This window comes from Lissotriton helveticus, chromosome 4_1 (genome assembly GCF_964261635.1).
Source record: "Lissotriton helveticus chromosome 4_1, aLisHel1.1, whole genome shotgun sequence".
NCBI lineage: Eukaryota > Metazoa > Chordata > Amphibia > Caudata > Salamandridae > Lissotriton > Lissotriton helveticus.
Window position 1 is genome coordinate 1,625,392,483 of NC_136063.1, and position 576,716 is coordinate 1,625,969,198.

At 43.3% G+C, this 576,716-nt stretch overlaps 1 protein-coding gene and 1 pseudogene across 7 annotated transcripts; one reads left to right on the forward strand and one right to left on the reverse strand.

Moving 5' to 3' along the window:
• Positions 1–16,305: 16,305 nt before the first annotated feature.
• ITPRID1 (ITPR interacting domain containing 1) lies at positions 16,306–478,690 on the reverse strand. 7 transcript variants are annotated; one of them, XM_078688261.1, is made up of 14 exons: positions 473,651–473,979; positions 305,463–305,610; positions 285,363–285,406; positions 249,025–249,076; positions 213,020–213,100; positions 210,440–210,642; positions 180,182–180,729; positions 152,687–152,741; positions 55,960–56,042; positions 52,729–53,997; positions 36,380–36,507; positions 31,518–31,629; positions 23,446–23,706; positions 16,306–21,376 (listed from the first exon to the last, which is right to left on the reverse strand). In XM_078688261.1, exons 2-14 carry the CDS (start codon positions 305,519–305,521, stop codon positions 21,329–21,331), a joined length of 2,943 nt encoding a protein of 980 aa, XP_078544387.1. In that variant the 5' UTR covers positions 305,522–305,610; positions 473,651–473,979; the 3' UTR covers positions 16,306–21,328. The 7 variants fall into 7 exon arrangements, with proteins under 7 accessions (XP_078544387.1, XP_078544388.1, XP_078544386.1 ...); XM_078688262.1 differs by lacking the exon at positions 473,651–473,979 and adding an exon at positions 478,362–478,635 and having other exon boundaries at positions 17,808–21,376; positions 305,463–305,613; XM_078688260.1 differs by having other exon boundaries at positions 17,808–21,376; positions 305,463–305,613; positions 473,651–473,788.
• On the forward strand, positions 143,452–143,599 carry LOC144829828 (5.8S ribosomal RNA; annotated as a pseudogene).
• Positions 478,691–576,716: the final 98,026 nt, after the last annotated feature.

Here is a 576,716-nt window from a genome sequence, read left to right on the forward strand (position 1 = left end):
CTGTGGTGGAAATGACCCAGGCACTTTGACTGGGGTAGGTCTGGAAATGCTTTTAAAGGACACCTTTGGGCAATTGATGACACTTTTTCCACAAACTGCCTTGGTATATTCCAATATATGCCAAAGACAGAAATGGAAGTGGTCCAATCAATTTTGTCCACAATTTGAGAAAGCACAGAAACATGTGAATAAATCTCTTTCTGCTTACATGAGAGACTATGGAATGGGTTCAATATACAACAACAACTTGTGTTACAACATGCAAGATATCTACAGAGGAGATGGTGTGCATTTCTCAGATGAGGGGAATAGAATATTCCTCCTAAATTTAAGACTGTGCATTGGAACCTACTTGTAGGTACCTAAATCAGCCACAGAACCCAAAAGCTCTTTTCAGGGCTACCCTACCTCTGATCACTCAAAATGATTACTTTACTCTAACTTTTTTCACTGTTTTTCACCAAAGTACGCTCCCCGGTACGCGTACCGGGCGCTCCCCCCGCGAAAAAGTAAAAAAAATATACTTTTTTTTTTGGGCCTATATGGGCCTCCTAAGCCCCCCTCAGAAAACCTAAGGGGTCAGGGGGTGTCTACCTTGGCCCCTTTTACCCATTCCCAACGTTGTTTGTCCTCCATCTTGTATCTCAATTGTACCGAAATACCGTTGCGCTGACGGGGCGCGTACCGGGGAGCGCACCGGTAAGCGCTCCCAAAATTTTTTTCAAGTTAATTTACATAAAAACCACTGGAGAGACTTTCACCAAATATAGAATAGGCCCTACTACATACCAGTCCCTACCATTTTCCCAAATTTGGTGGAATACCATTGAGCCATTTGGGCTGTAGCCCTGTCTAAATATCCTGAGGTAAATTACTTGACAAAAACACATATGAAGTGTTAGAATTTACAACCAATTAAAATGTTGCTTTAATTTTCTATTTTTATTTCCTGACATTTGATTGGTTATGTACATGAATATAAATGAAAAATGAGAGGGAAACACGGCCATTTTGACTACAACTACCTGAGGTACATCTTTAAAGGATTTTCTCTGAAAACTTCAACTGCTTTCTGAAAGGTAAGTTGTTAATTAGTAAGGGGCACTTTAAGTTAATTTGTAAAAGCGTTTTCTGATAGTTATTTACTGTCCCTCTGTTATAGTTATAGATTGAGATAGGCTTCTCTGTTATAGTTATAGATTGAGTTAGGCTTCTCTGGTATAATTATGAATTTACTTAGGCTTCTTCACATACACTTTTTATATTTCTACTTCCTGCCTGATACCATACACTGCCCAAAGATAACTTCACTGTTAAAAACTCAGAAGTACCTGTCTGAACTTAAACCCAACAGTGCCCTAACTCTACTGATATAGTTATTTTCGATGCAATTTACAGCAAGAAAATGGAAGATACACCACAGACCATCAATATTTCTTTCGCAATTACTAATGAGGAGATTCTTTTCGAAATTACCGATGAGGAGATTCTTCAAGAAGATTTTCTTGACTTCCTGGATGAGTCTCTTGACCAACAATTCATTGACTGTTTAGATAATATGGAATCATGCAAGACAAATTTGGAGGAGATTCCGGATAATGAAATGTTGCAAGTGTTATTAAATTATGAAAATTCAGAAAAATAAATTTATATTTAATAATTAAAAATTGTTTGAGACATTATTCATTTTTATATGTAATTCATGAAGTAGTACCTAAATGATTATAATATAAAGTGAGACTTACAGTATACTGTGCAACTTTTTTGTGTTACATAGTAAGTTTGCTCATAGTTACTTCCTTTCTCCCACTATATTATCTCAAATGTGTATTTGACATCTCTTTTTGATCTCCAGCCTCCTTTCTCTCACTGTCTGTCTCTAATGCACAATATCACCACCAATTGTGTGTAGATTCAGAAGAGAGTAAAATGTAATACTTCAAAACATCATAAGGGACCAGGGTAGACTACCCATGATCCCATAGGCTTTCTCAAGGAGTGCTTAAAGGATCTGTTTCTGCTTTCCTGACATACTATGGTATGGATTCCATATACCACAATAACTTCTGTAACAACATGCAAGATATCTACAGAGGAGACGGTGTACATTGAATTTATGACTCTGCATTGGTACCTACATGTTGGTACTTAAATCACCCACACAACACAACAACTCTATTCACAGCTACCCTACCTCTAAGCACTTTAAATTATTATTTTACTGTTTCACTGAGTTTTCCCTATGGTACGCTCCCCGGTACGCTCCCCGGTGCAGGTACCGGGCGCTCCGCCCGCGAAAATCGATTTTTTTTTTGTTTTGCCCCGCGGGGCCCTTTTATGGCCCCCACATCAAACCTATGGGGTCAGAGGGGGTCTACCCTGCCCCCTTTTGGTCATTTCCCCCTTTGTTTTTGCCACCACTTGTGTCTCGATCCTACCGAGACACAAGATGGTGGCCGCTCTGGACTGTTTGGAATGTTGACAGACACCTGAGAGCCAATCAGCTCTCCGCTCGCAAACTCGCGTTACGCGCTGGCACGCGCCCCGGTGCGCGTACCGGGGCGCGCTTATAGATATATATATTTCTTTGAACCTAAATTACTTAAAATCCACTGGAGCACATATCTTGAGACATAGAAAAGGCACATCGGGCTACCAGTCCCTACAATTTTGCCAAGTTTGGTGGGAATCCATTCAGCCGTTCGGGCTAAAAGTGAGTCCAACCGCCCTATGGAAATTAACATGGGGAAAACACGTTTTGGGACCCCCCTTTTATCTCAGCCCCCGCTTGACAAATCCCCCCCAAACTTTCAGGGAAGGAGCGGAGCGGGCCATCTTCTTTGAGAAATTCGCGAAGATTCGTCCACCGGCGCCAAAGTTATTCCCAATAGAATGTTGCGGATTTCCTATGGAAAACAATCCTAACTATAACTACCTACTGGCGACCGCCAGTAGGTAATATATATATATATGCAAACAAATCCGGCTCTCAACCGGCAGGCAGGAAAGGCACTCACTCAGGCAATGGTTTCGCTCATACCAACAGCTTTATTTTGCTTGTCTCGTCATTAACCCAACGCGTTTCGCCTTCAACTGAATGCTTGATCACGGGTGTTGAGCTCTAACATGAGCCTTCTTTTATGTTTAGTGCAGAATTTGAAAAAAACAATCATAAATTAATGCAGCTGCATTCTGGGTGATGTAGTTTTTCACGTCTTTCAACATTACAACTAAGCAAGGTGATGTTAAAAAATGCTCTTTGCTCACATAGTGTATGGAAAGGGAATTCTTTACAAAAATACGGATAAGTCATGTAATAGTTCATGTCTCATGTTTTTAAATTAGTAAATGTCTCTCTGGTGAGTTTGAGTTACTTCACAGTCTTTTTTCTCTCCAGTTTGTGTGCATGAAAGCAGATGAGTCATATATCAATTAGTCTGTTCTCTCTTATGTTGATCTTTTAATGTTTCTTTCTGACTGGTACAAGGTGTTTTTAAAGCTCTCCAGTGAGCTTAATGTATTCATTTATTGGCTATTGACACCCTGTGTCTTTCTTGAGTATTCTGAATATTAATCTTTTTCTCTGGTGAATGAGTGTATGTGTTGGTCAGACGATTTTAGAGATGAACATGTAATTCTTATGTTTGATTCAGACCTCTTGGCTCGAGAGTGCTGAAAGCAATGATGTGCTTGGACTCTTTCTGTCTTAAGAGTTTTCTGCGGTTGCCTCCTCCTTCGGATTCCGCTTGTTGATCAATTGCACAGTATCTCAGGGTTTCCCAGTTATTATCATGATATTGATCCATATGTTTAGCAATGGCATTGGTCTGATCTCGATGGGTGGTGGCTCTTGTGTGTTCTAAGATTCTTTTCTTGGCCTCAAATATCGTGCTGCCGATGTATCTTTTGTTGCATGGGCATGTTATTATATTGACCACAAATGTGCTCTTGCAGGTCAGGTGTTGTTTTATCTACCATGTTCTGTTTTCATTCATTTCAATTGTTTTTGTAGCAGTTGCAAATTTGCACACTTTGCATTGTCTGCAAGGCCAAAAACCTTCTCGTTGTAGCCATGTGATTTTGGTTTTCTCTCTGTAATGACTGTGGACTAATTGGTCGCCCAGATTTCTGGCTCGCCGATAAGTGATTGAAGGGTGGTCTCCAATAATTTTGACTAGCTTCCTGATCAATTTCGATAATTGTCCCTTTTCTGCACTGTGTTGTTATAAGTCGGATTGTTTCATCACTTTTGTTTTCCTTTTGTTTGTGTAGGATTTCACTTCTGTCTGTTTCTTTTACTTTCTTGAAACAGCTTTCCACTATCTTTGGTGGATATTTTCTATTTTCAAATCTCTCTAGTGCCTTCATGCTGTGTTCTTGGTATTCAGGTTCAGTTGAACAATTTCTTTTTAATCGGAGAAATTCCCCATACGGGATACTCCACCATAATTTTTCGTTATGGAAACTCAGACCGTGTAATATTGAGTTGGTAGCTGTGTGCTTGCGATGTAATGTGGTTTCCAGATGGTTTTTCTTGATATAGATTTCAGTGTCCAAGAACACAATTCGTTCCGTGCTTATTTCATAGGTGAATTTGAGATTGGTAAAAGTGTTGTTCAATTTGGTGAAGTACTTTCCAAATTCATTTTGTGTGCCATCCCAGATTATAAACAGGTCATTAATGAACCTTAGCCATAACACTGTTTTTTTCTTCCACTCATAATGTTCAGTTTTCCAAGCTTCATTTTGTTCATACCATCCCATTGTCAAGTTTGCGTATTTTGGGGAAAAAGAAAAGCCCATGACGCAACCGCGTATTTGCTTATAGATTTTTTTATTGAATAAAAAAACATTGTTATATAGGCACAGATGGATCATTTGGTTCAACATTTTGTTTTGTTCTCTGTACTTTATATTCCTTTTCCCAAGATAGTATTTACACGCATTTATGCCAACCTGATGCTCAATGTTGGTATACAGGGATATGGCATCCATTGAGATGAGTTTATAGGATGGTTTTCAGATGATATTTTCTAGTTTTTTTAGGAGATCAGTCGTATCTTTTATGTAGGATGCAAGATCCTTTACTAGAGGTGCCAAGAATTGGTCTATGTAGTTCGAAATCCCCTCTAGTAGTGAGTTATTGGCAGAAACAATTGGCCTTCCCGGGGGTTTATCTTTGTTCTTATGTACCTTTGGGAGGGAGTAGAAGGTTGGGAACGTCGGAAATTTGTTACTCATGTATTTATGTTCCTCCTTACTTATTAAACAAGCTTCCAGCCATTCTTGAAGGGCTATGGTGATTTCAGTTTGCAGTTCTTGTGTTGGATCTTTGTTTAAAAGTTCATAACAACTGATGTCACTTAATTGCCGTTCGGCCTCTTCTACATAGTCACTTTTATTGATAATGACTATGTTCCCGCCCTTATCTGCTGGCTTTATTTCTATATTCTTGTCTTCTGCCAGGTTTTTTATGATCTGTCTTTCTTTTTGAGTTAAGTTGTTATTTGTTTTGGTCAGTTTCAGTTTAAATAGATCTTTAACTGCTAGATCTTGGAATATGTCAATTTTATTCCCTGGTGGTAATATGAGGTTGAATTTTGATTTTAATTTCAGGCCACTTTCATTGGCTCCCTCCGTTACACATGTTTCTTCCATTGCCAGTAGTTCTAGTTCTTCTTGTGATAATGTCATGGTGCCCATAGTCATGAGGGTGGTGAGTGCTCCTAGGTCCTCTGCATTGAGATCTATGTGGGCGGTTTTAGGCGATACTTGTTTCTGAGTGGTTTTCTCCGCATGGATTTTGGAAAGTTTTAATTTTCGTGTGTATTTATACACATCTACGCGTGTTTCGGCGATGTTTATGTGTGCAGTAGGGCAGAAGTTTAATCCCTTTTTGAGTGTGTCATTCTCTATTTCAGTTAGGGATCTGTTAGAAAGGTTGATAATGTTTAGCTCTTGAGAGTCTTGACATGAAGCCATTAACGGCGGGTTTGTCTCAACCTTGCTTTGGACCATGAGTCCTCTTTTTCTTCCGTTCTTGCTTCTCCTGCCTTTCCTTGTTTTCCTGCGCCGCCTCTGGCACGTCCCCTGCCTCTGCCCCTGCTCCTGGGGGATTGTGCTCCTCTTTGTTGTTGTTCCAATGCTTTTCGCATTTCTGTAAAAAAATTAGACTTTTTTGTTGTTGTTTGGTCTGCTGTTTCTTCTGTCAGTGCGTTAAGATCACTTGATTCTGCACTAGTTAGCGAGTCGAAGCTGGAAGTTTCATCCCCTCCTTTTTTAGCTGAAATTTTTGTTTTGCGTTGTGCGTATTGCTTGCCAAAGGTAAAAATGCGACCCTCTTCGAAATCAGCCTCATCTCTTTGGAATTTTAACTGTTTTCTGGCTTTAACTCGGGCTTCATGTTTGTTCAGGTACTTTAAAATGTCCGATTTCAGTTTCTGTTGATCCTCACTGAGATTTAGTTGGTTGATTTCTTCCTCTACTGTTTTTAATTCGCATTTTATATCTTTCAAGCTTTTGTCTAAGTGTTTGATTAGGATGATCATCAGACCCATGGATGAGTCCAATAAGTGTTCTCCCCATTCCTGGAGTAATTCACTGGATGTATCTTGGTGACTGGGCATTAATGTTAGTCGTAATCCACGTGGGATTCTCTTTACCTCCACGTACTTTTGGAGGATTAGGAGTTCCTACCACTTGTTGATTTCTCTCTTAGAGAGACTTTCCCAATATTTCAATTTATCTTTATTGGTGTCAGGCAATGTTGGTATTTGTCCCCTTTCTTTGCGTGATGTCTTTTTAACTGTGAATAACTCCTTTATTTCTGTTATCCGTTTTGCTTCCCTTGCTTCCATGACGAGTATTAATTTAGAGTGAGTGGTCTGACTCGTCTCTTTTCCTAATTAGTATCGCTTTGCCTGAGTCCCTATGTAACAGCATAAGCAGCCTGCTGTTTGGAATTTTGTTAGTTTATTGCCTATGAGTAAAGTTTTTTTCCTTTCAACTGTTTTTTTTAATATGTCTCAGGCATTCGTTTTGGCTGTCTTATCTGTTGTTGAATATAATTTATGCAACGTTTAAAAGTGGGCGCTTTAACTCGCAGCTGTTAATGCTTGGAAGCCGAGTCTGGTTCGAGTCTGCGGGGGTATCGCGCTGCTCCTATTGCTCTTACCGGCGGGTTTCTGGACTGCAGCAAGGTTTCAGACCTTCCGGTTCGTTTCCCTGCTACTCCGTCTGTTTCCCACTTCAGTATGCGGCAATGCACCGGCAACGCTCCTCTCCTTTCCTCTTTCACCATGTAAATCGGCTGTTCCAAGGTATGTTCAATGCTGCGAGGGCAGCCTCGCGTTTTATTTCGAAAGTTCAATCCAGTTGTGGTTCAATTTTATAAGGCAGGCGCTCCCAGTGACGCGAGGTGCTCCTTTCCTTAAAACGATAGAACCAGTCATTGTAGAATGTAAACAAATCCGGCTCTCAACCGGCAGGCAGGAAAGGCACTCACTCATGCAATGGTTTCGCTCATATCAACAACTTTATTTTGCTTGTCTCGTCATTAACCCAACGCGTTTCGCCTTCAGCCGAAGGCTTGATCACGGGTGTTGAGCTCTAACATGAGCCTTCTTTTATGTTTAGTGCAGAATTTGAAAAAAACAATCATAAATGAATGCAGCTGCATTCTGGGTGATGTAGTTTTTCACGTCTTTCGACATTACAACTAAGCAAGGTGATGTTAAAAAATGCTCTTTCCTTACATAGTGTATGGAAAGGGAATTCTTTACAAAAATACGGATAAGTCATGTAATAGTTCATGTCTCATGTTTTTAAATTAGTAAATGTCTCTCTGGTGAGTTTGAGTTACTTCACAGTCTTTTTCTCTCCCGTTTGTGTGCATGAAAGCAGATGAGTCATATATCAATTAGTCTGTTCTCTCTTACGTTGATCTTTTAATGTTTCTTTCTGACTGGTACAAGGTGTTTTTAAAGCTCTCCAGTGAGCTTAATGTATTCATTTATTGGCTATTGACACCCTGTGTCGTTCTTGAGTCTTCTGAATATTAATCTCTTTCTCTGGTGAATGAGTGTATGTGTTGGTCAGACGATTTTAGAGATGAACATGTAATTCTTCTGTTTGATTCAGACCTCTTGGCTCGAGAGTTCTGAAAGCAATGATGTGCTTGGACTCTTTCTGTCTTAAGAGTTTTCTGCGGTTGCCTCCTCTTTCGGATTCCGCTTGTTGATCAATTGCACAGTATCTCAGGGTTTCCCAGTTATTATCATGATATTCATCCATATGTTTAGCAATGGCATTGGTCTGATCTCGATGGGTGGTGGCTCTTGTGTGTTCTAAGATTCTTTTCTTGGCCTCAAATATCGTGCTGCCGATGTATCTTTTGTTGCATGGGCATGTTATTATATTGACCACAAATGTGCTCTTGCAGGTCAGGTGTTGTTTTATCTACCATGTTCTGTTTTCATTCATTTCAATTGTTTTTGTAGCAGTTGCAAATTTGCACACTTTGCATTGTCTGCAAGGCCAAAAACCTTCTCGTTGTAGCCATGTGATTTTGGTTTTCTCTCTGTAATGACTGTGGACTAATTGGTCGCCCAGATTTCTGGCTCGCCGATAAGTGATTGAAGGGTGGTCTCCAATAATTTTGACTAGCTTCCTGATCAATTTCGATAATTGTCCCTTTTCTGCACTGTGTTGTTATAAGTCGGATTGTTTCATCACTTTTGTTTTCCTTTTGTTTGTGTAGGATTTCACTTCTGTCTGTTTCTTTTACTTTCTTGAAACAGCTTTCCACTATCTTTGGTGGATATTTTCTATTTTCAAATCTCTCTAGTGCCTTCATGCTGTGTTCTTGGTATTCAGGTTCAGTTGAACAATTTCTTTTTAATCGGAGAAATTCCCCATACGGGATACTCCACCATAATTTTTCGTTATGGAAACTCAGACCGTGTAATATTGAGTTGGTAGCTGTGTGCTTGCGATGTAATGTGGTTTCCAGATGGTTTTTCTTGATATAGATTTCAGTGTCCAAGAACACAATTCGTTCCGTGCTTATTTCATAGGTGAATTTGAGATTGGTAAAAGTGTTGTTCAATTTGGTGAAGTACTTTCCAAATTCATTTTGTGTGCCATCCCAGATTATAAACAGGTCATTAATGAACCTTAGCCATAACACTGTTTTTTTCTTCCACTCATAATGTTCAGTTTTCCAAGCTTCATTTTGTTCATACCATCCCATTGTCAAGTTTGCGTAATTTGGGGAAAAAGAAAAGCCCATGACGCAACCGCGTATTTGCTTATAGATTTTTTTATTGAATAAAAAAACATTGTTATATAGGCACAGATGGATCATTTGGTTCAACATTTTGTTTTGTTCTCTGTACTTTATATTCCTTTTCCCAAGATAGTATTTACACGCATTTATGCCAACCTGATGCTCAATGTTGGTATACAGGGATATGGCATCCATTGAGATGAGTTTATAGGATGGTTTTCAGATGATATTTTCTAGTTTTTTTAGGAGATCAGTCGTATCTTTTATGTAGGATGCAAGATCCTTTACTAGAGGTGCCAAGAATTGGTCTATGTAGTTCGAAATCCCCTCTAGTAGTGAGTTATTGGCAGAAACAATTGGCCTTCCCGGGGGTTTATCTTTGTTCTTATGTACCTTTGGGAGGGAGTAGAAGGTTGGGAACGTCGGAAATTTGTTACTCATGTATTTATGTTCCTCCTTACTTATTAAACCAGCTTCCAGCCATTCTTGAAGGGCTATGGTGATTTCAGTTTGCAGTTCTTGTGTTGGATCTTTGTTTAAAAGTTCATAACAACTGATGTCACTTAATTGCCGTTCGGCCTCTTCTACATAGTCACTTTTATTGATAATGACTATGTTCCCGCCCTTATCTGCTGGCTTTATTTCTATATTCTTGTCTTCTGCCAGGTTTTTTATGATCTGTCTTTCTTTTTGAGTTAAGTTGTTATTTGTTTTGGTCAGTTTCAGTTTAAATAGATCTTTAACTGCTAGATCTTGGAATATGTCAATTTTATTCCCTGGTGGTAATATGAGGTTGAATTTTGATTTTAATTTCAGGCCACTTTCATTGGCTCCCTCCGTTACACATGTTTCTTCCATTGCCAGTAGTTCTAGTTCTTCTTGTGATAATGTCATGGTGCCCATAGTCATGAGGGTGGTGAGTGCTCCTAGGTCCTCTGCATTGAGATCTATGTGGGCCGTTTTAGGCGATACTTGTTTCTGAGTGGTTTTCTCCGCATGGATTTTGGAAAGTTTTAATTTTCGTGTGTATTTATACACATCTACGCGTGTTTCGGCGATGTTTATGTGTGCAGTAGGGCAGAAGTTTAATCCCTTTTTGAGTGTGTCAATCCTCTATTTCAGTTAGGGATCTGTTAGAAAGGTTGATAATGTTTAGCTCTTGAGAGTCTTGACATGAAGCCATTAACGGCGGGTTTGTCTCAACCTTGCTTTGGACCATGAGTCCTCTTTTTCTTCCGTTCTTGCTTCTCCTGCCTTTCCTTGTTTTCCTGCGCCGCCTCTGGCACGTCCCCTGCCTCTGCCCCTGCTCCTGGGGGATTGTGCTCCTCTTTGTTGTTGTTCCAATGCTTTTCGCATTTCTGTAAAAAAATTAGACCTTTTTGTTGTTGTTTGGTCTGCTGTTTCTTCTGTCAGTGCGTTAAGATCACTTGATTCTGCACTAGTTAGCGAGTCGAAGCTGGAAGTTTCATCCCCTCCTTTTTTAGCTGAAATTTTTGTTTTGCGTTGTGCGTATTGCTTGCCAAAGGTAAAAATGCGACCCTCTTCGAAATCAGCCTCATCTCTTTGGAATTTTAACTGTTTTCTGGCTTTAACTCGGGCTTCATGTTTGTTCAGGTACTTTAAAATGTCCGATTTCAGTTTCTGTTGATCCTCACTGAGATTTAGTTGGTTGATTTCTTCCTCTACTGTTTTTAATTCGCATTTTATATCTTTCAAGCTTTTGTCTAAGTGTTTGATTAGGATGATCATCAGACCCATGGATGAGTCCAATAAGTGTTCTCCCCATTCCTGGAGTAATTCACTGGATGTATCTTGGTGACTGGGCATTAATGTTAGTCGTAATCCACGTGGGATTCTCTTTACCTCCACGTACTTTTGGAGGATTAGGAGTTCCTACCACTTGTTGATTTCTCTCTTAGAGAGACTTTCCCAATATTTCAATTTATCTTTATTGGTGTCAGGCAATGTTGGTATTTGTCCCCTTTCTTTGCGTGATGTCTTTTTAACTGTGAATAACTCCTTTATTTCTGTTATCCGTTTTGCTTCCCTTGCTTCCATGACGAGTATTAATTTAGAGTGAGTGGTCTGACTCGTCTCTTTTCCTAATTAGTATCGCTTTGCCTGAGTCCTTATGTAACAGAATAAGCAGCCTGCTGTTTGGAATTTTGTTAGTTTATTGCCTATGAGTAAAGTTTTTTTCCTTTCAACTGTTTTTTTTAATATGTCTCAGGCATGCGTTTTGGCTGTCTTATCTGTTGTTGAATATAATTTATGCAACGTTTAAAAGTGGGCGCTTTAACTCGCAGCTGTTAATGCTTGGAAGCCGAGTCTGGTTCGAGTCTGCGGGGGTATCGCGCTGGTCCTATTGCTCTTACCGGCGGGTTTCTGGACTGCAGCAAGGTTTCAGACCTTCCGGTTCGTTTCCCTGCTACTCCGTCTGTTTCCCACTTCAGTATGTGGCAATGCACCGGCAACGCTCCTCTCCTTTCCTCTTTCACCATGTAAATCGGCTGTTCCAAGGTATGTTCAATGCTGCGAGGGCAGCCTCGCGTTTTATTTCGAAAGTTCAATCCAGTTGTGGTTCAATTTTATAACGCAGGCGCTCCCAGTGACGCGAGGTGCTCCTTTCCTTAAAACGATAGAACCAGTCATTGTAGAATGTAAACAAATCCGGCTCTCAACCGGCAGGCAGGAAAGGCACTCACTCAGGCAATGGTTTCGCTCATACCAACAGCTTTATTTTGCTTGTCTCGTCATTAACCCAACGCGTTTCGCCTTCAGCCGAAGGCTTGATCACGGGTGTTGAGCTCTAACATGAGCCTTCTTTTATGTTTAGTGCAGAATTTGAAAAAAACAATCATAAATGAATGCAGCTGCATTCTGGGTGATGTAGTTTTTCACGTCTTTCGACATTACAACTAAGCAAGGTGATGTTAAAAAATGCTCTTTGCTTACATAGTGTATGGAAAGGGAATTCTTTACAAAAATACGGATAAGTCATGTAATAGTTCATGTCTCATGTTTTTAAATTAGTAAATGTCTCTCTGGTGAGTTTGAGTTACTTCACAGTCTTTTTCTCTCCCGTTTGTGTGCATGAAAGCAGATGAGTCATATATCAATTAGTCTGTTCTCTCTTACGTTGATCTTTTAATGTTTCTTTCTGACTGGTACAAGGTGTTTTTAAAGCTCTCCAGTGAGCTTAATGTATTCATTTATTGGCTATTGACACCCTGTGTCGTTCTTGAGTCTTCTGAATATTAATCTCTTTCTCTGGTGAATGAGTGTATGTGTTGGTCAGACGATTTTAGAGATGAACATGTAATTCTTCTGTTTGATTCAGACCTCTTGGCTCGAGAGTTCTGAAAGCAATGATGTGCTTGGACTCTTTCTGTCTTAAGAGTTTTCTGCGGTTGCCTCCTCTTTCGGATTCCGCTTGTTGATCAATTGCACAGTATCTCAGGGTTTCCCAGTTATTATCATGATATTCATCCATATGTTTAGCAATGGCATTGGTCTGATCTCGATGGGTGGTGGCTCTTGTGTGTTCTAAGATTCTTTTCTTGGCCTCAAATATCGTGCTGCCGATGTATCTTTTGTTGCATGGGCATGTTATTATATTGACCACAAATGTGCTCTTGCAGGTCAGGTGTTGTTTTATCTACCATGTTCTGTTTTCATTCATTTCAATTGTTTTTGTAGCAGTTGCAAATTTGCACACTTTGCATTGTCTGCAAGGCCAAAAACCTTCTCGTTGTAGCCATGTGATTTTGGTTTTCTCTCTGTAATGACTGTGGACTAATTGGTCGCCCAGATTTCTGGCTCGCCGATAAGTGATTGAAGGGTGGTCTCCAATAATTTTGACTAGCGTTAGATCCGACTGAAGTATTCCCCAGTGCTATATATATATAACACCATATTAATAGTCATGCTTGAAGTGATCCTCCATCGAATATAGACAGATTTAACATTTGGTGGTATTACCTGACTGTGAGGATGGCACAGGACATTCCGTCTATGTTAGACGTGTCAGCCTTAGGTTGGTCTTAGGACTCTGTGCACCTTACCACTGCTAACCAGCATTAAAGTGCTTGTGCTCTCTCTTTTCAACATACTTCAATAGGCATACACCCAATTTACATATTTAATTTAATTGTAAGTCCCTAGTAAAGTGATACTACATGTATCCAGGTCCTGTAAATTAAATACTACTGGTGGGGCTGTAGCACTTATTGTGCCACCCTCTTAAGTAGCCCGTTAAACATGTCTCAGGCCGTCCATTGCATCCTGTGCATGCAGTTTTAAACTGCCATTTACACCTGTCAAAATAAACCGTTTACCAGCTCTAAATCTTATTTTTTAATGCATATAAGTCACCCCCTGGGTAGGCCCTGAACAGCCCGGAGGGCAGTGTGCAGTGTATTTTAAAAAATTAGATACGCACTTTTTAGTTTTGCATATCTTGGTAATGAAAATTTCTTAATATAGTTTTTCGCTATCTTCACTACTGCAAGTCCTACCTTTCCCATAGGATAACATTGGGTTACCTATTACATTTAATAATTTTCAATTGGGAGATGGTAGGTTGAGTTTGGTATCTAAAGAAATATAATTAAAAGCCCTCACTAATGATAAGGTTGGATTTTAAGTTACAATTCTGAAAATGCCACTTTTAGGAAGTTGCAATTTTCTTTCCCCAACCCTTTGGAACCTGCAGCCTGTCTCTGAGCCACATGGTTAGATGTAGCTGACAGTTGATCTTTGTTTATTCCTCCAACACAGTGACACAAAGGAAAGCTAGATGTTGGCAGGGTGGGGAACTCTGGCTTAATGAGGGGATAAGCTGACACCTAGCATACTTGCACAATACAAAGGCTCTCAACGGCACACTCACAAAGGGTTTGCCACTAGCCTTTTGTGTCCCCAGACAAGCTAGGGCTGTGGCATGGAGTAAGGGGATTCCTGACACCTTGGGGGGAGTGGGGAGGGAGGAGAGGAAACTGCTAGAAGCTTCTCCTACTTCAAAGTGGGCACCAGGTATAAAAACTGGACCCCAGGATTCAACTCTTCAGTACACATATGCCCTGTGGAAGAAACAGAAGAAGGCCTGCTGTGCTGCATTGGTGCAAGAAGCACTGCCACTCTGCTGTCCTGCTGTGTTGTCCTGCTACCCTCGTGTCTGAGGGAGAAGGCCTGCATCTTGAACCCAGGACCACCACAGAGACTCCAAGGACTAGCTGGCTGGCCTCCTCAGCAGACTCATCAGGGACAGACCAGGATTATCCATCTTGAACCCAGCACTTGAACTCTGCCAGCTGTGAGCCTTATCCTCCCAAGCGGGTTACCACCTCAGTCCTGGACCCTTGAAAGTGGGCTCCGACAGCCCAACTGCAATGCCAGCATGACCAGCCCATCGCCTTCCAAAGCTCTGCATCTCAGTCTCTGCACGACTCATTGCCTCATCAAACTCTGTGCTTATCACATCCCTGGAGCAGGACTTCGCATTGCCGCCTGTAGCCTCTCAACAACTGCTGTTGCCTGACGCATCTCCAGCACAGATCTTTGCATTGCAAACCCCTCATCAATGCCATCCTCGACGACAATGCAGGAATCTGCATCACAAGCCCCGCAGGTTCTTTGGAACCAGCTGGTGTGTGACACATCTTCTGCGCAGGACTTTGCATTGAAAGCCCCTCATCAATGGCATCCCTGGCGATGACACAAAACCTCGCATCACAGCCTCACAACTCCTACCATCCAGCACTGGATGGTGCTTCTTCAATGTTAGACACTGCATTGCTTCGCAACCAAGATTTAAGGTACTCTTGCTCAGCGGGCCGAGCTAGATCCCTGTAGCTGGCCTGCTCCCCATCGTGAGGAAAAAACATGAAGGGGGTGTTCCCTTAAATAACAAGGATCAAAGTTTAACTAATATCAGCAGTATACCACACACCACAAAAAGAATAAATTTATTCAAAAAAAGTTTTTAATTTTCATTTTTATCCCCATCGTGGTCAGCCTTAACTTGCAATTTTGACCCGGTTTTGCATGACCAGATAACCACAGCTGGCGCTTTGTGCTTCCTGGTGCCATTTTCACTTAAAAATTGCATATCTCTCCAAAATACTAATACACTCTTCAAAATTGCATATTTCTGGTTCAACTCATAGGATTTTTATTGTTTTGGTCTTCAATTATTTATTAACGTTTGCACTATTCTTCTCAATTGGTGTAGGAATTTTCTTGTGTTGTGTTTCACTTTATTACTGTTTGAAGTGCTGCCTAAATGCTTTATACATTGCCTCTAAGTTAAGCCTGACTGCTTTCGTGCCAAGCTACCAGAGGATTACACACAGTTAATTTGGGGTTTGCTTGTGACTACACCCTGACAATGATTGTGGTTGCTATTTCAGTAGGGTTTCACCCCCTCAACCAGTACCCCCATTTGTTAGAGTCTGCCACCCTGGTGGAGAGAGGGCTGCCCTATTTAGACATCATTGCTGGTCCACCAGTAATTTATGAACCTGCAGATGAACTGCTGTCACTAGAGTCCCTCTGATGGTACCAAACTTTTTGTGAAGGACTTTCATCAGTATTTACGACAATCCACCAAAAGTTTTATTTTTCAAAAACAAATATCCAATGACCCTCAAACCCAGGACGTTTTTCCTTGGGTGTGGGAGACATTATTTTAATTTTTCTACTTGTCACCGCCAGGTTTTCATGTACGGTGACAGACAAAGGACATCAACACATCCATCCTAAATACGGCTAGTGGTGTTATGCCCCTACTCTGACGACCAGCACTCTGTCAGGCTGTCAAAGTAAGCTTTCTGTAGACAGATCCAATAGGATCACCGCTGATGGAAAGTTTATGGTTTGTTTGACTTACAATAGAGTGTGTGGACCAAGGGTTTGCTAGATATAGTACATCACAAACGTGATGGAGTAGCCTATCCACCAAACTGTAAATCAGGGCCTTCGTGACACAGTGTCTACTTAGTGGACAAAAAGAATGTCAATTAAATAACACTTCATTTTTATTACATTGAACTCTTGTGGCATTTTACTGTGCTGGTTCAGACATTTTTTTTTTTTATTTCAAGTGCACACATTCATGACTACTTTCCTCCACACATGTATTATAATAAAGGCAGAAAAACAATGTGTATTTTATTTCGATGAAGTGGGAACATATATTCAAACAGTAGACTACACATTTCATTCTTGTTTATTACTTCACATAATGCAACTTCTCTTCTGCCTTCAGATTCCCTAGTTCTTCAATCCGTCTATACAACATTAATATAATTAATTCTGCACTAACGTTTGAAGTGATCAGATTCCAGTTGCAGCTAATTATGGCAACTATATTGTATGTAAGTTTGCTATATTTTTGTTATTCACAAACTACGAGTTTAATTTTACTAATAGTAATTTTACAACTGTGGAGACTCTGCAATAATCGTGGTGGACTCTCTGCACATAAAAAGATGGACCTGTCCTATCTTTTTATGTATGAAGGTCTGTGCTCCGACTGCAAAGTCTCTACGGTTGTAGAACTACTAATAATAATAAAATCAAACTCGTAGTTTGAGAATACCAAAGAAATAATAAATTTAAACAAAAGTTTGAGTTTACCTATGTGAAACAGGCCAAAAATTGGTATGTTACCACATCTCTAACTAAAAGTTGTTAGAGAAAGTACACTTTAGAGCCACTCATGACTGGTCTTAATCTGGTGCAAATTGCTCACCTGCTAATTTGCATTTATATGGGTTAAAAATGTTGTGGATGCACAATTTTCAACCATTATGACTTTATGACCTTGGAATGTGGAATAATGCACTAATAGTACATTAGTGCAAATTATTCCCCATTCCATTGTGCACAGACAGCGCCTGTGCGCTAATTACTCCAGTATTTGCAGCATGTTTCACCTTGAGCTGGGAGTGGGAGCAAACACTCATGATTTGCATACGGATTGTCATGCTGTTTCAGGCACAAAAACGGGTTCACACCTAAAACAAATGTTGCTGTCTCTCATGACCGGAGCCACAATTGTTTTAATATCACCACCGGTCTACAAATTCTCAATTGAACATGTACCTCTAATTTCAAAGATCACAATGCTAGATATCTATTTATTTGTATCTGTGCACTGAAAACGATAAATGACAACCTCCCATAGCTTCTGAATTACCTCTAAATGCTTGCTGGTACTGTAATGAAATATGATTGTGTTCTCATTTGACTTGCGGCACATTATACTTTCATTTACGCCTATACTTCCTCTCCAGTTCCTCCATCATGATAATCTCACACTTCATATAATCTTCCAGCATCTCCACATAAACGACCAGATGACTAAATTGCTCAACTGAAGAGGGCTCTTCACCACTCAAGGTGGCTATGAAGATAGAAAGCCTCTATTCAGAATCAGCTCTACTTGCCTCTTGCCCTCGATATCCCATTCAACATGGGGATTCTCCTTAAATAAACCATCTTCGCAAAAACACAACACTTTCTTGGTTCATTCTTTATTTTTCCTTATCTATTATGATATCATCAATAATGTTAACATGTATCCGGCATCATTACTCTACAACCACTCTACCTTTTTTAAGGTCTGAAAATAAACTTTTTTTTCCCTAGTCATGTTTTCTAACAACTTTCTCAGGGGTTTCTTTGAAGGGAAATTGCTAGTACTTATTTGTTTAAACTACGCTGACCATTTTGTCTTGGGGAAAGTAAAACGTCACACTTGTTTGGAAATAGTATTTGCATCATGAAAGCAAAACAAATATGTCCCCAAAACAGTCTCGATGTAATATGCAACACACACTTCAGAATTAAGTGGTCTGATTCACAAAAGCATTTAAAAATTCAGGATGATGTACTACAAGAGTACTCTACTATGTACTCATACATGCCTTTGGAGATTGCCCCAAAATGTCCAGTTCCCTATTTCTGAAAGTTCGAAGATGACGCTGTCTTTTCTATTTGTACTAATTGTATAGGAATATTATCTGAATATCCCCATTTTAGGCATCCATGAGCCAATTCACAAATGCATGTAGAAGAACATAAAAGAATACGACAGGAGTACTACTTACGATATATACTCCAAATTGCCTCTATCAATTGGCCCCACAGTGTCCAAGGAAGTCTCTGATTACAACCTAACTATAAATATCAGAGTCTTGGAGACAAGCAAGAGATTTACTATTTCCTTTATTGTAACCACCATTTTGCTTCCTTAGGTGACACCATGTTGAACTATCTCTTGCGTTCTATAAATCTATGTTACGTTGATCCATAGCTTGGGAAACCTAAATTCCCCACACTAGTCTAAAACGCATTGACTGAAAATGCTTATAAGTATCTTTCCAGTCATGTGCTTATCTCATTTCGGACACATTATGGTCACTGAGTTCAAGCTTTAATAAAAAGTCTGCTTTCCAACTTGTGTGCTTGATACCTTTCGTCATACATAACATATTTGCCAATAATGCTTTCACTTGTCAGGAGAACAGAGAGGCCAGATTGCCTTTACAAATATACTTTTCAACTGTGCTCAGAGCTTTACAAGCTGCCCTTTACAAGCTTTTCCATACGAGTGCAACAAACTCTCCACTCTGCCAAGAGCACGCTCAAATATCACTCTTTCGAATTCTCTCCTAAGGTTTTCCTACCACTTAGCCACCGTGGAAAATGAACGAACTAACTGCAAGCTGAACTATTCATATGTTCATTCATTAATTCAAGAGGTTTTCTCTTCCATTTACTTTGTGTTTTAATCTTGCTCACCAATATACCAATCAACTGAGACAAATTAGGTCCTATATATTTTTCCCATACTTACCACTATATCACACCTTGTTTTTGTTGCTAGACTTCTCTAGAAAGATAACCAATAATAGTTTCTACCTTTCTTGTGTTAAGCATGCTCTATATAACTCTCAAAATCTGTCACAGATAAATAACAAACCATTTCAGTTACAAACTTAATTCGACATAGATCAGCATAAACATTATTGTTGTTTTAGTTTAGTTTAAGTTGTAAACAAACTCAGACACCAAGTCAAAAGTAAAGATCTTCACATGATGCTACCACTGCTAAGAACGCAGGGCCTACTGCTTACAGCCGTAGCCACCTACACAACTTGACTTAATCATGTTAGATTGTCACTCAGAACTATGCTGAAACAATGTGGAATTGTTTATATTGTGTGTAAATAACATTGCACCTAAAAGGGGACCTACAGTCAACAAACAAAACATTGAATATTATTAAAAAAATACATTACTCTGAAGTTATGGCAGTAAACATTCATCTGCAAGTAGAAAGAGGGACAATCCAGGAATCAGGACTTAGGTCCTTATTTAGAGTTTAGGATGCATAACAGAGTGCATTTATCGTAGGTGCACTGTAAAAATGACGGACGGTACACCTGGCACTTTTGAGCAGATTCCCTTCAATGCCAAATGCTTAAAAAGGATCTTAGGATTACATGTGCAACCATTTAATTTTGCGAGACGCTAATTGCGATTTTTTGCAAAACACAATTAGACTCTCAAATGAAATGTATAAATGTGTCTCAGACACATTTAGTGATTCCCAATGGGGTCGCAAATGACCTGCCTTATCACTATTCATGAGGCTGGCCGCAATTCGTGACCCATTGGGAATAGCCTGCACTCACAGGGATGGTGGTCTGCTGGGTTCAGCAGACCATCATGTCTAGGATTGATTTTTAAATAAAGCATCTTTAAAAAAAAATGTAACCTGATTTCCTTCGAGGAAAACGGGATGCATTTAAAAAAGAAAAATGAAAAGTTTCCTTTTCATGGCACCCACATTCACATAGGGGAAGAAGTCCCTTGGGGACCCCTTCCAGTTTGGGAATGGGTTACTACCTCCTTCACGGAGTCAGTAAAGTATGAATGTTTTGCGACCACATTCTGATCGCAAAACGTTCATACATGTCCCTCCGAGTCACTATTAGGAAGGGACACCCTTGACACGCCCCTTCCTAATAGTGATTCGCAAACTTTATTTTGCAAGTCTGTAGTAGGTTACTGACTTACAAAGTAGGGTTAGTACATGCCAGAAGCCGTTTTAGAAGTCACAAATGGCCCGATTCTCCATTTGCAACTGCTAAAACAGTCGTACATCTGGCCCTTTGTGACTGTTTCTTTTAACGAGTTCTTTCAGTGAGACAATACAAAGCTTTTTCCATCTGCTGAGTGTGCCTTACATCTGCAGTTTCACGTTTCTAACAGTTATGCACGCCATGATGTCCTAGAAAGTAAAAAGTAGTATAATAATAACTGGTGAGAAAAAGATGTTTACATATCTCCATTTGCAAAACATCAAAATTGAATACATGAACATGTGACTCCACATCCTAGTGCAACCACCCAAGCCCAACATGTTATTCATAAGTTAAATATTTTAAATACTCTGTCAGTTATGTCACTTTATGACTAAAAATATAAATCTTATTATTAAACGATTTGACACTTTACACTTCTTATTTAAATAGAATAGACAATTAGTAGTACTTTTACAGTGTTTATAGACAAAAAGGTCAGTGTTTACTAGCAAAATAGCATTCAAACTTGCTATTACATGATGTGCAAAAACAGTGCTGATAAAATATGGCGTGAATCCCAGAATGGTCCCCAGCGTGGGGCAGTTAAGCGGCACGATGCAATGGTGCTAAGAAGTCCACATTGCAATGGATTTTATCACTACAACACAATTTATCTCTAGCAGCGGGATCATTCCATTATTACTGACAGATGTCAGAAAAAACCGAAAACACATGATCTTCAATCCTGTGTCTCCGGCGCTGCGCCAGAACCGTGACACTCTTCTGCAAGCTTCCTGCTTCCAGGAACCCATAAGTGGCGCCACAATAAGCCAACTCTACTTGGCAAAGTTCTCCTCAAAATGTCTGCGTGCAACACAACGCTGCAGCAACTAAACAGTAAGCCGGACGCTCTCTGAGTATATTCCTTTACACTGCTGACAGATTTTCACTCTGCATTTTCACTTCCGAAAGAATTCTTGAAGGATTTTCTCAGCTAAGAGAAAGGAAATGGAAAAAAACACTCAGTGAGATAAAAGAACAAATGATGCAGAGAACAAAGAGCGATATAGGTATAACAAGGACATCAATGTAGTACGGCATATGCTTTACAATATAGTGCAATACATTTTCATAATCATTTAAAGCACCAACTGTGCTCATGTTGTAAAGGCTTTCCACCTCAGTCAGGACAAGCTGTGGAAACAGGTAAACATATTTACAATGAGTGGCACAGATCTCTCATCACGAACAGATTGGAACTACATGCCCATTTTTTAAGAAATCAGTCTGTCAAAAGGAAATGCACTAACATAGAAATTGTGACTTATCACATGCATGTTTACACTCAAGGACCTACCAAATTAGCGTATGCACTGATGACAGGACAGTTTCTTGAAAAATAAGTGCCTGACTGTGTTCTGCGCCTGTGCACAAGCGCAGGTGTGGTTCATGACATGGCTGCTAAGCTGCAGAATATAACAGAGTGATATGGCTGCCAATCTGAAATATATAATGGTGTGGAACCTGTGGAAAGAGCTCTCAGTATGGGTTTTGGAGCAGGCCACGATCAAATACACAAACCCAAGCAGGGGCTGCTAAGTCCAACCTGCACATGTAAACCTGAACGAAGGACATCAGTGAAGCCTGAAGGGTCTGAACTGGAAAACCTTCAGATTGGGGGACATCCTTTGACAGAGGTGATGAATGTATATTGTACAGGCAACTGTCTACATTTTATACCCCGTGTAAGAACCTAAAATTTGACTAGTAAAAGCAAAGAATAAGAACCTTGTAAGCAGCTGACCTCTCTGAGGGCCACCAGACACCATTTCCTAGGTGAGAGGTGAGGAACAGGTAGAGACCTAGACAAAGGGAACATTTGGTGATAATACAGAAGAGGGGCTGTAGAAGTATAGCAATGTGTCAAAAAGGACATTGATGCAATAAATAATAATAGTTTAGAACGACCCCTACGTTTTTGGTCTCCATTTCAGGAGGAGAGTACAACAGGACCAGACAAGGGAGGTCTTACAGAACGTCTGGTGTCTCCACTTCTACAGACCAGCTAGGGAACACTGCTCAACAAGCCAGCTAGGACAGTGCTGCTAGGCTCAGTGTCCTGGAACACCTTTCATTCACCTATTGAAAGGAATTACCCACGAGCCGCATAAGGTTAGGTGCAGTGGTAAATCCCAATCTATAGTACAGGTAAAACTGCTGTTTTGTGATGATACTCGGTCAATAGATTAACTCAGACTCTGAACCCTAGTAAAACATTTATGTCTGTATACCATTACATTTTTCGAATCTTCTGAATAATTTTCTTACTGTTTTACAGTTTCTTGAAATTCATCAAGATTCTGTCCTTCTGGGTGTGGATACTCGGTCAGACGATCAAAAACATTTTGGTCTTCCACACCCAGATAATAATAAACTAGGATTCTTCTTCTATCAGATTCAAGGTTTTGAGCATCAAAGGCTCATAGATATGTATTGTGCATACAGTGTGAATGGTACCTTAGAAAGTAAGGACAAGATGCTTCTGACAATAGAATAAGACCATTTAGTTATGGTGCAGTGCATATTATGTCCTGATAAAAGCCAGAAAATATAGAGGACATTAGAAAGTGCTGAACATGTAGGGACAGTAATCCCCCCTCCCACCATAAAAAATATTATTGAGTTTTTAACCATACCAAAGGCACTCAAAAATAAAGGAAACTGGGGTGGCCTTTAGGTATTTTTATCTATAGTTGTAGACCCCGTTTGGAAAAATATCCAAAATGCTCCCAGGAATGTGGTTGACCCCACCCTGGTTTGTAGGGACCATGGTGAGACCCAGTGATGAAGCAAGGACACCTTTTCCAGTGGTCTCGGTGTCAACTAAGCTATGGCTTGGTATCAAGGATTGTAGGATACCTTTTGCAATTTCAAACCACCTCTTTAACCACTTTACTAATTGCTTTAAAAATGTCACAAATCACAATGGCACACATGCATCAGTCTACTGATTGTATTGTAAGGACTGGAAGACGTGAAGGTAAACACCATATAAAGTCTTACATTCTGCAAGAAAGTGCTAAAATCTCCTTTCTTCTGCTGACTTGGGATCTTTGTTTCCTTTTGAGGCACCATAGGTTTCTCCATTTCCTCTTGTTGAGCAACAGACAAAGAACACTCAGTTGCTATGGACTGTGGATATTGCGTGGCTCCCAAGACATTGACAGGCGCAACTGGATTTTGACCCTTTACTTGTTCCTTCCAATCAGTGTGTTCAAGTTCTGAATGGAGTTTTGCTTGCTCTTCCAATAATTGGTTAAGTTGCTGGAGAGGAGAAAGTGAAGACAGTCAGTAGAATGATGTACAAACAATATTTTGAAGACAATAACATTCTGGAGCATATAAAGGTGATATCTCTACACCACCTAACAAATCAATGTACATTCAGGTAAACAAAAAAAAAGGTATTGGCATTAAATATATATCATGCAGATACTCAAGTCCACATCCTTTTTGGGGGGTTAATGAAAAATGAATAATATGCCCTAATCATGTCCTTTTATCTAGTTTTAGAAAAACTGGAATGAGATAATAAATGGTTTAACACAAAAGTTAAAATACCAGCAAGTTATTTATAAACCAGGGCCATTATTTATCAAGGTTCTGCGTTGTCCTTGCACCATGCAAGGGGATGCAAAACCTAAATGAGATTAGTCAACCACTGAAGGCTGCCTTGTGTTGCTCCATAAGTCTAGGGTAACACAATGCAACGCAGATTACTACCTAGCGTTACTCTGTGGCAGAAAGCCATTCCATGGGTGGAGCGTGGGTGTTTGCACGCATTCACCCATGTATTCTGACACATTCACACATTGAACAAGACTGGTAGACCTGGGAATGCATCCGAATTGTATGCCTCCCCACCAGAGGTGCAATGAGGAAAAATTTATTTATTTCTCCTCGTTGTTTTCTCTTTCTAAGTGCGCTCCATTTTCTAGCACTCTTACAAAAAGGGAAATGCTTTAAGGATTGTTTTGGTGTAGGAAGGTGCCCCTTCCTGCACAAAAACAATCCTGCCTAAAATGCAGGAACTCTCGCACCATGGTGCAAGGGCGCCTGCATTGGCACTAGGCAGCAGTTTGTGCATCAGAGCAGGCAGAGAGAAGGAATGTGCTTTATAGTGTTATATGGGGGGCATACCTGCCCTCTCCCTTTCACGCAATGCTGCGTTATGTGAAATGTTGATTAATTTGGACTCAGGTGTATTAGAGATTTGCGCTTAAACAACAGAAACAATAAATGATTACATCCGCCTTCACCTAAAAATCAAAACTTGCTGTAGATATAAATATAAATACACACTTTGGGCCTGATTATGAGTGTGGCGTCCTTCTGACCATCACAGTGGAGCAGCAGTGGTGGTCTACTGTCTGCGAGATTACGACTCTCAAAGTCGTACCGGTGGTGGAACATCACCTGCACCAGGGTACAGTCGTTCCCTGGTGGTGGTGGAGCTGCGCCACAACGTAACATGCTCAGCTGGACTGGCGCAGTCCAGTTTGGCATATTATGAGTTTCTGCACCGCAAGCATTTCATGGCATAACCCCCACCATGAAAAAGCTGGTGGTGCAGGAACAAAGGGGGCCCCCATGCCCCTTCGCCACGGGGATGCATTCAGGCGACACAACATGTGCGTTACTGTATGCTTGCACCCCAAGTTCCAGCACGGCATGGAGGTTACCATCCATGCCGTGCTGGAACATTTTTGCTGTTCCCATTAGGATGTCTGTTTTTCAGGCACCGCCGTGGGAAAGGTAAAGGATCATCTGCCTTACACCAGTTCAACTCGTAATGAGGAAGGCAGTCCTTGCGTGCCTTTGGAGCAGCCGTGCCTGCTCAGGGCCCCTCAGTCTAAATCAGGCACCTCGCCTTTTCCATTATCTGGAAATTTCTGTTCATAGAATTTGTTAGCTTAAAGTCGCCATTGATAAGCTAGGCAGCTTTTCCTTTCTAGTTTCCTGGTTTGAGCCACAACTCTTGAATTCTAGAGGTGCATAGCATCCAGCCAAGCAATGTCTTTTCAAGTAATAATTTTCAGGACTAAGAAAAGCTTCCAGGATAACAGGCTTATATCTACAATACCCAGAATGCTTTAGGTTACTACACACATGTACAGGACTGGAAACAGTGTCCATAATGACCTTGAAATAGGTGGGCAACCTAAGCAGATCACTGAAACACTAGAGCACCTCAACAGTTACACCTTTCTCTACAGTTCTTCACCAGCATATATTTTAATAGAACCAGAAATGAAGCCCTTTTAAAAAATAAAACCCTATACCTAAATGCCTATGGCGTAGATAAGATTATCTGATTATGTTCGTGATATAACTGCTTCTTTTAACTCCCTTAGTAATCTGGATCGGTCTGTCACAAAATGTCTCTGTTTGGAATACCTATATTTGAGACCTTATGTCCTTTGGCTCTTATTTGTCTGTATTGTGATTCGTTTTTCATGTACAACCCTCCTCCAACACCAATATCATGTCAATCGCTGAAGCTTTGCCATGCTCACAGAATTAGTACCAAGGTTATCTTCGAGAGCCATATAAAGGTCTGTGCTTGTTTATAGCGGAGTATGGATGCTGTGGTAAAATGGTACACAATATACAAGCTTTAGCTTATTTTCACCTCTACCTAGTTGTCACTGTGTTTATTTGAAGCAAGACAAATGTTCAGGGTTGAACAATAAATACTTCTGTTTTAACATCTCGGCTGCGGCGCGAATTCCGCCGCAGTGCTGAACATTCCGATCGCGGGCATGGCTCGGACGCACCCCGGCCGTCGTGCGCACACGTCCACCATGACTCATGGCGGCCGGGGGCTTTCATAAGCACGGAAGGGATTAAATGCGTACATATATGTATATTTGCTTGTTGAATAGCAAGAGGACATAATGAGATTTCCAGGTCCCTAACTTTGTTTCCTGAAGCCTCAACCCACAATTTGGACATGAAACTGACAAATACAATGTGTGGCGTTTTCTAGTGTTTTGGCATTATCCTTAGCACTTTGATGCATGTAAATAATTACAATTGCTCAAAATCTCTGTTTTACCACACACTAAAACCAATAAGAAAACACAACAAATGAAAATATTATTGTAGACTAATCTATCACTAATACAATAAAAACAGATTGATCGGGTGATATAAAATTGATGTCAAAGAAAAAAGTTCTGTCCTAGATAATCCACAAGAATGTTTTAGAAATATTGTTGTCACCCCGAAGCTCAGTGACACTGACTGTTAATGGCAGTGGCCAAACCTGCAGATGACTGATCTGAGAGTGTCCAGCATTAGGATTTCAGGTCTCTAGGAGCTCCCAACATTCACTCATTCAGCGAGGTGTGTCAGAAACTCAAGCATACCGCTTTGGGCGTAAGCCTTGTGATCTACTACCTCAGGCCGGTCTCAGCAAGAATGAAATGCACACTTTTAGGCATTAGTGTGATTTGATCAAATGACTTAGCACAAGAAAGGCACGTGGCTTCAAACTGTGCCAATGATTGAGGAGGGGAAGATGCATTTCCTTACAAAGTACACTTTCCAAGGGTCTTTCTATGTAAATATAACCTTAAGAAAGGGTCCAGTGTGAAGTCCAGTGAATTAGCCTACAGGGCACAGACAGGACACCTAACTGTTTTAACTGATTTGTTTCATACATAGCTATACAAAAAATGTTTTATGAATTCACTTTCATTTTCCTGGTTGCTTGACGACGACGATCGAATTGTATCCAAGGTGTTTTATTTTCTTTTTGTATAAGATGGTAAATTGCTGATATGTCACTTGTTTACTCAATAATAAAAAAACTCTTTAAAAAAATGAATTCACTTTTATTTACTGCAGGGCCAACCCCTCAGTGGAAACAACTATGACCATCATGTTGATAAACAGAGAAGTTGCCCTACCCGTCCAAGAGTACTCCCTCCATGTTGCATGTTTTAAACTACATGGCATTTTCAATGATCCTTGAGCATGTAACTTTTGGCTTGGAAACCCTGATTGTTTTACATTATTTCTAGGGAGGAGCAGATTTCTGTTATGCATTTTTTTCAATTGAACCAGTCATAATAAGATGCATAATTAGTCCCACTGTCCCTTCTGACTGCAGATCAAGACCAGGCTGTCCTCATAAAGTCAAGTATCACATACATGCATTTAACAGGAAAGTGGGAAGAGTATATCATGGCTATTTTTGTTGTATGATATGCACCGCAAAGAAATGAATTAGTCCATATGTGAGCTGTGCATGACATTTCCAGGTGCAACAACGTTGTTGATCTAGGCTTATTTGTGGGGATGATCGTTGTTATCAAAGGACTTAAGATGGAATTTGATGAACGTTATTCTTATTATGTTCCTCTCAGTTGTCTGGGCCTGATTGCTTTGGCTTTGCATATCTAGTTGATACCCACACCATCAATAGAGACGATATCATCTTAAAATATTTTGCATATTTTGTGCATGAAACATTATTTCATTGAAAGATGGACTTTGTCCAATGTTTATTTCAGACTTATTTCCTTGCCACCAGATAATTCGTTTCTATGCATGTCAGACAAAGAAAGACTAACCCAAGCACCACTGCTAAGCTTCACAGGTATTCATTGAGTAAACAGAATCCTCTTCACAAAAGGTCATTAAAACCTGAACATTCTAATTGCACTCAGAGCTTATTGTTATTCAATCAACCAATCAATCAAAACATTTGTAAAGCGCACTACGTACCCATGAGGGTCTCAAGGCTCTGGGAGGGGAGGTTGCTACTGCTCTAATAGCCAGGTCTTGAGGAGTCTTCTGAAGGTTAGCAGGTCCTGGGTCTGCTGTAGGGGGATGGGAAGGAGTTCCAGGTCTTGTTGGCGATGTGGGAGAACGATCTGCTGCTGGAGGTTGCTCTTTGGATGCGGGGGACTGTGGCGAGGGGGAGGTCGGCAGAACAGAGCTGGCGGTTGGGGGTGTAGAAGCTGAGTCTTCTGTTGAGGTATGCTGGTCCAGTGTCGTGGAGTGCCCTATGTGCGTAGGTGAGGAGCTTGAAGGTGATCCTCTTGTTGACGGGGAGCAAGTGCAGCTCTCTTAGGTGGGGTGTGTTGTGGCTGCGGCGAGGAATGTTGAGGATCAGGTGTGCAGAGGCGTTCTGAATGTGTTGAAGTCGTTTCAGGAGTTTGGCCGAGGATCCTGCATAGAGGGTGTTTCCGTAGTCAAACCTGCTGCTGACGAGGGCCTGGGTGACCGTTCTTCTTGTTTCTGTGGGGATCCACCTGTAGATCTTGCGGAGCATGCGGAGGGTGTTGGAGCAGGAGGACGAGACAGCGTTGACCTACTTTGTCATGGAGAAGATAGAGTCGAGGATGAACCCTAGGTTGCATGCGTGGTCGGTGGGTGTTGGAGCTGTTGCCAGTGCGGTCGGCCACCAGGAGTCATCCCAGGCCAAGGGGGTGGATCCAAGGCTCCGTCTTGTCCGAGTTTAGCTTCAGTCGGCTGTTCTTCATCCACTCGGCGACGGATTTCATTCCTTCGTGGAGGTTGGTTTTGGTGGTGTGGGGGTCCTTGGTGGGGGAGAGGATCAGCTGGGTGTCGTCGTCATAGGGGATGATGTTGAGGTCATGTAGCCGGGCGACGTGGGCGAGCAGTGCCATGTAGATGTTGAACAGTGTTGGGCTGAGGGATGAGCCCTGGGGTACGCCGCAGATTATCTTGGTGGCTTCGGAGTGGAAAGGGGGAGGCGGACGCTCTGGGTACTGCCAGAGAGGAAGGAGGTGGTCCAGACCAGGGTCTTCTCTTGGGATCCCAGCGCCGTGGAGGCGTGTTCGTAGGGTGCAGTGGCAGACCGTGTTGAAGGTGGTTTGCAGGTCAGGAGGATGAGGGCCTCAATTTCTCCGTTGTCTAGCAGGGCCCTGATGTCATCCGTGGCGGCCATGAGGGCAGTTTCGGTACTGTAGTTGCTTCAGAACCCAAACTGGGAGGGGTCCAGAATGCTGTTCTCCTCGAGGTAGCTGGTCTGTTGACGGTCTTCTCGATGACCAGTGCCGGGAATGGGAGCAGGGAGGTTGACCTGAGGTTTTTGAGGTCCTTGGGGTCAGTCTTAGGTTTTTTGAGTAAGGCATTGATTTCGGCGTGCTTCCAGTTCTCCAGGAAGGTTGCTGTCTCAAAGGAGATGTTGATGGCTTTCCGGAGATGGGGTGCGATGGTGGTGCTGGCTTTGTTGAAAATGTGGTGTTGGCATGGGTCTGACGAAGACCTGAAGTGGATGGTGTTCATGATTTTGATGGTGTTGTAATCGTTTATGTTGGTCCAGGAGAGCGGGGCGTCAGTGCGGATGGTGGCCGTGGGGGCGGAGGTCTCAGAGGTTTTTGGGGCGATCGTGGCGTTGAAGCTGTTGTGGATGTCTGCGATATTTGCCCCTTGCATGTATCAGCTTCAAATGTATCTTGCGTATGAGAGATGGAATGTATTTTTTAACATATCAAAGTGTGTTTTTCAGAAAGCCAACATTTTTTATTACATTTTTTTTCTGACTATGTACAAACGAAACAGTATAGACAATTACTCCCCTAACTATTCAAAATAAACATTTGCCTAACTGAAAAATGCACCTTTTTATGCCAAATGCACCAATATAAACATGCAATGTAAAAAGTGCCTATCAAATTATAATGGACTTTGAAACAGAGCTATAGAGCAGTGGTTCTTAATATGTGGTCTGAGGACTCTGGGGTTCTGTTAGGTCTACTAAGGGGGCTCTCAACTGCTTTACAAAAATTCAATATTATTCAAATGAATAACTTACAATTAAGGCTCCCAGTTTTCCGTTTTTACAGATTTTTACAGATAAATACAGACAGAAAACAATGTATTTCTGTCTGCATTTATTTTTAAAAGTTTATAAATACAGACAATTGGGCTTCTTTTAAGTCACTCTGTTCTGCCTTTCATGAACTATATGCCAACAGCTGAGCAGATGGACAGCACAGAAAATTAAAACGAAGATCCAATTTAATTGAATAATGCCATGTTTCAACATACATTTGAGGCATAATCCTAATATTTACCAGTGGATGTTTTGTTATATAATATGCGACAGCTGAAATAGCTAAAACAGACAGACATCAAAGTATGTGTGTGCGTCTATCAGTTAAATAAATAAGGAAAACAGTTTTACCACTTCATTTATCCACAAAACACAAATAAATATGGATAAATACAGATAAAGTGGGGAAAAAATAAAAATTGATAAATACAGACGGAAATGCTAAAAAAATAAATACCATAAAACCGGGAGCTCTACTTACAATTAATAAAGTATAGATAATTAAAGATGCAAAATTTAGAATTTGAAAACGGTTTTTTATTTATTGGGGAATTAAAGAAGATATTTCACTTTTTGAGCATTTACTGTAGTGTATACAGGGCCGGACTGACTACCGGGCAGTTGTGTGTGCTGCCGAGCAGGGGGATGATTTCTCCATGGTATGGGCGTATTTCGTTGATGGGGACCTGCGTGCGCTTTGGAAAAAAAAAAGCAAAACGAATTTCGTTTTGCACACACAGGCCCCTATCAAAGAAAGCATCCCCCTGCTCGGCAGCACACACAACTGCCCGGTAGCCAGTCCGGCCCTGAGTGTATATATTTGTTTTTGTATTTTTGTGTCTCGTTTTAAAGCTCAAATCATAGCAATTGCTTAGTGCAGAGGTCCTCTGCTTCCAATAATGACTCAGTAGTTTCCCCAGATTCCAGTAAGGATCCAGTTGGGGTTCAGAGAAGCCAAAAGGTTAAGATCCACTGCCATAGAGTCTTAAAGTGCAGCTACAGAATCAATACAATGTGATGCTTCAAACGTGAATCCAATTCAATATAAAAAAAATAAAAATCATTCTGATTTACATTCATTAATACAAACTATAAAAACAGAAACTTTGCATCCGTGAGTTGTGAGCTGTTAGTATGTGAGAAGCAAGAATTTAAATGTATATAAAAATCACCAGATCAAACAACTCAGTCTAAATAACACTAACCAAAAGGAAATCAGAAAAAATTACCCCGGCCATATAAATTAAGATCCTTTCCTTACCAATAAAATTCCTTCCTTTGTCTGACGGGATCGGTCATCCAGCTGGAATTCTAACTCAGTAACCTCACGATGAACTGCACGGCGCAGCACTTGAAGTCGCCTCATTTCTTCTCTAAAGCAAACAAGGTTAAAAAATGGGTCAATGTAACAATTAGTGAATAATGAGCTCTCGGACACCTCTATTACACTGGTCGAATCAGGGAGAGCATAATTTCATGTGGCATTCCATTATGCAAGATCACCAGGGGCCTGGTGTGTTCACACCTCGTTTTCCCGAATGCAAGAACACCAGACTAAATTTTACGATCAGAGAACCATCTGGTAAAACCACTGTGGAGTATACGGCTCAACAACAGCCAAGCCTCATCCCCTGGTCCCTGCCAATCTTTGCCACATTAAATATTACTCTCCACTGAATCAGTATTTATCGTGTGCAGTATTACTGCACAACACGCTTAACTCATAACGTGACCCAAAGAGACTTTTCTGGCAACTTGTCTTTTTAAAGCTGACATGGGCGACAAGACAATTTACTTTTTCCCCTTTATTGGCAAATATAGTAGTTTTGAAGGCAAGTGATTGGATTGAAATATCAAATCATCATCCTAGAAACTGCCACTCTCCAATCTATTCCCTTAAATTATACTTAGTAGATTTTAATTTTGCTTGCTAAGGTTACAAAGTCTGTTAGAAGTTGTCCTTCGCTATCCTCCCATACAGGAAGGCATTAAAAAGGGGGGGGGATGAGGCAACCAATACAACGGTTTCTTCTGATGAGGATATTGCACAAGTATTTCATAACTACTATAAACTCCTGTATACTGATGATACGCAACCTGATGATGATGACCTTTCCCGCTTCTTCCAAGACCTCCCCCCTCCTCCATCTCTCCCTACCGAATTCCATCAATTAGAGTCTGAAATTACCCCTCAGGAAATTCTCAAGGCAATTACCTCCCTCAAGAAAGCGAAAGCCCCTGGTCCAGATGGTCTCCCAATTGAATTTTACTCCAACATGCACGCTATTTTTGTACCCCATCTTTTACAACTTTTTAACTCCTTTATCGCAAATGCCAAAGCATCTGGCTCATTTTTGGATGCCCTCATAATCATAATCCCCAAACCTGATAAAGACCATTCCCTGTGTAAAAACTATCGTCCCATATCCCTTATTAATTACGATTGTAAAATTTTTGCCAAAATTTTAGCGGCCCGCCTTGAATCCCTTATTCCTCTGCTAATCACAACCGATCAAGTTGGTTTTGTGAAAGGAAGACTTGCAGCTGATAATGCCCGTGTTTTTGCCAGTATTATCTCCCACAGTAAACGATTCAAAGCCCCTCTAGCTGCCCTATCCTTAGACGCTGAGAAAGCGTTTGACCGAATTAATTGGAAATTCATGTTTAAAGCATTACATTGGTTTGGGTTTGGCCCCCACTTCATTTCCTTAGTTAAACTACTATATTCTGCTCCCCGTGCTAGTGTATTTGTTAATAATCAATTCTCAAAATTCTTCCCCTTATCCAGAGGGACAAGACAAGGCTGTCCTCTTTCCCCTTTACTTTTCATTCTTTGCCTTGAACCCTTCCTCACTAAAATCCGCTCTAACCCCCTAATTCAAGGGTTCACACAGTCCTCGATTGAGACAAAAATTTCAGCCTATGCTGATGATGTCCTGGTTTACATGGCTAATCCTGTTTCTTCCCTTCCTCCATTTTTAGAAGAAGTCCGCTTATACTCGTCTGTTTCTGGCTATAAGCTTAATCTTTCTAAAACGGAGGTCCTACCCCTCAACTCATCTTGTTACCAATATATGTTTGCATCGACGGATTTTGCATGGTGTCCCGCTAAGATCAAATACCTGGGTATTTGGTTCTCCTCTACCTTGCGTGACACACTCAAACTGACCTTTACCTCCCTTACTCAAAAGATCCAATCACTCCTCCAATTATGGTCTCCCCTTTTCCTTTCCTGGTGGGGTCGTTTAGACACCATCAAAATGATGATTTCTCCACATATTTTATATACTGTATCCATGCTACCTGTGAAAATCCCTAAATTCTATTTCAATCGGCTGAACTCCATCTGCTCCAAATTTCTGTGGAATAATAAAAGATCTCGTATTTCATTACATAAACTTATACGCCCAAAATCTGAAGGTGGAGTCCGCTTTCCTGATTTTCAATCGTACCATTCTGCCTTTTTACTAAAACAAGCCTTCTCATTGGCGTTCGATTTCAATGATACCCCTCTACCTAGATGGATTGCTGTCGAAAGGTCCTTGTTAAAGGATTTTTCTTTCCAACACACCCTTTTCATGTCAAATTGTTCATTCTTGAATATACACCCTGTACTGAAATACTCACATACTCTGCTGCATAATATATTCTCGAAAGACTCGTCCCCACTACAAACTTTTCTTTCCTCTAGCGTATGGTATAACAAATATCTTAAGTACAAGGGTAAATCTTTTTACTTCAAGTATTGGAAAGAAAAGGATATTATGTTTGTGTACCAATTTTTTTCTGATTCATCTATTATTTCATTTGATATAATGCAAACTATGTTTGATATACCTGCACATTTTCGCAAAGAATTTGACATCATTACTTCTGCCATTTTATCTCACTTATCTACCCTTCCTACTTTTGATTCCCTTCCTTCCCTTACTCCTTACACTCCATTGTATACTATGTTTACTCAACAAATACCCAAAGCTGCGTTAATTTATAAACTGTTATTAGAGAATGTAGGCCTTAGGCCTAAAAATGTTATTGAAACTGTTTGGGAAAATGATTTATCCTTCTCGTTATCTGTTGATGTTTGGGATCGCTTTTGGTCTAAACTGTTTAAGACTTCGATTTCAGCTCGTATTACTCAGTCACTTTTTTTTCTTTACCATAGAGCTCTAATTACCCCCGTAAGCATAACAAAATTCTCCCCTTCCTCCTCACCCCTTTGTTGGTCATGCTCCTCTCACCCAGGCACACTTACTCACCTCTTATTTGATTGCCCATCAGTTCTCACTTTTTGGAACGCAGTTTGGAAATATTGCATGCGTATTTTTCATTTCTCTGAACCATTTTCATCGTTGCATATTTTTTTAGGTTCCCTATCTGATGTTTTGGATTTACATTCTTATAACGCAAAATTGTTTGATCTTCTCATTGCAACTGCTTTCAAAGTAATTCTGTCTTGTTGGAAGGATAACTCTAAACTGTCTGTGCATACATGGTGGAATTTTGTATGTGATGAGCACAGAATTGCAATTTCTTCCTCCTCTTCTGTCACCTTAAAAATTAAATCTGACCTTACCTGGCTACCTTTCTCTACCTTCTTATCCTCTTATCCCCCTCCCTAACCTTTCCCTCCTTTCTCTCTCTCTTCTTCTTTCTCTCTCTTCTTTGCTTCTCTTTCTTTCTCTTTACTATTTTCTTCCATTTCATATTTTCTCTGAACCTTTTTCATCTCCACTTATCTTTTATGATTATTGCATATTGGTTCTGTTATATGTCATGCTGTTATATTATACTGTACTATCTTTCTTAAACAAAATAAAAACCTTATTAAACTGGAAAAAAAAAGGGGGGGGAGAATGTACGCAACACTGACAGCCATGAGGGCGCCGGCTGAAACATCATGGAGTCGCATGGTCGACTACATCAAACTCCTGGTTCCCTTTGAGAAGAGGTATCTGTGCATATTTCTACTACTTAAATTTGTTCTACCTTTTTTGGAGTTGAGCTCACTATGTAAAAAAAACAATATAAACACTACCACTGTAGTTATATTTCGCAAAGAGGTCTTTATTTTGTTTCCTAATACTATGCACACATTATTATTTTACAACTGTGTCTGTTGTGTTTCATCTTGCTGCAACCTATTAGCATCTCCAGTTCATGCCTCATTTTGAAGTACTGTTTGAACCTTTTTTACAAGACTCTAATTGAGGCTCTTTGGATGACAGAATGTATTAAAATAAACCAATTCAATGGAGTTTAGTCGTGAAAATGTGCTATCTGGATCAAATTAAAAAACTTGGATTTCTGGGGAGCGTTCAAACGATATGAAACCAAGTTTACCAAAAACCTCAGTACATATCCATATTTGGGGTGAAACTAAAGATCAATGTGCTTTCATTTGTACTACCAAAAATCTTGTTAAAATTAAAAATCATCTATATGTATGTGCAGTGGTGCTGGAAATTTTTTACACAATGGGGTTGTTGGCGTTTGGCTTAACAGCACTATAGTCATATGGGTTGTAAAATATTAATAGTCTACAAAAATTGCAAGTGTATCAAAGCAGTCAAGCTCATTCAGAAAGAGGGTGGGCGACAGTAGTGAAGGGTTAAATTTTGGAGAACATTATACAAATGTATGGATAAAATGGGGTAGGTGTAATTTCTAAAGAGCACCTTTCTCAGTCGAAATAGCCTTTGTGAAATTAAGGGGCTTATTTAGCGTTTGACAACTGGCCACCCGTCAAGCCACTATAGTGGAGGTGTTATGATAACCACTTAGCGGATCTCGGGTGACTATATGTTAGTTTGTCTGGCAGAGATGATGCCTTTAGATGAGCTGATGCCAGGGCAAATTTATTTTTTTACTTATTCTGATATATGTATTTTATATTATGAACACTGCTGAACTTTAAAAATGTATTTAACTGCTTTTGGCCCAGACTCTGTAATTGTCTGCTTCAGATGTTTGGAAAAAGGCTACAAACACAATATATGCTGAATTAAAACAAGTTGTTACAAAAATTACGAAATGAATGAAAATGCTTACTAACATGAGGTACACCAGCCTGCATTGCTGTGATTGCCACCATTAATCTAAAATCTAACATACTGTAATTACCTTCCTTCATCTGTAAAATCACTTGGCAGTAGAGTCTGCTGTTCAAACAGAAGTTGTTCAGTTTCCACAAGCTGCTCGCGAAACTTCTGGCACGACTTTTTCATAGTTTCCATTTCATGCACTGTACACTATGGAACACAAACAAATTGCTGATCAGCAATTTACAGATTTATCTTGACACAAAAGGGAGTAGTTTAATGCCCTCCGAATTTGACAATATCTGCTGACAAATCTATGCTCTTGATAGGGCGAAAACTAAATAGCAGTATAGCCTGTTATCTGTCTGTGGTGATGAGAATACCCCGGTTTAAGGATGGATGTGTGAAATTTACTATACAGATTACAAAGCTCACACTCTTTAAAAAGGTTAAACTGTGCACGTTTTTTTTTGCATAAAAATTGCTGTAACAGCATTAGCCGAAACAAATTAGTTATTGCTGAGATTTATTGTTTGTGAATTAAACCGAATATGTTTTTTAAGGCTGTGACTTAACGAACTTTGCAGAGGAGACACTTTGTACCTTAACACTTCCGGACAGTGGAAAATGAAATGCCCACTTTTTGGTGCATACATTATTCGATTTCTTCACTATGTACAGACCTTTACCTTTCGAGATTTTTAGTCTCGATGAATAACTAATATGCAATAGTAAGGTGAAGCATTTACGTAGGAGTGCACAAAAGACAAGACAAAAGCTTTTCATTTATATTTTTACATGGCCTGAAGTGGTTTATGGAGTTTCTCATAACTTGTATCTTGGAAGAATAACACGAGTAAACTAGATACTTTGGTTCGCAATATTCCAGGGTCTGAACCGTGTGGTTGATCTAAAGGTATCCTAAAACCGAATAAAGGAAAAGCAGCACATTATCCAGATAGCGAGTAAGAAGCAGCAAGTGTCTATAAAAGAAGTATTATAGTTAAAACTTCTATTAAGTGGAAGAGGCAATGACCGTACACAAATATGGAGTATTACCCAATACCTGTAACATTTAACCAATCAAAGCAGGACATTTGAGTTATAAAAAGTTGAGTACCAATGAGCGTAAACGTGTCAATGACTAAGATGCAGTGGAAAAGAAACTAGAGGCTGAAGAGGTCAATCTGAAAGTACACCACTCATTAAAGTCACCTATCTACATGTAGTCGTTTTTGAAAAACCTCCTAATGCCCGTGTATCAGGTTTTTTATCGCTGAGCCAGAACCTAGCCAGAGATGCTGAGAGACGCAGGCATCAAGGACACAATGGAATTGAGTAACAAGCATTTTCAATGCAATCAGTCTCGTCTTTGGGACCTTATATGTAGGTTTTTCTTGGACCACAAGCTGGAACCATTATATGAAGAATTTTGGGATTTTATAACGAGGCCAATTGATAGAAAACGTTATTTTCAGTTCCGGATAGGATCACGGCCAACCAAAGTTTTCACTAAGACCTGGCACCCTTCCCAAGTTAGTAAATGCCAATTTTGTCAGAGTAAGTACGAAACAATTCCCCACATACTTTTTGCTTGTCCAGCCTACTGTTCGCCATGGAGAAAATGGCTTAAACCATTGTGTCAGAATCTTGGTACTAGGTCGACCGACACTGCGCTAAGATTACTGCAGACTAGCACCCAAGAGGCTATTGTGATAGCTATAGCAAAGTTCCTGGGGTGGGTGTGGAGAATACGTCAAAAGGCCGAAAGCTAGCAGACTGCGACAGTGTTTACTAATGCACTGTCTTCTGCTTAGTTTTATAGTATTGTTATATACTGTTTTATATATATTTATACATTTTTTGTAACATTTATATCTGTATTGGGTCCAGTTGGTGTTGATTAATATATAAATTTTCTTTTTAGTCTATACTCCATTTTAAATCTTTTTAAATTGTTGTCCTTTTATTATATATAATTATATTACCTGTATAGTCTTCGACGAGAATGGATTTTATATATGTACTGTGTGATGATGTAAATATTCATGTCTTTTATGATCAAATCGGACGAAATTAAGAATAATAAATGAAATGTATTTAGCTATGAAGCACATTAGCCTGGGTGCTGAAACATCCGCTGTTCATTAATGTGGAGGGAAAATAAGCACCAAACTGCGTGGCACACCAGGTATGGGAACACATGGAGAGAAATATTGCCTTTCAGCAGGAAATGATATAGTACAAAGCTCTGTTTTTAATATAAAATCAGGGCCTTCATGGTCATATCACTGATAATACAAGATTTGAAAAAAATATTATTGTCTACGGGTGCTCGTGGAAGACAATTTCTATGGACTGGAAGCTAGAGAATGCTAAAGTAGTACCTCTGCTGGTCGTTTTCTATCAAGAAAGTTAAATAGAGGCAGTTGCCAGAAAAAGAAAAAAAAGAAAGTCCTACAGCAGAAAGCAGTTCTGGTATTTTACTGACCTCTTCTGGTCTTTTGCTATCAAGACAGCTAAATAGAGGCAGTTGAACAAGCAGAAAGCAATTCTGTTTTTTTTACTGACCTCTACTGGTCGGTTTCTATCAAGACATTTAAATAGAGGCAGTTCAACAGAAAAAAGTCCCTAAGCGGAAGCAGACTAGTCCTAGGGCTGATCTCCAGAGCCCACAAAGTACATACACATATAGGTATATACTAAAGAATATACAAGAGGTCTCGAATGCTCAACCTGAAAAGCTAATTAACCTAAGGTCCAGACAACAGTAGGTAAAAAAACTAAACAAAAAACAGCAACAGTCCCCCATATTATATACCACAACAAGCAAAGATTCATATAGTTGGCTAGTAACAAGATGCAGTTGATTAAACCGGGTCAAATAGATCCTGAGAAAGAAGGAGGAGATAAAAACAAGAACCCAAGGTCTAGTTTAGAACATACTAAAACAAGAATGTTATTTGCTTGTAGTGACATGCCGAGTAATGTGGAGATAAGTATTTTTACGGCTAATAAGATAGTGGCTATCCGGGGGACCAGGTGCTCCTGTTTCAAGTCTTCTCGTTAGTGCGCAGATAGTGCTTGTGGTAGTACCACGATTTTCAACCTTGATACATTAACTCAGTAGTACTCACAGTGGTCTATTTCTGCTATGACCACACCAGTGACGAGGGTAAACATAGTTACCTCCATACAGTGTTCCATGTTATCATTAAGTACCTGTGACATGACATAAATCTGCATTGCGCACACAACCAGTCACTGTGACAGGCACACGAACACAAGCAATCATGCAACACATACACAGTGGTGTTGTATATATCCAGGAATGCAGCGAGTGGTACTCCAAGAGCATACGAGCACAAGTGTTGAGGAAGTCACATGTGCTCATTTTTTATGTACATAAATAAAGCGATCCCACTATGGGTGTGATAATACTCCATATATAGTGGATCCCGTGAACAAAAGTGACCTAAAAATGCCAAGTAGCACTTTATATGTTAATGCGAACTCACCCCTAGGTAAGTGGGGCTTGTGCTGATGGGGTTACAGAGCAATTTGTTGCTCTGATCTGTAAAAAGATTAATATTAAAATGCCATTACCATTCGTATAGCGTAATACTTACCAGAACGTGAATATTGTTCATACGGCTTCTCCTGCAGGGAATAAAGATACTCACGGCAAGGAGGCGTAGCAACTAGCTTCTGCCCTACCCTGGCTCCGGTCCCCGTAATGCGTGCTTCCGGGTCTGCGATACTTGAGCATTTACACATGTAGCGCTACTACGTTGTGGTCTAGACTGTGAACCACTGCGGCCATATTAGTTGAGGATTTTATTAAAAAAGACAGCAGGCTCAGAGACTGCTGAATGGCAAATATCTGCATGGAAAATATCGATGTCAAACAGGGCCCATAGTAGAGACCCAATTGTAAAAACCATATTGTTATTGACACAATATAGTTATGGAGAGAGGTATAAGATGACATTGCATGTCCATAAGCAAGGTTAAGGACTGAGGATGATAGTAGGGTATATACCATTAACCTGTTAAAATCTTGTAGATCTTTATAGGAAACCCGGTCATATGGACCGCTCATAACTAAGTTGAATCGTATGTTATCGGCTGTTGGAATTTTTTGGCCATCTTTATGTAGGGGTACTAGTGAGTATGAAAAGAAAGAACTCCAGACCAGAGAAGTGGCTCAGGAGTGGAAGAAGGCGTGTGGACCTGGTATGAGTTAATTGTTCACAAGCAATTATTGTCATATGTCCCCAATAGGTGGTGTATAAAAGAAGGGGTCTGTCCCACATAAAATGTGGTGGTTTAACAAATGTCAGTTTACATTGGCCAGCAATCAGGTAATGCAAGTGGTTTATTCTCAAAAACATAGTTCTAACGATGGTCAAATTTGCTGGCAAGAGACTGTATTAAGAGATGGCAGAGGCAGAGGTGTAGTGGTATTGCCTTTCCCATCATGACAAAAAGGGTTGATAATCACAAGTAAATCGGATCAAATTGACAGAGACATGACCAATTGAGGGGATATTGAGGGTAGTCATCAGAGACGGTTCAACTCTGCCCATGCTATGTCATCATTCAGCCCAAAAAGTGTAAGGAAAGTTTGAAGACCTAGTTCTGTTCTTTTCTAAACAATGCCTCTTTTCATATTTGTGGGTGTGCTTCCAGAATGGCGCCGTTTAAATCATTGGTAGTATGATTATGTTCTGCAAAATGAGCACACATTTTTGTGTTAGTTTTTCTGCATCTTATGTAGCTTCTGTGCTTGGTGATCATAGTTTTTACTGGGCTAGTAGTCATGCCTATGTATTGAAATTGGCAAGGGCAGGTGATAAGATAAATGCAATTACGTGTGTTTTTGCTAGTGTGTTTATTTTATAGCCACGTAAATGTGTTAGTTAGCGTGGTTGTCTTGGTTGCCTTCATCAGGGGACAACTACACACTGTCCACAAGGGAAATGGCCTGTTACAGGGGGTAGATTCCAAAAGGTATTCTGTAGTGGGGCGTCTTTTTTCTGGGTCTGGTACTAATCAACAGGTTTTTTAGGTTTGCTGTGTGTTTCAATGCAAACCATGATGTACTGAGGGCATGATCACCTACATGGAGAATGTCCCAGCGTTTTTTTATAACCCGCCTGATCATGTTAGATTCGGGTGTAAAGGTAGTTACACATGTCATATGATCACTGTAGACCCTTGGTTGTGTCTCAAGTAGTACCTCTCTATTGGTATTACAAGCTCACTTCTGAGCAATTCTTATTTTGGTCATAGAATAGAAATTACCCACACTCAGCTCTCTCAGTCAGCCACATGTCTGAGAGTAGTCCATGTCAGGCAGTGGTTGCCACTTCAAAGGCTGTCACTCCTATTTCTCACCTGTCACACGTGCTTCATTAGTAGTTTATCTAGTTACCTTTCTGTGTATGTTGTCGGTTGCACCAGCCACTGTATCTCAGCCGGATATAAAAGTACCACACCAATGAACATGTTTGCTGTGAAAACCCTTTCTATTATAGGGGTAAATGGTCAGGTGGGTTTTTCAGAACTGCAGCATAAAAAGTAAAACTACTAATTGCTGCCTGGATTTAAGGATGCCCTTGAGGAAGAAGTTTTGGTGAGTTTTCTTAAATTCATTCAATATGTGGCTTTTATGAAACTGGACTATTAGGTAAAAGGGGTGAGAACCCATTTAAATAAAAATCACAATCATTGTCATGGTGAACCACTAAACCACTGAGTAAACCTGTGCTTCATCCTCTAGTAGTTTGGCAAAAAACAGTCAAGCATAACTTAAAGGCAATGTGTAATGTATTTATGATTTACGTTAACAGTAATAAAGTGAAAACACAACACAATAAACATCGCAAGCCAATAAAAAAAGATCATATTTGAATAAATAAAATGTCACCAAAACAACAAAAATACTATAAGTAGAATACGAGATATGATTTTTAAAGTTTTTTTAAATTAACGCCAAAAAGCACAAAGTGGCAACCATGGGTATTTAGTCGTGCTAGACCGAGTCAAAGTCAAAATCTAATACTGCTCATGATAGATTACTGGTTGGATACAGGGACCAGGTTTGTCTGGGTCGAAAGTTTTCTTCTGACTTACAAACGTTTATTGAGAAAAAGTGTTTATCAACGAGTTGTCGGTTGGGCAAGTTGCATGCTTCAAGCTAGACCTGAAGCAGGACTTGATAACAGCGGGCTGTTGAAGAGCAGGAACCTGACGAAGGTGAGGAAGTTACAAATAGGTGAAGTCTGTGCACAGGTAGTTCTTAACGTCGATCAGACTCTGCATGGAATTGGCCCCACAAAACCTTTTATGTTCAGATTTGAAGATTTTTCTGTAAGTTAGATCTCCTTTAGTGGGGCAAATCAGCATGCTGAGGCCATCCAGCGATTTCATGTGTGTGGCTTTGACAGTAGCCCTGTTTCATATAGATTCTCCAGTTAACAGTTGGCAACATGTTTCTAAGTCCCACCTCTTGCAGTTATGGTACAGGAGGTGCAAACTATAACACCATTCTAAGGTTTAGGACCTGTGGCCACCACTTGGAGGCTAGGACTTCCTCCAACAGAGGCCAGCAGCAGTGTCCAGGGCACATCCAGTTGGAAATGGTCAGATGGACAGTTAGAGGGAAAGAGGCCTGTGTAGGCTTGTTGTGTCCCTGTACCTCTAACAGGAGGTCAGCAAATTGACCCTTGGAATTACTTCTCGGGTTATTATGGGTCCAAAGCAGGCAGGTCTAGCTTTTCTCCAGGTTCCTCAGAAAACAGGGCAGTTCTTCTTCTCATTCTTCAAAGGTCCATGAGTGTTCTGAAGAGAGGTCTGTAGGGTCCAATCAATCAATCACTACATTTATAAAGCGTGCTACACACCTGTGAGGGTCTCAAGGCGCTGGGGGGGGGGAGGGGTTTCCGCTACTGGTCGAAGAGCCAGGTCTTGAGGAATCTTCTGAAGGCCAGCAAGTCCTGAGTCAGTCGTAGGCTGGTGGGGAAAGCGTTCCAGGTCTTGGCGGCGAGGTAGGAGAAGGATCTGCCGCCGGCGGTGGTTTTCCGGATATGGGGGAATGTGGCGAGGGTGAGGGTGGCTGAGCGGAGGTTTCGGGTGGGGGTGTGGAAGCTGAGACGGTTGTTAAGGTATGTGGGTCCAGTGTTGTGTAGGGCGTTGTGTGCGTGGATGAGGAGTTTGAAGGTGATCCTCTAGTTGATGGGGAGCCAGTGCAGGCCTCTCAGGTGGGGTGTGATGTGGCTGCGTTGGGGGAGTCGAGGATCAGTCATGCGGGGGCGTTCTGGATTCGTTGAAGTCATCTCAGGAGCTTGGTTGTTGTTCCTGAGTAGAGGGCGTTTCCGTAGTCGAGTCTGCTGGTGACGAGGGCCTGGGTGACGGTTTTTCTCGTGTCGGGGGGGATCCATTTGAAGATCCTGCGGAGCATTCGGATGGTGTTGAAGCAGGACGCGGAGACGGCGTTGACTTGCCTGGTCATGGAGAGGGTGGAGTCGAGGATGACCCCCAGGTTGCGTGCGTGGTCTGTGGGTTCCGGGGCTGTGGTTAGCAATGGGGGCCACCAAGAGTCGTCCCAGGCTGATGGGTTGGGTCCGAGAATGAGGACCTCCGTCTTGTATGAGTTCAGCTTCAATCTGCTGTCCTTCATCCAGTCGGCTACGGCCTTCATTCCTCTGTGGAGGTTGGCTTTGGCAGTGTGGGGGTCTTTGGTGAGGGATATGATCAGCTGGGTGTCGTTGGCGTAGGAGATGATGTTGAGGTTGTGTTGTCGAGCGACATGGGCGAGTGGTGCCATGTAGATATTGAACAGCGTCGGGCTGAGGGAGGAAGCCTGTGGGACGCCGCAGGTGATCTCTGTGGATTTCCAGCGGAAGGGTCCACATGTATGCCCAATGCTATGTCGTGGGTGGAGGCAATTCTTTGTCAACCCCCTAAACAAATACTGGGCAGTTCCTTCCCTTGTACAGGGTTTGTAGTCTGCCTGACTATAGAGACAAAATGGAAGCAGGCCTAGGTTTGAGCTTCATCCACCAGTGACAGAGTGGGTAGCCTTTTAAGCTAGGGAAGGGTGTGTGCACGCCCCCATGCCTCCTGTCAAAGGAGGAGACCCTATCCGTCCATTCTGAGCTCTTTGTCCACTATTTGGAAACAATACACATCTCACCACAGGGGAGCCATGAGGGATCAGGTGACAGCTGTAACTAGTGTGGGGGGACCCCCTCTAAGGACCTGAGGTCAAGGAGAAGAGGGGAACATCATTGAAAAGTATGCAACAAGCTCCCTCACGACCTATATTCCTTTAATCTGTGTAAATAACATCAATATGTGGGCTACACATGATTTGACATTTTAATCATTCATTTGTCATCAATTTTAAGTCAAAAATACATGTAAAAAAGAATTTCTGTTTTCCTTTGTTTTATACAAACAATACCTTAAAAATATCCATTAACATTTATATACAGTGTTTTTTATGCATGATCATATGTACTACAACATCACAGAATCAATTATAATCTGTAATTTTAAACCCCTGTACAGTAATGAGTACTCCACTTTCATCACTTGTCATACTTACCTACTCATACCTAAACCACATTCTCACAGGTGACAGCTGTACACTGGCAGGAAATCCTTCAGGTTTTAGGAAGGTACATTACAATTTTCGAAAAGGGTAATTTCCAAAGTAGACATATAGATTTGGACTTGACTACTACATTGGATTTTACATTACTGTTAAAATGAGTCCTTGGGATATTTTTCTAGCTATTCCAAAACTGAATTTAGCACTTATTTCTTGATGTAGTGTAAACCAGTGTAAAACTATGGGAAAGCCTGCCTTGCCACAGTAAAAAAAAGAATTTGGAGATTTTTCAATCCTTGGACTTGTAAACTATTAAATGTGCATGCCCTACATTTAAATACTGTGCACTCTACCTTATGCATATTAGGCCTACCTTAAGGATGACTTATAGGTATTAGAAAGAAAGGTTTAGCCTGGTCGAAATGCTAGTTTAAAACTGCACTACAGACTGCAGTGGTCATCCTGGAGGCATTTGTTACAGTGCTACTTTAGTGGGTGGAAGCCCACTAGTAGCATTTACTATACCAGCCCTGGGTACAGTCAGTACTATATACTCGGGATTTACAAGTAAATTAAATGTGTCAATTAGGTGTATGCCAGTTTTACCATGTTTAAAAGAAGAGTACAAGCGCTTTATAGATGGGTGACAGGGGAAAAGTGCACAGAAGTGTATGGGCAACAAAAACGGATTCAGCAACATAAGGCAAACATCTGGGGAGATACCATACAGAGGATGGGCATTTCTAACATGGCTTCATAATAAAACCCACGATCAAGATTCGAGGTAAACAGTCTTTACTATGTAAGATGACAGACACACATGTAACATTACACACTTTATTGTCGTAAGCTTATATCCGCACCAGGACATTACACATATTTGTTTCTGGAAAGGCAGCAGAGTCATAACCTCCTAAATGTGTTTAGCTTTGTTAATTGCACTCAGACAAACAATTGTGTGAAGCATTTCACATTAACAAATCATGAGTGATGTGTACACAAATCCACTAAAGCACGTAGGTTTTATGTCTTGCATATACACAAGACATGGAAAATCTATGAAATAAATATTTGCTTTCAGGCCTATGGTTTACATTTTTTACACTAGAAAAGTGGAGCCACTAAAAGCAAATCAGACAATTGAGCTGAAAACATAAATGCAGCGAACATTTATACTTTTTTCCAATCAACTGGGGAGAGGATGAGTGCACACAATTGAGCAAAGGGAAACAATATAATAGCCAAAGTGAGATTGATGTAGAAATGTTCAAGCAGAAACATGTCCCCCCTCCCCGCCCTGCCTTCAATCTTGGGCAGTTGTTTGAAGTGTTTAAAGAAAATGCAACACATAAATTCCCAAGCTTCCCACAAATAAAAGCCCAAGCTAAGAAGATTGGGGAGAGGTAGGGGAAGTAACTTTTCTCTATACTTGCACATAAAGAAAGAGACTCCACAGTTGGGGTGGAGATACCCTGGTGGTTAAGTACAGGGTGAAACAAATGTTAATTACACTTTGAAAAAAACTGTACAAATAGTTTTTTGCTAAATACAAATGTAAATGAATGTTATATATTTATTTTAAATATAAAACAAAACAAAAATAAATGCTACAGCACTATCTTTAAATAATTGAAATACATTAAATTAAATTAACATTATTTTTCTAAAGTTTACATTTAAAACAAATCGTAACATAAAGTAAAACATTGTTTATTATTTATTAAACATTATTAAAAGTGATCCATTTAATTAATTAAAAGCACAAAGTATATTTTAATAAAAATAATGCTGATAAAAGTTACTAAAATAATTTAAAATATAAAAATAAATATGTTTTAATTTTTAGATACATTTGTTATTATCACATTAAATGTATTTACTTTTTAATTAGTTTAAATAAATGAATATCATTTAACAATATTTGCCACAGGTATTTATTTCAAGTATGTACCTTTATTATTTTCCGTGGGAGGGTGCAGTACCAGTCATTGGCCATGTGTGGTGCTGGACTTACACCATCTCTGAGCTTTAGTACCTTTAAGACGCCAATTTTATCATATGTAAAATTTGCATTAGACTCCAGTTATCAAACGATTGAAAGCAGTTTAAACTAGATATACAATTTCAGAATTCTGCAGACAGGATAGCAAAAGAGAAAGTTCCTTGAATTAGATGATTTCCGTGCTAGCAGCCTGTGTGCAATATCTATATATTCAGTAAATCAGGTAAGAGCACGGGGATACTCACCACGCAAACAAAAATAATGGCAAGAAGGCTTGTGTGAATGCCAGACTGTATACAAATGTTACGTAGAAGGAGTCTGCTCTCCACAATTAACTATGGACATGTGCATAGCGAGTACACCACTGATTCTGGATGATTAGAATATAGGCGACAAGTTTGCAGCAACGGCCACCGACCCATTTCGGCAGAAAATCGAGGGATGGGAAGCTGAGCCAAACGGAGTTGTAGTAGCCTCATTTTTAAATAAGCTTTAATAGGTTCAGCCAGATAGCCATGCAATTGGTGACTTCTATAAGAATTTATTACCAGCCAGGCATGACTTCTTTTAATGAAATTGGTTTTATCTGTGGCAAAGGAAATACAGTTTAGAACTTTGATAATATCTTCTTGAACAGAGCATGTGTTACGTGGTGCTTCCATAGACCCTCGACACCTTCCAGTTGTAGACTGCCATTCAAAGCATTAGACCCGTCATTGTTCTTTTTGGGTGAGTGAGACTCATTTCTTTCTAAATAAACTACTTTGGTGTTGTACAATGTGCCATTATTATTGTATGTGTTACAGCAAACAAATGATGGACGGAATGCTGACAATGCAAACATTCTCCCCCAGTCAACAGTTGTGGGTTAAATCCATCGTTCTTTTGGCCACTACACCACTCCAGTTTGGACCCAGCCATATGCAAATCAGTCTTGAATCTGTGCCTCATGGGAACAGTCCAGACCGAACTGCTAGGCCAGGTCCTCCCTGGACCGAAAACAAGCATCCTTGGACCGGTTTCAGGGTATATCACCCTTCTTCAGCCAGGCTAGCTTGAATCCAGTGGCACAGTGAGCAAGGGACCCACTTCTGGGCATGCCCATCCAACTTAGGGCGAAAAGTGTTACAGCAAACAAATGACTGCTGTAACTATGGTCCTTCTAGCCCATAGGAATGAATGGGAAGGTATTCCTTATTTGCGAATCTCAATTTGCAATTCGCAAATAAGGAATATGTACGATTCGCAGAATTTTTAGCAAATCCTACATACATTGCATTTTGCGATTATTTATGGCCCAAAGGTCTATCATTTTGGATGCTGCGTTCTAGAGTAGGCGGCGGTTTCCACAAAGATTTACTTTCATTGTTTGCAACAATTGACTGGTAGCAAGCCTTAATTGGCTGAGTCACCAGGATCCCCAATTCATCAAAAATCATTTGCTTCTGTACAATTAAGCTAGCTACTTTTTCTGATGTCCATGTAACAACTGGGTCCTCTTTTTTATTCTAGAACTGAAGAAGAGTGGAATTATATTGTTGTAGTATTGATGGATGCCAAGTGGTTTAGATCATGGTGTGCAGTTAATGATGTTACTTCTGTTTAAGATGCCTTTAGTACTTCTTGATACATAGTCAGGATGTATGATTGTTATTATTTAATATTCTCGTTGGTGTCCTTTAGTGTAAAATTAATGGCACTGAGGCTGGATTTTAATAGTATTGAGACCTTTGCTATTTTGTAAAGATCTCTATTGGTCCCTGGACTTTTAATTTTCTTATTTGCTGTTGCTAAGAGTGGGTCATGTCCACGCAACCAAATGTTATTGGCTATATACATTTGTGGCTGAATAATGGGAGTTGCCCTATCGAGTCCCATATTATGAGCTTTTTGTTGAGTGGGTAGAAGAAATGGATCTTGGACAGTGGCAAGTTCCTTTGACTGAGGCAAAGTGGTTGCTTGCAGGATTGTAAATATTTCATTTGATTCTTGTGCTACATTTGTTTCACTGAGGATGTTTGATTCTTCAGAATTCTTTACTGTAATGATGATTTGAAAATCGGATTTTTGCTGATGAGAATGTTTTTGTCTTACCACTTTTAGCACCTTTTCCCTCTTTTTGTTTACTTTTGTTTTGCCTTTTTCTTTTTCTCTTGGACAGAGTTAAAACTGAAACACTTTTAATAGATGGCTATACACTATTTGAATGTGTTGTTCTGGCTTGTTCCTGATCAACGGCGCTTTCAAGCATATTGTCTGAAAAATTCAATAATCCTAAAATTTAAGGGTTTAGGGAAGGTTGCGCTACATGGTTCTCAGTGTGATGAACCATTGTGTTATTGATGGTATGATTGCCTAGTGTGTCAGCTGAACACTTAATCAATAAATGGATGTTAATCAGTAAAGGTTCCGGCCTTAAGATGACTTATTTTGAAGAGGTAACACGTTATTTATTTTTGAGGGCTTTGACTTCTTGGGTAAATACTTACAACTAATCACAAGGTAGTACGTTTTGTCTATAGTAAATGCACAACTTAGGAACATGGGTTATTGGTAGTGGTAATTATACACATACCACTAGTATTATTCTGTCTTCTGTTTTCGCAGTGTGTGGCAGGAGTAAGTTGCCTTAGACTTTCAGTCTCAGTTAAACTTAAGACCAAAACTTAAGTTTAACTGAGACAAAAGTCTAACTTTATTACAGGTAAATGCCCTTTGTGAATACCGAAACTCGTAAAGCTAAACTTTTGTCTCAGTTTACCTTTATGAACCGGGCCAACAGAAGGTAAAAGGTTTTAACTCGGACAAACCTACTAGGTATATATTACCTACACTCCATGTCATTCAGTCTGAAATCACACCTAGGTCCCAGTTACAAGTGAATAGTACTTTCTATTGGTGCTTTAGTTTTGCGTCATGCTTTTTCTCTTAAATCTTTAAAAAATCATCTCTAGTTCCCCTTATTGGAGTTTTGTCATTTTGGTATCAATTTGGTTACTACATTTTTCTCCAGTTTTAAACTGGAGTGAGAATTATATTGTGTTGTGGTTTTTTTTGGCTTTCTTTCTGTTTTGGTACTTCGAAATGCTTTACATATGTTCTCTAATGTAAGCCAGTCTGTTCTGTGCCATAGCTACCAGGGGTTGAGTTCAGGTTTAAATTATTGAAATTTTGGGGTGGACCTAGCAAGTTGGTGATATTATTAATTATGGTGCATTACCTTCCACCCCAATTAATAATTCACTGTCTTACAGAGACATGCTAAGTAGGCCTAGGTGGAGCTTGTGGAGTTTCTCTCTGAGGAATTCTGCAGAGCTGCAGAAAAACTCAGCCAAATTCCGCAGAGTTCCTTGAGCAGGCAGGGTTACCAGCTCTAAATGCTATTTGCTTTATTCGGAGGTGAGGAGCCTACAGCACACACCTAGGAGGGTGAGCCGCTCATCCTCTGTGGAAGCAGTGTCCCAGAGCTTTGCAAAGAATGTAAGGTTGGGTGCAGGGGATGAAGATGGTTACAGCTCCCAAATGGTGAGGCCACTCAAGCAGTTTATGAAATTGTGATCAGAGAATACAAATTCATAATCATATGAACCGGGGTGAAGAGACCTTTGTGATAAACATGCTGATGTCATTCTTATTTTATATTTTGTTCAGTATGTGACATTCCCCAGGGAGCACGTCAGAACACAAGCAAACACACCCTTTAATGTAACCTAACCATCACACAGTCCAGGTGCATATAAAATGCACTTAGCTCTGGGCCCAAAATCAGCATGAAAGCTAGAAATCCTAATTGACAAGTTGAACTCACAAGACATTGCAGTTTAGGCTAATACACTCCTTTCACTCGTGGATGGCTGATTGGGAAGCATAATTGAATCTTTTGGCGGGTGCAGTGAGTGCAACAGGATCACATGCACTAGCAGAGCGTTTCAGTGTTGCCAGGATATGCCAAAAGGTGAGCTTAATCCTCACATATGAGCAACTATCATTCACTAAAATCCATTGTAGTGCCATCAACAAACAAAATCCCATGCAGCAAACAACTTTTTTCTAACTGATATATCCAGCTTTCATAGTTAACACACACAAAGACGAATACCTTACTGACAACTTTGAATTGAAGCAATAACAATCCTCCAAGTTCAGTGAAAAGTGACACCTTAACAACTGCTGTCAAATTGCAGGCTGCAATCAAAGAAATCCGAAGTTTGAATAGATTTATTTAGGGGCACTTACTCCCAATCTCGATTCCCTCTCCTTCCACTCTGGCTTGCTGCTGCTCAACACAAGCACATGTCCAGAAGCATCACCAGTGTTGCCAGGTGGGTTTTACAGAACAAGCACAATCGCTCACAAAAGTCCCAAAACAAGCCCACCCTGAATAACAAACATTGCAGCAGTGTTTGTGGGTGTGCCGAGGCACTTGGAAGTGTCGACAGCCCATCGTCTCCTTTATGAAGAATGTCAACAACAATAAGGGACAAATGCAAAACTGTGTGGTAAGAGCGCTGTGTGATCTGCACAGCTGCCCTTTAAGTAACATCCCCATATCACAGCGGTGGATCAAATCCTCCAGCAGCTTGGTACATTAGGAATTTTCCTGGGTGTGCTTGTGCCCCTCCTGAGCAAATGTTTGGTGGGACCCTGCCTCTGATCCATTATTTAGCTGTAGGGTGGATGAACTATGCCCCCTCTGCAGGCATAATGCAAGATGGATCTGTATTTGATTCACTTTGCCACATATTAATAGGGAGTGGTTGACGGTAAACTCCGCTATGCAGCAGTAGCGGAATTTTTGCTTAACTCCACGCTCCAAGCGGAGCGCCCAAAACTCCTTGAACTCTACCGCGGAGCGGAGCTCACCAACCCCTAATTTTGAGGCCAGGTGATTCAGAAATCTTTCTTCAACATTCCATCTCAGCTTTAACTTATCATCACTGGCAAAGATTTTGAGTACACCAAATGCCACTACTCTACGCTTCCAGCTTACCACCTTCAAAAAGATTATAATAATGCAGCTGGGACAGAATTGTGTCTGGCATTTGAAAAATGGGGTTCAATATAATTGTGCTAAGATTACTCACATGGCTCCCTTTGAAAAAAGTGTACAGTTTATAAATCTTGTGCCATACGTTCAAAAACATCATTGGTTCCGCTAACTTTGATCTTTGTTATAGGACTTCCTCTGCTATAATTGACCAATATCCTTCATGCCTAAAATATTACTAGCAACCACATACATGAGAGAGACCAGTTGAAATCCTTAAGCTTTGGTACCGGCTCCTATTCCATCAGAAATCCTATCATTAACCTCTTTTTATCAGGGCCGGACTGGCTGTACCGGGCTTCGGCTGTTTCCCTGGGAGGCTGGAAAGGTGGCGGCTGGAGTTTCAAGGTGGGGTCTGTTTTTTTGTTACAGTGTTGCAATAAGTTACCGTAGTAACAAAAGCAGCAGGCAAGCGTTTCCAGCCGTTCGGGGCCAGACAGTTCTTACCCAGAGGCTGTTCTGAGAAAATTGCCAGGCCTGCTTTTGGATTCCATGTCCAGTCTTGCTTTTCATACAAAAATATTCCTAACTACGCCGCAGAAATTAGGGATAGCAGACTGCACAAATTTTTGCTATCAGACTTCAGAAAAGCCCTATTAAAATCATGGTAAATGTAAACAGAATATTTGTGTGAAAAAAAGATCACTTGACAGAATAAACAAATAAAAAAAATATTATGCATAACAAGTTGACTGGCAAACACAAGGGTTAACATATACAATGTCTATTTATGATGAATACATTCTTTGGTTTCATACTCACTGGAGAGATATTCCTTATTGAATCTTGTAGAGCTGTGAGTGTTCTTAGGAGTTCCAGCTCCATGCTGGTATAATTCGAGCAACAGGGCACAGGGCAATTTGATGTTGGAGACAATGGACAACCACATAGAGAACAGTGGCAATGGCAGCAGCAATGGCAGTTATGACACTTCCTTGCAGTGCAGAATCTTGGGTCATCTGCTTGAGGGGACAGGGTTCTTCCACGAATTCCAGTGTCAAAGGAGGTAGACTCCGTGAGAAAACCACATCTCAGATGTAGCCATGAGTGTCTGGGGCCGATTTTACCAATATCAGTTTGACTCGACGCCTCCTTCCGCTCTATAGTTTGAGGCGCTTCCGCAGCTTGTGGCTTCATAGGAGGCACTCGCTCATCCTCACTGTTTTGTGATGTCGCCGTTGGAAAGTCATAAGAATAATCTCTGGAAATAAAATGACCTGAAGGAACATTCTGTAAGCTTGACATCAGGTCGGACGACATCTGAATTGTCACAGATTTATAGAAATTAGTAGTCTTCTCAGAAGTTTGACTAGGATCTTTAATTTGAGCTTGAGTTGTTGTCCTGAGGTTGCTATAATCATTTATGTCAGTGATCTCTTGACAATCAATGTTTGTTTTTGCAGTTGGTGTGAGCTCTCCACTCAGGTTCGGTGAATACAGAGGCTCTTTTGAACTGTTGTATTTTGTGTGCTGTGCATCAGAGAACCTTGATGCTGTTTCAGTCAAGTCTTCTGCCTGAGGCATTTGGAATTCGTGGACATTCTGCTTTATATTTCCCATGCTTTCACTTTCATACCTCTCATCCACTGGCGGGTCTTTTTCCTGAAATGTGTGCACCCTATAAAAGAGCTGGTCTGTATCCTTACTATAAAATGGCCAACTAGGTGAAAACTCTTTCCTGGTATCACCAATCTGCTCCCCTATTTCAGTTCTATCCTTCACCTGGGTCTCAGCAAGAGCCATATCATCACTAAAAACATCTGTATGGATTTCGAGGCTGTATTGCAGAGAATTACCCCCATCTTGTTCTCTCAAATCCATCATGTGCTCCACTTCTCCATGGGATCCATCTTGGTTTTTGAGGCTCGGTGCCTTTGGAAAGTGTTCCGCATCTGATCTGGCTGTGCTATTTTTGACTCCAATGAAGTCGTGTTTGTAGTCCTGATACGCACTGTCCAGTCCACTTAGGAGAGTCGATTGGCTGTCAGCACTGTCAGAGCTGATGTTCAGGCTTTCAGGGAGATGTGAGTTCTGTAAGGAAAACAGATATGAATTTCAATTCACAGAAACATCTTGAATGTTTTGATGTTTGTACGGGTATGTTTTATTTGTGTGTTTATGCTGCGTTATGTATCTGTTACGTTATGTTGCTTCCTTAATAGCTGTCAACAAATGCTGCTGAATTGGTATTCAAATGCAGCACTTGCCTTTAAAATGCCTGACAAGCAACCATTCACCACTGTCTGATGTGCTAACATATTGAGGCTTCTTCAACAATTTGATATATCAGGCAGTCTAAATATGTGGTGGATATCTGTCATAAAGGAGCATTTCTAGTGTTCTTTTAGTGTGATATAGCCCCAGATGTCAAAATAACCATGGGGCACACAGATAACAAATATAGTAATTATTTATCCTCAGCACGAGTAAGCCAAATTAATGTTCGAACATTCAGCGCGCGGGTTACTCACTCACCTATTCAACATGCATGAAACACGTTGAGCTATGTTACTCGAGGGAACAGGCTAAAATAAAACTATTAGACAAACAAATGATAACAAGTATAATATGCAGATGAACGTTATGACTCAGAGAACAGAAAATAGATTTCTTACGTCTGCACAAAGGAGAAATGGCACCTCTAATCAGCCACACTTGTCAGTCTTGAAAACATATATGTATGGTCTTAGCAGGAGGGGAACTATTACTTGCCAGGAGGCTCTGTGGGCAGGCTTCCTATGCCCCCCTCACTCAACATTCTTGGATTAAATAGAGGATTTTAGTGCCTGAAATTCAGAAAAGGAAAGAACTGTCTCCCCATCTAATTATCTAATCTGTCCCTTGCTTCTGGGTCCTGAATGATTGTAGCATTGTAGCTCCAACCACTGCCCCTGCAAGCCTCCTCAGTGAAAAGGCTTTAATAATAATGCTAACTACCATACACTCACCAGTACAAGTGAATGACCCTGAAAGCCAACATCACTGTTCGAGAGACCAGAACAGAGGTTCTCAGATCAACAAAAACCAAATCTGACATGACAGAAACCGGAAAGGACACACCGTGGAAGTCCTAGCTACCACAGCCAATGAGAGAGTGGAACCCAAAGTCTCTAGACAAGTTTCAGCCTCAAGACCATTGTTACCAGCACATTCTCTGGGAAAATCAAGGTCTGGGCTGATCTTGCTAAATCTAAGCCCAGGTGGAGGTGCTAAGGACACCTCAGCTTCTAGGATAGGGCCGACACCTTGAAGTGCTTGTTTGGAGGGTCTCATTCAGACCGTTCATGCAGTCCTTGGTTGCAGTATTCACCGGAATAGAGAAGGGGATGGACAATGGACTGGTGGCAGAGGAGCCTGCAAGGGCTAGTCTGTGCTTCTTGACTTTGGAGAGACAGGGACCTAAGGGTGGAGCGGCAGGTATGACCACCAATTGCTGGGCCTCCCTCTTTGTTCAGCCAGTATATACACATATCGAAAAAGACAAATTGAAGTGATAGAAAATGCTATCAAAATGTATACTCTTTTAGAAGAGTTTTTTATTTAAAAAGTTGCATATTCATGTACAGCTACAAAACATACAGAAAGCTAACATGTATGTTGTGACTTTCTTCTCTTTTCTGCTGATGGACAATAACATAACCATTGTCATGGCTGTCTTAAGTGACACTATCATGCCCACCATGCCCATAGCCTTCATCCCCAATCCCTGCAGTAGGATCTGTACTCCTTGACCTCCTTCCTTCTGAAGCATCCATTAACCCAGGAGGTCCACCTTCAAGAGAATGTCCTGAAGCAGCGGTGGGCTTCATATTAAAGTTAGATACCTGAGAATGGATATGGCTGGTATTCGTATTACTTCTACAAATTGTGCATATTGTCCACATCAGCTCAATCTCAAGAGCTGATTTGATAACAGAGAGAATTAAAGCAGAGGATTATTTCATAATTCCATGGATAACGATTTGTGACTGAGACCGATGCAGAATTACAGACCTGTAGAGCTACAGGCTCAACCGGCTCCTCTAGAAATCCACTACTGTCGGACTGGCAGCTATTGGTTCGCATCATCTCAGCCTCTGAAACAAGAAAGAAGAGCAACAAACCTACAGCATGAATCGGATAAAACATATTAGAATAGTCTGCTATCACTAGTCATTTACTGCCATGAGTCTAAAGGAATGTATGTGTGCAAGCATTGTGTTAGGGAGTACACAAGACAATCCTAAGCGAGCTGGGATAGGAGAAGGGGGTTCATGGTGTAGTTTAGTCAGTGAGATTCGAGGGTGTGAGTCTGAGATTTCCCAACCATAGCTGCAGTGTAGTCTACTAAGAAAGATCCTTCATTAAACAGAGGTGCGGTGGCTGAATAGCCAGAATTAGGAGGGTAAAGGTTTTAGCTGTTAAAGTAGTCAAAGGGAACAATTGCGTGTTTTAAAAATTCATCTTCATGTTTGAAGCCCTTCAAATCTATCCACTCATTTTGGGTTGTATAGGAAGAACTTGCCAATTGCCAGTAAAAGACTCTTAAGTTGGGCACATGCTATTGGAAACTGTCATCTGTAGAAAATGGTCACATCATTAGACAGTTCACAAGGTTACGTGCCTGCTCCAAGGAACTGAGAGTAAAAACGTTCAAGTCGTAGGGTCCACTGCCACCAAGACAACTCGGTGGACAAATGCACCTGATGTACAAAACAAGAGATTTGATTTATAGCATGAACTAAATTCTAAGAGACAGTATACTGCTTTTTAGAGAACATTTGTGTTCCAGCCAAAGCATCTCCAGCTTGAGCTAGTCACAAAAGAGTACATTATGCATGTGTACATCAAAAACAAAATGTGATGAGGTGGTGGGGATCGCACCATGACAGAAACCAGTGGGTAATTTTATTTTTAAGCGTTCCACCACTCAACTGTCCTACAATTAAAAAAGGTGTATTTTCAATATTCGACAAATGGATATTTATGAAAAACGTAAATGTAGATTTGCACATTGATTACCAGAAGCATGAGAAAGTCGGGATTGCCATGGTAGAAGGAGAGATGGGAAGTATTAACAGATAGAGGGGTAGATTTACAAGCCCCTAGTGCCGCCGGTGCATCACGCTGCGTGACGCACCAGTGGTGCAGCCTGCTGAGTGATATTTACAAGCACAGGTAAAGTCACCCTGCGTGACTTAACCTGTGCGTGTAAATATCGCCCCTGTTCACGCAACACTTTGCGTGTTAGGGGCGAGATATGGGTGTTGCTGTGGGTGCATTTCCAGATTTATGAGCAATTGCAAATCTGGAAATGCATCAGAATGTGACACCACCCTAGGGGTGGCGTAGCCAGGTGCAACAAGGAGAAATGTTTTCATTTCTCCTAGTTTTTTTCCTCTTTTAATGCATGCTGCCTACTACAGCACACATTGGAAGAGGAAATCACCTCAATTGAAGGTGGCCCTTCCTGCACAAAAATAATCTCCCCACAACGCAGGCATCCTTGCACCATATTCCAAGGGGGCCTGCGCTGGCGCATGGCAGCAGTTTGTGTGCCAGCACAGGGGGAAGCACAGAGATGTGACATATTTTTGTAAATAAGTCACATCCATGTGCTTCGAAACTAACGCAGTGCGGTGTAGCAAAATGACTTGCGGTACCACACTGCGTTAGTTTCTTGTAGATCTGCCCCATAGAATATAAGGGATCTACGTCTTGCTATATTTAATGCTTTGTGCTATAAAAGCACAAGGGGGAGTTCTGTACTTTTGTCCTAATCATTCAGTCCAAAACACAAAACAGCTACTTGCACAAAAAGACCATGGGAATCGTCCTTGCTCTCTGCTGTTCCATCATGTTAAATATAGTGCAAACTTCTGTTGGGCTGATGCACCGTTTTCTAAATTTAAAAATATGCTCTGGATCAGGTTTAGGTCAGAGCAATCAGGCCTCAGCATCGCAGAATAATTGCCTTTGCTTACCTTTACCATGTAGTGCATGCAGAGCCGGCCTTTGCTTAGATAGCACCCTGTTCAAAACCATATTTTGCGCTCACTCTCACTTGTCTTTAATTATGTCTGCGCTTCAAATTTTGGAGGAGCAACTGGAGGTGGGGAAGTTTAGGGGCTCCACAAGAAGAAAACAAACCAAATGAGGACGCGGGCACCAGCAGCCTTCCATAAAAGTGTTTAAGCACACCGTTCCTTTGGAGCTAGGTCAAGGGAGAATATGTCAGGCAGCTCCTGCGCCCCTCTGAAGGGTGTACTAAGTAAAGAAGTCCAAATCGTAGAAGAAATCACACAATAACAAAGGGCAGTGCCCTCTGCGTGGGCCCGCTCGTCAGCCACGTCCGGTAGTGGGAGTACCTGCTGGGCAGTGACGTGGGGAGTGGGAGGGGCAGGGTGGGGGGAAATAATGTATGGATTACGGACCTTAACAGGTAAGTAAACATATAAATAAATAAAACAAATTGTGGTGCATGCACTGCATCACCAAATGCGACGCAGTGCCGCTCACCCTTCCTAAAGGCAGGACAACGGGGCACAGAGAGGGACTGCTCAAACCGAGTGCTTCCTAGATTCAAAGGGGCATGGGCCTCACTTGGGATGAATCACAAGCGGAAACCCACCACCACTGCTGCCCAGCCCAGCTCGGCGACCCTAGGGCCCAACTTCCAACTGGACAATGAATTTGTTGGGGGGGGGACACCTCAAATGCCATCCATTAAACTACGCTAATGACGTGTTCACCCTGTGAAGGAAAAATTATTGCAATTGCACATGGCGCTCACACTTTAGCTGGCATCACTTAACAGCAGGTTTAATTTCACCAGCACAAACGCACAGCCAGATTGATTCTCTAAACTTTTCCTGAAGTACACCAGGACAATTGCGACTGACGCAATTTTCCAGGTATAACCTTGAAAAACGTTTTGTGAATGACAGAAATTCATAACTCTACGCCCATTTAAGGTAGTCAATCTGCAGGTGCTGCAGGTGTATGGCTTTCTATTAGAGGTGGATGCTAAGAGTACCACAAAATTGCATCAAAGACAAAAAGTCTCACATAAAGCTTTTACTTTCATTCCAGCCCTTATTTACTTGCGGTGTCCTAGGCGACTGTAAGGTCATCTATTGAGGAGCCAAAAGAGACGCTTTCTCCCAGCTCACCGCGGCCGAACTGCAAATTTTAATATTACTAGATGCATGTTCTTAAATCTTACTCCTTGCCGCTGGCTTTTTAATGTGACATGGAGGTTGTTTTTATTACTGAAAGCTATGCTTTTTTCGCATGTGCTATCGAGTGGATAGGATAGCCTAATTTCATTGTAAAAAACTGGACGGGCAACACAAAAGTTTTAAAAAAAATATTTGTCAGTCATCTTGCCTGATTCAGATTGCTCATCTAAGGCCCACATCTCAATTAAAAAGGCTACTTAGAAAGTCAGATAATGCTCCCGAACGGTTAGTTCTACGTGCAGAGCAAATTTTGGACGTTCCTGAAATTCTAAAAGAATGGTATTTGAAATCTGTAACAGTCGCAGTTTGTGAGTGTGATAAAAACTGGGGGGCAGATTTACAAGCCCCTTGCGCCACTTTTGCGTCATTTTTAACATGGGAAAAGTGACGCAAAAGTGGTGCAAGGGGCTTGTAAATCTGTCCCCGTATCTTTAAGCACAAATATGTGTAATAAGCATTAAACAAACATCATACATTAATGTATCAAAAGTATGCAACACATTTAAAGGAGTTATTATTTAATAATGAGTGATTTACATAGATTTCGGAAATTTAAAATTCACCTTGTTTTCTTCTCCCTGGACTGCTACCTCACTTGACATTTTCAAATGAGAGCTACTAAAGCGGTATGACACACGACGTTGATGCTTTTCAGCTGATTTGTGGTGAATTCATTTCATTCAAGAAGTACATGAAGCATTTGGACCTTGTTTCGCAGAAGAGAGAGCTGTTTTGGATTTTTGGAATATTATACTTGTGGTTCTTTCATACTCGTAAGTGGAGCGTTTTACCAGTAGCGCCGGAATTATAATTGTTATCGAAAATTAGTCACCACCCTAGAAATGGATACCTACATTGTTGGCGTTTGCCTTCAGATCGATCTAAAATTGTGATACAACTGGAATATATGGGTAGTCTATTCTCCATGAGAGTAGGGCAGACTCTGCTGTAGACACAAATAATTCACACCTAACGTTTTAGTTTAATAAGTAAACAGACATGGAAGGAAGCAAACGCAGGTTAACAAAAAAACGTGAGTTTTTCCTTCCACTTCGCCCTTAAAATGGGTTTGGGCCACATTACCTACATATGTCCAGCAGATGGCAGCAATCAACAGAGTGAGTGTCCGCCTACGCACTAGCTAATCAAATCAGCAAGGTGACATTGGCTGCAAAAGGGTCTTGCTTATATTACTGTCTACTGCCATCTAGTGATAATAAAGTATTTAGAATACCAGAACTAAACTATAATAATTTCAGGCTGCTGCTAACACAACATTGAATACACTAAACATGCGCAGCAAATACATCTTTGGCACTGACGTTTATGAAAGGTGCTATGCAGTTTTATGTATGGGTGTTATTTACAGCAGTCACACCGGCAGTCTTCTCAATTCCATTCCAAATATAGGCACGGGCTGCCAGGGCCAGGACATGCCCGCGTGGCCTTATTCAGCAATATGTGCATTATTAGAATGAGCAAGTAGGAAGGCTTTCATTTCTGCCTTTAATAAAACCAGATAAATAACGAAAATAGATGTTATTTTATCATCAAAGTTTACTGACGTGCAGCTTTTTCAGTTTAGCGAGTGTAAACGCTGTATTAATGCTACAAGACAACTCATGCTTTTTGTGAGAAGGTGGCAGGCTGCAATTAGTCAGAGTTGGAAATGTCCCTTTCCCTCGACTTTCTGTTTTTGTCCTGTCAGGTTTTCTGCTGATCTATGTGCTAGCCTTAGGACTTTGAGCGCTTCTGACACTGCCATTTAGTGCCACAGCGCTGGGCTTGTCATATACATACTGGTGATTGGTGTATACATGATTGACTGATTTGAGTTATCTGTAAGTCCCTTGTCTAGAGGTAAGACATATACCCAGGGCATGTAACGCAAATGCTCCCCCGTGGGCCTGCAGCACTGGTTGTACTACCCACAGAGGTAGCTCTTCAAACGTGCCACAGGTTTGCCCTGGCTGGACGTGTGTGTGTGCAGGTTACTTTTACTCGGCTTGGTATTTAAAAAGCTACTTGCCAAGATTCTGCATGTTTCTCACTACATTAGTGTACTCCCTTGAGGCAGAGTGTGGTGTCAGGAAGAGGAAAGGCATGTGTCTACATGCACTGGTAGTGAATGGCACTCAATGGTGTGTTCAGTACGGTGGGCCCTGCTTCTCGCATTGATTAACATGGGGCATCAGGGGAAAGGCCTTTTGAGCAGCATTTCCAATGTGCAGAAGAGTAGCAGTATAGTGTTTGATATCAATGAGTTAGTAATGGCAAGTCCTCTCTGATAGTGCAAGTGGATTCGACATTACTAATGTGGAAATGCCACTTTGGCAAAGTGGTCATTTCTGTGCTGGTGGCTCTATATGCCTGTCAGCCTGTCTCCAATCCACATCTGGGTGCTGGGGGGACATATAGTGCTTTCCTGATTGACTGCCATAAACTAGGGCCTCAAGGAAAACTGCAGACCTCTGACTCTGAGGGCCTTTCTGGGACGGATATGAGGGGGTGGAATTGGCACTTGCATTCAAAGGCACAGGGTCCTTGCCCCACTACAGACACTGGTCAAGCCTATCAGGGTAAGATGGCAGACAGGAGAACGTTTAGAGAGGGCCTTTGCATTTCAAATGAGGCCCTTTGAACTGATCTCATATTCAAAGGCCATTGTGGGTGTTGGAAAGAGAGTATTAGTAGTGGCAACTATGCATATGCGACTGGCAATAGGGTCACTAACACAGCCCACGGCCCAGAATAGGTATCTGAAAATTATTCTCATGCTCAACCCTTGCTTGGCTACAAGCAGGTAGGCTTAACTCCAGAGACAGGTATGTAAAGCATTTAAAAACACCAATTCAGTAAATAATTAAGACAAAACTCAAAATAAAAATCCAACACCAATTTATAAAAATAGGAAATATTTTTATATTTTAAATGAGCAAAGACAAAGCCACTGTAGGGAACCAGGGATATGATTTTTTTTATTCAAAACAGTTTCTATTGCTCAGAAAGCAATAGTGCACTTCTGGACACTTGGCTGCCTCTGACCGGGACAAAGTTAAAGTTTATGGTTGACAGCGATGAAGCCCTGACAGGATACACTAAGCGGAAGGCCCTGGTCAAGATTTTAATTTCACATCTAGTAACTTTTCTGGAGGATTTCTCAGCAGACATTGTGCAGCCTCCTCCAGCAGGCCAGATTCGCTGAGGGTTCACCAGATTGCCTTTCTGTGAGAGTCGGTCAGCCTCTGGAGCTTTTTCACAAAAGTTCACCAAACATACCCAAACATCTGTAACTTCTTCCTGAAGTTTCTCTTGAGGATCCAAACACAATACAAGGGTCTGGAATCTCCAAGGTGGTCCTTGAAAGGTTGGGACTCCAATTCCCACTAAGCACTTTGATAATACCCTTAAAATTCCACTGAATACACTCCAGGCAAGGGACTCTTGGTAGGGTTGATGCAGGTCAGCTCTGTTAACCTGTAGCTTGCAAGAAGCCCACTCTTTATTCCTCTTGAAACAAGGTACATACCAAGGGCTGTAGTTCCAGATATTGCAGCAGGTGCAATCAGTAAGAATGCAGGGCCTGGCAGTGCAAATCAAGTTTCCAGCTTGGCAATCCTCTTTCTTCTCTCAGTTTCAAGCAGCAGAGCTGAGAGGCACTGCCCTCTCAGACACGCACGGGCAATTAATATCTAAGTAGTGCCCCCCCGGGATGCCCCCCGCCCAGCTCCTGCCCACCCACCGGATCACCGAGCTAGGAAGTGCAGCCTGACTTGCGTTATCGGAAAGCAGGGACTGTCCACCGGATCACACCCACAGGTGATCGGCGCGCCCCTGCCTTCTCGCCACCCAAGGACACCTCTTGAGCGAAGCCTTACCGGGGTCGGAGCCCCCTACAACGACCTCTCTGCGATCTCGGCTGCTGCTGGGTCGTCTGCCATTTGGAGGGGGGAAATCGGCCACCGCATGGACGGAGTTTCCCTCTTGGGCTGCTTGATTCTCGCCGATTGCCGCCTCCGCGCCTGACTTCAAAATGGCGGTTCGCGAGGACTCCTCCTGACCGGAGCCTCACCGGAGCCGCCTACCACCTTCCCGAGGTCTTGGCTGTTGCTGAGTCATATGTTATGTGGTGATGGGATGTTTGCCACCACATAGGCGGAGTCACTTGGGCTGCTTGACTCTCGCCGATCGCCGCCTCCGCCCCTGACTTCAAAATGGCAGCTCGCGAGGACTCCTCCTGACCGGAGCCTCACCGGAGCCGCCTACCACCTTCCCGAGGTCCTGGCTGTTGCTGGGTCGTATGTTATGTGGTGATGGGATGTTTGCCACCACATAGGCAGAGTCACTTGGGCTGCTTGACTCTCGCCGATCGCTGCCTTCGCGCCTGACTTCAAAATGGTGGATCGCGAGGACTCCTCCTGACCGGAGCCTCACACCACCTTCCCACGGTCTTGGCTATTGCTGGGCCGTCTGTTAGGTAGAGATGGGATGTTCGCCACCACATAGGCGGAGTCACTTGTGCTGCTTGAGTCTCGGTGTTCATCTCCTCCGCGCCTGGCTTCAAAATGGCGGTTCACGAGGACTCCCCCTGATCAGAGCCTCACCAGAGCCGCCTGGGCCGACCTCCCGTGGTCTCGGATGTTGCTGAGCCGTCTGTCACATGGAGAGGGGATGTCCACCACCACATAGGCGAAGTCACTTGGGCTGCTTGACTCTCGTTGATCGCCACCTCCGCGCCTGACCTCAAAATAGAGGACCCCGAGGACTCCTCCTGACCGGAGCCTCACCGGGGCCGCCTGGACCGACCTCTCCTCGATCTCAGTCGTTACGAGGACGTCCAACACACAGAGATCCACCAACGCAAAGACTGATTCGCGTTGCAGAGCTACTGGAATATCACAGTTCGTCACCCCCGCGCCTGTCCTTGAAATGGCGGACATCAAGGACTCTCCGGCCCGAGAACACCAGCTATAATGACCCACAGGACCTACTGGAGTCCGCAGCACAGGAACAGCCCCCCTCCCCCCCCCTGTGAAGTAAAGCTCCAATCCCCCCACGCCTGTCCAAAAAATGGCGTTTCACAATGACTCTCCGGCCTGAGGACACCAGATACAATGACCTACAGGACTCCGTGACACAGGCTTAGGTGAGTCGCGCCGGCATGAAGCCCAGACGGCCTGTCTCCTGCCCTCCCGCGCCACCTAAGCTTAACACCGTAGCTAAACCAGGCACCCTCTCGCTCACACTACCGTCACGATGGCTCAGGACTTGCCTTCCCCTCCCCCACAAGTCCTACCTACCCACCTGAAACCCCATAGCTGGAACTCTTTCACCATCATCTTCCCTCCCCTCCTCTCTACAAAATTGAGACGCATTTTCAAACAGAAACTTATCCGCCAACACAGAGAAACCTTAATCACAGACATCTACCACTCGGCCTCCAATGGTCCGATTAAGATGGACCTTATATTCCACACTGAGAGACCGGAATACTGGATCTCCGTGATCGGAACACAACGTTTTATCGCCAAAACCACATCTACTTCCCATAGTTGCAAACTAACCACTATACTCCCTTTCAGATCGGTCGGTAGAGGCTACAGAACCGTGACCATCTACACCAACGGCACGGTCCTCATTCAGGCTAATAATGAGAACCTTGAAGCTTTCGACTCCCTATTTCCCGCATTAAGATCAGCCCTCCCAACCGTACCTCACCCCACCTCAACCCCTTCACCACCCACATCCACAGCTAACAGAGAAGACCATGATCCTCTCTTCCGCGATACCACTACTGCCCGCTTCGCTCCTCTTCTCCCCGCCTCATCACAACGCACGCTTTCTGCCAACCAGCCACAACAGGAAACTCTAACCACACCTTCAATTCCATCTTCCAACCACCACACTTCCCCCATTTACCGCTTCCCCCAGCCCCTTACAGAAAACACTACCTCACCAACAGGAACCCCCTTCCCCACGAGCCTCATCCCAGCTCTCAGACACTCAAAGCCTTCCCCTGTCCCTTCCCCTCCCCTTCCTCCATCTTCTCCCCCGATTCCGATTCCTCAATCCCTCAATCTGAACCACAACACGCTTGGCGTTACCCTAGATGCCTCCAACCCCTTCCTCGATTCCATGTCACAGCGTCTCGCGGCTCTTGAAAACCAGATTGACGCAATCTCCCAGGGCTTAATGGAAATCCTCTCTAACCTAGGTATAGCCCGCAGACCCTCGAAATCCCCTCCGTGGACTTCCCACACCGTCAATGCTAACAGCACCCCTGGACCCACAGAAACCCCTAGTACCCAGCTTCCCGGTCCCCCCTACAGGGTCCTGTGATCTTATCCACAGAAGACCGCAAAAAACGGAATCCCCTTCCCTAGGACCAAGACCCATACTCTAGCAGACACTCTATCAGATACAAAACAACTGACCTCAAGGCCTTTCAGAACAGAAGCACCTATGTCAGACAGTGAAGCAGCCTTACTAGCCGCTGCATACGACACTCCCTCCTTAGATTCTCCCAAATCCAAAATCCAAGTAATCACAGGTCACCCGAAAGACCTCCCCAGCACCAAACCACAGAGACACCCGGTCTTCACCGCCATACCTAGGGAGACTAAAGATAGAACTGCCAGCAATCAGGAGCAATTCACCAATTGCTTACTAATCAACTGCATGCAACGGAACTAGCTGAAGCTATCCTCACTCATGATATAGACATTGCGTTCCTCACGGAGACCTGGCTGAAAAAGATTTCTCCTCCCTGCCTAGACATGCTAGTACCACCTGGCTTCTCCCTCATTACCAAAGACAGGATAGATCAACGAGGAGGAGGGGTTGCTATCATCCACAAGGATAGCTTGGGTATCTCGGAAACCACCTCTTTTGATTACGATTCATTTGAATGTCTATCCACCGTCATCAAGACCAAAGATAATGATTCTTTACTGTGTCACCTGCTCTATCACCCCCCTGGCAGAAACAACGATTTTGGAGAACAACTGTCCGACCTGATAGCACAAGGCGCACTCGGCAATTCCAATAACTTAATTCTTGGTGATCTGAATCTTCGATGGAACAAGACACACAATCCTCTAATCCAATAGTTATCCAGCCTCCTTTATGATAACAACCTTAAACAACACTGTACTGAGGAGACTCATTACAAAGGAGCCACATTGGATGCCATCATTTCCCAAAAGAAATCAATCACGGTCAACCACATACTTCCCGTCGACTGGTCAGACCACCACATGATCTTATTTCATATCAATCACCCCATTATCTCTCATCAACCTCCCCAAGACCCCCCCAAATGTATCAGAAACTTCTCCCAAGTACCCCTGGATATCCTGGAAGGTCAGTTATGCTCACTTCTACCGGACAACAAAGCGCACCTCTCCACCAATGATCTCACTGACCGCTATAATTCCAAGCTTGTGACAAACTAGCGCCACTAAAGCTCAAAAGAAGCAGAGCCATCCCATCCAGAACATGGATCAACACTAACCTCAACGCAGAAAGGAGAAACCTAAGAGCCAACGAACGAAAGTGGAGAAACAACCCAACCGCCATCCTTCGCGACCAACTGAAATCAGCCCGCAGGAAGTACAACAACCACATCAAAAACAAGAAATCAAGCTTCTTCCGCGAGACACTGGACAAAGCCAAAAACAGACAGAAGGCGCTCTATAGCATCATCAGACAACAAACCTCCAAGCCACTGTCCTCATCTGTACAGGCGTCCAAAGAACTATGTGACAACTTCGCCCACTTCTTCAACGATAAGATCGCAAGAATCGAACTATCACTAGACATCAACAAATCACACCCCAAGAAGAGCAGCACAGCTGTACCTCAGGCCCTCTCTCCCAACTCTTCTCTCACCCCCTTGGCTTAGCTTTCACCCCGTTCTAGAAACTGAGATAATCTCGTTGATCTCGACCTCCAAACCATCAGCACATATCTCAGACCCCATTCCTCCCTTACTAATCAAGAAAATGAAGCACGCTTTTGCACCTATATGGGGTAAAATCACAAACAGCTCCTTAAAAAATGGAGTGGTCCCTGATTGCCTGAAAATGGGGCAAGTCACCCCCCTGCTGAAAAAACGCGGTCTTGACTCAACAGACTTGAACAATTTCAGACCGATATCTAACCTCCCTTTGCTCTATAAAACACTTGAACGCTGCGTACTTCTGCAACTGACACAGCATCTGGACAACATCAATCTCCTAGACCCCCTCCAGTCTGGCTTTAGACAAGGCTGCAGCACAGAAACCGTGATGCTGAACATCATAGATGATATCCATGGATCTCTTGACTCAGACAAATGTTGCCTCTTCATTCTCCTTGACCTTTCTGCAGCATTTGATACGGTTGACCACAAACTCCTCATCAAGGCTCTTTAAGAAAGAGCTGGCCTCGGCGAGGTAGTTCTCAAGTGGTTCTCCTCAGTTATACACAATCGCACGCAAATAATAAAAATTAAGAACTTCACCTCCGAAACCCAGCAAGTCAACAAGGGCGTCCCCCAAGGATCGGTGCTCTCTCCTCAGCTTTTTAACATCTATATGGAACCGCTCTCCAAGCTACTCAGGAAAGCCAACATCTGCTTCCACCTCTACGCGGATGATACACAGATCTATCTGGAAACTTTCTCTCTCAATGACATCCAAAGACTAAATGATGTCCTGAAAGATGTTCAAGAATGACTGACAAACAATCACTTGAAACTAAATCCAGACAAGACCGAGACACTCCTCATCTCGAACAAGGAAGCAACCCTCAAATCAACGAATGGCTAAAGGCAATCGATGCGCTCAAAGGGAATCTTACTCTAGCAGACTCTGTTAAATCTCTTGGCGTCACCTTAGACTCTAAACTAAACATGATAAAACACATTAAGAACTCTGCCAAAAGTGCATTCTTTAACCTCAGACTTCTGAACAAAATCAAACCCTACATTCCTAAAAAGGATCGCAAACTGGCCACTCAATCTCTGGTACTGTCAAGACTGGACTATGGGAACGCAATCCTAACAGGTATTCCTAAATCGCACTTGGCACCGATCAAAACAACATTACATGCGGCAGCCAGAATGATCACCGGCATCAAAAAATCTGATCACATCTCCCCGGCACTCAAAGAACTCAAATGGCTTCCGGTAGAAATGCGAAGTAACTTCAGAACGGCCTGCCTAACCCACAAAGCCCTCCATACCGGCAAACCCGAATACTTGGCAAAAAAACTCTAAAAAGCAGGCCAAGCCAGGAATCTGAGAAGCTCTAACTCCTTCCTGCTCATCCTACCTCAAACCAGAAAGAAAAGAACAGCAGACTGCTCTTTCACGGGAAACGCCCCTAAAATCTGGAACTCCATCCCCCCGCACATCAGAACCATACCGTCCTTTGTGGAATTCAAAAGTCAACTCAAATCCTTGTTCCTTATCCGTTCCCTTGGTTGTGGATAACTCGGATCGGAAAGCAACCCCTGAACTATGCGACTACACCGAATCCTGTAACCAAAGAAGTTCTGCAGTACAAATATGCTCCACTCACTCTGACACTCGATTGCTAATACCTTTCATATGTCATGCTTCTGTTGATTATATGCCATTCTCTTACTGTAAAGCGCTCTGTTACCTTCGGGTCTTGATAGCGCTATAGAAAACGACCTAAATAAAAAAATAAAAAATAATAACAAACTGATTCGGTGATCTCTGGGGTCACACAGGAGGATACTTCTGTCCAATGAGGTGCAGGGCAATACCCCAGAGATTGACCACTTCCTCCAAAGTGTGGCACAATGGTCTTCCAGAAAGCTCTATTTCTGCTAAACTCAATATGGCTGAAGTCTCTGTACAGATGCAAGAGCTGTCTAGACCAACCTCCAGGATGGCTCATCTCCATATTCTCCCTCACCTGGCATCTGCACACTCCTTCCTTAAGCCTGCCATCAGGCTGGGTTCAAAGAGTAGGTGTGTAAATTAAACTGGCTTCTTCTGCCTGTCCCTTTCTTCTTTTGCAGATTATGGTTTAGGACCCATCCCCCATGCTCTGTCATTCCTATGCAGCAGAACTCTCTCCTCCCAGAATGGCACTTCACCACAGGAGCTACTTATCACCTTGTCAAAGCAGCTTGGCTAATCCACTTAGCTCTGACAAATCAGGACAGATCACTGGAAGGCAGAATTTTGGCTTACAGACAAGAAATCCTTATAACCTATTGTCTGTACATTTTAGGATATATCCAACAATAGCATATTGTTCAATTTATCAATACCATTCTAGTAAGTCCTGGAATTATATGCCTGTGTTTCCTGGCAGGAGGTATTAATTAATAACTTCTTGCCATGTTAACCCCTGTGGTTGTTGATCTGAAATGGGGAAATGAACTGGGCAAATTCATCAACACCAGGGCTTATAAAACATCTTTTATAAGGACTCTGCCTATATCTACAGGACCTACCCCTGGAACACCTTGGGGAGACTTTAGGGGTTCTGAATATGTAAAAATATTCAGATCCACATTCCACAGTGTGCCGAGCAAAAATGTCAGTTTTGGGAAGCACTTTACCTCAGCGGGGAAGTGAAATGTGCAATTTCACTAGCCCCAGGGCATATAAAACCTATTTTTATATGAGTCCTCCTTATAGGTACCTGAATTCCCACCCCTGGGAGACTGAAGGGAAACCCTAGGGGTACCTAATGTTTAAAAATATTATAGTTTATTAATTATTAAGTGCCCCAAACACCAAAGTTGAGTATGGGCACAATGTACATGATAAAAACAGTCCTGCAACACATGGCTGCTTTTAAACTGACCTCAGGCTTCAGCATTGCACACATGCAAGTGCAGAAAGGGCTTCTGGCCTCCAAACCACCATTCCCTATTATATAATAGAGGCTTAAAGGTAGTTGTAATCCCTCTGCCTTATTATGTACTATGGCCCTATATGGGAGGTCATGCCAGTCATAGGGGTAACCTAACCCATACTGTACCCAACTGTATGTAAGTGTTTTCACTGTATTCTAATTGTGTTTTTAGTATAGCACATGCCCTGGGCTTGTTTAGGCAGAGCCCAGGGACAGTCAGTTACAACCAGTACCAGTAAGCAAAAAATATGGGGGTGCCCAGGGCACAAGGATGACTTTGCAACAGTATGTATAACGTCTACCGCTCTGCCCACAGGAGTTACAGATGCTTTTGAGATTGGAACTATACTATGTTGGTTTGTTCCTGGGACATCAACAAGAGGAACCATTAGGGCAGGAGGGACTGCAACTGGATTATCCGTAGACTTGTGGTGGCCTGGGGCTTGTCGTGTTCCAGAAAAGAGACTATCACTTGGAGGATTTTGCCTGGATGTTGCTGGCCTGCAGCTATTGCCAACTGTCGTGGCCTGGGTCCTTAAGCACTCTCCAAGGTCCGGTAGGCTGGCCTACTGTCCATGAGATCCTAGGGACTGAATTTATCTCCCGGTTTCAACGAGATTGTAAGGACCATGCAGGGTGTGGCAGAAATGGCTGGAAGTGATCAGCGGCTGGGACAAGGACTGTCCTGACATGTGCTGTAATCACACTGTGCAGAGGAGTGCGCTCATAAAGATCAGTGGCCCCCCTGGGATGTCAGAATGTGAGGAGTATAAGGAGTGCTGGGGAAGTTTGCAGAGTCCAAGGGACCCACGTTTGCAACCAGAAACCTATCATAGCTTGCACTCCATAGTGTGTGGATTCCAAGGAATGTTGGGGGATGCTTGCTGAGTCTGCAGGACCCGAGCTGGAAGGCTAGGCTGTCTGTGACCATCAAATTGTGAGGATGACAGTACCTGACAATGCAGCCTACATCCAAGGTCACCGGCTCACTCCACCTGGACCCACGCCAGAAGGTACTCTGTTGTTGAGAAAATTGTGGCTGGCCAGAGGGGTCTTGTTGTGTCTTGTGAGCTACCATGGCTGGCTGCCTGGAGCAACTGCAGATCACACCTCCACCAGAGGGGAAACATTTCTCCAAATTGGAAGCGCACTAGCTTCCTGTGTCACAGTCTTTTGCCTGTGGAGGGGTGATAATTATTCCGCACTTAAAAAGGTGCCGCTGGGGGCTTGAAGGCCTAATCTGAAGGAACAAAACCAAGTAACTATTTCCTTCCACTTTAGGTGGCCCCGACAATCAACAGCGGGTGCAATGTGCATCGTTGACTGGTGTAGTTTGAGTATCTGAGGGGCTGGGTCACGAGGCATAGTCAAAACCTGTGATTTTTTTACCATTACAATAGAATGGGGTATGCAATAGTGGGAATGTTGTGTCTTATGCTAATGTGTTAGTGGGAAAGTGGAATACCTCTGAACAGCCTGCATATATTTGTCTGTCACTTTTGATGTGGGAGGGTTTGCTTGGATTGTGAACACCTGGGGGAAGTACGCACATTAGTTTATGTAATTTACGAGGCTGAGAACATAATGGGGCAAGTGAATACCTATGACTAGTACATATATGTCTATGCCATTCTGCTGCTAATGGGAGAGTTCAACAATTGCATATAACTGCAAAGCAAATATCCAATGTCTATGTCGTATTGATTTCAATGTGTGTGTTTTACTTAAGACCAGTGTTTTATACATACGGTGTGGAGTCTTTTGTAGTGTACTCAGTGTGTTGTGAGGGTGGTGTTGTGCCAATACTGTACACTTTAATGCTGAAGATAAACCTGACAGCTCTGTGCCAAGCTACCCAAGGGTGAGCACAGGTTATCAGACAAGTGTATCCTACTAATCCTATCTACGACAGTGGATTCTGTCGGGCATCGATGTGTCCCAACAAGCCAGAAAACGCTGGGTCTATCAGTCAGAGTGTATGGAGGTATTAAAAGTTTAAATGATAAGGTTCGCCATATGGAGGTTTCTGAAAAAAATTGGGCAAATGCACAGCATTGGAAATATAATTTCCTAATTAAGTTGCCAACAATGCAAGTGTATGGACTGGGATTTCAAATAATATGGGCATGAAAAGTCACATGACCTCCAATTATTTTTCAAAATGCATAAGACACCTTAGCTCACCTCTCCATTGTAGTACCTTTAATGTTTTCATCCAAATCATTCTTAGCAGATTATTTTTCAAATAATATGACAAGAAAGCTACTTGGAAGGCAAACTGCCCAAAGGAGAGATTATTCAGTCACAGACAGTAGACCTCTGGAGCTCCCTCCCTCTACCCCTTCTGAGTAATCAAACCTTGGCAGCCGAGCCAGGGTCTACTGTTCATATATGATTATGCCTTAAATAACAGTTTTGGATCTACCTAAATAAGAGCATACATGTATTAAAAGAGACATGAAATATCTTCATGTGATTCAGGAAGGGACTAACACAGCAGCAAAAGATGACCCTCTATGGCCCAGGAAATGCTGCTATAGCATTGACAATTTTGCTTCAAAATATTAGCTTAGCATTTTCAATGAATAAACGCAAATATTCCTGTCCCTAATATCAGCTAGCCTTTGTCTGAAAATGCATTCATTGTACCCTAAATACCAGCTTTTATTTTAGTAAATAAACCAATTGGGTACCCAAACATCAGCTTGTATTTTCTTAAAGATAGCCATTAATTCCAATTTACTGCTTTTTGTTGTAAGCAAATAAAATATGTTCATAATTAGCAGCTTGTTATTTCCTATAACTGTGCTAATTTCCCCACACAAATATTAAATATCATTCTGAGTAAATACACGTTTTATCTATAAACAAAATTATTTTATTTTTAGTAACAACATATATATCACTTATCGGTATTATGTTCCTAGTCATGCCTGTCATCATAATCAGCAACTGCTTCCTCTGCTTAAGTGCAAAGCCCTGTAATATTAATTGAATCCTGATTACAGGGTGCGGTATACTGTGACTGAGGTCACAGATACTAAGTGCGACCTAAAGTGTTCAGTAACCATGTGCTGATGTGTTATCTGGATTTCAACACATCATCCCTGGAATGTGGAGATAGAATTGTATTGGCGGCACTTGGTAGGCGGAGGCAGACCAGAGCTGTCAATGTGGATGGGGTTTCCGTGTTCTCTATACTTAACCTTTTCACTGCGGCGCGAATTCCGCCGTGGCGCGGGCGAGGCTAGTGGCTGGGCGTGGCGCTCCCTTGGTGTCATACCTGACAAAAAACTCAATCTAATCTCCCACATCAATTCCATTGCAAAGTCTGCTCAATACCAACTGCGCCTTGCTTGGGGAATTCGTCACAGGAAAAGGCCTTAAAACCGTGGTCCAATCGCTGGTCGTCTCCAGACTGGACTACTGCAATTCACTTCTTACTGGCCTCCACAAATCCCATGTGTCTCCCTTAAATCTGTTCTCCATTCAGCATCTCGTTTCATTTATGGGGCCAAAAGAAGCGACCACATCACATCCATGTTATCCACCATCCACTGGCTTCCCATCGAGGCAAGATCTGGTCTACAAGACTGCCTGTATCACCCACAAAGCTTTGCACTCCTCCTCTCCTCGCTCCCTGGCGAATAAACTGAAACTCTCTGGAGGCTCTAGACCAGCACCTCATGCGGAAAATTTACTGCTTGAACCTCCCACTTTCAAGAAGGAAAGATTGATGGCCCAATCCTTTTCAGGCAACGCGGTGAGAATCTGGAACTCACTTCCGCCTCAGCTCCGGACCACCACGTCCTCCCAGGCCTTCAAAACTGACCTCAAAATTCTCCTCCTTCAAAGACACTTCCAAATTTAATTCACACCCTCTCTATTATCTGAAGGAAGACCTTCAATTATAGAAAATTCTATTCTCCATGACTATGGAAGTTCCTTCTCAGTGCATTCTTGTGGTTTGAGTGTCTGCCATTTATTGCAGTATTATCCTTCTACTTGTGTTTGGTACTCTTTTGTAACATGCACACGTCACTTTTCTCTTGTAACACACTTTGCTACCTCTTACATTTTCTTTGCTTCAGATACTTGAACAAGTGCCACCATTGCCTACGTAATGTTTGTTCTTGTGTTTAAGTGTCTGCCATTTATTGCAGTACTATACCTCTACTTGTACTTTGTACGCTTGTGTAACCTGCCCATATGTCACGTTTTCCTCCTGTAATGTACCGTTTGCTACCTCTTGTATTTGTTTGCTCACGATTGTCACTTTTGCCTCATGTAATTTAACGTTTGCTTTTGTAATTTGTTCACTTGTAATTTTCTCCTCATTTATCAGTACTGTTCCTACTGTGAAGCGCTCTGACACCTTCGGGTAAAGTCTGCGCGATATAAAAACACATAAAATAAATAAAAAATAAATTAAAAAAATTAAAACTTATGACGTCTCCACGCCGTCATGAGTCACGGGCGGTGTGTGCTCATGACAGCGTGGACCGTCATGACCCCGCCCACTCACTAATTCGCCCGCACTGGCGGGGAATTAGTGCCGCGTGGGCGGAGCGGCAGTTGCATGACGGCTCCAAGCCATCATGAGCACACGCCGCCCGTGTCTCATGACGGCGTGTAGCCGTCATGAGCACAGAAGTGGCTAATAAAGAAGATAAGAACATGTTAATGAAGAATTTCTCCATCGTATGCTGCCTGTGGTCACTTTAACATTTGTGATGAGCGGTTCTAATGTAACCCACTACGTACAGAGGAGAACCAGGGAGTGAGACCCTAAACAATGGCCGATGGCAGCAGAGGGAACAAACTGCCCAAAGGAACAAAAGTCACTGTGAGCAGCGGTATATTGACAATGAATCTGGAGCGTGGTAATGTTTACTGAGCATTTCAGGTAAACCATGTTACCTTTTACTCTTGCTGAGACTGTGGGGATGTGCCAGCTTTAATGGTAGCTTGCTGGTGGCCTCGAGCACATTGCCTGCTGACGCCATTTCAAGAGTCTGCTTTCGCTTGAGCATTTGCTTGCGGACCCTTGAGCCTACTTTCTCTCGAGCATATGCTTTCAGCTCCTGCTGCACATCGGAAGGCGGCTACCAAATTCATCCTGCCAGAGTATGTGGATGCTCTGCAGAAGTCAAGAAGCCTTCTTCCTTTGGGCAACCTTAAAGGGACGTCACATTTAAAGTACTTGAAGAAGGGTCACATGTCCCACTGTGATATGCACACATGTTTAAATCTACTAGTGCGTAGCACAGCGACAATATTGAAAAGCGAGTGGCTATTTTTTTGCTGTGATAGCGCACATGTTGTAGAATCAACAAGTGCACGTCATTGACAATCTTTTGTTTATTACATGGCTTATATTTTTAGCATCAATTTGTGTGTTCAGTTGTCATACGCACACACACATTTCTGAATCAACAAGTGCATGTCACTGGCATTTTTCCTGTATGGTGTGATATGCACACATTTACACATCTATGTGTTCATCCTTGGTCAAGTTCATAAGTGTGTGTTATGACACCCCTCCTTGCTGTGATACGCACACCTTGAAAAATTGACATGCACGTCCTTGCACGACTTCATGGTGAAATGCGCTTGATTTGATGTTACCTGTGACTCCTGGATGGGTGGATGGCATAAACGTGTGCATTCCTGTGATTTAGTCCTACTGTGTTACGCACACATTTCCCAAGGAGCAACAGAGTAACAATAATTGTTTCTTGTTTAATGTGATTGTGTCATCTTGCTAATAATTTTGCTTCGTGTTGGTGAGCATTTGATACATTTCACTAGTTGGTGCATGTGTTAAAAGGAAGGGACTAATGAGTAATGCAGAATGTTACTGCTCCACCGTTTTTTTCTGGCATCATCAGGTGGCCCACTCATAGCATTGATTAAATGGAAGAGGGTATTCATGCATTATGCGAGTGTGTGGCACACCATCTTAGTGCCAAAAGAAACATATTGCTGTTGTTACATTGACTTGGTCCTAAAGGCAAGACATATTTGAACATCTACCCGACTTGTTAGATGGTGATGCAGCTAATTAAACAAATACGAAATATGTCTTCAGAAATGTAACTTGTATTATCTTCACTTTAAGAAGAGAATGCAAATTTTTTTTTTTTGCAGAGTTTTTATATAGCGCGAACTAGACCCGAACCGAATCAGGTATCAGAGCGCTTTACATATTTTTCCAGTTACGTTACATTTTACGTTTCCAGTTACTTTCATTTTAGGCAATGTCAGGGAGAAACAGTTGAGCAATACATAACTGAGTTACACAAGATATCTTCCACCTGTGCTTTTAGTGGATCCAATGAAGAATGCATAAGAGATCAGTTTATGTTAGAGTGTACCCTGGAAAAGGCCACTGAGTCTATGTAGTTAAAGGATAATCCTTCTTTGCAAGAAATTTTGAGAATGGCAAAGTAACATGCACATTCAAAAACATGTTTAGAGATTATTTGCAATTACTTATCAATAGCAACCAAAAGTGAAGAGGTAGTGGTCAAGCTGGTACAAGATAAGTGGAATGCAAGATAAGACATTGGGTGTCAAGATACCTCAAGATAGAGTGGGTACACGCAGCGAGGCTATTAAATTGTTTTAGTGTAGGTGTTCCTGATGTGGTAATGTGGGACATATGGCAAATTCAAAGGAGTACTCAGGCTGGAAAGTAACATGTAAGACTTGCGCTAAGAAGGCTCAATTATTCAAAGAGTTGCAAATCATCTTGCAGCATGAAGAAAGTCAGAGAGATAGACTGTGAAGACGATGATGATGACTTTGGCGATCAAGCTGGAAACTAAAGGAGAGAGATAAACACAAGTTGCTCCTTAGGGAGTACAAGCTGGAGATCATCAGAGTTAAGCAAGAGTACTTTGCTAACCTGACGACGACTCTTTCCTCTCCCAGAGATCTTTTTAAAATAGTGGATTCGCTCTGTGCATTACAGATACCGGACCCTGTTGCAGGTACCCAGGAATTCTGTGATAAAATCGCAGGATTCTTCCACTCGAAGATTGCGGACATATACCTGAATCTTGAAGTACAAAGATCTGTTACACCTCCTCCGCCTGTTCCCCTCTCTCAGCTCTCGAAGGAGATCTCTCTAACTGCCCCAAAGAGCTTGGTAGAGTTTCCGCCTTTATCCTATCAGGAGCTTGATCTGCTTTTAAGCAAGACAAGGTCGGGATCCCCTTTGGGCCCATGTCCCCTTAAGGTCTTGAAGGATTGCAGAGACTCCTTGCTCCCCTCTCTTCTTGACATCATGAATAGGGCTATGAAAGAGGGCATTTTTCCATCCGAATGGAAGAACGCAGTGGTCAAGCCCCTTCTAAAAAAGTCCACACTTGACCCTGAGGTGCTCAAGAATTACCGCCCCATTTCTCTGCTCCCAGCACCCGCAAAGATGCTGGAGACGTATCTTAACCAACATCTGGTGGCTTTTCTTGACGCCTCAGATCTCCTGGACCAATCCCAGCACGGCTTCAGGAAACACCATAGTACCGAGTCAGCCCTCTTTGTCGTATTAAATAACATCCGTTTGGAGGTAGACCGGGGTCATTCCACCATCCTGGTCCTTCTAGACCTCTCGGCCGCCTTCGATACCCTGTCCCCCTTGGTGCTAACATCTCGCCTGAGGGAGATAAGGCTAGAATGGGCGGCCTTGAGTCTGTTGGCCTCCTTTCTCGACCAGAGGGTTCAGAGGGTTAAGCTGGGAGACTTTTTATCTCCATCCCTACCGGTGCAATGTGGGTCCCTCAGGGGTCGGCATTAAGTCCGACCCTGTTTAACATCCACGTGACCCCACTTGCCAAGTTGGTTAGATCTTTTGGGATGGAGGTAGTCTCCTATGCAGATGACACACAGATTCTGGTGTCCCTTTCTCACCCCGATGGCTCGTCCCCGCTCAACTTTAGGAACTGCATGGAAGCAGTGTCACAATGGATGATTTACAATTCATTAAAGTTGAACGGGGATGAAACTGAGATTCTGGTGTTCGGTCCTAATAATACCATCTGGTCACCTGAATGGTGGCCGCCCTCGCTGGGGGCTTGTCCTACCCCCACCGAGTCAGCGCGGAATCTGGGAGTTCTGATTGAACCTGCCCTCCCCATGACTCTGCAGGTCAACAGAACTTTTGCTACCTGCTGGGGGATTATCAAAATACTCAGGAAAATAAAACATTACCTGTCCCCCCAGGCGCGGAAGCAAGTGGTGGTAGCACTTGTCGCTTCGCGACTCGATTATTGTAACGCCCTATACATCGGCATGAATAAGAGCCTAACACAGTGTCTTCAGACCGCGCAAAATGCGGCCGCCAAATTTGTTCTTGACGCTCCCAGATTGGCATCATCGACAGCAGCTAGGAAGGCCTTACATTGGCTTCCTATTGAAGCGAGGATCACCTTTAAGGTGCTCTGCCTGACTCATAGTGCACTTTCTGGTAATGGTGCAGGTGGGGTCAAGAAATTGCTGGCCCCCTATGTTTCGGGCAGACTCTTACGTTCTTCCTCAAAAAATCTGCTGGTGGTACCTCATTTTTGTAAGAGCAGATGGGGCGGTAGGGCCTTTTCCTCAATCGCCCCTAAGCTATGGAACACTCTCCCATGCGAAATTAAAGCTCAGCCTTCTGTCCCGCGGTTCCGTAAAGCCTTAAAAACCTGGCTGTTTGCAAAGGCGTACTTGTAGTTACTGTTCTATTGCTTTGTTGATCTTTTGTTAGGTGCCTTGATGCCTTCGGGCTAAGTCGCGCGTTTACAAGACTCCTTTCATTTCATTTCATTTAATTTCATTTCATGGTACATGAAGTAGTAGTTATGCAAACTAAAGAATACATATCTGAAGGGCCCCTGGAGACTGAATGGATAAATAGTGAACAAGTAAAAAGTTTACTCTACTCTGGTGCAAAAATAACATTGGTACCTAAGTTTTCTATGAGCAAAAACCTAAAAGAAAGGTAACGGTGTTGAAGCCAGATATAAGAGCTAGAGGTTATGGGGTGAACCTTTGAATTTATTAGGGTAGTTTTGGGGGACAATATAATTTAAGAACCGTATCTTACCAAGGAAAATGTATGTCTTAATTAAGGGTGATTCCCTTATAAGCTGGTTTCACCAACATGATCTTCATGTCTAGCTAGATCTTAATGAACATTCTGTAGGCAAGGTGAGAGCCATATCAATGATTAGAACTATCTCAGACAGCTGTGAGGAATTGTTGAATGAGTTTCATGACGTATATAAAGAGCAATTGGGCTGTCTCAAAAATGATGTACATGTATTCAAACTTAAGCCAGATGCCTTTTCTGTCAGGAAGAGGATGAGGAAAGAATTAAACAAATTTTTGACAATGGCATCATACAAGAGGTGGAAACCTCTGAGGAGCTTGCACCAATCGTAATGGTATGCAAAGCCAATGGCGAGGATGGATTGTGTGGGCGTGAAAGAACTCAGCAAGTCTGTGGAGGTGGACTACTACCCACTGCCAAACGTAAATGAGATGTTGACTTCTCTTGATGGTGCCAAACATTTTTCGTCTTTAGATTTGAGTTCAGCATACCATCAGATTGAACTTGAGTCAACCTCTTAAAATGTAACAATTTTGTCACCCCCGTTGGCACGTATAAGTATTTAGGGATGCAGTTTGGACTGACATCTGTGGCCTCTGTTTTTCAGAGAGCTATGGAGCGATTGTTGAAGGGAATAGAAGGGGTGATAGTTTATCAGGATGATGTGCTGGTTATTGTATCTAACATATCTAGCACAGTAGGAGGTTTCATTGTGTTTTGGGAAGAATGCAGAAAGTTGGTTTGACGTTGAAGCAAGAAGTTTAATATTTCAGAAATAGAGTACTTGGGACATTGGATAAAGGGCAATGGTATTAGACCTAAACCTAGCCTGGGGGAGACAATTAAGGAACTTATGTCTTCAGGGAGAAAAGAGGAGTTGGTAAAATTTCAGGGGATGACAGATAATTCTTAAGTTGGAGGAGAGGACTGAATGTATGAGAATGTTTCTAAAGAGAGGCTAGGAGTTATTTTGGTATGAGACATGCCAGAAAGAATTGGACGATGTGACATCCAGTTTGGAAAATGCTGCATATCTGGGAATTGTTTACATGAGAGATGAGACTATAGCCATGACTGATGCTAGCCCAAATGTTTAGGAGCTGTTTTAATGCAAAAGTCAGTGGGTGTATCTAGTACTGTTCTGTTTGTGTCACATGGATTGAGAGGTGCTGAAAACAATTATTCAGTTACTGAGAAGGAGGCCTAGCTGTTTTCCTGGCATGAAGTAAATTAAGGACGTTTCTGTGGTGGCGTAAATTTCAAATCAAGACAGATCACAAGCCGCTCAAGGAGGTTTTTTTACAAAAATAGATATAGATCAAACTTTCAGTCACATACGTAAGTTGGTGGTTGCACTTCAGAAGTTTAACTTAGAATTGTCATATGTCCCTGGCGCAAGTAACTGGCAAGTTGATTGTCTTTCAAGAACTTATTTGAGGCAGGAAGATAATGACCTTTCAGATTAATATTTTGGTGGTGAGGAGTTTGATGAGAAAGTGAATGTCTGTTTGATTACAAAAGAAGTCATACAAAAAGATAAATGGAAGAAGGAACTTCAAGAAGATGTGTGTATACAGGTCATTAAAATTATGACTTGTGCTTATGTCAACAGAAGTAAAGGTGAGGATGATGTTTTCGGATTTTGGCAGGTGACAGATGAATTGAGGTGATGGATGGGTTGTTGCTAAGAGGTAGCAAATTAGTACCACCTCAAAAGTTAAGAAAGAGATTGATTGATTGATAGCACCCATGGAAGTCATATGGGCCTATCAAAGACAAAGGTGAGAATCAGGGAAGAATACTGGTGGCCATCAATGGAATTGATGGTGGAAAGAGAAGTAAGAAATTGCGTTGAGTTTGTGCAAAGTGACAAAGTGTTAAAGTGGAGGACGCAGCCCATGCAGGCCTGTGGGTAGACATTGCATTGAACATTCTTGAGCCAGTGAGGGTGAAAACTTGTGATAGGTATGTGCTTGTGTGCATAGATATGTACTTACGCTGGCCAGAAATCAAGGTGGCGAGCTCTGTGGAATCCAAATATATAATTTGTTTTTAATAACAATCCTTTGAAAGGAATGGTTTTCCTTCCACCATTCTCACGGATAATGGGGTTCAGTTTAACTCAGAAATGGTGGAGGGATTCCTGAGCGGAAGAGGGATCAAGCACAAATAACTGTACTCTATCACCCGTATACAATGTGAAATGCTTTATTAAGATTTTGAAGGAATGTTTACAGTAATCCTTGGTATGTGGTGTGAGTTTGGAAGGCAGTATGAGAAGATGGTAAAGGAGTATCATCTTACACCACATTCCACTACTGGTGTATCACCATTTCAATTGTTTAGAGGAAGGATCCCTAATAGTGAGATGGTCCAAGGATGGGTGAATGATAAATGCAAGGAGATGGATGACAAAGTTGGCAGAGTGGAAGGATGAAGAGAACAGGAAGAGAAAAAGAATTGCAGGCAAAGGAACTGGATGTTAAGCTTAAAATGGTCAAGAAGACTGTGGTGCATGTTGAGGATTGGATTAAAATTAAATCTCCAAGACAAAATGGGGGAAAACATTGAAATTCTGTCAACCATTCAGAGTAACAAAGTTATTTAGGAATGCAGAGAAAACAAATGACCAGAGAATCTGGAATCGTAACAGACTAGCAAAGTATTTCCCAGTGGAAGGAGGAAGTGCTTCTCCTTGGGTAGCCCTGTGGATGGAAATCTGTCAGGGGATAGGTATATCAGATCATCACATGAAAAGAGAAAGCAAGTGTGTTTGCAAAGACTACATATGAAATCCATGTGTGTGGTATGTTTTCATGTGTATATATGTTTCATATGCTTCTGTGTTAGTGTGATGGCTACAGCTTATTTGTTCATTAGATTAAGGGAGGGAGGTGATGTGGTATTCTGTGACTAAGGTCACGGTTACTAAGTGTGACCTAAAGTGTTCTATAACCATGTGATGACATGTTATCTGTAAGTGTTAGATCTGGGGGTCTCTAGTTGGCTGAGGTAGGTACTTTAGTCCAAATAGGGACCCTTGCTTCTAGACAGAGAAAGGAGGGACAAACTCTTAGATAACCCCTGAGCACCCTTCAGTAGCTTGGCACGAGCAGCCAGGCTTATCTCCAAGGCACTGTGAAAAGTATTTGCAACCACACTCCCAGTAACACAGTGATAACACCACAAATGGACACCACACTGATTTTTATAAAAATAGCGGTATCTTTATCAAAAGAAATATGAGGAGACCAAACGATAAATATCCAACATATGCGTATTCGTAATATTTCACTTTGCCGGTTATTAGGCCAACAATCACTTGTAGCTTCTTGCGGTACTAAAGAGCAGTTCACAATGATCTAATGCAGTTCTAATGCTATACTATGCAGTTTGCAATGCAGTTTGTAATGTAGAAATAATACAGTCCTTAATGCAAATACTAATGCAGTTCGTAACGCAGGAATAATGCAGTTCATTATGCAAGCATAATGGGGTTCCTAATGCAAGAATAATGTAGTTCTTAAGGCAAGAAATAATGCTATAAGCCAATCTGCACGGTCGGCTCAGGTTACACTTCCTTTGGCTGTTCATTCTCTAGCTCAAACCATGAGGATCTGAGTTTAAGGACCATGGTATGATGTATATTGATGCCACTATCACTCCTCTCGCAGTAAGGGACATTCATTAAAATATTTCAATTGAGACTTTCCAAAAGTTTCCTCAAGTAAATAAAAGGTTTCCAACAAACGTAATGGGGTGCTGAATTACACAGATAGGTGCAAGGTATCAATGATCATGGGTGAAATCATTTTATCACTCAGTACTATTACTCTCATTCACTCTGGACTATTAATTTACTACAAAGGACGAAGCATACTTCCAATGTGCACTATCTGCTCGGTATAAGAGAGCAAGGAACTGATTTACTAGGCAGGTAGTATTAATTATTTGCCTCCATTAGAAGTGGGTGAAAAACTCACAATACTAATATAAACGCAAATGTTCATCTTTTTGCTACATGTGGGAAAAATCGAATTGTTTGTAAAAATTCTTCTTCCTGCAGTTCGAAATATTTAAGTGGTGGGCTCCATTGAGCATACATTCATTCTATGTCATAAGCGTTTCTAGGGAGGTGACAGGAGAAAGAGTGAAGACCTGTATGTATGTATATCTGTATGTATGTATGTGGCACACACCTGGCCAAAAGGCAGCGGGGAACAGTACAAGGTCTACAACAAGCCTAATGTTAATGAGGGATTGATAGTATTTGGGGATGATGAATGCATTGTGATAAAGTGCTACCTCCACAGGTAGCCATGGGGCAGTCCTGGTGGATACAGGGATGATATTAAAGATCCTTTGTGTATAGATCGAAAAGGTCTGCTGCCTTTTTTTTTATCTTTTCCTTTTTCCTAGTGCTAAGGACCACATCTTGATGCTAGTGCCACTCTTTATGCATCAAGTCACTTTCAAAAGACATTATTTCAAGCATTTCACCTCATCATACCAAAAAGTGTTAGAAGCTTATTAGAGCCCCATTATTTGTATTTTAACTGATATTGTCTGCATAAAAAGGAAAGTAGATAAAACATGAGAACGTCTCTTCTAAATACAACAATGTTTTAACATGGATTTCTATAGGGTGAAAGTTTTTTTTTATCTTCATTTTTTCACAACTGTTTTTACAGTTCCTCTAACTTATGAGTCTTTCTTCATCATATTCATCTGTTCTTGGAGTTGCCAACATCTGTTCCTGGAGTTGCCAATGTGGCTCTCTATTGTTCATGTGCGGTGCACATAGACTACTTCAAATTTATTTTCTAAGATGTTAGTTCCATGGGGGATGTTTGTAGACTTAATTAGGCTAGTATTTGTATGTTGTTTTAGTGTTTTATTGCATTGTAGTACATGTTAGTTTATGATAATTCTATAGGCCTTACTGTGTAATGTTTATTTGTATTATATATGTGTTTTTATTGGACCTGGCATCTTCTTCTTGGTCACCCCAGAAGAAACCTTTTGCCAGGCCTAAACGTGCCTTTTAATTACATATAAATCAATCCCTAGTGGGATGTATAATCCACCCTTAAAATAGGCCCTAACCACTCCTAGGGCAGGGTTCATGGTATTTAAAACAAAGTAAAATATGTTTAATTAAGTTTTCAATGTCCTCCTAAAGTTGTTTTTCACTGTTATAAGGCTATCTCTCCTACAGACTAACACTGGATTACCTTACAAATAAGTGATAACTTGAGCTTGGGACCAGGTAGACAAATGTTGGTTCCACTCAAACAAACTATAATGTAAAAATCTCTTCAATGGCAAATTCAGATTTTAAGTTACTATTCTGAAAGTGTCACTTTTAGAAAATTGGCATGGTTCTGCCTACACCAAATGTGTCTTTCAGCCAGTTTCCAGGGTCACATGAATGGCACTCCTGCTGTGTTTTGTGTATTCTTTCCAGACTTGAGGACAAAAGGGCTTTGATATGGAGCAGGATGTTCACCTTTAGAGCAGGATACCCTGGGGGTACATTAAGCCTTCCTGAGCTTCCATGGGTAACCTCAGGCCTTGCCTACCCCTTTAATGGCTTCTAAGGGCTGCCGACCCTGACAATGAGAAATGGAGCTCACAACTAGGCCTGCCTGCCCTTTGTTACCCTAGAAAGTTTGGAGCCAAACTCAGGGAAGGGGACCCTCATCTCGCCATAGCCCCTCACTCAGATCCATTTAATTTGTTTTACATTGCTGGTTTTACTAATCCACTCAGATATCCACATAAAAGACAGATCTGCTCTCTGCAGCAGGCATATTAACCCTCTGCACTACATTATGGTAAGTCAAATTGCCTCTAGGCAAAACTCTGATCTTTCTCTCTAGCAGAAACATTAATCACAAGAGTTATCTTGACATTTGAATTGCAGCCTGAAAGCTGTTTGTGCAAGGAATTCAGCAGGTGCTTTTGAATCGTAAGTTATTGCAAAACAAAGTCCCCCCCCCCCCAGGTCAGTGCCCATGCGGCCGCACCGGTCGCACTGCCCTAAAGCCGGCCCTGGGGGCATCCCTCACCCACAGACTAGCACTAGTGGTAAAAGTGTCACCTTCAGAACATCTCACCTGAACACTCCTGGACCTTTGGAAGATTCATAAGAAGGGCTTTCCTGCAGTCTGAGGAAGGAAGATTGGACTTGCTTTCCTTAAACCCATGCTACCCAGAAGTGACTCCAAGTGTCATTTTTGCTGACCTCCTGTAGGTTTCCAGAAGCCTTCCTGCAACTGACATGTTGAGCGGTTCCAAGTGGACCCGCCTAGACCTTCCTGCCCCCTGCTGCTGGCCTCTGCTGGAGTGAGGGCTGATCCCCAAGAGGTGTCCCAAGGTCCTGGACCCTTGGCTAGCATCAGAGTGTACTACTCCTGAACTCAAGGTGAAGATACAGAAGTTCAGAGCTCCTCGAGACTTGAAGTGGCCTCTTGGGCCAACAGCAAACATCTGTGAATACAACCATTGCAAAGATCCAACAAGACCTACACTTCACACCAACAGCAACACCAATGCGTGGCTCCAGATGCGACTGGCTCATTGGGCCAAAACCGCAACCATTCTCGACACCCGACCTTCCCCTTGCACAATCAAAGACCTCCTCCTACCCCAACACAAAGCGTAGAGAAGCTAACTCTTTGTGGGACAAACTTAGTCTCTGTATCTGGCTCGCACTCTGTGAGCCTAAACTTGTGTTTTTTACCCTGGTCTACCATGACCAGATAACCACAAGCGACACTTTGTACTTTTAGCGCTATTGTCACCTAAAACGTTGGAAACTTATAACTCCGGTTCTACTGATACGCGTTTTGTCGTTTTGGCATCGTATTATTTATTGAATTTTACTCTATTCTAAATTGGTTGGGTATTTTTCTTGTGTTCCACTTTAACTTTATTACTGTTTGAGTGGTGCATAAATACTTTACACCTTGCCTCTAAGTTAAGCCTGACTGCTATTATGCCAAGCTACCAAAGGATTAAGCACAGGCTTATTTAGTGTCTTTTGGGCTTCAACCTGACAAGAACTGTGCTTATTATTTGAATGGGGCGTCCACTCTTCTGAACTAATACCCAATTTCGTAGAGTACTCTATGTGTTTAAGGTTGATTTAATGTTTGTATACTGAACTTTTTTTATACGAGGGTTGTAAGAGTTTCTTGTATGGGTTTATATTTTTTCTATTACAGTTTTCTATTTTTGGACATCAGAATTCACCTGGATGTATATTTACTTTATACATGGAAAAAATATTTATAATTTTTCTTGGATTTGTTTCGTTTTTTTCTGTACATTTATTTATTTTTTACATTTTTTTCAGGTTTTGGATAGATTCAGTGAATTACTGGACTCGTATTGGACATTCTATTTTTGTGTGGATGATTTTTGAATTTTGTGGGGTTCTTTCTTATTGATATATTTTTAGGATTGTAGTTTTTTGATCCTCGTTTCACTGGCCAAGACTTCAGCTACAGAATCATAAGTGTTATCTTATTTTATTCATGTTATTAAGTGGGCAATTATCATTTTTTGATCCAATTTTTGTTAATTGGTTGTCTGTTTATATGAGTTTTTATAGTGTAAGCATAATATTATAAGTGATTGGACAGTGATTGTTTATTTAAAATAATGTTGGTCATTTTGCATATTTTCTTTGCTTATTATTAAATATTTATAAAAGTACTTTTTAATTACAAATCTCCTACATTTATTCTTTTGAATAATTTTAGTATTTAGGTTGGTGTTTTAAATTTGCTTTAAATATATTTAGAAATGAATGTTAATAAAGTAGGAGTGAAAAGTTTCATTTATAGAAGGGGGGATGCTTTGAGTCTAGTTCTGATAGCCCTAGAAGGTTAGAAAAGTGTCTTATTTTAAACGCTAGGTATAGGTTAGTTTGGAGATTTTGGGGATGTGGCTGATGTGGCAGATGCTCTGCCAGTAGAATTTATTTTTGTTTCACTTGCAGTCTATCGCATATGTATAGCAAGAAACTGGTTGGACAAGGCTCCCCCCCGTTCCAAGGTTGGATTGCAAACCTTCTTTCTATGCATAATCTAGAAAAAGCAATCTATGAGAGGAAAGGTAGGAGAGCTAAGTTACTAGGTAACAGAATATGGCAACCTATCACAAGGTGGAAAAATAGCAGGCTTAATCTAGGATTGTGATTGGAAGGCTATCATAATATTCTATAAGACACTTTTTCGTTTTTTTATTTTGCTGTATTGAAATGAGTAGTACATATCACATACATGTTTGGTGGATCATGCATGTCATAATGCAGCAGAACAATATTGTAATGAATACAACCACTTGTGAAACTGTTGTGTGCTGTAACATATACAGGAATATGCGGAAAAATTACCTTGGAAATGATTAATACAAATATTTTTAAAAAATATATATATATTTAGAAATGAATGTTAATAAAGTAGGAGTGAAAAGTTTCATTTATAGAAGGGGGGATGCTTTGAGTCTAGTTCTGATAGCCCTAGAAGGTTAGAAAAGTGTCTTATTTTAAACGCTAGGTTTAGGTTAGTTTGGAGATTTTTGCTTTGTCTTGGGAGGAGTTTGTTCCATTCTTGGCTCCTGGTATCTTTGTTCATTTTTTTAAAAAAAAATAGGAATTGGTAGACTATAGGATGGCTTCTTCCAAGTTTTCATTTGAAGAAATTGTGATACCCTTACATTGAGTTATTTGTTTTTGCTTTTTGAGACATGGTGCTGTTATAGGCATTCCACCTTGAATTGTGATACTTTGGTTGGCATCTGTGGCCTAAGTAGTGTAGGCAACCATTGCAAGTATTCTCAAAGACACCCAAATGTGGAGTTAGTTTTCTTTCATGTTGTTGGTAGTAAGGGTTCAATTAGCATATCATAGTAGTTAGTGAAATCTGTTGCAAAGACCTACGCTAAAGCTATTAGCCTTTCTATTTTGCATGCATATTCTGGGTTAGTTGTATATTCTGTTCTCAGGGTGGATTGTCTGTAGGTGGTGCTAACAAATGCTTTGGTTAAAATGACAGTAGCAGCCTGATATGGGTGGGTGGGTAGGTTTCAAGCATGGTCAAAATTATTGCCACCGCATGGTTTAAAAGTGCCATCCATCATCCAAGTGTTATATTGCGTTACGATCAGTAAATTGTTATTGGTAGCATAAATGATTATTCTTTTATCGCTATTGAGGTTTTCATACAGTAAAAAGGTGCCTTTTTATGTTTTGGGGTATGTCTACATCTTCACATATCTGTGTGTTATTGTTATTTCGCTTGCTGTTCTATATGTTCCAGCAATCAATCTTTATAATGCAAGGGAGTTGGCCTGTTTGTTCAGGAACTTCTGGTATAATACCTTTAAGTAGCTTTCCTGTTCGCATGTGTGAGCACATAATGGCTTCTTTTAGGTCCTGTAAAATATTTCTGGCTTCTAATTCGGTATTATTCATGGGATGCTTAGGGTCCCTACCTCGTTCAACCATTCCATTATTAGTATTCCATAATTCCATAATTAGTTTGTTTTATTTTTTACATATGTTTAGGGATATCATTAGTTTTATTTTACTTTTGTTATTTGGTTACAATATTTCCTTTCATGGCGTTCTTTTTTTTGTAAATCATTGTTCATATCTTTATTTATTTTTCTTTTAGTGTTTTTCCTTTTTGTATAGGATGCCTCTGTTATATGAAGAAATTAATATGTGGTACAACTTTATTTTCTTGTTACTTTCAATACTTTTATTTATAAATTGTGTTAGTTTCATATATAATCAAACTTTGTTTGTAGTATTTACTGTTTCTTAACTAGTTAACTAGACTAGTTTGCATTTTTTTGCACCATTTCATGGTAAACATTAATCAGTGTTTTATTTTAATTTTATGTCGAATCATTTTATATTGATTTATTTCATACGTACACAAATGTTTAATGTAATATTTTTCTGTTTTAATAGCATTATGTAAATTTTCTGAAATTAGATATTCAATGTTTTGGTTTTTGATTGTTGTCATGTCTCCTGAGTTTTGATGGGTAGGCAATATTTGTTATTTCTCCAATTTTTGTATGATATTGTTGTATTTGATTTTTTTTCCACAATATCTTTGTCATCGACATTTGTGTCATTACTGTATATCTATAGGGTCATGTCACTTATGATTTTGATGATATATGTGTATGCCAATATTGGTTTAGTTGATATAGTGTCATAAAATTATTTTGCTCTAATCCTAGTGGAACCATACGAGGTTGGCTTTGGGAAGAGCTAAGCAACAGAAGGAACATCGGATAAACCATGGGAGCAAGGGCTTGTGGTGTTGCTTTTGCCACGTAGCAGTACTGGGTACCAAGAACTGGGGAATAAGTGTCAGAAAGGAAGGAAGATAATATGTCAGAATTCTCCTATTACTTGCCTAGGGAATTCTCCTAGTCACTGCTGAGTAAAACATATAAAATAATGCTCATACTACTCTCCAGTCAGAGTGCTGTATGGAACTGAGAAAGCTTCAAAAGACATTCATATTGTAAGAATTTATGTTGGTCTGATGGACTAAGGAGTGTGACTCCTTCTTTAACTTAAATCGTTGCCTTTGAAAAGAGCGGCTTCATCATAATTTCTCACAGATATCTGCTTTACCTTTAAGAATTGGTTTGATATTGTGGAAGCTTAGCCTAGTCCTTCAGTCTAGCAATCTCTTTTTCTACAACCATGTCATCCTACCAGCTCATGAGGCAGTGGTGCCAGTGGGACATCCTTTCTGTAGTATGTTTTAATTATGTGTTTTTTTTTAAAAATAATTAGGGGCAATAGCTGATCTACTTTCGTTGGAAGCCCACCTGCAAGATGCTTACTTTACTGATTGCTTTCACGATCCCTTGCTACACAGTAAGTAACCAGTGTGGCTTCTGTTAGTGTGTGCTTGTGTAGATAGTCTGAGCTATCCATGATGAAGGAGGATTTTCTGTGGTGCTAAATCTATTGTCAATGACAAACAAGCCTATATCTAACTGGTAATTGGGAACAAGACTCATAAGGTTGAACGAGTGCCCGATTCCAAATAATGACAGATATTTTTTCCTCAACTTGCAACCATAACTATGAACAGTATCTCTATGTAGCAGAATAACACTGATAACAATTCTACAATGGAGCAAGGAGATGAAATGTATCTTCCAGTGGCCAGGTGCTGAGCATCAGGGATTTGTTTTGAGGTAGGAAAAGCAAATGAGCCCTAATTGGGTTTTGGTTCCTAACTCCTTTAATGCTGGAATGGGAGCCTGGTTTTTCTTTGTATTAGTGCCAATAAGGTAGCCAAGATTTCCACATCATTTGATGTTTATATAAATGTTGGAATGCCTTGGATGTGGAGGAAAATCCTTCCAATGGTACTGAATGTTCGCCACCTATTGCTTCAAAGGGGTACTCACTCACCTTAAAAGGGGAATTTAGGGTTGGATTAATATTGTTAATCTCATGCTGATTTTTTTTATATTCTATGGTTTTCCAGATTCCAGTTCTTATGGTTTGTTTCTACTGATCATATATATAAAGCTCAGAGTTGTAAATGATTAATAATTCAAGCAGGAGTGCAAAAGACTATCTTGGGCAAAGGGTGAGGCATGTTCCATTGTTTCATCAGTGGACTGCTATTTTTAATTAGCCTCATGTCACTATTTTTGGTGTTGGAATATTTTTACATTATTCTAATAGCTCTAAGTTGGACAGAAAACAAAGGCCAGGTAGGGGAGTAGCCATCGTCTTTTGAGACTCACTTAAAGTAACATTACTCAACTCAGTGCTCACCGACTGGGCTGAGATTGCAATATTTAAAATCAATTTACCCCACGGCGTTATATGGAAAGGAGCTATAGTCTGTTGGCCCTGAGCTCTAAGAATGACTTCAGTCTCAAATTAGTGGAACTAATAGCCCCATATATGCTATCCACGCAAAATGTCTTCCTTATTGGAGACTTTAATTACCATGCGGAAATAACATCAGATTCTGAGGTCTCCAACCTACTGTCCAATTTAAAAATGCTAGGTCTCCATTTGATAGAATCAGATAGCGCACGTAGCGGGTCACACTTTGGATCTTCTATTTATCAACTCTCAGTCCATGCAAATGGATGTGCCTGAACCTTTGACATGGACAGACCATTTTGTATTAAAATTTAAAATTCCTGTCAAATCTATCCGTATCAAAGTCACTTTGCGGAGAGGAGGGAGAGCAAGATGTTGGAAGCAGGTGACTACAGAAAATTTTCAGTCTTCTTTCGTGGCCCCTGATATGGAGAATACTACAGTCGTCAATTCCGCTTAGACCCCGTTCTCAGTTTCCCTCGCCGATGCATTTGATATAGTTGCCCCTTATTGGTCAAACACCAGTAAACCAACCTGACCTAGCACCCCTTGGTGTACAGCAGACCTGAAAACCACTAGAACTAACTGTAAGAGACTGGAACATAAATGTAGGCTAGATGCTCTTCACAAACATCCCTACAAACTAATGCTAGGTGCATACCATACTTTGATTAAAAATGATTAGAGCATACACTATCAATAAAATTGCACAAGCAGAAAATTCTGCCACAGAACTATTTAAGGTTTTAAAAAGAGCACACCAACCCTCGTGCATGCACTTTAGCCAAGATGGCCTCCCTGACTCTCTGTGACACCCTAGCCTACCATTTTGTGAATAAAATAGATACCATCACTGCAACTTTCAAAACAACATTTCAGCTTCATCCTCCACCTGCCAGGCTTATTTCTGTTGCAATACAACTCAGGCTTCACTGCAGAAATGTAAACCCATCACACATATCTGTCAGACCTCATAGCTAAAACCCAATCTGGCTCCCTGGCTGATTTGTGTCCCCCTCACATCATAACTATGTTAGCTTCCTCACTTGTTCCATAAGTTGCATCTTTATGTAATATTTCGCTGTTGTCAGCTGCCGTCCCCTGGGAATGGTAATATGCTTATGTTACTCCTATTCTAAAAATAAATACCTTGATTCCACGGACCCCATAAATTATCATCCCAGATCTCTTTTCCCAATAATTGGCAACTTGCTGGAATCTCATGTAAATAACCAGTTGTCATCTTACCTGGAGGATTACTCATTGCTGGATGCCTCTTAGTCAGGCTTTCGCCCTCTACACAGCACTAAAACTACTCGTGTAGCAGTAACAGACTCTCTCAGCCTTTCTTTGAAAGCCGGCAAGCCAGCAAAGAAGGTTCTTCTCGACCTGTTGGCGGCATTTTCACTGTGTCACACCATATTCTGATTCAAAGCCTTCAGGAGTTAGGTAAACACGGCACTGCCTTACATTGGCTTACCGACTTTCTGAAAGACAGAACTCAAACCATCACTCTTAGTCCTTCCCAGTCTAAGAATGTGTGTCTGAACAAGGGAGTTCCTCAGGGCTCTGCCTTAAGTTTGACTCTCTTCAACATTTATGTTGCTCCTCTTGCTCAATTAGTGAAGTCCTATGGCTCCGAGAAACTTACTTATGCTGATGATACTCAGCAAGATAGGGAGGATGTTAAACAGTGATTTATCTCCTGTATGAGAGACATTGCCAGCTGGATGTCCTCAAATTGTCTACAACTGAATGGGGAACAGCCTGTGTTGGACTTGGCCCTTTTGGCAGGTTCACCCCGAAACTTTTCGCATTCTCTAACCTTTTTCTGGGATGTATGACGATACAACGCCTACTTTTACAACACATACCTTTACAACACATTTTTTACAACACAACATCCATTACAACGCATTCCATTACAATGCATGCAATTACAACGAATTTTTAAAAACTACCTTTACAACGCATTCCATTACAACGCATACTACCTTTACAACGCATACCATTACAACGCATACCATTACATTGCATGTATGGTAAGTATTGGATAGTGTAGGGGTAAAAATTACTATTCTAACTCCAGGGGGTGTAACAGTAGGGTAAGTGTTGGATAGTGTAGGGGTAAAAATTACTATTCTAACTCCAGGGGGTGCAACAGTAGGGTAAGTGTTGGATAGTGTAGGGGTAAAAATTACTATTCTAACTCCAGGGGGTGCAACAGTAGGGTAAGTGTTGGATAGTGTAAGGGTACTATGCGTTGTGATCGAATGCGTTGTAATGGTAAGCGTTGTAATGACTATGTTGTAATGACAGGTAAACATCGTTTACAACGTGGTGTTTACACCGCAGTGCCTTTACAACGATGCCATTACAATGCAAGTCGTTACTACGACTTGCGCTGGATGGCGCTGTTGGACAAGGAATGTTGTCATTTTATATTCCAACACCTTCCCTACTGTTACGTGGACTGGTGTTGGAATATAAAATTATAATATTCCACAATCCGTGCCCTCCCACGCAAGTGGTTGTAACGACTTGCGTTGTAATGCCCGTGTTGTCAAGTACCGCGATCTAAAAGATCGCGTTGTACTGACATACATCCTAATGACATGTGTTGTAGTGGTATGCGTTGTAGTGTCATGTGTTGTAATGGTTGCGTTGTAATGACAAGCGATGTAATAGATGTTGCATTGTAAAAGTTTTGTTGTAATGGTAGTGCGTTGTAAAAGTTGCTTTGTAAAGGTTGTTTCCCTTTTTCTGTAACCTGGTGTTGGTAATTTTAGGCCTCTGAGCACTTTAGCACTGTGGTCCAGGGTAAAGTGTGTGCGCTCTCTGGGAACGTGTGGTGAGATTGCCCTGCCCTCCCATAGGAATGCATGGGAGATATGTGAGTCCATGGTAATTCCTAGTATGAGAGTAGTGCAGGGGCGAGTTTAGTATGTATGAACTTGTGAGGATAAATGCTGCGCAATAGTGTGCACAGATTTATGGTGACTGGTGGAGAAATGCCACTTTTAGAAGTTGGCATTTCTGTGTACTGTGTGTCTGCCTGCCTGGTGTGAATTGCATGCCTGGCTTGTGATTGACAGGAGCTGAGAGGTGTGGCTGGCTGCAGGAGACAGGGGGAGTATGCAAGTAATGAACAGAAAGATCTGCATGCAGATGGGAGGGAGGAGTTGCACCTGGGACCTGAATAGGGCTGTACCTTCGCTCCACAATGCTGGCTCGGCCCCCTGGTGCATCTAATCCCTGAGCTCCCACCTGACAAAGGAGAGAGGAGCTGAGCAAAACAAAGTGCTCCAAAACTCCCCTATACCAGTTCTGACTGGTACCCTCAAGCCCTGTGCTGTGACACAAAGGAATTTTGTAGTATAAATATAGGGGTTGTGACCCCATGAAAATATGCAGTCTTGGTGTGCTGTTCCTGCTGGGGCGTGCTGTTGCTGGGGCCCAGGGGGCTGCCATGAGGGCTTGCCTCCCTGGGCTTGCATTGCCCCTGGATGCCTCAAGGATTTTTTGGGACCTTTTGCTTTATTTTCTTTATCCCTAAGGACTTTTTGTTTTACCTCAAGCACCTGGGAGTGCTTTATCTTAATTTGCCCTACCAAAGAAAAGAATCTTGGGGGCTGCGCAGCGCTGAGCTGCAGCCCTCGGTGAGGCAATCCCCATCGTAGGGATTCCCCCGTCATGCATTGATTGCGGGTGCCCACCCCACTTATTTTTATATTTTTCTCGTGGGTGTCCACCCCAAATGCCCGCTTATTAATTATTTTGAATCACGGGTGCCCACCCCGCGTGTACTTTAATTTTTATGGCGGGTGCCCACCCGCATGTTGCCTTGTTTTTCTTTTGAGGGAGCCCACCCCTCAATGCTGCTGCAGAGGAAAAAGCCCGGACACCAGGCAAGAGATGCCCAGACATGGACAGGGCCTCGTCGGTAGCAGGAAGTCGCCTGAGGCCCAAGCGGGGCTCCCTTAAGCTGCTGGGAGCCCCGGGTGAAGAGCGAGATGTGCAGAATGGCAAGAAGACCTCCTGTGACCGGCTGGGAGCCCTGATGCCAAAAGGCGAGAATGAAGGCAGCCGAGAGCCAACCCCGCCTGCGTGGCTGCTGCATAGTGCAGCCGGATCCCAAGCGAGGCTCTCAAGAGAGAGAGAGACCCGCGTGCCGCCCACGGTGTCGGGAGGAGCGAGAGTGAGCAGAAGAGATCCCCGTCATCCCCAGTGTGTGAGGGCTATGTGGGAGACTTGGCCGGTACCTTTTGTTATTTTCCATGAGCGGACCCGCCGTTGCGGGCCGCTGCAATGTTGTAGGCATATTTGTTTATAGGGACCCAGTGGGGATCCCGAGGGCCAGGGGTGCCCGTACTTTACCCATGTTTTGGTGCCAGTAAAGGCCCAGTGTCTGTATGCCATGAGCAGACCTGCCAGAGGGCAGGCCGCTCCACCGTGGGTGGCATTTGTTCTTTGGGGGCACAGTGAGTGCCCGCATCATTTCCTGAGTGGACCCGCCGTTGTGGGCCGCTCCAACGATGGGGGACAAGTTCATTACAAGCCCAGTAGGGTCCCACGGGCACAGAGGTGCCATGGCCCCTTCAGTTTTGGCCATCGCAGCTGCCCCGCATGACAGTGGGCAGCTGCATAATCTTTGGGGCAAAGTGGGGGCTCCCAGATCAGAGCACATTGTCGGTGCTCGTGCTCCTGCCCCAGCTGCCCCGCTTGACAGAGAGCAGCTGCAACGTTTCGCATATTTGTTTAGAGGGCACATTGAGTGCCCAGGCCCTCATTTGATAATTCCAGCTGCCCAGCAATTAGCGCCAGCTGCATCGTTTAGGCCTCAGTGCTTTCGGGGAAAGTCTTATTGAAGTTAACAGTGAGATGCACTCCTTTGACCCATCCCTTCACAGCTGCGCAGCACTTCATGCCAGCTGCAACGTTTAGACCTGTGCAGAGTGCGCACCCTTGACTTCCGCTGCATTGGCAGTGCGCCCCGACATTCTGGACACAGGGCAATTGAGCCCCTTTGAGATGGCCAGTTGGCCAGGGGGACTGTGAGGTAAATAGGGCACTAGTCCCTAATGTGAGTAACGCCTCTACTATGGTCTTTTTAGGAGACTATGTGCAAATGTGAGTTATATGGTGCTAGGAAATGTAATGTATGTGCTATGTTTTATGCACCCTGCTTTATACCTCTAAATGTGGTTCTTGTGATTATGAGGTTGGTGCGCATATTTTGATTTATGCTAGTGAGATTTATTTCCTAATGTAGTTATACTTAGGAGGTTAGGGTCTAATGCGTTTAGACTTAGGAGAGGATTGCATAATGTGGTTATGCTGATGAGGTTGCTGCAGAATGTGAGTCACGCCTAAATGTGATTCGGTGCGTAATGTAGTTACTGTTACAGGCTGATGCTCAGTACAGTGATTACCGGTGGTTACTGGTTGTACGTTTATGATATGTTTTACTTTTACTAAGTTCACTCTGTGATGGTTCTGACAGTGGTCCAGTGGGCCCTGTCAGATGTATATAATCCCTTGTAGATATGACTTAGTGCCAAGTGGCACCATGTATAATATGTGTTTACTATTCTATTGTGTTATGAGAATACAAAGGCTATTTTTGATATAACCTTGTGTGGAGTTCCTTTTGTAGTGTGCCTGGGATGTTGCTGCTGTGTGCATGCACAAACCTTTTACACATGGCCTCCGGGATAAGCCTGACTGCTCGTGCAAAGCTAACAAGGGGGTGAGCAGGGGTTATCTTTGGCGTGTAACTCCCTTGCCCTGACTAGAGTGGTGGTTTCTGTCTGGCTTTGGCACAAGCCTTAGCCAACCAGAAATACCATTTCTAACAGCCTGAGATACTACTTCTTGGTAAAACTCATCTGCACTGGGATGAGGACTGGTGGCCAATGGAGCTTAGCCCCGATTGACTCCTAGAAGCATGGTGAGGAACCTTTACATACAGCATGTGTTTCAGGACAATTCGCCACCTTTAGAGGATTTTTCAGTGGTTGTCACTAGACTCTCACAAGACCCTCGTCCTGGCCTTGAATATCAGCCGCCTACACTATGGAAATGCACTCGTAGTAGCATCAAACGCATACCTCCATGCCAAGATGCAGGCGGTTCAAATAACGGCAGCCTGACTGGTTAATAAACAGCCAATGGGTACCCATTCTGTTCCTTTGCCTAGAGCCTTGCACTGGCTTCCTATAAAGAGGAGAGCAATTTTTGAACACCTCTGCCTGATGCACAAAGCTCTGGCAGGTTAGGGGCCCAAATATTGTCCATGACAAATTGACACCCTATTGCCTGGATAGAAACATTAATTAAAAAAACTAGCTCCTTCCATGCCCTCAACACATCCGTACACCTAAATACGGTGGACGGGCCTTCTCACATCTGGCTCCGTACCACTGGAACAAACTCCCCTTGGTCATTAGGGCTTGTACTTACTTCGCACGCTTCAAGAAACAGCTTAACATTTGGCTGTTTTAAATTGCAGCTCCATACTCTTCTGTTATCTCACGCCGAGATGCCCCTTCAGGGATGAGACATGAGCTATAGAAAATACCTATTAACATAACATAACTTATTCTGTGTGTTAGTGAAGAGTCTACATGGCAATGCTGCCTAATGTCAAAAGTATACAATGCAGTGATAAGTGAACTCATGAGAATCAGATGGACTGAAGTTACAGTTTAGTATAGTTATTACAGTGTCAGGGTCTTTTAGATATTAACATATTATGTCAAGTATCCTGAAACTTCAAAAGTGAATTGGATGCAGTAATTCTAATAATCTTCAGGACCTCTATTAACACATTTCTATAGCACAAACTCCACAGGCTTCGGTTCTGCAAGTCTTTAAAAACGCTAATAAGCAGGTGCCAGTGCTGATTATTTGAAGAGATACGTATACACTTTTAGTATTTTGTACTGATTTGCTACACGTGAATCTGCAGGAAAGGCAAACAAAGTACTTTTTTTCAAATATGAATAATCAGGATAAACCCATAAAGCTCTGCATCAGTCATACTTTGGCATGTACATTTGAGTATTTTGATAATCGAAAACATTCCTTTTGATACACAAATAAATGTATGAACATCTTAAATGTCAAGGTAAAAACATGTTTCTCATCATCCTTAAGCCAGCAAAGATTTAGCATTAGGAAAAACGCACATCTTCGCATTCCTTATGTTGTGATTCTATCTAGGACCCTAATTCGATATTCCCGATGTATGCCCTTATATGGTTCTAACAAATAATATCCTTATAAAGGCATAAGAATCATATCCATATTTAGTAATAGCCCATGCGGTCCAAATACGGCAAGGCTACTCCCATAGACCCCTAGAAAGTACAAAGCGTTCTTTAAACAAACCAAGCCTCCAGCAGCCCGGGAAATCCCCCTGCTTTTGTTTCGATTTGCACAAGAACTCCTGGAGTCCAGAAAGAACTGTTAGTTCTTAGTGACGTCTTATGTCCAACCTTACGTCAAACCCGGCACCTTTCAGGTATAAATATACCAACGTTGCCTTAAACAAACACACAGTGGTTTGGAGCAGAGCGGCTATCTACTTGCCCGAAGCCCAGCTGATGCAAGAGCCGAAGGAAGCCGACACTCCCCTTTGACGCACTGAGAGAGACACTGTCTTTTTCTCCAGCCGAGAAAATCCAGCTCCGGTGTTTCCAGTCACCCTTGCGGGTTGCTGGGAGATCGAGTCCTGAGAGAGAGATACAAGACCTCCTACATTCTATTACCAAGGTACGGAGCTGACTAAACCCTTAAGAGAATTCTTGATTCAGATTCTTGGCAAAAACCAAACTTAACTTAAACTGCAACTTACTTACTCCTTCCCAAGTATTAGGCTTAGGTCAGGTACACCGGGGTAGGCGTATCTTAGAAGCACCAGTTGAGTATGTTAGTCAATGTTTTTATGTATGTATATATTTTATCCATTTTAAAGTATCATATGGCTAAGAAACCATATCAATGCTTTTACAGTATTATTTTATAATACTACTTTTACTGTACACACTTTACTTTATGATAAGTATTGCAATTGTGGCAACTCACTTCTCTTGCATGAGAAAGAAGACTGCTCAATAAACACCTTTTATTGAAAACGCCCGTCTCTCTATTTCTCTGCACTCCAGGTGAAACTAAGTATGCACGATTGACTGAGTGAAATAACTGTCTATTGTTTTCACACGACTCTAGAGATATACTCTTTATTCTGAGGGAGCAAAGTTGTCATGTTTATGCGGTTGTCAGAAACTAATCCCTTCTTGTCTAAATCAGGAGAGTTAACTCTTTCCTGAACATTCGAGAAAGTTTCTAGTGACCTCTGAGCTAGCTGACAAAACTAATTAAGTCTAATATAGTCAGTAGAGACCTAGATGACCTCAGTCCTACGTCTACACTGCTGTTTATATTATTCCAATGCGCAGAGCCTATTGGGAATACAGGAACTACACTACATGGCGCCCAACGTTTGGTAAGGCGATAATCTAACGCAAGACATTAGAGTAACTCAGTCGTGCTTTTTCACACAGACCCCTTTTCCCATAAAAACTCCAAAAGACGTCTGGAGTGGGTAAAAGGTTAAAATCCGCCGGAACTTAGTAGGAAGAGATTCCTATGTATTAGTTTTTGGTTTAGTCAACGTTGAAGGATACAGTGTTCCAAAATATTGTGCACCTAATCTTTGTTTCCTTGAAACTTGATCTGCAACAAAACTTTCTGTCAGTAAAATGTGGGATAGTGAAGAGGAAATGGAGAGAGCTAAATTAGCAGCTCAACTCCTAGCGGATGACACAAGTCTCCAAGACAATGACCTGAATGCTATAATCATTCCGGTAAATGTAAGAAAAACTATAACTAAAAAACTTATAGAAAATGGAGTATCATCAAGAGGTGGTACAGTCATATTCGTGGTAGAGGCCCATGAATATCGGCAGACAGAGGTATTCTATTCATGGATACATTTTCCAGCAGCACACGCTGTGACACACGAATTCCACTATTACAAAATAGAGGAACCTCCGGATGCATACGCTCCTTTAGAGGACGTTGAAATCCCACTAAGTTACCAAGAGCACATGCTCTGGTTTAAAGGCGCCCTACAACATCAAAATCACATCACCAGGCTCGGCCCACTAGATAGACCAGGAGCCACGGTGCCGGTTCTAGCCAGCTACACACCACATCCCGACTTTGAAAAAATGTCATACATACATAGACAATTGGTCCAATATGTCATGCGGACTTCAACAGTCCAACCAGCAATAATTAATTCCACAGACCACCCCTTCAAAATGAAATTTGGTTCTACTGAAAAGATTCTAATAGCTGTTCAAACTGCTGTAGCAAAAGAAAGAGCCCTAGCCCAAAGCAAGAGGATATCTGTTTTAACAGCAGAATCAGCCCTTGAGGCATTAACAAGCCCACGCAATCTGAATGCTGTGGCACTAGATCCAAAATGGATACAATGGGAAAATTCTCTTTCTGCAGAAGACGTGAAACACTATTTTGACCCGAAAATGAAAAAACTAGAAGATCTAGAATACGAAGAAGAATATCCTCTGCCAATCGAAATTCTGCCTCTCGAACAGTACACATGTGTAATTTACATTGACAGATTTGCACAACACTACGATGTGGATAAACAATCCTACAATGCAGCGTGCGCGATTGTTAAAGGTCGCTGGCGCTTTGGTAAATTCAGACCAATAATCACCAAAACTGAATCACTCAGAAACTGCTCAGCTCAGCGAGCTGAAATAGGATCTTTAAAGATGGCGCTTGAAAATGCCGATCGCGAATTCCCCACACTAATAGTGTGCGATTCGCATTACTGTGTCAAGTCTTACAATAATGACATGCAGACATGGATCAAAAATGGTTACAAAGATGACACAGGTGATACAATAAAGCATAAAAAGCTATGGGAACAAGTAGTTCTTTTGCAGAAAGAACTACGAAAGACTCACGTGATACATACACTGAGTCATCAACGTGAGGGCGTTCAGGTTGCAGGGAATTCATTGGCTAACAGAGCCACAACGGAAGCAGTTCCACCGGCTTCCGTAGCCACAAAAAAGCGTTCTAAAAATCACATAGACGGAGAAACCATGCCGGACGGTAAAAGCGGCATTAAAAGGCGACTATGCAGCATTACCTCTCGACTATCCACTCAATAATACATACATAATTGATGCAAACTCCGTTCCTATTGCTCAAATCCCTGGAGTGGGGGACAGAGTAATTCCAAACACGAACAGGCGGGCTTACTTGATTCAAGAAGCACACATGGGAGAGGGTCTAAGGCACCAAGAGATTGTGAAATCTCTAAAAGAATTACAATCAGAATACTGGTGGCCGGGGATGAGCCTGCAAAATTACAAGTTTGCAAAGGATTGTCCAGACTGCAACAGAGATTGCAGTTGTGAACCGGACCAGACTATTGCCAGGACACCGTTATTAGAAAGCATCAGGCTTTCTATACGCAAAAATCCAGCAGGAGAAATGCGTTCCCATAATTATTAAGACTAGATTCACTTAAAGATGTAGACACCAGCGCTCGGCTGACGCCAGAACTGTTATGCAAAGATTTGCGAGTCTTTATCGGCACATACGCAATTGGCATGCTACATTCTGACCAGGGTCCTGCGTTTAGCTCTCGAGCTTATGAGGAGGCCATGGCCAGCATGGGCATTGCAATGCGGTACTCTTCCCCCTTCCATCCTGAGGGTAATGCGGTAGTGGAAAGAAAAAAACGTGACATAAAGCAATCTATAACGGCGAGGGTATTAGGTTTGGGTGATGGGTGGGTCAAACATTTAACAAGTGTCCAACGTAGTCTTAACAATCTGCCAAGAAATTCTCTAAAAGGTATCACTCCATACAAACTATTGTTCGGCACTAGAATGCAAATCCAGGACGTAGATTGTCAGACTTCAGTGGTAGAAGAAAAAGCCTTTGATATCAAAGATCGTTTGGCTGTTTTACAGGACTTAAATGAAACAAGAAGAAGTCTGAGTAATATAAAGTTAAAGCAAACAGCCACTGAAGAGAAACCACCTGTCCCAGCAAGACCTGTCTGGATTCCAAAGATTGGGGATCTGGTCAGAGAAAAGATCGCGGTAAAGAAGGAATTTGGGCCTTCTTACAGAAAAGCAGTACCTGTATTAGCTGTCAGCGGAACAAGATCAGTAGTACTACCGCCCCTTGCTGGTAAAAAGGAGAACAGAGTTGTATCCATCGACCTGGTAAAACCACAATCATGTGGCCGATAATAAGTAGTAGGCCCAGTGGACTCCCAAGAAATAGCAGAAGACCAAATCTTGCTACAATCCAAGAGGTTCAAACTGTGAGACTAATCACATTTGATAAACCTGCAGTGAATAAAAAAGGACTATGCAACAAAGCCATGGAACTTGTGCCTCTTGAAACCCAAAATTGCAGAAGTTCGTCAAGAAACACCTGTCTACAACGATGTAGCATCAGACTATGCTAATGAAACAAAGCAAGATCCAAAGACTAATGAAAATCCGGAAGCAATTCCAACAATTGACAGAACTGCATCTGGCTACTTCATCAATTTCGATGACTTTTCTGAAGATCCAAGCGAGCATGAAGAAACGCCAGCAACAAAAACTTTCAAAGACTAAGTAACTGAACTTTTTCATCAACTAAAAGAAATATATCTAATTTCACCATTGATTGAATTTTGGATGTTGTTAGGTGTACTTTTCCTCCTGCTTTGGTTCATCATGGTTGTATGTTTGGGAAAATTCATTGAAGGAAAATATAGTACAATGGACACAGCAAGTCAGAACATCAACTTGGTCCTAAAGCATCACACATCATCTCACATCGAGAAAAGAGAACTGTCATCAGTGAATATCACAGCCAATCGAATACCCGGTGGGGTAGCATGGGACAAAACGGATTATGAAATCTATGGCCCGGTTGAGCTCTTGAAATATCCACACCAGTTTAAGGTTTCCTTAAGTGACTTTGTGACACCAAGTACTTTCTCTGATGATCGGACTTTGAAAATATTAATAATATGATGTCAGACTTAGTAATGTCAGCTAAATTCACAGAACATGATTATTTACAGGGTTCATCAAATTATGAAGAGGTATATTGTTATAATCATTTTGGTCATCACTATTTGCATAAATCTGCTCAACCTAGAAATGTTTTTAATTATAACCAATGGGAACATTGTCCAACTCCGCCTAAAGGCAGTTCGAAAACATTTTATGAGAAATTCCCATACTTCTCAGGGTACAATACAAGTGATCCAGAAAAGTTGTATTTTAAAATGTTAAATAAGACAGGAATGAAAACAATGTTGACAAATACTAAATTGATTTATTCTGAAACATTTTATGAAAAAATTGTCTACATTTGGTTTTGAATTTTGGAAAAACAACATTGAAACAAAAACCATCTGGGGTTCAAAAGAGTGGCAGGTACAAGGTCTAGAAGAATTATTTAGAGCCTGCATGATCCCAGAACAGATAATATTCCTGAATGACACAATTCAGCAAACGACCTGTCTTGGTTTAGCCAAGTTAAAGGACTTAAACAAACCGTCTATTCCAAAGCCCATACCTGATAGTAATAGCACTACAGATGTGGAGATTAAACGTATCCCATATTTTAAACCAAAACAGAACAAATCCTGATTGGAAAAAATGGTTGATCTGGCCCACAGACACCAATAACTGTCAAGATAGATTCCTGAACAAAACACAGGGGTTAAAACTAAACAGGCCAGACCCAAGAAACCCCCAGAGACAACATCCAGGGATAGTTACAACATACAGTGTAGGGAACCTATGCTTTGAGTGGCTACAGAAATCCACACTGGCTGAAATTAAGCAACACTTGACTTTACTTAAAGACGGTGCTGACTTGCGTGATTTCATACTGGGACCACGCAAACAGCGTCAAAAACGTTTCAAATACGCCGGTATATACGCTGCTTACAATGAGGCTTGGAAAGTAACACAAATTGAAACAGCTGAAAAAATACGAGAAATTGATCGTAATAATTTGGAAAAATCACTTTCTGTAGTGGACAATGGGTTAACGACTCTGTCCTCCAGAATATATTCACTGGACAGCATTGTATCATCTGCTATTGATATAATAGAGCAGGACTTACTAATGTTACAACATGGTCAGTCCCAATTACGTTCTATTGTACAACTTGGCTGGACGTTGCAAAATCTGCGTTCAGGCTACGTGCCATGGGGTCTAATCAACGTTATTATTCTCTATCTTTAACCCTACTGATAAACAAATCAGTTTGGCACAAAAAGGAGCAGACTATACGATTCTGAGCATTGAAAAACTTGAGAGATTACCATTGACAATGTCAGAGAGACCTGTCATTGAATGGATAATACACGGAACAATTACAATTCTGATACCAACTTTCCAGTTTAAGTATTGCCAAAAATATATACCAGCAGGCCTGTATGAAAGGTTGGGTAAAGGATACATCAAGTCAACATGGAATTTACCGTATACACACAAATGTTATAGTGAAGGGAAAAAGGAGGTATTCCTTAGTGGTAACAATTGTAAAAAATCACTAAGCGGTACACTTCTGTGTCAAGGTATTAACTTGCATGGAGCCTGCGAAGGTTCATCAAAAAACCTTTGATGTCACCTGCATGGCACTCCTGCAACACAGATAGAGCCATTTTTCAGACAGCTTTCCAACAGCAGTTATGTTCTAATAAGTGACCACAGCTGTTGTGGCATGGTGCCAGGAAAAGCCTATCTCGTGAGCGTTACTTCCATGGTCACTTGCTGTATGCAAGTATTGTATCCAAGCAGCAATCCAGACATGGAGGCGGCAATATGGCCTTCTTTGAATATCTCTTCTATTCAAATTGATACTTTAAGCAGAATTAAGTCAATTATTTTACAGACAACTGTGCCTTTAACCTCGTCCAAAGAGACGTATGATCTGCAAGTTGCAAGGGCAGCTGTAGAGATACATTCCCTATTATCAACAAATTGCCCCGTGCATTTCGTAGAAAGGTTAAGTCAAATCTTAAACATGTCTGATACCAGTGGCATCGCACATGTATTTAAGACAATTTTTTCTGGACTGTTAGCACCCTTTGAAAGAGTTCTGGGCATTTTTCCGAATTTTGTGCATTCGTTATTCGGTGGCCTGCCTCTTCCTTTGGGACTCGTAGCAGGAATTTTATTTTTGATCCTTCTGCTCCGATATGGCAAGCCAAGCCACAGACAAAACACCAACTACGATGGAAGAAACGATCCTAGCTATACGCTGCCGAGACCAAATCACTAAAGTCCTCGGATTAGCCCAGCTAAGAGATCTAAGTGCAACTTGGTTCCTTTCATTCAGACCAATCTGGCAAGATTGCATCTTACCTGTGCTTCGATGTCTGCTATGCAAAGAAGTATGCGTGTTGGATGTCTGTCTTACACTACCATCAGCAGTACCAATGGATATCGATACTTTGCTAGGTCCGGTAACGACTATTGCAACGTGTTGTCCCCAGCGGCTACCTATTCTGATGACGGCATTCGTTGAGACTTCACCATTACGAGTAGGTGGCGGTGAAGTACGAGAGGAAAGCAGCACCAAGCAAACAGGGACAACCTTCTGTGAGCATTGCTGATCCAAACATCGATGATAGCAATCACTCTCACATATGCACTGTTTCAGCATTTTCGAACTTGGTCGAACTTTCACCTGATGTTATAGACAAATTTTTCGGAAGCCTGTCTGATATGATGTTCTCTCCAGTCAAAGAGAATAACTTTCAAAACAACGAGCACACAGCATTCCCTGAACTCTGAATTCGGCCTTCAGTTTTTGATAAACAAAACTACTGAAAACAATTGGAACTATTTTTTCCCCTGAAAGCGAAATTATTTATTCTATTTCCAAAATATTAAAATTTTTCTGGCACATGGTACTCTGCTTAAAGTAGAACTATTCTTAGAGAACAGAGCTTCTATTTTTAGAGATACTAGAGACGATACTTTACTTCAGCCTCTAGCACATGTACAGTATTGTATAAATATGTGATGAAATGGTCTCGACCTTCTTTTCATTATACAGAGCCATTTCATGTGTAATTTTCGCAATTCATTCAGCTGATATATATAGGCATTTAACTGAATGTTACCACTGCTTAAAAAACGTACAGTACCAATACTCATTTTCGTGTATTTACCATACACCATTTCGAATGCGATTTATGTATTTTGGGGTGGGTTGGAAAACACACATGCATTGTTATATGTTTAATATTGCTTAGTATTTAGTAACGATGGACATTAATACGTGGAGTAGGTGTTGTGATTCTATCTAGGACCCTAATTCGATATTCTCGATTTATGCCCTTATATGGTTATAACAAATAATATCCTTATAAAGGCATAAGAATCATATCCATATTTAGTAATAGCCCATGCGGTCCAAATACGGCAAGGCTACTCCCATAGACTCCTAGAAAGTACAACGCGTTCTTTAAACAAACCAAGCCTCCAGCAGCCCGGGAAATCCCCCTGCTTTTGTTTTGATTTGCACAAGAACTCCTGGAGTCCAGAAAGAACTGTTAGTTCTTAGTGACGTCTTATGTTCAACCTTACGTCAAACCCGGCACCTTTCAGGTATAAATATACCAACGTTGCCTTAAGCAAACACACGGTGGTTTGGAGCAGAGCGGCTATCTACTTGCCTGAAGCCCAGCTGATGCGAGAGCCGAAGGAATCCGACCCTCCCCTTCGACGCACTGAGAGAGACGCTGTCTTTTTCTCCAGCCGAGAAAATCCAGCTCCGGTGTTTCCAGTCACCCTTGCGGGTTACTGGGAGATCAAGTCCTGAGAGAGAGATACAAGACCTCCGACATTCTATTACCAAGGTACGGAGATGACTAAACCCTTAAGAGAATTCTTGATTCAGATTCTTGGCAAAAAACCAAACTTAACTTAAACTGCAACTTACTTACTCCTTCCCAAGTATTAGGCTTAGGTCAGGTACACCGGGGTAGGCGTATCTTAGAAGCACCAGTTGAGTACGTTAGTCAATGTTTTTATGTATGTATATATTTTATCCATTTTAAAGTATCATACGGCTAAGAATCCATATCAATGCTTTTACAGTATTATTTTATAATACTACTTTTACTGTACACACTTTACTTTATGATAAGTATTGCAATTGTGGCAACTCACTTCTCTTGCATGAGAAAGAAGACTGCTCAATAAATAACACCTTTTATTGAAAACGCCCGTCTCTCTATTTCTCTGCACTCCTGGTGAAACTAAGTATGCACAATTGACTGAGTGAAATAACTATCTATTGTTTTCACACGACTCTAGAGATATACTCTTTATTCTGGGGGAGCAAAGTTGACATGTTTATGCGGTTGTCAGAAACTAATCCTTTCTTGTCTAAATCAGGAGAGTTAACTCTTTCCTGAACATTCGAGAAAGTTTCTAGTGACCTCTGAGCTAGCTGGCAAAACTAATTAAGTATAATATAGTCAGTAGAGACCTAGATGACCTCAGTCCTCAGTCTACACTGATGTTTATATTATTCCAATGCGCAGAGCCTATTGGGAATATAGGAACTACACTACACTCCTACTTTCTATCCACATGGAAAGGATTGTTTTCATGCAGATCAGTCACTCCTTATGTACCCCTTAAAAATATGCATGAGGGTTTTAAGGTCACATTCATAACTTTCTCGCACACTTACCTCAGAATGTATTACCAATAATGCCTGAAACACAAATTGAGTGGGAAATGCCATTGGAAATATTTGTGAATACTAACAAATTTACAACTTTGAGACTTTGTGCAGTAAAAAACTCAAACTTTTTTTGAATCAGGACTAGTTTGGCACATTGTTAGTATCTGCCAGAACTTTAATCTTTTTGTCTGGATGAATATATGTTGACATTTTGTATGGACAATAAATTTGCCTTTCTTGAATTTGTCTAATGTACTGGCCCAGAAATGGAATATGGCAACTTTGATGAAGCCCGACATTATCACCACTAAATATTTTTTTAGAGACTCAGGACCTTATTATGAGTTTGGCGGTGCGTGGGTGGGACAGCCCTGCTCCTGCACCACCATAGCCATGTAGGAACCATTCGCCAGATCAGGAGTTTTCTCCTGTCTGGCGGGTGTTTCTTTGGCATTCCTTGGGGCAGTGCCTAGGTAATAGGCACCACAATGGGAATATCAAAGGCAGTACCTGCATGGCATTGGCTGTTGCAGTCCATGCCGTGCAGGTACTGGTGTGCGTGCGTGTGCATCAATATGGTGTGAGGCACCAGGGGGCCCTTTATTTCCTAACCGCCATACTTTTCATGGTGGTCACACAGCCATGAAAAGTGTGGCGGTGAGGAGACTCGTGATATGCTTGGGGGGGCCGCAGCTATCCTGTTAAGCATACTGCGGCCTCGGGACTACTGATCAACTGCCAGGGAACGGCAGATCCCTGATGGTTGCAGTGGTCCCAGGACAGCCCCTCTGCCTACTAGTAATAGGGCAGTCAGGAGACCACCACCGTGAGTTAGGCGGTTTGTGGGCCGCCAGCCTCATAATAAGACCCTCAGTTACGTTACCAGCCACAACATCTTACCAAGGTTAAAAGGCTCTGTTATGGTAAGCTCCCATCTCTGATTTCTATATTTTGATCTCACTTCAAACGATTTCTATTACAACATATTGTCTTCTTACCTACAAGGGTGAAGGGTGAAGTAAACTAAATGTGTATGCCACTGTAAGTGTACACTGACACGTGAACAAGTCAAGATTCCTGGGAACAACTTAAGACACAAGAAAACCGCAAGCAAATTGAACTTGATGGCCTTGAATTACAAAGGAAACAGAAACTAAAGGATTTAACATTTATCCTAGAGCAAGCAGTCAAACGCTTAAGAAAACAGCATTGGCAAAAGAAATGCATTCCTCTCACCTCCTAAGCCACTTCCTGTTCACAGGTAAGGAAGGGCAAGTCTGCCAAAAGCGAGCTATCACAGATGGTGATCACTCTGAGATAAGCTGTTGTAAATGAATACAAATGCTAGCACGGTCAAATAACGAAGTAAAATGTGCCTTTTGTCCTAAATATTGGCAAACTATATCATACACAAGACTTTACTAAACTGTAAAACAATGAGGGGGAAATTATTGTCCTTATATTTTGGAGTAGTTTGAGTTATTGCCAAACATACTTCTGTAATTTTTAAAATAATCAGCAAATATGTTTCTGGAGTTCGTTGTCCATAATCACCGTGTTGTTGGGCTGTTCTTATCTTTAGCCTGCACCGTGAACACATTGATTGGAGCCTGTTTAATATCCAGAGCCCCTTTGTTTAAAAAGTGTTTTCGTAATACGCAATTAAATACAACCGCCTTGGAAAAAGTTGCATATTGGGATAGGCTTTAAGTTGTTTAAACCATGTTAACGTAAACTGAAAGGTCTTAACCCCTTCCCTGCGGTGGTAATTCCGCTGCAGTGTGGGGATTTGATTAGGAGGCATAACCCCTTGCATGTTCAGGACCTCCCCCAGCTGTCCTACGGCACGGTAGGTGTGTGCGGAAGACGGCCGGGGCCATCCGAACTCCGCCCACTAAGAATTTTTGCAGGGAATTTGTGCCACGTTGGGGAATCTGTAGCATTCGGGCAGCCCCCAGCTGTCCTGCGCACACACCCACTTTGTCCTGAGCACACAAGGGGTTAAATATAATGGCAAACCTGATCTTGATTCAGTTGAAAATAAAGTGGTTTCAGTAGTCTCTGAGTATTACTTCCTGCCCTGAAATCCTTTTGTAAAATATATGTAAACACACACGCAGATATAGATAGATAGATAGATAGATAGATAGATAGATAGATAGATAGATAGATAGATAGATAGATAGATAGATAGATAGATAGATAGATAGATAGATAGATAGATAGATAGATAGATAGATAGATAAAGCAAAGGAGAGAATACATAATGGGTAACATTGTGTATTATAGTCTAATATTACCATCAGGTGTCTGGTGACATCATAAACCACGAGGCCAAAAGCTGAGTTGTTTGTAAATGCCAAAAGGTCCCGGAAATGGCAATATAGTACAATATTACATATTGCAGTTATGTATTTTTGGAATTACATGTCTATTTTGGGATGGATCATTTAAGAAACCTGTTTCCTTCAAAGTGAAGGTAACAATGACCAAAGATTAGAATTAGAATATCTAGGTTTACCTTTCCTGAATAAATTGTAGAGGAAAACATGGACATCGGTGATGGCCAGTGGATTTATATGATTCTGCTGCTACAGCCACAAACTTAAGGATTTACCACATTTGACCTAAAATTTGCCATACATTTTCTGGTTTCAGAATAACATTGATTGAGCTCAAATGCTTAACGTAGCACTTCCAGAAAACATGCAGCATAAATTTGATATTTTGCTGCATTACTTAGATAACCTTGTTGCATGATTTAGATAGCTATAACACATAATACTGGTGTCCTGACAACAGTAAACCTTTACAAAGTGTTTTGGAGGGTGTCATTATGATGATGAGGCTCATATTTTGCAGAAAAATATGAACTATTTCCCATATGTCATGGAGGCCAGTGAAATATGTATACTTACACCACTGCATTTTGTGCAATAAAGGCACCCAAATGTTGAGGTACATATGTGGAGCAAAATATAGTAAATCTAAATGCACATATATACTTAGCTACAAGATATTTTAGTAGTTGATATTTTGGTCATGATATATTTGTAGGTTGATAATTTAAACGTGATATTCTAGTGGAAAGCCATCATTACTGATATTACCAAACTAGTGGTAGGGGAACCCCAGTGTGCTTTATGGAATAAAATACTTCACTGAGTAATAGAGAAGGGAGACTAGTCCTATGTTTGAGGTTAGGACCTAATGGTTGTATTGAGGATAACCATTACAACCAATGTATTCTGGCCACTGACTGTAGCTTGTTCCTACAGGTGGTGTCATTTTGGTATTCGCTGTGACACCACCTGTAGGACCTTAAACAGGGGGTGTCTCACAACTTTCTCTTGTGAAGTAATTGTGGAAAGCGCCGCCTGAACATCAGTCACTACTTAAGAAGGTGGTTTTATTTTTGTTAACCATTATCAGATTGTGTTCATTTATTGATCTCGGGTCTTCACTACACATATGAACATTTCGTCCTGAAGATGCTCTTATAGATGATAGCACGAAACAAAACAGAAATGTCGACAATTTCACCCACTTTCAAATATAAAGAAACTCTCTGAAAATGTTCATTGACTATCCAGTAATGTTCTCCTTATTGAAAATGTTTGAAATGGGTTACAACAAGAGTGTTTATGAGAAATTAGTTGCTGTATAAACAATCTATCTCAGTCACTTTTGCACTTATGTGATTCGCATTTTGTACCCTTATTTATAAATGGATTTTTCTATAAAAATGTGCATTTTTTTTTTAAAGTATACACCCAGTTTGCTTTTCTTTGTTGATACAGTTGTTCTAAAGGAATTTCATTGATCTTGTTAAATTGTTGCTTTGAAGTCACCAATTAGGGCTTTTTTCTGGAAAAAAAATACCTTGTAGGCAAGTTTTCTTTATTCCGATAAAGTTTTACCAAAGCCTCCAAGGGTTTATTGGGTTTCCCAGTTTTGTTGTCTGTTGCTATAATACACCAGAATTGGGTCACGTGTGTTAGGAAGGAGAGGCAGAACAGGATAACCTTCATAGTAATTGATATAAAAATCTCTGGATGGTATGTGATTCAGCTCTCCTTGGGACTGAATGTGGCTATTTAAAGAAAGAGGAAGGGACAAACCGTAGGTTGGGGGAGTACACCCAATGAATGTGTTTACATTTTGAAACTACGTTAACAATCTTTAAAGGCCATTTGGTAAAGGTAACTCCGCTTCTCAAATGATCTAGGGTAACCTATCTGATCTTGATACAGAAGGGACATGGATAGGAAGGAGACAGAATAGGTCAGGAGCAAAGAGCAAGGCTCACACTCAAATGTTAAAATCATATTTATGCAACATGAAACAAGTGCCCCATGTGGTTAGGGTGATTGAATGCCCTATTCTGTGGAACATGCTTGCCCCTTAATATGCTTCCTATTGGGGCTGAATGGGCAGATAGGGACAGAGATGGTCAAAGCCTAGACCAGGGATGTTGGCTACGCTGTCATGATTTTTGCATCCTATTCTGAATATTTTTGGTGTCAGGGATAATTAAATTCTCCTAGGAATCATGCTGCAGTGGGTAGCGGAATGGAGGTAGCGGGTGGTAGGGTATGGCTCCTTAAACTAGAGTTGATGGATGACTCCTTGTATTTGCCATGTGTTTCTGTTGTATCCCTAGCGCTTAAATTAAATCACCTACCCCATGAAGAATGATTGAGGTGTAAAATATCAGATTTTGCTCCATAAAGAAGAAATTGAATGAGGGTTACATAGGCGAATGGGCAGGGAGAGCAGGCAAAAGCCTAGTAGGAAGATCCTGTACCACTGCACCTTAATAAAAATAAATCTGGTGTTTCAGAGGGTACCTCGGGAAGCAAGAACGAAGTGCTAGGTCCCTATCACAAGAATGTTGCCAGGATCACCAAAAAAGCAACATTTAGGTGAATAAAACTTGTCAAGTAATACAAATTGGATAAGACAAAACTGAAAATAACCTGCAGGGATTCCCGGAAACAAGAAATACATTGTGACAAGTATCCATCCAAAATAAACCCTTACACATTTTGACCTTATAAAAACAAGTAGTCAGGGCACAATGATGACACCTTCTGCTCTCTTATGAGGCAGAATATAGATATTCAAATTACTGTTTTTAATTAAATGGTAAATGTTAGAACTGGGGGTCTCTAGTTGGCTGAGGTAGGTACCTTAGTACAAACAGGGACCCTTGCTTCTAGTCAGGGAAAGGAGGGACAGACTTTAGATAACCCCTGCTCACTCTCTGGTAGCTTGGCACAAGCAGCCAGGCTTATCTCCAAGACAATGTGTAAAGTATTTGCAACCAGACTCACAGTAACACAGTGATAACACCGCAAATTAACACCACACTGGTTTAGGAAAATAGCTGTATCTTTATCGAGAAGAAATACGATGAGACCAAATGATAAATAAATATCCAGTATATGCATATTCGTAATATTTCACTCGGCCGGTTATTAGGCTAACAATCACTTGTAGGTTATTTCGGTATTAATAAGCAGTTCACGATGATCTAATGCAATGCTATGCAGTTTGTAATGTAGAAATAAGACAGTCCTTAATGCAGGTACTAATGCGTATCATAAAAGCAAGTAATAATGCATTTCGTAGTGCACGTATTAATGCGGATCGTAAAAGCAAGTAATAATGCATTTCGGCACCGATTTAGGTGCTCATTAAGGCCTCTATGCCATTCTTGGCTGACTCGCAGTCAGTGTTTGCCAAAATTTGCCCCCAATACTGTTATGATGGAAACAAAGTGCGGCTCCACAATCCGACCCCGGTACTGCCACTCCTCGGCGATTATGGGCCACTATACTGACTTGAGCGGAGGCATACGCTGCAAAGATGGGAAAGGCCGAGAGTGGTCTCTCGTAGCACGCACTCCACCCTAGGCGGCGACACATGTACGCTTGCTGAGCGTTACCTTTCAAGCAGGGGGACACAGCACACAGCAAGTTCCCTTGTACTCTCCTTAGTCAAATCAGCAAACTGCAGGCCAGCCCAGAACACACAGCAAGGGCAGTCCTTCTCTTCACTCTCTTCAGCTGTTCTTCTTTGGCAGAGGTTCCTCTTGGTCACGAAGTAGTCTCAATCCTTTTTCAGGCTTGAGTTCAGTCTTGAGTTCAGGGGTTTCAGCTCTCACATTTATACCCCTAAATGCCTTTTAAGTCTTTGTGTTCAGGGGGCTCTGAGCCTGGTCCAAACCAGACCTGGGTGTCTTCCTGCCAGTGCACACCCTCTTCCTTTGATAGTGCCGGCCTGGGCCCAAGACGCTCCGCATGAGGTAGAGCCATCCTTTTGTGGCAGCAACACAGCCCTTTTCACATCCAGGGGGCTACTCCTCCTCCTACACCAAATGCAGGCCATCCTGTTGCTGTCTCACCTACTCCTCTCTGGTGTCAGGACACTCCCCAGACCCTGTTACATTCAAACCCAGACAGTCAATACACAACCAGGCGGAGGCACACAGGATGGTTAGGACAAGAAACCAGCCACTTCTAAAAGCGTGGTTTCTAAACACAAAATTCAAAAAACATCTTCACAAAAAGATGTGTTATTAGATTCTGAGTTCAGGCACACTAAACTCCATCTCTCCATCTTATGCCAATGGGAAGATATGCTGGAAACATGTGACACAGCATTCCCCATTCAGTGCTATGGGCAAGATGGCCGTGCAACAGTGAAAAACTAATTTGGCAATATTTCACTGTCAGGCCATGGTACACACCTCAGTACATGTCCTACCTTTCACATACACTGCACCCTTCCCAGGGGGTACCATGGACCTACTATAGGGCTGTCTAATGTGCATAAAAAGGCACTTGTCAGTACAACAAGGCATTTAACAAACTGTGCGCAGGCACTGCAGTGGCAGGCCTGAGATCTCTTTTTAGGGCTACTTGTGTGGGTGGCACAATTAGTGCTTCCGGCCCACTAATAGCATTTGCATTACCAGCCCTGGCACACCTAGTGCACTTTACTAGGGACTTTACTAGTAAGACACACATACCAATTATGGATAACCAATTACTATAACACTTTATACAGGGAGCACTTGCACTTTGACACTGATCAGCAGTGGCAAAGTGCCCAAAGCATCTAAGTCAGCAACATCATGTAAGAAAAAGGTCTAGGAGGAAGGCAGAAAGCTTAAGGAACTTTAGACAAAAGGGCCAAGTCCATCTGTAAAGCTGAACCATTTTCGGTCCATTCGCTGCCTAAAAAAGCTTATTTACATTTGTTTATGCTGGCAAGCTTAGGGTAACTATCAATATTGCTAACTGTTACAGAGAGAAGTGGTTTCAAATCTATGGTAGTGTAGAAGCATTAAATGCATCACTACAGTTCTAATGAAATATCATGTATGCAAAGTGTCAATTACATCACAGCTATGCCATACTCAGATATTAAGGATGATTCATTCCTGAAAGCTTTAATCTTGAATGAAAGAATGTTTTGATTAACATGAAATAGAATAACTGATATGAGACATATGTCTGATAATATTGTGAACCCCTTACTGTGCATTCGTAGAAAAAAAATCACTGAACTGTCCCGTTCTAAGACTTTGTGCACCCATCAAAAGACAACATGTTCTCTATATCCTTTCTACAGTCTCCACTTCCAGTAGGTTCCAGAGGGTCCATATAAAGACATACTGGGATATCCCTTATCTTACCTCTGGGTAGGTGAGACCAAGATTAGAAGTCTTATTCTTGGGGAGTGGCTGTGGAAATCAACAAATACACTCACAATTCAGGAAGATGATAAAGTGTTGAAAACCCAGGCAACAGTAGTTACAAAAGATAACTGCATTAATAAAAGTCCCATAAAAAGTAATACAATATCGTTTAGGCACTGCATTGAGAGTCAACAGAGTAAAACAGTTTTTATTATTTACAAGGGAGTCACGTTGAAGTCCAACAGCACGCAACAACCGACCTTTTTGGGTCTTTTCAACTGGCCAGGAGATGAACAACAAGGCAAGCTCAGGCTAGAATGGTCCTGAAGCGAGAAGAATGAATCCGACCAGCAAAGGTAACTTTCACTGGAACTCACCACATGTTTTAAACTATTATTCAAACACATTCACCCAAGACAGAGTTCAACAAGATTCTGGACACAGGAAGAGGAGCTCAGGGTCAGAGTTCTCAAAGTCACAGGTGTCTCTTAGATAGACTTTCATAACCACATTATGTGGCAATAGATAAAAGTTCACCTGTGGTTACCAACAACCCTCTTCCACACTGTCATAGCCAACCAGTAGTGCCTCATTCAGCCCTCTGTGTCAGCAGACACAGTGACCCGACATGTGACTTCTACTGCTCAATGTTGTCCTGCAAGGCCTTAACTCAGTCCAAACTCCTTACAGACCCTTCAAGTATCAAGGCAATTTGTAGGCAGGGAACAGCATCAGGACTGCAAGCAGGCAGATAGTCCAATGCCCAGATGTTGGCTGGAGGACGCTAGCCACAGCCCTGCTTCAGTCTTCAATGGGGTAGCTTTTTATATGCAAGCAAGGCTGCCCTGAGTAACAAAAGATTTCGGGCCAGTCCAGCCCTATTACTACATTTTGACATCACCCTACACAAGAAAGGGAATGGCTTCAAAGTCTGCCTTTGTGTAAAAATAATGAACTAATGTTTTATAAATACATTTTGGAAAAGTTCTTAAACATAATTGTTCATTTATAAAATTAATATAACACAGCATGTTAATTTGCGTGCACTATTTGTTTGTGTGAGTTTTATTTTAAAAATAAATGTTGGCAGGAACTGAATTATCCCCAGTAGTGGCACACGGATGAAGCTGACAAACTTCACACTATACCCAGGCTGGAAAAATGTAATGCCTTACATTGTGGGTGTGATTTTTCTGTGAACATTCTCTAGCAAAATTATTTTTCCAAAATAATGCTTCCTCATAATTAATGTTTGCAAGGTTTATATACCAGCAGGCATATTTAGTGGGCGTTTTCTCCTACTATTTTTTTACTTCATGGACTTTTGGAAAGTTATATTTATTTTTGGTTGAGAAAATACTTTCACAACTTTGCCCAAACTACATTGCTAGACAACGTTGCTGCCAGTTTTCGTGGTTATTTGTATGAAAAATGTTCTTATGTTGAGGTTGAGCTATGAAGAATTTATGAAAAAAGTTAATAGCTTCTCAACATGGTAGGATGAGCGGTTTATTTTCGCGCAGAGATACTCTCCCCTTTTGGGCCTGCAATGGCAAGCAGATGCAGAGTGACGATGGTGGGAGAGGTTTGGCGCAGCGGTCAGAGCGGCTGACTCTGGGGGACGGGGCTCACGATTCCCGGCGCCGGCGGCAGCTCAGCCCAGCAAGCACCCTGTGACTTTGGGCAATAGCTCGCTTAATCTCCCCGACGTCCCCCAGCGCCTTGAGCCACTTATAGGTGATTAGTTCGCGCTTTACAAAGAAAGGGTTATTAGTTCACTTACTGTAGGTTTCCTTGGTAGTGGCAGGTTAGTGGGAGATACTAGTAGCTGAGCCAGACCCTCACATGACGTAGCAAAGGTGGGGAATGAGGCAACAAGTTCGATGGTGTTCCCAGGAAAGAAGCATTCGTTACGCATTGCGCGTACAAAGAATGGCTGCTCCACTGGCCCTACATAAATATTCAGCAAATTCCTCATGAATATTCACACGCCCCTCGACTGCCGCTCCTTATCAAGAGAGACCCCAGGATCAAGGCACCAGACACAGGTGTGCGTACATGCAAACAATCTCTGTGGAATTTGCACTGTTCTTGCTTCAACAGCTTCAAGCATTTTCTTTCTAGTTCAAACCACTGTGAACGCATTTCCCCCATGTCTTTCTTTGCCACAGAATCAAACGTGCTTCATAAATATACAGCAAAACTCGTGGCTTGGCGCGTGTGAAAACAAATATGATAAAACCACGCAAGGCATGGGAACGAGGTGCATGCATTCTGAGATTACCTCAAACCGTTTCTGCGAACCAAATTAAAATAGAAATTGCTATCCCAGTTACAGACTATCTCATTTACAATATTTGCAACAGATGAGTTTGCTTCTCACGAGGGCAGGCGCGCGACCAACCGAGTGGCATTTGCGCTCCCCGTTGCCCTTCCAGCTCTTTAAAATATGAGTTCTATAACACAAACCGCCAACTTACGAGGCAATAACCGCTGCTCCTGCTGGGTGCCAGCTCAGACTGGTGGGGAGAAGCTGGGTCCTAGCGCGGGGCAGCGCGCGCAGCTTCATTACGGAACAATGGGGTTGGGTGCCAGGGCCTACAAATTTGAATAATCAACAAATAAGCAACATCTGCTCTAGCATATGTGTTCGGCAAAAAAAGTCGCGGAATAAAAGAATTTTCAAATGCCAAAAGCTACATTAAACTGCCAGTGCAACTGTAGAGTGAATTTTTAATTGCGCGTGCATGCAGGCAGGCTGTGGGTATTAGTCTCACATATGTCTCCTTGCTGCCAACCTGGGAGTATAGATGAATTTAATTAAATAAGGATTATCCCTTTTCCCATGTACAATTACTTATTTATAACAATGTTAAAATCACCTAATAAAACACGTGTAATATTCTATACAAAGCTAGAGAATAACTTGTGTTAACTGTAAGTCTTTCAAGGATTTGGCAGTTTCAGGACGCTTTAAATCGAAACCTTTTTTTCTTTCAATTATCTATGTCAACACAAAAATGTTAATGCAAAACATATTCAAGTTGTACTTGAGCAGGCCAGGCTATACTTGACAAGTCAGACTACCTTTTTATTTTTTATGTACTTACACAGTTTTATGTGGTCTGAACGAGAACCACATGGGTGTAACAGAGCCTGTCAAAATATATAATTTGTGCAAAACAACTATTAGTGATAATAAAGTTTTAAGATGAAAAAAAGTTTGGTCGCCAGGAGATAAAAAAGAAGAGAATATAACAGAGTTAACAATAAGAGTTAAAACACAATAAAGAGAGGTGGATCTTCAGTCAACTGGCTCAGACTATGATAAATTAAACAGAGAGAGTCAAATGGTAAGAAAAGGGAACATGTGCATTTGTCTGTGAGCACATACAGAAAACACATATAAATCAGACAGTACACAGCCTGACTCCGAAGTCTGTCAAAAAAGGCTCATTGCATTACAAATGATATTCTTTTTGTTTGTTTTATAGCTTTATTCGATTTTACATTAAAATCATAAAAGCAGATGAAAAGGTTACATACAATAAGATGATGACAATTGATTTAAAAGAAGCTATATACAAAGCATGATTCATGAATATCAAATATCGAAACTCCCCTTACACCAAAGTGCAGAAATAGATCAGCAGTTAAGAAAGTTTCAATCAAACCATAGTCAATCTGCATCTAATAACATATTTCAGGTACCTGGACACAGCAATAATAGTCGTTTCATCGGCTAGGGTCATTAATTTAAATAACGCAGGTCTGCTTTGTCTTAAGTTCCAGGTTTTAAGGAGAGGTAGTAAATATCTTTTCCACCCCCACTCATAAAATTTACAAAATGAAACAAAATGAATGGTTGATTGAGTGGAATGATCGTCACACGAACAGGTTGGTAGTTGTGATGACCAGTCATTTTGGACAGGAAAAGTTATCATCCTAAAGAAACTTCCAATTCTCAAACGTGCTAGGAGCATTCTGCTATAGCTAGTCTGATCAGGTGATAAATAAAGTGGTAGCCCAGTGTTTTGCAACAGGAAATGATGATGAATGACAGAGGCCTTCTTGCTCTCGAGGTACCAACGTTGATCTTCCTGACAGGGGCGGCTCTAGGCTCATGGTGGCCCTGTGCAGGGAGCGTAGGTAGGGGGCCCTGGAAGAGGGGGTCCGGGCGGGGCGGAGCACCGAGGCCAGTGAAGAGGGGGGGTCAGGGTGTTTGAAAGTGGAACAGAGCCAGAGCCCGCCAAATCCCTGCCAGGGGCCGCCATGCAAATATGTATTATATTAAGGATATATATTGGCATTGTTGCCCCTGGGGTTTGGTGGCCCTGTGCAGGTGCACAGCTTGCACATGCCTAAGGCCGCCCCTGCCACCCCACTCAATCCAACCCACTCCACCCCAATCCAATCCCCCTCAATCCACTCCAACCCACTCCACCCTATTCCATCACACTCCACTCCACTCTATGCCACTTCACACTTAGACACTGCACTGTATGACAGACTCTGCCTATGAACCACTGAACTCCACTTCTGCTACTCCACTCTACGACAAAAAACCTAGTCAACGACATTCTACTCCCACCACTCCATTCTACGACTCTCCACACCACTAACTTTTAGCCATGCTGAACAGCAGCCACAGTGGTGTACAACATGGCTAAAACACAGTGGCAAACCCAATAGCTCTAGTATAGGAGAGACCTATTGGCTTTGACAGTGCTTGTCTCATGTTGCAGCGCGCCTGCCCTTAATTCCGCCATTAGGTACGGTGCCTTCATATTGTTACATTTAGAAGCCATGAGCATTCATGACAAGGAGAAGGGAGCCTAGCGAGGAGCGCCTGGGGCACGCTTTATTTGTGGCTCCGGTGGGGTGACAGTGTCGGAAGAGCACAATGCCCCGCTTGTGGGGAAAGGGAAAAGTTCGGTGATGGTGGGGGGCTTTAAACTGACCCTGTGTGTACACTTTTCTACAACGTTCTTGTGACCTAAATAGCCACACTGTGGAAAGGATTCTGGAGAATTATTACTGGGCTGAGAAATGTTTTACTTGGAAATGGTGTTTCAGAAGTAAATACCTCCGGTTAATGAGAAACAACTTGAACATTAACTCTTAAGGAGATCCAGGCATTTGGCTCCTTATCGCATGTGCACCACGAGTGCACTACTGACAGTGCGTGCTCTCACCACTCCACTTGGGGGCGTGGTGCGTGCGTGTCAATTCTTGGTGCACGAGTGTAGCTGGAGTTTTGCTTTTCATATGGCGGGCCCCGTGGCTAGCAGATTAATCAGTGCACGACTGTCTCTGTGCAGAATTACCACTTTGTGCCATTTAGAACTGCCTGCAGTCCGACTGTGGAGTGAGACGGTGTGGGCAGCCGGTGACACTATTGTCTGGAGTCGGAGTGGTGGAACAGAGCATTTCCTCTGATCATGAGCATCTATTGGAAATGAAAATAAAAACCCTTGTGCTAACTCGGGCAGCATGTAGTTCATAGCTGCCAAGGTTTCAGATTGCTACGTGTGACATTTTCTTAAATTCGTTGTAATTATGAGTGACATTTCAACAAATATGAGTGACACTTGTACACGAGAAAAATCTAGCAATGAAAACAAGAAAAATATATACATTACAGAAATTACACCCATTTGAGCAACAAGGACCTCTAAGACAAGTCACATCATAATCCACGAGCTGTATTACTGAGCAGTGTGCCCTGGTCTTGCATGCTGCCCACTACCTGGTGGCACCATCACCCCACTCGCAGTTTGTCACACAGAGCTACACTACAAGCTCTGCTGACTCAGTGATGCTTGGCGCACTGAGAAGGTACGTTGGCAAGCACCACAGTGGCTCTCACAATCACCTGACCCAGGTGCCAGCCACTACTAACACAGCTTACAGTCAGTGAGAAGACAGACTGCTATGTGATGTACAGTCAGTTCTCAGCTCTAACAGGGCAGACAGGTGGAAAACCAGGGCTGTGGCACAAGAAAAAAAAAATTAACTATCAAGGGTATTGCCAAGCAGGCCTGCGCACATGAACAAAAACAAGAAAAATAAAGATGCAGTTAAATTCGGCCCAAAGATGAAACATGCACTCCATGAAAACTCAGAAAACGAGCTGCTCTATACCTTCTCTGCTGCTGTCTGACCTCAGTAACCCCTGCTCAATGCAGACTGCTGCATTCTGGAGGCAGAGGGCGAACGGTCCCTCTTACGGTGCTGCCCCTACTCGGCAATTCATCAAGTTTAAACCGGCCTAGTTGTTCCTAGACCTGCTCTATTGGTGCCTGTAGTTAATATCTAAGCTCAATCATATTAGCACAAGTAGCACCGCGGCGCGTCATTAATAAAGCAATTTGCAGCATAGAGATGCATCTCGAGGCACTTCTTACAAACTTTGCTGACACGATTCTTCATACGGCACGGGCCGCACCTTGCCTAATGACTCCCGCAGCAGCAAACCCCGGCCTGGGCATGATGGGTGGCTCAGCAACTCCAGTGGCTGCCCCGGTCTGTGCGGGGGTCTTAGCTGAGCTGCTGGTCGAGCAGCGCTGCCACGAGTTTCATTGAATTGTAGCCTCCCCGCACTTCTTAGATTGCACAGGCGTTATCAGAAAAACACATATTGTAGGTAACATCAGATGCGGCTTAAACTACATTTTAAAAAACAGCTGTAGGTAACACAGTATTTATCCGACTTACTTCAGATTCCGAGTCCTGCCTGCTTCCTCAGACTCCAGTCCTGGCCTGCACAGTAACTCCCTCTCACTTCACGGGGGTGGCGGAGTGGAGGGAACGGTCATGATCAGGATTAGGATCTTTAATTCACTGGAGCCAGGCGGTGGTGTGAGCAGCACTGCCATGATTTTCCGCAACCAGGAGGGAATTCCAGCTCCAGCAGCACTACCAGAATGTGACGTCGCTGCGGGCTCGCCTTGGCATGATTCAAACATAGCTAAGCAGCAAAGCTGGACAACAGACTGCGCAAGACTTCCTGTCAGTTCCTGGCGGCCGGACGTGACGGCGGAGTACCCATACTTCGATACATTGTAGCGCCGGCTGTCAGAGAGCTGCGCACTGCTGTTAACTGTTTGCTGGGACAAGGGCGGCCGGCGGGGGTGAAGGGAGGACTGGAGGGAGTGAAGGGGGGTCAGGGTGTTTGCAAGTTAGTGGAAGCCGGAGGCCGCCAAATCCCTGCCAGGGGCCGCCACGCCCACGAATATGTATTGTATCCGATTCCTCGTGGCGGCCCCTGGGGTTTGGCGGCCCTGTGCAGGTGCACAGATTGCACATGCCTAAGGCCGGCCCTGTTCCAGATGGGCCAGGCAAAGTTCTTTCAATGCCCGTCTGGAGATCGAAGACAGTGTCTCAGGGGAATCATAACATTGAGGATGCCCGATAATTGTGGAAAATTCCCGAACATAAGACAACCATTGGATCCTATTGGAACCTTCGAGTTTAGTACAGTCAGCAACAATCGCCCTGTTAAAGACAGTTTCTACTGTAGTCCAGATCTTATGCCACAACAACATAGGACTAATTTTGATTAGATCAGAAATGAAGGACAACACTAATTCTTTATGGCAGACGTAAGTGGAGGTGGAGTGGGGAACAGCGAGCAGATAGCAGAGAAAACCGTTTTCTTTTATTTGGATTTCGTGGCAATCTGCAACTCCCCAGATGCCAGCTCCATATATGGCCGTCAAAACACATTTCGCTTTATATAGATCGATCAAAATGCGCACTGGCCTGTCCCCCAACTTATTTGCGAATTGCTTTAGAGCACCTAATGCCCGTGAAAAGGCTAAGTTTCTTGTCATAATTGCTGATCTCCAGGTACCCTTCTTATTAAAAACAATTCCTAAATAGGAAAAAGTGTCAATTAAGCCTATCTTAGATTTACCTAAGTTAATATTACAAGTAGTATTTGCCCTTTTAGCGGAACACATAGTAAAAGTCTTTCCTATATTAATCCTAAGGCCCCTATCACCCATGTATGTCGCGAAGCTAGTTAAGGCCTTTTGAAGGCCAATTTGTGTTCGGGCCATAATGATCGCGTCGTCGGCATACAGGAAGATAGGGACACTTTCACCTTCAATTTGTGGGTAGTCCGCCTTTAATTTTGATAAATGGTCTGCCACCCCATTTATGTATAAATTAAAGAGAAAAGGGGCTAGGATGCATCCCTGACGCACCCCTTTTTCAATTGGGAATTTAGATGTACATTCTCCCAGTTTTCCAAAACGGACCTTTGCCCCTACTCCTCTATAAAGCTCTTTTAAGAAATTAAGAATATTAAGGTCAATACCAAGATCTGCCAGGGTAGCCCACAGGATATCGTGGTTCAAGCAATCGAAGGCCGAGCTGAGATCTACAAAGGTCATAAATAAATTGCCCCTCTTTGCTGCCGAATATTTGCCTATTACTAAGGCCAGATTTAGGCCTTGTTCGACAGTACCAAGGCCTGACCTAAAGCCGTACTGAAATTTAGAAAGGACGGCATTCTCCTCGGCCCATAATTGAAGACGATTTAAAAGAACTCTACCTGCTACCTTCATTAGTGAATCAAGAAGGGAGATAGGCCTATAGCATTTGGGATCGTTTCTAACCCCCTTCTTGAATATGGGGACAACAATTGCTTCCTGCCAAGTAGTTGGGAAACCTTTGGTATTGCAGCTGTTTAAAACATTGGTCAGAAGTGGTGCCCACAGGGCGACATTATCCTTGTAGATGTCAATTGGGATACCGTCTGGTCCCGGGGCTTTACTGTTGGAACTCTCTGCCAATGCTATTTCTACTTCGTCTAAAGAGAAAACTACATTAAGGGGGAATAAATCTGATACATCAGATTCTATGGGGATCATACCTTCCCTCACTGAGGTTGTTAATCCAATACAAGTCTCTTGTTTATATAAATCGGTAAAATAATTTACCCAGAGGGTGTCTTCAATAACAATCTCTATCTGGTCAGCATTTCTCTCCACAAAAAAAGGAGCGTTAACTGCATTCCAAAATGCAGTAGTGTCTTTTAATACACTCGCTTTGGTTAGAGCTTCCCATGCAGACTGCTTCAATTCCTTCCTCCGTTTTTTTAGAGCATCCTTATAGGAAGCTCTAGCTACTCTAATATCCAGTTGGTTTCTCGGGGCTTTTTTAAGGTCTGAATCAAATAACAGTGGGCTTTGGAACACTCTTGATTGAACTATCCCTCTGATCTGCTCTGGCCCCCCTTTCGTGCTGAACCAGTTAGTTTGTTACTAATGTGGACTTGAATCTTTTGAAATGCTGCAATGACCTTAATGGGGTTAGAATTCTCTTCTAAGCAGGTCATAAAATCATTTATCTGTTCCATTACCAAATTCTCTAAGAAGCTATTTGGATTTACTTTGCACCATTTAATTGCATATCCATTGGTTCTGGCCAGGGAAATCCCATGTAAATATATGTTTTCTGCTACATTGGTGGCTTTACTACCTCTCTGCCCTATTTCATAGCTAGAACCAATTGGATAATGGTCGCTAAGTGGGATGTGTTCTAGAGTAAACGAGAGCACACTGCGGTGATAATTATTAGAGACCACTGTGAAATCTATGAATGTACGGGAACCCCGCCCACAAAAAGTAGGTTCAAATTTAATAGAAGGAACGCATAGTTCATTTGCAAAGCCCAAGTCCCTGTCAAATAATAGATGGTTTAAAAGATTTCCGAGTGCAGAGTGCTCGAAATGGGTGCAAGGGTCACTCCTGAGGTTCACCATGCCACATATCTCTGTATCGCTATACATACATAGATGGCAATTAAAGTCCCCCGTCAGGATAATAAGGTGTTCTTTCTGGTCAGATCCCAGTCCCCTGCGGATAGCATCATTTAATTCCTCTAGGGCCCTTTGTAGGGCCTCCTTTGGGATGTTATTATAAAAATTAATCAGGAGGATAGGGTGGTTTTCACCTGACCTTAACGTGAGAAGTTGATAATATTGAGCTCCCCCAGTGGGTAAGCACTAAGCAATTACTGGTTATACTGCTTTTATTGGATACATAGGTACAAAGCCCCCCGGAACACCTCCCTCTAATGTTAGGTTGAGCTGCAAGGAAGTATGTACGAAACCCCATTATATGTAGCTCAGTCTTCTCCCAGCATTCCTGCAGGCAGACCACTTCATACTGGTCAATGAGTCCCACAAAAATTGGATCCCTTAATTTATTTGAAAGGCCCGCTATGTTCCAAGAAAATAACTCCAACTTGACCTTTTGAGCACATCGTGATGGTCCTGTGTCTCGTATGGTATGATTTGGAACATATGTTGGATTTGATGAGGGGGCCAAACTCGCCACCCCGTCCCTTGGGATCTCAACAGGAGGTATACTTTGTGATGAACTATCTTTCCTAGGCAGCTCAAGGGAGGCGTTATGTTCTGAGTGTGGCCAGGGTTTTTCGCTTGCTATGGGGCGAAGAGGGTTTGGAGGTACTGATTGTTCTACAACCTTGCCCTCGGAGACCGGAGCCAGTCAGTCAACCATGTCCAAACACTCAAATCTGTTGGTTGTCTGAATGCCTCTCCAGGGTTCTCTAAAGGCTCGCGTCCTATTGTAACCATAGTTACCACTCCAGTCCCCCCAATCTCCCCCCCCAATTTCGTCTGCCTACTCTGCGCCAGTTTCCCTCATAGGCATCATAGTCAGAACCAGGACGCCAAGTGGGGGGATAGAAGAAAGAGAGACATTTAGTCTCAATCCCTTCATTTCCTCCATGCAAGTCCCAGGAACATATATATTCTACCATATAAGGATCCTCAAAATTTATCACAATACAGTCGCCCTGGGTTGTTTTCATTTCCTTCCCTATCCAATGTACCCTACGGACCGTTAAAATCCAACTAGAATGATTTGGTGGTGGCGGTCTGTTGATGTTCAACCAGTGGGTGACCTTATTTTTCAAAGACCAGTTCGATTCTTCCTTATAGTCTACTAGCTCAGGGACCCCTGTCATCACTACCACGTAAGGGGCTGACTCAGGTGGTAAATCTACAATAGGTTTGCCAAACCCTCCTCCCCCAAACCATGCTTTGGATGGAGGTGGGGGCAAAGCCCCATTTGACTTCACTTCCTGAAGAGGGTAATTAGTGGTATTCTTAGAGTTAGTTCCCTTATTGTTGTCTATAATTACAGAAGTCTTTGGTCTTGTCTGTGATTCAGTGGAAGATGTGGTTTTAGTGTTAACAGGGGTCCCCCCCACATTTTTACTTAATTGCTTAGGGGGTCTGTTTACTTTAGCGACCGTTCTTTTAGGTATCGTTTTAGGTGTTCCATTTTTAATGAGAGAATGTAAGTCAGATAACAAATTCTCCACACGGGACAGTCTAACCTCAAAGGGGGAAAAATGTATTTTAAATAGCTTATCTAATTTGGTTAGTAGTCGCCCCTCGGCTTCATCAGTATCGCTATCGGCCACAAAAATAGCAGAAGCCTCGGGACTCATAGGTCTTACATCCTCGATTGTCAAATTCAATTCAGAGTGTGGTTGGCCTGAAGGTGCTAGTTGGTCGGGTTCCTCTCTAGTGTTATCTATCACTTTTTGTGTAACACTATATTTCTCAATGTTCTTTGTTTTTTTTGTTTTTTTCTTTGGAATAGCACCCTCCCGCATTCCCTAGGATTGTCTACTATCACTGATTTCAGTAAATAAATTCAAGCAGAGGTCCGGGTTTTTTTCCAAGGCAAGACTTTGCTGGGAATCAGTTAAAACATGTGATACTGATAAGTCTACCTCAGTCGGTTCACTATGGATTTCAGCCTGCACGGGGGCTCTGTTTTTCACTTTATCAGGAGTCTTTGCAGCTGAGATAAGACCCAGAGACGATCTTCTTGCCAATGCAAGATCTTGTGAAACTCTTCGTTGTAACTGAGTTATCTCCTGGTCAATAAAGGAGTTTGCCTTTGTTAAGAAGTTATCAATTGGCCCAATCAATTTTTCCCCACCCGCTGCAGTTTTACTCCTTGTGCCTCGAGTAGACATTGTGCTGAAAGAACCCCAAACGAATATAGAAGACTGCCTCTCTAGTAGTAATAGGTGAGAGGCACGTTAATATACTCGTAAAATTACTTACAGGCACGATGTGTTTTTAGGGACCTGGCCCAGTCCAGTCTCTATTAGTCACTAACGGGCACAAACGGACCCGCCCTTGGCCCGGGCTTCGCGCCGGTCTTCGTCCCGCGCACGTCCCGCGTGCGCGTGATTGGCCGTATCTTAAATAGTTAATGGGAGGGCTTGGGAAGAGGCCCCAGCTGCGGCCAATAGTGTTGGTGCAAGGCCCACTGGACCTCGCAGTCCCGAGTCCCTGGTCTCCTCCTCCTCACGGGCGAAGTTCCTGTTCCCCAGATATCAGCAGTGGCAGGCAATGTCAAAAGGCGCTCCGATGGCAAACAGCACAGCACACACAGTCCCAGCCTACGAGCGGCTCCCGCGAAGCGGGGGCCGCAAGACGTAATGTGTGGTCAGTGGGAGGGCTCGGGAAGAGGCCCCAGCTGCGGCCAATAGTGATGGTGCAAGGCCCACTGGACCTCGCAGTCCCGAGTCCCTGGTCTCCTCCTCCTCACGGGCGAAGTTCCTGTTCCCCAGATATCAGCAGTGGCAGGCAATGTCAAAAGGCGCTCCGATGGCAAACAGCACAGCACACACAGTCCCAGCCTACGAGCGGCTCCCACAAAGCGGGGGCCGCGAGGCGTAATGTGCGGTCAGTGGGCGGGCTCGGGAAGAGGCCCCAGCTGCGGCCAATAGTGTTGGTGCAAGGCCCGCTGGACCTTGCAGTCCGAGTCTCTGGTCTCCTCCTCCTCACGGGCGAAGTTCCTGTTCCCCAGATATCAGCAGTGGCAGGCAATGTCAAAAGGCGCTCCGATGGCAAACAGCACAGCACACACAGACCCAGCCTACGAGCGGCTCCTGCGAAGCGGGGGCCGCGAGGCGTAATGTGCGGTCAGTGGGCGGGCTCGGGAAGAGGCCCCAGCTGCGGCCAATAGTGTTGGTGCAAGGCCCGCTGGACTTCGCAGTCCCGAGTCCCTGGTCTCCTCCTCCTCACGGGCGAAGTTCCTGTTCCCCAGACATCAGCAGTGGCAGGCAATGTCAAAAGGCGCTCCGATGGCAAACAGCACAGCACACACAGTCCCAGCCTACGAGCGGCACCCATACCATTACAAATGATATTCTATTTTCTTTCAGAATCTGGTAAAGCCTGAGAAACTTTACCTAATTTTTGGGCAAAGAACAAGAGGACATTTGCTGCTCTTGCACCACCTATAAAACAGCACAACCTGCATTTAAGGTAAGGAACTGATGCTACTTTATTTTTACATGGTAGTTAAGGGGCATGTATGTAGTCTACATGGTGGGTGGGGTGGGTGCCCATCCGTATCATTTTGAGGCATGGGACTGTGCAGTCAACATTTAAAAATAGATTTGAATGTTGGGAGCTCCATTGAAAAAAAGGAATTGAATCAGGGATTATAATGGCTGATGTAAGCCTTCTGTTCCAACATTCTAATGTTTGTCTTTGAGTTAACCCCTTTTTAAGTTGGAACATTCTACCCTCAGTGGATGGAATGTAATTGCCTTATAGCCCAGCAGCCTTGCACTATACTGTTTGTTAAAGGCCCTCTCCCTTTCCCCGTTATAGACCCTCACCTCTGGCTTTAGATATATGTCTGCCTCAGGTCATTCAGCAACCAGAATGGCATACCGAGGCGACAGGCTATATTTTTAACAGCCATATTGTTTAAAGGGGATCTGTTGGAGATATATTGCGATAATGCACCTGACATGCATTTATACAGAAATATTAAGTTTTTGTACCAAACCTTATACGTTGTCCTTTGATTATTGACAGATAATTTTAATGTTGGTAAGGCACCATGAATGTAGTAGAGCAGCTATTTGCAAAGTCAAACATTGGACTTAAACATGAAGAGAAACGAATTGTAAAACAATTAGAACTTTACCGGCCAGACCTAAAACGACAACAAAGTGACCAAGACAGAAGGAAGACTTACAGATTTACATTCTCAAGCACCTGGTACACATAAGGTGATTGGTTTACAGGATGTACTTCAACAAGTTCTCTGTTCTTCTTCCCCTGCTTGCTATTTGGTAGTGACCTTCCTTGGACAAAAAATGGAGTAACAGACTTGAAGCATTTGTCGGATAAAATAAAGAAGCATGCACAGACAAGAATCCATATGGAAAACCTGACGAGACTGAGAAAGTTGGGAGATACACCAATTGAAGCCCATATAAGCAACACACACTACAAATCAGTATAGAAACACAGTGAAGCAGTTAATAGGAATAGACACATACTGTCAAAAATAATCGATTGCATTTGTTTTTGTGGTGTTTTTGAACTGGCAATACAAGGGCATGATGAATTTGCCATTTCTTGAGTGGGCTGTCCATCAAGCCCATTGCATTTTGTGTATGATTACATTGTTCCATTTGTGTTCCCACTGTTTTTCGGTAAATGGATTAAGTATTCTTTTTGTTAGACTGCCGAAGCATCATGACATGTAGCTTGCAAGCCACTGTGCATTTTCAAATGTATTTACTTCACAGACATGATAACATTTTAATGGCTGGTTTATGGTGTTTATGAAGTATGTTCTGTCTTTGTGATAAGACTATGGCTATTCATGGTTGAAGGTCCTCTGTTTTAGTTTGCTGCCATGATAACATGTTGCAGGATTTACATCTTGACATAGTAAAGACATGCAAACACACATAACCTTTCATAAAGATGCAAGGGACATGACGGGATAATGCCAAAAACAACTACAACAAAATATTTTACTGCATTTATACTTTAAGTTCACCTCTTCTCTTTGAGTATACAACTTTACTCTTCCGATGGGCTACATTGAACTCAACTGCAAGACTCATCACAGGATCAAGAAAACGTGACCACATCACACCAGATCTTGTACAACTCAATTGGCTCTCTCTCGAAGCAGGGATTCAGTTCAAGATAGCCTGCTTCACATACAAAGTTCTTCATTATAAAACTCCTGTTTCCTTGTCAAAAAAACTCAAACTCTCCAGTATGAGTCAGTCCTTAAGATGTTCTAACGCTCCACTGGTAAAACCACAAAAATACAAAAAGAAGAAAACGTGTAACCGCTCTTTCTATGGTCTTACCCCGAGAATATGTAACGCACTTCCTCCTGAAACCAAATATAACCCTTCAACCTCCTCGTTCAAAAAAGAAGTCAAATGGATGCCCCTAAATAGAATAATTGCCTTCAACAATAGACCTACAGCCATTCAAATTGACTATTATGTTGTCTATACAGCCCTGGACTCCCACTCTACTATACAATGTTGTTACTTAATTTCTACAATATTTCTTGTTGTGTTTTGTTGCTCATGTTGTATGCCTAACCTCTTATATGTACAGTAGTCACTATTTATATCTATACTTGTTTATCACGTCTGTTTCTCTGTATATCGCCCTGATACCCTGATGGGTCATGTTTGTGCTTTTTAAAAGTTCTCAAATTAATAGATAATGGCAGTTTGTCCAATAAAGGGCACCTACTCCCAGTTCCATATTGCTGTAGTCTAAAATGTTGCTCCATTATCCCCTTCGCTGCGGTGGCTATTCCGCCGCAGCGCTAAGGGGGTGGGGCAGCCGCGTGGCGGTTCCGTGCTTGTGACGGAACCGCTCCGCCACGGCTCGCGCGTGAGCTGTGCTTGTGACGGAACGGTTTCGTCATGGCCCCGCCCGTTCTTCAGAACGTTAGCGCAGGTGCGGAATTCGCGCCGCGCAGGCGCGGCGGCAGGGCCGTGACGGAACCGTTCTGTCACCAGCACAGCCCACCCGTGGCTCGTGACGGAACGGTTCCGTCACGAGCGTGGAAGACGTTAAAGTATTTTCTTCCTGGGACAGATGGGAGCAACACACACAAACGGCCTGATTTAGAGTTTGGCAAACAGGTTGCTCCTTCACATCGTGACAGATAGCCTGTCCGCCTTATAACAAATGCCTTATGATGTAATGAATTTACAATAAGACAGACATATCCATCCCATTTGTGACAGAGTAACCCATTCACCAAACTCTAAATCAGGCTGAAAGCCTCTAACAAGCATGCAAGCATGTCTCCTAGGAAAAACTAAATATATTGGTTCACGACTGCGTTGCAAAAACGCTTAACAAGTTGGCTTTGCCAATGCCTGCTTCCTTCTAAGATGTCAAATCAGCTACCAATTGCAGTGATAGTGTTTTCCTTCAAAACATACAATTTAATCTGTTCTAGACAGAGGTCTATGTAAGACGCAGGGAATTATTATTCCAATCTAATATCTGGAGAAAAGCATCTGCAAACATAAAACATTTAGTTCACACCTGTAATCTCATTTTGTCTCCAAAGATCCACAGTCACTGGTATAAAAGGCTACTGAGACTTTAAGCATCGCCTATTTAGTTAGCTGTGATTTTTTAGGCCTAGAAAATATAATTAATTCTCACTAGAATGGCACTCTAGCCAATATATGGAACATTTTAAGCTATAATGAATCTTTCAAAAAGACACTCTGCTTGCCCAAATAATAACTTTTGTTTCAAAAGCACATGCACTTCCTTGTGCATTCAGCAGTTTTCAGGAAACAATAAAAATGTCAGGATAACTCTGGTGATTAATGTTCCTATTGATGAGAAATCAGAATTTTGTCTAGTGGCAGTTTAGACTCGCCGTAAAGTATCGCTGAGGGTTAATGTGCCTGCTGCAAAGAACGTGTACCATGCAGATTACAGAACTGAGTGTCAGTTAACTATGAGTAGCGCTATAAAAAAATTAAATGCTTGTCAGAGTGAGGCTTTAGAGATGAGGTGCAGTGTTGGAGAGTGGTAGCGAGGGAATTTCTGGAGAAGGAGGTCATGGGGAGGGATGCCAAAACACAATGTCACACGGGGCCCCATCATCACTAGAGCTGGCCCTGCAGGCACTGGCAAAACGAATTGGTTGAGATTTTTTAATCAATAATTGTCTGTCAGGGCTTTCAGTTGAGACTGGAGACAGATGGTGTTGGAAAGTGGATTATTGGTAGGGGCAAATGTAAGACTGCCATTGGCAATAAGGCCACTAACACAGTATAGGGATCAGAATAGGTCTTAGAAAATTATTCCTACGCTCAACCCTTGGTAATGTGGCTGCAAGCAGTCAGGCTTCACTTCAAAGACAGGTATGTAAAGCATTTAAAAACACCACTTCAGTAAATATTTAAGACCCAACACAAAATAAAAATCTAACACCAATTTATAAAAATAGGTAATATATTTTATCTTTTAAATTACAATAAAGCAAAAAAATACACTGCAGGGATGAATTAGTCAAGTTTGAGTGCTTAGAAACCAACAGTTCCCCTTTTAGTCATTTCGTTTTCTCTGACAGAGACCCATCTTTAGAAATTGTTCTGGAGAATTTCTCACCACTCTTAGGTATCCTTCTCCAGCAGGCTGGGTCCAGTTAGAATTCCTTCCTGAAGTTCTGCTTGCGGGTCCCAAAGTATCCAACACACAATCCAGGGTTCTGGAATCTTCAAGAGGGTCCTTGAAAGTGTGAAACTTCAATTTCGCAATCCACTTGAACAAAACCCTTACAAATCCACTGGTACTCCAGGCTAGAAATTGTTTGGGATGAACAGGTGATCTTTGTTAACCTGTAGCTTACAGGGAGTTCACTCTTTAGTTCTTTTACAGCAAGGTAGTCCACAGGGCTATAGTTTCAGATGGTGCAGTCTTTAGAGGGCAGGCCTTAGAAATTGCACTTCAAAATTCTCAGCATGGCAACACTTTGCTTTCTTAAGTTTCAAGCAGCAGATCTGAGAGGCTCCGCCCCTCAGTTCTCTGGGTCAAGCAGGAGCTCACTGCTGACCAATGGGAGCAGGCCAACTCCCCAAAATATGACCACATCCTGCAGAGTGTGGCATTATTTTGTCACAGAGTACACCAGATCTTCCAAATTCATAATGGCGGATTATCCAGCAGAGAATCAAGAGCTGGCTAAACACCCCCCTAGGATGGCTTATTTCTATAGACTCTCCCCTTACCATCGGCACACACCTTCCCTAATCCCAGGTCTGGTTGGGGTCAAAAGTGTGGAGTGGAAACTGACACTGTGGCCATCCCTCCACCCCACCTTTGAAGACCATGGTTTATGACTCCTCCCTCTGTTCTGGCATTCCTGTGTAGCAGCACACTGCCCCCCCCCCCCCCAGCAGAGCTGGTTAACACCACAGGCTCTTTATCACCTCTTCAAGGCAGCCTGGCTAATCCACTTAACTCTGACAAATCAGGGCAGACCTCCGGAAGGCTGAAGTTGGACTTACAAACAAGAACTTCTTATAACTTCCTACATGTACACTTTAGGAGAAATTCAACAATACAATATTGTTGGATTTATTAATAATATCCTAGGAAGTGTTGGAATGGTATTTCTAGCCTGTTCCTATCAAGAGTAGGGCTCCCGGTTTTCCGTTTTTACGGATTTATACATATAAATACAGACGGAAAACAAGTTTTCCTTTGTCTGTATTTATATATATAAACGGGAAAATACGAGTAAATTTTGCTGTGCTGGCGTCTGGTGTCTCCCCCTCCTTAGAGGGTTAAGAGGCATCAGCCCGGGCTGAGACGCACCCGAGTACTTCACAGGTCTTTGAAAGACCAGAATCGCCGGCCACAAGGGATTCGTGACGTCGCCCCTTGCCCCTAAACCCTGAGACGTGCCACCTGTGAACCCAGCCTGCAGTACCTTCTTCTGTCCCCAGAGGGCCGAGCCGGAGCCGGGAATCAAAAGCAAGGAATCTATCTTTTAAATCACAGGGCAGGGATCCCTCTTTCTTTCCCCCCGCAAATCCACCTTTTAACATCAGTGGGGGCCAGCACCGTTACTCGAGTGCACCCCCGCATTAGGCACAGAGACAGTGGCGGTTTTTGTGTGAGGGCGTCGGGGCTCCGCCCCGTCAATTTCACCCCCTGGGTTGGCATTGGGATAGTCAGTGTAAATTAAAAATAATTGAGTTTGTCTGTTTTCATTTTTATTTTAATACAAAAACACAAGACACACGCACCTTCTCTTTATTGCTGTGGGTCGACTTGATTTCTAATGAGTCTCGTGTGTGTGTCACTGCAAGCGGCGGCGCTGATCCACATTTACATTCTCTAAAGCTGCTTGTGGGGGACCCTGCTGAGTTTTTGCCGGGCGGACGAGCTCAAAGTCAGCTCGGCAAAAGACCAGTCTCAGTTTTCAGCTCTGAATTCCTAAATCATCTCATAGGAAAAGGGGAGGCCCGGGGTGTCAGAGGGAAGATATTACTATTTATCACTGCCCATAAAAGCGTCTCCATTAATAATTATTCTGACTCCTGCTCGGCCCATAACAATGGCCTATTCTGAGGGGTCATCAGGCCTCCATCTGTTCGAGTCTCCTGACTGGGTGTGAGCAGCCAGGAGCCTCACACCTAGAAGCAAATGCCACAGATGGGAAACAAAGGCTCACACCTGTAATCACTTCACACATACTTAAGAGAGGCATCTTTTCACTTCTTTCAGGCAGCTGAGGGCAGTGTGAGTTTCTCTCAGTGGGGCTGTGTGGTGCTCAGTGGGGGAGAGGATGTGGCACTCTGCCAATGACAGAAACTGCAAGGCTCTGAGACAAACGGCTTGTGATAGCACTTTTAAGCATATTTGGGACATTTTGCAAATGGCAAAGGTTGTTTTCAGATGAATGTATAGTGTTGACCAATAACAACTGAGCGCATGTGTGCATTGTCAAATTAAATAAATGTGGAAAAATACTAGCTGTAGTGTCGTCTTTTGCTTGCGGCAAAAATAAATGTGGATAAATACAGAAAAAATGCCCGAAAAATAAATATGGATAAATACAGACGGAAATGGCAAAAAAATAAATACCATAAAACCGGGAGCCCTAATCAAGAGTTATTAGTTACTAACCTCTTGTCATGTTAACTTATGTGGCCTGGGATTTGCAATGGGGAAAGTGACTTGGCCCATTTTTCCAGCACTAGGGCTTATAAAAACATATTTTATAAGTACTTCACTGATTTCTACAGGACCCCCATCCCATGTGCAACTAGGGGAGACTTTAGGGGTTCTGAATCTGTAGAAATATTGCAGATCCTCCCTCCACAGTGCTCCTTGCATCAAAGTCGAATTTTGGCAGCACTTTACCACAATGTGGGGAGTGAAATGTGAAATTTCACTTAACCCAGGGCATATAACACTCATTTTATAAGGGTGTACCTTATAGATAACTGCCCCCACCCCTGGGACACCTGGGGGGGACCCTAGGGGTTCCTAAAATGCCAAACCTTTGTAGGTTATCCTTTTTAAAGTGTGCCAAAGTCGAGTTTGGGCAACATTTACTTGTTAAAAGCAGTCCTAGCACCCAGGGCTGCTTTTAAACTGACCTCAGGCTTCAGCAGTGCACATATGCAAGTGCAAAAAGAGCTGCTGGCCTCTAAACCGTCATGCCCTAGGGTACTGGGGACTTTTAGATAGTATCAATCCCCTTGCCCTATTATATACTAGTGGCTTATAGGGTAGGTCAAGCCAATCACAGGAGTACCCCACCATACCATTGTGCATCCTAGTATATGTAGGTGTTTTAACTGTATTCTAATGTGTCTCTTTCAGCATAGCACTGGCCCTGGGCCTGGTTAGGCACAGCCCAGGGTCAGTCAGAGTCAGTTACCACCAATATCAGTCAGCAAAAAGTTGGAGGGTGCCCAGGGCACAGGATTACTTTGCAACAGGTGTATTGAATACGAATGCACCCAGGGCCAATAAAATGGTTGCTAGAGCCATATGCGCATTGGGGGAAGACTATATGGTATAAGGTAACAAGGTATCTTGAATAAAAGATTGAGAGAAGGCCTAAAGACTTTAGCTGGAAACCACTTATGAAACTCAGACAGTATTCTGTAGGTCAAAAGAAGGGAATTAGGCCCACAGGTTGAGCAACCAATAAAGTAGGCACTAATGGAAAACCATGATGATTGAGAGGCCATTTGAGAACTTAAGAACCTGTAAAGAGAAACAGAGGCCCCATAAACTCACTTGGCAACAAGTATTACTACCCAAGGAGAACAAGTAGTTCAGCAACAAGGTACATGCAACTAAATGAAACAGATTTCTAGGAAAGAATTAAATGCGCTAGTGCTGAGCAAATATACACCCTGACACAACTGCGCTGAAGGAGGGGCTGGTACATGACAGCCATCATGCCTGGTAACGGCAGCCAGGCTGGAGATAGGAGAACTGCTTCATACTTACCAACTTTCTGTAACTAAAAAGAGGTTGTGATTTTCAGGTTTGACAACAGTTAATTACGGTACTGGCAGCACTGGAAATGGCTTTACATTACCTTTCACCTGAAAATAATATCGCAGAACAATATGATATACAGGGGTTCAGCTTTAAAAGTGGTGGGTGCACCAAGCTCAAGCGAGCGAGACTGAATTACCCAAAATGGTTTTGGTGGAGATCAACATCCAAGAAATGTTTGACAAAATTGGGTCAAACAGGACATTTTAGAGCAGTATGTTGATAAAAACACACAGATGCTGGAGTGGTGCTCATGAAATACTCAATACTTTAATTATCAGCCAAGTAAGGCTGACCATTCCTATGAGTATTGGAAGTTCATATGAAGCAAGAACATTTTGAAAATATGGTGCCGAATTCTGCTTTTCAGTAACACCCCTATAAAATGTCTAAAAATCCATGGATGATAAAAGTTGTCCAGAAAAGCAATATCACTTGCACCACCATTTTCATAAAATGTTCCTTCACTCCTATAATTTATTTTCTTTCAATTTTCCATGTTGCCCTTTCCAAGGATATTCCAATGTGTTTCAAACCACTGATAATCCTGTTAGAGTTATAAATGTATAGTTTAGTCCAATGTGGTTGCCACGGTAAACAACCTTTACAACGCAACTTTTACATCGCAGAGCCTTTACAACGCAACCATTACAACGCAAACTATTACAACGCATTGCTCTGGGGGGCGCTCTAGGATAGGGAATAGGTTAATTTACTATCCAATAACCTTCCCTAGTGTCCACGGGGACTGGAGTTGGAATAGTAAATTAAACTATTCACTATCCAGCACCCGAAAGCACTATGCGTTGTAATGGACTGCGTTGTAATACTTTCGTTGTAAAGGCATGCGATGTAAAAGCTGGCGTTGTAATGTCATACATCCGGTTGTCACACATAGCTTCCTGAGAATCATGGTATCAGTGGCGCAAAACAATGCCTGTATTGACGTGACACTATTTTAAAATTAGGTTTTCAGTATTCACGTCACTGATGACTCCACAGTGTTGAGGACACCTCAAATCTTGTTCATAGATACAGTAGCAACCCAGAGACAGCTTGCATAGGATCATATTCTGTCCCTGTGAAAGAGAGAGAGAGAGACACGATGCTGGACTAATATGCAGTCATTTAGAAGCCGGAGGGGCTCATATTTATTTGTATTTATTTTTTCAGTGTTTACTATGCACGAACAATACCCACAATTTGGGTGTCAGAGCATTTTACAGTTCAACCACATTCAATTTCAGCAGGTATCCAATTCTTTAACGCCAAGTTCAATGGATAAGTATTCCAATAAAAAGTGGCATATGCTTACCCTTACACAAATCACACAAAAAACAGAAGCATTACACTGTGAAATATACAGGCAGGAGGTATTACTTAAAATGGCTTGGGTTGGCAAGTATGAACAGGGGAATCAGGGTGGAGAAGTGTGGCTCACCGGTTAGAGGAGGCAGACCCTGATGCAGAGGTCAGACCCGGGACCAGGGTTCAATCTCCGACGCGGCTGGTTCTTGAGCTCAAAATGTCCACGGACTCGGTAATTCTCGCCTCGGTGCCTACTCGAATCATGGGTTCACACTCTGCAACTCTGGGCAATAGCTTGCTTAATCTCCACTACGGCCCCACCGCGATGGGATGCCTGGTCTTCACCTTGGGGATGCCCAGTACGGGTTATCTCGCAGGGAAAGCCAGGACGGGTTCCCAAAGCAAGCGCCTTGAGACCTTACGGTGAAAAGGCGCTATATAAGAACGTATGATTTACGATTTTTGATTTACTTGCAGCAGAGGCAGCAAAATGAGAGCTGTTGTACATGCATATAGCTAGGAGAGTAAGAGGGCAAGCAATATGAGCAACAAGACAGAACCTGCCAGGCGTCAACATGGAGAGAAGTGCCCCATCAGGAGGGGGCACAACAGTGGGGATAGCATGATGGAAGCTGTCATGTCAGCAAATTATTAGGAGTGGCACAATAAAGAAGGGACATTGGTGGTGCAGAAATGGTAAGGAGAGATCCCACAGGCACAGTACCAGCCCAATGTAATCTTCAAAGAAATGCCATGGCAGCCAAGCCAACCAATGGGAAAATCTTGAAAGCTACTTGATAGCAAATGGTTGACAAAAAAATACCTCTTGCTGTACTACTTCTTATCTGCATGTAGTCTTTGCAGTAGCAGAAACATAAGGTCTTCCAAACAGCTAAACCTGTCTGTCACAAGATCTACAAAAATCCTGGATTACTTCCTGGTAATCTTGATGACTCAGATTCTTACTTGCCCGTCCCATTCCTTACTACTTGAGAGTGTGTGCCAGTCACTACTACGAAGCTGCTTTGCATTTCCATTAAAGTAAAACAACTTTCATAAATCCCTCCCCTTCTGTATCCCTTCCTGTTTTACATTAAGCCCTGGTGGAAAAGGGTCAGATGAAGGAACAGGGTGGGATGGGGCTTTTGTATGTAAAGGGACGAGTACGGAACAATCGTAGTAATGAAGATAAATGGTAAGTAATCCAGGCATTACCTCCGCTTCCTTCGTCCTCGTACCATTCCTCATTTCTTGAGGTATGCAAAAAGCAAATACCCATTCAGCAGCCCCACAGAGAGTACAGTAGACCAAAGTCATATGGGAGGAATGTATTGACAATCAGTTCCATGCATCTCCTAGCAAGTTAAGATGAGCCCTCTCTGAGGCTCCCACACCAAAGGAAAAAAACAGGCAAGAACAGAAGTCAGAAATGAACACCCTACTAGTGTAAGATGGGAAAAGAAACCTAAGAAAGAGTGTCTCCAACAGACACCAAACCCATTAATATCTTCGAACCGAAAGACACCCCAGATCCCTGAGCAATGTTCAGTCTGTAAACAACTTTGCAGTAGTGCTTGTGGAGAGTGAAGAGCAACACAATCTTAAGTAGTAAGGAACAGAGGAGGATGAGAGAAGAGAGAAGTAACGTTAACAAGGAAAATAGAATATACACAAGAAGTGCAAGATTGCAGCTGTTCCTGGTAGGTGAAATTCAGATGCAAAAACATAACTGGTACCTTTTTTTTTATACAAGTGGATCTTTGACATTTATCATATGCATATATTTCACATAGAACCAGGTAATAATACATGAAGGCATATTTATGCAAGAGGTATGAGTAAGATATGATAAGGGGAACTATCACCGCAACAGAAAATTACACAACTGAACAAAAAGTCACCCCCTTCGGTATTATTCACCCCCCTGTGCATCTCGTTTTGCCCTCCTGTTGGGAGTAGAAATCGGTGCATGCCTGTCAGCAAAGGCCCCTCGTTGCCAAGCTATGAATTGCCCAATTGGGGCTTGAACTATGTAACTCTGATTCCATGGAGTTGATCTAGTATCTCTGCTGGTGGGATGAGCAAGCCTCTACTATTGTGGGTGTCTGTCGAAGGAAGGGTGTGCTCCTTCATGACAGTTGGATGAAGTAAAGTATGGTGAGGATTATGGGTCATGTCACAGTGATCGTGGGGTACACGGGAAGGTCTGTCTCTCATGGGGCCTATTGTCCATCTTAGCTGTGAGGTTTTCTAAATATGTGTCACAGGTGTCCGACGGCTGTGCGTCTCTCCAATATGTGTAGAGAGTGCTGTCGCCAACTTGATCAGCACACGCAGCCAGTGTTGTACGAGGGGGGCACCCAGTGACTTCCATGACAGAGCTATGCTTTGCTTTGCCAACACATATACCAGGTCAATATATTTCATAGAATACTTGGTTTTACAAATGCACACCATTATGTCCAATAGACACTGTAAGGAATCCACAAGTAGTGTTTGTTCAGTTATGTCTGTCAGGTGCGATACTACCGCCGTCCAGAATTGTGTAATACTGGGGTAAGCCTATACTATATGGTAGAATTCTTCCTCCAAACATCCCCCGGGTGCATCTGGGGCACCCGGAGGTTACTTTCGGGAACATTTGGTAAATTTTCATATAGTACTGGAAGGTATCAAGGCACCAATCCAGTGCCAAACGAGGCAGCCTCTCTTACTCTGGTTGTGTAAGTCTGCATATGAGGAACAGGCAAAACTTTGCCCAGTTCAGCCTTAGCCCCGATGCTTTTCCAAAGTCTTCTAAAGCTACCATCACACTTGCGAGGTCTCTGTCTATGTCTCTAAGATACTCCATCGCATTGGTTGCGTACAGGGATACAACCTCCCAAGGGGTTCCACTCAATATCCCCTATTGCGGACCCTGTTGTCCGAAGAGGCCAGTGAGTGGTTCCATTGCCATGGCAAAAAGGATTGGTGATAGTGGGCATACATACCTAGTGCCCCTTCGTATTTCGAAGGTGGCTGAGATCTCTTTGCCTGTGTCTACCCTGCTATTGGGTTGGCGTAGAGCAGGGTTATCCATGGCATTATCTATGGCCCAGTCCCATGAGTCTCAACATGTCCAACGTAAAGGGCCAGCCTAAGGTGTCAAAAGCATTCTTAATATCAAAAGAAAATACTATGCATTGAGGCATCAACTACAGATTTTTTCCCACAAAGCCAAAGAGAAGTTTAAGATTTATAAGCGTGTTTCTCCCCTGGATTAACCCATTCTGGTCTTGATGTACCAACATGTTGATGCAGAGCAGTAACCTGTTTACAAGGACATTTCCAAGATTGTAATTCTAATTCTTTATTTTATTTTAAACAGCATGTAGGAGCCTACCTCCTATTGGTTTCTATCTGGCTTGGGCATGACTACTCTCAGTGCTTCCCACATGGATATTGATAGAGCACCTTCTTCCCTGGTTTGGTGAAACAACTGGTGAAGTTTCAGGACTTGGGTGATTCTGTTTGTGGAGAAGAACTCGACAGGCAGATTGTCTATCCTGAAGGGTTTACTGTGTGTTATCTGAATGCTAGTATGATACATTTCCATCAACAGTTAGTGATTCGTCCAGAGTGTGGCTCTGTACAGTATCAATTCGAGGAATAGGTAATCTATTCAAGAAGATCCCCTACCCCACCTCTGCTTGGTAGAGTAAGGTATACTAATCAAGAAAGACAGGGTTTAAATCTGAATGTGTGCTCAAAACATTCCCTGTCAAGGACCTGATCGAGTTTATTGGGATTGTAGGGACTTCTGATCACAGGAGCCATGCTAATACACTTCCTGCCCTGTCACCCTCTGAGTGCTGCCTAGCCATGTAGTCTGCATTATCCACCATTTACCTGTGTTCTCTATGAATGAGGACAACCTCATTCTCGTTCCTTGCAATCACGGTTTGCATAGCACTCTCAAGGTCGAGAAACAGCAACAAGCATTTGACAATGAATGAGGTTTTAATACATAGACCATGTATTACCACCTTAAACGTGTCCCACTCAATCCCTGTTGTTGTAGCAGTCTCCTCATTTGCTCTGAAATAAGAAGTTGGGTGTGTGTGTGTGCCTACGGTGTCTCTAAAGGCTCATTCTTGTAACAGTGGTGTGTACAGTCTCCAAGTGGGTACTGATGTCAGCCGCCTGCCCCGCCACACTGTTATATAAAGGAGGATGTGATCGAACAGCATTCAGGCCCAAGTGCACTGTCCTTTTTTAAAAGTTTAACTTTACTACTCCTAAACTGAGAAAAATCCTAACTTTAAAACTTTCGGTATTCACAGAAGGCATTTAGGAGTCCTAAAGTTAGGAGTCCTAACTTTACTACTCCTAAACTGAGGAAAATCCTAACTTTAAGATTTCCGGTTTTCACAGAAGGCATTTAGGAGTCCTAAAGTTAGGACTCCTAACTTCTGTGAATACCCAAATGAGCAAGTGAATTCTGTGAATACCAAAATGAGTAAGTGCCTTCTGTGAAAACCAAAATGGTAGTAAGTTTAGGATTTTGTCTTAAGTTAATTCTGTGAATCGGGCCCTTAAGAGTATGACAACTGGATACTGCACTTGTATTGCATTTACAGTGGACTTTCTAATGATGTGTTCTCAAGGATACATTTCAATGTTTAAGAACTTCTTGGTTTATTAAGGCTATTAGATGACCACCCTTCATTTGAAATATTGCAATTAAGATATAAGTTCATAACATGACATTTTGTCTGATACTATAAGTGTGCGCCAGTTTTATCCAGCCACTGTTGCATATGTTTTAGAAATTCTGGATGAGAAGTAGCCTGGGCCAACAGGGAACCTGTCTCCTCTTGGAAAAGATTCCCTGCCCATCTATGGCAACATGAACTGCTTGGAGTGGTGGGCGGAGATGTTGCCCCTGCCACTCAAGCACGTACCAGGAGTGGGTGAGTCACTTTGACACTGTGGAGGAACCTGGTTCTCCTCTCATCAGTGCTTCCCATCAAGGAAAGGGGGATTTCAGCCCGCTGGCATGGCTCAGGCTACCACTTAAGCTGGGAATTCCCAATGTGCAGGGGTCAAGCCATGATTCCCACCGGCCCTGGTGGGTGGCGGATGGCTGATATGCAGGTGGGACCTTGGTGATCAAATTGCATCCGCAAGTGGGCGAATGCTGCAAAGTTTGCATGCAAGTCTTGGTAGGTGAATACTTGGCTCAAGAGTCAATGAAAAAGCAGCTAGCTGCAAGAATTTGTGTAAATTGTAAATTTATCATTGAAGTTTCAAGCGCACCTTGTGGTTCTAGGCTCCCCCTGGGGCTATGTCTGTCTGAGGGTCGCTTGAATGTCAATTGCCCTGTGGCTTTCCCGGGGCTCATTTGGGCCTTTCACAGGGGGCTCTTACAGTATGACCAAATCATGAGATTGTATGTATAAGTTTACACTATGCAGAAACGTCAAATGCCTCTATTCATGTGAAACCTTATTAAGATATTCCAGAATATATTTTAAAATAATATTAACTATTTTGTAGAGACCGGTGAATAGTACCAATGGGTGCATTCAGCAGCAAAATAGCCAAAATGCTTCAGATGATTTTATTCCTCAATTGCAGAATCCAATACTTAAAATGTCTCCAAAAGCCCTTCGAGCTCTATATGTAAGGGAGTTATATAGTGTTGTTAACAGTTTAGTGTTCATTGAATCACAAAAAGAAAGAGGCTGGGTACACTGGTACTCTCTCTTGTAGTGAATGGTACTGCGTAGTTAAAGACACACCTACAACTACTTTTGACAATTTAAATTAAGTTTGTATATCAAGAACATATTTGATCACCTGAGTTGATGTTTATTAGTCCAAAATTGCACATCTGGTCTTTATGTGTATGTTTGGAAAAATATCAACTACCTTGCAAAGTACACTGGAGATTCTCGCAATGGGTCAATTTGTGAAGGAAAATATTTCAATATGGTGCTCAATAAAAGGCAGTACTCGATCTTTGAAATATAACGAAATCTTGTTCTATAAAAAAAAATGCCTGATTTTCACTGACATATGGTTCACTGCATAATTTACAAATGCAATTAACAACTGAAACAAAGGATGGGTCCAGCAACACTTTTAAATGCTGTACAGATGAGGTTACAAAGCATTTTGCCACTTTTAAGTAAGACCACCAGTCCAATCTCTGAAAGAAGATGGCCAAGCATCACTAAACGAATTAAGCTGTCCTTGGCGTGCCAAAGAAATATTAAAATTATTGGATCATCTACTCATAAAAATTAATTGAACAAAAAATAATCAATCCTTCTGCACCAAAAACAATGATGGTCCTAGTATTTAGATTGATAGGTCTAAACAAATTTAGAACTACGTTTTAAAAAAGAGCAGAACTCCATCTATAGAGTTCCAGAATGTCTCCCACAACCATTAACCCATGATAATTCTCAGTTGCTTTGGAGCCTAAGGAAAGTCACAAAACACTATTGGGATGAACAACGGTGGCTGAAACATGTAGACTCATATTTGATGCAAGGGATCACTAAATAGCGTTCATCCTTGTTTTTAATCCACACCAAGTACTCTAAAGCAGATTACGTTGTGTAGAGGGGACTTAAGACAACTCTATGTATAGCACAGACCCCCACCACTAAATGCAACTATAAGAGCTCCCTCCATTTGAAGATTGAGCCCACCCAGATAAAATAGGTGTTCCTGTGTGGGGACTCAATGATGATAAAGCATGCCACTAGTTAGTTCTAGTGGTTGAGAGTCATTTTACAATTAGGCAGAATCCTACTAGTGGCTGGGTTGGAATGAAAGAGTAGGCATCTGAACACTAGGGGCCAGATGTAGGTAGTCCCAATTCACCTATTCTTAAATACCGAATTTTACCGATTCGGTATTTAAGAATAGGTAAATGGGATGTAGATACATTTTCGGTAAAAATTACCGAATCGGTAGGATTCGGTTTTTACCGAATCGGTATTTACCAATTTGGTAATTGCCATTCATTCCTATGGGCTTGGAGGCCCATAGGAATGAATGGCAAATACCGAATCGGTAAATACAGATTCAGTAAAATGGGGTAAACATTCAAGGGTGCCAGGGTGTCACTTTGACACCCGGTTGCACCCTTGAATCATGCTTGTGTGCAGATGTGGCACACATACATGCCCTAAGGGCATGTATGTCTGCCACATGGCACAGTTGAAAATGCACAGATTTGCATTTTCAAAGGAATTCCTTATTTACCACCAACTTATAGTTGGTGGTAAAAAACGAATCTTAAAATGGGAAAAGCACTCATTTGAGTGCTCCCTACATTGCAAATTCGGTAATTTACCAAATCGGTAAATTACCGAATTTGCAAATCTAGGCCACCTATGTCCCAAATGCCCAATACCGGTCGGTAACGGCCGAAATTCGGTAATTTCGGCCGTTACCGACTGGTATTGGGCCACCTACATCCGGCCCATAGTGATTTCTCTCCACATTGATTGATATGCTTGGACGAAGAATGAATCCACTCTAATGTTTCCATCTCTTCTGGTTTGATAGTATACTGTTCTGGAACCCTATCAGCAATGCATTGAATCATGAGGTGGGAGATGTGAAGAGGAAGTTTTGGGGTCTACTAAATTCAAAGCAGAAAAAAGAATGCAAGAAGCCTTTTTAAGCATGTAACAATGCAGAATATTTTATATTTTGCAATAGGTTTTATTCCAATCGAGGCAATCTCTGTCCAACAGAGAGATGTAAAGCAATCTCTACCCTTTGCAGAGTGACTGACTCCCACCTGTCTCTGACAGTCAAACAAAAGTAGATGCAGCCTACTTTGTAGGCAGGTTTATCAAGTATTTCCACAGGAGTACTGTATACACAGAAACATCCTTTATCCATTTTTAGGAGTAGATATATCAAGTGATGCATTTGTTTAAGTGCGTTTGTGTGAGCGTGTAGAGCTAGAAAAGGTATAGGATGCATTTGCTGTGATCATAACCTGTTCCCTGTAGCCTTCCTACGCATATGTTATTCTTTAATCCTTATCTATTCAAGACTAATCTATTTCTATTCTGGCCCTGTTTTGTTATTTCCCTTACATGAGGCTTCGAAGGAAACTTAAAGGGCTGTGTTTCATAGGACCCCCCTGAAGGGCTTTTACATCTATTCTTCTCTTACCATTTCTTCTTTCGAATTTCTATACTTCCATGTAATCTCCACTGCACAATATTACCAGTTCATGTGCCAGATATGAAATCTTTCCTTGAGGCCATCTACGGATCTTGAGACTCATAGAGTTGAGGGCACTTCTTAAGGGAACGCTCGCACGCCATCGCCACCTCCTCCACTCTGACTTTGCTGGGCCTATCGGCTCTTCCTTAGTCATTCTGATGTCCCCAGATACCCACGGAGCAGAACGATGGATATGGATGGAGTACCAGCCAAGAAGATTTCTTGGGAATGCTATTAACTCCCGGTTATGTGCGATTGACATATTATGTTATGTATATATTATGCAACTTTGGGCCAGATGTATCAAGATACCCTTTAGCGATTCTCAAAAAGCGATTTTTAAGGAATGGCTATTTGAGAATTGCAAAATGGCATGTATGTAGAAATGCGCTTTTTTTGCGATTTCTTAAAATTCCTTAATTGCGATTAGAAAATTGCTAATCGCAATTAATTAATAATTTCCCATTTCATTTCTATGGGCCAGGAGGCCCATAGGAAGGAATGGGAAATTAATCTCAATTTGCGATTCGCAATTTGCTAATCGCAAATTGAGAATAATTTCAACGGTGCAAGGGTGTCTTAAGGACACCCTGCTGCACCCCTGAAATTGACATGTGAGCGCATATGGCGTACATACATGCTCTAGCGTCACATGCCACCTTTACAAATTGCAAAAAGTGCATTTGTAAAAGAATTTGCAAATTACCACCAACTACAAGTTGGTGGTAATTTGCGATTTCTTAGTGTGAATTCGCAAAACTTTCTTGTTTCTTACATACCATTTAAGGAATCGCTTTTTGTGATTCCTTAAATGGTAGCGCAAAAGTAAGGAATCGCAAATTTTACGATTCCTTAATTTTGCGATGCGATTTTTTTCATACATCGCATTTCTCGTTTTTCTGTCGCAAATGCTGCTATTTTGCGATTCGCAGAGTTTGCGACAAAAAAAACGTGTGATACATCTGCCCCTAAGATTCTCACCAATCCCAATTTGGGGATAACATGCAATCAAGACAAAGGTAAGACTCAATCATGCATGCTTGATTCTCAATATTAATTCTGTAGAAAATACAACAATCACCGCAAAAAGCACAGGAATACAGACAGTGATACAGTGTAGCCAATATATTAATTATAGACGTAACAATATGAATTTGATAGACAGGAAGGAATTCGCAGTTGGATGTTACATGACAAAAAGATAGAATTATAAGATAAATAAAATAACATGTATTTTTGGGTATTTTGAACATGTATGCATGGCTCTTCCCACATTTTGGGGATAAATGGACCGTTCTTTGTGAGATAATTCTCCATGAAAGTGCTTAAAAATATAATATAGGTGTTTGATGCTTAAAGTATTTGATGCCTTAAGCACCGGGTATAACTATTGTTGACTTTGGCATAAAAGGGAAACATACCACCTAGCTGCTGTCTGCACCATGTGATAAGTCTGAGCCCCATGACCATTTATTTTCAGAACCAACAAAGCACTTGTGCTCCAGCATGATGTAAGTTGACTTATTTTTTACTAGATGTCCTCATTGAATCAACACTGACTCTACCATGTGTTTTGGTATGTGTGCTTTTCTTATTGTAGCAAAAAAAGTGGGGGTGCCAATCAATTTGAATTTTCGATATGTTATCTGGATATAAATTTAGCTGCATTGGAGTTCCATCCTTTAACTTGCACTGAGCATCAACATCTGTTTTGATGTTGGTCAAACTTTTCAACTATCCTTTGGTATGGCATGGTTTTGCCTTTTCTTGTTTTGAACTGCGCTTTCAGGCTATGTCAGATAGTTTTTGTCCTGTTGTCAAAGCTGTAGCTTCAGGGGGTGTTTGGGGTGTTACATCCCTCTAATAAATGAATTTTCTGGTAAATAGTTGGGAAATGGTGGTTCCAGTCGTGTATTGTGTCGGATTTCAAGAGGATTTTTTTTACATAAATGCAGACAAAAACGGCCACACACTCTCTCTCTCTTCTGTTTTTAACGTCTTTAAAAATGTTGGTTATTATTAGGCGAAGTTTGTGGAACTCTGCAAAGTGGCAAAAAAAACTCTGCCATGCTGCACGGAGTTCCACAAGCAGTGGAGTGAGGCAAGTTGCACTGCTCAAGCTGCTTTTTAGCCCCGGGCGTTTGTTCTGCACTGTAAGATCAGCATGAACAGCACCACGCGAAGTGCAAGAGGGCGTAGCTTCTTTCTGCTGCTAGAGTAAATGTCCTACTCAAGCGACAGCTTCCTTAACGCGAGCCGCAGGTTTCTCAACGTGAGCCGTAGCGACCTGCTGCGACCACCCACGTTGAGAAATCTCACCAGGAGGTGGTCTGGCATTGGATTTTCCTAACTCATGTTCACCAACTTAATGCTTGTGAGCCACCAGAGAGGAAAAATTCCACTCTGCACCACTCCGTGGAGTTTTTTGCAACTATGCGTTCTACGAGGAGTGGGAAAAACTGCAATCTCCACCAGAGAAGCCACCCTAGCTTAGTTTTTTTTAAACAAACTATTGTGTTTGATCTCACCCTAGTACTGCTACTAATCAGCAATCCTCTCCCTTTCCACTACCCCTTACGTCCCTCTCATTCTCCCTTCTTGTCACATACTGTTTTTTAATATTATATGCCAGTGTGATTGTTGGAAAATCTGAAGCCCCCACCAATCTTACTGACCAAGCTTCACCCCCCTGCCTGTTGTTGCGGCACTGGTACTGTGTCACCCCTTTTGTTTGTTTCTTATTGCTTTGCCTTGCTCATTGGTGTGTGATTGACCATTCATTTGTCTTTGTTTGAATTCTTTGGAGTACCATCCTGTGGTCTATGTGCGGCATGCAACTTACGTCAAGGCTGAATAGGTATAATTTTGAGCCTCCATGGTTTCAAGTACTGCTTGGGTAGGTGTGTGTGATTGACTGCATTCATTGGCCTTTGTGTGAATCCTTTGGAGTACCATCCAGTGGTCTATGTGTGGCGTGCAACTTACATCAAGGCTGAATAGGTGTCATTTTGAGCCTGCTTGGCTTCAAGTACTGCTTGAGTTGGTGTAGGTGTTTTATTTAATGAATGTGGCTTTGCCCTCTAACTTGCTCTTTTTTTCGCCATATGTCAGTGAGTTTGTATTGCCCTCCAGTTGCCCATATATGATTTAATATTCTGCATGTTTACCTCTCACCCCTTGGAAAGACCCACAATTGAAGTAATTATTGCAGTAGTAATTTTTCAAATGCATTTTAGAAGAGCCATGTTCCATAATATTACAAGGGAGACAGCCATGACAACGTGGGCTTTACACCGCGCTGCCATTACGACGCTGCCATCACAACGCAAGTCGTTACAACGACTTGCGCTGGATGGTGCTAGATACTAAGGAATAGTAGATTTACTATTCCAACACCTTCCCTACTGTTGCGTAGGCTGGAGTTGGAATAGTAAATCATACTATTCCAAAATCCAGCGCCTACAGCGCAAGTCGTTGTAACGACTTGCGTCGTAATGGATGCGTCGTAATGGCAGCGCGGTGTAAAAGCCCGCGTTGTCATGACGTACATCCTATTACAAAGGCTGTGGAGGGCCTATGTTTCTATCCTTAGCATTTTTCAACTTCTTGAGAATAGTTTATGGTGTGGGCCTACTTCATCAATAATATGACGAATTGTCAGTACAGGGTATTTCCCCCATTTTACTGAAACTGTATATTCACAATTTTAAAGTATTCAAAATTGCACAGGCATCGGTATACGGTCATGGCAGTACTTTGCAGTGAACATTTTTTGCAGCCAGAGCTTCTCAAACCTGAGGCACATACGTAGAGTGAGCACTGGACTACTGGGCCAAGGATATGGTGGGGGTGTTAGCAGGGCACAAGTCCTAAAAAAAGAAGTGGGGGGACTAACCTAGGAGCCCATTGGGATCGCAGACAGACTTGAGTCCGTCCGCGACCCTTGAGGAGGAGGGAACGTCCGCATAGGCTGCGGCGTTCCCTCCTCTGCAATTAGGATGTGACCGCCACGCTGGCGGTCACATCCTCTATTTTTAACATTGCGGCGGGTGCGACTTCAAGCTGCACCCGCCGCAATGGTAAAAAAGCACGCGTTGCATTTACATGCAGAAAGCTGCAGGTACCGCGCGGTGCCTGCCGCTGTCTGCATGTAAATGCAGGGGGGTGCCATAGGTACCCCCCATGTGCACCCCCCCTTCACCCAGGGGGCCCGCAACGGGCCCCCGAAGTGCACATCCATAGGCTTTTCCGCGGCGGAGAACCCGCCGCGGAAAAGCATATCTGACACGCAATCCTAATATGGCTGGCGGTGTCTGAGAGACACCGCCACCATATAAGAGCTTTTCCGCCGCGGTTGTAAGCCGACCGCGGTGGAAAAGCGGCGTACATAAACCAAGACCCACCAGCCATCCTAATTTGGCGGTGGGTCTTTGGAGGCTCCGCGGCGGTTTTCCCGCATCCTCCGGGCCGGCGGTGGCTTCCGCCGGCCCGGAGGATACGGGAAAACCGCGATCGTAATGTGCCCCCTATTTAGGTAGTTTGCAAGTGACATCATGGCGCACGACATCATGGAGCATGACATCACACATGGCATCACAGGAATTTACATCATATAAAGTGGCATCACAAGCCACAACTTTACAGGAAGTGGCATCACAAGAAGTGACATCAGATCTAAAGCCCTCCCACATCTGGTTAGCAGGTCTATCATGTGTACGTTTGAGCGCATTGCGAGGATAATAACACAGTGAGTTATGGAAGATATGTGACTTCTACACCTTGTAATCCCCCAGTTTTATGTAATACATCCTGTATATTCATTTACAACCAAATCATTTATTGTACATGTAATATGCACGTGTTGATGTAAAGCGCGCTGACACCCTGCATTGGAATGAGTAGGGATATACAAGAAAAAATAGTGGTACTTAAATTATTTCAACACCTCCTCAAGAGAAGCAAGCTCTATATAAATTCAATTTGCTTTGTGTAAATACTAGGAAAGACCAACACATCTGATATTCTTACAGTGCAAGCATACCTCCTAAACAGGGACTGAAAAAAGTGAAAAGCTGCCTCTCTTAAATATGTGTGAAGTACTAACAAGGTGTGAGCCTTTGTTTCCCCTCCGCTTCATTTGCATCAAGTGTGAGTCTCGAACAAAAGGAGGCCTGATGACCCCTCAAATTCGGCCTTTGTTATGGGCCCAGCACGAAGCTTAAATAAGAAAGCCCGGTCCGCGCCTGCAGAAGGAAATCAGACAAGGTGCAGGCACTGCTGAAAGTGTCCCGGTGCTTGGAAATTACACTGGGACGAGTTCAGCACATTATTCAGTGGGGCCCAAATATTTGGCATGGTGGACGGCGTTCACCCTTTGAAAGAAGTGGGTGGACGCTGTCCATCTGCGTGTACCCCCGACTCGTGCCCTGGGTGTTAACAGGTAAATGGGAGAGTACACTGTGATCGAGACAGTACACTGCAAAGATTTGTTTATATATATTTAGGATGCAGATATGTTGCACATATATCTCACGTATTTGAAAATTTAAGAAATGAAATGATGTGCTGAGACACAAGCTCAGAAGAGCATCTGGATATCCAAGCTCTAAAGTCAAAAATGGACCCACTGGATCTCAGATCCTTTCTCCATAAAGAAGAGCACTGTTAGGATCGATGGCCGAGTAATTACTGATAAAAAACAAACTTCCGCTTATGTAATCATTTCGTATTAGGAATAATAGTTGTCATGGGAACAGATATGCAGCCTGTGCCTTAGAATAACCTACTTTTTAATGCTACTACGTAGGCCTTGGTCTACTGATTCCACAGTATAACGTGTCCCTAGACACAAATTGGACTATAATATTAATGCAAAATAATAATTTATGTACCTCTGAAAGCAGTGCAGAAAATTCATATTTGCCATCTGTATATACAAGCTGTCAAATGAACCAATATGCAAATTAGGTTAAAACCAAAACTATATGCATGGCTTTGCAAACGTGATGGAGATGCGAGGTGGTTGTGTTTGCAATCTTAATCAACTGAAATGATCACACTGGCTACATTTAAGTTGAGTGCACCATTGTCATGTATCCTCTCATGTCCTGCCTTCTGATAAATCACCTTAAAACTTTTGTAGACTTAAAAATATAAACTATTTAGCCGCATTCCTTTTATGAACACTTACCAGAAGTATTTTCAAGGTAACTTCCTCTTAGTGTTTCTTCCTCAAAGCTTTGTATCTGAGAGGCAAGAAACAAAAAGATCACGTTGCAGCAAGGCAGCAATTGCTAGGTAAGAAGGCAAACATGATATTAGAAGCGAAATATCTCATTAACTTAATTCTATGTTGTCTGCGATAGGCGAAGCGCAAGTTAATTAGGATAATTGTTTAAGTCAATGTCATAAAAAAAGTTGCAAACAAGCCTGGGCAGACAATTCTGTTTTTTCAACTACCATCCAGTTTTTCAATGCGGTGGAAGGTTCCCTGTTTTGTAAAGCGGTTTAGTTGAATACAATTCTGAAAACTTCACATCTGATTCAAAGATTCAAAAAAGATTCAAAGATTCTTTATTCTGCACGGTTAGTTAACATCATTGCAAAAACAACCAATGCAACTCTACGATAAAAAAATATAAGTATCAAGCAAATCCGACCTGAACCCCTTCTATTTGTGACTCGCTATATGTGAATGATTAATTAAATGATTAAAATGCAAGTGCAATAAAAGCCCAAAATCACCATCTCATCCCGATTCGTTGAGCGCATCTGAATTTGGATTACAATAAAAAAGTTTACAATTCCAGTGCTAAAAGTGTTGAAAGCCCCGAATTCGTCAAGAGTTCATTAAAAGCCCATGACTGATATAAATAAAAGACCCGCCCGCCAAGGAGATAGCAGTGATAGCACAGGCTTTTGATGCATATATTGCAGCTATGAAATGCAAACGATCCACATCTAACGCAGGTAAAGATGCGCAAGCTATGGTCCAACAGCGTTCAAGATCCTTGTAACAACCTTGACATTTTAAAAAAATCTTGCGGGCAGTTGACACAAGTCCCCTTTTATGGATTCCTCCACCATAGTTTAACAAGGTCTAATATTCAGCTGCCTGAAGACTGGTGCTAGCCAGAACCACCTTTCGGCAGTGAGATTAGTGCCCACACAGATGATCTGCCTGAGGGTCTCCGATGACAAACAACAGTCCCTGCATAGAGCTTTCTGAGTTCCTGTAAAACGTTCGTACTTATATGTATTCCATGGAATCAGACCGAGTAGTCGTTAAGAAGATGAGTTCTTATGAACAATTTAGATGGGCGAGATAAATAGGATGGTAGGGTTACTGGCTGATAGAGGTCCATGGCTGATAAAGCATGAGCTCTAGCCCTGATGCCCTGATGTCCATGGTCAGTATCACATGAGCTCCAGTCCTGATGCCCTGACGTCCATGGTTGGTATAGCACGAGCTCTAGCCCTGATGATCTGAGGTCCATGGTTGGTATAGCATGAGCTCTAGCCCTGATGACCTGAGGTCCATGTTCGGTATTGCATGAGCTCTAGTCCTGATGACCTGAGGACCATGGTCAGTATAGCATGAGCTCTAGCCCTGATGACCTGAGCTCCATGGTCAGTATAGCACGAGCTCTAGCCCTGATGACCTGAGCTCCATGGTCAGTATAGCACGAGCTCTAGCCCTGATGACCTGAGCTCCATGGTCGGTATAGCATGAACTCTTGCCCTGATGACCTGAGGTCCATGGTCGGTATAGCATGAGCTCTAGCCATGATGACCTGAGCTCCATGGTCGGTATAGCATGAACTCTTGCCCTGATGACCTGAGGACCATGGTCAGTATAGCACGAGCTCTAGCCCTGATGACTGAGGTCCATGTTTGGTATTGCATGAGCTCTAGTCCTGATGACCTGAGGACCATGGTCAGTATAGCATGAGCTCTAGCCCTGATGACCTGAGGACCATGGTCAGTATAGCACGAGCTCTAGCCCTGATGACTGAGGTCCATGTTCGGTATTGCATGAGCTCTAGTCCTGATGACCTGAGGACCATGGTCAGCATAGCATGAGCTCTAGCACTGATGACCTGAGGACCATGGTCAGTATAGCATGAGCTCTAGCCCTGATGACCTGAGGTCCATGGTCGGTATAGCACGAGCTCTAGCCCTGATGACTGAGGTCCATGTTCGGTATGGCATGAGCTCTAGTCCTGATGACCTTCACATTGTTGTGAGCAGATAGCAGCCTTGCCTGTTTCAAGAGAATTTTGATAGCCTTTTCGGTGGAAGTGAGGATTGCATCAAGCCTTCATCTATGAGCCCCTCAACCGCAGCCTGATAAACATTGCACAGATTTGAGTCCTTATCTTGTATAACGCCCCATAAGAGCTGCCAGATGAAACCTAATTTAGCATTTTCAATTTAGGACACACAGAGAGAGAGAGACAGAGATAGCGCACATAACTAGTGTAGTACTGATAGGTCAGGTTGAGCTCAGATTGAAGTTGAGCTTGAGCCATGCATGACGGCAATTAGAAAAGACGTCTGTAGCAACAGCACTGTGTGAGATCTAACCAAGATGGGGCATTTTGTAAATAAAGGATCTATATGTCAGGGTAGGCATCGATTTTCTCTTGTTTCCTTGAAAATTGAAAGGGAGTCTGGAGCGTTGTTAAGATATAGATACCCACCCCTTGAGTTTCCCATTCCTGAATCTGTGCAGAAACAGATATTCATTTTTACTTTTATTACACCAATACTCGGTATTCATGAAATGCCACGGATCCCTCCTGGACCAATAGGACTTGAAACATGTTGACCCGACCCACTTCACCTGCACTTATGACTAAACTGTGTTTCCTCATTGTTAGGAGTAACAGTTTGGCTTCCATTTTTAACCTTACCAGGTAAACCCAGGAATAAAAATCTCTCCCTTTTGGGTACCACCGTGGTATTTTTAATCCACAGTCTCACCAGCCCCATACACTTGCACTCACCATTACGGCATTATTTAGTTTAAAAGATCTCTGGCAAAGAGCCCTCTCATGGGGCCCATGGGCTATTGCAGCACCGACCCCAGGCGAGCAAAAAAGTCCAATGATAAAGCATGACACCCCCCGGGTGTGTGAAGTTAACACTTCCTTTTTTTTCAATAATGTTTGTTGGTTTTTATTTTAACATACTTAGACAACAGAGCAGTTGAGGATGTGCATGAATTTAAGTATGCTATTCACTAAAGAGTTGCAAAGTTACACATACATAGTATATGCAGATATTGGCAACTTATCATAGGTGTGCTGTTTCATTGCTGCATACTGAAAACATTACAAATTAAAAACTACTTAACATATTAGCAGTATATGCCCAATAAATTTGTTGTGCAGACTCTTTATGTAAAGTACTCATACATGCATGGGTCGCAACAGCGTACTGTGTGGCAGATTTGCCTAGCGGGTACCCAGGTATGTATGCGAGAGGTGAGACTACACTACAACCTATCTGTACGGTACTTTTCAATCTATTGTGTCTGTGTGTGAGCATGGGGGAGGGTATGTAAATGTAAATGTCATGGTACTTATAGAGTGCACTGTCACCAGACGGTCACCTTGCGGTGTCGCCTATTCGGCTTCCTGGCGCTGATACTCATACCGCTGTGGAACCCCTCCTGGCTTTCCCTGTGAAGTGTCCACTCCTGGGCACCCCCAGGGTGAAGCCAGGCATCCTTAGCGCTGTTGGGGCTGGTGTGGAGGCTAAGCAAGCTATTGCCCAGAGTTGCAGCGTGGGGCCCATGATTAGAATAGGCACTGAGGCGAGAATTAACAGGTCAGAGGAAACTGAGCCCGAGACCCCGTTGAGGCGGGAATCGAACCCTGGTCCCTGGCAAGAACTCTGCATCAGGGTCTGCCGCTCTAACCATTGAGCCACACTCCTCCACATGTGAGGGCCGAGGCAATGGGGCATCCAGACACAGCTGCCTCAGCAGGGACCAGCTGATGGAGAGGTCAGAAGCGGAACATTATTGTGGGGGTCAATTTTGTATGAGATTGTCGTTATGTTCGTGTTGGTGAAGTTTTGATTCTACATATGTCAAGTACTTCTACCAATCTAAGGGACCAGGGCCCGTAGCATTTATGTGCATGGTGTCCTGCAACTGTGTATGTTCTGCAATCAGCACCTTCCTAAGGCCTGTGAGCCATGTGCATGTGCATTTGGGGTAGGCTTGACTTCCATGTCATGGCCAATCTACGTTTGGCTAGGTCAAGCACCAAATCCAGGAATTTGTTGATATTTTTCCTCCAAGTTGTGCTTTGGGTAATTCCCAGTAAGAAGTGCAGCCCCTGTGCTGGCACCGATGTCTCAGTGTCTTCTGATAGAGTGGATTCCACCTCAGACCAATATGTTCTTATGTTCGGGCAGTCCCAAGCCATGTGTAGGAACTTGGTGTCGACAGCGGGGACAGATATCAGGGTAGACCTCATAAATCCTCACTAGTCTTTGTGGGGTTAAATAGAAATGACGTAGATAGGTAAATAGTGTGAATTTGATTCGGGCATTGATTGATATTATTTTTGGATATGACAATCCTTGCACCCATTGTTTATCTGTTAGTGTAGTTCGAAGTCGGTATCCCAATATTCCCTTAAGGGGTCCATAAGGATCGAGGAATCTGGCTTAAGCAAACTATGTAGCATAGTGATTGCTTTCCTGCGCCATGTGTCAAGAGCGTTTGGAGTATGTCAGAGGTTTTTGGTTTGGTTTGTCTAGTGCCCCACGTCTGGAATAGTCATTGTGTTAATGATGCATATAGTAGGAATGATCCGGGGTATATTCCATAGTCATCTACCAGAGTCGCAAATTTGCAAAGTGTGTACTTAACAAATAGGTTTACCCAAGTTGTGAGTCCTGCAGCATTCCATTTCGTCATTTCTGGACAGTAGATGCCTTCTCGTGAGTTGGGAAGCACCCCCATAGGTAGGTCTGGAGCATAAGGCTGGGGTGATCCAGCCTTATGCTCCAGACCTACAAATTGTACATATTGGTTCCAGCAGCTATGTGCCATGGACATTAAAACGTTATTAGGGTGTTTCGGGATTGCAGTGTTCGAAACACAGCCATTCTAGTAACGTTGTCTAGATTGCTATGTGGTGACCATTGTCCCAGTTCAGAATTATTATGGTTCGCTAGTCATTGCATCAGCCATTGTAGCTGTGCAGCTCCATAGTATTACTCATAATTAGGTGCCCCTAAGGCCCCTTCTGTAATTGGAGCATAGAGTTTTGCAAGGGCTACTTGAGCTCTGTACTTACCCCAAATCAAGTTTGTATTGATTTCAGCTCCCAGATCAATTTATTCGATATTGGGAATAGTAGTGTTGCAAAATAATAAAATAGACGAGGGAGCAACAGCATTTTGTGTATGGCTATACGTCCCATTGGGGAAAGAGGTAGGTCTGTCCAGAATGACATGGAAGAGCAAGCCCTGGTGATTGCTCTCCATGAATTAACTTCCATGATGTTCACTTGTGAAAGATATATTTGCACCCCTAGGTATTTAAAAGAACTGTATGTCCTGGTAAGGGTTGCCTGTGGGACAGCCACCTACCGCTCCAAGGTTAGGGGGACCACTGGGAACAGGAGGGACTATTCCCAATTCACTTTGAGACCAGAGGCATACCAGAAAGAATCCAGGAGTGTCATCAAACCATTTAGTAAGGCAGGGTATTCACGAATATAGATCAATATGTCATCCACGTATAATTAAATTATATGCCATTGACTATTGATTATGTTCTTTGATGCCCCAGTTACATGACTCCACAGTGCGCCTGCCAGGGGCTCCATCGCCAAGTCAAAAATAATAGGTGAGACGGGATAGCCCTGTCTGGTGCCATGTCCGATATGGAAGGGGTCTGAGATAAAGCGGCCAGTTTTTACCCTGGCTTGTGGTGCACTATATAAGAATCTAATCCATTTCAAGAACTTGGGGCCAATGCCATATCTTGCTAGCAACATGTCCAGGTATTCTCAACCCAGTGTGTCAAATGTCTTCTCAATGTCTAAGGAGGCTATCCACGCCAACTCCCCCAATGTGTGTGCCCAGTCCAGTAAATGGAAAAGGCACTGTAAATTGAGGCCCGTATTTCTGCCAGATATTAATCCGTTTTGGTCCATTTGTACTAATAGTTGTGTGACATACATTAATTATTTTAGAAAATGATTTGAAAATTGGGTTACTGGTTGAGGGGGCGAAACACTACTCAAGCAGGAGCCACAATCTATGTCAGGGTGAAAGAGAAGGAAACCCCAAATTAACCTGTGCATAACCCTAACAAAGCAGTCAGACTTAACTTAGAGGCACACACCTGACAAATGCCTCACCAATTCAGTAAAATAGGGTAAAATGTAATAAATTATTTGAGACTAAAACAACAAAAATCAAATCAGTAGAACAAGAAATATGCAATTTTAAAGATTTAAGTGGAACAGTTCTTAGAGGCACGAAGCGGCAACTGTGATTATCTGCCACTGGACCGGGACAAAGCCACAAGTTCAAGCTGAGTGAGATGGAGCGAGGGATGAATACAGGGAGCCAGTTAGTCTCGCTTAACAAGAGTACTATAAATCTTGGTTAGGGAGGATGGCAAGATACCACATCAAGGATATGTCTCAAAGTGGCACTCTAGAGGAGCTGAGAGGCTGCAATGCGAGATCCTGCATTGTCATTGAGGATGCTGTTAATGAGGGGCTTGTGATGTGGAGTCCTGAGTCTTCATCGTAGATGGTCTTGATGAGAGTTTTACGATGTGAAGTTCTGTGTCAAGGATGCGTGATACACTGGCTGATTACAAAGAAGTTGCGGGGATTGGGATGCAGAGATCTGTATTGTCTTCGAGGATGCTGTCAACGAGGGTCTTGTGATGCGAAGGATTACACTGAAGATAATTTGTGCAGCAGAAGTTCGGAGGAGACTGCGGGCTGCAATGTGGAGTCCTGCATTGGGAATGCCTCGCACAGTGGTGGTTCGGGAATGGAGCTGCGCGGAGATGCATTGCAATGCATTGTTCTGCCCACAGCACCACAGCTGGGCTGACAGATCACTTTCAGGTCCAATTTCAAGGGTTCAAGACTAGTCCCCCAAGTGGCACCACTTGGGGGACAAGACTCACAGCAGACTGAGTCCAGGTGCTGGGTTCAAGGTGGTAGGAGCTTGTACTGTCCCTGAAGATTCTGATCAGGAGGCCAGCCAATTGGCCCTTGGAGTCACTCTTGTGGTCCTGGGTTCAAGATGCAGGTCCAGTGCTTCAACGAGGCAACAGGGCAGCAGAGTAGCAGTCCATTTTGCAGAGCAGCACAGCCGCCCTTTTGTGTCATCCACAGGTCCAGACTTGTACTGAAGATTTAGGTCTGAGGGTCCAATATTTATACTTGGAGACAGCTTTTAAGTAGGAAAAGCTTTTAAGGTTTCCACCCCGCACCCACAGAAGTGCTTGAAATTACCTGCCTCAGCTTGTCTGGGGTCACAAAAGAGCAGTGTCAAACCCTTCGTGAAAGTGCTCAGTCAGAGTCCTTGAGATACGCAAGTGTGGTAGGTGACAGCCCCTCATCAAGTCAGAGATGGCCCATCCTGATACCACCTATTCCCCTTTGTCTTACTGCCTAAGAGCAAAACACAATGGCCAACTGTCAGCTACACCTAGTCATGTGACTGAGGATACAGGCAACAGACACTAAATGGCCAGGACAAAAAAAGCAAACTTTTAAAGTGGCATTTTCAGAACTGAACCTTAAAATCCGACTTTACCATTAAAGAGGGATTCAAAGTACAATTCTTTAAACACCAAGCTTGACATTCCTTCCTGCTTACAATCGAAAGTTATCACTTATCAAATGTAATCTTATGGGAGAGATAGGCCTCAAAATAGTGAAACACTAATTTAAGAGTTTTTCACTATCAGGACATGTAAGACTCTCGCAAGATGGCTGCCGACAGGTTGTGGTGAACAGTCGCTGCTAGACCTCTCTCCTCTGTACCCCCCTGTTGGCCCTTACCTGAGGATGTGTGCTCCCCGCTGATGTTTGAGCGCCTGTTCAAGCGGAGCCTTCGATGCTATGAGGCCCTGTGGAAAGTCATCTCCAAAGGACTAAAATTCAGAGTCCTACTCCCAAAAGCTGAGTTGGGCTTAAGAATCCTCGGAATCCTTGGAGCTGTTCAGGGGCCGAAGTGCCTCACGATGCCTCCGCGACCTCAGCGGTCAGAAAAGGAAAGAGAGAAGGGGAAGCCTCCGCCGCCGGACAGCAATGCCAGTAACCTCAGTAAACAACAACCCCAAGACGCTGTGAGGAAGGAGGCCACACCAGCTGCTTTGAAAATGGGTGCAACATGGAAAACCGCCATGCCGACTCCAGTGGTTAAGGGGAAGAAACCAGAAGTCCGTGGCAAAGCGCCGACAAGGGGTGAGCAGCCCGCAGATAAGGCATTGTCAGCTGCATCGGTCACAGAGAAGCAGAAGGTGGGGGCACAACCGCGAGGCAAGGATGTTGTCCTCCGACAGCCCACTCTGACAGAGGCATTTACATCGAAAAACAGGCAGCGGCTGGAGGAAAGCTTCTCCCGCACGGAAGGCGTCCTCGAGGATGCTGCAGAGGAAGCCGCCTTGGACGCGGCCCCGGACGTTGCTAGGCGACGATCGTGCACAGAATCGGCTCCAGAATTGCATGGAGGCAGAGGAGGTGGCGGTGACGGCAGAGGCGGCAGTACTGGCAGAGAGCTTGTGGATAGCCCATCAAGGACTATGATGACTCCTGTAACCCCCGTGACTGCTGGGAACTCGGGTAAGGCTCTAGATATGGGCATTGGTGAAGCACTGGCACTAGCACGGGCAGATAATGGCGGGAATGGCGAGAATGATGACATAGGGACCAGGATACCAGGGAATACGGATATGCTGGACGCCCTCATGCAGGTAGAGGCTGAGTTGAAGGCAGGGGGCTCATGGGGCAGCAATGTTAGCTTGGTTAACAAGAAGTCTCTGATACCCAATGGCATGGAGGTGGTGGATGGCGCAGAAGGAGGCTCAGCAGAGGGGGATTGCTTCTACTCCGTAGATGAGGAAACGGATCTCTCAGCCACAAGCGAGACTGGGACAGAGGGGGAGGATGTTGGCTCACCATCAGATTCTAGTCTATCAGGAAAAGAAAGTACACAGAAGAAAAGATGGACTAAAGGGAAAAAACAGACCTCGGGCTCAGGGTCTCCTACCAGAGGGGGTAAAAAACTTGTATGGGACTACTCGGCCACCTCACAGACCTATGAGGGGGCAAATCCATCACAGCTGCAGGCCCCCTTGGAGGCAATAACTAACACACTGAAACAGATCCAAGGGGAGGCTAGGGCCGAAAGTCGAAGGGCCAGACACGTCACGAAGAAACTCCACAACACTTTGAAGAAAGTAAATAAACTGTATGAGGGTATGGCAAACAGAGTTACCGAAGTTGAAGAGAGAACAGGAAGACTGGAGGACGATATGGGTGCTTGGCAGGAGTTTAAAGCTAATCAGGAAAAGGTCTCTGAAGATATGCTCTGGAAAATGGAGGAGTTTGAAAACCGCCAGCGGCGGAATAACATTCGCCTTTTGGGGGTGGAGGAAGGGACAGAGGGTCAGAACATTTTGAAATTTGTTGTAGATTTGCTTCGCGGTGCTTTTCCGGAATCAGACTGGCAGTAGGAAAAGGAGATACAGCATGCTCACAGGTTTCCCTTTGTAATTAGGAAAGGACGGGGGGAGGCGGTCAGACAGGTAAACCACCTCTTCCCAGAGCAATCTTAATATATGTTGGGAACTATCTCCTTAGAGAAGAGATTATGGAAAAGGCAAGGCCAGAGAACAGACGATCATTCGAGGGTACTTCTTTTTTTGCCCGACCGGACTTTTGCCACGTCACCGTAGAGAGGAGGTGGAGACTGAGGCAGCTCATTAAGCCGTTTCAAGCATTGGGCCCTGAGGCTTACCTCCTATTTCCAGCAAGACTAAAGGTGGTCACAAGGGAGAACGTAGAAATGTTCTGGTCAGAAATTAAAGCCCACAAGTTCCTGGAGCAAGTAAAGTCGCAGAAAGGAGGTTGAAAAGATGGAAAAGGAGACGCTTGGTTGGCTGAAGCTGATAAAGATAAGAAAATAGGATGTCAAGTTATGGGTATTCTGCTTAAGGGGGGAGCACTGGGATCACAAGGCTTCTTGAGGGTGGGCGGTCACAGAGGGAGGTTAGCGACTTCCACACACTGTAGCAACCACATATAGGTCTACTTGACCTATTTTCCTGTAGAGGGGGGGAGGGGGTAAGATCTGGAAGGGTGGGTAGGGAGGGACATGGGGGGCTAGGGGGGGAAGGGGGTAAAAAATGTTGACACAAATTGGCTTGCACTGGTTGGTTCAGCACAAGAGAAGACAGAGCAGTCTTCAAGCAAAACAGCAAATGCAGTACTCGGATATGGAAATACAATATAAGCAAACAAGTGATGGTCTTAAATTGAGAAATAACATGAGGGGCTGGTTAATAACAGGAACGGAAGGGATCTCAGCCTATGGGGAAATTATTATAAAATCTTAATGTGTTGTAGGATTGCTACCATAAATATCTGTGGCCTAAATGATGCAAATAAAAGACTCAGGGTGGCGACACTGTTGAAGACTCTTCGATTGGATCTAGTATGCCTGCAAGAAACACACATAGAGGTATCTAAAAGCTATCTTTTGGGACAATTGGGATTTGCCCTTCTTGCAAATTCTAAGCAAGATTCTAGGAATAGGGGAGTGGCTATATTGGGGAGGACTGGTGATGTTGTTGTGACCAGGAAGAAGGAGGACGAGGGTGGCCGATGGGTGATTCTAGAATTAACCTTCAAGGGGGAGAAATTCACCCTCGCTACGGTCTATGGATCAACGGATGATGATCCCGAAGTATTTCAGTATTTGGATATGGAAATGGCACATTGGGTAGAGCCAATAGTTATATGCGGGGATTTTAACCTACACGATCCTAAAAGTACATTTTCACAGGTGGGTGGACATTATCCGGGTAGGAAAAAGAGAGTGTATAGAGCATTATCCGATCTGGTTATTCATAACTCTCTGATCGATCCTTAGGTTAAGATTCATCCAAATAGAGATGGTAGCACATTTTATTCTGCCCCCCATAGAGTCTTGGTCAGATTAGACTATTTTTTGGTTTCGGGTCCCTTCCTGAAGGGAGCAAAGATGGAAAAACATCCCCGGGTGGCATCTGATCATAGCCCTTTAGTTTTAACTATAGCGATAGGTCAAGATCAGAGGAAGGAAAGACAATGGACCTTTGAGAGAGCTCTCCTCAAAGATGAGGGATATAGGGAGTATATGGAATGTTGGATTAGGAGTTTTCTGGATTTCAACAGAGGAACAGCTCCCCCAGGGGTGGTCTGGGATTCATTCAAGGCCAGCGTCCGCGGGGAAACTATGAGCTATGTACTATCAGCGCAGAAAAGAGAGAAAGCTAGGATAGAGGAAATAAATAAAAAACTGATGGAAGCGGAAGAGATGTTGACGATAGCCATTCAACAGCGGTTGTCATTAGAAACACACTTACTTAGAATTGTCTCTCTTAAAGCCGCAGCCACAGAGCACATATGCAAAAAGGCAGCAGAGAATTACTTAGCTAGAAAGGAAGGGGTGTATGAGTTCAGCGAAAAGGTAGGACATCTGTTGGCGGTTTGGACTAGACAGAAGCTTGCAGCAACAGATATTTTGGAGATCATGGATACCCATGGAAATAGGGTGGTAGGATCCGAGGGAGTGAGGGAGGTCTTCAGGCAGTTTTACGCATCCTTATATCAGGCGGATAGGTTGGGAGGGCTCTCAGAGATTGAGGGGTACCTAAGGGGTGTTACACCGCCGCTCATTACTACGGAATGTAAGGAGGAATTAGATGCGCCCTTTAAGATGGAGGAACTTCTATGGGCTTTAAGCACCCTACCATTAGGTAAAGCCGCCGGCCCTGATCAACTGCCGGTGGAATTTTATAAAACATTCCAGGGAGTAATAGGCGCAGATATGTTCAATATCTTGAGGCAAGCACAACTTGGAGAGGCAATTCCTGATTCATGGGGAGGAGCAGATATAGTAGTGATTCTTTAGAAAGGGAAACCGGCAAATCAACCAGGCTCTTATAGACCAATCACCCTCATGAATGCCGATGTTAAGGTTTATTAGAAAATACTGGCCAAGAGACTTGCAGGGATAATCGAGAGCTTGGTAATCTGTTCACAACATGGATTTATACCGGGTAAAGGGACAACAGAACACACTAGGCAGGTGATTACAATGTTTGACGCAGCAGGTATTCTGGGAGACCCTATGGCGGCAATATTTCTCGACGCTGAGAAGGCATTTGATAGGGTCTCCTGGGAATATCTATGGGGTACCTTAAAGTGGAGTGGAATAGGTGAAGGGTTTATTAAATCAATGAAAACCCTATATAAAAATCCATCAGCTAGAATTAGGGTTAATAGAGGGCACTCAGCAGCGGTTAAAATAGAAAGAGGAACTAGACAGGGGTGTCCATCGTCTCCCCTCCTATTTGCATTATATTTAGATCCCTTTTTACGTAAGCTGGAAGGTAATCAAGGGATCCCCAGATTGTGCTTGAATGGCTGCGAAGCAAAAACGCTGGCTTACGCAGACGATGTAGCCATCTTAACATCTAGCCCGGAGGGTGCTATTAAGGAGGTGGAGATAGAGGCTCAGAATTTTGGCCAGGTGTCTGGCTACAGCCTGAATAAATCTAAGACCCAGATAATTTGTAATCAGTATGCCCAAGGAGAGACGGATCCAAGAGTTGTGGCCTCAGCAGTATACCTGGGAGTGGCAATATCGGCGGATGTTGAAGTTGTTGTGCAGAACAATATGGCTCCATTGATGGCCAGTGTAAAACTGGACTTGGAACGGCTAAACAATCTTCATCTCTCTCTAGTGGGGTGTACGAATATAATTAAGATGCTTATTTTACCTAAATTCTTGTATTATTTCAGGGCAATCCCCCCTTCTTTTTTAATCAAAATGGTTCAACACACTGGAAGGGATCCTCAACAGATTCATTTGGGCACAGGGCAAGACCCGCAGGGCATATAGGTTTATGACACTGCCGAGAGAAAGAGGCGGATGGGGGGCACTGGATTTTATATTATTGGGTTGCTGCGATCCAGTACATGCAAGGACTTATAGGAGGAGGTGGGTTAGATCAAAGAATAACAGATTGCTCTTCTAGAATCTATGCCGCCGTGTTGGGGGAAGAAGTGGAAAATTGTTTTTTAAAATGTATAGAGTTCGGATACTATGAAAGAACTAGGTGCAAAACAGTTGAGGCAGGCATTAAGGTATGGAGTGCATGTACGGGAAAAAATTGGGCATAGGTAGATTTAACCGGTATACAAAGTTGGTTAAAAATAGATCTCTTCCGGTAGAGATATTTGGTGATACGACAATGGAAAGGTGGGCGGCGAAGGGAATCGATCAGATCGGAGATGTTAGGACCGCGGAGGGATTTGTATTATTTTCAGACTTAATGGATAGGTATGGATTGGATAGACAGGACTTTTTAAATACTTACAGATAAGGAGTTTTCTAGGGAATAAACACGGGGGACAGGTGGGGTTTAACACAATCGAGATCATTGAGAAAATAAGGCTAGGGGGGGACTGCTCGATACGAAGCTTCTATGCCAGTCTCTTGGATACAAAGCAGGATTATATTGATAAATACAGTGAGAAATGGGCTGAGAAATTAGAAAGTGATTTATGTTGGTTTCAGGACTCACTGGAGTTAGGATGGACACTCTTATGCTCTGCGTCGCTGCAGTCGCAACACTACAAAACCCTTTACTCACTCTATTATACTCCGGCGAGGATAGCGAAATGGGGTGGGACTACAGGCATTACCTGCCCACGGTGCAATTCTAGAGAAGCAGATATAATACATATGTTTGCACTATGCCCACAGCTACATACACTTCTAAAGGATATAGAGATCTTCCTAGAGGCCTCTCTGAATATTAAAATAAGTCTTAGACCTGTACAGATACTATTAGGAATCGTTCCTGAGGATGGTATCCCACAGCGGGAATTTATCTTTGTAGCCATGGCAGTCTATAGGCTGTGCATCGCCAGGGCTTGGCTGGATAAGAATCCCCCGGGGTTGCAAATATGGTTGTCTAATCTACTAGCAGCATATAACTTAGAAAGACCTATCTATGCAAAGAAAGGCAGGAAAAAAAGACAGCTGGGAATTCGAATTTGGGAACCGGTTAGTAATTGGAGAGCGGGGATGGGATAGCATACTGGGGACGGGTTGGAAATGCTTGCAAATGTAAATGAAAACGGTATATATCTTGCTTTCTTTCTATGTCTTATGTATATGTCAGAGATGAAGGACTATCATGACTATGCTTATGTTTGCATTTATGTTTGCGTTTATTAATTTATGGTTTTTGGAATGAAGAAGCCTTGTCTAAATCTCTCTGGTGCTGTATGGTAAATAATAAAATATAAAAAAAAAAAGGACATGTAAGACTCTAAAGTACATGCCAACCTTTTTAAATACACTGCACCCTGCTCTGTGGGATATGTAGGGCCTACCCTAGGGGTGACCAACATGCATTAAAAAAGGAGGTTTGGGCCTAGCATTCTGCCAAGTCAAAATGGTAGTTCGGGAGTAAGACACTTTTACCATGCTAAAAGGAGAGAGCAAAAGCACTTTAGCACTAGTTAGTAGTGATAAAGTGTGCAGATTCCTAAAAGTCTCTATCTGGATTGGCATGGTGAACAAAAGAATGATGGATGTAACCCAGATCTCTTGTCTTGGGGTGAAAGTTTGATTTGCTCTGCATTCCGTCCATCATCTGTGTGTCTTTTGCACTGAGAACTCAGGGCACCATACGTGTGGCTCCAATCCTCTTAAGACAGCCCTTGGGGTCAGCCCCTGGATCTGAAAACTCCAGCTGAACCCAGAATACTGCAAAAAACACAAAACTTCAGCAAAAACCAGTATACTCCAAAAACACCCCAAAACTATGTAGAGACGTCTTTCAGGATACAATATGAATGAGCTGGAATCTTGATCATGCCAGGGCAGTGCGGGGGGGGGGGGGGTGCCACTGCACCGATAAACACCACCACAATGTGGTGGCTGAGTTTTTACCGGACTCTGGAGCGTGGAGTGGGCAAACTCTGCTATCTCCACCAGCAGAGTGGAGTTTACTGCGCACGCCTAGGTCACAGACTCTACATTTGCATCCGGTAGGGTACTTGTCGGTTGGAACAGTTCAAGTCCTAAAAAGATACTAGGGCCATACACTGTGCCCTCCTAGTTGCATCACTAGTGTGCTCCAGTCAGGTATAATGACTATTAGGTCTCTATGTGTTGCAAAATCGTAGAGGCTACTGCTATCAGCTGAACCCTCTGTCAACACTATGTACTTTTTTCTACCTTGAAGCCTACAAGGGATGTCCTGATGCAAGAAAATAAGTTCTGGTAAAAAATCATTATACTAGTGGGTTGCTCCAGTGCGAGATTCGAGAAAGTCTGGGTTTGCCGTAACAAACCACTGTGAAACAGGCATTTACTCCAACAGTACCTGGACTTGGGGGTAATTTAGAGTTAGGCCAAGCAGGAGCATCACAGTGTTTTGATGTTGTTCAGCCCCACTAAACCTGTGGCTCCCCTACTCTGTTTACAGTGGCAGAATCTCAGTTGACTCTGTCAGCTCAGACCCAGGAACTGGAGGATGGTCTACCTTTGGACTGCCAGGTTACAGTAGTGTGTATCCCACCCTATTTAGAGAGGCAAGGTGACCTTCATTTGTTTTCCCTGCTCTAGACTATCCTGTCGTACTTGGCGGGCCCAGGGTGGGAAAACATAAAAGAGCCCAAGAGAGCATGGGAGAAAGTCCCTCTGCATCAGTGCCATTGTTTTTTTGTTTTGCGAAAACATACTGTTGCTTTGAAAATCCACACAAATAGGGTTCCTTCCTTCTACCCCACTAAGTACTGGTAGTTACTCCAGTGGCACAAAGGGTGCAACGCTATTGGCTGGCAAACCATGTCAATGGAAACCCTGCTTACAGAATCCTTCCTTTTGTCTTTCCAACTTTTTTCCTTATTTCCATTTTGATAATCTCACTTCAGTGATCTTTCTCCACAACATGTCTCCACATATGCATAGGGAACCAGTACAAATGTATTTTTACCCCCTCAACCACCACAGCTTAAACATCTGACAGACTCTCAACATTCAACACAAAATTTATTTTATCACGTCCAACATGCATCTCCTGCCGAACCTATTTCAAAATCTTACAACCTCCAGAGCTCCAAAGAAGAACCTACTGACAACATATTATTATTAACATCATGAATGGAGTATTGCCAGGTATTGATATACCTCTTTACTGTTCATGTTACCCAAAAGTTTGCACTTATATGTGCCTTGCCTTGACCTATCCAACATAACACCTCTCCACATGACACAAAAACGAATGCTACCTTTTCAATATGAGCACAAAAGACCCTCAGTTACCTTCAAGAAGCAGGGAGGAACCCCACACTTGCCACCTTAGATCCAATTAATTCAAGATCAATCACATTGAGTAGACAATGCATAAACCACTAACAACAATGCCCACTTCTTCAAACCCATTCTTGCTCTATGCTATGCCAGAAACATGCTGCAGTGGACAGTATACACCACACAAATCCATGTGGTAAGGCAGATTTCACACATTCAATTCCCATACACCAACATGTATTTCAGACAATCCACATCACTAAGAGGCCACATATGAGGCAGCGGTACATCATACAAATGATAATTATGCCGCCTCCTTTTACTGATGCACCCTTCGATAGACAGAGTTGCAATCTTTCTGATCTCCACCTATTATAACATCCATATTGTGTTTAGTGTCCTATTATTAGTGGCCACTGAGTGACTAGACATGATTGAGATGTGTCCAGGCAGGATCCAGGCCTGCCTAGTGTTGGTGTCCACACAGCTCTCAAGACAGTGACTGATGAAGTAAGTTAGAGACAGTGGAGCTCCACCAAAAGACAAAATATCTCATGTAGTTTAAGGTCAAATAACAAACCTAGAGGAACGGGGAAGATGAAGAGGACACTACAGTTCTGCCAACGCACTGCTTATCTTGGTCTAAAAAACATGCCTTTCGCACTCCAACAGCAGTGCGTTCAGAGTGGGAGATTCCGAATAGCCATATTTAATGTATGTTGAACAAAATGTACAAAGATTATACAAGCAACTATTGTTTACTTGTTGCAATAATATTATGACCAAGGGCCATATGTATCAAGGCCAAATGGGTTCGCAAACGCCGAAATTCGCAGAATTTCGGCGTTTGCAAACTCATTTTCGCAAAATGGTATGTATGAAAGAATTTGTGTGCAAAATAAGAAATCGCTAAATTTGCCATTCCTTATTTTGCGATTGCATTTAAGGAATCGCATATTTTGCGATTCCTTAAATGCAATGTATTAAGCAAAAAAAAAAATCCAAAATGCTCTTAAGGAATCGTAAATTACCACCAACTTCTAGTTGGTGGTAAGTTGCGATTTCATTGAAAAATGCACATTTCAGCATTTTTCAAAGTGCCATGTGACGCACATACATGCCCTTAGGGCATGTATGTGCACCACATGTGCACCCATGCTTATTTCAAGGGTGCAACAGGGTGTCCTTTGAACACCCCTGCACCCTTGAAATTATTCTCAATTTGCGATTAGCAAATTGCGAATGGCAAATTGAGAAAAAATTCTCATTCCTTCCTTTGGGCCTCCTGGCCCATTGAAATGAATGGGAAAGTATTCCTTAATTGCGAATTCACAATTTGCGAATTCGCAATTAAGGAATATCAAGAAATCGCTAAGAAATTGCGTTTTCTTGATACATACCATTTTGCGATTCTGAAATAGCGATTTCTTAAAAATCGCTATTACAGAATCGCAAATTGGTTCCTTGATACATATGGCCCTAAGTCCAAGATTGTTCACTGGAGCTAAGCATTATGACAAATCCCGTCCTCTAATGTATAAATGTCTCCTGAATGGATGCATCTTCTATCTGCTGGAGACATGGATATAAATGAGCTCCTAAAGGCTGATAAAAAAGGATGCATAGAAGTGTTCACCAACAAAACTGAATATACTCTCAACTGTAGGGTGATAACTACAAACAGGCATAATAGACTGCTATTTGGTTTCTGCTGTCACAGACATAATGCTCTAGCACAAAGCTTGTTGGCAAAAGACAAGTCTGCCCTTTCAATGTTCACTAAAATGGACACGAAGGATCAACATGAACATGATCCACTTCTTCAGTATCCAAGGCTGACGTTGTCCCGTTTCAATATCTATACTCTCAAATGGAAAAACATTCAACTCATTAGTCTTAAATTAGAAACTACAAATGTTACAAATTCCAGCCCCAGTTGTATCTTGTGCACTCACCAGTGAAATCACAATCTGCAAACATGCTCCATCAACAGCTTGGTAGAACTGAGATCCTTTATTTTACCCTCAATCATACCAAAACAAAGCCTGTGTGGCAAGGGGGAGACCAGCCTTCTCTCTATCAGATTCATTTCCAAGATATTTGCAGGAAATTATACTGCTGTCAATTTCTGCCATGTGAGAAAATAGGGAAGTTCACGGTTCTCAAATTCCCCATGGCCATTAATCACTATCACACCTAATCTTAGTCTCCCATTACGGTTTTATTAATAGCACTGTGATATTTAAATGCTGCCATTTACAAGAGTGCAACACTCCTGAATCAGGCTAGATTGTTTTCTGATGTGTAGAGGATGTTCACTAAGCACATGCTTTGCTATTGCTATCCTACGGTTCTCACACCCATGAACAGCAGCTTCTATTTGCATCTAAATATTACTGCACGACACTGGTGAGCATCAAATACGTCATATTCGGATTTTAATGTCGGTCCCATAAATCAACTGCAGTTATTTATTGCCTTGGGAACATATTCTCTCTTAAACTCTCTGTATTAAATATGCATGGATTTGTGCTGATTCTGAAGTTCTTCCCATGGCCCAAAATGTTTATCGAATTTACTTTTCACTTTTTAAATATGGGAATTCCTGACTTATTTTCGTTTTGTATCTGGTACATGCTGGGTTCCTGTTTTTCGTCCTTTGGGTTCGTGCTACTCCCATTCGGTTCCCATGGCATCTGGAACCGCCCGTGGAAATACTTGTTGTGAATTACTTACTGCTGCTTTGAACACGGGAATGCCAAAGGCAATCCTGTCTGTGGGCACCCATGCATCGTCCAGGTATAGGGTGCCGAACTCTCTCCTTGCTGCTTCACCTCCCACATCATCCCACCCATCAGTAATTTATCCTGGTGCTTTGTGATTCCCAAGCCAGTAAGGTAAAACCAACTAACATTCTTCCAAAGGTTTACTGCACCCTCCCTCCCTTCATTGTCTGGAAAAAATACTGAATCCTCTACTAGCCTAGATGATGGTCAGTTCCTGGTCACTCTTTAAATATTGCCATAAAACCCAATCTTATATTAAATTAAAAATGATATATTATGATTGCCACAGGGGCTCTTTAGGTGCAGATATTGCAATGAAAGCTCCTCTTAACTAATGACTTTGGGCCTGATTTAGAGTTTGGCCAACAGAGTACTCTGTGGTCTACTCTGCAGCTGCGTTAATGCTAAATTTAATAGAGGTAGTAATGGAGGCAATGGCAATGCAGATGGTAGTGGAAATGGTATTGGTGGTGGAGGAGCGAACTGCAGAGGCAGAGCTAGAAAAAATTCTCCCCTTTCTAGGTTATGTTTGCTTCCTCACTCTTCCTAAACCAACAACAAATGTATCTCTCTCCCTAGCTGAACTTCCTAGGCATGCCTTTTTGTAAACTCCGCCTCTTGTAGGCTCCCTGTGGCCCAGTTAATGTTACGATATACGTTTCCATAACATGTTTTGATTTGTTCCCATTCCTGAGCCTGTTCCCATGGCCTGCCTCCCCTCTGCCCCTAATCTCCTGGGACAGATGCCTATATGTTCCCCCATGGCACCATCAAATAGCTTATTTCCATTCAGTGTTTTGCACGCTCATCAGTATCAAAGCGGCTCCTATGGTTCACATTCTTCATGCCCCCCAACGTAATTTTCTATCCTTCTTTCCTTTCTAATGATCTTTGTTATTGTAGTAAATTACTTCTCTACTGTCCTTCACTAGATAGAATGTACCATGACATCATAGAATGCTTCTTTTATAGGACTTACACTCTTCAGGTTATCTAGAGTGATCTTTTCCCCTATTTCTCTCCAATGGGTCTGTGTCTATGTTCATCTTTTTTTGCCAGGGTTATTACCATGTGGTGTACCCATGTATGGGGAGGTTGTGAGTGTGACAGCCTTTCTTTGTCGCATTGGTCTTTGTTCTTTATCCATGCTGTTTCACTAAGGGAGGGGGATGAGACATGTAGTTGTTTTTCTGTTCATCTAAAACTTAGCATCTTATTGTATTTTTGCTCATGCTAATGATACCTCATGCCGTACATGTCGTACTTTATTAGATTTGTGTATCTCATTCTGTTCTTTCTTGCCAATGTTATATTTGAGGTATCTTGCCTATATTTCTCTCTATTCTGTTGTCATTCCCTAAGGAAAGAGGATGTGTAGTAAATTACTTCTCTACTGTCCTTCACTAGATAGAATGTACCATGACATCATAGAATGCCTGGGTGTCTCTCTGGCTCACTGTGTCAGTTGGTGATCTCAGGCTGAGCTGCTTGGAGCTTGCGCCTGGTGGGGTTGTTTTACCTATACTTCCTATCGTCTCCTACTTACCTATCCTAGAAGGAATCTACAATAAAGGATTATTTAACATACACAGTTGGACTGTGCATCTTCCTTTACTACAGTTATCTTTCACTTTTGTAGCAACTTCTCTTCATAACTTCCCTCCACTTTTCCTCTCATGGATTGTTCCTCAGGGATTTTAATATCAATTCGGGTGGTCACATAATGGAGAACCCTGGCCATCCTCCCAAATGGACTGTGGTATCACTAATCTTAGTTCCACCCTTTCTTGTTCCTGGCAGCTCTCTGAAAGGCTCCTACTCCCAAAATGGCCAACACTGTCTTTCCTTCTGAGTTTTCCTCCATTTGACTGCTGACTGCCCCTTAATGCCTCACTCCCCATTTTGTATCCTTGTGCTCACTTTCATTTCACTTTTCCTGTCCTGCACCCCATTCTCCGGACTTCCATCCGACTCAAAGGTTTCCTCTTCTGACCTGGTCTTTAATGCATCTTTTGTTTAGGTAGATTTTGTTTAATCTCATCCCTGCAACCTTTACTCTACTGGGAAGACTTACTCACCTGGTGGATATGAAGTATAACTCATCATCCAACTGTTCTGTAGTTAAAAGAATCTAATGTAAGTGCAAGTGTCTTTGTTGTTTGGACCTGATGCTAAGTACCACTTTCATTGTAAAAACATACTCCACAAGTACTCGTTTACATACTCTTACATGCATCTGTAAATTGACCAGAAACATCCAACTCTCCGTTAATAAAAGTACAAACAGTGCATAGTCCTTTTTATTTGTACTAATTGATATGAACTTTTCATAAAACATCCTATTTAGTCCCATTTTAGATGTTTTGAGGCTTGTAAAAGAATGTAAAAGAGAACTACACAATTGTCTTTTACATACTATAAAATGCCTTTTTGAACTTGCCATTATGTAGTGATTGTTATATTGTTGTGATCATGTCATATTTGGGTTGATCCTACAGGATAATTGGTTCTGCTAGTGCACTCTTGTTAATATTATTTCTCACATCAGATCTGGTTGAACAATACATCTGGATTGTTTTTAAGGATGCACTATTATCACTGATGTTGCTCATGATGGATCTGCATGCATGCTATGCTGGGATAGTATTATTCTTGCCTTTTCTTGATTGTTATTGCTCATACTACTTCTATAGCTGACCCCACATGGAACTTGACCTGCAGTTTCACTCAAGTAATACCTGGGTGGACTTTGCCGGTGATTGTTTCATAGTTGTGCTTTCCTAACTGCCACTGCTGATGTCTGATTTGGGTGGGCTTTACGTGCTGATTGTTTTCCAAAGCTTGGATATCATATATGGATGGCATACTTTCACTTTCTCATACTGGGGGCTCACTTCAATCACGGTAAAGCTTACTTTTGCTGCCATTGCTGTAATATTATGTATGGAGTGGGCACATGAACTCTGTGCTCTTCAAAGTCATCTCTTTGAAGTTCCCCCACACTTCACAGGCCCAAATGAGCTGGATTTCTGATCCTACCACTTAAGTACACTTCTGGGCCTGTTAAGTCTCTGCCAGGAAGGACTGCTATGCTGCTGTAGAACTATCATTCTGCTGGACTGCTGCTCTGGAAGAACTGGTTTCTTGCCGAGCTACCCTGCTGCCCCTCTGGTCTGACTGAGAAGGACTGGACCCACATCATTTGAACCCAGAGTGACTGCAAGGGCTTGCTGGCTTGCCTATTGACTGAAATCTCAGGGACATAAAAGACTCCCAACTCACCTGCTTCAGAAGCTAGACTCTGCCATCTGTGAGTCTGCCCTGCCAAGTGGTACTAACCCTGTCCTGGGCTCTTGAAAGTAGGTCTAAATGGCTGCTCCAGCAGAATCCATGCATCACTGTTGACGCAAGGCTCGGAACAGACGCATCTCCACTGCGGATGCATCATCTCCGTTGGATCGGCATTGATGCATTACAGCCATTGCAAGGATCGACACCGATGCATCACCACTGCACCTTGGTGCATCATCCCCACTGCTGATAAATCACCATCTTCGCAAGGCTCAGAACCTATGTATTGCCTTCCCTGTGAGGACCGTCCACGATGCATCGCTTCACCTGCACCTCTGCGACAGAACCAAGGTACTTTTCAGTGGGATTTGACCCGATATAGGGCAACCAGATACACCCGGTTGGTGCTTTACACATATATAAAAGACTACATTTTAGTTAATTCTTTAAAAATCCATACCTCCGGTTCTACATATTGGATATTTGTTGTTTAGGTTTTGTTTTGTTCCTTAACCACTTCGCTGCGTGCATCGGCCAATGGCCGCCTCAAGCACTACCTCGGTAGTGCTGTGCATGTCCGTTGGCCGACGCGGCCCCTCCCACTCGTTTAAACCACCGCACCGCGGCAGAATTCGCGCCGCGGTTAAGCGGTTAAATTAAGCTCTGTTTTCTAACCAAGTGTGATATCTTTTTGTGTGGTGTTTTCCACTGCTTTACTTTCTGCAGTGTTGCACAAATACTTTACACATTGCTTCTTAGGTTAGGCCTGACTGCTCTGTGCCAATCTACCAGCTTTTGAGCACAGGTTAATTAGGGATGTGTTTGTGACTTACCCTGACTAGGATTGTGGTTCCTGCTTGGACAGGGTGCATACCTCTGCCAACCAGAAACCCAGTTCTAACAGGGGTCAAGACTGATTTGCATTCCAAACTGAGGTGCCATGGTGTGCAAAGTAATGCTGGATTAATACGCAGCTCAAGAAATTACCAGTGGATGAGATTTATTCAACCATTCCATCCATCACTTTTGTGTAAACTGTTGTTTGTCACCATAAGTTGGACAGGTATGTCCAGAAGTGGGTCCAGGGCACACTGTGTTACTGGAATCACGCTTTACCTGGCTGATGAGCCCTAAATAGGAAGAAACCAGTCCTGGGTTGCTTGTGTTCCTGTTCATGGAGTACCTGGCTTGGCATTTCAGTCTGTACTGTTCCCATTAGAGCAGAGTCAGGACTGATTTAAATATGGCTCTTCCAAACTGAGATGGCATGGTGTGCGAAATAAAGATGAATTGGGATACGGCCTGAGTAATTACCAGTGGCTGAGATTAATTCAAGCATTCCATTCATAATTTTTTTGTATACATGGAGGATAGGTTGTCTTGTCGCTATGTAAGGTTGGTTGGAAAACATCAGGTCTAACTTATTTCTGATGTTGTGTGTAGGGGCCGAGACAAGTTGTTTCGAACTGATGGCTTGTATACCTCCACCAAAGCTAGCACATTTGCATCAAATCAGAATATAAATCTGAATATTAAAATCCACCTAAATGACAAAAGTGTCACATTTTAACATGTTAGGGATAAGTGATTCCACTACAGAGATGATGAATAAGGAAAGGGGTCCCATAGGCCAGTATATGATGGCTATGAAAAATAAGCAGGAGGGTCTTATTTTTATTGTGAATTTATGACTTCTGCCTGAGGCAGGCTGATTTTATTCAAAATGAAGCATGTGAATTTAGAACAGAAAGGATAATGGACCCCTCACACACAAAGTGGGCGTCCTAGGTGAACGATGGAAAATGTAGTGGGGATAGCTGTGGCTAAGTCCAGTATGGCGGAGCTTTTCAGCCATGTTTAAGTGAAAAAAATAAAATTCAGTATTATATGTGGAAATATAGCAAAACATTTTAAGACGGTGCTTAGGTAAGGAGGACACATTGGTGAGGTACCCTTTCCGAAAGTTATTACAGGGTGAACTGTAGATCTCTGCAACTGTAGGTCTGTACGTGGGGTTAAAGCAAAAATTACAGACAGAGCATATGTCTTGGCCTAGATGTGATTAACATTTGTAGGGGCAAAACAACTATGAGGGTGCCAAGGCTAAGACGTTCTTAGGGGGTTCTTGGTGGATAGAATCAAGACCAGGGGTCTTGGAGTTGGATGCGATCAGGCATGAATGCGTGCAGACAGATTTGACTTTAAGGTGCCTTCAGAGTGCCATAGGTGTGCCCACTGCATGAACGCACAGTCACATCACTTTTGTAGGTGGTCAAGGCCTGTAGAGCAACTAGAGCACATTGCGCTCAGGTAGCAAGAAAACACTCTGGGGCAAGAATGTATGTAAGGCAATGCAGCAAGGCAAGTTGCAGTGCTACATGAATGTGAAAGAGCTATAAATTGCCATATCTTCAGAGATATTATGCCCTTCAGCTCTCTCCCTGTACTTGTGCACATAAGGCTGCTTAGCACAAAATGCAAGCATCACTGCTCTATGGTGCCAGGGTGCCTGCACTGTGGTTAGGATTGTTTTTCTGCAGGAAGGCACATCTTCCTGCACTCAAGTATTCCAAAGAGGAAGTAACAAGGAGTAATAAATGCTTCTTGTTATGGCTGTCTCAAATTGGCCCCGATTTTGGTGCAAACCTGAGTTTACAAGTCTTCGTAAATCTTGGGTTGCACCAAAATACTTGGTTGGAGGCATGGCAACACCTATGCTCCACCCATGTAACACTTACCCAACACAAAATATTGCAGGGCAGTGCTATGCATTGTGTTGTGTTACTTTGCATTTTCTAAACCACCCAAAGCCATGCAAAGGGACTTTTTGTGGCTCAGTAAATGTCAAAAATGATTTTGCGACCCAAATGTGACACAACCCAGATGCAAAATCATAGTTAACGTACCCCTATGCTTTGGAACACAGGAAGGGGTTAATAAAGTGAGAAATGAAGCCGAGCAGCTCCTGTGCCTGACAGACAGACAAGCTCCATTGTCTGTGGCACTACATGGAAAAACACAAAGTTAAAATAGCAGTGCGAATCATTAAAGCAAATTGACATTGGCTACCAGCAGGAGCCAGGCCCCTCCTTAAAGCATATAAGGAAATGAAAGAAGGGCTGATGTTCCTTCAGGTGGTTTCCTGTTAATGTGTGAGGCCATAAAAATGTCCCCTTGAGGTCAAGTAAAACTGTAGTTGAAAGCGGACAACCAGATGTGCCAGTTTTGAAGGTTATTTTGTTAGAGGGCCACGGCCTAAAGTGCAACTAGTTGGGTCCTGGTCATGTAGCGCAAAAGCAATGCTTAATACATCAAAGAGGGAGGGGTAAATAAAACCAAAACTGAAACAGAGCAGCTCTTGAATTTTGGACCTGGAATTACTGATCCTACAAGGATCAGAAATTCTGGGATTCAGAATTCCTGCATTTAAAGCCCAAATACGAATTGCACAGTGCACCTGTGCCAATATTCCAGGGCAGGGAATCATCGATTACGGCCAGTAATTGCACTATACATTTATGTTATTTTGCCCACAGAATAAGGAGTTATCATGCAGAACTAAAATGACCAAGATGTTTCCATCATTGTTACCCCCATTCCTGGGACAAATCAACTGTGATTTACAACCTTCTCTAAGCATGCGGTAGGTGCACCTGCTATACCCTCTGGAACCTGGGCTTCCACATGAGTACAGCAGGTTTTTTCATTATTTTGGCCTGCTTTACCCCAACACAATATACCCTTATTTCTCGGAAAATTTGCACAGGGCCAGAAACTGCTACTGGTAAAAACAGATTCAGGATCAGCAGTTAGTTGTTCTTAAAACGTATCCAGGAGAGCACTAGAGCTTCAGCAAAGTCTGGTGTGTACCATTTAATTTGCATCTTACTTGGACTCAGTGATCAGACTCTGGGACATCTCTGCACCGAACCCACCCCAAGCATCAAACTTCCACTGCACAAGTTCTTCAGTAATACGTAGGACACATTTGACACAGGGGTTACCCTATGGCCAGGGCCTGCAGCCACCCCTTCACAGGCGGCCACCCCCAACCATGCACAGCATCTGGACATACACAGAGGGAGTTGTCTGCAAGGCCTAGTGTTGCAGCAGACCCTGCATCCAAAACACAATAGAGTTTGGAAGGTGAGCTTGCCCAATGGCCAAACCCTGTATTCAACCGTCCACATATGGCCAATCCTGCTGTGTATGACCTTTGGCCCACCCTTCCATGACCACCTAGCACATCACTTGCTCAGCCTTCAGCCCTTCATAGCAATGATCTACCCATCCTTTGGGTGAATACAATTAAAAAGACAATGCCAGCCATCAAAATGGCTTCACTTTGCAATATCCAGTTTCTTCTGCATCTTCCAAAAGCTCACACATAAGTTTATAAGAATTCCAACCATCAATTTAGGTTTTTGTGCTACTCCTATAGCAAGCTTTCAGGATCATTGGTTAATCTCTATAGTAATGTCAACAATGTTGATATTGAAATATTATTGGCTATGTAGCAATGATGTCATTTAACATATCATGAGTGTAGTGAAAGTGTGAGGTCACAAGCAGTGCATGTTTAGGGTGAAAGTTATAGTTAGGTCAACAAACTTTAACTGACCAATTTCAGTGTTTTATTGGTTTATAACATTAGCTCGCGTCTCAGTCCAACATTATCACATCACATGTTGTTTTCTCTGTGAATATACGTGTGTGCATGCTTAAAATATTTCAATCTTATATTATATATATGTGTGCATAGATATATACACAAATGCTAGAATTTAAGAAAAGAGCACTGTTTTGCAATTAAAGGTGGATGGACAAATTAACGTTTCTGGAACGGTGCAATGTTTTTTTTCTGTGAATGGTACAGTCAGCAGATGTGGTGATGGGGAACAAGGGGGCTAGGTCAAAAAGAGCTGGGGCTCCCCTTGTGCCCCATCAGCAGCCCCCACCCCCCATAGAGACGCTGCTGCATACAGAAACTTAATAGGTGCTGCACTTACCTCTTCCATTTCAAAAGAATCTGTGGGGTGGTCATGCAATCCCGAAGCTCGTTTAAGTGTTTTGGTCAGGATTATTGTAGAATTCTTCCGACCTCTGTCTTTTAATAAACATTCCTTTGAAAGGTGGGTGGGTTTCAGGGATGCGTGCACAGGAAGAGGGGCCTTGCCCTTTGGAGATCTTACAAGTGGAGAAGACAAGTCAGTATTGTCCTCACTGCAAACCTGCTCCTCAGTGAGCAGATCTAGACAGTTTCCAGTGAGTCTCTTCTTTGGCTTCCTTGCTGTTTTCCCTCTGTCTGCTTTAGCAGCATTGGAAGATGCTTCCTCTGGATCTTTGACAATTTCTTGCTTTCCTGTACCTATTACGCTCTCCTGCTGAATGAGGGTCTGTTGGCGGGAAGCCCTCCTGAGGAGCTGGCAGACCCTTCTCCTTTTTACAAGTTTAGTTTCTTCGGAGTCCTCCACAACGGGCTTGGCTTGAACTGTGTCACACAGTGAAGTGAAGGCACTGGTCACCTGGTCCAAGACCTCCAGCTGTCGAAATCGCCCTGCATTAGTAAAGTTAAAAAGGGATTAGTTTAAGCAAAGATCAGAACATATGCCGATTTGTTTTCTCATTGTGCAATCTGAGGCACTATGCACCCAAAAGTAGTTAAACCAGTCTGTTGCAAGCTGAGAAAATAAACTTCAAATTTTTTGCTGTGTTTTTCTGTGTTAATTATGAAGCATATCTATTGGTCATTTTTTAATATTGTTTAATTATCTAGGTTGAAAGATTAGAAAGATCAAAACGCCAAATATCTACCTAGCTCATGCACCATTTGTTTTGATCACAGCGAGTTGCCTAAACATTTCGGCCTAGATTTACTACGGTTGAAGGAGAATTTGGTAATCGCTTAACCATTTTGTGCTGCCCTCATGCTGTGGGTTAAGCGTTTTCCCGCTTGTAAAACTCAAATCTATATACCAAGAGTCAGCGAAGACATCCTATGCCCTTTTCAGCAACAGACGGAATGAGTTCTAACTATAGCTGGGCTTCTTTAGCCAACGCATAGTAATATACAATCAGGTTTTTAGAACGATCAATAAATAGGCGAATAATCTCCAATGGAAGACATCATATGTCATTTTTTCTCAAATATATTTAATGAGTATATCTGAAAATCCAACTCAATTTCACTATCCAGTGACTCCCTGAGCCCATCCATAGCTTTAACCAGGTGATTACACATGCACATGTTCTTGTACAAATGAGTAGGCAAAGACTTTGGGCCAGATGTACGACCAACAAAATTGCGCCTTGCAAATTGCGACTCTTTTGCAAGACACAATTTGCGCGGTGCAATTTGCTATTTACAACAGTGTGTTTAACACTGAGTGTGATTCCCAATGGGGTCGCAAATTGCGAGGCTTATTAATATTAATGAGCCTCTTGCAATTTGCGAGCCAATTGGGAATGACAGGCCCTCCTAGGTATGGTGGCCTGCTGGGCTCAGCAGACCACTATGTCTGGGACTTCTTTTAAATAAAGCAGTTTAAAAAAAGATGCATCCTGTTTTCCTTAAAGGAAAACGGTATGCATTTAAAAAAAACGAAAAAAAAAAGTTTTCGTTTCATTTTTTAAGGGCAGATAGTGGTCCTTGGGACCACTGCATTCCCTTAAAAATACTTTTATAGTCAGTCACAAAGTGGAAGGGGTCCCCTGGGGACTCCTTCCAAATTGAGACTGCATTACCACTCTCTTGATGAGGGTGATAACTTGCGAGTGTTGCGGTCGCAAAACATTCATACAGGGGTTAGAGAGTCGCTATTTGGAAGGGAATGCCCCTTCCAAATAGCGAGTCTCTAAACACTTTTTTGCGAGTCGCAAATTATTTGCAAGTAGCAAAATAGTGTAAGTACATTGCCCAGACTAAAATTGAATGCGCAAACGGGTCGCAAACCCATTTTCGCATGCAATTCTACGTCGTACATCTTGCCCTTTGTCTTTTAAAAAATATAATAACAAATCGGATTTTCCACTCGAGGAAATAATGGAACATAGGACATTTGTAAAGAGCATTTTAAAAGTCCTCTTGTGTAGTCTAAAAATCTGAATACTCCAGATACTGATGCCTTTTATTGCACTAACTGAAACTACTCTGAAAGCATGTGCATTGTACCAGGTTGGCAAAGTCCCACATACTTCTTTAGGTGGCATTGGTATGTACGAGGTGGTGTGTATTGGTGAATATGGGAAATGGAATATAGCATTAGAGAAGCAGGGAGGAAATAAATCAAGAAAAAATATTAGGAAAACAAAAAGATATAATAGATAGAAAGTGAAACAAAGAGTTAAGGTGTGTGTACGATTGTAAGGAAACACATTTGTGATATTCTTTCAAAATAACTCAGTGAAAGTCAAAAAAGGGAAACGACAAGCAGAGATTATGGGAACCAGGCTGTCTGAAGCTTATTAATAAATCATAAAATTTGATCAATTTAAAGTTTTTAAAAATTCTGTCTCTCGTTAGAATGAAATAAAGGGATAGCCGGTCATTAAATTAACATGTCTGTGGCAAAATTCTGTGTCACATGGAATTACTTTATCATATCCCTGGTTGGGCAACTGTCTGTTGTCTATGTAAGGATGATTCATCGGGTTTTGTTAAATTGGGACTATCTGGTGAAGTATTCATGGTTTTAGCTGACAGTAGTAGACGACCACCTTTATTTATGGTTCTGTGGTTTTGCAGTTTCCCGTAAAGTTAAAATAGTTGGCCCTCGTCAGCTGCCGATGTCCTCGGATGTTAGAAAAGAGGATGGAGCCTCTGTGTAAGACTTTTTTTAAATGCACTTTGACAAGAGACACATTTTGTACTCCTGAATTATGACAAGGTGCTCCATTCCATGTAAGTGAGGGGAGAATCAACACGTGGCTCACACAGGAAGTGGTGCTCCTAGTTGGTGCCATTTAAGAGGTGACAAAATAGCCCTAACAACCCCATGGTAAACCCTCTACATGGAAAGTACAGACTGTGTGGCAAGAGCATCCCTTTAAGCATCCTTGTATTTACATTCTAAATCCCAAATCGTGGCATTTTTTAAAGTAAGTGCAATCTCTGATGGTACCTCGTACACAACTTGTAATAACAACAACAATCATAATAAAATTAATAATAAATATACTAATAATGATCATAATAAAAATAGTGCAGTATGGCTTTATTGCATTTGTTAATTAAAACCATAGAAAAGGTAGTTAGAAAGCAAAAATAATAAAACCGCCCAAAAAAACCCAATAAAAAGTAATGAGAATAAACATGGAGGCTGCCCAGACTCTCCAACTAAATTCCAACGAGTTACTTCTTAGGGCCCGATTACGATCTCGCTCGGAAGGGCTCCGAACAGGATTTGTAGCAAGCGAGTATGATTTGTAGCCCCGGTTTTCAAACAACTCGTACCTCATTATGAGCGAGTAAGTACAATGTGAATTTTGCCTCGCGCTCAGAGCAACTCGTATCCATCAGTGAAGCCCCCCGGACAACTACGACCCGTTCGACTCGTGCAGCGCAATGGGTCTGATTTCCGAGCAACCAAGTAAGATGCACTCGTCGAACAGCCGGTTTGAGGCGGAGCCTACGAATCGAAAAAGCTCTGGGAAACTGGCTTTGGGGCCCGTAGTTTGCCCCCCTTCACCGATAGCCTTATGAGTCAGTGTCAGGGGGGACCCAAGGGTCCCCCTGACACATGCATGCATTCTGCAGAGGGCACCGAGGCATCCACGCGACATGGGGCGCCCTTATCCGCGATGTACCTTTTTACTGTATGGGAGGCTAAGTACGCAACGTACAACAGGCTCCAATAGACTTCAATGGGACTCTGAGCGACCCGAGTCCATCAGTGCGTACTTGCATCATACTCTGTTGCTCGGAGCCCAGGAGCACGACTCGCTCGGAAAGCGCTCTGGATCTGAGTCGTACATAGGGCTTTCCAAGCGAGATCGTAATCGGGCCCTTAGTCGTTAATGAGAATTCATTCATTTTAAAAATGTACAAAAACCCAAGGAATATCCTCAGAACAGTAGAAACAAACCACCTTTTGGCGAATAGCAATGTTAAACTGGATAAATATAACTTTCTATTTCAAAGGGTGTACACAAAACATAATACATGTAAAATTGATTCACTTCTATAAGAACAGACTGTAGAAGAGCCGGATTCGTTAGAAAATGTCTGCCAGTGTTGTCAAATAGGGATTAACAACTGAACCATTTAAAACCTTGTACTGTGCTGCTAAGAAATATATAAATCTGCTTGCCTTAATTTTTTTTTAACATGAATTCACAATATATTACAAGCATTTGCAATGCAATAGGTCTTGTATTTACGCGAGTTTAAGTTATTAGCATTGTAAATGACAATGCGTTTTATTTATGTGTTAAAAACCAAAACATAAATAAAAGGCAATGTAATTTACAATGCCAATAGCTCAAACATACGTAAATGCGAGACCTATTGCAGTGCAAATGCTTGTTTCCTGCTGATAGGTATTCATTCAGACAAGTGGATTTGGTGTCTCAGAAACCCCACGCAACGCTCTCACTATGCTGGTAGACCGATGAGAGAGCTGACCAACGGATTGGCAGTCGATTTGAAGAATCGAATTAGGTACCTTTAAAATCTGCCCAGGGCAGTCCATGTAGTGTCTGATGCATGTGCGTGAAGAAAAGCTAGAATGACGACTTGTTCCACAGTGGCAACTCATGCGCTATAGACTAAGCTCGTAGCAGGTTTTTGATCAATGGTTTATCCAATTCAACTAAGTCAGAAAATTGATCTCTAAGACCAACGTCACATAGTTCTGAGGCCGCACCTGCAGTGAACTTATATGTTTGTTCTAACCAATGTAGCTTTTGCTTCTACTCAGTGCATTTATTTCAATGTAGCTTTAAAAATACTGATACTTGAATATGCAATGACTTTACAGGTCTGTTTCGCCTACGCATGCTTTATGTTTCCTTTAAGGCGAAAGTGTGCCATGTGTTTGTTATATCCTTTGGTTTTTGGATGGTTGCAGTTGTCAGGAAATGTTTTTCCAGATTTTAGGATGGCACTTTGAGAAGCAATGTACGCATGTGCAGCTGTGTGTGAACCATAGACACAGGCCTTTGCAATGCAATAGGTCTCGCATTTACGCGATTTTAAGCTATTGGCATTGTAAATGACAATGCATTTTATTTATGTTTTAAAAACCAAATCATAAATTAAAGGCATTGTCATTTACAATGCCTATAGCTCAAACTCGCGTAAATGTGAGACCTATTGCAATGCAAGGCATCACGGACAACGAGAGGGTAGGGAGGTGGGAATGGACGTGGAGGGAGAAGGCACGGACAGCAGGCGGACGGGGGATGGGGAGAGAGAAGGTACGGACAATGGGAGAGAGGGCGGGGGTAAGCAAAGCATGACAAGGGGAGAGGGGTAAAGAAGGCACCAAAGCAAGTCGTGCCTACAGTAAGAGAAACTGAATAAAGAAAATAATGCTCACAGTCTAAATAACATGCACAGTGTAACAACCGAAGTAAAGGGGTCAGTGGCCATGGGAGGTGACAAATGAAGAGGAGTCGGTACTAAGGAGGGACTAACAAGCCTATTTTCGAATTAGAAGCCAGCATTTAGGACAGACAATGACACAAGCCAATGGCACATTAGGGCGGAAAGTGGGTGGGGCTTCTATTTATTACTCCACCACAACAAGTCTCGCAGAGCAGCGTATGCGTGCTGACTTTAGGCTCGACCTAAAAAATGATTATCTGAAGACAACACATTTAAATCCTTTACACTAGAAATTACTTTGAACTAGTTTTAATCAAATTCCTTAAAATACCATAAGCAGCATTATTATTCCAGTGTCCACTTAAATGTTTCTGCTGGAGGGTCTCAGTCAAAAGTCTACACCATGCACTAGAGCGGGAAAGCTTATGTCCTTCAATGGCTTCTCAATAATGTGTTTAATGTTTCGGTCTGAGCAGAACTGTAACAACACCACTTTACTTGCTATTTTCTGTTTAACCAAACTAAATTTAAGCATGACTATAGGTTGTGGAGCACACATGACGATCCTAAATAACTTTCTAAAAGTATTACCTTGCATTAAGTCAAAGTTTGTCGGGAAAAGTGTCCAAACCATAGATAGCACAGCCACAATTTGCAAAATTACCTCTGCTTCAGTGTGCTATAACCTACTATTAAACCTCCCTAGGACGGTGAGGATCCTTTCCTATTGATAGTTGCTAGATGTTAGTGCACAGAACCTTTTCAATCAGTCAAACCATAAGATAGTTATATGTAGGTGATTGTTATATATCTTCTACTACCACTTCCCAGGGGCCACCGGGGTTCTCTGCCAAAAATCGAACTTTTTGTTTTAGTAATGTGTGTCACTAGCTGGTGCGCAGTGTTATAATTGGCCAGTGTCTTTAGTGATTTCAACAGGCCAACACATTTTTGATGCATGATAAGTATGTTATCAACATATTGTAAAATGTTTGTATGGCGGCTACCAAACTTGGGTGGGCAGACTTTAGTAGCAGACATTGCTAAGTGCAAATCAGTAGTATGAAGACAAAAGAGCAGCGGTGCGAGTATGCACCCCTGCTTTACCCCTTGTTAGTGCCAATACTTTCAAATACTGGGAAACAATTGCTTAATTGAATTTGAACACAAGTATCAGAATAAAGGGTCTGAATGGCACATAACAGGGGAGATACCACAATTCTGTAATTGTTTTGATAATCGTTTTCTGTGCACTCAATCGAATGCAGCATTATAGTCGATAAAACGTGTGTGATGTAATGGGGTGTAATATATGGTGTAGTTGTGCAACCTCACCATATAATACACTTATCAACCCTTGGACCCTTGGGTTTCATATGTCAATCCCTCAGCTCGATCCTGGGTAGGTGTGGCACTGAGCTGCAAGGCTTACACAGAGGATCAAGTGTAAAGCATTTAAATAGCCTCACAAAAATGAAAGAAGAAATTGACATAACACTCAAGAATTCAAACACCAATGTATTACAATAGACTGTATTTTTTTAATAGGAATTTAGACACTAGAACGAAAAAGATCCACTGAAGGGTTCTGGAGATATAGATTTGATAATAAATAATAAATCACAGCATTTTACTTCAACTGCGAACAAACCTTGGCAAAGTCAACAAATTGGACACTCAATGGCAAGGTCCTCAAGAACAGTTACCTCCATGGGAGATGCAGTCTTCAAGCAGTTTCAGGTACTTTGTTCGTGTTGCAATGGATCCCTATTTAGTGGTTCCGATAAAAGGGATGAATGATGCTGAAGATGCTCCAATGATGCTGTGGATGTGACGTGGTCTACGGGGATCTTTCTGCAAGTACTGCTTGATCCACAAAGATGGTGTTGGGTCCTGGTTGCAGGGTCGACATCCCACAAAGTCCTCTCCGGTCTGGGAAAAGTCAAGTTGCAACTGCACTACAAGTCTCCCAGTGTTGCGGTCACAGACCAATCCTTCCTGGGTTGATAACTTGCCTTCTGAGGGTCCCAGGAGCTCTCCAACAACACTCCTGGGCTTGGCAAAATCTGGTGAAACTTTGTGCGTCGGGTCTTGGTCCTGGGTGCTGCATGGCGGTGGTGGTATTGGCTTGAAGAATTTAGGCTACCAACTTTCCCCAGCGGGCTTCTTCAGCTGTTGTGTCCCTGTGCTTTGAACAGGAGGCCATTCAGCTGGCCCTGGGAGTCTCTTGGCTTGACTAGGCTTTGGACTGCTTCTCTATGAGCAGGCACACTCCCTCTCTTCGCTAGCGACCAGGTGCTGCAGGTGCAGTGTTTGACAGTAAAGCGTCTCTTTGCTGGTCCGTCAGTGAAGCAGGGCAGTCCTTTTTCAATCCTTCCTTCAAATTGGTTGAGATCTGTGGTCTGGGTGCCAGGAGTGACCCTTTTATGCTCTAAAAATGCCCTCATGACAGGATGCGATTGGTAGCCAATGGGCTACCAGGTTTCCTCCCACCTGGACGCCACTTCCCTTGGAATGTGGCATCTGGCTATCCGTAGGAGAAGTTGCCTCTATAAAATCATAGCTAATTGGTGCTTATATTTGGGATACAATCTTTTTAGAATAGGGATCCTAACCGAAATAGTGTAACAAAAATGGACTTTCTCTATTTTCCAACCTTTCTCATTTTATTCTTCTAATTTCTTTTCTGCACAACTCCTCGTGTACTTAAGAAACGATAAGGAACTATGTTTCAGTAAAAGCCTTAAGCAAACACAAAGCCATTGAAATGCTGAGACGGACTAGTCATTTGGATGACAATCACCAATTGAACTACTAGATCTGATCAACGTGACTTCATTGATTAATAAGAGAATGATATATAAGGATGTCTTTGACAAAATGTGTAAACTTTTGTATTTTGCTAAATAATTTAACTCTGAGTATTACATCTTCGTGTTTGCCTGTACATATCAAAGTGAGGCTTGGGTATTAAAATCTGTATGTGCATAGGTGTAAAATATTTGTATATAAGGCGATATATCATTTTTGCGAATGTCTATACCAATAGAATGTTATAACAAATTAGAACTAGTTCAGTTGTATCACTTAATGATAGAAGGTGTAACAAGTAAACTATTGTTATAATCTTTTTTACAGAAATTGGATGGTTTAAGTCCCGATGAAGGCATAGTTTATGCCGAAACGCGTTGACCGGATGCCACCTAACCTCCTTTTTAATTAAATTTTCTTATGAATACAAATGTATCATTATAGAATTTTTTATCAATTTTGATCAATGCACTGTTTTTTATTGAATCTTTTTTAATCAAATTAAAAATGTATATGTCTTGAAACTGCACTAGTTTGTTTTGTTCTATCTATTGGGATTGTTATTTCACATATATTGTTTACCCTGTCCCAGGATAACTATCCGTATCAGGGGGTCCTTGCTTGTTAACATAGTATCCCAGGATGCACCATTATGCCCACTCTCAAGATGGGAGATCCCTCTCTTGGCTTGGTGTTTAGACCTCCCTAACCCACCCCTGGAGTGTGGCTACGTCAGGGGTACATGCCCCTGAGGAAAATGGTTTGGCAACTGGTTTCCCCTCTCTGCTCCCCATACAAGCCTCTCTACCTAAACAACAGGGCAGCCCTCCTCCCTAGTGTGACACATCTGTCCTTCAAAGGCTGCTTCTCTTTTGAAGCCAGCCTTTTGGGGATAACACCCAAGTGGCTTCCTGCAGGATGGAGGAAACACCTCCTTAGCCTGCAATCCCTAATTGTTCCCCTTCCTGTGAGTCATTGGTATGTCCCTCCAGGAGGGCAGAAAACTATCTTGTGGAACAGGCACCACGTGTGCCTGGGAAGGCACAGGAGTTTTAAAGTCAACAAGGTGGCAGCTTTGCAAAAGCTGAACACTGCAACAAGTTACATTAATTGTAACTTGAGGTACAAGTTGGGCTCATTGTAACAAGTTGTTTGACACCTTGCAGTGCACTTTGGTTGCACCATTCAGGAGTTAGAACAGCTGAGGATCAGCGTGTGATCCTGTACTCGCCGATTGGGCGACCAAGTCTTTCCACAGTAAAAATTGTGGTTTTGCTTGTTTACTGTTGGTACATGTAAAGTACATGTCCGGCCTGTGTCATATGTTGCATCCTGCCTTAGAACTCTGTGGGACTGCAAGAGAGGTGACTTACACATATGTACCAGGGCAGAAGTGACTTTGTTATTGCTTTTAATGGCAAAGTCAGGTTGGCAGTGTACGACTGCTCTCCCAGTCTGCAGTGGCAGACTGGTGGGACTTGTTTTTCTTGGAGGACCTCCAGGGTAGCTCAACCAGTGCCACAAGTCCTGGGGTTCCCCTCTCACTTACATGCCCTGGGTACCAGGGTACAATAGACTAGGGACTTACAGGTAAGTTATCCATTGCCAATTGGGTGCAGCCAATTCGACGTACACTTTAGGGTCCTAGAACCGGCACTGAGGTCTGGTTACCAGGCTTCACTGCACTCTCTGAGTTGAAAAAACCAGCAGCTCCAGTCAAAACATTTAGGGGTAACCATACAACAAGAGTCATTTCCTTACAATGCGTTGAAGACCCCATCAGCTAAAATGAGTACTGACGTACCACGGTGCAAAAGAAACATATTGTTAACTGTGTGACAAGAGAATCGGAAACCAGTCTGAATAATAGGAATTAAATGCTTATCATAGTCTCAGGATTTAAGATTGTTTAAAATAATATTTTCATACACTTTTTGTCTCAACATCCAATAAAACAATTAATTAATTATTTGTCTGGCCTGTACAGTCGCCCTTTTTAATAAACAGATGTAAAAGTGAACATTTCAAGAGGAAGGGACCATTGCGATTGAAAACAATGAGTGAACAGGGGTGAAATCCACAGTTAACAATTACCATTGTCTGCTTTAAATAGCCTAGTTGTCAGCCCATTGAGGCTAGGAGACCGCAAGCTTAGACATTTTTTCATTATGGAACCCTCTCTGGGGACTTCGAAGAGGACAGTGTTAGTTGTTTTAAAACAGTTTGTCTACTCCTTAATCCGGACACAGTTTTACAGGCTGAGATCAAGGATCAATATAAAGCTATTTTAAAAGACAGACACATTTAGTGGCCTCATCCAAGCAGGAGGTGTTTGCTATTTTAACTCCAGCCAAGGAGTTAACAAATGTCTAAACACTTCTATGGTCCTCAGGTGTACTGAGCTCAGTGAGTTTTACCGCTGAAAATTCTTTTTTTAAGTTTAATATGCTTATTTGAGAATATAAGTACACATGCGATAATCATATTGTAAGGAAAACAATTAAAAACAATAGAAATCAAAATAAAAGTAATCTAGAAAGGACGTAATGCTAGAAGGGCATCCTAAGAAGAGCTCATATGAAGAAGAAAAAATACAGACTGAAAGAGAAGAAGAGGGAGGAGCATCAAAGAATAGCTTTCATATATCAATATCTAGAAATAGCCTATAAGTCATTACAACAATATCATAAACAAGTAAAAAATGCAGTAACAATATAATACAGAAAGCAAGAGAATCATTAGAAGAGGCCAAGAGGTGTGAGGGATTACAGCATCAGTAAGATAAGTAGTGAGAGGTGACCATAGAATATCTTGTACAATAGACAATGAAAAAGAATGTAGATTACTTCTATCAGGTCTTTGATTAAGACATGCTAAATTTCACCTTTGTTGAATGTTGAGATTATCTCTAGATTTCCAGTTGGACGTAATCATCTGTAAACCAATTGCTAATCAAATCAGCCAACGTTCTTCACACACCAAGTAAGCCAAGTCTGAATGGTGGGGAATTTGGTAAAAACTAAGGGGTCCATTAGGATGTCGGGCGGATTTCCTCCGCCAGGCTGGCGGTGGCTACCGCCAGCCTGGCGGAGGAAATCCGCCCGACATCCACAGCCCAAATCCCCCCCGCCATATTAGTATGGCGGGGTGGACCGCGGCGGTGAGAAACACCGCTCGCATGTTTACCGCCCCGGTCGCCTGGCGGCCGGGGCGGAAAACGAGTAACATGGTGGCGGTGTCTGTTAGACACCGCCGCCATATTACAATGGGCTTACACCAATGCATTTCCGTGGCGGCAATGCCGCCACGGAAAGGCATGCGGAGACTCCCTGTGGGGGCCCGTTGCGGGCCCCCTGGGAGTCCCTGGCTTGGGGGGTTGCACATGGGGGGTACCTATGGTACCCACCCGCATTTCAAAGTGCATCATGGCAGGCACCGCGCAGTGCCTGTCATGTTGCACTTAGAAATGCACAACGTGCACGTTTAACAAGGCGGCGGGCGGAGATTACTGCTCCGCCCGCCGCAATGGCAACAATACAGGATGCGCCCGCCTGTGTGGCGGGCGCATCCTAATGCACATTTCGGGACCCCCGCCCTCGAGGCGGGCGGTCCCGTTACCCGATAGGGTGGTGGGCGGGCAAAGCCCGCCCGCCATCCTAATGGCCCCCTAAATGTTACAAAGCTTGAGAGGCCAGAAATTTAGTAAGTGAGTGTTAGAAGCGGCTGTCTCTAGTTGGCAGAGGTATACACTTCTGACAAATAGGGACACACCTTTTCTAGTCAGGGCAAGGAGATCACACACTTAGATAACCCCTGCTCACCCCCTTGGTAGCTTGGCAAAGCAGACAGGCTTATCTCAGAGGCAGTGCGTTAAGCATTTATGACCACATACAGTAATAAAGTGAATACACTACAAATGGACACGACACAGTAGTATTATAAAAATAAGTATTTTTATATAAGGCTTAGCACAAGACCAAATAACGACAAAAATATACCACAATCTTAATAAATACTGTTGGAAGGAAAAATAATAGTTCAAGCACGGTTTCTTCTTAGCACAAAAGTCTTTAGTATCAAAAGCAACTCTTCTTCTCTAAATCAAAGTTCTTGGCAACAATGTAACCCACACGGGAGTCACACGACGTCGAGGCAAAGTTAATCCAAAGGTTCGGCGTCGACCGCGAGGAGCGCTACGTCGAGCCCGGAGTCGCACAGACCCCAACAACACAGTACCTTGGAAAAGTGAAGCACTCGATGATCAGCGGCGTCGAGATGTCCGGCGTCGCGTCTTCGGCGTCGATCGGGCCTCGGAGCCGGGGCGATCTGCAGCGGCGTCGACCGAAGTCAGGCGGGAGCAGCGCTCACGGGATGAAGCAGGATACGGCGTCGTCGATGTCGATGTTGCAAGAGTGAGCAGCGCTCACGGCGTCGAGAGGGCTCGAAGTCGATACGATCAGCGGCGGTGCAGACACGGGGTCACTTGGAGCTGGAGCCGAACTCACTACTCACTGGCGTTGCTGCTGGCGTCGATCGGGCCCGGCGGCCGGCGTCGAGGAAGCGGGACACTGGAGCCGTTACTCACGATGTCGAGCTGGATTCGGCGGCGTCCGTCGGCGTCGAGATTGCTGGATTCTTTCAGAGGTGCTGGATTCACAAATTCCAGCATATAGCACTTTAAGCAGATGAAGTCCTTTAGCCCTGTGACTTCAACAGGAGACTGGCACTCTTCCAGCCCTTGGAGATTTTCTCAGCAAAGAGTGAGAGTACACACACAGTTCCTCTCTCCTGGTTCCTTGGCAAAAATAAAGAAGTAATGCAGGATTCCCCCAACAAACAGCACTCTGGCAGAAGGGGTAGGCAGTCCTTAGATCAGCAGGCTTCTTGTCCTTGGTTCAGGTTTCCTTGTCAGAAGTGATCTGATTTCTTGGTACAGGGGTCCTTCTCTTATACCCCTTTTTGGCTTTGATCCCTTTGTCCATGCAGGGGAATTTCCCCCCATCCTGGGTTTGTTGTGGGTGTTGCCAGGCCAGAGCACCTGGCCTATTCACTGGGCAGGGCAGAGTCCTCAGCCGCTCAGCAGGAGCGGAGCCAGCATTGTCACTGGCAGGGGCAGGGCCATCAGCTGCCCGGCAGGAGGCGGGCCAGGAAAGTCCCAGGCAAGCACAGAGTCATCAGTCGCCTGGCAGGGGGGCGGAGCCAACATTGTATCAGGCAGGGCAGGCTATCAAGAGCTACTCTCCCCTACTCTCAATGCAAATGCCCCACTCATCCCACACTGACTCATTCAGACTCTCTGGAGCCACCCAGCTCCTGTCACACGCACACCAGAACCAGCAGAGACCGGTAGACAGTTAGACAAGAAAATAGCTACTTTCTAAAAGTGCTATTTTCAAACACAGAGTCCAAAAACCATCCACACAAACGGATGCGTTATTAAACCCTGAGTTCAGGGATACCAAACTCGACATTGCACCATGCTCCCCGAGCCCGCTAGGATTATCGCATTAATAATCCTGGCAGCCCATTCTAACTGATGGAGAGCAGGCTACCTCACAATAGTGAAAAACGACTATGGATGTAATTCACTATTAGGACATGCCAACCTTGTCAGGCTTGTCCTACCTTATGCTTACAATGCACCCTGCCCGTGGGCCTACCATAGGGGTGACTAACATGAAGTTAAGGGAAGGTTTAGGGACTGGCAAGTAGGTGTACTTGCGCAGTCCTCGTGACAGTCAGACTGCACGTGGTCTGGCAATGGCAGACCTTCAGACATACTTTTACTAGGCCGCTCTTGTGGGTGGCACAACATGTGCTGCAGGCCCACTAGCAGCATTTGTATTTACAAGCCCTGGCACTCCTGGTGCACTCTACTAGGGACTGATAGTAAACCAAATAAGCCAAACATGGAAGTCAATCACTACAGCAATTTCACATAGGGAGCACTTGCACTGTGGCACTGATCAGCAGTGGCACAGTGCCCAAAGCATATACCAGCAAAAACATCGTAAACAGAGGAGGCAAACAGAAAAAACGGAGGAGAGACTCATGCCAATGATGCCAGGTCTAACACGTGTCCCCTCCAGCTGAAATGTGGGGAGAACTACCCTTACCCTAGGGAGTCCTCATCACTAAGGCGGAAAAATCTGGACAGACCATCAGCATTGGCGTGATCTGTGCCAGGGCGGTGTTCCACCGTGAAGTCCATCCCCTGTAGGGAAATGGACCACCTCAACAGCTTTGGATTCTCACCCCTCATCTGCATCAACCATCTGAGGGGCCTGTGGTCTGTCTGCACCCGGAAGTGAGTCCCAAACAGGTAGGGTCTCAGCTTTTTCAGTGCCCAGACCACAGCAAATGCTTCTCTTTCTATCGCACTCCACCTCTGTTCCCTGGGAAGTAACCTCCTGCTGATGAAGGCTACAGGTAAGTCTCGGCCCTCTTCATTCACCTGAGCTAGAACAGCCCCCACGCCATGCTCTGAAGCGTCCGTCTGGACAACAAATTCTTTCGAAAAGTCGGGTGCCTGGAGTATGGGTGCTGTGCACATTGCAGTTTTCAGGGTGTCAAAGGCCGTCTGACAGGCTTCAGTCCAGTTCACAAGTCGTGGCTGCTTCCTGGAAGTCAGCGAAGTCAAGGGGTGCACAATGTTACCATAATCCTTGACAAACCTCCTGTAGTAACCCGTGAGACCCAGGAAGGCTCTCACCTGAGTCTGGGTTTTGGGTGGTGCCCATGCCAGGATGGTATCAATCTTGGGTTGCAGGGGGGCCACCTTGCCGCCCCCTACTTGGTGCCCCAAGTACACCACTGAACCCTGCCCAATCTGGCACTTACTGGCCTTGATTGTGAGGCCTGCTCTGCGCAGGGCCAACAACACTTCCTGGAGGTGGCACAAGTGTTCTTCCCAGTTGGCGCTGAACACTGCGATGTCGTCCAGGTAGGCAGCACTGAAATCCTCCAGCCCAGCCAAGACCTGGTTGACCAACCTCTGGAAGGTGGCAGGGGCATTCTTCATCCCAAAGGGCATAACCCGGAACTGGTAGTGCCCATCTGGTGTGGAGAATGCTGACCTCTCTTTTGCCCCATCGGTCAAGGCGATCTGCCAGTACCCAGACGTTAGATCAAACGTACTAAGGTACTGGGCAGCCCCTAACCGATCGATGAGCTCATCAGCTCTGGGGATGGGGTGCGCGTCAGTCTTGGTGACTGAATTGAGTCCTCGGTAATCCACACAGAACCGAAGTTCCGGTGAAGCACCAGGCGCTGCAGCCTTTGGAACCAAGACCACGGGGCTGGCCCAAGGACTGCTAGAGGACTCAACCACCCCTAGGGCAAACATCTTGGAGACCTCCTCCTTGATGTATGCTCTGACCTTGTCAGTCACTCTGTAAGCCTTGTGCTTGACAGGAGTGCTGTCCCCGGTGTCTACATCATGGACACACCACTGAGTAACACCAGGAATCAAGGAAAACAGATCAGGGAATTGCCCCAACAAATGGCGACAATCCTGCTGTTGTTCAGGGGTCAGTGTGTCAGAGAGGACAACACCATCCACTGACCCATCTTGCTCTTTTGCATACAGGAGGTCAGGAAGAGGCTCACTCTCCTCCTCCATTCCAGCATCTGTAGCTAGGAGCATGCCCACTTCGGACCTTTCTAAGTGGGGCTTCAAACGGTTGACATGCAGGACCCGCAAGGGGTTCCTGGGAGACTTTAAATCCACCAGGTAGGTGACATCGCTCTTCTTCTCCACAACCTCGAATGGTCCAGTCCACCTGTCCTTGAGCGCACAAGGTTCCACAGGGGACATGACCCAAACTTTCTGTCCAGGCTGAAGCTCTACCAGAGTGGCCCTCTGGTCGTACCACCGCTTCATCTCCTCCTGGCTGGCCTCCAGATTTGCCTGAGCAAGATCCCTGAAGCGCCTAGTCTGGTTCCTAAAGGCCAGCATGTAACTGTATACATCCTGGGGAGGTTTCCTGGGAGATTGCTCCCAGCCTTCTTTGACCAGACTTAAAGGTCCTCTTACCGGGTGACCATACAAAAGCTCAAAGGGGCTGAACCCTAGAGACTTCTGTGGCACCTCACGGTAAGCAAACAACAGGCATGGCAAGAGGACGTCCCATTTACGCCTCATTGGTTCTTCAAGACCCATGATCATGCCTTTAAGGGTACGGTTGAATCTTTCAACCAACCCATTACCTTGAGGGTGGTAAGGAGTGGTGAACTTATAAGTTACCCCACACTCCTTCCACAGCGACTTCATATAGTTGGAAATGAAGTTGGTGCCCCGGTCTGACACCACCTCTCTGGGGAACCCCATTCGGGAGAAAACACCCATCAGCGCCCGTCCCACCACGGGGGCAGTCACTGTTCTGAGAGGGATGGCTTCCGGGTACCGTGTGGCATGGTCCACCAAGACCAGGATGAACCTGTTGCCCAGGGCTGTCTTGGGGTCCAGTGGCCCAACAATGTAAATCCCCACCCGGTCAAAGGGGGTACTGACCACGGGAAAAGGTTGGAGGGGAGCCTTCTGCTTCCGCCCGCTCTTCCCACTTGCCTGGCAAGTCTGACAGGTCTTGCACTGGATGTCTACATCCCTCCGCATCTGAGGCCAATAGAAATGGGTGACAAGCCTGTCATAGGTCTTGTCCTGCCCCAGATGTCCAGCTAACGGAACGTCATGAGCCAAACCCAGTAGGAAGGCTCTGAAGCGCTGGGGTACCACCAGCACACGGGCTGACCCAGGCTCAGCAGCCTTAGGCTCGCTATACAGGAGGTCGTTCTCCCAGTACACAAAATGTGACCCTGACTGATCACCTGAGGTTTGGGCTGAGGCCTGCTGCCTCATACCCACAAGAGAAGGGCACACTTTCTGTTCTGCACAGAATTCCTCCCTGGAGGGACCACCATCCTGCTGCCAATGGGTCAGCTCGGGCAGGTCTCCCAGTTCGGCAACTTGTTCACCTGTGGGTTCCAGGGCATCCCCCTCGAGGTCTGCCTCCTCCTGGACCACGGGAACTACGGGGGACGGTTTCCCGCGCCCCCTGCCTCTTCTCTTCACCGCTGGGTCCTGGGCCATACTTTCAGGCTCCAGAACCCCATCAACACCCTTACTTGCTGTCATGGATCGAGTGGTTGCACACACCCACTCTGGCACACCCAACATTTTCAAATGTGTCTCCCTCTCCACCTTAGCCCAAGGGGAGTCTTCCAAATCGTTGCCCAGGAGACAATCAACAGGCATGGCGGGCCTTACAGCAACTTGAAGAGTACCTGAAACTCCCCCCCATTCAAAGGAAACTTGAGCTACCTCACACTCTTTCTGGGAGTTGTCAGCAGCTATCACAGGGTAGAATGCGTGGGGGACAACCTGCTCTCTCGACACCAAGTGACACTTGACAGCTGTCACACTCGCTCCGGTGTCTCTGAGAGCTTCCACTCTATGGCCATTAATGGTCACCCACTGCCTATATTTCTTAGTGTTACTAGGCAGAGGGGGTGGAGGGACCAATTCCATGTCTCCTAGAGAGACCAGGGACATCTCCGCGGGACCCTCCCCACCATGGGCAACCATCTCCTCCCCTCCCAGAGCTACACTAGCCAACTGACGGGGTGGTGCACTGGGTAGTGCACCAGACTTCTTCAAGGGACACTGAGGGTCATAAAAACGGTGTCCTACCTGCTTACAAACGAAGCAGGTCAGTGGGCCCCTATGACCAGGTTTACCTGGCGGGGCCTCTGATTTCTTCACAGGGGGAGGCTGGGAACCTTTCCCTTGGTTCCCTTGGGGATTACTTTGGGGCCCTTTCTGGGACTCCTTCTGTTTACCCCTGTCCCCCCCACTCTTCTGCTGGGGACCCTGCCCACCTTTGGCTGAGTCTCCCACTGGACCCTTGTGGACCCTGGTACTGACCCAGCGGTCCGCCTCTTCAGCAAGTTTTCTAGGGTTAGATATCTTGCTATCAATAAGGTGCTGGCGCAGCTCTGGAAAACAGTTATTAGACAAGTGCTCCCAAGCAAACAAATCATAAAGAGCATCATAACTTTCCACTTTGCTGCCCTTTACCCAACCATCCATGGCTCTGCAAAAATATGACACATACTCCACCCACGTGGTACCAGGCAACTTCTTACATTCTCTAAAGGCCTGTCTGTACTTTTCTGGGGTTAGGCCATACCTTAACATTAAAGCATCCTTCATATGAGCATAAGACATCCTATCTTCAACAGGCATGTCTAACAGGGTATCTCTTCCCTCATTCACAAAGCGACCCCACAACCCCGCTCCCCAATCCTTCTCAGGGACCCGGTGGGCCAACAATGCTAACTCATATGCTTTAAACCACTGACCAATATCCTCATTCTTCTGAAAATCTTTGATCACATCTTTGGGAAAATAAAACCTACTTTCTGCAGGCACAGATGGGACGCTGCCACCAGAGGGATTCAATTCTAACTTTTTAGCTTGGAGCTCCAACTCCCTCAACTTGGTATCACGCTCAAAAGCTAACTTCTCTCTTTCAAACTCTAATCTTTTGATCTCCAAATCAGCTTCTCTCCTGCCTCTTGCATTCTCTATCTCCAACTGCCCATTTATCTTAAGTTTTGCCATTTCCACGTTGTAGGCTCGCTCCTTCGCCCTTTCTTCTCTTTCTTCAGGGGAAAGACCTTTGGAGGAAACACTGCTGCCAGGAGGGGATACAGGCCCAGTCACGGGCACTTCCTCCTCCCCTTCCTCTGTCGGTACCACCACCGGGGCAGAGGGGTCTCTGGCCTCTAACCAGGCCTGCAATGCTTTGAGAAATTCTGGTTTCCTGGAGATACCTTTGGTAGGAACTTTAAACTGCTTGCAAAAGTATTGCAGCTGCTTCTTTTCGTATGTCCCTATCTTGGCTCTATCAAATTCCTCCTCAACAACAACAAGGGGAGTGACTCCGGTATCACTCATGGTTAAAACTGACAGTGTTCAAAAAAATCAAGCTTCAGGAAAAGCGGAGAACAAAACTAGATTATCCAACCAAAACAGATTGTGGCTGCGCTATGGTCTGCTTTCACTATGTAGCACACACTAATCACTGCACATGGGTCATAAATGCAAAGTTCAAAATCCCACCGCTGACCCACCAATGTTAGAAGCGGCTGTCTCTAGTTGGCAGAGGTATACACTTCTGACAAATAGGGACACACCTTTTCTAGTCAGGGCAAGGAGATCACACACTTAGATAACCCCTGCTCACCCCCTTGGTAGCTTGGCAAAGCAGACAGGCTTATCTCAGAGGCAGTGCGTTAAGCATTTATGACCACATACAGTAATAAAGTGAATACACTACAAATGGACACGACACAGTAGTATTATAAAAATAAGTATTTTTATATAAGGCTTAGCACAAGACCAAATAACGACAAAAATATACCACAATCTTAATAAATACTGTTGGAAGGAAAAATAATAGTTCAAGCACGGTTTCTTCTTAGCACAAAAGTCTTTAGTATCAAAAGCAACTCTTCTTCTCTAAATCAAAGTTCTTGGCAACAATGTAACCCACACGGGAGTCACACGACGTCGAGGCAAAGTTAATCCAAAGGTTCGGCGTCGACCGCGAGGAGCGCTACGTCGAGCCCGGAGTCGCACAGACCCCAACAACACAGTACCTTGGAAAAGTGAAGCACTCGATGATCAGCGGCGTCGAGATGTCCGGCGTCGCGTCTTCGGCGTCGATCGGGCCTCGGAGCCGGGGCGATCTGCAGCGGCGTCGACCGAAGTCAGACGGGAGCAGCGCTCACGGGATGAAGCAGGATACGGCGTCGTCGATGTCGATGTTGCAAGAGTGAGCAGCGCTCACGGCGTCGAGAGGGCTCGAAGTCGATGCGATCAGCGGCGGTGCAGACACGGGGTCACTTGGAGCTGGAGCCGAACTCACTACTCACTGGCGTTGCTGCTGGCGTCGATCGGGCCCGGCGGCCGGCGTCGAGGAAGCGGGACACTGGAGCCGTTACTCACGATGTCGAGCTGGATTCGGCGGCGTCCGTCGGCGTCGAGATTGCTGGATTCTTTCAGAGGTGCTGGATTCACAAATTCCAGCATATAGCACTTTAAGCAGATGAAGTCCTTTAGCCCTGTGACTTCAACAGGAGACTGGCACTCTTCCAGCCCTTGGAGATTTTCTCAGCAAAGAGTGAGAGTACACACACAGTTCCTCTCTCCTGGTTCCTTGGCAAAAATAAAGAAGCAATGCAGGATTCCCCCAACAAACAGCACTCTGGCAGAAGGGGTAGGCAGTCCTTAGATCAGCAGGCTTCTTGTCCTTGGTTCAGGTTTCCTTGTCAGAAGTGATCTGATTTCTTGGTTCAGGGGTCCTTCTCTTATACCCCTTTTTGGCTTTGATCCCTTTGTCCATGCAGGGGAATTTCCCCCCATCCTGGGTTTGTTGTGGGTGTTGCCAGGCCAGAGCACCTGGCCTATTCACTGGGCAGGGCAGAGTCCTCAGCCGCTCAGCAGGAGCGGAGCCAGCATTGTCACTGGCAGGGGCAGGGCCATCAGCTGCCCGGCAGGAGGCGGGCCAGGAAAGTCCCAGGCAAGCACAGAGTCATCAGTCGCCTGGCAGGGGGGCGGAGCCAACATTGTATCAGGCAGGGCAGGCTATCAAGAGCTACTCTCCCCTACTCTCAATGCAAATGCCCCACTCATCCCACACTGACTCATTCAGACTCTCTGGAGCCACCCAGCTCCTGTCACACGCACACCAGAACCAGCAGAGACCGGTAGACAGTTAGACAAGAAAATAGCTACTTTCTAAAAGTGCTATTTTCAAACACAGAGTCCAAAAACCATCCACACAAACGGATGCGTTATTAAACCCTGAGTTCAGGGATACCAAACTCGACATTGCACCATGCTCCCCGAGCCCGCTAGGATTATCGCATTAATAATCCTGGCAGCCCATTCTAACTGATGGAGAGCAGGCTACCTCACAATAGTGAAAAACGACTATGGATGTAATTCACTATTAGGACATGCCAACCTTATCAGGCTTGTCCTACCTTATGCTTACAATGCACCCTGCCCGTGGGCCTACCATAGGGGTGACTAACATGAAGTTAAGGGAAGGTTTAGGGACTGGCAAGTAGGTGTACTTGCGCAGTCCTCGTGACAGTCAGACTGCACGTGGTCTGGCAATGGCAGACCTTCAGACATACTTTTACTAGGCCGCTCTTGTGGGTGGCACAACATGTGCTGCAGGCCCACTAGCAGCATTTGTATTTACAAGCCCTGGCTCTCCTGGTGCACTCTACTAGGGACTGATAGTAAACCAAATAAGCCAAACATGGAAGTCAATCACTACAGCAATTTCACATAGGGAGCACTTGCACTGTGGCACTGATCAGCAGTGGCACAGTGCCCAAAGCATATACCAGCAAAAACATCGTAAACAGAGGAGGCAAACAGAAAAAACGGAGGAGAGACTCATGCCAATGATGCCAGGTCTAACAGTGAGTATATGGCCTGGCCACAAATCTTAATCATATCCTCACCGGCAATCTTTACATGTTTATTGAATGAAAAATATCCATTGCCAGACTCTTCTGCCCTGTCACCCTGACTGGTCATTCCATCTAAACCTTTTTATCTGAGGAAGCTGTTAAAGAGCCAACATACTGGTTGTTAAAGATTTGTAAATCAGCAAAACCCATCACCAAAGGGATATCCTTGCACAGTCTAGCATGATAGGGAGAGAAAACATAAACTCCAGAAGATGGTTTAAAAATTAAACAGCCAGGTTTTTAAGGATTTCCTGAAGGTATTAAGTTCAAAGATGAGTCGTATCTTAAGTGGTACACTGTTTCTGTGCCTTGCTGCTACATAGAAGAATGCTCGCCTCCCGTTCTGGAGGGGCTTCATAATGGCATGATTAGAGGATCTTAAGGCACTTGTTGGCTGATAACTTATAATTCTATTGCGCAAATAAACAGGTTTGGATCTACAGAAGGTCAGATGAACATGACAGAGCAACTTGAAGATTGGCCTCTTGCGTGCTGGCCACCAGTGGAATGTTTTTAAAGTTGGAGTTGATGGTGATCTCTTTGGCAGATTGCAAAGTAGTCTGGCTGCACCATTATAAATAACTTATAACTGATAAAACAGAGTCTGCCATACTTACCTACAAAGCATTTCCATTGACGAGGAGCCTGGATGATAGTACGGCAGCAATACATTGGCAAGAAGCTAAAAACCTTATGTAACATACAGGGAATAGCATGGCAGATGCCATACTCCGCTGTTACCTGTTCTGGGTTGCTAGTGTTCTGGTTCAGGGAGGCTCTTCATGGGCAGTTAAGGCAGGATTTACCCTTTGGAGCAGGGTCAAGACTGATTTGCAGATGTGTGGGTCTAAACTGAGGTGGCATGGTATGCAAAATTAAAATGGACAGGGATGTGGTTTGAGTAATTACCAGTGGCTGAGATTAATTTAAGCATTTCATCCATCGCTTTTTGGTATACTTTAGTATGCTTATATACAAAGCATTGCCATAGCGCAGGTTACACATAATAAGAGCCTGGATGATAGTATTGTGCCTGGCATTGAAAATCAGCTAAAGATCTTATATAAAAGACGGAGAATAGCGTAGCAGATGCCACACCCCACTGTTACCTGTTCGTTCATAGACAGATCATTGTCTATGATGACGGCTAGTTCCTGGGGGAAATCTTGGGATTAGGAGCAGGGCCAGGATTCTCGGGACACCATAAACTGGACCAAATGGAATCTATCTTGCTGAATAGAATCCCATTGGTCTTGTCTCCATCCAGCTTTAAGCAATGATCATGCATCCAGACTGACACTTCTGCAAGGTACTCCACAAGATATTGTCTTGTGGTTTCAACATTTTCAGCAATTGACACTATTAGCCAGGCATCATCTGCATAGGAAAGAATGTTGAAACCTTTAAAATGAACAATAGGTCCCAGAGGTGCCATATACTTATATTAAATAGTGCCGAAGTCAGAGATGACCATGGAGAACACCACAAGTAACTGATGTGGTATCGTATCTGAACAGGGGGAGGTGAATCGAATGTGTGCGGCCAACTAACAATTATTGGAACCATTTAAGAGCTTTTCCATTCAGTCCAATCTCATGCAGACATTCTAAAAGTGCATGGTGAGAAACCATGGGGTACAATGCCGATCGGTCAAAAAAACAATAAGGCCATTGATTTAGCCTCATCTACCAATGTTATCATTTACCTCCATTAGAGTGGTTTCTGTACAATGGCTTGCTCTGCCCCTGCTTGTGTAATGTCAATAAAACCATGCTTTTTCAGGGTTTGGAAGAGCTGGAGATTTATTTGTTTTTCAAAAACCTGAGTCAAGCCATTTCTTGATTACCTAAAAGATTGTACTGGAAGAATGCGTATTCTCCTGGATCCTGTGCATAAAATAATCTCTGCGAGCTTGGCATATTAATTTATGATAACTGTTTAAAAATTATTTCTAGCCACTAAATTCTCAGTTTTTGCAACCTTCTTTCTAGACGTCTGCATTTGTTTGCAACTGCATTACTTTGGGGAGTACTAATTTGCTGTGGTAGAGTGCCTAGGAAACTTGCTAGTCCTTAAAGGGAATAGATTGTCAATGGCCTTTTCCATGGTAGAGTTGAATAGGGCAGTTGCTATATTAGCATTTATTTTGGGAGTCAGAAAAGAGAATTGAAGTTCCTTTTTGAGGTTCTCACTAGAAATGTTTTTCCAGGTCCTATACTTGGAGTTACTGACTCTAGTATTAGGAGAAGGTATCTGCTCGAATACAAATTAAATTAAAAGTCTAACAAATAGTGATCCAACCAGAGTAAAGGTGAGGGGGAAGCAAATTTTAAAGATTTCATAGTGGTAAAAATTAGGTCCAGAATATGGCCAGCTATATGCTAGGTTTGATAACTATTTGAATTACATTAAGTGCTGACAAATCATCCTTTAATTTGGCAAAGACTGGGTCTGCAGCTTCATCAAAATGAATTTGAAATCGCCCACTAAGAGCAAATAATCACATTTAATTGCTTGAGAAGCTCTAGTTAGAAACTAAAATTTGCGTTGGGCCAGGTTCCTATATCCCAAATCTCCGTCTATGGGAGCGAATTGTTCCGAGATATTTTTATTAACATTCATTCGCTATTCACCAGGGGAGTGGAGTCCAACATGTGGCACTTCAGCCTTTCTTTATAGATCAAGGTAATCCGGCCCGCCACTGTGTCCTTTTGATTTATCTTAATAATGTTATAGTTTTTGGGTAGAGTTGTAAATACATGCAGGTTTGTAGTCGAGTTGAGCCATGTTTCCATAATAAAGCATAAATCTGGTCCCCCACTGTGTATCACATCTCAGATTTGAGTACAATGCTTAGGTAAGGATATGGCACTTATATAATGTTGTTGACTGAGATGTTGATAGGCAAGAGTTGGGTTATACATATGTTGTTCTGTTTACCCCAGACTAGGGCCCAATCCAGAGTGCACTCCCAATAACAGTTTAAACAAGTGAAAGGGCCCACTATAGCTGACTAGCCCAAAATACCACAATTATGGCTACTCTCAACTTCTTTTCATAGTGCTAGAAGCGGCTGGGAGGTGTAATAAATCGTTACTTTCGATCCTGATGGTAAACGTCCAGGGGTCATGGCATCTGCCGTCAACAAGTGGCAGACACGGGCACAGATGGACTTGACTTTGGAGCTTCCGATGCACGAGGAACATTTGCCTTTAAGGGGACTACCTTTGGGTGGCAATTTCTCTCCACGTTTGGTCAAATATAAAAGTCAACACAGAGTAAGAAAAAAGGAGAAGATAGAAAAATATAAAGTTAGAAGGCCTTCCTACAGGGAAACACAGAAGAGCAGCAATTTAGGCCGCTGCATACGGTTACCCTGTTGCGCTCTTACAAAGGTATACCCTGACTTGAACAGTTATCGCATGCCCTTGAAACAAGGGTCGTAGTCAGACAGAGGGGAACCTCGTGCAGCTGTCCAATTGGGATGAATTGTAAATATACATTTAAAAATAGTTTTTATCAATCCTTGGTCAGATATTTTGAATCTGATTTAGAAATGGGTGGTGAAAGTAAATGTGAAAATCTACTGATTCGTGACAGCAATAGTAAATGTTCATTTGCAGATTATCTGTCCTTGTAGAATCCACTGATAGAATTCCCACCAGCATATATATAGCATTGCAGTTTGTCTAAATGAGGGTGTAATATGGTCTGGATATTTGTAGCACAGTACTGGGAGGTCCATTCGGGTCACCATGTGCTCTAGAAATGTATAGACTAGACTAGTCTACTGCGGGAGGGTGGTGACATTACTGTGAATTTATCCTTTTCTAAATAGGCCCTTTAGGGACCAACACCTACAATTCTGCGTGCAAGTGAATAGTTTTACTTAACTGTTTCGAAGGACCATCCAGCGTACAGAAAAATAAAAACAGTTCTCTCTACCCAGTACTGCATCACTAGCAATCACCAACATGAGGCATTTTGAATGGCTCCTCCAGTTGAAGTGGGGATGTTTTGGCCCCAAGGACCAATGCCTACTCTTAAAAAATAAAAAGTAAACTTTTCTTTTTTTCTTTTTTAAATGCATCCCATTCCCTTTACTGAAAATGGGCTGTATTTCAAAATAAAGATCTGCTTTATTTAAAAAGCAGTCACAGACATGGTGGTCTGCTAACCCCAGAAGGCCACCATACTTGTGAGTGCTATCAATTCCCAATGGGTCACAAACTGTGACCTGCCTTATGAATATTAATGAGGCAGGTCCCTTGCGACCCATTGGAAATCGCAAACAGTGTAAACCACACTGTTGTACATAGCTGTTTGTGATTTCCTAATAGCTAATCACTAAAATTCGCTTTTAGGAAATCGCAAACAGAAGTCTATGTACATCTGGCCCTAGATGTCTTGTGATTTTTCAAGGATCAGATTTTCATGCTCTGCTTACAGAACCCTTGAGCTGAGAAGCGGAGAGTAGATGAACATCACTATCAAGGTGGAAGATTAGAGGTCTTAGACCCACATTTATGGTTGGATTAGTAAGGTCTGCTGGGTTACCTACCTGGTAGTGTCTGATATTAACTTAGCAAGGCATGAGGATGAAAAAGTCACGAAAGAAATCAGCCCATCTATATACATAAATCAAAACACTGCAATAAAAATAGCATCCACAACCTTCAGAATCAGAATTATTTAACAGCAATGTGAAGAGTACGCAGATAGAAAAAGAGGCTGTAAAAACATTACCCATATATAGCAACTAGCTGTTCAGAAAAAAAGCCATCTGCCATTGGTTACGGGGCATGCTGATGGTGTCATGAAAACACTGAAACCTTTATGACTTCAGGTATTTATTGGTGGGAATCTCATATATTGTACAATTATGGACTATAGAATCTTTTGTACTAACTGTGCTCATTTTCCTAAAAAACTGAAGCACCTCTTTCATTTTTGGATTACATACTCTTCTGAACCATGTCTTTTACTCTAGGTCTATATGTTCTCGCTAACCAGTGTATGATCTGGGTCCTGTCATTTTTCAAATCTATATTTTAGGGAATGAACAAATATGCTATACACTCTATGAAAGTCTTGCATGCCCCATATCATCAGCACTGGCAACCCATTGAAGATTTTAGTGGCACCCTGTGTCGGACTTCACTTTTCCTGACCTGTACAATAACCGTGCCAGAATATGCCATCATTATGACCAATTGTAACAGGATGATACTCCACTGGTGTGAAAAAACATTCTGCCATAGGCTAGGTATGTGTAGTATCTACCAATTGCCAGACAGCTCTATGTACACTGGTGCCAACTTACATTATATTACCTACCGGCAATCACCAGTAGGTAGTTATAGTTAAGACCATGATTCCATAGAAAAAGTATTTTTTGACTTGGCTATAACTTGGCGTCCTTTGACTAATCATCAAATTTTTTTAAGTGTGGCAGTAGTACTAGTAGTGCATTGAACATTTGGTGGTGATCTTTCAAAGGGGGGGCAAGAAAAAGGCCAAGAAAAAGGGGGGTGGGTCATAAAAAGCGCGTATCCCATGTTAAATCCCATAGGAGTTTTTAACACGGCTACAACCCAAACCGCTAAACAGAATTACACCGAATATGGCAGAAGGGTAGCTTTTGGTTCGCAGATAACGCTTTCAGTTATTTGGTATTAATCGGTTTAGTAGTTTGCATGAAATTAAGGAAATCCAAATTTATATATCTATGATTGCAAAGCCTTTGCGAGTAATGGCGAGCTCATGTAGAGATCTGCAGAGCTCTGATTAGCTACCAACACTTCAACCAGGAAGAATTGGTACCCATCTTGGAAATCAGCTTCAGCCAACTCCCAAAATTAAATGCAGAAAAAGAGAAAAGTGGGCAGGGTAGGAATACCCTATACCCCCAGCCTTGGTCCTGGGGTCCCAGAGGTACACCAGCTGGGTAGAAAAGCATTTTATTTTTAAACAATTCACAGCACAATTCACGAAAATAAAAACAGGCCATGTCTCCTGGTCTTGCTTTTAATATTGCCTCCGGGGGGCCATATCCCAGGAGCATGTGTAGATTAAGAAGTAGGGGGCGCACGCCCCCTCCAAGGGCTTCTTTATGCCCCAAGGACAACCACCTCGCGGGGCTCATGTTTAAGTTATTGCAGGGCGGCTGCATGGGCCCCCCCACGTCCCAGGGATCAACACCTCCCTGGGGCTTTACATTTTTAAATACATGTGGGAGGGTGCACGGATCCCCTCTGGCCATGGGGGCTACCACCTTCCCAGGACTAATGTCAATATTAAGGGGCATCCAAGTGTACTCTCCAGGCCGTGGACCACCACCTCCCCGGGCTTTATTTTTTTAGTTTTTAGAAGAAGGGGGGGCACGGCCCCCCTCCGAGCCATTCTCGGCCCCAGGGATCACCAGCTTCCCGAAGCGTCCTGGGCACAGAAAGGAGGGGGCCATACGCCCCCCCTCCTGGAACCATGTATAGCTCTGGCGACCGCCACCCACAGGGCTGGCTCCTGCTATGCCCTGCGGTTCCAAACCCCGGGACATACAAAGAGTTCTGTTGGGTGACACAATTCTTTACCAAGAATTGTGAGAAATGTTGACCATTCAACATTAATATAAAGGGTTCAGAAATGATCCTTTCTAGAAAGAATATTGACTTCTTATAGAGAGATAAATATTCAAAACTGAGTAAAACCACAAACACGACACTAAAAAGCAGCTTTTCAATTCAATATATTCATTGTCATATATGCAACATTCTTTGACCTTTTATTTTCAGAAATGAGAGAATGCAGGGAAGTGGAAAGTCATCCTTATAATTGTGTCATGTTTCATCATTGGAAACCTCTCCCCATCCTGGTAGGACAGTGCCACCAGGCAGACTTGACTATGCCCACATCACAATACGTTAAAGTGTATTTGCTTAGAGAAGGTGATATAAAAATATTCCTTTTGTCTTAGTAGGCCAGTAGCTTATTGTTTCATCTCAGGTAGGACTCACCAGAGTATAATATTAATTAGAACATTGGAATGTTGGGAGCTCCATTGCAGACAATGGAGTGCTCCCTGCTTCTATGGGCCGGTAAAGGCCCGCAGAGCAACATTCCAATGTTCTACAAAGGCTTCTCGAAGTTCGAGGGGATTTATATCCCCTCGAGCTTCTAGAACCCTTTGTTTAATTTGTTAGAACATTCTGCCCTCTAGTGGCAGAATGTTCTAATAGCCTTATAGCCCTTCATAGCAGGGCTATACCGGCTATTAAAGTCCCGCAGTTTCGGCGGGCCTTTAATAGCCGGTATAGCCAGCTACGGCGGGCTATAAGGCTATATTGTTTAACGTTTTCTTTTCCTCTTCCTCACATCACAAAACTTAGGCATAGTGGTCGTTAGGAGGAAGCTAGGGATCCTTGGCCCAGAAGAATGTCCAAGACCCTTTAGGGCTATCCATTGAGGGCAGAATTATTTTGGTCTAGCTACCAAGATGATGTGATTCATTGTTCTCAAAAACCATCCCACTCATCTTTAATCTTACCAGCGGTTTCCATTCAATAAAGTCATTTTACAGGGGAACTGTAAGGTATTTTTAACTCACTGATCTGGATCCTGTTCTTATCCAGTAGTTTTTTTTATCTAAGAACTTCCTCATGCTCCAAGTCCTACAGGAGGTCAAGTCCGCCCTGGGAGGACTGTCCTACCAAAGTGTGGAGAGGTTGCCGATGATGAAGCATGACACATTTATGTGGGTGAGGCTTCCTTTTCCATAAGGATGACCTTCCCCTTCCTCCACAATTGCACAGGAATTCTGTGAACGTCCAATTTGGACATCCATCTGTTTGTTCTGAGGTAGCAATACTATTCTGCAACCTACCTACAGCTGCCACCCTTTTTGTGATAGCTGGGAAAAGCCTACAGTCATTCCACAGCATTTACGGGTCGGGGAATGTTCAGGCGTTCCCCCACTAAGCCATCTGTACCTGGAAAACGCACATCTGGAAACAGATGGTGCCTCGGCATAAAAGCATTACAAGACCATATAATTGGTGAACATGTATTATACAAAAACGTTGTTACCCCACAAAACAAACTTTACATAACAATTGGAATCAGTGGACAGATTTGACTAAGGGCTGTGAACTTGCTCATTTGAATATTTTATCCCTGGAAGGAAGAGAACACATGCCAAATATGGACGAAACTGAATTAGGCATTTCTGTATCTTAGTAGCCATTATGAAGAAACGTTACAGAATCCTGGGTATGTCCAGACACCTTTCTTACTAATACAAAACAGTAAAAACATCTTCTCTTTCACTGGGCATACTATATGATACTTCTGTAGCATTGCTCACCATATAGATTAGGGTTCTCAATCGACATACGCTGCTTCTGGGCTTCTAGAAAGACACGGATGTTGATTCCTTTAGATAAGGAAGTACTGTTGATGAATCGAGATGGAATTCTAGTAGTGATGTCAGGTTCCTCTTTACCAAACCCCAAGTCTAGAAGCAGCTCAACCGGGTCCGCTTCCCAGTGCTTCATAAGTTCAGGGATGCTGTATTGATGACAAAAAAAATTAAAATCATGTGTTTTATATTAGTTAAGTTAAATCATTATCACAAGCCATATTTGCCCTATTATCACTTTATATCATTTCAATTTTTGATGTCAATCAAAGTGACAAATGAACTATTACAGCACTGCATTTACTTTGACAGAGATACATTCATACAAAAATATTAGTATTAGTGAAGAGATACAAATAAAATATTTATGGATTGGAGAAAATATATCATTTGCTTAAGTCACTGAACTGCAATAATAGTCTTATCTATTTCGAGTAAGGATTGCTTATATATGTACTGCTTTATCAATCAATTAATTAAATTCAAGTGGTGTTTTTTTGCGATTAATTATAACATTGAGATACTTTTGAAGCAATGAGGTGCACGCCCCACATTAAACCATGCAGATCCTCAGGAAACTAGCAAGGCCACAGGAAAATTGACAGGGAAGGAGGAATGGTGATCTTAAAACATAAATGTTTCTCATGTCAATTTGTTAATCCAAAGACATTCGTGTTTTTCAAGGTGCTCTCGTGTTTAGACCCTTATCACAACAGTACATAAACAATGAATTGCTAATTTGTGTTCCCTGGACCAAATACACAAAGAGCACCAGAATTTGGATTGTCATTCGATCTTTCTGCCATGTGATAAATCATGAAATTTCAACATTTCCCTAATTTAATGTTCCTTTCCGTGTTTAGGAAAAATCTATCCCTTCATCAGTGGGAATATTTAAAACAATCTGAAAAGGAAAACGACAATGCTTGTGTTATATAACAAATAACTGCAACATCTGCATTCATAAGTGTTTTAAATGGAAAACGTCATCCAACTTTACTTCTGTTTTATACACTCAGGTTGAACTTGGGTGCACAAAAATGCTTTCTGAGTTAGGCCTTTATTTCATGAGTATTTGTAACAAGCAGCATCACCCAGGAGAGTATTCTAACACTAAGCAGGTGTGGACTAGCTTCACCTAGGATAGGCGGGAGGGGCCAGGTCTATAGCACCTTACGCAGCGCAAACATTGAGGAGGAGGCTCGCATGTGTACTGGCAGGTCATTCTATGCCTTAGGTGAGATGTAGGTTGAAGGTCCGACTGCCGGCTCTGCTTATGCATGGGATGTGTGCAAGTATGAGTCCAGCTGATGGGTCTGGTGGGTTTGTGAAAGGTGATATGGCTATTAAGATAGCCAGGGCCAATGTTGTGTAGTGCTTTGTAGATGTGAGTGAGGAGTTGAAGTGTGCTCATTTCTTTATAGGCAGCCACTGGAGTTACTTGAGGTGTGGTCTGATGCGTGTGTGGCATGGAAAGTTGAGACTTGACTTTGACTGATGAGTGCTGAATGGTTTGCAGTCTGGCGAGTTGTTTGCTGATTCAGCATATAGGGTCCAGCTTGCTTATGATGAGGGCATGTGTGATGATTTTGCATGTGTTGGTGGTGGTCAGGAGACATTTGAAGATTTTCCTCAGCATCTTCAGGTTGTGGAAGCACAAGATTGTCACGACGTTGGCTTAGGTGGTCATAAGGAGTTTACTGCAGTTGATGATCTGAAAGTTCTTGGCACAGTGAGTCCTAGTTCAATCAATCATGCAAGCCATGAGCTTTCTACATTGATGATTAGCTCATAATTTGAATAAATATTTTAATTGGCTGATTTGTTTGCCTGCTAATTGTTAGAGTCCGATATGTTTAAATAATAAAATCTATATAATTTTCAGTTCACTTTAACTTGCTATAATTATATTGAGCTTCACTGAAATGAAAGATAAATATGGAGCAGCAATAGAGAAAGACAGTTGCTTTATATGTGTGTACCATTTCTACCAAAAGAACATGCAGTTTAGTTCATGTACTTGTGTTAGTTTATACATATTTCAAAATTAACATGTATTGTACTTGGCAAAATATCTTTTCACAGTCCACGTTCCTGGTTTTTCCCTGAATTGTGTTTTACTGTTTTCCAGTGATTCTTATTTTGTATGAACACTGCATGTACAACGCTAAAAGCCTGTTCTCAGGCATAGTTATTATACCTTTTAACTTTTTTAGAAATACTTATAAAAACATATGGTGTCATTATTTGCATTCATGAATTTAAATTGCGAGTTATAATGAATTGCCTCCATAGCTGACCAGAGCAGTACATTACCTGACAGAAAACCAGCCATCTTGGAAAACGCCCGCAAGAGAAGTAGTCTAAGTAGCTCCATGCTGGTAAAAAAGTTCAACAAATAAAAACAAGTAGACAAACCTCTCGTAGCTGCATACCGAAGATCGAAGACCGAAATAGAGAATAACCAGTATAGAAAACAAGTAAATACTACAGAACATGTTTTAAAAAAATGTACAACTTACATACCTTGTGGGTTGAACAGGAACTTCCTCTGAAGAGTCCCCCTGTGTGTAGGTTGAAGGAGAATCCATCATTGCCTGTAGTGATCTAGTAGGAGAAAATTAGAACCATGTGAACATTTCAACATCTCTTTAATCACGTCATGCCCTGTTTTATATTCTGCTTGTATACAATTATTTTGCAAATCATCAAAAACCTTCGCAGCCGATTGATTAGAACTACGCATTTCAGTTTAGCATTGATATGCACTGTACACTCTTCCCAATATCCATAACATATTTTTTTCAAATAGAAAGGCAGTGTTCGAACTTTAACAAACTTTTTTAATATCAAGAGATCTCGCTTGCATTTTCGATGACTTGCTGGTTTGGCTCCTCACCATTCCAGGCACCTACAGAACGTTACAGCTTCTGAAGAATAATTGGGGATGTCAGTGGTGCTCAAAATATAAGATCTTGACAGAATTAGAGGTGTACTGTGCTATGGAATATAGAAGGACTAGGTGGAAAAGACCTTTTGTGATTTTGCAAACAAAATTATAGGGGATGACACTGTGAGTATATCTGCTATAAAATGCCTTGTGTCATGAGGGATTTTCGGAGCCAGTCCTGACCTTGGAACTTGTAGGTTCATGTTTTCAGGTACTCTCATGTTTAGTGTTAGAAGGGTGGGTTTAAGATTTCAAGCAAGTAAAGTGTTATTGGCTAAAATGTCAGGACTAGCTGTTGGTGTCACAAATGACAGGGGACACTTTGAAGCTCTGAGTAGGTTTAAGGGGCTTAGAAAGCAATAGAAAAACACACCAAGCAAACATGCTCGGCCAACACCTGATTCTAGTGACAACCGTATAATAAATAGCATGACATATTGTAACTTCATATACATTAATAATTGACGTGTATGCCTTCCGCGAAGTAGTATGCTATCTGTCTGCAAAGTGCTTCAGCACAGCATCAGGGGCAGAGAACAATATATAAAAACCACTCAAATACATTAACAGTGAAAAACCAGGGGGCATATTTACAAAACGTCACGCGGCACAACACAGCAAGAAACCTTGCTGTGCTGTGTGACAGGGAAAGGGCAGGAATGCACTATATTTAAAAGAATACAGCGCATTCCTGCCTTTGTCCCTGCACCGGTGTTATTTTGGCTGCATAGTGCCAATGCAGGCACCCTTGCAGCATGGTGCAAGGGGGCCTGCGTTGCATGCAGGATTTTTTGGTGCAGGAATGGGAACTTCCTGCACAAAAACAATCCTGATAAGTGTATTCCTTTTTCTATGTGAGCACACATAGAAAGAGGAAATAACAATGAGAAATAAAGTAATTTCTCCCCATTAGGCCGGCCAGAGAAGGCACATATTTTTGGCGCATTCCAGGGTCTACCACTTTTGGAAAATCTGGGAATGCATCAAAAACCATGGGTGTTGCATGGGACCAACCAAGCAGCGCCAATGGACAGCCTTCCCGGGATGGTAAAAGTATGCAGTGATTTGCAATGCGATGCGTTACTCCAGATTTATGAAGCCACTCAGGGCCATATAAAGTGGCCTTGCGTTGCATCATAAATTAGATTTTGAGCTAGCACGTCACTTGCACCACTTTGATTGGTGCAAGCGTGATGCTACCCATTTTATAAATATGCTCCCAAGTACTCTTCCTGGTTCGATATTCTGTGCATCTTCTGCCCTGCTGCCAGGGATTTGTCAGATTTCGATGTGTGGTCAGTTTTAAATTGTGTTTCAATGGAAGCAAAGTGAGGGTCAACACTGACAAATAACACTTTAAGTGCCAAATGTGGGTAACCAGCTTTAAAAGGACGACAGACAACAAAGAGTTAAATGTAGAAAGGGGAAACCAGCGAATAGCCCCAGCATGTGTTTTAAACAGAATCACTGTAGACAGAAGGTGGCCCAGTTTTCATTTAATGAAGCCATTTAAAAAACTTTGGCTGGCGCAACAGCAATTGAAAATTGAACTATTGGATTTGATAGTGCAGTTCAATCGCAAATAAAAAGTGCCAGGACCGTGAACAGAATTAAAGATATAGTTGAAACTAAATCTGTTCGCAAATAGATTACTTCTTCAATGGAAATAATTATTAAGGATAAAATATCTAAATGAAGTGTTTAGTTTAAAAAAAAACAATGCCACTGTACTGGACAGAACAAGTAAGGGGCAACAGGAGAGGAAAATAAGTTAAGCCATAACTGTTTGACATGCCCAGCTTGAGCTGCCAAAGTGAAGGGCAGACACTATTGAGCTCGTCCCCTGGTACAATTTTGAGCCCTTCTCAACTTGCCAAATTGGCACAGGAACTATGTAAACATCTGTGAAATGCCTTGGGCTGTTTCTTAATATCTTGGATAGCCAACTGATTATTGTCCTAAAAGTGGCTTATCAAAACCCGCAAACAGCTGAAGAGGGTTGACCCAAAGCCACTTTCTGTATGTCATGTGCTGTGTGTGTTTTGAGTGATGAACTGACATGAGGTCTTGCTAGACAGCTAAAGCTCTTTGGAGAAAGTTCTAACAAGAATTGGCAAAGCAAACCTGGAATCTTCAACCCATTAAGACAGCCATCTATCGATTCATGCACTTATAGTTTGTGCTCTTACCATTTATCCGAGCCCTCATGCATCTATTCATGAACTTAGTAATTCATTCATGCAGTCACACATTCATCCATCCAAAATAACACACACACAAACCCAACAACAATGAAGAGATAAATCTGCGTTACTGGTTTTGCAGCTACGTCATGAGGCATGTAAGAGCGTTTCCAGTTGTGTGTGACTTTTGTGTAAAAGGGGTTTGACAGTCCTGATAGTGTGTGACTGCAAGTTTGAGAGGGGGTGTGAGACTGCTGCTAAAGTGTGAGACTGCTAATCTACGAGGAATGGGAGAATTCTCTTTAGAAGAGCAACAAATAATAGAAAGTCACTAAAAGTGATTTCCAGTGGTTAACATGATTAATTTAGATTGATTTTAAAATTTCCATCTGTACATTTTTTGCTGTCCTAAAAATATTACTCACAATAAAATATGTGCCTGACACCACATTGTCAGAAGCAAATTTTAAGTTCACATAATGGCGCGGGCCAGGAATGCAGAGCCGGACCCATGGAGTGACCGCGAAGAACGTTTCCCGAGGGGGGGACCTTCCGGAGCAAGGAAGAAAATGCCCACGAAAAGAGCCTGGAGTGTGAGAAAAAGAGGGCAGGCGATTGGCCAGCAGGGTTTTAACCCCCCAATCTGAGCAAAGGGCTCAGTAAAGAAAGGGGGCAAGGTCAAGAAAGGCATACCGTGACCAATCCACATTGGAGAAGGTTGGCATTGGATATTGTCCAGCATCTGAGGGAGCATGGGCTGGCATCCATGGCACAGCAGCAGAGCTAAGGAGCAGGAGATTATCGGTCCTTGTTGGACGGCCCAGGCACAGGAAGCAAGCCAGGGCCTGCGTGTGAAGTGTGGCCCGGGAAACATCGGGTTCAAGCAGTGGAGGGCAGCAGCCACTGGGATCTAAGGAGCAAAGTACGAGGCCACTACTCTCCGCTGTAAACCCCAGCCTACCCCAAGTCGTGCCCCCAACATGGCACGAGCAGGCGGTACAGCCCGCACAGTAGAAAGAAGCAAGGGAGTGGGGGATCGCTCCAGTGTGGCGATGATGGGCAGCAGCCGAAGCATTATGTGGCACCTTCAAGGCTCCGCAAACCCGGGGTCGTCACCACAAGGCGCATCAAAAATATGTGCTTGATACTGCATTTTCAGAAGCACATTTTAAGTTCACAAAAAAGACTCTTCAGCTGCCATGAAGCAAGAATGGGGGTTATGTCTGCCTTACATTTAGCCCTCTACCGCTTTAAGGACGTGGTATGTGATAACACACATGCCAGCTCGCAAAATTTACTCCTGAGTGCTCACTGGTGGGCAGTAAGTACACAGGAGGAAATACTGAATGTCAGCTCTCCAAATTCTGCCCTCCCTCTGGATCCTAAAAATTGGCAATAAGGCTGGCATTTAAAATTTTCACATGTGATCAAGCTATAGGAAGGAGGCCATGACCGCAACTCAGGTCCATGCAGGTACCTTCATTTTGCTGGAATAAGCTGTTATGGAGAAGGCGCCGTATCCATGCCTCTTGGCCCATAGTGGATGTTATGCATGGTTAGCTCAACAGATCATTCCACATTGAAAGAAGAGTCTAATCTTTTTACCAAGTTCTTCCATTTGCAGATGAGGGTGTCCAACAACATTTCCAGATGTAAACCAACTTCATTGAATTAGATTACAGTACTTCAGTGATGCCCATCAACACCTTTGTCAGCACTAAGGGCAACTCAGACTACAAGAGGTAGACAGGTCAAAAGAAATGGAGGAAAATATGCATATGGGCTCTTTTGTCTGAATCTGCTGTAGGGTAGCCTTTATAAATAGATACAATTACCCTGATTCTGCCTTCACTACACCAGTTTGCTTATGAGGCCACGTCCTTGTTAAGTCTAACATGCTTGGCTTAATAACCTAACCATCAGCAGAAAAACATATTTTGGTTACTACCAGATAATTCTCTGAGCCACAACATTTTGCAAGTGAGGGCCTGAAATATTCATCGCAAAACACTCTTTTTCCTGAATGGTTCCTCCTTTTGGGATAAGTTCTCTGTGGATCGCATAACTCTGTATATCTTAAGTTAAAAAGAAACTGAAGTTACATATGTTTGTGTAAGAGCTAGCACTTTCTGCAAGTTTTATGTTTTGTTGAATTGTTTCAAGAGCTTAGCTTGTTTTCAAGTGTTTCATATTTTTTATCTTGGATTACCATTATGGCAAAATGTATTATGGTCATGCAGGTAAATATTTTCTGTACGCACTGTGTCGACACGCCATTTGTCTATCGTAAATTTCACAAACTATGCATTGGAGATGATAATGGCGAGATCAGGGCATCTGTCACTGTCATTTAAGCCATAAAAACATACACTCTAAAACAATCAGGATTCGGAACTGCAGTGAGCTCACTGAGCGCGGATTGTCCATGTCCCTTGTCTGCCAATTTTGTGTTTTGTTCTGGCCCTTGTCTATCCGACAAGGCAGTACTGATATACACCTAGGTACACAACTATCCAAGTGGGCCTGGGCCCCGCTACAAAGCACTATTACAGTAAGTCAGTCAAAAAGAACACTTATTTTGTTATTCCTAACCATAAAGTGCATTTCATAAATATTAAAATGTAAATGTTTTACTATATAAAATGTCACTTTCTAAAAGTTTCAAAATATGTTTGGTTAATCCTTACACTAAAGTGCATTTTATTATTTTAACATTTTCATTCTTGCCCTATGTAAAATCACTCATTTTCAATTTACAAAATAATTCTCTGCCGTTAATTAAGATTGATAAAAGACAAACGCTTTTCCGGGTTAAGTCCCTCACTTTTTTAGCTTGTACTTAGAAGAACATTACTGAGGTAGGTCCTCCTATTGGAGAATGTCACTTATCAGTGAGAAGAATTTTACCCCTTAGCATACTAATTAGATGAATGCACCTACCAGAGAGCTGATAACGGTTTGCCTACAGGTGCAGATGTTTAATTCCTGGAAGACTGGTTTAAGAAGTGTCTTTCTTTGGTCCATAACTGTTGGGCATGTGCACATAAGGTGACTTTTTGATTCAGTTCTGTAGCCGCAGAAACGCCAGTTTGTGTCTTGCTTCCTGCCCTTCCATGTTGGAAGCAGATCTTTTGAATCATGAGATCCGAACAATACAGTGTAAACTCAAATTTTATCGCTGGATGGAAACGTGCTGAGATGTATCCTTGCGGCCTCAACTTGGTGTAACAATCTATCACAGTCCAAGCATTTCGCCGTTTAGCCAGGATGATTGAATCTTCCAAAAGTGACAATTTCTTTGCAGTGATATTGCTTAGCCTGTCCATCTTGCTGTCCTATGCTTCTTGGATTCCCAATTCAACAAATGCTTTTCCCAAGTGGGCGCCCCATGAATTAGATTGCTTTTGCTCCATATGAGCCTTAATCTCAACCTAACATAGATTTTTCAGTGATCCACACTTTGAGACTCAAAGTTTCTAACACAGTTTTATGAAGGTGTTAGTTCTTTGGAATTTCTGATTTTGAAGTCCAAATTCCAAGCACACCTGAGCTGGGGAGGTTGCTTTAGGGAGACAGAAAAATGTTTTATACAGAATAATTCGTAGCTCATTCAAGATGTCTATTTCCTTGCCATGCCATATTTCTGAGCCAGGAGGGTAGGAGCTGTGCTGCCATTACGGTCAACAAATGACAACTTGAAGGGCAACTCAATTTCTTTTTTAGGCGTTTGAAAGCAAATATTAATGATTGAGCTTTTGCTTTTATTATCGCAATTTGGTTTGTAAACGACATTTGACTCCCCGAGTTTATTTCCAAATACTTATATGAGCGGGCTGACTCAACCTGTTCACCCTATATGAACCATTTATATGCTCTGAACTGAGTATATAATATGTGTACTACTTTGGTTTTCCCCAGGTTCAACTCCAACCCTTGCAACTCGACATAGCTTGCCAAGACGTTGATCATTCTTTGCAGGCCAATCGGGCATTGGCTCAGAACAACTATGTCATCTGCGTATTGCAGACAGGTGATGCGCTCATTTGCCAATTAGGGTGGATGGCCCTCTACTCTTGTCAAATAGCTGTTCATGTCGGCCAAGTACAAATTAAATAAGCTCTGTGCTAGCAGGCAACCTTGTTTCAGGCCATTATTGATGTTCATTTTAGCGGTCACTCTACTGCCATCACCAAGTTTTACCTGCGCCCATGTTTCGCTATATAGTGCTATTATTGCATTGAGCAATTTTTGTGGTATACCCCAAGTTTACAATTTTGTCTGAAGGTTGCGTTGTGGTACTCTATTGAAGGCTAATTTTAGATCTATGAAGCAGGTGAACAAACGGGATTTCCTTCTTATTGCTTTTTCCATTAACATTGCCAAGACTATTAGGTTTGTTGTTGTTCCCGTGCCTGCCCTAAATCCTGCTTTTGGAATCACACATTTCTCCTCCACCCAAGCATGAAGATGTGATAAAATGGAGGAGGCCTATAATATTGCTTCCACATCAATTAAGGCTATACACCTGTAATTTTCCTGCAAGGTATGGCTTCCATTTTTATACATTGGGTGGTAAATGTTTCCTTTCTGAGAATTCGGTTTGTTGTACTAACGATAAATGTGATTAAAAAGAGGTGTTAAATACCCTGTCCAATAATCTGCAGCTTACTTAAATCAAGGATTAAGGAGATCATTTGGGCAGGCTAGTCTTTCGTTTTTTATAATCCCTTCTATGAGTGTTGCATCGGTTAATACTGTTGGTCCGTGTATGGTTGAGTCAGGCATTTCCATTGCTGCTTCCGCACCGTCCTGGGTTTGTATGTTTGATTTAGTTCAAACTTCAGGTATCCTAGGAATAAGTCATTTAGCCCCTTCACCTCCTAGGTTGTCTTCCTATTTTGGTGAGTTGTATACATTTCGCTCACATACACTTTCCAGTGTTCTTCCCTTATTCCTGCATTTTGGTGCCAGGCCTGGATTTTTGTTACGCCATGTATTGTACCCTAAAACTCCTTACTATATGGTAATTTACTAGACCAGAGTAATTTTTCTCAGAGTTCTTCAGTGTACCTCCTTTTTTGCCTCCTTGCAGTCTTTCTTGTATTTTTTCCTTCTGACTGAAATATTGGATGTCTATTGTTGTGCCCTTTCTTGTTGCTGCAGGTAGTTTTCTCAGCTCCCAAGCTATTTTTCTTTTGTCTTCATGCAATTATTTGTTGTACCAGGGTTGAGCCCTTTTTCCCTCGGTGCTCTTGGCCATCAAAATTCCAGTATAATGCTAGTTTTACTGGAAATCTTGTTAATAAGGCCTTTCTTAGAGCTACCCATGCATTCACGGACTGTTCCTCTTTCAAATTTCCCGACTAATTTACATGTTCATAGACAACGTCCATTATTCGATCTGCGTTGGCTCCTTGACATTTTAGTTTGCTTTCTGGTCTTTTTGCTAGATCATTTGTTTTGTTTTTCGGTTGCATTTTGAGATTGATTCTCAGAACATGGGGTAGGTGGTCGCTTTCAGGGCGGGTGTACATTTCAAAGGAGTACACCATGCAGCGTACCTCTTCGCTAGCAAAAGTGTAGTCTATAGTTGTTTGGCTCTTTCTACTTAAAAACATAATTGCTGCCGGACTGTCCTCCTTTGTTTTTCAATTCAGGATCGATAAACCTTGTGCTTCTAGCTGTTTTTGTAGATTGGCAGATTCTAATGCATTAGATTTACTCTTGACGAAGTTGATGTTAAAATCCACTGAGATGCTCATTTGCCCATGTTAATCCAAGTTTTGAAGCAGTTTTGTCAGGTTTACGAGGATTGTCGACTTTTTGTTCTTTCTTTTTGTTGTCTGTATGTGTATATACGTTTATGATGATTAACTGCACAGGCCTTGTTAGGGTACTACTTTTGCTTTCAGGTTTTAAGACCTGCAACCAGTTCTCTCCTTAGTCGAGTCTACAGTGGTCCAAATGTACTTTGAGGAGACATATATAGACATACCCCACTATGGACATCCGAAATTGGAGATTTTGTCTGCCGGTATATGGTGCTCCATGAAACCTACTATTGGTCTTGGTGTTAATTTTCAAGTTTCTTTTAGTAATATCAAGTCAAAGATTTGAAAAAGGCCATGGTCTCATTATCTAGGCACATTTATCCAAATCTGAGGACATTCTGTGATGAAATGTTGATGAGCTCCTTAGTTGTTAATGTAAATTAGGCCCTAGGTGAGACACTTTCCTTTTGCTGCAGAGCTACGTCAGGTTCGATGAGGTTCTAGGGCTATGGGTACCCATGTACAATCCTGCTTGTCTACTATCATTGGCTTCAATAGTGTCTGGCTTTGCCTGGCTGTGTTTGTGTTGTACTTGCCTGTGAAGGAAAGAAACTCCTTGCTCCCCACAAGAATGATATAGAACCTTTATCTGTAGCTTTTGAGGATTTAGGCAACACTATTTTCTGTAGCAGGGGGTAGGGGTAATTAAGACGCTGTTGGTGTAGTAAGGTTATTCCCCAGATTTCAAAAGTTTCTGAATGAGTAGATCAGATCGACTATTTTTCTGGAATTCCAAGTAGTTAGTGTTACTTCTACTTGGTGATGATTTTCCATTTGCTGAAATTCTACTGCAGGAAGGTCAGCTGATGCAATTTCACTTAGTCTGAGAATCTCCCTAAACAGTCTTAGCAGGTTTCCTCTATTAAAGTGTCCTGTCTCCCTTGAGTTGAACATTCGGGCATGAATATAAATTTTGTTCGGCAATTCTGTCTAGTTTTTGGTGGTTCCTCTTGGTTGATGGATTTTAAGTTCTTGGTGTTGAGTACAGGGGCTTGTCTGTTCAGGCCTGCTTTGTCTTGTGGTGCATGTTCTTGATTTAAGATGTTCACCTTTTGGGTAGCCATATCATGGAACAAATTCCCTGCATTAGGCCTGCTCCTTTGCGGTGAAAGCTCAGCACTAGCAATTCCTTTATTAGTTAACTTACATAAATGAACTTGACCATTGTGGTTACAAATATTGGATTCCTGTTGCCAGAATTTTGTTTAGTTTGATCTCCTTGCTGACTTGTTTTTGATGATACTTTTGCTTTGTCTTGAGAAATTGAGGCGGATAGTGTTGGAGTGGGGAACTGGGTTAAAACTAAATTTCCTGTGTGCTCTTCTGCATCTGTTTTTTTAATCTTTTTGTTCCTCTCTTTGCGTTGGCGGTTCTGTAGTTTTTCCACTTTGTTGAGAATTTTTTTCTGCTTATGAGTCCCCCGTTTATCTCGACTATGTGTTACTACTATTACTTAATCCGTGGTAGTGCTTTGGTCCATTTGGTTTAATGTGCTCCCCGCTGCGGTACTTCCTGTGTATCCGACTTCCATCTGAACCAGCTGCTATCTGTGAGTTTGACATGCCAGATCCCCTGAGTTTCCAAATTCCATGTGGGGGTAGCTCGTCAGGCAGGATTTTCCATTTCCTTTTGGTATTTGTAGTTCACGGTGTCCACTATAAGTTTCAGGACTGCAACCATAGAATACTGAGGGAAGACCTGGACTGGATGAGCTACAGCCCATTGAAGCACTCTGACAGCAAAGAGGGAGGTATGGGGGTTGGAAGACAGAGTAGCTTTTGATGGTGCAGCAGGGGCAGTGGCCTCGGGGACCCACAGGTTTGAAGGTTTGAGAGACCCCTGCTTGCATTAGGGCCGACAGCACTCTTCCTAGGCCACTGATGAGAAGATGTATTTTCCTCGACAGTGTAGGACGGATGCTTGAGGTCCTACTGGAAGGGTAACTTTTCAAATGAGTTGGTCTCTGTACGCTTCAGGTTTATATACTGGAACTCCTAACGCTTAACATATTTTGGACCACATCACATTTAAACTCTATCTGCAAAATTGACCATGCTTTGTAATCTACTACAATTGCAGTGTAGGTTTAAACAATTTACAATACACTCAGACTCACAATTACTAAATCATAAAAGAAAACCTAATATTTTAGAAGAAGGTTTAACAAAGCAGTGCAGAAAGCACCATCTAAATGCACTCAGGCTGGGGAACTGCTTAAAAGCAACTGTTGAAAACTTTCTCATCAGAAGATAAAAAGCATGCAGAACTAGAAATCAAATGAGATCCACTGACGGTGCTGAGAACAACATGGTTTCAATGTGATGATGATAATGATGATGGTGAAGCATGGTGAGGAGGTCCAAGTGAAGAAAGTATCACCCCAGCAATTCGAAAAAGAAACAGAGCAGGTACATTTCGGATCCAAGTACACAAACATAAGAACCCAAAACCTGTGCTCGGTTGCAGGAGTGTAATAAAAATGTTTGGCATTCACTCCTTATTTCTTCACTCTGGTTACACAATCTCAATAATTGTCAAGAGGCAGAGTTCACAATGAACTCACATGATGAGGTAGCTAGCATTTTTGTAAACTTTGAGCATCGCTAATGTGCTTTTGATATACTGTTCCCTTTTGTGATAGATTTTATGATGAGTATGGAACACATTTTGTGTGTTCTGTTTACTTTGACTGTATTATGTATGAGTTGTGATGAAAAGTTGAAATGTAAACGTTTTGTGAATCTCACCGAGAGTTGTGTAGAAAAGGATTATACTTTATTTTTTTAATCAAGCTTACTCAAGAATACGACAAATGAAAAAAACTAAATCAGGATGAACAAGTAGTTAGATTTCTACTCATCAATTTAGGGTGTAACTTGTATTGACCAGTCTTCGTCTTTTTTCAAACCCTTTTTGTGCACTCACTTTCATCATATCAAAAACAATGAAGGGGTTAATTCACCAAATAATGATTCACAGAATCATGACTTCTGGGGATTTATGCGTTAAGATGGTACTTCCTAAAGGTACAATCTTGTGGTACAGTATTACAGATTTACTCCAGATTTCCTCAGTCAGTTTAAAGCTGGGTATGTAGAATGGTGTCTGGTGTCCAGGCAGCAAGAGGCACGCCTGGAGCCATAGTTGGTGCACACTAAGCGGCATATGAGGAGAAAACAGGAAGAAGGGAAGGTCAGTGGCCATACACAATACATAAAACACCTGCAGGCTCATAAAGTTACTGCCATTCCAAAAAGTTTATTATAGCCAATCTTACATAAAATATACAACATTTTACCAAAAAATAATTATTTGTTAACTTTGTTTTGGGAATGGGAAGGGGAAACCTCTCCACATTCCTGGTTTTAGGAGGAAGGGGTATCCCCACTAGGTTTGAGGATCGAATTGTCTTGGGGAAGCAGGAATGCTCATGCAAATATCTGAGCTGCACTGATGTCCACGAGATTTGATGTGTTTATGAATTCCCACAAATTGTTAAAATCCCCTGAAATCACAGGACTTCACATGTAACTAGTAGATTTCTGAGTTTTAAATAATAATTGTTTGAACGGTCTACTAATATTTATTTGTAATTCTTATGTTTTGATTTTTTTATTAAACTTTTCATGAAGAATGACTAGAAGAGGTTAGAGCCGTGAATAATGTACAAATGAATGTGGTGATAAATATGTTGATTAGACAACAATTCTGTTTGACATAACATCCTTGTCATGGTATTTCCCCAAACATTTTGCCTTCACTCCTGTTTTGTTGAACTCGTTTTTTTGGCATTAGTGCTCTGTGCACTTTACCATGGCCAGTCAATGCGAAAGTGCTTGTGGTCTCTCCTTCAAACATGGTAAAATTGGCTTCCATCAAATTGGTACATTTAAATTACTTGTCAGTCCCTAGTAAATGTTACTACCTGTACGCCGAGCATGTAAATTAAACGCTACTAGTGGGCCTGTAACACAAATTAATCCACCCACTAATGTAGCCTTTAAAAACTTGTATCAGGCCTACCTCTCACTGTTTACTATTTGTGTGCTGCATAAATAATATACACAATCATTAAGTTAATCCTGACTGTTTTGTGCCATGCTAACAGAGGTTTACACGAAGGTTAGTTTAATGACTTTTGTGATCACCCTGACAAGGCTTGTGGTTGTTGCCTGAGTGCTGCTACAACTCCTTTCAACCAATAGCCAACTTTCTTACAAATCTCATAACTTTAAAATGGATGTATGTAACCCTTGTCCACGAACTGGAACACACAATTTATTAACTGCGATCTGCACCCCTTCAGCACCACCAGACTCCAATTATGAGTATGACCTTAATCTGCGACCTGTTTACAATGTGTGAGGGCTCCAGACACAACTGTCTATGTGCCCCTTCCCACACTAATGATTTTACATCAATTAGAAATAAAGGTGGTTTGATGAATTGAGAAAATATACAAAAATAAAATGAGCAAAACAATTAAATCTTATTTCAATAATGCTTTTTGCAAAGCGCTGTACTCAATGTTAAATATAGTACAAAATAATGTCAATTAAATTATACATATGTAAACAACAATCTAACTGCCTTATTGAAGGCAATGCTAAGCCCAAACTCTAAAGAATTGCTTTAAGAGTAAAATAAAATGTCCTTGAGGTTTTATTTTAAGTGTTACTTAGTCAAAAGTATTGTTCAAAGAGATGGTTTTCGTAGTTTATGAGCTAGAAGAGGGAACAATCAAAATCATAAATGAGCAAACAGTATGAGATGTACCTGAGATTTCCAAGTCTGTCTTTGCTCGTATACCCTGGTTAGATTAGAAATGGAGCCATAGCTGAATATATCCTGAAGTCAGATAAGCACTGATTGGTCCATTTAGACTAACCATCCTCTTCAGCACAAACTTATAGAACTTACTTCATTTCTGCACCCCTACTATCTCTGACGAACAGCAAAGCTGGTTGAAATATTATTTGACAATATCTCACTTTAACAGCAACTATGAAAAATAGTGGTTTGCTTATTTAAATTATTTATATTTATATAGTTGTAAGTAAAATCTTTTTTTCATTTTATAGTGCCTACATAAATTTCTATAAGCCTAGATCTACTTTTAAAGTACATTTCCAAATGGTCCAGAAGAGTGTCAGTCTTCGGCATTCAGGGCACAATAATCATGATTTTGCCACCGCTTGCTGGTTGTAAAAACAAACTCTTTGTCTCAATTGAGCAAGCAAAATTGTATCATGTGCCAGGTCTGCACAGTAGGCCACAAGGACTCCTGTGTCGTTCTCTGATTCCTCTCACTACCCTACATGAAATACCTCTACAAGTATTTGGCAGGGGGCGCACTGCAGGATGCTACGCTTTCAGTGTTGGCTGAGGGTGATGTCCATGTTTGCTGTTTGGAACCTCTGGCATGCTGCAAGAGTCGCTATTTCCAGCGCATAATTTGAACAGGTGGTTTCAGGTGGTGCCCACCAGCACTAGTTTTCGTGGACCAGCATTTATTTGAGCTCATCAGACTTTGACCCAAAGCTAGTAATAGAAAAAGACACAAGGGGGAAAGAAGAAGGAAAAGATAAAAACAGAAACCCCGAGACATAGGGAGAAAGCAGAAACCTACATGAATGAGATACAGGGGCAGGAAGTATCTGGTGGTGCCTCAAAGAAGCATGAGGTGGATTAAAGACTATGCAGCCTTAGCATGTAGAAATGAAATACTGTCAGCTCCCCTGTTGGCATTTGATCTTTAACTAGATTTGCAAGCACTGGCTGTTTCCCCAGAGTACTTCTGGATGTTTTAACCATGAAATCTAAGTTTCTCATAAGTGAAGGCATGACCTCAGCAGTGCCGATGGCTGTGCTTGATATACACATGAAAAGGTCAAGTTCGTACATGCTGTCACCTACTTAGATAACACAGGTATTTCATTAGAGAATAAATATTCCAAAGCCCTGCTATGAAAATGTTGTGTTTGTTTCAGGTGGGCTAAAATGGCAAAGTGCGTCTAATGCACCACTTTCAACTATGTAACTTTCTACATAGAAATGGAGAGTAAGTCTCACTTCTGTAAGGGCAGAAATTGGAATACAGCAATGAGAAGGTACATTTTGAGTAGATTTTTTAGACAAAGTGTTGGGGTCCCATAAACCTGTGAGGTTTGGCAGCAGTAATGCGGATGCAGCCTGAGTGCTTAACAAGAACACCGCGAAAGCACATTAAATGGTTTTTAAATGAAATCACGTTTTCCTGCACAAACACTAGCTGCTCAGATCGCAGCATCATTCCTCAGTGAGCACTAGGGCCATGCAGAGATGTGCAAAGCTCCCCCCGTGGGTCAATCTCTGGATGGACCGTTGTGTTCCGATGCCCACAGCTTCCTATACCCCTGTGGTTCCTGGCTTCACGATTTCAGCTACCTGCTGCATGTCTTTCCACAAGTTCAATTTTGTGTTAATTGCTAATGTGCAAGTTTGAAAACATCGGTTGGCGTTCTTGTCAGAAAAATATTTGATCTACAAAGCTCGGACTAGTGCAGACTATGACCATGTTGTTTTTAAATGTGCTATCTCTGTAGCAAAGCTGGGAAGTTTGGAATGCAGTACACTGCATAATAAGAGCGAAGTAGAGGTGTTAAGTAGTGAGAATGCTTAATATACTTTATATTAGGCAGATGGTGATCTGCCTAATGACAGATGGCACCTTCAGCTGTTTAGCTTAAAATGTGTTTTCTATCTCTAAGAATGTTCAAGTGAAATTATGCTTACATAGTTATATATTTGATGGGTTTTATATGGCACAGAAGATGTTGCAATTACTGTATAACCATGAAGAAAAAGTTACTTACATTCAACAACATTATTTCTACCGGATACTATGGGGCATATTTATTAAGGGTTTGTGTCGTGTTTGTCCCAAGCAATGTGGTGCATGTGTGACACACACCCTAAAATGTGAGTTATCAAGCAACGCAAGGCCACTTTGAGTTGCGCTGAGAAGCATGATAAATCAGGAGTAACGCAACACAGTGCAAATCACTGCGTTGCGTTACTCTGACCCAGCGGGGCGTTGCATGGGCCTTGCATGGGTGTTCCCACACAACTCCTATGGATTTTGATGCATTCCCAGATTTACCATTACTAGACCCGGCAATGTGCCAAAATGCTACGCCTTCCAATGGGATGCGAAACAAGAAGAAATATCCCTAGTTCTCCTAGTCAGTTTCTCATTCTGAAGCACACATAGAAAGAGGAATATGGCCAAGAGGATTTTTTTTTGTCAAAATCTTTTTATTGAAATGTTTCAATCGGTTAAAGAAGCCATGGTCAGCAATATGTTAAATATAGTTTCAGTGTGTCAAAGAAAACATGGCACTAGTCATGTGAAGTTTACTTAGCATTGAGACATCATTACAATTCGCCAAAAACACAAACGTATGCTGTAAAGCAGCCTTCCTGTAAGAGGATTGTACCTTCCTGCACAAAAACTATCCTGCATGCAATGAAGGCACTCTTTCACCACAGTGCATGAGTGCCTGCATTGGCACTAGGCAGCCCATTATGAGTAAGCGTTGGGGAAAAGGCAGAAATGTGCTGTATTGTGTTGAATATGATACATTCCTGCCCTTAACCTGTAATGTAGCACTGAAGGTGGCTTGCTGCGCTGCATTGCATTTTAACCCCTTCAGCGCTGATGACAAAGCCAGATCGTCATGGGCGTTACCTGCGCTACGCGGATGACGAGCTGGCTTTGTCACGTTACGCGCGATCTTCAAATTTCAGCGCACAGCGGGAAAACCCGCTAGCGCGGTAGAGGTTAATAAATAGGCCCCTACATCTTCCCACAGATTCCTCAACTTATGACTATCCAGGAACCAGCCTGAATCCAGAAACCTTTTTCCCAGCCGTAACATCTTGTGCCACAAGCTGATACTATATGGCCTCAACTTATACTCCACCACCCCTCAGAGTTTAGAACTGGCACACTGACTTCAACTGGATCTTGTTACTGGAATTCTCTACACCCCATCGAGGCACGTCGAGACAGGCAGTTTTACCAGCAAGTAAAATATATGCATCCAAAATCTCATCAAGGAAAAATTCTGACAATGGACATTAACAACTAAGAGCTGCGCCAGCGAAATGTGAACCTTCTCATTTTTTAGGTCTGGAGTTAGCCAAGAACTTTTGATTGTATCTACTTTTATTTAAAATTATATATATAATACATTTACTGGATTGAGCTTTCAGACAGCCATCTTCATCCATTGGTCTGCTGTTGTGTCCTTTACATATTTCTTACACACACTATTGCATGCAGTCTGAGGCAGTGGGTCAGCCCTCTTCAGCCATCGGTTAACTTCAGTGAGAGATGGCATTCTACTCTTTCACAAGAAGCACATCAACACAGTGTAGTTAATTTCACTACCAATGACTACTGTAGTGACAAAGTGCTTTGTAAGACCAAAACAAAAGGATTTTTGAGTTTAGTCAATGTTTATTTTTTACTGTGGAGGGCTCCCAACTTCTCAAAAAAAATAAAATAAAAAATAAAGTCTTCCAAAAACCAAGCAAAAGAAGCAATGGCAAAGCCAAACGGCTGTCAGCCAATGCAAGACTTTGTAATTTTTGCCAATGATTGTTTGCCATTTGGGATCAAAAATGCAACAGAAGATGGTCTTTCACCCTCTCAGCCCTAAGGCTGGGGATAAGCCACCCTCAGTACTTTGGAAACTCGAACTCAAATTAAATGTGTCACTATACCAGGGTGCTAGCTGTAAATGTTTGCTGATTCACTTCTAAAACATATTGCCTCCAGTTTGCATAGCCAGAAATATGAATGTTAGTTTAAAAATGTGCTCATTGTGTGCCTGTTAAGTGAAGACATCATGGCTATACATATGCTGTTCAGTGCTGATAAATAATTCCACACTATTCTCCTAGGTGTATAACATTGTTTTGGTTAATCATTTCTTAATCAGGTAACAGAAATATGTTGGTCAGAGACTCTACTAAACCCCTACATTATTTTCACCTTTTCCTCCTGTGTGTAACCTGGTAAAGTTAACAGACCTTTGTGGTAGATTTTTAGGCATTGATTTAACACGTATTTCACAATATATAAACCTCATTCTCCATGTCAAGGTGATTTCTGTAGTTTTACTGTAAATGACCTATCAGTTTCCCTGAGAATGTGGTGAATTTATAGTCTAGGGAGTTTCTCACCGCCCCTGCTTAGATTCCTTCCTCCCTCACCCTGAACTAGACTTCCAGTCGCACCTGAAAATAATGTGGCTAAATCTATGCAAACAATGGAATAACTGGTCCCTCTTGTTGCTCAGTGATTGAAATCCTGACAATTCATCAGAGATACTGTTTGTCTCGAGTTTAATCTCTCATCTATGTGATTATTCCTTAGAAAGGCCCCAAGTAACTCCCAAACTGTAAGTTCGCTCAGGGGCTGCCTGTAGGTACATTTCTAAATGAATGTCCTGGGAAATAAGTAGGCATTGGCCCTGATCCAATCCCTGTTTCTACACCCGAAGCCTATTTCTTCAGCTTCACAGTGTCTTACATTCTACTTATTGCATCAATATTGCATTGATAACATTACAGGTGCTATTTGTGAAAGCTATAACGCACAACTTTATTGCATACTGTTGACCCGGTAATTCACCTCAGTAAAGCTAATTAAAGTTCAATATAATATGTATAAATTTCTCTCACACAAAAATTAAGACATGCTGAGCCATCATATTTCGAAAGACTTGATATTTTGCAATCAAATAGTTGGGGGTAGCCAATAAAACCAAAGTTGCTTAGTCCAACCTAGATACGATCAAGGCATTAACCACATGGGTTCTTAACTCTTTGTGAATATAAGGCAGCATGTTTTGTAGTATGTGCAGATGAAAGAAACAAGATGTCATAGTGTGCACGACAGGGGATTCAACATCTAGATTCACTCCAATGAGGACACCTGGCTTCCCAGCACATGCCAAAGGCGTGGGACGTGGGAGGAGCTCCCATTTTCGCTGGATATTCAGTTCAGTTCATTAGGTCTTTATTTCGAATAAAATTCATAAAAGACAGCATACAGTACATAAAATATGAATAAAACAGCATTCAAAAGCTCATTTAAAAAGTTATTAAACCATTGAAAAGACTTTGCAATAAAAAATCCTTCATACATTATCATTTATAAAATATTCAAATTCCTGATACGGATCAACCATGCCCCGCCTAAGAACTTGGCTACACTAACCCCAACAAGCTCAGATCTGATGGTACGAAGCTTCCACAGGGCTTCGAGGTATCCCCTACTCCCCAGTCTACTACATAAGGGTTTGAGCCATTTTAAGCGCAGGGCTCGATAGGCTGGGCAGACAAAGAACAGATGACCAATGCTTTCCACATGATCCGGACACCAGGGACATTTGTTATTTACATTCTCTGCCCACTTGACAGTAAATGAATTGATGGGGAGTGTCCCGACACGGAATTGATGGTACAGTTTCCGATCAAGGGTTTTACAAATCACATCCCAGTAAGGCTCAAGAAAAGGTGTCAATTTATGAGTCAAAAAGTACCCTGTTAAGTTGGTATCTAATGATTGGGTGACTGCAGTTGATTTGACAGATGCCCAAAACAGGTCTTTAGAATCTTGTTTGGAGGGGAAGATGGAACCCCCCGGATTAGTCCACAACTGGTAAAGGCCCATTTCTAGCAAAATGTGTTTGACTTCCCTAAGCCAGGGGATTCTAGAGGCACCCCACAGTGAGTTTACCTCCGCCAATTCGTTGGCAAAAAGGCTAAGCTCTGGAATAGTCCAGAGCCGACGCCAAAGTGCCACCAAGCGAAACCGGGCCATCTCATTTAAGGGTCTACAGCCTAGGTCTAGCAGCAGTGGTTTGGTAGGTGTGGACTGGGGGAGCCCTACCAGGTTTCGCAAGAACTTGTTCTGGGCTATGACCAAGGTAGACAAATCTTTATAACCCCGCTGGCCATTCACATTCCTTAAATTGGGAGGTAGTTTCCCTAAGAAGGATTTCAGTTTTACTGCCATCCAATTGGAGATAATTGGTCAGCATCAATCATCTTTGGCCGCCATAGAGTTTCGTATGGAAAAAGCCAGAAACTATCGTCAGGAGGCAAAATTCCAAAAAGAAGTTGAGTGTCATCTGCATACATGTAGATGCTTGTATTCATCTGGTGTAGTAAGTGAGCGAGTGGCACAATATAGATATTGAATATTAATGGTGATAAAAATTGCCCTTAAGGTACACCACAGTCCAGTTTTACAGTTTGAGAGGAGTAAAGATGGATTAACTCTGATTGAATCTGATTGGTAAGAAAATGTTATAGACAACACTGTTGGTGCCTATTTTATTTTATTTAGGCAATTGATGAGTATCTCATGGCTAATATTATTAAAGGCTGCTGACAGGCCCAGGAGTACGGAGACTCCTGGGCGTCTCCCAGCCATCATCCACCTGAGATCATTGAAGGCTGATGCCATCACCAGTTTGGCACTATTTCTGGGACAAGATCCTGCCTGTTGTGTATCCAAGGTTATTTTAGATCCCACAAAGTATTGAAGTTGGAAAAGACTATATTTTCGAGCAATTTACACAGAACGGAAAGAAACGAGTTATTTGGATCTGATGCTTTCAATGATGATTTCTGATGATTTCAAAAGAGGTTTGACTTTGCCTTCCTTTTAAAAAGCAAGCATTATGAGTGATTCCAGTGAGTTGTTGCGATTTCTTTAGGAATTAATTAAATCAGTTCTCTCATATATCTTGAGGATCACCTATCCAAGGGATCTCCTGGTGGCTGTATGGTTGAGAAAATCTCCAGAAAATATTCTTCTGTAAATAAAGCAAATATTACGAACATAGGATCAATTGTAGCCATGCAATTTAATATCTATGGTATGGGAAGGTCTAAAGGAGTAACTTCTAGTACTTACTTCTTGATTTTCTCATTGTTTTGACAAAAAGATGGACTAAAATATTGCACTGCTTAGAAGAAAAGATAATGACTGAAAGCAATGCCTAAGCTGTTTGTAGCCATTTAAGAATATTGATTAATTAATACAATTATGATATGTACTGTTGGTAGCATTTTTAAGACTGTTAGATAAAAATTAAAATAAAACCGTGAAAAGAGCTCTACTACCCTAAGTTGTCTAGTCGCTAACCACAGGAAGGGGGCATAAAGAAAAGAGAAGGTCGACTGGAAGATTTAAAAGTCAAGTTTTTTAATGCTTTCCTAAAACAAAATAAGTATTTTTTTTCTATAAATGGAGGGGCATGGAGTTCCATAGCTTGGTGGTGCATCAAACAAACTCCTGTCGCCCCAAAACACTTTTTTGACGTTGGGTATTACTAGATGGAAAGCGGAGGATGACCGCAGCATTCTGGAAGGAGATTAACGCTGAAAGCGTTGTCTAAGATAGACTTAGCCAGAGTCTTACAATGCTTTGAACGTGATACAGAGGGCTTTAAAGTCAATGCACTGTTTGACTGGCAGCCAGTGAAGCTGCATTAGAGCCTGCGACCCAGACTTGTGTTTGGGAAGGCCCAACAGCAAATGGGCTGCCACATTCTGCTGTTCCTGAAGTATCCCGAGAAATTGTTTCTGAATAACAAACATAACATAATATATGTAGCGCACGTTGACCCCTAACGGGTAGTTTGGTGCTGATTAACATACGTTTATTGTTACCCAACTCAATGGTACTCATTTTATCATCCTCAGATGGATGAAATACTGAGTGGACCCATCAGGATTTGAACCTGTGACCATGAGGTCGAACACAGGCCCCTGCAGTGGAAACATTAGTCCACTGAGCCACCAGTCCCAGCAAATGGCGAAAAGTCCATTCTTGAGAGAACAAGAGAAGAGACTCCCGTTTTTGTAGCTTTTATGGAATAAATGGAAGAGCTCTCCTTAATAATTTCATTAGGTAGAAAGAGGAGGTAGCAATAGCATTAAACTGGCCTTTGAATGACAGCTTGCTGTCAAAAAGAACTCCCAAGTTCTTAGCTTTCGCAAACAGGGTGGGCAGTGTCCGAGTTCTTGAGCCCGCCAATTAGGGGACCATAAAGGTTTTTTTTGTTTCCAAATAGAAGGATTTCAGGATTTGAGGAGTTTAACTGTAAGCAGTCGTTGCTCATCCATTTTCCAATTTGAAGCATGCAGTTCCGGAAATCTAAGGCTGTAACTTCTGGGTTACTTGCTACTGACACCACTATTTGAGTGCTTTCAGTTCAGCGTAAGACACCAGCGAGAAGCTAAATGCCTTTATCAAACTGGCCAAAGGGGTCACATATAAATTGAAAAGTGTTGGGCTTAGTGATGAGCCCTGTGTAACCCCACAAGGAAGAGAAAAGTATGGAGAGATGAAGTCATTGAGAGCCATAAATTGTTCTCCGTCCATCAAAAAAGATTTTAAGAGAGACATGGCTCCATTCCTAACACCACTGGAATGAAGACAGTCGATGAGTCATGGTTGGCCGTGTTGAACACCACAGAAAGAACTAGTAAAATCAGGGCAGCATTTGCACCATTGTCCAGAGTTTGTCCGAATTCTTCAGAGGCCACGATGAAGGCTAGTTCAGTGCTATGTTAGCTTCTAAAGCCAAATTGAGTGGAATCTGGGAGATTGTTCTGGTTAATAAAAGTGGTATATTCCACATTCATGGCTTTCTCCACTAGTTTTGCCGGGAGAGGTAGGTGCAAGATCTGCCAATAGGTATTTATATCTGAGATGTACAGATTGTTTTTTTTAGAAGGGGGAGGATAGATGCTTTTTTCCACTCTTTAGGGAAGTGTCCTGTGCTAAACATCTTGTTAAAGATGTTCATCAAATAAATTGCAAGAATCTCAGATACTTCATTTAGAATTTTTGGCGTGCACAGGTTCAAAGGGGAACCCAACCAAGTTTTTCTAAGAAGCTCCTGATATTGCATTAAAGTTAAGTAGGTGAATTTGGACAAAATGGCAGAGTTATTCACCAAATGTGGTGAAAGAGTGTTAGTAGAGTTGGTATCTGTAGTAACCGTAATAGAAACATCTCCATCTCTAGGCGGTTCAGCTTGCGACTCTGACTCACAGTTACCTAACCTAAGGTTTACTGCCACGGTGAGATTGGAATCAGCATTAGCTGACACCCTGTCATATACAGCTTTTACCTTGTCCAGGAAGAATGAAGCTAAGGTAGTACAAAACCCTTTATGTGCCATTTTGTATTGATTTTCTGGTAGCTTTGACAGTTTTTTAACAGCAGAGAACAGCTCTTCAGAAGAGTTCTTTGCTGAATCGATTTTTGCTGTAAAATACAGGTTTTTCTTGCTGAATAACTTTTTTATAGCCGTATTTATAAGTGTCTCTATCCTTTGAGTCATAATTGGATCTCAATTTCCTTTCAAGTCTATGACATTGCTGCTTTTGAAGCCTTAGCTTTTCTGTGAACCAGGGTTAAGATGGACTTGTTCTAAGATTGTTGCTCATCATAGATGGAACGAGTTTGTTAAAGGTGGAGAAAACTATTTTTTAGCTTGCTTAATCCTTAAATAATATGTTTTTGGTTTGAATTTACAAAAGATTGTTGAGATTGCTCTCAAATATTCTGCACCGATTAGCTCTAGTTGACAGAGCTAAGTTTGCCTTTGCTATTTCAATGGAATACCAAGGATTGTCTTTCTTTTGTGATGTATTTCGTCTGTGTTTTAAAGTAGAAGGTCAATGATTCATTTGCTCAGTTCATTAGTTAGATTAGACACATTTTATATGGGATCTACAATCATACCGAAATAGCGGAAGATATTGAGTGTTCTATTTAATAGTATTTGATGAATACGCATTCGCTAATACAATCAACTTCTTCAACGAGCGCTGACATGCAATGTTTTTATGACTGCCGTACATTTAACCCTGTGTAAGTTAAGAGTGAAAGGAATAAATCAAACCAGATGGCTGGGATTAATTCTTCCACAGACACCTCATCATGTGAGGAAAAGATTGGGTCGAGGAGGTGGCTCACCTTCTGTGCAACTTCCTTGAACAAAACATTATGAACAAACACATTAAAGGCTGAATTATATTAAGTGGCTGTCCTGTAGGGACCTGACACCATAAAATGAGGTCTCCCAACAGGATCACTGGTTATTTATGCAGACATTATGTTCCACCTTGTTCCATCATTTCCTATAAGTGGCAATGAGCAGATTGTGGGGGCAATGGATTAAAACCAATCAAACTGAACTGACTGTGGATATTACTTATATCATGACCTTATTGCCGTAATCATGCACCTTCAGAGGGGCTATCATTTCCACATAGAGGCTATGCTTGTAAACAATCCCTACAACTCACCCCTCTCTTATTGATATCACCAGCTCTGAGAATATTATACCCTCCAGGTACCAATTCCTCCATCATGGTCTTGCTGCAGTAAAAAGCAATGACTTCCTAATGAAAATGATATCAGTTTTAAAACATGTAGTGACTAGTGAACTCAAACATTTTGGCTCTATGAGCTACAGCTGAGTCTGAAGTGATAAAGACAGTCTTGACTTTCTGCACATCAAATTGTTCAACTGCGTGGATTGGCTCAAACAGATAGACTGCATCAGAAAGGATGTTCGACATGAAAAATAAACCTTCCTTAGTAAGTTTGCTTAAAGTCTGAGGGTCAATTTCATTGGAAATTTTGCATAACGCCATCAAATCATGCTTGCTAGACATGAGCTGCTCCTCGGCTGTAAGGCTGTGTACTGAACCATATTTTTGCTTTTTAGCTGTGTATGTTAGTTCCAGTAAGGCAGCATGGTGTACGGTGGGCAGCGTTTTAGGATAGACGGGCGCAGATGGGATTGCCTTTGGCACAGAAGCTGCGCACCCGCGGCTTGCATCCACAACGTGGCCTTGCTTAAGTTTTAGCAGGCCTGCTGCCACACCCTCCTTCAGAGAATCTAAACCACTGAGTAGCAGTCCATTGAAGATAGCGGTGTGCTGAAAAAGTTCTTCACTGAGCAACTACAAACAACAATGAAGAGAGGTAAGTTAAAATGGGTGCAAAAGCTACAGCATTCTTTTGTAAAACACTCTGGTGGTAAGTATGAGAGAATGCAACTAAAAATACAATTTCTTATGCCTAATCGCTCCACCTGAGCGATCCAACATTTTAAAATACAAAGCCAAACGTGGCAAGAAATTAATACACGCCCAAAACTATCAGGATAATCATCAAAAGTGCAAGGTCACTTAGAATTGTAGAAAGGGAATGGCTGATTAAAATGGGAGCATAATGGCTACTCTAAGAAGCCCTTTAACAGGCTACTGATGAAGAACAGGACCAGTTTAATATTGCCTGTTGCAAACCTATTCCTACGAATACCAGCATCCTATATTAGCTACAGGTGAAAATGTGAATTGGCTTCAGGTTCTATGCACTGGCTCACACATCTCCCCTTCATTTAGGGCCATAACATTAGCAATCCCCTGGCAAAGATTACTAATGCCCACAGTTTGGTGTCTGCTTATGTCTAAATACATATTTTTTCACACTTGAAGGGTTAACTATCAGGATAATGGTCACTAGATTTTGAAGCTCTCTCACTCTTTGCAGATATTAACATACAGATGAATCATAAGCGCAATAGGACAATCCATAATAGCCATATACTCATATTTATTTTCACTTGACTGAAGTGCAATTTGTAGTCTATTTTGATCTCCTCAAGATCAAGATACAAATAGGTCAGAGAAGATCAAATACATACCAGAAGAACTGTTGAGTCTATTTTTTTGGGGGGGATTATTAGATCTGGCTAGAGACCGAGTCATTAAATACCTTTTGTTACCAATTCTTCACAAAATGACAATAAGAATATTACAGTGAAGCAATTGGGCTTTTGCACAGCCTCATTCATCTATTGTTGTTCATTATTTGTCATTGCTTGGACGGAATGACATTTTGAAGATGGTTACATTTTCCAATTTGCATATCTCTTGTGTTCTGGTGATGGAACATCAAGTAGCCATTTTGGTAGGCTGCAGATGTGACATGTAGCTTGTAATTGAGACGCACCGTGTGTGCTTTGATGTATTTACTTTTCTGACATGTGACATTTTCATTGGTGATATTTTCAGATCTTTTTATTTAGGAAACGTTTGCAATTTGGATGCCTTAGCCTTTCAGTATTATTCACTATTGCCCTCGTGCTTTCATTTGTTTCACATTGCTGACATGGTAACAACATGTTGAATGTATAGCTTTTTTGTTTACAAAGTAATCGTTATGCATAAATAGGCCTTTTTGAAGATGGCCCTTTGTCAAAAATATCTACTTTTCAATATTTTGCTGAGTATGTATGTCTAATTCCTTAATTAGCAATTTCTTCTTGGTAGTACAATAAAAAAATATTTATTTTAAGGGCTCAAAAGCCTCAACTAATGAGGTGGCATGCTTCATCTCCGATCCAGGAAGGATGTATGATAGATCTCTAAAAATGTAATTCGCCTCATTGGTTTAAGCTGCCTTTTAAGCTCACCTCTTAATAACACAAACTTAAACATCTGACTCTTTTTCATAAATCTTCTTCTTTGAGGGTAGGGCTTAAGCCAGCTAACGCAACAAAGGGGCCCCCGTGCGAGCCTCAACATTTGTGTAGCCCAAATGTAGCTTCATTATGGTTTTTTTTATTCAAGGGCAGTTTGGAGTAACACACCCACCTATTACCAAAAACGTCTCTATACAAAAAACAGTAAACTTTGCTAAAGTTTGTTCGCTGTGAAGTTGCAAGTCAATCCGAAAGTGAAAGATATCAGGCAGTAGCTGGTGTTATTCTCCAAAGATGATAATGCTCTTATCACATGAAAGTGCCAATTTTGTCACCTCGTCCCTCCCTCGGTCTATTGTAAGAGACTTTCACCTAAGGGCCAATAAGCTTGGACAACCATTGCATTCTAAGTAACCTGCTAGGTTGACTCTCAAAATATTCCAATAAATGTGCTTATATTTCTTATAAAAGTGAAAATAACCCTTTTTAAATTGATTAATGAGCGGGAATACATGGAATATCAAGTCCGTAGCCCAGTGTCTTTCCTTTCTTTGCTCGGCTTCATCTTTGCCATCTAACCTCTATCACAAACAGACAGTGCCCTGCACCATTGAATACACAATTATTGACCTTCGACAGGTGCAAAGCACTGCGTGAAATTACACCCTAATGCCCTCCGATATGTCCCAACCGATTCCCACTTTAAAATTGGGCATATTTGTGCAGTTTTTCTCTCTTTTAAATATATGATTTAAAATCGCACATGATTTAATTTAATGAAATATAGGAAACAATAATACACAGTAGCGAAAATTATCATTTAGTGATAGCATCCTGGGCAGGTCTTGTAATTTTCGTAGGGTTTTCAACAACTGTTGTAGTGCAAGCGCCGGGCCAGGCAGAGACAGCTGCCAGGCGGATCCCAGCCACTTGTATGTGTACTTAGTAAAGTAAACAGCGTTTAAGTGAATCATACCGAATGGGTATGCTCAGTTCACTTCCAGTGTTTTTTTCACAGGGCTAAAAACCGTACGTCTCTGTAATAAAAAAAACCAGGTTCAGTGCACTGTACATTGGTGACCTGTGGTGGGCACAAATTGTACCAGGACTCTCCAGAACAGCCTGATTTAGATCTTGGCGGATGGGTTACTCCATCACAATGGTGACGTATATCCTTCCGCCGAAATATAAATCCCATAGGATGTAATGGGATTTAAAAATAAATCCCAAAGGATGTAATCTGATTTATATTTCAGAGAACAAGAGATCTGTCACCATTGTGGTGAAATAACTCAGGCCCTAAATGTCTGCTGTGATTGCTCTGATTCCTACATCCAGGATTGGAGGCAGCTTGTGCACAGGAGCGACTGGCAGCACAAGCCTGTTTGGTACATTTCAAGATATGCTTTGTTGATGAGTCCTGTTCCTCACAGGCAAGAGAACAGAGGTACTTACAGCCTTCTTGCCTTGCTTGGGGACATGGTGGTGTGCTTGTGACAGGGAAGATGTGTTACATTGCAATATTATGTCAAAACTAAACAATTGCCAGTACTGAGCACCGATCATAGAGATTGATTTTTCCTTTGACTATATGAATCAAACATATAGATCCACTTGGAGATTAATCCACCTGTTATTATATTTTATTTAAAAAATCATGTAGACCATATTTTATCACAAACACTTCATATACATGTGTAACAAAACCTTAAATCTGACAAAGAAGAAAAAATCTTATGTACAAAATACTAAACTCAAATGCAACACCCACAAGCTATCTAAACTCTCAATCATCCAAGACATCCAACAATCTTTCACAGACACAACTCACTCTCACTCATGGCATCCACGCAACAGACCAGTGCTAATAAAGCTGGTGAACAAATACTCTAATACCTGCGCCAAACGACAAATCCAAGTTACTTATAGTAAAGATGTAGGAAGAGTTCTACATTTTGAAGAGCATGTGACCCCAACCACTGTCCATCATAATTTATTGCACATGAAGCGACTAAATATCTGAATATCGAAAGGTATACCCAGGATTGTACCCATTAAAATGTACATGTTGTTTATAGGAAGAATTATGGACAACAGATGGCCTTGAAGTGCCCCATCGTTTTCAGAGGTAACCAATCTGACGCTGTTATGTTGCACAACTGGGAGTCTTCCATAACTGGAGATCTTTGTTCAGTGCCTATTTATGTTTTGTAGCCTAGATATTGCAGGGGTCAAATGAGTAGCCAACCATTGAGATGGACTCTATATTTACATAGGTGTCAAAGATGTTTGCCAAATAGATTCACCAGGTCAGGTCAATGAAAATAAACAAATGAATGCATGAGTGAGTTTCTCAAGCATACAGCTATTGCGAGAGTGTGCTGGCACAAAAGGCAAACAGCCAGAGGAGAACATCATCTATCCTACAGTTTAAACAAATACGTTTTTAGTTGCTTCTGAAACACAATTTTATTTGAAATACATCTAAGTTGGAGGGAGAGCTCATTCCATTGCTTAGCTGCCAAAACGGGGCAGGCAGAACCAGCCAACTTCTTACGCTGGGTGTGAGGAATAACAAGTAGCCAGGCAGCCTGTGATTCTGGGGTTCTTCTTGGGCGGTATTCATATAGCCTATTGGACAGGTATTTAGGGCCAGGCTTGTAGAAGACTTGGTGCGCAAAAGTTAAAGCTTTATAAATGATCCTTTTTTTCACCAGTAGCCAATGCAATTGGTTACGGTAGTGGGAGACTGAGGCATGTTTGTGAAGTTTAAACAGAATGTGAATTGCCGTGTTCTGCACAGTTTGCAACCAAGGTATTAGATAGTCCGGGATCCCCAGGTAGAGGATATTGACGAAGTCCAAATTGGAGAGGATCAGCACTTGGACTATTGATTTCTGAGCCTCCTAGAGCAGGAAGTTATGAAATGTTCTTAGCATCTGAGTATCCAGCAAGAGGTTTTGACCACTACTGAAATCTGAAATTTAAAAGCTAGATGGTATTGAGGTGCACCCCTATGTTCTTAGCCACCCCGTGGGAGGGGAAGGTAGATTGCAACTGCTCGGTCAGGTCCCTGACCATAGGTAAAGAGGTTGGCACCAAACCACAAAACTCTGTTTTATCAAGGTTACAATGTAGGCAGTTGACCTTAAGCTACCCTATCAACGCTACAATGCAAGCAGCAAATGTTTCCTTGGCTTCTGCTGCATTGTTATCATAAGTCAGCAGAAGATGGATGTCCTCCGCGTAAGGGTCAAAAGAAAGGTAGTAGGAAATGGTCTGACCAAGCGACTTCCCTAGGGCTATCAAGACATTTCAAAGTGTTGAAGAATATAGTGTTAATTAAATGACCAGCATGGTGGCAGTAGGTCCCATAAGGGTCATAGACAGGATGAAAGTCACAAGCATCTGCGTTAAGCAATTAGAAGAGTTGTCCATCTGAATGGTTGAAATGACCCATGATTGAAAAGTTCTATACCTGATAATCTTATCTGCAGGCACCTGGGTGATGGAGTTAGCAAAATCCCCTGCATACCTGGGGTGGTATTGCAAGACCCCCGCGAAGAAGCAATGGGCGGAAGGTAAATGCAAAAGCCCAGGGCTTCAGCATCTACCAATTCTTTGACCTGGAATGTGGAGCATTTCAGTGTTTTTTTTAGCACTATGGCTACCCCAGCACAACGCTTACCCTCTCTATCTAAGTGTATACAGGCTTAGTTCAGAGGGACGGCCAACTGCTAGTCTTGGCAAGAATCCTCATGTAGCCAGGTCTCAGTCAAGAAAAGGATGTCTAGTTGCTTATCATCTATTAGGTTATAAACGTCCAGCACATGTTTAGGTACAGGGCGTACATTGATTAGATCGCCTTACACTGTTCACGGTCTCTGGCCTAACCGTCCTCCCCCCAAAACCTAGATTTAGAAAATGGAGTGGAAGTTTGCAATAACGGCAATTTACCAGACCCTTGCACTGGCCACTGTAGGGACGCAGACAGGCGGATACAGGCTTGCCTTTGGAATTCCAGCAGTGTGCCTGCTGTTCATATCCTATCCGTTCTGCACCTATTGTTATGTATGTAGGATTGACCAGATGCCTAGGGCACCTATTGTTATATATGCAGGCTTGACCAGATGCGTAGAGCACTAGAGCGCTGCAATCACAAAATGGCACCTCTTTTTGTCCCAATGAATCGCCCTCCTACCATGACCTTGCTCTTTACCCCTTTACAAAATCAACATTAAAAGCAGGTAAGTATTAAAAGTTCTTTGGTTTTCAAATAAAATCACTCCCCTTCCCCCACCTAACATCACTGAAATTTAAGAGTGGTGTGTGAAGTGAAAAAACAACTCTCTATACTGCAAAACCCATAGTTCTTTCACTGTATTGACTTGCTTAGGCAGAGGAAAGCGAGACAGGTCAGAAACCAGCAGACCATTAATTGGTCTTTGGATCCTAGACAATGTCCTCAGTTTTAGCACAGTTAAGTTTAAAATGTTAATCTTTCCTTTAAAGATCAGTGCCTTATGCCACATGTCTGAGCATAACCTGGGTGTCCTATTACAGTTGAAGATTAATCATTAAGTCCAAATAATCATGGCAAGTGGCAAGATGTAATTGTATTCTTTTTTTAAAGGCAATATGGCTGATCTTGAGCTAAGATTGGGGGTGGGGGGAGAGCCTCGGATTTCCCAACAATCATGCTGGAACATAGGGGTCTGTTTACCAAATTATCACGCGGCACAGCAGCCAATAATGCTGCGCTGCATGAAAATGGCACTCTCTTCCCCTCTCCCTAGCGCTGGTGCACAATCAGGTAGGCATTTACCACAGAAAGGGTGTTCTACCACAATACTGAAATTTTAATATCTAACCGCAAAGAAACTGACTCCACACAATTGACTACCAAGTTATCATCAAGGGTTACACACATAGAGAAGAACAGATGTACTGTTCTCAAATCCACATCTGTTTACCTTGACAATATGTTGGTTGTCAATACATGAACAGGGAGATATTATTGACCTCAAGAGTGTGACGTAAAATTGCAGATGGACCACTGAACCATGAACTTTGGTGTACAGACTGATGTCATGCAAAAACATACCAGCAACATTCAGGAGCACGCCAGCTTCCCAAAAAAGTGTGACTCTGAGTCAATCATTTCTACAAAGACCTTGGCTGAAAAATAGAGGTGTACCATCGCTGGTGATTACCTCCCTTTTCCTTTTTGTCCCATGATGCTCCTAGCTGCATAAACACAAAGCAATAGACAGTCCCAACGTGATTTAGAAGTTACCTAAACTATCATCTGTTCAACATACTCAAGCCTTTATTTAAAGAATAGCAGTAGTTCGGGGATTAATACCCAGATCTGGTTGTAGTATAGAAAAAAAAAATCAGAATGTATGCTATGTACCAGTTTTCACAAATGTTGGCAGCACTAATAGTAGCAATCCACTAAAACAACCTACAAGAAGTGAGGCATGTCAAAAGATAATATTGTCAGTACCCTGTTTGAGTGAAAAGGTGCCAATTTTGTCTGAGGGCATGTTCGGGCACAATACTGATGAAAAGCACCTCATTGTGTTTTCAAGACAAACATGTAGCTATGGTAGTGTAAGTTTCTGTCGGCGGCATGCACAGATTGGTGATTCATCACTCCCACTTGGTTGAACTGAAGTTGGCAAGTACTTGAAACCTGGTGTCTGTGCCAGATTAAGGTGTTCATGTACAGCTTTGAACCTGGAGGAATGGCCCCAAGGGAATTATACTTTCAGGTAATATAGAATTTAGGGCTTCACTGCATACAGGTTACTACCACAGTCATTTAAACAGGCAGTGCAGAAATTACAGGTGCGATTCCAAATTTCCTAAATCTAGGAATTACCACTATATTCTAAATTAGGCTTTCGTCTCTGACTTCATCATATCACTGAATGATCTTTATGAATTCCCACTAATGAAAAACATGAATTTTTACTTTTTTCACATTTTTACAGCTATCAAGTTTATTCCACATTTTTTCTGCGTCCACGCTCGTCAGAGCCAACAGGGGCAGCTGAAAAGCAACAGTAGGCAGACCTCTTGGGGCACGAGACACCAGATAATTCTAAAAGCTATAAACTTATTAGCGACACAGCAACATGGATTTTTTTTGTCCCTGGTGCAAAATGTCATTTCAGTAGTGAATCTAAAAATCCTCTCAGAAATTGTCTAGTTATGAGCAGGAATGTATGTGGTAAACAGTCATTATTCCTGCTAAATGCCGCCAGTCACCACGAGCTTCTGATGGGGTAGATTCTGACTACGTTCCTGACACTTGCGCATGGTACAAGGCTGACTTGTGATCAATACACACAAACCACAGCTTCACATTTATGCTTTCCAAGTCCAACACTTTAATAGACTTTGAAACCTTTACAGCTCTCTTTGGGAAGTGGGCAGTGTTCGAGTACATTTCTGTTACACAGGCATAAATAATATCGTGTAATCTGAGGAATGCTGCCTTAAACTTCTTATGTAAAATACCCTAAATTATGCCATTATGCAATGTGGGGTAGTTACATGACAAAATGTCAGCACGGGAGCATAGGAATAACATCCGCTGTTGGTCGTCCAATATTTGTTTGTGGAGTGCGAAATACATGCTCGCATCCAAACCAGGCACGATGATGCATTTTGTGCTAAAATATAGTGTTAGTTGCCAGTTTTGCATTTTAAGCAATTTTCTTTTTTTTTTTGCAGAATTACTTGTAACTATGCAAAAGCAAATTACACAAATTTCACCCACCCCTAGAGGTGTGCTCATGATTACAACAAATAGAAAAACATGTAATGTTCTGGGCACACCACAAACACCTGTCAGCCTAAACATAAACTGACGGCAATTCCACTTGGGTTTGCGTTATGCATACAGCAAGGAATGTGCAATTTTAATCAGACATAGGTACGATGACTTTGGGATTTTTGTACACCTCAAAAAAGAGTTATTTCACGAACACTGCAAATGTAAACCTGCATATTTAAAGTTAATTGTTTCTTCTGTAAATCAGATCCACAGATAAAACGGCGTAAACATAACCAGGACCACTGGAATTATTTGATTTTGCGGCCGCGGCTCTTTTTGCTTATTTAAGTATTTGCTGCATTTGCCACAATATCCATTATATGGTGCATAATCTGTAGATCTTAACAAAAAATTGTTTACAGCTCTAACATCAAAAGTTACTAAAAACCATAGCAATATGTGTTTTGACCCTTTGCAAAGGTTAGCTGTTGCTTATTTCTGTATTTGACTATTACATTGGTACTAATAAGGTGAAATGTTTGCCCAGAGAGTATTACTTTATGTAAACATTATTATAGGTCATACTATTAAAATGTGCTGCATTTTGCAGCATAATTTGCCTTTCATTGCCGCATAATTTAGTCAACCCTGCTGCATAATTAGGTGCCCCCTTGCCGCATAATTCTAGTGGCCCTGACCATAACATAAAATGTAAGTAGGAGTCACATAAGTGGAACAGAGAACCAACATAAACAAGAGGAAAGATTGAGGGGACAGCGATCAGAAGCAACGGCGGAGTTAGAAAAAGAAGAGAAAATGTTCAATGAAGAGTTTTATTCTCTTTCTTGATAAAAGTTTCTGAGGGCAGCAAAAAAATTTTTTTTACTTTAATGCTTAATTTATTTTACTGTTTCTTTTCACAGGTTATAATCATACAGGGGGTGTCTCTAAGGCGACAATGGTCTGTGCTGGCAAAGAACACTAGAGGGAAGTAAATAGAGGGAACATTGCACGGCGTGGGTGGGCCTCAGAGAAAGAAGGATGGGATTGAGGGAGATGGTACAAGTGATACAAAGCAGGAGGAAACATTGTTTTTGAAAAACCTTACAGTGGAATTGTAGTTTACACAAACGTAACCAATGGCTGACTAAAATATTACACGAGTGCTTCTGTTCATTACGTCTGACAAACAGCAGCCGCCTTATTCATATTCACACATGGTGGTGTCATGGAAATATTAACATATCTCCCTTTGGGGCCTCCATACAACTTCTATACCATTGTTGCCTGGAGTTCTCTTCCACTAGTGGCATTAATACAAGTATTAATTCTAGTCCCAAATCATTTTTACTAAAACCTACTACCCACTTCCACTCTTTTCATTGTCTTGAGACTGGTAGATTTTTTTGCCACACCTCCCAATCACCTACGTTAGATTAGGCTGGCCTAGCTCAGCTTTATAATTTGTTTCTGTCAAAGGACTAATTAGTTATTTTATTTCTTCAATCTCTTGTGAACAATACAAAGGCAAGGGCTTTTCTTTTGATCATGCTTTACATAAGAACAAGTTACTGGACATAGGACAGTTTAACAGTGTTAACACTGAGGGGTAACAAGTGGTAGAAAATATATACTGTTAAACAGTAAAGCATGGGGTAAAATGCAATTACAAGTATATGTTCGACCAGTGCACCTAGTTGCTGCCTATTTACAGTCTGTAATCATCACTAGTCTTCTTATATCACACTTCAACAGCACATTCGACTGGTCTTTTGACTTCAGTATCGCATTTGTGTGCATGCAGTTCTCACCCTGTGTCCACATCCTATACCTTTGGCTGAACTGAATTCTCGTACATGCTTTAAGAGGCATCTTCCACACCTCTTCAACATCTGTTCGCTCTCCAGATTCTCCTGACTATCAAATCCGTTCCAGTATCCAGTTGTTAAACAAGGCCCCCTGAAAATAATTAGCATGGCTCATAAAACACAAGGAGATCACACACAACCCACCCATAACTAGGGGTGGACGGGGAATGTTTTGTTCTACCAGCGGAATTGGCAGCATTTTGGCCACTCCGTGTGATGGGATTTCTCCCAGTGAGGCTCCAGAATATGTGAGCTGGCAAGCGAGATTTGGTATCCCCTAGTGTGATTTCATAGTGCGGGGGGTCGCCGATGTTCACGATCGGTCGCATTCAGAGGCCTGCCCTGTGAGTAGATTTGCTGTCGCGCAAATATATTTTATACTCAAGAGGCAGTAAAATCACCTCGAATGGCTGTACGTTCTTGCACAACACATGGTGCTGTTAGTGCTGATCTTCAGTGCTGCTCACGCTACCAGTGCTAAAAGTGTAGCGCGAGTAGCATATTTTTGCCCATCGTCAGAATTTTGTACAGAATCTCGCACAGTTTTTCTGTAACGAGGAATTTGGTGGAGTATAGCTCCAAGGGTTCCACTCACTCTTACCCATGACCTTACATTAGGGCCATTTAGTAAGATCACCAACCTTCCATTTTTGGGTTGAGGTCTCACTAGTGGAATGATGCTCTCATAGGTCATGTACAAAATGATTTCTAGATATTTTAGGAGGTCTTCCATAGAGAGGTACTCCCACCACAGAAATTAGGATAACCAGTCTCTGTACCCTAATCTAATCTCTGTTCCTATTAGCAAGCTGTAGACTATCATACAGGGTTTATTATCACCTTGCTAATAATGAGGAAATCACATCTCTAAGTTACTCTATCATTTAGGATTATTGCATAACTGATAGCATCTTCTCCAGGAATTCGAGCTTTACCTCAAGGGCACAGGTTTGAATCTCGGTGAGTCTCCACAACCACACAACCTTTCACCATTCCCAACTTAATAAAATGATATATTACCCATACCCATAATATAATATTATAAGCACCAAGAGACCATAATACACGTTATCTTATACCATTGACATATTCTTCTTTAAGTTTTCAAGTCCCTGGAGAACTTTTAGCTTTGAATGACACTACACCACACCATGTCATTTATTTACCCCATCCTCCTCCTTGGATCATCACTACTGCATTCTGCCACAATAGGATTGTTTTCCTAGGTATATTTTCGTGACCACTGAGTATTTGGGAAGGATTTTAAATTCGTAGTTAAAATCACACATTTTCATAAATCATGCTACTTATTAAATGAATAATAATTGGGACCAACCTCATGTAGTCAGTTACAGTTAGCCGCTGCATTTCACCTTCATACAAAGGAGCTGAAAAAAATTAAACATACGTTTTTTAATTATGTGGAATAGTGAAGGTATAAGTTTAGTTTAGCAGAAGTTTTGAAAGGACAAAATACACAAAATGAATAGTGTAGTGTATAGGTGTTAGAAATTGGATTCTTGGTTGGTTGAGTTATGCACCCAGGTCAGGTAGGAACCACTACTCTAGTCAGGGTAGGCTAGATACACACTAAAAGATAACCTGTGCTCACCCTGAGTTAGCTTGGTACAGAGCAGTCAAGCTTAACTAAAGAGGCAATATGTAAAGTGTTTGTACAACACACACACACATACACACTTACACACACACAGTAACCCAATGAATACACAACAAAAAGACTCCATACCGTGTTAGAAAAATTGAGAATATTTATCTGAGTAAAACAAGACCAATACAACAAAAATGCTGTTAGTACAAGTAAATGCAAGATATTGATTAGAAGTCACAAGCAGTCAAAAGGTTACTTGTGGTCACAAGGGGCCAATGCAAATTCAAAGTTCAAGCTGACTGCGATGGAGGGCAGGCCGGCTATGGGATTCACGCAGGGCCTGCTGAAAATGTACCTTGGAGCAATGCATCAATGCTGAGGGCTCAATGCGTCGATCTTTTCCACGCAGTCGGGCCGCTGTATCATTATCGAGCTTCTCTGAAGTGAAGGAAATGCATCGTCCTTGGGCCACACAGGCTGTAGAACCATTGTTGTTGATTCCGATCGGAGTTGTGGTGCTGATTCATCAGAGTTGAAGAAAAGCAGCTACAGAACCTATTCTGAGGCCCAAAACTTGGAAGGGGCACCTCAGGCAAGGGTAGGATTCACTGAAGGCAGAGTCCAGCAGCACCAGCAGAATTGCAGGAAGTCTTTTGTATCCCTGAGACTTCAGAAAACAGGAGGCAAGCCAACAAGCCCTTGGAGATCACTTGAAGGGAAGGCAGAGTCCATCTCTACTTCAGCAGAGTCAGGGAGTAGCAGGCTGTAGGGCAACAAGCCAAAAATCAGTCCTTCCAGAAAAGCAGTCCAGGTGAGTCCTTAAAGCAGCACAGCAGTCAAGACCCAGTACTTAGACACAGAAGTGCTTTTGATGTAGGGGTTGACTTTAAAGGCACTTTCTGAATTGCACGAGGTTCTCTTTCAACCCAGCCCTGTCAGCCACTCTATCTGTGGGGGGTAATCACTCCCTTGTGAGTGGATAGGACACAACCTATTGAAGTGTAAATATCAGCCCCTCCCATTCCTCAGTGCCCCGGAAGACCCATCAGAATGCAGATGAGTGCTCAGAATGCAGATGAGCCTCACCTTCCTTTGTTTGTGGCTGTCTAGAGGGAATACATAAAGTATAGCTGTCACCCAATGCAGATGTGTTTTGGAGATAGGCTGTCAGGCACAAAGAGCACTAAGTACAGAGAAATGTCCACTTTCTAAAAGTGGCATTTCTAAACCAGCAATGTTAAATCTAACTTCATCGGTAAGGATGATTTATTCTTACAACTCCAAACATATGAAACAAGAAAACGCTGCTCCTCTCTGATCAGGAATTACAGTATAAAAGTGTATTAAGGAATTCGGAATGCTGGATATGCGAGTGGTAGGCCTCACACTAGTGAAAAACTAAATAGACTGTTTGTCACTACCAGGACATGCACCACATAAAGGTACATGTCTTACCTTTTACTTAAAAAGCACCCTGCCCTTAGGGTTGCTTTGGGCCTATCTTTGGGGGGGGGGACTTATATGTAATAAAAGAAGAGTTTAAGGCTTGGCAACTAGTTTTAAATGCCAAGTCGAAGTAGCAGTATACTGCACATACAGGCACTGCAGTGCAAGCCTTTAAAAGGTTTGAAAAAGTGCTTGTGTGGGTGGCACAATGAGTGCTGCAACTAGTAGTGTTTGATGTACAGGCTCTGGGTATGTGGTATATCAGTTTACAAGGGACATACCAGTACAACAAATATGCCAATCAGAGATACACAAATGTCATGCTGTTTTAGGGGAGAAGCACATGCACATTAGCACTGGTCAGCAGTGGTAAAGGGCTCAAAGTCCTAAGGTCACCAAAAATAATCAACAAAAATGGGTGGCAATAGGCAACATGTTGGGGGAAAGACCACCTTGAGGATGACAGGTCTAACAATAAGGAAATATTATATATTACATGGGCCAAAACTATGTGAAGAAATTGTGGGAAATCTAGCTACTATATTATTAATAGCGGCATTTATTATGAACATGTATCTGGTCAATAAATAAGAAAGCAAAGGGGAAATTAACTACTAAAGGGTGTATTGCATGCCACTTTGATGCGCTATATTAAAATGCACTTTACCAAATAATATATATACTTTAATTGAGATGCCATGCCCCTGAACTGATTCTGGGGCTACTGGACATTTTTTCTCCATTAATTGATGCTTGAGGCTCAACTAATATTTAAAAAGGTGAGACATGGGGGAAGGAGAATTTATTTTGCTAGAGTTGAGATGTGATTTGTGATCATGTTATCAGCTCAGACGTCTCTTCAATGGACTTAAAGTTATGAACTTCAGGAGTCCAATTACAGATGTTTCAGCTTGTGCTGCAGGGAGATGATTTATTGACAATGAAGGACTTAAGGCATTCTTTTTTAGTTAGAGAGCATTTTATGTAAACGTCCAAGGCACTTTGGCTTCTGCATACTAGCTCTAAGGGTAATGTTGATTAAACGAAAACAATTGCCAATGTATGAAAAGTAGTTATGAGTTTTAGTATTAGATTAATGACATTTTAGAGAAATGCTAAACACTGTTAGACTTGGTATCCTTAGTGTGGTTTTCCCTGACTTTTTTCTCTTTTGACCACCTGTTTTGCTAACTTCATTCTTGCTGGCCTCTCCTGGCCACTTTACCACTGCTAACTGGTGCTAAAGTGCATGCGCTCTTTTCCTAAAAACATGGATGGTAACATTGGCATATCCACAGTTGGCATTTTCAATTTACTTCTAAGTCCTGAGATAAGTACATCTGCCCAGAGCCTTTAAATGAATGCTACTAGTGGGCCTGCAGTACTGACTGTGCCACCCACTCAACTAGCCCTTTAAACACGTCTTAGGCCTGCCACTTCAGAGCATGCAGGTGCAGTTTAAACTTACAACCTGGCAAGTTAATCCTCTTGCCAGGACCAAACCTTCCTTTTTAATACATATATAGTGTCCCGTAGTTAGGACCTGTACAGCCCCAAGGGCAGGGTGCTATATATTTAAAAGGTTGGACATGCACTTCCAAGTTTTACATGTCCAGGTAGGGAAAAACATTGACATTCATTTTTCACTACTGAAAGTCCTACCTCTCCCTTAGGTTAACAGTCGGATTACCTTATTATATTTTATAAGTGTAATTTCCAATTGAAAAATGATAGATATTTTGAGTTTGGTGTCTATTTAAAATCACAACTATAGTAAAGTTGGATTTTACATTGTAGGACTGAAAATGCCACTTTTAGAAAGTTGAATGAACCATAAATAGGCATGGGTCCTGTCACTATCTGGCCTGGACCTCTATATGTAAGTAACAAGAAAATGACCAGATAGGTTATTCAACAATTATTTCGCAATACCTAGACAATAGATTCTAAGTATGAATGATTTTGTCCGCCTGTTACTTCATATGTTATATAAGGACTTGTGCCCTCTAATGATTCTTGGGGGCAATTGATATTTTGTATGGTGTTTATGGTTTGTATATGTATTTATCAATTATTTTGCATTATTATTCACAGGCACTTTGTTGGTAAATCTTTTATATTGTAATTTGTGTCTCTGTGGAGGACATGATGAAATGTTTTCATGTATAATGTTCTGAAATTGAAAATTAATGTGAATTAAAATCATTCATACTTCTATTGTCTAGGTATTGCTAAATAATTGTTGAATAACATATCTGGTCATTTTCTTTATACTTACTTTCAGAAAGTTGGCATTGCCTTACTTTAATAATTTTGTGCCTCTGCCTATCTCCGAATACACATCTGGGGTGGGTTAAAATAGGGCTTTGTGCATTTCCCCTGGAGAGCCAAACACAAAGAGCTTAGGTGTGACTGTTGAGCCAATCACATCCTGATGGGACATTGCCAGGCTGATGGGCCATCCTGGGCAGGAGGGAAGGGAAGAGCTGACACTTTCTACTGAGTAGGGATGTGCCTGTACACACTCAGAGAGCTGCACACCCCCTTGTAGTGAGTCTGGAGCCAGGGCAGGACCTTGTGAACTTCAAAGGTCTCTCCCTCACTTCAAAAGCTGGCCTGCTCCATGTTCTGAAGTCTCAGGTACATAAAATACTTAATTAAACCCTGTTGTAGCTTCTGGACCATGCCAACTGGGAGTCCTGCCTTCCAAGTGGTGCTAATCCTTTCCTGGGTCTTGGAAGTAGGATTTCTGGATGTTTTCTGTGAAATCCATGCTTGTAGCTCTGCCAAATCATGTGCCCTTATTGTCCTGACAAATCAACCATTCTGTAGGAGGCTAACTAGCACCATCCAAACTGTATTTTTTCAAAATATGTATTTCCACAAGGAGTAAGGTGCTCTAAGTGTGTTTGGCTTAGAATTGACAAGGAAGCCCTGTGGCATAGAAAGTATACATTGGGATTGGTTGCAGGGTTGAACTGAGTTTCCATAAGAAAGATAAATGTTATACTTACTTATTCAATGTAAATATGGACACTACCAAGATGCTCTTGTGCAGGGTGCCACCTAAACACCAATTTCCCCTATTGGAGGCAGGTGTTTCAATAGGGAGTTGCTTGGTTTTTATAAGAGTGTTCAACTGTACAAATATGATCTTTGAGGATTTGTGAGAAGGCCTTAAATTTGAGGAAAAGTATATAGTGGTGGATGTTTTTCCACCGCTCAGTGACTGGTTTACTAGCAATAGCCTTTTTGTCTTCATTTCAAAATGTCATTAATTGTTCTCACAAATACTTAATCCATGCTATTATGACAGAGGTTTCCAACATTTTGGTGTTAAGATACACAATAAAGAAACTTCTTTTGCCTAAGTTTTGATTAAAAGTGTTTATTTGACGTAACTGATCATGAAAAAGTAAACTCTCTCTTTCCGTGTTATCTTTCCCAGCTTGATAAATAAGAATTATTTAGCAAGATACACAAATGTATTTCCCGGCATTGCTCGTGACAAGCACTATCCACGTTAAAATATACCATTTGAACAATCCCAATTGCAAGAGCTATACTGTATCATCTTGTCACCAGGCACCAGGCAGGTCGCTCTCCTCACCAGGCAGGTCGCTCTCCTCACGAAGGCGCGCCAAAGGCAAGCCCGTCTGCGCCCATCCGCGCCTGGACCGCGCCCAGCGCCAGGACCCTTGGCCCCCGTCGACGCCAGTCCACACGACGGACCTACGACGCCACCACCCTCAACGCACTCAACGCCGACCAAACCCCCGCCTGCTACCGAGCCACCCCGAAACGCACCCACGGACCCTTCACCTGCCAAGCCTGCAAATTCACCTGCCTCCAGACCTGCACCACACCCGACAAGCTGAGCACCAGCAGCAACCACCTCAAGTGCATACTGCTCAACACCCGCTCCGTCCACAGACACGCCGTCGAACTCTGGAACCTGCTCGGCACAACATCACCAGACGTCGCCTTCCTCACAGAAACCTGGATGAACGCCTCCTCAGCGCCTGACATCGCCATAGCCATCCCGGACGGGTACATGATCACCTGAAAGGACCGCGTCAACCAGACTGGAGGAGGCATTGCCATCGTACACAAGAACACCATCCGCATCACGACCAACTCCGACGACACCTTCACCGCCGCCGAACACCTCCACTTCCAGATACACACCGACCCCAAGACCACCCTCAGAGGCACCCTCATCTACAGACCCCCGGGACCACGCACCCAATTCAGCGAAGACATCGCCGACTTCATCAGCCCGCATGCCCTCCACTCCGCTGACTACATCCTCCTAGGGGACCTCAACTTCCACCTGGAGAACAACAAGGACAGCAACACCACCACCCTGCTGGACAACCTCGCTAACCTCGGACTCAAGCAACTGGTGAACACCCCCACCCACTACGCCGGCCACACGCTTGACCCCGTCTTCTCCTCTAGCAAACACATCTCCTTCAGCCACTCCACCGGACTCCATTGGACTGACCACAGCTGCATCCACTTCAGCTTCAGAAGAACCACGACCCACCACCACCCGCAACAGATTCCTCGCAGGAGCTGGAGCAAGATCACCGCCGAGCAGCTCGCCACCTCCCTCCGGCAGAACCCTCCCGCCAGCACAACGGACCCCAACGAAGCAGCCAACAACCTCACACAGTGGCTCACCAACTGCGCAGATGACATGGCACCACTGAAGAACCCTCCCAGCAGACCCGGCAGCAAGAAAGCCCCCTGGTTCACCGACGAACTCAAAATCTCCAAGAAGAACTGCCGCACCCTCGAGAAAGCCTGGCGCCACGACCAGACCACAGACAACATGACGGCCCTCAAGTACGCCACCCGCAAACACCACCAGCTGATCCGCACCACCAAGAAGACAGCATTCAAAGAACGGCTGGACAACAACGCCCACAACAGCAAGGAACTCTTCAGCATCGTCAAAGAGTTCTCCAACCCCAGCGCCGGAAACAACGACATCACTCCCTCGCAAGACCTCTGCGACTCACTCGCCTCGTTCTTCCTCCGCAAGATCGCCGATATACACAACAGCTTTGGCGCACAAACCACGCACCCAACCACCGAACCAACGCCCCCCACCACCACAATCTGCGCCTGGACCCCGGTCAGCACCGAAGACACCACCCGTACGATGAACACCATCCACTCCGGTTCACCAACCGACCCCTGCCCCACCACGTCTTCAACAAGGCCGACTCCATCATCGCACCCCAACTCCGGGATATCATCAACACCTCCTTCAAAACCTCCACCTTCCCGGAGATCTGGAAGCACGCCGAGCTCAGCGCCCTCCTGAAGAAACCAACAGCGGACCCCACCGACCTCAAGAACTACCGCCCCATCTCGCTCCTCCCTTTTCCTGCCAAAGTCATCCAGAAGACCGTCAACAGACAGCTTGCCGCCTTCCTTGAGATGAACGGATCCCTCGACCCCTCGCAGTCCGGTTTCCGAGCCAACCACAGCACCGAGACCGCCCTCATCGCAGCCACTGACGACATCAGATCCCTGCTCGACAACGAGGAAACAGCGGCCCTCATCCTCCTGGACCTCTCTGCAGCTTTCGACACTGTCTTCCACCGCACCCTAGTACAGCGCCTCAACAACATCGGAATCCAAGAGAAGGCACAGGAGTGGATCATCTCGTTCCTTGCCGGAAGAACCCAGAGAGTCCGCCTTCCCCCGTTCAGATCCGAGACCACCGAAGTCATCTGCGGCGTACCACAAGGATCATCACTCAGCCCAACCCTCTTCAATATCTACATGAGCCCTATCGCAGCCATCGCACGCAAACACAACCTCAACATCATCTCCTATGCCAACGACACACAGCTGATCCTCTCCCTCACCAACAACCCCGCCACCGCCAGAACCAGCCTACACGAAGGGATGAAAGACGTCGCCGAATGGATGAAGAACAGCCGTCTGAAACTGAACTCAGACAAGACGGAAATCCCCATCCTGGGATCATCCCCCTCCGCCTGGGACGACTCCTGGTGGACCCTGCCCTGGGCACCACTCCCAAACCAACGGACCACGCACGCAACCTGGGCTTCATCCTGGAAACCTCCCTCTCGATGACCAGACAAGTCAACGCCGTCTCATCATCATGCTTCAACACCCTGCGCATGCTCCGCAAGATCTTCCGTTGGATCCCCACCGAAACCAGGAAGACGATCACCCAGGCACTTGTCACCAGCCACCCTCTACGCCGGAATCACAGCCAAACTTCAGAAAAGACTCCAGCGCATCCAAAACGCCTCCGCACGACTCGTCCTCGACATCCCCCGACACAGCCACATCTCCGGCCACCTGAGAGACCTGCACTGGCTCCCCGTCAGCAAGAGGATCACGTTCAGACTCCTCACCCACACACACAAGGCCCTCCACGACCTGGGCCCCAAGTACCTCAACAACCGCCTGAACTTCTACGCGCCCACCCGCCAGCTACGATCATCCAGCCTCGCCTCCGTACCTCGCATCTGCAAAACCACCGCCGGGGGAAGATCCTTCTCCTACCTGGCAGCCAAGACATGAAACTCCCTCCCGATCCACCTCCGGCTGACCCAGGATCATCTCTCCTTCAGAAAGCTCCTCAAGACTTGGCTCTTCGAGCAGTAACAAACCCCTCCCCCCAAGCGCCTTGAGACCCTCCCGGGTGAGTAGCGCGCTATACAAATGCCCATGATTGATGATTGATTGATGGTCCACCATTAGATCTTGAAGGATGTTCTATCATACAGATTTGTATGGCACACGTATCGAGGATATCCTGGTTCCGAGAACGAGAGAGAGATCTGGACATGTCTGAGATGGGCAGATTAGACGAAACCAGGTTTTCAGTTTTTCTCAGAATTTGAAGATAGAGCTGGTGACTCTGTTGTGGTAGGGGAGCTTGTTCCAGGCTTCAGGGTGATGTAAGAGAAGGTGTAACCTCTGTCTTTAGATCACTGTATTCTGAGTATGTGTGTGAGGAGTAGGCTAGTCAAGCAGAGGTGCCTGGATGGGTGTAAAGAGGTTGAAGTTGTGATAGGCTTGACCTTGGTTGTACACAGCTTTGTAGGTGTGTCAGGCCTGCCTAGTACCGTCACATCATGTGTTAGAGTAATACTTTTAATGATTAACCCCTGCATTACCACAAAGAGCAGAAGTTGTCATGCATATCAGCTGACCAGATAAGGTGAGCTTGGTATCCTCACATCCCCGAGATATCAGTTCTGCTGTGTTCCTTATCTTTAGCATTGACACAGGATAGCTGTCTCACTAAAGCTAATCACGTGTCTGGTAAGTTACCTCATTCCAGAACCCTAATTAGTCTGTGGCATTTTATAGCCCTGCCCATACTGACCTGGTTTCACTGAACCTGGTGTAAGCGTGTTCGTCTAAGCACCGAGCACTGCACACTATGCCCAATAACCACAGAAGCTGGCCCTGACGGGCATGTGATAAAAGGATTGAGCAGCCTGCAGAAAAGACATCTACGTTGACCTCCTTTGCCCTTGTCAACTTTCCTGCAAAGGAGTCAGAACCAGTAAAATGAAATTATGTCTCTTGGACCATAAATTCGCTATTCCTATTCAAGTTGAAATTTACAGACAACTTGCGAATGAAGATGATTACCGCAAAATCAACCAAGATCTTTCCAAAACCGTTTCAAACTTGTAACACTAATTCAAACTGGTGAAGTGAACGGGTGGCTGTCTAAACAGGAATCAAAATTCCTCATCTATCAGAACCCAAAGACGCCACTGCTGTACATGCTCCCAAAGGTCCATAAAGAAGCTGTCAATCCTCCTAGCAAAGCAATAATCTCTGGAGTCAATTTGATCCTTAAGAGACCGGTGAAATACATTAATACGCTTTTGAAACCATTAGCAAGTTCCACTACTAGCTATATAAAAGATACAATACAAGCAATCACTATGCTGTAAGGTAAAACCTTTGACCACGAGAACTAGCTCCTCGTCACCCTAGACATCATGAACCTTTATACGAACATTCCACAAGAAGTGGGAATAGAAGCCATGTACTACTTCCTGGAGAAAAGAATAAGACCACATACCATTCCAACATCATACTTGGTGGAAATGGGTAAAGTATGCCTCAAGTACAACTTCTTCAAGTTTAATGATGAGCAGTATTTGCAGATCATAGGTACTGCGATGGGGTGTCCCTTCACCACAGAAATGGCCATAATGTTCATGGCACTCTATGAAGAACGCTGGATTTAAAACAACAACCCATTAGATGGGCATATAAAACATGGCAGAGGTATATAGATGATATTTTTATGCTCTGGAGGGGAACATTTTAAAAACTAGAAGAGTTCCACACATGGCTAAACCAGAGGAATCCGAATATCCAGTTTACTCTAAATTCAGGCAATGAGGAAATCAACTTCCTTGACTTAATGGTCAAATATGACAAAGGGTCCGTCTTCACTTCTTTATTCACTAAAGAAACAGACAGGAACACTCTGCTACATTTCTCGAGCTTTCACCGAAGGAATCTGAAGGACAACCTCTAATTCAGCCAGTTCTTGAGAATAAGACGAAATTGCTCCAAGAAGGTAGTGTCTTTCTCAAATGCAAAAATACTCCTGGAAAAGTTGGTTGAATGGCACTATCCCAGAAAACTGATGAAACGAGCGATGAAAAGGGTTTGTTATACACCAATACTTCACAAGAGTCTCTCCTAACATCAAAAGACAAAACAACAGAAATGCCCCTTGTCTGTGTGACCACTTTTTCTGGCTCCACCAATGAAATGAAAAAGGTTTTGAAAAGAAACAGGGCAAAGTGTCAAAGGGTTTGAAATCTTTAAAGAATTACCAATATTTGTCCTCAAAAAGAACAGAAGCATCAAGGACCATTTGGTGCGGTCAAACACAAAAAAGAAAAGAAATCAACCAACATTACAATCTATGCTAGCACTGCCCCCAGTCAAAGGTCATCATTGGTGTAGCAACTGTAATTCATGCGGTAGCACTATCGAAGGTAGTGATTTCACCTATGGAAATAAAAACATCAGACATGACAAATTCACCAACTGTAACACCTCAAACGTGATCTATTGTGTTATTTGTCCTTGTCAGCTGGCATATGTTGGGAAAACCACATGGCACATAAAAACACATGTCACACACCACAGATCCCGCATTAATTGCAAAGTACTATCTGCGCCCATGGTGAAACATTGTATAGAAAAGAACCATGTTCCACACAAAATGAAATGGACAGTGCTCAAACATGTAAAACACCGAATGATAGATATTCTTTTGGCCAAATTCGATGCAAAATATATTCTGAAAATGGGCACCATAGACAACAGACTGAATGAACTCTCGGAGATTATGCATTGTTTTTAAAGTCCTTCTGCGTAATGAATCTGGGCAAGAATGCAGAAACACTCCATCCATTGCCTTTGCACAATTGATGTCATTGATACAGTCATATGCCATTTAAATGATTCTGCACAATTTCTGTTTCTGATGATTCGAGGACACTAGCGATCCCATAAGTAATCCTGCAGCTATAGCAACACAAATCGGAAGTCAGGCAACCTAGAGCAGACAGCACACCAACCGTAGAGAGCGCACACACGCACCCAAAGTAAAAGAGAACGGATCAACACCAACCACGTGACAAACAAGGAAGTTGGAAGACGTGACCCCGCTCGCTGAAGCAGCTGGACGTGTGCGGCGAAGCGTGAGCACTCAGCACTGGAAACCAGCTCCAGGCTACAACAAAGGTAACAGACTCCCAGTACCAGCAATAAGACATATAAAGTTGGGTCGCATGTGGCACCATTATTTGAGCACCATACAATACCGTTACACCAGGGCGAAAGTCAATAACACCACCAACGAAGTCTAGAAGTCCTTGCTACGAAACGCAATGGATTTCAACCACGCTTACTAAGCTTTAAGTAATTCCACCTCTATATTTCATCTTGAAACATAAGCGTCATACGCCCGACCCCCTAAGCATCCCGACAGATGCATTAGGCGCATATTACATCTAATTCATCACAGAGATCATTGCCTGACAAGACTATCCATTTTTGCCCGCAGACAGCAAGTGCACATAAAAGTGAAATTCATGCCTTTCTGCGGAGAAATTATATTCGGACCCCATTTGAGAGACTGTTCCGACTCACAATAAATATGGTTATCATGTATGGTTGGTGGCCAAAATGATTTTTTTTAATTACATAACACTAACTAGAGCAAAAGAGTAAATTCCACTTTACCCTCTTAAATCCCAGTGTCCTACACTAAAGTCCCCAGACCTGAGGAAGACCTTCCTTGAATCCTCTTGGTCCCCACACAAAGGTTGAAACGTGTCGGCACACCCTTCACTTGCCTCTCCACTTCACGAGGCCAAGTATACTAAATTGAAAAAGAGACTATGGACTTTTTAGTTTAGCCAACAGTTTGTGGTTTAAACTGACATAAAACATACTAAGGCGCTCTCTGACCTCCTCACTACTTAGAGCGTCTATTGCATTAGTATCGAGGATAAGTAGGGTATAATATTCCAATACATGATTACAATGAAGTAGGACCTTTCTGATTTATGACACAGTTCATGAATACTTGCAAAGATTTCTTTGTATTTTGTCTCCTATGCACTGTACATAGAGTATTTATTGTATCACAATCATGCACAATATGCAAAGCAGTATCAGAATGAAAACATATGTTCCAATTTTTCAACTAAAAAAAGAAAAAAACAAAAGTATGAAGTAAACTTGAAGTAAATTCATATTGATGAAATATCAAATATTGTATATTGAGTATTTTGAATGATACATGTTTGCTTGTATACCAGCGAGTTCAAGTTGAAACAAGAACCCCAGTTCATTTGTTGAACAGATACGAGGGTAAAGAGTTTAGACCTATGTATTGAATAGGATTAGCGAATTTATGGTCCAAGAGGCATCATTTCATTTGACTGTTTAATAGATTCCAGCCTCTATTGTCCTTAATTGAATCAGTCCCCTTCTTTTTGGTAAAACTAGAGGAGTCAGAACCAGGCACACTGTCAGTCACATGGTAGGGATCAGCTGAGATCGCAGCACAGGAGCTGTTGAGAGCTCTCCATGGCCCAACAGTGAACAGAGTTGCGGTTGCATGAGAGGCATGCATGCATGCATACTCTTGGGATCAGGCGGTGCACTGGTGCATTACTGACACTAAAGCAGCTGCAGATCAGTCGCTGGTTAGTCGGTTCTCTGTGAAGTGTTCTGTAACTCACACAGAAGGTCAGCCAACTGACCCTTGGAGTCACTCTGGTTATCCCTGGAGGAAGGCAAGCAGTTCCTGTCTTCTTTCTCAAACAGCAAGGAATCCTTCAAGCCAGCCCTCTGGCAGCAGGGCAGTCCTTCTTCTGCAACCGTCTGAGGTTCACGAGTGTTCTGAGGAGTGGCTCTGAAGCTCCAATATTTATACCTTGTGCTAGCATTTGTGTGGGGTGGCTCCATGTCCTACCTCAACATCTGGTTCTGGAAAGTCCTCCCCCTTCCCACATCAAACCTACAAACTGTCTGGGGGTGACAAAAGGCAGGACTGGCCTAGTGTCAGGTATCATGGCAACATGATTGTCCATTGCCCACTTTGGCCCTGGCAGTGCCACATTACCAGAAAAAGTCACCCCCTTAGAATGTACTTATTATGCTGACCAGGAAATACTGAGGATAACTTTGCAGAAACAACCAGCTAACGGAAATAATAAAAATCAGTGTGTTTGCTTTTCTTCATTCAAACCAGCAAATTCAAATTTGATTGGATCTATGCAAGTCTTTGGCAAAACTCATTAAATCTGTCTACAAAATGAGCCATGGGCAAGCATACAACTGTGCTGCAGTTTTTTAAAGGTGTTGTGCTGTGGTTTCAGCCCTCTGTAACACCCACTCAACTACTTATTGATCTTGAAGTTTAGTGAGACATTATATTGGGAAGGCTGAGATGATCACAATGAACTTTTGGCAAATACAGAATTTTTAGGCCACAGACTATAAAAAGAAAACTACATGTACCAGAAAGGCTATGGCTGAAACACGTTGGTGAAGACCTACTTTGTGATTAAAACTCATTGTTACTTCTAGAGTGTCCGTGACAGCCTTTACTTTACTTTACTTGGACCGCCGCTCTTTAAGACCCTGGACTCCGGCATTCTTTCCTGCACCAGAGTGCAATATTCCATTGGCTATAAAAGCAACAACTGGCTGAAGATCTCACACATTATGATGATTAAAAGATTACTTGCAGCAACTACGCGTGAGAGCACCTCATCAATGTCCTGACTTATCATGGCATGATGCTAATGCTATTGTAACAGTCAACAGATTGCACTCCTTACTGTGAAAGAAGTGGACCTTGACTGGTGCTACAATCTGAATGCAGCATATTGATGTTTGCAGGATGAACTGCTTGTTAGTTACAAAGACAGCTTAACTTAATTGTCAATTATGGATATTTAAAATTCCTTTGACTGGGGATGGGGAATGTCATTCCGTGAGAATCATCATTTATATTGCACTGTGTGCATGTGTGTGTGTGTGTGTGTGTGACTATTAGATGGCTTTCTGGAGACGGTCTCTAGTTTGACTGACACCTTAGGGCACATCACATTCCTCAGCTTTTTTTTGTAGTTTTCCCAACAAGACTGGATGTTAACCACCTGGCTGCTGCTAGTTTGTTTGGCTGTATTGAATGCTCTAGGACGAGTCCCCTGGTGGTTTACAACAGCTCCATGTGCATGTGGTCCCATTTATTGTTAGCATCAATCAGCATGAGCATGTTTCTGTGGTGCACTCTAAACTCCCAAGTAAACAAATGCAAACTCTAACAGCGGATTTTAAAGGACTGTATTTCGATGTGTTTTTATGATGGCACAAAGTACAACTGTATAATATACACAAAAGGAACCAGGCGGTCTGAAAACCAGATAATCTGGCTAAGCTGTCTTGCAAGACTACCAAGTCAAGAGGTGCCCAAGTCACCATAGAACAGCCTTTAACCCCTTCAGTGCTAATGACAAGGGTAACTCGTCATGGAGTTTCCATTGATTTCAATGGAAAGTCAATGGAAGTGCATCATGTGCCTTAGCAGCCAAGTGGTTAAATAGGGAAAAACTGACAATCTGGCAACATGTGAAACACTCGACAGACAAACAGTATTATTCACAAACTGGTCGACAAGATCCATACCATCAACTAGTGGATTACCATCAAAGAAGACTTAATGATCAGTCATATCATCTTGCTATCCACCTTGTGAAACTGGCTAGTCCCTTGATCATCGAAACTAAATGCCACACAATCAATAGTTAGTATTGGATCCACTCCACAGGTTTCTGTGATTCGCCATCTGATAGCTAATCAATGATGGTTGTGAAAATAGTGCAACATAAACAAATGTAGTGAATTAAAATAGGATGATATGTCCTCAAAAAACAAACTTTAATGCATAGCAGGGCACATCCCCTAATTAAAAACTAGAACAGTGCAAGCGACGTTATAAACAAATAATTGTCGCAAAATGGGCCAACATGTTTCTACCTAATGGGCACTAGATCCCTCGGCTTTCATCAGGGTCTCTGCTCTCAAAATAGTTGCTACTGTTATTATAAACGTGACCAAATCAAAATCACAGACAGATAAATAAAAATGAATGAATACGTGTAATAAAGGTTGGAAACGATACAACCTGTACCAACCACAGACGCACTAATCCTCCATGTCAATGGAATATATGGATCCGATTTGACAGGGGAATGGACCTCACCTCACCTGGACCATGCTCAGATCTACGAGGCCCCGCTCTCTCCGTCGGTACCTCAAGCTCAATCCTGAGACTTGGGGGAGACAAAGCACAACTGCTCAGATCTACTCACTACAGTGTCACTCAAAGTGTCACTCATTAGGCAATGAAACGTCACACATAATCACACTTAAAACACAGAAATGTGACACATATGAGGTCTGAAAACGTGCCAGCTATGGCGTGTGTGTGTGAGGAGTTTGAATAGAGGGCACTTATGGATTGCCGGTCTTTATGCTGCTTGGATATATTAGTGCCATGGGGCAGGTTCAGCATGAGTATAGGACTGTGTTTGTGATCACTCTGAGTGGCTCATGTAAACTACTGACAGCAGGCCTGACATTGCAGGCTTCGAGAGCAGTGCAAACTGTGTTGCACAGTCAAATACACTATATTTAATATATGGCAGACACCCCTAAGGTATGCCCCCTCAAACCAGGAGGCCAGGTGCAGTATATTAAAGGTGAGGACATATAAGCTCAAGCCCTATTGTACCTATAGTGGAGTTCCCCCATTGGAAGGCACTATAAGTGCCAGCAGTCTATAGGATAACATGGGCTGCCACCAGGGCATTCTCGAGGTTGGCATCTCCATTATGGTACCTCTGAAATATGTCATGTTTGGCATAAAACACTGTGCCTTCTCATCCTTGACATGAATCGTGTGCACTGGGTGATGTGGCATGCACCCATGTGGCTGCCTTAGAGGTTGCCAAACTGGTTGTCCCAGTTTCTCTGTGCTCTGGCTGGTGTCCGGGCAGGTGGGAAAATAGTTAGTCAAGAAGGTGTACACACCTACAAGGCTAGCGTAGCATCCAGGGTGAGAAGCTTGGTCTACACACTAAAATGTAATTTCTGCCATCCTTAGAAGTGGAAGAATAGAGAGTTCTGGGTATAAAAAATAATCTACACCCACAGATGGGGTGACCTGAGGGGCAGACTAGCTGCAGGAATTATCTGCACATTGGCTAGTAGCTCACACCCCTAAATCTAGGATTTAAGGGAACCCCCCTGACACAAGAGCCTCAGATCTGAACAACTTGCATCAAGGAAGGACCAAGAGGAGACCCGTGATGGTGACGTCAGGACTTTGCCCATAGCACCAAAGCAAAAGAGGGATACTTTGGCCCAGTGGCAACAGACTTGGACCTGCATGTTTGAGCCTTGCCCTTGGTTAAAACTCAGTACTGTCTGGCAGAGGGACCCCTGTGGAAGCCTGAAGCACCCTCAGACTCCCCTGGATTAATGACACTATTCTCTTGCAAACAGCAGGTAAACAATGCTACGGATCAAAAGAATTGCTGGCCATCGGGCCCTCTGAGAGATCGCCCAAATCCAGATGGTCTAGTGCATTGTAGGAACTGTAGGCCTGCCCTCAGAGACGTTAGAGGCAGCTACCACATTCTCTTTGACCACCCGATGTTGAAGTTACTTTCTACTCCATTTACCACTGCTAGGCTTGTTGGTCAACCAGTCCAGTAACCAATCCTTTATTTCACCTTCCATTCGACCTTTGACCGATGCCAGCAACCACTCCCTTATTGTCTTTTTGTACCTTTTCACCCCGCAGCACCATTTCAGTGGTAAAAGCAGCTCTATTGCAGCTCCTGTTCAACATCAGGGTAAAATTGAACCGACTGTTGTGGCTTTGTCCTGGGACCCACTTCACTTTTACTCTGCAAGGGTACAATGTAACTCGACCTGGAAGTGACCAATTGTCACTAGTGTTTACACTTTATTATTTTGCATTGACTTTCTATGACTTCTAAACAAACATAACTCTAGTTGTATATATGCAATTCTGTTTGTTTTGGTGTACAAATTAAGATAAAAATACACTTTTATGTTTATAAATTGGTATTGGATTTCTTTTGAGTTATGTCAATTACTTATCGTCCATGTTTGTACTCTTGAATGCTTAACCTGCGTTCCCTCGTAAAGCCTGACTGCTCTTTGCCCCTCTAGCAGGACTGAGCTAGGGATTTATTAGTGTGAATCCAAGCACCATCTTTGGTGTATCATGATAGTATTGCATGGTGAGGACTAACATCAACACAACATAATACTCCACTTTCTTAAACTAGGCCTACAATTATTTTGGAGCCAAGCTCATACTTTATTCATGTTGGATGATGCAATACAATGACAGGACATAATTGTAATAAATATCATCATTGCTCACTTGTAATATTTTATAATAAGGAAGAAGTAATGTTTTGAAGCAAGGTCCATTTTTCCTCATTAAGGAGGCCGTTTGGGGATCTGCGCACCATATCCCTCACAAATGGTGGAGAAGGCTTGCTCCTGTTGGCTCTCTGGGCTCCCCAGGACTCCACCCTTTTCATATTCAATTAGTACTTCATGGAGAGCTCTGTGTATTACATGGACATATCCCCTGCACCCCACCAATTGTTGGGGTGGCCCTTTACAATTTCCACACTGCAAAAAAGTTTGTGAATACCAAAATACATGACATTTTATGGTTGGTCCCAACCTTTGAGGGTATTCCTTCTCTAGAGGGCTCACTTTATGCCCCATGTAGGCTATTTACTCACACTAACAATCTAGGAAGTGTAAAATTAGATTTTTTAAATACGAAGAGTGAATTGGGCTTCAAAGAACAAAAAGATTAGTGAGGTGTGACGGTGTCACAAATTACAAAGGAGGGAGGTACAGGGAGCTTAGAGAGGAGAGAGTTCCAGTGACCCAAAGTAAATGCAGTAACCACTAGGAGATAACTGTTCCTATGAATAGAGCAGGCTAACCTGATTCAGTCGCTTACAAGGTCTGTGGGAATCAGTCTCACAGAGTAGGTTGGAAATGATACAGGAAAAAGCTGGGGAATTCCTCCTTTTGGAAAAGGCGCCCTCACACACCCATGCAGGTGTCTTGCTTCATCATTGGGCGTTGCTTCTCGTGGGGGTGGTGCTGCAGTCCCCCACGGGCCCCGCGAGCGGGCCTTTTTATTGGAGTTCTTTTTGGAGTAACACCACAGTTGTGAGTGCAGGTGTGTGGGAAGGAAAAGTGTGTGAATAAAATACCATGTTGGTACCACAAAGTAACTTCATGAAGGAGTCCAAGTGACAAAGATGAAAAGTTGGTGATGATGAAAGTGAAGGACTCAAGGGAAATTATACCTGAGAGGTGAATATGTTTCTTCCGTTTCTGTTGTCAGCCAGGGAGTGAGTGGTGATAGTGGGTGATTATGTTAGGTCTAAGTCGACATGTTTCACGCCTAGTGGGTCCCTAATGGACTGTAAAAAAGAGCGTGTGAAAAAGGGGTTAGAAATAGGGAACTGAGACGGCGACACCCAGTCTCCCTATATTACCTATATTCAAGTTCTTATGTGGGTATCAATGCACCTATGGGGAACAACCAACTCGGTGTCCCTCTGTCCAACCCCACCAATCCTAACAGCTGGCTGTGTCGACGTTGCTATCAAAGTGGCAAGATGATATAAGACCTCTTCCCGAAAAGCAGCTTATTACCTGGCCGTAGCTACTCAAATGCCGGGTGTGATGGTGTAACATATTATAAGGAATATAAGATCCCTACTCCATTATAAGGAATAAATTAACCCTTACCCTAATTAAAAAACATATTGCAAGTCATCTTAGATATCAACTTTACAAAGGAATTCAGCCCTCAGTTTAATATACATATGTGATGATGAAAGTCTTTTGTCACTTACAATATCATGATACCTAGAAATACAAGACCATAACTGTCTACTGGCCCATATCATGAAGATGACTTCCAACCAGTCCTAGATTTCCACTCAACAGCACTAAACACGCGGGGCCCTGAAATTCACCTTTCCTGTTGTTAGCGTGATCTTACACAACCTAATATACTGAGCGCTAGTGGATGAATAAAACTTGACAGGCTGAAAGTGAACATATTAGCATGAATTGAGGTGCAAGCCACGCATGGATACTAGCAGACCATATTGAAACAGTTCCACAAGAAACAAATATAAAACTGGAATCTGTGAATCCGTGTCGCAGTACATAGGGCCATCACTTTAATATCATAAAGTTAGACAGTAGTCTTAGAGCGCCATCTAGTGATAGAACCAAAATACTATCACAAGTCCTCAAAAAAGTAACCACGTAGATACCATTTTCAGCATTATGAGTGCAAAACTGCAATCTAATTATGGCAATCGATATTAGGGATATTAATGAACCTCTACTAAAAAAAAAAACTGACAAAAACGTGCATTCGCTATATAAATATTCACCTCTAGGTAAAGATACTGAGGGTAGATTAGAGTCACGCGCCTTTGTTTGTTGGAAATTCAAGACACGTGCATTTTTGCTTCTTTCCTGTGGGACTGGTTATTCATGCCCAACTCGGCTCTTATGCACCGGTTAATTATCTTGCTATTTACTGGTGAGAAGATTTTTCGAAATTGCAGTACAAATTGCAGCAGAAAACCTCAGGTATTCTGAACTATGGTAAAGGTTAAATATAATTTTTAAAAGGCACAGATTTACAAAATCTGCCCTGTAACAGTTAGTGGAACGAATGTGTTAACTATGGGAATATATCTCTACTGATAGTGACATATGTGAACTTTAGTTCTTTTTTGTACATAGGTGAAATATCAGAATGTTTTTGAAGCACTTGCTTGAAAAACGAGGAAGTTGCTGATGTTTAAATATTTAGGGCCAGATGTATCAAAGAGTTTTACCCATTCTGTGTCTATGGGAAAATGTGTTCATACAAATGGCCCTTAGTGTAATTGAAATAGGACCTGTAATTTATAAATGTGCGTCTTCATAATTTCCACTAATCTTGGTTATTCAAAACATTTCTTTCCCATACGTGCCATACGTATTTCTAAATTATGGATTGTGTAAACAACATGCAAATATATATGCTATTGCCGTGCACTGTTGACTTACTGTTACTGCCTGTGTTTACTGTACATACCTGGCGCTCAAGCCCTCCCCTCCGCCAGACACTGGACGATCGCTTTAACAATACGTGGGATAAGTCCACCCGATTTTCTAGTCTAGCACTCCTGGCATCTTGTATTCCTCCCCCTGATCTCTCATTCACATTGTTACAGAAGACTCGCGTCCACTAGCCATACGGCGCACCCGCTCCGGCTTCTCTTAATGGCTCTACGGCCTTCAGTACTTCACTCGCCCGGTAAGGAACTGTCCCCTCTTTGCCTTGTCTCGCCTCACTGTGGTTGCCATTACCCTATAACATTTTTGCTCTCTCCCGCAGCGGCCTCTACCCCCCACCCGCATCTCTCAATTCACGCAGCGCTCACACCGTGCCAGTGACCATCTTGGAGCTCCTTCACCTCTACTTTTCCATTCCATTGAGTCTTCCGCACACCCCAGACCGGGTTGGAATTATCACCGGTTCTATGGTGAGGGTTTTTACAGACTACTACATACCCCTCATTTGGATCCTCCTGTCACTCACATATACGTTTGCCCACACCATTGTATCATGTCACACCACTCTTTTTACTTTGTTTTCCCGCGCATTTTCATGATGTTCAATCCATGAGAGGGGCACATTCACACAGGACACTTTTCACCATGCCCTTGAGTTTTTACATATTCTTCATATGCACTTTGGGTGATCCCTTTCCCCTTGCTCCCTTGATATGTCAACAACTAGGCTAACCGAATGTTTCCCCTTTATCCCCTCACCCAATGTTTTGTATCCTTCCGAACCCTGAAGAGTCACAGGACCATTCCTAGTGCCGAAACACGAATCGGCTGGCTGTTTGTTTTCAATTGAGTCGTTGCTTCATTAAATAACTTTTCCACTTTAAACTGGTGTCAACCATAGCAATTGTAATTCGAATGAGACTTCCACAACATTGTGTTATCCCTACTACGTATGCGCGGGACTGTGCTCAGTTTCCAGTGTGGATCCTTCGATTCACACAACCCCCTGGGGTTAATTCCCCCGACCTGGCAGCACCGTACATACTCAGGTCTGTTGAAAACACAATGCGCATTAGTATGAGCGCCATTCTTCCTAACTTCACTAAAAACCCTACCCCTAGGCTTTACTGTATGTATTTTATACATACACATAGAGTTAATAAAATGTGGGATCCTTGCTTTTTATTTCCAACTTTACTATTTTCTGCACTATAAATGATGTTGTTCCAGTACAAATCTCCCTTTTATCACGGCCGTGTATAAAAACTGCGTGTTTTGGTATTTTTCTACACAGAGCACTATCGGACAGTTCATGTGTAAACTGGATGTTTAAGTAAGTGAGACAAATGTATTGCAAAACCTTGCTCCCGACAGATTTTTTCGTTCATTGGGATTGATGAGGGGCAATGAAATATGCATCTATCTCACTGTGTTATTTATTGAATTTGTTGCTGTTGAGAGGAAAGTTCTCTGGTCAGTTGAAGGAAGCACTGGTTATGCTTTTATAAAAGAGATCAAAGCATAAAACTGTAGGCTCACAGACAGGGAGAAAATTCTGGAGTAGCTGCAATCCAGATGTGCATGGAAACGTCTTTGCTGACCATTACAGATGATTCGGTGCAGTTGATGGATGAGGGAGGGCATGTTATGTTGTTGGAGCACTACAAAACAGGGCTTTTTTAATTTTTCAGCTCGACGTGGATGGCATTTCTTAATCTTATGCTTAAATACTTTGCTGTAAAAACAGAAAAGGGCTTTGTCACTTTCTAGATCACCGTGGATAGCACTGTTCTAATCCAAAGCTCAAAATCCCTGCTAGAACAAACACACATTTGAGGTGAGCAGATTTGGAGTGTTGGTAGTGTTTTAGAGTGTTCCGTATAAAGGAGCTGCTCTTAACCGGCAAATTTCAGTGAATATATATGTTAGACCTGGGGGTCCCTAGTTGGCTGAGGTTGGGGCCTTAGTCCAAATAGGGACCCTTGCTTCTTGTCAGGGAAATGAGGGACACACTCTTAGATAACCCCTGCTCACCCCCCGGTAGTTTGGCATGAACAGCCAGGCTTATCTCCAAAGCAATGTGTAAAGTATTTGCAACCACACTCCCAGTAACACAGTGATAACACCACAAATGGACACCACACTAATTTAGGAAAATAGCGGCATCTTTAGCAAGAAGAAATACGAAGAGACCAAATGATAAAAAATATCCAGGTGTGGCGCCGCGGCCAGGGCGACTGACGCTGGAATCTGGGGATCAGGGTTCGATCCCCGGCTCCGGCGGCAGGTTAGCCCAGCACCATGCGACTCTGGGCAATAGCTTGCTTAATCTTCCCGACGGCCCCCAGCGCCTAGAGACCCTAACGGGTGATTGTGCGCTATACAAATGTGGATTATTATTATTATTATTATTACCATATGCTTATTTGTAATATTTCACTGGCCCGGTTATTAGCCCAACAATCACTTGTTGGTTCTTGGGGTATTAATGAGCAGTTCACGATGATCTAATGCAGTCCTAATGCAATACTATCCAGGTCGTAATGTAGAAATAAGACAGTCCTTAATGCAAGTACTAATGCAGTGCGTAATGCAGGAATAAGGTGGTTCGTAATGCAAGAATAATGCGGTTCTTAACGCAAGAATGATGCTATAAGCCAATCTGCGCGATCAGCTCTGGCACCACTAGGCCCCAACAACAGAGATAACGGTAGTAAACTTAAAGGGGCGGCCCTGGTATTGCTGGGCAGCTATGCGCCACTCGGGGACTCGGCGCATCTAACGCAGAGCAGCGGGGAGAGATCGATCAATCCTGTACTCCTCCTGTATGCCTCACCAATCCACTCATGCTTTCGGCTCCCAACGGGAGTCCAAGCCTTAGCTGGGGGGATGCACTGCCTCGCTCTCTCTCTCTACCCGCTCGTCGGACATCCTGCTGGGCAGTCTCGATGATGTTGCAACCCCCACAATTGGCAAAGCGGTAGCTGGACAAGTTACGACGCCGCCTTCTCCTTCGTTGATGATCTTGGGCAGATTCCTCCTGGCAAACAATGATCACGATCCCTTTCACCTTGCAGCTTCATGAGCTTCCAGAAATCCTTTAGCACATTGCGGCTCGGACCGGCGATCCTCACTCACAGTTACGATAACGGCTCGGGCCACAAACAGCAATGCAGCAGCGTGGACGATGTTTCATGGTGTGGGGGCAATGCGGTCATGGGGCACCCCTTAAACAGTACCACAGACCACACTGCAGTCTCAGGCGTGCAAAAGCACCACGCACCAAGCGGCGCTGAGACACGGTTGGAAACTTTGACAGGGGGCCAGCTCTCGTCGGGCTCTTAGAGACAAGTTACTTCAGGACACAGCACACAGCAAAGTCCTTTCAAGCAGGGGGATACAGCACACAGCAAAGTCCCTTGTCCTCTCCTTAGACAAAGTAGCAAACTGCAGGCCAGCCCCAGAACACACTGCAAGAGCAGTCCTTCTCTTTAGCTGTTCTTCTTTGACAGAGGTTCCTCTTAATCACCAAGTAGTTTCAATCCTTTTTCAGTCTTGAGTTCAGAGGTTTCAGCTCTTACATTCATACCCCTAAATGCCTTTGAAGTCTTTTTGTTCAGGAGGCTCTGAGGCCAGTCCAAACCAGTTCTGGGTGCCTTCCTGCTAGAGCGCACTGAAGGGAAGTGAGGCCCACACGACAGGTAGGAGAAGGACTTTATTCCACATCCAGCCACAGCGTCTCCCCGGCAGCAACTGCTGAGAATAGAATCGACACATGTGTTCCACGCAGGGAACACTCTATATAGAATGCAATGACAAGCATGAGAAATCCCAACACACCTCCCTTTCTTCATAAAGAAAACAAAAGAGGAAAACAGAGAAAAAGGAAAAAGAAAGAACCGAAGGAAGGATAAAGACAGAAGCAGAAAGAGATGAAAAATAAAAGTCAACCAAAGAAGAGAAATAGACACAAACAAAAAAACCAACATTGCTTTACCCCATCATATAGTCCTGAAATTTCGTAGGAACAGATCTGACCCTGGAGGAAGTTTCCCTCTGCGGGCAAGAGACAGAAACAGGAGAACGCACAACACCACTCCCCTTAGGAGAAGTAGGGGAAACACTAACCCCTAACCGCTTGCCGACACTCTCAACCATAAGGCCAGGCTCAATGGAAACCATACTCTTGCTCCAAATCCTACCATCCTCCAGCACCACCACACGATCCTTCACTGCAGACACCTTCTTGGGAGAATAAAACCGCGACTCTCCCTTACGGAGAAACCCAGGTTTCTTTATCCTCACCCAGTCACCGCCCTTCACCTTGCAAGAAGACAAAATGTCAGATCTGGTATCATACTTGCTCTGAACCGAAACCCTGACATCAGCAACACTAGCTAAACAAGCAGCATCCACAACTTTCCTAGACATCCATTCTTTGTTTAACTTGGTGCCAGCAACCCTACCACGCAACAATGTAAAAGGAGCAACACCAGTCGAAACATGCGGAGTGGTTCTTACAGCCCATAACATGTCGCTAACCGCTTGACGCCAATGCAAACCATTCACCAAAGCCAGTTGAAGGTGCTCTTTGACTACACGGTTGAAAAGCTCAACTAAACCGTTGCTACGAGGATGATAGAGTGACGTGCAAATATGTTTAATACCAACCTCCTTGAAAAATGAAGTCATCTCAGCAAAAACCAACTGCGTACCATTATCGGAAACTATCTCTTCAGGAAAACCCTCCCTGGAGAAAATGTCACGTAGAAATGAAATCACCACTGAAGAACTGATAGAATCAACAAACCTAACCTCAGGCCACTTGGTCATATAGTCAATCAACTCTAAAATAAACTTAGGAGTTGAACCAACGAGACTATAAGGTCCAGCAATGTCCAAAGCTAACTTGGACCAAGGAACATTCTTCACAAAGATAGGTTCAACAGGCAAAGGATGGGTGACCTGTGACTTAACACCAACAATACATTCGCAGCATTCTCGAACAAAATGTTCTACATCCTTGTCTACAGATGGCCACCAAAAATCCTGCCTCACTCTACGTTTCATGGAACGAATACCAGGATGGCCTTCATGAGCCAGACCAAGAATTTGACTACGGATCGAAAGTGGAACAACCAATAAACCCCCTCTTCTCAATATTCCATCCACAAGTGACAATTCATCCTTAACTCTAATGTAAGGAACAATAGCAGGAGGACAAGCTTTTTCACACGGCCAAGGTTTGCATAGGAGATCTATAACAATCTGCATATCATCATCTGAAGCAATCCCGTCCAACCACTCACACTCGGAAAGAGCACACCCAACAGAGTCACATAAAGAACTAACCGCACAAACCACTTCCAAATCGTCACACGCAACACTGTAAACACAATTGGAAAGGGGTAGCCTGGATAAGCAATCGGCAACCAAATTCTTCGCTCCAGCTACATACTCAAGTTGATATTGGAATTCTTGCAAATTGAACTGCCATTTGGAGATCCGTGGAGTTGCCCTGCCACCCCCTTTGGTCGTGAACAAATCGACCAATGGCTTGTGGTCAGTCCTCAAGATAAACCTGTTGCCCCACAGAAAATTCTTGAAATGCAAAACCCCCCACCACATTGCTAAAGCCTCCTTTTCGATGGTAGAGTATGTTCCCTTAGCACCCCTCAAAGTTCTGGAGGCAAAAGCAATGGTCTCCTCACGACCATCACTCCTTCTCTGCATGAGGACAGCCCCCAACCCCACATTACTGGCATCGGTGGAAAGAATGCATAAGTCATTGATGTTAAACAATTTCAGGGGGCGAGCACCAATAATTTCTTGCTTAATGACATTGAAGTTGCTACTACAATCATCATCCCAAACAAACTTGGCATTCTTTTTGAGTAAATTACGCATAGCAGCAGTTTTGGAAGAGAAATTTGTAACAAATATGGAGTAATACACCACCAGACCAAGATACGAACGTAATTGATCCTTGTTCGCAGGATCAGGAGCATTTTGAATGGCATCAATAATCTTGACTTTTGGTTCAACACCATTTTGGGAAATATGGTGACCAAGATAGTCCACTCCATCTTGAAGGAATTTGCATTTGTCTTCCCTCAAAGTTAGCCCACTAGACCTTAAGATGCTCAGAACAAGTTTAACACGCTCATCATGCTCAAGTTCAGTTTTGCCATGAACCAGTATGTCGTCCTGGAAAAAGACAACACCAGGAATGTTTTTGAACAGGTTGTTCATTAACCCCTGAAAAACAGGCGAGGCCGAAGCTAAACCAAACGGCATGCGGATGTAACGATAAACTCCCTCTGGAGTTACAAAAGAGGTAAGATGCTTGGAATTTGGACACAGTTCAATCTGGTGATATGCGGATGAAATATCGAGGGAAGTGAAAAATTTAGCACCCTCGAGAGTAGCTTACATCTCGTTGATATTGGGAAGTGGTTGCCGGTCGATCCAAATGTTTGCATTGAGATCACGCAGGTCAACACACATCCTCAAACACTTATCGGATTTCCTTGCTAAAACTATGGGAGCGAGCCACTCGGAACCCTCAATTGGCTCGATCACTCCAGCAGCACATAAGCGCTCTAATTTTACATGCACAAAACCAGAAAGGTACTGCGGTGCGCATCAGCGATGGAGATAATAGGCAAAACGCACAAATTAGCCAAGACGTGCTGTGTGCATCAGCGGTGAAATCGAAGAAACGCTAAACAGCTGTGCGCATTGAATCTGACGTTGCTAGGTTACTAGAAAGCCAAAAAAATGGCCGCACGCAACGTGAAATGTCGCGTTGACGTCGTCAGGCAGGTCAGGCAGAATTGAAGTGATAACGCGAGAGCCGAGCAACCGCTCGATCGCGTAAGGAAAATTGAATAAACAGTACCTTAGCCACGATGAAAAGAATATTCGGCAGTCAGTAGGCATGGAGGACACAACAGGAGACTTTAGGTAGAAATCTCGAGCAACAGGAAACCATTCTCAACAAAACGTCAAATAACGAAGAGTAGGAAAATGCCAGGGCAACCGGACTGCCACAGAAGGGATCGTCTTCAACACAGGGGAGGCTGGGAACTGGAAACGATCGTCGCCACTGAAAGGAAGAGAGGCCCACACAACAGGTAGGAGAAGGGCTTTATTCCACATCCAGCCACAGCGTCTCCCCAGCAGCAACTGCTGAGAATAGAATCAACACATGTGTTCCACGCAGGGAACACTCTATATAGAATGCAGTGACAAGCATGAGAAATCCTAACACTCACCTTCTTCCTTTGATAGTGGGGGTCTGGGGCCCAGACACTCAGCAGGAGGTGGAGCAATCCTGCTGTGGCAACAACACATCCCACTTCACATACATTGGGCTACTCCACCTCCCTACATCAATCACAGACCCAGGCTGTTGCTGTCTCACCTTCTCCTCCCTGGGGTCAGGACACTTCCCAGACCCTGTCACATCTAAACCCAGGCAGGTAATATACAACCAGGCAGAGGCATGCAAGATGGTTCAAGACAAGAAACCAGCCACTTTTAAAAACGTGGTTTCTAAGCACACAATTTAAAAACAATCTTTACAAAAAGATGTGTTATTAATTTCTGATTCAGGCACACTAAACTTCATCTTATGCCAATGGGAAGATATGCTGGAAACATGTGAGACAGGATTTCCTATTCTGTCCTACGGGCAAGATGGCCTGGCAACAGTAAAAATTTATTTTGGCATTATTTCACTGTCAGGACACGGTAAACACCTCAGTACATGTCCTACTTTCACATACACTGCACCTCGCCCAGGGGGGTACCTTGGGCCTTCCATAGGGGTGCCCAATGTGCATACAAAGGGAAGGTAAATCCTGGCAAATGGGTGTACTTGTCAGGACAACAAGGCAGTTAAAAAACTGTGCGCAGGCACTCCAGTGGCAGGCCTGAGATCTCTTTTTAGGGCACCTTGTGTTGGTGGGCAATTAGTGCTGCAGGTTCACTAGTAGCATTTGCATTACCAGCCCTGGCACACATAGTGCACTTTACTGGTAAGACAAACATACCAATTACGGACAACCAATTACCATAACACTTTACACAGAGAGCATATGCACTTTAGTACTGATCAGCAGTAGTAAAGTGCCCAGAGTCCAAAAACCAACAAAAACAGGTCCGAAACAATACAGGAGGAAGGCAAAAAGTTCAGGGATGACCCTGCAAAAACGGCCAAGTCCAACAATATATATTTACTGAAAATGTTATAGTTAGGTGTGATAAAAAAAGATCATCTTTCATTTAGTAAAAACCCTAGAAATTCACAGAAATAAACAAAGGTTAAAGTAACATCATAGGTAGGTGAACTTCTCAGTGACAACATTAAAATATTGAACTAAAAAATCACAGATATTCACCAGTTAAAGTTAGCAGCACTAACTATAATGTGCACCCCCGCCATGTACAGCTCTTAACCTCACATATGACATGACTCAAGAAATGTTCCATGATATAATTTATGACATCACTGAGGAAAGTAAGATTAAAATAGTTCAGGAAAATATTTGTCATCATTAATACCATCACATATACAACTCCCTTAGGTGTGGACAGCATGCATTTTGTGCAACATTGACCGTATACCATATACTTAACAGCTGGCATATTTCACATTAACAATCAACCACAGATATATGGGAAACCCTCATTGAGTATTGTATTCAATCTGTATACAACTTCTCCTAGAAAGCCAAAACAGTGAATGCCAATTCCAAAACAAATTCCTTACTACGGACAGTTTTTATCTGTATCAAACAACTGACACACACCAAAGCTACATAAAGAAATTAAGTTAATATCAGTAGACAACTGAGTAATGTAAACAGTGTTTACTCTATGGAGAGAGTTCATTATTAACCCCCCATTGAAAATAGTAAAACTCTCATGAAAAATACACCACAGAGTATTGTGTAAAGAATCTAGTGAGAACAGTGTACATTCTGTGTAACAATTGTCAAAAAAGACGCTATTTGCTCAAAATAACCATAACCAAATTATGAAGGTACTAAAGATCATACTACCTGCACCCTTTTACAGAGGATGCCTCTTTAAAGTTTCTTGCTTCACTTCCAATTCCCTAGTTCTCGACTGAACAAAAAGACAGTTTAATTAAACCAATGTCATCAATTGAATTTCGGGAGGCCTTGGACTATATGGCTAATACCAAGGCTGCAGGGAATGATGGCATCACAATTGAGCTGTCTAAGGAATTTGTTCTGCTTTTCAAGATTTTCTGATTATACATTTCAATGAAATTATCTTTGTTGGGATTTTTTCTACAACATTTACAGAATCTATTGTTTTAAGTTTAAAAAAAAAGAAATCCTCATTTATTCCGAATTCATATAGGCCATTTAGCCTGCTAAACACAGATTACAAACTTCTGATGAAAATTGTAACTAATTGTTTAGCTTCTGTCGCTCAGAAATGTATACATGGGGACCAGAATGACTGTGGAGAAAACGTTACAGCTAGCCCACCTTCTGAAGCAAAACAAGCACACATACATATGTTAGTACCTGGATCTCCCACTCTTCTAGGTTAAGTAAAAATGATCATGCTGACACGATTATTTGTGATAACACAGGGCTGATTATAAAAGTTAGCATCTACTGAGTAGAATTATTCTCCTATTGGAAACCTTTTCTACGGAATAAAAAGTTGTGAGGAGCACATGCATTTTGTAAACACTTACACCCATTAGTTGGACTCAGGCTGAGCAAAATTAGGTACAAAAGTATTGCAGCAGTTACCTGCCACTATGTCTACTGTAAAACAAATGATCACACTTATTGGATGATGTCATCAATGACGAGATTTGAGAAGTCATTAGTGATCTGGAGAATATATAAATATATATAGATATAAATATATAACAACAGTTTCTCCCCCGTTGTAGAAAGAAGGTGAGTCGCACACGGAAAACCTATGCAGCAGCATTTATTTTGTGCCAATGTGGAGCAATTTCCGACGCGTTTCGTTCATGTCTCTGAACTTTTTCAAAGGTCACACAGGCAGGAAGGAGCTGAGCACGAGCCACAGGTGATGTTAGTTGATATAACATTGCTGGCCCTCTAGTGGACATAAATATATATAGATATATAAAAATATATATAACTGATTATTTCAGAGGAAAAAAAAGTTAAAGGGACGTTATAGTTAGGTCAAAATGTCAGATAAAAATATTGTTATCCGTGAACAAAACCAACTGGAATTCACCAGTTATAGTTATCTCTAGTCGCTTTATCCAGTCATGCACCGCTGAGGCTCTGTGTTTTTTACCCCACCCACCCTCGCTGAGCTGAGCGGTGTTCGGAGGTTGTGCTGAGAGCCACACTGCTTGGCTGATCAACTGGAACCTGCCAGGAGCCTCAATACCATCACAGTGACAAGTAGCACTCTACAAATCTGATTGATGGATTGAAAATTGTTGAGCGGTGCGGGGGAGCCCCAAGGCTTCCACTGACTCAGCTGGCTCCCCACCAGCACCCATACCCCGTGACAGCAAAAGCTACTTCCCTCCAAGTGGGTTCCCCACTACCTACCTGAGGCACTGATAATGCCAAATTCATTGGGACCAATGGAGGGAGCCTCAGTGCACCCGCAGCCCCTGCAAAACTCCCAGGCAGCACCACAAATGCTGGCGGGAGCTGGTGCAGCACTTTTCGGTGCTCTCAACCAGGGGAACAAAGTTGTATTTCCCGCCCAGGAAATAGCAGGCAGGGAACGCCTGCACTCTGTTGCGCATGAAATAGTGAATTAGCAGTGCCCAGGGGGATGCGGTCTTGCCCTGGATAAGTCTCAAATCAGGCATCAGTGGATGGTGTCCCTGAACTGATGACTAGCTTGTGGAGGGGGGCTGCACTCCCCTCCATAAAATGTAACATTTGGCCCTAGAAGATAGGGTCTCCGGTGCCTCTAAGATATAAGGGGATAGGAGCCATATGCCTTATAACCCGAATTAAGCCGCCCCAGGGTACAGGGACCCTAAGGCCTCAGTAAGACTCAGGGAGTGGGGGCCACACACCCACCTCCCCAAATTATGCATACTGGACATGGCATACTCAGGGAGGGGGTCAAGTGCCCCTCTCCATAAAAAAGGAAACCAGTGACCTCTCCGGGACCTAGCTCACCCCGGGGGCAAAGTTTTTAAATGGGCAATAATCTACCTATTTTCCTTTTTATCAGATCCACGATCTGCAGATCCTTATGAGATCTGCAGCACAGATGAAAGAAAAATTAGTGTTTGGCCCGGGGGGCATTCCAGGGACTCCCACCAAGCACAGGGGTTATTATATCCCTACCCTGCCCCGATATGCTTTGTCTTTTTTTTATTCAGGACAGTGGACTCAGTCCCTGCGTCCTACAACTTTGTTGATGTGGTGGCAGGCAATCAGATCTTATCTTTGGATCTGTTGGCTCCGCAGATCCTCTGATATTAAATGTGCATAAACTTTGAACGTTAATTCTCAAACCATAGTGAATGGATTTACACTAAATCACAAAAAGCACACTTCTGGACCAAGTTATAGCTTTCTGCTAAATTTGATATCATTTTGCTGAGCAGTTTTTGTGGCATTTTTGGTTCAATTTTCCAGCGGAAATTTTTTTTAATTGGGGAAACGTGTTTTGGTAGTCCCTCCCAAATTTCCTTGCCCCCCTCTTGACAGATCATTCTGACACTTTCCAAGAACATGATAAGGTAAATGAGACATTTTTGGGAAGGTTTTGTGAAGACTTGTCAAAAGGCTCCAAAGTTGTAAGCAAAAACAGATTATTTAGCTACACACACACACACACACACACACAGCACTCCCCCCTCCCACAACCCAAAACGCTTAATGGATTTACACCACATTTGGCAGAAAGCAAGATCTTGGTCCAGAAAGAGGACTGCTTTTTGCGATATGGTGTAATACCCAGGGGCTGGGTCAATGATAGTGTCCTGGGGTCCCCAACCCCCAGGACACCATCTCTTTCCCTCCCCTCATGTGCAGTCAAGGAAAGAGCATCTGTTCTCCCACCGGCCAAGAGCACAAAGCTCCTCCAACCCGTAGGGAGAACAAAACATTTCCTTGCCCTACCTGTGCTTTCGGGCACGGAAATTGATTGAATTGCTCCCACCTTGTGGGAGCTAAAGATAACTGGTACTGTGGGTATGGAGTAGTGCTGGCCTTTGCTAAGGTGGAGGAAAGTCACCCCACTGCTCTTTGAGCAGGAAAAATAAAATGATAATAACTCTGTTATTATCATTTTATTTTTTCCCTGGTTCAGGGCTGGGTGAGGGTGGGCGGGACTGGGGCACAAGGGAAGGAGTGGTTTGCATACTCCAACTGGGCATGACTGCTTGGCCGTCTGTCTCTGGTGGCCAAACAGTCATGCACACTTTGCATGTTCCCCAACAGGCTGCAATACACAGCGTGATGGGGAACATGTCCAGGCCCTCAGTCCCCATCTGAGCGCTGATCCACGGCACTCAGACCAATCACAAGGCTGCATTGTAGCCTCCTGATTGGCTAAGGGGAGCTAATCACAACGCTGCCTTGCAGCCTTGTGAATGGCTATGGGAAGCCTGGCTGCTTCCTGGTTCAGGGGCTCGCCAAGAAGCGGAGGAGATACACGGCCGGCAGAAGATGTAAGAGGTATTTATTTTAAAATGTAGCCACCCCCGCAATCTCCACCCCAGCCCCTCCACCCTAATTTCCTGCAAGCTGCTACTGCTCTTGTTGTACCCCTGATGGGTGCAAGCAGAGGAGCATGCAGGGCTGCAGGGTCTTATGACCTCTCTCCGTAGCCCCAAACGTGACACCAGCTGTGGAGTGCCCCGGTTAGGCACTGGGGCCTTATATCAAAATAATATATATTAATGCCAGCTCCTGCAGGAGCAGAGAGTCGTTAGGGCTGCAGGGGCCCCAGAGCTCCCCCCACAGCCCAAAAAGAATAATAAATGTGTTGGTGCCCCAGTGGACACCCCTTAATTTAAGTAAGAATTGCCATCTCCTGCCCGGACCAATAAAATAGGGGTGCTTGCAGGGAGCTGCAGGGCCACAGGCACCCTGGGGCTCCCCCTGTGACCCCCCAGCAAAATAATAAATGGGTGTCCTGGGTGGGACTGGGACACCCAAAAGTTTTCAATAGAAATAGCCAAAATGTGAATAATTAATGAGTGTCCACAGACCTTCATTTATTATTCACTGCTCTTTTCAGGAGCAACCCCAATGCCCTGCAAGTGATATTTTAAAAATAATGGTGGTGCATTTGCCCCTTCTAGGGACATCACCAAAATAAATAATAGAAGTTATGTTGTGGGGGGCTACAGGGATCAGTAGCTCGCAACATAAAAAAGAAAAACAGTAAATCTCATTAAAACCATAACCCTAGGAGTACTTACTATACTTTTTTAAAGCATTTCCTAAGCTGGAGCGCATGCTCTCATGTTCGGAATGTAACTATCTCTAGTGGTTAGTTCTATGATTGCTTTTTCTGTACAAGGCCCTCTTGTGATTGTTTATATGAGTATATATTTTGGGCTGAAAAATGTTATTGACACAAATCATAACAAACTTTTACACAAATCAGACACATGTATTTCTTTTTTTAACTTACAATATGTCTATAACTACTTATTTACACATTTGTCACCCAAAAATGTATTAATAAAAGCTATGTAAAAATAAAGAACAACAAATGTAGTTTAATAAAACTTTACAAATTATTTAAAAAAAATCAATATTCATAAACACTGCATTGTGTGCATTACTGAAATGTATATTTGATCAAAAATATTGGTGATTTTTTAGAACGATGATAGATCTGCTTTATGTATAGGGGGTTGGGTGCCAAGGGTGGGTTAGTCGCAGTTCAGTCCGTGCCACTATAATGCCGTCACCACAGGGGTTGATTTTGCTTATCGTGATAAAATATTAGTTTCCGTTAAAAAAAATCCTAGAAATTCACTGAAAAAAACAAAGGTTAAAGTGACATTATAGTTTGGTATAATAATTAGAAAAAAATGGAAATTCACTGAAAAAAACAGGTTAAAGTAACATTATAGTTAGGTGAGAATTTCAGTGATAAAATAGTTTTTTAAATGTACGAAACCACTTAAATTCAGCAGTTATATGTAACTTATGTAAAACTAACTTGTACCCTAAGGTATCTAAGGCGCTCCCTCGCCAGACACTGCTTATTACCTCACATATTACATCACTCATGATATCTTCTAAAACATCATTGATAATATCACTGCAATATTTGCAATTCGATTATCGATGAGAAAACTGTGCTTTCTTAGGGAGGCATTCCATGGGTGGGGCATGTGTGTTCCCACACACCCAGCCATGGATTTTGGTACATTTGTAGATCTACCATGAGTGGCAGACTTGGGAATGAGTCAAAATGCTATGCCTTCACAGGGGACGTGTAACAAGGAGAAATTCTTTCTATGTGTCCTACATTCTGCAGCACAGGCAGAAAGAGAAAAAATCCTCAAAGGATGGTGTCCCTTCCTGCACAAAAGCAATCCTGTCTGTAATGCAGGCACGCTTGCACCTTGCATTGGCCCTATGCAGCCAAAAGTGCATCTTGATAGATATGGTGCATTCCTGCCCTCTCCCTCTCATGCAGAGCAGTAGGGTGTCGTGCTGTATTGCGTAAAAAAATGATGAATATTGCCCTTAATATTGTTTGCAAAAGGTAGTTGCTGCACTGTGTTTCAAACAAACCAGTAATTGTGCAAAACAAAACATTGGGTGCACCTTGAGGCGCCATTCATGGCATAGTAGGGGTGATTCATTAACTTTTTTGTGAAACTAGGTTTGTGAACAAGACATTCCACAGACATCATTTGACGATGATTCTGGTTCTCATAACTGTAATCTGTTGCTGTGCACACTTGCACCTGAAATTTGGTACCATAGAAAGTCTTCCATAGTTATTCGCATTGAAGTGTAAAGAGGTGGCCACGCTGAAGGGAGTGCGCATCCCAAAAATCATAACTTCAGGATATTCACTATCATAATCAATTACTCTTTATAACCCATTTACACATTGAAACAAATGCCATACAAAAATTGAGGCAGGTGCACAAACATAGAAAAGATTCACAAAGGTTCCTTTTTGTCAGGAGATGTAGGGACAATAGTTTCTCCTAGGGAAAACGAGGTTTCAAGGGAGAAAAAGAATCACTTGGTAGTGTACGTTCTTGTAGTAAGTACTACTGTAGATTGTCAAAGAAGTAACTGCACAGGACCATGAGTATGCATGGGAATCAGTGCCTTTTGCTAATTTTCATATAAATTCCTGGCATTTGGGGTTGACAAATCCAGGAAAGTTGGAAATGTACACACAAAATGATGACGGGTATGCACAGAGAATCACTAAATTTCAAAGTTTTACACACGTGTAATCCTGGGAGTCAGACCTTGGTAAATGCTGAGAAAGTTTGAAATCTACACATACTGGAGGAAAATCCTGTGGTACATGGATTTCTGACTTTAAAACTTCTGTTTGACAATCGAGCCTGGCTGCCACCCCTACAAGTTACACATACTAACCGTGGCTCTCTAAATCTGTCTCGCCAAGAAATAGGAAACGGGGGACTGCATGGTACTTAGGAACAGCCTAAAAAAAAAAAAAAAATAACACCTTTCCGTCAACAAAGCTATGCTGGAGGTATTCAAGCAGTCATAGAGTCAAGGCTGCACCGAGAAGCTATGCTGTATTAATACAGAGATTTAGGTTTAAAAACAAACAAGAAGCAATAGAACAAAGCTCATGGCTTATTATCTTACCTGTGTTTTTTACACCAGGTGCTGGTTCTTCATTTGTAGATAGGCTGGAAAGAGAAGTAGGAAAGTGAAGTATGTTTCCATTGTAACTGCGTAAATAACATGACCTTTTGTGCAAGAATTTTCTGTTGCTTCAGTAGATGAGCACGCCTTTCTGTAGGGTGGAACATGTAGGTGTCATAGACCGGGTAATGTTACCAGAACTGCAAAGTAAATTAGACTCCAGGAAGGGGTAGAGGAGCATCTAGGAAAATGCTATTTTAAGACCACCCACATATTTAAGTATTGGTTTTTAAAAATGGAAAGGAAGTGGTTCAATGGAGTCAATCCCATCAATAACTTTAGTGCACCCCCCTTTTAACCGTGAACTGCACACCTGGGAGCTGGTGAACTGCTCGATCTACAGACAGACAGATTAAAGAGGTCACAGAGAGATGCTTAACAACTATAAGGCAAAGAAGCCAGAAAGGACAATAAAGGGCTGCACATTTTTTGAGGGGAAAGGGAGTATTCCAAACGTAAAATACATTGTTGCCTGGATCAATTACATCGTAATATTTTACTTGAATCTACCAAAACTGAATGCAGCACAGGGTGGGACAATTTAAATGGCATTTTCCTTGCTTACGTTTCACGAAGTAAGGGATGCTTTGAACAGTTGAACACGTTCTAAGTTGTACATCACATCCTTCAATAGTATGTGTTCTCTGCACGAGTAACATCTCACAGTCAGCGAAAGCAAGCTTCGAACTCTACGACCACTGAGAGGCACAAACTTTGGGGCATATTACCAAGGGCCTTATCGCCGCTTTGGCAGGAATTTTTCCAGCTAAAGCGGTGATAATTTTATCGCCCTATTACCTAGCTGTCGCTAACACCAGTTAGCGACAGCTAGTAGGAGATAGCGATCATCTTGGGGCCCACTTTGCCTGTCAGCGATAATTATCGCTAATGACATGCAAAGTGGGCGTGCCAAGATGCTAGCGACTGGAAACAGTTGCTAACATCGCTATCTCCTATTACCTACTTTTGGAAATATTCGCGCTAAGCGCGAATATCTCCAAAAGCTAACGCCTGCCCAGAGCAGTTCTTAGCCATGTTATCCAATGGTAGGTGGATAACATGGCTAGAGCATTAGATCGGTAATGCATGAATATCGCTGACTTTTCAGAGATATTCATGCATTTCGGCCGATTTTTATTGCTTAGGAGATAAACCTTGATAATAGCAAGGCTTCTAAGCGATAAAAATAGGTGAAGCACGGCGATAAAATTATAGCCGCCAACCAAGCTGAGCGATAATTATCGCTAATTCTTGGTAATATGCCCCTTTGTTCTGCAAAAGGAATTTGGACAATGATTTCCACGAAAATAAAAAAGAACTTTTTGTGTACTCGTTAATATTGTGAGCATAAAGCGTTGTCGTGACTATTTAAAGGAACGAGGAAACTTAATGCAATCACCCCCACGTAGGAAGTTTTGTGGAAAAACCCTATTCTAAAAACAGACTGCGCTCACTATGGAAGCTGGACAAGTGTCATTCACAATGTCCCCTTAGGCAAACACTTTACGTTTTTTCTCCATGAAATATAACTTTCCATCAAGAGGTCAAACTGCTGTGATAGGAATGAGGAAGCATTGGGACCGGTTCACAAAGGCATTTACAAGTAGGGGCCTTTGTGAATCGGCCTGCACACGCTCAGCTCCCTATTAGTAAAAGTGCAAAGAGGGCACAGTTCCTTTCTATTTGAACTAATTGTATATTATTACCAGAGCATTTTCATTTTAGAAGGTTAGGACCCAAGTCACAAAGGCATGTAAAAGTATGTAAGGAAATAAAGAACTGCTTAACGTACTCCAAAATGAAGCGTGAGCAAGCCCTGTTGTGAATAATTGGGTTTTCACATACTCTGGAACCCTTGAAATGTGGGCCCAGCGTTACTAACGCTTAGCTCTGAGTTTGTGTTACTATGTTAATGCTGAACAAAGCGTTGTGGTGGTATTAACTTTCCAATACAAATCAGGATTTGAGTTGGAGAGTTGGCCAAAGTACTGACTACTTTGCATTAAGGGGGCCTTACATGAGTGGTACATAGTAATTCCCATGGAACTCCCTATGGATTTTGGGGCAAATCAGAATCTACTAAAAACTGTAGACAAGGATTTGCGTGAAAACCTTTGCCTTCTTTAGACAGGCATACTGGAAGAGAAATGTTTTTGTTTCCTCATACTTTTCAAACTTTGCTTGTGTGCTGCATTGCAAGGCAAAGTAGGAAAATATTGAAGCATATCTTTTGTACTAGAAGATTACCCTTCCAGTCTGGGTTTGGCCTGCTGTGGCTGTTTCTGCCAAGGAGAGTATAACATGTTTGCTGTGTGCTGTGTTTCCTGCTTGAAGGAGATCTACAAGGGCTTGAGGTAGAACTTGCTTCCTGGTCTGAAGTGTCAGAGACAAAAAGACCTCCCCACCAGCTCCCCTGAACTTCCTTGCTGGGAGTTCTGACCTGCCAAGAGGTGCCTGTCCCTGAGTTGGGCCTCTGTAGGTTGTTCCTGCTGCTGAGAGCTGGGAAAAGAGAAGCAACTAAAGAAGCGTGATGCATCTGCGCCAGCCTCTGACACATCGCAGCTGTGCCGAAGAAGAAACCGATGCAGCCCACTGCTGGAGAAATTGCTGCAGCTCAAATCTCATGCACTGATCTCCGAAGTCGGAGATCACCGCACCTATTCCAATGCATGTCCTGCTGTGCAACTGCAAGAACCAACGCATTGTGGGCCCGCGGCTGGAGAGATCAAAGCAGCGCCATTGCCACCGCGGCCGCATCGAGAACTGCTGGATCCCTGATCCCTGATCCCCACGCATTGTACCAGGGGACCAAGTCTACAACAATGCTGGGGCTGCCGTAAAAATCTAGCGCACAACCTCCCTGCACAGTAAGAACCGAGGCATCACCTCCTCTTCAGTAAGGAACCAATAAATCACCTCCCCTGCGTTGGTGTAAGGAAGAGACGCATACTTACCCTGGAGTAAGGAACCGACTTATCGCCTTCCCTGAGCGTAAGGAACTGACGTATCACCTCCCCTGTGGCTGTTTTTGTTTGTGATTTTAATGCATCCAAGGTACTTTGTGTGGAACGGGTTGCATCTGTAAGTTGCTATGGAAAAAACTGTTTTTACCTTCTAAGAGTCATATTTTGATTACTGTATGTTGTAGGTCTGTCCATTTAGTCGTTGGAGGTGATTTTAATTGACATTTTGAGCCCTTAAATGACATTAGTCCCAATATCACTAGTGAAGAAGAAGCTGTTTGGTCAATTCCATTATGTAATACCTATCCGACCAGGGGATGGTTCCCTCTTGTCCTTCAATTGACCTCACTTACAATAACCCACTCATTAAGGGCCTGCAATGGACGTCTTCCAGCAGATAACTCGGGAAACTCAACCTTTCACAAAATAGGGCAGGCATCTATAATGGACTACATATTGGTTGATGTTGAGATCTGGCCCAAAATCCAGGATTTTGCTGTGTATCCAAGATGCAAAAGCGATCACAATCCATTACTCCTGGCTCTATGTATCCCCCAGCTTGGGAATGCCCAATAGTACTCTACCCAACCCCCTCTTAATCTAGCCACTAGTGAAGGAGGTAGAAGAGTCCGTTGGGGTACACTGGCTGTCTCTGACGAGAAAATGGCCATTCTGCATTCCGAGATCATCCCTTTTCTTGAGTCTGCTTTTAATATTATTGGCAACTTTCAAGACCAATAATCTTTGATATTGATGAAAAACAACCATCATGAGATGTTTTTAAAATTGGCAGCCTTCTTTTATATACATGATAATAATAATAATAAACTTGACCCCAAATCGAAACATCCATGGTTCAATAAGGCTTGCAGTGAAGCTAAAACTGCACTAGTACTTAGAGTCAAGAACAAGGATGCCCTAGCACTAGACTAGCTAGGTCTCGCTTTAAATCCATCTTGGCTGAGGCAAAAGTAGCCTGGGAAAATGAAAATGGGGAGCGATTAGGAAAGCTTTGGATAGCAGAGATATGCGTTCCTTTTGGAACATAGTGAAGTCAGGTCATACAGAAGGTAACCTGGCCATTGCTCCAAATTTAGCAGAAGAAACCTGGAGATTACATTTAAAAATGTTATATTCCAGGTCCGTGAATGTAACTGAATCTCAGGGGTTAATGGATGTCTTTCATATTTCCCTGAACATGGCACCACCTCCCTGCACTCTGTTGGAAGTAAATCTGGCACTGGGCAAGTTACTTCCTAATGAAGCATCTGGTCTGGACAGAATCCCTGGTGACCTGTTCAGATCAGAACGGGCTGTTTGGGCTCCCTACCTCCAGTCTCTATTTAATTCGATCTTTCAAGGCATGGAGCTCCCCCCAACCTGTCTTGGTGCCGAGATTATTCCAATTTTTAAAAAAGGTTCCCCTTTAGACCCGGCAAATTACCGGCCTATTAGCCTCATTGATGTCACTCAAAAGATTTTTGCGTCCTCTTGGGGCGTTTGCAAACCTGGATGGACGAGTCAGATATCCTTACCCCCCCTACAAGCAGGATTTAGGTCCAGAACTTCGACTTTAGACCAAATCTTTAGATTACAATTAATCTACTGGAAGACTGTAACCTTGGGAGGGGGTAGTCTCTATCTGACCTTTGTGGACCTTAAGTCCGCATTTGATTTGGTCCACACTAAGCATCTATGGGGTTTGTTATTTTACATGGGGGTGCCGGTTTATCTTTGCCAGATCCTAAAACGCCTACACTAAGGCACCTATGCTAGGGTTAGATTTGGGAAAAAAGGGTGATCTGACAGCGCCTTTTTCGGTGGAGCAAGGGGTCAGGCAGGGATGCGTGTTGGCCCCAACTCTTTTCTCTCTTTTCCTGAACGGCTTAATAGATACACTCTTAGCTGTAAAGGACATAGACTCTTCAAGGTTAGCAAACAGGAAAATACCAGCTTTGATGTTTGCCGACAACACGCTGCTCCTCTCTAAATCATCTATGGGCATGCAGAGTGTCTTGGATGAGTTTAGCTCATTTTGCAGGAAAAAGAATTTGGAGATTAATATCAAAAAAACGAAATATATGGTCTTCCACACAAAAACAACTAACTGCCCACACCCCCAAATGGATGGAAGACCTTTAGAGAGATTTGAAGTTAACTCAGTCCTTGGGAGGCATTCTCAAAGTGTAAAAAAAATGCTCCCAAAAAGTGATAGGCCCTCCGGCAGAAATTTAGAAAATACAAGCAAGGGGAGCATCTCTTTATGGTGCTGAACTTTGGGGACACTGTGCATCCCATCCACTACAGGTAACTGAGAACACCTTTGTCAGACAGTTGCTAGGGCTGCCAAAGAGCACACCCCTAATGCCGCTTAGGATGGACCTTGGTATCGGTCCCATATCTGACCTCATTGCCTCTCGTCCTCTCCTTTTCTGGCGTCGCATATGGAGCACGCCAGAACTAATCAACTATAGGGAGGAACTGAGGGAAGTAATGTGTAAATTGGGGGCCATAAATCTACCATGGTTGTCCTATGTCAGGAGTTTGTGCTTTTCCCTAGGCTATGGTAATTTATGGTTGAACCCAGAGGACTCTTGTTCCTGTATCCAAAAAAAAGCCTTAGTCACAGCTGTGAAGGAATTTAAACTTGCCCACTTAGTTAAGAGTACGATCTCCTGCTCCTTGACATCAAGGTTCCTTGATGTCAAACAGCAGTATAAACTAGAAAAGACCTTGGATAGCATCCAACCTTTTATGGCAGAAAATTATTTATACAATTTAGATTTGGAACCCTTCCACTAGGTGCATCTACAAATAAATGGAAGGGTTCAGTCCAATCTCTGTGCCCTGGTTGTGCCGCCGCGGAAGAGACAGAACTTCATGTAATACTTTTCTGTCCTGCTTACAATAGGTCTAGATCGAAGTGGGTCTACCAGTTGTGTAGAAATCTAGGGGTAAGAAATTACCTTGAGGTTTTTAGGCTACTTAAATATGAAACTTCACCACTTTTTGTATTCACAACCTCAAAATTCCTCCTTGCAATGTGGTGTACCCGTAGAGGAATCCTAAAGGGAAAAGAGCAGGGTAACAGTTGATGTTGCTGTTTGCACTACTTTCTCACTCCTTTTGCTGCTACGTAACACTGTAGTGAATGAGATGATAGTAATTATGTCTATTTTATTGCTTGGTAATGTAAGTTTTTAGCCTCATTTCCCTAATTTTTTTTTTTACTACGTAGTCTAATTGAATATGTATATGAAGTATTAGTGTTGTTTTTAATGTCCTCATATATTGTATATTAATTGTGTCCTGGGTTCCTCCTGCGTGTGCTTTCGAAATCTGGGGGCTCGGGTAGTTACCCATCATGTGTTATAGCTGCCATTGATGTAATCTATCCTTGTATATTATCGATCTTAGGCTCTTGATGATATATTTTAACTTGCCCATTTTGCGCTTTCCTTACTTTTTATGATCCATCTGATGTGTGTATATTTTATTGTGCTTTTATGGCTGTAAAGCCAAAGTAAAGTATTTTGACTGACTGACTGACTGATTATTGTAGGTTGGATTTTTGTTGCTTTGGTCTTGTTTGGTTTAGATAAAGATTACTTATTTTTCTAAACTGGTGTGGTGTCCATTTGTAGTGCTTTCACTGTATGACTGTATATGTGCACAAATGCTTTCCACACTGCCTCTGAGATAAGCTAGTCTGCTCGTGCCAAGCTTCCAAGGGCCTGAACAGGGGATATTTTAGAAGTGTATCCCTCTTACTCTGACAAGGAGGAAGGGTCCCTACTTGGACAAAGGTGCAAACCATTGCCAAGTAAAGACTCCCATTTCTAACAAGAGCCATATCCTAAAAGATATGTTTTTCACTCTCACTTTCACACAACGCAGCAGAGAATCTTTGGTTTCTTTGGTGTTTAGTGGTGCATTTTAGTATATTTGCTCCTTGGTGTGTCATGTACTCAGATACATAGTGCAAATTGCAGGTGGTTAGCTCCCCGAGGGATGTTTACAGGAGCAAATAGGATAAAATGGAGTAGTAAGCAGTTGATGCATGACTGCGTGTAGCTTAACACTTCCCTCCGTTAAACATTTCCTAACCTCACAAGCAATGCAATGGTCTTCCATAAGAATCTCAAAACTCTAATGGAGAAGTGTATCCTGCATGAACCACAAAATTATCCAAGTCGGAGGCTCCAGTTACTACAGGTGTTATGGTTGTAGAAAAGATGAGCTCCATCTAAGATGGAGAAGGCCTTTGCTCATGAGTGTGTGAGGTGCATACTCTTGTGGTATCCTATGTAGGATTTTGATGATGGTGGCCCTAGTGGACTTCCTTAGTTATGCAGCAGGATTTCCAGATCAATGCTTCTTAAATTTGAATCCTAGCAGTATTTGCTGCAGAAGACTGTGAGGAGCTGTGGAGGGCTGTATTCTAACCCGTAATGCAGACCTGGGTATTCTGCTGTCCAAGACTGGTAGCCTGAGACTGGTCTTCGAAATTTATTTTACCACAGGATCCCAGTTACTCCGGTCCGAGTAACAATTATCCCTACAGAACTGCAATGGCAGAGATACGACTCTGGTCTCCCAATTGACGTAAGTATTGTGTTCTTCTAGCCAGCATACTGCAACCAGTTTGGCATAGATAGGACATGTGATTAGATCAAAAGGGTCTACAACCTTTACACCGGGGTCAAAACACCACGGTGCTACCACGACTTGCGCTGGAGGGTGCTCTAGACTAAGGAATAGTAGATTTACTATTCCAACACCTTCCCTACTGTACGTAGGGTGGAGTTGGAATAGTAAATCTTACTATTCCTACGTCCAGCACCCTACAGCGCAAGTCGTGGTAACGACTTGCGTTGTAAAAGATGCGTTGTGATGTACCGCGATCATTTTGATCGCGTTGTAACATCATACATCCAATCAAAAGTAACCATTTTCTTATGGCTACCTAAGGACAATAAGCGCGGAACTGTAATAGATGTCACAAGACCTTGATTTTGTGTACATGACATGAAAATGACTTCTTCCTGATTGAATGTGGAGTCTCTGGGCATGACTCCAGTCCATGTACATATCGGAGCCACCAGAATCTAACTGGGCAGGAACAGAGAGAGACTGGCCAGGATGGAGTTGAACATCAGCTCTTACAAGAACAAACATGAATTCTGTCCACGGGGGGAACTAAAAACTTTACAGAGGACGGGACCCTGTGTTTCCCTGAGTCTTAGAGGATTGATTACTGCAATTCTGAAGCAGGTAGTTAGGAATCACACAATAGAGAAACAAACCATCCCTACATCTTTGTTCACTTTCTGCATTGACAAGGTACCTCAATTGGGTTCAACCTGTATTGGCTCATCAGGTACCTCAGATGAAGGAACAACTGTCTCTAAAAATCCAGAAAGAAGGAGTAGAAGTGAACCTTTAGTTTCTCCATTTATCCATCCTCCTGTCCTTAAGTCATTGTTCAAGATGTTTGTGAGACCAGAGTTCAAAGAATCTGCAGAGGATGCCCTGTGAGAGATCTCTCAGGGAAAATCCAAAGTACTCACCTATTGCACTCAATGTTACAAGCGTGCTGCTGAGTCCACCTGGGTGGAACAAACTCAGATGACTTTATTCTGGAGAGGGCTAAAGGAGGAGTTTAAGGATGAGCTGGCAAGAGTTCCCTGAGCTTCCTCATTTTTTTTAAACTTGTAGATGAGGTTCTCTTGATTGAATTTTGCAAAAATAATAAGAATAATTATTCAGTGACAATCAGAGGAGTTGCCCAGGCTAGAGATGCCCTGGCCAAGAAACAAATTAAATGTCCCACTTTGAAGCAGTCAGAGGAAAACTGTCTAGTTCAACAGGCATAAATAAACCATCCGGTCATCTAAAAACAATTTCGGCTCTATAGGATCTCCAGAATACTTTATTGTTGAGGGGTGGATCGCCACACGTGGCGTGGGTTGCTTGACAAAGGGTCTCTTGTACCCATAACAAAGAACTGGACTCCAAGGGTCATAATGTTGGCATCCTGTTTAAGCTATAGGAACACGCAAAGCTTTTAGAAGTCTTTTCCTGTAACTGCTCAGTTGACCATTGGCAACTGAACCTGCCATTGAGCCTGCTGTGGGCCTCTGCCGCAAAGAGTATTGTCACCAGCTCCTAGACCCTCCTAACATATCATGAAACATGAAGCTTAGAAACGTTTTGGCTCCAAAGACCTCCTGAGGACTTAGACAAACATGCTAAGCAGATCTGATGTTGGTGTGTTGCAGCTGGGCAAAAGATATTCAAGTTGCTTCTGCTCCACGTTTTTTAAGAGCAGCAAGCACAATTCAGCAGGACCTCACCGAGAAGGTATCTAGCCTTGTGGAGCTCCCTACAGCTATAGTCTGCAGCCCTGCACCACTGGAAGGATCCAATATCCCAAAAACATGACTAAGTAGAGTGAAGGTGTCAAAAGTATCCTGCAGACAAGGGACCTTCCTTGGGTGGGAAATTCAAATTTCACCTGCTTGCAGCTTTCTTGCCAAAATTCAACGATTTCACTGAGACCTTGGCCAATGGCTAACTAACAACCGGGAGCCATCGTTGGCCACAGCCTGATATCCTGACCTACTGATGATTTTCTGTTTCAGAGACTAAGGCCCTGAGTACAATGCCGGTCAGATGAGCATCAGACTGGCATTGTGTCAGAATGGAAACTGACTGACTAGTATGTTATGTTATGGTATTTGCACTTGTAGAGCGCACGGTTACCCTGGGGTGTCCTAGTAGTCACCGGTTCCATCTGATGTATTTCGATGCGACCACCCATGAGGTGGGCAGAAACATACATTTTTCCATTGTGGCTTGTGTACCGGACGGAAAAGGGCTGCAGCACAACCCGCATTGGAAAAATGGATGTTTCCAAACATCCAGTCACCGTTTGCCTGGCACCATCTGGTGCTTGGCATGCGGGCCTGGATGTTTGGGGGGGCACCACCGGTGCCCCTCGGGCCTCATAGCAGAGGCCCTGCTAGTACCAACAAATTCTATTTCTGACAGCCTTTTAATGGCAGTTGGACAGTCATTGAAATGCTGCCTGAAAGGGAAATCGTAATCCCTACGGCGGTGCCTAAGCAGGCAGGGCAGATATGGATTGGCTTCTTGATCAGAAGGCATCCGTGGCTTTACTTCAGGAAACTCAAATTAGGAAATCTAGAATGTCTTCAGTTAAATGGTCTCCTTTCCAATTATTACATTATTTGTCAACATCAGCCTCTCTTCGAAGAGTGGCAGTTCTTGTTCATAGGAGGGTCAAGGGTTGGTTGGGACAGGTGAAATTGGATAGATTTGGTAGATGGACGGTGGCAGAAATTCATATTAACAGAGAAAGATATTTCATGGTCTCCAATTATGGCTCAACTCTAGATGATCCTCAGTCACTATATGAATTGTGTCTTTAGTTCACCAATCATTCCAAGAATATAAAAATAGGTGGAGAATTTAATTATGCCAATAAACCAGACGTTGATATTAGTAGGTGAGCTATACCTCAGTGCAAACCTAAACTGGCAAGGACAATGCAGAGGATTACGGAGGAGCATAGTCTGTTTGATCCTTGCTAAGAGGTTAACCCGAAAGCAAGGTGGCATACTTTCTTTTTCTTGCATTATTGCCCAGCCTTGAGGATAGACTGTTTTCTCACCTCTAAGTATATATTCAAGTTGTTGCCTCTTCATATATATCAAATTCTTTATCGACCGCACTGTTATTACTTTAAATGTGCGTTTTCCCAACAATGCTGCTATGCACAAGTGCTGATCTTGAACCAGAGCATTACTTGCTGATGAATGTTTTATCGAACAAAACAAGGCGCAATCTATTCTGTGTTTTGAGGAAAATCAACACTCGTCTTCTTTAGAAAATATCAGGTTAGCATTTAAGGCAACTATGAGAGGGGAGATTATCACTTTTCAAACCTATTCTAAGAAGTTAGTGAGATTTCAATTTAGGGAGCGTTCTGATGATGTCCACTAGGGTAAGGTAAATCTTTCCTATTAAGCTAACTCTTTACTTTTGAAGAAGAGAGAGCTAGTGAAGTATAAGCTACAGCACTTTTTGATGGAGAAGCAACTTATAAACAGCAGAACGTATGGGCAACAATTATGCAAGGAAGTCGAAGCAAGCGGGAGGCTGCTAACCTGGCAAATCAGAGCACAAAAATCTAAAAATGTCAAAGATAAGATACAGGATCCATCAAAGAGTACTTTGCTGGGGGAGGCCTCTTTAATTGAGGAAGTATTCCATCAGCATTTTGCAACTATATGCACAGCTGGCTAATCCCTAAGGAGGAGTGATTTCCTGGGCTTCCTAGATAGCATTTGCCTCCAAAGTTGTCTAATGAGGCAGCACAAAATCTTATTCATCCCTAGAGTATAATCAGAGCTAAAGCCTGTGGTTGGAGCTTTGCCCAGGTGGAAGGCACCAGGATAGGATTCATAAGAGTAGTATCAGATCCTTATCTCAGAAATAAAAGACCCCATTATGGCCCTGTTTAATAATATATTGCCCCCTTTACTGAACCCCTGGGGTGTTCTTTATGCCAGAGTGTGGAAGTGAAAGCGGCAGTGCCTGGGATATCAAAACATATTATATGCAAATTACCATATGTTATATCTGGCACCTGGACGGGGTGGGGGGGGGTTGAAGTACTGTTTGGTGTATGTTCCAAATTCTCTAGGTTCACTGGTTACAGAGTCAACCTCTCCAAAACAGGGTTTCCTCCTCAAAACCGATGCAACAGCTCTTCCCCAAAATCTGCAGAGTATTTGCCAGCAAAAGTAAGGTATTTGGGTTTAAAAATCTGTGAAAGATTGATATGATTTAAACTGCCCAGCCTTGGTTGCCAAGATACAGAATATGTTGGATCATGGGGGAAGGTGTCGATCTCTATAATTAGGAGAGTGGCATTAGTTAAAATGTGTATTTTGCCCCTGATAAACTTTTTCTTTACATCAATTTCCTGTGTGTTATGTAACAATTTCTTTCAGCAGCTGAATGCGCTAATTAGTATTTTTATTTGGAACAAAGTAGCGCAAGAATCAGCGGAAAGAAGTAGACTCTATCTACTCAACAAGGAGAGGATGTGGCCTAACGGCTAGGGCGGTCGATCTCAAATCTAGGGAAACGGGTAAGAGTATTGGAAGTGATGCTCAACATCCTGTGATTCTGGGGATATCACGTAATCTCCCCGTATGAATATGTCCTTGTGTAATACAACTGGTGCACATGTAAAGCACTCTGATACCCGATACCACTATTTATAAAAAAAACTTTTATTTTTTAAAGGAGGTTTATCCCTCCCAGATTGGAAAGTATATTATTTTGTTGCCCATTTAAAAATAGCACTGAGTATGTTTTTTTTTAAGTTCAATAAGACTTTATTAAGCAAAATAACAGTACATAATATAACAAGTAGTCATGGAAGGGAGGAGGGGGGGGAGAATCAAAATACAAATTGTAAACGAGGGTATAATAGTAAACAAATCATTTGTGTTGGTCTTGCTCCACCCCTAACGCTACTTTATTTCACATGCTCTTTTTATGCAAGGATGTACATGTATTTTGGTTACAGGTTTGGGCCCAAATTAATGTTATTTTCACACTTGTATTCCCTTATCGCCAATTAACTTGTTTTTGGGTAGTCTCTCTCCTTGTTGGGATGGAACTACTCTTTGTGGTCGCATTGTGGATTTGTTATTAGCTGTTGCGTTTCAACAGATTACTGTTAACTGGAAAAATTTCTCTAATATTTCTTTTAAAGCATGGTGGTATAATATATGTCATAATCATAGACTTGATAATGCTTTTGTTTTTCCTGCCCAGTTGGCAGCCAAACGTGCATTTCTCTGGCTTCCTATCACATTGTATTTAGATAGTTGTACTACACCTTTATTTCGTCCACACCCCGCTCAACAGGAAGTCACCAAACCCCCATGATGTCCTTGTCATTCCATTCTTTTTTCATTATTAATGTGTGTAGATTTCTTTTGTATTTCCTTAATAGCACTGAGTATGTTGATTTGGCTAAATGAAAGACTTTTGACAATTCTTTTCTATGGGCCTTGTTTGAAGGAGCTGTATTTTGATTAGATCCTAATCTCCTCCAAGAAAAGAATCACAAAGCTTTTGGCTTTTTCAACTATTCAAAGGTTACGAATCCTCAGCATCCATGCCGAAACTCCTGTTAAAAGTTTGTGTACCAACGAACTGTTAGGCGTAGCTGCTAGATTAGAGAAGCGCAATTTGGGCAAAGTCAGGAGGTGGATAGTCAACAAAGCTCTGACTTACTGGTAAGCAGCCCATTTCAGTCTACTGATACTCTGTGTGCAAAATAGGTTGTCATATCTGCAGTTCAAATCTATTTTAAGGAAATATCAATCGTTGCAAATTGAAATAACCTAGGAGATTGTCTTTCAATATATGAGTGGTTATATAAAACAGAGATAGTGGATATAGTGGTTGAGTTCAGGAGAGTCTCATTTTCAGGATCAGTTTTGCGCTGTACAAAGTAAATTAACACAAGAGAATACACTGAATTTAACTAAGGAGCAATGGTTGGAAGCTTCTGTCTTTGGTTCTAAAATTCTGAGGGGCCCTAACGTTTGGAAAATGCAATTGTACGCTCGATAAATGATATTTATACCCCGGCTCTGTTACATAAGTGGAATTCAAATAGATCTGAGAAATGTCATAGATGTTCAGAGCATGGTAGCTAGATTCATATGATCTGGGAATGTAACAGGGTGAAAACTTTCTGGTGAGGGGCTTCTGAGGTGTATGTGGGTCTTCTTGGGGAAAATATATTCAGTAGATTTTAATGCAGTATTATTATAGGCTATAGGCTGCTCACGGCATTTGGGTAACGTCCAGCTCAGGCACACTGCTAGTGATTCACCGCAATGTCTTGGGCAAGGCCAATAATTACTGCTCTTTGGAAATCAGCTTAACCACCTTTACTGCAAGCGTGGTTCAAGAAAATAAATAATGTTTACTCCGAGGAGTTGGTGTATGCAAAATGTGTAGTCAAAGGAAGAAGCTTTTTCAAAGTTTGGAAGTGTTCCTCTCCGTTCATTCTGAGCTGCAGTAGTGGGGAAATAAGAATATGGAGGTTGAGACTGGACTGACTAGAGTAGATCACTGTAGCACTATATTTAAACAATGTATTTTTGCAACAAACATTTACATCTCAAGCACTTTAGAAAGTGGTTATTATGAAAATTAGGCTGGAATCAATTTCTAACAATTTGAGTGTAGGTAGCAAGCGCAGCCTGCTTGTCTAAACATATCTAATTGAAATTTAATTGTGAAATATATATATGCACTTGGCGCTTTGCACAGTGCAGCTTGGAAATTGCCCAGCGGGCACTTTAGATATCATGCATCAGGAACTGCACAAATTAATCATATACTCTGGAATTTAATTTGAATGTTACTGTGAAATATATCTGCTCTTTCTGCCTTGCACTTTTGAAAATTGTACAGTTGGTGCCTTCAAACAACATGCTTCAGAAAGAGCATGTACTAAGAAGTTTTTCAGTCATCTTAATTTTTATGATCGTCTGTGCTATGTTGTTTTTTATGCTGCAAGAAACCAAAAATAAAAATAACTAAATTAAATTAGAAAAGAGCATACCTTTTGAGCATCAGCAATAAAAGGTTGGATAAATCCAGCCCCTGGGCCCAACCCCCTCAGGTAACCAATCCATCATCGTACATGGCCAAATGCTGTATCCACTGTGGGGTTGCCAGCAGGGACTAAAACCAACTATCCACCACACAGTTTGGTCCCGCTTAGTATTGGGTTGTCGCAGGACCTGGCCTTCAGAAAGGCCCTGTATCCTGCCCCCGTGGACAGCCAATCCTCCCTTGGCGGTCAACACACCACTGCTGACCAATCCCCAATGTTTGCACAACCCCACATGATATCGACCCCTCATTTCATTTTTTTTCATGGTACCCTGGCCCATGGGGAGGGCCATGCCTGGTCCCGTGACATTCCTGAGGTTCCTCACAGGTGCCTCGCTGGGTTTCACTAGAGTGCCACAGGACCTCCAGCACAATGTTCTTGAAATTAATCCCCCTGGGGATTCCTCTGGGACTCCATACAAGGGCCAGGGGGGGTAAGGTGCCCTTATCCTGCCCCTTATAGTTTCTTTTTTTCTTAAATTCAGGATATGGGACGGAGTCCCTTATCCTGTAATATTATGGTCAGGCAAAACCTGGCTAAAGGGATAAAAGCCCTCACGGCTAATCAGAAAGCTCTACTTTTTAATTTGTAGTACTCCTGTGAGACCAACCATCTAGATATCTCTATTCTTTTTTAAAGTCCAATTTCTCAAACATGCCTGAACAGATTTCAACCACACCACAAAAAGCAACCTTTGTGAGAAAAGTTATAGCTTGATGCCATTTTATTTTTGTAATTCTGTTCAGCGTTTTTTTCAAAAATGCTTCTTAAAATTTCAGTGGTGAATTGCATGGGAAAATGCTTTTTTGGACCCACCTTTTTCTCAGTCCCTGCTCGGTGGATCATACTGAAATTTTTTAGGAAGGAGCTGAGGTGGATACACTTTTTTTTAAAAAGGTTTATAAAGATTCGTCAAAAGGCACTAAAGTTATTATCAAAATTATTTATTTATATTTCAAAAGATATATCCTGTAAATAGGAGACAAATCCCAATCATGCAATCCAGCTTTTCAAAGTGCTCATTCGTGGAAAGTTTACATCACATAGCATTCCAAATGGACCACACTAAATTTCGGCATACATTTGGGATCACACACGCATGACCAAGACTCGAAGTGGGAGCCAATATGTATTGAGAAGCTAGATTGGATGTAAATACTCATCTCATATTTTTTATTACAATGGTTCGCTTGCACCTGCTATCAGAGCAGCTTTTTAAAGAAGGGCAGTGATCTAAGCCAGCGTTTCCCAAACTGTGGTCCGCGGACCCCCAGGGGTCCGTGACACATTCCCAGGGGGTCCGCCGGACTGGAGTGCCTTTCATCATCAATACTGAAGCGCTAAGTGAATCCTTTTGTTTCACGTGCAAGCTTTCAACTGAAATAAAGGTACTTCACCTTTAAATCTGCACGTCTCCTCTGCATAATTTCTTCGAAAACACCTTTCAAGCGCCCATGCGCTGCTACAAACCTTGTGAATGACAGCGAGGGGCTCTGGCTGTACAGTGCGCAGAGGCTGTGTGTGGGACTGTAGCAGGCAGCTCAGATTCAGAGCTCCGGTCTCAGGAATTCAAGCATAGCAAACCGGTAAGTTTCTTGGAAGTTGTTAAAAAAAAACCTTCCTGAAACTTTGGATTCCAGAGGCTGCAAGCAGTGTTTGTCTCGTTGATGCGCAGTGACGCCTCTGCCAGCAAAAGCGATACTAGACCAAGGTATTGGCGGACGTGGCCATTACAAGTATAACATAATGGTGTTTGCAGCATTATACCTCGAAACCGCCAAATCACAGGCCGAGCCTTCCTCGCCACTCTTACGTGTCTGAGAATAAAAGTGCATTTCCCAATCTCTCCTGCTCTGCTTATTTCTAAACTTGCAGCTCCTCATCCCCAGAGAGCACTGGTAGAATGAGTCTACCCCGCCATAAGGCAGTGCTTCTGATTATGTTATGTTTGGTTTTGTCTTACAGTGGAATGTATTCATGTCCCACACATTAGTAAAGCCATCTCAGGAGCGTACGGGGCCGCTGCCAGCGCTCTCTCTGCTCGAGGTATCCCAGATTCTTGAGGCCTTCATTGGTGACACATTAACCCTTTTCAGAGTGTATAGACAACATTCTTGGAAAGAGGCCATTGCAGCTAGGCAGCCTTTGAGTGACAAACCTTATCTCTGGTTTCAAGCACAGTTAGTCCTTATTGGACAGCATCTTTGGGTAGTATTGTCGTCACCACTCATGGCCTGAGGCTTGTGGAATTATTTCACTCCTAGTTATGTTCTCTTCGTGCTTGACTTTACAAGGGTACTGAGGAAGTGTAGTGAAGACTTGCACTCCGGGGATCTTCAGTATTTGGAACTCTGATATGGTGTGACAGAAATAATTACACTCAATAGTCTTATGTACAGACAGGGCTGTATCTTTGAAAAAGGGGAGGGATTTTATTTACAGGTAGGAGAGTACTGCAGTTAAAATAATTTCACAAAATCAACAGTTAGTAAAACACAATAATATCACTTATCTGGTACATTTATCACCTGGGCACCATATCTAATGTCATCTAATGAGTGTGTCAGCTTTTCTTGGAAACTCAATGTTTTGCTGCGTTTCTACAACTGTTCAAAGGGGGCACAGGTGGGTGCTTCAATGTATGGTTTTGACTATAAATTATCATGTTTCCTAGTTTGCTGTCCCAGAATATTTCCTCTGCTTCATAGACCAGTCTGAAGTTGGATCATCAGTTCTGAGGTGGCAACAGGGTACCTGTGGGTTCTGGATGGCTCATTTATTTTTGACAATCTCATGCAGGCTGCAGTCCACAAGCCTTCCTTTCTGGATCTTGGCAGATAGGGCCCTCTGTTTCTTCACACTGGTCCATAGAGCTACCTCCTTCAAGGTTACTGTAGAGGCGATTTTTCCAGTATTTATGTCAGGTCCTTGCAGATAAAATCCCTTTTAAACATCTCTCTGGGCACAGCTTTCTTATAAGTCCAGATGAAGTACATCTATTGGCTGGATGGGGCTTTGGGAGACTGGTTGGATCTTGGTGCCAGACAGAACCCACTTTCCTTATCTGGGCCCAGTGCATGTTTCCTGGCTTGCTTCCAAGACTCGCTGGAAGGCAGGTTGTGAGGCTGGTATTGATTCCTAAAGTTACGTGAGTTAGATTGACCTAAACCGGATACTCTCTGCCATGGACTCTGGTTGCTAGATTATGGCCAACACTAAACGAAGGGGATGGGGGTGCACAGAGTTTGTTTGGTGCAGCAACAGAGATGCTTCTGTGCAGGGTCTGGATTGTATTTGCACTTAGCTCAACAAAGACTATAAGGTCCCAGAGCTCAGATTTCGTGAACTGTTTGGTAAGCAATTTGTTATGGCAGCAAGATTAGTAAAGATATCCTGAAAGGGAACAAGATTTTTGTGCTGCTTCATCCTGTTTTCCATATTACACCTATCATCTTGTATACACAGTCTTCCTGCAGTATCACAACACTCATATGAGATCACTGATTTTATTCTCACTAACATGAACAAAAATGAATGTGTGTCCTCATGTAACGTAGCTGGTGCTATGTAAAGCGCTCTGATACCCGATTCGGGTCAAGTTCGCGCTATATAAAACTCTGCAAAAAAAAAGGCAAAACACCAGCATTCCGGCACCTCGGACCAGGAGGAGCACTTGAGTGTTTAATTAACATTGAAAAGTTAGTCGCCGAGATGCAGCACCATCCTTCCCATTAAAATGTTTTTATTTGTGCATACTTTTCAAGATAAAATAATAAAAGCTTTAGTAATGCAAGTATTTGTTTGGTGTGTACTTGTTTGTGTATTTTTTGCGAATTACTGTTTTAATTATTTGAAATTTAAATTGTAAAAATTGCTTGGGGGTCCCCGGCCTCCAGTAGTGATTCAGTGGGGGTCCTCAGGAGACAAAAGTTTGGGAACCACTGATCTAAGCAACACAAGAATACTCAGTCAACGGTCATATACGTAGATAGAGACAAAGAAGTGGACATAAATATGTATTTAGACAGATTTTTTACACAAAATGAAAATGAAACATCTACATGAAGCTAGGCAGAATCTCACCACACACATATATAGAACAATATCTTCACATACCATCTTAATACTGGTTAATTGGTAAGATAATATCAAGTTACGAATAGCATACTACAGAATACTAATCTAAAGAAATTAAAATGTTGAAAATAATCTACATTATGAGTGAGGTCTGTTTCTATGAGAAATGGAAGTTGACCACAAATTTATTGGGATAATGGTGGTAGTATATTCCAGAACTTAGCCCAGTTACTGCAAGGATGGCTTGCTTATGCAGTCCTTTTCTAAGTCCCATAATATTTACTTTATAGTTTCATTTAGTCTGCCACCTACTAGGGACTTGCTTACGACGGTACAGAAATGTCTGATTATACCATATATCTAAGACGGTATAAGGTTGATAGCCACAACTCAATATGACTTACTTTCATAATAAGACGAACAAATGCTCTTTTGAAAAGACACAGTTCTCGTGCCTCAGCTCCTTTTTGTAGAATTTGAGCCTACTTGAATGAGGTAAATATAAATTGGGGTGTCAGTAGAATTGTTACGATTCTTAGGCAATTACACACAAGTGCTACAGCCCTATATCGACACAAAAACATGTTGCTGGATGCAGGAGTAATTAACTTAGGTAAGGGTTCACTTTCCTACAGAAGTAGAGTTTTGCCTGTGCATGGAATTAACTAACTCGATACATGGGGGGGGGTTGCTAAAGGGATATAAGAGACTATCGCCATAGAGCCTTACTGTTGCCAGGGGAAAAAAATGGGTGGGCTAGTTATTTTCCTGAAAGCATAATGAGATTGCCTTTAGCTTCCCTCACAAAAAGCTACGTACATTTCGATGACCAGACTACGCCGAACAGAGAATAATATGATCATAAAAAATATAAAAAGTGCACACCAGCGGTATCATCAAAGACATGTTGACTTCAACCTTGTATATTTAACGTAGCATTAGAAGGTATTAATTTGCGGTACACGTTGCACTGCAGCTGCGACTTGTCCTACATCTTGTGGCAGACTCACATCTCTAACTACACATCAAAACGCATTTTAAGACAAATTTTAATAGCTACTAAAGTGACAAGAGCCACCAAAAATGCCTCCAAACTGTCCTTTAGCTCCAACACATCTGGGAGAGTTGAGGAGCGTGTTCATTATTCATTGCATTAGACCAGGAAAAGATCTTGTGTTTTGAAAAAGTAGACAAAAATCAAACTTGAAATTGATTATTCATTATATTCTGCTTTAAGTATTGAAAGAAACATGTTCTCACCAGCCTGCTTTTTCAGTTGCAAGCGTTCCACTGAGCAACCCCTGTGCATGGGAGTCCATTTTTTGTTCATCTGCTGAGCAACGCTACTCGGGCTGGTCAAGGGTGGTAGGTCTCACATGGCAACGAATCAATGAGTCACTTTCATGATCTACTGGGAAACAAAATAATCAACACTATAAATAATACCATTGAAATATGTATTTTTATATTTTGACAGACCTGAAAATATTTCCATTGACAACATGTTTTTGTGTTATACAATCAAGTCCAAGTCCTAGAACTTTTGATGTATTGACTGACTTTCTCTATGCTGCTCAAAATCAGAGATCAATGTTAGAAAGTTGAGGTGGTGGTTAATTGCTTATCTTTTAGGAGCGCATAGAACGTTTGTCTAATGGCGCTCAATTTCAGAGGTGTACGCATGTTGAAAATATGAATAGAAAGGATTACCCAATTCTCCTGAAAGAGAACCAGGATAGTAGCTTATAAGGCAGCAGTGATTTTCTGGGTCAACATTTTAAATTGCAAGCCCATGCACACACAGTGAAGAACTACTTAATACTACAAAAATAACTGTGTGCATGAAACAGATCAAAGATATTTCTGAAAAACATTGCAAATGTTACTCAGTAAAATAAAGGGTGCAAGAACACATCTGGGGCCCTATTACACATAAGGTGCACTTTTCCTGTATGCACTATGGTGCACCTTTAAATAGTAGAGAAGCCAACACACATAGTTTGTCACAATAAGTTGAGCACATCACTCATTGTGAGAGAGCAAAATATGCATTTTCTACGTATACACCAGAGAAAAAAATCATTTTTGGGAGAAGGAAACAACTTTATTTCAATATTTTTTTCTCTTTTAATGTATCAATAATAAACATAAATACAAGTAATCTTGCAATTGACGGTTGCTCAAGAAAAGGGTGCACAATCCAACAGCTGGGACAAATGGTTACACAGTCCAGGCCAGTTATTAGGTAGTGTCGACGTTTCGACCCAACCTATGCGTGGAGGATTAGTGTAGACCTCTGCTTGCGGGTCTTCTTCAGGACAAAGAAAATGAGTGATGCAACCGCTTATGGACCCTCGAGGGGTCAAAGATGGCATGATGTCCAACATTGTTCAAAAGAAAAATCACCTCGCTTAGGGGCCCATTAGGATGTCGGGCAGGTCGTCACCTCCATGCTGGCGGTGGCGATCCGCCCGACATCCTTGTCCTTCTGCCACCCATTTCCCTCCCCCGCCATATTACTATGGCGGGGGGGGGACCGCGGCGGACGGAAACACCGTCCACCACTTTTCCGCCCCGGTCGCTTTGCGACCGTGGTGGAAAAGGGTTCATATGGTGGCGGTGTCTATCAGACACCGCCAGCCATAATATGATGGGCTAAATCAGATGCCTTTCCGTGGCGGCAATAGAATTTTTTTTAATGGTTTTTTTTCCAAGGGGTTGTCATATGAAGGGCCAAGAAATCTCTTCCCTCAACTAACGTAATGAACTACTCTGGGAATCCCTCTGTATTCTTAATGGCCAGAGGCCTCTGGGCCACCCTTCAAAGCAAATCTGGAAAGAAATGACTTCATTTTCTGACTAAACAGAACTTTCTGGCTCTTTGGTGCCTTTGGTAGTATGTTGTAAGTAGCAGTCTTTTTGGAGGTCAGAATACCAACATTTGTTTTGATAAGAGGTAGGACTGCCTTGCAGATGTGCTTTTGTTAAAGTAGCGGTAAATTAAGGAGCATTACTAACTGCAATAGATAAGGATAGGAATAGGAAAAGGAATAGCAATAGGAATAGGAACAGCAACAGCAACAGCAACAGGAATAGGACTAGGAACAGGAACAAGAATAAGAATAATAATGTACACAGCTCGAAATCCACGTTGTCAATTACAGTGAAGTTCCAGGTGCTTAGCAGCAACATGGATGCGATGTATTCTAAAGATAACACTATGGGGCCGATTAGGATGGCGGACGGACTTGCGTCCGTCCGCTACCCCAGAGGTGGAGGGACCGTCCGCAGGGGCAGCGGCGGTCCCTCCGTGCAAATTAGGATGTGACCGCCACCCTGGCGGTCACATCCTGGATATTTAACATTGCGGCGGGTGCTGCTTCAAGCAGCACCCGCCGCAATGTTAAAAGTGCATGTTTAACATCTACATGCACAAAGCGGCAGGCACCGCGCGGTGCCTGCCGCTTTGTGCATGTAAATACTGGGGGGTACCATAGGTACCCCCCATGTGCACCCCCCACCCGCCTACACCCTGGGGGCCCGCAACGGGCCCCCAAAATCAAAGTTACACATGCTTTTCCACGGCGGAAAAACCGCCGCGGAAAAGCATGTTTACAAATGCTTCCTAATTTGGCTGACGGTGTCTGATAGACACTGCCAGCCAAATGAGAGCTTTTCCGCCGCGGTTGTAATCCGACCGCAGCGGAAAAGCTGCGGACAGAAACCAAGACCCACCAGCCATCGTAATACGGCGGTGGGTCTTTGGTGACTCCGCAGAGGATTTTCCGCCTCCTCCGGGCCGGAGGTGGCTTCCGCCGGCCCGGAGGAGGCGGAAAATCCTCCATCATAATGAGGCCCTTGGTTCGTATGGAAGTGTTTTAGAAAGGAGACTTCAGAATAATATTATTTAATGAGGTCTCATCTTTCACAGGTGGTTTGAGCAGTGCCTACAGGATGTTTTGCCATTAAGATGCCCATAGATTTTAATGTGCATTGTATCAACTACAATTCTTGTCACCACTCAAACCTAACTGATATCCAGCACAGGCAAATATTTCACACAGTTTGAGGCAAAAATATATGTATTAAGGGCACGAGGTCACTAATATAGAATTAAGAAAAAGGACAATGTTTATATGAAATGCAAATACTTTGGTAGAAAATGATTATACAACAATTGTTTAAAAGAAGTTACCACTGAACATAAAATGAAAATACACACTTAGGGCCCGATTACGATGCAGGCTGGAACGTCTCCGACCAGTGGTCGGATTCCTCCAGCCCGCATCATAATCGGCTGGTTGGATTCCTTTCCGACCGACACATTTCGATGGGGTCAGACGGAAGGGAATCCGAATCGGTTTTCTGAACGGCCTCCGACGGGCTTGGAGAGCCCTGTCTGCCATTCAGAAACCCTGCAGTAATCCCTCTTTCCGGCTGAGGGATTACGCTGGCAGATTCCTACTGCCTTTCTCTGGTGGCCTTTCAGACACAGAAAGGCATTGGGAATCTGTCTTTGGGGGCCCCAGCAGGGACCCACTGGGTGCAAGGCTGCCAAATGGCGGTCTGGAGGGCACCTATAGTGCCCCCATGTTGATACCTGCACCCAGTGGTAGGCACCTTGAGGTTCCTGCCACCGAGTGCAGGGATGAACTGCACCTCTGCTCTTTGCAATGAGAGCATGCATTCTGTTCTGAATGCATGCTCCCATTGTAAAGTATCGGATTGCGACCAAACAGGGTTCAGTTGCATCCTACTTCCTGGGCTGCAACCGACGACAGGAGGTCTTCCGGTCCGAGTTCCAAACTGGTGTCGGACAGACTCCGGGTCCGTCCAACATCAGAATCAGGCCCTTAGAATTCAATCAGTGCTATATTAAACATTTATATATATATATATACCCAAATTCAGAAAAGATAATTGAAACAGTTTGGAATATTATTTTGGGAGGGTATGCCTGACCAAGGTAATAGTATAGTATTATTCTAAGTCAAAACATAGTTTCCATTGCGAAATTCTAGGATGTAGCCAGCTAGATATGCCTTAAACCAGCAGGCTTTTCCTCAGAGAAGTATATGTTAAGTACTAAAGCAACACCCAAAACATTTTAAGGTCAGAAAACAAAGCATTAAAGTTCCCAAGCTAATCTGGTGAAAAGAAGAAAAAGGTAATTAATACAATGACACATACATCGGCAAAATTGGATTATTAAAAGTGGGGATTTGACATTTCAAAGTTTTTAACCCAAAACGTACCAGGAAAATACAAAGCACCAATATACATCAATTGAGCAATTTCAAGCTGAATGCAACAGAACAAGGTTTTTTTTTCATTAAACCTTAGATGTTTGTCCGGGTCAAGGTTTCTGCTTTAGCACATAGGCATTTTTGAAAGTTTGAAACCCCTCCAGAAGGTTAAGGCCGGATGCTAAAGTCATTGATAGCACCATATGATTGGATGTTTTTTGGGGGTAGACCTACAGTGGTCTTGAACTTTGCCTGAAAAAACTCAGAGCCAAACAAACTAGTAAATCTTGGCTAGTAAATCCACTTGCACTTTTGGAGCCTTGGCACTTTGTCACCTCCAGAGGTCCAAATTTTCTAAACCCCGATCTTCCACCTGGTCACTCTCGTTATCTCCAAACAGCTGGAGGAGCTTTATGGAGTCCTGGTCACAGTTCAGCAATGGGTGTCTAGCTGAATTACATATTCCTAGCATGATACTCTATAAACTCTAATACAATCTACTGCCAAGTGTTCAGTTGGTTCTTCTTAGGTGCTTTTCTTCAGCCTTTTCTGTCCCTTAAAGTAACAGGAGACCAGCTTCTGTACACCTTGAGAGCACTCCCAGAAACTTGGATGCAGGGAGGAGGAGAAGCAGGTCTCAGTCCTCTTCCAAGCATATAACAAGCAAACAGAAGTCTCTTCCAAAATCCAGTTGTGTTTTGATGTGGTGTGTTTTGATTGGGTGCCATTTATATCATGTAAATTAGCTCCTGCTTTGTGATTAGTCCGGAATTAATATATACTTCCTACAGCTCCTCTGCTACAATAGGCCCCAATTTGAGCTTCACATCTTAAGCCAGGCCTCAGCTTGGTCCTTTGTGATATTACCTGTTTCTATCAATACTCCCAATTCCCAAATTGAAGGATAAATAGGGAGTGATTACTTCTCCCAGCCTTCCTTCTCCCAGAGTCAGCTCAATTTACTTTCAGCAGGGGGTCGTTCTATACCCTCTAGAACTGAGGTTGTTATTACCAAAACTTACAGGCAGCACATATTTTCTAAAGTTACCTTCCTGCTATTTAGCAAAAATCTAATCTCACCAATGATTGAGTTTTAATATGTATTAAAAATACACTTTAAAATTCTCCATTAGAAAAACTTCAGAGGCCTAAGCAGAGAACATTTTGTAGCTAGTCACTGTAGCAACATACTATTCTTAATATTTAACATATGCATTTTGATATATTAAGCACCCAGCTCTGTGGATAAGACACACTATGGGGCCGATTAGGATGGCGGACGGACTTGCGTCCGTCCGCCATCCCAGAGGTGGAGGGACCGTCCGCATGGACTGCGGAGGTCCCTCCGTGCAAATCAGGATGTGACCGCCACCCCGGCGGTCACATCCTGGATATTTAACATTGCGGCGGGTGCTGCTTCAAGCAGCACCCGCCGCAATGTTAAAAGTGCAAGTGTAACATTTACATGCACAAAGCGGCAGGCACCGCGCGGTGCCTGCCGCTTTGTGCATGTAAATGCTGGGGGGTACCATAGGTACCCCCCATGTGCATCCCCCACCCGCCTACGCCCTGGGGGCCCGCAACGGGCCCCCAAAGCAAAAGTACACATGCTTTTCCACGGCGGAAAAACCGCCGCAGAAAAGCATGTTTACTAATGCTTCCTAATTTGGCTGGCGGTGTCTGATAGACACTGCCAGCCAAAGGAGAGCTTTTCCGCCGCGGTTGTATTCCGACCGCGGCGGAAAAGCAGCGGACAGAATCCAAGACCCACCAGCCATCGTAATGCGGCGGTGGGTCTTTGGTGACTCCGCAGAGGATTTTCCGCCTCCTCCGGGCCGGCGGTGGCTTCCGCCGGCCCGGAGGAGGCGGAAAATCCTCTATCATAATCGGCCCCTAAGTGTTGATTTAGCTGATGTTTCAAAATAGGGTTTGCTCTTCTGCACACCTAAAGGTTTTTGACATGTGCTACAACAGCGTTTAGGCTTTAGCCTTTGAGACCAGAGTAGATGGCCTGAATCTGGCGCTTCACATTCATGTATGTGGGTAGTAGAACTGTAAACTGCAGCCCACGGATGATATTTAGCTTAATTCCTCTGGTGGATTTCCTGCACCAACTTACTGCGGCCATACTAAAAAATAAATTTGCCAATTGGTTTTCAACCAATCTACTGCCATGCTATATGGCTAGGAGACATGCACTGTAAGCCTGATTGGCAGTCTCACTGTCCCCAAAGTCTAATTAGCAGGAAAACTAATGCAAACAGATGCGAAAAATGAAAATGGGAACTACATGTTGTAAAAACCTTTTGGAGTTAAATGATTTCAATTATGTATATTGCTTGTGTATCTAGAACCATTTATTTAAGATAAAGTTACCAAAGGTGTATTAAATAGAATCGCAAAAATGCAAATGTGTAATTTGCCAAAATTCTAGAATACTTGGGGTAAAATTCAATTTGTTCTGAAATGCAATGCATAGCAATAAAACATATATTATATGCTATGACTTCAAATAATCAAATAGAAAACGCCCTGTAAGCTAGGTTGAGTCTAAGGTAATGCCTACAAAGTCACGTGTGTCCTGTTCTAGTCATTGCTAGTTTGCTGATCTTTGCTTTACTGAAAATAGTGTCAGAATGGAAAGTGTGAATAAACCACCCGAAAGTTCAGTGACTTGATACCTCTTTCTGATGAAGTTCCCGGCTGCACAGTGTAAGACGATGCACAATAGAAGATAGGACATCTTACAATGCACTGGTTATCACCAGTGAACCCAGAGGCAAGAAGCAATTCTTCTACATCATTTTTAGAAAACCTTAAAAGTTTAATAAATGCCTCTGAGACAATTAGCTGGAAAATTGTTAATCTTATAGGCGAAATGCATTAAAATCTAAGAAGGCTTCAAATTCTCCAGCCAGCTCTTCAGAATAAGATCAGGCAACATGCATCAGTGACTGGGCTGTATTTAGGTTGTCTTTATAGACTGCAACTGTAGTTCTCTGTTTGAAATCAGTTTCAGATATTCCATCTTCTTCCATCTCTCCCTGAAGACATTCAGGAGACAAGTTTCAAAATGGAGTGGAAAACAAAGGAGAGAGTAATATTATGCCAGCTGAAAAAAATCGCTTTGCCAGAAATTCCAAGTTGTATTTATTTATTTCGGGGTTTTATAGCATGCAACAAGCCACCGAGGTAGCTTCAGAACACTAGAGATTAAGGGACGGGTTTATTTAATTTAAACCAAAATCTCTCAACAATGGTATGTGGAGGCTAAATCTGTAGAAGAGGAATGTAAACAAAATACACAGTAAGGTGGTGGGGCTAGTTTAAGATGTCTAACCCGTTCTGGTCAGTAAGAATCTAACCCAGCCTCGGACGGAGTCGATCAAATGTGCAAATCTATGCCCAAAGCTAAATCCAAGATTTGGTCAGAATGTATAACCTAGTCTCAGGTACTTCTCTAAACTAGATTCTTCTGAGCAACTGGATGCAGTTTTCCCTCCAGTGTCTAATCACTTTGCAAGTGTGTCTGCTGAACATCAGTCAATTAATAGCTACCAAAATAGTGTGTCATTAACTCAGTTATTGAGCAACATACCCACCTAAACCAGAGCAATTTTAAGATCTTAAAATTGAAAACAGTGATAAACGAGATTCTTTCAACATCATTGTTCGGTTTGTAGATTAAAGGAATTCTCAACTGCATAATGAGAAGGAAAGAATGGATGGTACTAAAGATGTATGCGTTAACAAAAATATGTATGTTAGAAGCAACGTACCTAGACCTCATCTTTGATTACTCGCTATGAAGACTTACACAATAGGATGTGACAGAATCATTGTTTCTGGTTGTGAGTTAGCAGTGGGCTGTGAAGTGTGATAACTGCTTTTCTTTGTGGCTCAAAGGCCTCGCACACCTGATTATTTTTTAATTACAATCGAGACAGCTAGAAGGAAAAGGTAGTCAGGTCAAGGTTTGCTTTCTCTTGCACTAATTTATTTATTTCTAGATTTGGGGACTTGGTACATTTTCACCAGAAAGAATGTATTTATTCCTAGTAGGAAGCTTGCAAGAATGTTTTTGTATTTCGATGTGGTACAAAGAGACAGAAGGCCTTATTTGGAGTTCGATGTACAAGGGCATCCACCAGATTCCCTATCTACCATATTTAGAGTGTCGTTGACATCAATGCATTTGTAATACATTGGACAGGACACCAACTGCACTCAGCAAATTTTAAGGCCGAGGGTTTTTGCATTATCTAGCATCGAACAATGTCTTTTAGCTTGTAAAATTGGCCTATCTAGAATGAAATCTGTTACGGGGATAGAGAAAATATATACCATTGTTAGAACATCCACACATCTCATATAGCAAACAATAAACAACAACTCCTCAACTGATGACATTGGTCAAACAGAAAACAAACTCTGTTCAACAACAGAATCCTCAAGAATAGGTGTGAAGGTATCTGAACTCAAAAACACCATTGATTCCATATTTAAGTCAGTAGAGTGCGTACAAATCTATGATGACTTACGGATCAGTCAGAACCTCAGGGTAAAAAATATCCCCATCATTCACAGTTACCCATGCATAGTTCTTTATTTTTCTTGAGATCATCTCCAGCATGGGTTGTGTCATGATATTTTAGTGTCTGGGGCTGATCTTCTGCAAAAGAGAAGGGCCCTATATGTTGCAAATCATATAGTCCGATAACTAACTCCAACTCCAATTTCAAGATTTATACTAAGTGAGGTTTTACAGGATAAATAATTGATGTGCAAAAACAGAAAAGTGTCATTAAAGACACACAAACTTCTGTTCGTCTTCATCTGCTTTTGACATTGATGGACATTTGGAATGCCACAAAACTTGCTTGAATCTTTCCCTATATGTTTGTTTCTTGAAAAAAACAAGAGCCAAGAAGCATGTGTCTAAAACAGGAACAGCTTCTTTGATTAAACATAGTGACCGGGAGAACAGTTACAGGCACAGGGTCTGAGGACTGTCTGAATTTACATTTATAGTTGGCATCCTTATTGATATACAATTTTCAACAGGTTGTAAATGTTCTTCTGCTCACCATACATGGTGCGGAATGTTGGTTGCTGGCTTAGAGTCATAAATGAATGGTCAAATGGTTACGACAGGTGGGCCTTGACCTTGTGTGGACATAATGTGGCTAGTGGGTAATGTGTCCAGATCTCCAGCATGAGGAGCATGTGATCACTGCGTGTGCTGTGTTCTGATTGGCTATGTGTTCCTAAGTCATGTGGCACCAGACTTTATGTTGTTTTCGGAGCGCAAATATGATTTATTGGGGTCATGTGTGATTTATTGGGATCATTCTCCTTTTACTATTGTTATGTCACTGGGCCTATCTGTGAGCGTGATCTAGAGTTTCTTCTTCGTGCTATTATCTGCTAGCTACACGCCATCCTACCTGCGACTGTTAATCAGTAACCTTTGGCCTGGGTCTCAGAGCTTGCCTGATATGTATTTGCGAGTCAGGGTTGATGTGGAGTTCAGGACGGGCGATTTCATTAATAGGGACATGATTTCGTTTTCATAAATGAATGTATTGTTTTCCGTATTCACACTATCGTTTTCCATATTAGCATTTTGTTTGGTTTTCCATGGTAAGTGTGACACTCTGATAACTAGAAAGATATAAACTTACTCATCAGCCTTAATAGTGTTTTACTTTAATCCATAAGTACATGATATTACCTGAGACTGGATTCCCTTAGCAAGTGCAGTAATGTCTCTAGGTGCCTAGTAGAGAGGGTGGATTAAACTAAAAAAAGACTGCTGACAGCAGAGCCAAGGGTTTGGTGCTTGCAGGTGGGGTAAATATGGTCGTTGTCTTTTTGATAGCTGGTGGGATGTGGATAGTCACTGTGGCAATCTGGTAACCACCTCATCATGATGCCCAAAACAAGAAAGGCCGGCAAAGCTAGTAAAAGCTCTAGAAGGCAAAATGAGAAAGGAAGACTTGGCAAAAGATACTTGTACATCCATTGCCAACATTTTTAGAATTACTTAGTCAGCCGGCTAGAATTTAGCGAGAAATAGTTCAAAGTATACCAGAAACAGAAGCACAGACTTTAAGTCAATGAAGGCTAGTGGTCAACAGAGAAGCTTGGGCAAAGGTTTAAAGCTTATGGAAACATTATACCTGTGTAAGACCGTGTAACTTTTTAGTAGCAGAGCTTGAGAGCACCAAGTCTTTGATTTCTCAAACTTAAACCATCCTCCGACTCTACGTTATCTGTTTAGCAATAGACAGGTGTAACTGTTATGCGAAACAAGATAACATCGTTTAAGTATGTGGGCATAAAGAGCACACATCATGGGCACTATTTTATTCATTATAGTTCAGGTTTGTTGGATTGACCCAAGAAGCGACGGATCTAAAGTTCTAAAAATGTGTGACATGTGTGCGAGAGGGGGGAATGTATTTTAAATGAACAGAAATAAACCACCAAACATTTTTCTTTACAAAAATCAACTTCACACCCTACCGAAGTGTCAGAAAATATATTAAATGTACAATATGAGGTTAGTTACTTACTATTCATCCATGTGATAGCCAACAATATGTAAATGTAAATGTAAATGTATTTCGATTTATATAGCGCACGTTTCACCCAGGGGTCTCAAGGCGCTTGCTTAGGGAACCCGTCCTGGTATTCCCCTGTGAGAGATACCCCGGCAGGGTATTCACAAGGTGAAAGCCAGGCATCCCGCCGCGAGGGGCCGTAGTGGAGATTAAGCAAGCTATTGCCCAGAGTCGCAGAGTGTGACCCCGTGAGACGAGTAGGCACCGGAGCGAGAATTGTCGAGTCCGTGGAATTTTTTTGAGCCCGAGACCCGCCGAGGCGGAGAATCGAACCCTGGTCCACGGCTGATCTCAGCTTCCGGGTCTGCCGCCTCTAACCACTGAGCCACACTTCTCCAAAAGATAAGTGAAGTCTAGAATTTATATTATAAATAGGGGTATGCAAAGCTGGAAGGACCGTGGACTCACAACGTTGCCATTTTCTAACATTTTATTTGCGTGGTGCAAAGCTCGTATACTCAAAGTAAAAAAAATACCGATGGTAAATTTGAGCATTCCTTTGTGGAAATGTGGATCATTTCAGTTTTGTGGTGGTCCAAGGATGTATGTCAATAGATAATTAAGATTAAAAAAAGTATCCCTACTCTAGTCCCGCCTATTCTCCCTCTACTGGATGCCCCCTGTCCTCCATTTGATTCCCATACCCTATCCCAGATCCCTCCCATTTTGAAGGAAAGCTTTGTTACTGTGCTACATAAAGTTTCTTCTGGCTCACCGAGCGACTGCTGCCCCCCAATCGTTCTTCGTGAAGCCTTCTCCGCATGCCCTGAACCCCCCCTGGCCCTTCTTGAACAATTCTCTGGCCATGGGTGAGGTCCCTTGCTCCTTTAAGCAGGCAGAGGTGGTGGCTGTTCTAAAAAAGCCTTCGGCAGACCCTCTGATTATGAGTAACTTTTGCCCCATATCTCTTCTTCCCTTCCTCGGTAAGGTGCTGGAGTCACATGTTACCAATACTCTCAGCTCCTTTATCGAGGAATCTGGTTTTCTGGACTCCCAGCAGGCCGGGTTCAGACCCGCGCACTCCACAGAGGCTGTCATACTCTCTGTTATGGAGGAACTGCGCAGAGGGGCCGACGCTAACATCTGTCAGGCCCTGGTCCTGCTGGATCTGTCAGCCGCCTTTGACACGGTCAACCATGATATTCTTGTCGACAGTGTCAGAGAGGCTGGCATTCGGGGTACTGCCCTTAACTGGGTCCACTCTTTCTTGTCTGAACGCAAACAAGCTGTCAGGCTGTCTCAGTTCTCAGCTGGCCAGGTTGGGCTAACCTGCGGCGTCCCCCAGGGATCCTCCCTGTCCCCACTTCTTTTTAATTTATACTTGGCTCCCCTGATCCGTTCCCTTCGCAGCCTGAATGTCACCGCGTTTAATTACGCGGATGACATTCAATTGGTCTTCACCATCGACCCCTCGGATCAGTCAATCTCCACTTTCCAAACCACCCTCTGTCTTATCAGCGATTGGATGAGCTCAAACCATCTTAAGCTCAACCCCGACAAGACCGAGCTAGTTATTATCGGGGGATCTCCTAACCTTTGGCAACCCTCCTTTTGGCCAACAAGACTGGGCAGCCCACCTTGCCCAGTCAACTCTGCTAAAAGCCTGGGGGTCATTATTAGCAGCGACCTCTCAATGAAGTCCCAGATCAGTGCGGTAGTATCTTCCAGTCATTTCCAGCTTAGGAAGATCCGTAAAATCTCCCGCCTCCTCACCACCGAGGCCCTCACTCTGGCTTTATTGGCGTTAGTCATTTCACGAATCGACTACGCAAATGCTCTCTATGTAGGCATTCCCGACTATCTGGCCAAAAGACTGCAGTTGATCCAAAATCAGGCCGCCCGCCTCATTTTCCACCAACCTAGACATCAACACGTCCGTCCCCTTCTGAAAAGCCTACATTGGCTCCCGGTCACTGCTCGCTGCAAGTTTAAATTAGGCTGCATAATTTTTAAATCCCTTGCAGGCGGAGGCCCCTCATTTATCTCTTCCCTTCTCCACCCTTATGTTCCCTCACACAGTCTTCGTTCGTCTCAGCTGGCTTTGCTGACAGTCCCTAGATTTAAGAGGAAGAAACATGGTGGCCTCAGGTTTTCTTTTTTAGCTCCTTCTTTCTGGAATGCTCTTCCCCTCTCTCTAAGGTTACCCTCCACCTATACTAGGTTTAGATCTCTTCTTAAAACCTTTTTGTTCACTGAAGCCTACAATTAGCTCTTTTCACACTTTCTTCTCTGCCTCCCCCACACAAGTGCCAAGAAACCTTCAGGTGTTAGTTGCGCTATACAAGAATCTTTCACATCACATCACATATGTTGCTTTGCTGCTGCTCTGTGGCAATCATCAGGGTCGGATTGGTAAGACGGGCACTTGGGCAGTGGCCGAGGGGCCGGTATCAGAGTTTCAGCTGTGGGCTGCTTTTTTGGGCACCCTGGGGGGGCGATTGAGTGGTGACTGTTTTGTTTGGATGCCGCCATGCACTCAGGCACCAGAGGGTGCCTGAGTGGCCTTTCTGGAGGCAGATGGGCGTCCATTACCTCCCTTTTATCAACAGGCAGAGGTGTCACTCCCCCTTCTCTCGCTGATCCGGCCCATTACTTTACGCAGTGTTTTGCGGAAAGGCAATATGCAAATGTGGCCCACTTCTTTTTTTGCATCCCCGGAACGATTTTTAATCCCAATCCAACCCTGGCAATCGCCCATCAGAGTCAAAACCGTGGTGCACTTCATGACCCACACACCAGAAAACAAGATTGCCCCACTCCTGTGTTCCCTAGAAAGTTCTTGTGGGCCACCTTCTTTTCCCTAGAGATGGGGGCCCAGGCCCCCACTTCCCAGGCCCAAAACCAAACTCCCGCAATGTTCCCTGGAACGTCCTCCACCTTGTTTCTCTCCATTCCGTCACTTTAGCAGCTCATTTCCTGTGCAGGACGCCCCAGCCTTCAAGAGGGGGGTGTCACTCGACGGGAAGTAGCCCATCTATCCAGAGCCATAGATGCAGAAGCTTTGCGTCCTTGAAGTAGGATAGTATGGAACCATGTCATGCAGCGTCACTAGTGCAAGGTGGCTCAACTTTGTCACGTTGCAGGCAAAGGTAAAATCTTCCCTCACTTCTGATTAAAAAATCCCAACAGGACACCATTTTCCGCAGGTAGCTTTAATACTACAGGCAAATAACAAATACATGTAGAACTAAGGACAAATATAATATCAATCTAAAAAATAATACATTTTACATTATACACAGTAATCAACAACATCATACTCACAGTAGAACTGAAAAACAAGAAGCATTATGACTTTATATTGTACAAGGAAAATCTGTTTTAGACAACTTAAAGATCCTGGGCATTCCATCTGTACGAGAAAAAAAATCAATACACTGTAAAAAAAAAAAGGCAAACGAGATTTTATTAAGTAAGATGAACGTCATTACGAATCCAACACCGGTGCCAAGCAGAAGTATGCTTTAATACAAACAGATAAAAACGCAAAGACTGCAAGTCCCAGCAGGAATGTTGCTGTTGGCCGAAAAGCCAGGAATGTCTGCAGCTGCCACCCGTGGCATGGGGCCACTCAGCAAGACTAAACGGTTCTTTGGAATGTGCTGTTGCCTGTTTACTGCAGAGCTTTTAATTTGTCCAGCGTTGCGGAGCCATCTAATGTTTGGCGACATTACAACCGTTGCTTTTTGGCTTTTTTATGCTTATGACACTCAGAAACTGCACTATGACGTGTCCTTTCTTTAAAACTCATCATGGGCTTGATTTTGACTATTAGGAGCCCCTAGGCCACCTCACGTTTATGTGCATGTTGCGGTTAGCATTAGCAAGTGCTTTCGTGTCATGTGTAGCAGACTCGGCCTTTATCGACTTCCTAACCAATGCCACTTTTTAAAGAACGCCAAGTGATTGTTATTTAAACGCAGCAGTTCAAAACAGAGAGCCATGCATGATAAAGACATACTTTTTTTGCATTCAAGATACTGTCCTAGGTTTAAATCTTCATTTACTCTGACAACGCATTGCAGGCAGCTGACGAAGCCGTCCAAACTTCGGATTTTCATTAAAAGTGCAGCAACGATCAGGGTTTGCCAGAAGGGCCAGGGTCAAGATGGTGTGCAGGCAGGAGGAGCATGAAAAGGATCAGTAACTGGCCTGTGCCACAAGCAAAAAACACTGGAAAACCAGCAAGAATCGCAAGCATGGATGACCTGAGATTGCAAGGAGCGAAAAGGAATGCTGGAGCAAGGGGTTAGGGTCAGTAGGGACCTTAACAGTTACAAGGCCAATATCAAGAGGGTGGCAGGGGGGCAAAATGTAGAGGGATGCAGGGGGCCAATATGAAGAGGGTGGCAGGGAGGCATATGCAGGATGGACCACAGGTAGGAAGGACCACAGTTAGGAAGGGTCCAAGCAGTATGTGGGCTACAAGCGAGGAGAGCCACAGCTAGAAGTGAAACAACCATCACAACACAACTTTCACAACGCACTACCATTACAATGAAACTTTTACAACGCAAGATCCATAACAACACATGCTATTACAACGCATGCCATTACAACACAGATGCTATTACAACGCATACCATTACAACGTAAGTATGGGTAAGTATTTAATTTAAATAATATTAATTTAATTGTACTTTAATTTCCCTAAATTCATTTAATTATTTAAATTATTTTTTATTTAAATTTATTTTAATTTTATTTTAAATATAAATTAATTTACTCAAATTAATTTTAATACTTTGATTAAATTTAATTTTAATTTCATTTTTTTAAATTAAAACATAAATTAAGTTATTTAAATTAATTTAAGTTAGAATAGTAATTTTAACCCCTACTCTATCCAACACTTACCCTACTATTACACCCCGCTGGAGTTAGAATAGTAATTTTAACCCCTACTTTATCCAACTAGTACCTTACTATTACACCCCCCTGGAGTCAGAATAGTAATTTTAATCCCTACACTATCCATCACTTACCCTATTATTACACCCCCCTGAGTTAGAATAGTAAATTAAAAAATATTAAATACAATTTAAAATTAATTTAAATAAATTAATAAACATTTTTGTAATTAAATTAATATGAATAAATTATATACTTACCTATACTTACATTCTAATAGCATGCGTTGTAATGGATCTTGCGTTGTAAAAGTTGCGTTGTAATGGTACGCGTTGTGAATGTATGCGTTGTAACGTCATACATTCCAGCTAGAATGTTCCTAAACAGCACAGAGGACCAAATACAAATAGGGCACACCAAATTAATGGGTATGAATAGTAAGATGGTAAGCAGCCATGAGAGAGATGGGAAGGAGTGATGCAAAAATCAGAGATGGCCAAATGCGGCAAATGATTCACCAAAGAAACAGCCAGAAGGGCAAACAGTGGGAAGGGTCATTTGGTGCAAAGAAGCAAGAACTGAATGCCAGAGAAAGGAGTGTAACATCGCAGAAAATGGCAACCAACAGTGCCACACGCAGAAGGAGGACAAAGAGGTCAGAGGATCACATGCACAGAGAGATGAAGTCAGCAGTGAACTTAGCAGCACTGATGACCAGACTTCTTAAGTCAGCACTTGAAGAAGAGGCCACATGAAAAAGAGGCTCAACTACCAATTGCAACTGCGAGCCTGCAACTTCCTGCTCTGTCACACCAGGAAGCTTCAGACTGGCGAGTCCTGCAACACACTCGCTAAAGGCCACAGAGAGGACCAATGGCCACATGCTCAGAGGTTGTCCTGACAGGAGGGATCTCAACAGTACTGAGAACCTCATTCCAGGAGGCTGTGCAGAAGCACTGTGACAACTATCTTTACAGTTGTAGAAATAATCAGTTGATGTACTCAAGTGTATAATTGTCTGTACTGTGGAAGAATCTTGTCCATCTCTGTGAGTTCATGCTGGAATAGGCTGGGTTCAATCAGCATGACATCAGTGTATGGAAGGAAAAGATATGCGCCCCATCCTGGCATGATGCAGGAGATCCCATCTTTAACAGCTGGTGTCATGCTATTTAATCTCTCCCAGTCTTAGCCCCATCAAGCTTTATCTTGTAGTTCAAGGCAGTTAGACCTGGCTTTTTCAGCTGCTTTATCCCCAGGCGTTTTGCTTTTTGGCCCCTGTTTTGGATCCTGTTTTTGTTGGTTTTATGACTCTGGGTACCTTACCACTGCTGATCAGTTCAAAAGTGCACATGCTTTCCCAGTAAATTGTTATGATGGATTGGTGATTCCATGATGGGCATAGTTGTTCTACTGGTAAGTCCCTAGTACAGTGCTCTGTGTGTGCCCAGGGCCTGTATATCAAATGTTGCTAGTGGGCCTGCAACATTGATTATGCCACATACATGAGCAGCCTGTAAACGTATCTCAGACCTGCCACTGCAGTGCCTGTGCGCAGTCTGGTACTGCCATGTCAACCTGGCAAGTGCACCCACTTGCCAGGTCCTAACCTTCCCTTTTCTTACATGTAAGACACCCCTAAGTTGGGCCCAAGGTAGCCCCATGGGCAGGGTGCAGTGTATGTGAAAGGAAGGACATGTACTAAGGTGTGTGACATCTCCAGATAGTGAAAAACAGTGTATTTTCTTTATTCACTATTGAAAAGCTATCTGTCCTACAGGATAGAATGGGAGTTTATTTATAACATCTTATTAATATAACTTTCAATTGGGACAAGATAGAAAGATGGAGTTTAGTATGTCTGAACTCAGAATACAATCACCAATGCACCCTTTAAGATTAAGGGGCGACCCTCTGGGCGCTGCTTTAAATTAAGATCGCAGGTGCGATATTGGTCAAATGTTCTAAATTGTAATCCAACGTTTGTTTTCAATAGTGTGGGTCCTCATTATACCTATTGATTTTCAGATTCCCCTGATGAAGTGCCCACGGTACGAAATGCATTGGGATCTTGTGATATATGAACAATCGATCAGTTGAATGTGAAGTACAACATTTCAATGTGAAACAGAATTATATGAAATAAACACGAGAAATGTTCAACTCAAACCTAATGGGAATGCTTTATTGAAAACAAACGTTGGATTACAATTTAGAACATTTGACCAATATCGCAGCTGCGATCTTAATTTAAAGCAGCACCCAGAGGGTCGCCCCTTAATCTTAAAGGGCGCATTGGTGATTGTTTAACTTGAACACCTCTAGGACGACGAGGTGATACCTCTGAGGCACGCTACACCTGGTTTAAGTTACGCACACGCCTGTGCACAGTCGAAGAACTTTTTGAATTGAACTCAGAATACAAAAATGCATCTTTTAGTAAAGATGTCATTTATATTGTGTGTTTGAAAATACCACTTTTAGAAAGTGGGTATTTTCTTGTTGATGTTGTTCAGTGAATTACATGCTACACGGGCTGAGCACGTCACCAGTGTGCACGCGACGGACAAAGAGGACTAGTAAATTACATTGCAGAAACAACGGTGTGCTACCCCACCCCATATATGTTGTTAACAATATTTAGCCCTTGGGGGTAAGCACCCGGACAGTACTGAGAACACTAATGATAATTGGAAAAGATACGGCGTCATCCCCATGTCAGGTGGAATATCTTGAATCCAGGAGTGTGTTTTATTTTAGAATCAAAACATGAATGTAAAGTATTTTATGAACACAGCAATAGTGCACAAATGCGCCAAAGATGGCAGTGTTGCATAATGTTCACACGGGCAAGAATTCATTTGCATTTGAGGTAGATAATTCATTTGCATTTTAGTCATGTTTGCACGTAGAAATGAGTGGTGCATTATGGAAGTTAGAGTAACAATAAGTGAATAAGGGAGGCCTAGCACGCCACAGGTGGGAATGATGTTGCATTACGTGGGCAGTTAACAGAGGGAGGAGTGAAAGCTACGTTTAAAACCAAGTGGTTGAAAGTCGCAAAGAGAAATCACATCGCTCTTGGCGGGAGGGAGTGCGTTGTTTTTGTAGATAGCAGGTTAGCCGGTGAAAGCGTTTGAATGTTTTTAGAACGGGAGTCAGTGAAAAGTTTAAAATCCCAGTGGGAGGGCTGATCACACGGGCATTGATAGTAAGTTTCAGAAGCATTTGGTGGGTATTTGACGGCGGCAAGATATATTTATTATTGCTTATGTGAAGGAGAACTTCCGTGCAGAATTTGTCTACAGCCTTCTGAGAAATATTTTAACAATGTTAACATCGAGAATAATAATGATGCGCACACTATTGTGGTTTATTAGTACTGGATGGAGGTCTAATGGATGTATTTTGTACTTGCAGTCACCCCTGAAGAAAGGCCCCAAGAGGTCCTAAATGCATTGGGTAACAATAAAACTGCTTCGCATAGATTTTGGCTTCAGTACGTGTTTTTGTTAAGAGGCTCGGATGACCCTACATTAACATAAGAAACTTTGAAAATTGCGTTTCCTGGCATGTGGATGCAAAGAGTGATGAATGTGGAAAAGACATATGAACAGAAACAAGAGTGAAATAATGAAACAGTGAAGGAGTGAATAAATGGCTGCATATGCATTTGAACAAGGCTGTGCCACTGGTTGGAGCTTGAAGGTGTTCCATGTTGATGTTATTTTCTTGCTTAGCCATCTTGTGTGCCTCTGCTGGTTTGTGGATTGACTGGTATTTGAGTGACACAGGCTGCGGATCTGCATTCCCTCAGACGGTCACCGGGGTGATGTGTGTCCTACCTTTCCTGAATGAGTCAGTGCTGGGCTGAATAGACCTGGGCTGCATTTAGAGTGGGGGGGAGATTTATTTCACACCTGAATGGGCCTGATCTGCTTGGACAATGTTGTCTCCACCTCCTGCAGGGCAGCTGCACTAGAGAGGACAAAACTGGTTTTGTCTGGGCAAAGAACTTCTCTGCTTCCAGAGAACAAATGAATTTGTGCTATAAAAGTGGGACCCAGACCCCTGAACTTTAGATTACTGCTGAACTAAGCAACCTACTAGGTTGGAGAACTGGGAAAGCTGAAGGAGAAGTATTTCCCCTGTGCTGTGTGCTGTTGGGCTTGTCCTGCAGTGGTTGCTTCTGTCTTAGGCAGGGGAAGGACTGGAATGCTTTCATCATCCTGCTATTAGAGTTCTCTCCAAGGGCTAGAATTAGAGCGTGCCTCCTGTTGGAAGTCTAGGGATAGAAAATACTTCAATGATCATTTCTGGAATTCAGGAGGACCTTTTGCCAAGGAGAAGAGCTGGGGAAACTGAGGAGAAGTACTGCCCCTTTGCTGTGTGCTGTCTGGGTTGGCCTGCAGGGTCTGTTTCTGCAAGGAAAGGAAAATGACTTTGCTGTGTCCTCTGCTTGAGGAAGATCTCCAAGAGCTTAAAGTAGAGCTTGTCTCCTGTTTTGAAGTCTCAGGGATACAAAGACTTCACCCCCAGCGTCCCAGATTCCTTGCTGGGAGTTCTGACCTGTAAAGTGGTGCATGTAGATGTTCAGGGCCTCTGGAGTTTGTTTTGGTTGTAGGGTGCTGGAAAAGTAAAGCAACGACAAGAAGCATGATTCCTCCATACCAGTTTCTGATGCATCGTGGAAGAAGGCAATGCAGCTCCTGCCCGTTGCTTGAGAAATTACCACATGTCGCATTGAGTGCACCAATCCCCAAAGTCTGAGATCACAACACCGATTCCGACGCAGGCCCTGCTGTGCGGCTGCAATAACCAAAGCATTGTTCCGGAATGACATGCATCGCATTGAGGCGCCATGTCTGTTGCATCGTTGGGGGACGCAGTACGAAACTGATACATCACCTCCCCACGCAGTAAGAAACTGATGCATCACCTCCTCTCCGGTAAGGAACCGACGCATCATCACCCCTGCGCAGCGGTAAGGAACAGACGCATCGCCTCCGCGGGAGCAAAGAACTGACGCATCCTCTTCCCTGTGACCCTTTTTGTTTGTGTGTGTGACACATCCAAGGTACTTTGTGTGCAAAGTGTTAGATCTGAAATTTGCTTTAACCCGTTTCTTGCTTTGAACATTCAGCGCCAGTGCTGAACTTCCGAAGAAACGGGTGGGGCCGCGTCGGCTGTTGGACGTGCGCAGCACTACGAAGGGAGTGCTCACAACGTCCAACGGCCGACGGCAGTACTAAAGGGGTTAAACAGAACTATATTTATCTTCTAAAAGTCATATTTTGATTCATGTATTGCGGATTTCTGTCATTTTGGTCTTGTTTGGTGTAGATAAAGATTACTTTCTTTTCTAAATAGGTATTACTGTATGTGTGCACAAATGCTTTTCACAATGCCTCTGAGATAAGCCTGTCTGTTTGTGCCAAGCTACCAAGGGGGTGAGCAGGGGTTATTTTAGAAGTGTATCCCCCTTACTGTGACTAGGAAGAAGGGTCCTCACTTGGACTAGTGACCCCCATTTCTAATATTGGTGGTCAGCAGTGAGGATCTGGACTTGCATTTGTGCCTTACATACAGTGATTGGTGTACACTACTAGTATAGTGCAGATCATTACGCAACCACATACTGCTTTTTCTGTTTTCTGGTGTCCTCCTGGAAGTATTTTTGATACTGAGACTCTGGTTAGTTGTTGCACCTGTGAAGTCTTGAGAAAATGGAACTTGACTTCTGGCACATGTTCATATATACGATGAGGGAGCTATTTGTGTTCTGTAAAGAAAGGGTGCTGCCTGTGAAGAGAAGTTCCAGGGAGGATATAAAGGCAGCCCTACTTCAGTATGAGCTACCCCGCTTGGGGCTAAGACTACCAAATGATTTTGAGGAGAAGGGCTTCTTTGAAAGGGAGAATTGATTGTGCTTCTGGCTTGTGTGAAGAGGCTGAGAGAGCTTGATGAGTAGCTCGAGAGGGCTGATACCAAGAGGGCCTTAGCCAAAGAAACAGAAATTTGTGTAGCTTAGGAAGTGAGCTTGGCTGGGCTGAAGGTGGAGTCCAGCTCAGATGGTGGTTGCAAAAGGGTGTTATCTAGTGCGGAGGGAGCAGTACACACATCAAGAGATGTGGCACCTGACTTGAATGGGGGGATTGACATACTCCAAGGGTTCAGGTTTATGAGGTAGCTCCTGTGGTGCACAGTGTCCCTGAAGTGGATTGGTGAACTGGCACAGGAGATCAGATTCCTAGTGGTGGGAGGGGCACTCTACTGACTCTAGTTCAAAAATGGGGTTCCTCCATGGTCGAAGTCCTGGTCTGTGGGTGTGGAGACTGCCCAGAAGAGTGTGGGTTGAGCGACAGAGACAGTCAGACACTGTCTTGCCAGTCTCAGGAGGGTGATATGGGGTACTTGTGAGGGCACAGGATGTTGAGGCAAAGGGTAGCTTGGTTAACACCTGTGCGGGGCTATGTGATTCAGTTGGTGGAGAGCATATTTTGAGTCCCTGTTTTCCTGAGCTATGCCAATACCGGGTGGAGTGTGAGTTCGCCACAAGCTGCATCGAGTGCACCGATTCCCGAAGACTGAGATCACCGCATCGATTCCAACGCAGGCCCTGCTGTGCAGCTGCAAGAACCAATGCATAGTCTTGGATCGTCATGCATTGCATCGAGGCATCAGGTCTATTGCATCGTTGGGGGCGCAGTAAGAAAACAACGCATCACCTCCTATCCGGTAAGGAACCGATGCATCACCTCACCTGCGCAGCAGTAAGGAACCGACGCATCACCTCCCCAGAGCAAGCAACCAACGCATCCCCTTCTCTGCGTGTAAGGAACCGACGCATCACCTTCCCTGCAACCCTTTTTGAGGCTGAGGTACAGTTAGACAATCCAGAGGAATATAGGTTCCTAATTGGCAGACATCACAATGCCTCACACTATAGAGACAGAATCTGCTAGAATGTACAGGGTGGTGAGGCTCTCTGATTGTGTAGGTGGATCTCTAAGTGGAGGCTTTGTGCGAATTTGCTAAGTAAGCAAGACCTGTGCAAGACCTGAGTCTAGGACTTACACAAGCATATAAAGTGGCTGAGACAAGTCTCACTCCGATGTATAGTTAATGGATTTATGCATGTATTTCGCAAACAATGTAAGGTAGAACATCATTTCATGTAAGACGCAACATCAACAGCATTGTTTACTTCCCCATTAACTGTAACTGACAGACAGTGGTCTAATTTACTGCAGAAAACTGGCTTGTGTAAAGAAAGTCAAGGCTGCAAAGAGCCATAACCATAATCTGACAATCATAATGTTACTCCTTCTGTAAGCACAGTGGTCACTGGTTCTATGTATGTGTATTTCATCAAAGTAGACAAATCCTGCTCAAAGCGTATTTGATGGCCACGAGTCCAGGGATGTAATTAGTTGTGCACTGGCAAACATGCTGGGACATGAATACCTGTACTTCTAAGAACACTTTGGTCACATGATGGATGTGACAAGAGCAGAGCAATGGAAATTATACTGCGTCCTTAACCAGCAATAGCATCATCTTGCCAAATCTCTGACAACTCTAAGGCCAAGTTATTACTCATTATATTTACTTGAACTTCCTAGGAGGACATGACGCAAAATATGTTTGATGCTTCCTTAAAAGTGGATTAGTGTTAAGAACTTATAATGTGACATGTTATGCTGTGATATGCCCAATATGTGCTACTTTCCAGGATGTCACGATGAAACTGCAGTTTTTTCTTGTATGTTATGCAAGAATTGTGTATAAGAACCCCTTGATTTTGGGGGTGAGCCAGAAGACTGTCCTTCTACTAGAGACCCCCTCCGTTCATTGAGCGATTTTTAGATTTTCCTCTAGGTATGCTGCCTATTTCTTAATGATTTTGCTGTTCATTGGGTAATTAGAATATGTCTGATATGTACTTATGGCATTTGTTCTGTACTGCTTATTTTTAAGATTTTGTAATAAAACCTTGTAACTTTTCTCTGATCTAGAACTCAGTTATGGAGTGGTCCCAGTTATTTATTTGGTGCTCTAAACTAATGTTGGGTCTAATGTTGAAGAGGGTGCCATTTTAGCGCAAGGGCAACCCCAGAGAGGAATCGCCTGAGGTCAATTTTGGATGTTTCGAATTTTGGTTTGGCCTAAATTTTGCAGTATGGGGTTTTGGTCCCACAGAGCCATTGACCAGAGGTGTATAGATGGTAAGGATATTTTAGGGTTTTAGAGTTTGGTAAGGTTAAAGAGTGGTAAGGGTATTTTTAGGGTTTAGTGGTGGGCAGAAGTATAGGGTGTTAAGGGTTTGGGTGAGTAGGGTACAGAATGGTGAGGTTATTTATAGGGTTTACGGATGGGTAAGGGTTTAGAGTGGTAAAAGTATTTTTAAGGTTTAGGGGTGGGTAGGGGTATAGGGTGATAAGGGTATTTTTATGGAGTGGTAAAAGTAAATAAAAAAGAGGGGCATAGAGGGGTTCCACCCCAGTAAAGAAAAACAGGAAGTATGAACTGATTTACAAAAATAAAGGTGGGGGTAGTTGGGGTCTCCCCCCCAAAAACAAATTAAATTACACACACTCACACACCAACAGCACAGGTAAATTGCAATAGTGTAATCCTGGACTTGCTCCCTATAAGGAGGGTCAGTCTCAGGGGAGGACCCTATCAGACCTTTTCATTGTGTTCTTATACCCATTTGTGGCAAATATACACCATACTGATACTGTTGAGGGAACTATGTCTCCTGCTGCACTCCAAAAGATTGTACTGTATACCGTCACTCTTGAATTCATTGATGCTGATACCCTATCACATGTGCATGATAGGTGACTTCTCCCTTTTTTCTGGATATCATGCTAACTGGAAAAATAGCGAGGCCCTCCCAGAGTCCAAACTTAAGGACAAATCAGTTCTGAGTACACACCCTGTCTGGTGGGTTCCATTTTGGCAACAGTACTTGCGTACACCTTCTGGTATTGGGAATAAGGTCCAGGACAACATTGGACCACATTGGACAACTGCTGCAGAGGATGGATGCTGACTGCGCCAGATGATTGAGTTTGGAGCTATCCTTATGGGAGAGGATCGAGGTCATTATATGACTGTTACATCTCAATTATGTTTTTTTCTATGCACTCACTACATGTGATGAATGCCATCTTGTTAGAAATAGACTTCGCAATCAATACATTTGTGCAAGGGTTGGCATGACCTAGGCATAAACCCCATGTAATAAGAGTGAGCAGTAGTTTACATTTTAGAGTATTGTCCGGCGCATCACCTACAAAATATTTTCAGCTTGCCGCCAATATATCTGCCCAAGTGTTTGTGGGTTCATATCAACAATAAGGCTGCTGGACAGTACTCGTGACCTTAAACTAGTCTACTGCAACCCGTTCAAGTCGATAGAGTTATGTAGCTCTCTCCTGCACACCATGTCCTTGGCCTGGAACTCTATTTACAAGATGCTTAAAACTAACTGCCATATCCATGATGATGCACCTGTTTGGAAAAATATGGGACTTCAGATAGGTGGACAGGTGTCAGTCCATTGGGCTGACTGGCCTGCGACAGGCGTCCATACACTTGGCAAGTTGTTAGATAATGGTAGATTAAAATATTTTGAGGGAATCTTCTCAAAATGTGAGCTACCTCTCTTCCAGACTTGGAAATGTATTAGTTGATCCCACTGTGCAAAAGCCAGGCTAGGGTTTCACCCTACCGCTTTTGAAATTATGAAATATTTCAGGATACGGGGTCAATTCCAGCAGCGGGTTTCAGGTTTAAATGGTTTTCTCACTCTCTTTTTCCGATCACTCTCTCAGGTCTGAGCGACAGGATAAACTGATGGTGCGATTTATGGATGAAGCCCAGGCTTACCATTTATTGCTGAGTGATGGGAATATGAGAAGGGCAATGATCAAGATAAATTCAGCTATTTCAAAATGCTACACGAACGACACTGGTTCATTCACAAATAGCGTCAATCCTATATGAGCCAGGACTTAAACTGTGGCATCAAAAGGCAAGAGGATTTCCTAGTCCCGTAACTCTTACACACACGTTCTAAAACACTTGATTTTACTAGGCAAATAGCTTGTTTTGCTTCCCTTCATGTTGAAAGTATATTATGTGTGTATCCCTTTTGATTGCAGTGCATTACTGTTTATGAACAAGCATTGTAGGGGTTAACGTGTTGGTGAGAGGATCACAATTCTATAAGCTAGTTGGTGTAGATGGACAGCACAGCGTTTGTGAGCAGTATATGATATGTGTAATGAGGGTCTCCAGTGCTGCATCTGCACTTTATTTCTGAAACTTTTTTGATTCATTTTAAATCCATTGTTTGGTTACTCTTTTTACTGTAAAATGGTTATGCTTCTGACGGTATTCCGAAAGTCCTGTTTGTTCCTTTTACAAATTAATAACGTTGGGTTGCTGTTGCATTGTATCCACTTGTGGAGTTTCCGCACACCTTTCTCTTGGCCTTACCTGAAGGCATTGCCACGGGGAATATGTGCTTGTGCTGCTGTGGCGATTTTGGCATAATTATAGATGTGCCACATAATCTATCATACGCAGCATAATCTCCAGATTGCAACAACAAAATTGCTTCTAGCTCAATCAGTTTAAAAGTTACTAAAAATACAGCGACACATGTTGCAGCGCAGTGGAAGGTTCTCTGCAAAGCTGGACTGGTGACCTTTCTGTTGCTTATTGCTTTATTTGGGTATTAAACTGGTACTAATGAGGTGTAACCAATGCCCAGACAGGTTTAACACGTTTAAAAATGATGTAATAATTAACTACTGCTATCATAAAATGTGTCTCATTTTGCCGCATCATTTGCCTTTCCTTGCCGCACAATTTAATCAACCTGCTGCACAACGTGGTCCTCTCCTGCCACATACTTCTTGTGGCCCTACCTAAAGGTAAGATATGCCAATTGGTGTTAGCCAATTATTATTCAGAGAAGTCCGTAGTTCCCAAAGTCTCATATGATAGCCAAATTAGAAAAATTATAAGGGGCAAAACAATGCACACTACTGTAGTGGGCAAAATCTCACCTTTAATATTTCTAGGTTCCCCTTGGACGACAATGACCCCATAAACCCATTTCTAACCATACAACACAGATTGCTGCAACTTTTGTAAGCAAGGATATGTTTTCATGCATATCTGAAGAATAGTCGTGAATACATCGTAATAACGTATGTGAGTATTTAAAAAATGTGCGCATTTTTAAAATGTCATTGTAGACATAAAAAATTATTGATCATTAAAGAATAGATTTCAGAGGACGTGTCACATTTTATGCATAGAAAAGCAAATGTAGCAATGTTTATGCAGTACAATAATGAATGTCCTATTACTTACTGGTAATCTTCATTACTCCTGGTCCCGTTGACCTCGTTCCATTCCCTACTAATTGGAGATGACCATCTCCACAACAGAAAAAAAGAAAAAGGAGCATGCTGGGATACCCCACCCACTCCCTCCCACTGGGATTACATAAGTGGTACCAGCCCAGCATGCAGCCTGAAAACACCAAGCCAACAACCGGAAGGCTGGCCGCGAGGGAGGGAGGGAGGGGCGTAAGGAATGGGACGAGGACAACGGGACCAGGAGTAATGAAGATTACCGGTAAGTAATAGGACATTACCCCCAGGTCCCTCCTGTCCTCGTCCCAATCCCTACTAATTGGAGAATACCAAAGCAGAGAACCCGGCCTTCCGGTACCCCACCAAGAGCACCAGACTGAAAAACAGCACCCCACAGGAGCAAAAGGAGCCCACAAGAAGGAGAAAAACGCAGGAAGGGGCGCCCCACTGAAAAGGCCCCCAACCAAGCGAAAAGAACCGGCACCCCCAAAACCATCAGGGAACGGCCAGCAAAAAACACAAGACCCCCCCCCCCAGGCAAGCCAGAGGGGGACACACGCGCAGAGACAAGCCCCCAAGGGAGCAACTAGAGGGGCCAAAAATGAAGGCCCCCCCCCCAAACGACCAAAGGAAGCCCAGGAGAAGCGGGCACACCCCAACGGAGAACGGAGCCAGAAAGGGCAACCGACCCAGGAGAAACCCTCAAGGGAGAAGCCCTCAGACCCAGGCACCACCAGGCAGCCACCCAACCTGGGACCGAGCAGGCCGACCCAGCCCAACGGCCAAGAGCAGAGGAGAACAACCCGCACAGAGCGGCAGGGCCGAAGGCCCAGGAACGAACAAGGCAGAGGCAAGACACGACCCACCACAGGACCAACCCAACACACCAGGGGAAGCCACCAGCAGAGCTTTAAAAGATGGCAGAACCAGACAAGCAAACAGGCACCCACCCAGAGGAACAGCCAGGAAGAGAAGGGGCAGGAAACCCAAGAAAGCCCACCCCCCCCCCAATCCTCCCCCGACAACAGCAGCAACAGGGAATCCGAAGGCCAGAAACCCACAGAAGGACCAGGCCACAGGACAGGACTGACCAACGGCCAACCCCAGCCAAGATACCGAAGAGCTGCAGCTACCAAAAGGCCACCCCACCAGGAGAACAAACCGGAGCCAAGAACTGGCCAGGCCCGAGGCACACCCCCATAGCAGGAGACGCTGGGACAAAGCCCAGCAACCGGCCCAACTGAGGCCAGGGAGAGCAAAAACAACTCAACCCGAAACAGACCCGGCAGAAACCAGGGTACAACCAAGAAGGACAATAACAGAGGCCCCACACGGAACCGGGGAAACCAAAACCCCAGAATCGGAAAGGAGGAAACCACAACCAGGAGCCGGCCAACCTCCAGGAGGAGAATGGAGGACACCATGGAACCGCCGATGGCGAACTCCAAGAAGCACAAGGGCAAAAACAGGAAAGACCAACAAGGAGGCCAACAGCCCAACCCCAAAAAGCCAGCCGCAGAACAGGCAGGGCAGCCAGCCAGGAGTTACACAACTCAGCACCACCAGGACCCTGAAGGAGAGCCAAAAAGAGCCCCCCAACCAAGAAGGGGCACAGGAAAGGCACAGCAGCCAACCACAGCCAGGCCACCCAGAGACCAGAGAAACAGAGGGAGTGAGCCCAGAGCCCACACAACGGACCCTGTGCCACAGCCAGCCGAAGGGGCGGCGCCGGAAAGGACAGAAGACCAGCCCAGGACCGTGACAAAGCCCAAGAGAACGAGCGGCCAGGAAAGGACCCAAGCAGGGACCAAAAGAGGACCCCAAGCAAACAAGCCCCCACAGCAGCAAGCCCGACACAACCAAGCCGAGAGGCGCACCAGCGACCCAAATGCACAAGCGAACGGGATGCCAAACACAGTGACCGCCAAGGCAAAAACAACAGAGGCAGAGCCCAGGCCCCCCAGAGCACACCGGAAAAACCCAGGCACCGAAAAGCAAAGGAGAGGAGCCCGAAAAAGGCGCACCACCCAACAGGGGAGCGGAAACAGACCCAAACAAGGGGATAAGGAACACCTCAGGGCCAAAAAGACAGCCATAGACACCCGAGGCCGAAATCAGTCCGCGCGGGAGCACAGGTCCAAAGACAGGCCCCCAAAGGGAAAAGGCCAAAGCCCCAGACCCGAAGCAAAGCCAACCGCAACCCCAAGCAGAGAGAGAGGTGCAGGAAGCAGCAAGCAGCCCACACATCAGAGGAGGCCGACACCCAACACCCACCAGCAGGGAAAGGGCACAGTGAATAGGACAGGGCACAAGAGCCGAGCACCCGTAGAACAAAAGTCACCCAAGGCAGAGGCCAAGGAAGACCAACAAATCCCTGCCACCACAGTAGGGAAATGGAGTGGCAGGCGAGAAGGCACCCGAGTGAACAGAAAAACAAGGCCAAGGCCCACCACGACAGAGGAAGGGCACAACAGCCCCCCCCTCTCCCCCCCACCCATGGAAAACAATGGAGACCCCAGCGGAAGACAGACACCCCAAGCACGGGGCAAGCAAAAGCACCCGAAAGGGAGCAAGAAGTGTCCAACAGTGAAAACCGTAGGCAGGCACCCAGACAGGCATGCACCCGACCCAAACCCACAGAAGGCAGGAACCAAGGGGCGGGAGGGCCGCAGGCACCCAAAGGAAGCCCAAGAACCACAAGGCACCAGCGACAAGTAGCCAGGGGCGACCAGAACAGGCAACACCAACAGACAAACCAAGGCGTACCCCCAACCCAGGCACTCATCAGGGCCGAACAGGGACAACAGAAGCCCGCCGGACAGGACGGCCGGAGGCCCCAAGGACAGAGCAAAGAGGCAATAAGAAGAAGCCCACAAACCCTGGGAGAGACCGCCCAAAGCGAGCCACAGCCCAGCAAGCAGACACCAACCCAGGGAGGAACCAAAACCGATCCGACCAAACCACAGGGAGGGCAGCAAGCGCAAACAGAATCCAAGGCCGCAGGCCAGCACAGGCAAGCAAAAAAAAACGCCAGGCGGCAAGCACCAAGGAGACAGGCCAATAGCAGACCCACAGGGACCAACCCCCAGCCCAGACGCCAACCAGCAACAAGCGCCTGAGCAAGAGAGAAGCCATAAGGCCATGGAGCACACAATCCACGGAGGAAGTCCCGAAGGACCCCCGCCCCCGCCACTACTCCCACCCCAAATAAAGAGCAACAGGGGAAACACTGCCCAAGACAGGATAGCGAAGGCAGGGGAGCCAAGAATGCAGGCACCGGAAGACACTGAAAGACGGCCAGGAGCCCAGGAGCCCGGGAGCAGGGGGCAGCCGGGGCAGAGAACCAGGCAGGAGACACCAAGGACCCCATACAGAGGCATCAAACGGACCACATGCACACAGGAGCCAGCACGATAAGCCCCAGCAGGAACACACCAACACCCGGAGAAACCTGAGGACGACAGGAACCAACAGGACCAGAAGAAAGCAAGGAACCCACAAGGTAAGAAACAGGGAGACCAGCTGAACCCAGCGCCAGAGCATAGCTCAAACAGCGCAAGGAGGAGGCCCCGGGACCAAACCCCTACCACCCCAAACCCCTACCACCACCACCAGGGGTCCAGGGGCACAGGGTGGAAGCAACCAGAAACAGGGAAGACACACCCGCCAGGGCCGCCAGCGAACACCCAACCAGGAGGCGGCGTGAACAATGTGCCCACCCCCCCCCCAGCATCAAGCCCAACCAAAGTGCAACAGCAGACCACAAGCAGCACAGATGGACACACAGCAGTTGGCACGAGGGGAAATGAGGCAAACCAGAAGACACAACCCCAACCCCGGCAGACAGCCAACACAGGCAGTGAAACACAAGAGAGTGAAACACAGACAACCGAGAAAGAGTATACGACCACAACCACTAGGCCATAGGGAGTCCGTAAGGACACAAAAACAGAAAAACACCTGCAACCTGGAAAAAAACACCAGGCAAGAACAGGCTAAGAATCAAAGGACAACGGGGAATGGCACCCACAGAGACCCATGTGCAGAACAGAAGCAACTGCAGAGCGCAAGCAGCACCGCCACCTCACAAACCAGGAGAAGGGGGACGCAAGCCCAACACCAGCCCCGGTAGGGCTGTCCCAATGAACCCTGCCCCATCACAGCATGGAACAGCGCAAAGGGACAGACCAGCAGCCCCACCCATGCCCATACAATGCAGCAGGCAACAGAAAGGCGCGGCCACCACCACCCCTTCCATGGCCAGCGCCCAACAGAAAGGAATGGGAACAGCCTTAGAAGCCAGGAGATAAACCTCCGCCCATTAGGTCAAACACAGGCCCAAGCTGTGGAAGAAGCAGAACACCACACATCACATTATGCAACTGTACACCATGCCACCAGACCCGGCTGCCAAGGAGAAACTAAAGGGCAGGCACCAGCGGGCCGGTGCAGACAAGTGGAAAAAGAAACCACTATGCGGTACTCACCACGGGGGCAGTCAACTCCAACACACAAAGACTGACCCCAAATCTCCAGCTCAGATGCCATCAACAACGAGCGCCGAGTCAACAGTGGCAAAACCGGGAGCGACCGGCACCCCCAGGCATCCATGCAGCATATTAGAGGAAAGCCGAATTCAACAGCATCTTCAGAAGTCTGTGTAGGCTGGCAGCAGGGGATGGGGTCGTGCATCCAGGAACACCAGGAGCCTCACCAAAACCGGCCCGAGGTGCCCCAAACAGCAGCAGCAACGCGTCTCCCCGACCGGCCCAGCCACAGGAAGACGCGGCCCTCAACCCGGAACAGCCCGGGAGGAGTGGCGCCCAAGTCACAAAGGACCGGCCGCCATCAACGTGGCTCCCGGCAAGCCCGGCAGGCCAGGAGACCGTGGAACAGGACGTCGAGAAGCCCAGCAGCACGACGTGTCAACGAGGAAGACTTCAGGGACACAGATAACAGCCCAGCAGCCCGACGAGACGTCCCAGAAGTCAACAGGTAAGAGCAAAACTCCACATCCATTCTGTCAGAAGACAGAAAAAAAGAACAGGCTGCATGCTGGGCTGGTACCGCTTATGTACTCCCAGTGAGAGGGAGTCGGTAATAATAATAATAATAATCCGCATTTATAAAGCGCACAATCACCCGTTAGGGTCTCTAGGCGCTGGGGGGCCGTCGGGAAGATTAAGCAAGCTATTGCCCAGAGTCGCATGGTGCTGGGCTGACCTGCCGCCGGAGCCGGGGATCGAACCCTGATCCCCAGATTCCAGCGTCAGTCGCCCTGGCCGCGGCGCCACACCTCTCCCGGTAGGGTATCACAGCATGCTCCTTTTTTGGTTTTTTTTCTGTCGTGGAGATGGTCATTTCCAATTAGTAGGCAATGGGACGAGGACAGGAGGGACCTGGGGGTAATTACAGATTACACAGACTCATCTGTTAACAAAGGGCGCATCTCAAAAGGCAGACACATCAGAAGACTGGCCAAAAGCCAAAGAAGATAAATAACAGCATGTGTTTATATAGAACACTTGAGTCTCTAGAGTTTTCTGTCTTGTCAATACTAACTGTTTTAGATTGTCTAATAACACTTATTTTACTAGCATAGTTGTTTCAAAAGCTAAGTTGACCACCAGAAATTGATTACATGAATTTACAAGTCACACAGAGACCTCTGTAGAGGGCACATTAGTCCCATGAGCTACCAAACTGTAAAACAAAGGGGATCAGCGAGTAACACGTGCACGCCTGGGGATCAGAAAGCAGCTACATATATGAAGTCAGATACCAAATAGAGGAGATTGACATTTCTTGGCACACAGCAAGGCTAGAACCTAATGCCATGTGCCTATGTTTTCGTTCAGCAGTGAATAACTTGGAAGGGGTGAGAAATGCCACACCAATCGCACTGACACAAAATTGCTATCAGAAACTAACTGACGCTGATGATGACTAGCCTGCACTATGAAGTAAATACTTCTGTGGGTCTATGGGAAAGTTCAAGGCTCGATATCTTCTGTTTTAGCGGAGGGGTCTTAAAAAGTGAGGTAAGAGAAGGACTGAACAATAAAACATTGTTGGGTACAAACAGTTCACCATTTTCTACCCTTGCTATTCTACCTACTTGATGTTTAAGCCAAATATTCAAAGCAGGAAAGAAACCGCAGTGGTTCCAGCAAAGGCAGTGGGTTCAAGTCCAAATGTATCCAGAGCTTTAGGAGATCAACAAGGCAACCTCAAAAGTTCAGGTTTTAGAAATGGGGTCTTTCATTAGAAGTCAGTAGCTCCCACTGTGGCAATCTGGTCGCGCTTGACCGGGACAAATCCAAAAGTTCAGTCCGACTGTGATGGAGCATGGGTCGGACACAGGAATCACATATACCCCCTTACAATACCTTTGATGCATCAAGTGTATCATTTTCTTCCTTACAGGATGCACACAGAGCATCCAGCTGCCTCCCTTCACCCCCGCACCTAAAGACATCATATATGGCATACCACAATGACCCCCTGACAGACGTCGTCAGATCCCATGGACAAAACATATTCTCATATGCAGACGACACTCAACTGATCCTCTCACTCACTGAGGACCCATCCAAAGCCAAATCCAACTTCGGTGACACAATGACCAACTTAGCCAAATGGATGAGAGACAACTGCCTCCAATTCAATTCCAACAAAACCAACATACTAATCTTTGTTAATAACACCTTAGCAGGGGACCACAGATGGTGGCCTGTATAACTCAGACCTACACCCACACCAACCGACCATGCATGCAACTTCGGCATCGTCCACTTCGCATGATGGGCATAATCTTCAAATGGATCCCAGACAACACCAGAAAGACCATCACTCAGTCCCTCGTCTCCAGTCGCCTCAACTAAGGCAACATACTCTATACCGGCATCTCCACCCAGCTCCTCAGAAGCTGTAGACCATACGGAACGCTGTGGCCAGGGTTAACCTGTAGTGTCCCAAACAAACTCGCATCACCCCCCAGTTGAAAGACTCCCACTGGCTCCTCATCCAAGAGAGATGCCATTTCAAATTCATCAAGCACGCCTACAAAGCCCTTCATGACCTAGAATCTGCAAAACCAATCATCGACTGAACTTCCACCAGCCCTCTTCACACCTGCGATCCTCTTCACTCACTCTCGCACATACCCATGCATCTGTTGCAGCTGTGGCATCTCTTTTTCCTACACTGCTGCTAAGACCTGGATTGACTTGGTGAATTCTTTGATGTCCATGGCACTTCAGCACCTTAGACTGCAGGATGCAAAGAGTAAAGTCCAGTCCTCTCACTTACGGGCAAGAAACAGCAGGTGGCAGGCCAACACAGCAAAGCAGGCAGCAAAGTGGCGGAAAATCCGTTATTTTTCTTGGCAGAATGTCCTCAGTCCAGAAGTGATCTGAGTATATGGTGTCAGAGGTCCAGTACTTATACCATTTTAGCCTTTGAAGTAGGGAGAATTCAAAGAAAGGTTTTTGTAATGCACCAGACCCTGCTTTTCCTGGCCCTGGCAAGAGGCACACAACACAGGGCTATCCAGCTCTTTGTGTGGCGACAGACACAGCCCAATTCAGGCGCAAGTGTCAACTTCTCCCTCCGCTCTAGCTCAAGAAGATACATCAGCCTGGTGGTGAGTCACAAGGATATACAGACCACACATCCGCTCCCTTTGTGTGTGACTATCTAGAGGGAATTCACAAAGCCCAGCTGTCATCCAACCCAGATGTGTATTCCAGGGACAGGAAGAGGCCCAGACTGGTTAAAGTAAGAAAATGCCAACTTTCTAAAAGTGGCATTTACAGACCTGCAATTGAAAAACCAACTTCACTAAAAGATATGTCTTTAAATTGAGAGTCCAGAGACACCAAACACAAATTTTCTATCTGTTCCCAGTTGGAAGTTACACATGTTAAAAGGCAGCTTCAATGCTAACCTCTGGCAGAGATAGGGCTTGCTGTAGTGAAAAACGAATTTAGCAATTTGTCACTACCAGGTTATGCAAAACTTAAAAGCATGTACCCTACTTTTTTAATACATGGCACCCTGCCCAAGGGGCTACCTATGGCCTACCTTGGGGTGCCATACATGTAATAAAATGGATGGTTTGGGCCTGACAAGTGGGTGAACTTGCCAGGTTGACATGGCAGTTTAAACCTGCACACATGGGCCCTGCAGTGGCAGTCCTGAGACATGTTTGAAGGGCTACTCGTGTGGGTGGTACAATCAGTGCTGCAGGACCACAAGCAGCATTTGATTTACAGGCCCTGGGCACATGTAATGCACTGTACTAGGGACTTAACAGTAAATCAAATATGGCAATCATGGAGAAACTAAATATCATTACATTTTAGACACAGAGCGCATGCACTTTAGCACTGGTCAGCCCCGAAAAAGTGTTCAGAGTCTTAAAAGCAGCAGAAACAAAATTCAACACACAGTCAAAAACAGGAGGCAGAAGCAAAGAGACTGGGCAAAACATGCCAAAAGATGCTAGGTCTAACACCAGGCATAGCAGTTTCATGGCACACTGGCAAGATCCAGTACTTGTATGAAAGAACAAGACAGTCATAAATACAGTGGCTCATTGCATGAGGCATCCAATAGCAGGACAGCTCTACATATATGCACAATGGTGACTGCGTGTCTCTGATTGTCAACGTTGACATGTAAACAAATGTAATTGCTGATTATCTGTTAGCATTCTACCATGTAATTATCTCCATCTTAATAGGTAAAGAGGCCTGTGGATTACACGCTGTATACTGCATATAAGTGACCACAGCAACTTCAAACCTTTGCTTTACTTCCAGTCACCATGGGTGCCAGAGGAACCTGGAACCACTAGTGTGGCATACACCATTTGAGCAGGCAATCCACCAAAGGACAGCAAGGAACAGAGGGAAGAGAGCATGAAAGTCTTTAAGAATTGACTCTTAATGAGAGATTAGAAGACAGCTACACACAACAGATCAGAAAACATTCATGCAAAGAACCAGAGACCAGTCATGGACCAGACCAGTCATAGACAGGAGATCAAATATTGAAGCACTTGCACTCAGTGGATTAGAGAGAATTCACAAGAAGGAGCATTTACTCACATGAAATAGGAGAGCAGCTTTACACATGAGTTCACAAAGCATCCGAACATCCACCAAGTGGACGTCCAAGAGTAACACCATTAAGGCAGTCCGCCACTCAATGATAAATTAATAAATTGCTACACACATTGGAGGAGAGGACAGCCATCAAGAGAAGATCAGAGAGAAGCGACATACAGTGAACTGGAGAGCAATCCCAACTGATTACGCTAAATTTAGTCCTTCTCTTCCCTACTAAATTCAACACAGATGGTCTTTTATTTGCCTGCTGAAAGTGGTTGAGGGGAGTAAACAATTCAAAATTATACTTAGAATTTAGTCATGTTTAAAAGACCACAGACTCCGAATTTCCGTTTATGGATTTTATTAACCGCATGCGTGCGGGCGGAATTCCGCCCGTACGCTGGGTTTTGCGAAAGCGCACTTTACGTGACGAGCTGGGCTCGTCATGAGCGTGCGAGGAGGCTACGCCATGACGAGCCCAGCTCGTCATGAGCGTCGAAGGGGTTAAAAGGCCAAAGATAATTGAATATAAACACACCTTAAAAATCAGAGAATATAGGTACATAAAAATCAATACAGAGTCGAACCTACAAATATAATTAATTCGGCATAAAAAGCATAATGTGATGAACTCCAAAATCAAAATGAAACCCAGAACTGAAGCTGAGTCCAAATTCTTTTTCATGAGAAAGAAAACAAAGATTATCTTTCCCTACACTGCTCTCACTGAGGGTCCTGCCTATTTCCCTTATATCATACCCCAAAGGTGTCAGCACGTGTTGACTTCATAAGAAGTACTCGCACCAATTGGGTCAGATAGCTCAAGGCTATGGAGCTCATTCTAAGATGCTCCTTCTCCTCCAAAAAATGCAGAAGTCTCCCTTCACTGTCCCTGCACTTCATACAAAAAGACAATGTTCTGCCCCTAATACATCACAGAAAAACGTTTCAATCTCTTCTGTCTGTGACTTTGAGTTTCATATAGGCCAGGCACAGAAGGCATCCTCCCTTCTCGCGTTTCAGACTTCTTCAAAGACATTTCGGGTATTTCCTTAAAACTAAGAATAACGAGGCCGAATTCCTGCAACTGCAGTAGGATGAGAACATACTGTCTTCGCATACAAAAAGGATTCATTTAATTATTTCTTAGGCAATCAAGGATTCGAAACCAATAACAACCTGCAGATCTAGGTCTACTGTGCAGGCAACTTACACGACACACAGTTACATTTATATGGATATGTCAGCCTGCACATTATGCATACATGAATTATAAATGTCTCTAATATATGTCAAATCCTGCTTGAATGTGTACACTACATTTCAATACTTATATAGCGCAAATAAATGCATCTTAATAAATGTAAAACGCTGCAAACGATAAAATACATCTGAGTGCATGTAAACCATGAGTATAACGCACCCATACAATTTAGAGTGCTGTAAGCGCTCTATCACAACTATGGGACAGAGAGCTTTCAACAGTGCACTGGAGATCAGAGACTAGCCACGGTTTGGAAAACAGGATGCAGCCACTCAAAAGAGGATCCAGTAGCCACCCAGTAGATCAACAAACAACAAGCATTTCCCCACTGAAGATAACAGAATAGCCATAAATGATCAGAGATCAGTAATTATGTTGAATATTCTTGTTAAGATAGGTAATATGATAAGAGGTATGGAAGTACAAACACCTGCCAGCATATGGTCAGGACAGAATGCCTTGCATGTTTTATCTTTTCCAATGCCACTCTCCTCGGTGAACATGAGAGCAGTAACGTGTTATATTCCACTGAGCATAATCAGCAGTAACTATTTACCTCTGCAAGAAACAGTGGCCCAGGCTTTACATTAATGAACGAATCACCCACCAAGGCTGCATTGCAAATTCTGCATTACTTCGTTCTACAGTGTTAGATTTTTTTGTGTTTTTTTTTTACTGTGTTTTTGCTTTACTACCCTTCCCTTTAATTTGGGGGTTCTTGCATTACCTCAGAAATATTTTATATTGATTATTTTTCAAGGTGCTACATTACTACTTTGGATAGCCAACAAAGTGATCACTATCGCCATCAATTGGTTCCAAGGCTCACTAGAAGAACTATGCAGTGCCCTTGTCCCAAAGGAGGGAAATAAAATGTTAAACAACATATCACTATTCAAATCCAAATTCTCTTTATTTTCCTTTCTAATGATCGTTCGTTTACGTTCACTAATTGATTAAACTCTTGTCATTGTAATTGTTCCTATTAGTCATTTCTCCACTGTCTCATTTGAATAAGCAAATTGTGTAATAACATGGAATTTATCTCTAACTTCTATATTTTGGCCATATCGAAGGGCAGTAGAGGAATTGCTAGCCCTTGACACGGTCCTCACCTTTCCGTGGTTCAAACACGTTCGCCACTGGTTTGACAGACTGGATCCTTGGTTACTTTTGGTCAGATCATGGCTCGTTGGCGGTTAATTCTAACCTACAATTAAAAATTCGCTATTAAGAGTACATTTAGGCAAGTCTCCTCCAATGCTCTACTCATGGTAGACTGACAAACCAATTTCTGCTTATCAAGGATAGCCCCTGTTATGAAACTTTTCTCGATCTACCACTCCAGCAATTAGCAAAATCACTTTCTGCTTATCAAGGATAGCCCCTGTTATGAAACTTTTCTCGATCTACCACTCCAGCAATTAGCAAAATCACTTTTTTTAAATCACTTTTTTTTTATTTCTTTATGAAACACTGGAATTTACTGCATCATGGAACACCAGCAGGTGCACTGGCCACGCAACTGTTTGCACTTTGTGCTCTCAGTCAGTGAATGAAACAGTACGTCATGTGCTGCTTTTTTGTCCAGCAGACAAAAAGTCTAGAGGGGAGTGGATACACCCTTTATGTAATAATCATGGTCCCCAGAGGTGTTTGGAGGCACTAAGACTCTTGAAGGGTGATACATCCATATCCACAGTTTTTGCTGTAAGAAATTTTTTATTCCAAGTATCCTGAGAAGGAAAGCGAATGGCCTTAAAGTCCAGACTAGCATAAATCAATTTATAGTACTATATTGACAGATACCAATCATTGTGACAGGTCGTGGGGGTGTCCTAACGGATGTAGTCTGTGTATTATAATAAGCTGCAGCATTCTCTAGGGGAATATGGCGAAACTTGGAACACTACCTAAACTGTGTATTATGTATAGCTGGGTTAGTAGCCAGCTTCAAGATGAAAGGTGGAACTAGGGTTAGGGGTATCAATTGCTATTTGCACATCTACTGTTTTTTTTATCCTTTTTAAATTATTTTATCCTTAATGAAAGATGTATGTAGATATTTTATGCTGGTATAACATTTTAGAAAGCTTGGTTTTCTTTAAAATACTTTTATGATTGATTATTATGGACTAAGCATGCTGAGATATAATTACAACATTGTATGAAACTGTTTACAAAGGATTGTTTTATGAATGCTAGTTTTATGGAATGCATTTTCCGAAATAAACTTTACTACTACTGCCATATTTTGTGGTCTTTGAAAGGATCCTGCAAGGGTGTATAGCAATCACAAATTCCTCTACTTACAGAAACTAATTTCCATCCTGTATATTTACTCTGACTGAATTCAGTTTAGTTGACTGAAACTATTTTGTATAAAGTCACTTCAGAAAGTTCATATAATTCCTGGATGTATATGATGTCTGAGTGGTATTTTTGGCAACGTTTCCCTGATAACTTGTCTATGATCTTGGCAGTGTCTATGGTACACATCTTGGCTGTCTGTGGAGGAGTGGGCCATTTGATATTGGTCTGTCCTCTTCCTGTGTGCCCAAGTGAATCTCCTGTGTGACAGGTGGATAGCAAATATACTGCTAACTGACCCAAAAATATCTTTTATCATGACCCCCCTCTTTAAAAATGAAAAAAGGTCATTTACTTTCTCCATGTCTGCATTTACAAAGTAGTCTTTATTTGTGCTACCTTCTTTAGTATTTTTATGCCTATCATATAATATTAAGTTTGAGGGTGTGAGTATACAGAAATCATGCAGCTCCTGAGCTACTTTTTAAGGTCAAGAGTATATTTTATGTATATCAGTGCTACTGCGTCTAAGCTCACCATTTTTCTATGGCAGCAGCCTCCAGTTGCCACTGTTACTAACTGGAGGATAGTCAAGCTAAAGATGCTGGTCAGCCTAACTCTCTCAACCCCATTTCTTCAGAGGAAGGCATTACTCAGTAGCAGCTACCTTACCCCCGTCCCTCAGGCACCCCGGCCCAATTCTTATGCTAGGTGGCAATTGCTTCCTTAGAGCGGGGCTGTGCTTAACTCAAGGAGAACAACCCCCTATTTAATACTCACTTTGCTAGGAATGTGTTCAGCGGGCCCGCCCTTAACCCCAGTCGGTCAGTCATCACCTTTCCCTTAGCTGCTTGCCCTTAATGGTGACTGTTACTGGAGTTCCCCCTTTACATAAGGATCAGGCGGAGACACACGAGGAACTTTATAACAACATTTTGGACTGGCTTGTGCGACACAGGGACTTTCCCCTTTCTTTTGCCAATGACATTTTATTAATTTGAAGGATAGATGAAATGGATTCGGTCCAACTGAAAGCCAGGGGGACTGTGTCAATATAAACTTTAGATCCCCTAATTTGGTGCAAGGTTTGCTGTTTGGGAGCTTGACTACAGCTGTTACCAGGAGTAACACATATCTAGTCCCTCTAGGCTATTTTTATAACCCATGACCTTCCCTCCTGTTGGCTCACAATCATCAGTCATTTAAGATTCATGCCAGGGGACACCTGAGCCCCCTTGATGGTTCAGTCTGACTGGTTTCCCAGTCCAAACCTGCATCCTCTTTCCGACTGGACCAATCCCCATTGACTAACATTGGGAACCCGACGCCTTAACACACCTCTGCACATGGACTCCCCAGAGCCTCCTGAGGTGACCTGTTGATGTCGCTTTGGACCTTGCCCCATATTCACCTTAAGTCCAGGAGATGGGTCTCGTAAGCCCTCGTGAAGTGTCTGAATGCAGTGCATGTTTTCCCTTATAGGATAACATTGGGCACCTGATGCTGAAAAGCACCTCTGCACCCGAAACCCCCAGAGCCTCCCGAGGTAACCTATTGGTGCTGGCTTGGACCTTGCCCCATGGCCCTTACTTAGATTAAATCCAGGAGATTGGTCCCAAAAGTTGCTGTGAAGTACCTGTATTCAATGTATGTTTTTCCTCTGTAGGATAACATTGCCGCCACTGAAAATTGCACTGTGTCGTCTTTAAAAACCTAAAAGTATTTCTATTTCTAAACGTACTTACCTGATTTTGATGTTCTTGGTGCCAAAACATTTGTAAAGATAACAGTTATTTTTATAAATTGGTGTGAATTTCCTTATTGAGTCGTTTGCATCATTTATTGACTGTGTTTTGCAGATGTCTAACACTCCGCCTAAGGCTGCTCAGCCACACTACCCCCTTGAAGAGAATCTTGGGATTGCTAGAGCATCCACCACCGCTACTGTCAACACTAGTAAAGCAAAGGCACTGCAGCAGTGGAAAACTTCAGATGGGCAATATTGCCAGGGATAAAGAAGAGAGTAGAAATGAGCCATCAAGAAATTACTCCTCATCTCAATGCTCACCTCAGTACTTATTATTTGTGGCCATTACCAACCTAACCATACAGTCATACCCTGGCCTCCATTCATGCACTGGCAAAAACACAACAAATCCACAGGTCAAAACATGAAATCTTAAGCACACGTAAGAATCATTGTGAAAGTAGAAATCATGTTCAAACCTGAGCCAGTGAAGCAAAGACTTTTGCTGAAATTACATTTGCACTGAATCTCCCACACCAATTCTGTGATAAGGTGCTTTCTGAGGATCTGCCTCTTTTAGGAGTATGTCTCTCACAGAGCATCTTTACACCGGTCCTTACACAAAACAATTGGCCAAGTTATGTGTCACATAGAGCAGCTCCCCAATTCTTCTGCTCTAATTTGCCAAAGAAGATGTTGTGACAATGCCTTGGTAGATCAAACATTAAGATTCACTGTCATAGATATGCAGAGAAAAATTAGGCCAAAATAAACTCACACACAAAGGCATCAAGAGAATGGAGAGACACTTTCCAACAAAACTTCAACTTTAGAACACAATGTTATCAGTATGATACCCTTCTATTGAATGTGAAAGCTGAAGGGTATGGAAGGGGGTGCCAATCAGAGCTTAGAACTAAGATATGGACAGGAACTCTGATTAGGTGAATTGCTGTCCAAGTTAACCCGATATCAGAGGTGATGGGCACAAGAAAGTACGCATTGGCAATGCCAATACGTCTCACCATTAGACGTGAGTATCAAACTATTAATTCTGGCCATCTTTGTTCAATATGCCACCCAAGGCGCACTTTTTTTTGTACTTTACCATTCCAACATGGCCAACGGCCATGACAGAAAGGTACACCTAAAAAAAAAAACTTGCACGGAGCAGGCCCTGGGAGACAAAACAAACAGACTAGTGGGCAGTAAGGTAGAATGAGGAGGGGTGAAATACCCAGAGAGGGCACGAGACGGGTTACCTTCCCCGTGACTCCTTTAACAAATTTTTCCTTAGGGGATTTTCAAACATGTATAGTCTCTTTTCCCACTCTAACTGTGAAAGGTCTGGATTTATTGAAGCCTTGTGGCTCATCTGATTGAAAAATTAAACAGTTACCCCAGTGATTCTGCCAGGCGCCATTTACACCCTTGGCAGGTTTCTTCCTGTTTAATCTGAATCATTCCGCAGATTGTTTGCTAGCCAAAGACAAGCTCTCAGAGTTAACTCCGCTAACAGTTTCCTGTTCCAAAGTAAGTGTATGCAAATTTAGGGCACACACAAATACTCTTTTGAAACCATTTTCTCACGCTGAAATTTCGGCGCCAAAAAAAAACCCTTGTACTGTTGCTAGAACAGAGCTTCGCTGTTCATTAACAGACGTGTTCACCTTGTGTGAGACTTCGGGGCTTTTCTTTGACAAGCCTTCCTTTGAAGGAACTGCAAATTACCGTGTTCACATTCATTATTGATTACTATGGGTATTTGTTTTGTCCTGGCAAACAGAGAGAACACTCGCTTCATAACATCACTGGGTCCATATAGAAAAGCATACAATAAAAGTGAGTGCACTGTCCAAAGGTATAATTAAATTGTTGTAAACCCCACCTACAAGTCACTATACCCTTTTCAGAACAGGCTCTCAAATGAGGAAGAAACTTACTTGAGAAATCGATAAAAACGTTGAGGGCAAAGTTCACATATTTTAGAGATCCAGGTAAAAAATAACAATGTAAAAGTATCAGTGGCCGGTATTTGTGGCATAAAATATGGATTTATGCCACCTTGACCTTGGCATTACTGGAAACTTAAGTATTCTGCCTCTGATGTGTTCGTTCCACAATCTGTTTTCCATCGAGGCTTAATCTTTAATGCCGCCTTCGGGATAGATGATCTTGGCACCTTTGTGTAATGTAGAAATCACCAATGTCTCACTTATGTCCCATAGTCTTGTGTCCGCGTGATTGGTTCATCTGTGAATGGTATCACAGGTGAGTCTAGTCTCCTTAGCAGTCTACCATACTATAGCAATTCTGTCAGATCTACGAGAACGTGGTTTGTGCCTTCCAAAATATCAGAAATACCCCGCTGGGGAACAAAACTCCCATGCTATCAGGGCCAGCTTGGTGCGGCCGCACTGGGCGCTGACCCGGAGGGTGGCACTGACCTTAGGGGGGGGCGCTGTGTTTAGCAATAACTTACAATTTAAAAGCACCTGCTGCAGAGTTCCTTGTGCCTCCAGTTTTCAGGCAGCAATAAAAATGTGAAGATAACTTTTGTGATTAATGTTCCTGCTAGAGAGGGGGATGGAATTTTGTCTAGTGGCAATTTTGACTCGCCATAAAGAAGTGCTGAGGTTTAATACGTCTTCTGCAAAGAACAGATCTTTTTCCATGTTGATAACTGAGTAGATTAGTAAAGCCAGCCTTTAACTGTACTTTAAAACAAATGTAATGTATGTGAAAGAGGGGCTATGGAGAGATGGTGGGCAGGTTTTCCGGATGGTACTGAGGGAGGGAGAGGCCCAAAAAGATTATTGCACCAGACGCCACCAGAGCTAAAGCCAGCCCTGCATGCAGCAGAAGGTACTTGTCCTCTAGCGTCTGGAACAGATGTTCCTATGTGCTTGGCTCAATTAGGCTGCCTGTGGTATAGCCTCAACTCTTGCTGGGCAATTAGCGTCAGGCTTGGCCATATAGTGACCAAAAGTCCTCCTCAAATTTTAAATCCCGTAGAACGTTATCTTAATTCCACCCCCTCTTTCCAGGTAAATACTGCAGCAATGCCAGCATTCTCTATTAACTAGCCTTTCCAGGGTGTGAAAATATTCCCAGGCACCAACATAAGGGTGTCCCCGAAAAGAAAATCATATAGGTAGAAAATTAGCCAACATGTGCAAATCGGGGAAGTTTTGAACTTGCAACCACAAACTGTATAGGTCTTTTGCAAAGTATGGGAAACTGAATGCATTTGAACTTGCTACAGGCAGTGTTTCTGGTAATAGCCAGAAAATCAACAGAAAAAATCCTGCTCACAAGACCACAAAACAGGCTCACAAACAGCCAAAAAACCTGCCCACACACTGACCTGTCAAAGCAACTCTTCTGGCACTAGCAGATTGTCCTATAGGCTAGATCGACCACAAGCCTGCCATGTAATGGAGTTGGACAGCCAGGTGGTATTGTTCCATATCTGCAATCTGCATCCTACCTTCCTCCTCACTTCGTAGTGTAAGACTCAGTCTATTCCATTTACAACCAACATTTAAACAACATGTGTATTTGGAAAGCAGATGTTCACCCCTTGTAAAATAACAGTGATTTATTATTACCCAACTCAATAGTACTCATTGTATTGGCCTCAGAAGAATGAAAGCCTAAGTGGACCTGCCAGAATTTTAACATGTAACTATGACATCATTTGATGCACTGGTCCCCTGAACCAACACAGTCAGCTAACAGAAGACTTTTCAGCAATGTATATAAGGTGTCAGAGGTACTCTTGAGATAATATACACAAACAGAGAGAGTTTATAGTAATTACAGCTTGCGCTATCCTGCCTATAAATGGGGTGGCAACATCAGCCAAAAGGTGATCGGCTTTTGCAGTCCAAACAACACCCCATCCGTATTCATCCTACACATGTGCCGCACAGAATTACAGATCATGATCATCCCATATAGAGGAAACCATCTGTCTTCCACCTGAAGTGGGAAACGGCAGCACAGATTTGAAAGGGCAGGTTAGCCCACCAGAGGGAGCAACACCAATGTATTCCTATCCAGATTTAGGTCCAAGAAGGTACTGCCCCACTGACCCAGCAGAGAAGTATCTCCACCAAAGTATCAAGGTTTCATTGGAATATCAGCATATCATCTGCGTATAAGGATACAATGTCTTCTTTGTGACCTATCCCCTGGCCCCTGACCTTGTCTTGTAACAAGGTTGCAAGTGATTCTATCACAATGTAAATGAAACCAGCAACAGGGGACATCCCTGCGAGGCTTCAGTGGTCCAACGCCACCAAGTTAGTTTTAATCCCATCTATTTCGCAATTATTCAATAACTTCACACATCTCATAATATGTGGCCCAAAATTCATGACTGGCAGTAGTTCAAATATGTTTTCCCAATCTGTTAAGCTGAATGCTTTCTCTGCATCTGTTCATGTCAGTTCATAGTCCCCTTTCTCTGTGCATACTTCATACATTACTTGTGCTAGTCAGGCCTGGGTTTATATGGGGTATGTATGAACACTGATCAGGCTGTTAGTAAATAACCCCCATTGTGTATAAACTAAAGTAAATTCTTTGTGCTGAGAAAATGAATGTTTTCTCATTATCTTGTTGTGTATACCAAACGTCTGTCATATCCATATCACACTGCACTCTTCTATGCTTTCTCACTTTCACTGGTGCTCACTGCTCCACAGAAGAGTGTCCATCTGAAACATCATGAAGCCTACAATTAAAATCCCCCACCCTTATCAACAAGGTGCTCAGGTGAACTGCGGTGAAGCTCTAGGGAAAAGCCAACAACTTCCACATTACGTGTATACTCACTCTGCAGAACCACCTCTGTACCTTCAAGTTTCCCAACCAATTTAATATATCTGCCCATTGTATGTAACTATGCAAGTGCACATGCTTTACCAGAAACTAGGTCTAGGCACTATCCAAAATGCACGCTTTATCATAGGTCCATAGACCCAAAATCATATATAGACTTTAACCGATTTACAGATGTTTATTACTGTGAAGACAGCAGTGTAGACAACATACATGCCAAACTTATATAAAAGACCAAGGGTCATTTGCAAGACCAGATAGAAATCCAAGGATAATGGTGTAGAAAAGCATTAATGACTAGGCAAACGTCTTAAAGGCATGAAGCTTCCAGAAGCAAACAAAAACAAATGTAGAGGTTGGCAAACAAATGGGAGGCTCTTAGAAAAAAGAATGAAGATTCAACATGGAAGGTAGCCTGTTTCTGGTTCATAAGAAACTCAAGTGAACACATGAGACCCACAGTACAGCCAGATAAAGACACAACACCCACCTTTGTAATACCAGAAGCCAACTGCATAAAAATTTCTGCTCTACAAAGAAAATACAAACGGAATGAAAGGAAGGTATTAAAATGGTCCTCTCTCTCTCCCTTTTAATGCCTCCTCTTTTTCACTCCATACTTCCATCACTCATGTCTTCTCTTTTTATTCCTTAGAAAACCAAATAAAGGTGTGTTTCTAAAACGGTGGGTCTGAATCGTATTTGCATATGGCTACTACTAAAAGGATGTATACCATTTTAAGCTAAATCCCATGTAACATGGAAGTTAGCTGACGCCCCAGTCTATATGTTATTTCCAACTCTGCACCAGCCCCATCTATTGGCAAAACAACAAAACCTACGCCATTGTTATAGTTTGCACAAACGCAAATAGGCTTCTCTAGAAAGTCAAACACAGATTCATCCCAAAAAAGGGTCCCACTAAATTACAGAGGATGAAAATTGATCCTGTATACCATGTAAAATGTACCCTCAAAAAAGAAATGTGCTCAGACAATGGAGTATGTGGTGTTTATCTGGCCATAGAGCTAATTTGCTGTCTTTAAATAAAATGTAGACATAGAACTCAATATGGCGACATCTTCAATGCAGTTAAAATATAATCTGCATAAACACATAGTCCTTCATTTCACCATCATGTCCTATCTCCCTGCTCCCACACGACTTATGCTCACCAAGGTAACATTTAAAGTGTAGCAGTACAAGGGGATGTCACGCAACCTTTCAATACCTTCACTCCTGAGTTATATGCTAACCCCATAGTCACTAATGAATCAAACAGCTTCTCCACTCATGACCCACATGGGGAGACAGCCAACATAAGTAAAGTATCATCATCCTTAATATTGAAATAACTAACATGAAACAGAAATTAACCTACTTCTAACTTGTTGCAGGATCATTCCATTGCTGTTAGGAGAGAGTAAATCTATATAGGCTGACATTATTATTCTCAATTGTGGAATCATGCACAACAATTATATTCTATTACTCATGTATACTTTTTTCCCTCACTGAAGAAGATGGGGACAAAACGCAATTTGTTAAGGGCCACTTTGCTTCTCCTACAAGGGGAAACTGGTGTTACTTTATAGACCTGGAGGGCCTTTAAGGTGTGCAATCTGCCTTATCACAACTGCACCTGGCACAACTTTCCTCAGTAAGTTACTGACTTTAGGCTGATCCTTCTCCTATCCTTGCCACAATTTAGCACAATAACTTCAACTCCTGCCCTTTTTAATGCCTAGTGAAAGATAGCTTCATGTATCTGTCAGATATACGTTTTGTTACTAATTCTTAAAAATGTACCTACAGTAGGCTTCAGATGAGGATGTATCTCTTAAAACATGCTATCAGCTGTTTGGTATATTATTCCACCTCCTCTGGAATATATACATTAAAATGCATTAGACACTATCATATCTCAAAATTAGAGTGCATTGTCACACTTTTGATTACATTCAATCCTTCATTTCATCCAAGAATCCTAAATACAATGAACATATTTTCACTGCTGCCGATAAAACAAGTGGGATCTCTTAATTTTTTGTCCGGACACAAGGTTAACCTGACTTTAACGTGGTAGACTAATTGCTTTTGTGTACCTACACATCAGGGCATCCTCACCCCAAAAAGCCATCCATAAATCTCAAGATAACCAGCTCTTCCTCTGCCCACCCTCCTTGTTAACAAAGCTAATGGCAGTACCAGCTTCTTCTTTGCTCAGCACGCCCGTTCAGTGTGGTTTAATAATCCCAGCCCCTACTTCACCAAACTCTTTTTCATACCATCCTTCATGGCAGTCCTGGCATTTGCTCTTCCACACTCACCTTCTGAGAACTTCACAGCAGCTCACAGCAGTCTCAGCTTCTGCTCAGCCCCTCCAGTGCCTGCCACCTCATCTCATCTAATATGCTTACTACGTCACTCATTTATTTTCATCTTTGAGCGTCCAGCAGCTTCTATGATATACTTGCCAGGCTGCTCATTTCTTTTTAATGCTGAGTACTCGGCAGCTACTCTGGCACCCTGTCCTGCCCCTCATTTGGTATGCGCAGTCCCCAGCAGGCTCCCTGCAGAGTAAACTTTATTAAAAGTTTATACTGTGCCAGTGCACAATATTTCGATTTAACAGTAGTGCTTTACTACAGCTACTGCTTTCACCCCCATTACCACCACCTTCATTACCACCTCCATTACTAACAGCATCATCACCACAATTACCACCATTACCATCACCACCATTAGCAGCCCAACATTGCAATCCTGACCATTATCTCCACCTTTACTACCACCTTTACCAGCACTATTACCACCAGCAGTGCTACCACCATTATTATGCCATCATTACAACAACCACCAATATTACCACCATTATCACCACCAATGTTAACCTCATCAGCACCACTACCACCGTTAGCATCCCAACATTACTATGGCCACCATTATCACCACCACAATTACTCTGCCATAATTGCCATAGCCATCACCGTTACCAGCACTACTACCACCACCATAACCAACACTACCAATGTGTTTGTGTGCGCAAGAGAATTTATGTTGAGAGTGTGTACGAAAAAGGGAGATATGGGCATGTGTGCATGACGTTGTGGGATGGATTCACAAAGAGGCTCCGCACTCGTGGAAGGTTCCGCACTCGTACAGGGATCTCCGCAAGGCAGCTTCTCATTACAGGGATCGCGCCATGAGTGTGGAGATCCCGCCATGAGTGCGAAGCCCCCGCCACGAGTGCACAGGCTTTTTGTGAATCAGGCCCTGTGTGATCGCAATCATTAATAAAACTTGCATCGACAAAGCCAGTAGGTCTGGTTTTAGTTATACAAAGAACACGTGGCACTCTTGGGTTGTCATATACCATCACATTAAACCCAGACTTATAGGCACTGCCAATGCTCGTTAAGGCTGTGGAAAAAATATAAATATTTTGAGAGGAGGCTCCAGCCTTTCAGTCTTTGTTATCTATGGCCTTACTTAGGCCTAAGAAATGGGGAATGTCATGGTGGAAGGAACACAGAAGAAACTGCACATTTCTCAAACAATTCAGCTTCGTGCAATATCGCTTGAACTTCAGGGTTTCTTATTTAAACTTGAGTTTTCACGTGGTCAGGTAAAATATCGTGAGGTCTAAAAATATTTACTTTTGAGAACGACTCCAATAAGGGGTAGAGTTTCTGCCGCTGCCCGCGTCCCCCACAGGGGGACATCAGCAGGGCAGCCCCCTTAGTCCCATTAGTCGAAGCCACCCCCCCCTCCGCAGTCCTCGGGAGGGGGAGGCTCGGGCAGCGCTCCTTCCCCTCCCCCGGCCGGGTGCACTACCAGTGATGTGTATCCGTGGGAGGGCGCGTGGGGACGGGCCGGGCAGGTACTTAGGCCCCTGCAGCCCCGAATGCGGCCTCTTTGTTGGTCATCCACCCGCCCGGCTGCCCCTGTCCGGCCTCGGAACCGGTCGTCCCGTGCCTGCCTGCATCGCTGCACCCACCCTATCCTCGTACCCAGCAGCTTGGAAGGTGGCATGCTGATTTGGATGTTATAATGTTTTCTTTTGTGTTGCAGGCGGAGTTACAGGGCGATCTGGAGGCAGACTGGTACAGTAAGGGTACCACTGTGACAGACGGGTACAGTAAGGGTACCTCTGCCTGGCACAGTAAGGGTGCCTGAGCCAAAGACCTGGAGCCGCAGGGAGGTTCCGGGAAAACCGCGACGGTGCCCCGTTAGTCCTTCGGGCGGTTGGGGGGCCTTACCAACCGGGGGTGTGCCACACCACGCTCCGCCCTGAAAGGGTGGGGCAGGGGTATAAGACATGATCACGTGATCCATAAGGGGATCAGCAAAGGCTGCACTTTCCGGCCGTCGACCCACCGTGCGTGCCGGATGGCTCATAAGGCGGCGGGGCAGCGAGGGGCTGCCTGCCCTGGATCGTCGGTAAGATAACCCACATAATCGTCATACTTTTGTTGTATGAAAATAAACCTGCAGCAGTTCTCACCCATAACTATGTGTCCTGTGTAATCATTATATGGGCAAGTTTATAAAATGCAGGGGGGGAGCGGATGACGGTGTGGGCACTATACTGCCTGCAGTAGTTCTACAAAGATAGAGGAAGACGATACATTGCCTCTTCGTAACGTCACAGGCTCCTGGAGCTGCTTTACCATCTTGAGGTGACGACCCACAGCAGCTCCATGCTTGAAAGCCATTCATAACGAACAATATTGATTCTGCTACTGGTATCACCTCACCCCACCTTCTGTACAGCATCCTGGAAGCATATACAGTGCTGTATAAACAGCAACGTCACTGACTCCTGCCAGCATGACTCACGCCACATCCACAAACAAATGTGAAAAAAACAGCTACAGAGGGCACATCTAACACACTCCAGTTTTAAATGTGGAAACTGCTATGCAATGCAGTACAATTATGTGCGTGTGTATTTTTTTAATTTAAGGAACATTACACACACTTTAGCGCCGCGAACGATTGTGCTAAAACGGAGGAGGCCCTTCGCCTTGCAAAGATTCTCTGCAGGCTCATCACCTTTTATGAAACAATCACAACAGCTGCTGCATAACACCTTCCGTGTCCCCTAAAACTAAATGAAGTTTCCCCTGGGCGTCTGTCGTGGATGTTTACAGTGCGGATCGCTTACCATGATAACTTTCAGTGCCTGGATTAAAACATTTTCATCGCACGATGCTGCTGCTACTGCTTTGTAAACTTTTGAGCAGCATGTTGTTAATCAAATAGTTTTCTTCTCAAAACAGCTCCATATTTAGATGTGAGCTTTCCAGCTGAGATAACTCAGACTTTCCGAAACATTGTGGGAGTCTTAGGAACCCATTTTCACACTGCAACATGATGGCAATGCTTGTGTGCATAGATGCAGGGTCGGCTCTAGGGCAGTGTGATCGGTGCCACTGCACCGGGAAATGACTTTGGCCGGCGCCGTGTTTTCAAGTACAATATAGTTTTAAAAGCACCTTCTGCCGCGTTCCTGGCCTCCAGCAATTTTCTGGCAATCATAAAAATGTCAAGTAATTCTGGTGATTGATGGACCAGCTGCAGAGAGATCGGAGTTGTATCTAGTGGACCTTTTGACTCATAAAGTAGTGCAGGAGGTTAAAATGCCTGCTGCCAAGCACGTGTACCATGTAAATAGGTCAGTGCCTTATTGCGTCTGTCAGAGGGCCCCTTTTGTTACTTTCTTTCGAGTTTATTAGTTTAAATCCTAATATAGAACAATGAGCCATTAACTATCATCAAAGAGATGCATTCAAACTGCAAGGTATAGATCAGAGCGCTATGATTCCCCCACAGGCTTTTTTTATCCTAATGTTGCAAAAATGGTTCACTTGGGTAGAAATCAATTCTTATTAGTAAAGCCAACCCCCAACCATGGTGTGACATTGTAAATTCTGAGTTTGTGATTCTCCAGACCGAACACTCTTAAATTATACTGTCTACCACGAGGGGTGACTTGTGTCCCAACACCATGTAGTCCCCTGCCTTATGTACCATTTCCTATACACTGAGTTACACACTTAATATTCATTGTCTCTGTGTAATGTGTGTGATGTGAAGTGCTCTGACAGCTTACACTGGTATGAGTGTCACTGTAAGACAAAAGAAATGCATGAGAGAGAGAGTGGTTATAGAGACTTGAGGGGCACTGTTAATGAGTAGTAGTGAGGCCCGGCAACAAACACTGTCGCACCCGGCGCCACCAGCGCTAAAGCTGGCCCTGCATGAATGCACAATTGCTACATGCAAAATGTGCAAAGCGATGGTTGTCACAAACTAAAAAAAACAACATAAACAAAAGTGGAATGATAAAAGATGTTTGACCACCTGTACATCCTCACTGGTGTCTGAATTCATTAATATTTGAACAGACAGCTGTAATACGTGTTCTTTCTCTAAACATGGCCCAATATACTTTAATACACACTTCCCAGGCCCGGACTGGCTGTTGCGGGCACCGGGCAATCCCCCGGTGTGCCGCAAGGGTGGGGGCCGGTTTTGGGCCACTGGGGGCCGTTTTTTTGTTACACGTCCGTTTTTGCAGCGTTGCTGCAAAAACGGCCCTGTAACAAAATTGGCCGAAAACCGGCCCTGGCAAAGAGCACGGTCGCACCCCCAACCCCCCCTGGGGGGTGGGGCAGCCAGCCGAGCACTTTGCCAGGGCCGGTTTTGGTTCCCAGTCCGGCCCTGACACTTCCACATACTGCCTGGAAACGAAGAGTAGCTCAAAAGATGGCACTATTTCTAGGTGCAGGAAATGGGTGGAGAACTCAACAGAATTTATTTGTAGAGACACACATTGGACATTCAAAAGCCTATTTAAGCAGTTACTGGCTGGAATTGTAAGGATCCTCTTGATATTTGAGTACATTTCTGCATTTGGGGGCATGCCCAACATCCTTAGGATTAGTCATGGACACTCACACAAGTCATAGATTGCCATGAGCATTTCACATAGCCACTCCACAATAGTATGGTGGAAAAAATTCAGTCAGCAATTCTTCTCCGATTTAGAGTTTCACACAGAAATTTAAGGATTTCCAGGTACCTCCAAACTCTACATCAGGCCCTATGTATTTTATTTGTTGTAGAACTTCGTGTACATTGTTTAGATTGTTCTAGGAGCTAACAGTATTCTGCAACTGAAAAGTCATTGACTTACAAAATCAGATAGATTCAATAATGATAGTTTGAATCTTATCTGCCACAACTGAGTCACCTGGACAATCACTTAATGTAGAAGTCAGTGAAAACAATTTACCATACTAGTCTGTAGCCTTTATTAAAACTAATACCCTAGCTCAAGCTTAAAGACACTAGTTGTAAAAATAAAACTTACCCGAATCTCCCTACCGACTTAGTCAAGGCAAGAGACATTATGAGAACGCCTCATTGAGGCCCGCATTGAACGATTCCTATATGACCCCAACTCCTGCATGCTTTTCTCATATGCTCAGAGGCAATAACTTTAAAGCTGCCCTTGTTTAGGCAATCACAGCCTATCCAATGAACCCAGTGCGCTAACATTCATGTGAAAGACGCCAAGCCTGTTAACCCTCAGCGATAGGTTATCATTAGCAGAAACGTATAGAAACACCCTCAGCACCACGTTAATGTTGAAGAGGTGAGAGTATTTTGTGCCAGAAGGTCTATTCTATCAAGCCCAATTCCAAAGTCAATGCAACAGAGGTTGCTTGCCCAAAGTGGCACCTTCTTGAACCTGTGATCCAAAGAAATGATCAGTAGCTGTTCCCTACCCTCTATGCTTTCTTAAACACAGCAGGTTTTCACAGGCAACTAAAGATGCAGTACAAGTAAAAAAAGAATGGAGATCTGTACTCAACAAGAGCGAGAAAACACAATCCAAAGTAATCTGTAACTGGTTCCTTCTGCCCACGTCTTGTTGGTAGTGAAATTACACAGTTGGGATTATTTGGTATAACTGTATATTTGATTTATGTGATTGACATCTGTTGATGATATATGCTTTTGAAAAATGAGTATTAAAGATTGGGATTTTATTTTAAATATTGATATCTAATTGAACCAATAACGCAGAAGGGAAATTATTTGAAAGTACACCACACCGATTGTGATGCCAATCTGAATGCTACATTAAAAAGCTGACTTATACTTTAACCTTTTGTAAATGTGGTTCTCATATTACCTATAAGTATATGATGTTGAAACAAAACATTACATGTTGCAGAATAGTTATAATAGAAGGAATAGAAAAAACATCTGTAGTAATTTTGGTAGAGATTTTATTTCCTCTAAAATAAGATAATTGGGAAACAGGTATGTGATAATAAGCTTAAGTAGGAGCTGCTTCAGAGGGTTAATTTTAGTTAGTAATCCCCTGCACCATTCGTCTTAGATGGGGCATTAGACATTCCTCCAAAGGCACATGTTCCATTGTGCCCGTCTTGAGAAGATACACAGGTCGCCGGACACCTTGGCTTTCTCCACCATATCTGATGAAAACATCCCTGATCTCTGCATGTTTTCATTGCAAGTTAGTGACCAAATTTCATTTGGTGGCATTAACTCTTTGGCATATGTCCAGCTGGGTAGGCGATTGAGTCAAGTACTTCCTCCTGACCGGTTCTCAGGGCAAACTATTAGAGGAGATAGTTGTCCTTCCTCTGATGAATTAACATTTTCTCAGACACTTGTCAGATAATGTCACATAAACTGAGGAGAAGTGGGTCTTACTGAAGCTCTGAACCAGGCATTGGTAGTGGCAATCCGTTGCTTGATCTTGGCGTGATAGGATGAGAGGGTCAGATCAAGTAATCACATGATCACAGCAGCCCCGGGAGTGGATACTGACCCAGTCGAAATTTGCATTATTAGTGATGCAAATGTTCTCACTCTACAGACAACCATCAGTAGGTGTTAGAAGAATATAGGCGCCTCCTTTATCTAATTTTTATTTAGGCTTGAGTCCGTAATGAGACTTTTGTAAGTCTAGAAACATGGGCCTTGGTGTACTGAGGCTGTTCTCTGGACTAAAGTAGTTTTAAGACTATCATAAGCCAGAACATACAGCCCTAAGACTTTTATAAGAAAACAAGAACAGTGTACAGACAATGTGAGAATACGCCCCTTCATAAATTGGTGCCATCTTTCTGTGCTTAAAAGACATTGTCAAGACAGTGTTAAGCCTGAATAATGTTGCTAAATCGATCCCAATGTTACTTTGTATTAGCATGCACTTGCTGTTCTTAAAGATATACATTTTATCTAAATCACTCTCCAGATGGGAGCACTGGCATGTAGTAAATCAGCGGTTACAGGGAGGTTTGTAGACATGCACAACTCCTCCACCCATCCAGCAATCATCACCCACTTCAGGTCGAGAGGGAAGCAAGGGCGGGCAGGAGTCATGCTAACAAACTGGACAAGGCCCACCAAATTAAATGGCAAGCAAGCCAGACCCCTAAATCAGTCAATGTAGTAACCATGTGCCAAGTCGAGGGTCATGGACATAAGGTTCAAACACTATTGCAAAAATCAATTTAGAAATACCAAAGCAATATATACAAATCTGAGTAAACAATGATAAACATGGGAGAGAAAATAAGAAAGGTGACTAAACTTGCTCCTCATCAGCAAAGAAAGAGGAGCTAAGATTGGATATGAGGCTTATTGATAGAACTGTTTGGACATTGGCAAAGGGTAATCGGGAGCTGCATTGCAGAATACATCCCATCTCAAAGTCACATACACTATTGCTTGCCCTGCAGTCATTAAACCTTCATGTTACATAGCCCTTGTTTTAAATGGCCCTTTTTAGGGTGCTTTCCCTCAATGTTTAGCTTTTTTGCTTTGGCTCCTCCTGATTGTCCACTGATCTATGTGCCAGCCTTAGGACTTTGAGTGCTTTGACACTGCCATTAAGTGCCAAAGCGATGTGCTTGTCATATACATATTGATGTATACTAGACTGGCTGATTTAAGTTAGCTGCAAGTCTCTTGTCTAGGGGTTAAACCTATACCTAGGGCATGTAATCCAAATGCTCCTCCGTGGGACTGCAGCACTGGTTGTGCTGCCCAGAGAGGTAGCTCTTCAAACGTACCACAGGTTTGCCATGGCAGGGCCTGTGTGTGCAGGTTACTGTTACTCAGCTTGGCATTCAAAAGCTACTTCTACTTGCCAAAGTTCTGCATGTCTTTCGATACATCTGAGTACTCCCTGAGGGCAGGGTTTGGTGTATGGCACAGGTAGGGCACATGCACGTGTGCGCTACATGCCCTAGTAGTGAATGACATTGGATGGTGTGTTCAGTACGGTGAGGCCTGCTTCTCACATTGGTTAACATGGGGGATCTGTGGAAAGGCTATTGAGATGTAGAAGAGTGGCTGTATGGTGTTTAGTATCAATAGATTAATAATGGCAAATCCTTCCCGGTAGTGAGAGTGGATTTGATATTACTAATGTGAAAATGCCACTTTAGGAAAGTGAGCATTTCACCACTCGTGGCCCTTTGCGTGCCTATCAGCTTGTCTCCAATCCACATCTCGTTGCTGGGGGACAGTTACATCTGTGCATTCCTGATAGATGGCCATAAACTTTGGGCACTCAAGGGAAACTGCAGACATCTGACTCTGAGGGGCCTTCCTATGACAGATAAGAGAGGGGTGGAATTGGTACCTGCATTGCAAGGGGCAGGGTCCTGGCCCTACTAAAGATATTGAACAAGCCTCTCAGGGTAGGATGGCAATCAGGACTAAGGGGGGGGGCCTGTGCATTTTAAAGGTGGCCTTTCGAACTGATCCCATCTTCAAAGGCCACGTGGGTATAGGGATTGGAACCATTCTACACTGGTTTGATGCTGGGACATCAACATGAGGAACCATTGGGGCAAGAGGGACTGCAACTGGATTATCTGCAACTTGTAGTGGTCGGGGGCTGGCTGTGCTCCAGGAAGGGGACTTTGCCTGGCTGTTGCTGGCCTGCAGCTCACTGCCAGCTGTCATGGCCTGTGTCCCTAAGCATGCTCCAAGGGCTGGTTGGCTGGCCTCCTGTCCACGAGATCCCAGGGACAGAAAGGATCTCCCCATTTCCACAAGATCATAAGGACCGTGCAGGGGGCAGTGGAAAAGGGTGGAAGTTATTGACGGTTGGGACCAGGACCATCCTAATGTTTGCAATAATCACACTGTGCAGAGGAGTGTGCTTGTAAAGATCAGAGGCCCACATGGAGTGCCATAATGAGAGGAGGTCGAGGAGTGCTGGTGAAGTTTGCTGAGTGTGAGGGACCCGAGCTGGCAACTGGAAACCTGTGCTAGCTCGCCCTTCGTAGAGTGTGGTGTTCAAGAGGCATTGGGGGACATTTGCACAGTCTGCAGGACCTGAGCTGGATGCTTCGACTGTCTCCAACCTCCAGATTGAGAGGATGACATGCCTGAAATCGCAGCCTCCATCCGAGGTTGCTGGCTCCTTACCCTCAGAACCACGACACAAGGTATTCTGTTGTTGATAACATCGTGACTGGACCCGGGTGGTCTCGTTACGCCTTGTGTGCACCCATGGCTGGCTCCCTGGAGCAACTGAGGATAGCACCTCCCACTGGGGGGAAACATTTATGCAAATATTCGATTAGTACATGGGCACTTTTTCCTTTCTGTGTGTACTATACTTACAAAGAGAGCTCCTTGGAAGATGGCCTTAGTGTTATGTAAGTTCTTCAGTACAGAGAAAGGTAAATAGTGATCCACTGCAAACAAACCGTGTTTACCAAGGGTAAAAGCCACATTACACAGATGTTGCTGTGAGGAATGCAACACCTTTTATTCTATTTATCACTGGATCAGGTACCGTTTATCTGAAGCCATAAAAGCCAGTAGATGGTGTAAACATCACTGGTTGCTCAGGCTAAATCAATAGTTCTGCTGAAATAGGTGACGCAGGAACCACATGTATCTCAGGGTGAGGGGAGGGTTTGCTACAGCGCTGTAAAATGCCATACCCAATGAAGTCGTTCACATTTCGAGTTATCTGTGTAAAATACTTTTGCACTTCTGCAGAACCTCAGCCACTTTGCAGCTGGTCACACTACATTTACACAAGTGCAATATGGCATCGCCAGCAGTAAAGGGGTCACCACAGGTTAAAGGTGGGTAGTTCGATGTTCTAAAACTGGATCTGTCAGAGACCGTGCTGACAGTAACAAGTAGAACCATAATGCCCATTAACTGATCTATATACTAGACATACTACAACACATTTTAGTTCAAAGGACACAGCAATTGTTGCTCTAAAAACGTACTGGTAATCTTTATTGTTTAGTACTACTCGTCCTAGTCACAATCATTAATCCTGAAGTGGAAACAGGACAAACACTCAGCAGCATACTGTGAATGCAAGTCCTGCATACCCAGCATTCCTCCTGGCCTATCCAAGCCAGCTGTAGGTCAGAAAGAAACAGGGAGTGTCCACGTCATAAAGGACTGAAATGTTTTCATTGGATAACGAGCTAAGCCTGTTTCTAACAGGCTGATGAACTCTCTATGGTCAGTATGAATGAAGGCTTTTATTATTCAAAAGATGATTGACCCTAAGGTATGAGGAGGTTTTTATTTAAATGCAGACATTCACATTTTTTCTAAAAAAATTAGTTGAGCGTCTGGAAAATTGCAACATATCTGTAGAGGCATAACCGGGATATTGAACATTTCAAATTGATTCCAAATTTGTATGTCCTTACAGCGCTTTGGTCAAATCAAAAGGGAAAGCTACTCTGCTTGGCTTGTCAACCAATCCCAAATCTTGTTGGTCTAGATCTGATCCTGTTACTTAGGCAACACGTGAATATCAAGGGAAGGAAAGTGAAACCTTCCCATATTTCATTGAGTGGCACCATGAAGAGAACACAGAAGCAAGGTTCAAAATGTGTTATTATCAAAGAATGGGAGTGTCAGAAAATGTCGAAAAAAGTTAGGGAATGACTACTGGTAACTGTTGAACATCCTTTCTACTGATTTCTTATCAGTGCCCAGGTATCTGGAGGGACATTCTGAAAGCGTATTCCATTTAGCGGTCACTTCAGCTACAATTTTCCTGCACTATTTATTGGACTGGAAGTACGTTGGATAATTATGATTTTCTATAAGTAGTTTCACCTAGTTCAAATAATGTTTAACTAACTGACAAAACAGGTATGGGCTATTTACTGCTTTATCTTGAGTTATTATTAGGTGGGGACCAAAGATCAAAACTCCCACCAAAGCAATGATTCAGAGCCTTGTAAAGAAAAGCATGCTTCAGTGAGAATTCCTGCGCTTCCCTCTTGTAGTTTTGTCACAAAGCGCGCCTTCCGCATTAGAAGTAACTATCCCACCTGATACTACCCTCCCTGAAGCCTCACCATTGGATGACAGGTTATTGACAAAGCACATGGACAAAAAAGCTCCATCTCTAACATACTGCAAAATTATTAACAACCAACCTGACCCTACGCAGCTTCTCTGAGACAAATGGCAGAAAGATGTGGGAGACTTAGACAATACAGATTGGTTGGAAGCATTGGCATTCCCGAGGGAGGTGGCGATATCATCCAGGTTCGACATCGTACAACTTAAGATACTCCACAGGATCTACTACACTAGAATCACATTATGCAAGATAGGTAATACCAACTTTGCAGGCGACAATGTGGAGCACTGGGTACGTTTTTTCACACACTATGGGAATGTCCAGGAATAGTGACCTACTGTGAGGCAGTTATGTCCACTATAACGAGAGTAAGTGGGGCCCCGGTACCCAGATTCCAAACGCTGTCTATTAAATATATGGGATGCAACAGATCTTAACACCACAGCGCAAACCTGGGCTACACTGGGAATAATAATAGCGAAGAGAAATATTGCCAAACTCGGGGGAGCGCGTACCACTCCCACTATAAAGGGAAGGTGTAATGATATGGATACAGCTATGGTGGCAGAAAAAATGGTATACATACATAGAGGATGTCCTAACAAATGAGCACGATTATGGGGAAAATGGAACACTTTCAGGGGTGGTATATGCACGATACCCACAGTGGACCTCTCTGTGGAAGACATTTAACGAGTTAGAGGTGGCAAATAACGAAATTAATAACTACGCACATGTAATGTAAATGTACAATTATTGTTGTAATGGCGTAGTATATGAGAATATGTAAGATGTAAGATGTCATTGATTGATATGGATACAGTTATGAGTCATGTACCAAATAATAATAGTAAAAGTTTTTTTTTTTTTAAAGTACGCCTTCTCATCCGTGTTAAGCATTTACAATATTTCCCAATTTAATGTAGCACCAAACAATATTAAAGTCAAGAAATCAAATAATAAAATTAGCAAATCAATTTAGGAAAAATGAGAAACATTATTATTTAAAACAATGCCAAAACAAATCTAAAATGCCACAAAAATGGAAAGAAGCAGCAGCTCATTAGTGATAGTCCCTGTCTGCAGATGGTCCCTTTTTCAGGCAGACCCTAGAGGGAATGTAGGCCAGGTAAACTTAGCCTTGGTAACTTAAGCTTGCTCTGGTAAACAGCTTTACTTCTCAATATCCCAACATTATCAGCAGACAGGTAATCATCCATTCACCTCCACACCACAGAGTTACCAATGTTGGGATTACCGGCAACTCCAGGAGATGGAGGTACTATGAGACTCAAGTGACACATTTGACATCCTTTATGCAACTGAAGAATTTTCTGGGTACTCTGGCCAGTGATTGGGTCCCCCGGGCAAAGCTTCAGCACTTAACTGCAGAAGCATAAGGAGGCCCAGACCTTCTCAAAGCATATCCCTTGCTGTCAACCCCTAAAGTACCTACTCCTGGCATGCTGTACTGCCTCTTCTCTCAGAGACTAGGGCCTAGTACACCCATCACTGAGCTAGCTAGCCCCTTCAAGTCTTCAGAACTACCTTAGGGACATTCCGGCAACTGTTGTCACCTCCCCCCAAATCTGTTAAAAATTAAGAATTGTTTTGGGCGTCTCATTCCTTGTGGTGCTCTGAGTGTGGACGACAAAGGCCTCAGCCTGAAGGCACACATACTCCTTTAGCATCTGGGTGGTCCATCCTATGTAATCCTTAATGTCCTAACCTCTCAGAGTAGTTAATTCCAGGCCCACTATTTTCACCATATTAGGCCACACTTGCCTCCAAACCAATACTCTCCTAACTTCTGGTACCGCATCTTTAGAGACCTTCTGAAGGGCCACCTTGGTTTCCCTACTACCTGTGTTAGACCATTTCTCAGGAAACAATCTGCCAGTAGACATGTTCAAAGAAATGCTCTTTTAAGGGCTATTACTACCTCCAGTTTTGGATGGCCATCAACATAAGGCAGTTCTCTCCGTGCCAAGGGAATTTCTAATCCTGAAGACCTGAGGGTTGAGGGGCACTTTTGGGGAAACCAAGTGTTTCTACCACTAGAAGCTGGCTGGCATAGGTATCCTGCAGGGCAGCAACAGGTCCTTCCATTCACTAAAGTTCCCTGTAATTCAGCATTCTTAGGGACCCCAAGTTAACCATGAGAGTTTACTTCCAAATCAACAGAGACCAGAGCATGCACTTCCCCTCCATCTAGGCAAGTCCCTCACCCAAGCATGACACTGTCGATCCCAGAACCCAACCCACCAGTTTTTTTTAGATGTATGTAATACATTCAGCAGTGTTAGCACATCTGAGTACAGCATGTGAGACCTCAATGTAGTACGCGGACCAATCTGTTTCAGTGAATCAAAAACAACAGTCAATTGAACTAGTGGGGCTTCTTGAATACTAGTGATGGAAATAGTACCCGCACTTGGACTCTAGCTACAACCAGGAAAAGAAGCAGCCCTTTTTCCATTATTAAAGTGCCACTCTCCACTTGGTACCCTTTGTCCAAAACTTACCAGGTCAGGAGGCTCAGAGAACTCTAGATGCTACCAACTTAAGACATGATGTTTGCTTTATATTTAAAAAGAAATATAAATTAAAATATATTATACATTCCAGGTTTTCACGCTAATGCAGTTTACTGACCTCTACCGGAACTTTAATGAGGAATCCCCCAAATCATCCAAAAACGGATGTGACTCTTTTGTACTTCCCTAAATGAAAAAAATGTTCTCCATGGACATGTCCTATGTATGATATTTGGTCCTAATTGTGAAGATGGCACCCATCCTCTCCGAATTATTGCCCCTTCATCCAGTGCTCCTCCTCTCCCTGGAGCAGAGAACACTCTAAATGCAACAGAAAAGTACATTTATCTTCATCATCACCAGTCACATAGTCTCTTTAGGTAAATGGGATCCAAACTTCACACCATCAGTGTTTCATTTGCCACACTGTCAATTCCACCATAAGCACCGAATGATAGAATCCAACTGGAATCCACTCCACGTACCTCAGCCAGATGACACAGGAAAGACAGAAATGTAAGTCTATAAAAATTCTTTCACTTTCATACTGATAATCTTCGTTTACTAAAAATGTATCCATTCCTTAAACAAGACACTGCTGCAAGACTGGCACCAAAAGACTCAATAGGAGTGATAGAGGCTTTTAACAAAAATCCATGAATAAATAAATGAAAATGTGCTTGCATGTTCGATCTATTATCTGTACTATCATAATATTATGAATGCTCCTTCTGTCTTGTGATATAATATTGTTAAAATGAAGCTCCCAATGAAATCCTTGGTCCAGATAAAGCAAACGGAGCTGTATGTCCAAGCTAAGTAGAGCGATAAACCAAGCTCCCATCAGCACACAGCTCTCCCCCCTCCTGAGCCAACCAGGAGCATGTCACGGGTGAAGACGTCACAGTGAGTGACATCACTTCAGAGCTATGTACTAAGAATACAAATCATACCCCACCTGGATCTATCTAACACACTTTGAAGCTCTTAAGCCTTTTACATGTTATACTAAATAAACACATAAACAAAGGAATACATATTTGATGTGTGCTGTGAACAGAACGGGCAAAGGAAAACAGTAGCATTCCTATTGCAGAGACAAAACAACAGTTTTTTTCGTCAACGAAACAAAGGCAGAAATCACGAAACCTGTGTGTCTACTCCATTCATAGCCCGCACGCCACAGCATCAGCACTTTGATGTGTTGTGATCGAACACGATAAAATACAATGTTGCACAGGACATATGCAACATTCCCTCGAGGTTTCAAACTCGTACAAGACAACTATCAAACGCACATGCTGGTATGTAAATATAATGGTATAATAAATCATCTCACGGCATGAACATCAATCGATGAAGGTGACCCAGATTTTGGGAATATAAGGCAGATTTTCCAGTCCTTACACGAGTTCTTGCTTCAAACGTGTCAACTGCGCTCTGCGCGTGCAGGTTACACTGCCTCGAGGTGAGACTGACAGCAGTCTGGACTGCAGTTACAGATATGCACACAGCTTGCATGCCTGCCAGGCAGGTATTTCCAGGTAAATACAGTTAATGGAAAATACTATTAATAGAAAGGGTTGTATATTTTTCTAGATTAAGAGAAGAAATAACTGCAACAGGAATTCACTAAAGAGACCCTGACATCAGGTCTTTGTTCTGACATGGCCTATATTTAATAAAGATCCCGCGTCTTAATTAGCCTTCGGTCTAGCCAGGCTAAGCATCTGGGGCCTCATTTATGAAAAGTGACGCATCACTGCGTGAAAACAGCGATGCGTCACTTTTCACTGCACCCTCCTTGCGACACCAATGATGCGTCATATTTACAGTATGACGCATCATAGTGCAAGGATTTACAGATACGTCAGTATTTCTGACGTATCTGTATGGCGCAAAAGTGACGCATTGCTGGAATGTGTCACAAAAGTGACGCAACTCCAGCAATGGGTCCTTTCACATGGCCTGCGTCAGTCTTACTGTTGCTGTGGGGCAGGCGTAAGAAATTGACGTATTTGTGTCCTAGAAGTGGCGCAGTGAAATCTTATAGATTTTATGACCCTTTCTTGCGTCAGAACGCCCCCCCTGCATACATTATACTTGGCGTAGGTATAATGTAGCGCAGGGGTTTACAAAGTGACACATCTACCTAGATGTGTCGCTTTGTAAATATGGTGCAACAAGGCACATTTTTTACGCTGCTGGTGCGTCACAAAAAATGACGCACCAGTGGCATAAAAGTGACGGACGGCCTCATAAATGAGGCCCCTGGTGTATAGATTTTAATGACATTTATTGCTATTGTTAAACACAATCATATTGGGTCTTAAAAAAGTAAATATAAAAGCAGTCACACTTACAAAGAACTTGGGTCCTCATTATGTTTGTTGGATTTTGGTGTGTTGATTTGAAGTAGGGGGGACTAGAATCTAAGATTCCAGCTGGTGACTCCACATCATAATCAGGCAATGATCAGTTTTGTCCACAAAATGGGAAATAACCTGCTGGTTTTCCCGCCAATTATGAGAACAAACTCACTGTATTTTATGTCTGCTCTCAGGAGGTGGAAGATGTCAGCAGAAGGACCAGTGGGAATCAGGGATGTGGACCAAGAGTGGTTGCTGGACATGGCCCTCTCTGCAGACAATTAGCCTTCACCCTTCTTATTTTAGGTGAATTTGTTTTCACTGGCTCTAGGACGTTGCTAACCAATGCTAAAGTGTTTGTACAGTCTCCTTCAATCATGGTAAAATTGGCTTTCACTTGATTGGCATATTTAATTTACTTATGAGTCCCTTGTAGAGAAGAATACAATATACCCAGGGCCTGTTATTTAAATGCTACTAGTGGACCTGAAGCACCTATTGGGCCACCCACTTAAGCAGCCCCTTAAAACATTTCTCAGCCTTCCATTGTAGTCTGAATGCAGTTTTAAACTACCAATTTGACTTGGCAATATAACCACTTTCATCAGTTTTGTTTAACCTGAAGCACACCCTTTTCTTCTTAATACTCAAATATGCTGCTTCCTCATTTTTAGCGTGCAGCACTCTTGTGCGCTCCGTCCCAAATTAAGCGCCTGCATTACATTGGTGAATTTGTGTGACACGCACGTTGCGTGTCACAAAAGAGTTGCACAGCAATGTACACATCAATTGACAATATTAACACGTACTCCGTAGTTAGTCCAAGTTCATCCAATTTATTCCAAGGTTTCATTCATTTTTAACCATTTGTGTGACACGCAACGTGCGTGTCACACAAATTCACCAATATAACCCCTTTACCAAGTAATAAACTTCCCTTTTATTACATATACGTCTCCCCAAAGAAGGCCCTAGGTAGTCCATAGAGTAGGGTGCATTGTAATTAAAAAGTTCTGGACATTTATTTGTTTGAGTTTTACATGTCCTGCTAGTGAAACACTCTTAAATTTGTTTTTCACTACTGTGAGGCCTACCTCGCCAATAGGCTAACATTGGGTTGCCTTATTATATTTAATAAGGTGCACTATTTTATTGGGAACGGGTAAGCATTTCAAATTTGGTGTCTAAGAAAATGTCATTAAAATCCTCTTCAATGGTAAAGGCAGACTTTAAGTTGAAATTTTGAAAGTTTCGAAAGTTTGCATTTTCCAGACCTAAACTATTTGGTTTCTGCAGCCTATCCTGAGCAACGTTACTGGGTGTAGTTAGCAGTTGGACTTTGCTTATTCCTCCCGGACAACCTCACAATAGAGAGATTAGGTGTGTCTGAGTGGGCAATCAACTGGTAGGATTGTGGAGTGGAGGTGAACACAGCCCGACTTGCAACTGAATAGACTGTGCTCTGCCTTCACACAAATGACTTATCACCTCTGTATTGTTCATGCAGCCAGCTTGGAGCCAGGGCAGGGGAGGCAGCAAACTTGAAGGACTTTAAAAAGAATTCTCTAGAAACGTCTCCTAGTTCAATGTGGGCACCAGATATAAACACTGGACACTTAGACCAAACTCTTCAGTACACGCCTAGACCTGTGGATGCTGCAGAAGGAGGACTGCTGTACGGCTTTGCTGCCAGAAGGACTTCCATTCTGCTGCCCTGCTACTTTGCTACTCTGTGGCCTGCTGCCCTGTTTGCTGAGAAGGAAGACTGACCTGCACCCTTCATCCCAGGCTGAAGTGACTCCAAGGGTCAGCAGACTGACCTTCTTCTTAATCTGCAGGGACATAACAAGCTACAGAGGCTCCCAGCAACTATCCATTAGCCTGGTCCTGCAACTGGACCTGCTCGAGTCCTACCAGCCTCTGCTGGAGTGAGTTCCTGACCCCTAAGGTGTTTCCCCCAGGTCCTGGACCCTTGGTGTGGCCTCAGTTGAGCTCCTTTCCAAAGAAAAAGAGAAATTCAGAAGTTTTGGGCTCTTCATGAATCTGTGTTGGCTCGATTGCGACAAGATCTTGCTGCCCGCCAAAGCAAAGTTCAGGCAGACAAGACTCTCTGCACCACAGATTGCGTTGACCACCAACATGAAGCTCCAGCAAAGACTATCTTAGACAGACAACATGATCTTTGGGCTGCAGCGTTGAATGTCTGCGAATCCTAGCCTGCTTCTTGTGCTACGACGACCACCCGCAATGCTCTTCCTGCTCTTCGCAGCCCCTTCCACCACAAATGTAACTAATCGAGCTGGACTTTGAAGGTAACTCTTTCAGCTAGACTAACCTAGTCTCTGTATCCAGCCAGTGCTCCATCACAGTTGGCATGAACTTGTGATTTTCACCCAGTCTCACTAACTAGATATCTGTGAGTGGCGCTTTGTGCTTTTAGATGCTTTACTTACCTGAAGTCTTATAAATTGCATATCTAGGGGATCTACTGATTGGATTTCTGTCATTTTGGTGTTAATTTATTACATTTACACCCCATATTCCATTCCTTGAGTTTTCTAAGTGCAGGGTACCATTTTAAGGTACATAGAGGACACTAGCCAAGTCGGAATAGCCAGCTACATAATGGCTTCATCAAACATGTTGGAATCATGAAACTACAATGATTTAAGTGTTACTTGCATGATGCCATGTACTGGGGGCTCCTTAGAGGACCGCCCATGTCTACCAAGGCTTGTTGACTCTCCAATCCAAAGATCTTCGATCTCCATGAAGCCCCAGCCTCGAGCATCACAGAATTGCAAAAATGACATTCTTACTGCATCTCCTGCGATGTGGGACTACATCTTCCGTGTGCTGCTGAGGTCTTCCTGCCACTCCCCGTGCCTGCTGCCAGATGGTACCTGTGGGGTCTCCATTGATTCTTGCTGGCTATCCTTCTTGATGAGGGCTGGCACTGACTTACCAGTCGTAGATGAGTCCCTAAGATCTTGCTGGTCTGCAATTCTGCAATTTCTATTGCAACATGTCTGTTGCGTTTGCCAAGACTTGATGGTGGTCCTACTGACCACTGACCCTCCTGCAATTCACCTACCAGCGTCAGAAAGCTCAATGGTGGCTCCTGTGCTCCAACAGCTTCACCTGGACTCCGCAGATTTATCTTCAAGGCCCTGTCCTACAGTGAATTACCCCCCTCCACCTCCTGGGAAACTCTGGGTTGCTTGGACTCTATCTCCTCTCTCCACAGGTACATGTCATCTGGAATCCATGCCTGGTTCCCACCAACCTGGTCCATGTGTCACTGTAGCATCTGGACAGCTGAGGTTCCCTATTTACTTCAACTGGCGGTTCCAATATCCTTTGACACCTATGCACCCAGGCTCCCTGGTGAAGGTATCCGGCTCCTCTGGGTATCCATAGGTGGGAGTGCTGTCCAAATTCCCTGGTTCCAAAGGGTTTCATCTGGGAGAGGTGTGGTGCCGCGGCCAGGGTGAAGGGAGAGGTGTGGCGCCGCGACCAGGGGGACTGACTCCAGAATCTGGGGATCACGGTTCGATCCCCGGGGACGGCAGCAGATTAGCCCAGCACCTTGGGACTCTGGGCAATAGCTTGCTTAATCTTCCCGACGGCCCCCAGCGCCTAGAGACCCTAACGGGTGATGGTTCTCCCTTTACAAATGTGGATTACAAATGTGGATTACAAATGTGGACTCCTGGGAATGGTATAAAATTTGTAAAACTTCAACTGTGACTTCCCCATGTTCTTCAATGGACACCGATCCGGGGTATCACGTCTGCTTACAGGCGCCTAGGGTCTCCTAGTCACTTACCTGTGGTGGTGCTGTGCTTCTAAAGATCCTTGGGTGGTAGTCTTAATTGGGTACTCATGTTGCATTCCATTTTCTTAGTATATGGTTTGGCCCCTCATAGGGGCCCATGTGTTTTTACCTGTTTTTAAGCTATGTCTATTGTGTATTGATATCTCCAAGCAAGAGATATACCAAAGTAGTTTTAGTGTTGGTGTGTAATAAATGCTGCAGTATTTTGCTAACACTGGTGTGGTCTTACTCTTTTCTTGTGTTAGCATCCCTGACTTACTTGTGAGGTAAATTCACCCGCCTTACATCCTCCTGAATAAGCCTTAGCTGCTCTCCACAGCTACCCCTTGAGAGCGTTGGCTATCAGGGACCACTTCTACTATCACTAAAGGTTGCCTGGACTAAGTACAGGGTGTATCACCGATAAGTATACTCCATATACTGAGCCAGCCTCCCACAATGCACACTGTTACAAGAAGCAGGGATTATAGGACGTATGTTGCATAAGCAGTGGTAAGGAAAAATAGCCAAAGTTTTTTTTTTTATTATAGTGCTGTTAGACCTCTAGGCTAGCATGGAGAAGGCAATACCATTCAAAATATCAAATTAATTCATTAAATGTAATTAATTAAATCCAACAACTTTCCAAAGTTATACTTAATGTAACTATTATAGGAAAGTAGCTTTAGAACTTACTATCCTGAAGTTATCTAAAGCAGTCCTTTGGCATCCTCTTCTGATTGGTCAGCCTTTGACAGCCTGTGCCAAGCTGCTACCTGAGTAGATGTGAAGAAGCCTGGGGCCGAAACAATACAGCCATTTGGTGGGAGGAGATTTTCTTCCGGGAGAAGCCATGGAAAGGAGGTTGCTGGGCAGATAAGTTGGACTTCAAAGGCAGGAGAGCAGATGTCACAGAACCCAGGCCAGCACACACTTCCTTGATCCCCAGCAAGATGACAGCTTCCCTAATTAGATTAGGTTATAGTCTTTAGCTCCCCAACAGATTTTAAATCAGTATTATCTCTCCAAAAGTCATATCCTTGTGTTGACAACTGGGAATTAAATGTTGCTGAATAAATTAACTTTACATTGGTTAGCATACTTTTCTTTGCCAGGATGGGAGAAGTTTACCATATTAAGACTCAGGGTCTGCAGGGGTATTGCCAGAAAAATATGCAAACTTCTGTGTGAATGTTTTGGAGCTACCCAATGGTGGTGTGGGCAGTGTTCCTATTGTGTGTAATTAAATACTGCACATGGAGTACTACCTTTGTATAAGCAATGGTGCGCATAATGTCGAAAACAGAACATTTCATCATAATGAGATGTTCTGCTATATATATAGCTTCACTCTCAAATACAGTAAAATGCTTTAGTTCATCAAGCATTCACCTGACTGTACAAATGTCCCAATCATCAGAGATGCTGGCAGGAGTAATAACATAATTTAGAGATATTTCAAACACATAAAGTATTTGCAAAGTATCTGTTGGTCCAAAAATATCATGTGGTACCTTATCTCAAACAATTTCATCAATTACTAGAACCGCCAAAATGTTCAGAAGGGGCATATCTCTTCATACTTTGTGTGATGAAGAATGAAGCTTTAATACCTCAGTTACCAGTTCACCAGCAAAGCGTTTGGGAGATAGTGTCCATTCAGAAGCAAATAGAATACGGCGACAAAACTAATCCAAAGGAAAAGCAACACAATGTAAATCCAAATGAAAATCCAAGGTGGGATAGAATATGTCTTTTTAAGCCATATTATAAATGCATGTATTCCAAGCAGTGGTGGGTTTGCGAATCCAAGGAAAAGACATTAATGTCGACAAAATAGCGTGAAGCACTTTTTGCAAAGGTAGGAACCTCACGGGGTTGTGTAGAACTGGAAGTTAACTCCAATGGTAGATCATAATAAACAACTTTATTGCTGGCATGTGGTGTTGAAACCTGTACATTTGCATACAGTGATTGTATGGTGTTGGTAGATGTGACTGGAAATATCAAACCTTCAGTGTCTGATGTCCCCAGCAAGGGAGAAGAAACCCCAGTGTTGGTTAAAGCTTGGAACATGAATTTCCTGTATGTTAGTGAGAGGAGGTAGGTAACTATCCAGGAGCGATCGTAGCCTACTATGTAGAACTAGTCACATGGTATGGTTTGATCAGATCCATTGACACAAACCTCTTGTGTTTACAACCAGCAAGGGGTGGTAAAATTACAGTTCTAGTACATTGAACAGCCACAACAGGCACAGGCTGGATGGGATGGATTCCTTTTTTATCCACAATTTTCTCTCAAACCAGATTCCCAATCTTTGGGGGCTGTCCAGGAGTTGCTAGTTTCACCTGCACTTTGCCAGTGGCAGAATGTTTCTGTAGCTCATTGCTTTGCTCATCCCAAAAGTCTTCCAGTTCCTGTAAGACAGCCGAACATTGACTGATATCAAAAGGTGTTTCCACCGCCACTGTACTAGGATTATCTGGGTTTGGAACCCACATCTTGACCCAAAAAAGGACTTCATAGGGAGTCAGACCACCCAAGGATCTGATTGGCTGATTGCTTAAGGCTCTCTGTACCCCATACAGGTGATGGACCCAACTGCAACCTGAACCTAATACTCTTGCTAATAAAGACTGCATTAAGTCATAGTTCTTCCTCTCCACTATTGAATTTCTCTCGGGATGACATGGTGATGAGTAGTGTACAGTCACACGCAATGTTCCTATGGTATTCCGGTAAGCCTTAGAGGCAAATGACAGGATCTAATCCGAATGAATGCGGCTACTGCATATGCTCTGATGAAGGCTTGCAAATCTTTTATAGCAGTTTTATCATGTGGCCATGCCCATAGGAATCGAGAACAGGAATACACTGCTGACACATTGAAGTTAAAGGAGCCATCAGTGTGTAGGGTCCCACAGTGGTCCAGATAAACACAAGTGAGAGGCTTGTTTGAAATTAAGAGAGGTGTCTGTTGTGGACGTACTGTGGTTGAAACATCTGTTTGATGACAAATGTCACATTTAAGTACATAATTACTAAGCTGTTTGTATAGACCAGGCCACCAGTAGCGTTTCTGTAATAATGAAACTGTAGCCACAATTCCTGCGTGAGCAGATGCTAGACCCCCATGAGCTACTAGTACATATTCTATCCAATAGTCTGAATCTGGAATTACGCTATCCCCCACTGCGGGAATTTGAGCAAACAGAATGGTAGGAATATTTTCCTGAAAAAGATTTTGGTAAGGGCGTAACCCATCGCGAAGCTGTGACAGCCATCATTATGTCTCCATCTATCCTCATGTTGGAATGAGTCACTGCAGCTACGACAACAGTTTGTACTGCTGCCTTTACAGCTTCATCAACTAACAAATTCCCTGCAATGAGAATTCCTACACATTGGTGGCTCAGTGTATGGATAATATGATTCAGTGGCAAACTTGCTATAAGTTTTGCCACCTGCCCCCACAGCAATTTGTGCTTGATATTGTACCCTTTAGAATCTGCGAATTGTATAAGTACTCCTCATCATCATCATCATAAAACTTTATTTCGATTCATCAAAAGGAATCATAAAAGTATACAATTTTTAAAAAAAACACACAATTTTACAAATGGTTTATCGGATCCACAAACATATAACAATAAAGTGCAATATGCTATACAATCCTAAATATCAAATATAAACTGATACAACCCTACATACAAATGAGCTTACATTGCCCAAAGATTTACGTCAAATAGTTACATAGTACTACCGCTAAATCAACAAGAATTTTCAATATCGTTTTCTGATGATAAGTGCCAGTCTAATAAAACTAAGCATGGCACTACAAGTACTCTTTGTAAGACTGGACACAATAATATGCATCACACATTATACATGTGGGGAACTCAGGATCAGTATTCTCAAGTGCCAGAATTAAAGCTTTCAGTTCAGCCAGCTGTGCAGTGCAATCATCTAGTGGCTGCGTAAATGTTTTAGGGGTTGGAAAACTCCATCACTCATTTTACGCCTTACCACTATTCATGCGGCAGAGCATTGGTGTTTTGTTCCAACTGTGTGGGCTTGGAAGATACATCAATATAAACAATGAAGTCATACTGATCTACAGGCATTATTTCATAGGGTATTCTAGTTCATATTGTAGGTGTGCTTGTGTTTGTACTGTTGAGTCAAAGATATAGTCTAAATCTGTTGCTGTTAGTGAATTGTCCCACAGTATCGATCTGGGATGTAAGGCTTTCATGATAGGGATGCAGGCCTTTGTGACAGCCTCTAAGGTTGGAATCGAGGTCACCACAATTATGCGTTTTCCCTGAGCAAATGATCTTTCTTACACTACACCGGTCTGTACTGCCACCAGCATTTGTTCTGTTGACGTAAAACACATTTCTGCATTGGAATATAAATACAATTTATATGCCATTGGTACTGTGTCACTCTCTTTGAATGTGACCTGAGATCCCTGCGATTACAAGGATTACCAGGTTTTTGGTATTCACACGTGTGTGTGAAGGTGTTTTGAAGCAAGCATGTCAGCTTGTACTGAAAGCAAGATCTGTGTGTGCTTGGGTATCCAACGTAAGCTTGAGAAGTCTGGATGAATCAATTCATAAAACAGTTTTCCCCATTGTGCATAATCTGGTGTGTATGTTCTACCAAATGTAGAAAGCCCAATAGTGATGGAAGCTTCTTTTAATGTGTTTGGAGATTGTAAGAGTGCACAGAAATGTGGCACTAAGCTCTTGCCTTCATTTGATAGCTCATATCCCAGGAATAGGACATTACAAAAGTCAACCTTGGAAATTTTGAAGTTGAATATGCAGCCTATTTGAGCGAATTCTATAATAAAGCTATCTACTCTGTCTAAATATGTTTCTAAGTCATCATACATTAAGTAAATGTCATCGACATAGAACAATGCTTCATGATCAAAACGTTTGTAACAGTCTTGTTACTTGGGGTGAGAACAACCCGGGCAATTTTTATACCCCTGTGGCAAAGTGATAAATTGTTTTTGTGAGCCCAGGGTAGTAACTGCAGTCAAATACCGAATTTCAGGGGCTATGTTTTGGCAGAAAAAGCCATTTAAAGTGTCTAATGTTATTTTGTATTTTTTGCTGCGCTGTGTGCATTTTGTACAGCAAATGTGCATGTGCGATTATTTAATTGTCTACAGTCTAAGACTAGGCTCTATAAATGATCTGTCTTTGTTGCTGGAAATAAAGGATTGTTCACTGGTGAGGTGCAATTTTCAATTACACCTTAATAATCAAGTTCTGTTAGAATTTCACCAACCTGTCACTTGCTTCATGTTTAGTAGGGTATTGTGGTTGCACTTGTGGGCTAGACCTTATGGGTATTATATGGTAAGGTGAATCTTTATCCCAACCCATGTGATTGTGGCAAATGCCTGGGCTTGTACTAGGGCCCACTCCTTGGCATATGAAAGTTTAACTCATTCTGGAACAAGGGCAGAAAAGGCTGGTAAGATCGCATTTTCTCATTGTGGGACAGTTTGTACAGACTCTGGAGGACAATTCTTCTCCTCCAAGAGAATATCATAGACAAACGTTAGGTTCTCCCAAAGAGAAGTTTAATGTGCGAGTTGTGTCACCTTCGAATTGGAGTCGCAAATCATATAATCTGTATGGAGCACTAATTCTCTGATCCAGTGTTTCCACCTGGACAAATTCATTACTTGCTTTCGCCACCAGAAACTTTTTACGATTCTGGAAAACTATTGTGACTTTTGCTGCACTGTCTAGCAGAGTCAGAGCCCACTCCATGTTCAGAAGTAGAGTCCTTAATATGTGAGGTACATTTAAGTAAGATCCCTGCCACTTTCTTCTTTTTAAATTGAGGTGTTTGCTGTAGAAGTTTTTCTTCCTCTTTTACTATGAAGTCAGACAAGCATTGTGAGTCCTTCTTAGGTTTCACATACTCGTCCGATCTTAGGGGTTGCCACCAGCAATCTAAAGTGGAACGGTGGCAGGGGAGGACGGGAGTTAGGGGTGGATTAGAGGAAAACAAATGAATATAAAAAGACTTACCTGCTCTAACACTGACATGCTGCTCCTCTCCAGCTCTCCTCTGACCTCCTGGAAGTCCATAAACCTCAGCCAGGGATCCCCACCCAATCCAGACACTGCTCTTGTGCTAGCATGAGAGAAGTGCCTTTGTTGGCCTGAGCGGGCTCGCCTGATGCTCACTCAGGCACAGGGAGCCTGTGGTTTTTTTCCAAACTGGCTGTGCAATACAACGAGGTTGGAGAAAAAAAAGTGTGCATGTCTGTTTGGTCGGCATAAGACAGCCTCCCAAACTGACATGCGAGCTTTGGACCACTCAGTCAGTCACTGCTCCAGTCCTCTGCCGCCAAAGGGCAGCAGGTTCATGCCCCATTGTTTCCTAACTTGGGCAGGCTGGCAGCTACAGCGCTCCATGCTGAAAAGTAAAATGGCAATTAAATTATTTCATTTCCATTTTATTTTTCACGTTTAGAGTGGCACAGTGGGTGGGTAGCAATGTGTCCACATCCTAATGTAGAAACCACCACTGTTCGATATGCCCTATGATTGACCTCTTTTCTCTGAGCATTTTTGGATGACTCCTAAAAGGAATGAGAATGACATTTATCAGGATACTGATACCTATCAGGCTTTTTATTGTGTCACTGTTCCACAGATTATAGCGCTTTTCCGAGGACTCCTGTGGAGAAAGATCCACCTTAGATTTGGTATTTTTTATTTTTTATTTATTGTCTCAGCAGTTTTTAGAAGGCTTTGGTGCCAGTTTCGAGTTATCCTTTTCAGAATTGTTAGGTCTGGCTCCCAAATTATCTTGATCCACATATGTATAGGTGTCAGGAAACTTATTTGGTAGTTCTCGCTCCTGATCCGCTAACTTAAACTGCGCAAAACATTGGTGAACTGCCAAAGCTGCCACTTCCCCTTAAATATTACTTAAAATAATTGAGGATACTGTGGCGTAACTGTCAATAAGTCTCATCCCCAAGTCCAAGACAGGAGCTCCCCTGTGTTCATGTTGGATCGGTTTAAGCAACTCTGTCCAGACAGCTATTAATGGTGTACCATGCGTGATGGACTAGATTGCAGCAAATACTGTGCCCCATGTGGCACACTCTTCTACCGTGGGTACTGTCCCTAGGATTAGGCACATTGTGAGAATTCTATGTTTATCCTGAGATACAATATGGGGAAATACTGCTGCAAGCTGATTGTGCAATCCAGAACTGAATTATCATCCGTGTGGTATTAATCTGTTCCATAATTGAATTAATAGTGATTGGACTAATTACTGGCATTGCTAAATGCATTTGTGCAGTTTGAGCAGTCCTCGCTGCATTTGTTGTAATTGTTCACCTAACAAACTTTGTCATATGTCTGTATAACCTCACTAAACCATCGTAAAGTATACATAATTCTGTTGCTGTGAGTTTTGCTAATAGCGGATATAGTATGTAGCTGGCTAGGACTGGTTATTTTGCCCCATCATTCCTGAGGAGACCCAAACTGATGTTAGCTAATGGATGTAGCACGACGCATTGGTACCAGTTTGTGTGTCCCTGACATGCTAGTGCAATTTCTAAAGCTTCTGATGATCTGTAGTAGCAGGGTGCTGCTGCTGCTGCTGCTGCTGCTGCAGTGTATGTGTACAAATTGCCGTAGTGGCATCTGCTCCTGGAAATGTAACCCATGAATAGAATACCCCTGTTTTGCTTCATGGTCCTCTACCATGAAGGTAAAATCCCCTCCTGGGAGCCCTGACAAAGCAGCATCTGTGTGTCTGTAGTTAAGAGCTATGACCACTGGTACTGGATTAGCCATTTTAACATGTGGAAGTCAGACAGAGTAACTATAGTGGGGTGCTCCTTTTAAAATTTCAAGACTGATCAAGATACAGCCAGAAATAGGAGTTCCCTACTTTGCTTAGGAGTAGTTTTTCCCTAATACTATGGATGTCTCAATTTAAATGGTGAGCAGGGCCTTTGGGCAGAGGAAAGAAAACTACTCAGGAGACCGATTAAATAAATAACTGACCTAGAATACTGGTAGTGCCATGTCGAATGTTTCCTACTATTCCAGTAAGACTGTCCGTTTGGGCAACATGAGCATCAAACCTATGTGGTACCTAGTCCACACATACCATCAGAATATGTTGACCTAATTCCTGGGTAGCTCACAATACATCGTCTGGAACTCTAAACCCTAGATGGTACCGGATAGTGTGTGCAACCTCTGAACATGACAACCTTGATTCCACAAGGAAATCATGGAAACAGATGTACCCTTTTGTTGTTAAATCAGGAATGCGCAAAGAGAGTCACAAGAAATACATGAATTGGCATTTCAAACATTTATTGAAGCAATTGGATTCTTGCGTAAAATATGTGCAATGCAATGATTAATAGAATAGAGCAAAATACTGTTACCACAGTTACAAGAATGGTGAAAAGAATGAACAGTTCAGCCACTGTTTAATTGCACTGATTGTATGAATACATATAATTGTGTTCCTACCTAGCGCATCCTATCCTAGCAAACATAGGGTGTACTTGTCTGCCAGAATACCTTAGAGTGGCCTAACTCCCCATTTATCTGTGGGTGGGTGCCATCTGGGAGCCAGTCTTGATATAGAACAGGCCACTGTCCTTCTTAGGATGTTAACAGGATTCAGTTGGGATAGAATTTCGGCATGAGACAACCTTGACAATCCCACTGAAATGCTCCTCTGTCTTAACAAGGGCTTTACCCAGTTTAAATAGTAAACTTGACCCATTCCCTTCATGCTGGAGTTGTGGTCTGGCTGTCATTGTTGATTTTACCCACCCAAATCTGTCGCGAAACAAACAACAATAAACAACAAAATTTTGAGCAGTGAACTTAGTTCTTGAAGAATGTTCCAGGGCCTGATAATGTGCCTACGAAGAATCGTAAATGTAAGTAAACCATTTTCTGAGAACATTATCCCACCCAAGTGCACAAGCAAATGTGTGTTAAAAGTCATTGTTTAAAAAAAATGAGAATTTTGAACGTAAACATGTCAAATGTAGGTGTTTGTGCCTGGGACCTATTTAACCACACAACCAGAGGGGCTGGAAGGAGAGTGTACTCAGTTGATAGCCACTCCTTTGGGTTGGGTTACCGAGACACATCAAGAACAGATTTTCCCCAATTTGATTTTAGGGACAATAATGCATTCTGGGTCAAAAAAATGCCACACTTTGCAGGTAGTGGTCATAGCAGAGGGAGGTAGCTTTACCCCTAATGGTTAAGGTGTCCCCTTCTTCTTCCGGCCCAAAATGGAGGGTAAATATGGTAGAGCTTCAGGAACTCACCAGATCACTGCTCCCAAAAGTAGAAGAGAAGAAGGACTGCCCTGCTGGACCCCTGGACAGCACCAAAGAGAGGACTGCACTCTGAAATACTGCACCTGTTGCACTCACATCTCTCTAAAAACAATGGACTGTGTCCGACTCCAAAAAGAAAGTAGTGGACTACCTGACCAGAAACAGGTACAGAAGAGCTGAAGTTACACCTACGAAGCCAAAAAGAAGACACCCCAGCTGACTATTTTTTACTGGACTTGTTCTGGAGTGCAAAAATGCATTGTGTCCTAGCTACCAAGTGGCAATCCAGAGCCCCTGAACCCTTGGCCTGTGCTAGAGGACACTTATCTTTTTTTTTAATATATATATTTACATTTATCTTCCTAAAGGAACCAAGAACAAGCTGTCAGCCTCATTGGAACAAATGAGAACCAATGCGAGAGGACGCGAAGCCTCGCCACTCAGCTGCCAGATTCAACAGAACCAAAACAAGACAACGTAAAGCATTGCCGCACAGCTTCAACAGGACCAACTTAAGTCCTCGCAAAGCCTCACTGCACAGCTACATCGGAACCGATGCAGCATGACCTGACGTGACACAAGACCTTACATCGCAGCCCTCCCAGCTCCTAGGAACCCGCGCCGGATGACACAAAGCAAAGATAAAAATATTCCGTATGTTTATGACTCAGTGTTGGATTTTGTGTTTTTTTTACCTATTTATTGTGTTGGTGGTAATAAATTCTTTACACATACCCGTCTCCATAATTAAGTGTGACTCCTCGTTTGCTAAACTACCAAGGGTTGAGCAAGGATTAATTTACTGAGACTTGACTTGACCTATTAGTGATTGTGATATTATTACTAGCTGAGGGTGAATACCCCCACCTACTAATAACACACTTTCATACACTTGTGCACTCACTGATACATTGGCCTAAGCTGTATGCTGTACAGGGTGGAAACATAATGTGAATGACCATTTAAAAGACCAACTGAAAAAGTCTGATAACCAAATGTCCCTCTTTGTAAGTATGTTTTGTAAGATTTCTTTTGTTTATCCATTGTGTTTTAAATGGGCTAAGAATTTTCACACATTTCTATAAGAACTACAGAATTCAGACAAAGTATTTTTAAATAAATGGCACACTTTTTCCATGGGCAGAAATCATTTCAGAAATGTCTTAAAACTTAATCCACTAAAGAAAACAAGCACTGTTGGAGCCAATATCTCTGTCTATTTATCAGGTGAAAGTGCTCCTTCATAGATTGGTGAGGTTCTGTGTGTGGTTGTGCGGATTGGGTGAGTGAAGGCAAGCATTAGACATGGTGGGATGGATGAGTGAGTGCAGTGATTGATTAATGAATGACTTAACACACACGGATAATTAATGGATGAGTGAGTGCCCTGTTGAATAGTTCTTACATGAATGAATAAGTGAGTGTATGAACGGATGAATGGGTAAGCCGCTACCTAGATGGATGCTGACAGATTACACCAAGCTTGCATACTGAGGCCGTAAACTCCAGATGAGATTAAGGTATACAAATCACAACTATTACCAATGTTCTGCCAATGCAAACATTTCACCAGAACTGGGTACCACTGAGCCAACTATGCCAACGATATATCAAGAATTGCCACCATGGTCCATGTTCAGATTTACTAATTTAGTAATTGTGAGGGTACATTGAAATTTGCTCCCTAGATCAGGAATCCTTAGCACATATTCAAATTTAAAACACAAGGCAATCATTAGAATGCATGTTGAGATTTTCAGTCAGATAGGTTGAGAGCTGTCTCAGATACAGAATAATTGACTCGATTTAAAAGTTATAATTATGCAATATAGCATGTTAGAAATTCTACATTACCCCAAATACTGCTTGTTAATATGAAACGGTGTGACACGAACAAGTATGTTCCATTCTAATAGATCAGGGCATAAAATCTAGTTCATTCTTCTTGTCAGATACACCTTGATTTTACAAATAAAGGAGTAATCACACGACCCACCATTGATTGTGTAAAATCAGAAATTGCTATTATACTTCACAGAGAACAGCATGTCCAAAATAAAAGTGTAAAGAAAGGGGAAATGTGCACACCAAAACATGCATCATTTCATTTCCAGACAACAAAACAAGAAGCGATCAGTCTAACCAAAAGAAAGAAGAAATAAGAGAACAGGAACTCTCACGTGTCTAGGTCAAAAAAAGAGCAAAATCCATTGAAAAATAATCCCATCAGCCCACACAAGTGGCTACTCTTCGTCATCTGGGATTTTATGGGGGGTCGCCGTATTCATGCAACCCACCAAGTTGGATATCAAAACTCAGCTAGTTTGGTACCCCAAAGATCGGTACAGCCACTTGCGAGTAGTGATGTGAGGTGCTGAGGGTTTGCAGTGCAAAAAGTGAAAATTATACACAAAACATTATCACATCACTACTCGCAAGTGGCTGTACCGATCTTTGGGGTACCAAACTAGCTGAGTTTTGATATCCAACTTGGTGGTAAGCATGAGCGCAAAATCCACTCCGATCGCGGATTTTGCGGATTTTCGGTAAATCCGCGATCCGCGAACTCTCGCGAATTTACCGAGAATCCGCAATCCGCGATCGGAGCGGATTTTGCGGTCAAAAGTTCAAGCCTAACATAATTTACGATGGCGCCGGCAAGCTGCCAGCGCCATCCTCAAATGGTTACTTAATTAGCTTCGACAGGAAGCTCTAACAGATAAGATAAAGCAAGGGCTCGAGCGCCTGCTTTATTTTATCAGTTGGAGCTTCCTGTTGAAGCTAATTAAGTAACTTTTGCAGGATGGCGCTGGCAGCTTGCCGGCGCCATCGTAAATTATTTAAATGGTGGTGTCTTCTTGAATAAATATGAAGGGCAGGGTTCATTCGGGCACGACGGTCCTGGCACAAAAAATAAACCTCAACAGATATCAATAAAGCATGTGCCCTAGTTGAGGCGCAAATGCAGTGACTCATTCATCAGCCCAAAAATAAATAATCGTGAGCGTTGTGGAGGCTGGGCAGGTGTGCCTTGTCCCCAAATATACCATCGAAAATCCGCTGTGATGCTGGCCAGAGGCATTTGCATCTTTGACTTTGACGAGCGGAATCCCCGTGCTGTTCCTGTGACCAGGGGCTTCTGTCTCTTAATCTGCTGCTCTGATCGGCTTTTATACACACAAGCGGCATGTGCGCTCGCATGGAAGCCCCGTCCGTTTGGCCCCGCCCGAGCTTCTGTCTCTTAATCTGCTGCTCTGATCGGTCTCTGACCTGTTATACACACAAGCAGCATGTGCGCTCGCATGGAAGCCCAGTCCGTTTGGCCCCGCCCACACACTCGAGGAAGCCCCACCCCCAAATCCGCCGATCCGCATAATCCGCGGATTTTGCGGATCCACGATCCGTGAATCCGCAAATCCGTGAATCGTGGATCCGCAAAATCCGCCCATGCTTACTTGGTGGGTTGCATGAATACGGCAACCCCCCATAAAATCCCAGATGACGAATAGTAGCCACTTGTGTGGGCTGATGGGATTATTTTTCAATGGATTTTGCTCTTTTTTTGACCTAGACTCTTGAGAGTTCCTGTTCTCTTATTTCTTCTTTGTTTTGGTTCGACCGATAGCTTCTTGTTTTGTTGTCTAGTGATAGAGTGGGGATTGAATGCTATTTGGTCTCTAAAGATTTCCCTAGGACCCTATTTCTTAAAGCTGTGTAGTGTTCATTTCATTTCCAGCCACAAACAGATCAGTCCAATTTATTGAAGTATTTTTATTTATTTATTTTATTTAATGCAATTTTATATAGCGCAAACCTTACCCAAAGGTGTCAGAGCGCTTTACAAAAGAACCAGTTCTGATACATAAGGATTTAGGATTACATGAGTTACATAAAAGATACAAACAGAATAAATTGCAAAGGTACAAGTTGTAAAGTCACTCAAGGAAGAGATACAAATGGATAAACTCTAAGAATCACATAGGAATGGTAGTGAGAACAAAGATCTACTGCATATACTAGTGGTTAGAGTTATCTCTATATACATATATATACAAATAGTAGATTTTCTCAGGATTACATTTTACCAGCAATTAGGCTAGGACAAGTATATATCATATATTTACAGAGTGAACGGAGAGATAAAAAAAAATAAAAAGGGGTAGAGACCAGTAGGTGGGGGAGAAGAGTCGGGGCTGAGATCGGTGAGAGGAGAAAGGAGAGAGGGGGACCTGAGGGGGAGAAAGAGATAAGGCAGTTCAGCAAAAGAGAAATGTCTGAGGGTCAGCAGGATGGAATCCAATGTCTCATCTTGGGTATCATGTTGAAGTCAGGCAGGGATTTTCTAGATGTCTGTGCTATCATCTAAGCCCCCCAAGCCCCTACAATCTGAGTTAGACATGTATTTGCCCCACAGGCTAACCTCTACCTTGCAGGGGAACCGCTCGCACTGACAGTCTGAAACCATCGCTGGCCATGGTCATGAGGGTAGATAGTTTTAGTCCGACCACCATCTTGAGGTCAGGCAGTGCTCAGGCCACTGCTCTTGGCCGAGCTGCAGGCAATTTTCAAAGCGGCGCTGGGCTTAACAGGGTTCGCAGCCCCCCACGTCAGCACTAGCAGCTCCAGGTAATGCTTTAAATTTCTTGTACCGGTCTCATCAGCAAAGCTGAGGCGAAGCTCGCGTCTTTCCAGGCCCAGGCTCGCATCTTTCCAGGCCCAGGCTCGCATCTCAGTCCTTCACCCCTTTTCCTCGCATCAGCAGCGCCAAGTCTCCGGGTTAATGTGGGCTGATTCGGGCCCTGTCTCCACTCAGTGGTGGCGATGCGGACCTTTAAATTCACTGGGTTCACACGGCACCTTAAGCCTGGCGCATCCCGGCGCACTCTCGGCTCTCCAAGATGTCCGCCCGCGGAGACCCGGACTCCAATCTCTACGCTGTGGGAAGGGTGTCGAGACTTGTTAGAAAGCAACTCCGTGCTACTCCTGGCGTCCCTCAGCCAGGGGAATTCTCCGGTGCCTCGGTGGAGGAGAGGTAGGCGCTTTGTCAGTGCTTAGGCCTGGCGGGGATGGAGCTCTGGCAAAGCACGTCCCTGCCGCTGCTCCCGGCAGGTATGTTGCAGTACTTGGATGCAAACCTCGTCAAAATCAAACTGAAAGTTTTTATGGACCACATATCCTTCACATTCATTTCTACAATTGCAGGCGCAAAGTTCCCACGCCAGAGAAAGAAGAGAAAGTCAAATGTTTGTCAAAATACTTCCTCTCTATCATCATAGTTAGAACACTACCCCGGCAATGACAGTAAACACTATGTGTTCTGTGTAAATGTTTCTCATGTAAGGTCCGACACAAGTGCAGACTGGTTTTGGTGAGTAAAGTTCGTGTTTCCCTACTGGCAGTGGAAACACCAATTTTGTACTCTGTAACATTGGCACTCATTTTACAAAGCACTTTTTCTCGTTGTACTAGCGATGGGAAAAAAAGTTTTCAATGATGATGACAAGAACCATCAGCTACACAGAATAATGCCTCGATAGAAGGTATAGTGGAGCAATTATACCCTGTTCACTGCTGCTTCGAATGCAAGCTGTATCACTTCCCTAGTTCATTCTTGAAGAGATGTCCTTTAGGTCATTGACAAGCCAAGTTTAGGAGAGTGACACACAGGTACCTCCTGATGGAGGATCCATTCACTCACAACGTTCTCCTGAACAACAAAAGCAGACTAGGTAAAAAGGGGTGCTCAGTGGAGAATCCTTCTTGATTATTTCTCAAAATAAACACTACTAATCCTGTGGCTGCATTTTGGCCTCTCTTCTACAATTAGGCGTTAAGCACAAAGGCTCTGAGTTTCACCCTGTGCCCCTCTCCTCATGGTAGCACTCTCACATGCCTATCCAACTGCACGTGAGCAAATAGATGCCATTTGCTTGTCCACATTTGTCATCATGACGACTCTGCGAAGATTGTCATGAAATCCAAATAAGATTTCTCCCAAGTGACCATGATCTAAAGCCAACTGGGAGGTAAGTGGATGTTAGGGGACCTAATTTTACCTCCATGATGGTTACACTTACCTCACTGAGCTAAGAGGAGGAGTATCAGATGTAGGCTTAAGGTACACTTGTAGAGGTCTGCAAAGACTATAATGCAGCTCCTAATATGTCTTGCTGAAAATCTTGGAAGTATTATTCATGTTCACATTTCTTTTTTTTTTCAATTTTTTATTAAAAGAAGAAAAAACAAAGTACAAGGCAAAAAGGAAACAGTATACATGGACATGTGTTCACATAGGAGGACACCTAGGCACGATATTATACAACAGATCAATAGTACATATTGTGGGGAGGGGGCCAGCGGGGAAACAAATTTAAAGGACAACAAAAAGCACATAATACATGGAATGCCGGATCAGGGGGGGGCGCACATAGATTTCCACGGTATGCGTTCCATTGGCTCCAGATAATATATAGATAGTAATATATACACGATGTAAGATTTTGAGCTGAACGAAATGGAGACGGGCAGAAATCGTGACCTCCTTAGGCGAGGACAGTGCAGCCTGTCAATCCTCGTCGTCCAGCTCCAAACCATCGCCGGTCCAGACCTCCCTGAGACGCACTAACAGATCCACTCGGTGTTGATCAACTTCTTATATGTCAGGGAAATGGTACTGTCAGGGACGTGACCGTCAAGGATCCTATCTTCAAGGGGGGAGGACTCGGGGACGACAGTACCCGCAGGGAGAACCGAACTCAAGGCATGGTGAATCTGTGTATATCGGAAGAATTCCCTGGCACTCAATTCATATTCTGTCTTTAGTGCCGCAAAGGTCTTGATTTTGCCCTTGACCCAAAGATCGCCCACGCAGCTAATACCAATAATATCCCATTTTTTAAACCCTTTCGTTTTACAGAGATATCCCAACCTTTCAGAAGCATATAAGGGGGTCGCACAAGTCAATCGATCTTCCCAACCCACAGACGCATTCGCAGCATGCCACACGCGTACAGCAATCTTGGTAGGTCCAGATAAATCCTTGCCCGCCGTCTTGGAGTAGAGCGCCCTCCTCTAGTCCCCGCCCGGTAGCAAATACTTATCCATCTCGAACGCCGGGTTAGGAGCAGGCGCATATGTCGCATGATTGATCGCACTCAGTTGCGAGGCCCAATAGTAACGCCTAATATCCGGCAACGCTATACCCCCATCGTGCCATGGAAGAGTGAGTTTAGCGAGGGAAATACGCAAACGTCCATCCCGAATTAACCGTCTCTGCAGGCTCTCAACCTCTCCAAAGTAGCTCGCCGGAATAACATCGAACGTATTCTGAAGCGCGTACAAAAACCTCAGCAGGGCCATCATTTTAAAAAGGGCTGCGCTCCCGACTGGTGATAGCGGCAGCCCGCGCCAGCGCATAACGTCAAGTCTCAATCTTTGAAGGGGGGGAGCAGATTATGTTCGTAGCGAGCTGCAAGGTCTAAAGATATAAAAATCCCCAGGTACTTAAAGCCCGTCGGAGAAACCCGAATGGGGCATCTGCGAGGCAGGGGAGGAAGACCGCCCGAGAGCACGTATACACTGGATTTAGCCCAGTTGATAACAAGGCCCAAATTTTTCCCAAACGAAGTGAGCACATCGAACAAAACATTCAGAGATTTTCAAGGGGACGTAAGGTACAATAAAATATCATCCGCGTAGAGCGAGATGCGATCCTCAAAGTCCGGGGACAACTGGATCCCCTTAAGCGAGGGCTCCCAGCGCAACCAGGCAGCCAGCGGCTCAAGGGCGAGCGCGAAAAGCAGTGGTGACAATGGGCAGCCCTGTCGCGTGCCCCTCCCGAGAACAAAAGACGCTGAGACCCGACCATTCACGACCACCTGCGCCAGTGGCTCCGCGTACAAAAGTTTCACCCAGCCGATGAACCCGGGCCGAATCCGAATTTCACAAGAGCGGCCCAGAGATAAGGCCACTCAAGAGTTTCGAAGGCCATCGTAGCATCCAAGGAAGCCAAGATGGCCAGCTCACGAAGAGACGCCGCCCTCGCGAGAACACCGTGCAAGCGCCGCAGGTTGAGCGTCGTGTTACGGTGCGGGATAAAACCGGACTGATCCGGATGGACCAGATCGCTGATAACGTTCGTCAGGCGGTTAGCTAATACCTTGGCCAGAATTTTCGGTTCAGCGTTTAGAAGCGAGATCGGTCTATTAGATGAACAGCGATCCCGTGGTTTTCCTTCCTTGTGGATCACTACGATAGTAGCAAGACGCTGGTCACGTGGGAGGGAGCCAGAGTTGCAGGACTCTAGAAACATATCACGAAGATATGGAGCCAGTTTGTCTGGGCACAATTTATACAGTTTAATGGGCAGACCATTAGGACCCATGGCCTTGCCAGAGCGGATTGAACGAATGGCGGTAGCCACCTCATCAGCCGACAGTACCGCGTCCATCAGGTCCCTGTCAGCCGCAGACAGGCAGGGCAAAGTAATATCGCGAAGCAACAAATGAGAGTCAGCCTCCGGTCTGTCAGAGACCGGAGCATACACAGTTCGGAAGTGTTCCGCAAAGCATTCAACAATCGCAGCCGGGTCAGTCACGCACACTCCGTCTAGGTTCTCAATCACAGGAACTACACGACTCGCCCTTTCTTTCTTGTTCAGCCACGCAATCAATTTACCTGCCTTATCCCCAACATCATACAATCTGCCCTGCTTTTCCCTGCTCATGACCTTAGCAGCATCAGTAACCAGGGCCTTATAATCTAATTGTTTGAGGCTGAGGGAATGAAGTTTGGCATGGGACACTCCGCGCTCCAAGTCACTCTCCAGTGCGGTTATCTCCGCCTCCATGCTTACTTTTCTTGGCAGTGGCGATCAAAGATAAAGCCTGCCCACGTATCACAGTCTTAAACGCCTCCCACAACGATACAGCAGATAACACAGACCCCACATTTTCTACAAAATAATGATTAAGGGGTTTCACCAATTCGGTACGGGTCTTGGGATTGCGAAGAAACCAGGGGTTGATAGGGGCGACCCGTCCCTCATTACTCATAGTAGTATCCATACTAAGCCAGACTGGGGAGTGGTCGGATATGCCCCGAGCGAGGTGCCTCACCTCCCCTACGGAGGAGGACAGCGCCGCCGGCAGCAGAATATAGTCGAGTCTGGACAGACTGCCATGGGCTCCAGAGTGAAAGGTGTATTGCGCCTGATCCAGGTGCAGTAACCTCCAACATTCCACCAGACCAAGTGTCTCCAGGAACCCACTCAACCTGGATTGCGACTTGGGGAGATCCCTGGGGGGGGTAGCGGTCTATGGCACCGGAGTCAACTGAATTGAAGTCTCCGCCTTTCACCAAAATGCCCTCAGGGAGCCCCAGTACTACACGCCCAAGATCAGCAAAAGTCGAGGTCTGTAGACCCGGCGGGACATAGACAGTGACAAATGAGACTGTCTTCCCCTCCCATCTACCAGTGAGAGCGGCATAGCGCCCCCTATCATCGAGAAGCACATCATCAATTGCCAAGGGGAGGGAGGACCTAACGAGGATACCCACAGCCCTAGAACCAGAGGTGAAGCCAGAGTGTGCCACAAGACGATACCCTCACCGATTCATGGCATGGCACGTGTTCCCAACCAGATGCGTTTCCTGCAACAACACAATATCGGGGGAGAGGCGCCGCAGAAGCTGCAACACCACACCCCCTTTTATCCTGTCCCCCAACCCATTGACATTCCAACACATTAGTTTCAACCCACTAACCCCCATCCCATAAAGAGGTGCAGAGTCCACCCCACCACGAACACAATGACCTAATCAAGAAGAAATACGATATGTTGCCTTGAAAGAAACCCACAAACACCCAAGAACCCCCCACCTCCCCCCAATAGGAACCTGTTACAACGCCCCCCACCCTGCACCCCTGCGTTAGACTCAAAAGCCACCCCAACTTGCAGTGTGCCTGTCGCCCCATCATTAAACTAGTCTACGAAAAGAAACCCCTGAGGAGGAAAGAGTCCCACTCCCCCCGCCACCCTCGGGTACATATCGATAAGACACAATAATAGAAGAAATATCGAACCCAGCCGAATAATACGTGAATGTTCAGAAATCAGGAAACATAATGTCACTCTTATTCCGATACGCCACCCTCGGCTCCACCCGGATGCCCGGTTGAGTCAGTCTGTTTGGGGAGGGTATCCAGCCAGTCACTAACTCCGTCAGGACGATCAAAGAAGAAAGTCCGGTCTTCATATTCGAAACATAGCCTGGTTGGAAAGAGCATTGCATATTTCAGGCCCAAGTCTCTCAGCCTTCGTTTCACTCCCTGAAACCCCATCCTTTGTCTCTGAACAAGCTGCGTGAAGTCCGGGTAGAAACTCACCGTCGTGTTCTCGAATTTTACTGGGCCACTTACTCTCGAGGCCTTTAGGATGATGTCTCTGTCCCTAAAATTGAAGATCCTGGCGATGATAGGTCTCGGCGTGGCGCCTGACTTCGGCTTTCCGCCCGGCACACGATGGGCACGCTCCACCGCAAAGAATTTACTCAGGCCTTTGGGGGCCAGGTGATTCAAGACGATGTCCTCAACGAGAAGATCAGTCGCCGAGACACCAGAAGTTTCAGGGACCCCGATAAGGCGTATGTTATTGCGCCGGGCCCTAATTTCAAAATCCTCCAGGCGATGGACCATGAGATCGTTGGAGGAACGCAAGCGTCCAACTTCCGTCTGCAGATCAGAGACATCGGTCTTGAGGCTAGAAGTCTTCAGGTCCAGAGACTTGACCCTTTCATTGGTCTTCGACAAGTCAGCTCTGATCAATGTAACATCAACTGCTACAGTGTCTATTTTAAGAGCGAGTGCCTCATATTGCTGACCAATGGAAGTCTGCATATTGCAATGGCGCCCATGACGTCCTGCAAAGTCAATTCGGCCAACGCAGTCGGACCGTCAGTGGGGCCCTCAAAAGCTCGACTGGCACCACCGGGGGACCCCTTGGGTTGGGTATAGCGATCCATGACGTTGGTTTGAATTGGTCCCCCGCGTAGAGGCGTTTTAGTCTTCCGCTTCTCGTTGTCAGGCCTGGGGGTCATGTTGAATGGTGAGCCCCGAGGGGGCCCTCGAGACCTGGTGAAAATGGCCGCTCACCCCCAGACCACTGCAAAGAACGAAGATGGGCTGAAAGGGCAGAAGCAGCAGCTCAGCCCAACACCCAAACCCTCAGAACAGTTGGCGTATAGTCAGGCAGCAGAGTTAGGCTGGACCCCGATGGGGGAGCGAGGCAATCACGCTATCAGAGAAGGCAGCAGCCCAAAAACGAAACCGAAAGTCAACTCAGGGCAAAAGGGGAAACCCCTCGGGCCGCTGTTGTTCAATTACTCCCCGGCGTCTTGGTGTGCCAGCTCCCGGTGTCACCGTGGGGCGGGCCTCCAAAACTCCGATCGGCGTATCTGCGGTTCCCGAAGTCCAAATGAAATTTTGAAAACAGCTAAGATGTCAGCAGAGGTTCATCTGCAAGAACCCGTGGTCAAAGTCAGGATATCTTTCAGGATATATGCGGAGGGCAGCGAGGGACTCGGGAGCCCTGTGCTCACGCGGCCATCCTGGATGCGCGCGTAGCTCCTCCTCCATGTTCACATTTCTAATGATAGCCTGTGCCACCTATTTTTACCATAAATACATTACACTTTAGATCGAAGAATCAAAGTACTGTAAAGATTTCTAACTATATAATTGTGGTAACCAATTACTTCTCTGCACCAAAGTCCCTCACCCTTAATTTATAATTTAAACTGAAAGAGTAGCTGGAAGATATGGAACAGTCTTTATATCAACTAACCCACAAAGGTTTAGTGTGATCATGTGTCTTTTTCCTAGTTCTGCAGAGTATCCGCATAGGTCTGAGAGACACAGGAACTTGAATGAGTGGGACACAATTCCTTTTAGCTCGTCACAATCTGACAATCCGTATGATTGCTACAACGCATGAAAAATATTGCAAATGTTGGGAACTCTAGAAGTTGAGACAGATCGGGTGACCCATAGTCAACCTATCACACACAGCTTCACATTCACCTGTGAAATGTATTCTGCAAGTTGTAAAGTGACAGTACCAATTTACAAAATCGTATAGTCTCTCATAAAATGACAATTGATCTAAAGCTTGGCAAAACATGTCTGCTGTTGAGCTACATGAGTAAAACATCCCCAAACTTTTAAATAAATATATTAAAATACGGTATTGAATTCATTGTCTTGCATCAAGAGACTACCTAGACATAACCCAAAATAAACACTGTACTAAAGACAAATCCTGTGACCTGAAAGCCCACTAAATAGAGTCTTTTAATAAAAGTGAAATAGTTAGGCATGTTGAACATTTCATTTAAGTCCAGCATACTGAGGTGTTACACCACCAACATCCATCATATTTTTACATAAGACTTGGTAACACTAATGGAATTAACCAAAGTAATAGTAGTCATATTATCACCCTTAGTAGGATGCAGCATGGGTCTGGCCTTCGCTGGATTTGAATTCATGACCTTTAGGCTACACTAGATTCCAGGAGTGAACGCATAATTGGGTGAACATCTTCTCTTTTGTGATCTCCTTCATAAAAAGGTTGGTTGGGTAGCCACCAGCAACACATAATGATAGTTTAATAAAATATTAGGATCAAGAGCAGATTCTTCATGGCAGACATAACTATAACTCTCTTGAAGTCAGAAAGAACCTCAATTGTCTTCAAAGACAGGATAAGAATTGAGCGATGCAGCAGAGCTACAGGGATGGTTGTTAGACCTGGCATCCTTGGTATGGTTCCACTGACTTTTTGCCTCCTGACATTCTTGTTTTGCTGACATCATTTTTGATGGATTGAGAATTCTGGGCACTTTACCTCTGCTAACCAGTGCTAACGTGCAGAGGTTCTGCACTCCAAACATGGTAGCACTGGCTTATTCACAAATGGCATATTTAATTTACTTGTAAGTCTCTGGTATAGTGCACTATATGTGACGAGGGCTACTAGTGGGCCTACAAGCCTACCATTGCAGAACCCGAGTGTGCAGTTTTAAACTGCCATTTCGACCTGGAAACCTACTTAATTGACTTAAAGGGAAGGACTAACTAGCAACTTGTTAAAAGAAAAGGGCCACACTACTTACCCTAAATATGTAGATTATTCTAGTAATGGGGGAAAGACAGAGAGGCAAAATAAACATATTTTATAATACTGCCCTCACCCACTTTGCAGTGGCATGCTTCATCAAAGGGCCTCTGCAGATGTCCAGGTGCAGACATACATGTTTGGATAGAGCACAATTTTTATATATCCCAACTTTATTTTAGTTAATAGAGTTGGGATACAGGGGCATTTTAACCCTTTTTGATCCCAAATTCCTTTTTAATCCTGTAAAGGAGACTCAAGAATAAAGGTAATCCATGTCTCCTTGGTCAGGTTTACCCTTTTTTCTTTCCTTACCTTGTGATCCCTTCTTGAAGGAACATCCGTCCCTAGCATTTTGCTCTTTTTACTTTCTTCATTCTCTCCATCACCACTTGACTTTCTAAAAACGTGTCGGTTGCCCTTTACTAGAGTAATATACATATTTAGGGAAAGTAGTTTGGCCTTTTTCTTTTAACAAGTTGCTAGTTAGTCCTTCTCTTTAAGTGAGTTAAAAGTACTGGCAGGGGGATTGAGAAGGCTCATGATTTTGAAGTTAACTTACTTGCCAAGCCCAAACCTTCCCTTTTATTACATATAATTCACCCCTAAGGTAGGTCCTACATAGCCCCAAAGGCAGGGTGAAGTGTATATAAAAGGTAGGACGTGCACTTTTGAGTTTTACATGGCCTGATAGTGAAAAACTGCTACTGCAGGGCCTCTCTCCCAGAGGTTAACATGGGGATTGCCTGAAAACAGCTTTTAAGTGTAATTTCCCATTGGGAGCAGATTTAGAATTGGAGTTTGGTGTGTCTGGGCTCACGATTTAAAAACCCATCTTTCAGTAAAGTTGTTTTTTAAATTGCAAGTCTAAAATTGGCACTTTTAGAATGTTGGCATTTTCTTACTTAAACCATCCTGTGACTGCCTTTCTCTGAATACACGTCTGGGTCAGGGTGACAGCTGAGCTTTGTGCATTCCCACAGACAGTGGCACAAAAGGAGCTGGGGTGTGACATTCGCATCCTGATGGCCATTCACCAAGCAGATGGGCATTCCTGAGGTAGATAGGGAGGGTGGAGCTGACACTTGCACATGAATAGGGCTGTGCCAGTCTCCAGACAAAGAGCTGCATACTCCCCTTTAGTGTGCCTGGAGCCAGGGAGGAAGGGCAGGGATCATGTGAGGTCAAAAGCCTCTTCTTTGATGTCTCCCCCACTTCAAATACATATTTTGGTATAAGTACTGCACCCCTGAAACACCCAGTTAGTTCAATGTAGGCTCCTGAGGAGACTGCCAAGAAGAGAAGCTGTGGTGCGGTTACTGTAATCATTGTATCACACTAACACTTTGCACATTGACTCTTTAGATAAGCTTGACTGCTCTGCACCAATGCTACCAGAGAGTGAGCAGAGATTCTGTTAGGTGTGTATTTGACTAACCTTGACTAGTGGTGGGTTCTGCCTGGCTTAGGTGCATACCCTAACCAACCAGAAAACCAATTTCTAGCAGTGGTGATGAAAACTTTCATACTTTTTAAAGTGAGATAGTTGTAAAGGGAATTATGATGTGCGGTCAAAGTAGAGGAGTCATACACTTTGGAAATATTAGTAAATGAAGCAAGGAAAAATGAAACAGGTTGTAGTTCGAAAAGAAGGGCAAATCAGAATGTGTGCCATGTTCAGTGATCAAATGACTGTCGAAGTTCAGTCATCAAACTACTAGCAGAAATGATTTCACATTTGCAATAAAAGCCCATCAACGATACGCAGAGATGTCAAAATTTTAGATTCGGAACAGGTGGGGGAATATGGGTCTTCAGCAATAGAAAAGGGCTCCTTAGCAAGGTTTGAAGCATTCAGAATATGGCAAGATATCATTTTTTTCCTAGCAGCTAAAATTGTGTGTTGCACATACCTTGTGCAGTAGAGGAGGTAGGGGTTTCTCAATTATCTTATTTATTTATTTATTTAGAGAGTTTTATATAGCGCGAAAGTGACCCGTGGGTATCAGAGCGCTTCACATACAGTTATACATTCTGTATATATGCGATTCACATAAAAAACCATTACAGCTACTAACTTGAGTGAGGTAGATAAGTCTAGGGTGTCATATACTAGAATAACATAAACATTATCAATGATATATTAGATGAGGTATATAAATGTCGTATAACAAGAAGTTACGAGTATAAATACTGTAAATACGAGTCGAGGTAAATAGAAACGTTTCTCGTTGAGGTGAGGTAGTATCGGCATAAGTCAATAGAAACTCCTGGCATATGAATAAAGATTTGTATGGGATAGTCAGTATTCCTGTACAGCGTGTTCATCATCGCTCTTTATTAGTGTACTCTTCTTCCCGGCTCAGGGGACTGAGTCTCCTCCAGTTTCTTGGTGACGACTAGGTCAGAACTTTCTTATGTCAGGAACTTGCTCATCTATCTACAGATTAACATGCAACTATTATGACCCTCAAATCATATGAATATGCCATTCATTTTGTACATGCATTTGTAGCACACTTCTATATGAAAAGCAGTGTACTCCTGCAATATTGTGAATATCACCATTCTGCTGTCATCACCGCCACAGTGCTGTTACACTCCATACCCAGAGATTCTTTTCAGGGAGCCAGTCATCCAATTTCTTGCTGCCCACCAAATCTGTTAAAATGAGGCTGCAGACTTTAACCCACTAGGACGAAGCATGATTATTGTATGTCTAGAGTTTCATCTTTTCCACCTTACTTTTGATAACTGCTAGAACCACAGCAGCAGTTCAGAGGATTGCTCTAGCAGAGGCGTAGCTCCTCCACAGGTAAGAGCTTCTGTGCAGAGCACATTCATGAGATCGGAAAGTACTAGATTTAGAGCTCCTGCTTGGGTGAGCAAGTACAGTCTGTTCCCACATTGCTCATGCATTGATTTCCTAAAAGAAGAATCAGTCAGTGAGTGCTACACTAATGCCATCTGCAGCATCATGAACTGCAACTGCTGCCCTTCAACATGCTGTAACCTTGTGGCTAACTATACCAGAGCAAAAGTGCACCTCTAGAGGCATTCATCGAAAACTAAAACTGAAACAATTTGTGAACCCCTTTAGCATTCTTTAGTGCGACTGACCTGGGAGTTACAAGCAGGGCTGGCATTAGCGCTGGCGGCGCCTTGTGCGACAATCTTTTTGGGCACGCCCCCAATAACCTCCTCCTTGGATTCCCTCACCACCACCTGGCAAAAGTGCCCTTAATTTCTCCATAGCCCCTCTCTCACATACTTTTTATTTGTTTTAAAGCCCTGGTAAATTTTGGCTTTACTAATCCACTCAGCTATCCAGATAAAATACAGATCTGTTCTTTGCAGCAGGCATATTAACCCTCTGCGCTACTTTAAGTCGAGTCAAAAGGGCCACTAGAGCAGTGCTTTAAATGGGCCGGTACTCAGCGGTACTGAGTACTGGCACTTCTTATTTTTATCAAGCTGAGTACAGGCACTTCTCCAAAGCCAAGGAGAGTACCTGTGCTCAGGGTCGAATTGATAAGGTGGGCACTGGGCTAGTGCCGAGGGCTAGCCGTTTTCCTGGTTTTTAGCAGAATGTTTACTTTTTGCCATTTGTCTGTGTTATTCAGCTGTGGCAAGCGGCACGAAGGGGACTGAACGGCCTGCTGGAGGTCTGTTGCTGTGGCAAGTGGGCCTCTGCTCCCTCCCTCCCCACCCAGATGAAAGCTCTCGTTGTCCTCAACAGCCCCCTGCTGAGCCACCATGCTGGGACGTCTTGTTAGATAGTGTTAGGACATTTTCTACCTGGGCACAGTTATGTGTGCAGACTGAATGAGTGGGGGGGGGAGCCTGCTCAGGTGTGGCCACTTAGGAACCCATGTAACAAGTGCCATTTTCACCCCTTGGCCTCTCACTGGGGTCTGACTGTCTTTCCCCTGACTCACTTGCCCCTGCAAATCAACCCCCAGCCCGCCCGCCTGCTGTGACATTGAGTCCATGATGGGCGGGGATGAGGTGGTGGGGGTTACCTATTGCCCAGGTGAGGTGAGAGGCAGTCTACTGACCTTCCCATCAAAGGTCAGTATTGTTCTGCCCCTGACCTCTACACTGCTGGACTCTGCACATGTTCACGACCCAGCAGTGCTAACTGTCTGCCACTAAAACCTTACCGACCGTGAAGCCTTCTGCCGAGGGGAGAGGCCAGATGAGGTGTGTGTAGGTGACGGGTGAAGGGACAGAGATAGAAGAAGCAGAGAAGAGTTTAAAAGGGAAAAAGATAGACAGAAGGGTTCAGCACGGATAGAGATGGGGAAGTGATTGAAACAGCTATGGAAAAAGTAAGAGTGGGACGGAGAAATAGAGAGAATGATGGGATACAATTGGGGTAAAGAGAGTGGGAGGGAGTTAGATACTAATGGGAGAGAAGTGAGGGGGAGAGATCGAGAGGTTAGAGATGTGAAGACTGATAGTGTTTGTCTGCTTGTTTGTGTGTGAGAGAGAAATGAAATCAGAGAGGAAGAGAATCAGGATACTCAGGAGTTGTTTGAAAAGAAATGTGCGGAATACTTATTTTGTGTGGGTGTGAATATAAAAGGATTGCACCAAATGCAAGTAAGTAGGAACTGTATGACATTAAGAAGCTGCAAATATTGCAAAACAAGGAAATATTAACATGTGGTGTTTGACATTCATTTTGTGTAACGAGTTAGCACATTTTGTTTATTTTCATACATTTCTCACATGTTTTGGTATGTCCTGCAACTAGTGTGAATTCCCTTCTCTGCACATATAAAAAGTTTGAGAGAACTCTCAAGGACAAAATGAATACTCAACAGAAATGTTTTTGTATCATCATGTCTCGCCATGCCTCTGACGACACCCCTAGCTCAATTTAATAAGTACCTGCACTTATTGTTTTTCATTTAAAGCACTGCACTAGACAAAACTCTGATCTCTCTCTCTAACAGGAACATTAATCACAAGAGTTATCCTGACATTTTAATTGCTGCCTGAAATCTGGGTGCGTAAGTTAGTGAGGTTAGTGCCCCCCACCCCTTCTTCCTCCTCCAGGTCAGCGCCCAGTGCAGCTGCACCAGTCGCACCGCCCTAAAGCCAGCCCTGGTGATGAGCCACAGTGACTTGTATTGTGATAACTAATGACGCTTCCTTCTAAACGAGATAGAGGGTAAGGTTGTTGCTACTGCCCTGAAAAGGCAGCAAAAAGAGCATTTCCGGTTGCATATAAAACATGCAGCATTATAGGCTGTGTCAAACTGCAATGATGTGAGTAACTTGTGCAGAACTTTGTGGCGTTAATGCCGTCCTCTTCCTCCCTCATGTTCTTCTGACCAAGAATGGAAAGCCAAGCATCTAAATATAAATGTATTCTTACAACATGGAAGGTGGGAGTGTATTGATTAAAAAAAACTAACATATTGCATCTAAATCAAACATCCAGATTAAAACGTTGGTGATTCTGAAAAATGCTCTCTTCCCAGTAGATCCGATTACAAATAATGCCAGCATGATGCCAGCACTCCAATTAAGATGAACTAAATAACGTTAAAATCTGATTGTGAAAGCGGTTGTGTGCAGAAATAAACCCCCAGCAATGAGAAACAAAGACAAACAAAACACCCAAATGAACAGGCTGTTGATTTCATTTGAGAAGAATACACTTTCTATGCCTGGTGATTTCTTGCCTTAATTTAATAGGTTCCATCTCAATATGTGAAAAGAAAGTTAAAAAACCACACAATGAACATGACTCGGAGGAAGAAGTGTAGTAGAGTCAATGGGATACAGAGTTACAAGTGAAAGCCAAATCTACCGCTTGGCAAACTTTGTTAGATAACTGAGATCGATTTTTAAAAGCATGTGCACTGCACACCTCAGAATGTAAGGCTTACATGAGCAAATTGATATTCCAGCATTACAAACTCGTCTATTCTACTCACAAAAGGTGGATTTGTTCTTGAAATGGATTTACTTACAAGCAAAGTGACATCACAATAGTGTATTTTACGTGGGTGTAAACCTCACATGGTTTAGTATTGGGCATCCTAGGCCAGGATGCCTTGATGAGTTGGTGGAACTCATCAAATTTACAAGTGTGTGGGTCTCTACAAACTTAAAACGTCACCAGTAGAGATAGGACTTGGCTTTTACTCCTGTCCTGGAGAGGCGGAGGTTCCTAGCTAGTGACAAGAGGAGAACATCCCAAAAAAATGGTGGCAATTACAGTGAGGTGTTTATCGATGCGAGAAAACGTTTTCAGCATTGAGAAAAGACGATCAATGCACTTTTATTAGGGATTCACGAGAGAATGCATTCCTAGTAAAATTAGGCAATCACAAATGCTTACTACACACATGAGCACGCCTGGAAGCAGCAACTGTTACAACTTTCCTGGAGTACCTCTGGATTTTATGATAACCTAGAAAAAAACTGTACATTTTTTCCAAACGTAGAAGTATACGAAAGGTTTGTAAAATTGTGTTCTCTTCTTTAAATATATATATGGGCCCTTTAAATTTTTGTTTTCAAAACGCAATTAAGCGCTTATCAATGTTCTAAATGAGCACAAAAGGTTCTCTTTTCAATCTTCATTGGAAAAGCAAATAATAATTACGCACAATTTCCTCACTGACGCAAAAGTTCGAAATGTAATATATCGTTTGTATTTACGATGGGTACAATTTGTTTCCTTCGATGTCTTCCTGTTTCAGTCAACAGAGCATGTTCTAGCACAGTATGTACCAGCACCAAAGACATGAGGCACTGGTTTGCAGCAGTGCACATATTTCTTTCCAAGAAAGGCACAACCGTATTCTTTCCGTGTTCAGTTTAAACTGTGAATGATTTGTATCTTTCACTAAAATAAAGCGCTATTCCTATCCGTGCTCCTAGAAATAGGTCAAGAGGAAAAAATATTGTTGACGAAAAAAATACATTTATTTGCCTGTTTTCTTGAAGCATCTTGCAGAGATTAAGGTATTAATTTATATATTGTTGCTTTTTATTCATTTTTCTCTCAGGCAGATAGAAACAATTTAGTTTGAAGAAAGCGCCGAGTGCATCAATATAATTCATAAATATGTGTTCTTGTTTATGGTGACATAGTAATCTATTGTGCATATTTGTATATTATTTTTGTTGTTTATTACCAATTACTCAAATGTGGATACTATCAATCTTTCAACATAAAAATCACCATACATAAAAAAATATTCTAATCTATATTGCTTAAAAATTAAGCTGAGCAAATCATAAAATTTTTGGGAACTTTGCACTTCGGAAGAATCGATATATACATTTAATTTCAAAGAATTCAAAATAGGTACTCACCCTATTTGGCAAGAGTGCCACATTCGGTAACTCTTAGGGAGAACCTTTAAGGAGTTGTATTTTTACACATTACATGCACATAGCCATTTTAGTTGTGCTGAAGGGACAGCAAATATTCCAGGGATCTACGAAATATTTCCTGTAACTCATCACTCATTACCAACATCTCTAAAAATGTAGTGTAAGTTGAAACGTATTCATCAGAGATATGAATCTGGTATTGTTTCAGCATGTCAGTGGACATCCCATCAAAAACTTGTCCTATGTATCATGAGCTGTAGACTGCCCCAAACTCTTAAATGCAGCAGTAAATGCCACAAGTGTTCTATCAGTTTATTTTGCGCTAAACTAACAACAAATAAAATGAAGTTAAAAAACAAATCACACGCAAATTTATCCACAATGCTTACACCACTCCAATTGGCTAAATCATAAACAAGTGCGTTCTTTTCACACACTCTAACTGATGTCATGAGCAACAGATATGTTTTGCATCTTTCCAGGATGCTTCCAGGGAGCTGTAATTACATGAAATAAATACCTGACATAACTAGTGATGACAAGTAAACACATGCAAAATAACATTGGTCAATCATATCTAGGTTAGGCGTTAGCAAAGACCTTTTGATTTACTAAAATGATATGTATAATACACTTAGGGGCCGATTAGGATCGCGGACGGACCTGCGTCCGTCCGCGACCCCCGAGGTGGAGGGAACGCCCGCAGGGGCTGCGGCGTTCCCTCCAGTGCAATTAGGATGTGACCGCCACCCTGGTGGTCACATCCTCAATATTTAACATTGTGGCGGGTGCTGCTTGAAGCAGCACCCGCCGCAAGGTTAAATATGCATGCTTCGCATTTGCATGCACAAAGCGGCAGGCACCGCGCGGTGCATGCCGCTTCAGGCATGCAAATGCCCCCCCATGTGCATCCCCCACTCCCCCTTCACCCCTGGGGGCCCGCAACGGGTCCCCAAAGAAAACACCATATGCCTTTCCACGGCGGAAATGCCGTTGTGGAAAGGCATAGGAATGCAGACATCCTAATATGCCTGGCGGTGTCTGATAGACACCGCCAGACATGTTAGAGCTTTTTCGCCGCGGTCGGAGATGACCGCCGCGGAAAAGCGGCGGACGGTCTTCCAGACCCCCCAGCCATCCTAATCTGGCGGGGGGTCTTTGAAAGCTCCGCAGCGGTTTTTCCGCATCCTCCGGGCCGGCGGACACTTCCGGCGGCCCGGAGGATGCCTAAAAACCGCAATCCTAATCGGCCCCTTACTTAGGGGCTTACAGTCAGATCTCTTCACTCTTGGTCTGTTATTGTGTCATTCATCTTTACCTTTTGTCCACTACAGCATAGAGGACGAGGCAAAGGGTAAGCCCTCTTTAGATATTGGCTATCCTCACTGTGAGTGATGCTATTCTGCCCTTTCACAAAGAGCACACCTTGACACAAAGAGTTCCATTAAGTTGGTTTGGGGGCACAGCAGCTTCCCCATCTATACGGTTTTGCAAAAAGCATGACAAAACAAAACAAGCACTGGCAAAGCCCAAATGCTGGCAGCCAACACTAGAACTATTGACTTTGCCAATACTTGTTAATTCCCTCTTGAAACCTTTTTAGATTGATACCTTAAATTAAGCAGCATGTACGTGCATGTGTTCTCTCAAACCATAGTGGAACACATAGTCGAACATTTCTCTAACTTCATTAAATTTGCTGGCATCTATTAAAAAGCTTGATTTTACATAGTGATAAATACCACAGTCTTTGTATTGTCCAAGAACTGTATATAACATGTGTTAATTGTTATCAAATTGCTGCCCTGTCCGTAAGGTGTTTGCATTTCTATCTGGACATTCAAACGGACCGTAAACAATATTTCCGGCCAGTATCCCTGGATTGTGTAATAACAAGCAGACCCGGATTTACTTCAGGTTTCCCCATACCGGGGAAATATATGCTTCCATTTACCACCTGCATCGAACAGGTGTTTAATGGAAGCAGATGACTGATTCAGACTCTGTGGCGACACAGGCTGGGATGATGTCAGGGCCCAGCCGGCTCCGTGTTTTGACAGGGGGAGTGTTCCATAGTCTCTCTGTGCTTTGGAAGGGAGTCTGCCAGGAGCTGGGCACAGAGGGTGCAGGGAGCAATCTGCGTGTGCAGCCTAAGGCTCATGTGATTTTACCAACCAGAATTTCAGACCAGTGACATTGGCTGCGATGTTACTGCAAGATGGAAATATTTCAGAGCAAATAGCAGGCCAGGTATAACTGGTCAGACCAGTAAACCACCTGGGCACCACCCCGCCCAACTTATAATAATGCTTTAATAGTACTCAACCTGATTCAAACTCATGAACCTGTAGATCACACCAGTTATCAGCAGTGAGCACTTAACTCACTGAGCCACTGGCATCCATAGTGGAGCAACTTCTGTGTGTGCTGCACCTATTCAGAGCAAGATGCAAGTCTCAGATGGTCTGTCAATCAATCAATCAATAAGGATTCTTATAAAGCGCGACTAATCACCCGTAAGCGCCTCAAGGCATCTGTCGATGTGTCATGTGAAATTGCACCACAGCCTTAGTTGACTTCCAGTACAAGACACGTTCCTAACCCTCACTTTGTTTTTTGCCCCCTCAGCCTATAAGCTTTTCAAAGTGGCAGAGGAGGCAGGGGTGAAGAAGGGAGGGAACACTGATGAGGCTAATTGTGTAACCTTAAACAGTCTGTTGGAAAAAAAAACATTAAATACATTTGCATCAACTTCTTCAAGTTGGTAATCAGTTTTGTGTCAAAGTGAGCCACAACAACGGACTGAAGATGTGAGTTTGAGTTACTTCTATGACCAGTTCATCAAAGGCAGCATCTCTAGGTATGAACTTCCTCCACTGTCTCCTTGGGGTAATATTCAATATATTGGGTTTCAATCCAGATTCCTAATGTGACATTGGCTAGAAGCAAAATACCTCCATTCTTTGCTTGGCATGGGAGCAGAAGAATAAGTGAAAGAAGCGACTGCCCAAGAGAACACAATTTGGCCAAATAGGGAGGTTAGGATTAAATACTGTGGCTCCTGGTTTCCATCTTCCCACTGAACCACAGCTGAGGATTCTGTGATTCTAGTGGTGAGTCCAAGGGACAGCCTTCCACAAAAATGCCTCTATTTTGGGGCCCGTGTCCACATTTTTAATGCAGTTTTTTATTACAGTATAGTTAAGTAAAGTGGTAAATCTGGGAATAAATATAAATTGATATAGGTTTGTTTTAAGGAAGTTCACAGATTACAATAGTAGGCAGGGGTTTTGGTTTTGGTTACCCCCTCTGAAGAACCCTGGAGGTACAAGATTTGCACTGTGTTAGTTCTTATCAGTTTTATGGTGGTAGGCCTGATGTCTGCTTTCTGGGGAAAACTTGTGTTCAGTTCAGTATGCCTGAGTTAGTTATGACAAGAAAATGGTCAAGGATATATATAGGTGTTATCAGTTATGGGTAAAAGTTATGTTAGATTCCATCAGTTTATTATCAAGGGTTAAGACAAAGGCAGGAAAACTGACATACATATTGTGAATAACATATTTATAGCCAATAGGTTTTAACACGTGGATTGTTATGACACTAGATTAAGATAGAAAAAAAGAAGGATAGAAAAGTTTTTGGAATCTTCTTGCAGATTATCATATTGGTTATAGGTATTTCATTAAATAGAATTTCACAGCTTACTATATCAGGCAGGGTTTGGTGTTGATTACCTCCTCTGACAAAGTCAGGGGGTAGACAGTTCACACTGTGATAATCGTTATTTGGCCCTCTTAAAAACAGGTTTTATGCTGTTTTACCAAATGTAATTGTGTACATATTTGTAATTTTATCGCTGCATGTCTAAAGGCTGCCATGCTGGAAACCGTGTGCACAATACAGTAGGACTATATTAGAGAGAAGCCCTAGATAAAGGATATAGGCATGATTGGTTCATTAGAAAAATTTCAGGAGCCATAACCCTTATCTGTTGCAAAGTTACCACAAAGACATTAGGCCTGAAGTGTTATTTGTTAAAAGCATATATTAGAGCCAGTAGGCTTTCAAGGGTGTGACAGAAATTGCATCATTTTGTTCTTCAAATATTCAGACAATATAACTATGCACACTTTCTGACTGAGAACATGTAAGCACATGTACTATAACATTACATGTTTTGGTAACAGACATGATGTAGTCAGGGTTTCATTGTGTTTAGGCCTCAAGGCAGTCTGCTTCCAGCGTCACTGTACTTATTTAAAAAATAAATGAGAAATCTGGCACTAATAATACTTTTTTATTCATACATATTTGTCTTCAAGAAGTTGCCTACCTCCAGGCAATATTTAAGCAACTACCTTTACACATGCTGCTACTCAGGTAGGTGTGGTCATCACATTGTTTCAAACATATGTAAATCAAATCTTAGTAAAGACTGAGTTTGTGACTAAAAGTCCTTGCTTTGATGCAAGTTTGAAGATCGGTCACTATTTGAACACACACAAATCTATACTGACAAAAGTCCCTTTGTGTGTAACTCCCTGTCCAATTCATGCCACATTTGGGTACTCTGAATCACCACATTAATTTTATACATAAAATAAGGCTTTTTCTTTTCATGTAAAGCTGCTAAAAAAATGTCTTTCTATGTTGATTTGTCTTTGGGAACTGCCTTTTTCTTTTGACAGCATCTGAGTCACTACACTTGCACTGTGTTTATAATTGCTGCTACTCAGGGTGGGCTTAGCACCACATTTATTTTACACATAACTAAGGCACACTGTTGCATAAAATGAGTTTACTAAACACTGTTGCTTCCCTCCAGATTTGTGGTCAGGAAGTGCCCTCTATTTTGACAACTCCACTCTGACTGCACCCTCACGTTGTGCAACATCCTTCACAACATGTGCTATAACTCAGGTAGGCATCGTCTGCATATTTATTCCAAATATAAATAAGGCACACTTTTACTGAATCATTAATTTGTTATGTAATACTTTTTGAATGAAGGCCAGTGGAAACATTATGTGGGCCTATAGGGTTTTTACCACCATCTTTTTATTACTTTCAATCTTTGTGCCAGTAAGAAAATAGAGCTCGGGAACAATCAACTCTTTTTTTCCAAATTACAAAGGATTCAAGTCGGCTCCTTCACTGAGGAGAACAACTATACTGTAAATTGAGCAACTCAAAATGAAAGATAATGCAGCTCGTGAAGGTGTAAATGAACATTTTGTTTTAGAAGATATCCATCTCACAGTGGAATTCAAATCAGCATTTGTCAGTGCCATCAAGCCCAGTTCCAAGGACTGAAGCCATTCAAGCCTTTTCCTAAAAATAAATTTGGCCCCAAGTGCATAGGCCTCAAAGGAACATTTTATAGTGAAAATGCATTGCTGGAATACCCAATGGAGATCCAATACATGTATAGTTGTCCTTCGCACACTTGTGCCCATAAAGCGAGCCACTTCCAAGGAAAAGCTTAAGCTGTTTTTACAAGAGCTGTTGGTTGGTAAATCCAGATGTAGCCCTTAAAAAACATGCCTACCAAATCCACAAACAAGCCGTTTTGCCGCTAGAAAGCTACATGACTGTGTCTAGGAGTAATCTGACTTCATGAAGAGTTAGAAGAGGTCTGCCGGAGTAAAAAGGAAAACAAACTCCAAGAAAAGCATGCTGTTTTCTCTCACATGTACTGCATAATTGAGATCCTAGGAGTTGCCAGTGCAAAATATGACACTGGTGTTCAAAATCGCAAAGCAACCATTCATGCGTATACCTACAAAAATGAATGTTTTCAAGCAGCGCACTCTGTTTTATTAAACAATTTAAAGTTAAGAATCAGTATGGTGCACAAGGTCAGTGTCACAGTTGAAGAGACCTCGAACTGTTCACATCATGAACAAGTTACCTTACGTATCAGATATTGTGACCAATCTTTAAAAATGCAGGAGACACTTATCTCTATCCAGGAGGCTGGTAGACATGCATCTTAACTTGATCAAGCTCCAGTAGGCTGTTTGAAAGATAAATCACAGCTCAGTGCTGTATTGGAGGTACTGCAGTGAAAGGGATACATAAGGGAGTCCAGGCTATTCTAAACCAATGGTGTCAACAAAATGTTCACTATGCGCAATGCTACACCCACTGCTTGAACCTTGTGATAGTAGATTCAATTAGGTGTTCAAGGGCTGCATTCTCCTCCTTTATGCTTCCTGAGATCTTGCAAGCTTTCATCAAAAGCAGTAGTACTCACCATCCTATTTCCCAAAACATTTCTGAAATCCCTTTAACTACCTATTCGGTCCCTAAAAACGCTGTCTGACACATGGTGGTCTTGTAGAGCCAAGTCTATCAATACTGTGGCAACTGATTTTAGGGACTTTGTTGGGGATCTTAACATGATCAAAGACACCATAACCTGCAGTTAACTATTCAATCATCAGGTGTGTTAATCTTGAAGATATCATCGACAGGAATATCACAGTTAAGAATATAATTTGTAATATTGTTGTGAAAATATCATTAAAGAAAATATAGTGGTACATTATATCTTTTGCATGTGTTATTTTATATGTATTTTATTGTAGTGTGTTTTATTTTTGTTGCTTGCTAATTTTTTTGTTAGGCTGTTTTGTAAATAATTTAATTTTTTATGTACAATTTCTTTTTAAAATGTTTTATTCTTGTGTATAATTATTGTTTATGGTATTATATTAAAAGAGAGCGAGATATTGTTTTTTGGGGGGATAATGGTGGTGAGATTTTTAAAATGTAAACATTTTAATTTAGCATTATGCTAAGTTTTAAAAATGTTATTTTATATTTAAAATGTTGTAAATTAGGTTTTTTATTTATCAATATAAGTACATAATTGTAAAAAATATGATTAAAAAAATATTTTGAACATTTCCTAAATTAAATTAAAACTCAAATGTTATTTGTGTCTTTCTAATGAAAATTGTATAGCATTATAAAACATATTTGGAAGTAAATAATTAGGAAATGTAAGTATTTTGTTTGATTTTGTAATGCAAACATGTAGGTACTTTTTGCAATTTCTTTTTAAAAGATAAAATCTATAACATTTTTTTTAATTAAGTACATTATATATGTTTTGGTTTGCCTTTAGAAATGTGAAATATATCAGTTTTATTAATACATTTTGTATAAAATATCATTTGTTCTATTTAAAATGTTAGTATTTTAATGTGTTTAGATATATTTTATATGTTCATTTTTCAATGGAATTTTAATAATTATGAATGACAGTTAATGATATTCATAATTATATAGAATATGTAGTATTATTTCCAAATAAACAACAGTTTTTATTATTAATAAAGAATGTAATATGTATTTATTTTCTATAAAATAGGTAATTATGAATATAATTGATATTGTTTCCTGTTTTTTATTGAATATATTTTTTAATTATTTAAAATGTTAAACATTTATTTTATATATAATACTAAACTAAGTTATGATTTTATTATTGTTATGTATATATTTATTTGTTTATTTATTTAAATATGTTATGTTAATAATTATTGTCCATAATTTATTGCATTTTTAAAATAATACAAAATATTTAATAGTGTAATGTTTAATTTGGTTTGTAAACACATTTCATTAAGTTTATGAGGTTTCACCTCACATGGTATTACACATTCAATCGACTTCCCTCACTAGATCATCATAGTAGTCCATACTTATTATATTACACCTAAATCTCCACCATTCAACCTTCAGTAACTAAACTACACCTTCCCCACTTCTGCCAACCATCGTATCAGCGTGTGCTCCTATTGCTATGCCGGTATCTCTTGTTCAGTGGGCTCGAAGCCAGGGCAAAGATCCCAAAAGGTATCTATGGGTCGCCTGCCGTATCAGAACATAGAGGATGTAAGTGTGCATCAAGGCATTCACTGAGAGACTATAACTGTTATGGACTCACAGTTGCAGGTCTTCCCACAAGTGAGGGTTCCAATAAGCCTAATTCTGGGTTCCTCAAGCTGTCAACTAGCATTTCCCAGGCCCTAGCTATTTCCAGCAAACCAATCCCTCATTTAGCTTCTCTAAACAGTACACCCCCTATGCATCCCACCCACCTCTACAACTCCCTCCTCCATGAAGTTACTCGGGGTCCCCCTGAGGTCTTCCAGTGCCTCATAATTTATCTTTTTGCCAAAAGAAAGGCTAAATTTGGAAATTTACTAGAAGCCTTGAATGTGTGGGGGAATTATCCCAGCAGGCAATGGGAAGGGGAGCAGGTAAACCTGTTCCATGGCTTCAACAACCACCTTAGTTATATCCTTCCAGTAGCTATTCAACACAGGGAAAGTTCAGAGCATATGCAGGATTTCCGCTCACACCTCTCAACACCGTGGGCAGGCGGCATCAACTTTATGGAAGTATTTAATAATGCGCCCAGGGCTAAGGTACGCCCTATGCAATACATGGAAATGAATCAATTTAAATCAGGGGTTTCTAGACACCATGGGGGTTTGCTTGAGTATATTCACCCAGTCTCTTTCTGCTCTGGGGACTCTTAAATCATCTTCTCAGTGGCTGAATCATGTCCCCCCCCGCATTGCTTTGTAGAGGCAAGTGACAGCTTTAACTGTGCTCCCGGTTAGGCTAATATATTGCCAAGCTTTATGGTTTCTTGGTTCTGATGTGCCTGCCTCCCAGTGATGGTGGAGGGCCACCTAAACACCCTGTGGAGCACGAAGTAGCCGTTAGGGAGGTCGAATTACAAGCAGGAATCCTCAAAGGGAAGAAGCTCCCTCCTTTGTAGCCCCTGCAGCTACCCATTCCTCCACCCCCCTCCACTGTCCGCCGTTGAGTAGAACTTTCAGCATGGGCATGGGCATGGGCATGTCAGGTAAGTATGAGACTGGGCTGCGTGTCTTCTGGAGACATCTTTCCATCATTGCTGCATTACTTGGAGCTCCCTGGTAGCATCCATTACAGAACAGCTTGCCTTCAACAACATCCTCGTCAGCACGTCCAGTTCTTGGAGAAAAGGCCCCACTATGTGGTACTGTGTCTGTCTGCCAATGTGTGAACCACTGCAGCTGCCATGCCATGTAATAAGTCTCAAAGTCTGGGACTGCCAGGTCTGCATCAAGAGTCGGGCATTTTAACACTCTCTTTCGGCCTGTCCCCCGGATAAATGCTGTGATCAGGGAGTCCAACTCAGCAAAGCGCGTTATACAGATCCAAATTGGGAGCGCCGCAATGAAGTACAATAACTCTAGAAGCTACACCATTTTCAAAAGTGCCACTCAACCAGCTACAGACTAGGGCAGCGTCTTCTAGAAATCTCTACTGTAGTGCAATGACCTGATGGCTGAACCCACATTCCCTTCAAGCAGATCCATCAGGTGATAGAAAATCTAAACTCCCAGATAAGATAATCAATGGTGCTCCCACTACAGGACTCTCAGGCCCTCCAGTGGGTTGCGGTTCCTTGCAGTCGGGAACAATCCAGATTTTTGTCAATTGGCTTTTAGGCCAGAGAGGGCTCCAAACCACACCATCATTCTCTGAGCTCCCTCCAAATCACCTCCTACATCACAAAGGAAAAGTCATCCTTATACAGCGCTATATGATGGCGATGTGCCCCTATCTTTGCACCCTGATATTGACTTCTGGTTCGGGCCAGGCTAGCCAGGGTTTGCATAGCAAGCACAGAAAGCAAGGGAGACAACGGGCATCCCTGTCTCGTCCCTCTCTCCACACTGTCATACTCGGGAATTGTTCGGCCCGTACAGGCCCTAGCAAGAGGATCTGCCTTCAGCAATCATACCCATGTCAGAAGCCTCCCCCAATTGCATGTGTTCCCTTACATCATACAAAAACTCGATTCAACCCTGTCGAAAGCCATTTTTATGTCTATTGCGAACACAACTGCTTCCCCTCTGTCATAGTCCTTAGCTTCCAATTTCGATAATAGATGCCGTATATTGAGCGCTGTGTTGTGGCCAGGGATAAATCCTGCCTGATCAGGATGTATCAATTTAGTCATGTACGGAAGGAGCCTTGTGGCCAAAATTCTACTCAGCATTTTGAAATCTAGATAGAGCATCGACAGTGGCCGATAAGCCCTACAATCATATGGTGGTTTACCAGGCTTTAGGAGTTGTACTACCAGGGCATCTTGTGTACAGCTGGGGCGGTATCCCATTGTACTAGCTACTGCATACAGTTCCACTAGATTAGGGTCCAGTTCCTCAATGTAAGCAGTGTAAAACTCCGCAGAGATACCATCTGTACCTGGGGCTTTACCCATGCCAGTCCCTTAATTTCTGACTTTTCATTTACATCTTCATCTAGTATATCCGCCTCTTCAGCAGTAAGTTTTAGGAGGGGTAGTGGTGTGAGAAAGTCCTGAATCGCTCCCTCAGCATGCCCTGTGGTACTCCTAAATAGGTTGGCAAAGTAACTAAAGAAATGCGTCCTGTCTATACATTCTGAGTCTCTCCCTATTTTCAATTTTGACTATGGCCAAGCCTCTCTGTGTTAGATTTTCTAGCCAAGCTAATAAGGATTCAGTGCGGTCCCTCTTCGCATGGGCTCGCTCCATGTAACGCTTGTAATCGAAACATCATAGACTCTTAACCTGAAGTGCCGCTTTCTCTTTAGTCTCTATTAAGGTCTGCTGCATTTCAGGGTGCCCCAGTCTTTGTTTTTCTATGTCCCTCAATTACTGTTCTGCCTCCTCTACCTCCACTAGCAGGGTGTGCCTGACTCCTATTGATGCAGTTATACACCGGTCCCTAATCACTGCCTCTCCAGTTGGGAGAGGATGCCCTGTCAGTGTTGTCCACAAAATATTGCACAATCTTTTCCCTAATCTCCTTTAAGTACACCTGGTCTTCTAGGGATTCCGATTGAGCCGCAAGTAGTTCCGAGTCTCGTGCGTCACCCTCGGTCATTGGCAATACCCTGCCCGCTCCATTGGTATTTAGCGATGCAACTGCGGCCACCACTTTCCTTCTATCTTGCTGGGTCTCAGACCTGGATGGACTTGCAGAAGCACGAGATCTGTGTCTGCATCATGAATTTGCTCTGCGTGCCCGCCAGCTACATGGGTCTCAACTATGATCTCCATCTGTCAGAGTCTCTTCTTCGCATCCAGGTAAGTGGAGCGTTGCCTCTTGACCTCTCTGAAGAGGCTAGAAAAATTCTGACCGTACTGTTCTCCACTGAGAGTGATCTCTTCTGCCGAGCCTGACTGAGGATGCGGTCATGCTCCTTGTGGTACAGAATTCTTGCCACTACAGGGTGAGGAGGCGCCCCTGGGAGCAGAGGCTTTTAAGGCACACTATGGGCATATTTGAGAGCGTAGAAGGAGGAAAGGCCCTCTGCTGGCATCTCCTTCAGAATCCATCTCTCCAGATAAGCCAAACTGTTGTTGTCTTCGATTTTACAGGTAGGCCGACGACCCATGTATTACTGCAATGAGACTGGTTTTCCACAACCTCTGCCCACATTTTGAGTACACGGACCTTCACTTCCATGATTGGCAGCCTTTCATATGCCGATGTCAAGGCCGGGGGTATTTCTGCTAATTATTTTTCCGTCAAAGTGACGCTTTCTGTCAGGCGACTTTGGTCGTCTCTCAGGAGACCCAGGTCCTCTCTCAGGGTACCTATTTTAGCCTCCACTGCTTCTCAAGATGCTATGATGGCCTGTAGGATGTCTTGGAGATTAATCCCTCCTGCCAATCCAGTGTGTGGGGTTTAGCTTTCATCTGCCTGCATAGTCTCTCCTGTTTCTTCTTGAGATGGCCCATTTATGTCTTGATCTGTTTTACAAGCATTTTTCCCCATGGTGGTGAGGGCGAAGTGAACCCATGTTGGCAGCAGTGTATTGTGGCCTCCATTCTTCCGCAGAAGTGTAAGCGTGCATAGCCCCCTAAAGCCTGCAGCTTCTACGGCGTATTCGTTAATTGTAATTCTGGAGTGCTTACTCCACCTGACCTCCACTTGTCTCAGTCCCATCATATAAACTTCCACGGTGTCTGTCACCAGAGGGGGCACTGGGTTCCATAGGTGTGGTGCGAGTGAGGCCGCTCTCCTCAACCCTGTGGCTAGGGCAGCAGCTTGCCTTGTGTCTGTGCCCCACTCTGGTGCGGCTGTTAGTGCAGGGGCCAGTAACTCTCGTGTTGGCAGAGTTGCACCTCTTGGCTGCATGTGATAGAGTCTCTTAAAAGCACAAGTCCATGTTCTGGACTGCCAGCTTCACACCATTTAGGGATGTTATCCCCCACTTCTCGCTCTCTCCCTAGCTGGCCCACCTCTGGCTAATTCAGCAGTTCCACTCTCCAGACTTCTTGCCGGCAGCTTAAAGGCAATGCAGGCCCTTGTCAGGCCAACAACAGCCATGCAGGCTATACTTAGTTGTTCTTCACCAGGCTTTCTCCGGGGCCAGCCAGCAATGCTCAGCGGGCCAGCAGACCAGGATGATGGGCTCCTGACAAGGAGGCGCGCGCCCTACTGCCGATCATGGTCCGGCACACTTCTCTCCCCTCTACTTTGTAGTACCAGCTCGCACTGCAGGCCTCAGTCAGCCGGCCACCTACTCCCCACTTCCAGGCAAATTACTCAATACTGGGCCCTCACTAGAAACAGGTGAGTCTCACTGCGGCATGGCCAGCCAGTTGATGATGAGGGTTATGTGTAGAGGGATGATTCCTCAGTATGCAGCTCCATGGTGGACCAATGGGGGCAACGTTCCTCATACAGCTGCAGGTTTCTCACCACTGCTTGCGATTTCTGCATTCCTCTCACTATCAGCCCCTGTGACAGAGCCGATCTCTCTGGCACCAGGCCACACCAAGCCTGTTCCCTTACTAGATGAAGCCCTGCGCACCACAGCCCACTCTTCCAGTCCCAGTGAGTGGCTGTAGGGGTTGAAGCAGGCAGAAGTGATCAGCACCACAGTCTATCAAAGTGTAGCAGGGATAAGGGCTCCCATTAAGCTCTAGGCACTGTACCACCATTTGCAGCCCGATGCGCCCCCCCTCCCCTCCAATCTATGGGATCGGATCTTGTTGCGGGCCGCTGCTTGCTGGTAGGCTTGCCTGTTCTGTCCACTTACTCACTCTGTGATTCCCCCCTCAGGATGCAGCCCGCCCAGGTGGGGTTTCAGAGTCTATTAGCAAGGGTCGGGAGTGGGGGTCCTCATGCAGGCACTATGCCACCGATTGTGGCCTGCGACACCCTCCTCTCCGTCTCTCTGTGTCAGGTCTCGCTGTAGGTGCCAGTTACCAGCAGTCATGACCACTATGTCTGACTGCCTCTCCGCTCACCCACCCACAGCCAGTTCAGGTTCTCAAGCCACTCTGCTGAGACCTCCTGGGCAGCTAAGCTCTCCGGTATCTCACCGCTGCCTGGCAACCCATGTAGCTCAGCCTCCGGCAGTACTTCAGCTGCTCATAGGCCGCAACAGCAGGTTCTCTCCAGCGCAAAGCAGCTTAAGGCCTAGCAGGGAGTTGCAGCCGTCATTTTGTCACTGCTGCCTCACCACTCCGGATCATGGCCCCCTAAACTTCATCTTGAGGCCTATCTTCAGTGTAGCAGTGGAATACCCAGATACTGGGGTCCCTTAGGCTTGTTTTATGGGCCCAGAGTCTGTCACATTTCGTCAGGATGACACTGGATAGGGCTTAACTGACAGGAGCACAGGTTAGTGCTGCCTACTCCATTGGCGCCATGCCACGCCCCCCACTAGTTTAATGTTAAATATATAGAAATGTTATATTTAGTAACAGTGTGTAATGTTATTATTTATTTTAAAAATAAAAATGTATTATGTTTGCTAAGGAGTATGTATAGTGTAACTATTTTTCAAGTACTTTTTTGAAAATATTTTTACCTAACTTTTTCAGTATTCCCTTAAATAATAGATTTATTCATAGTATTATTTAATTTATGCATGACATTTAAAAAAAAACATTTTACATTAAATTCCCATTGCATTTTATAGGGAGATGGTCTTTTTTTCATTTCATTTAGCAGCCATTTCGTTTTTTACCCCTACCTGCCATTTTATGATCTATTTGGTTCATTATTAGTCCATTTTCCTAGAAGTATATTGTGGGAAGGTGCTGCTGTTCATCAGAACAGGTGAGATCTTTTTAAAGGTTTTTTTTAAGGTTTCGAGGGTAGGAAGATTGTAGGGGTACTTGTACATTATAGTTATGGTACTATTTTGGGGTTTTTGGTAGATGCAGTCTTACTTTTTGTAGTTTTATTTGTTAACATTCTGGGCAAGGTTTACTTAGAGTTTGTTAGTAATGTATCGTTAAAATATGAAATGTTCTGAGCTTTTGTTTTTTAAGTGTAATATAAATGTTAAGTTTGAATTCAATGTTTTTTGTGGGTCGGTATAATTTTCTATTATACAGGTTTTTATTTACCAAGGTGTCCTATGGAGGTCACTTTTTTTTCCTTTTAAAGGGAACCAGTTTTGGTTTCTTGTGAACCAATATTTTATACTCTGATTTCCATTCTTTTTCGGGTTTCCTGAAGTGTTTCTTTTTTTTAAAAAAACACTTTTGTTTTCTTTAATGGTATTTGAAGTCTTTGGATTGCTTCGAAGGAGCTCTATGGTGTTTTATTTTTCATTTTTTGGAGTTTTCTGGAAGTTATTTTTCCATTTTAGGTGGATTATATTTTTTGAGTAAATAGAGATATAGAAGACGTTCTGCAGATATATAACAGTAAGTTAAATGTAACTTTTATGTTTTAGGTGAGAAATATTATATTTTATAGAATATGAAATGTATGTGATTGTTATTTAATAATTTGTATTTTATGTGTTAAAATACATTTTTGCAATTGATTTCAGTTGTGAAATCAGGTTTGTGGCTGATGGGTTTAACATGTTTAATATACTTACTATACATAATATTTTTATTCAGCATTCCTATTCGACATTCTAGTTTAATATATTTTAGGCTGATGTATACAAATAATGTTTATTATTTATTGAGATTTATTTTTATTTTGCTGCATGGATTATGGTTGAGATTTTTGGGGTCTTCTGTAGGCTGTAATGCATTTTATAATAGGGTTTTGGCTATTGATTTTAAGTAGTGTACTTGTTTGTTAATAAACAATTTCACTTTACATTGTACGTTGTACATTCTATTAGTTTGTTTGTTATCTTTAGGTTTTATTTGGGTTACTGATTGTTTTGTTCCATCCATAGATAATTGTAGATTTTTTTGTAGGGCTTCTATAAATTTACTGAGTGTAGGATGGTTTCTTGTAATGGTAGAAGGATTTGTGTCATCTTTCTACAGAGCTGTTGGTTTTGGCTTCTTGAGCCATGGTGCTGTCATAGACATTCCACCATGGTATTTGAAATTTGGCATGGCATCTGTGTCCAGAGTGTGCAGTCTGCCAACTCAAGTGATTTCAAAATAATCTATTGGGGGGCTAGATTTGTGTTCGTTTTGTTTGGTAGAAAGACATTTCTAAAGAAAATAGTGGTGGTTCACTACCTCTGTGACGGGGACATAGTCCAGTGCAGTCATTTTATTTTTTTCATAGGCAAACTGACACTTTGTTGCACATTCTACACAGTGCATATTGTAGAAGGCGACTCCATGTGCTTTGGTTGAATGGTAGCAACATATTGTTAGCGTTGTGTGGGTAAAGTTGGTAATGGTTTGAATCATGACTTTTTCAAAATCTACTATTATTTTACATGGGCAGTAGTTGTTTGATTTCATTTTTATTTGGTTTAGTAGTTCATAATGAGTGTTACTTTGGTTATTAGGTAGTGGAGCATATATAAATGGTATTTTTGTGTTTTGATATTCACCATGCATGGTTTATATCAGAGTGAATGATTTAGGGCACATTTTAAAGGGTCCGCGCATCATGCATGTTTGACATTTGCTTAGTTTTAGTAAGTTATCTGCTGCAGAAAATATTAGGATTTGCTTTTCATTCTTTAGGTTACCATGTAAGAGGAAGGGTATATCATTATGTGTGATTTTTAAGTGTTCGGGTATTTGGATATCTTGGTATCTTCTAGGCCAGGAGGGGTGTCACTGGTGGCTTTTTCAGCTTGTGCAATTAAGGATTAAAAGTGTTACAGTGGGGCCTGTGATGTTTTTGGAGACTTTAAGGAGTGAATCTTTTAGTATTTTAGTTGTGGGCACTTGGTGGCTAGTGCTTACTTCTTTTATATTTTGAAATGCATGCCTTACTTCTAATTCTGTTACATCTTGGCAGCGGTTGTAGTCACTTATATTAGTTACAATGTCCTCTTTTGTAGCAGTCCTCCTGTGGCAAGCATTAGAGTAATATTTAGTAAATTTTTAATTGATAGTTTCCCATGCTTGTACTTCCTTTGTTGTGAACGTAGCGAATGTGAGATAATAATTGCTTTACTTTCTGTGATGTGATGTATCTTGCGCTTTCTCTCATTATGTCTGAAAATAGTGAAATAATATAAATGATTGTATTTTTAAAATGTTTAATATGTTTGTTATTGGCATGTGTTAGAGATGGGGGTCTCCAGTTGGCAGAGGTAGGTACCTTTGTCTAAATAGGGGCACTTGCTTCTAGTCAGGGTAAGGGGATACACACTGTAGAAAACCCCTGATCACCCCCTTGGTAGCTTTGCACGAGCAGACAGTCTTATCCCAAAGGCAATGTGTGAAGTATTTGTACACCAAACAGACAGTACTGCAGTAATACCATCACAAATGGACACCACACAAGTTTAGAAAAATAAAGTATCTTTATCTAAAGTCAACAAGACCAAAATGACAAAAATTAAACAAACTTGTAATAAAATTGCACTTCAAAACAGTTATTTCAAGAATAAAGTTTGTAGAAAATAAACAGCCCCAGCTGGGGCTTTTATAACATCGTGACAGCAATAAATCCAAAGTACGGCACCGATTGGAAGGTGTATGGCGTCGGGCACGGAGTCACACGGACCCCCAAATAATCAGTACCTTGGGAAATGAAGTCTATGATGATGCATGGCATCGTGTAGTTGAGGCGTCAGTGCAGAAGTCGATGCCGGCTCCCTGGCTGCCATAGGGGAGGCGAGGTGTCGTGTCGGCGAGTAAGCGACATGTTGAATCTAGGACAGGGGAAGGTCTCGGTTCCGGTGAGGCGATGTGAAGTCGGTGAGTTTGTGGAGTCACCCTCGATAGTTACTGGTGCCGCAATAACAGGATGCAGGCACTTTCGATGACAGAGTCGCTGCAGGTGTCGGCGCTGCGGGGCAGGTCAGGTGGCGCATCGTTCACTTCACAAGTAGTGCCCTGGCCTCGGTGCAGATCGCAATGTCGCAGCTGCAACACTGATGGCTTCAGAGACAGGTTTTCTTAATTCTCTTAGGTTTCTTACAGCTCCTAACAGCAGGAACAAACTCCAGAGGCTCAAAACTGGAATAGGCACCTCCTGGAAAGTCAGAACTCTCAGCAACAGAGTTCAAAGGAGGTCGGTGTGTCCATGAAACTTCAGATCATGAGGCCAGCACACACAGGCCCTTGGAGATTCTTCTTCAAGCAGGTTCACAGCAAAGTTTCAGTCTTTCTCCTTCCCTTGGCAGAAGCAGCAACTGCAGGCCAACCCCACACAGTACTCATCATAGGGGCAGTACTCCTCCTCAAAGCTCTTCTCCTTTGCAAAGGTTCCTCTTGAGTCCAGAAGTGGTCTAACATTCTGGGACTTAGGGCCCACTACTTATACTTCATTTTGTCTTTGTTCTTATTTGTGCAAGGGTCTCTGAACCCAGTTCAAACCAGTTCTGTCCTCACTGGTGAAGCATGACCACAGGGGGTGGAGACAGCATTGTGCAAGGGAGACAGGCGCATTTCAGATGCAAGAAAAACTCCTTCCGCTACAATAAATACAGCCAAGGTCAATTCAGCTCAGCTCTGAGTCATCCAGGAAGGGCCAGGCACACCTTAACCCTCCCAGAGTCTGCCTACATTGAATGCACATCCCCAGCCAATGTCACTCCAAAACCAGACAGTCAATCCACAAACAAGCAGAGGTACACAGAATGGTAACAAGAAAATGCATACTTTCTAAAAGTGGCATTTTCAAACACACAATTTAAAAACCCTCTTTACAAAAATATGTGCTATTAAATTCTGAGTTCAGATAGCCTAAACTTTATCCCCCCACCTTGTCCCAATGGGAAGCTATACTTGTAAGTTGACTGGGGGTGAATGTTTTGATTTGTTCTGCATTCCACCCTAAGTGCGCCAGGTATGACCAGACGTGGGTCCTGGGCTAACTGTGCCGCTGGAATCAAGCTATCCTGGCTGAAGAGGGGTGAAACCCTGAAACCAGTCCTAGGATGCTTGTTTCCAGTCCAGGGAGGACCTGGCTTGGCAGTTCGGGCTGGACTGTTTCCATGAGGCATAGGGTCAAGACTGATTTGCATATGGCCAGGTCTAAACTGCGGTGGCATGGTGAGCAAATGAATGATGGATTTAACCCATATCTCTTGACTGGGGTGAATGTTTTGATTTGTTCTGCATTCCGTCCATCAATTGTGTGTCTTTTGCTTTCTCGCCCTAAGTGCGCCAGGTATGCCTAGACGTGGATCCTGTGCTCACTGTGCTCCTGGAATCAAGCTATCCTGGCTGAAGAGGGGTGAAACCCCTAAACCGATCCTAGGATGCATGTTTACGGTCCAGGGAGGACCTCGCTTGGCAGTTCGGGCTGGGCTGTTCCCATGAGGCACAGGATCAAGACTGATTTGCATATGGCCAGGTCTAAACTGGGGTGGCATGGTGAGCAAAAGATTGATGGATTTAACCCAAATCTCTTGTCTGGGGGTGAATGTTTTGATTTGTTCTGCATTCCGTCCAACAATTGTGTGTCTTTTGCTTACCCGTCCCAAATGTGCCAGGTATACCCAGAGGTGGGTCCTCGGCTCACGGGTGCCACTGGAATCAAGCTATCCTGGCTGAAGAGAGGTGATACCCTAAAACTGGTCCTAGGATGCTTGTTTACGGTCCAGGGATAACCTGGCTTGGCAGTTCGGGCTGGACTGTTCCCATGAGGCACAGGGTCAAGACTGATTTGCATACGGCCAGGTCTAAACTGGGGTGGCATGATGAGCAAAAGAATGATGGATTTAACCCAGATCTCTTGTCTTGGGGTGAATGTTTTGATGTGTTCTGCATTCCGTCCATCAGTTGTGTGTCTTTTGCTTTCCCGCCCTAAGTGCGCCAGGTATGCCCAGAGGAGGGTCCTCGGCTCACGGGTGACACTGGAATCAAGCTATCCTGGCCGAAGAGAGGTGATACACCAAAACTGGTCCTAGGATGCTTGTTTACGGTCCAGGGAGGACCCGGCTTGGCAGTTCAGGCTGGACTGTTCCCATGAGGCACAGGGTCAAGACTGATTTGCCTACGGCCAGGTCTAAACTGGGGTGGCATGATGAGCAAAAGAATGATGGATTTAACCCAGATCTCTTGTCTTGGGGTTAATGTTTTGATTTGTTCTGCATTCCGTCCATCAATTGTGTGTTTTTTTTGCTTTCCCGCCCTAAGTGCGCCAGGTATGCCCAGACGTGGGTCCTCGGCTCACGGGTGCCACCGGAATCAAGCTATCCTGGCTGAAGAGGGGTGAAACCCCAAAACCGGTCCTAGGGTGCTTGTTTCCGATCCACGGAGGTCCTGGCTTGGCAATTCGGGCTGGACTGTTCCCATAAGGCACAAGGTCAAGACTGATTTGCATATGGCCAGGTCTAAAATGGGATGGCATGGTGAGCAAAAGAATGATGGATTTAACCAAGATCTCTTGACTGTGAGTGAATCTTTTGATTTGTTCTGCATTCCGTCCATCAAGTGTGTGTCTTTTACTTATATTTATTTTAGACATTTAAAATGAGGATAATGTTGTATGTTTATTTTCAGATTTTCTTTAACGTAAAATTTAGTTATTTTTGTGTTTTGTAAATATAATTATTTATGTTTCGGAGATACTAATGTAATTGGTATTGTGTTAGGTGATATTTTTGACTATTTATATGTTTATTTAGAGGTTAGAATAATTTTGTTTCTGACATTTTTGTTATCGATATTAGTGAAAGTCGATATTTTAAACAGCGATATTTTGGCTCTCAATATTTGTATTTTTATTAGCTATGTATAAGAAGGCAATCTTTTGGTGAACAATATTAATTTTGGGATATTTCGGTGACTCAATATTGTGAACATCAATATTATGTCATTGACCCTGAACATGAAGACAAATTTAGTTTTTACCAAGGCAACTTGGAAAATTATCATTCAACGCTTGCAGTGGTGTTCATTCATGTAGGAAACAAAAGCATCACTGTTCCCAAGATGCAGTATGCTGGTTTATTTAAGCACGCAATAACCTTATCAACTGAATTTTTATTTGCTTTATGGTATACATTGTCACTCCTCAATAATATCAATTCTTTAGGTAGTTCATCATGAGAAACATCACAAACTCAGCATCCAACTGGATATTCTCTATTGAAGCAGATGTCTTGAGAAAAATATTTGCAAATCTTTGTACAAGAGAGGAAATGCCCTGTGTGAACCTGTTACTGAGTCACAACAGAATATTGTGAAGCATTTAATTCTACAATGCAGCAAGATTGATTAGAGGCCCTACTAGTGATGGCTGTGGAGCAAACCTGTGAACTTACATCAATAAATTGATGTCTTATGATTAAAACGTGACCAATATGGATATTTAATGTTAAAAAAGTAGGCAAAATAAAGTGTGAGGTAAATGTGGGAATTTTAGTGATTCTTTAGTTCCATTGTATTAGAACATACTACTTATATAGCTACAAGCCTATAACCTTAAAAATGTTTTGCTCATGCTTCGGTAATGTTCAAACTCTGGCTTTCATGAAGTACCTGTTCAAAATATTGAGAGTTGTCACTATGCTCTGCACCTCTGTAAGAACCTTTTGAAGTGTAATTTCAGGGCATTTAACTGGAGAATGCCATGGCAGTCGTGGTTTTTTCAATGAGGAATTTCGTGATACTATTTCACTCAAAATTATGTAAAAATATGCTGAAGGCACCAAATGCTTGACAAAGGTGCAAAAGAAGGTTCCCTTCCAGCTATAACATAATATTAAGTAAGCAAAAAACGTATTTTGAATCTTATATTTGTTTAATATTAACAGAACAGAACAAAGCTTGAATACTGTAAATGCAAAAATGATGTCTGGAGGAAAATAAATAAAGAGTTTCTTAAGCTGATGCACCATGGTCTCCAAAAGGGTTGAGCTCATTACTGTTTATGTAGTCAGTATATTAAAAAGTGAAAACCTGTGTTATACAAATACACATTACCCATCGATCACCAATGTGCTATAGGAGTCCACACAAGCCCTGCTCAACTACAAACTTTATCAGCACTTATTGTCTTCTATTTAGCCAGATTAAAATGGGCCAACCAGCAAACTTCTAGCAAGCTGGTACACAAATACCCCAACAGCCACGTCAGTGTGTCTATTTGTTGAGCAAAGACAGAGTAACATTTCTGGACCCAGAGACTACCTCATGTCAATTTGTAGTAAAACAGTTAAGAGTGACCAGACAGCACAAACACTCCTAGGGTGCACAGGCTTCCTATGTGGCTGCTAATCTGCATCTGAAAAGGTACAAAATATATACTATTTGAAACTAGGAACAATCAACTTCATGACTCACATTTACATTATCTCCTCTTCCTCTCCTTTGACATTCCATACTGTTAATGTTCTTTTGTAATTAGATGACAACAATCTCCAGCCTCATACTTGCCCTGGCATACCATGCCCTGATTAACATTTACTGCTTTGCTGGTGTTGGTGAGGGTGGGAAGGGGCAATGTAAGTCATAGTTTATTTATTTTAAAATTATACACTGAGGTGGCATTATGACTTCAAGCTAATATTGCAAGAGATATAAAAGGCTGCAGCAATGCAATTTAATTGCCTCAAAAAAATCAATGTTTTCATGCCATCATAAATGATATCATCATATACATAAGTGGTGGCTACACATATGATATTGCCAGTGACATCAATGCTATTATTAATCAGGAACTATACAATTTATACTTATTTTCTTACTTCAATTTATAACAAACTTGGTAAGATATATATTTTTTGCAGCTCACCTAGATAATAATAGGTATATTTAGCATCCTCTTTCCACTTAATTTAGCGATTGTGCATAGGGTAATCTCCCATACCATTACTACTTGACTTTTTATATGCTCAAAAGTGGTAGCATATCATTGTGTGGTTTGGTGGCTTCTTCTTCTAAATATTTGAAAGGCATTTTTTGTTCTTACCTCATCATTGATGGTATACAATCCCTTATATGACCCTTATTCACTGACTCACCGGTGGAAACCTTTTAGAGTGCGATCGTTCACTGTCAAGGTGTTTGTCCAGCTTTAATCTCAAATGTTTCGGCTACCAATTTAAAAAGAAACCCATTTAATCTTGTGCAAATCATTACTTTTTGTAATTGGATAAAAGGCATGTATAATCTGTAATTAATTGACTGGTGTTCTTCCAGAAACAAAGCAAAAAACAAAGTTAAGAGGCTCTATACCCCTTGATTTCCACCCTTTGTATGCCTGTGATAAATTGATTGCAAAATCTTGATTGCTTTTTTCCTAAGCTGTTTGTGTTTTTTAATGAAAAGCCATGCTGCCACAATCTATTAGGTCGCTGCCTCTCAATGAATTCCATTTACCCAGAGGTGAAAAGGAAGTGGAATGCAGTAGAAATGTATACTTAGAATGATATTCAGGAAACCATTCACTTTGTACTCTGAACAATGCCTAAAGTTGGGTGCATCAGACGACAGAGATACTCCCACACCTCAAAGTACCCCAATGGCATCAAAAGGCAGACTAGAGACAATTTGAACAAGTCGTGGCTCAAGACGAATGCAAATTGAGAGGGATTGGGGTTGGCATAGTTCCTTATTGTTGCAGCCCCATAATCTGACAAATTTATTGAAGGTGAATATTTTTTCTTCAGAAAGATTTTGCATGTTCCAGCAGTGTACGTGTTTTATGACGTGGATGAGATGGCAATGTAACATTTCCTAGTCTATATCCCCTGCAACCACAGTTTTAGGCCTGGCTTGACAGAGCAGCTATCACTAGACGTAATGTGATTAACCCAAAAAAAGAGCTTTCAGGAGTGCTATAGAGGGAGGAATTTGCTCCACCCACATCTTGATAGCCATCAGTACCTGTTTTGAGTGGGCTAGAGATGTGTGCTTCAACAGAAAAAAGTACTTCACATCCACATGGCTGTCGATATTTCATTTATTTATCCAGCTGCCCGAGCCAGCAGCATTATGGCTCCCTGAACTTGAATTTATAGGGGCGCACACATGACATTTTAATGCTGTTAAAGTGTCTTCGATAACTAGATAATTTATGGTGGGGTTTTTTCATGCAGCAGTAGAGATCATAGCAGGACAATCATAAGGAATGTGTTGCAGTCTCAGCACCATGAATGAAGTTTTGTGTTTGAAAGCAGAATGAGATGCCCAGGGCTACACTAACCTACATGGATTTTTAGGTCTGGCTTAATATTGCAACTGTTATTTGACCTCATTGGATCAACAAACAAGAGCTTTCAAAGTACTACTAAAAGAGGGGCTTAAGCTCTACCCATGCTGGTCCCCTGAGTGTAGAATTTGATTGGGTTGAATATGTGCACTTCCAAGTGTTACGGGCACTTGTTTTTTGGCTATGTCATGAGATATCACCTGCAGGAAGGAAATGGGTTATCAGAAACATCTCCTTTAGAAGATTGTCTCTAAGCGGATACCATGCCTAACAAAGGTATCTTGTTGGTCTATAGGAATCTACTTAATTACTCCCCAGATTGTATTGAGAAATTTAAGAGATAAATGGTCGGGCGACATTGATGATGAGGAGTGGATTGAAGCAATATTAATACAGAAATTGCTATCTATCAGGGCCAGGTTTTGTTTGGTCCAATTGCGGATTTTGCACAGATCCTATTATTCCGGGACGTCTCTTTATAGGGCCGGGAGGGCAGTATCCTCTCAATGTTCACAAGGCTGTGGCCAGGAAGGTACATTTTTCCATATCCTATGGGAATGTCCACAGATCCAAGACTACTAGCAGCAGATAAGTTGACCCAGTTAATGTTTAGTACAGTTCCAATAAATGCAAAAGGGCTACTACTAAACATATCAGTAGAATCTAGGCCTAGATATCAGGGCATTTGGGTGACACTGGCTTCTGGTGTAACCGAGCAAAATATAGCACTGCCATGGGGCAAGATGGAAGCCCTGACCATAGGAGAATGGACATCCAACATGGATTGGTGTCATCAAGCAGCGCAGGTGGTGTACAAGGGGAGGGAATGCCAAAACAAATGCCAAAAAATATGCAGGGCTAAGAGGGATTTTTGGGATTCTAAAGACCGGACAGGGAATAGTTAGAGGGTGAGTTTCTTACCTTAAGCCTATTATGTGGGAATGAATGGTGAGTTGCAAAAGTATTGGAAAATGTCACACTAACTGATACCTTCCAATTGCTGTTTGCATCTGTATTGATTATAATATATATCTATTACCCATATATGCTGTAATGCAAAAGTTAATAAAAAGATGTAATTAAAAAAAGAATGTGTACACTTCCACTAAAAAGACTGCTTGTATGGCACTTTTGTGCTTGTGGCCAAACTTATACTTGATACAGCAGGACTGTTGGTTATGGTGGTTAGTTAATGATCATTGCTATAGGCCTGATCAGTTTATTACGACATGATACGATAAAGGCAGGGCTTTAAGTGGGATGAAAAAACTGGGGGGGGTCTCTCAAAGGGGCGTGGTCAATGTAATTGAGGGCGCGGCTTAAGAACAAGTACGCTAAAAATCTGTGGATAGCATAGTGTGCCGCCCGACTTGTATTTTGCTCTTTCTGTCATTGCATCCTGATATATGATACAACAAGTAACATCATACCTACAGCAAGTCAGGACTATTGGCAATGGTTGTTAGTTGCATAAGATAAATAAGCAGCATTATGGCTTGTACATAATATTGAAAAAGATTTCATTTAAAGCCCTGGTGACACCACAACAATGTTGCTGCTCCTGAGTTTCAAAAACAGAAGGGAAATCCAGAGAGAAAATACGCTCACCTGGCATGTCGTCATGCCTTAACTTCTCCACTAGTGAGAAGTGAGCAGTGTATGCAGCGCACATCGATGTGCCTGCTTTCACTACTGTCAGGAGAAAAAAGGTCCGCCTGTGCCAGGGCACAAAACAGAGGCCGATAGAGACCCGGTTCGAGGCCCCATTTAAAAAACTGCCGGTGCTCAGCACCAATGAGACCCGGACCACTTAAAGCCTGAAGTATTATTGTGAAAAGCACATGTTAAAATCAATAGATATTTAAGTGTGGATTGCTATTACTCTATATTAATACATACAGAGAGGTATATTGTTACATGGAATCTCACAGATACTGTAGTAGGCAGTGGCTCTGGTGTTGGTTATCCTGTGTGACAAACCATGGCTATAGAAGGTTTGCTCTGTGAGAATTATTATTAGGGCAACTTAGGAGTGATAGCATTTTGCTAAGCAAACTCTAATTTTGTATAATTTCCTTGTTCAATTAGTGTGTATCTGATGGTTGCTTTATGGAAAGGCTTACACTCAAAACTGTCTGCCTGAGTTGGATATGGTGACAAACTATAGGCCTGATTTGTGCACTGGAAGTGTTATGCTAGATGCCATAGTTCTGTTCTGAGTATTATTAATCATTATGACAAAGGCAATTGGTCTACTATAATAATTGTTAAAAGCATTGTTAAAACCAGCATGCTTTTAACAGTTGGTTGTTATCACATTGTGTTACAGATCTTAGGCAGGTATTTTGTTATATGTAATCTCACCGATTAACATAGTAGGCAAGGGTGTTGGTGTTGGCCATCTACTTTGACAAACACTGGGGGGTTTTCACTGTGATGATTCTTGTAAGGCCCTATTGAGAGGGGCTGTATATTGTTTTGCCAGCTGTAATGTTGCATGTATTTGTAAGTTTATAACTGTATTCACAATGGTTGCCAGTTTATGTGCACTTGAATAGGCTGGCATTGAGTAAGATGTAATGCCAAAGGTAAAGGTTAAAGGCTTCACTGGTTAACTAGGAAAAGATTCCTTAAATGTGATCTATTTATAATGAAAAGCAATGCCAAAGCAATAAGGACTAGCTTATTTGTTGTGAAAAGCATGTGTTAAGGACAATTTGCCTTTTATGTCGGGATTGTTATTACAGTGTGCTAAATCCTGTAGGCAGGTATTTTATTTCATGGAATCTTGTAGATTATTATAGTACGCAAAGGTTTTGGTGTTGGTGACCCACCCGAACTATCCATCATCATAGACGTTTTGCACTTTGTAATCCTCATTAGGCTCTATTACTACAGATTTTATATTGTTTTGACCACTGTATATTGCACATATTTGAGCCTCTATTAGGGTATTCCTGAGGGTTGTCTTGTGGGAAGGTTTTTAATCAACATAGTAAGTCTATGTTTGTTATTATGACAAGCCAAAGTGAAGGTTATTGGCCTGGTTGAAAAGTTACAATAAAAGCTGTAGGCCTGACATGTTGATTGTGAAAAGTATATGTTAAAGTCAATAGGCATTTGAGGGTAGATTATCAATGCTCTGTATTATTGTCTACAGATAGGTATTTTGCCACATGAAATCTCATAGATTACATTTATAGGTGAGACTTTTGGTGAAAGTTACTCCCTCTGACAAACCGTTGGTATATGTGATTTACACTGTCAGAATTCTTGTTAGGTACTTTTAGAAGACATAGTATTTCCCTATGTCAACTGTAATTTTCTGTACTGTGCAATTTTACGACTATGTACCTGAAGGTTGCCTTGTAGGAAAGCTTAAACTTTATGCTTCGGGCCTTAATGTTGATTGTGAAATGCATATGTTGAAGTCAATATGAATTTAAGGGTAGATTATTGCTTCTCTGCTTTAAAGGTCACAGGTAGGTGTTTAACTACATTACATTTCTCAGGTTATTTTTGAAAAAAAAAGGATTTGGTGTTGGTTATCACCTGTGACAATCCCTAAGGGGAGAAGATGTTCACTGCAATAATTCTTGCAAAAATCTCTTTTTAGCTGTCTGCCAGGATCTTGTAATAAAAATGTCATTAAAATACATACATCCAGTGAGCTGTCCCTAGCGCAGACATAACGATAGTACTCCTAAATGCCCTTTGTGAATGCCCAAAGTCTTAAACTTAGACGTTGGGTCAAAGTTTAGATCATATGTCTAAGTTTACCTTTGGGAATCGGGCCATAGAGAACATTTGGGTCAGCTCTGCTCTGCACTGGTGTGTCTGTCATTTACATTTTGCTTCCATCTATGATAGTGTACTTCATGGGGTAATGCTTCAATCCAAATCACTTATTTACGCTCCTGACCTCTGATTGACAGTATTTTCTGATCACACATGTACAGCCACCTGAACATGAGTATGCATTAATGTCAGGGCTAGTCGGCCAGTCTTTTAATTTTACATTTTATGCTTTTTCATATTTCATCTTTCATTTCTTTTCATGTTTCTCAAAAGGATACTACAGCTCTCCAGGCAGTGCTAATGGGTAACTTACTTGCCTTTTTTCATCTTTAGTGCGGTGCATCCCACATGACTACTTCCTCTAACCTAAATGACCATTATGGAATGCTGTTTTCAAAAGTGTATCCTCGTTTAACCATTCTAGGATGCCCAGCATGTTGGTTCTTAATGATGGAACTTTAAAACAACAACAGACTATTTACAAAACGTCGGCAAAATGGGCAACAGCTACTATTTTTTGTTTCGTTATTGCATGCATATGCCCACCAAGTTTGTATGTGAGCATGTTTTCTTTTTTTCTACTTGCATTCTTTTATTAATTTATTTTGAATTAATTGTTGAATTTGTGTTTGCTTTATTACAGTTGTACCAGATGGTGATTGCAAGAATGAGTCAGTGGATTGATGAATGAATTCATGAGTGCAAAGATGAGTAATAGAGTGCATGGATGATGACTTTCACTCACAAGCCAGACCTATTGGCATTGCTAATGCTTGTTCTGTAAGTTTCCGTAAATTTCCGAAATACTGAATACAAGTAGATGTAATTGAATACAAAACAATATAATTGAAGAATATAGCTGGTGAAACAGCGAGTGTCACAAATATGGGTATAAAAAGATACAAAAAAAATATAAAAGTTAAAACTAACTTGAATTAGAAAACTGTTTAAAGATGATGTCTCTTGTGAATGCAGTCCCTTAAGACTGTTGAAATGAATTGTTTAGGTCCTAATGTTTTGAAGAATCAGATGCGATTTCTCATTCCAGGTGAGGATTGTAATCCAACTTGTGATTCTGGAACACATTAGAGGTGCAATGGATTTAGCTTCTAAAAAGTCTGATGACTAAAGTTAAGTGGATGGTAGATATATTTTCGACAAATATGATTTATGAAACAAGTAGCAATAATGTAAAGCGCTATCACACTTCTGAAAAATTTTGCACTTTAAAATAGGTTTTCTCAGTATTGATTGCAAACGTGTGCACTAGTTCAGTAAACGGACATTTGACATAACATGATCCTACAACCTGTGAAACATGGAAGGCTTTATGCCCTCGTGTTCTAGGTAAGTAAATGAGAAACACAGTCTTACTTAACCTCACGGAACATTTTAAACAGCTGAACTAATCAACACCAAATCTGGCAATCACAAATCTACTCGCACAAAGATTCACACTATAAAAATTCCAGAACACGGGTATATTTTTTAACCTACTTGAAAGCAAAATAAATGACGACCGTGGGTTTAAAAGTTGTCCTCTAATCTTAACTGTAAAAACACAATCGAATAAAGGTATAGTAGCAAAAGCAAAGGTTTAGTCTTAAAAATAAGCGACTGACGACACCTGAATGGACTCAATATAAAAAGCAGAGGAAATTAAATTACAAGTATGAGGATATGCAACTAAAGAGCACCAGCATCAAAATCACATCAGAACAGAGCGCCAGTGTGTGGCGTACACCATTTAGGAAGGGATGACGCAGCAGTCAAGCAGAACATCAATTATCTAGATTGGTACTTCACATCACATTATCTAGCATACACTACTGTAATCAACCACACCAACACACCACACCTGTTCACAACCACCATAAATGTATAATATAATATGGATGATGAGACACCTCACTCGAATTCATAAAAGCTCAAACCTTCCCTTTAATTTAAAATTTCGTTTTTCTTATATTTGTTTGTGAAATAAATGAAATATTTTATCATTTGTATATTTATTTGCTGATTACTTGTTTCTGTATTGTTTTATTTATTGTTTATGCTTCTAGTAATTACTCAGTAGGGATCCCCTGATGCCAATAATGGTACCGTGGGGGTCCCCAGGCTCTAGTAACAATTAAGTGGAGGTCCACAGAAATAAAAGGTTACGAAAACATTGTTTTCTATGATTGCTTCATTTAGGCTTAAACTAATATTAATATTGTTGATTTTATTTTTTGTAATGATTTTAATTAATCATATAATACAATCTATTAAATATAATCTGAACCATAAATAAGAAAAAGGCTACATGATTTCTGTTGAGTGGTTTGACAAGGAGCACTCTGCAAAGGAAAATAACCTAACACTAGCCCTGAAGTGCAAAAACATGAGTCCAAGCAGAGGAGAACGTACTTAAATTGAGTAATTTAATTTACATTTTTAAGTAGTATGTACTTTTAACTTAAGTATTTATTGTATTCTAAAGCAAGTCAAAAAGGTAACAAACACATTGGGAATATAACACCACAGCACAGAAGAGTTACTGAAGATTAGGTGGTGCGGGAGCCTGCTCAATAGTTGGTCCCAGGGGAGATACCCCCCAGACCTTGGATATCCTTACAATATGGGCAAAACACAGCAAAAGCAAGGGGTGCACCTGCAGAGGAAGGGGAATCCCACCTCCCACTCAATGTCCCAGACACAGAGGACTTGGGACAAATGACCAAGCCCTCCATAACCACTTTGACAAAATATTAGAATCAAACGCAGACACAAATACAACACTACAGCAAGATATTGGGGCGGTGTCTGTTGGCCTAAGAGCATTACAAGCAGAACACCACAAACGGGTGGACAGGATGAAAACAGTTGAACAAACAATTGAAACAATGTAGCCAGATGGCACAATCATACCCAACAAGCCGGAAGACCTGAATGCAAGAGTGTCCAACCTGGAAAGACGAGCAGAAGACGCGGAAAGGCGTAACAGACGCAACAACATACGTGTAGTGGGATTACCAAAAATGAAAGAAGGTACAGATATGGTGGCCTTCCTGGAAGAATGGCTGAGGACTACAGTGGCACCGGGTCTGCTCACATCCTTCTTTGCTCTAGAACAAGCACACAGAGTTCCATAGCAGCCGCCGGCCAGTAGTGGCGTGCCTCTTACACTATACACTACGCTATAAGGGCAGTGACTTCTTAATACAGCAAGCCAGTGCTAATGGGCCTTATGCAGCTAACAATAGTAAAGTATCCATTTTCCCTGATTTTACTGCTAAAGTGTAGGCCCAACGAGCTTCCTTTTTGGAAGACAAGGAGAGGGGATCAGATACTCTCTAATGTTCCCAACAAAATTGCAAATCTCCCTGGATGGAGCTACACGCTTTTACAATTCACCGGAGGACGTGTGGGCTTGGTTGGAGACCTACAGAAAGAGTGGATCTACGGCACAGGAAAGATCACACAGCTCTAAACCACCCAAACCACAATGAAAGCGGCTTTGATGCTCATCCAGGAGAACCCAGTTGCAGAAACCTTCCGCATTGCAGACTGCACAAGAGAGAAAGGCGGCCCTGCCGGCTGTAGCAGAGGTACTAACACAACAAATGGAGAAGGGCAACTCTGAAAAAACCTTGGAACACAGTGCAGCAGAATCTGAATCAGGGAGCTCGGCCAGAAGAGAAGTGGCTATGCCAGATGTGACTCCACAAACAGCTGATAAACATCTAAACTGGCTATGGCGACCATGTAAAAGGAGCTCATGAGTAAAAGACAAAGAGGATGCAAGGGTTACCGACAGCAGGAGGAAACTATAGCCCTGCCAGAAGATATAAAGGCCTATGGAGACAAAGCACACAGTGTTTAACTCCTTGCACAACCCCATCAAAATAATCTCAACTGGGTGAATAGCAGGGACAATCTTTCACTAATGGTTTTTACCTTTCACAGGTTTAGGCTGCCAGCCATTGCGAAGTTGCCCTGGGAAGAGGGAGTAACTTGGGGAAATATGGTGGTCTCCAAGGGGTTGCCGTTGTTGCATGTCCGTAGGCCCACAGGAGGTGGGGCGAGGGGGAGTTATAGATCAAGATGATCCCTGTCATGCCGCTATTACATCAAGAAGTTAAAATGATTTCTTGGAATGTACAAGGTATGGGGTCAATGTCCAAATGACACAAAATTCACAGTTACTTCATATGCAGAGGCATACAAGTGGTGATATTGCAGGAAACACATCTTACCTTGGAAGAAAGTGCCCGATTGAGACGTAGATGGCACGGTCACTTATACGCCACTACATACTCTGCATTCTCAATGGGTACAGTAGTATGGATCAGAGCGGGTACCCCCACTGAATTGAGCAAGATTCTCACAGACCCGGAAGACGGATATGTTTTGATACAGAATAGAATCCTGGGTAGAGTGATCATACTTGGGAGCATTTATGTACCAAATCACGACCAAGTCCAGTTCCTAGACCCATTGTCAATACAGCTCTCCACACTTGACACCTCCCACACATTGCTTGGAGGGGATTTTAACTGCATAGCTGACATAGAAATGGATAGGTCAACTCCCCTGCTGAATGACACCCCAGTAATCAAGGTAATTAAATGTTTTTAAGAGTGGTTGGAGGGATGGGATATGGGGGATATTTTGAGACTACAACATGGAACCACACTGGGTTATTCGTATTACTCCCAATTGTATAAACTACATACTAGACTAGACATGTTCACTTGCTCCAATAATCTGGGACCGACCATTACCCACACAGAATACCCGGGGTGCACTAAATCAAATCACAACCCACTGTTGCTGCATATTTGCCCCATACCAGAAACAAATGAAGACTAGATCCAGCACTCCTATAGGAGGTCCCATTTCGCACATCATTACATACGGTTATTAAAGAATACTTTCAGTTTAATCACACCATAACCACTTCCAGGGCGATGGAGTGTGGTGAGAGGACAATGCATGGGCCACAGAGTAGGAGCATGAAAGGAAATCTTGGGGGAACTTACCAAACTAGAAACCCAGCTAAACGAGGGGGAAGCTCGCCTGACTAAAGAAATTGATGCTCCGGGGAAACGTAAAACAAAAAAACGATGAACCCCTAGAAAGATTGAAATGCTTCAACACGCGAGAGTGCCAAGTGCAGGTGCATATGGAGGGAGGTAGAGCAGGTAGACTGCTTGCATGGTTAAGATGTTCTGAACACGGGAGAACCCCCATCTCCCAGATAGAATTGACAGGGAAGGAGATTATAGATAACCTTAAAGAAATAAATGACTCCATATGGACTTATTATGTCAAACTGTACTGTGAACCATGTACGCAAAGGCGAGAGACCATAATGAACTATTTTGTACCACTTTGTTTGCCATAAGTTGGCAGGGTATGCTCAGACGTGAGTCCCTTGCTCACTTTGCCACTGGATTCAACAAGCCGGGCTGAAGACGGCTGAAATGCCAGAAACCGGTCCTCGGAAGCTTGTTTCGGTCCAGAGAAGGCATGGCTTGGCGGTTCGGGCTGGACTGTTCCCATGAGGCGCAGGGTCAGACTGATTTGCATATGGCAGAGTGGGCTAAAGAACGGTGATGGATTAAACCCAGATCTGTTGACTGGGTGTGAGTGTTTGATTGGTTCAGATGCTCCGTCCATCACCACCCCCTTGTGTACCACTTTGTTTGCCATAAGTTGGCAGGGTATGCTCAGACGTGAGTCCCTTGCTCACTTTGCCACTGGATTCAAGCAAGCCGGGCTGAAGATGGCTGAAATGCCAGAAACCGGTCCTCAGAAGCTTGTTTCCGGTCCAGGGAAGGCATGGCTTGGCGGTTCGGGCTGGACTGTTCCCATGAGGCACAGGGTCAGACTGATTTGCATATGGCCATGTCTGAACTGGGGTGGCAGAGTGGGCTAAAGAACGGTGATGGATTAAACCCAGATCTGTTGACTGGGTGTGAGTGTTTGATTGGTTCAGATGCTCCGTCCATCACCACCCCCTTTTGTACCACTGAATGATTTATCATCCCTACCCTTAGTGTCCCACCACCTGACCAAAGCAAGAGCCTGCGGAGACTGGTGTTTGTGATGGAAAGGATGGCAGCGCTTAAAGAGATGGCCAGAGGGAAAACACCTGGACTCATTGGTTTGCCGGTGGATTTCTACACCATCTACGCTCAAACGCTGGCACCAAAATTAGAGGAGATATATACAGAAGCCTGTGATAAAGGGGAGCTGCCCTCCTTGACCAGAGATGTGTTGGTCGTACCGCTCCACAACACTAAAAAAACGCACCCACAGGTGTCGGACTTATGCCCACTCTTGATGCTCAACATTGACTCTAAAGTCTTGAGCAAAGTACTAGCCACATGTCTCTTACCATATATGACCAGCGTAATGCATAAGGATCAAAATGAGTTCGTGCCGACCAGATCTACCTCTGGGAACTTGCGACTGTTGTTCTATGTACTACACCACCCTGATGGGGACCAGTACCCGGATGTACTCATACTATCCATAGATCTAGAGAAGACATTTGATTCAGTAAGATGGGACTTCCTAGAAGGCACAATGGAGCTAATGGGATTAGGAGAAGGATGAATTAAATGGCTGAAAATATTATACATGCTTCCAACCGCACGAGTTAAGACAAATGAGGTGATCTCGGAACCATATAGAAGTGTGGCTCAATGGTTAGAGCGGCAGACCCTGATGCAGAGGTCAGCCCGGGACCAGGGTTCAATTCCCGTCGCGGCAGGGTCCTGGGTCAATGTCCGCGGACTCGATAATTCTCACCTAGGTGCCTAAACTAACCATGGGTCCCACTCTGCAACTCTGGGCAATAGCTTGCTTAATCTCCACAACGGCCCTATCAGTGCCGGGGATGCCTGGCTTCACCTTGGGGGTGCCCAGGAGGGACCATCTCACAGGGAAAGCCAGGACGGGTTCCCCAGCGGTATACAGCGCCAGGACACTCCGAGATGGAGTAACAGTGCGCTTTACAAGTATACATTTTTTTTTTTTTATATAATATATAGAGAAGCACTAAACAAGGGTGCCCAATGTCTCCCCTGTTATTTGCTATTGCGATAGAGTCACTCGCGACAGCTTTTTGGCAACAGAAACATCTTACCGGTATTCAGAGGGGTATAGGCCCCATGTGATTTCTCTTTATGCCGATGATCTGTTGCTGTACTTGAGAGATGGGGATAGTGGGGCACAGCGGGCTCTGGCAGTGTTGGATGAACATGCAGAACTAGCAGGGTTTAAGATTATTAAATCTTAGACCTTTGCCTTTCCATTAATGGAGGATCATATACATCTGGTGAATCTATCAACGGGGCTGACATGGTATAATATTTACGCGAAGGCAACCCGAACCCGATTATTAGGTCACTAAAAACATCCATACAGTTCTGGCAATTCCCCAAGTTGCCATTAATGGCAAGCATAGCACTCTCGAAAATGATCAAGTTGCCCAGATTGTTTTATCACTTTGTGAACCTCCCAGTGGCGATTTCCTCATGCTGGTTCTCAGACTTAAACCAAATACTCTGGAACTGATCTTGGATGAAGGGCGGAAGAAAGTGGCCCTGGAGATAGTGCAATGCGCAGCTGAAGACAGAGGATTGGGTGCCCCTGACCTTGAACTATATTACTTGGCAGCCCAGTTCCAATGGCTAGCTTAGTAGTTAGACGGCCAGAACGCGGCGCTACTGGATGAGATCAATGTAAGAAACTGTCATGGATATTTGGTTGCCAAACTACTGCACCAGACAGTGATCCTCCCACGTCCCAATACACTCTTGAAAACAGACCTATATTGTTGGAAGAAATGCCTCCGAAACACAGGGGAAAGCCGACCATATACATCTGAAATACAGCTTACAGGAATCCTGTACGGGAATCCATTAGCCCCTTATTCAAGACCTCAACTAGCAGAATGGACTGCGGCTGGGATTACAACTGTGGGAGACTGCTTCCAACTGGGACTTTTGATACCTATAGATGACCTAATGTCCCAACATGATCTACCACAAGGACAATTTTTGACCTACCACTCACTGATACAAACGTTCCGGGATCTTTGGCAAAGTGGCTTCACAGAACCCAACACACATAGAGTGCTTCAGGTGCTGCTGACCTTGGGGAAAATTAGATACCTGATATATTGGTTATACATGGCACTTCTTGAATCAGTTAAAAGGCCACTCGATCGTACCAGAGGGAAATGGGAGGGGATTATCAGGAAAACACTAACAGATAAAGAATGGACACGGGTACTGATGGGTTCGAAGCGAGTGTCAAGAAACTCCAACTTCAAAACGATTCAATTTCACTACATACACATGGTATACCTGACCCCCCATTGTGTTGAACGTGATGTGAGGGATAGTGAACAGTCCTGCGCTAGATGCAGATTAAGAGATGCAGGGTTTGTACATATGACTTGAGACGCCATGCATTTAAGAGAATGTTGGGAGAAAGTCCTGATCGCGATCGGGAAAACATTAGCCCGCACACTCCCAAATACACCTGAGATTTGCTTATTAGGCCTATTTCTAACACCAAAAGCCAGAAAAATAGAGAACAGATTTACAGATCTAGCACTGGTAATAGTGAGAAGACAGATTGCACGACAATGGACGGCAAGTACCTCTCCCTCAATAACGACATGAGAGAAAAACATAACTATCTGGTCTAAGGTAGAACTGAAGGTCCTCCAGAAAGATGATGCGCGGAGAATACGTAAACACCCCATTGCAGAGTTATGGGCAGAGATGCTGAGGGACTGGGACACCAGAAACATGGTTGATTCAGAGGGAGGGGATAATGCTGTAGAGGAACTGGCAGATGATAGCCCCCAACCCGGCAATCCTAGACTGACCCAGACCCCTATCTTGACATACAACTGAATATACAAACAGACGTAATATACTGAATTAAATACCCCCCTCCGGGCTAGGAGGCATGTGGGAGACAGCTTTAACTATAGTAGAAATATTAAGAGACACCCCAATACAAAGTTTAATATAGATGTTATGTGTTGATAGAGTGAAGAGAAGCAATAGTATATCTCTTGCTATAAGAGGAAGCAACTCCCTTGAGCACACATACGCCGTAGTACAGAATCTAAAAGTGAAATGTGAATTGCTAACCATTAATAGGAATGTACATCAAAGTAACCCCGGACAGAGCTGGTGTAGCGGGACTATGCAAAGGTCCACGGAGTTGGGAACAAACTCTGTAGAACTCCGCTCCACCACCCGCCTCCACCCCCTATTAAAAATTAATTATAACTTAATAAAAATAACAAAATAAACACTTACATGTACTGCGGCATCCCCGGGCTGCCCTCCACTTCTTCTGCGCCATCTCTCTTCTACTTGGGTCATTCATCTTGCGAAAACTGTGCAGGCGCGCACGCTTGCCCATGCACAGTTTCTCGTAAGAAATGCGCATGAGCGGGCGCGCGCGCATGTACAGTTTCACAAGGTGAGCGACCCAAGTAGGAGAGAGATGGCGAGGAAGAGGAGGAGGGCAGCCCAGGGACGCCACAGTACAGGTAAGTGTTTATTTTGTTGTTTTAATTAATGTATAATACATTTCTAAATGGGGGGATGGAGGCGGTGCTGGCCAACTTTGCTTCGCTGCGGAGTCGGAGGTTTGCCCTAAACTCCTCGTTCTCCATGGAACGTGGAGTAGGCAGATAGGCAAATCTCTGCACACTCCGAGGGCAGAGCAGAGTGCTCCACTCACCCTTACATCAAAGTGCAATCTCTTTTTAATTAAGTTGTAATGAAGCCAGATGTGTATGGTTGAGCATGCTTAGTAAACTATATGACTACCAGTACATATAAAGTAAATATATATACTGTTTCAAAATGCCAATACATATACGTTTAGAAAAAAAGTATTTATTGTATTCTAAACTAATGTATAGCTTTTAGCTGACACAATAAATAAAGATTGAATAATTGACATTGTTGTGTAACACTGATCATAACAGACATCACAGCCTTTCTGAGAGCACTTCCATTCTGGTGCATCACAATTTCCATCTGTGACTAGTTTGAAATAACCGATCTTTACAAGAAACCCCTTGTCAGTTGTAGACGGGAATGAGACTTTTGGTATCTAAATTTTTGATTTTTGTATTGGTCTTCTTGTATTTTTCTTGCAACTTCCAAGCTCCAGCAAAGATGAGACTCACCATTGCCCACCTGCCAGATTATGACTTAAAAGTAGCCCGGTGGGCAGTGTGGCGGTCCCGCGGCAGCTCCTCTTTCAAAGGCGGCAGCCCATTTGAAAAAGGCACTGCAAAGGGGCTACACAACAAATTTCCTGCACGGCATGGACTCAAAAGTGCATGCCATTCCAGAACTCGTGTGCATTCACACAGGGGGCACGTTATGCCCCTGCATGTGCATCCACATGCGGAGGAGGCAAAGGGGATCGTGTAAAGCCCCCTTTGTTTCCTCTCTACCACAGTGTATATGGATAAGAACCTCCATGACACTGCTCGTGGAGAGGAAACTCTTAATATGCTTACCGGGGCCATGGTGGTCTGGCAAGCATATTGCGGCTTCTTAACCACCATGCCACCGCAGGGGAATGGCAGTTGCCTGGCAACTGCAGTGGTCCAACTGCCCAACTCGTAATGGGATGGTTGGACCACCCTTGCCGCAGTGGCTGGACCTCTACGATGCGCCCCATTAGTCTGGCGGTCCTCGGACCGCAAGACTCATAATCAAGGCCATAATCTTGTTTCAGTTTTTAATTACTATCTTCTTGCAGTTATTTTGTATTCATAGCACCCTCATTGTCTGTCATACCAGTTTATCAGTGTATCATATTCTTCATTCGTGTGTGAATTTTGATTGGTCACCTATGCTTCCTCTTCCTAATGTTCTAGTTTAATTAGTACTGTTTTCAGAGTAAGCCTCCCACCTTTGCTTTGTTTTTTTTGTTTAAATCTGTTTATTAACATTTTGTATTTTCTGTGAAACAGTTTGCTTACCTTACAGTAATTTCAAAAGCACCTTAGTGTCATTATACAGTTATCTAATATGTATGACAAATAAAAGCTTTAAAACATGGGTTATGGGGGCATGGCCAAGATGGGGGACTGGTAAAATGCCCTGATCCCGTCTCTCCATCCTAGTCACCGATCCAGATGCTTATTAGCCCATAAATACTTCTGTAAGAACAGAGAGTTGCACCGGGCGTGGGCGATCTCGATCCTGAAACCAATGAGCGAGACAGCCGTCTCAGAAAAGAGCTAAATGAATGATCGCCTGCAGCAGACCAAGATGGACCCCTGGAGCGGAGGCGGAGTGGCCTGCAGCCTGGAGTGAGGTGCCATATTGGAGGTGTCGGCTAACCTGGACCTGGCACACAGATTAGCCGGTTGAGCAGACGTACCAGAAGGGAGAGATGTGATCACACATGGCAGACTGAAACAAGGGTTTGGAGCATAGGGGAGAAAGGCCCACGGCCTAAAACAGAGAAAGCACTGGTGACCTGGTGAAGGTGAGTGGTGCAGCCGGTGAACAGAGAAGCCACCACGGGGAGGAGTGAGATGGACACCTGCAGAGGGCTGGAGAGTACTTGCGGCAGAGGCAACACCAAGTCAATCCCTGGAAGACCGGGGGATATGGCCCAGGCCCTTTTGCCAGAGCGACCGGAGACAAGGAAGGGGGGAAGGAGGAGGTCTATAGCGCATGGAGCCACCACAGACCTCGAGAACCGTAGGTCAATAAGGCATCTGAACCCTGTGAGTAGCGGCCTGTACTTGCTCAAGTGGGCTTGCAGTGGCAGCAAGACCACGAGCCCATTGATCGGCGGTTACTGAGAGGGATCTGCCCTTCCACCTATTGCGACCACATGACCTCTAGATGACTGTGCTGCGCGAGGGAAGCCCGGGCACATAAAATGTGAACAGTGTATGCCTGGATAGAACTATAGATGTAGCCGCATTTCCACAGACACTAGCCACAGCAACTAAGCTCTGACTCTGTCATCAGTTCATGACAGGAAAGTAGCGAGAGGCGTGGAGTGACCCACTAACCTCCCCTGCTTCCTCCCTTGATCCATCAAGAAGCCATAAGGACGCTGGTAGCGCCAGTACGTATCCACCGCAAGCAGAGCCCAGACACTAGTAACTCTCGAAAGTGCTGCTCTTGGCGAGTTTACCCTAGAGTGCGGAAGATCGAGGGGATCAAGAGCGAACAGATCACCTTGGAGAAGTGTCGCACTGAAACCCCCAAGGATTGAGGTCAGAGAAGGGCGACTGTAACCAGCTACGAAGCAAGTCGTGCTGAGCCCTCTTCCACTAAGGTCTAGAAGATGGATTCCTTCTTCAAGACGCTGTCAAACTAGTGCCTCCCACAGGTGAGAGTCGCCACATCACATTAACGCAAAGGAAGGTACCCCTATCAGCAATGGACCATGACCCCGGGCACAGGTGCGACCCACCAGTAGTCATTAACACCGGCTCCAGTGGGTAAGTGGCTAGAATCCTGGTTGCTGTCCAAACCGAAGCCATGGCCTCTTGGATGCACCTGAAATGCACACACTTTAAGCTGATCACACAGCAAGAGACAGGAGGCCCCATTGACGCGATTGTACTACAGTAGCTTCCCTGCAACAAAAGTTCAGACTAGCTCACACTAAAAGATGGCTTCTGCCAGTTCCAAGAAAGACCACAAGGTCAAGGACATGCTTACTGAATCCACAAGCACAGCAGCTGGAGATCGGGTCACTTCCCAGGGAGAGTCCCGTGGTCTGGATGAGGAGGTGCCAGACGAGCCAGTGACCAGAGCTTTTCTGTAATCTGGTTCTCCTCCCTCAGAAATGACCTACTGGAAATCAAGCAAGTCCTCTCACAGGATATCAGAGAAGACCGCAAAGACAAGGACTCACTGAGAGATCGTGTTGTAACATTTGAGGAAAGTGGAGACAGCTATACAGAGGAGATGCACACTCTACAGCAGGAAGTCCTTAGGCTCTGAGAACAGCACCTGGATCTTTCAGTTCATCCTAAGACCTTGAAAAAAAGTCTAGACGCAACAACATAAGCCTACGGGGAGTGGCGAAAGAGAATACATGTTTGTTTGTCTTTCACCATGTCCTAGGAGTAACTGGCACGTCTTTAAGGATAGTCCTGTCATGTATACCCCATTTTACATACATTGTCCCATCCACACAACAATAATGATTCTAAACAGGTGAACTTGTACCTAGTAGTTTACTCCTGTCTCTTCGATACCAGGCTCTCTGTATTGTATCATAATCCCTGTACCTGGCATACATAAACATGTCCTCAGGCACGGTATAATTATTCTGTATAAGGGTAACCATTTTTTTCATCCTTGGCCAACGGCCAGCTGTGCATGATCGCATTTGTTTGGAAAAACATTCATGATTGTTTCCAAAACATATCGATTGTAGAAGAAACCCTGGAGGGACCATTCTAGTATAAAAGATCCTCCCCCCCCCTGCAAATTGAAGGAGAATTCCTTCCAAGCTGACACGGGGTCCTCCATGCTGAATCTTCGGCATGCAGCGGTCTGACATCCCTTGCGGGGTGTCATCCTCAAAGCAGAGATGGGGTCCTTTGTTCTCAACCATCAGGTGAGAGGGATGGTTCTTTCCTAGGGGTTTCTTGGCTTCATACACACAAATTATATATATATATATATATATATATATATATTACCTACTGGCGGTCGCCAGTAGGTATATATAGTTAGGATTTTTTCTCTATGGGATTTTTGAAAATTCTATGTCTAATAACTTTGGCGTTTGTGGACGGAATTGGCTGAAATTTTCAGGAAAATGGCACATTTTGTTTCTGAGCAGCCCTTGAAAATTTGGGGGGGGTTCGTCAAGGGGGGGCCGAGAAAAAAGGGGGGTCCCAAAACGTGTTTTTAACATTGAGTTTTCCATAGGGCGGTTGGCCTCACTTTTAGCCCGAACGGCTGAATGGATTTGCATGAAACTTGGCAAAATTGTAGGGACTGGTAGCCCGATGTGCCTTTTGTAGGTCTCAATATATGTGCTACAGTGGATTTTGAGAAATTAACGTTTAAAAAAAGATATATATCTGTAACAGCGGACCGGGCAGCGCTCCAGGACGCGTACTTTTCGCGCAACGGAGCTTTGTGAAGCGAAGCTGATTGGTTCTCCGGCGTCTGTCAACATTCCAAACAGTCCGTAGCGGCCGCCATCTTGTCTCTCGGTAGGATCGAGAGACAAGAGGAGGCGAAAGCGAAGGGGCAAATGACCATAAGGGGGAATAGTAGATCCTCGCTGACCCCCTAGGTTTGATGTGGAGGTTTAAAAAGGGCCCCGCAGGGGAAAAAAAAAAAATAATAATAATAATCGAACGGCTGAATGGATTTGCACGAAACTTGGTAAAATATTAGGGACTGGTAGCCCGATGTGCCTTTGCTAGGTCTCAATATATGTGCTCCAGTGGATTTTGAGAAATTAACGTTCAAAAAAAGATATATATCTGTAACAGCGCTCCGCTTCGCGTAACGGAGGTTTGCGACGCTGATTGGTCATTCTGTCACTGGGCTATAGTTGGGCTACATCTGGCTGATATTTGGGCTACATTTGTTTTTTTTCGTCTCTGGCAGCCATCTTTGGGCTACATTGGGCTACATTGGGCTTCATTGGGCTTCATTGGGCTACATTGGGCTACATTTGGGTTCCAACATATATATAGGCCAATGTAGCCCAATATATATTTTTCAAAGTTAATTTTCGTAAAAACCACTGGAGCATATATCTTGAGACATAGCAAAGGCACATCGGGCTACCAGTCCCTACAATTTTGCCAAGTTTCGTGCAAATCCATTCAGCCGTTCGAGCTAAAAGTGAGTCCAACCGCCCTATGGAAATGAAGGAAATGAATGGGTAATTTGTAATTAGCAAATAGCTCATCGCAAACTAGGAATGGTAAAGAATCGCTATTTATTCCTTAAAGTTCGCTATTTAGGAAATGCAAAAAACTTTGATGATACATATGGCGGTTCATCTCTAACAAGATAAGAAGCATAGGGATAGATTTATGATGACTGGCGCATCACCAGGGATGTGTTAGTCATTCTGTGCCGCTGTTCCGTCACCTATGGTGTGCTGCATTTACAATGCGGCACATCATGGGGCAAAAACAGCACAGATGCGTGATGTATCTGTGCCGTAAAGGTGGTGCATTGCTGGAGTTGTATCGCAAGTGTGATGAAGCTCCAGCAAGGGTCGGGGGTGCCCCTGTCGCAGGGTTTCTGTTCTCACACAGAACTGTGGACAGAGGATTGGAACCTCGGCGAATTAGGGTGTCCCAAAACTCACCTTAGTAATCAAAAACCCCTTAGCAAGCTAGGTACAGTGTCACATTGGATATAACAAACTCTCAATGTTTAGACAATCCAGAATATGAACTTATAGTACCTCAGGATACGTGGAACTCATGAACAGTCGGTCGTTATATATTTCTTAGAAACCAGAACATGGAGTTAAGAAGAACACATGTGTATTTGAAATGTTTATTTACTAATGCCGTCTTCTCAGGCGTAGTATCTTAGATAATACAAGTACACATATTATCAGTAGCAAAATTACCAGCATAGTTACTAGTACATAAAAAGCGAATGGTGACAGTATGTTAACATGCTGTAAATGAATAAGAGTTAGCAACACTTATAAGCAGCCGCGGGCCGTGGAGGGAGTTACGGTGGGGCAGGGAGGCGGAGAGGGGGAGGGGCAGGGTGGAGAGGGCTCCACCCTGCTTCTCCCCCTCCCCGCCTCCCTGCCTCACCGTAACTCCCTCCACGGCCCGCGGCTGCTTATATCTCACCCTCCCTAATACACATATTATATTATTTGCTAAGAAGGTCTCTTTGTGTTGGTTTAGGGCGTGCCCATACTTTAGTGTCTTAGATTTGAAGGAATCACATCAGCATACACCAGCTCTCTCTTCATGTGAACCGCATCAAGTGTTGTGTATGTGTGTTCGGCAAAGCAATATAAAACCCGCCTCATGCCCAGAATTGGCAGAAGTTGCACTTATGTTATGAGTATGAAGTCGTGGAGATCAGAACTCATAACAATTCTGTATCGTGTTGTTCTTGAAACTTTAGCACTCGCTGTACAGATATAGTTTAACAAGCAAAGCAGATAGTAGAGCAATAACATATTATTCTCATGTAAACCACGATGAACTACTAGGTTGAAAGCTAAAGCAACAACTAAGTGTCGTGTGCAGAAGTTGCAAAAAAGGAAAAATGGCGTTTAAACCGGTAATGAGCCCATGCTAACTTAACACGGTGTAAAGATATCCAGGACGTAGATGACACCTCCCCATGATCCGGAAACGAACTGAATAAGATAATAGAAGTGCCATCTCATGAGAGCAGATTGCAAGTTTATATGTGGACGGTCCGCAAGGTAAAGCATTAAAAACTAGGAAAATTTAATGCTAAAGAAAAATAAAACAGCCAAGTACTTTATCGAGTCTTAAGCCAATAGGCAAGGTAAATAATAAAAACTTGACAAATAAGTCAATGAATTGTCAATGAAATGCTAGTACTCAGCATATCAAACATGAAAAAGGTCTATGACATAACTGTGTATGCAAAATAAGCTGCAACAGCCTCCAATAGGAAGTCACCGTCTTCATCCGAAAACAGTTCAGCCATCCAATTTAAAAGCGGAAAAGAACATACGTGCTCTCCCAGCACCGGATCCTCTATCACCATCAGAGGACAGCTCGGTGGGTTTTCAAGAAAGCTCTGTTCCAAGAAAGACTGTGTTGCCGCCAGTAAATTCCAGGGACCAATTAGTCCATGCATCAATGCCACAGCCATAATCCTTTCGCCAGGACAAACCAACTCGTGAGTAATGATAGGAGTCATCAGCTGATTAAAGTTGACGTCAGGAGAAACCGGTCCGCAGAGACACAAATCAATGGCCCAATCGAAATCACAGGTCAGGCAGTGAAATACAGGCTGGACACAGGTGAAGTAGGAGAATCGAAAAGATAATCCATATGCCGTGCTTAATATCGCCAACGGCATTGTGCCATAATATTCTAGCATGCGATTGCGGAACAGTGTCAGCAGCTGCAGGGCGGGAGGTTGCATAGGAGGGACATCCATATTTAAAAATGTAAAAAAGCACAAGAGCGTCCGCTGGTAATGCAAGTAAAAATGGCAATCCACGAAGCAGAGTGGAAAAAATACAATGAAAGAAAGCAGGGATGACTCCAAAGATTTTCTCAAATGAAGTCACGAGACCACTGGTAACAACTTTAAAAAAGTGCGCCAGGGCCTTTGTGGAGGATGCGTTAGAGATAGTCCGAACCATCTTGCTGAAATGGAAAGGCAAATCTGAATTGAAAAGGGTCTGCACCTCTGTACGGGTGTTCGCTATGTGAAGCACGAAAGTTTCACGGGCCGAACTCAAGGCCACCTCTCTCTGAGACAAAAGAGCTCTTATTCTTGCCATGCCGTTGAAATCTGCTCCCAAGGTTGGTATTTGTGGCGAGATTGAAAACTCCCTATGTTCATGTGTGGGAGGAAATAGAACATTTCTGCAGCAAATAACCCGTTCACTTACTGTTACGATAAAAGGAATACTTTTAATTAACCCAGAACAATCTTCATTATTGAGCATCAAATAACTACCATTTTCCAACAACTTGAACGTGGGGATGATAGCAGGAACTGGCATGCCTTGCAACACGCAAGCCATATTTGGTCGGTGTTTGTTGCATGAACCGTGTAACTGTATGTGCCTACACATTAGTGAATGATCTGGCGTCTCAGTGCATTCCTCTCCATTCAGATAAACTTCTTGATCATCTATGAAACATCTGTATGTGTATGGAAGCGACCAGACCTCATGAAGAAAAGCACTACCTAAAGGTTCATAACGACCTATTGGTATATATTTCATACAATTTGAAAACTTATATAAAGCAAAAGGCAGCGTTATTAAACCGTGGATAAGGCACGTTGCCAAAAAACCCGCAATCCTCTGCTGATGATGTCACTGAGCATGTCATGAATGATGTAATATGTGACATCATCAGCAGTGGATTACGGGTAATAGTATCTCTAGTTTACTCCCCTATAGCTGTCTTTCTTTTAACATAAGTGTCTGTTTCCTTCCCTTATACTTACTGTTTTTGGTTCGCTTCCGGTTCGCGTACCGGCGAGCGAACTGGGAAGCGAACTAAGAGAAATAGAGGTTGGCACAGTTCCAAATATTGTACCAATTTTTTAATAACGGGGAGGTAGTTCTGAAAAGAACTTTTTTTTAATTGTTTTTGTTGTTTTATATTTTTTTTATTATTTTTCGGAACATTTTTTTACTTTTTTTGAATTTTTCTGAACAGTTTTATATTTTTTGGGGTTTTTCTTGGAGGGGGCAATGAAAACGATTCATTGTAAAGGGCTCAACAGGAGCAACAAAACAAAAAAAGAAGTATTTATTATTTTGGGCGTTTCGTACAAACTTGTATATGATAGTCAATAGCTCTGTTGATCAGAGTGATGCTTCTTTCTCCGTAGGAAATGAATCCATCGCAAAATACGCAGATGTGTTTTACTTCACCAAATTTCATTTGTATATTTGGCACCATCTCCCTGCCCTCTGGTCCCGTTACTTCCGGTACAACAGATCTTCTGGCCATAATAGGGAGATTATCTAGGTCGTTCCGAAACTGTGCAGCACTGTAGTTGTTAGGATGCCACCTAGTCATATGGCGATGCATTGTGTAGTTTCCGAAACTGTATTTTTTCTCGGTTCCTCTGGACAGTCTATCTTGACATATAAGGCAAGTTACGTATCTTGCATTTACTTTTTTCTGACCTTTGGGAATTTAAAAAAATTGCCAAATGAAGTTTTCTTTCCGGTGAGACGTCCTGGGCTGCTCAGGCAAAAACTGCCTCTCTTCGTGCTCGTCGTCCTGTTCCTCTTCTTCCTCTTCTTGTTGAATTATAACTTGAGCAGGTGGTCCACTCTTCCTTGGATGTGGTGGAGGTGGTGGGGAAGCACCAGCTGAAGCTACTAAAGAAGCCATTGCTCAGTGATCACAAAGGGTCTTTCTCTCACAATGATGAAAGTCAGAGTGAGGAAAGAAGGAGGGATTTTCATCATTTGGGAAAAACAAGAGTTCTCAACCAATGAAAAGTGTTCATTTTAGATTATATGACCTAGTCTTACATCATTAGGAAACCAAAAGTGAAATGAACCAATGAAAAGTGTTATTACCAAGTCACATGACCTGCTGTGTTTACGTTAAGCGCTTTGCATGGCCTCCCGGTTTTCTTCCAGAAACCTGCGCTTTGCGACTCGCTTCGCGTACCAGTTCGCTAACGTAGCACGTCATATGACGTATCACGCGACAACGCGAAACGTCATGCGGACGGGAGGCGTCACGATGTTGTTTTCTAACGCGGCAGTTGCGGTAAAGAAACGTTTACCGGCTCGCGGTCTATTTCGCGGCATCAAGGTCAGCTAACGGGAAGCTTCCCGATTCGCGAAGCGGGAACGAAGAAAAAAAAATATTTAAAAAAAAAATTATTCATAAACATATAAAATATATTTTTGGATTTAAAGAAGAATACATTTTACAGCTACAGATATTAGCTGTTAAAAAACCAATGAAATTCACTGAAAAAACCATAGGTTATAGACCATATATAGTTAGGAATTAGCATTTACAAAACCTTGAAAATTCACTGAAAAAACCATAGGTTATAGACCATATATAGTTAGGAATTAGCATTTACAAAACCTTATTTTACTCACACAAAACCATTGAAATTCCATATATAGTTAGTTGCACTAACTATATATCGCGCACCCGCAATCCACTGCTGATGATGTCACATATTACATCATTCATGACATGGTCAGTGACATCACTGATGACATCACTGATGACATCTCAAATGACATCACTGATGACATCACTGATGACATCTCATTTGACATCAATGACCACATCACTGATGATATCATTCATGTGACAATACAATGCATCTCCTCACATTTTAATATAACCTCTGTTTCACCCAGTGTTAAATACAGAGTATAATTTTTGAAACCATTGACACACCAATACTAGTTACTACATACGCACTCACTGATTCCTACGTCTACACACACCTTCACTCATTCACCCATACAATCATTCATACATACAATCACTCATCTTTACAACACTATCATATGCACTCATACACCTATACAGACAGTCACAGTCTGCCACTCATCCATGGAGTTACTCACTCACCTAGTCAGTCATGTAAAGAAGCAATGACACTTCCATTTTCTTGTCTATACAGTTAAACATAGAGCACCTTACATTTTCAAACATATACTAACACATACTTACCTTCTTATACAATCATTGATACAAGTACACATTGATCTGCACAGAGTCACACACCTCCCAGCCAGCCACACACACACTCAGTCTCCCATACAAATACTTGGGCAATCAATCAATAACCCATATAGTTACTCATACAGCTACTGATCAACACATGCAGCAGTTTACAGAACAACAGACATAATGATGCACAAATTAAGACAGTTTAGTCACTAACCCATGCACTCAGTGAGACACATTTAATCACTCACTCATACAGTTAGTCATGCACCTACTAAATCCTTCGTCCAGACACTTACACATCCACTCAATCTTCAATATGTAAGACATATTTAAACTTTACAGAAACAAAAAATCACTGGATGTTGTTATCAGTCATGTCATCAGTGATGTCATTTGAGATGTCATCAGTGATGTCATCAGTGATGTCACTGACCATGTCATGAATGATGTAATATGTGACATCATCAGCAGTGGATTGCGGGTGCGCGATATATAGTTAGTGCAACTAACTATATATGGAATTTCAATGGTTTTGTGTGAGTAAAATAAGGTTTTGTAAATGCTAATTCCTAACTATATATGGTCTATAACCTATGGTTTTTTCAGTGAATTTTCAAGGTTTTGTAAATGCTAATTCCTAACTATATATGGTCTATAACCTATGGTTTTTTCAGTGAATATATATATATATATATATAGCTACATGCATAGACATGCTACACATGCATACTCCGTAAGGCGCATGAGAAGCATCCCCTTAACTTCTGAGGCCAGACACCTATGTTATTTCAAGACCTAGTGGGGATTACCTCGCAAAGATGTTTGAAGGCCAGGGCTGGTCACACCGCATCTATGAGAAAACGGAGAGGCCTGCTCCTGGGGCAACCCATTCTGCATTAAATTCTGCCTAGAAGGCAAGCTTCACCAATTATGTTTCCTTACAGAAACCTGCCAACTCCCTGGCATTGACCCCAATCAGTATAAAGAGAGAATTCCTTTCTGTGTATTAGCTTTTTGAGTGGCCTATGGACCTACACACAAATGTCAACTTTTTGTGCTATCTGGTGACACGGGTAAATATAGTCATACGACACTGAAATTCATTCTACCTCTCAAATGTATTTTTCATAAAAAAAAAAAAAAATTAAAACCATTTAATAATTCACATATTATACAAAATTTTTCCTCATATACTCTGGTACAGGTTCCACATTTCCTATAACATTTCCTTTTACAATACAAAACTCAGAGTAAATATTACACAGTGTAAGTACATTTCAACATGAATCACAGTTCTATAAATAACATCCTAATAATCAAAGTTAAAACCAGCAGGAAAAGATCCTTTTGTCGACGCGTTTCGGTGCTTTGTTCTAAGTCTTATAACACCTTCTTCAGGACAGAGCTTTGTTTAAAAACAGAGTTTCTTCAATCTAAAAAACGAATCCACACAATTAGTATCAATACTCTAATTGAGAGAGAATTAGTTCTATCTTTACGTGTCATATTTTTACCTTGTCACTCCTATATATTTATTCATTTTATATAAGTCAGCATTCTTACTTTTATTGTTTTGCCATAAAACCTTCACTTGGGATTCTGGACCTTTTGATCGTTATATTTATATGTTCACTGTCATCATCATTGACACCACCAATGTTTGTGTTCCGCGGCTTCTATGAAAATAATGAGGGAACGCTTTTTCAGTGGTTTGCCCTCTTGTAAATTTGTACGTAGAAGAATTTTTGTACCGTTTATTGACACTTACTATACCAGAGAGACTATTGTTCTCTATGTCTGTTTTATTTACTGCGACTTTCAATCTGTGCAGGATCTTGAATGAATACGGGCCCAATTTAAAGCCTACAGAATTTAAAGAGTCATAATATTCATTTATGTCTATGTCTCTTTGGGTCAATCGTGTTTTGTCTAAGCGCTCCTTCATGAAACTACATACCGTTAAAATCTTTGTTGTTTTACTCCCTAAGACTTGACATTCCTAGGAGTTCCTTGCACCCCAATCTCGTCCAAGGGTTATTTCACTTTTCTCCCTCTGTTCAATCGGTTTCTGCTTCTTGGTGCTCTCGTTATCACCTAAGGGCATGAAGAATTCTTGTATGTCATCTGACCCTATAATGCATATGGGTCAGATGACATACAAGAATTTTAACGGTATGTAGTATTCAATCAGAGATTGAAAGTCGCAGTAAAGAAAACAGACATAGAGAACACTAATCTCTCTGTTACAGTAAGTGTCACTAAACGGTACAAAAATTATTTTACGTACAAATTTACAAGAGGGCAAAACACTGAAAAAGCGTTCCCTCATTATTTTCATAGAAGCCGCGGAACACAAACATTGGTGGTGTCAATGATGATGACAGTGAACATATAAATATAACGATCAAAAGGTCCAGAATCCCAAGTGAAGGTTTTATGGCAAAACAATAAAAGTAAGAATGCTGACTTATATAAAATGAATAAATATATAGGAGTGACACGGTAAAAATATGACACGTAAAGATAGAACTAATTCTCTCTCAATTAGAGTATTGATACTAATTGTGTGTATTCGTTTTTTAGATTGAAGAAACTCTGTTTTTAAACAAAGCTCTGTCCTGAAGAAGGTGTTATAAGACTTAGAACAAAGCACTGAAACGCGTCGACAAAAGGATTTTTTCCTGCTGGTTTTAACTTTGATTATTAGGATGTTATTTATAGAACTGTGATTCATGTTGAATTGTACTTACACTGTGTAATATTTACTCTGAGTTTTGTATTGTAAAAGGAAATGTTAAAGGAAATGTGGAACCTGTACCAGAGTATATGAGGAAAAATGTTGTATAATATGTGAATTATTAAATGGTTTTAATTGTAATTTTTTTTATGAAGAATAAATTTGAGAGGTAGAATGAATTTCAGTGTCGTATGACTATATTTACCCGTGTCACCAGATAGCACAAAAAGTTGACATTTGTGTGTAGGTCCCGAGGCCACTCAAAAAGCTAATACACAGAAAGGAATTCTCTCTTTATACTGTCGATACCCAGTCCTTTCTGGTTTTCTGGGAAACTCTCTTTTTTGAAAATTGACCCCAATCATGAAGATCAGCCATCAGCATCCTCTCCTGCTCACATAAGATCCCACAGAAATCAGGGCAGGAATCGCAGGAAGAGGAGAGGTCCGACATGCCCTGATCTGGCCGTGATAGCAGAGGGGCAACAAGCGGCACTCCGCTCCATACCAGAGGTTTTGGCCAAAACGGATGACGCATAAGGCTCCTGCAGAGATGAGTATATATAATGCAGACGGCCTGGGAGGTGGACGGGATCCTACGCCACACTTGGGACCCCTTTTCTAGATCTTCAGACCGGAAAGACTGATGTCTGACTCAGGAAATAATGTTACGAACATGATATACTTTGCTTTACACATTGTTGGGATTTTGGTATTGGGGACAATATTTAGGATCACCATGGTTGCACTTCATACTTCATATGATGTTCCTGCCCAAAGGACCGGTTCACCTCTCTGTAACACGCATGCCCTTACTAACGCCATTCACCCCCTTCTTAGACCATTATGCTAGACAACACCCTCAAAATATTAACCCTAAATATGAAAGGCCTTAACAACTTAGTCAAACGCAAAGCAATTTTATCCTATTTTTAGAACTCTAGGGCTGATATATGCTTACTCCAAGAAACACACCTTCTATCCAGGGACTGCTACCATCTCTGGTCACGGGCGTTCCCACAACAGTTCTTTTTGTCCGCTCCCTCCAAAACAGCAAAGTGAGCTATACTAATAGCGTCCTCTTTCAAGGGGACAATTGGACGTAAGAGTTGAGAGGCAAATTACTCACATACCAGATTACATTGGGGAAAATGGCCTTCATAATTGGATCACAATACGCTCCTAAAATCGGCCAAGAACCATTTTTACGTAAGGCACTAAGAGAGGTACTTTCCACAGCAGACACTGAGATTTTACTTGGGGGAGACCTTAATATTGTTTTCAACACAGATCTTGATGGATCTACTCAGAGACACTCTGGAAGAGCGGGTATAAGTGGGTTAGAGACTTGGGAATTTGTGATATTTGGAGGGATTTCCACCCAGAAGCACGTGAATACACCTTTTACGCTCATACTCTCAAGACATTTGCAAGACTAGATTATTTCATGGGTACGAGGACCATCCATAGCTTAATCACAGAGAAAAGACATTCTCCCAACAGTGCTCACCGATTACTCAGCGGTGACACTCTCACTATCTATAACCCCATCACAGACACCCCGCCACACATAGTGTCTGCAAGAAACGTTGCTGCAGCATCCTGCAGTGATATTCCAAATCCAACCAGCTATTTCAAATTATCTAGCACTTAACAACACTCCTGAGATATCTATAGTGACGCTGTGGGAGGTGTTAACATCAGTTATAAGGGGGGGGTTCATCTCTATCTCAGCTGCTAATAACACGCTACGAAGTGAAAAGAGAGACTGTCTCTCCTCCCAGGTTAAGGAACTAGAACGCATTCACCACCATACCAACGCACCAAGAGTATGGCGCCAGTTAACGGGCCTAGACCATGACCGAGCCGAATACGTGGCACTCCACCTACGACATTCCTATTATGTTGGGGGGGAATAAGTGTGGCCGACTCATAGCCAATAAATTCTGCATGGAACCTCAGGCGACAGGAATTTCCTTGAGAAAAGGCTTATCAGTGACGACAGAGACATAGCAAATTCCTTCAAGGAGTTATATGAAAAACCCTACACGAGACAAGATCTGGCCCCTTTGGACAGCACTTCCTACCTCCAGAAGCGAATACGCCTCGCCTCACCCAGGAGCAGGCAGAGACGATGGAGGACGACATACGACCTAAAGAGATCATCTCAGGCATCTCTCGTTTAAAACCCTTTAAAATCCAGGTCCAAATAGATATGCATCCATCTTCTATAAAACATTCTGTCATGTCCTAGCCCCTATATTGACAAGACTCTTCAACTCCTTCACATAACCCGGGGCAATACCAGCATCAATGTTAGCTGCTTCTATAGTGGTAGTCCCCAAACCAGGAAAGGGTAAACAGCAGTGCAGTTCCTATCGACCTATCTCCATGCTCAACATTGACTAAGTTATTTACCGGCATTGTAGCACATAGGTTAGGTCTACTTTTGTCCGAAATCATAGAACCAGACTAAGCCGGACTTATCCCACACAGACAAATAGGAGATAACATCAAACGCATTTTACACATTATCAAAAAAAACACACGGACCTCAAGTGAGACTGTTATTAGCCATAGATGCCGAAAAGGCCTTTGATAGGGGTAATTGGCCCTTTCTAGAACAAGCTATAACACACTTTGACCTAGGTGACAATATAAGGTGCAAATTATGAACTGCTATTACCTCCCCATGGCATCAGTGCAGGTGAATGGCTACATCTCAGGCTCCTTTGAGATAGGTAGAGGTACAAGACAAGGTTCGCAGCTGCCCCCCTCTTATTTGCTCTATGCATGGAGGCCATAGTCCAGCGAGTAAGAGATGACCCTGTAATCACAGGGGCAGTCTTTGGAAAGGAGCATCATAAATTAAGCCTTTATGCAGATGATATACTGCTCACCTTGGATAATCCTTGCCTCACCTTACCTGTACTTCTGGAGGAACTGGAGGGACAGGGCCGGGCTTCAGGTTTCCGAATTAATGTGGAAAAGTCACAGGCTAAATATCCTATACCATGGCAACCCACAGTACTTCCCTAGTTGGGAATTAAACTGGTGCCAAAACTTCAACAAACTTCAACAATAAACTACCAAATCCTCTTAGGTAAGGAACGAGATGACTAACTGGAAACACCACCCGATTTCTTGCTTAGGCCGAATTGCCACGGTCAAAATTACCATTCTCCCCAAGATACTCTATCTATTCCAAACTCTGCCTCTCGCCCCTCTCAAATGATTGCTTGCCAAGTTACAGGCAGAAATCCCTCAATTCGTATGGTCGGGAAAGAAACCGCAGATGTGAAAAGAGCTGTGTTACACCCCACCCAACAATGGAGGTTTGTGCATCCCTGATCTCAATATGTATTACAGGGCAGCACAGATTTGGTACTTAGTGGAATGGAATCAGCCTGAATCAGAGAAACACTGGCTTTTCCAAGACAAAGCAGTGGCAGGTACTTCTCTATGGAAGGTCCCCTTCCTTAAAGTCCCAATAGACCAAGAAACCTTTACCTTTCGCCTATTACACGAGTGTCTATGGAGGCGTGAGAGCAAACAAATATCTCATTTGGTCTCACTTCTTTCCTTTCACCATTGTCACCTCTATTCGATAATCCTGACCTCAGATCATTTACGGAATGGAGACGTTCGGAGTGTCGGGCTATGGGACATATGATTGATGAGGCTAGGGTGATTCCCTTCCAGTAGTTGAGTGAAAACTTTACCCTTCCTGAATCAGAAAGACTACAATATCTACAACTTCGCCACTGGTTATTGCACCCTAGTAACAAACTCTCCATTCTGAGACCCCTTATGGAATACGAGTACTGGCTGGTGTCTCGCACCACAGATAAACGTCTCATTTTCAAGATCTACGCGTTTCTAATTCAGAGTCTTTCAAGCACACGTATAAAGCCGGTCAACATAGGTGGGATCAGCAATTGGGGAACAGCTAGGTGAGAAAGAATGGAGCGATTTACACTACAGGACAAGACAAACCGCAAGCAAAACCTCCCTTACTGAAACCTTTGTCAAAGTCACTACATATTGGTACCTCACACCAACAAGGTTGCATAAAATGTATCTAAATTATAGCAATAGGTGCTAGAGGAACTGCAGAAACCAAGGGACTTAGTGGATATTATGGGACTGCCCCCGACTCCAGCCATACTGGACCCAAATACTTGGTGAGATAGACACTCACCTTGAGACTCAACTTCCCAGTATCCCTGCCTACGTTGTCTTAGGTTAACCAAACCCCTTAACATATCCCTTGAAATCTAGGCCGGGTAGACATATAGGCCTGGCACTAGGGGCAGCAACGCAGAACATTTTAACATACTGGGGCACATCACAAATACCTACCCACATAGGATGGCTACACAGGCTATGGACCATTCTGGGCATGGAGAGAATTTCTTTGACATTCACAAATAAGGGCAAGAACTTCAGGAAGCTGTGGTGCCCCTATCAATCCCTACTAACCCAAGATTTGAGAACTGACCTGTCTGAAATACCTACGACTCCTATGTCTATCAGAAGCGAACTCTAACACATGTTTGACTTTGAATACATATGATGTGAACCAGTTATTCTTAAACATGATAACAATGGTGAACCAAATTTTGGAGATGGGGGAGGGCTATGGGCAGGAATATGGTCTTTTTTTCTACTCTTGTTGAGATGTTCCTCTCACTCTTCCTGTTTCCTTTACCTCATGAATAATGCCAAACATCTCAGCTTAAATGTCTAACATGACGCATATTATGATGTATGTTCCTTGCTTTTTGAGCGTTTTCCAATACAAGGATTTAAACCATAAAACATGGGTCATCTATTGATAATCGCTGAAGAATGCACCATTTGAGGCCCTGAGGCTAAACTCCCACCTTTGGTATATTAACTTCTTCCTTATTCCTTATTCAGAAGTTACCCATTTAATCATAACTACTTTCTGTGCTTTATATCTCAGTACTACAAATCTATTCCATTGTAAATGTTATTCTCCTCTTAGACAGGGTGAGTCCTAGCTCCACTACCTTAGACATTGTTCTCTTGCTTTTATTCCTTGAAATCAACCCAAGCAAGCATACATGTATGGTTGTTTGTGTTATTATACCAGCCGGAGTGTTCAGTTTCTGCACCATTTCTTTCCTGAAGCCCTGGACACCACCACACTGCTTATACTAACCCTATATATAGGGTAATTTCCATTTGTCTCTGGTTTTATTGTATGTAATAGCTGGGGAGTCATATGTGCTATATTTATGCATTCATAGTTGATGAATTCTAACCAAGCATTTCGGTTGACCTTCCTGCAGGTCATAAATATTGTCTGTCATTTTCGAGCACGTTTCTCTTCTCATACAGCAGCAGACCAAGCTGCTATTGCATTATTTAGCTTTTTACTTTCAATTAGGAGAAAAAGCGTGTACAGTCTTGAAATACTTTTGCCCCAATATGTCAGAGCTAAAATGAGCTGGTTAATGTTATTCACCTCTGTTTTTTTGGTGAAATACAGCCATCCATTTTGTATTATAGTCACCATTTTTGCCCATGTAAGGAAACTACAATTACTAATAACCCATCTACAGCAGAAATCCGTAATCCCTATCAGACGACAATCCTTATATGTATTAGGGCTGGGTGGAACTTACATAGTATTACTTCACTGAATTCCGTGGAGCTACATAATAACTCTGCGACATTCAGCAGAGTTCTGCTCACCTTAATATCTACTACAAACTCTAGCGGTCTTTTGGTAGCTATGTATTCATCCAACATATAGCATGTGGAAGATAATCTAAAACCTAGCTATCCCAGCTCAATAATCACAGTAAATATATGCTTGATATCAACATGCCCACTAGTCATATGATAATGGGGTTAGCCATGGGAATGTGCACCTGCTATATTGTGCCCTTTGGGAGGCTGCTAAGTTTACATCTACTCGTTGTCATGACGCTGAAACAGGGGACTTATCTCTGTACAGGAGTGAGAAGCCCAGAGCTTTCTTGGGCTGTGGAGCTTCCCAGTGGCCAGAACAGAAGGTCCAGGAGTAAGGGCCATGGTGCTGGACTGGAAGGAAAGATTGCGGAACCGCCATCTTCAAGGGTCAAGGAGGAGCCGCTGAGGTGTTCCTAGGATACAGGGGGAGTCACTGCATTGTGCCTATGGTCCAGGAGTAGTCACTGCGGTGCTCGTATGTTGGTGTCTTAGCCAGGCTTCTAAAGCTTCTATATTACCAACCCTGTGCCAGGAAACTGCCTCCTAACTCACAGTCGGGTGAGGGGGAACACAGGGAAGGCCTAGATATGACACATCTGAACATTTACACACACACTGTCATGCTCAATGTATTGGTCCCCATCACTGATATTCTGACACTCCTCCAGTCACCTCCACTGCCTTTTTCTCCCCCAGAATACACTGATCTCTTTCCTGAGCTGTCTTTTCAGGCAGCCATTGTCTCCATTGTTACGATGGAAGTCCGGAAACAGCGCCTCTCCCAAAAGCCAGAAGTGATTCCAAGACCTGCCATACTGCTCATGCACAAAAGAGACATCAAAAAATGTCCTCCTGCAACACACAGCTCTTGCGGGACCGTGCAAAGCTAACTAGTGTTGATTCATTCTGCCGGAGGAGCTGAGAGGCAGAATTTATTAGTAATTCTGCATTACAAAAGTAACACAGAATAAAAAAATTCCTTTAACTCCGCAAGCGGATTTAAAAATGTTGCCCATCCCTACTATGTATCTGCTACCTATTTGAGGGTTTTCTTTAGCTGCACTTTCTCTTAGGTGTGGCGGTACACCAAACAATAGTTGTGGCATGTTAGACCTGTCAGCCTTAAGGTGGCCTTCCCCAAAACATTTTGCTTTTGTCCTCCATTTCTTCTGATCTCATTTCCACTGGCCTTAAGACTCTAGCACTGGTTAGAGGTTTTAAAGAGTGTAAAGTGCAGATGCTCATTACTTAAAACACAGTAACATAGGCTTCAACCCAACAGCATATTTAATTAACTTAGAAGTCCCTAGCAAAGTGGTACTACATGTACTAAAGGCTAACATTGGGCCTAGAGCACTGATTGAAAAGGGCTACTTGGGTGGGTGGCACAAACAGTTGCCAGGTCTCTCATTGCTGCCTGTGTGCGCAGTTGTAAACTGCCATTTTGAGAAGGCAAAATAAACCTTTTGGCAAGCTCAACCCTTCCATTTTAATACATGTAAGATACCCCTAGTGCAGGCCCAGGCAGCCCAAAGGGTAGGGTCTAGTGTATCTAAAGTTTGGACAAGTACTTTTAAGTTTACATGTCCTGGTAAGAAAAACTATTGCAATTGTTTTTCACAACTAAAAGGATCTCCCATAGCATAACATTGAATGTCTTTATTACATTTAATAATCTGTAATTTCCAAATGGGAATGGGTGACTAGTTCATTTTCGATGTCTTTGGAACTGCTATGTCAAATCCTCTCTTACAGTAAAATTGGATTTTAAATGACAATTTTTGAAAATACCACTTTTAGAAAGTTGTCTAGAGGTAGGGTTGGCCCTGGGACCGTAGCTAGGTAGGGCCTTTTAAATGAAAACTCTAAAGAACACCTGACTACTATTTTGTGGTACTGCTATTTAATTTGAACAGACACTGCAAGATCCAACATATGGAATCCTTTTGGAACTGGTTATTTATTTAAATTATTTATTTTTTCATTTTCAAAACGCTTTGGATTATTTCATAAGTGTCTGAATGTCAAGGAAACACTTTTCATTTTAACACCAATAAACTTAGTTATGCAACCAATCAATCTGAGTAGATTTTCCAATCATGGCAGTTTCTAAAAAGTGATTGCGTCACTACCTATTCTTCCTTTCCATTGATTTTAGTAAAAGAGGACATACCAAAATCAGACCTGCTAGCACAGGAAAACTAAGAACATCATCTGCAATAACGTTATGGGGTAAAGCCAGTAATGCCCCTAGGAAGACAAATGTTGTAATGGGGTAAGTGAAATTAAACACTCTCAGGGGTGTCGCCAAAAACCAACTATAAGTGAGGGGGAAACAAAGTAAACGTCAGTAAGATTCCTTGGAGAAGAATATAAAACCTTCCATTGTTTGTAAATGCAGCTTTTATTGTAACCAACATAACATAACATGTGTATTTGTTATATGAGGCACCAATAGGGTTCAACATTGAGCCCGTCTCACCAGGGCTCTGCTTGGGGACTCTGCTCCTCCGGTCTCCTCAGGACTCCCTCAGTCTCGGCAGCCTGAGAAGCCTGCGAGGCTCCCCCTTCGCTTTGCCATCACCCGGTTCCTCTCCTGGGACAAGGGACTTTGGAGGGGAGCCCACCAGGCTCTGGACGGCTCCTGCAGCGTGCGGGGCTTCCCCTTCCTGCTCCGCCTGGATGGCTCCTAAGCTCTGCCCACAGTTAGGCAGACTCTGCCTGGCTTCTGGGTCACGCCGGCGGCTCTTGTATTGGCCGCAATGCGGGATGGGCACCTGCCTTGAATATAATCACAGAAGTGGGGTGGGCACCCGCCAATAGCACCAAACGCGGGCTGGACACCGGCTTGAAACCACAAATTGCGGGTTGGGTACCAGTGGTTTAAATATGCATAAAGCGGGTAGGCTCCCGCTCGGTTGTGCAAAATGCAGGGTGGGCTCCCGCTGAAAAAAACAGCAAATGCGGGGGAATCCCCACGTCGGGATTACCTCTAAAAGTGCTGCAGCTCCACGCTGCGAAGCCCACATTCTTCTCCTGGGCAAATTAAAATATAGCACTCAAGAGGCGCTAGGAGCCACAGCTCCAACCAGCAAAGTTCCAGGGGCAGAAGGCTGGGCCCAGGCAGGCCAGCTCACAGGGCCCTCCAGCAGGGAGGCAGACCCTTGTGGCAGTTCCTCCTAGAGCCCAGGAGCAGCAGGCCACCTCAGCACAGGAACAGCACACACTTCGTGGGGTCACAGCCCCTAAATTTATATGGCATATTTGCTTTGTCTGCCCTGGCACAGGGCTTGGGGAATCCAGCAAAAACTGGTTCAGGTGGGAATTGGAGCACTTTGTTTACAGGGCTCCTCTTCCCCTTTGTCAGGAGGGGGCTCTTCATCAAACACATCACAGGGGGCAGACCCAGCATTGTACTGGCTAGGCACTGGCCTATTCAGGGAAAAGGGACTTCTCCTCCCACTACTCCAAATGCAGATGTCCCATTCAGCCTAGTGCTGACTCGCCCTGCCCCTCCTGGAGCCACACACACCTCACCAGCCCCTGTCACTCAAAAAGCCAGATATGCAATTCACATCAGGCAGGCAGGCAGACACATAGCACACAGAAATGCCAACTTCTAAAAGTGGCATTTCTAAAATAGTTATAATTAATATGTGCACACCATTGCACAGCATTTATTATAACCATTCCAAATATACTATACGGGACCATGCTGCTCCTCTCATATCAGGAATTACCACTGAAACACTTATGAGGGAATTCCCAATGCATTCCTATAGGAGAGCAGCCCCACAGTAGTGAGAAACCATAATGGCTATTTGTCACTACCAGGACATGTCATATCTTTTAGCTACAATGCACCCTGCCCACAGGGCTAGCTAGGGCCTACCTTAGGGGTGACTGACATGCAGTAAAATGGGGGGTCACAAACATAGCACACACTTTAGGTGCCACGTCACAGCAGCAGTAACACTGCGTGCTCAGGCCCTGCAATGGCAGAGGCCTGAGATAGGTTTGAAAGGCTAGTTTGGTGGGTGGCACAATCAGCGCTGTAAGCCCACCAGTAGCATTTAGTTTACCAGCCCTGGGTATATGAGATACTACTTTACAAGGGACTGACAGGTAAATTAAATAGGCCAAACAGGTGTAGACCAATCTTACCATATGTAACACAGAGAGCACATGCACTTTACACTAGACAGAAGTGCTAAAGTGCCCAGAGTCCACAAACCACCAACACCATGTCAGAAAAACGGCTAGGAGAAAGGCAAAACATTTAGGGATGACCCTGCAAAAAGGGCCAAGTCCAACAGGCATACCAAGATAAAGGTTTGAGTGTCAAGGAGGAGACCAGGAGATATGGGGACATAAAAACCCCTATCTAGATGAAATCTGAATGAAAATCATAATTACATTCCCATGCTTCTTTAGATGTCTTTATATACCAGCCTTTCTACTGTCAGATTAGCAAGGCAGGAGGAGAAGTCAGATTGATTTTTAATTGGTTTTCTATCACCATCTTTAATTCTATTATTGACTAGGAGCTTTTGCTGTATTTCCATCTATTGAAATGTTTACACTCAACTATTGTTTGTTTATTGCTTTATTTGTTCCACTTTTCACCACTTTGGAAGTAAAAGTGTGATAGTATTCTAAAGGATAGCATACTGAAGGAATGTCCAGCATCTTTAAATTTAGGTTGTAAATGTGAAAATGGTGAGGCACACCAGTTTAGTGTTCACCTTGTCTCTAACAGATATCAGCTGCTGCAGTTAATTCTAGATTTGACTTTTAGTTGAAGAACAAACAGACTACTCTTTACAAAGTAAGACCTAAATGGAGTAAGCCTTGTTGATGAAGTCCTGCACCCTTGGATGAATCCAGCAATATTGTGACAGTGTTTGTGCTATATGCAACAACTCCACCTGTCCACTCCTGAATTACTTCTCGGAAACACCACAAAATATTATAACGTTATTTTACACATATTTTTATATTTGATAATAGTTTGGATCTTTAAATTCTTTACTCTATAACTGTCAAGCCTGTTTATAAGTTGCATTCCTAAATAACATTTGCAACCACTCAAAAGAAAATTATGTAAGCCTTAGAATGTGGCCCACATTACCAAAAAGGGAGAACGGGTATGTTTTATGAAGCCAGTGAGAGGCCGACCTATGCACTGTTTGTGCATTTTACACTTCACATAACAGGGCAGTTTCTAGCACCTTAACTAAAACAAAAACAGATACACAGGGATTTCAGAGTAGAAGGACAGATACAATTGATCTTAGGGAAAGGGACAGGGCTAAAATGTGTGAGCAGTTAAAAGGCCAGCACATGTGACTGTTTCTCAACATGGAATCTCTAACATTACATTAAACAATGCTGAAAAAGAGGGAACAAGTGGTAACCTACTTTACATATTCTAAACTTTCAATTAAAAGCATAGGGAAGCAGCATCCAAAGAGCAAATGTCCTACTCATATTAAAGTAAATATATCCATGAAGCTCAATGTTTGTGTTTGCTTTGAAATAAAGCAATTTTTTTTGTTTTTTAAATGCAACCCATTTTCCTTTAAGAAAAACGGGATGCGTTTCAAAAAAGAAAAATGAAATATATCAGTTTCATTTTTTAAGAGCAGGTAGTGGTCTGTGGGACCACTACCAGGTCTTAAAAAACATTTTTGCGTGCATTCACAAAGGGGAAGGCGATCCCCTGAGGACCCCAACCTGTTTGCAAATGGGTTACAACCTACTTGAAGTAGGCAGTAAAATGAGAATGTTTGGGATCACATTTTGCTCTGAAAATATTCTTACATAGCACTGCGAGCCGCTATTTGGAAGGGACACCCTTAACACTCTCCTTCCTAATACTGAATCGCTAACTATTAGAAATGGGGCTCTCTAGTTGGTAGAGGTAGGTACTTTTGTCCAAGTAGGGACCCTTCTTCCTGGTCAGGGTAAAGGGGATACACTTCTAAAATAACCCCTGCTTGCCCCTTTGGTAGCTTGCCACGAGCAGGCAGGCTTATCTCAGAGGCAGTGTGTTAAGCATTTGTGCACACAAACAGTAATACAGTGAAAACACTACAAATGGACACCACATCAGTTTAGAACAAGCATTTGCAACGCAATAGGTCTCACATTTTAAAAACTTTGACCTATTGTACTGTAAATGGCAATGTATTTTATTATTGCAGGTTTTTTAAACACATAAATAAAAGGTATTGTCACTTACAACGCCAATAGCTCAAAATCTCGCAATTGCAAGACCCATTGCATTGCAAATACTTGTTTTATGTGCCAAGAAGAAAGTGAAACACGGAAAGAAGTGGGGGTTGGGAGACAGCCACGAACACCGGTAGGGGCAGAGTTAGGAATAATAAACAGCAGCGGGCAGGCAAAGCCAACCTTTGGGGTATTGTGCAAAGGAGGAGAGTGGTGGACAGTCACAGCTTATGCAATGCCGCTCCTAAAATGGTGCCTGAGGATAGGGGACGGGACGCCAACTCCATCTGTAAAGTTTAAATGTAGGCTCCATTGGGACATGGTTACCCCGTGACTAGAAAAATACAAGTTCACAGGGCTATAGTTTAAGAAACAGAAGGGAACCTTTCATATCTCCCACTACCCTGCGCTCCCGACACCATGTTCCTCCTCCCATCACCCCCTCCTCCATAGGAAACTGATCTCACCCAAAAAATGAAAGTGTAGATCGGTAATACGCTATTCGGGCAGGTAAAGACCGGCTTGGTCTGTAATCGACTGGAAGGTGACGCTATGACGTTACCTCGTTTACCGCTGAAAACAGAACTCTAACTCCTACACTCCTCTGCCCGGGACTGTCGCTGTCACCGAGGAACTGGTTGCTCACAGCAGGCTCGGACAGACCTTGCAAAACTTTGTAGTTTCTGGAAGCAAAAAATCTAAGCACATAACTTGGGCAATGCTGCATGAAAAGAGGCCCAAAACACTCGTAAATCTTCGTTAAAAAAACCATTGAAAATAAGCCCTGTTCCACAAAACCTCAAAAGATTTACAATGTAAGAAAATAGAACAAACTTCTTTGTGCAATTAGTGTCTAGAGCTGAGCGGGGAAATGTATAATGGGTGAAAAGGGGATAATCTTAATTGCATTTTACTTAACAATGTCCTTTCTAAATATTCACCTACCTACTTCCTTTGCCTGGCTTCACAGGGAACAGCTTACAAGTGAAAACTGTGCCAAAATTTTAATTGCATTACGGATATAATTATATTTTAGCATTCGTACACCGTTATGGGAAGCCAAAGCAAATTTACGGGAGGACCGTGTACTGCATGCCCGGGGATTGTGTGATTGCCAGGACTCTGTATTTTTTGTGATCATGTGTGTGATGTTTTTGGTGTGCTGCAAGGTTGACCAGAAAGGTGCTCTGCTGTTGGAGCAAGTTCAGTAGAAATTAAAGTCAGGTAGCTGCTTGAAAGCGGACCCCGTCGTAAAATAAATAAATAAGCGTGGTCACTATAGTTGAAGCGGACCACGCTCTACAGTAAATAAATGTATTAAAGGTGCTGCGAAGTCATGGGTGCAAAAGGGGAAGCGCATGAAAGAAAATAGTGCTCATCGACTACAAGAACGCTGACCATGTTATGCCGCAAGTAAAAGATCAAATTCGGATGGGCCGTCCTAAAAGGAGACAGGGCGGAAACAAAGAAGCCTCATTTTCAATCGGTGGCCAGCATTTAACAAACGATGACGCCAGCCAATAGGAATGATTGGCGGGGCTAAAACTACACTTATGAAATCACCTCGATTACAAGATGCCTCGCAGAGAGAGCAGCACATGCTCACTGCAACACAGGTCTGCGAGACCTAAAAATAAGTAATCTTTATCTGAACCAAAGAAGACCAAAACATTAAAAATCCACAATACAGTAATCAAAATATGACTTTTAAAAGGTAGAAACATTTCTGCTCAAAGCAAATTGCAGAAGCAACACTTATCACACAAAGTACCTTGGATGCGTCAAAAACACAAGACAAAAGGGTCGCAGGGAAGGTAATGCGTCAGTTCCTTACATGCAGGGAAGGTGATGCATCGGTTTCTTGCTCCAGGGGAGGTGATCTGTTGGTTCTTTACTGCTGCGAAGGGGAGGTGATGCATCGGTTTCTTACCGGAGAGGAGGTGATGTGTTGGTTTCTTACTGCATGGGGAAGTGATGCGTCAGTTTCTTACTGTGTCCCCCAACAATGCGACAGACGTGGCGCCTCGATGTGATGCGTGATGTTTACGGGATGATGCAATGGTTCGTGCAGCCGCACAGCAGGGCCTGCGTCGGAATTGGTGCGGAAATCTCGGCCTTCGTAGATTGGTGCACTTGATGTGGCGTGTGGCGATTTCCCAAGCTGTAGGCAGGCGCTGTGTTGGTTTCATTGGTGATGCATCAGAAACAAGTGTGGATGTGTTGTGCTTCTCTTAGTTGCGTTGCTTTTCCAGCTCCCAACAGGAGGAACATCCTCCAGAGGCCCAGAACTGCAGCAGGCACCACCTGACAGGTCCAGAACTCCCTGCGAGGAAGTTCAGGGAAACTGGGGGTGAAGTCTTTCTGTCCTTGAGACTTCTAAACAGGAGCAAGCTCTACTTCAAGCCCTTGGAGATCTTCCTCAAGCAGGGGACACAGCACATGCCAAAGTCCTTGTCCTTTCCTTGGCAGAAGCTGCCACTGCAGGCCAACCCCAGACAGCACACAGCAAAAGGACAGTACTTCTCAGTTTCTCCAGCTCCTCTCCTTGGCAAAGGTTCCTCTTAAATTTAATAAATGATCTAAAGTTCAGGAGCCTGGGCCCCACTCTTTATTGCACAAAATCATTTGTTCTCTGGAGACAGAGAAGCTCGTTGCCCACCCAAAACCAGTTCTGTCCTCTCTATTGCAGCTTCCCGGCAGGAACTGGAGACAGCATTGTCAAAGGCAGACCAGGCCCATTCATTAATAATAATCTTTTTTTACCCTCAGATGGAGAGTTCCTCACTGAACTAAAAACATCTGACACTAAGCTACTACTGAAGAAACAATAACTCGATCAATCAAGCCCAGCAAACATCAACTCAAAATTAAATATTGACTTGCATCTGTAAAGTAGTCTGTTACCTAGAATAAATAGTTGATTTCTGAGGAAGCTCCTTGAAAAGGTACTTTTCATTAAAACCTTGGATTTTCTCAAACAAAACAACCTCTTCTCAGAAAACAAGCTTTTTTTCCATCCAGAAGAATCACTGAACGTACACTAATTTCAAACTGGGATGACTACAAGAACATCATAAACTCTAATGTTGCTTTTGTCCTTTGTGCTCTCAACCCATCATCAGCTTTCAATACTGTCAATCAACAACTCCTAGTCCAAAGACCAAGGTGCAAATTTACAAAAATTTGGGTGGGAGATGGCTCGCTAATTACTTATATATGCTGCTCTTGTGAGCCTTTAGACTGTATTGTAAATATACCCCGAAGTGTCACAAACGTCTGTGATCAGGGAATGCTCACTAGTCACTAGTCACTAGTCACTAAGTGATTCACCAGCGACCAGAGCTTATGATAAATGGCGGGCGTCCTTGGTGGGTCGAGATTTATAATCCACACAAATACCAACTTATGGCACATTGCAGAGCTTTAAAAAAAAGTATAACGAAGCAGCACCTTTGCTGCATTGTATTACATGGCATCAAATAGATGTTACATGGGTGGAGCATGAGAGTTCCCAGTAAACCTGCGTTTGTGCCAAAACGGTGTTCCTACCCAAGATAGGCACAATGAGGAGAAATGTCTTCATTTGTCTGTGCTGCATAAAAAGAGTAATTCGCCTCTAAAGCAGTTATCCCCTCCTGCGCAAAAACAATTCTGCCTCTAACACGAGTACCCTTGCACCAAGGCTTTTCATTGGCGCTAGGCTGCCTAAAGTACACCAGCAGAATGAGAGGGCAGAAGTGCACCATATCTTAATAGATATGGTGACTTTCTGTTCTCTTTCTGTAATGCAATGCAGCACAGAAAGTTGCCTTGCTGTACTGCATTGACTGAATGGTTACTAAAACTGGGTCTGGGTATCCAGGTCCACAAAAATGATAATACCCAGGGGAAAAATAGTAATAAAATGGATTGCATACAATATTTCACTCTTGTTTTAAACTGTTGTTTCAATTGCTGGTCCAATAACAATACATTTGCATTGTTTCTTGTCTAACTTACTCTTGATTTAGCCACAAAATAGTAATATGCACTTCACTCTGGCTGATGTTCCTATTGCAATCATCATCTTCTACATTGCACTATGGGTAGAAATTTGAGAAAGAAGAAGCCACTGACTCTAAAACGTTTGTGTACCAACAGACAGAGGCAAACAATGATTTGGGTTTAGTAATGCCCGCCACCCTATAATTCTCAGACAATTGTCCTTCGCTTGCTGAGACTCAGGCTGAATATAGTATTAAAGATGACATTATCTTCTATTCTATTTTATTCTATCCGATTCTATTCTATCCTTATATCCCAAAGCTATTAGAACATCCTGCCCCATGAGGGCAAAATGTCCTAATAAAAGAAAACCAACACCCAGGAGCAATAGGGGGTTTGAAACCACCCTGTGCCTCCTAAGCACCAGTTCATTTCATAGCTTATACGGTGTGTGCCTGACAGTTGCTACCGCATGAACACAAGAACTGTGAAAAGAAGCTGAAGTCAGGCCCTGGTTCTCCCTTGGCTTTGTCGAATTGCTCTTTTTGACGTGACCACATTACATAAGAGTACATTAGTTGCCCCTGTATGCAAGATTACCAGGATTGGACACTATTAGTGCATTATGGTTAATACATAACAGCCATATCTGTGATGCCCCATGCACCTAGAAAATACTGCAATGTTGCATGACTTATCGTTCAAATATCAGCATTAAATATATTTTTGAAATTCAACCATTTTTCTCCCAACATAAGCTAATGTGTTCTGAAAATACACATTTTCGCAAATTTCATCCTGCATACAAAGTTTTTGTTTTTACCCTACATATATTAATTCATTCAATCTTCTAATTGATTGAGCTGTGCTGCACACCAGTGACCTATTTAAAGGCAGCTGAAGAGCTACCAGTTGATCAAAGGCTACTCGTTAGAGAAGCCTGGCATAGGGAAATGGGCAGGTGTGCTGCATTGCATTAAAGAAAGAGAGCAAAAAGGCACCATATCTATGACGATATGGTGCACTCATATTTTGGGCATCTCAGGATGATTTCACTAATATAATTAGCTCTTATTACAGAAAAGGCTGAAGATCTCTGCTCTATGCACTCAGAAGAAAGGCCTAGAATTGATTGAGCATATATTCTGCAAACCTTTATGACCAACTGACGAGCATTGTGAGAAATTTGCTCTGCATTTGGCCTAAACTCCAGAGCTCTCAATCGTGGCCCATTATAAACACCCACCCACAACCTGAGCTCACCTAGATGTATTGAGGCAGTACTTTTCACACTATGCACTGTACACGAGTAATAAGTTGTATGAAAAAACTACAGAAACACAACATCTTGGAAAAAGACAAATACTCTTGGGAATTCAATAGTAAGTATAAAGTGTAATGTAGACAGGACCAACATTGCTTTATCCAGGCTGAGAGGTTAATGCCTGTTTTTGTTAGCTGCAGCTGCCTTCTTGTGGTGGGGAATGGGGACAATTAGAGATAGAGCACAGGCCCTACCACCCATCCGCCAGCAACACCACAAAGTAGAAACATTTGTCAGTTCTTGTATCATTTCTTGAACAACGACTGATACACATTGACTTCTTCGTTATATCAAAAGCACTGTTTGCCAATTAATCATATAGCAAGATATCATATCATATTTCTATAATTCCCTTTTAACCTTTATTTGGCACATTCCACTGTGGGTGCAAAGGGATGTAGTGGAGATTCCATGAAGTAACAATTACTGACATTTCTAATAAAGAGCTAATTTGTAAATATAATTGAATATTTCAAATTCAATTACCAATAAACCTCCTGCAAAATGCAAGAATTGGAAGCATTTCAATTGTAAACCAGAGGTATTTGTCTGGCAGGTGAATAGCCTGTTAACCGTTGAGTGATGCATAAGTGTGCTGTGCCTGAACGGGAAATACTTGACTTCCAACAAGCCTCACTACAGAATTCTGACAAAGAAAGTAGCCTCTCAGTAACTGAGAACAAATCTGAAAATGACTTTGCTGTGAAAAGTATGAGCAATTTTTACTATTGCAACTATAAAGGTTGTCAATTTGCTCAAGATAGGCATATGGGTGTACTCTAAGGATCCTGTCTTAAAGATGAATGCCACATTCACAAAGATGTTGCTATGACTTACTCTTGCAGTAATCCTGGCTTACTCCTGAATTCCAGCAGTAAACAGGACTTTTACAAGTAACACCTACTCACAGCAAAATCTGTGTAAAGAGGAATTTGTTGATGTGCACGGGGTCTATTGTTCAGCTCCGACCTAGACACCTGCTGGACTTTTATGCCGGTATCCTATTTACCGTGTAAATCCCACTGCCACAGAACTCAATTGTACTATATTGACCAACACCCACAGATGTATTGCTTAGACGTTTAGATTTATACTTAAAAAGTAAAAATAAATGTTAAAAAAGTGTGCTACAATCACCATCGTCAGTAATTAGAAGTCAAGGAAAGTTTTCTCTTTTGAAGAAAAATCACTCACGTTTAGCACATGATCTATAAATGCTGCAGAGTTCTGATTATCCGTAGAGAATACACCTGGCTAAAAAGAGGAAACGCCTAACACCGTGATGCAGCGCGTTTCTCTCAGCGCAAAACAATCTTCCTAAATATGAACTGAATTGAAAATGTATGAATTAAAAAGGAGGCCGGGGAGGTAAAGTGAATGTGTATTTATCTATGACCATACTAACAATAACAATATTATTCAGAGTAAAAATATGTATGTCGGGAAACACAGAATAAACATAATGCATGTATTTGTAAAGAGCATGTTCATCATGTGTTTCTTCACGCTGAATAACATGTTCACTGTTAACTGTCTCGATGGCTCTCATGTTATCGTTTTCGAGAGGAGCTTAATAAACCCACTGGAATTCCAACTTGTGACCAGAACGCAAAACAGAGTCCCTTGATGTGGACGTGCCAGCCACTTGAGTCATCACGCCTGGTAGATGAAAATGTGAATTTTCGCACATATACATTTAAGGGCGGTACTTCTTATAAACAGCATACACATTTGCGATATATTTAGTACTGTTAAATAGAATTTCCATTTTGATCATATGAGGGGTAACGTGCACGTTGCCTGAAGTGCATCTTTGCACATTTACAGACATAACCCACACTTAAAAAATGTGTCACTTTAGAATTCCCTGAAGTGTGCTCATTTCGGTCCTACGCAAAGAAAGTAAAATTAATTCATAATAACAGCAACTTTCTCAATAACATGTTGATTGAAATCAGTACACTTTGCAGGATAGCGCAGCGCGTCAAATTATCTCAGGATGAAAACTACAGCTTTTCAAACAAACTCCGATGTTACTTTCAATGCACTCGTGTGCTTTTCGGTGCAGGATTCGTGTGACAGAAAAAATGACACTTGTACAAACAAAGCATCGTCGCCACTGAAAAGAAACCAAATTTGCTCGAGGGAACGCTGAGATCAAAAGCGATAACTAACCTGTCTGCTGGATGTCAGAACGTGCTGTACCACAGAATATGTGCCGGGAGCCTAGAGCATGTCTCGCTCGTCACTGCTTACCAGTTTGGGCGCCCCATCCCATTGCCCGCAAAGAAGCTCAGAGTGAAACTCTGCAATAAAAGTCTGGCTGAAACTTGCGACGTCAGAGCTGGCGGCGACAGCAGGCGAAATAGTTTGCATTTGTTTACACTTCTAGCTAAAGGGGAAAAAAGTACTTTAGAATATGTGAATGATGGTTGAGTGGAAAAAAAAGGAGGAGGGGCCCGGTGAGGTTGAACAGTTCCGAGTGACCTTCTTTCTTCAAATACACTATCACTTTTCCTGTATTGCGTAACACACTTTTAGTAACACACAGTGAGCAAAAACCCCACTTCCCTCAGGCAGTAATGCACGTTTGTCTTCATCCGGTTCCCATAGATACGACGCTGCGGCGTACAGCCTCCTTCATTTGCATTGCAAACAATGAAAAAAGAACAAAATAAAGGGTCCCTAGTTTCGATATTCAGGGTGCGTTGCTCGCGGAAGCGCTTAGGTCGTAAGTCAAGCACACAAGGCGTTCAGACTGCAGGCACCCAGAGAAGCAGCTGGAATCCGGAAACAGGAACACTTCAGAAATGGCATGCACGTCGGCTTAGGCAGTAACCACTGCACATACAGCACTTTGATACTTACTTTCCCTCATGTACCGACACAAGCGTTCCTTAAGTACAAGCCTATCTGAAGGTAATTGTGTAACGAAATCCTCAACCTGTGTGTACATCATTGAAGCACCATCGGAAGCAGGAACTTGGCACACAAGTTCTTCCACTCACATGCTCTTAGTGTGATAGCCAAGGTGTATTATATTTGAAAGCTTGGCAGGGCAGCCAGTCATGTCTAACGGGCTCATTACGATGGCGAAACGATCGCCACCACTGGCCCGGCGGACCGCGATTCTCACACTGCCAGATTACGATGGCGGCGGGATCCAGACCACGATCGCAGCGGAGGTAAAGCCCGTCCGCCACGGAACCACCACAAGCAATCGTTACGATTGCACAGCGGAGCGGTCTGCATCCATCAAATGGTGGCGATGCCTAGCAAGCACTGTCTGCCAAATTAGGATGAGGTCTCCATCCAGCCTTTCCGCGGCGGTGCAACTGCCGTTGAAAGGCATGCAGAGTTTGGTTTTGGGGGCCGTTGCGGGCCCCTTGTGTTGGGGGGAGGTGTGGATGCACTGGGGGGGTACTGTCGGTACCCCACTATGCACTGCACCAAGTGGCATGCACAGTTTAGTGCTTGCCACCTGCCACATAGTGCAGTGAAATGCACAACATGCTCTTTTTGACATCGCGGCGGTGCTGCTATCAGCAGCCACCGCTGCAATGTTAAATGTGCGGAATCTGACCACCGCTGTGGTGGTCCATTCCTAATCGGGTATGCGGGACTACCGCATGCATGGTGGACGGTCCCGGTTTACACCACCATAGCGGAAGGAACCCAGTCTGTCTGCAATCGTAATCGGCCCCTTAGTGCGGGGTTTGTATACTATCCATAAAGTAAATGTAAAAACCAAAGGGATGACAAAATGCTGCCTGCTTTCAACATTTCATCCCTCCCCTACCCTTCTCAATCCAAATAACTGACTAACATATCCACCATTCAAATTACTTTCATATTTCACTATACTAATTTAACACTGATCCTTTATGGGTTCAGGAGAAGTGTGTTACTCGCCAAAAAAGTGCGTCAACACCCCATCAGGTCTAACAAGCACTATATAAAAACAAACCTTTTTTCCCTCTTCTATCCCTCCGTGATCCTTCTCACTCCAAATAACTGACTAATATCCACCACTCAAATTACTTTCATATTTCACTATACTAATTCACCACTAATCCTTTATGGGTTCCGGAGTAGCATGCTACTCGCCAAAAAAGTGCTTCAACATCCCATCAGGGGTAACAAGTACTATATAAATACCAATCTTTTTCGCTCTTCTATCCTTCACAAAAACCAAATAACTGACTAACCTATCCACCACTCAAATTACTTTCATATTTCACTATACTAATTCAAAACTAATCCTTTATGGGTTCCAGAGCAGGGTGTTCCTCGCCGAAGAAGCGATTCGACGCCTCATATGGGGTAGTAAGCGTGATATAAATGCAATTACAATACAATACAATATCAAACCCAGAAAGTGAGATGACAAATCAATGCATTTCCCCTTCAACCTCTACCTAGAACCACAATGTGTGATTCTCAGAAACTCTGTGACTCTCAGAAATCTCGTCCACCTCTACACCAACGATACCCAAATAAACTTGAAAAACTCATCCCCAGAAGATGTTGCCCTGCTTTCAAACACACTCTTAAAGATTCAAAACCAGATGTCCAACCACCATTCAAAACTCAACCCAACTAAAACAGAATTTCTTTTGATCTCACCTCCAAAAGCAAAAAGTCCAGTACAAGAATAGATGGCCAACTTTCCCGCCCTGGATGGCTGCTCTGCCATGGTCCTGAGTGCTGGATCACTTAGCAACACCCTCGATAATCGTCTCACTCTTCACAGCCACATTGCAGCCATGGCCAACAGCGCATAACACCAACTTAGGCAGCTTTGGGGCATCAGACAATTGATTCTGAAACAAGACCTCAAAACAGTGGTACAGTCTCTCATTCTATCGAGACTATGGGGTTGCCCCTCTCTCAGGTATTCCTAAAGTTGACCTAGGTGCACTGAGAGCAACACTACATGCTGCGGCACGCTTCAATTTAGCTCTCAAGAAATGTGTCTACATTTCCCCTGCCCTGCTAACACTTCAATCAGTGGCGTAAAAAATTCTCCCACAGCCCCCGTGGTGCGGGGGTCCTCCTGAACTCCGGAGGCCACTCTGGCACAGGCAGGCCCCTGGCTAGAAAGCTTCAAACTAGGTACAGAGTGTGGGGGGCACCCTGCATGTACTTTTTAGGGGGGCACCCTCAAGGTTTGATATGCCACTGCCTCCAATGGCTCCCCATTGAAGCACTGGCCCAATTTACAATCGCTTGCATTACCCATAGTTCGCTGCACTCCTACTCACCCTCCTATCTAAACGAGAAACTGAAAATCTCTGGAGCACATAAGGGTTCCAGAAATTCCCAATCCCTGCTCCTAGAACCTCCATCTTCAGTCAAGAATGATACATGAAACATTATTTCTCTGGTAGCGCCACTAGAGTCTGGAACTCCCTGTCTCCCTCACTGTCAAATCACCTGCCTCGCAACTTTCAAAAAGGACCTCAACCTCTTCCTGTTTGACAGACATCTTGGTGAATTCACCCTCGACCAGGCTTAAGTACGCTCTCCACTGTGCCTTGATCTGCCTTCGTTTAACTGTGCATGCCCTCTGCCCAATTGTTGAAAATGTCTCTTATCGGAACTCCGTACACATCCACCACTGTAAAAGTCTGAGTTTAACTACTAATACTGTACCCCTGCATCCTGTGTGTTGTAAAGTGTTCTGATGCCCTCGGGCCATGTCCGCGCTATATAAAACTGCAAAAATAAAAGAATGCATGATAGCGCACTGTGACAGGTGACCCTCACACACCAGTGTTTTCAGCAGTGGTGGCTCCTCCGCTAAGGCGGAGGAGCGTCGTCCCATTGCTATTTGAGCAGTGTAAAAAAGAAAATGATAATAACAAGCTGTTATTATCATTTAATTTTTCTGTGAGGGATTGGAGCCATGTCGGGGCGGGAAGGGGCTGTGCACAGTAGGGAGTGGGTTTTTCACTCCCAAAGTGCGCATGATTGTTTGGCCAGCCCTCTGGGGCCGGCCAAACAGTCACACGCACTTAGCATGTTCTCCACGGGGATGTGTTGCACAGACCCATAGAGAGCATGCCCAGGCTCCTGGTACTGCCTGTGTGGCCAAACAGGCCGCGCAGAGCAATCATGGCGCTGCTCTCTCAGCCAGGGTCCGGAGAGGCCGCGGGCCTGGCTGCTTCTGGCGCTACAGAGTGAGGATGGAGAAAAGGGTGTGACGGCAGCTGCAAAGAAGGCAATTTTGAAAAAAATGTTTTTTATCCAATTTCGCCCCCCAACCCCTGTACCGATGCAGCCTCCACTGGTTTCAAGTCACCTGCGATTTCATTTGCTACCATTTGTAGACGAGGCGTATTAGATCACATTTTATGCACAAGCCACATGTATTTTTTAAAAAAGTGGGGTAACCAAGATAACACTTATGAGACCCGGGCTTTCATTGTAAAAGCTTTTGGAAGGTGTGCTAGTGCAAATGGTTTTACAGAACAAAACAAAGGCTGCATTTTTCTTTTATCTTTGCATTCTGGTATTTGTAGTTTAGCATATCCAATTATAACTTCGGCGAAAAGCCCTGGAATGCAAAGAAAAAAATTGACTGTAATAATTCTACACACGGACCTGGGGGTCAAGTGGTTCTTTAGAAACCCAATACTCCAGTGAAACGCCTTAGCGCATTCCTCTTGTAAGCATAAGTAGGTGCAACAATGGTGTCTTGCGGCAGTGCATAAAGCGTAACTAGGCTAGGTGCATTTCTTCATCCAATCACAGAGAAGCACCGCAGTTAACGTTTCATCAACACGCATTTCAGCACAAATCCACTCACACCCCAAACAACACGCGGTGGAGGCAGGAAGGATAGCACAGGTTAAAGGATAATAAACAGGCTTGCCTTACTCACTGAAACGACATCGGCAGAGTCGCAGAAACAGCTAAAACAAGCCAGGTTTGCAGCAGGGCATTTTCTCCGCCGTCAAGAGTTCATGTCAGTGCCACTGTTACCCATCCACTCCCGGACTGCTGTGCAGCAGAATCCTAACGAGTGTCACGCAGTTATTACGTCAGGAAAAGAGGAGCAATTTGCCTAATGTCCGCGAGCATTTTCATAATCCCTGCCCACGAGGTGGAAGGAAAAACCTGTTCCTCCGCATACACGTGGCTCGGTTCTGTTGACTGAAGCAGCCCTTGTAACGAGATCACATCGGAGACGGAGTCAGGAGAGGCAGCATCGCAGAAAGAAGTTCATTGCTCGAAGAGGAGGACGGACCCACAGGGCGGCCAGCTGATTTTTAAGAATGTTTGTTTCCTTGACTGCTGTGGCACTTTTGTAGACTATCACCAAAGTTCAATTCGAATTGGCTTTTGTGTATTTATTTGTAGAACTCATCCATACGCGCCTTTTGTACTTCCAGTTGAGCTGTTCGAGAGAACAAGTACTGAGATATTGTATTAAATAAATGTTGTGTTTCAGTTCATCATGTTGATGTTTTGTACCCTTGAAACCTTTCATTTGCACAATAAAAGGAACACAGTAGCAGCGTAAAAACTTCTGCTTCCAGGCCATTCGCGACTAATGAGGACTAAGGCCTATATTATGGGATTAACGATGGCAAAACCAATGCCGAAGGCCAAAACAACACACACTGTATTATCAAAACTACGGGCCCTGCTGAAATTACGGTCATGTATTGCAGAACCAGCCCAGGGACGAGTGCCTAATTTGAGCAGGTGGTTGCAGGTGGGGCAAACTAGCAGGGGTGCACATTCAGGGCCGTGAGTGTAAAAATTCAGGACAAAGGGTCAAAAATTCAGGACAGGAGGTCAGAATACAGGACAAAACTTCAGGACAAAAGAAAAGTTTTACATATACATCAGAGGAGGTTGTGCAATAGTATATTAGTAAGCAAATAGACAACCAACATAAGAACAAGTTAAAGTACGTTTATATTAGTTTGAGACAATCGTGTCCTTCACGGTTTTTCAGTATACCCACAGCTTTGAGCTACTGGGCAAGTCTTGTTGTGGTATTTCATATGATCATAAATTATCTATTTATATGATTACTGCACTGGGTTATCCAGTCTGATATTTTGTTTACAGTACATGGTCCTGAGCAGACATGTTTGGTGAGAGAAGTGGTTGGGAAGATCTGTACAGATGGACTTCATTACTAGCATTTCATATCTGAGTTCCACTGTGAGATGGAAAGCATCACACAAATAATATAGCGAATTGGGACCTACAGTGCTGAACTAGAGTGCGGCTCTCTCAGTGGCCAGCTTTATGTGTTAGAGCGCTTCAGGTATTCCATGTTTGTTCAGCTGGTGATGACTGGTTTAGGGGCTGGTACAGTACTGAGTAATGGATAAGACACATAGCAGACAAGTCTTGTGTGAGGGTAATAGCATTAAGCAGGAAAAGGGAGTTATTAACCACCTGCATAAGCTATAATTGGCTGCACACTGCTGAGTGTTATGGTATTGAAAGGGCGAGATTTTGATCGATACCTTATATCTATTGATCCAAACCTCGATCTGGTCGACTGAACCTTTGTTGCCTGTCTTGGAAGAAAACAGTACACCTATCTGCAAGTTAGTTCACCCAATAAAGGACTCTACTCTCAAAGATCACGGACAACTTCTAGGTTTCAAAAGTTTATTGTAAAGATATAATGAGCTGCAAATACAGACATCTCAGAATGAGATTCACGAGATACACAGGTCCAATTACATACATGTGCTCTCGAAAAGCCCTCAGACGAGCAACAGAAATCACTAACACAAGTTCTAAAAATAGTAAAGCTATCAGCATAGACGCATATCGCTCCTTCATTTAGATTGGAGGAAAACAAACACAGGTTAGGCGTCCCTACCCTGTTCTAGATGGTATCCCTACTTAACCAAATCCCAACCTAACAAAGGTGTCAGCAATGAATGACCCCCAAGGGAAGTCACCCACTCTAAGTCTCTTGGTGAAAACCTAAAGTTCTCCAGTCATGACCCCTCACTGCCTACCCATCCGCTCTCTAAAGGGTCCTCAGGTCTCTGCTCTAACTCCACCCAGGGGTGCTGTCCCTAATACAAAACAGTCAACAACATTTGAGACGCCCCTTGCGAAACGCCTCTCACGTGGTGCAACTTCAGGCTTTTTCCATGATGCTTTGTATTGGGCCTCAGACGTTAGAGTTGACCTTGCTTCTCAGTCTCTTCTCCGGCCCGCTGATACCCCTTAAACATTCCAGAACCCTCCTCCATGTCTGGGCCGTCCACTGAACAGACCTCTATTCATTCATTTATAATTGGATCCCCCCTTTCCTGTTGCAGACAGATATCTGCCGCCAAGAACCCAACTCTCATAGACTTCTAAAAAGGCTTGCAACATTTCTCAGCCCAGACATGTACGTGTAAATCAATGCTAAAACATTTCAGGCCTACAATATTTCTCATTATGATTATAGCACTCAACTTCTTCATTTAATTAAAGCATGTTAATACTCTTATTTTATTATTCAGTAAACATTTTTATAAATCCTGGCCCATTTATGCAATGACCAAAAACGTTAAAACAATCTGTGTCGTGAAAAGAAACACCTTCCCTTTTAGCTCCAGCTCTGGCCCTGAGGCCTACCACGTTCTGCTCTTAACCACATACCACCTTATGTTTTATCAGCTTCACGACATGGATTCAAAAATAATCACATCTAATAAAGTCATATAATGTCACACATTTCTGTATTAGTTCCACTTCTACTTAAATCTCTATATTAGCTATACATTTAGAATATTTCAGATACTATTAGCACTCATGGCATTTCTCTTCATGTTTTGTGCTTACTACAGGTAAGTGTGATGTACTCATACAATTAAATCAGTTTGCGCTCTCTCAGTTCCCCCCTTTGATGACCTCTCGGGGTCATCACTAACATTTAAACTGCAGTTATTGCTGGCATTCTCTGCGCTTCCAGAGCTCTCAGACTCCTGTACTGATTATCTTGTATGGCAGCCAATCTCTGCAGCTGCTCTCTTTGGGCCCTTTCTGACCTTCTTGCTCTGTACCATTTGAATACCCTCACCAATCCCCACAATATTATCCCACAGATCAATATTATGATGATAGGCTTTAGGATGTACCATACAAAGCTTCTGCCTAAGGCGGAAAACCACCCTCCAACTGTACTCATTCCGTGGCCCACCTTTTCCCAGACATTTTCTCTACTCAAGTCTTCGATCTCCTTGTGTATATTAGTTATGTTCTTAATAACCTTCTCAAGGGGCTTCGAAAGGTCTGGAATGTAAGTGCAACATTCCTGGACCTTCAAAGCCTTACAGACTCCGCCCTCTTTTGCTAATAAGACATCTAATGCAAGCCGATTTTGAAGAACCATAGCCCTTATCGATTGCATCTCTCCTTCTACCAGCATTAAGGACTGAGCAGTGCTGGCAGACAACCTGTCGACAACTGTTGCCAATCGTCTAATTTTAACATCATTAAGGATTATTCCCAAAAGAGGGAACATAGCTCCAAAGACATCTCCAACCATTTCGGCATCACCTACATCTCTCCTTCCCCTCGATGATGTCTGACCCTCAATGATCACTAAGTCTTGTGCATGATATATTTTGGGGAAGACAATTGCCAAGTAACATGATCCATACCAGTTGTCAGGTAGTCTCACGTAAGCATTTCTTCCACATACAAAATACACATTTGGAATCACTTGCATTCCCTTCAGGAAATCCTTAGTGTAGTACTCTAAATTAAAAGCATGTTCACAGTCAACTGCACCCACGTATACATTTTCATAATACGTTTTGGCTCGGTGAAGACATAGCTTTCCTCTCTGCGCTTTATCTAAAGCTATTGGACCACTACTACCCTTTCTCTTATGTGACTTCTCTTCCTCGGTCCAATCTAATTTCCCTTGTCCTGATTTTTTCAAAATCTTTTGTCTCCTGTAACGATCATCCACCTGCCCTATGAACTTTTTCTCGACTTCTGACACCTTGCATGTCAGATTATTTCTACGGGCATGTGAAGTATCTAAGGTAATCCAAGGAATGAAGAACTTGGCCAATCTGTCTTCACTCTTCCAGTAATCCCATTTGTTCATCTGCTTATAATTTGGGACTTCTGGCAACACTGAATCATAATTTGAGAAATAGTATTCAAAACTATCTCTCTCATAAAATATACTAAGCAATAAGCTACATGTAATGCCATATGTCAGAGGGAGGTGATGATAGCGAATTCCTTCATCTACAGATGCAGGCAACTGCATGCAGACGTAGCAATCCTTAACCTCCATGGCATCCACGTATTCATATAAAAGTTTAGCATAAGCATTTGACCTAAAGTCTCCTTGGGACTCGTCTACATGTAACCTGCGGGCTTCTGCAGCCAATAACGCTTTCTCTTGAGTGTTTTCCCTTTTCTCACCAGCAACAATAGGTGTAAGCGTTACTACAGAACTCACATCAGTTACCTTTACCTCTTCTTCATGTCCCTTTACATAAGAAATTGTTACCACTAAAGCTATTAATATTATCACTCCTACTATTAGTGTACCTATTATACATTTAGCTCTGCGGTTCGGGGTGCCGGCCTCCATTTCGTCAGATACCATAGCTCTCTCTTTATCTTTGCAAAAAGTTCCTTTACTCTCGTTCCTTTACAGTCTTTTTTTTTTAAATCCTTTTTGTCTTTAGAATCCACACAGCTGGAGGCTGACAGCCTTTTTCGCAAAAAGTCCTTTAACAGTTCAAAAAGACAACCCTAGCCCTTCTCCATCAACTCAAGGGATTCCCTAAAATTCTCTGCTTCCTGGGCGCTAGGTAATCTTCTTTTTCTGCTTGCTTTATTTACAATCCTTTAACAGTCAACTATCAGATTTGTGGTTGCAGCTTCAATAGCATAGTTCAATATTTCCAAGCGAAGAGTGTGCTCTTCATGTGCTGTTATCGTTGTACCAAAGTCGGGGAATTGCAATTCTGTAAGAAACATATGTTTTAACTTGCTGAGGCGGGGAGGTCTGGGGAGCACGAATGTTAGTGACCCTTCTTGTTCGACACCGGGTACCAACAGTCGTATTTCCACGGTGATAATGGGCTCAGAACTGGACACCACCACCGCTCGGATCCTCGCTGTCTCCGGTTTCACAGACATTTGTCGCCAGATATGTCCACTCAGGTGTGGAGTATCTTCTGTTAGGCACACGCACTCTTCTTGACCTTCTTCGGTCCGGTGCTTCAGCGCCCTGAGCACCTTCTTCTGGGTCTGAGTCTTCTGATATCGGAGGAAGGGTTGCTTCTGGAGTTGACCTCAGGCTAGAGCTCCTTCTTTGCGGCCAATTTGCTTCTCCACGTGCCCTTCTACTCCTTCTCCTTCTGGTCTGTTCTCGCTCTCTTTCAGACCTGTCAGGGTCAGACTCGTACTCCCAGCTACTTTCTCCTTCTGTAGCGTCTTCAGTTTCGCTGTTGTACTGACCGTCCTCAGCTTGGTCAGACTCGTTCCCTGCTTCCGCGGGCACCTCTACAGCTTGACTAGCCCCCTCTATGGCTTCTTGGTCCTCAGCTGGACGTCCATCCGAGAGAGGAGCTGTTTCCAGAGGTGCTGGAACCCTTTTCGTATGTGACGCGTGGATCCAATTGGGCAGGCCTCCCACCTTTACAGCCGTGTTTGTGATCAGGATGACCTGGTAGGGCCCACGCCAACGAATATCCAAGCAGCTTCTTCTCACATGTTTCTTCACCAGGACCCAGTCCCCAGGATACAGGTCATGGCAAGGGCCCTGGCACGCTGGAACCTCTGCAGCCTGCACCTGAAGGGACACAGAACGCATGGCGTCAGACAGCCCCTTACAATAGTCCAGGATCATATCATCTGTGATATTTAACAGTGCAGTAGCTGGAATAGATGGCAGCCTCATTGCTCTCCCCATTAACACCTCATGTGGTGACAACCCTGTTCTTCTGTCTGGGGTACTACGAAGGCTCATGAGAACTAATGGCAGGGCATCAGGCCAACTCAGAGTCGTTGAGGAGCAAACTTTAGCTATTCTGGACTTGATCGTGCCATTGATTTGTTCCACAATTCCTGAAGCTTCTGGTCGGTAACTGCAATGTAGCTTTTGATCAATATTTAGTGCAACACAAATCATCTTCACAAGCTCGCTGTTAAAATGTGTTCCCCTATCTGATTCCAAAAAGGCCGGCACCCCGAAACGAGGGATAAGTTCTCTAAGCAGTAACTTAGCCACTGTGAGGGTGTCGCACCTACGTGTAGGGTATGCCTCAACCCATCTGGAGAACACACAAACAACCACCAGGACATAGCGGAGGCGGTTGCATCTTGGCATTTCAATGAAATCTATCTGCATTCTGTTGAATGGACCTCCAGACCTTCCTATGTGACTTAGTGCAACTGGTGTTCTTTTTCCTACGTTCAGCTGCTGGCAGGTCACACAACGCTGGCACACTGCTTCTGCTGCTATTCTAAACTTAGGATTGTACCAAGTCTGTCTAAACACTCTCAGCATAGCATCTCTCCCTAAGTGTACGGGACCATGTATGAGTCTAGCCATTGGACTCACCATCTCATTGGGCAACACTGCTCTGCCGTCTGCTGAGACCCAAAAATGAGTCTCACCCATTACACATCCTGCCCTTTCCCATGTTTCTTTTTCAGAATCAGGAGCATTTTCTTGCATGATTGACAGTTCATCCCAAGTATCAACAGTTTCCAGTATCATGGCTAATTCAGTTCTTACATTTATTCCACCCACATCCACCTCTGTGAAAGAGTAACCTTGTTCCGCGCAATACCGCGCAACTTCATCAGCATATCTATTGCCTTTCGAAACAAAGTCCTCATTTCTGGTATGTGCGATGCACTTTACAACTGCGATACTTGCTGGACATTGCAATGCTTCTAACAACAGGCGCACAAACTCTCCATTGCGAATGGGAGAGCCTGAAGAAGTCATGAACCCTCTTTGAGACCATAACTGCCCGTAATCATGAACTACCCCATACCCATACTGGCTGTCGGTGTATATGGTGACTCGAATTTGATTGCCTGCTAAGCAAGCACGTGTCAGGGCAATAATCTCGGCTACCTGAGCGGAGTGTACTCCTTCCAGGCACCCAGCTTCCACAACTCCTTCAATTGTACAAACAGCATAAGCTGCTCTCAATTGCCCAACTTCGTCTCTTACACATGAGCCATCGACAAAGAAAACTTCGTCTGGGTCGGTCAGTGGCTCATCTACGATGTCGGGTCTGGGTTTGGTGCATAGTTCAGTCACATCGAGACAGTCATGGTCTGTATATTCATCATCATCATCAATATCATTTGGAAGTGGCATTAAGGTAGCAGGGTTCAAAACAGAGCATCTCTTGAGGGTCACATTCTCTGCAGCAAGAATAACTTGCTCATAGCGCGTGAGCCTACTGTTGGTCAGATGCTGTGTTTTGGTCCTGGTCATCAATAGTTCAACAGAATGTGGAACGCACACCTCTAACGGGTGCCCCATGACGATATTTTCACATCTCTCAATGCTGACACCCGTTGCAGCAACGGATTTGAGACATCCGGGCAACGCTGCGGCTACTGGGTCTAAAGTAGCCGAGAAATAAGCAACTGGTCTACGGGCATTCCCATGGATTTGGACCAACACAGACAACGCGCAACCTTCTCTCTCACAACAGTAAAGAAAAAATTGTTTATTGTAATCAGGCATTCCCAATGCCGGAGCACGACACAGGTCCTCTCTCAACTGTAGGAACGCCATCAAACAGTCTTTGTCCCATGGTACCGGATCACTCACCTCCTTGTGCGTCAGTTTTTGCAAGGGCTTTGCTTTCAGTGAAAAGTTCACGATCCACTGTCGGCAATAACCCACCATCCCTAGGAACATCCTGACCTCTCTCTGTGTCTTAGGCGCGTTCATTTTCATGATCGCCTCTATCCTGTCTGGTGACACCTTTCGTTTGCCTTTCTCAATTCTGTGTCCCAAGTACTGCACCTCTGTCAGGCAGTACTGCAATTTTCCCGGGGACACCTTATGCCCATTGGCAGCTAGGTGATTTAACAAAGCAATGGAGTCTTCCCTGCAAGCTTCTTCTGTTTCTGACGCCACAAGGAGGTCGTCTATGTACTGGACCAGAACTGACTTCTGGGGCAGCACTAGACTTTCAAGATTTTTCTTCAGAAGCTGGTTAAAGATCGATGGACTCTCTGTATACCCCTGAGGGATACGACACCATGTTAGGACGCGATTTTCCAGCTTAAATGCGAAAAGAAAATGGCTATCTTCGTCCAAAGGGATCGAAAAGAAAGCCTGACAAAGATCGATCACAGTGAACCATTCTGCTTGGAATGGAATCTGAAACAGTATCACTGATGGATTCGGTACCACTGGACAACATGAAACGACTATGTTATTAATCTTTCGAAGGTCCTGCACTATCCGAAATTTCCCATTTGGTTTCTGCAGACCCATAATCGGGGAGTTGCATGGACTACCCACGATTTCTTTCAGTATTCCCTGTTTAATCATAGACTCGATCACGGGTTTTATGCCTGCAATCGTTTCTGGAGTCAATTTATATTGGGGTGTTCTTGGGAACTCAGCATGCGGCTTCACTACAATTTTCACTGGGTCTACCCCTTTGACCAATCCAATTTCTTCCCCAGTGAAATCCCATACTTCTGATGCCACTGTCTCTCTCAAGTCCCAGGGAAGCTCGTCTACTGTCAAAGTAGGGTACAGCTCCACACATATCCTTGAATTCGCAACTTTGAAATCTGCATCATCATCATTAGTCAATACCTCCACTCCCTGAGGTGTACAATATATAGTACAATTCAATTTACACAACAGGTCTCTTCCTAGCAGACACACAGGGCTTGAATCGCAAACCACAAATTGGTGCTCATCGCTGTACTTCCCTATTTTCACCTGTACCGGTTCTGTCAATTGGCTGGTTATTCTCCTGTTTGCGACCCCTACCACCTGTATGGTCTCTCCAGACATGGGCAGGTCTGGAACTGCAGCTGATCTGATCGTAGATCTAGTGGCTCCTGTGTCCACCAGAAATGTCGTAGGGCACCCTGCTACTTCTGCTTCCACATAGGGTCCCCTCTGATCTACCTCTAAGGCTGCCCCAAGGGTGCAGTCTTCTCTTTCCACTCTCTGTCCGGTTAATGGGTCCACATAATAGCACTCTTCACCTTCCACAAACAGGGGCATTTGTCTATAGGTCTTACCCATACTCCCTACTCGAGGAGGTTGCGGGAACTGGGCTCGGGGAGGAGCCCCCCCCCCTTTGAGCACCTTTCCTTGGTATGGCGTTACCCCTCTTGTAGGTGCGCTCTGGACCTCTTCCTCCTCTATCTCTTGCTCTCCTATCTCTACATTGTAGGGGCACTCGCGTTTCCAATGCCCCAGCTCGTTACACTGGTGGCACCTAGTCGTTTTCTTCAAGGTAGCGATGTCTATTCTGGGTCTAAAGGTGGAACTCTCCTCATTACCCTTGTTCTGACTGTACTGCTTCTTTCCTCCTGTACCTGTCCCTTGCTGCTGTTGCTGTGGTCCCCCCTTCCCGGCTGCTTGCATCTGTACCACCATCAACTTTTCTTTTAGTTTCTTAGCCTTGGAATCTATCTCATCACAGCAGTACCTGGCATATCTCAATATTTCGTCTAGGGGTTTACTTTGCCAACAGATCGAGTGTTGCTGAATCATTAAACTAATATCCGGTCTCAGTCCCAGGACGAACTTGGACACGAATTGCCCTATGTCTTTTGGATCCATTACATCCAAGCCGCTATACTGTTTAAACGCCTTCAGCAATCTCTCGTAATATTCATGAACTGTCTCTTTGGGTTCCTGTCTTGTTCGGTCTATTCTGACCCAATCTATGTCTTGCATTGGCACCTTCTCTTTCAGCCAAGTCATCACTCTCTCGAATTTTGCCATCACAATCTCGGACGGCCCATTAGTCTTGGCATCTCTCTCTGGCTCCGTTGTGGGCCACTCAGCGCTAACCTTGCATGCTGTCCATAGATCGCCTGGTACTACAATGTCAAACAACGTGTTCAGATCTATCCATAGGACCTTGGAAATTTTTACAAACCTCTCGACTTGCTTGTACCACTCCACAGGGTTCTCTCGTAACTTGGGGAAAGAAGTGGTAAAAGCAGCTAAATCTCCCCTACTCCAAGGGACATGTACATAGTTCCCATTTGCAACTTCACGCAAAGGGTAAGCTTCTATTCCCTGCTGTCCTGGTGTCATACCAATCATGCTTCTTCTGCCGGTCCCTTTCTTGGACCACCTCTCTTCCCACTTATCTAGTGCCCTCCATGTCCTAATTCCAGTAATCAGTTCCCTTATGTGTGTTTTCAGCCCAATCGTTCTCCTCTCATCTAGGTCCCGATCTGAGTAATGTAGCCTGTGGTTACCCTGTAATGCTTTGGTTCTTGACAAGTCCACCATATATTTGCCTGCTAGTTCGACTAACTTCTCATGGATTGCTCTCGCCTTTCGAGTGATGTCCTTTGCCATATACAGTATTTCATCCTGCTCATACATTTCCATTCTTTCTAAAGGCAGGGTACCATCTACCATGTCATCCAGGTCTGACCTTAAACTGGAGACATCAAGTCTCTTGGCTTTTATCTCAGCTCGCAATATGTCTTTCGAAGGGGGCTCGCTGGTCTCCCTACCATCCCAACTTCGAGCTCTGCGTTTGGGCTCAGGAGAGTTAATGGGTGGCCTCCCTTGCTCCCATCTCTCCAGGTCCCATGCTCGGCCATCCGATCTTGGAAGGTGATGGAACACGGGCCTGTTATCCCTACTCTCTCTCTGCCCACTCTCGTCTTCTTCTCTCCTCTCACCGCACATCTCTCTGTTATTTTCCCTCTGGTCGCTACACTCCCTTTGCCTCGTATCGCTCAGTATCCGATACGATCCTTCCTGGTTCCCCATATTCCCTGGGCTGCGCTCATTTCTGTCATCACAGGGACTATGGTGCGACCTCTCACAACTCCCATTCTGTTCTCTGGTGCCAGGCACACAGTGTGGACACTTAAAGCTGTTCCTGTACTCTTGCGCTCTCCTCTCCCCTTCACTGAGTATTGGGCACGCCACCCCTCCACTCCCGGGGCCCCCGTTTTCCAGATCTGTTCTACCTCCATTCCGGGCCCAATGGGTGACTCCCCTACTCCCTCTACAGTCCCACTCCGGACTACTCTCCCCAGCCCCGCAGTGAGTCCGTGCTCGGCTGTCCTGACTTTCCCTTTCTGCTTCTGCCGCATTGATGCACTTTTGAGCCTTCACTGCCTCGTCCCACTGCTTCATGTACTCATTTAGCTCTTGAAAGGATTTTCGTCCAGATCCCCTCAGATCCATTGGCCATCTAGGGCCCCCAGGATCTCCTCCTGGGTCCCCTACTGTGTGCATCGGGGTGCTCCAGTCTCTGGGTATCGGCATCTGACTTGGGGAATTAGTGGTATCGTTCCTCCTTGCCTGTTCTGCTCTTTCTCTGTCTTTCCGTTTCCGTTCTTCCCCTTTTGCTCTCTCTTGGTCATATATCGATATTATAGGACCTATGGTAACAGGTACCTGTAGTGCATCTGGTAATGGGTAGGATGTGGCGCTTTCCGTTTCCGGCGCTCTTTGTACCACAAACCTACCGACTACCTGTTGCACCTGACTAGGCTGGAGCAACTCTTTCTTTGGCTCAGGATCCCACTCTGAACTGGGAAGCGGTCTATGCTCTCCTGCATTGCCCCCCTTTGCTCCTTCAGTATTCTCGACCTCTCCCCCTGCTCTATTATACGGGGGTGGCCTGTCTGTCAGTAATCTGTTTATCAGGCTGTCCTCTGTTTCGCTCTCATCATCTTCTTCCAGGGGACTTTTATTTACTGGCGCCTCTAACACTGGGTACAGTTTATTTATTTCCAAATTATGCACTCTCCATCTTTTAGCATCCGCATCCCACCTGGCATCCTGCACTGCCCTTACCGAGCGTTTCACCCTTTCTTGTCGTCTGTTCATATTCCTTTCATGCGCTGCCCTAAGCCAGGCATCAAGGGCTTCGAACTGGGTTGGTCTAGGCAAGGGTCTCTTTGAGGTCATGACTGATTTCAATCGATGTAACACCTCTAATCTGAACGTCCCGTACTTCGGGAACGTCAGTTCCTCATTTCCTTCAGTAATCTTACTCCACTCTGATATCCAAAGGATCGTATGCAACCCAACATTTACTGCCATATAACGAGCTGGCGTACCCTCCGGCGGGGCTTCTTCCCCTTCATACGATCCTCCCTTCTCTTTCCTAAACAGCGCTTTCAACCATTTAAAACACTTCATAATTATGCGCACAAAATCCAGCCTCGCTACTCTGTTTACTTCCTGATGACAATCCACCAATCCTGTCGCGGCTTTGCTAGCTTGGCCTATCACAGCGCGGTCTTTCTCCTGTCGGCCAATCACGTCGCGACCCTGTCTGACGTGTTCGCTAGCTGGCCTATCACAGCGCGGTCTTTCGCCGGTCAGCCAATCACTGCGCGACACCACCTGACGTCACTTTTCTCCGCTTCGCAGCAGCACCCCTCCTTTCTCAACTCGTCTCCCGGTTATGCATGCGTCCCATTCATACACCGAAAAATGACTACTTCCAACCAAGCGGTCACTTCTCTCGACTGTACGTCCACAGTCTATCTGTAATTGTCAACACAACTGACGAGATGTCTATCGTCTCTCTGATAGGTTGCTTACACACACAGTAACTTCCGACCAGCGTCCGTTACTCACGCACTCACTCTTACGTTCCCCCTATCTCGGTCTCTCGGGTGATCAATGGTACCTCATGACCCCCTTCACACTAGTTGACAATTACTCTAGGTGTCCGATACACCCGAACCACTTAAGCTCTCCTTGAACTTAAGATTTTCACCGGTTGCGCGCGCTCACAACCTGTTCCACAGTCACTCTACAGACATTCAACTCCGCCAAACATTACAACATAGATACAATACAAAACACCGCAATCTAACACGCATAACCCTTTATACTCACTCTCGACCGATACTGCTGCTTTTTCTGTCTCACGTCATCCGGATCTTCTTCTGCGGGCTGTTCTTCCGATCATCGATTTCTAGGGGCCTTGGGGTAAGCTAACCTGGCCTAGGTCACCGTCCTCAAGAAGGCAACCATCCTCTATAGCTACCAACTGAAAGGGCGAGATTTTGATCGATACCTTATATCTATTGATCCAAACCTCGATCTGGTCGACTGAACCTTTGTTGCCTGTCTTGGAAGAAAACAGTACACCTATCTGCAAGTTAGTTCACCCAATAAAGGACTCTACTCTCAAAGATCACGGACAACTTCTAGGTTTCAAAAGTTTATTGTAAAGATATAATGAGCTGCAAATACAGACATCTCAGAATGAGATTCACGAGATACACAGGTCCAATTACATACATGTGCTCTCGAAAAGCCCTCAGACGAGCAACAGAAATCACTAACACAAGTTCTAAAAATAGTAAAGCTATCAGCATAGACGCATATCGCTCCTTCATTTAGATTGGAGGAAAACAAACACAGGTTAGGCGTCCCTACCCTGTTCTAGATGGTATCCCTACTTAACCAAATCCCAACCTAACAAAGGTGTCAGCAATGAATGACCCCCAAGGGAAGTCACCCACTCTAAGTCTCTTGGTGAAAACCTAAAGTTCTCCAGTCATGACCCCTCACTGCCTACCCATCCGCTCTCTAAAGGGTCCTCAGGTCTCTGCTCTAACTCCACCCAGGGGTGCTGTCCCTAATACAAAACAGTCAACAACATTTGAGACGCCCCTTGCGAAACGCCTCTCACGTGGTGCAACTTCAGGCTTTTTCCATGATGCTTTGTATTGGGCCTCAGACGTTAGAGTTGACCTTGCTTCTCAGTCTCTTCTCCGGCCCGCTGATACCCCTTAAACATTCCAGAACCCTCCTCCATGTCTGGGCCGTCCACTGAACAGACCTCTATTCATTCATTTATAATTGGATCCCCCCTTTCCTGTTGCAGACAGATATCTGCCGCCAAGAACCCAACTCTCATAGACTTCTAAAAAGGCTTGCAACATTTCTCAGCCCAGACATGTACGTGTAAATCAATGCTAAAACATTTCAGGCCTACAATATTTCTCATTATGATTATAGCACTCAACTTCTTCATTTAATTAAAGCATGTTAATACTCTTATTTTATTATTCAGTAAACATTTTTATAAATCCTGGCCCATTTATGCAATGACCAAAAACGTTAAAACAATCTGTGTCGTGAAAAGAAACACCTTCCCTTTTAGCTCCAGCTCTGGCCCTGAGGCCTACCACGTTCTGCTCTTAACCACATACCACCTTATGTCTTATCAGCTTCACGACATGGATTCAAAAATAATCACATCTAATAAAGTCATATAATGTCACACATTTCTGTATTAGTTCCACTTCTACTTAAATCTCTATATTAGCTATACATTTAGAATATTTCAGATACTATTAGCACTCATGGCATTTCTCTTCATGTTTTGTGCTTACTACAGGTAAGTGTGATGTACTCATACAATTAAATCAGTTTGCGCTCTCTCAGTATTATTGTGGACAAGAACGGTTAGATAGGAGTTGACATTACTTTAAAATGCCCTGTCTAGCCATATATCAGCCCTCCTTATTTTACTTGTGTATGGTAAGTAGTATACTGAGTGGGCCATTGAATTTTTGTAACCTGTAAACTGCAGATTGTCATTGATGCACAGAAGTGTGCTACAGACTATAAACTGTATACATTGTTGAGGCTTTATTGTAGGTCAGAAGGAGTCACTGTCTTTTACATACAGAACATTATCTATTGAAATGGAAGCAAAATGCCAACATGCAGTTTTACTGATAAAACTATATAGCGCACAAATAATAATGCGTGGAAATGTAGTTGCAGCAAATATGTATCATTTGAACATCACCAAGTAAAGGGCCTTGATTGTTTTAATCCTATTAACACTCTGTTTTCAGCACACTTCTGAAATACAAACACGTGGTTAATTTGTGGTTTCCTAACTGCTGATATGTTTTGAAACATTTGTACAGTTCACTTACAGGTATTTCAAAGTTGTGTGTTACAAAAAAACGAACTGCTTCTAGCCTTTATTTTCACACTCCCAAGAAAATTTGGGAAAACATGGTGCATTCTACAGACACTCGAACTTCCACCCGGAGACACGGCGGGGGGGAAAGGAGAAAACATGCAGGTAAAAGGAGCTAGCTCAAGGATAACATGGCGGCCGCTAGCTGAGATGCAGCTTGCCGCCGGAGGCACTTACGTCCTGTTGCCATGAGGCAAGGCTCAGACCTGTGATGCTGCTTTTCCGCGTTTCTGCTGGTGGATCTTCGAGGCTCCTTTTACCGGCATTTTTTCTCCTTTTTCCTCCCGGTGTCTCCGGGTGGAGGTTTGAGTTTCTGACTTTTTCTTTTTCTGGATGTGTGTAGGCACATCCGTTGACCTGCCGCGTTGGTCTGCTGCCGCCCTAGAGCTGAGGAGAGGCCGCAGAGCAGCAGCTCGCGGGCTCCTCCGGGCTGACACAGGTAGAGGCAGCACAAGATGATTTTCTCCACTCAAGCAGTCCAGCGTGCTCCAGCCTCCCAAAGACAGAGATATTGAACCATTCCTGCTACAGTCACTTCGGAAAAGACAACGACAATGACAATTACTGCTACAAGAATAGGTGCAGGGGGCAGGTTGGAGGGCTCCATCTTACTGCTGCTCCAGTTACTGCTACTTTGACCACAGAGGGGGGTAAGCTAGTGCTTACTCCCTCACAGCTGCAGTCGCGGCCGCAGCTAAAACCATTAATCCAGGTACTGGAGCACCAGGGAGAGAGGGTGAATCCTACAAGTCATCTTGGTAATGACACTTCAACCATTTTGCCCATAACAACTGGTGGTAGGAAAGGTAAGAGACATGGTGGTGAGGCGCGGGTGGCTGCAAAAGCTAAGACTGATACAAAGAATAATAAACATCCACAGGTCGGAATAACTTGCATAAGTGGTGATATAAGTGGCAGTAGTAGTGTATCACAGGCGAAAGAGGGGAAGGCTAACACATCCCTCGATATAAAGGGGGCTAATAAACTTTCTGCTTTTCAACATTGTGAGGTAAAGTGCAGGAGTATCAAAGTAGGTAGAGCCAAAAGCCACTTTCTGGATTCAAGAACTAAAATTACACCCACCTTGCGGTCTTATTTGAAGGTGCAACTGTTAGTGCTGGACGTAGTTAAACAAGCAGAGGCTCGAAGGAGGCGCCCGAAAGGGCAGTTGTAGTTTTCTCCAGTTTTAGAAAGGATGGAGGCGGCTGGTAGCCCCTCTTTGGTCAGGCAGACTCCTTCTGAAACTTTAGCAGCAATTCCTGTAACAGCTACAACTATGACTTTGGACACAAATAAGATCCCTCTACAAGAGGTGAACCCTGGCTGTTCAACCATTCCGGACAACAATAGCACAGAGTGTGGAAAAGCTGCTCAGGATCTGGGAATTGGTGGGTCTTCAGTGGCTTCTCTGGAGGCTCTTTTCTCCTCCTTATCGGTGGATATAAAGAGAGGGTTTTCGGTCTCTGAGGCAAATCAAGGGGAAATCCGGCTCTTTTGCAAGACATTGGACAAGAAAATCGTTCTCCTAAACTCCAGGACAGAGGACTTGGAAAATTCTGTGGGAGAAATTAGTGGGTCGCCAGAACAGACATCGCACTGCTCAAGAAAGAGGAGGTAATGCTCCGGGACAGACTTGAGATGCTAGAAAATAATTCACGGAGGAACAACTTGCGTCTCTTGAGCGTCCCGCAAGAGTGTGAAGGGGAAGATATTAAGTCCTTCATTGTCACCCTCATAAAGGAATCAGTCCAGACCGAAGAATCAGTGGATGACTTGAAGAAAGATATACAGAGGATCCACAGGGATACCTGCCGGAATCATCCTAATCGGTCAAAGCAGAGGAAGATTTTCATAAACTTTCTGATGTTTTCCCTAATGGAGAAGATCCTCAATTGTGCCTTAAAAGGAAAAATCCTTGAAACCTAGAGACTTTGCCATTGAAATCCATTCAGACCTGGCCGAACAACCTTGGACAGACAATGGGAGCTGGGCAGGAAAATGGACGATTTTAAGAAACTTGGTGCGGTTGCCCAGTTAAAATTCCCTGCACTTTTGAAAGTTATGTCCAACAATAAGATGTACAATCTTAAAACAGTTCAGGAGACAGATGAGCTTTTCGAGAGTCTTGCTAAAGTCACAGTCACTAAATAGCTTAGTCACAGAACCTTATATATGTTTCCCTGTATTAGGCTTTTCTGACACTCGGGGAAGGGTTTAATTTTGCTTTAGGTCTTGGGATCTCCATGCTACCAGATTTCAGAGAAACATACACATCATAACGACTTGCCAGCTACAATCCAGTTAAATTTAAGATTATAGAGGCACATTTTCAGACGTAGCTCTATAGGAAATTGGAAATAGAGTATTCTCTTTTAGCCTTAGTCTGTAGTCTTTTTCGTAGTATATGAAGTAAAGAAGGGATAGTGTAGGCTGCCCCGGCAGGCAGAAGCTGAACTGTTGGTCCAGGTAAATGGGGGTAGGGTTCTCCAGGGGAGGAAGTGGGGCAGAAGGGGATGGAGGGGGAGCACGGGGTGGAGAGCATTGGGATGAAAAAGAAAAAAAGTTTTTCTCATTCGCTTTTTAGCTCGGTTGGTTTATCTTGGTTATGTTTGGTCTGGGATCATTACTCAGGCATATTGAAAGTTCTGTTGTTGAAACCGCCATGAGCATTATCCAGTTTTTATCCTGGAATGTCAATGGCCTGCAAGCAAAAACCAGGAAGACAAGAATTTTGCAGTACCTTAAAGTTTCTCCTGCACAGATTATCATCTTGCAGGAAACGCATCTCTTAAAAGAGGAATTGGCTGGAATCTTCAGTAAATTAAAATGGGTGGAACATTTCATGAGCTCCAATCAGAGTGCTAATATTAGGGGTGTAGCTATCTTGGTTAAAAAGCAAGCTAATGCACGTGTCCTAAAATCAATGATGGACCCAGGTGGCAGGTGGTTCATTGCCAAATTGTCTATCCAAGGTCTTCTTTCAACAGTGGTAGGTTACTATGGACCCAACCAAGATGACCCCTCCTCTTTGAATACTATTTTCGCAAATCTGATGGAATTTCCAGGACCAATTATCATGGCTGGTGCCTTCAATATAGTTTTGGATCCCTACTAGAAAAGTCCCCAAGCAGTAGAGCAGATGTACTGTCCACGTCTCTGACCTATCTTCAAACAATGATTGCACACACTGGATTGTGCAATATTTGGAGAGAACGGTCGGGATCGCAGTTAGGTGTCTTCTTTTCCAACAGTAAGTATGGTCACAAGTCAAGGATTGACTATATTCTGGCCAGCCATGACCTTAGGGGTAAGATCAAGAATATGGGCTACCTGATTCCCCATTTGTCAGACCATGCAGCGGTATGGATGGACCTAGGTTTGGCATGAAAATGATCAATCAAGCGTATAGACATTAGATCATTCATTACTTCTCGATGAAACTTTAATGTAGTACTTATTACTAGAAACAGAGTGCTTTTATAACACAAATATTGGTTCGGATGAGATTTCACTAATGTGGGATGCTTGGAATGCCTTCCCGAGAGGTATGGGCACAGGCTGGGTATGCTATAAGAACAGGCAATATAGGGAAGAGGTGGCACAAATGGATTCTGAAATGAAGGTAGTGGAGCTGAGCTTGAATAGGGAGACCACTCCTGAAAAACCTCAAGAGCATATGGTGAAATTGGGGACTTTGAAAGATCAGCTAGATACCATCATCCAGTTGAGGATCACAAAAAGATGGGAGACCAGCAAGCTGGCCCATTTTGAATATAGAAAGGGAGCCAGCAAACCTCTGGCATGAATAGCCAAGTCGGATAGGGCACGAAATGTGATAAAACAAATTGACAATGCCGATTACACCTCTTCGGTGTCCACTGGCGAAGAGATTGGAGAAGCCTTTCTTGCCTTTTTTCAGGAGCTATATAAAGAAGATAATGCAGTAGATAGAACTTGTGCGAGGGAGTGGTTAAGCGGAAACACGTTTGTCTCCCTAAATTCTTCCCGGCGGGAAAATCTGGAGCTGGATATATCCCAGCAAGAGGTCAGGAAGGCCATCTCTGCCTGCAAGGGGGGTAAGGCTGCAGGGCCTGATGGGCTCCCAGCGGAATTGTATAGATCTTTGGGGAGGCATTAATCCCGACCATGACAGCACTTTTTAATAATATACTATCTGAAGGTGCTAGACCTCCTGCTTCATGGGGAGAAGCTACCATCTCTTTAATCTTGAAAGCAGGAAAGACCCGGCGAACTTTGGGTCTTAGAGACCCATCTCCCTCTTAAACACTGACTATAAAGTCTTTACAAAGATCCTCGCAGACAGGCTGGGAGCAGTAGCGGGTAGACTGTTGTATCCTGACCAGAAGGGTTTTGTAAGAGGCAGAAACCTATTTGACCTCACACATGATTTTATCGGAGCTATCGACTTGGCTTCCACCTTCTCCCTACCTCGGGCCGCCATGGCCGCTAAGAGAGGACTTAGCTTCAAAAGATACCCTCTCTCTGCTTAACTCTCTGGAGGCATGTGATTTTGTCCAACGAGTTCTCTACCCGACTCACAAGGCAGGGCATATCCTTGACGGGATTTTTTCTAACGATTCTAGACTAGATGTTGGTATACCGGTACCTATTACCTGGTCTGACCATCTAGCAGTCCCGCTGTCCTTAGACATCCCCTGCCTTGATGTTACTGTGGGCATTGGCAAAAAACTATCTAAAAGGAGCTTCATGAACTTTACTAATGAGGCTCTAGCCCCTTTTATTTTTAACATCAATATTTCAACTGAGCGGAAGGTGGATGAGTCGGCTCAAGAACTCACTGATGCTATTACCAGAGCCGCGGATGAACTAGCCCCTTCTTCCTTGAAATCTGCAGCTCGACGGAAGCCAACCGCCCCCTGGTTCTCCGCCGATCTGAGGCTTCTCAGACAAAAATGCAGACAGAAGGAACGTGGGTGGCGTAAATCCTGGGATCCCAAAGATAGAGAAGGCTATAAGATCCTATTACGAGAGTACAAAAATAGAGTCATTAAGGAAAAACAGGACTATTTTTCCAACTTAACCTGTGCCTTAACATCCTCTAAAGAGCTTTTTAATATAGTTGACTCTTTGTGCTCTCTCCAGGTTCTTGACCCGGTAGTTGCTTCCCAGGAGCTATGTAACGATATATCAGACTTTTTTTACAAAAAGATAGATGATATATACATCGCTCTAAAGTCGCAGAGGAACTCTCTTAGTTTTGAGGATTTCTCTCAAATTAAACGACTGGAAGCTTGGAATAAGGATTCCCCTCAGTCCCTTGAACATTTTCCTGCTCTTTCTCTAGAGGATCTTAACAGTCTGTTGGACAAAACAAAATCTTCCTCCCCACTTGATCCAGTTCCTCTGAAACAACTTAAGAACTGCAGAGAGATCATTCTTCCTCCGATGTTGGAAGTAATGAATGGAGCCTTGGAACAGGGCATTTTCCCGTCACTTTGGAAGAAAGCCATTGTAAAGCCGCTGCTGAAAAAGACCACCTTAGACCCTGGAGAACTGAAGAACTTTAGACCCATCTCTCTGCTGCCGGCCCCTGCTAAGATGTTGGAGACCCATTTGAATTTCCATCTTTCAAACTTCCTTGATACCTCGGGCTTCTTGGACGGGTCCCAACATGGCTTTAGAAAGCTACATAGCACAGAGTCTGCCTTGACGAAAGTCATGGATAACATCCGCAGAAAAGTGGATTCGGGTCAAACCACCGTACTGGTGCTGCTAGATCTTTCAGCAGCTTTCGATACCCTGTCTCCCCTTACTTTAACATCCAGGTTAAGGGAGGCAGGGGTAGAAGGACCGGCTCTTAGTCTCCTGAGCTCCTTTTTACATCAACGAGAGCAGCGTGTCATGCTAGGTGAGTACCTCTCCCCTGCTAAGTCCTTGCAATGTGGGGTGCCACAGGGGTCGGCATTGAGTCCGACCCTGTTCAACATCTACGTGGCCCCACTTGCAAGACTAGTAAGATCTCAGGGGATGGAGGTAGTGTCGTATGCCGACGACACGCAGATTATGGTATCCCTGACCCACTCTGTGAATGAAACCGCATCGAACTTTAGGGCCTGCATGCAACTTGTTGCAGAATGGATGATTTCCAACTCCCTAAAGTTGAACGGGGATAAGACAGAGGTCCTGGTCTTTGGCAAAGACCAGGGCATGTGGTCAGGTGATTGGTGGCCTCCTTCTCTAGGTGACTGCCCTATACCTACACAATCTGCCAGGAACCTTGGCGTCATCTTTGACACTAAGCTCTCCATGGAGCTTCAGGTCAACAGAACGGTGGCTACCTGTTGGGGTGTCATCAAGACCCTGAAAAGGATCGTCCACTATTTGTCCCCACAGGCTCGGAAACAGGTGGTGATCGCCCTTGTTGGCTCAAGGCTAGATTATTGCAACTCACTGTACGCCGGGGCCAATAAGGGCCTGCTCCAGCGTTTGCAGGTTATACAAAACGCGGCTGCTCGGTTTGCTCTCGCTCTGCCTTGGTTGGCATCTATGACCTTAGCGAGGAAGAACCTCCATTGGCTCCCCATTCCTTCAAGGATCACTTTTAAACTTCTCTGCCTAACATATAAGGCTTTAACCGCAGGCTCGGCTGATGCTCTTGGGTCGTTACTCATTAGATATGTTCCGAGCAGATGCCTACGTTCCAGTGAGCTTAATCAACTGGTAATTCCCAGAGCCAAGAAGGCTAGATGGGGGAGCAAAGCTTTTTCCATACTGGCACCTCAGATGTGGAATTCACTCCCCCTGGAAATCAAACTACTGCCTTCCCTCGACCTCTTTAGGAAGTCACTGAAAACTTGGCCTTTTATTAATGCATATCAGTAGGTCCTACTTCTGTCTGCTAACAGCCTGTTATTTGACTTAGGCGCCTTGACGCCCACTGGGCATAGTTGCGCATTACAAATGATATTTAAATTAAATTAAATGACACTAGACGCCACCAAGGCCTTTGATAGGGTCAATTGGATATATCTCTCTGCAGTAATGGAAAAGATCAATTTTGGGGAGAAAGTTTGTCGCGTTATTCAGCTTATATATCGAGATCCTTCGGCAAGACTCCAAGTTAATGGCAAATTGACTAACCCTTTCAAGATCACCAGAGGTACCAGACAGGGCTGCCCACTCTCCCCATTCCTCTTTGACCTGTACATCAAGCCTTTTGCTCAGCGCCTAACAGACGAGTCGGGTATTACATCATTCAAGTCCAGAGCGTGGGAGAGGAAGGTAGCCCTGTATGCGGATGACTTTTTGATCCTGACATCAGACCTGGAGGCGTCTTTTCCTCTGGTCATTAGGCTGGCACAAATCTTTGGGCAGGTCTCCGGTTATGAGGTGAATGCAGAGAAAACAGAAATCATGACGTGGAACCTGTCCGAGTGCCGCCACCAGACTAAGAGTGATATGAGATATCTGGGGGTCAGGATTGTACAGAATGTAGGTAAGATCGCTGGGACTAACCTGGCAAACATCTCTAGGGAATGTCAGAAACTTATGAAGTTCTGGGTCCATCTCCCACTGACCATTTTGGGTAGGATTAATCTGATCAAAATGATTATACTACCGGAAATGACATTTCTCTCTTTAATGCTATTCCCCTACACTTTGAAAAACAGGCAATTGATAAATTACAGCAAGCAATCAATTCATTTGCATGGGAGTATAGGGCCACGAGGATAGCTTGGAAGAAGCAAAGGCACAGGAGGGAGAAAGATGGCTTTACACTTCCCTACCTCCAGTACTATGCCTGGGCTTTTCAATTATCACACTCAAAGATTTTGCTGAAAACCCCGGATAACTCAGAGAGGGGGGTCATGCAGTGGCATAACGACACTTGAGGGAGCCCCCTGCAAGATACGTGGATGGGGCCCCCTGGACTGAATCAGGAGCTCTCCAGCCAGGGTATTGTGCGGAGGGGTCCTTTGAAGTTTGCCCCCCCCGACACTGCGGGTGCTACAGGTGCCTATATTATGCCACTGGCCTGGTGCTCCTGCTGCCTTCTCCCTTTCGGTCGCTGCTGCTTGGTCTTTGCCCTTGGAGCCAGACATGGCCTCATTCAAGTAGTGCCTAGTCACCTTGTCTCTTCTTGTGAACCCAAGCATTTCTAAATGCTTCTGCAGACATGATGCAGGCCCTTCACTGCTGTTTTCTTACACTCTAAGCTGGACGGAGAGACCACCCCTAAAATTTTGCTGTGAAGTGGAAGAAAATAACATTTTCATAAAGTGGAGCACTAGTACCTGAATGCAGAAGAGACAGCCTTTATCTATAATTTTCTGTTCTTTGCTATGAGCTCATTGCCTTATTTGAACAAAGCTCATCTGCTTGCCAATTCCTGAAGCCATGACCTTTCCATGTCCTGCTCTCTGGTTCTCTCTCCTCACTTCTGATGATGCTTTGTTTTGGTACAAAGTTTGGTAAAACCTTGCTCTTCCTTTTGGGCCTCTGTGTGCTACTTTGTTCTTGGAGCAAAAAGACTTCAAGGGCTGTTTTGTGGACTTCTTTTTCCGGGACCTTCCACCAAGGCTTGTCTCTGGCTCCATGATGCTCACTTCACAAGCCAGGTCTTTGCTTTTATGTGTGTGAGAGAAGTTTGCTCCGCTGTTAATTATATTTGTATGCATCTTGATGAGTCTTCAGAAAACCCCTTTCACTATACAAAAAAACAACACAATTACTGACACATTGGTTGTTTGTTTTCAACAGTCTGTTTTGTATTAACTGTGTTAGCCCCAGGACTCATAATGACATGAAGGACAAAAAAAGTGTGGACACAAGAACTTTAACCCTGTATAAGATGTCTACGAAGCCGGGCATTTGGTGGGGCAAATTCTCCAGCCACAATGCAAAATTAACCCATAGACAGGCAAACACTGTTTCTCTTAGACAGCTCTGTCTACCCCTTAATAGTGCAGATTTGAGTTTGAAGGGTAGTTTGGAACATCTTTTGTATCGAGTAGTAGTATCAGCACATTAGCAGAATCAAAAACCTCTCAGTAAATTATCCCAGAACTATTTAGTAACATCTTAAAGTATGTTATGATTAAAATAGAAACAAGACAACTAACAACTAACCTTGGAATTGTCACTGCAAAGTTATTGCATTGCAAAGTACCATTCCCGTTCAAGGTGAACAGTCCATTAATTCCTCTATTAGTGCTCACAAGTGGCCCTGGAGGCTTCTTTCCACTCCCTTTGCATCCAGCTCCTGTCAACCTTTTGCCTTCAGGCAGGGTAGATTGGCTGGATGAGAGTCAGTCACCTTGTGCAGCCAGGCACCTTTCAGGTTCCAAACTTCACAAAGTTCCTGGGTCGGTGTCTCTGGCTTGACCAATGGCAAATTAGCAGAATAAGACTTGGATGTATGCTTAGTTACCAATATTAAGAACCCAAACATGCAGGCAGGAGCAAACTAAACAAGACACACAGTCACACAAACTTGTGACTAACTACAGCTATCCTGCCAGGCAATACAGAGGTCCTCAGACATAGCTCAGAATTTTGTTAAAAAAAAGAAACTTCTTTTCACTTCAATGTAAGCAGACTTCAGTAAGCTGTCTATAAGGAAGCAATAGGTTGGTTCTACAAATAGGTGGTAGCGCAAAAGAAAGTGGCAACAAAAGAAAACAGGATCGCTAGAGTGCATTACTGCCTATAATCAGATTCCCTCTATGCAGTAAAGTAGAACAAGCATAGGTTTCTTCTGCTAGTTGTCTCTGACTCACCTGAGGCATGCAGCTCGGTGGCTGGCACAGGCGGTCTGCAGAAGACCACGGACAGCAATTATTAAATTATGGTCTGACCGTCTCAGGTGCCTGGGACCCACCGGCCTCCTCACATGCAATTTATGCTGCACATGAAAATGCTGGCCCAGCCCTGCCCCACCCTATCCCTCACAATGAGGCTGAAAATCACGCAGCTGCATGCAGCGCACCATGCATCACATACACACTATTTAAGTTATGAGGCTGCCCGACAGGCATAACTTTCAAACTACGTCAGAGAGACCCTGCTGTCAGTGAATGTTCTGTGTGCTGAGGGGGTCCCTGGAGCTCGGGGGCCACCCGCAACGCGGGGGCCTGTGTTACACCCATGAAAACTGGTGCAGCACTGATTGCAATGCAGCGCCGAATTTGCCATAGAGTATGCCGGCCATTCCCCCAGAACGCTGGTTCATGCAGCTCTCTGGAACTCCTAAGCCACTTGAAGTTACACTCCTGCCCCCTTCCGGCCCCATTTACAGCAGTAACTGTCACTTACCTGCTGTTCTTGTTTTACATCGCTGTTCGTGACCTCCCTGTTGCACTGCTACCCTGCATATACTCCACAGGCCTGACTGCTACTAGCATCTCCAGAGGGTGGGCAGATAAAGCCCTGAGGAAACTGCTCTTTTTGTATGGTCACCACCGCAATCTTTAACCAATGCTGATGGTATTTACTGAAGCCTGCTAACCAGGCCACAGTGCCAGTGCTCTCTCCCTAATTTATGATGCATTTGAAATGGTAACCCCAATTGTAGCCACGGCTGGTGCAGGTAAGCGGTGGGGAGGATTCGACAGACGGCGACAAGGGAAAATAAAATGTAAAAAAAGAAATCCACTGAACTTGCTATTACTATTTCCATCGAGGCCTCCCTAGCACTTTTGGCCAATCTTAAATCGGGTTCGCCCTTAGACCCCTGTCCGGCCAAATTTTTGGCTAAGATGGCTATGGTGGTCAACCCACTGGTCAACCCACTTGTGAATCTGTCTCTCAGTGAGGGGAAGGTCCCGTTGCCATGGAAAAGGGCTATGGTGATCCCCCTCCTTAAGAAGCCCGGTTCGGACCCAGAGGTTTTGGCCAATTACAGGCCGATCTCCCTTCTCCCGGCGTTGGCTAAGATCACGGAGAAGCATGTGAATGGCGTCCTCTCCAGCTATCTAGAATCCAGTGATCTGCTTCACCCTTCGCAGTCCGGTTTCCGTCCTAATTTAAGTACGGAGACGGCACTGTTGGAGGTGTCTGAGATCATCAGGGAGACACTGGATGCTGGAGGTAGGGCCATGCTAGTCATGCTTGATCTATCGGCGGCCTTTGACACCGTCCCCCACGAGGTGCTCCTCGCCAGACTTTATGACATCGGTCTGAGGGGGACGGTGTTCAATTGGGTGACCTCTTTTCTTGAGGGCCGCCGACAAACGGTCTGGGCCTCTCCGAGCTCCCCCAAGATGCCGCCTTTGGGAGTCGGTGTTCCGCAGGGTTCTGTGTTGAGCCCGACTCTTTTTAACATCTTTATGACACCTTTGGCGGCACTGGTGGAGTCTTTTGGGGCCCGGATTGTGTCCTACGCGGATGACACGCAATTGCTTTTTGCGTGTGGAAAGGATCAGGCCTTCGATGGAGAGAATATCCGGGGGTGTTTGGAGCTGGTCTTTAGCTGGTTTCAGTCGAACAGCCTCAAGGCCAACTCCAACAAATCGGAGGTGTTGTTCTTCGGCTGCTCCTCTGACCCCGACTGGCGGGCGTGGTGGCCCATGGATATGTGTCCCCCTGCCCAGGCATCGTTGGTGGCCAAAAACCTGGGAGTAAAGATGGACAATAGTCTGTCACTGATCTCACATATTCAGGGCCTGACGGCCACCTGCTATGGGATACTTAAGATGCTCCGGAAGTTCCTACCTTTGCTCACAGAAGAGCACAGGAAGATCACTGTGCAAGCTTTAGTGGGCTCTAGACTGGACTATGCGAACGTCCTGTATATAGGTCTTCCGGAGTATCTTGTCCAGCGGCTGCAGGGTGTGCAGAACTCCGCGGCCCGCGCCATTTTTGGCCTTCACAGGCGAGTGAGAGCTTCCGGTTTGGTGCAGTCGCTTCACTGGCTGCCCATCCGGAAGCGGATCATGTTTAAGGTTTTGACCCTGGCGCATAAAGCGCTATTTGGCGCGGGAGCAAAGTACCTCCAACGCAGGTTGGCCTTTTATCGTCCCACTAGATCGCTGCGGTCAGAGTCTTTGTTTCTGGCGGTGGTGCCACGTGTGAGGAAGGCACGTACTGGGGGACGCTCTTTTAGCATGAGGGCTCCCCAACTGTGGAACACCTTGCCTCTGGCTCTACGGTCCTCCCCGAACCTGCTTCTGTTTAGGAAAAGCCTGAAGACTTGGCTTTTTAAACTCTAGGTTTCCTGTCTTTTTTTTCTTTCCCTTGTTTGCTGTCTGCTGAATGGTGTTATGTTTTTTATTCTGAGCTGCCTCGATAAAGCGCCGGGACACTCCTCTGGAGTAGCCGTGCGCTATAGAAATAAATATATAACATAACATAACTTGCGCTTGCTGCATTGCCGAGTTGGCGCTAACAGGAGAAGTGTTTTTATTTCTTCCTTCTTTTCCGACTTTGCATGCGTGCTGCAGTGTTTAGCACACATAAAAAGCGGGAAAAGCTTTTAAACTTATCTAGGCATATTATTTTTGCAGCAAAGATACCCTTCCTGTACAAAACCTATGCTAGGCGCATGCACACACCCTAGTGCTATGGTGCTAAGGTTTGTGTGTGGCGCTCGGCAGCTGAAATCACAGCGGCACTTCCGAAAGGGGAGGAGAGAGACATATTTATTTTATTTATTTATTTATTTTTTGCATTTGTAATGCGCACAGATACCCACAAAGGGTTTCCCGGCGCCATGGCTAAGAGAACAAGGCACAGAAAGCAACTGCTGACAACACATTGATCGCTATTTGTTTAAACAGTTATTTATTAAACAGCCAGGTTTTAACTTGTTTCTTAAAACTGGCATAGTTCTCCTCTTTGCGCAGGGTTAAAGGAAGGGAGTTCCAAAGAACTGGTCCCAAGTGGGAAAAAGATTTACCTCCCATTCGGGCCAGTTTGAATCTGGGTACCGTGAAGGTTGCTCCATTTAAAGAGCGGAGATTCCGTACAGGTACATGGGGCTTAACCAGTTTCTGCAGATACCGTGGTGCGGTTCCCGCTCTGATCTTGAACATGTAGGTCAAGGCCTTATACCGGACCCGGTTCTCAACTTTCAACCAGTGTAGGTCTCTAAGGTGACTCGAGATCCTTGCTGTCCTAGGGATCTTACACAACAGCCTGGCTGCGGAGTTCTGGACCAGCTGTAACCGCCTGGTTACAGCTAAGTTGGAGCCCAGGTATAGAATGTTACCGTAGTCAAGCCTAGATGTTATAAGCGCATTGACTACGGTCTTCTGGGTATCCACAGGCAGCATCCAGATAATCTTCCGCAACCATTTAATAATCGTGAAACAAATACCAGCCACTTTATTAGCCTGTTGTTTCATCGATAAAGAATCATCGATGCACACCCCTAAGTTTCTAACCTGGGTAGCTGGACTGGGGAAAGCGCCCAGGGATGGCGGCCAGTGCCTCTCCTGCCACAGATCACGATTTTTTCCCAGGAGAAGAATCTCCGTCTTCTCCCCGTTGAGCTTCAGCTGGTTTGTTGACATCCAGCTGAAGACCTCCTGAAGACCAAGTTTCAGAGCCGAAGGGGATGAAGATTCTGAGTTGGTGAGGGAAAAAATAATCTGTGAGTCATCCGCATAGGTCATGAGTTCAAGACCTACCCGCTCTGCTAAATCAGCGAGGGGGCGGAGATAAAGATTGAAAAATAATGGGCTTAGAATTGAGCCCTGGGGCACGCCATGGGATGACGGAAAAATGTCCGACTGGGCATGTGAGGACGAGATCTGAAACGTCCGGTTGCTCAGATAAGATCTAATCCAGTCCAATGCGGCCCCTCCGACACCATCCCCACTCAGCCTGGCAAGCAGTCTGTTGTGCGAGATGGTGTCGAAAGCCGCGCTCAAATCGAGCAGGACGAGAGCAACCGTTTGTCCGTCGTCCAAAAGTCCCCTGATCTTCTCCGTGACTCCCAGGAGGGCAGATTCGGTGGAATGGCCTGCCCTGAAGCCCGACTGGGAATAGTGGAGCAAGTTGTTGTTCTCCGTGTACGATGAGAGCACGCCATGGATATGCTTCTCTAAAATTTTTGAGAAAGCAGGCAGCAGAGATATTGGGCGATAGTTTGCAAGAACCTCTGGGTCAGCAGATGGCTTCTTCAACAGAGGGCTGACCATAGCGTGCTTCCACGATGCCGGAACAGTTGCCAGACGGATGGAGGCATTGAGTGTCTCGGCAATAGTTCCTAAAGCACCGTCATCCAGTTGGCACAGAATGTTAATAGGGAGGGGATCACACGGAGAGCCTGATTTGATGGAGGTCGCCAAAAGTTTTAAAGTGCCCACGGAAATGTAAGGCCAGGAATCCAGCCGATTTCCTAGTGGGCTTTCTGAAGGAAGGGCTTCCATGTCCTCCCTCACCGGGGGGTTGATGTTTGCAAGAATAGTATCGATCTTTCCCACAAAGTACGTAGCAAGATCTTGGCATTTTTGGGGGGTCAGGGGGCGCGCGACCGCCGCAGAATTTGCTCCGGCTAGGTCTTTTACAGTACTGAAAAGGGTCCGTGCTTTATTGGCAGCCATATTAATGGTCTCCGTTACATAAAATGCCTTAGCTCTGGAACAGGCCGTGTGATAGAGGTTTCTAGCCCTACGGTACAGTTCCTTAGATTGAGGATCATAGTGCTTGCGCCACTTCCTCTCAAGTCCCTTACACTTAGTTTTTTCCAGCTTCAGTTCTTCCGTATACCAGGGAGCCGGGGGCCGATGGACATTCCCTCTGCACCTTGTAACGGGTAGGCAAATATCCACTGCACCTTGTAGCCAGGTATGGGCTTCCAGCGCATTGATCTCCATATCATCACCTAAAACTGGGGGGGATACCCGTAAAGCATTCTGCAGTTCGGTCAAATCTATCTTTTTCCAGTTTCTCATGGAAATTGGGGGCCGGGCAGAACCTAGCTTCTCAGGTTGTATGAGCGTAATACTAAAGAGCGTTAGGAAATGGTCCGACCAACAAATAGGGTCGGTTTTTAACCATTTCAGCTCCTGTATATTGGAGATAATGGGATCCAACAGGTGCCCAGCTTTATGCGTGGGGTCCTCATTTCTCAGGGACATATTCAAAGTATTAAAATCTTCCAGAAGGTTGGAAGCGATGCAATTAGATTTATCCTCAAAATGGAGGTTTAAGTCCCCCAATATGGTCAGATTTTGGGCATTTAGGAAGTACAGGGAAATAAGGTTAACCAAATTTGCAGCCCATACACTGCCATTACCCGGGGGGCGGTAAATTAAGAAGCCGGAGAACATAAAGTTAGGGTTCAAGGATATTTTAAAAAATGCGGCTTCGCATCCAGGGATATTGACCGATTCAAAGTCACAATTAAAATCCCTGTCAAAGATCACAGCGATACCCCCGCCGACCTGTCTTTCTCTGTCTGCTCTAACAATAGCATAGTTAGAGGGCAGAGCAGCGGCTACATCGGGGCCTGAGCCGTCGTGCAACCAGGTCTCTGTTAAAAATATCGCACCAGGTTTTTCTTCCATTAGGAGGTGGTGAATATCAGCTTTGTGTTGGGGCAGTGATCTACAATTCACAGTGTAAAAAGTAAAAGTACGAGAGTTTGCAACAGAGGCTAGAGTAGGTGGCCTAGGCTTATATAGGACCTCTGGATAGGGTTGAATATTAGTAAGTGCAAAAGCACAATGAGGGCACACATGTGTACCTTTCAGGGAAGGCTTTAAAATGGAACAGTTATTGGTAATGGTAGGGCGCAATGCCCGTATCTGGTCCACTGCGATCCTACCTGTCTCAGCATTTCGTGCCCCGTGACCCGGCCTGGCCCGGACGGGCACAGACGGGCTGGTCTTAGGCTCGTCTTTGGCGCAGTCCGAGGCGCCTACCCTGCGCGCCATCGCTGCGCGCTGGGGCCGACGAGTACCTAAATACCCTTCAGGAAGCGGAGGTCTAGAGCGCTAACCGCTCGAGACTCCGTTAGGTGCCGCCCCTGTCCCGCCCTTCACAGCCGCGATTGGCTGGGGTGCCGGTTGTTTCAAACGGAGCGAGAGCAGCCCCCAAAAGAAGATACAAGTCCCTGGTGAGTGCGAGTGAGTGCTCAAATTGACAGGGTGAATAGTAAAAACACAGTAAGGTCACTACAATGATTTAAAATTGTGATTAAAAAATCGAGTTACAACTCGAGAACACAGGGCAAAGTTCACAAATCTGTCTAGTGTGCCACAGAGATTTTGCACGCTTTCAAATGTAACAAGGCTCGGGCACACTCCTGCTCCCTCCCTGTCAATCAGCGCAGCCTCTTTGGGTGCTGTACTGCGTTGTGCGTAGCGTTAAAAAATCTGGCCCACAGAGAAATTACTACCAGTAGTTAATTTGTAAAAAAATAAATAAGTGCCAGAGCTCTCATAAGTAAGCAGCTTGCACCAGCCTAAAACAGAACCAACTACTTTGCATGAGAGTGGGGAGAAGATGTGTCTTAGTTGCCAGAGCTGCTGACTTCGAAGCTGAGGATATAGTATAATACAAAAAGGAGCCAAGAGGGAATACAGGTAATACTGGGAAAGCCCTCCACTCAACTGAATTCAATACACAAATCCCAGTACCCGAGAGATGGTTACTGTTAATTTGTTAGGCATGAGAATCGACTAAATCGGAGATATATTTTTAGTGTCAGAAATACCCCCTCTATATTTGTGGTGCGGTGTAGTGCCTCTAAGGCCTATCCATCTGCATCACAACTATTTTTGTAAACTACACAAGAGGAGGTTCAGAGCAAAGTTCAACTCAACACGACCAATGACGTCTGCCTGCTCAGACAATACATCCACCCACACATAAGTGTAAATCAATCAGACAAAAAAATGTGTGGTGAAAAGGAAGGCACCTCACGGGCGAACAACCCTCGGGGAACTTGGCTGATGTTACCAATTCTATGCCCCTTTCTCATCATCGGTTGCCATTCCCTTTCGTAAAGAAAATATAAAGTATAATATCCAAAAGCAAAAGAGTGCAAAACAAGGTGCTGAAATATGACCAACCAAACACAGTGATTAAAATCAACAGCCACACCAATTGTACAATTTTATTACTAAATCTGGTGTGTGCTGATGAAATAAAAAGGCTGGTAGCTTACTGTCACATACCACTACCTGTAACCGACATGTTTCACTGCCTTATCTGTTTTCTGGCAGATTCATCAGGGTTTTATAGTCGGTCACCGCACCAATTCAGGACATCTGTCTTTAGGAAACCTCAACCAGCCACCTCTTCTCATACCAGCTGGCAGGGGGTAACTCAGCCCTTATGTAGATTGTTGTATCAATCATACAGTTGATCCAACGAGACGTCACATCATCCCAGGTTCCTGGGATGATGTGACGTCTCGTTGGATTACCAGCACACACCAGATTTAGTAATAAAGTTGTACAATTGGTGTGGCTGTTGATTTTAATCACTGTGTTTGGTTGGTCATATTTCAGCACCTTCTTTTGCACTCTTTTGCTTTTGGATATTATACTTTATATTTTCTTTACGAAAAGGAATGGCAACCGATGATGAGAAAGGGGCATAGAATTGGTAACATCAGCCAAGTTCCCCGAGGGTTGTTCGCCCGTGAGGTGCCTTCCTTTTCACCACACATTTTTTTGTCTGATTGATTTACACTTATGTGTGGGTGGATGTATTGTCTGAGCAGGCAGACGTCATTGGTCGTGTTGAATTGAACTTTGCCCTGAACCTCCTCTTGTGTAGTTTACAAAAATAGTTGTGATGTAGATAGATAGGCATTAGAGGCACTACACCGCACCACGAATATAGAGGGGGTATTTCGGATGTTAAAAATATATCTCCGATTTAGTAGATTCTCATGCCTAACAAATTAACAGTAACCATCTCTCGGGTACTGGGATTTGTGTATTGAATTCGAAGCTGAGGAACCAAGTTTGAATCCCAGCTCAACATTCTGCGATTCTGGGTAAATCACTTAATCTCCCCTTGCCTACCATAACTGAATGTGTATTAACTGGTGCTCGTGAAAAGCGCTGGTGTTGATGTTTATGTGCTGGTCCTGAGCACCAGAAACCACTGGCTCAATTAAGGACTGATTACTACCCTGTATTTCCGAGCTGTTCAGTCAGAAGCCATGCAGTAAACCCCATGATCTTTTGAGTTAATCTATGTGCTGTAGATTGTACAATGTAGAGAAAAATAAACAGAACCTATGTGCATCTGTAGTCCTCATCGAACGGCATCATGATGCAGCTCTAATAGAGAAGGTCACTGCTTATGCTGTGCACATGTCCCACCCACAGGCACACATAGCACAAGCAAGAACGCATCATTGGCCGCCGTGATGTTTTCTTTTGAACAGTGCTTAAGTTGAACCTGTGGTTTCTGGTGCTCAGCCTAGGCACTTTATTGTCAACAGTGGCTATTATGACAGTCTTTCACATGGTGGTGCTTTCTGTCTAATTTACAGATCAGAACAACAACAGTTGTTTATTAATACAATATACATTAGAAACGACAAATACCTGCATCCAGGCTATTACTTTTTTTTTTTAATTTCTTGAATATTCTGAACTGTCACACTTCTAGAAATGTGATGGTTTGTAGTTGTGTTGATACTGTCATTGGCATTGATGTCAAGGGCAATGGGTGGTGCTAGCTGCATTGCCCTCCTGACAAGGGCTCTGGCACTTGGGGGCCTATTAACAACAACTTGAAAAAATTATCGTAAACCTCGCTTAGCGTGAATTTTTTTATCGCCCCCTATCTCTGGATTTTATCGCTGAGATAACGCAGTATTACCAACGTTTATCTCCAATGCGATATAAAATCCAGCGATAGCGGTGAAACCCATGTTTAACGTGAGATTTCCAGCGATAATAATCCTATCACTGAGGAAATCTCACTAATAGGCAGGTGGGGACTTAACCGTAGAATTCACCTCCCATTGACTAATATGGCTAAGTCAGGTTTTTACCAGGTGTAAAATCCTGGCGCTAATCGCTGTTAGCATGCGGTTTTTTATCGCGTCGCAGGTATTGCTAATAGGCGATAGGTGTGTTAGCGACTGCTTTCAGTCGCTTACAGGTTGGGTACGCCCACTTTGCATGTCATTAGCGATAAATATCACTGACATGCAAAGCAGGCCCCAAACCAGTCGCTATTGCCTAAAGGCTGTCTCTAGCTGCTGTTAGCGACAGCTTGCTGATAGGGTGTTAAAAATATCACCGCTTTAGCGGGAAAAAGTCCTGCTAAAGTTTCAATATTGCCCTTGCTAATATGCCTCTCAGTTTTCTACAAATTAAGCACTGCTTTTAAAATATTTTCTTTCGGGGGGAAAGTCCGCTAGTTGTGCACATGTGCAGGCATTTATTCCCGCGAGTGCATATGCACATCTGCTGGGCTGAATTCACTTCTCACAGGCACCTCGAGGAAGTGTGGGCACTCAGGCAAAGATAAGGTGAGAGGATGTGGAATAACAACTAGAGCTGCCGACTTTGGAACCGGAACCGAGTCTCGGCGTCAGCTCAACATCCTGTGATTCTGGGCAAATCACTTAATCTTCCTCCATCTACAAAAAATGAATTAATTCTTGTATAATGGAATTTGTGCTTGTGTAAAGCGCTCCAATACCTTCAGGTCATGTTAGCTATAAAAAAAAAGCAAAAAAAAAGTGAATCATGACAAAATAGTTGAATTTAGACACTCAAATAATCATTCCAGGTTAGTGGTGTTGATGATTCCTCTGAGCCTTTGATAACCAGATTTTTTTGCAGTGCATTGCAGCTGAAAAGCTTTTAAAAGGGTGTAAGAAATCCTGTACGTTTGGTGTGTACAACAACACATGGTAGCCCGAGCCGGATCGAGTCAAGGCTCGAGACTCTGCCACAACTGTGCCCCTCCTCTTCAATAGCGCTGTGGTCACTCAGGTCATATATGACTCTCAGACTCGTTGTATATGGAGTAATATATATATTTTTTAAATATCTTTATCGCTTTTTAAATTTTCTATTACATTAGTCCACAGGCATCTGCACATATCAATGTATCAACAATATCACTTGTTCCTTAACACTTTGCATACAAATCAAAATATTGCCTCCATTTGACGTCAGAGTCAACCATGTCTGGGACGTTGGGGTTACATATATGTATACAAATCATCTTGTGCTCCTACTGCCCGCACATTCTGTCATCTCCAGTGGAGAACCAAGGTAAAGGTGCTGAGTACTCCTCTTCATGGTAGCGAGGGTAATTCGTAAGAACATCAATGCATACAGATGAATAAATTGCACAATGAGATTCAGCTCTAGAATCGTACCTTATAACATGCCATATGTAACTAAACCAGTGGACATTCCAACGTCAAGTCCATGTTTTAGATATAATAATTTATTTTTGTAAAACAACAGTTCAACCTCATCCAACAACAATAAATAATAATTCAAACCAAAAGAGAGAGACATCGGTTGACCGAGGGTGTATGCTTCAAATGTCTAGAGTATCTTCCTGGTGGAGCTGAGGCCAGGCCGGCGCGCAAGTATGGTGTGTGGGCTGTTACTTTAATGTTCTGTTTAATGGCATAGTTGTATAGTGGATGCACTAGAGGAGCTGCTTTTGCCTAGTGTTTGTTCTCTTTTTTTTTTTTTTTTAAGGGGGAACGTGAGGTTCCTGCCTAGTCCATCGAATGCAGTTGGGGTAGCATGTGAAGACAGTGTGGTGTCGGCGACTGGGTGGCTATTTAGAAGTCAGGTCCTACCTGTTGCGCCGGGGGTATCTGCAGCATGACATCAGGGCACGTGAGATGTCTTAGCATTCCGTCCCAAGTCTGCGCAATGGGATACCTACGCAGCCCTGCTATTTCTTCCCTATGTAGGGTGGTGCCCTCCGCTCGTGCCCAGACTTCAAATGATTTCACCCAATGTGTTACCTCTGGTGGATCCTTGTGTGCCCACCTCTTAGTTATGAGGCGCTTTGCTGTTATGAGGCCCAGGTCACAAACCTGGAGCCTGCCTTGTTGGCCTTGGTTCTCTTACAAAAGCCAAACCTCCCACGTAAAGGGTATCTCAGTGCTCGTGCAGTTGGTGAGTGTTTCTAATATCGCGCACCAGTAAGGGAGAAGCAGGGGACAGGACCACAACATATGTAACCGATCAGCGCCTAGTAGACAACACCTTGGGCATCCGGAGGTGTTGACATTAAAATATTTGTTAATTTTGTCTGGTGAAAGATACACCCTATGTAATATGTACGTTTGTATGAGTTTGAAACGTGAATTTCGCGGTATGTGAGTGGCGCTAGCTAGAACTCGTTCCCACTCTTTATCCGTCCAGGGACGGCCCCTGTCTTCTGTCCAATATGTACGGAGACTCTACAAGGGCTTCAATACATGGATGAGCAGTGCTTGTACCAGCCAATATATCACATGCGTTCCTTCCCCCATTACATGCAGATACTATATTAACTGGTGTGTCGGCGGCTCGTCGGCCAAGTCACCACACTGTTGTGTGAATGTGCGCACAATGGCTGCGTGCAAAAGAAACTGACCCGCCGGTAATCCACTTTCTGTGGTCAACGTCACGAAAGGTAGTAGGGCCCCTTCCGCATACAAGTCTCCAAGTGTCTCCACACCCACTGCAACACAAAGCATCAATGCTGTGTCTGTTATAGGGATTTACCTCTGGGCTTCCCAAGAAGCGGTAGCACCGGGGCATATGGGAGTGTATCCTACCAAAGGTGAAGGCTTCTCTTGAAGCACCTGTGAGCCAGCTCCACATGTAATTGTTTTGGGCGAGGGGTGCTTCCTAGTGGGTGAAACAATCCACAGATCTGGGCCTGCGTTCAGACTTCGTCTCCGGTCGCCGTGTCTGTTAGATTCTTGCCGCTGAGCCATTTCGCGACCCATTGTAATTGCGCCGCTGAATAATATAGTTCCAGGTGAGGGACTGCTAAGCCGCCACTCTCCGGGGGTGCATGGGTGCATATAATTTCTGCAGTGCCACCCCAAGCCACCTCACGTTCCAGATGAAGCCACAAAGCATTCCCTCTAATTCGCTGAAGATCTTCACTGGGATATACACGTGGAGATTCGCAAAATAATATAATAGCCTAGGTAATACTATCATTTTAGTTAAGGTGCCACGGCACATCACATTGAGTGGCAAGGACTTCCAGAATTGTATTTGTGCACTTACTGAGGACACGGCACAAACCAGATTGCCCTCCAGTATATCTGTCTGGGACCTGTAGATATATACTCCCAGGTATCTGAACATGGTCGGATACCAGTTAAGTATTGTGCCGTTAAAAATGATATCAACCGCAGCTACATTGTCACAGAAAGAATAAGCACCTGATTTGGCCCAGTTTACCCTGAGGCCCGATACCGCCTCAAACCTACAGAACAACTCTGATATCTCCGTTGGCACAGCATGAAGATGTCTTATATACAATAACAGGTCGTTCGCATATAGGGCTGTAGAAACACGGGTTAACCCAAGAAGTCACTGGGACCTGGGCAGGTAAGTGGTGCAAACAAAGTGGTCCCAGATGAACAACCAATTAATTAAAAATTAAAAATACATAAGTGAATACAAAAGGCATTTATAACAACATTGTTTTTAATCACAACGTGTAACATAGAAAATCTTTTATAAAAATCAATACACAGTCAAACACATATAATGCCCCTAGAGGGTAGGATCGAGGAAGGGTAGTGATGGGATAGTGAAGGTATGGGAATAACAAAAAATTGGTCACTAATACCCAAATGCAACAGAGATGCTGAAAAGTTAACACAATGGAAAACAACTCAATATTAGATTAGGTAATCATGCCTCAACATAAAATCACAAATGATAATTCAGAAGAGAGACTGGACACAGAAAGGGATGTTGACGTTTCGACCCAGGTAGATGCAGGCGTGCTTTGAACCTTGCTAGAGGGTCTTCATCAGGACGGGGGGTGTGTGAAGAGTGGGGCAATGGATCTGTATGAGAAATTAATAAATATTAATATGGGTCACAAAAAATGTGACCCATAATAATATTTATTAATTTCTCATACAGATCCATTGCCCCACTCTTCACACACCCCCCGATATAGATAGCCTTAACTTTAAAACCTTATTAGTAGCTTCCAGGCCTTCCTTATCACAGGACCCAAACACAGCTACTTCTCAATTTTATGACTGGGTTGATGCAGCTGCATCCTCGCTGGTTCCCACTAAGCAAATATCCCGGAACAGATCTACTCCCTCAGCCCCCTGGTACTCAGCTGCCTTAAGACAGCAGAAACAACGATGTAGACAAAATGAAAGGCTTTGGCGGAAAGATTATGCCGAAGATGCTAAAATCAAATATAAGGAAACGGTGGCTAAATATAAACAAATGATTGATGAAGCCAAGAAATCATTTTTTAGTCATAAAATTGAAACCGCAAAAAACTCACATAAAATTTTGTATGAAACTGCAAAACAACTAGCTGGTCATTCCCCTAACTTGACCCCACCCCCATCGCAACTCCTTTGTGACACATTGGCCAAGTTTTTCTTTAGCAAAGTTAATGATATATATGCTGCATTTGCCACCAAAATTAAAAAATCCTCTGAGAGTACATTCAATACACAGGCTGGTCCAACGCTCACTCAATTTGTCGAAATTTCAGAAGCCCAGGCAAGGGACATAATTATCACAATTAGATCAGGTTCAGCACTTGATCCTTGTCCTGTCAAAGTTCTCATGCCAGTCTTAGAGGAAATTAGCCCGGCCATAACCTCTATATGCAATGCCATGTTTAAAACAGGTATCTACCCCCAAAGTTTAAAAAGAACCATCATAAAACCTCTGTTAAAAAAATCATATTTGGACAAGGATGAACCCAAAAGCTACCGACCTATAGCCAACCTACCAGTCCTGGCCAAAATAGCTGAAAAAGCTATGAATAAACAACTATCCGCGTTCCTGGAACAACACCAGCTACTTGACGAAACTCAGTTTGGGTTCCGCCAGTGTCATGGGACTGAGACAGCTCTAATTAAAGCAGCTGATGACATCAGACTCATCCGTGACACTGGGGGTACAGCAGTTCTGATACTACTTGATTTGTCTGCAGCCTTCGACACGGTCGATCATACTACCCTGATTGACCGTGTCGAGGGCATGGGTGTACAAGGGATGGCCAGTAAACTTCTGGCCTCCTTCCTAGCTGACAGAACTCAGGTGGTTACAACGGGACCATTTCAATCGTCCACTATGTCACTGCCATGTGGAGTACCTCAAGGCTCATCCCTAAGCCCGACACTTTTTAACATCTATGTGTCGGGCTTAGCCAATGTCATTCGGGCTTATGGGATGAGCCTTACGTCCTATGCTGATGATACCCAGCTGGTTCTAGCCATTAAGAACAATGGCCATAAAGTGGCAGGTGACCTTAGAGCTGGCATGATGGCAATAGGAAATTGGATGGCCTCTAATTGTTTAAGGTTAAACTCTGATAAAACAGAGGTAGTTATCTTTGGACAATTAACACCTGAGTGGTCATCTAATTGGTGGCCTTCCTCTCTAGGCTCCCCCCCCAGCCTGTCAGCAAAGTGAGGAATCTGGGAGTCATCTTTGATGACCGACTCACGTTCCATCCACATGTCAACCAGATTACCTCTTCAGCCTTTTATAAGCTGAAGCTAATTAAAAAAATCCTCCCTTTCCTTCCTGATAAAGCCGGAAAAACTCTTGTCACATCCCTTGTGCTGTCCACCTTGGACTACTGCAATGCCCTGTTTCTCAGTGCACAGGAGGGAGTCTTGAATAAGTTACAATCAATACAAAACGCTGCTGCGAGGCTTTTGGGAAATATCCCTAAATATCACTCTGCCTCTAAGACCATCAAAGAGCTGCATTGGTTATCCATTAAAAACAGGATAAAGTTCAAGACCCTGTGCATTGTGTATAAAGCGTTGCATAACCAAGGACCAGCACATCTTGTCCGTAATCTGATCCCTTATCGTCCGCTTAGAACGCTACGGTCATCTTGTTCAGGTGATCTTGTTATACCCCGGACAAAAACGGTCTCATGGGGCGATAGAAGATTCCTGGTTTCAGCCCCCAAGCTGTGGAACACTCTGCCGCCAACGATTAAAGCCAGTCCATCTTTATGGTCCTTTCGGAAACAACTTAAGACCTGGCTCTTTAATCAATAAATCTTCCATCTTTTTCTAGGGTAAACACTCAGACACTTAGCGCCGAGACGCCCTTGGGCCATTGCATGCGCTCTATAAATATCACAAATAAATAATAAATAAATAAATAAATACAGATCCATTGTCTTTGTCGAGGTCCCAAAATGTAAAGAGGGCTTTAGCTACGTGGCCAACAACTGCTCCCGGCACTGGATGGTGCTGGGAGTGGAGACTGCAGGAGAACAAGTTCAGTCCATATCGAAAGAAATTGCAGCACTCAAAGCAGAAATTAATGGTGACAAAGCATTAACCAATGCTAAGGAGGCACTAACCACCTTGGATGCCACGCTGAAAGATTTTGAGTTAACAACGCAAAATAAAAAATTGGAGAAGTTAGCCCGTGACCTCAGACTGTACGATAAGAAAAAAACGTACCCCTATCTACAGGAGGACTACTATCGTCAAGATACTCAAGGCCGATTTATCAACAGGGGAGCGGGCCACCCACGTGGGAGACGCAACTATAAGACTTTTTCTGAATCTTCCTACGGCTTTGACGGGGACTTTGACCCAGCTGGACCTAGCCACTCCCATACTGGACAAGAATATAACTACCAACCCCGCCAGCAATCTTTTTTAGAACAGGGCCAGGGGCAATGGCAACCTCCGAGGAATCGAGGAAACAACTGGTCCAGAGGCTACCAACGTGGCCAACAGTCAGGCAACCAGAATTGGGAGAGTGGCCGCGGCAGGCCCCAGAAACAGGTGCGGTTCCAACCGGAACAGCACGGCAAGATATCCACCCGCCGCAATGTATACCGGTGGTGAATCCACCTAACCCGGTGGTAAATATTTCCAACTACCAGCTCTCTGAGGATGAATTGAGGGTCTTGGGCAAAGGACTGTCATATGTACTGACCAACATTCCTGACCAATTCACCATCAGGTCCGAACTCTTCAAGTTCTTTAGAAAGGTTCGCCTGAGATACTTTTTTCAAAACAAATTACCTTTCCAGTGTAAATCACACACCGGTTTGAGAAACCTCTCCACCTTTGTACCATCTGCCAACACCATGTCACATAAAATCTTAGCTTATGAAGCGGTGGTACTACGTGACGTCAATCAGATTCTTGAACAACGCCGGTACCATCCCTTTAACATCAGTAGGGATGAGAAAAAGGCTCTGCAATCCCTTGGAAGTAACAGAGAAATAATAATCAAGCCGGCTGACAAAGGCGGTGCCATTGTGGTCCAGGACATCCAGAACTATAAGAGCGAAATTTACAAACAGCTGAATGATGGTATCAGCTACAAAAAACTCAACACTGACCCCTCTCTGGCACTGGCATCTGATATTCTATCCATAACCAGGTTGGGCCTTAACGAAGGGTACCTCACGGAGGCAGAATTTAACTATTTGAACCAACAAACCCCAAGACTACCAACGATATACACCTTACCAAAGATACATAAGAACTTGAGTCAGCCACCGGGTAGACCGATTGTATCGGGGTGTGGATCGATGCTGGAACCGTTGGGACGATACATAGATTTCTTTCTTAAGCCCCTTGCTGAGGCTACGCCTACCTATCTCCGCGATACCATGCACACCATAAGCATTGTGGATCGCCTACCCTATGATGTCGAAAAACAGATTTTGGTTACTTGTGATATCACCTCCCTATACACAAGTATCCCACAGGAAGAGGCCTTAACCATCATGACACGATATCTCGACCGGAGGACGGCTCCAACACCAGTACCGACAGAATTCATTGTAGGACTTCTACGGCTAGCCATGATGCATAATTTCTTTATGTTCCAAGACCACTTTTATTTACAAACAAAGGGGTTGGCTATGGGGGCTACATTTGCCCCAGACCGTGCCATTCTGTTTATGGCTGCCTTCGAAGAGGACATCATACTAAATGACCGGAACCCTTTCAAAGACCATCTTGGATTATGGGTCCGGTACATTGACGATATTCTACTCATTTGGGATGGTGCTGATACCGATTTGCTTGCCTTTCAAACCTGGCTGGATTCACAGTCCATAGACATTAAGTTCACATTCAAGTCGGATCCAACCCATGTTGACTTCCTCGATCTTACGATCTATAACGATGATGGGGTCTTAAGGACAACTCGTTTTCGTAAGCCAACGGAACGGAATTCGCTCCTCCAGTATGGAAGCCACCACCCCAGATCCCTCAGGGACAATTTACCTATCGGGCAGTTCCTGCGTATTCGCAGAAACTGCTCGAATAAAGTACATTATATGGAGCAAGCAGACGACCTCATGAACAGATTAATACAGAGGGGCTATCCCCGACGTCTGGTAAGGAGGGCTAAGAAACGAGCGTGGTACAACCAGAGAGAATGCCTATTACAACCCAAAATACAAAATAATGAGCAAAACAACCGGATGGTCTGTGTAACCACCTTTACAACGGAGAGTAACAGGATAAAGAAAATCATTAATAAACATTGGCCGTTAATATCGGATGATATCGGCTATCCTACTCTACCCCTACATGCCTTCAAGAGGGGCAAGAATGTTAGAGCCTATGTTGTCCGATCTTTTCTCCCCCCAGTAGAACTAACTACTGTACTATCACTCTGGAATCTCCCACCTGTCACAGGCCACCACAAATGCACCAAGCGCAAAGCATGTGACAGTACAATCCAGACGAAGGTTTTCGAGTATAAGGATCACAAAATCCCACTGAAATCACTAACGAACTGTAATACGCAGAACGTGTTCTATGCTATTATATGTGATTGTGATCTAATTTACATAGGACAGACTCAGCAGAAGGCTAAAGTTAGGATTTTGCAACATATGAGCAGAGTCAGATGTGAGTTAGTGGGAGCCCCACTAGTCGAACATTTTAAAGCCAAACAACACTCGCCTGAGAGTCTTAAATGGGTCATTCTGGAAAAAGTCACATTGGGGGCCAGAGGTGGTAGTGTCTCTAATGTTCTGAACGTCCGTGAAGCAAGATGGATGTTCTTTTTTGATTCTGTACGAACAGGGCTAAATGAAACTGACAGCACCTTTGCCCAGATGGCCAATTTGTAAATGTAACTTACTTGTTTAGCAATGTGCTCTACCTTTCATGAAATTCTTTATGAGTAATGTTTCTTGTACGGCTTTTACCATCGTGCCTGATAGGTATGCCGCAATTTTTGTTCATATATCCCTCTATGAGGTTTTCTGCATGGCCTTTACCATCGTGCCCGATAGGTACGCCGTAAAATACTCCTCTGTACCCCATAATATAATGTAAAATATTCTTCTGTACCCCATAATATGCACGACTCTATGCCGTGCTAACACTGACTAGACAACATAGTGGTTGGCTTCTATATATCGGTAAAACTCCCTTTATATGACACCACACACGTTTTGCTTTAAATTCAAGTACGAGGGCACACAACAGATCATATAGATTAATATGGATTCACACACGAATATCTATATGTTACGTCTGACTACGTTTCAAATACGTTCAGCAATGATTTTATAACGACCATGGGACTTCAGACTCTGTCACGCTAGTCTGTTTTCACAATAGTATATTATCCCTAGTGTGTCTTCCATTACGATGATCACATGATCGGAACCCAACCAGGAAGTTAATATAGGACTTGACGCAGACGGCGATATGTGCTGATTACTGCCTTTTGAATCCCACGATACGCCCTCGTCCGAACACTGCTACAGGTATGTTAGACCCTTTTTCCGGCCACCCCCCGTGACTAGTCCTTGTTTGCCAGGCCAGAGCGGTCTTATTAATTTCTGTTCAGCTATTCCACAGACCCCCTCTTTTGCCGTGAGGCTGAAATTTGAACACGATTTATGAACGCCCCCTTCGCTCCGGCTAATACTGTGTGCCGTTTTTAAAGTGACCCCCACTTCCGGTGGTGCTTCTCACCGTTACAGGTATGCGACAGGGTGTATTTTTGATAAATTGTATTGCCTGGAATACCGCACGCATTCTGAATAGAGGCTCCCCCATTTTTCTGTCTCAATAGATTGCTACAAAACAATAGATCCTGACATCTTCACAATACGACACTATTTGAGTATCAGGTATGCATTTCACCAATTTTCCACATAATTATGTACATAATTTTTAATAAGCACCTAATGATTCGCCCATTATGTTTGTCTTATTAATTCAGACACGGTATTACCGGTCAAAACCTGTCATCCTATGACGTCTTTGATAACGGACCGGCACAAGCTTATCAGGTATGCACGGCCTCTCTAACCCACGTTGTATAAATCAACCATGTTACATAACCGATATATAGTCGTCTTTTGGACTTTTGGTTTTCTAGACGCTGCATCTATACTGCATTCCTGAGAAGTCTTCGCTACTGAACCCCACGTTCATTGCCTTATTGTACCAACTTAAGGTAATCTGTTCTTCGCCCAATAGGTTGTCTAATACTAGCTCAGCTGCTGGTTTTTCTCCCAAGACCGCCTCTTTAGGGCGCGCCTGTGTGGGCCATAAATTGATAAAAGCTCTTCAATAACATCCCAGATTATGCAACCATTTCGTGACTGTCTGTTTAGAGATTTCGCAGCCTTACTTTGGACATTATCTACTCCAGGTCCTTTGTTTGGTATGTGTTGTCATCACAATTAAATCACCACCAACTCATCACATCTCTATGACCTATGTCATTATGTTGAGATTGTGTCTCCAACGAGATGTGTTTTTTCGTCATACAAAACTATCATAAATTTGTGCTCCGCAATGTATTCCTCACGTAACACCAATGTGTCTCCCTCTCTTCCTCAAATGATTTTAGAAATTCTTGGGATTGTTTGTGACCCATAATAATATTTATTAATTTCTCATACAGATCCATTGCCCCACTCTTCACACCCCCCCCGTCCTGATGAAGACCCTCTAGCAAGGTTCAAAGCACGCCTGCATCTACCTGGGTCGAAACGTCAACATCCCTTTCTGTGTCCAGCCTCTCTTCTGAATTATCATTTGTGATTTTATGTTGAGGCATGATTACCTAATCTAATATTGAGTTGTTTTCCATTGTGTTAACTTTTCAGCATCTCTGTTGCATTTGGGTATTAGTGACCAATTTTTTGTTATTCCCATACCTTCACTATCCCATCACTACCCTTCCTCGATCCTACCCTCTAGGGGCATTATATGTGTTTGACTGTGTATTGATTTTTATAAAAGATTTTCTATGTTACACGTTGTGATTAAAAACAATGTTGTTATAAATGCCTTTTGTATTCACTTATGTATTTTTAATTTTTAATTAATTGGTTGTTCATCTGGGACCACTTTGTTTGTACCACAGTTCGCATATAGGGACACTGTATGTAGTCCGTCGCTCAAGAGGATGCCCCATTCCGCTCCACCCTCTCGGAGGGGAGCCGCTAACGGTTCCATGGCCAGGGAGAAAAGCAACAGAGTTAGAGGGCATCACTGTCTGTTTCCTCGTCGCACCCTGATTTCATTGATAGGAGCTTGCCTGTGCGAGCCCGCACTGTGGGCCGTTGGTACAGCAACTGCACCAGCTGTAGATAATCATCCCCCAACTCATATTTTCGCAAGACCGCTTCGAGATAGGGCCACTCCAGCGAATCAAAAGCCTTCTCCAGGTCCAGTACTAGACAGCCAGATCTGGGCCAGTTCTCCGTGGCATATTTCTGGACCCGGAACAATCGTCAAATATTGAGGGAGGTGCTTCTGGTGGGTACAAATCCATTCTGGTCTGCATGTACCAAAGTTGGCACATACGCGGCAAGACGTTTGGCTAGGGCCGAGGCAAAAATGTTGTAGTCTGTGTTTAACAGGGCCAATAGGCGATAAGATCCCAGGTGGGCAGGGTTCCTGCCTGGCTTCAAAAGAGAAACCAGCGTAGCCTCATTCTGTGTGGGGGTAAGCATTGAATATTCCAGCGCTGCCTTGTATACTCACAACAGCTCCGGTACCAATACATCTGAGTATGCCTTGTAGAATTCGGCCGGTAGTCCATCCGGACCCCGTGTCTTTCCATTCGATAGCGAGTATATGCTATCCCTTATTTCCTCTGGCAACAGACGAGCCCCTACGTCTTCCTGCTGGCAATCCGTAAGCTGCGGCAGCGTCAGTGTGGACAGGAAATTCTGTATGTCTGCTTCCGTAGCTGTCAATCAAGACTTATACACTGCGGAGTAATGCTCTTCGAAGGCGCGGTGTATTTCCTGTTGGGTGTGCACTATAACTCCACGAGTAGTTTGTATCGCTGTCACAGGTGCGGTAGCCATGTCTTGCCGTATCAGCCATGTTAGCAACCTACCAGGTTTGTCTCCCATGTGATGGGTGCACGCTGAATGTGCTGCATAGTTTAAATTTCGGAGACGAACTAGTAATCTGGAATGTTCATCTCTATAGCGCTCCAAGAGACCAGTGTTACCCTCCAACTCCTCTCCCTCCCTCCGAAGAAGGTCAGTTTCAAGGCACGTAAGTTCTGCTTCCATCTGTCGCCGCATGCCTGCTTGCGCACCAAGGCAATTCCCCCTTATCACAACTTTGAACGCATCCCACTCCACCAAAGGCGTCGTAGCTGTACCATTATTCTCCTCAAAATACCAGGGGATGTTGGCAGTCGGCAGGTCCCGGAAGGGCGCATCCAGTAGGAGGTCTGGTTGCATCTGCCAGGCCGGGTCCGGCGGGCGGGGATGTTCCCATGACACCTCCAAAACACGCGGGATGTGTTCAGAGTGCGTCCGGCCTAGATAGTAAACTGCTAATACATGGGGGGAGCAGCTCCTCCGAGAGCATGTAACGGTCTAGCCGCACATGCAATCTATGGGCTCCTGAATAATAAGAATATACCCTGTCTTGGGGATAACGGTGCCTCCAGGCATCCTTCAAATTCCAATGTGCTGCCCAATTAGTCAATGCCTTCATGGCGTCATATGTGTTTGTACCCGGGAGGGGAGGGAAGGAGCGGTCTAGTGACACATCTAGCACGCTTTTATAGTCTCCCCCTAAAAGCATGGGGATGTCATGCCATGGTGCCAGGATGTGTGATATCTTGTCGAGGAACATGGCCTGTTCTGTATTAGGAGCATATATCGAGGCAAGCACTATTTGCTGGCCATCCAGTGTGCCCCTAACTATTACATACCTTACCTCCGCGTCCACCAGCGATTGTGTGATCGTGAGCGGAACACCTGTCCTCATCCACATTAGCTCACCTCGTGCAAATGCTGAGTACCCTGTGGCGAATAGCTGGCCACGCCAGTGACGATGTAAGTGTTGTATCTCTGATTTGTTCACATGGGGCTCTTGCAGCAAGGCAACTTGTATGTGATGACGCGTGAGGTACGAATAGATCTGATACCTACGCGATGGCGAATGCATACCCCTCACATTCCACGTACCTATCTTAAATGATGACATAATCCCCGGATGTATGACGTTACAACGCATACTTTTACCATGCATACCTTTACAACGCGGTATTTACAACGAATACCGTTACAACGCATAGCGCTTTGGGGTGCTGGATAGTGAATAGTTTATTTTACTATTCCAACTCCAGTCCCCGTGGACACTAGGGAAGGTGTTGGATAGTAAATTAAACTTATTCCCTATCCTAGAGCGCCCCCCAGCGCAATGCGTTGTAATGGTATACGTTGTAATGACCGCGTTGTAATGGTAGTGCGTGGTAAAAGTTTCGTTGTAAAGGTTGTTCACCCATCATGCATCTTGTCTGGCCCTCTGACTTGCAGACCATGACTTTTCCTAGAACCACTCGCAACTGATGATGTCTCAACATAAAGTCCCCCAAAAAATATATAATCATGTAGAATGCCAGAAGGGCAAAAATGCAACCAGCAATCATCCAAACCCCCAACTGGAGGTAACAGTCAAATCAGTCCAGGAGGGTGCACTATGGATAACTCTATAGTATACAATCAATGTGCCTAGCATTACAGGGGCTCCCAATTCACAAGCAAACACAATACAAAGATGACATATTACGTGCGTTGGCTCAGGAGCATACATCAAGTGGGTCTTATGCTTAGATGCCTACAAAAAATCGACATTATATATATATATATACTCAAGTCCCTTGCCGCCCCCCCTCCCCACCCCCGGGGCACAACAGTAATCCCAGCAATAAACAAACAGTGTAGGGTCAGGGTGTATAAGGATTATTTATTAGAGTAAAGTAACAGCAGTCAGAAGAGTAAGATACGGACTGGGGCCCGAAGAAAGGTTGTTGTCCACTTAACAGGGTCCTTAGTAGTGTCTTTTTGTAGGGTCAGTTTCCTCACTGGAGCCCCTCCAGGAGAACTTCGGGGCATATTATCAAGGACCGGTGTTAAAATTATCACCGTTTTATCGGCAGCAAACTGCCAATAAAATGGCGATAATGGGCTTGATAATACGCCCTTGTTAATTCCCATAGAAGCCCATGTTCTGGTATTAACATAGGCTTCTATGGGAATTAACAAGGGCGTATTATCAAGCCCATTATTGCCGTTTTATCGGCAGTTTCCTGCCTGATAATATGCCTCTCCTTTCCTTCAGGTTCCTGGTCCTTAGTGTCTGGTCTCTGAGCCGTCCCAGGAGAAGAGGAGCGGTGGTCTAAGTCCCTCAAAATAAACAGATATAAAAAATGTCAGGAGCCAGTGTGGCTGGCTTAATGTAGTGGTTAACCGTCACCTTCACCTAAGGTGCTCTCACTTCTTCAAGGGATGCAGGGTCTTTACCAAGAGTCGCAACCCCTGACCTAGTGCCTTGCGTTACCCACACCTAATTAGTGCTCAGTGTACATGCACATGCAGAACGTGCCCGAACCCTATGGGTGCCCCTTCCTCCACCTGCCCAGAGAGAAGAGGTTAAAAAACGGTACTTGCCTTAAGCCATGGTCCTCCTGGGTCGTGGCTTGGGGAGTCACACTGCCCTTTTTTCCTGGCTGGTTTGACTCTTGCACAGTGCCTCCTGGTGCTAGTCTGCTGCTCCCCGCTGACCTGCTTGTCTTACCGCTCTCAATCTGGTCCCTGTAGCCTTCTGGGTCCTGGGGTCTCGACAGACCCCTTTCCTTCGTCTTCCTCTTGTCCTCTCCTTCCTCGTGGAACTCCGCGTTCTCCTCCTCTCTCCCGCAGCTGTCGGTCATCGCCTCCTCGCTCTCCATTGTTTCCATGCTCCAAACTAGAGTGCTGACCCCCTCTTGCGGGTGTCCGCCTCCTGCCGCCATCTTGGAAATCCCGCCGGCGGATACCGCGAGATTACACTGCCTTCCCTCTGTGTATGGACGATTGGGCTATATTGACACTGGGCATCTAGACAAAAAGTCCACATTTACTTGGGCTTTTCCAGGGGCATGTATGGTCTGAAAAGAGAAAGGCTGTAGCGATAGGAACCAGAGAAGCACCTTTGGATTTGTGTCTTTCTGAGTGGCAAGCCAGGTCAAGGGAGCATGGTCTGTTATCAGGACAAAGGTCTGTCCTAACAAATAGTATTGCAAGGCTTCCATAGCCCATTTAATAGCCAAACATTCTTTTTCCATGGTTGCATAGTGTACATCCCGAGGGAACAGTTTTCGGCTAAGGTACAGGACCAGTCAAAGGTCTCCCTGGGGTTCTGGTTGTGACAACACGGCCCCTAACCCATGATCAGAGGCGTCGGTTTGTAACACAAACGGTTTCTCAAAATCGGGACATGTCAGGATGGGAGCCTTCACAGAAAGGATTTCAAGTTCTGGAAACTCGCTTCTTGAGTATCCGTCCACATTATTTTCCGATTGGGTTGCTTGTTAGTCAATAAATCGGTAAGAGGACATGCTACCTCTGAAAACTGGGGAATGAACCTCCGATAGTACCCCACTAACCCCAGGAATGCTCATATCTCCTTCTTGTTTGTGGGTAGGTGTATTCCTGGAATGGCCTCTAGCGTGTTGTGTTGAGGTTGAAGTGTTCCTGCCTCTATAAAATATCCTAAATATTGTAATTGTAATTGTAAAAATTATTTATAAAGCGCTCGGACACCACTGGTTTCATGGCGCTGTAGGACAGATAAACTCAGGGGGAGGGACAAGGAGAAGGAGCAGGTGATCAGTCCTCATATGCTTGTCGGAACAGGTGGGTTTTTAATAGTTTCCTAAAGGGCATGTAACAGGTGATTGATCGAAGTTCGTGGGGGAAAGAGTTCCAAGTTTTGGGGGCCAGCAAAGAGAACCCGAGGCCGCCGTGTTTCTTCCGCTTAAAGGAAGGAACTGAAAGAAGGTTATGGTGCAAGGAACGCAGGTTACGGGAGGGAACGTAACGATGAATCCTGGAGGTTACAAAAGCAGGGCCATGGCCAGTCAAGGATTTGAAGACGGTACAACCAAGTTTGAAAAGACCACGTTTCGTCACTGGTAGCCAATGAAGCTTTTTCAATATGGGGGAGCCATGTTGATGTCTAGGTTGACGGAATACAAGTCTCGCCGCTTGATTCTGCACCAGTTGTAATTGGCGGAGTTGGTAGGCTGGGATGCCAACGTAGAGAACGTTGGCATAATCAAGATGGGAGATAACCAAAGCCATAATAACCAGTATAAGGGCCTCAATAGTCAAAAACCTGGAGATTTTTCGAATTCGTCGTAGTTGAAAAAAACATGATGAAGTAACTGCCTTAATCTGGGATGCCAATGAGAGATATTTTCTATATGATCCGTGCCTCATGTCGTTTTCTTGGGATTCATAGTTAAATGGGCCTGGTGAAGGGAGGAGAAGATGTTCTGTAAATGTTGTTTGTGAGTCTCTCAATCTGAGCTGTATACCACAATGTCATCAAGATAGACCACCGAATATCGTTGATGAGGTCGTAGTATCACATCCATTAACCGTTGGAAGGTGGCTGGGGCCCCATGTAACCCGAATGGCATTACCTTAAAATGATATAACCCTGAGGGAGTACAGAAGGCTGTTTTCTCCCTATCTGCAGGGCTCAGAGGCATTTGCCAATATCCCTTTGTGAGGTCAGTAGTGGACAATACCTGTGCTCCCCCAGTCTCTCTATCAGCTCGTCCACTCTAGGCATGGGATAATTATCAAATTTCAAGCATTTAATTGACAAAAGTCAATACAGAATCTTAGGCTTCCATCCGGTTTGGGTACTAACACTACGGGTGAGCACCAATTGCTTTTGGACGGCTCAATAACCCCAGCTTGCAACATGGCGACTACTTCCTGTTTTACGGCCTGTCTTCGGGCTGCTGGAATCCGATAGGGTCTCAGCTTGATCACCTTCCCCGGTTCTGTCTTAATAGCGTGCGTGCCAGTGTAGTTCATCCCGGTGTGCTAGAACTCAGCTCGGGAAAACAGTCTAGGACAGAGGTCTTTTTACTTTTTTCGGTTGAGCCCCCAGCTGAATTTTTTTTTATGTCAGACCCCCCTCCCTCCCCCACTACCTGACTCTGGTACACTACATAATCGACCACCATTCGCATATCCAAGGCTCCACCGTATAGACACCACCCTGTCACATGAATGCCCTAGGTGTCACAGGGCCCACTCAAGGTTCATGCACCTGGCGTGGGAATGCCCAGAAGTACAGCATTTTTAAAATGGCATGTCTCAAGACAAGTCAGAGAAAAAAAAGAAGAAAGTTAAAAGTGCTATGCAGAAAAATGTATACATCTGCATAGTACATCTGTATAGCTGTTGAACCCTGACAAAACATTCCTAAGCGCATCTGAGCCATTAGCATTAAGAAACACAGCATTTAACAACCAGGGACAAAATAGCGCCCAGTGACATCCACAGTTTGTTCCTGACAAATGTGTTATTGAGTGTACGTGTGGCCTATACAGCACACAGATTCTGAAGTAATTTATCTCAAACGGCTCTTTAAAAGAAAAGAAGACACTATTCACACGTAGAGAAGTGTGGCTCACTGGTTAGAGCGGCAGACTCTGAAGCAGAGATCAGGCCCGGGACCAGGGTTCAAGTCCCGACGCGGCAGGGTCTTGAGCTCAATGTCCGCGGACTCGATAATTCTCGCCTCGGCGCCTACTCTAATCATGGGTCCCACGCTGCAACTCTGGGCAATAGCTTGCTTAATCTCCACAACGGCCCCTACAACACTGGGATGCCTGGCTTCACCTTAGGGGTGCCCAGGAGGGGCATCTCACAGGGAGAGCCAGAAAGGGTTCCACAGCGTTATACAGCGCCGGGACGCCCCGTTGGGGCAGATGTGCGCTTTACAAAATACACTACATTTACATGTATACATTTACGTAAAGTGAGAGATTTTAAAAGCACTGGAATGAAAATAACATACATACACACGGCTTGCTCGCATAAAGGTGCTGCTGACGGAAATGTTGGCTAAAATGGGCCCACTTTTACTGGACTTGTTGGGAGCAGATTTCAGGTAGTAAACGTGTTACTGAACGGAGCTCCGCGTAAAGTGTCAGTCTAAGCCATAGGGTTGAGTGCGCGCCCCCCCTGAGATGGTGTCACGGCCCCCCCGGGGGGGGCACACCCCACAATTTGAAGAACTCTGGTCTAGGATATCATACAATTGACCTTTTTGGTCTGAGGTGAGGAGATGTCCCATGTAGGGTCTTTCTCCTGAAGTCTTGCGAAAGGGTTGAATTGGGATTTCCATACGCTTGATGAGGGTCACATGATTGACACACCTTTTTCGAGGAACTGCTATTCTGTAGGTGACCGGTGTTTTCCTAGTACCTGATAAAGACCCTGCCAGGTGGCTAATAATTTCTTATCTGAGGATGGCAGTAATATCCATACCTTGTCCTTGTCTGTCAACTCCCTTAAACTGGTACCTTTGTCGTAAAAGGCTTTTTATTTTTGCTGGGCCTTTTCCAGGTTTTGATGGACTTCCTCCCATAGGTTCTGGAGGGTAGTTTTCAAGGAAGTAGCGTACCCTAGCAGTGGTTTCCCTTCATCCTCTTCCTCAGTCCATTGCTCAGCTGCCATATCCAAAAGTGTACGTGGTCGTCGTCCAAAAAGTAACTCAAAAGGACTGAACCCCCGTAGACTTTTCTTCATGCGTTCTGATCACGAACAACACCAGGGAAAGTTTATGGTCCCAATCTTTTTTTCTGAATCATTGATCAATTTCCTCAAGATGGTTTTTATTGTCCGGTTGTATCTCTCCACCAAACCATCTGCTTGTGGATGACAAACCACCTTTCGTATCAGTCGAACCCCTAGCAAAGTATAGATTTCCTTCCTTAGTCTGGACATGAAAGGGGTTCCCTGGTCAGTCAGTATTTCCATTGGTAAACCAACTCGCGAAAAAAAAGAGATCATTGCTTGGGCTACTGAGGCTGTGGTCATAATTGTCAGGGGTATGGCTTCAGGACTGTTCCTATGAGGCACAGGGTCAGACTGATTTGCATATGGCCATGTCTGAACTGGGGTGGCAGAGTGGGCTAAAGAATGGTGATGGATTAAACCCAGATCTGTTGACTGGGTGTGAGTGTTTGATTGGTTCAGATGCTCCGTCCATCACCACCCCCTTTTGTACCGCTTTGTTCGCGATAAGTTGGCAGGATATGCTCAGACGTGAGTCCCTTGCTCACTTTGCCACTGGATTCAAGCAAGCCTGGCTTAAGACGGCTGAAATGCCAGAAAACGGTCCTAGGAAGCTTGTTTCCGGTCCAGGGAAGGCATTGCTTGGCAGTTCGGGCTGGACTGTTCCTATGAGGCACAGAGTCAGACTGATTTGCATATGCCATGCCTGAACTGGGGTGGCAGAGTGGGCTAAAGAACGGTGATGGATTAAACCCAAATCTGTTGACTGGGTGTGAGTGTTTGATTGGTTCAGATGCTCCGTCCATCACCACCCCCCTTTTGTACCGTTTTGTTCGCCATAAGTTGGCAGGGTATGCTCAGACGTGAGTCCCTTGCTCACTTTGCCACTGGATTCAAGCAAGCCTGGCTGAAGACGGCTGAAATGCCAGAAACCGGTCCTAGGAAGCTTGTTTCCAGTCCACGGAAGGCATGGCTTGGCAGTTCGGGCTGGACTGTTCCGATGAGGCACAGGGTCAGACTGATTTGCATACGGCCATGTCTGAACTGGGGTGGCAGAGTGGGCTAAAGAACGGTGACGGATTAATCCCAGATCTGTTGACTGGGTGTGAGTGTTTGATTGGTTCAGATGCTCCGTCCATCACCACCCCCTTTTGTACCGCTTCAGGATAGCACGTAGCATAGTCTACTAGGACCAGACTATATTGATGTCCTCTGGTAGAGGGAAGCAGGGATACAACCAAATCCATCCCCACTTCTTTAACCCCTTGTATGCTCATGACAAGCTCAGCTCGTCATGGCATACAGTCGCCCTTTGCTCATGACGAGCTCAGCTCGTCATGAGACCCACCCACGGGGGAAGCGCTGGTGCTTCCCCCGTGGGTGTGTGATCTTAAACTTTTTTACGGGCAAGACCTTCCCCTGCCTCCCCCCCTCCACGTCATCAATGACGTCATTGCAGGATTCTGTTTTGTTTTCCGACGCGCAGGAAACCATTTGCTTCCTACATGCTTCGGAGAAAACAGGTAAGTTTTGGGGCTGGGGAGGGGGGATTACACCGAAAGAGGCATCGGGGGAAAGGAAAGGGTTTTCCTTTCCCTCGATGCCTTTGTACATTCCTGCTGCACGATCGTGCGATCGTGCAGCAGGAATGCCCACTAGTGTCAGAGATTATTTATTTTTGTGTGTTTGGCCAGTGTTTGTTGGTTGGGGGTTCGGCCCCTTGGGCAAGGGTCGCTCCCCTTTTGGGGGCATTACCAATGGCTTTGGCTGCCCCCCTTGGGGGGGGGGGCAGAATTAAATTATTTATTAAAAAATTGTGCAGGGGAGTGTCCCCTTAGGCAAGGTTCACTCCCCTTGGGGGGCCATTTTACTCAGCCCTCATTTTTTTGTTTTAGGGAGCGACCCCTTAGACAAGGGTCACTCCCCTTGGAGGCCATTTTAGGAAGCCCACAATGTTTTTTGTTTTTTATTTTGAGGAGCGACCCCTTAGGTAAGGGTCACTCCCCTTTGGGGGCCATTTTGGTATGCCCATGATGTTAGGTTTAGATTGGTTTAATCCATCATCATTCTGTAGCTCACTCCAGCACCCCAGTTCACTCATGGCCATATGGAAATTAGTCTGACCCTGTGCCTCATTGGATCAGTCTAGCCCGAACTGCCAAGCCGTATCATCCCTGGCCCGGAAACAACCCTCCTGGGACCAGTTTCTGGCTAATCAGCCGTCATCAGCCAGCTTAGCTTGAGTTCAGTGGCAAAGTGAGCAAGGGACCCACGTCTGCCAACTTAGAGCAATCAAAGTGCACAGGGTCAGTCTGATTTGCATATGGCCATGTCTGAACTGGGGTGGTGGAGTGAGCTAAACAATGATGATGGATTAAACCAAGGTCAGTTGACGTGGGTGAGATTTGCTCAAGCGCTCCGTCCATCATCCCCTTCGGTATCACCTTGAATGGCAGTTCGGCTGTCTTTTTTTTGTAGGACCACTAGGACACCAGGGTGTATTTTTATGTTGGGGAGCTGCCCCTTGGACATGGTCGTTCCCCTTTATGGGAGGATGATTGTAGCCATTTCTGCTCTCTTTGAGTGGCAGAGCAGCAGTATGTGTTTAGGCTCACCTGCCCCCAAGGGGGGCAAAAGCCACTAGACACCAGAGTTTTTTTTATTTTTGTTTTGGGGGGGTGGCCTCAAGGGTAAGGGTTGCTCCCCTTTTACAGGGGTGAATATTGAATGTATACTGTAAGGCCCACCTACCCCTTAGCTTGGCAGGTTGACTGGTGCATTATTTGCATATATGATTGTAATGCTTTTTTCTCCTTTCAAATCTAGTGTAAAGCTTTTGACTCCTGTTTGCGGTTTCAACAGTGGTTGTTCTGCAGTTTTGTGTAGTTGCATTTTTTAGTTAAGAAAAACATTTTTGTTGTATGTACTCCAAATGAGTAATATTGTAATGTATGAATTAATTTTTTTGTAAGTGGTGTCATAGTGGCATTTGGTTAGTGTTTAGAGCATGAAAATCTTTGTGATGTGTTTTGCACTGTCTTACGTGTAATTTGCTTTTCTCTTTCTTTTTTAGTGGGATATTGTTGATCCATACTGTGTCTGTGCAGAGTACGTGGCGGTGAGTTTAGCTGCTTCTGGCAAATGAGTGGTATCGTTTTGGAGTGTATAGGTATTTTTGATAAAGGTGTATTTTGTTTATTACTTATTTTACAAAGTGTTTGTTGTTGTTGACTTGTTTGACAAGTTACCTTTATTAGTAATCATTATGGCTAGCCATAGAATGACTGCTCAGCAGGTGGTTGGTATGCTTCTTGAATCTCCCTCTGAGCCGGATTTTGAGACTGACAGTGCGTCTGAGGGAGAGGAGGGAGGGGAAGATTATGGCAGTGAGTGTTCTGTCCACATGGAATCATCGGATGAGGAAGGTTCTCTCAGTGCAGATGAAGTGCCTGTTTTAGAGGAGGATACTGCTGTGGCAATGGTGCAAGAGGCATCTGGATTGCAGCCTGAGGCTGGTAGGATTCCTACTGGAAGTGTTGGACTCTGGGTTGATCCAAACATGGTGCAGCCGGTGTTCCCTGCCTTTAGCGGTGATGCAGGGTTTAGAGTGGATTGTGAAATTATTTTGCCTATACAGTATTTTCAGTTATTTATGGATAATGTATTTTTGGGTGAGATTGTTGAGCAGACTAATTTGTATGCTGAACAGTTTTTGAAGGACAACAGTGACAAACTTAGGCCCCACTCTAGAGCTACCCGGTGGACTCCCACAAATCTCGAAGAGATTACGAAGTTTTTGGGTTTGACTTTATTGATGGGTTTGCTGAGGAAGCCGAACCTGGCTTCATATTGCTCTTCCAGCCCCTTGATGGCAACAGCTATATTTCCTGCAGTTATGACTCATGATCGGTATTTACTTTTGCTAGGCATGCTGCATTTTGTTGATAATTCTTTGGCGTTGCCACTTAGTCACCCTGACAGTGACCGTCTTTTTAAGATTCGGCCTGTTATTGACCACTTTGTAGATTGATTTTCAGAGATATACATTCCAGGGAAAGAAATATCTATTTATAAGTCTTTGGTTTTGTTCAAGGGTCGTTTGGTTTTTAGGCAGTACATCCCCAGCAAGAGGGCACCCTATGGAATTAAGCTGTATATGCTGTCTGAGAGTAGGACAGGATATGTTTTTAATTTTCGTGTGTACACTGGTAGAGATTCCACTATTGGAGTTTCAGAGAAAGTTGTGTGGGATCTTGCTAGAAGACTGTTTAACAGAGGTCACCATTTGTACCTTGATAACTTCTACACTGCTGTGCAATTATTTAAGGAATTGTTTAAAGTTGTACTTGTATCTCCCACACAAGTGAGGCACCATTTTTAACTGGAGACCTGAGGGAACGCTGGGTGGTAGGAAATTAGTGTGAGCCCATTGATGCCACACTTTCCCACGCAAAAATGTGTGAAAAAAATGTTTTTTTTCAGCTGAAATTGAGGTGTGCAAGGGATTCTGGGTAAGGAAACGTTGGGGAATCCACGCAAGCCATCCCTCCTTAGATGCCCCCGAGTGTCTAGTTTTCAGAAATATGTGGGTTTGGTAGGATTCCCTTGATGGCCGTCGAGCATGGGGCCAAAAACCCAGGTGACCCCCCTAGCAAAAGCAGGTGGTTTTGAGATAGGCAACTTTGATTTCGACTCACTAAGTATTGGGCCCTTGCCTGTTGCGGGTACTTGTGCCTCCCACACAAGTGAGGCACCATTTTTATTGGGATACCTGGGGGAACGCTGGGTGATAGGAAATTTGTGTGAGCCCAGTGATGCGACACTTTCCCACACAAAACTGCGTGAAAAACGGATTTTTTCAGCTAAGATTGTGGGTTGCAAGGGATTCTGGGGTAGGAAACTTTAGGGGATCCACGCAAGCCATACCTCCTTGGAAGCCCCTGGCTGTCTACTTTCCAGAAATGTGTGGGTTTTGTAGGTTTCCTTAGGTGCCGGAAGAGCTAGGGTTCACAAACTACAGCCAGGCACTTTGTCAGAAAAGGGTCATTTTTCACTGTGAAATTGAGGTATGACCATGTTGCGTTTTGCACCGTTTTCTGTCACAGGCACTGGGCCGACCCATACAAGTGAGGTACTATTTTTCTCAGAAGACTTTGGGAAACGCGGGGTGGGTGGAAATTTCTGGATCCACACAGATTTCAGAACTTTCCACCACAGAAATGTGGGGAAAATGTGTTTTATTGACAATGTTTTAGGTTTGCAAGGGATTCTGGGACTCAGGACCTGATGGGAGGCAGTCAATTCACCCCATCCTGGATTTCCCTGGGTGTCTAGTTTTTAAAAATATATAGGTTTGCTAGGTTTCCCTAGGTGCCGGCAGAGCTAGGGTTAATAAACTACAGCTAGGCACTTTGCAAAAAAAGGGTAATTTTTCACTACGAAATTGAGGTGTGACCACGTTGTGTTTTGCGCCGTTTCCTGTTGCAGGCACTAGGCTGACCCACACAAGTGAGGTACCATTTTTCTCAGAAGACTTTGGGGAACGCAGGGTGGAAGGGAATTTTGTGGATCCATGCAGATTCCAAAACTTTCCACCACAGAAATGTGGGAAAAATGTGTTTTAAAAAAAAAAAACATTTAGGTTGGCAAGGGATTCGGGGTAACAGAACCTAGTGGAGGCAGTCAAGTCACCCCGTCCTGGATTTCCCTGGGTGTCTAGTTTTCCGAAAAAGTATAGGTTTGTTAGGTTTCCCTAGGTGCCGGCAGAGCTAGGGTTAAAAAACTACAGCTAGGCACTTTGCAAAAAAAGGGTCATTTTTCACTGCGAAAATGAGGTGTGACCACATTGCGTTTCGCGCCATTCCTGTCGCAGGCACTAGGGCGACCAACACAAGTGAGGTACCATTTTTCTCAGAAGTCTTTGGGTAAAGCAGGGTGGGTGGAAATTTCTGGATCCACACAGATTCCAGAACTTTCCAGCACAGAAATGTGGGGAAAATGTGTTTTGTTTGACAATTTTTTAGGTTTTCAAGGGGTTCTGGGTAACAGAACCTGGTGGGAGGCAGTCAAGTCACCCCATCCCCAATTCCCAAGGGTGTCTTGTTTTAAAAAATGTATAGGTTTGCTAGGTTTACCTAGGTGCTGGCAGAGGTAGGGTTCAAAAACTACAGCTAGGCACTTTGCAAAAAAAGAGTAATGTTTCACTGCGAAATTGAGGTGGGACCACGTTGCGTTTTGCGCCGTTTACTGTCACAGGCACTGGGCCGACCCACACAAGTGAGGTACCATTTTCTCGCAAGACTTTGGGAAATGCCGGGTGGGTGGAAATTTGTGAATCCATGCAGATTTCAGTACTTTCCACCACAGAAATGTAGGGAAAATGTGTTTTTTAAAAATCATTATTTAGGTTTGCAAGGGATTCTGGGTAACAGAACCTGGTGGGAGGCAGTCAAGTCACCCCATCCTGGATTTCCCAGGGTGTCTAGCTTTAAAAAACTTATAGGTTTGCTAGGTTTCCCAGGTGCCGGCAGAGCTAGGGTTTCAAAAACTACAGCTAGGCACTTTGCAAAAAAAGGGTCATTTTTCACTGCGAAATTGACGTGGGACCACGTTGCGTTTTGCGCCGTTTCCTGTTGCAGGCACTAGGCCGACCGACACAAGTGAGGTACCATTTTTCTCTGAAGACTTTGGGGAACGCAGGGTGGGTGGAAATTTCTGGATCCACTCAGATTCCAGAACTGGCAATGACAATTCCTGCAATACCGCGGGATTACAAGCGCAAAGTACATTACTTTAGACTGCGGGTATGGTGGTTCAGTCTGCATTAAAAAATAGAAAGACGTAATGTACAAATAAAAAAAGTAAAACTAAGGAATGAAAGCGCAGCTAACCTTTGTCCATGTCATAATACTTTATACACCTGTTCCCTCGCTCCCTATTATCAATCCGAAAAGTATAATTTCTCATCAGTCATTTTCTGAAAGAAGACCAGAAATCAAATGGGCCAATGGACAGGTAAACTCTTTACCACATTTTGGAATACTTTGGATAGTTCATGTCTCTTTGTCTATGACAAGCTCACAAAATGCATTTTACCCAATTTAACATTACATTGTTTCCTCTCTAGCATTTTCTGTTACAGACCTGACGTCTTACAGGTGCTGTTTGTACTCTGCAGGAATCTTACCCTGCAGACGTATCTGACCTGGAAAGGAATGTATGACTTGCAGCTGTTGCCCTGACCCTCTCGTTTATGTTATCTACATGTAACATACAGATCTCCAAGCTGTACTTTGTGTGTATGAGTTTTCAAATTTGGAATGCAAACACTATCAAATCACACAGGAAGGTGTTCTATACTACGTAACATGAGAAGTTGTGGCAGAGTAGTGCACACTGGCATAATGAAACTCGAGGAGGCCTTCCTGCAAATAACGGGGAGGGGCCCCCTCCGGGCTCAGTCAGGAGCTTTCCGGCCAGAGTGCAGTGCCGAGGGGGCTGCGGGGGCCTGTGTTATGCCCCTGGGGTCATGTTCTCCGCTATGTTAAAGGGGGTGGGGCTGCCGCTTGAGAGGTTTCTTTTTAAATATGGTGATCAAAAGCACTTCAAAGTAGATCAGGCTGAAAGTCCTTTTGGCAGTGGCCCGAACATGGGCTAGACTTAAGCAGCGTACAGGCCTAAATTACTTTTAGGCTTAGTTCCTCTGTAGGACTCTCCAGGCACTCCAGACTGTCTGAAAGACAAGTTAGCTATACCACTTAGAACAGCAGGGTTTATGTTATGGAGTGGTCTGGCTCCTGATGGGTCACTTTTATCATGGGCATCTCTCCACAATAGGCTAGAGGAGGGCATGTCTAGATTTAAGTATCTACAGCTGCAGCGTTGGTCCCAGAATCTCAAAAATTGATAGGTATAGGGAACACTCTAGAGGAGCAATTGGTATCGAGGCTGGTGGGAAGCAAAGAGGTCTCTTTCTTTTATTGGTCCATAGAAGAAGCTGTTAATGGAGACTTTAAACTGGCAGAAGAACTGTGGGGAGCTTCAATGCCAGACGAGAACTGGGAAGACCAGTGACAGACTTATTTCTATACCTTGTTAGCTAACATAAAACCAGCCTGGCTTAGGAGGAATCACTATTTAACTACCCGCAGGGCCTATTTATCTCGAGCTAGACTCTCTAAAATAGCGAAGGGCCCCCCAGTCACCTGTAAGAAGTGTGACCTAGTAAATGCCTCAGATATACACATGTTTAAAAACTGTCCAGTGATAACAGAATATTGCGAGAGAGTAGGGGTGACTCTAGCTGACATTGTGGGAACCCCAGTTCAAATCTATCTCGCCCTGATCATCTTTGGCATAAGAAATTTGTAGGAGATGGGTAGAGGCTACACGCCCCACCTATTCAGAATGGCCATCCTCCCTATATAAGATCTCCAAGATTGATTTGGGTAGATTACAGAATAGTAAGAAAAAAGTTATATGGGATTGCTTACTTAATTGGTTCCAGTGCTAGTCTCTTTGGCGCTAGTCTTTTTAGGGTGGGTGGAGTTAAGGGGTTCAAGTTGTTTGAGTTTAAACTACCTTTGGATCCTATGATTTTGCCTATTTGGAAACACTCTGTTTTGCGTCCTCCTTTCTCTTTCTTCCAGATTCCATACCGGGCGGGCCCGCACTAACAGTCTTCGGCTATAATTCACCAGAATTATTTTCTCATAAAGGGCCTAGCGGCATTCTGTGGGATTATTGTGTACTGGTAGGTGGGCAATGTCTCTGTGCTTCAATTCGATTGCCTACGTCTCCTTGAAACAGAGTAATGGTATTGACATTCTACTTTCTGTCAACTGCGGTCTAAGGTGAATGAGGATTAGAAAAAAAAGCAATAACCCACTGAGCTCAGCACATAAATGACTGTTCTTTGATATACATGGTACACATACTTTGAAGCATATTACCCTCTGTGGTACCATAGATGAATTAAAACTGCGACTAGATAAAACTCTTATCTCTCTCTAGCAGGTACATTAATCACCAGTTTTCATTACACTTTTATTGTTGCCTAAAAACTGATGTATATACAAGGAACTTTGCAGTGCTTTTAAAACTACTTCAATTCTACAAAACCGTCCACCACAAAAAAAACAGCCCCCACCTTTCCAGCCTCCTGTGGAAATATCCGATGCACGATGCGGCCAATCCAGCCTTGCTATCACCCTCCAATGGTGCACCTCATCTTCAAATAGACCCTCTCTCATGTGTATTTTTTTTTTTTTATAGTACTACTCATTCCAAGTATGTATCCCTGTAGGCAAACAAAAGACATAGCAGGAGGACATCACACTTATGCCTCATGGGTTCCAGTAGACCCATAATCATGCTTTTTAGGGTTTGTTTGAACCTTTCAGGCAAAAATTTGTTTGGGGTGGTAAGGAGTGAAGAACATGTAGGTTACTGCACACTCCTTCCACATGGCCTTCCTGTACCCAGATATGAAGTTGGTATCCTGGTCAGATATCACATCCTTGGCCATACCCATGCGGGTAAAGATCCTCATCAGTGCCCTGGCCACAGTGGGCACAGTCACAGTCATCAGAGGAAAATCTTCTGGGTACTGGGTGGCAAGGTCCACCAAGACATGGAACAGATTTGTTTCCCATGGCTATCTTGGGGTCCAGAGGCTCAATTATGTTGATGCCCACCATCACAAAAGGGGTGCTGTTGACAAGAAAAAGATGCAAGGGGCCTTGCACTTCCCCCCTTACTTGCCGCTCACCTGGCAGGTAGGAAAGCACCTACAGGACGCATCTCAGGCCTTCCTCATTTGAGGCCAATGAAAGTGGGTAACAAGCCTGTCAAAGGTCTTGTCTTGCCCCAAATAACTGGCCAGCGGTACAACATGAGTTAGCCACAGTAGGAAGTCCCTGAAGTACTGGGTTACCACCAACACATGATGCAACAGGCCCATGAGCCTTAGGCTCCCAGATTTACTGGGAGACCATTCTCCCAGTAAATCTAGTGTTTGCCAGAGGCATCACCAGCTGCCTGGATCTCGGCCTGCTGCTGAAGACCCACAAGAGCAAGGCATTCCTTCTCTGCCTTGCAAAATTCCTCGGTAGCGGGTCCCCCTTCCTGCTGCCAGTTGGACAGCTGAGGCAGGTTCCCCAGTTCAGTCACATCTTCTCCTGTATGTTCCATGGCATTCCACTCCGGGGCAGCCTGCTCCCATACCATGGAAGTTTCAGGAGTGAGTTTCCTGCGTCCCCTGCCCTTCTTCTTTTTAGCAGGCACCTGGGCTATTCTTCCAGGCTCCAGGTTCTCCTGACCACCCTCTCGAGCTGCCATGGACTATGTGGTCAGGCACAACCACCCAGGCAGCCTCAACATCGCCACGTATTACGTGAGCTCCACCTCCTTCCAGGCGGTATGCTCATTGGCAAGCAGACAATCCACAGGCATGGACGGACTCACACCTACCCTCAAGGAACCTGGGACTCCCCCCAAATTCAAAGGGAACCAGAGCCACTGCATGGTGGCTCTCACAGTTGTCAACTGCAACAACTTGGTGAAACACATTAGGGACTTCCTTCTCTGAATACACCAGATGACATCAGATGGTAGTCATTCTGTCTCCAGTGTCTCTCAGAGACTCTACCCCCTGCCCATTAATGGGGACCCATTGCCTGTACTCCCTAGTATTACTAGGCATGTGGGTTCTCTTCACCATAGCTCTGTCACAATGGGACACTAGGTTAACCTCAACTCTGTCCCTACCACTAGCTGGGACAAACTCCTCCCAAATGCTACACTAGCCTGTTCCAGAGACTGCCTGCTGGTGGGGGGATGTGCAGGCTTGGGACACTTGGCATCCCCCTTGTAGTGTCCTTCCTGTTGACACACATAACACTTGGAGGGTACCCTGCTTAGGACTTACTGTCAGGGAACCATTTTGTTTTCTTCTCAGCAGGGGGGTGGGAGTTCTGACCCGAATAACTATTTTGGGGCCCCTTAGAGAACTCCTTGCTTTTGTTTTTGCTCCCACTTCCTATTGGTGAGGACCCTTTCCAACCTTGTGGTGATCTCCCCCAGATAGCTTCTTGTGGACCATTGTGCTGACCCAGCGGTTGACCTCCTTAGCAAGGTACCTGTGGTCAGAAAGCTTACTGTCAATCAAGTGCTGGAGCAGATCTGTAAAACTTAAACTAAACATATGCTCTTTTGCTATCAGGTTATATAGCCCCTGATAATTTTTAACATTACTTCCCTTTACCCAACCATCCAGTGCCTTGCAAAAAGACTCAACACAATCCACCCAGGTCAGTGGAGATCGTTTCTGACTGTCCCTGAACTTCTGCCTTTATTTCTTTTGGGTCAAATCATACTCTCTAATCTGGACTTCCTTCATGGAGCGATACATCACCTGGCAGGTAGGACAGCACCTACAGGACACAGCACCCTCATCTACAGACCACCAGGACCTCGCACCCAGCCCGCTAATACCATCGCCGAGCTTGCAGCACCCCATGCCATCACCTCCACGGACTACATTCTACTTGGGGACTTGAACTTCCACCTTGACAACTGCAACGACCCTGACTCCACCACTCTCCACGACAAACTCGCCAACCTCGGACTGAAGCAGCTGGTCAACACACCCATGCACAGAGCTGGACACACCCTCGACCCCATCTTCGCGGGAGAAACAAACATTTGTTTCAGCCACACCACCCAGCCCCTCTGGACAGACCACCACTGCGTCCATTTCACCTTGAACACCACCACCACACCACCGCCCGCCCTGCACCCGCCAAGATGGAACTGGAGCAAGGTCACAGATGAACACCTCAATACCACCCTCCTTCATAACCCTCCCATCGCCACGACCAACACCAAAACCGCAGCCGTTGAAATTCACCGCTGGATCGCCTGCTGCATCCACAAGCTTGCACCCCTCCTCCACCACCCGCCAAACAACGCCATCTGTAGGCCGCCTGGTTCACCGCAGAACTTCAAGAAGCCAGACGCGCCTGCAGACGCCTAGAGAAGACCTGGCAAAACCAGAAAACCTCAGAAGCACGGAACAACCACAGGAGCGCCCTGAAGGAATACCACCTGCACATTAGAGACACCAAACGGACCTTCTAAAGAGACAAAGTCCAGACCAACGCGGCCAAGGAACTGTTCAACTTCATACAGCAGTTCGCAAAACCCACCAGCGAAGCCACGGACGTCACACCCTCCCAGGAATTCTGCGACAAGCTCAGCTTCTACTTCCACCTGACAATCCTCTACGACAACTTCAGCGACCCAGTGCCAGAATGCACTCCCCTACCCCTACCCACCACCGCCGACAAGCCGACCATCACGACCTGGGATCCCGCTACCATCGAACTCATCACCGCGACCATGAAGAGAACCCAGTCAGGAACCCCTACAGACCCCTGGCCTCTGCACATATTCCACAGGGCCGCCATCGCACCCGAACTAGGACAGACTATCAACACCTCCCTCAGATTCGGCATCTGCCCAGATGACAGGAAACGGGCTGAGGTGAAACCCCTCCTCAAGAACACTACGGACCTGAAAAACTACCCGCCCATCTCCCTCTTCCCTTTTGCGGCCAAAGTCACTGAGAGACTCGTAAACGCCCAGCTGACTGCCTTCATTGAAGAAAACTCCATCCTAGACGCTTCCCAGTCTGAATTCTGCAGCAACCACAGCACTGAGACCGCCCTCCTTGCTGCCACTGACGACATCCGCATGCTACTCGACCAGGGACACACTGCGGCCCTCATCCTTCTAGACCTCTCCGGACTCTGACGCTGCAAGGGGGCGAACCGGACCTACCACCACTAAGGAGACTGCCAAACCTGCCGTACCAGCCGCTTCTGGGGTCCTGACGCTGTTGGTCTCCCCTGCCGCCGCTACCATCACGCCATGGCCGCAGAGGGGGGAGACTACAGCTCCCAGGCTGCTTTACGGCTGCACCACCCACTTCCACCCCGTAGCGTGCCCGGAGGTGCTTAAAGATCTGAAGCTTCCTCGGTGGAGCGGGGGACTCTGACGCTGCAAGGGGGCAAACCGGACCTACCACCACTAAGGAGACTGCCATACCTGCCGTACCAGCCGCTTCTGGGGTCCTGACGCTGTTGGTCTCCCCTGCCGCCGCTACCATCACACCCCGGCCGCAGAGGGGGGAGACTACAGCTCCAAGGGTGCTTTGCGGCTGCACCGCCCACTTCTGCCCCGTAGGCGCTTAAAGATCTGAAGCTTCCTCCGCGTCGCGGACGCGCGCGGGCGGCGCCGGGCTATACCCGGGCAAAGGGCGGGCCGTCTGTGGCCGTCCGGGGATGGATGAGGCAGGGTCTGGCCCTCCCCCTGAAAAACTCAAAATGGGTAAGAGGAAACAATTGTGCAATGGGGGTCAAAGGGCCCAGAAAGCTAAAGTTCAGAGAAAAGCAGATACTATAATCTCGTACCTGACATCAGCTCTGGGGGTTATAAGAAAAGAAATTGCGAATGCGTAAAAAGAGTTGGGCATGTCTCCCTCGAGGGGGCTGAACTGGTCTTGGAAGTTGGAAATCAAGATACTTTGCCCATACAACCAGCACCCCCTGATGGATCAAGCCCCTCTACTTCGTTAGTACCCGAGTCAAGCGTGGGCAATCAGGCATTTCTGCCCCCTCATGAGGACGTACCTAGTACATCTGTGCAACAGGCAAAGGGGGGTAGACCCACTAAGAAGTGCCAGAGAAAGACCAAACATGTGAACAATTATGTGAACAATCAATTGACTGATTTGGAGGATGTTATAGTAGATAAACTCAGTGCAAAAATCGAAGGAATAATTAGCTCATATCGGGAGCCGGTCCTTACAAGTATCGGTAAGGATATTGTGGACACATTAAACACCTGTGTTGCGGGGCTACTTAAGAGATGTGATGCTCTAGAAGCCTTTGTACAAGAATATCGGGGTTGTTTGGCTCGGTGATTCATTCACAGAACCCGCTTACAAATAGCATAGGGCTAAATATGACTATGGCAAATGCTAGTCCTAGCAGTATTCAACCCAGTACAAATGTATCTGCTGCCAATATAGCCCCAGATGTAACCTCTAGGGCTCTTCCTCCCTTGGGTAATGCACCAGAAAAGGTAAATAAGCAAAAACCAGCTGAATTGAATCAGATAGCGAATAGGTCAACTCCTGCCTACTGTCAAACGAAGTTACATCTTCCACCCGAAGCAGTCCCTCTAGTGGCAGTACTAACAGGGGTCCCTCCATTGGGGCTGAATGCTGATGAAAGTACCCAGGAACTTATGAGAAAAAACAGAAATTGGTGTAGACATTATTCCACCGGTGATACAGACATATCCGCTCGTATAAGTATGGTCAGAAGAGTGGGGAGGGTTGGCCCATGTCAGAAGTCTATAGAAGGGGACTGTATTGTTATAAATTTTAAAACACAAAACATCGTAGATCGCCTATTTTGGGACGGTTCTGAACTGCTAAACTCTGGTATTAGGCCATTTCCACTGGGTTTCTTCTATCCTCCCCCGCCCAAAAGGTTATGGCATTCAGTTGCAGGGCAAAGTAAATTCCCTGTTTCTTATCAGAATGTAGTCCACTACCCACAGATTGCTCCAGCAGTTCGGACCTTGCCCCGGTCGTTCTAAACCCCCTATGGATATTGGCTTACCATTGGCCAACCGTTTCTCCCCATTATCTGAATTGGAGAACGACTGACTAAAGGATAAGCCGGAGCTAACAGGTCGGATCCAAGTCCCTATATGCAGAATTGTGAGTTGGAATGTAGCAGTAATAAGAGCAAAAACGGGTAATGAAAACTGGGAGAGGCTGCTAAAATCGTTTGACATAATAGCTCTTCAAGAGACTTGGGACCCTCTAAACAGTTTTTCCCTGGATGGCTATAGCCACTTTTGTATCCCGGCAAAACGTAGTAGGGTGGGCAGAGCCAAGGGGGGTTTAATTAGTTTTTTCACCCTAGAGCTGAAGGGTTCATTAACACAACTTGATTCAGGCTGTCATAATTGTTTAATAGTGGAACTAACAGTATCTGACACTTTCAAAACACTATTTATTAATTTTTATAACTCTAGTGATAACGAACATAATAATCTAGCCTTACTAAAACAATTTTTGTCTGTATATAGTCTAAATTCTAATACTTTTGAGATTATTTTGATGGGGGATTTCAATACTCATCCCTGTGATCAACTCTGTGCAAATATGTGTTATGAGGGGCCTCTATACTCTGCCCCTATTCATTTTGAGCACACTAAGTAGGGTGAGATATTGGAACACTTTCTGGCCATCTGGAACCTTTATGAGTCAGGCTGTGGGGAGGTTGGCCATAGGGCCCCTACGTTTAAGGGGAAAGACGCAGATGCAATTATTGATTACATTTTTTTAACATCTTTTATTTTATCTAGGATTTTAAGGTACAAGACTGTGGTCTCTGAGATTAGTGACCACAATCCTGTGACATTGGAGATGGTGACAGGGGACCTCTTGGGCTTTAAGGGCGCATCACATAAGGGAGGGAAGGATGTGAACCTGATAGACCAGGGTAGAAGATTAAAGTGGGCCAAAGTAGTCCCAGAAACCTTCATGCGGGAAGTTCTATCTAAGGCAGAAGAGGAGGTTGATATATGCCTAAATAATAAGACGCAGGGCCCTCAGATGTTAGCCGCCTTTGATACCATCTGTACCCAAATAAATCAAACCTTACAGATTGGGAGGACTCAGAATACACACACCGGAAAAAGGTGGTTCAATAACAGCTGTACTAGGGCACATGCTGCCCTCCTTAAAGCTCTGAAGGCTAGCCCTAAAGATAGGGGGCTTATAGTAAGTCTAAGGACAACTTACAAAAAAGCTATACAAACTAGAAAACAGGAATTAAAAGAGGAAGCATGGTCTAAACTTTTATCACCTGAGGTTTTGAGAGACAGTGGGAAATTTTGGGCCACCATAAATCAACCCTTGTTCTCGAATTAAGTGAACTCACCCCTCGACTGTAATATAGCAGATGATGACTGGATAGCTCATTTTGAGAAAATATATAGTTTGCCAGGTAAGGAGAATAGAATAGACCCTATCCTGCCTGAGAATGTAGCTTCCTTGGTGGTATTTGAGGTCGCTGAAGTCGAAAGGGCGCTAGGGGAGATGACAGAGAACAAGGTCCCCTGATGTTGTCCCCGCCGATTTGTTTAAGGCTGCCCCGAAATTTTGGTCATTAATTTTTACAAATGTGTTTAATGTCCTGGGCCCCAATAGTCTTCCGGCTTCCTGGTCCAAATCCATAATTGTTCCGGTCTTTAAAAAGGGGGATAGGCAGGACCCCTCTTGTTATAGGCCTATCTCCTTGATAGACTCCTCCGTAAAAAGTTTGGGTCGTGTCATCTTATATAAACTGACGGAGTGGCTGGAAGACAGAGGGGTCCTGTCTAATGCACAATATCGATTTAGAGCAAAAAGGAGCACACTTGATCAATGTCTCAATCTCCAACTCCTAATTGATAAGTATACTAAAGCCAAGGAGGGGTCACTGTACCTGGGGTTTATGGACCTCTCCTCTGCCTTTGACCTGGTCAACAGGTCAAAGTTGTGGCAGATCTTATTAAATATGGGCTTTGACCTGTCTCTAGTATATGTTTTAGCTGACCTGCACTCTGGTCTTTTAGCCTCAGTGAGGGTTACCACTGAAGGGCGCTGTACTAGTCACTTCAGCTCAGAGAGGGGGGTCAGACAAGGGTGTATCTTGGGCCCCCTTCTTTTTACCTTATACATCAATGCTCTGGAGCCAGCCTTAAGGGCAGCGTCACAGGACGTACCGCGTATAGGAGACCTTGCTATACCAGTTCTCCTGTACGCCGATGACGCCGTTCTTCTTGCCCGCACGGGGGTAGGTCTCCAAAGGCTGTTAGACACCTTTGGGAGCTTTATGGAGACCCTGGATCTGAAAATAAATACAACAAAGTCCCACGTTATGCTCGTAGGGAAGTGCTCCAGGAAAAATAGATCCAAAACCTCTATTTGTGGTGCTGAGGAAATTGATAGGGTGCCTACGTTTCCCTATCTGGGGGTATTATTCGAAGAAAGAGGGAGCTGGGCCCCGCAATGTAACAGTAGAAGCATTGCATTTGCAAGAACGACCTCAGCTCTTTTGGGCTTTGTAAAAAAGCTGGGGGCTAGACCAGTAGAAGCAATAATAAAGGTATATAAAGCAAAATGTCTTGTGGTCGCCACGTACGGATGTCCGATATGGGGCTACTCCTCCCAAGACAGAATTCAGGTGATTGAAAACAAATTCTTGAGATCAGTCTTAACAGTTCCCCAGTATACCCCCACATATTCGATCCATACTGAGTTGGGAGTGGGATATGTAACTGATTTGATAAAAACAGCCCCACTAACATGCTGGTTGAAGACTTGGCTCAACCAAGAAATTTCACTGAATCATACTATACTTAAAGATTGTCATCTGCTGGATAATGTTAGCAAGATTCCCTGGATCGCTTATATTAAATCTAGCTTCGAAAAAATAGGGCGTCCCAAGCTTTTTCTTTCCCCGGAGACTATAACAAGAACGGACGTCCTACAGATAAAAAATGCTATGATGAACTTGCTATCCTTAGAGAGAGAGGAGGTAGAAATTATGAAACCAACTGTTAGAGCGAACTATGCCTTAGTTAGCTCTCCTGGACCTGAATTCTATCTCACCCTAGTGAACCGCCCCTATCATCGGCACCTTTTAACCAGATTTCGTTTTAATTTGATTCACTTTCGCTAGGTCATTTTCACAACTGGTGCACCCCAGATAAGGCCAGCCCTTGTAGATGCGATAACTTCTCGACGCAGGACACTTTACATTTTCTTATGTTCTGCGATCACTATAGTGATATTAAAAAGAAGTTCCTGCTGCCTATTCTGAGGGAGGCTGGGTTCACACAGGTTAGACCAGCCCTTCTGTATCTGCAACAACTAAAAACTCATCGTATAATATTTTCTGTTGCGAGTTTCTTAGTAGCCGCTGTACGATTCAGGAATAGGAGTATTAGTGCGCCATCTACCTTAGCTAAGCTGGATTAGGATGAATTTTATTTTTTGTCTATATTATGGCACCAATGATGATATGAAAGTCTATTGCAGTTTTATCCTGTTTTTATGAAATATTTATGTCACAATATTTAAAAAAAAAATAGTGTTGTTTACGGTGTATGCTGTGTAAATAACCTTTTGTATAATTGTATCGTGTCTTTTTATGATATTAATTTATCGAATAAAAGTAATTTGACTGACTGACTGACTGACTCTCCGCAGCTTTCGACACGTTTCACATCACACACTCGCAGCCAGACTTCACGACACAGGGATACAAGGAGCTACCCTGGACTGGATCCAATCCTTCCTCTCTGCAGCACACATAGGATTTGACTCCCTCCCTTCCTCTCCGAAGCCACTGAAATCAACTGCGGAGTACCCCAGGGATCATCACTCAGCCATACGCTCTTCAACATCTGTATGGCCCCCCTTGCCACCATCGTCAGACAGCATGGGCTCAGCATCATATCCTACGACACCCAGCTCATCCTCTCACTCACGAAGAATCCCAAAGAACCCAGACTCTGCTTCCTGGAAAGAATGAAGAACATGGCAGCATGGATGACTAACGCTGTTTGAAGCTCAAATCAAAGAAGACCAAAGTCCTCATCCTTGGACCCTGCACCTCCGCCTGGGACAACACCTGGGGAACCCTCCCACTCTTACTGACCAAGCTCGGAACCTCCGCATCGTCCTTGACTCCTCCATCTCCATAAACTGCCAGATCAGCGCCGTGGCTTCAACTAGCTTCAACTGCCTTCGGATCCTTTGTAATATCTTCAACTGGATCCTACCCGACTGCAGAAGGACCGTCACCCACGCACTCATAACCAGCAGACTGGACTATGGCAACACCCTCTATGCCGGAATCAACAAATCTCTTTAACACAAACTCCAAACCATCCAGAATGCTGCAGCCAGACTCGCCCTCAGAACACCTCAGCACGAACACAAGACCCAACACCTACGTGACCTCCACTGACTCCCCGCCAAGAAGAGAGTAACCTTCAAACTCCCCTCCCACGCCTACAAATCACTCTACAACATCGGACCCAAATACATCAACGAGAGAGTATCCTTTCACGTACCCAGGAGGAACCTCCGCTCCGCCGATCTCACCCTGGCAGAGGTCCCCTGCATCTGCAAAAACAGAACAGGCGGGAGAGCTTTCTCCTACATCACAGCCAAGACCTGGAACGAGCTCCCTGTGAACATCAGACGCTCCCGACCCTGCACACATTCAGGAGGGACCTCAAGACCTGGCTCTTCGACTGATCCGGAGCAGCTCCCCCCGCCCCAAGCGCCTTGAGACCCTCACGGGTGAGTAGCGTGCTTTATAAACCCCAGATTGATTGATTGATTGATTGATTGATTGATTGATTGATTGATTCCCCAGTGAATCAATGTTCAGCTCCTCATCATCATTCCGTTCCGCATCCTCCTCTTCTGGCGTTACATGTACTGCATCACAAGCTTCTACCCAGGCCCTCAGCACCTTTTGCAGCTACACCTTCCTGGTGGAGCCCTTTGTGAAAAGCTTAATCCCCTTGCAGAAATCCTTGAGCTGAGACATAATATAACTCTCAAGTTTGGCAAGCTCACAAATCCATCGACACAGATGTTGCTCCTCCAGTTAAGGACAATTTTGGGGAAAAAAATGCCAATCAAGGAAAATTTAAAAAGATTCAAATTGGTCTTTGATATGGATAGTAGTATACACCAATTATGTATGGCACTGCACAAATACAAGTCCTATCCACACTGCTGATCACCAATTGGACTCTCATAAAGCTTAGTTCTTCTTACAAATTCCATGAATGTTGATCCATAGGTTCCATTTATTAACAAAGAAGGAATCAAATCACCAAGAGCGGGAGGCTTCTTTAATTTTAGCCAGCATTTGGCTCTACCAGTGGATTGCAGACTGGAGCTTACGGATCCTTGGATCTAATTAGAGAAGCCTCCAGCTCTTGGTGATTGGATTCCTTCTTTTTTAATAAATAGAGCCTATGGATCAACAGTCATTGAATTTATAAGAAGAACTAAGGTTTATGCGATTCCAATTACTGTATCAAGGAGTACAATAAATGGATGTTTAGGCATTTGGATGGAATTGACATGACCTTACATCAGTTCTGAGTCCTGATGAGAGTTGGTTAAATATGAAGGGTTCGAAAAACATTGGCGCATTCTCAGCCCAAAGTGCATGATATTAATGAGTGGTGGAACATCGGAGGATGATATTGAACAACCATCAGGCCACTTCTTTTTTCCTAATCAGCTTGGCACAGTTTGGTTGAGCAGGTCCATTAAGGAGTAATTTATTTGGTATTTAGTAGTGTTAATGGAAGATTAAGAACATTTCCACATGAGCACTAAAATTCTGAACTGTTTCATTTTGTCTTACATGTCAGTTTGTAACAATCTGTCTTTGCATTGTGTTACATGTGAGATGGGTGACAATTCAATGTTCTGAATAACGTTTCTTTTTACATTGTTCGTTTTGTGTATGTCAATGTGCATTGTAGAAATGATCATGTTGCAAATGATTGTAAAGTAAAAAGAAGAAGAAATTAAAGGGGATCACTGGTATTAAATACAGTGACCATGAACCTAAAAAAAGTACTTAGGTTCAGAGTGAACATTGATCTTTTGTATGTTTGTTAGAATTTTCAGTGGCCTAGCCTTGCTGACTAATTAAAGACCCATTCCCCTTTATAGGTATTAAACTTTCTAAAAATGGCATTTTCAGAATTGCAATTTAAAACCCAACTTCACCATACGTTGTGTTTTTAAATTGTGATTCCATAGACACCAAAGTTGGAGGTCCCATCTCTTCCCAATTGGAAATTACACTTATAAAATGTTATACAGCAATCCCAGGTTTATCCTTTTGGAGAGATAGCCCTAGAAGTAGTGAAAAACTAATGTAAGAGTACCTCACTACTAGGACATGTAAAACTTAAAAGTACATGTCCTACATTTTAAATACACTGCATCCTGCCCATGGGCTGTCCAGGGTCTACCTTAGGGGTGACCAATATATAATGAAAAGGAAGGTTTGGGCCTGGTAAGTAGGTTAACTTGCCAGGTCGACATAACAGTTTAAAACTGCACACACAGGCTCTGCAGTGGCAGGCATGAAACATGTTTAAAGGGCTACTTACGTGTGTGGCAAAATCAGTGCTTCAGGCCCATTAGTAGTTTTGAATTTACAGGCCCTGGACACATGTAGTACACTTTACTAGGGACGCAAAGGCAAATTAAATATGCCAATTGTGGATAAGCCACTATTACCATGTTTATGTATAGTGCACATGCACTTTAGCTCTAGTTAGCAGTGGTAAAGTGCCAAGATTCCCAAAGCCAGCAAAAGAAAGTTAGCAAAAACTGTAAAAACTGGAGGTCTGAAGGCAAAAAGTCAGGAGTACCACACCAAGAATGCCAGGTTTAACAATCCTATACCTGCTGAGCTTAGACACAGACACACATGTACACTGAGCCATACACACATTCAAAAGGTCAGCTTTAGCGATGGTGGTGCCCTGCGCGACAGTTTTTGTTGGAGCCTCCCAATGACCTTCTTCACCACCAATCCCCTCATCACCACCCTACAAGGGTGCCCCACATCCCTCCATAGCCCCTCTCTCACGTTTGATTTCTTTTATAGAGCTGCTCAAACCAAAGTACGTGTCATAGCACTTTACATCATGCACACATAGTGTAAATCCATGTTTAGGAAATTATACATAAGGCAACGAGGACTACAAGGAGTAGGAGTCACCTGTCATCCCTACAGGTAGGCAATATATTTTAAGAGTGCTTGATCTGGAAAAGTACAAACTCAGGATATTAAAAAGAATACAGAGGATGGCATTGGCTTTACTAATAAGAATGTACTTCTACCCAAATAAACCCTTTTTAGCAACCTTAGGAGAATAAAAGTCTGGGGACAAAAATATACGGTTCTAAACCTATGCTGTGCTATTATCATCCAGTGCTTTGATGCAAGTTCATAACTCACTGTGTTATATTAGAAGGTGTGTAACTTATGAACTGAAACTACCAAGTGTAACTCGGTACCAAAAGCAGTAAACCACTGAGCTAGCTACATAAAATACAATTCTGAGATCTACATGTTATACAGGCTTTGCAACAGGCACATTATCCCTCGGCACTACTTTATGATGAGTCAAAACTGTTATTAGACAAAACTCAGATTGTTATGTGCCTGGGTTAGGCCCATGTAGTAACGATAAACATTTTCTTACATTGTCCTCTTTTCTGCACAAGTATATTTCACTGTGACTTTTCGCACAAACTTATATGCGTGACAATGTTGAAATAGTTTCTCTGAAACATCTGGTTTTGCACAACAGTATCATGATGCCTCAAACACTGAGTACAAGGCCTTTATGCACACTGTACAAATGTCGTTCTATCTTCATCCATGGGGTGACAGGTCTAACTGCATACCCATAACAAGCATTTCCGGGGGATAGCAGAGGAGACACTTCAGCTAATGTCGAGGGGACCCTGCATGCTAATGCTTCGCCAAGCAGGTGCCTGACATCTCCGGGAGGGGTGTCCAATTCATGACCAAGAGGGAGTCCTACATTCTGTCTCTCTAGGTAATGGGGTTGGATCGAGCGTCCTGTGGGGGGATTCTTGGCTCTAGACACATTCACCTACACTATACGCACATAGAGTAGGGATTGCATACTAGGAGTATGCCTGATTATCATCTTGTTTTATATGCCTACTTATAAACACTGTTTTAGCTCCATGGTAGAACTATATCTGCTATTTATTCTTTTGGTGCCTGTAATCACTTTCATATGCTTCTGTCTACTGCTTATTGCAGCACATGTCTTCTATGCAAGAATAACGTTGGTTCAATAAATATATTGAAAATGTCCCATTGTGCATTGTCTGTATACTTCTCTGAGAACACGAGTGACTAAGCGAAAGGGCTCCAGATCTGTTACCACGATTCCTGAGGGGTCAGGGTTGTCATGTTAATTCGCTCCCTGTTTGAGTTAGGGGGGCTTTGATTAATTGATAATTATGTAAATTTTATTAATGTATTTTCTGTAGCGGGTTGTGGGTTTATAGGGGAATAGGGTGAGTAGTAATTTAATTATAATTAATTACATTGTAAAATTTATTTATTGGTATTTATTTGGAATTAATTGATATTTAAATTTGAATTGGTAATTAATTACAATATAATTGTAATTGATTTTGATTAATAGTTTAATAATTATGTTAATTTTATTAATTTATTTTCTGTAGCGGGTTGTGGGTTTATAGGGGAATAGGGTGGGAAGTAATTTAATTGTAAATAATTAAATATTGTTATTTATTTATTGGTTTTGTTTTGTTGTAATTTTTAATAATGTTTTAATTGTTAACTAATTGTTAATTGGTAAATAATTTGTATTAATAGGTAATTATTTGTAATATATATTTTTTTTGTATTTTTAATTGATTAATTATTATACTATATAAAATTGTTAATTACTTTTAATTAATTTGTATTTGGTATTAATATTTAATTTATTTTTATTCATATATGAAGTATTTCCTTTCCCTACTGTTGCACTTACTGGAGTGGAAACAGTATTTTTTACTCCTACGCTATCCAACACTTTCCCTACTGTTGCACTCGTTGGAGTGGGAATAGTAATTTTAACCCCTACGCTATCCAACGCTTTCCCTACTGTTGCACTCAGTGGAGTGGGAATAGTAATTTTTACCTCTACGCTATCCAACACTTTCCCTACTGTTGCACTTTCTGGAGTGGGAATTGTAAATTTTACCCCAACGCTATCCAATGCTTTCCCTACTGTTGCACTCTTTGGAGTGGGAATAGTAATTTTAACTCTCCCGCTATCCAACGATTTTCCTACTGTTGCACTCTCTGGAGTGGGAATAGTCATTTTTACCCCTACACTATCCAACGCTTTTCCTACTGTTGCACTCACCGGAGTGGGAATAGTAATTTTTACCCCTACGCTATCCAACTCTTTCTCTACTGTTGCATTCTCTGGAGTGGGAATAGTTATTTTTACCCCTACGCTATCCAACGCTTTGCTTACTGTTGCACTCTTTGGAGTGGGAATAGTAAATTTTACCCTGCCGCTATCCAACGTTTACCCTACCGTTGCACTCTCTGGAGTTGAAATAGTAATTTTTACCCCTACGCTATCCAACGCTTTCCCTACTGTTGCACTCTCTGGAGTGGGAATGGTAATTTTGTACCCCTACGCTATCCAACGCTTTCCCTACTGTTGCACTCTGTGGAGTGGGAATAGTAATTTTTACCCCTAAGCTATACAACGCTTTCCCTACTGTTGCACTCTCTGGAGTGGGAATAGTAATTTTTACCCCTACGCTATCCAACGTTTTCTCTATTGTTGCACTCTCTGGATTGGGAATAGTAATTTTACCCCTAAGCTATCCAACGCTTTCCCTACTGTTGCACTCCTACGAGCAGGAATAGTATTTTTTTACCCTTACGCTATCCAACGCTTTCCCTACTGTTGCACTCACTGGAGTGGTAATAGTAAATTTTACACTTTCCGCTATCCTACTGTAAACATATTGTACATTGTTTATTAATATTACGTTTATATATATATATATGTTTTAACAAATCAATTTGTATTTTTTTTTAACTTACATTAATTATTTATTAATTTTAAGGTTATTTAAGTATTTTCAGTATGTTTAAGTTAATTATATTTATTATTTCATTAATTTTTTATTAATTTAAAGCATTTTAAAGAATTCGATATTTTTACTAACTATTTTTGGTTCGATATTTTTGTACTTACCTGTTTGGAGATAGAAGGTCGATATTTTTTAATTCTATATTTTTACTTCGATATTTTTGTAACTCGATATTCTTGACCTCGATATTTTTTCAGTGATCCCTACATATACTATGTGGGAGCATGGAATCAGTCTAAGCACCTCACCCAAAAGTTATGTTGCCCACAAATGTGCAGATCCTATGGATTAGTGGGAACTACACTACATGCTGCCACCAACGTTGTTAGAGTTCCTATTTTACAGTTCATCTGAGTAGTTCAATCATCCCTTCTCAGAGACTCCTATTCACCTCCAAACCTGAGATGTCCGTGGTGGTAGGGAAATCCCCCTCAGCTGAGTAGGTATACCCTATGTATTGGCTGGAGATTGTTCAAGCTTGAAGGATAACATTTCCAACATTGTGTTTAACCCTCTCGATAATTCATTAATTATATTATATCTGAGAACAAAGAAGAACATTGCGGAGAACTGGAGACATGCGGTTGCTATAAAATGATTACATTTTGGTCTCCCCGCTACGGACGGAGACGTTACCTTTGCAGTTGAGGCACAGAAAGCATTTAAGACAGAGGTGTTCTATATCTTGATTGAATTCCCAGCTGCAAATGCTCAAATACAATTATTTCATACTTACATTGAAGTTGAAACACCAGAGGAATACACTCCGTATAAAGATATAAAGATTCTTCTATCTTACCAAGAACATATTAATTGGTTTGAAGGTGCCTTCACACACCCAACAGAGCAGGTGAGACTCAGTCTGCTCAGTAAAGAAAGAGCGACATGGCCGGTCCTGGCTGCATACACATCACACCCTAACACTGCTAATTTAACAGTAGCAGAAATGCGTACACTACACAGAGATTTAGGAAAAATATACAGAAATCTGACATAGTTCATAATGTGCGGACTGCTCAAGTTGCATAACCACAATTGTCTACTACGGGTATCAGTCAACAAACACTGAATCCCATTATCTGGAAGATTCCATCCAGTCGGGAGCAAATTCCATTCTGGATAGCACAAAAAATATGCCAACTTGAAGCAGCTTTTCCGATGCGGGACCACATGAAAAACACAGGATACTGACTATTCCATAAGAAGTCCTGTTTTGGGGTGAGACTGTGAGTACCAGACTTAGATAATGTCAGCTCAGTGGCAGTAGACACACTGTTTGACATCAATAAACCTTTGTCTGTTTCGCAGGAACTACAGGAATTCTAGGATGAACAAAGCAAAGTTCAAGTAAAATGCACCACCACTGGGGAAGTGAAGGTTGTCCCAGCAAGACCTGACTGGGTTGCAAAGATTGGGGATCTGATCAGGGAAAAAATTGTGGACAAGAAAGGATTTGGGCTGTCCTACAGAGGGATTGTACCTGTCCTAGCTGTCGAAGGTACCAGAACTGTTCTTCTTCCACCTCTTGCCGGTCAAAGAGACAAAAGATTTGTCTCCATTGATCGGATCAAACCACATTATGTGGTTGATTTTCAACAGTACACCATGTGGACTCCTGGGCAGTGTTCCCACGAAGCCGCGCGCCTGGGCGCCAGCGCACCTCCGTGCCCCGGAGCGCGCACTGCTGTGTCTGTGGCGCGCACATCTCCGAGAGCATTCATGCCGCCGCTGCATTTAGCAAATGCTCCTTCTTGCTAAATATCTTTAGTTTTTTAGAGTGCGGCTGTGGGGTTCATTGTGTTAATTGCAGACCTCGTCAGGACCTGCAATTAAGCACAAATCTGCCCACAGCCACACTCTAGAAAACAAAAGAAATGCAGCACCAAACACAGCGTGTGCTTTTAGAATCACTTAAAAGCACACGCTGTGTTTGTAAGCTTTCTGCATTTCTTCTCCAAATAGAGCTGGGCTGTGGGGTGATAGTGTGCCTTTTTTAAGTTGCCATCCTGCGTGGGCTGACAGACATTTGGAGGGCATTGCATCCTGCTATCCCTGTTTATACCATTTTTAATCTCACATAACCATTATTCCAGGCATTTGCTAAAGGGTATTTGGTACAAGATGCCGAAATGGAGGTCTTTCCCAAAATGACCTCTGATTATAATTCATCTTACTGTTGATTTATATTTCTGCAGTTAGGGGGGGAACAGCGTCTTCCTCAACACCTTCTTACTAACCCTGATTACGGAAAACTTGCAGTTGGCTCTCTAATGAGAATTTTGGGTGTCAATAGAGGTACAGCTTCACCGTTAGTAGTGTGGGATGCAAAGAACGTCTATAACAGGGGTATTACAGTACTGTTGAACTCTAGTAAAAACAAAAGCACACTAAATACTGCTTGACCAAGCAATATTACAATTGGAACGCTGCATGCTAGGGCTATAAGCACTGGGGCCCCGATGAACGACCTCTTTATCTTCAACTGATTAATAATTTGTCCCTTCCGGGGTAAGCTCTGAGAGAAGAGGTAGCTGCTAGCTATCCTAAAAACAGTGCCCTCCAATATCAGTATGGAGAACGGTGGGATGAGTTTTGGCTAAAAGGGCTAGGTGTCCGCTCATTAAAGGTAGTGATGAATTAGTCCATACTAATCCCCATGCTTTTGCATAATAGTTTTCCCTCTTTTATCAGGAATTGCATAGACAATCTCAAATATTGACTCTGTATAGACTCAAGACATATATTCAAAGTATTTCATATGTTGGCCCTCAAACTAGATATGACTGCTGGGGAAGGAGAGGAGGGTCTGGCAGCTTTGCAATTGAGTACGGCTGCAGGGGAGGAATTTATTCCAATGGAATTTTCTAAAGTATTCAAGGATATTGCAGTTCGCCCACTTTACGTGTGAAAAAAGTATTGATAAAGGTGAAGCAGTATTGAGTACTTGGAATATGACCAATATCACTATATTCTTGAAGAAGGGCAAATCATCTGATGAGATGGGTTTGTACTGGCCCATCACTCTGATTAATGCCGATGCATAGATTTTTGCTAACATTTTAGTGATTCAGATTGCTCCCCTTTTATCAGGCTTAGTGTCCCAACAGCAACACAGCTTCATTCTTGGTAGGGTCACCACTAGCCAAAAAAATACGGCTATTGCCACTTTTGAAGTGTCAGAAAGATCAGGAAAAAAGCTGTGTATGATATTGTTGGAGACTGAGAAGGCCTTCAACCATGTGGACTGGAATTTTCTATGGGTCATGATGGGGGCTTTTGGGTTTGGTGATAGACTCTGTAAATGGGGTCAGTCTTTATATAGGACTCCTTGTACTATGCTTTTTTATTCAGGAATATCTTTGTCACCTTTTAATATTCAGCACGTCACCCCTTTTATTTGTCCTTTATCTTGAGCCATATCTGCAATCATTGCAGATGAGCAATGGAATTTGGCCTGTGGTTGCTGGTGATTATAAACTTTAAGTCCAGGCATATGCAGATGACGTTGCTATATATTCGACTAATCCATCAGCTGCCATGGAATGCATAATTGAGGAGTTTGATCATTTTAGTGTATGGCCTGGCTATAAATTCCATGTAGCATAAGCTCAGCTGTTGCTGAAATTCATTCCGGCTGTCCCAATTACTAGGGTAGTTCATTCAGCCACTTTTTTGGGTATCAAACTGAGTGCACTCTCTGTCCAGGCTGATGCAGGGGCTTAGGAAGGAATGGGCCCAGCAGGCTGTAAAACTATACCATCCTGCAAAAGAGGCTCAGGTAATGTGACTTCTCAGCTGGGGGGTGCGAAAAAGGAAAAACAAAGCTACCACCCGCCGGTTTGTCCAATCTTTGAAGCACGTGTGTGCTTCTGGTCACCAAAAGGGTGGTGTGATTTTGGGAAAACAGCAGGCAAGACCCACTCCATGGATCACCCTCGTGATGGCTGGTACCCCCAGAGTAGACTCACAAGAAGGATGGTTGGGGCACGGCTAATTGATCTGTTAAATTCTGGCCTGCCTGCTCAGTGCTGTTCATGAATATTATCTCGCTGACGCATAGCATTTTAAATTTGAAGGCACAGTTGCATGCTCTCATATGTTAGACAATTCTAGCATGCTGGGCTGCCTCATTGGCAGTGTGCATCAATTGCAGTATTGTCAGAGGGGTGCTAGAATACCTGACTAATGCATTTTAATGCAGGGATGCGGACACTAGCATTAAAATGTGTTAGTCAAAAGCCTTATGCGGGCCTACCCTAACCCAGCCCTGAAACTGCGAAAAGTAAAATTATAATAATGTTATTATAATTTTATTTTTCCTGCTCAAAGAGAGCATTTGTTAAAGTTTTCATGTTAATCGCAGCGCCCATCATGAGCTGAAATCAACATGAAAACTTGAACAAATGCACACAATCACCCCGCAACCCAGCTCAATGAAGAAAAGAAATGCAGCAACATAGCTGCTAAAGTTTCAAATTGCTGTGTGGGACGGTTTCATATCTGCCTTAACACCGTTCACATAGATCTGTATGTGAGGAAATGCACAGTCTTTTCACTTTTTTAAGCAAAAGTTTGGAGTGATATTTAGCGCTGCACCCACACGCGCACCTGGTTACGGGCGCACACAGCCTTGGTTGCAGCGCACATAGACCTTACACTGCCGCACACAGAGGAAAAAAATTAGAGGGAACATTGCTCCTGGGTAGCCATTGCTTTCCTCTCGCTACCGTACAAGAAGTTCAAATGGAAGCTTTGATAACTAAAGAAGACTCTTTTCTCCAACAAGAAAAGTAAACAACAATGAAGTGTTTGTTCTCCCTGTTGAATCAACAGCCAAAGTACAATTGACTAGTACAGTGACCAAATGACTAGTACACTGACACAAATTTCAATTCAACAACACAAAGACAATAAGATCTACATCAATATACCAAAGATTGAGTCATCTCCCAGTTCCACAAAACCTGTTGAGCTGCTAAAAATAGATCAAATGGCTTCTGGCTACTTTGGATTGGTTTGGTGACTGTCTTTTTCCTACTTTTGAACAGGAATTATCTCTCAGAATACTCTACAGTACAACTTGTGAACCTGGTATTGAAACCACATGCATCATCTCACCGTGAACAAACAGAGCTGTCTCTGGTGAACATTACAGAGGTTTAAATTCCTGAAGGAATGGCGTGGGACAGACTATCATATGATGTGTATGGTTCCACTAAAGTTTTGCAACTTTCAAATTTGTTTAAAATGTCTTTGAATTATATCATCACCCTCTAGTGCTATATCTGATGATTGGGACATTGATACCGTGCTTAATATGCTACAAGCTAGAGCAATCAACAATATTTTCTTCTGATGAATTATATGGTGGCACATTTAATTAAGGTGCTATGATCCGTTATCAAAATTATGGTCACCACTTTCTGCATAAAGCAAGTATCCCACGTGGTATTTATAATTACACCCAATGGGAACACTGCCCAACACCACCAGGAGGTATTTCAAAAACATTGGCACAGAAGTTTGCCTATTTTCTGGCGTAGACACATCAGACCCAGCCTCATATTATTTGTGGCTTGCACCAACATTGTGAAAAGAAAAATATGCTAACAAACCAAGCTGATATACTCTGCTTCTTTTCTTTCCAAGATGTCTGTACAGGGTTGCAACTTTTAGAAAGATATGTAGATGCAAGAACTGTTTTGTGGGACAAAGGGCTGGCCGGTTCAGGGAACCAAGGCCTTGTTTAAAGCATGCCTTACACCACCCCAAATGATTTTCCTGAACAAAACTGTGCAACAAACTTCCTCCCTTGGAATAGCCAAGATGAAGTATTTGAACAAAGCATGTATTCCCACAATCACACGTTTTGAGAATTGGCAACATTTTACACGATGCAATGAGGTTATATTAGATGCCATGATACGCAACAGCTCTTACAATTAATCAGTCCCCCAATAGGAAAGGACGGTTGGTTTATCCTTTAGGAATTAATGGGTGTCAGTCCAGATTTCTGGGCAATGCCAAAGGCTTTAAGATCAATAGACTGTCATGTCCTTTAGGATAGTCCCATCATGTACATACCGATTACATACATTTTATCCTATCCACACGACATAACAGTCCTACACAGGTGACTTTTTACCTAGTAGCTTAATTCTGTCTATTTGACACCAGGCTCGCGCTACCCTACTTAATCCCTGTACCTGACGTGCATAAACATGTCCCCAGGCACGGCAGATTTATTCTGTATAAGGGTCACCATTTTTTTCATCCATGGCCAACAGCCAGCTGGACATTCAACGGTCGACCACTGCTTTGTGCTCTGGTCCATTGTGCAGAAGTCGATGGAGCAGACTGGAAGTCTGTATTGCTGCTGCGTGGACTTCCGTGCAGGATTTGACTTAGTGGACAGAGAGGAGGTGTGGGAGTTGTTGATTGGGTATGACATCCCAAGAGACTTACTAAGGCTGATACAAAAACTTCATACTTCGACTGGGCACAAGTATTTTTAGATACAGCGGGGGGCCTGTCGGAGAAAGTACATATTGGAAATGGGCTGAGACAGGTGTGTGTATTGGCCCCTTTATTATTTTCCCTATTCATTGCAGGTCTACCATCAGTCTTAGGCAGAGAAAGGGGGGCCAGCCCAAAGGTAGATGGAAAACATATCTCCTGCCTTTTATATGCGGATGACCTGGTAATAGTAGACCAAACAGAGATTGGTCTACAAAGAAAGTTGAACAGCTTTAACAAATACTGGGGTATACAAAACTCATAGTAAACATGGACAAAACAAAGATCATGAGATTTGGAAGAAGGAGAATAAGGTTCAGTTGGTACAAGGATCCCACAAAGCTGGAAATAGTAGACAAATATAGGTACTTGGGCATGTGGTTTCAGAAAAATATGAACTGGTCTACCCACCTCTAAGCGTTGAAAGTAAGAACATCAGCCTCTGTTGGTGGTTTAAAGAAATTTAACGGAGTATAATTTACATGGCGGCACAATATGGGCTTTTGCTACCTATTTGTTTGTTTTTAAATCTTCAAATTTATTCAATTTGAACTTTATTGAGAATTTTGAGAGCAAACATGGATTAACTAATTATGGGTCCATCATACGTTTGCTACCCATAGATTTTCTTGATTCGACGATATATATGGGCTGCTTATATATATATATTCTTACCGGCTTTAATAATAAAAAATGTTTGTCAATCACGCACACGGATGATAACTAAGGGGTTGCTTTGATAATACGTGTGCCTCTTAGTTGTGGTAGTTTTACGTTTCCTTACAGTGACGTAGGGTCGGTATAATTAGGTATGGCATGTCAACAGGTCAGCAGTCTAGCGGTTGGACTTGCGACTGAGATATGTACCTGCTTTCGGGTTGAGCCCGAGTCACTTCCGGGTTTCAGACGCCAGTGTAGCGAGGGCGATTCGGCCCCAGGTAAACACCGTTCGTCCCCTAGAAAGTTTTATTAACCTTTTTATTATTGCACGTATTTAGTTAGATCTTTGACCATACATTGGGCAACTAGAACTAACAGGTCTTGTTTCCCCATTTATAGAGTGAGGGATACCACACGCATCCGTGTGGTTCTGAGGGACTTTTATTTTGCTACAAGAATTGGGAATACTGATTATTTATTGCACAGATGTGCGGACTACTGGCGTCTTCGGCAACAATCTAAGCAAATATCGGGTAAGAGGTAACACACATTTGTGAAGGGCTTGTTTCTGATGGATAGATATGTGAGGTTGAAAACCAATTGTGATATATCGATTGTCTTTGAGGGTGGGCACATCAAGATGCAGGTTACATTATACTTATAGGAGACGGGGCATTCGATTTCGAGGATTTGGGAATTGAGAGCCTGAGGTTTTAATGGTTTGTAGACTGTATGGCTAACGGAACCTCCGTGTTGATGTGTTTTTTCTGACTTATTATAGTTGGCATTAAATAATGCAATGGTTGGAGTTACTTACAAACTACTGGCATAGAATTGCAAAGTCGTTCTTAATTTTAATTTAAATAGTCTAAGAGTGTACAGAAGTGCCCACATGAACTTTGGTGTTTCGTTTCACAATACTAGTGTTAGGGCGTCACTCACATATAATTAATAGCTCTACTTGACGTACGCTCTCAATATTACCCTATCTCTGAAACATGGCACTAATTACCTTGCAGAAATCCATACTCCGCTATCATCCCAATACGAGGTTACCCTGCCGGGTTGGAATTATCACCGGACGTGGGGTAAGAACCTCTTTTTTGGTTTTTTTGGAACTTCATTCCTTTAGGGGGGTACTCAAACATTGGAGAATGGAGTACTAATACCTTGCCCTTTTGTGTTTTCTCTTCCTTTTCTCTATCTTTTACACATGATTAGCCTAAATACTAAGGATTCAGCCATTGAGGTAGCTTTGAAATTTTCTTATTCTTTGTCACACTCATGAGGGCTGCTTGCGGTTTGTGTGTCACACCTTTCTCTTGATTTGTTCATATATATTATGCAGTGCGAACGACGATGAAGCTAATAATGCTCTCTATGTACTATCGGTTTATACGTTTAGTGTTGGCACGGGTGTCTTTTCACTTTATATCGCGACGTACATGAATATCTTCTGTTTGTTAAATTATAAATATGATTTAGTCATGATAGACGCATTACGGACCATGTCATTTCAACTACTCAAGGGTTCCACATGATGAGGTGTTTTCTTGATAGTAAATGTCACATCTGGTTATACAATTGTATATATCTATCATTGGAACGTTTTTTAGCAGGCTTGCTACAGGTCATCCATTTTTGTATTTTTCCAGCCCTGAAGAGTTGTAGCATCTGTGCATGTACAGACATACAACGAAACACGTGTCGGCTGGCTGTAAATTGTCAATGATTTGATGACCAAATAAAAGGAGATATACATGAAACTCCAAGAACCGACGTTGGACAGATTTCTATTCAATTACATATATTATCACACTGCTTTCTATACTTGATTTTAGTGCGTAGGACTTTGTGTTTATGTCTTAGATGTGGATGTTTGCACATTTAAATTGAGGGGTTCTGTGGGTCCCCCCTCCCTGCTAGCACCATTCCTTCTGACCTTAAAAACATTTATGTTAATATTGTTTGAGCGCCCATCGATCCCGTAAACTCAATACCCTTTCTCTGTTGTGTTCATTCTGTCTCGGGAAGGGCTGCCGCAGCGTTTTAGACTTGTTGACATTATTCAGAGTTGAAGTGACTGATATAGTCATGGACAGGGACAAAGAAGCAGAGGAATTGTTTGGAACCCTATCTACTGATAACACTGGCAAAAATACAACAACCAGTTGTAACTCCACACGTAGTATGGGATTAAGGGATAAATTCTTTAAACTAGAACGCTTAAAGAAGACAGAAAATGCTAGGTGGTGGAACGGAGCCACTTTGAAACAATACTTGAGATTAAAAAGAATTCCAAGGGGCTTGCGATCCCAAGTATTACCTACCTATGATGAACTAGATGCAGATCTCCTAGTAAAGTGGGAGTAATCTCTGAATATTAACTCTGAAACATTGATGATGATCCTAATTGAAAGTTCTGACAGAAAGGTCAGTAAATTGCAGGCAGAAATTGACTCCCTAGAAAATGAAATCAGGGACATAAACCTTAAAGATGCCACAGATAAAAACTATGTGATCTTAAAGGACATACTAGCAAGACACCAAAAAGACAGTAAGGAAAGGAAGTCTAGACAATTAAGGCGAGATGAGATAGACTATAAAACCGGGAGAGTCTTCACATATGCACGCAAATATGACTCACTAGTGAAAGGTAACACCAAACCGGGTGCTACACCAGAAACCGATAATATTTCTGTAGCATCTGGCTCGACCTTAAGTAGCATACCGGGATTTAGCGACAGTGAGAATGAGAATAGTAACACCACCCTGGCTTCTGCTTTTTTATTAGAAGTCCGAACCATACGCAAGGGGAACAGGAATGAAGGAGGGAGAATAGCACAAGATCCAAAACCCGTAGAGGCCAAAGGGGTGGAAAAAGGAGACAAGGAAGATTACAAGAGAAAACTACGTTCAGGCAACGAAAAGAAATAGTATCTGGTAACAGGGACTTACAGGTCATTAATCTTTCCACGAAACTATTGGATGATGATATGGTTTCCTTATTAGGTAAGGGATTGAGCTTCAATCCTAAAGAGACTGGGGATTTGTGCAAAATGAAGGTTGATTTATATAAGTTTGTAAGGGTACTGAAGCTAAAAAAGTTTTTTGTGTGCAATCCTAGAATGAATAAACCAGTTTCACTTGCAAACAGGAGTAATGTGTCTGATGTACCTAGTATCCAAGAAATACAAGCTACTCGACTTTTATTGTCTATCACTGAGGTAGAGGAGTCTCCTTATACTATGACGCGACTTCTGGAGGAACTCGACTTAGATATGGACTGCTCTATCACCAGTGGCTTAAAAAACAAATCTAAGTGGACGCCCACTCTCCCGGGTGGGAATTCAGTGGATACTTTTTATAAAAGGATTTTACAAGACCTTGATGAATGGGATTTTAAAACTACACACAAACACCGGGGACATTTTTTCAATGACAACCTTACCGAAGGGGAAAGACTTGCTTTAAAGAACCTTTGCAATGACCAAACGATTTTGATAAGGGAGGCGGACAAAGGAGGAAATGTGGTTGTGATGAATAAGACTGACTATGCTAATGAAATTCTTTCTGAACTATCGGACACGGACTGTTATGAGTCGATGGCTTATAACCCTACAGGACAACTGGGAACAATGATCAATAAACACTTGTTGGAGTGGCATTCCCAGGGTTTACTAGATGATGATGAACTAGCCTATTCAAAGGTGTTTAGACCTACCTACCCTTACTTGTATACTTTGCCTAAAGTACATAAAAAACAAGACTTTACGCCAGGTAGACCTATTATATCCGGTATCGGGGGTCCCACTGAAAAACTGTCCAAATACGTGGACATTTTTTTGGGTCCTTTGGTACGTAATCTACCTAGCTATATACAAGACTCAAAACACATCTTAAATATTCTAATAGATTGTAGACTGGCAGACTAGCATGCTCATGGCCACATTTGATGTGGTCGCACTATATACGAACATTGGCTCAGAATTAGGATTGGAAGCAGTAAAACGGATGTTGAGTATACGACCGGCCACTGAGCGGCTACACAATGAAATGCTAATAAGAATGATGCAAATTATTCTTAATAACAACTTTTTTTTATTTGAGGGGAATTGGTACAAACAGACCAGGGGGACGGCCATGGGGTCTACATTTTCACCCAGTTTCGCCTGCCTCTTTATGGGTTGCTTGGAGAAAGATTGGATTTGGGGAGATAGAGGCAGTAAATGGACTGATAAGATCATTTATTGGGCAGATATATAGACGATTGTCTTTTACTGTGGGCTGGTACACATGTAGAACTGCTGGAATTTTTTGAGTATATGAATAACAACTTATATGGGATGCAATTCACTATGGAGTTGAGCAGCACACAGATCTCCTTCCTGGATATAGAACTATATACTGAAGATAACAAATTAAAGACCCGCCTATTCAGGAAAAGTACTGCATGTAACTCTATCTTAAACGCCGATAGCTCGCACCCAATACACCAGATCAGTGCCATACCTTATGGGGAGTTTGTCAGAGCTAGGCGCAATTGTAGCAAGGAATGTGAATTCTACAGTTGTATTGAGGACATGAACCAAAGTTTTGAGAAGAGAGGGTATTCCCCCACCGTTCTCCGAAAAGCTAAAAAGAGGATCAGGGGAGTTAAGAGGGAAGATACTCTGAAACCTAAACCCATTCCTAACGAGAGAACAGATAGCATTCGAATGGTCACTGATTTCAATGAACTGAGCCATGTCCTCCACAGAAGCCTTAAAAGACATTAGGGGATTCTTACGGCGGACAAGACTTTGACCACCCACATCACCAGACAACCGCAAATTACATTCAGGAGGGGTAGGACCCTATGCAACAGACTTAGCCCTACAGTACCCAGGATAGCAAGAACTAACTCTTGGTTAAGCTCTCCAAACATGGTTTTTTTTAAATGTGGATTTTGTGGGGTATGCCGGTGGACTAAACATAAGACAAAAAGTTTCAAGAGCTGTGACAACAAAACGTATGATATTCGGACGAATATTAATTGCTTACCTAAATTTGTGGTCTACATTATCGAATGTAAATGTGGACTACAGTACGTAGGAAGTACTATCAGGAGCTTGAAGGACAGAATTGGGGAACATGTTAGAGGCTTGCTACAAGAAGATGCTAGGTATCCGGTAGCAATCCATGCTAGCATATGCCAGGCACAAGGCCCTAAAAAAGAATTTATTTTCTTTGGAATAGACCACATTCCCATAGACATTAGAGGTGGAAATAGAGAGTTGCGCCTTAGGCGCGCAGAAGCGTTCTGGATTATGAGGCTTCATACAGTGGGGCGGGGACTGAACTGTGACCCTGAGATGCAATTTTTCTTGGGTGACTAGCACCTGGATTTCAATTCTCCTGAATATAGAATATAGGACAGTAACCCACAACTCTATAGGGTACAGTATTTTATGTCCGTTTTATTGATCACAAAATTGTATACCAGGACAGAGAACCATGTTTTAATACAGGGAATGGATTCTATATATATGGATCATGTAGAGTAGATGTTGTAAACTCTTACGTGAATGTATCATGATATGAATCCTGTTAAACCGTATGTAGGCATGCACCTGTATTTAGAGTATGAGACAAATTCTATTGCTTGATACAACGATAGGAACCGTACGAGAAGAAGAGTATGCTGATTGAGGCAGGAGTATCATCCCCTGATGAAGGGCAATCTGAATGCCCGAAATGCATTGGATATGAAGCAATATTGATAATGCCTTATATGTTGAAAATACTATGAAGTAATAAGATGAACTTTGAAAATACTGAAAAATAAATACTTGAAATTTATTTAGGAATGACAAATTTGTGTTGGAATCCTCTTGTGATCAGAAAGGAGAATCTTGAGTTCCCTCAGATATGGTTCCAGTGAACCACTGGAATCACTGATAAGTTTGAGCTAAAGGGCGTCTGAGGGGCTATGACGCCACCTGCGGAGAACCTAACAAATATCAACTAAAAAACACTAAAAAGGAAACAAAATAGCTGTGCACCCTTCCAACTCAAAGTTATTGCAAATTCTATTACAACACAATTACTCTTTCTATGTTCCTCAATCCTTACTGTCCTCTTCCTCCTGACAGGGTAACAGTATATGGACATTCCATGCTCTTGCCCTTTTCGTTTGCCTTTCCTTCAGCCTTAATGACGGCTTGGTGTCTTGTTCGCGCTTAATTTACATGGCGGCACAATATGGGCTTTTGCTACCTATTCGTTTGTTTTTAAATCTTCAAATTTATTCAATTTGAATTTTATTGAGAATTATGAGAGCAAACATGGATTAACTAATTATGGGTCCATCATACGTTTGCTACCCATAGATTTTCTTAATTCGACGATATATATGGGCTGCTTATATATATATATTCTTACCGGCTTTAATAATAAAAAAATTTTGTCAATCACGCACACGGATGATAACTAAGGGGTTGCTTTGATAATATGTGTGCCTCTTAGTTGTGGTAGTTTTACGTTTCCTTAGAGTGACGTAGGGTCGGTATAATTAGGTATGGCACGTCAACAGGTCAGCAGTCTAGCGGTTGGACTTGCGACTGAGATATATACCTGCTTCCGGGTTGAGCCCGAGTCTCTTCCGGGTTTCAGACGCCAGTGTAGCGAGGGCGATTCGGCCCTAGAAAGTTTTATTAACCTTTTTATTATTGCATGTATTTAGTTAGATCTTTGACCATACGTTGGGCAACTAGAACTAACAGGTCTTGTTTCCCCATTCATAGAGTGAGGGATACCACACGCATCCGTGTGGTTCTGAAGGACTTTTATTTTGCTACAAGAATTGGGAATACTGATTATTTATTGCACAGATGTGCGGACTAATGGCGTCTTCGGCAACAATCTAAACAAATATCGGGGAAGAGGTAACACACATTTGTGAAGGGCTTGTTTCTGATGGATAGATATGTGAGGTTGGAAACCGATTGTGATATATCGATTGTCTTTGAGGGTGGGCACATCAAGATGCAGGTTACATTATACTTATAGGAGACGGGGCATTCGATTTCGAGGATTTGGGAATTGAGAGCCTGAGGTTTTAATGGTTTGTAGACTGTATGGCTAACGGAACCTCCGTGTTGATGTGTTTTTTCTGACTTATTATAGTTGGCATTAAATAATGCAATGGTTGGAGTTACTTACAAACTACTGGCATAGAATTGCCAAGTTGTTCTTAATTTTAATTTAAATAGTCCAAGAGTATACAGAAGTGCCCACATTAACTTTGGTGTTTCGTTTCACAATACTAGTGTTAGGGCGTCACTCACATATAATTAATAGCTCTACTTGACGTACGCTCTCAATATTACCCTATCTCTGAAACATGGCACTAATTACCTTGCAGAAATCCAAACCCCGCTATCATCCCAATTAGAGGTTACCTTGCCGGGTTGGAATTATCACCGGACATGGGTAAGAACCTCTTTTTTGTTTTTTTGGATCTTCATTCCTTTAGGGGGATACTCAAACATTGGAGAATGGAGTACTAATACCTTGCCCTTTTGTGTTTTCTCTTCCTTTTCTCTATCTTTTACACATGATTAGCCTAAATACTAAGGATTCAGCCATTGAGGTAGCTTTGAAATGTTCTTATCCTTTGTCACACTCATGAGGGCTGCTTGCGGTTTTTGTGTCACGCCTTTCTCTTGATTTGTTCAAATATATTATGCAGTGCGAACGACGATGAAGCTAATAATGCTCTCTATGTACTATCGGTTTATACGTTTAGTGTTGGCATGGGTGCCTTTTCACTTTTTATCGCGACGTACATGAATATCTTCTGTTTGTTAAATTATAAATATGATTTAGTCATGATAGACGCATCACGGACCATGTCATTTCAACTACTCAAGGGTTCCACATGATGAGGTGTTTTCTTGATAGTAAATGTCACATCTGGTTATACAATTGTATATATCTATCATTGGAACGTTTTTAAGCAGGCTTGCTACAGGTCATCCATTTTTGTATTTTTCCAGCCCTGAAGAGTTGTAGCATCTGTGCATGTACAGACCTACAACGAAACACGTGTCGGCTGGCTGTAAATTGTCAATGATTTGATGACCAAATAAAAGGAGATATACATGAAACTCCAAGAACCGACTTTGGACAGATTTCTATTCAATTGCATATATTATCATACTGCTTTCTATACTTGATTTGAGTGTGCAGGACTTTGTGTTTATGTCTTAGATGTGGATTTATGCACATTTAAATTGAGGGGTTCTGTGGGTCCTCCCTCCCTGCTAGCACCATTACTCCTGACCTTAAAAACATTTACGTTAATATTGTTTGAGCGCCCATCGATCCCGTAAACTCAATACCCTTTCTCTGTTGTGTTTATATGGAGAAAAACCGCAGTTCCTATATGGAGCTGAACTACTTTACCTGAGTAGGAAAACTGGATGGGACGGAGAAGAGGGGAAGGCCCTAAAAAATGTATTCTCTTTGCCCAAATCCTCAATGGTGCAAGAGGTGAGGTTAGAAACAGATATCACCTCTTGGAACATTACGGTTTGCACAGCTTTATTAAGATTCTGGCAGCGCTAGGGACTAGGTGAGGACAATAAAATCTCACCGTGGTGCAGGGACGAGATAGTGAGGAGTGATCTAACATGGGAAAAAGGGGTAAGAAAACTCTGATAAAAGCTTGTAAAATGTTGAGGCTTAAGATTACTCCCCTGACCCTACAAATTGAGGTTGAAAGGAGAGAACGTAGGTCTCTGCGCAAAGAAACCTCTCGAGTCAAGGACTAGGAGTACCTCATGGAGAAAAAATCAGTATGCTGTATGGCTTCTTCATGGCAAAAAGAAGTCAACTTCCCGTACATCGATAGATTACCATGCCGAAGACTGAGAAGAGAAGTTTTAAAACTGAGAATTGGCGTTAACTCCTGTTATACCAACTATGAAGTAAAAAGAGTAATGATCAATAGTAATGGAAAATGAAACTGTTCTCTGGGAACAACATGTGATTTAGTACACATTTTATTAGATTTCCAAATGGTTTTAGATATACGGAGAGAAATTTTATGTCCAATTTTTATCAAGTATAGAATAAAAAATAGGGCACAGGGAGCAAACAGTTTACTGGAAATAAAGGATTTAGATATAGCCTGTGCTTTGGGGAGGGTTTATACAAAAAGTAAAAGAATTTCTGAAATGTGACTAGCACCTCAAGCTCGCTTGTCTACAGGATATGGGTAGGATTCATGGTTGAAAAAGGATTATTGTTCTTCTCTTGGAAGTGCAGTATTATGCATTTAAAGCTGTGACCAATGGGAAAGTTTTAAAATAAGATAAAAGTAATTTGAAATGGGCCCAATAATGTATTTTGTTTTAAACTTATGATACCTGAAGGATGTTTTAGGGATAGAAGTTAATAATAAATAATTTTAACGTGAATCTTATGATGTGGTTTTATGGTGTCATTTGTGATTTTTATGAATCGTACTTTATAAAGATTTTTATGTTTAAGGACTATATACTCCAAATAAACTTTGTTTTGAACTGAACTGACTGTTATGTCCTTTAGGATAGTCCCATCATGTACATACCGATTACATACATTTTATCCCATCCACACGACATAACAGTCCTACACAGGGGACTTTTTACCTAGTAGCTTAATTCTGTCTATTCGACACCAGGCTCGCGCTACCCTACTTAATCCCTGTACCTGACGTGCATAAACATGTCCCCAGGCATGGTAGGTTTATTCTGTGTTAGGGTCACCACTTTTTTGCATCCATGGCCAACAGCCAGCTGTGCATGAGGGCTTTTGTTTAGAAATGAGTTAACAAAGGATTAGTGAATGTTTTCAAAACATATTGACTCTAGAAGAAACCCTGGAGTGACAACTTTAGTATAAAATACCCTCACTCCCCCTTACAAAGCAGAGGAGAATTCCTTTCAGGCTGGACTGAGACTCTGCAGGCTGATCCTTTGACAGGCAGAGACCTGAAATCCCTTGAGGGGTTCTCAAAACAAGAGGAACCATGAGCTTGTTTAAGCAGGTCCAGCACATGTACTCCCTAATTAGAAGTAAATATGCAAAGTTGGTGTGCAGTTCCTTAGGGAGAGTGTGAGTGTTCAGGTCTGTGGAATAGCCTCCTTTTGGAGGAAGTGCCCTCACACACCTCGAAGGATTTCATGCTTCATCATATGGTCCTGCTCCTCATTGGGCCAGCGCTGCAATGCCCGACCAGCACCAGCAAAGGGGCTCTTTGGTGAAGATATTTTTGATGAAGGCATTTGGTGCATGTGGGTGTGTTGAATGAAGTGAGTAGTGTAGTGAAGTGCAGAATAGTGCACTAAAATAGGTTTAGGGAGGCCATACTGCATAAATGTTTATTCATGGGACTCATTAACCTAACTTAAATGCAATGTGGCCCTAACTGGATACGATGGTACTATAGGACATGTGTGTTGTGAACAAAGATCAACATGTTTCTTGCCATTGTTAGCCCCTAGCAAGTCTCTCGGCAATTCATCAGGACCAGGTGATTTGGAAAATATCCATAGTCTTGCACTATTGCAAGGCTGGTGCTTAGGGTGTAAGAAACACTATAGTTACCAGCTTTGCAAGTAAATACAGGGTACAATTTACCTAGTATTGTTCGACCCCACGCTGTTGAGGTCTGAGCTGACAGGAGCATTAGCAGAGCATGTTTTTACTCATGACAGAGAGGCGGCGTGGCAACTACCCCTTCTCCTACCCTGGTTCTGGTTCCCGTCAGCTTAGACCTCAACAGTGTGGGTTTGAACAATACTAGGTAAATCATACCCTATATTTATATATTTATACGGGCTGTTCTCGGCACGTGTGTCAGAGCTATTGAAAACTTGCGATGAGGAGGCGGTGTCCTACGTAGATGATATTTATCTCAAGGACGATGAATTACTTGAACACTTGTGCAGGGTGTACAACATATTTTTTGGTTTTGCCAATTTAGACAACAAATTTAACTTAAAAAATTGAAAATTGCCCATCTCAGCGTCCTATTGTTGGGATATGGGCTGCCATGTGAAGGTAAAAGCCTGGCCACAAATGTTTTAGAAAAATGAGCAGTAATCCAGCCTCCAAAGACTCTGAAGGGTTTACAATCCATTTTAGGATTGCTAAATTTTGGCAGAACACACATTCAAGACTACGCAGGAAGAGTCAAACATTTCTGCACCCAAATCAGACCAGATTTCCCAGCGAACAAGTGGACAAAAAACTATACAGAAACTCTACTTCAATTCAAGCTGACATGATAGCTTCAAAGCACTTGCAGACACGAGTAAACATCCTCAACCTGGTATACGGGTCGTCCCCAGGTTATCAGGGTATACCTACATCACTTTCAATGAAGGTGAGACAATTCCAATTGCACACAAATCTCATTTGAACAAGAATGCTGAAAATTGATTTGGGAGAAAAGAAGCACTAGCACAGGGGAAACACATCGTCGTTGTTACCCCAATACCGACTTTAGAAGCGGCAACCAAAGCCAGCATTCTAAATGCGAAGGCATTGCATCCAGGTTGGATACAATGGGCTAATTCTCTCACCACAACAGATGTAGAATGTAGACACAATCCTACACTGATAACACAAGCATTTCTGCAGTACGAACAAGAACACCCTCTCCCGAATGCAATCTTGCCTGTAGATCATTATGAATTCATCATTTACACTCATGGTTCTGCCCAAACTGCCATTGGAAATAAACAAGAATTTAGCGCCGCATGCACTATAGTGGAAGGGTGTATGCGGGATGGTAAGTTCCATCCTAGCAATACGACTACGCAATCTCTGGGATATTGTACAGCGCAGCTAGCAGAACTAAAAACCCTGATACTAGCAGTACAGTATACGGATTGGGAATTCCCCACACTGATTGTGTGTGATTCATTTTACTGTGTTCAATCTTACAATGAATATCTTCACTACTGGGGCCAGAATGGGTTTAAAGACACCAAGGGTTGCACGATAAAACATAAATGGTTATGGGAACAAGTGGCAAAGCTGAAACTATGCCTGCCACGGGCTCAAGTTATTCACACCTTGAGTCATCAGAGTGTTGGCATACAAGTTGAAGGGAATTTACTGGCTGATGAAGCCACCAAGGCGACAGTGCAAACTGCTGCCATTGCTGCAATCACTCATTCACACAAGAGAATAGACGGAAATATACTAGTAGCTGTCAATGCCAGTGTCAATGCTCTGCCGTACTGCCAAATGGCTTTCCACTCAAGTACTCCTACAAGTTAGATATGCAAAATATCTATGCTCAAATTCCAGGAGTGGGGGATAGAATAATACCGAACAAAGATCGCAGGTTAGGTTTAATTCTAGCTGCACACAAGGATCTGGGCTCAGCACACAGAGGAGTCACTGCAATGATTTCATTATTGAAGCAGCATTACTGGTGGTCGGGCCAACAAAACAAATTCATATGTCCTGAAGTGCGATATTTGCCAGCAGATGAACGGTTCCACCATTCAATGGCCACCACATACACCATTACTAATTTCAAACAGACCACTTACAAGTGTCCATTTGGACCACTGCAGACCCTTAAATTCAGACGAGGCTTACAAGTACATCTTGGTGGCAGTGGATTCATGCTCTAGATTCCTGTTGGTTTGACCCCAGCGCATGGCTGATGCTAGAACTGTTATAAAGGATGTGTGAGTCTTCATCGGGACATACGCAATTGGCATGTTACATTCCGACCGTGGCCCTGCGTTTAGCTCTCAGGCTTACAAGGAAGCCATGGAAAGTATGGGCGTGGCCTCGCGGTACT

Coding starts and splice junctions, on each gene's coding strand:
- ITPRID1 (XM_078688261.1), bottom strand. CDS start 305,521: ATGGACTCCCATGCACAGGGGTTGCTCAGTGGAACGCTTGCAACTGAA. Junction 53,998..55,959: donor TTGAGCCTGTAGCTCTACAG/GTCTGTAATTCT, acceptor TTTTCCTTACAG/AACTCACATCTCCCTGAAAG. Junction 23,707..31,517: donor CAAAGGAAGGAATTTTATTG/GTAAGGAAAGGA, acceptor TCTCCTCTCCAG/CAACTTAACCAATTATTGGA.